The sequence below is a fragment of the Cydia strobilella genome, chromosome Z (assembly GCF_947568885.1).
Source record: "Cydia strobilella chromosome Z, ilCydStro3.1, whole genome shotgun sequence".
Classification (NCBI taxonomy): domain Eukaryota; kingdom Metazoa; phylum Arthropoda; class Insecta; order Lepidoptera; family Tortricidae; genus Cydia; species Cydia strobilella.
Genome location: NC_086068.1, coordinates 47,826,692 through 48,403,407, shown reverse-complemented (window position 1 = coordinate 48,403,407; position 576,716 = coordinate 47,826,692). Strand labels below are relative to the sequence as shown.

Genomic DNA, 576,716 nt, shown 5'->3' with positions numbered 1-576,716 from the left:
TCAAATTGAATAATTGCTATAAGACTTTCTCCAGGCGCTATTCTTACTCTAGCTGGAGTTACTAAGTCCACGCAGACGAAGTCGCGGGCAAAAGCTAGTAATACATAAGCTAGTAATATATTCTCATTTCTTTATTAATTTTATTCTTTTCCATTTTTAAGAATTTGATACGTTTTCTGAAAGAGCTACTACGTATTTGTATGATTTGATGTACATATATATTTTTAAATCACTTTTCTATAAAGAAAAGTACCTACTGTATGTAATTGCATGACTTCTATAGTAATTTAAATTGTATTTTTTCTTATTTACTCGTAATGTATGTTAATTATAAGATGTATTGTTTTGAAAAGATGTGTCCCGCCGAGTTAAGATAGAGCGGTACTGTCATAGTAAATTTTGTGCCACCAGTAAATTCACTGCCATCTATCGACATACTTTAAAACTAAAAATGAAGATTTATAAAAATACGTTAAAATGCATTTAAATATGGATAAATGTTTTTTATTTGCATTAATTCTTTTTATATGATTTTGACCCATGTTCTTTAACTGAAATGCGTTAAAATTATAAATAACAAACGAAACTGTCAACGCCCTCTATACGAGAGTAGGCCAAAGCTAGTGGCGCCATCTGATCGAGAATCAAATTTTTGGTGTTTTTTGAGGCACGGTTTTTCCTTAGACTGTATCCATCTATTACGGAGTTATATCTATCTTTAGTATATAGAAGTAGTTATAGACGCGCCACCGAGCGACCGGGGGTAAGAGAAAAAACATTAATATAAAATTTGGGCAGCATAGGATTTTTTCTCTTTCACTCTTATAAATTTCGGTATTTCTCTACCGCCTCCTACCTATGATGCCACCCGGTCGGTAATAAGGACAAAGCATGGCACTATTTTCTCTTTCCTCTTATAAGAATCGCAATTAGACTATCTTTCTCTATCAAAAAGTGTCAGGCCCTTGGTACGTGGTCAACGGGTTACTGAGAAAAAGCTACAATGTACAAAACTACTCCCATACAAAAATAATGAACCATAATAAACTATAAACTTTAAGGCTGGTTGTACATGCAAAATCGGTTTATAAGGCTAGTTATACAATACAACTACAGACAAAACAAGCGTTGTGTAAATAGTAAATACAATACAATACAACCGTTCACCAAAGCTGTAAAGGGTTCGTAACGTCGGGATGTATTATAAATTCAATTTTCTCAAATATACTCCAAAATGTATGAGTTAATGTCACGAAATGAAGACATGAAGTTGCTCATTTATGCCTCCTCACATTACTTCTTGACCTAGGCCAAGAAGTAATGTAGGGAGTTAGTATGAAACGTACATTATTGTCCGCTGCTCTAACTTTTTAAATTTGCTTACTAAGATTACACTGACAATAGTTATTTGTGCAACAAGAGAGGAAAGTTGGTTTTTCTTGCGAGTATTTATTTTGAGTCCCGAGAAAGCGAAATATACTATATTGAATCACGAGCGAAGCGAGTGATTCTAAGGTAGAATCTTGAGCGTAGCGAGGAACTCAAAAACACGAGATGTAAAATAACTTTGCTCTCGTGTTGCACACATAATTTTTCACCTCAGTAGTGGGAACATTTTAAAGGTTAAAGTGTATTTCGAATTACACAGAATAAACAGAAAAAAGAAATATAATATGTACCATACCATACCATAAAAAAATGTAATAAAAGTATGAAGTGGCAGTTCATGGCCTTCACTAAATTAAAAAGCTACTTTGTTTCACTCCCTGGCTTTCCTTACTCCAGGCTTGTTCTAGCTGCTGAGGTGAAAAGGAAATATTACATACAGCCAACGACCACTCTCTCTGTAAGGATAACTTGCGACATAAAAAAAAGAAACAAAATCTATGGTACTATATTTATAAGCGGCATGCTAAAAAAAAACAAAAAAAAAACTTTATAGGGCTGTATCTCCTTAACCATGCGTCGTAGCGCAAAAATAATAAAATTTTCTTTTCCATATAGGTGACCCTTAATTTATATTTGAAAAAAAAAAAAAAAAACCCAAAAAACAAAAAAAAAACTCTATAGGGCTGTATCTCCTAAACCATGCGTCGTAGCGGAAAAGTAATAGAATTTTCGTTTCCCTCTAGGTGACCCTTAATTTATATTTAAAAAAAAAAAAAAATCTTTAGAGGGCTGTATCTCCTAAACCAAGCGTCGTAGCGCAAAAATAATAAAGTTTTCATTTCCCTCTAGGTGCCCTTATCTAATAAATGAAAAAAAAAAAGGAAACTTTATAGGGCTGTATCTCCTAAACCATATGTCGTAGCTCAAAATGAATAAAATTTTCGTTCCCCTCTAGGTGACCTTTAATTTATATTTTAAAAAAAGCAAAAAAACACAAAAAAACCTTTATAGGGCAGTATCTCCTAAACCATGCGTCGTAGCGCAAAAATAATAAAATTTTCGTTCCCCTCTATCAATTCCCTATGTAATAAAATATTTATCAGTACGGTTTTTACCCACTATTATTTTTAGTCGCTTTTGGCGACATGTTAATAATAATGACATGTAATATTTTGAAATATGTCTCATGATAGTTTAAGTGCGATTATTGCATCCCTATGTAATATACAAAAAACACAATAAAAATCAAAAAAGAAAAAAATAAGAAAAAAATCTTTATAGGGCTGTAGCGCAAAAATAATAAAATTTTCGTTCCCCTTTATAAGACCTTAAAGTAATATACAATAAACACAATGAAACTCAAAAAAGAAAAAAAATACAAAAAAAATATTTTCTCAAACATAGTCCAAAATGTATGCGTTAATGTCACGAAATGAAGACATGAAGTTGCTCATTTATGGCTCCTTACATTACTTCTTGACCTAGGCCAAGAAGTAATGTAGGGAGTTAGTAAAAACGTACATTATTGTCCGCTGCTCTTACTTTTTAAATTTGTTCACTAAGATTAAACTGACAAGGGAAATATTACATACAGCCAACGACCGCTCTCTCTGTAAGCATACTTGCGACACAAAAAAAGAAACAAAATCTATGGTACTATATAAGCGGCATGCTAAAAAAAGACAAAAAAAACTTTATAGGGCTGTATCTCCTAAACCATGTGTCGTAGCACAAAAAGAATAAAATTTTCGTTCCCCTTTAGGTGACCTTAAATTTGTATTAAAAAAAACAAAAACATCTTTATAGGGCTGTATCTCCTAAACTATGCGTCGTAGCGCAAAAATAATAAAATTTTCGTTCCCCTTTATCAAGTAATATACAAAAAACACAATGAAAATCAAAAAAGAAAAAATATAAGAAAAAACATCTCTATAGGGCCGTATCTCCTAAACCATGCGTCGTAGCGCAAAAAAAAAACATTTTTATGTTTTTAGGTGACCCTTAAGAAAAAAAAAAGAAAAAAAAATATTTTTTTCATTTTTTTTTCTTTTTTCCAAAAATAATCAAATTTTTCGTTCATCTTTTGCTCCTCGATACAATCATCATCATCATCATCATGTTTGTATTATTATTTTATTGCATGTTTGAGAAAAGCACTATACAGACCTCGGCGTAAAAAGGGGTTGGCGGCCTCATAACTATCTATTCTATTCGGCCGGCAACCCCTATTTCACGGCCTCTGTAGTAATGTACTAATACGCGATATATTCCGGTTTTCATATAGTTTTATTTCAACTATCGCGGTAACCGAAGACAATATTATTAACAATAATACACTTTTAAGGACACTTTTGTTAGCAAAGGCTGTTAAGGTCTTACTCCTAAGTCTGCTGCTAAGATAATAATCGTCGCTTCAATGAGATGCATGCTTTTGTTAGATCATCACCCCTCCAAGCCTTCTACCTGTTCGTCAGGTGAGGTGGGCTGTCCGGTAGTAACGTCATAATTATTTAATCGTTTTAACTAAAGTTAAATTAGCAAGTTCAATCACATTACCTTTTTATAAATGAACACAAGTAAATGAAAATGTGATGTTTTATTACTCTTATTTTCGGAAAGCCGCTAACATATATATTTTTCAAATGTTGTTCCACTTAGAAAGCAAAAATCCTGTGACCATGCATGTTGTAAATAAATGATAACCTTTTTTTTTGAAATGAAGGGTAATCTCACGAATACCGGTACGAAACAGTTGCTTGCAATGCTGCTCACGTCTCCTGAATCAGCCTGTATAGTTTCTTTATTCGTAGATTTCGTCATATTACCTAACTTTGGAGTTTTCTGTCGTTGATAATGTATCAGATATTTTCACAGCGCAATCTAACTTTATACTTGTAATATAGGTTATATAAAGATGCTTGTAAATGCATAAATTTTTATCTGGAATGATAAATTAAATAGGATTACCTCTTATCAATACTACGGTTATAATGCAATAATAGTTATTTACGATACAAGTGCGGAAAAGAGGAAATTCGAAACGAGTGGCGATAAATTAAACCACGACCGCAGGGAGTGTTTTAAATCGACACGAGTTGCGAATTACCTTTTCGCACGTGTATCGTTTATGTGTATGTTTTATTGTACTGCACGTGTATCGTTTATGTGTATGTTATGTTTTCTTTTGGGTGCTAGTACTAGTGTAAGACAAAGATAGTATGATTCTCTCTGTCTATGTTTGAAATAAGACAGTCCTTTGACAAACTTTAAATGCAGAGGATTTTAAATATTGTCTATGGTCTTTGGTGACTTAGGCCCCATTCGCACGAGCATTCGCTAATTAGCGAAATCGACTCCACACTCGCGTTTGCAGCTTCGCGCCGCGTAGTATGGAGCGGGCTATACAGATTAGTATACTTAATATCAGTTCGTGTGTAATAGGCGTTAACGCGGATATTTTTGGTCCGATAACCATTCAGCCACTAGAAAAAAATTAAAAAATATAATTCAGCTGTTTAGTCTGTTCATGAACCACAATGAACGCATGACGCCATGTTTACATTAAAATTAAAAAAAAAAATTACTTCCCGGCCTAGGCCTTCAATTTCGTATGAAATTCCTTTACAGTTCTCTCGAGTTGCTCCGCCCGAAACGTGATACTTTGAAGTTTGAAGCCTATTTTGACGCACATAAGGACGATATTTCATTGCATGTTTGAGAAAAATAAATAATTTTTCTTAAAACGAGAAATATTTTTTTTAACCCAGGTATATTTTTGCGTGAAAAAGATAAGTATATTATTTACAATTTTAGTAACACTCGCATATACCTAGTTATTAGGATACCTAATGAATTAATGATTCCCCGACCAATTTTTAGCAGATTATTAATTTGCAGGCAACGTTTCGCCAAACATCGGGCTCAGTGAAGTTCCGTTTGCAAAAATTGCGGACCGCAGTTTGACTTCTGATCCTTGAAGTCGGGTTCCTACAGCCCGATGTTGCCGGGCTGAAAAGTGGTGCCGTTACCCCCACTAGCCTTTTGAATTTCCCCCTTACAATTCTCACACATTCGCTATCGAAAAAATTCCACCTTTTGTACAAATTGGACGAATTTGAGTCTAGCTCTTAGCATAATTAACCTTACCTAATTAATATTGGTATCAGTTTAAAGAACGTTTAATTACCTCTACATTGAGTCAATGTCATTGACATATTTCTTGTTTCCAAATAGTATTATTTATATGAGGATTAGACTTTAAAAAAGTTGCAAATACAAGTTAGAAGGGCCTAGGTTATGCGTGTTTGCAAAAGCACATTCTACCTTAAGAAATGTGCAACATAGAAACATTTTTTAGAATTTTTAAATGGTAAAACCTAATAAATGGCAAAACGGCTTAATTCACTAGGCATAAATATATTCAACTACCCAACTCATATTAGAACATAGTGCTGGTACAGCAACAGTAGTTTCCATTATTGATGATTATTTTCTGGCTTTAGTTATTAAACGCGCATTAAACACATTGAATTGTTGTTAAGGAACCCTGATCTGGTAAGTGGATAAGTATTATCTGACCATTTTCAAACCATTCTTACGATAATGACGATGATAACGCGCCACCCGTCAAACAATTATTTTCATATTTTTTTCATAATCTTAAACTCATAAGAATACTATTTTTTGTAACCACAAAATACGTTAATGTAAAGATAAATAAACGTTCTTTTAATTGATACTAATATTAATTAGGTAGTTCAATTAGGCTAAGAGCTAGACTCAAATTAGTCCGATTTGTGCAAAAGGTGGGATTTTTTTCGATAGCGAATGTATGAGAATTGTAAGGGGGAAATTCAAAGGGCTAGTGGGGGTAACGGCACCACTTTTCAGCCCGGCAACATCGGGTTTCTAAGAGCGTAGGAACCCCGGCCACTAAATTGATCGATTGAAATATGTTGCACCTAGGTCGGTAATGTACCTATCAAACATGCGATTTGTTGCAACGTCAATGGTGAATTGTTTTTTTTTTTCTTACTTATAGCAATATGGGTACCAAATGCAAGCTAGTGAAAAGACCATTTCATAAATATATGTAAACAGTCCCGACTGTATTAGAAATAGTTACAGTTTAATGTAACAGAAAATTATAGAATACTGTTTTTCAACTTGATGTATTTTCCTTATTTTTTAATATATCTGTTTAATTATTTTTGACAATATAAAGAGGATATTCACAGTCATTTGGTATAAAATTTGAAATAATCCATTCAATCATTTTCAATTGAGAGCAGTTCAAAGTCAACTGTGGATTTTGAAAATTTTGAACGTTTTCTAATAATTTGTTAGACCCAGTAGTGAAAATGTTACAGTACGGTATGGTATGTTTAAAAGAAAAAAGTTACAAACTTTGTACTGCTAACTTTGTGACGTCACAGCTACTTTCGCGCTTGTCATCTTATATATTTGTGTTCAGGATATCAAACTGAATGCACTAATACCATATTTACCCATATCTGAGATGAGTAAAATCGATTTCTAGAAGACTTTTCGAGAAAAGACCAGGCCACTAATTAGGTTTTTTTAGGGTCTAGCCATGTGTACGATCACGCAAGTATTTTATACACTTTTTCCTTTCTTTTATTACAGAATTATTTTTTGAATTTGAATTTGACGTGATTATTAGCTTTACCGTTCACTATTTAAGTTTCGTTAGGCGTTTTTGCACAAATATTATTACTTATGTGTAAGGGCAAATGGTTTCATAGCTATTCTATAGGTAGGACCTATGCATTGATAACTCTACTTCAACCAAGGGCCTGACACTCTTTGATAGAGAAAGTATTATTGCGATTCCTATAAGAGGAAAGAGAAAATAGTGCCATGCTTTGTCTTTATCACCGACCGGGCATTTTTTCATGGTCGGGTTATGGCATCGTGTGGGCATCATAGCAAGGAGGCGATGGCGAAATATCGAAGTTTATAAGAGTGAAAGAGAAAATACATTGGACATGTAAACCGGATAAATTGCGTAGCATTTTACATGAATATTCTTTCTCTTACCCCCGGTCGCTCGGTGGCGCGTCTATTACTACTTGTACCTATAACATATACTATGTCTATGACTTCAACACACGATATGGCAAAAAGCGTCTGTAGTCTCAAAGTGAAATAATTGTAGTATTAAGTTGTTAAGTTGGCGCGAGTACCATAAAGGATGACTCACGTTAGACCGGGCCGGAGCTTCCGGAGCTTCGTTTTCTTTGGAAAGCATCACGTGATCACCTCTGTCATGTCATAGAAAAGAAGTTCCGGCCCGGTCACAGCCCCGTCCAACGTGAGTCATCCTTAGCGCTCATATACTGAGGTACAAATGCACACAGATTTACCGGTTCTAATTTCTGGCAATTTTTTTGTCGCAAATGCCTCGCCAATGTTTTACGGGAAACTTTAAAACAGGTTGGATTATTGCAAATTTTTTATTTAGGTACAATCGCCATCAGATATATTGGAGCGGCCGAGGTGCTCAAACATATCTGAACACGCCTCTTTTCTCAAGGCGTTAAGTTATTTAATTATTAGCGTTCAGATATTTTTGAGCACCTCGACCGTTCTGATATATCTGATGACGACTGTACCTAAATTATGAATATTGTTCCTACGTAAGGCAAACTGCTCTACTTATCGTGCACTGTAACTGCCGTAAATGACATTTAATAATCAGTAGATCTTGGAATTTAAATATGGCAGGAGAATACGGTAAAAATTTAATGAATTTTTGAATTCCACTTATAGGCCAATCAAATTAGATTTTTTCGAAGAATTAATTCCCAGCAAGCGAAAATTCGTTTTAATACCTTCATTTGGTTCTCAATGCGTGTAATCCGAGTTGGCGCAATCCCAGGAGCTGTGCATTAATTTTTGCATATCTTTAGTTTATTTTATTTTCAAAACGACGAAAAAATTAGGTCCATTTATGATAAAAACTGTCCAAGTGCGAGTCGGACTCGCGCACCGAGGGTTCCGTACTTTTTAGTATTTGTTGTTATAGCGACAACAGAAATACATCATCTGTGAAAATTTCAACTGTCTAGCTATCACGGTTCATGAGATACAGCCTGGTGACAGACAGACCGACGGACAGACGGACAGACAGACAGCGGAGTCTTAGTAATAGGGTCCCGTTTTTACCCTTTGGGTACCGAACCCTAAAAACTGATATGTGAGGATCCGAAAGGTACCATAACATGAATTCGTAGTCAGTTTGTAAAAAATGGCCGCCATTTCGAATTTCTTTATTTTCGGTATAATCATGTTAAAATTTAAAAACTCCTTTTCATCAGTGTCTGATCCTCAAAACCTTGTTGGTAGTGCCATTGTAATTAATGGTTGGTTCCTTCTTCCCAAAATTTATGCAAGCGAAAACTCGGATAACACGCATTTAGGACCAAATGAAGGTATTGAAACATTTAAAATGATTTCCAGCTTGCTGGGAATTAATTAATTCCTCAAAACGCTTTTTTGGATGTACATAATTAGATTGGCCTTGCGGTTGCTATACGTGATAGCCTGATAGGGCAGTAAGTAGGGTGCCTAGCCAAGATATCAATCCTTCGCTCTGTAGCGAACTATACGCTAATGTACCTATAGTAGTAGTAGTAGTAGATCTTAAAACAACGTAATGTACATGCCTATACAAGAAAATCATGTGACTCGGTAATCGGCCAATATGGAAACTACGGAATATGGTCATTAGGCGAAAGACTAAGGTCGGGTTGCACCAAACCGTCTGTCACCGTTTTAGCGTTCGCTAAATTTTATTGTATGGGAAGTTTCATAGTTCTCTGCTGCTTGACGTTGATCAGTCTGTTAATTGTGGTTGGTGCAACTGGCCCTAAGAGTCACTTTACACTAGCGACTTTTGAGTGTCGGCGACTAGTCAGCGCTATGGTAAATGGCGTCGCTGCGCAGTGGCGCCAACGTTACGTCCAGCAGCAGCGATGGAGTAGACTAGACGCCTACGCTCGGGAGACGCTAGTGTGGGGTGACTCTTAGGTTTGTTTTGTTTATTATTTGTTTAAGACCCATATAGAACGCTAAATGATTTGAACTTTAAAAATCTCAACTTAATCTGTCTGCATGCAGTCGCCGATTAAAATAATCGGTTACTGCAGACTAAACAAGTAAGCGCGATAAATACATAATACCTTGAAGCTTTTTTACATTCTATGTAAAATACTTTGTTCTCTGTATTCGTAGGTACTTTAAAGGATCGTCATATAATTTTGTATTAATTTTTTGTGGTGGGTCAAAAACATTCAGAAAAAGGTCTCTTGTGTGGACAATATAATAAAAGTTAAAGACTCAGATACCTAAGTATGTACATAAATGTCACCTTTTTAGGGTTTTCTTATTTGAGTACGAGTACTAAATATATGTATTCCGCCTGTACTTACTGGTGCAGCGTAAAAAATAGCTTTTAATTCTCTTAACTTTGAGATACATACATGAAAGACGTGAACGAGTTAAGCAATTTAAGCATACAATAAAATGCGCATTGTACCAGGTAAAGTTGACACTAGTTAACCTTTTCGCCGCCATTTACTTTATATAAAGTTAGTGCCTTTCGTGCCCCACACTCCACGACTTGATAATAATATGTTATACGTGTTGTCTACGTGCAATTTTCGACATGGCGTTGTGGACACTTTTATAACTTCATTGACGTGGCGGCGAAAGATTCATCTCAACCTAGCTTAATTTATCTATACAATTTGCTTGGTTGGTTGGTAACACATAGCTTTCGCTTGGCAGGCAGACTAAGCAGAGGTAGGTCAGTCAATCACCAACATTCAAGAACACGTAAATTTTGCAAAGCTACACTAAATTTCCTTTTGGAATTTATAGTTTAGAAAATAATAATAATAATCACGCCGAAATTGATAGAACAGGCCAATTCGAACGTATACTGATATCAGAATGACATCTAAATGATGTCATTCAGTTATCATGCATTGAGATATCATTCTCATGCAAGTGTACGTTCAAATTGGCCTAAAAGTTTGTAAAAATGATAACATATATTAGTATTTTATACAATCGCGATATAATAGAGAGGTTTTCAGTCGAGTACCTGAGTTGCTTAAGTGAGGTATGAGATTGAAAAGCTTGATTATATTGTATGATCACTATTGTATACAATACTTTTTTTACGAGTCTAAAACAATACTTTTTTACTATAAAACCTAAATAATTAATGAAAATTGGTAAGTATCTCAATAGAAAATATAGTCGCGCGTTTATGTCTTTTCTATGGGAGCGCGGCGGTACGTGATTGTTTCAATTATTTTAAAGTTGACTAAAGCGTATCGAAATGAATATTATAGTTGAGTTGAGAATCCATACATGAAAAGTACGCAATAGGCATGATGACAGATTTTGAAAAACTGTTCTATAATGTTAAGAAACATAAATTATTTACTATGAATAACATATTTCTGCATTTAATAAAGGTTTAGTACGACAAAACTACATATTAATTTTTAGATTTTAAATTCGCTCCAAAACGCTTGTAGGTGTCATGGCGTCCCTAGTGACGTCAAGGTCATATAAACAGATCGTACGCTCTTGACGTTCCTTATTAGGAGCTTATTAAATAATGTGTTTATTTGGTATTATTAAATATGAATACCAAAGTGTATACATGTTGTGCCGTTCCTCAGTGTAATAACATCAATAATAACTCCTAATAAGTTATTTGTGCATATTCCACACAATAAAACAACACGAATCAAGCAGCTTAAACTTGCAAGGCGAGACAAGGGCCGTAATGCCTAAGACTCATCTTTATTTTTGTGAAGATCATTTCGATGTATTTAATTTATTTTTTAGGTTCTATACCTAACAGTATCTATCTTGTTTGAGGTGTAACTTTACTATAAAAGTTGCACGAGACTAGTTTTTTGAGGTTAGGTTTCAAAACATTGCACCAGTGTTGTCTTTAAGAGGCCGTAGTCGATTTTGGAGCAAAAATGTAAAATTGATAAATTTAGTCGTTGAAATTATACACGTTTTGTTACGTAATATCTAAATAACAAGTATTGATTTCTATTAGCACGTCTTCTCATCTTGCCTTTTAATAATGAGGTCGCGAGCGTTCGTCACCGGTAATGCATGAAGAGAAGGGGTAGTTTTTAAAAATTCATCAAAAAATCATGGTGGTAAATTATACAATTTGATGTATAAGTATAGTTTCAGCAAATGTTGTAGATTGTTTAAGTATCAAAATTACGTTGAAATTAAGTCGATTTTCAGAGAAATTGTCACTTGTTTTGAAGTAATTTCTGGAGAAAATTGATTTCGTCTAACTTTTATTTACACTACTTCAAAGTCATAATAACAGAAATGTAGTCTGATAAACGTCAAGTACAGGATATGTGTAATACAAAATTACCATGTTTAGCCGTCCAAACTTTACGAAATTTACAAATAAGAGCGACAAAATCAGTGCTTTACGCGCGTTTACCTAAACGTCCATCAGAAAAGCAAACATTACTAATTTAGTGAGTCTGTTTTCAAAAAACTGATCTGATAAAAGGTAAGATAAGAAGACGTGCTAATAGAAACCAGTACTTGTTATTTCAATTAGGTAACAAAAGGTGTAAAATTTCACGGACTAAATCTATCAATTTTAAATTTTTGCGACTCAAATCGACACCGGCCTCTTAATAGGTAATTCTATAATTAACCTGCTATGGAATACACATAAAAAACGATTTTACAGGATTTGGATTTGGTTAATTACTTAAGTTAGTATGATTTTTATAAATAATTATAAATATTGTATATTGTACTTACAAGGAACTTTAGTCATTTCTAAATTCTACTGAACAAAAAAGTCTTCGGTTGACTGTAAAAACCATTTTAGACAAATTAGCACTGTTTGCCTTAGTAAATCCTTGTTCCATGACTCAAGTTATTAGTAAACATTTATTCGGTTTAAACAAAATTGAATCCGTGAATCGTAAATAAAATAGCAGGAGAACCAGTACTTCCAGTACTTTGGATATTTGTTTACATGAACGTGACGACATTCGTTCTGATTGGTGTTCACCAAATCATGGCGGACTTGCGTATTTAGTAATTTTATTTTAACAAAACATTTACCAATCTCGCCAAATATAATAATATAAACGCGTTTTTCGTATTCTACGACTAAAGTTTCATTAAATAAATATAATATTTTAGTGACTTTTAATTACTGTCATCATGCCTATTATAGTACGGTATACGAAATCTTAATTCAACCATTATAGTCGTCGAGTAGAAAAATGATCGTAAGTAGGTATAAAATTATCGCATTGGTTTTTTATGATTAACAACTACGTAAACAGGTCAAGGTTTACCCATTTTTAGGGTTCCGTACCACAACTTAGTTTTTCAAGAATATTTATATCGGTTTATGTATTTGTATGACTTGTGCTGAAAATTAGATCAATGGTGTCCATATTACTGTAGGTGTATTATACAGTACTCTGTCCCACCACGCATTACAAATTACATCGTAACTGTTGGCATGAGTAAAGTATTACAATTATTTACAATATTCTTGCGTCACAAATTCCAAACTAGTTTTTCAATAGCTGTTACGGCTCATACGGCTGTTATACGTGGTCGTGGTGTGGATGCGGCACAATTTCTTGGAGAACTTTAGTAAAACGAATCAATACAATGTTTCTTTACTAGTGAAGTCAAATTGTGGTATTTTCGATTGGTTTTTCATATCGAGTAGCTATAATGATAACTTTTTAGTAAAGTCGTTAGTGAGGAGGTTAAATTAGTGACATACGCGATTGTATAAAAATAAAATTGAATCGATAATACCACAAACCGGCTTGGTCATACCTCACCTTAAGTGAAATAGGTAGTTGTTTAATAGTAGGTAAATACATAGGTAAATTTTGTGATTATGTAATACTCAATCATGGTAAACTTGATCGGATATTAAGCTGGAATCACATTTGTCTGATGTGTTGTGTGAGTTGCGTCGTGACGCATCGGAACAGTAAGGTTGCGTTCACATTTCTGTGATGCACGCTGCGTCAGAGAAAATGTATGAAAAGGTATGAAACCGATTACCGTTATCACGACACATCACACAGATGTGAATCTGGCTTTAGGTTTCCAAATAGTTATAGTAATCTTATTACGTCTAATGTTCTGTGACGTTTCCGCTACCATCACAAATAGGTACTTGATAGAAGCCACTTTATCTTTAGCCAGTAGGTAAGTAGGTAATGTTAAGTGTTATTTGAACGCCGTTCAAGGATACTTACCAGGAGTGACTGCAATGCAACACATTTAAATAATGCATACAATTAAAGTTTCGCCAAGCAAGCACGCTATAGAACCTATAATATAGTCATGGGCTTTAATTGTTAATCCATTTAAGTTTTCTTGATATCGAAAATTTCATGTTACCTACCTTTTGAACAACCAAATTACCGTAAACCCTAAATGGTTCAACAATTAAAGAAAGGAACACCAACATGTCCGCTGGTACAAAATTCGCTTTTTAACATCGGCTCATTTGATTTGACGTTATACGAAAAATAGTTATGTTTCACAATATCCTCTTTGGTATTGTCAATATATATATAATATAACGAGTACGCCGCGTACGCGAGAACCCATTTTGCTATAAGGTTACTGCTGACCTATGATGGTCGCAGTTGTATCATTTGACATCGTAGCCTTCACTCGATAATAAACTTTTCGAAATGATTTCTTAATGCTACCTTACTTGTCAGTGATTACTGATTAGTTCCTTGTATATTATGTAGCATGTTAAAAATCGAATCTTTAAAACACAATAATATAACAATTTATTTAATGCATATTTATGGAAATATATAACTTTTTAAATAGAGAAAAAAAACTACCGCAACGGGTCGGTGTAGGAACATTTTGTTAGACATCATCCAAGTAGAACCTACCTACAACGCACGTCGATACTAAAACGTTATCGATTAAGGTCTGTTAGCTTTTGACGATAGTTATGTTATGTAGGTATAAGATGGTAAAGTGTGCGTTGCTTTCACTTAAGAAATGAATGCAAGTCGTGTTATGCAATACTGTACTGTACTGTACTGTACTGTAGTGTAGTGTAGTGTGGTGTTAATGTGCACTATAGGTCAGCGAGGTGTGAGAGTCCTTGAACTATGGCGTGCTAATAGCCTCGTTCAGTGCTCATCCAGTCATCCCTCTTCGATACCGCCGATCGTTGGCTGCGTGACGTAGCCTAATCTTACGAGTAGCCGACCATACCTAATATAAGTATATAGAACACTTTCGTTTATAACTTTCACTTAGCAATCCATAAATTACCCGAGCAAAGGAACTTAGGTAATTTTAAAATGAATATTGTTTTCTAAAATGTATATATCCTTACGATAGTAGGCGAGTCATCCACGTACCTAAAGAATAAAGGTATGAAAGTGGTGAAAAAATCAAGTTAAATAAATATAAATTTTAATTAAAAAGAACCTCTAATTAATGTTGAAGCATACAAATAAATAAATGGATTAGACCAAAACGACCTTCTTGAGAATGATGTTGAAGATAAAATGGAAAAGACTTACCTATTTACTACTATAAATTTACTCGTCTTACTTATGAATATGTACCAAAAATCATTGCAGATTATTTATCCTAACGGATGTTTAAAAACATAATTCGTTTTTTTTCCTCTAAAACTATTCCTTCTTCATTGATAAATTTAACCTACAACCCTAAAAAGTTAATCTTTTCAGAAAAATTGTTATGCTTTTGTTGAAATATGTGTTAAGTACGTTTTTTTAAAGAAATTGAATAAATATGAATAGTAGGTACTCACCACCTTCTCCTCCGCGATCTCGTTATTGTTGTTGTTGCTCCCATATTTTAAGGCACCGTTTTCCATGACCACAACTGATCGTCGGGTTCCTTACTTATGTTTTCTACAAATACAGTATAATATTGTATTCATGGGATATTTTTATTTAGGCAGTCTTTCATGTTTTACTTGTGAACCATATGAATTGCGTTCGTTGTAACGACGTTTAGATTGATAACATTATTAAACTAATAAAAAATCACTGAGCCTTCCAGTAGGAACATCAAGCTCCCCGTGACTCCACATCGGCTTACCTGAACGTGATAGAATTTAACTCACACGTTTTAATGAACACACATATTATAATTTTTTTTTTTTTTTAATATTACAGTTTATCCTATAACTCTTCTGTTACCGAAATGAGGTCAACGAAGTTTGGTTCTCGTGGAACTAATATTAAGTAAAATAGAAGATGGAGTGAGCGATAAGGCCAGGTTCCGCCACACGTACGATTGAGCACATACAACATGTTATGTATACGTATGTGTACAGTGTGTTATGAATTTTTGAGCAGTAAACCCTAGATAAAGTGGAATTTTGCTACCTTGCGTGTGGCAAAATTTTTGCCCAATTGTCTCAAAAGTTTGGAACTATAACTATATTACCTACATATTTATATGTTAATTTATCCCATCGCACTTAAAAATATTATGAGTTCCTTTATTTTAAAATTGTTTGATAGAAGAGGTAAGGTCAATCATGGACTTGTAAACTCCTACGCTGATATATTTAGATATGTAATATATTTTATTGATGCGATATTTAAAAAAACTTAAATGTTCGTTGCTACGTTACTTCCTTGTAAACAATGTCCTTTGTTCTTCTGTGTAATTTAAATTTGCACATTGAACGGACTAAATAATTTTTAATTCTTTAGTGTTTTTTATCGTTTAACGTTAAACATGTCACGTTACGTTAAAACGGCATATAGTAGTGGTTAATATTTTATATTCATTTATAAAAGCTTGTTGACGTGAATGATAAACATTAGCTTTTAACTAGAGTGATAAACTACACTGAAAAGTTATTAAATGGTAAATTAACTGAACTAAGTTTAATATTGACAAAGAGTTTTCCACCGAGCTGAACTTTCTTAACTGCAACATGTTTTACACAAAATTACGTACCAGACACAGTTCATGAGATAATTTAACTACGAGCTTTTAGTTGTCTCAAGAAGCTAATGTTTCGTTGTATGTAACAAAAAGGCACTATTCCTAAAATTGTAGGCAACATGATAATTATATTATAAGGTAGTATCGGTTAAAGTCCGGTAAATGTGTATGTATTTATCGCGCGAGCGAGGGCGGGCGGGCGACTCGCGAGCCGCGTCATACTGCGGCGGGCCGCGCCGCGCGCCGCCGCCGTCACCGCCGCGCGCCCCGCCGACACGACCTCCCGTGTCTATGCTGCTCGCTATATACCCTACCCACACTGCACAGCGACATTTCGACCTGCTAGTTACACCAATACACAAGACCCAATTCTACATTTTCAGAAATGTTTCATAGTGTATTGAATTATTATATATATATTTTCAACACACTTGCTCGTAACATGCCAGTTATTGAACCGCTTTTAGGCTCATAATCCTAGATATTAATAAACACGCGTGCTTTTTCATTATATTATGGAACTTGTTAGGTACCTAATTAATGATAATCCGATTGGCTTAAGAAGGTAACTGGTAATAATATGTATGGAAACGGAGCCTTCTTAAATTTGTCGAGTAGATTTTACAACACGGACTGGCGGGCCCTGGCGCCCCGCCGACCGCCTGCCGGGGCCCGGCCGACCCACCAGCGGCAGGGTCGAGGCGCGGCACAGTATGACAGATTTTAGACTTTTATTACTGTTTTACCAATTAAAATTTGATTAATATGAGTTTCCTTTTTTTCCTCGCAAGTGTGTTGAAAATGTCGTATAAAACGCGTGTGCATTGGTCATTAACTCATTACACACACCGGTTTTCTTATTGCAATCTTGCTCACAATATCGCCTCGTGCGGCTAACGTAGCACACTTGTATCACAATGTACTAATATACAATGGGTACACTACATAATTCCGAAAAACGTTTTGCCGAATTTCAGAATACCGAATTTTATTATTCCTATTTTTAATTGCTCGACCTATCAAAATTCCGACTGTCGTAATTACGAATGATGAAAATCACTAAGATTTATATTTCCGAAAAGCTGAAAAGCCGAATTTTGTAAATTCCGAAACACTCCGATTATATTATCCGATTAATTCCGATTATAACAATTCCGATGGTGACAAGCACCGAATTTGACAATTACGATTTTTTAAATCACGAATTCCGAATTGCCATTATACCGAAATTTCAAATTCCGAGCCACATAATTCCGACAATGAAAAACGCCGAATTTTACATTTACGATTTTTAAAATCACGAATTCCGAATTGCCATTATTCCGAATTTTATAATTCCGAATTGACGTTATTCCTATTTTAAATATCCCAATTTTTAAATTTCCGTATAACGTTATTCCGAATATATTGTTAAAGTTCGTTTTCTTGAGGGTCGCAGTTCTAATCTAACCTAATCCATTTTTTGACAACAGTTCGTTTTCTTGGGGGTCGCAGTTCAAACCTAACCTAACCCGCTTCTGGCAACAGTTCGTTTACTTGGGGGTCGCAGTTATAACCTAACCTAACCCACTTATCTGGGAACAGTTCGTTTTCTTGGAGGTCGAATCTCCGAATCCGAATTTATTTATGCCGAATTTTTATGCCAAAAATATTTTATGCCGAATTTAAGAATGCCGAATTTAACGTGATGCGGCACGACAGGCACCCGTAATAATTACTAAAACGTGAGTCTTCATTTGACTATCACGAATTTCATTTTTCCGACCTTACAAAAGACCTAATTTCTGAATACCGAATTACTCAAACGAAACGTGTCTTCATTTGAATATCACGAATTTCATATTTCCGACCTTACAAAAGACCGAATTTCTGAATTCCGAATTATCTTATTTCCGATCGGACAATGGTTTCTCGGAATTTAAGAATTTAAGGAAAAACATTTTTTCGGAAAAGTGTTAAATCGGAACTTTAAGCTTTCGGTAAAATGACAATCGGATTTAAAATTTTCGGAAATAGCACATTCGTGATTTTCTTCCATCGTGTTTTTAAAAATCGTAATTTTGATATTTCGGACTTATAAAAAATCGGGATTATGAAAATCGTGCTTATGAAATTCGGAAAAACATATTTCGGAATTATTGGGTGTTCCTATATACAATTATACATTCATAGCACACGGTACTACTTACTTATACTCATACTCATTTATTTATAATGTCTTTCCCATCACGGAACAATGGTGTTCCGGACCTTTGGGAGGCGTACGCGGAGCCGAAGCCAACACGTAGAGTCCCTTTTGACACTAATGAAATGTAAGGGATAGGTACACCGAACGGATGCTGCCCTTGCCCGTGTCATGGAATGCACGCAGAGGCAGCACCCGACAGGGTGTAAGGACTATTGAGAGTTGATGAAATCTAAAATGAACTAGGTTATTTAGCCATAGGGCTTAGCAAAATGAAACTACATTTTATGCAGAAAGCAAGCCTTTGCCCAGTGTTATTAGGGGCCAATCTAAATGATTTCTTCCGGGGAAACGCAAACTTCATCCACTGGAATTCAAGATGGCGAACCTTATTCAAAATGGCAGCTGCAAAATTAAAAAAAATAGACAAAACGGCTGCACCGATTTTAGTGATTGGAATGTGTGTTAGCGCGTACCACGGCGCGTGCGGCGCTCACACACAATGGCACACAATGGCCGACCGCTCGCACAAAAGAGACAATGGCTTTCGTTTAACAGATTACCGTCTTAGACAAAAAAATTATTTGAGAAAATTAACACAACTCGCGTCTTATGCATATTTCACTTCCACCCCTGGAGCTCATAGCTCCAAGTTGCAACGACTCAACTCTGGCCGGCCAGCCAAGGCAAGCCAGAGGCAGAAAATGCCGTGGCACCCACCCTCCTTCGGGTGACAGAACTCCCCAGGAACACTCGGGTACGAGTATGTGAGGTCGCTACTCTCCAACAGCTCGCCACAAGCTGCCCTACGCTGATTTATAATATTAAGTATTACATATTACACGTCATAATTTGATTTACATATGATAGATTATTACAGTTATTATTAAGTACAGTTAGTTTACAGTTACAGATTAGATTATTATTACCGTTTCAGTTACAGTTAGTGCTGCATTAAATGTACCGAAAAGTATTAATTAAATGCACTAGATTTACTTAAAAAGTAAAATTTCGGCAACACATTATTTAGTTGCAGTATTCTTTTGGAAGATAACGACTTAAGTTTAGCTGTGGTACTCGTAGAAAGAGGGTTGAAGTGAAGGCGGCAGAGCAGGTATGGCGGCGCGGGGAGCGGGGCGCGGGGCGCGGGCCGCATGCCCTTACTCGCTGCCACCGCCTAAACCATCGCCGCGATACGCACCATCACATTTTTGTATAGACACTCGACCTTGGACTATATTTTTAATATTAATTAGTTTACATTTAGGTACCTAGATGGCAGCTCTTGGGTAAACGAGCGCATTATATTTGGAAACAAAAGTCCTTTCGGAAAATATGTTGATGTAGTAAATTATTACAATGTATAGAATAAACAATGTTTACGTTGGAATTTTTTTGTCCATTAATTATAAGTAAATGAAAATAATCTTGAATAGAAAGAAAGTAGGTAATTCTAAGTGTAAATTTTGTTTTAATTATTATCGTAAACTTCCTTTTATTAACAATGCGCAGGGACTATGCCTGGTAACATATATTTTTAAGCTACTCAGGGGCAAATTGTACAACAGTCAGGTGTTGAGTTATGTCAGTGTCTATTGTGCCCGACAGGTATGTGTGGCGCCCGCTTCGGCCGCGACTACTGGTCGAGCCGCGCGGGCGCACCAACTTGCTCGGTCTGGCGCCGTTGACGCGCGCTGTGCGGACCCTCAACATAACAGCGGAAAATATTGACACATTCTCATGTTCTCTGAATGAATTCACAAAATCAGCATTGTGTATATTATGTTATAGACGTGATGACATACTCTAGACATTTTTTTATTAATAGTTACACTATGGTCTTAGGTTTACCTGTAAAATTAGTTTATAAGTGTGGAAAATAAATAAAATAAAAATAAAATTTTATTAGACGAGTTATATTAGGGTTGGCTTAAAGTAGTGAGAATTTTTATTTTCGAAAACACAAAAATAAAGACAAGGTATTAAATATTCATTTAAATCTTCTCGGGTCAGAGGTGTAGGGTTAGAGCCGGCGTAGCTTTATCGCGTATATCTTTATTTGAAAATAGTTGTATGTATAGGTATAACCAGCCTTATGAACCGATTTTGCATGTATAACCAGCCTTAAAGTTTATAGTTTATTATGGTTCATTATTTTTGTATGTTGGTATTTTTGCACATTGTAGTTTTTCCTCAGTTGACCACGAACGCTGTAAAGGGTTTTCGAAATGTCGGGAAGTCGGGAAGTCGGGATGTATTATAAATTCAATATACGCGATATAATCCGATTTCATAGATTTATTTCTATTCATTTAAAAATGATGGTGTATTTAAAACATATCAAGGAATATACTACGTTGACATTTACATTAAAGTTTTTTTTTTCAACAAACAACTTTCGTCTTTATTGTAAATTAAAAAAAAAACTAAAATAATTGGCGTATAAAATATTTCGCCTCGTGGAGCCCTTTTCATATAATATATACCTACTTTTAACTTACTATTTTTTTATAATAAAATGTATGAATACGTTCATACTTTGAACTGATACTTTTCTAAATAAAGAATAAATGGACTAAATTGCGTAATTTATTTTTAGTGCAAATCACCACAATTTAATTCTAAAGAGCAAATCAGTGACAAAAAATTACAAATTATTTAAATTGTTCGTTCATATCTCCAGATTTGTGTATGAAAATTTGAAACTATTATTTCTTGAATAAATTATTCGACCCTAATTTACACAAAAAATTATACCAAATGTTGATCGAATAACAACAGAGAGGTAGAAATGGAGGCAAATTGGACCGCAAAAGCCGACTTTTCCCCTCCCTTTTTGGGGGGTAGCCAGGACTTAATCTCGTATCTAGTGCTCCAGCTCAGCTTTATAATAGTGTTAAACGGTATCCTCTGAGGCCAAAGTGCATACTCACTTCACTTACTTCGCCTACTAAAAGGCAAATCGCGACTTTTCTATGGTTTATCGATAATTTATCACATCACTAGATTATCGACATTAAATGCCGACTATTGCCCATCACTTTTCTGTCTGTGTACGTATTTAGAAACTTGACCCCGCCCCTAAAATTAGTGCGATAAGGACAACTGCAGCTTAGGCGAAAAATCCTGCGTAAAAATCTCAAAAATCGAGTTTCGTACTCGACTGTTTCCTCCTCCAAAACTTAACCAATCGTAACCAAATTTGGAAATCTAAATGATTATGAAATTGTCTGTGTCGGGCTGTTTTGATTTATTGGCTAATTGATATTAGTTTTGAATACCGCGCCTCTCATTGCGGTATAGTCAGTTAGGCCATTTTTGGCCATGTTTGAAGGGCTCTAGCGCCTTAAAAAACAAAAATATCAAAAAAAGCTAAACAGTCCGACACAGATATTGACGATATTAATCTGTATGAAAAAATCCTTGCTCTAGCTTCAAAAACCACGGAGGAAACAGTCGAGTACGTTTATAAGGAAAAATGACCACTCCAGGGCCCTATACACTCATGCGCGAATCACGGCGCGAAGCCGCGAACGTAAGTGTGGCGTCGATTTCGCAGATTGTTCACGCCTTCGCGCCTAGTTCCCCGTTTTTAGTCGGTTTATCGGCCTGCGTCAAAGAGGGCGCGAAGCGCGAACTGGCAAGACTCCACATTATACACTATTTTTGCTCATCTGTGGCAAGAAATATTAATTATATTATATAAAGCGGCTATATTTTACGGTTAAATAACAAAAGAAAATGGAAAAATAGCTACAGCACGTATGATGCCGTAGATTAATGACAGTTAAACACGATCAGCTGATGCTTTTCCGCCATCTTGGCGCGAACCAAAGTGCGAAATCGCCATTAAGTTTGCGAGTGTGGAGTCATACGTCATCGTCGCGATATGTTCTCTCCGCGAAGTCGCGCCGCGATTCACGCACATAGTCTGGAGGGCGCTTAAGAATTATTTTGCTTTAAATTTAGTTTTTCTTCGCGTGATGAAAAAAACTGTGTTTTTTTTCACTTACCCCTCGTTGCACAATTTACTATTCTGTTTTAAAAGAAATAACGAAAATATCCATGGCTGGAGAAAAAACAGTTTGTTTGTGTTGAAACCAATTACAGTATATTTCATTAAACACGTTAAAATCATGAAAGACGAATAGGACATTCAACTTTTAACGCGCAAAGCGAGAGACATTTTACAGGTATTAGTAGGACATCAAAAATACTTACTCCAAATGTTTTTTCTTAAAATGTGCAATGATTGGTGTCGTTATCATATCAAGATAGATCGGATAGGTAGTTTGAAGTAGGTTACATGTTGAAGGTGCCATGTTGTATAAGGTGTACCGAGCATAAATAGTTATTTACGATACAAGGAAAAGAGAAAATTCGAAACAAGTGGCGATAAATTAAAGCACCACCGCAGGGAGTGTTTTAAATCGACATGAGTTGCGAATTACCTTTTCGCACGTGTATCGTACAACGTTTTACAGTACTTATGGCCCTTTAAACTTTCGACATATGCACGAAAAGTGCTCTTTACGCACTAGTGCGAGAAAGTAGCACCATATGTACTGTAAATATAATTAATAAATACATGCATACTTTATTACTTTATACCCATTACAGTACAGAGATAAAGGAGGGAATTAGTTTTGACTATGTTTGTTTCAAAGTAAGATTATATGTTGAATGAAAAATTCGTTGGATTGTATTCTTTAATAAAAATATGTACCTTTTTGTCGATAGGAAAATCATGTGTTGCCTTAATAAGTAAGTATTTGAGTTGCTCTACCTGTGTTTGGTTCAGCGGCGCGGCGCCGGGAAACTGACATAGTTAAATAAACGTGTTATCATTCACGCGAGCGCCTTGTACTTATCAATGATAAATAATAATTCAGGCGATACAGAGGAATTTTCATTAATTATGATAGTGACGAATTACGCGTGCTTTATGACAATCTGTACAATATTATAACGGCGCGGTTGAACCAGACACGAGCACACGGCAAGGACGTACAGACGTGTGCTAACTCCTATGTTCCGTTATTGAAGGGTCATTGTCATAATGTAATATTTAGGGAAATTTGATACATATTTTTAATTCTCGGTTGAGAAATTGATAATTTTTCTGAATATGGTTTTCATGGTAGCCTACTACATAGTTAATTATACATAGGTAATTGAAGAAATTTGTACAGCGTGAATTTGTGAAGTGCTAGATTTTGCCCATAATGACCAAGAAACAAAAGAAAGTGAATGAACATCTGCCGAAAAAGAAAATGGAGAAGACTTCAATACAGGATCCACCCGGGTTAATTGCAAGACTTGGGTTCTTCTGGATGATACCTGCGTTCTTTAACGGTAATCGCAGAGACTTGGAAGAATATGATTTAATAGCAGCAAAGAGCATTTATGATTCGAAAATAGTTGGAGACAAACTGGAACGGTAAGTAAATAAATAAATATTGGACAATCTTACACATGTTGTGGGTAGCGTAAGACCTCCAGTGAATGAAAACTTAAGCAATTATCTAAGTTTGAAAAATAATTTCTCAGCATTCATTACTAATTCGAATAATTAATTGCAATTTAATCAATCCTCATTTAATAATTAAAAAAGTAATTTCTGTGATTTTTTATTACTTTCATAGTTTTTGAGTTATAGTATAATTTATCAAAAAGTACCCAAAAATGTAATGAATTAACACGAAAACTAGTGAATGAACACCGCAAAACGCAAAACCCAGTGAATGAACATAATTTCTATCTTTTTAATCAGCATTAAAAAGACATTTTTAACTCAAAACCCGTTTCCAGCTCTATTTTAGTAGGTATAGCGAAAGCGTTCATTTCTTTTAATCCCCTCTATATTGATATTAAATATATTAGAATGTAATAAAATGATGGTTATTCACCAATAATACAGAAATCTGTTACATATTAATAAGAAAAAGAGAATCAATCTTTAAAACAAGAAGCAACGTGCATATTTTGATGAAAAAAGGTCAGGCTCAGCAAATGATGCTTAAAATAATAGACTTTTTATTGCGTTGTTCGTGGTTACATTGTTCATACATACAATTAGTAGAAACCCAATAAATGAACAAGCCAAATGTTGTACTGTTCATACATAGGCATGAAAAATCTAGTAAATGGACTATAGAAATTTGGTTTGTTCCAATACTGGCTGAATTACTCAGAATCGTTTTCTATGCAGAATCACAAAAAACAAACTCCATTTCGTTTACATATAAATTTAGAAAAAAATGAAATCTAGACGACACCAGTAAATGAACACACCGTTCATTTACTGGTTTCAGAACATTTGCTAAGCCAGTAATGGAAATATAAAAAATAAAAACTTAATCGCATCATACGCCGACAAAGTGTGCATTTATGGAAGGTTTAACTCTTAATCTATCCAAATAACTAAACTTTGTAAAGGTAAATATTAAATAAGAACTTTATATGTTGCTCCAGCTTACCTTATCTGGGATCTATTTTTCCATACAAAACTTCAAAACCAGAAACACGTAAACTTTAAACGCCAGTGACATTCAAACTGGTTGAAAATAAATTTATCACGGGTTGCCATTGCATAGGAAATAAAGTTGTTTATAAGAAAACAAAATACGACGTGGTAGAAATTGCTATATTTCTTATTTTAGACAAAAAACGTGAATTTGTTCATTTACTGGAGGGTTTACCCTACTAGACGACGATATACGTACATAATACGTATATGTATATACTTATATAGATATAAACCATCCATAACCCAAGAACAGACATAAAATGCCCTTACCGGGATCTGAAATCCTGGCCCTCCAGCGTCGTAGGCGGTATGTATTGTATACATATAATTATAGAAGGTATTATAAGGAACGTAATAAATACCAAGACGCTGTTTTAAACTAATCTAGTACGAGTATATTTTTCAACTCCTTGTGACCAAACAAGTCGGTCTGTATTGTTTTAATAGTTTTTATCATCACTGGAAAAACATTTCTATAGGGGCCGGCCACATGTCAGCGGGCCGCACTGTTGAAAATTGACGGTGCGACACGGCGCCGCTTGCGGTGCCGCAGGGCGCTTTACGGCGCCGCGTGCACACAATATTTTTCTATGACAGCAGTAAACACCTAAAATGAAAAATAAAGCAAATACCTGTACAAGAGTATTTGGTTTGTAGATCTGTGCCTATAAGTTAGCATTAAAAAAATTAAACAGATACTATATTGTGATATAACACTGCTATTATGATCCTATACACAAGCGCCGGCTCGCCCCATGCGCCGCACTTCTATTGAAGTTGAAATGGGAGCCAAGTTCAATATTCGTTATTTCGTTCGTTCGTTATTTTATTAGTTCGGTGTTGTTTGCCGACTTGCCGCTTGACTCGCCGACAAAAGAATATGTGCCAAGTTCTGTGCTGTGTAGAAAATCCTGAAATTATAAAGGATTTGTCTTGGCTAGTTTTTACGTATAGATAGGCTATTAAGTTTATGTTAGGTACTTTTCTAACATTTGATTTGTTGGTAAAAACTAGCCCAGTCTAATCCTTTATAATTTCAGGATTTTCTACACAACACAGAAGTTGGCACGCATATAGATATCAATTCTTTTGTCGGCGAGTCAAGCGTCTAAATGTGAAGGCCGAAGGCCAAGCTCCGCGTAGGGCCAAAGGCCCGAAGCGTTCAGGACGATCGTGCTTAAGTACAGAATTAGTACAAGTGTTTAAACGCGAACGCCGAAGGCCGAGCTCCGCCTAGGCCCGAAGGCCCGAAGCGTCCAGGAGATTAGTGCTTAAATGCAGAACAATAATACAAGTTTCTAAACACGAAGGCCAAAGGCCGAGCTCGCCGTAGGGCCGAAGGCCCGAAGCATCCAGGAGCTTAGTGCTTGAATACATAACAACAGTACAAGTGTCTAAATGTGAAGCCGAAGGCCGAGTTCTGTGTAGGGCCGAAGGCCCGAAGCGTTCAGGACGATCGTGCTTAAGTACAGAATTAGTACAAGTGTCTAAACGCGAAGGCCGAAGGCTGAGCTCCGCCTACGGCCGAAGGCCCGAAGCGTCCAGGAGATTAGTGCTTAAATGCAGAACCATAATACAAGTGTCTAAACGCGAAGGCCAAAGGCCGAGCTCGCCGTAGGGCCGAAGGCCCGAAGCATTCAGGAGATTAGTGCTTAAATACATAACAATAGAACAAGTGTCTAAATGCGAAAACCGAAGGCCGAGCTCCGCGTGTCCAGGATGTTGGTGCTAAAACACCTAACTAAATTAACTAATTAAATAACTAAATAACATAGAACAATAGTACGTATCCAAACGCGAAGGCTGAAGGCCAAGGTAGGTAGTGCTTAAACACAACAACAGTATAAGTGTCTAAATACGAAGGCCGAAGGCTGAGCTCCACGAAGGGCCGAACGCCCGAAGCGTTCAAGGATAGTGCTTAAAATACAGAACAATACAAGTGTCAAAGTGCGAATGCCAAAGGCCTAGCTCCGCGTAGGGCCGAAGGCCCGAAGCGTCCTGAATGTTAGTCCTCTAACACAGAATAATAGTACAAGTGTCTAAACGCGAAGGCCGATGGCCGAGCTCCCCGTAAGGCCGAAGGCCCGAAGCATCCAGGAGATTAGTGCCTAAATACAGAACAATGAAGTGTAAATGTGAAGGCCGAAGGCCCGAAGCGTTCAGGAGGATAGTGCTTAAATACAGAACAATAGTAAAGTGCCTAAATGCGAAGGCCGAAGGCCGAGCTCCGCTTGGGGCCGAAGGCCCGAAGCGTCCAGGAAATTAGTGCTTAAATACAGAACAGATTTAGTATAAGTGTCTAAACACGAAGGCCCAAAGCGTCCAGGTTGTAAGTACTTAAACACAGAACAATAGTACGTCTGATTGCAAAGGCCGAAGGCCGAGCTCCGCGTAGGGCCGAAGGCCTGAAGTGTCTTATACATCGCTTATAAATTAGTCGTCGTCCGAATTATAACCGTGATTGTGGTTGGTCAGTGCCTCCAAGCTGGAAAACTGTGTTACGTACTTCGCCGTCGTCGATCGTCAGTGTGGACGATCCTTTGGCGAATGAAGTAGTGAGTGCTGTGTGCAACCCATAATTTGTCAATATAATGCCGAAAACGAGGGTAGTTTCTCGTCTCCCCTGCCGCCGCTGTCGCCCGCACCGAGTAATCGGTCGCGGAGGGCTGCAGCCCGCAGTCTGCGTCGGGCCACCAAGTCCACCAACGCCAGCGCTCTGTGAAAATGCTCCTCGTCATGGAGCGAAAAATGTCGAGCGAGCAATCATCGACTTTATTAACGTGTGACCCGGTTTAATATATTTTAATATGTCAATGCCTCGCGGAAGTTTTGTTATTAAAAATGGATAAAGGTTAAATGAGAAAATTAACCTTTATAGCCCTAAACTTTTGGGTATGTCTACAGGAAAGACGTGAACACAGTTACGTGTTAGACCCAAATGAGAACATCCGGATATACGAAAGCAGTTTTGCCCAAGCTGAAAAGGAGACACTCGCTGACGCTCGGCCAATTAGTAAAAATTTTCAGTTTTAAGATTTTGTCCTTTGTATACGCAGTTTACGCAGTTTCTAATAATAGTCTACCTTCATGCCAAATATCAAGTTTCTAGGTCATCTAGAAGTGGGTTAGGTTTTTGGGCTCTAAGTTATGAATATTGAATGATTATTATTATTATTATCTAATGAATCTACATATGATTTTTTTTCCATCGAATTATAAATATTTTTCAGGTTTCAGATTTTTTCCTCAATATTCATTTAATAGTCTACCTTAATGGCGTCAATGTAGACTATTAAATGAACATAGAGGAAAAAAAAATGTCAAATATCAAGTTTCTAGGTCATCTGGAAGTGGGGTAGGTTTTTTTAGGTTTTTGATCTATGTCAGTCACAAAAATGCCGGTTTTTAAACGTGAATTTTTCAATAATTGTTTGAGCTACGTTTATGAAATTTTGTATTCTGGACAAGCTAATGGGCTTGAATAAATGTGCCAAATTTCTTGTGTGCAGTGAAGGGGTCAAAAGAGATATATATATATATATATAGTCCTAGATGTGGTATTTGACAACGGCGACCTTTACAATTTTATTTTGCAAAGGTCATCTGAGCGTGATGCGATTATAGTGAGTGAACAGTTGCGCTTCTGCAAACCCGCTCTCTCGTTCCTAACCCCCTGGCACCAGTGGACCATGTGATCGATACGACTAATGGGAGTAAGGAATGCAGTGACTGATCAACTGCTTTTATTTAGATCTGTCACAGTAGTCCCTAAGTCGGCTTTTACGACACCCAAGGAAGAGATAGGTTGGCGCTATTCTTCTTAGCAGACCACCACACGGCAAAATGTAGTGTGTAGTATTCAAGTCGCAAATTTTATTGCGACAGTTGGCAATGTAATATTATGATTGCTTCGAGCTGATTAATGAAGCTGAAGGTGACCATAGGAACACCGCTATTTAATAACGCACCCTTACTGAGAAGTATGAACGGCGATAAAAGCTTATATTTAAATGAACATTTTGACTGGCAAAGTCTTTCTCCTTCTAATTTTTAGCCAGTGTGTGGGATATTTTTGAGAAAAATAATTGAATCGTGCTGATTAAGGCAATGTAGGGCGTGCATTAGATTATTTCGACATTATCATGTTATCAGTACTGGCTCACCACGCATAACATCCTTAACAGCCGTTGGATATTCAATTTGAATTTAGAATTTATTTAGGGATAAGTTCCCTGCGGTTATGCGTGGTCAGATGTTTTTACTTTCTAGTAGGTAGATAGTTGTTTTGATTTTACTTAGTTCATGTTTTAACATTGAAAATGTTTATCAGATCGTTTTCGTGGGAGAGTGTAATTCGGCGATATCTCCAAAAGTTACAAAGATATACGAAAAAAAGGGTCGCATCGTAGAGCTTACAAAATTTTCGAAATTCGGTTGGTAGCTTTTTTGGAAAATTGAAAATGGTGGAAAAAAAACGACAAAATTTCCTGATTTTCGGACAGAAAGTAGATTATTCTGAAACAAAAGCCGATATCGAAAAAATAAAAAAAAGTTTCCGAGGCAGATAGATTGTCTATCGTTTGGAAAAAGAAATTTTGGATTCAGCTGAAAACCGTGGGCTTGGCAGGTGTCCTTATCATTGAATGATAATCAGATTAATTACTCAAAAGAGTGAGATTCGGCTATATTTCCGAAAGTTATAAAGATAGACGAAAGGCATTGATTTTAAAAGATGCAGTAGTTTACGGGGTATCGTATCGTACCAAATTTTTGAGAATCAATAAGTAAATTTTATTAGAATATCGAAAATTATGAGAAAAAACTACTAAATTTTCGGTATTTTTGGACAAAAGATTAAGTTGGGTCCAGTCTGAGTGCGAGTCGGACTGGCGCACGAAGGGTTCCGTACCATTACGCAAAAAATGGCAAAAAATCACGTTCGTTGTATGGGAGCCCCCCTTAATTATTTATTTTATTCTGTTTTTAGTATTTGTTGTTATAGCGGCAACAGAAATACATCATCTGAGAAAATTTCAACTGTCTAGCTATCACGGTTCATGAGATACAGCCTGGTGAGAGACTGATAGACAGACAGATAGACAGACAGATAGACAGACAGACAGACAGCGAAGTCTTAGAAATAGAGTCCCGTTTTTACCCTTTGGGTACGGAACTAAAAAATGGATCTCAGATTTCAATGGACTAGCAGAGGGCTGACCTAGATGTTCATTTTCAATTTCATCCGATAGTTGTAACTAATGCAAAATCTGTATTTTTTTTATTAATTTATCTGTACACTCGCAGTGGGGCAATTAACAGACAATTATTAAAGACTAGAATATACCTACATATACAGGATTCTACCGCGGCATATGGGATACATTAAAATCAATACATGTATTTATTTGTTTAAACTTTATTGCACAAATAAAGAAAATTGTACTAATGGATGGCGGACTTAATGCCAAAAGGCATTCTCTACCAGTCAACCATTGGGTAAAACAGAGACATTATGTTGGTGCAGAAGAAATGAATAACTGGGACAAATTTTACCGTGAAGTGATATAATATTTGTATAGTAAATACGAGTACTTCCCCACGGGCCGTGCCGTGGGCCACGGCGCATTAACATCCAACGAAAGAAAGTCGCCAATCTAATGTCATGCATAATATGTAACTAGCAAGCATCATTCGTTCTTGAGGGTTGGGGTTTATACATAGGTCTTACAAGAATGTATAAAAGAACCGTATCCACGTTGTTTCAAATTACATTATTCCATAGATACCTAATGTAATGATGAAATCTACATGCCTTGTTGGCCGAATATCCGAGTCTCCTGTTTTTAACCGACTTCAATTTCATAGAAGGAGGAGGTTCTGTATTCGGTTGTGGCTGTTTTTTTTTTTTTTTTTTTTATGTATGTTCACCGATTATTCCGAGACCCGTGGTCTGATTTGAGTAATTCTTTTTTTGTTCGAATGGAGCTACTTCCAAGTTGGTCCCATATTAATCTGGTTCTGATCTGATGATGGGATCCCTGAGGAATTGAGGGAACTCCTCAATTTTTAAAGGCACATGTATGGTGATTTGGGTGTTTTCATAAGCAACTTGAGCATTTTCTCTCGAAAACGACCAATTTGATGAAGTGGACCTGATGATGATGATTGTTTTGAAGATAGTGATGATGATTTTTTAATGTAGGATGTTCAGCGATTACTCCGAGACCCGTGGTCCGACTTGAACAATTCTTTTTTTGTTTGAAAGGAACTACCTCCAAGGTGGTCCCACATTAATCTGGTGCTGTTCAGATGATGGGATCCATGAGGAATTGAGGGAACTCCTCAGTTTTTAAAGGCACATGTATGGTGATTTGGTCGTTTTCTTAAGCAACTTGATCATTTTTTTCTCGAAAACCACCAATTTGATGAAGTGGAGCTGATGATTGTTTTGATGATAATGATTTCAGCGATTACTCCGGCACCCATGATCCGATTTGAGTTATTCTTTTTCTGTTTGAAAGAAGTTACCTCTCCAAGGTGTTTTCGTAATATTATTAGTTTTGATCTGATGATGGAATCCGTGAGGAATTGAGGGAACTCCTCAATTTTGAATGGCACGTGTATGGTAATTTCGGTGTTTTCTAAAGTAACTCAAGCATTTCCTCACCAAAACCACCAATTTGAAGTAGTGCAACTGTAGCCTAACCACGAGTTTGGCACTAAATATTCTTCGTAACTTACTTTGTACACTAATACGCCAGTACGAACGAGATGCATAAACAGTAAGTTACGCACACGATAGCGAATATATCAATGTCAAACTCGTGGTAAGGCTACTGATAACTTCCCTCGTATGTGTATTATGATTTTTGATGTAGGTAGTGTTGGAAACAACCAAAGAGACTGAGAGGTGAAGGTAGAGGGTATTAGTGTTTGGGGGGTTTGAGGTTGGGGGTTGAGGGGAGGTGAGTTGATGGGTCGGGGACGAGGGGTTGGGAGTTAAGGGATTGGGGGTTAGGGTTAGGAGTTAAGGGGTCTGGGGTTAGGGGTCGGGGAATGGCGGTTGATGGGTTGGTGGTTTAGGGTCGAGGGGTTCAGTGATCAGGGGTTGATGTGCTGTGAGGTTGAGTGATCGGGGGGTTTGAGGGATTGGGTCAGTGGCGGGGCGGAGAATGGATTTACTGACAGGAATGATTTCCCAGACGGACTCGAGGAAAATTCTGATTATTTAATAAAGTTTACGAATTTACAGATTAACATGATTATGTTTTTCATTCATGCATCACGCTCTTAACAATGGCTTAAAACTAAAAATGGAAAAATAAAAACTTTTATAAAAAAAAGATAAACCGACTTCAAAAAGGATGAAATAAAATTTATCCTTTTTAGGGTTCCGTGTTTAAGTATATGCGTTACCAACTGATATGTTTGAAGTCGGTGCCAAGCCAAGTACTCCAAGTAGTAACAATACCAGTCAAAAATAATCAGCTTGATGTCTATAAATCCCATTACAACTGTACAAATATTATAAACGTGAAAGCAATTATGTCTGCCTCTTTGCTACCTTTTCATGGCTAAACAACTGAACCGCTTTAGCTGAAATTTTGCATGAAGGTTCCTTGAATTGTTTTATATTTTGAAATGTAGTCCTCTGGATAAGCGACAGAAAATAACTCAGTCCCAATCCCACACTTGCGTGCTATGACTGTTTAAGAATTAGTAAGAAATGCTCTTTAAAAAAATACGACGACAAAACGTATTAGATTTACACTAACGTGCCGACAAGCATGGTACGAACTGCGCCAAGAAGCCGTGTGTTCAACCGTGTGTTCTGTTCTGAGGTGTACAGAAAGTTCGTTTATTGTCGTCGTGTAACGCTGCGTCTTACATAGGCGAACACTCGCGAACGCGAAGCGAAGCGACGCGGTACGGCGCGGCCGGCCCAAGGCGTTCGCGTTCGCAACGAGATCGCCCACGTAGGACACTTCTATATAGGTATCAAAGGATTAATTAAGGCGCCGTGCCGCGCCGCTTCGCATTCGCGTGTTGTTCGCCTACGTAGTACGCTGCGTTAGGTAATCCAACGTACATACTTATATAGCCGCATCTTTATCGAATTGCACCAAAATCACTATGAATATATGGTTTAAAATTTGGCTTGGCACCGACTTCAAACATATCAGTTGGTAACGCATATACTTAAACACGGAACCCTAAAAAGGATAAATTTTATTTCATCCTTTTTGAAGTCGGTTTATCTTTTTTTTATAAAAGTTTTTATTTGTTTACATTCATGTAAGATCCATAAGGAACAAGTTATAGAAAAGCAACTGCCATGGTTTCGTACGAATGCAAAAGTTAAATAAATGTACCTAATAATGTCTCTGTGTTCTGTACACATACGACACAGTGCATTTATTGTAATCGGATAAAAAGTTCCATTTAGCATAAAATGTTATGATCATTAAATTAGTAGATTGTTAACCAAGGGTTGAAAGACACCCATTTCTGCCGAGGTAGTTTGGCGCTCGAACGTAGTCGAGAACGTGAACTCTACTTTTCATATCGAATGCGAGGAAACCAATCAAGACAAGGCAATTTTACAAAATCAGTAATTAATAACTAGCTTAAATCTAAAATAGGCCCTTGAGGCATTGTACCAAGGATGCTGGCGGCATTTCCTCGCTGTATCGCAATGCTGATACGTTGTGCGAGGAAGCCGCCAGCTCTTCGGTCACCAGTTACGTCAACCAGACGCTTCGCGATTGACCAGTGCTAAATAACTTTAAAACCCCATTTAATATCGTACAAACGTTTAACTGTGGCTGTATAAGATTCTGCCTTTGCTCATTTACGCAAGTGTAAGGTTTAAAAAAATATTTTTGGTGTATTCCTTTTGGTTCCCACCTTATGAAATCGAGTAAATACAATTCAACAAAAGAAATCAAAAATAATTTATTTTAACAATCTGCTTACATCATTTTTGATAAAAAACGATTCACTTAACTAACTTAGCGGTTTCACTCACGTATTTTTAGTCACTCGCCCGACATGTTCCACATGATGATGATGATGTGTGTCGTGACTAGGCTCTCCGAAACATGTCGCGCGAGTGACTAAAAATACGTAAGTGAAACCGCTAAGTTAGTAAATTAATATGTCTCACGATAGTTTAAATTCGAAAAACGATTCAATGCGGGATTAGTAAAATTAGAACAATTACCAATTGTCCTAGGCGGGGAATAAAGACACTATTTTTCAATTTTGTTTCCATCCAGTTGCTCGTGGGACGGGTACGCAGAGGAGTACACCACTTCTCTGCACTAGAGCAGAAACGTATCACTTTCTGCGCACTTTTTAGAACAACAACGACCCACTTTCAGAGCATGAGATATGAAATAGTAGATTGTTAACCAAGGGTGAATGGCACCCATTTCTGTCGACGTAGTTAGGCGCTCGAACGTAGTGAGAGCGCCAATAGTCCGAGACGGAAATGGTGCCTTTCACCCGAGTTAAACACTTTACTTTTCATATCGAATGCGAGGAAACCAAACAAGACAAGGCAATTTTGCAAAATCAGTAATTAAAGTACCTAATAGACCTACGGCCATGATTTTTTTCCTTAGGACTTACTTGCAAACGGAGACTTTTCATGTGTGTAGATAAATAACCCCTAGCGAAAAAAACATTTAGATTGCAATATTTACGAAAACACATATTTTAACAAACTGCAGTAATTTTAAAATGATTTGTTTATTATAACACGAAAATCAGCGGGATTGCCTCTTACTTTTGAATGTTTTACTTTTTCGTTCTAAAACTCCCAAAAATAGTCAATGGCATCCCAGTCATTTAGCGAACAATAAAAGTATTAAAAAATGTAAATATTAAATTACAATTTAATGAATAAAATAAACAATCTACCTTATATTTTATTTTATTTTTATGAATATAGTGCTAAATAACTTTAAAACCCATTTAATATCGTACAGACGTTTAACTGTGGCTGTATAAGATTCTGTTTGCTCATTTACGCAAGTGTAAGGTTTAAAAAATATATATTTGGTGTATTCCTTTTGGTTCCCTCCTTATGAAATCGAGTAAATACAATTCAACAAAAGAGATCAAGAATAAACAACAACAATTACAAATTCAAAAATTACAATAAAAATTAATCAAGAACAATTTACTTAAATCATTTTTGATAAAAAACGATTCAATGCGGGATCAGTAAAATTAGAACAATTAGCAATTGTTACAGGCGGGGAAATAACACACTATTTTTCAATTTTGTTTCCACTCCGTTGCTCGTGGGTCGGGGACGCAGAGGAGTACACCACTTTTCTGCACTAGAGCAGAAACGTATCACTTTCTGCGCACTTTTTAGAACAACAACAACCAACAACCCACTTTCAAAGCATGATATATGAAAACGAATAAAAACTGCTGTTGTGTAACGTACCTAGTTAGAGTACCGGTACGGGCCCTATCGCTATACCCGCCACGCATTCAGCGCACCACATAAGAATCATTAAAGCGAATAGAATTTGTGTTGATACTAGTGAACGTCCAAATTAAATTAACCATTAGGGACCAGAATAAACCTCAAGTTACTTGTAATTAGATACTTGTTTTTTGAACAAAGATGTTGGATTTCTTGCTAATGTTAAACTGATCTTTGATTTTATGAATTTATGATGGATACTTAGAATAAAAGATAGTTGCTGCATCAGTTAGTAGGTACAAAATTGATAACGAGCAATCTAGGATTACTTATATTGCTTCTTGTGCTTAAATGGTGACTCACGTTAAGCGCCGGAAGCTCCGGCCTGGACCCGGCCCGGTCTAACGTGAGACATCTTTAAAGCAAATACCTAGTGAAACTAATGCGATCGTTAAGTTTTTTCTTAGTTTACATATATAATTGAATCTATTTAAAATTTCTTCCAAATCATGCCCTGTTTTAAATATAAAACCCCTATAAGCCGGACATGATGTTAATATTTAGTTATACTCGAGTCAAGAATATAGCGCGACAATTATTGATTAGTTTTGGGATCCTATTAATGGCCACTCAACGAAAATACTGACCCATTAATAATTACCAATAATTGCATCATCACGGGTTTTAGGTACCAAATAAAAGTTGCGTAAGTAGGTATTTGCAAATTATTTGTATCTTGTTATTATTATATTTTGTGACATAATCATACTATGCACTATTGGTTGTTCAATTATTTTATACAAAAGTCTGAAAACACAAAATTATCTTTGTACATAATATCGATTTATTTTATTGCAAGTATTGTATTGTATTCTACTGTATGTACAATAAAACAATTGTATAAATATCAGCAATAAACGTGTCAAACCATTTGTAAATCGTCAAGAATTGATCTCGTTTGAGTACTTGCCCAAATATTTATTAAATTTTATCTACATTAACCTTTGGCACTATAGATACTTCGTTAATGTACAAATCAATAACCATCCGATTAACTATCAAGGATGACTCAAATTATATCGATATTTGTTTTCAATTCAACAGGGTATGGTACGAAGAGCAATTCAGAGCAAAATCAGCTGGCAAAAAACCGTCGTTCACAAGAGCACTGATTAAAGCTTTCGGTTGGTCTTACTTGCCCGGCGGGTTAATGCAGCTCGCCGCTGAAGCTATAAGGTCTGTATTACTTTTTCATGACATCGGGCTAACTGTACCATTTATGGACAGTTGACATAAATAGTAACATACCGTAAAATGGGATAAGTAGGGTTCGCGGGGATAGTTGGGTTATGAATGGGGAGAGAAGGTTTGAGCGGGTGAGATGGGTTTTTAGGGCTACTGCTACAAAAATAATGTATTCCAATTTAAAATGGAGCTATAGTAATATAATAATAAAAAATCGATCCAATAATCTTCCAAAATCACCTTTGTATGAAAACCCATCTCACCCCAATTACGAGGGACTACGGGGTGAGGTGGTTTTTCCTGTTTATCTTCAAAGTTATGAAATAGAACTACCCAAAATAAAATAAAAACTAAAATACAAACGTCCAGAACACTTATTATACCGGCTGTTTCCTGTAACAGGAGCATTAAATTAAGCTGTAAGCTGTACCCCTCAAACTGACCAACATTTATTCAGCATCTTTTAAAAATAACTTGTGGTTTGATTTTCATTACACTTTAAAATTTATTCTAAGACGCAATGTATTGCAAAATTTGTTGTGTTTAAAGGGTGACAAGCAACGTCAAACACACAGATGTCAGCGTACATTGAAAATAATATTTAATTAGTATGAAAAAGTTATAATCTAAAAATTTCATAATTTTAAAAAGTTGCTGAACAAATATTTGTCAGTTTGAGGCGTACAGCCTCCAGTTTAATTTATTGCTCCTGTTACAGGAAACACCCGGTATACACCATTCAGTTTGAATATGTAAAAATAAAATGTTTTCGAGGTTTGAATGTCAGTTTTGCTCCTACTCACCTCATTTTACGGTAGTTAGTTTTGTAACAACTGTTACGATACTTACGATCGATGATATTAGTACATTATGATACAAGTGTGCTAAGTAAGCGAGCGCGCAATAAGAAAGCCGATGTGTGTAATGAGCAATACACACGCGTATCATACGACGTTTTTCAACACACTTGCGAGGAAAAAACTAAACTTATAAATTAGCTTTTTTTGTCAAAACAGTAAAAGTACAATTTTCAAAATGGTGGCTTACAGTTTTAACATCGAATAATTGCACCAAAGCGTGCTGGGCTTGTAGGCACTTATTCGCCAGTTCATTGAAGTAAGCTACCAACACGTTTTCCAAAAAAGACTGGGCGTTTTTGCTGATTTTCCATCGTATAAAAGTTTCATATGCCGCCAATTATTTTTCACCCGATTTTGATGGTAAAGCTATCGTTTTCGGCTCTTGCCTCTATTATTTATTATTACTGGCAGCGTCAATTTTATGTGTTCTTCATTTTCAATGCTTGAAAATGACATTTTCGTCAATATATAAACTAAAAACATGCAAAAGTATTCCAATTTTATGACAAATACGGAAAATGGCTGGCGCGTTATTTTTTTTTTACGCACGATTCCAATGCGCGCGCAAGGCAAAGGCGCGAACGAAATCGACAAACAGCCAGTAAAAAACCGGCCAAGTGCGAGTCGGACTCGCCCACCGAGCGTTCCGTACTTTTTAGTATTTGTTGGTATAGCGGCAACAGACATACATCATCTGTGAAAATTTCAACTGTCTAGCTATCACGGGTCTTGAGATACAGCCTGGTGACAGACATACAGACGGGCAGACGGACACACGGACAGACGGACAGTGGAGTCTTAGTAATAGGGTCCCCTTTTTACCCTTTGGGTACGGAACCCTAAAATATGTAAAAAAGCAAATATTTTCGTATTTCTAACCGACGGATGGAGATCAAATTGATAAAATGTTATGTTTATTCATGAATGTAATTTATAAGATAATTTAATAAATTATCTCTTTTAAAAAACATTTGAAACCTAATAGTTGGTTAAAAAAATATATTACTCGACCAAACTAAGAAGGCTCCATTTCCATGCATATTATTAGCAGTCAGTTACCTTCTTAACTCAGTCGGATAATATAATGGAAAAGCACGAGTGTTATAATATACTAAAAAAGCACGCGTGTTTAATATCTAGGATTATGGGCCAAAAATCGGTTGAATAAAAACGTCGTTTTGAGCAAGTGTGTTGAAAAATTATTTAATATTGAGCGTCTCAACGTAACATGATTCTTAATGTTTCTAAATATTCCAGGGGCTCTCCAAATAGCCCTAAGTTAAGAAACCTATTATCACTTATTTAGATGTTCTTACCATTGTTGGTAGAATACAAACACTTCAGTCAGTTTACAATCTCGCTAGTGAAATGACACTGACAGTTAGGAAGATTACAAACTAACCTAACCTAACTAAATATTACGGTGTCATATACCATAGGAATGTATCAAAGGCATTAAATAAAACAGTGGATAATGCTTTTGAGTACAGTATGTATAAATATTTTCAACACACTTGCTCGTAACGTGGAACTTATTGAACCGCTTTTAGGCTCATAATACGAAATATTACGCATGCGTGCTTTTTCATTACATTAATGTGTAATGTATGAAAATTGTTACTATTTACTAATAATATGTATGGAGACGGACAGACCTTCTTAATTGGTCGAATAGCTTTTACAACATGGAGTGGCGGGCGCTGGCGCCCGGCCGCCAGCGGCGTATTGAGGGGGCGGCGGCAAGGCAGTATGACACATTTTGTACTTTTACAAACTGTTTTAACAATTAAAATTTGACTAATATGAAAATTTAGATTTCCTCGCAAGAATAATGAAAAACGTCGTATGAAACGAGTATACATTGGTCATTACACACATCGGCTTTCTTATTGCGCGCTCGCTTTCAGCTCGCGCGCACAATATCGCCTCGTCTGAAGTTGCCAACGTAGCACACTTGTATCACAATGTACTATTTCTCAAACTTGCAATGAAATAGTTATTTGTTATACAAGGGTGCAAAGTTGTATTTTACCCGCGAGTGTGGAATTGCAACGACAAGCAAGCGAAAGGATTCTATAGTTGAACCACGAGCGAAGCGAGTGGTTTTAAAATAGAATCCTGAGCGTAGCGAGTGTTTCAACACACGAGAAGTAAAATACATTTGCACCCGTGTGTAACACAAAACTTTTCTCCTCACTATAGCGAGGAAAGTGCAACATGAGCAACATCCACAGGCGTTAGATCATCTTCATCACTGGAATCACTCATTATTTTACGATAATACGATATTATAACAGAAAACTCTGGAAGTAGTGCATTTTTACGTGCCGGAGTCGGTGAGAAAATTTTTGTTGACAATGTTGACATTTCTGACGATGCGTTTTGAAATTGCATCGACTCAACTTGTGCGTTCAGAATTACATTCAACGTCATTTAAAAAAACAAATGTTTCTTATGGAATTTAAGGTTTATGACTTAATATCATTAAATAAAGCTTAATTTGGTATTCTTTATTAAATTCTCAAACCATTTATTTAATGATAATTAATATCGAACGAACCATTATTATGAGCGTTTTACGTTTTGTTATCTGTCAAAAGCTACTTAAACACGCTCCATCCAAGGTCAAATTACTTTCCCCACTAGTGGATAAAATGCGTTTTTCCACGCTTGTTTTAAAGGATAAAAGACGGCTTTCCGAGCTAGTGAGGAAAAAAAATTTTTTTATAAGGAGATTCGTCTGCGGATCGATTTTAAGATGCTAAGAAATAAGTCCTGTCAACATTGCAATGAAATGTTTACAAGACTTCAAATTAGATCCGGAAATACTACTAAACCGTGCGTCGTAGCGCAAAAATATATAATACCCCACGCACTGAATAACCTATCACAGTAGGACATGAAACAATCATCATCATATTTTTATTATCATTTCATTGCAAGTTTGAGAAAAGCACTATACAAATCTCGGCGAATAACGGGGTTGCCGGCCTGCAACCCTTCGTTTCCTGGCCTCTATAGTAATGTACTATTTCAATACATATGGCGCTACTATATGGTGGTACAGTCGAGTTCATAAATATGTATACATTTTTTCACCTTATTGCAATGGATTAAGGTGAAGAAATGTACACATATTCATGAACTCGACTGTACCTAAGTCGAAAATTTAAAACATTGTACTATACACGTGTAAAAGGCCATATGTACTCTAAAACGTTGTACGATCCACGTGCGAATAGGTAATTCGCAACTCGTGTCGATAATTTTCTAAACGCGTATCGTACCAAAATTTTCTTAGCCTAATTTTATTTTAAAAGTGGCAACTTTAGAAACCAATTAGGTATCTTGTTTTATTTCAGTTTTTGCAAGCAAATCGATATCCATTTAAACAGGAGGCCGAGACTGTTTTAATTGAATAAGGCAATTCGAGTTTTAGTTATTAGATCTGTTTCCAATATGACACTGATAGATCGGTATCATATTGGAAACAGGTCTAATAACTTAAAATTTTAACTGGCCTAAGAATTTGTTTGTTGACCTGGAGACATGAGCAAGAGCAGTGCGCAGTGCGTGGTGGTAGCGTATTTGTATTCGTTAGTTTTATTGTATATTGATTGCCTGCTTCAAACAGAACGGGAACCCCGCTTCTCTTCGCGCAGCTGCTGAGCTATTGGCAGGTGGACTCGACTATGACCGCACAGACCGCGTCATACTACGCCGGCGGCGTGATCCTGGCCAACTGGGTTGCAGCCTTCTGTAATCATCACGGGAATTTGTTCTGCCAACAGTTTGGAATGAAACTTAGAATTGCGACTAGTTCTATGATGTTTAGAAAGGTTGGGATATAGTTATAAAATTGGTGATGCAACGAATAAATAGTAAGTAGGTACTTGTACGAATACGAGTATGAATAGTGACATACAATCTTAACTTTGCCGTTGTCGTGATACATATACCACTAACTGCTAATATGAATTTGTATTCGGAGATTCACATATATAGTTTGCAGACATTTTCCCTTTGGTTGTTCTTAAAAAACATTGTATTTTGCTAAATTTTATGTTTCTAGGTCAACACTCAACGCAAAGTAACTTGATAGTTTTTTTATTTTATTTGGTTTCATTATTTTCTTGTAATTGTGTTGACTTTGTATATTTTTTCCACAGCTTTCAGAAGACCTGAAATCTGATATATGTATATGACAAGGAACTTGAAATAATTCGGCCAAGTGCTAGTCTGACTCACGCACCGATGGTCATGTACTAAAAATGACTTTTTTTCTCAAGAAAAAAGAACCCAAGGCTTTATTATTTAACGCGGTTTCCCTAGTCAAAACTACTTAATAATTAAGTATTGAAACTAGTATTGTCTGGGTTATACTCAAATAAAATTGTTAAGTGCCGTGTAATAATGCCGATCATGACAAACATTGCAATTCTTGAAGAAATAGTTACTATCTCTCCCAAATAGTTGTCAATAATAAATTCCTAATATTGGCAATATTTCTCCCATATACATACATACTTACATAGAGTTTAAGCGGCTGCAAAAAGTAGCGGCATGATCGCTTTTCTGGTTCGGCTTGCGGTGAAAGCTTTAAAGGTTTACTTTAAAGCTTTGTAAGATTGATATATTTGTATTAAAAGAAAATAAAAAATTTGTGTTCATAGATTATAAAAAAACATATTAACTCTTATCTCTTTAGAGATAAGACCACCTGTTGTCTACCTCTATCTTTTATCAATTATTTTCTTTAAGGTATATCTTTTACTGAGGTTGGCACACCACACATAAAGAGTATTCTATCTATCAGACAGTCTGATAGATAGAATACTCTTTCTATCTATCTATCTATTAATCGATGTTCTTGAGTTTCGGGAACAAATAAAAGTACCTACGTAAGTCAGTGCAGTGAAAATAAGTTTATATCACGAGTATATTAACAATCTTTGTGTCAAATAGGCAAAACTTAGGCGAACTAGCTTTGCTTAATTCGGGGCTAGGATGATCTGTGTAAGGTGTCCCCTAATATTTAAGTTTATTTTTATTTTTACGTAGTAGCGCAGTGTTCGTGTCTAGGCGATTATCATTTCACACGTTCGTTATAAGACATAACCAAACACCATGCGATATTCGTGGGCCAAGTTAACTCACTCTTCTTTCGCTAATCAAAGCATTTATACTTATAGGTCATGGTAATGAATAACGGCGCCCTCGGCGGGACGACTGTCGGTAAAATCGTCAATATTTTATCAAACGATTTGCTGCGTTTCGACCTGGCGCTCCTCTTCCTGCATTACGTATGGATTATACCCCTGCAGTATGCTGCTGTGTTTTACCTGGGCTACTTGCAGGCAGGATATTCGGCATTTGTCGGCTTGGCCGCGTTGCTGATCATCGCCATCCCCATCCAAAGTAAGATTTTTGATGTTTAAATATGCTAAAAAACCGAAAAACAAGTCGGTGGCCTAGCAGTAAGGCGCGCGACTTGCAAACCGGAGGTTGTCTTGGGAATCCGGAAAGTATCGAAAAGTGTTTAGAACCAATAGCATTAAGTTATGAACTTATGAAATATTATTGAATATTTATATACGTATCCGGTGCAGAAAAATAAGGTGAGGAAACCGGATTAATTCCGATACAGCCTAGAGGCGAATCTAGGCTGTATCGGCATAAGTTGGAAGGTTAAATGGCAGTAGAGCTAAAATACTTTAACAGACCTCGCCTCGGGTTAATCTGGGATGTGACCGGGAATACGCTACGATAAAATTACTTTAAAACAAATTGGTCCTTTACTTAAAGTTAGTGATATATTAATATTTAACAAAATCTTTTAATACCTATTTCCTTTTAATCATTGAAATATAAAATTAATTTTTCACCACACCAGCTGGTAAAAGCTCTCTTGATTGTTCAAAACGTGTAGAGAAAGTAGCATTTTATCCACGTGTGGCAAAGTAATCAAATGCAAACTTTGAGTAGTTTCCTTATGTTGGCTGGTAGACTTAGACCAAGATAAGTCCTGCAACGATTTTGATAGCACACGCAGTGTCTTGGTCTGACTAGAATTGACTTTTAAATTATGATTTTGAATGATAAATATTTAATAACATTAACTTTCAATTGATTTCGTTGATTTTGTTTGATATATTACACTTAGTATTTTCCTTGCGTTGCTGTGGTGAAAATTTTAATGTTTCACTCGGTAGCAAAATTTGTTTAACCTTCGTGTCATGAAACCCTCGCAACGCTCAACATTTCAATTTTCGAACCTTTCAATTTTGGAATCTTTCACTTGCTCGGGTATTAATATTAGCACAAGGGGTTGATCAACAACTTTGCCCCCTTGTAAAACAAATAACTATTGTTTTAGGTGGCCTCAGTCGACTAATAGCGAAGATTAGGTTCCGCACAGCTGAGAAAACAGACGATAGAGTCAAGACAATGAGCGAAGTTATTAATGGAATACAGGTGAGATGCACAGGATATCCCTTGAAAGTATAAATAAATCTTCATCATCGTTACCTACCGTCCTATAGATAAAAAAAAAATTAAAAAATTTAATGTGTAAATATTACTTACTTACTTAGGGGTACTCTAAAGAGGAACGAAAATTTGATTATTTTTGCGCTACGACGCACGGTTTAGGAGATATAGCCCTATAGTTTTTCTTTTTCATTGTGTTTTTTATACAGGGTGGGCAATCCAAATGGGCAGGGAGAAGTCAGAAACTATGAGAGATAGCGACATCTGTTCTTAGGAACCATGGCTTCGATTTGAGATTTAATAATAATGGCATTCAAAAAAATAATGGTCCAATTTCATAGCAAAATTTGGTCCTTATACTTTCAGGATCAATTATACAAACAAACACTACACGCGATTACATAAAGAATATTGACAGGTTCGATTCCCGGTTATGCATGAGAGTTAAAAAAAAGTTTGAATGTCATTATTATTAAATCTAAAATTGACGCCATGGTTCCTAGGAACAGATTTCGCTATCTCTCATAATTTTTGACTTCTCCATACTGACCCATATTTGGATTGATCGCCCTGCATATTACGTTAGGGGTCTCATTGGGGGAACGAATATTTGATTATTTTTGCGCTACAACGCAAGGTTTAGGAGACACGGCCGTATAAAGATGGAAAAAAAAAAAAAAAAAACATAATTATCCTGTTCATGAACACAGACGCCCCACTTGAGTTTTGACAGCTGTTCCAAATTTAAACTCATAACCTTACAAAAATCTATACTGTAATAACATTAAAGTACAGATTTTACCTACTACCACAGACAAGAAAGTCTCATAGTAAAATTGGTTGTAATAATGCTGGTCATTTCCTACGGTTTTTGAACGCGTTTTAGGGCACTGATGATATGTGCGTAGGTAAAGCACAGTAATAAATACGAAACTAAAAGCCATCAATGCACTTGATACTATCTCGTGTTATTATGATTAGATTAACACTACAAGTGATCTATCAATACAGGTGTTCAAATAATCAACTTCTATATCTGTATCTAAGCGTGATAACCAAAGCTACAATAATTCTACAATACAAGCTACAAAAATAGGACTTGAGTTGATTAGAATTTTAAACGATGGATTAGTCCATTGCTCTTCCATTTCACCGTGGAATTTGAGTTAGCAACATAAACTTAATTATATTTCACAGTAGTTAGCGCTTACTCTTCTTTACAAAGACCTCGAGTTATGGCGTTCATTTGACTTATTTATTTATTTAAACTTTAGTGCAAGCCAAGTGGCATCTCTACTAACCATAACTTAACCATAGATCTGTCATACAATTGGTGCGAAGAAAAAAGTAAATTGAATGAATTAAAACAAAAAGAAAAACAATTTTCATGGCATGGTTAAAAAAACTGTATACCTACAGACATCTTATATAATATTTCAGGTGATTAAAATGTATGCTTGGGAGATACCATTTGAAAAAGTAATTAGTAAAAAGAGAAGCTTAGAGTTAAAAGAAGTGAGAATTGCAACAATTCTGAAGACAGTTTTTCTTGGCTTCATGATGTTCACGGAGAGGACGGCGCTGTTCATTGCTATCCTGGTGTATATCCTGCTGGGGAACACGATGTCGGCATCTGTGGTAAGTTAAATATGTAGCATATACCAACTTTTACATGTTGTATACATATTTACACTGCTCTTATCTCCTGCGCTACGTGTGTATCGATTTCTGTTGAAGGATATATCTTTTCTGATGACTTTGCAATATATCCACTCAATTTGTTTAATGTCTACAATAATTGATGTAGTATTTAGCTCGGCTATACAGATAAAATAATAATTATCGATTCTTGATGACAATTGTACCGTTAATTTGTGCGGTTTGGTGTAATCTATCCAGTTATTACAATATATTAGTTTATTTTTTAGTTTCACTGACTACATTGTAGCGTAAATATCAGCATACAGTAAAATGTTTTAATTACATAGGTAACAAATTGTATTAAGAAATAGAACCATGATGTCTATGACCCTCAAGAAGTATACCGGCGTACCTAGTCACTAATAGTTGGTGGTTAATTATTAGGTAAATATTTAAGACGAACAATCTCCATACAACACTGCGTTCTTCGCGTACCTTTTTGGCATGCTTAATTATATGCCAGCTGGAAATTGCTCAATAATATTATGATTTTATTTACCAGTTCCTTAAACATCCAGAAGTATATAGCGGTACGGGCTGAGATGAAATAGGTGTATTTATGTAGTCAGTATCAGTTTGGGCCTTCAAATGATCCTAGCTTCGTGGTGTTGTCAGATATATCCGCTGCAGCAATTCATGAACACAGCAAGCATGAAAGTGACTCTGATCCTGCCTCTGGTGCTGTCCTTTACGGCCGAGATGCGCGTCACGCTTAAACGAGTCGAGGAATTCCTCGCATTTGGTAAGTTCCCAAATCTGCCTTTAGAATAAGATGCCTTTAAAAACCTTAAAAATAACCGAGGGCATTTAAGTATTTAGGGTTAAAGCCAAAAATTCTGAGGTAGTTTAGAAGAAGTCTACTCTGTTCTAGGCGTCCACGTACTTTGTTGGGCTGCTGATAAAACACGAGCTATTTTTATATTTTTAACTTAGGTAAAGTGCGAAAGTGTAAAAATACCTACAGTTTTCTAATTATTCCAGGGTTAGCTAAATAACTCGGAGTTAACCGTTTGTACAAGTTTAAACGGTACAGGTAACTGCAGAGTTAAACAGTTAACTCCGAGTTAGTTGGCTAACCCTGGAACGCGCAACTGGCCCTAAGATAATTCTGTTTGCAATTTGTAAATAATCTTTCCGATATAAGTAACGGTGACATTTGTACATACACGTGTATTTATATACAATATTACTATGCTTAATTTAAGGGTCATACATTAACAAAATCTGGGAATTTTTTTAACGTTGCTTAATACTTTGACAATATCTGCCTCATATGTGGGTCACCGGTAGCAACTATTTAAAATCAATAAGGTCCATACCTTTGACACGCACAGCTGCACGCACTGCTTTAACTATTTTCTGAACTCTCTAGGTTATGTTTTTGTTTATAAATTCACTTATTTATATTAAATCTTTGACTCTATGGAGGTATGTAGCTGAGTTTTGAGACTAAAAGTATTAGTAATTTTTTTTTTACTGAAAACATAATTAATAACAAAGTTAGAATAACATGTAACCTAAAATAAAAAACCGTCCAAGTGCGAGTCGGACTCGCGTTCTAAGGGTTCCGAACATTACACAATTTAAACAATGTATTTTTTATGTGAAACGAGAGTGAAATGTCTTTAAAAAACCCGTACGGGTCGGATCAAAAACTAAGTAATTAAGTCCGACTCACGCTTGACTGCACATTTCTAATAGGTTTTCCTGTGATCTATAGGTGAAGATCTATTTTGTGTGGGTGTAATTTACACCACTATTTTTGTTGCACCTTATAGGTCAGTATAAGTATAAGGTTGCAGTTTATATGTATAATAACGGTCTCTAAAAAGTTCAAAATATGCATAATCTAGATGGCTAGTCAGTAGGTTTACCTACATTCGGTAAATGACGAATCTAGGTATAAATAGATTATAGGACAGCATAAGACACATGCAGCACTAACACAATCAAATTGGGTTACATTTGTGATTCGCCGGAGTTCTACTGGGAATTAGATCCGCATTCGAGAATACCAATTCTTGGGGTTGTTATCTGTTCACTACAATCTCTGCCTATTTATAGATCAAGATAAATATAGGAGAGAATTTTTTTATGATACATTTTCCCTATGACAGTTCATTTTTATATATGGAGTAGCTGTCACCTAAAATATTTTTAGACATTTTAGTGAACAATCCTTTCCCATCGTGCATCGTATTTTCACGGAAACGTTCTAACGTGTCATGTTATTTCAGTCAGTCACTACAAAAAGTACTGAGGCCGATTGAAGTAGCATGACGAAACTATGATGACAAAGGATTATTCACTACATCTGTAGGTAGATAAACTTTGCTGCCGAGTGAAACTCATAAATTTCCATCTCACCAGCGTGAGAAAAATACTATTTAATTGTAAAACGTTACAAATCTATTATAATGCAAATGAATACTAATACTTACATATTTACCATTTAAACGTCGCTTAAAAATTCATCCTACTATTCCCTACTATCTTACTACTTTACGTCGAGGAATTACTTAGAGAATAGAATGCAGCTTTGCTCACTGGTTTCAATAATTGAGGCCTTTCCGAGCGGGTGTCGTTAAAAGAATACCTATGATAATCCCGTGGGGGCTCCGACTAAAAGCCATAAAAGTAAACGTATTCATCTGTGCATCTGTCAGACAGGCCATATCGGACGTACACTGATATTAGAACGACATTTAACTGATATCATTCAGTTACCGTGCATTTCGCTCGTACTTGTCCGTACATGTTTTGAGACGAGGCATCATTCTGATGGCAGAGTACGTTCGTATTGACCTGAAAGACATTGTAAGCTGTTTGAACGGATAAACCAACAGACTTCCTACCTATATGTACTCGTATACCTATACCTACATATCTCCCGCGACCAAACCAGTCAGTTGGTTTTTTCGTATAGGTCAGGTACTTAAAATGCATCTTTCCTGTGGATATCATAAAATAAAAATGGACTTTAAAGCCAATTTTTTCTCGCTAATGGCACATTGAAATCTTATAATATTTAATATTGTCTTCGGTTACCGCGATAGTTACTCATGAAATAAAACTATGAAAACGGATTATATCGCGTATATTGAATTTAAAATACATCCCGACGTTTCGAACTCTTTACAGCGTTCGTGGTCAACGGGTGACTGAGGAAAAATTACAAAATGCAAAAATACCCACATACTAAAATAATGAACAATCATAGACTACAAACTTTAAGGCTGGTTGTACATGCAAAATCGGTTCATAAGGCTAGTTTTACACTATAATTATTTTTCAAGTAAAGATATATATATATACGCGATAAAAAACTATGCCGGCTCCAACCCTACACCACGGACCCGAGAAGATTTAATTCCCTCCTAAATTGTAGGAGGGTATCCCAATATGGGACCGGCAACAAACTCGGCGGGACACATCTTTTCAAAACATCAGAATATCCAGCATCATCCGACACTACGGTCTCACAGTCTATGTCTCGCTTGCTCCTTTATCAGGTGGACTACAGGATCCCAAGCTGGTGGTAGAGAAAAGCCATCTTCCCTATTAAAGTTTGGATATTTCTTAATCTCAATGGCCTCGCGCAGCATTCTGGGTATGTAACGCTTCTCCTTGGCAAGAACCAGAGGCTTATCAAACTTGATTGAGTGATTGGCTTTATCCATGACATGCTCACAGACAGCAGACCTAGGTCGACGGTGCTTGACATCAGCTATGTGTTCCTTCACCCGAGTGGAAATGCTCCGTTTCGTCTGCCCGACATATGATAGGCCACACTCACAGTCCAGCCTGTACACTCCTGCAGTCTGTAGAGGGGTATTGCATTTTACAGGCCTCAGGAATTGTGACATCTTCTTCATTGGCTTGAAATATGTTTTTATAGAAGCACGCTTCAAGATGTGGCTGATCCTGTCCGTGACCCCCCTGACAAAAGGCAGAATGGCAGGCCTGCGCTCAACTGTGGGGATCTTAATGTGGGACCTCTGGTTGACCCGCGGTATCCTGAGCTCGTTTGCCTGGAGCGCGCGCCTGGCATGCTGGAGCTCCGCGGCCAGATGCTGGTCATCACATATCCTCTGGGCTCTCTGAAACAAAGATTTGCCTACTGTAACAAGTTGACTGGGATGGTGATGCGATTTGCCATTTAAGTACCTATCAGTATGAGTAGGTTTCCTATACACAGTGCGACCTAGGGTGTTATCAGGATTTCTTTTTACCAATACATCTAAGAAGGGGAGAGAACAGTCTTTTTCCAACTCCATAGTAAATTTTATTTTGCTATGGATGGAATTTAGGTGATCCAAGAAAGTTGAAACACTACTTTTTGGAAGTATAGTAAAAGTGTCATCTACGTATCTTTTAAATATCTTCGGTCGCACAGGAGCCAATGAGAGTGCCCTCTCCTCGAAGTCCTCCATAAAGATGTCAGCGACTACTGGAGACACCGGAGACCCCATGGCCACGCCGTCGACTTGAAGGTAGAATTCACCATTCCATAGCAAGTAGCCAGATGTAAGGCAATGTTCCAACAGCTTAGCATATTCCTCTGACATGTTCTGCTCACATAACCTCTTCTTGACAATTTCAATGCAGTCTTGTACCGGTAGGCTTGTAAATAGCGACTGGACGTCAAAACTGACCATGATCTCATCATCAGTCAATGTTAGGTCTTTAATCTCACCGATGAAATGGTAAGAATCCTTTGTATGCGTCCTAGTGTTACCACGTAATGCTGAGAGGGCTCCCGCGAGGTACTGAGCCAATTTATATGTGGGAGCATCTATCTGGCTCACTATGGGACGTAGTGGGGCACTAGGTTTGTGTATTTTTGGCAACCCATACAACTTTGGAGGCACGGGGCAGTCAGGAACTAAACTTGCAACATTCAGATCAAGGCTGTCCGAGTAATCACTAATTAGTTCTTTAGTGGTTTTCAATACTTTCATAGTCGGGTCCGTCCTTACATGTTTGTAGGTTGTAGTATCCGCTAATAATTCCCTAATTTTCTGGTTATAATCTGAAGTATTAAGTACAACCGTCGCATTTCCCTTATCCGCTCGAAGAATAGTAAGGTCTGGATCATCGCGTAACGTTTTCAACGCGGCCAATTCATCTCTAGGCAAATTCCTTTTTGGAGGCTTGGCTTTCCGTAATAATGACGAAACATCCTGCCGTATAGATAGGATTCTTACCATTTCATCGGTGAGATTAAAGACCTAACATTGACTGATGATGAGATCATGGTCAGTTTTGACGTCCAGTCGCTATTTACAAGCCTACCGGTACAAGACTGCATTGAAATTGTCAAGAAGAGGTTATGTGAGCAGAACATGTCAGAGGAATATGCTAAGCTGTTGGAACATTGCCTTACATCTGGCTACTTGCTATGGAATGGTGAATTCTACCTTCAAGTCGACGGCGTGGCCATGGGGTCTCCGGTGTCTCCAGTAGTCGCTGACATCTTTATGGAGGACTTCGAGGAGAGGGCACTCTCATTGGCTCCTGTGCGACCGAAGATATTTAAAAGATACGTAGATGACACTTTTACTATACTTCCAAAAAGTAGTGTTTCAACTTTCTTGGATCACCTAAATTCCATCCATAGCAAAATAAAATTTACTATGGAGTTGGAAAAAGACTGTTCTCTCCCCTTCTTAGATGTATTGGTAAAAAGAAATCCTGATAACACCCTAGGTCGCACTGTGTATAGGAAACCTACTCATACTGATAGGTACTTAAATGGCAAATCGCATCACCATCCCAGTCAACTTGTTACAGTAGGCAAATCTTTGTTTCAGAGAGCCCAGAGGATATGTGATGACCAGCATCTGGCCGCGGAGCTCCAGCATGCCAGGCGCGCGCTCCAGGCAAACGAGCTCAGGATACCGCGGGTCAACCAGAGGTCCCACATTAAGATCCCCACAGTTGAGCGCAGGCCTGCCATTCTGCCTTTTGTCAGGGGGGTCACGGACAGGATCAGCCACATCTTGAAGCGTGCTTCTATAAAAACATATTTCAAGCCAATGAAGAAGATGTCACAATTCCTGAGGCCTGTAAAATGCAATACCCCTCTACAGACTGCAGGAGTGTACAGGCTGGACTGTGAGTGTGGCCTATCATATGTCGGGCAGACGAAACGGAGCATTTCCACTCGGGTGAAGGAACACATAGCTGATGTCAAGCACCGTCGACCTAGGTCTGCTGTCTGTGAGCATGTCATGGATAAAGCCAATCACTCAATCAAGTTTGATAAGCCTCTGGTTCTTGCCAAGGAGAAGCGTTACATACCCAGAATGCTGCGCGAGGCCATTGAGATTAAGAAATATCCAAACTTTAATAGGGAAGATGGCTTTTCTCTACCACCAGCTTGGGATCCTGTAGTCCACCTGATAAAGGAGCAAGCGAGACATAGACTGTGAGACCGTAGTGTCGGATGATGCTGGATATTCTGATGTTTTGAAAAGATGTGTCCCGCCGAGTTTGTTGCCGGTCCCATATTGGGATACCCTCCTACAATTTAGGAGGGAATTAAATCTTCTCGGGTCCGTGGTGTAGGGTTGGAGCCGGCATAGTTTTTTATCGCGTATATATATATATCTTTACTTGAAAAATAATTATAGTGTAAAACTAGCCTTATGAACCGATTTTGCATGTACAACCAGCCTTAAAGTTTGTAGTCTATGATTGTTCATTATTTTAGTATGTGGGTATTTTTGCATTTTGTAATTTTTCCTCAGTCACCCGTTGACCACGAACGCTGTAAAGAGTTCGAAACGTCGGGATGTATTTTAAATTCAATATACGCGATATAATCCGTTTTCATAGTTTTATCTTATAATATTTCTTAAAAGCTGTATGACGAAAGCCTTAGAAAATTGTACCTACCCAAATTGTTAACTATTGTATTGTCCACAGGAAAGACTCATTTTACAGAACGTTTTTGACCAAATTGTCCTTAACAAAGAGTGAAGTAAGTATTAGGTCCTTAATTTGAATGGCCATATAAAAAGTTACGCATCCCACTAAAAGATTGCATTATTATACAAAGTTTTTATGTGTTAAATACCTATACAAGACACTTCTGGTGCAGTTGCCAAATGTAGTAGGTACATAGGTAAATATTTCCAGAGGACCGATCTGACTTGGTGCCGAGCCAGCCGGGCACGCAGCTTCACTTCCCGCGCCGCAAGAGCGAGCGGCCCGTCAGCGCGCTGTCCTACCAACTCACCACTGACGACTTCCTTGATCCCTCCAACGGTAAACTGTCAACGTATTTTTTTCATTAAGGATGACTGCCGCTAGAACGGCCCGCGTCCGTCACACATTATTTTCTATGACAGGTGACCGGTGATCACGTGATGACTCACGTTAGCACGTCAGGCTAACGTGAGTCATCTTTTATTCCGTCGGATTTCGCGACAATTACCTTATTTAGTTTAACTTTTCGGGCATGTACTAGTAATCTTAACATGCCCGAATATTAAATAAAAAGAATTCAAAGGAATGTTTTTACAATGCTTTAAATAGTTAGGTACTTCGACTTCATAAGAAAAAATGTTTGGGTTTATAACTATGTTTAGGTATGTATAGAATTGTCCTTTAAGTATAGTTGTATTTTTTTTCCCGACAGATTATTTCTCTTTATTCAATTATGTATAATAAAAATACATATTAAAAATTACATACAATTATTGTTATCCTAAATATAGCACAACGAAAACAAATTAAAACTAAACTAACATTAAAACAAAACTACTTAAAAAATACTGTATTAAATTTAGTATTTATTCAGTTATTCCTATTCCGTTGATAATAATATCAACTTAGGGTGAAAAACCGAGGGATTGTTTTTGTAGGAAACTAACTAGAAACATATCCTAATATACTCGTTTAAACAAAGAACCCTCGGTAGAAATCGAACCTAAAACACCTCAAACAAGCCTGGGTCAACCCTAGTTAATATTTCTCGTGCCCTTTTTGAGTCCGTACTTGTTTTTTTTAAGGCTTCGCCCCGCACGACAAAAAGTTCAGCCGAAGCGTGTCCCAGCTGGACAAGGTGGCGGTTGACGTCCGCGATGTCTGCGCCAGTTGGACGAATGATCCCAACTTTCAAGCTCTTAAAAACATTACTTTACGCATTCGAAAAGGAAAGCTGTGCGCTATCATCGGATCGGTTGGGTGCGGAAAGGTAACACAATTAATCTATTTATTACTTAAATAGGTACGAAGAACTATTTTGTAGGCCTCGACATTATTCTTCTTCCCTCGATGTTTTTTTTAAAACTAGGTAAAGATTGAAAAACTCCGTAAAACTACATCACTGGCCTACATACATTAGCTTTCTTTTGTTTTTTCATTACTCGTCTTAAAAGGTTACAAACTTGATTTATAAAATACCTAAACATGATATTTACAAAAAAAAACTATTGCGATCAGCTTGAAAAACTGTTCTAAAAATATTACAATTGGCCATCTCTCCCGAGGTGTCCGGGAGTGATGATCATACCATTATAGGAGAGGCGGCCATAACATAAGTCTTCATTTTAGTATTTGTTAATTTTTCATTTTTTATTTCCCGAGTCCCTTTTCTTCTCAAGACCCCGTTTATGCCACCTAATACCAGCAAACAGCACACTCAATGCCGTCATGCAGGAGAAGAGGCTCGCGATATTTTTTCACACACCTGCAATAGTTATCTTTCTAAATGAATTACATTTTCTTTCTTTATTCGTTATCATGCATACGGGGACATCGCCACTGATGTCTGATAACCTTTGGAATACCTAATCCGTGATAGATACATTTTCGTCACTATGTGCCTTCACGGTCATATGCCATAATACCCCAACTTGAACTGGCCATCTCTCCTTTTTGTCCGGAAGAGAAGACCAGGTCTAAAATCAAAACAGGTTGAAACTCGAGCTTCATTCTTATTTAGGTTAGAACAAAAATATAACCGTATACTTTGCACCAAAATCAAATAACACCATTGGAATAAGCCACTAGCATCACCACCATGTAAAATATGAACCATCTAAAAATGTTATCACTATTTAAAAGTGTTAAAACAATCAACAAGGATTTTACGTACTTTTACAATATTTTTCCCCAATATTTTGGCCACATCCTTGCTCTTGAGCATGACATGAATCACATGAAGCGTACTAAACTAGAACTAGCGACATCTAGCCATTAGAATCGTGAAATATTTCGATGGGCAATCTCGCCCTTATGGCCATCTACCCCGGGATTACCCTATTTTGTGTAAAATGTGAGTGAAATATCTTTAAAAAACCCGTAGGGGTCGGATCAATAACTAAGTAATTAAGTCCGACTCTCTACTACAAAATTTTAGACCCAGTAGCTTCGGAGATAAAGGGGGGAGGGGGGGGGGGAGTTATTTTTTGCCTATTTTCTTGAATAACTTCTAAAATTATAAAATATATAATTATGTTTGTAGAGATGGAATGAGACGCCAAATGGAAACCAGTATTTTATTGGTTGTAACTTATAATAGAACAAAATCAAGTCATACAAGTGAAGTACCTAGCCATAAAACATATAACGTGTGAGCGTAAAGTGGTACGCTGTGGCGTTCTCACTCCTTGCTTGATCTCTCAGGGGATGTCCACCGCTAGACTAAAGGTCAACCGAGGATGAAGCTTAGGGCGGTGACGTTCTCGACCCGTGCTCATTTATTGGTTTACCTTGAGGATAGCAGCAATCATTCGTTAGCAAGCTAGACCGCTAGCTAACGAATGATTATCGGCTTTTTTATTATCCTGACGGGCTCTATTGCACTAGGGCAAGTAGAGCGGTAGGACTGTGTGGGGGGATGGTAGCCTGGGGAAAATCTAGAACCCTTCCGCATCACACGAGACGGTTTTGCTACGCTGGATTACTCCTAAAGAGTTTTCGCTCCAGCGCAGATCAGTTCAGCGGTCTCAACCTGATCTGAGGGTGTAAAGGGATCGAGCTAATGGGAGTTTTGTCGCTGGTTCGCTACGACCTAGCCTAGCCGAGAAGGCTACCGGGTTGATAAGGGACTGAATGTTAACCACGGAATGGGTTGGTCGCGTGGTGGACGTCCCCGCCGGCGGGCAAGTTTTTGTGTACGCGTTGTGTCCGCGATGGACGCCGCACGCTCAGCGGCCATCCTAGCGATGGACGCTGAGATTGCGTCGTCCGGATCCGTGAGTGTGTGCCTGGGACGACGGACCGAGCGTCCCCTAACCAGTGTGGTTCGGGTTACTTCAAAGGGGGGAGGTGGAGGAGTGGGAATGTAGTTCGCAGCCTTTCTAACTAACGGATTTTTATGGTGCGGAGCGTTATCACAGTAAGGCCGCGAAGTCTGCTTGAAGAAACCGTAAATGGAGTTAAGCCCCGAGTCACGGTACAAACTGAGGTTCGTCTGGTACCACGGGGCACCAGTCGCCCTACGGAGGAAACGATTTTGAACGGCCTGAAGGGGCTTGAGACTTGACATACTCACGTGTGACAATACCACACTTGAGTATGTCATGATTGGACGAACACAGGTCTTGTAAAGGGTCAGCTTATTTCTAAGTGACATTTTACTAAACCTGTTAATTATCGTTCCGAGCCTTCCTAATACGAACAGCGCTCTGTTACGTAACCTACGGATGTGGTTTCGGAGTCAGCCGACGGTCGAGAGTGACGCCAAGATATTTGACCTTGTTCACCCACGGAATAGGTTGGTCAAGTAGCCGTACCGGTTCCACCCTCCTTTCGACCGGTGCGGTGAAAGTAGGGTGGAAGATGATCGCCGCGTCTTATCCGGATTGACTTCAATACGCCAAAGACGAAACCATCGACCGAGGTCGAAGATTGCCTCCTGGAGGTATTTCCGGATAAGGTCACGGCGAAAATGAGACGTGAAAAGCGCGGTGTCATCAGCAAACAGACCAAGTTGCACCATCGGGTGTCTTGGAATATCATTTGTGAACAACGAATAGAGCGTAGGAGAGAGGACGGAGCCTTGCGGGACTCCTGCCCTAATGGGGTGTGGGGCTGATAGCGTTCCCTCCAATCTGTAACAAAAGCTGTCCGTAAGGAAATCTCTTATTATGAGTACGAGTCTGTCCGGCATTCCGATCTGATATAACTTGTATATCAGCCCGTTATGCCAGACCTTGTCGAAGCTTTTGCTACGTCGAGAAAGATCGCACCAGTCTTTACCCCATTTAGCCGTGAGAAACCGTCTTAGATGTGCTCCGTGAGGCGGTGCACCTGCTGAACACACGAGTGCCCTGCGCGGAACACCCGAACTGTTCGTCAATGACGATTGAATTTGCGACCGTGAAGTTAAGAATCCGAGTGAGAATGATTCGCTCAAATAGCTTCGCGACGGAACTAAGTAAGCTAATTGGCCTGTAAGAGGACGCGGACGCGGGCGTTTAGGAATTTGGCGATTTATTCTCTTCGTTATGGACCAAGACCCAAACTTGGACCCGGTCTCGGACCTGGGTCTGGACATGGACCCCAACTCGGTCCCAGACCAGGACCGAACTCCGACCCGGACTTGAACCCGGACCCCGACTTGGACCCGGACCCAGATCGATCTCGGACCCAAACTTGGACCCGGACAGCCGGACTAAGACCCGGACCCGGATCCGAACCCAGACTCGGACCCGGAAATGCTACAAGAAAAGTGGGTTAGGTTAGGTTTGGGTGGGTGGCTTTGAACTGCGATCCTCGCAGAACCGAACTGCCATCAGAAAAGTGGGTTAGGTTAGGTTAGAACTGTGACCCTTACAGAAATGAAATGCTATCAGAACTTGAGTTAGGTTAGGTTAGAACTGCGACCCTTACGAAAACGAAATGCTACTAGAAAAGTGGGGTGGTTTTACCTCCTTTTCTACATAATTAGGCAAAAGATGCTGTCTTTTTCATTTCATTGGCTGGTTGTGCACTATCAACAATAAGTCACCTTCGGCATCCCCCATTGAAGTCGGTTTTTTTTTCTTAAAAATTATTTTAAATTATAGACAAACGAATGAAGTCCCTATTCTCATGTCACTCGGGATCAAATGTCGTGCTGTTTATAATAAAAAAACATACTGAATTGACGTTTCGTTTCGATAACTGTTGTATATTAATATATATACTAGAATACTAGAATAGGGACCCACTTGAGTTCTGACAGCTGTTCCAAATTTAAACTCATAACTTTATTAAAATCTATAACGTAATAACATTAAAGTACAGATTTTACCTACTACCACAGATAAGAAATTTCTCATAGTAAAATTGGTTGTAATAATGCTGGTCAATTCTGAACGCATTTAGAGCACTAACGATATGTGCGTAGAGAATAGTACATTTCGATGCTAGTGCGGAAAGTATGTCATTACTTTACGAGTACCGAGATATGAACGAGTGAAGAATGACATTTCTCGAAAAAATAAGAAAAACAACAAGTAAGGAATTCGAAACTTTTATATTATTAATTCTGTGACATCATTGGCATTGACATTATGAAGAGGTGTTTTTTTAGCTGGGTGTTATTATTATTGAACCCACTTCAATGAAAGTTTTTTTTTAAATGCATATTCTATAAGACAGAAACAATTGTAAATATAAAACATTGTACTATTATTACCCAAATATCATTAATTACGATTATCTGTGTATTTTTATAAACATTTATAAAAACAATATCGAATGTTGCCTTTGGAAACTTAAAGCGGAAAGAAAAAACGCCTCTTCTTTGACAGGCGTTCTGTTCCATTCAGACAACTTATTAAGAACGGTTTTACAATATTCAATATAAAAAAATAGACGTGTTATAATGATGAAGAGGTAAGTAATAAAATATAAGATGTGTATATTTTTCGTATTCTTACATTAATAGTAGGTTTTTGAGTTGATTACGACGTTTAAAATAAACTAATATTAACACTCATCAATAAGTAGTCATGAATTGGAACAAGAATAAATTTAAAAAAATTGGAAAAGTAAAAAGCACTAGTTCGCGAAAACCAACTTTCCGCACGCTAAACAGCTACGTAAAGTAGCACTTTTTGAGCAACTGTATTAAAAACACTTTTACAGGTTCACAGTAAAAATTTAACTTTTTTACTTTAAAAATTCCTTTACAACAACAAATTCAAATTTCAAATCTATCCAGCTTATTTTCCGGTTTCAAGTTTTTTTCAACGGATTGTCGCTTGATCGCTTATTCCATAACGCTGTCCAATTATGAACCCATTTCACAATGATTTACCCTTATGTTTTTGAAAGGTCCTGTTGGATATGTCTAGAAAGCAATTTTGAATTGCAAAGTGAGTATTCAATTAAGGCGAGTGTTTGTTTGGCTCGCTCTCGTGGCACGAGGCGGCACAGGTGGCGCGCGGTCTTATCATGCGGACTCTCGGCTCGGCCCCAGCCTCCATATTGATTAAGTGCCGCCGCCTTTATAACCCTCACTGAAGACCTGTGAATTACCTATTTACTTTTAAAGTTTAAGATTAATAACGTCGGTCCGTGTTTCATTTAATCTCAGCGGCGTGGCGCCCGGTTATTTAACGGAATGGCCGGGTGCGGGAGAGGCTTGTTTGGTCATTTATGTGTTCATCCCGATTCCCGTGTTAATGACCATTCCTTCCGGTTATGGCCTCGAATGTGAAACGACTGAAACGAGAAGTCAACGCCCCATCGTAACCAAGCATAATGTAATAAACACATCCTTAAATAATTAACGTTGTTAGGTTGTTATTATGACATGCTAATGTCTTGGTTAAGTAATGAGTATTCTTCTTTAGTGTTATTAGGGGTATACAATTTATCATAAAATTTTCTTGGTATCTTTGGTGCGAAAGGCGGCTATTATTTCATTTTACTTCATTTATTTCATATGTTGCAATTAAGATACCTTCAATCGATCGATGAAATAAAAATCTCGATGTTTGTTTAATTATTACGTTCAAATGATTATTTTATATGGAAACCTGAGGGCGTACTGCGAACCACGTTGCTAGTTGCCTCCCTGTCACACTTACGTAAGAATTTACAAGTGCGACAGAGAAGCAACACGTCGAACGTGACTTGAGGTAGGCTCTACTACCCACACCAATTAATCATTACATATTCATTTATCTATACCGGGTGTTTCCTGTAACAGGAGAATTAAATTAAACTGGACGCTGTACGCCTCAAACTGACCAACATTTAATTTTGTTCAACAACTTTTTAAAATTATGAAATTTTTAGATTATACCTTTTTCATACTAATTAAATATTATTTTCAATGTACGCTGCCATCTGTGTGTTTGACGTTGCTTGTCACCCTTGTCATCGTTCTTCGTTGGTTTAAACATAACAAATTTTGCAATACATTGCGTCTTAGAATAAACTTTAAAGTGTAATAAAAATCAAACCACAAGTTATTTTTAATAGTTGCTGAACAAATGTTGGTCAGTCTGAGGAGTACAGCCTACAGCTTAATTTAATGCTCCTGGTACAGGAAACACCCGGTATATCTAAACGTAAATGTCCTGACTGACTGACTGACTAACCGGTCAATTCGAACAACGTGATAATTACTAGATACGAGAACAATACGAGATTCGAGAAACCAATTGTCATTTCACGCTTTAATTATTGTGACGTTTTGGGATATCCATTAGATATCCATTGGATGTCTAAGTAATATCTTAAGCAAATCTTAAAGACATCGTTCAAGAGGACATTCGGAATCGCGCAAATGTCAAATTTGACATGACTGTCTTAAATATCTCGTTATCGTTTCGGTTTCATATCTAGTGGATGTCTAGTTGATATCTAGATTATTGTTCGAATTGGCCCGTCACTTAAATTAACGCCCAGCCCAAACCGTTGTACCTAGAGAGCTGAATTTTTTACAATAGGTAGTTTTTATAACGTTAACTTACCCACTAAGAAGGGGTTTTTCAAAAGTGAAATTTGGGTCCAAAGTTTGTATGGGTAAACAAAATTAGTTAGACTATTTTATTCGAAACTTCACAGGAGTATTCCTAACGATAAATGAACAAACACGTGTTTCAGGTTTTTTTGAAAATTCAACCCCAAAAAGGGGGAAATGTGGTGCCAAAGTCTGAAAATCAACATGGGTACTGTTTCTATGGTTTATCGGGTCGCTGAATACGAAAACAACAAGGATTTTAAAATAAATCCAACGTGGCGGACGTGAAAAGCCATCTCCCCTGTTGGGGTGCAATGGGGTTGAAATGTCTAAATAGGTATCAATATGGGTGTCGTTTTTATGGTTTTTTGGGACGTTAATTACGAAAATGGTAAGCGATATTAAAATTTTATAGTGGTCATGAAAATTCTTGAACGTACTCGTATTTGTGCCCAATTGCAATTCAAACGGTCCAGTAGCTTCGGAGCAAATCGGCTGTAACAGACGGACTGAAAGACAGCCACACGTGATCGATTCTATAAGGGTTCTATTTTTGCTTTTGAGGTATTTAACGAGACCCGCGTTATCCTAATAGATTTTTTTAATTTGTATTTGGTGCCATCTCGATCGCCGTCAATCGGTACCTAGGCGAGTGCGGGCAGCGCGGCGGGACGGACGGGGCGGGAGGAGTAAGTCATCGGGAAACTACCTGCATCCATAATGAGTACATTCAAGGTGTTGCAAGAAGGTGGTTGTCTGTTTGCTTCTTATAAGTTTAGGTTTCCATTCTAAGTAAAATGCAAAACATCGTATGCACCTACATATATATATATATTCTACCTACGAACCATAAACCATAAAAACAATCTTTTGTAAGTCGTTATAGAACCATATTTTCGTAGATCTCCTTCCCCTGCCTCCCCCGCACCCTATACATTAGACAAAACGACATATTCTTAAATCACGCGGGCGAAGCCGCGGGCAGAAACTAGTGTTTATATATTTCCGGGGATTCATGTAGGTATAATATGTTGATTTCCTACTAGATGCTAAATACTATAGGCCTACTGTTTAACTGAGGCGGTTGGTAAGAAGTTATTATGGTCAGTTACGTACGGGCTGGTTGAACGCTCGGTTGTATGAAGCTGATTGGTATTATGTTAAGTAAGTAATGCCAACCTCTTTATCAACGGCCTGAGATAAGATGTAACAACAACTGTAAACGTATTTATAAGTTGTTTACCAAAAGTTATGAAATTAGGGCAGCCTTCATTTCATCCACCTTCTTAGTGCAACAAATATGTTGATATCCTGAAAGGTAATAACTTGAGATCATGCTGAGGGGCGACCTTTTCAGTTACGTTTACTCGTATGTTTTATATGAATAAAAGTGTTGTATTAGATTTAAGCAATACTCGTCCTGAATAAACTTTCTTTCTTTCTGTCTTTCATTTGTTCTTTCTTTCTGTCTTTCTTTTGTTCTTTCTATCTTTTGTTTCTTTCTTTCTTTCCAGTCGTCGTTCCTGCAACTGCTCCTGAAGGAGCTGAGCGCGTCGTCTGGCAGCGTGTCAATATACGGTTCGCTGTCGTACGCGTGCCAAGAGGCGTGGCTCTTCCCCGCCACGGTCCGACAAAACATATTATTCGGATTGCCGTATATTGCAAGCAAATACAAAACCGTAAGTAACTAGTTAGCCTATTTAGATACGGCTATAATACATTATATAGGTACATACATACATACACATACCTACAGCTACCTACAAACTGAGACACAATAAATAAATAAAAAGAGTAACGTTATGACAACAATAGTAATAATTTTATAGCATTTTTAGCATATTTAAAAAAAAATAGTTATTTTTGTCGTAGATGTTTTGCTGCTTAAAATCAAATTAGGGCACATAGTGACAAAAACATGAAAGTAAATTTCAATTTATTTACATAGTAGTTTGCACACGATTAGGTAAAAAACATTTATCTACGCACATATCGTTAGTGCTCTAAAATGCGTTCAGAAACCGTAGGAAATTACCAGCATTATTACAACCAATTTTATTATGAGAACTTTCTTATCTGTGGTAGTAGGTAAAATCTGTACTTTAATGTTATTACGTTATAGATTTTTGTAAGGTTATGAGTAAATTTGGAACAGCTGTCGGAACTCAAGTGGGTCCCTATTCTAGTATCCATAGATATTAAAACAGTTATCGAAACGAAACGTCAATTCAGTATGTTTTTTTAATATAAACCGCACGACATTTGATCCCTAGTGACAAGAAAATAGGGACTTCATTCGTTTGTCTATAATTAAAAAAAAAACATTCGTCTTGACGGAGGATCGAATTGCCGCCATTACTGTTATCATTGTTTGTTGGTTTTTTGACTTTTTTGCTGTTACGAAAGTAGAATTGTGAAAAATTGTTTGTAATTTACATTTTAGTTGAAAATATGAGTAGTTTGTTTCTGTATTTGTTCAAATTTATTTTTTATTGCATTATTGTAATATCTATAGTCTTTAGATATTTTACAGGTAGCACTAGTAGCGTAGTAGCAATGCAGGTCATTTCTCTACGGCTTCTGAACCCATCTTCGAGTACTAATGATATGAGTGTAGATAAAAATAGTGTATGCAACTGTACATAATTAGGCCTTAAAACACGCGTGTGATTCTATTATGAAACTCGGTGACACTCGTTTCATAAAACCACACTTGTGTTTTAAGGCCTCTCATTATGTATCAGTTGCATAAACTACTATACTGAAACCCCTCTAGCATGTGTAGTAGTGTTCGAATAGTCATTCCATTTTTGAAATTTGTAAAATAACGTACAGGGTTTGCAAACAAATTATAGTACAACCGGATTAGGTTTCACCTCGAAATCCTTCCAAAGTTATGAAATTTGGTATTTATGTTAATTAAAGGTCTCTTTTTCATGTCCACACTATTTGACATTTGGGGACCTCGAGGAATCGCAGCCATCTTGGAAAATGTGAACCAATGCTGGAAAAATTTGCGTTTTACTCTAAATATACGTTCTCTATGAAAATATCATGTAAGGCAACATTAAAGCTTATTAAATTCTACACGAAAAAGTCCTAGATATCTTTGCGGAAAAAATAAGTCTTGTTATAGAAAATAATAGCTGAATCCAGATTTAGGGCTTATACCCTTTCAGGGGATATTCTCTTAATATGAAACTTGGAGGAATATGAATTCCACTTTTGTCTATACGTTTGTACACGTTCTACCCCAATATCAACATTTTACTCGACTGCGACTTAAACAGAGTAGGGTTATGGGTTTAAATACTAAAAATCAGTACACCCTGTAGCTCAGGATACTGGATGGATTTTTTTAAATGACATATCGGTAGATTCCTCTTGACCTTCACAACCTGTTTACACTTGTTTTATTATAGAAAAATCAATACAGCCGCCTTGAGAGGACGTCGAATAGTAAATCATATTTTTACTTCTAGCGCCTAAACTATTGAGTGGATTTCAATAAAATAGACATCAGTAAATCCATAATTGGTACACGAGTGCTATGCAATACAAATTTACTAAAATAAATGGAGGAAAAATGTTTAGGACTTAAAAATGTGACTGAAAAAACCGATTTTAGGTCTTAAATGGGGTTTAAACAATAGTGACAGTAATGAAATTTGACACCTATAATTTTAGGGATCCCTGTTTGCGTGTCATAAAATTGGAGCTTCGGGGACCACGGGGACCATTTTTAAGTCCTAAACATTTTTCCTCCATTTATTTTAGTAAATTTGTATTGCATAGTACTCCTGTACCAATTGTGGATCTACTGATGTCTATTTTATTGAAATTCACTCAATAGTTTAGGCGCTAGGAGTAAAAATATGCTTTAATATTCGGCGTCCTCTCAAGGCGGCTGTGTTGATTTTTCTTTAATAAAACAAGTGTAAACAGGTTGTGAAGGGCAAGAGGAATCTACCGATATGTCATTTTAAAAAACCGTCCAGTATCCTGAGCTACAGGGTGTACTGATTTTCAGTATTTAAACCCATAACCCTACTTTCTGTTTAAGTCGCAGTCGAGTAAAATGTTGATATTGGGGTTGAACGTGTACAGATGTATAGACAAAAGTGGAATTCATATTCCTCCAAGTTTCATATTAAGAGAATATCCCCTGAAAGGGTATAAGCGCTAAATCTGGATTCAGCTATTATTTTCTATAAAAAGATGTGTTTTGTCCGCAAAGATATCTAGGACTGTTTTGTGTAGAATTTAATAAGCTTTAATGTTGCCTTACACCATATTTTCATAGAGAACGTATATTTAGAGTAAAACGCAAATTTCTCCAGGATGGTACACATTTTCTAAGATGGCTGCGATTCCTCGAGGTCCCCAAATGTCAAATAGTGTGGACATGAAAAAGAGATCTTTAATTAACATACATACCAAATTTCATAACTTTGGAAGGATTTCGAGGTTAGACTTAATCCGATTGTACTATTATTTGTATTCTACTATCATGATAAGATGAATTTATATCTTATCTATTTATAATTGTCAATGTCTTCGTATTTTTTGCGTCGTTAATGAATTTACAATACGAAACAAATTATAACATAAATAAATTTTAAAACATCGAATTTGAATTCAGCTATTAGTGGGTTAGTGAGCTCGTTACCGTCCACTTGACGGAGTCACTATAAAGCTACAAATAATTGCGCATAATTTGAGTATAAACATATCATACCGCACAATTTTGGACTTATTGCAATCCTTAATGTCTAAGCTATTGATCTATTTACATAAAAATGATATTTCGTAAGTAGCGAATTAATAAAAAATAAAATATAGTAGTTGCAGCTTTGCATCCGTGCCTTTCAGAGGACATAAAACCAAGAAAAACAAAGTGCAGACTGGAAGTTTAATTACTATTCTAGCTATATTAAGTAATATTTTTAGCACGTACGTATACTTGGAAGTACCTATAATAAATCCAATAATAATCAGTTCATAAAGTTTTTTAAAGAAATCTTAGAGAAATTTAGTGGACGAAAACTAACATACCAATTTCATGAAATACTTAATTTTCGTCCACAAACGGACGGAAACCCACATAGCTAGGCGAATAATATTTAGTATGGTTAATTTATTTTAATATATTTACAGTATACAACTGTTTTTCCTCTCAATATGATCTGTATCGCCTATTAAACCAGGCATTTAGTTTACGTCCACTCCTTTGTCAACGGTGTGTGAATAAAATGGTATTTTGTACAATTGATTCTGGACCGATTCAAATTAAGGATTGTTGAATTTGGTATTAAAATAGCTTGAGTACTTAGGAAGGACATAGGTTAGGTTTATCACGAAAATAATCATTATACGCGGCCAAAGTCGCGGGCAGAAGCTACAAAACCAACTAAAAATTATTTATATATAACATAAGAAACAAAAACGAAATACATAATATATATAATCGATTTTCAACTCAATATTGCTGTGGTCTAAAACTAGCTCATACGTGGACGAAAACTAACACATAGGTGGACGGAAACTACAATAATACTCTAGGTACTTTTGCAAAATATATTTTTTATAAACAAAACTGTAAATACTATTTATGGTAGATAGATAGATAATTTCTTTATTCATACCCACAACATACATGGCATTGAAAAGAACAAGATAAGAACATGCAAAACAATTGCTTAATTCAGTTATCAAATGTGTTTATAAGAGCGTTATATTGTATGAGATCTTTTGTTTAATGTACACTTACATATATAACATGATACAGGTATGCAAAGTGTGTGCGCTCGAGAAGGATTTCAAGCAGTTTCCGTTCAGCGACCAGACGCTGGTGGGCGAGCGCGGCGTGTCGCTGTCGGGCGGTCAGCGCGCGCGCATCAATCTGGCCCGCGCTGTCTATCGTGAGGTAAGGCTAGGCTATAACCGCGAAAATCGAACTTCGTTAATTTCGAGCAACTACCTCTGTAGCAAAAGAGAAAGATGCATGAAAATTGCGAACTTTGGTGTTGAAGAGAGGAAAGTTGGTTTTTCTTGCGAGTGTTTATTTTGAGTCCCGAGAAAGCGAAAGATTCTAAGTTAGAATCTTGAACGTAGCGAGGGACTCAAAAACACGAAATGTAAAATAACTTTGCTCTCGTGTTGCACACATAGTTTTTCACCTCAGTAGTGAGAACATATTAAAGGTTAAAATGTATTTCGAATTACACAGAATAATACAGACAAAAACAAAAGAAAAAAAAAGTTATAAAAGTAAGAAGTGACAGTTCACGGCCATCACTTAATTAAAAAGCTACTTTGTTTCACTCCAGGGAGTGACGAAAGTAGGCTTGTTCGAGCTGCTGAGGTGAAAACGAATAAGACATATTAAGAGAAAGACAAGCTAAATAATATTGCCAAAGGAGACACTGACAAGGAGCGAACAAGACGAGTAAAGGACGATACAAAATACAGAATGATACGAAATAAGAAATTAAACGAAAAACAAATGAAACGAGCGATGCTGATACCAAAAATGTAACATCAACCCCTTATTACATCTCTGATTCGGGCACGCCCTGTTTGACATCCCACCCGTACAAATATCATAATCGGTGAATTTTTATTGAGAACTCAAAACCAATTAATTATGTTAGTATGTACAAATGTTTAATAAACATTCTAGGAAATAGGACAGGAGGTACAGAATACAACAACTACCAGCCATTATACCAGACACCAGATCATGGGCAGAGTAAGTTCGTAAGAACTCGTACATTCTCGTCCCTATTTTTGTTAAAAAAACATACATAACCTTCTACCAATTTAACCCAGAATAATAATTATATATTGCGAATGAAACCAATATGACGGAAAGTGTGCTATCGATTAAACTGCATGTGGTCAATATTATCAATAGAAACAAATCCAATTAGTGAGAAAGCTTCGAGTAATTTTATATATATTGTATAGAAGAGAAATTGGAAGAGAAAGCGGCTTTTAATTTAATTTAATTTAAATAATATGGAATCATGTCAACTGCGCTCATGCACTTACCTGTTTACTCAGAGTCTCAAGAATACAATGCCATTGAGTGGTAAACCACAAATTAGGATAACTACCTCGTAGTAAAAGCAGATTATAACCGCCTTGAATGTTAGTATAGATTAACGACTATTTATTTAACAATAGTCTACAAAATACACTAACTAAATAAAGGCTAACATAACTTTATTTGCATTTTACAACCGTCGACACCCAAAACGAATGCACTTTGTAGAAAACCATTTGTTACATGTTTTTAGACCATTTTAACCATTCAACAAGAAATAAGGTTAAAAATCCAATATACATGCAATGCACTTCTAACTTATTTTGTAAGTAACTAATTGGCGGCTACGACAACAAAAGCAGATAATAGCATTACTTAGCTCAGTTGAAATGATTCCATCTTATACCTACCTATCATTTGTACTTTTAATAATTGAGTAGTACCTACTTATAATTTTAGGCTATCTATATAGCAATGACAGCAAGACACAATACATACGTGTACAATTAAGATTATACTCGTATTCTTCATATAATTCAGTAGCTATTTAGGTCAGGCAATGAATGCTCAAAAAAGTTATAGAGGGAAATGCTTGGAAGTTGGAACACAATTTTTGACTTCGTAACTTTGTTTGGACTAGTTAGGAGGTGAAAGCCGGGAGGGGGGAGACAAGGGGGGTTTGAAGGTCCCATTTCTTGGATTTCGATCATATCTCGGAAACAATGCATCTTAGCGACATGGTCACTTATACAAAATTAAAGTTGATTTAATTTGTAACTAATTTTATTTAGTCAAGTTTTTCGATATCTTGTATAGGTTTTGAGATATCTGGTCTTGAAAGTTTATCTTGATATCTACATCAGTGAAGCTGCTAGGCCATGTTTGGTATAGTTTTTATATAAATCGGGGGTGCTGAATTAATTTATGGTATTACATCACATTGACACCATTCCGAAGTAAAATCAAAATTAAAAAAAAAACCTTTTAAAAACTCCTCTTCACGCTTAAACTGCTGAACCGATTTCGTTGAAATTTGGTATAGAGATAGTTTGATACCCGGAACAGGACATATGATAGTTTTTATAACCATATCCTTTTGAGGGTGTGAAAAGTGGAGTGGAAGTTTGTATGGGGAATCAATAAGCGCTGAACCGATTTAGATGAAATTTGGGATGGTCTACATCGTTGATTTAGATGGAAATGATACCAACATGACTTACAAACAAACCTAAACTTAAACAGTATTAACTTCAGAAATTCAGCTTCGGCGTAGAAGCTGAATTCCCTCCACACCCCATTTCACACTTTTTAAAGGATGATTTTTGACATAAAAACTATCTTATGTCCTGTCTCGGGACTCAACATATCTCTAGACCGAATTTCAACTAAATCAGTTCAGCGGTGTAAGAGTGACGAACGAGGAGTTAAAAAAAACCTGCCAAGTGCGAGTCGGACTCGCGCACCGAGGGTTCCGTACTTTTTAGTATTTGTTGTTATAATAGCGGGAACAGAAATACATCATCTGTGAAAATTTTAATTGTCTAGCTATCACGGTTCATGAGATACAACCTGGTGACCGACAGACGGACAGCGGTCTTAGTAATAGGGTCCCGTTTTTACCCTTTGGGTACGGAACTCTAAAAAAAGGTTCAAAGTTTATATGTTTTTACTTCGTAATGGTGTTAATGTAATACCATAAATGAATTTTACACTCCCAATTTATACGAAAACGATACCAAACATGGCCTAGTAGCTTCACTAATGTAGATATCAAAAGAAAATTGAGAGCCCCAAATAAACTTTCAAGAGATATCTCGAAAACTATTCAAGAAAAACTTGAATAAATTAGACTTTTAGCAAATTTAATGAGCTTTCGGTTTGTGTCACTAAGACGCACAGTTTCCAAGATATAGGTGAAAAACCGAAAAATGGGACCTTCAAACCCCCCTTTCCCCCCACGGCTCAAGGGCCGTAGGGCCGGGGACTTTTGATATGTTCACCTCCTAACTATTCAAAACAAAGTAACGGAGTCAAAAGTTGTGTTTCAAGCATTTCCCTCTAAACCTTCTTGTTGCTTGGCCTTTTTAATTGAACCTAAGTAGTAGAATGGGCTCGGCATGCGTTACGAACATTCTATTAAAGTTGCAAGGAAGCCAAGCTGTACCTAAGCATTCCGAGTCCCAGTTTACACAATACATAACAGCTAGAATACACGGATCGAGTAACCTAAATTATTAAGTAAGCAGATATATTTTTGTAACTTTTACTGTTTTCTCCATGTCCAATTGTTTACGTCGAAATAAATTTATGTGTCCTTAAGTATGCAGATAAGTAAGAAAAGGTAAGTAGGTAAAGTATTTATTTTTCAACACACGCTCAAAACGACGTTTTTATTCCACCGATTTTTGACTCATAATCTATCTACACGCGTGCTTTTTCAGTATACCTATTATAACACTCGTGCTTTTCCATTATATTATTCGACTGAGTTAAGAAAGTAACTGATTGCTAATAATATCTATGCATGGAAACGGAGCCTTCTTTAATTGGTCGGACTGGCGGGCACCCGCGCGGCCGACCGTCTGCCGCGGCCCGGGCGGCCCGCCCGCCGCCCGCAGCCGGGGCGAGGGGCGGCCGGCAGTATGACAGATGCAACACTGCATACTGTTGTAACAATTAAAATTTGATTAATATGAAAGTTTTTTTTTTGTGTGCAAGTGTGTTGAAAAACGTCGTATGAAACGCGTGTGCATTGGTCATTACACACATCAGCTTTCTTATTGCCTCGTGTGTGATGACCAACTTAGCAAACTTGTATCACAATGTACTATTAAGAGATAGTCGTGCAGTTGATTTTAGAGTTATGGTAATGAAACAAAGCATGTAGCAGTTTTCAAGAACATTATAGACTCCTTGGCATAAAATGGAGGATCATAAAATAAATGCACTGTAGTCCTTTTCTCGTTCCGCCACCGCTGGCTCAGCCTGATGCAAGTCTGCTACTTTCCTAACTACGTGCATTTGCAACACTTTCGCAATATTATTATTTTATTTAGTAGCCTATTGAATAATACATTTATTTACATACAAGATATATACAGTGGTACTACTAAACGAAATTAATAACTAGCTTAAAACTAAAATAGGCATTTCCTCGCTGTATCGCAATGCTGATACGTTGTGCGAGGAAGCCGCCAGCTCTTTGCGTCACCAGTAACGTCAACCAGACGCTCTCTCGTAGCCCATTGAGACAGGCGGGAGACCGTCGCTCATAATGGCAGGGGAGCCCAAGAGGCGATTTTGGGAGTTTCTCGAGCGCGGCAGATTAAGATAAGGGATACCTTGCATCTCGTTGAGTAAGTACCTTCACCATGAATGAGTCCTTAAAGCAGAGCCACCCGTCCAGGACAGCCCGTCAGAATAGTAAAAAAAAAACGATACCTCGTCAGAAATACTCGAGCGTGTCAGAAGTGTTTATTTGAATAATCTGACGATTTCAGCGATCCGTAATCAAATGGCAGGGTCAAGAAGTTGCAAAAAAACGTTACCTTGACTTACTCGACTTACTCGAGCGTGGTCAAATTTATTTTTTATTTTGAAGGGAATAATGCAATAAAGAAAAAAAATCTGTCGATTTCCACAAGCCGAAGCAGTAAATATCGTTTACGAAGTTTAGTAAGTGTAATATAATGATTTCTTGTTAGGGATATCGAGACCGACTGATTTTGACGTCCCATAGGATCTAGTGTGCAGTGCAATGATACGGGTGACGATGATAATTACAAAAATAGAAAATGGTTGATCGTGCAGGTCATTTCTAAACCTTCCCGCTATTTTCGAGTGATATCTCTTGAATGCGTCGTTACATAAATACAGGTTGTCTACAGACAATACTTGTCGTTCTTATAGTAGGTACTTACTACTTACCTATCTTATATTCTAAGTTTTGTAAAGTATACTTATTCGTACCGCTAAGCAAACTATGTGTCTTCAAATGTTTACGTATGCGTGCACTTTAGTCACTAAACCTTAAGCTAGCCTCACCTAAAATTGAATTATATAAATCGCATTAGGTATTTTATCGCGCACTGCAAAGTGGATTAAATGTTTTACTAAACGCTCAGCTAAATTATGGTACACGGAGCTCGTCAAATGGCTACGCCGTCGCAGATATTGGCAGGTTACAGTTTATCATAATGTAATTATTACATGTTACACCATGGATATTAAAACATCACTATGAAAAAACAATGTTCCTTTATAAGTCACATTTAAATACGACCAAAGACAGTCCTGCAGCCAGCACCTTCCAACATCCATCCATATAATTTCAAAATGATCAGTACACTAGTTTAATTGGGTTATTCACACTAGTTACCACCAAGTTCTTACCAGTGGTAACTACCACCAGTCCAACTCGGCTTGGTGGTAACTACTGGGATTTTTTCCCCAGTAGTTACCAGCGGTAAAAGGAGGGAAAAAAAATTCCCAGTAGTTACCACTGGTAACAACTTGGTGGTAACTGGTGGGAATAACCCAATTTATTTTTGTTTTTAAGGCGGACATCTACCTGCTAGACGACCCGCTGTCGGCGGTGGACGCGAACGTGGGCCGGCAGCTGTTCGAGGGCTGCATCAACGGCTACCTGCGCGGGCGCACGCGCGTGCTCGTCACGCACCAGATACACTTCCTCAAGGCCGCCGACTACATCATCATCCTCAACGAGGTGGGACACAACATACACTGCTACGAGTACATGTACACACCCGACTACTACTAAAATTCAACTTGCTTTCTAGTTATACTTACCACCATGATAGTGGAAAACAAAAAGGTACGACCTGCCTGATGCTAAGCAGGGTTTGCAATAATTTCCTTATAGAATAAAATCTATGAATAAGATGACCCCATACAAAGTACACAAACACAGGATAACATAATTTATATTATATAATCGACGACCGGTCTGGCCTAGTGGGTAGTGACGCTGCCTATGAAGCCGATGGTCCCGGGTTCGAATCCCGGTAAGGGCATTTATTTGTGTGATAAACGCAGATATTTGTTCCTGTCATGGGTGTTTTCTGTGTATATAAGTATGTACTAGTATTTATCTACCTATATACGCATGAATATCGTCGCCTAGTACTCATAATACAAGCTTGGCTTAGTTTGGGGCTAGGTCGATCTGTGTAAGATTGTCCCAAACATTTATTTATTTATTATAATATGTATAACTAATAAAGTCGGAGTGAATATTTATAATACTAACTTGGAAAATTTCCTTATTTCAGGGCAAAATCGAAAATATGGGAACATACCAAGAATTAATGAAGAGTGGTAGAGACTTGACAAGATTTTTATCGGAAGATAAAGAAAAAGACAAAGATTCTGTCAGTCTCAGCGCAGTAAGTTGGTATCCTTAAAGACAAAGATTCTGTCAGTCTTAGCGCAGTAAGTTTTCAATCAAAAGTTTTCAACCGCATTGTCGCTTACCATAAGGACGAAAATTGCTTACGTCTTTATACGAAAAACCTGTCAGAGCGTCCCTATGGCAAGCGACAATGTGGTACCTTTTGCTTGAAAACGACACATATCCTTAAAGTTTTTGTAACTTCATTTTATAAGGCTATTTCAGAAATCGATTTTAATTGAATTGAAGTTATATTACCTAACTACTTAAGAAATACTGTCTCAATAATTTTTTTTTTTTAGAAAAGTGAGGACAAAGCAAACGTGGTTAAGAGAAGTATATCTAGAGTGAGCGAAGCCGAGGAGCAGCCAGAGTTCAACGCTCAGGTAGCCTTGGCCGAGGAGCGGCAGTCGGGCAACTTGCGGCTGGAGGTGATCGCTGCTTACTTCCTGTCCGGCAACAGCGTGTGCTACGTCCTGTTCACGGTGGCCGTGGTGCTGGCCGCCACCTCGGCCGCGGCCGCTTCCGACTATTGGGTCAGCAATTGGTGAGTTTATTTATAATTTATATAAAAATAAGCTAGGTCGAGTGTTATTAAATTTTATAGTAATCCCTTAGGTTGACTTTTGTAGCTGTAAACAAACAGGTAAGTAACTTAATATAATATGTATAAATAAAAAACAAAATTCAGTTTTTTTGTCATTCTTACAGGACAAATGAAATGGCAAGACATGAAGCGGAAGCAGGAGTCGATACCGGTAAATAAATGTATTACTTTTAATAAAATCAGTTCCATCTCGCAAAAAGAGAAGATTGTGGTCCCTTCATACCAACCAAGCAATTATTTTATAAGTATGTCTAACTACTGATTGTAAATAGTTTGATTTGTGCATCTGTAACAGCAATCAAGCAGCATAAGTTATAAAACTAGAAAGATGGCGGATTTCATAGGTAAAGCTAAAATACGAACATAATAAATAGCGCTATTCTAGTCTAGATTATATCAAACATTTTTCAATATAATTAGCATTGATGGCTCAACGGCTTCCTACACATAATAGCCATAGATTGTGGGTTTCAGTTCCAGCACGTGGTCTAAGTTCTAACATGGCATATTGCAATGATTTTCTTAAAATAGTCTATAAATAATATATATATATATGTATATAGAGACGTAGCATTAAGTTTGGTAAATGTTTGATCGCACAGATGGCGGGCTGGATGAGCAGGTGGGTCGATTCACGACGCGGCAGTACCTGATCGTGCACGGCAGTATCGTCGCCGTACTCGTACTGCTCGTCAACGTGCGCGTACTACCCTTTGTGCAACTCTGCATCGCTTCATCCCGAAAACTGCACAACAAAATGTTTTCAGTCATGTTGAGGGGCATAATGCGCTTCTTTGACACTAGCTCTTCAGGTAACCCACATTATAAGTACTTTCACTATTTTATTTTCAATTGGCTAAATACATAGATGTTAATTAAATACCGACTAGCCTTCTTATTAAATGTAGCGATGAGACGGGGGAGGAAGGCTGCTAACCTACGAGTATTACTTTGGAGCTTTTTGCAGGGCGTATCCTAAACCGCTTCACCAAGGATATCGGAGCGGTGGACGAGATCCTGCCGCGCACGCTCCTCGACGTGTTCCAGATCTACAGCACGCTGGGCGCCATCTTGATTCTCAACGCCATCGCCCTCTACTGGACACTTATACCGTCGGCAGTGCTCATTGCCATATTCGGGATCTTCGTTAAAATCTACTTAAACACTGCTCAGAGCATCAAGCGTCTAGAAGGCACAAGTAAGTATTAGTAAGCCGTAGGTATCATTAAGATTTTAGGAACCTAAGCAATAGTCACGATACTCTTTATATGTCATCTTTCTAGCTTATGTCACGGAAATCAAACTGGAAATACGATTAAATGAAACTGTTTTCAACCCCTGACGCAAAGAGAAAGGTGTTACGTGTTTGACGCTAATGTCTGTCTGTCTGTCTGTGGCATCGTAGCTCTCCAACGGATGGATCGATTTCGATGCGGTTTTTTACGTGAAAGCGAGTTTCCTTGCGGTGGTTATTAGCTATGTTCCTATGTTTAATAGAAATCGAAACAGCAGTTTGAAGAGGCATTTTTGGCATAAAATTGATTTTATTTGGAATATTTATAGCGTAGGGGGTTTTCAACATTTCTAATTTAATAGTAATTGAAGACTAATATTAAAAAAAGATTTCCTTAAAAATATTTACGTGTCAGGTACTTAACCTTAATTTGTATGTTTGAAGTAGACATAAACTTATAAACCTAAAAATATATTTAAACCTTATGCAAATGATATGAAAGCATTGTTGAGTTGTTATTCTGATAGCATACATATAAAAAAACAGTATTTATGTCATCGCTCTTCCTTTACTTATTAATGGTTCACCGTCCCGCACAATAGCCACTCGATATCGATACCACAATTTATGTATTATTAATACCAAAATAAATCTACATCGTTTATACTTAGTAAAGTAATACCTACTAACTTTAGTTTTTAATCATAATTATAATAGTTTTATGGTAGTCTAATAGCGGTTTGTTATCTTTAACTGTACAAAATGAAATATTGAGAAAAGCAACATCGACAGATCTGTTGTTATCGATGAGTACAGATGTAGTGCATTGTTTTTCATCGTATTTTCTCGGAAACGTTCGTATTTGTCATGCTACTTCAGTCAACCTCAGTACTTTTTGTACCGAGACTGACTGAAATAGCAAGACACGTTCGTGAGTTTCTGTGAAAATACGATGGAAAATAATTATGCACTAGGTACGTCTGTACTTAACGAGTTAACGTCACGTCATAAATAACTTTAAACGAAAATAAAATACGTGTGAAACCGTATAAATTATCTTAGGTAACACAGTATTTTTTAACCGACTTCAAGATTTCAAAAGGAGGAGTTTCTCAATTCGTTTTTTTTTAATGTTTGTTACTACTCCATTGTCATTTCTGGACCAATTTTGAAAATTATTTTTTTGATTGTAAGTATATACATACAGATTGGCCCCTTTTTTGTCAAAACGCAGTTCTGATGATGGGATCCATGAGGAATCGAGGGAACTCCTCAAATGTTAAAGGCATACATATAGTGATTTTTGTATTTACATTATCTAAATCCAGCATTTACATTTTAAAAAGTGTGACATTTGATGAAGTGGAACTGTTGATGATGATCAGAATGGAACTGTTCAATGACACATAGTTCACGATTAGCGATTTGTTCTCTTCGTTATGGATCCAGACCGGACCGGACCGTACTCGGACTCGGACCCGGACCCGGACCGAATCGGACCCGGACTTGAACCCGGACCCCGACTCGGACCCGGACCCAGACCGAACTCTGACCCAAACTTGGTCCCGGACAGCCGGACACGGACCCGGACTCGGATCCGGACCCAGACCCGGACCCGGAAACGCTACTAGAAGAGTGGGTTAGGTGGGTGGGCGGGTTTTAACTGCGATTCTCACAGAACAGAACTGCTATCAGAAAAGTAGGTTAGGTTAGGTTAGAACTGTGACCCTTACAGAAACGAAATGCTATCAGAAAACTGGGTTAGGTTAGGTTAGAACGCGACCCTTACAGAAACGTAATGCTACTAGAAAAGTGGGTGGTTTTACCTCCTTTTCATTTCATTGTCTGGAATCTAAGAGTGCACCATCAACAATAAGTAAACTTTCAGCGGCATCTCCCATTGAAGTCGGTTTTTTTTTCTTTAAAATTATTATTTATTTATTTGCAGCAAAAAGTCCCGTATTCGGCTTAGTGACGTCTTCTCTTAATGGCATTGCAACTATAAGATCTTGTGGAGCCCAAAAGAAACTAATTGAAGACTTTGATCGGCATCAGGTAACTGTTCAATTATTTAAATGTTATAGGAACCTACTTTACATTACATACATATATTAACTCGTATTGCCCCGCAACCGCTTTTACTCGTAAACACCGCTTTTCTACCCAAATTTTCCAAAGCTCCAAGGAAGCAAATAGATATTCCGTAGCCAAGACCGTCCATCGGTCTGTCTGACAGTACCTACCACCCAGCCAAATTACTTAACAATTACATATAAAGTATATTTAAATGTAATTTGGAACAAGTGTATTTTTATTTATTTCAATCGATGTAATGCGCAATTTTTGACCTTTAATTGCTCATAATTATACCGATTAAAATTACATATTTTAAACTTAATAATAACTATGACTAAATGTTAATAGAATATGTGACCTTAATATCAAAAGTTATAAGGGTTTACAAAAATGATACAACATTTATGACCGAGCGAGCGCGAAGCGTCTCCGTTTCAGGTTGGGAAAACAATGCTCTCTTATATCTGTCTTCTTTGGTCTCGTATGTTCTTCTCTACAGGTCGCATTTCTTTACCGATTCTCGTTAAATTTTGTGAGCGGATTCGATAAAATTACGAGTATGTGAATATTTTGTCGATTTAGTTTTCGAGTTATTTTTATGTAGGAGCCATGGGGGTTCACGAGGTCTACAGCTTACAGGGCTACGAAATGAAATTATAACTAATGGAGTTCACCCGTAGTTAAAATTCAATAAACCCAATTCATTTCGGAAGACCAGTTCTAGGTAACTTTAGTTATAAACCGTTTTAACGAGGCGTTAAAAACAATTTTCTTTTTAACTACAAGGGTAACCGCGTAGGTATTTCACTACATACCTACAGGTTTTTACGGTAACGTAATAGTTATTTACGATACAATCGTGGAAAAGAGGAAATTCGAAACGAGTGGCGATAAATTAAAACACGACCGCAGGGTGTGTTTTAAATCGACACGAGTTGCGAATTACCTATTCGCACGTGTATCGTACAACGTTTTGCAGTACATATGGCCCTTTAAACTTTCGACATATGCACGAAAAGTGCTCTTTACGCACTAGTACTGTAATAGCTATTTATGCAACAAGTGCGGAAATCATTTTTACGCACGTGTATCACACAATGTTTTACTATGCATTGTGCGAGTAAATAAAAAAACATATCATGGCAAATAAGTTTAATTATTAAAAGGAGTGTTTTAAATTGACACGAGTTGCGAATTACCTATTCGCGCGTGTATCGTACAACGTTTTACAGTACAAATGGCCCTTTAAACTTACGACATATGCACGAAAAGTGCTCTTTACCGCTCTAGTGCGAGAAAGTAGCACCATATGTACTGTACAAAAAAATTGAAAACAAAAAGCACGAGTGCGGAAAAGTAGTACTTTCCGAATGATATTGCTCCGTAGGAAACGCACTTTTCGAGCACATGCATTGTAAAATACATTTTTTATATGTAGATGATTACAATCTCTCTCTCCTTAGCATTATTATTCCCATCTGATTGTGGGGTCTGCTTTTCTTGTCTTTTCTCTCCACTTCGTACGATCGGACGTGTCGTCTACTGAAACGTCGCAGGCCCTCATGTCTTTTGCTATGGTATCTGCCCATCTCATCTTCGGTCTTCCTCTTCCTCTGGACCCAGCAATGTTCAGATCCATAGCAACATTCCCGATGTAATCAGGAGATCTTCTTTTCACGTGTCCAAACCATCTCAGATAATATCTTACTTTAATGTTTAATTTGCGCGCGCTTCGTGCAGTGACGTCCCTTGTGCTAGCCCCGCAGAGCTGAATATGTGCCTAGCTCAGGCTATCCTGTAGCTGACTATGGTTCAAAGCCAGTAGCTTGAAATCGAATATTCTTGTGCAGTCGGCAATAACCTTTGTATGAAGTTAAAAAAATAAAATTGCAAAATTGAAGAGAAACGTGTCCGTCCAATATTTGGTTCACTAAGATAAAAGTAAGAGCTACTACATCAACCTACCTTAGTGCTCAGTGCTCACTTCAGTGCTTCTTCCATTTTTTGTACCAGGTAATTAATAGATGCCATGTTTCAAGGTTACATGTAAAAAAAAATTGAGTTACATATAAGCATCCGTAACTATGCTTACTGTTGACTGTTCACAGCCGTAACAAGTGTCGAGTCGCAAGGAATCATTTCCATAATTCAGCGGTATGTATTATGTATCATCTTCCTTTTTGTGGTTCGTCAATATGCTGCCATGCGAACGGTTTGCGCTGAGTGCCTCTTTTTAACCGACTTCAAGATATCAAAAAGAGGAGGTTCTCAATTCGGCTGTATGTTTTTTTTTTGACGTGATAACGTCTTATAAATCGATGAACACTGGTAGCATGCACGAAAAAGTGTCACGTTATGTACATATCTCCATGGTAACGCTGTGGACAGATCTCCATGGTAACGTTACGTCAATGTTTCTCACGCAAAATTATCGTCCGTAAACCGACTTTACAGATAACCATATTTTTTTTAAATGTTTGTTACTCCATAACTCCATTTCTGGCCTAATTTTGAAAATTATTTTTTTGATTGTAAGTTCCGATGATAACAAAGTTCTGATAATGGGATCCATGAGGAATCGAGGGAACTCCTCAAATGTTAAAGGCATACATATAGTGATTTCAGAACGGAACTCTTCAATGACGCATAGTTCACGTTTCGCGATTTGTCTTCTTTTTTATGTTTGTTAAGCAAGTTAAGTTTTAAAGACACATTTTCGTCAAGCTCGAGTTCTGATGATGGGATCCATAAGGAAACGAGGGAACTCCTCAAATGTGAAAGGCATACATATAGTGATTTTTGTATTTTCATCAACAAATCCAGAATTTACATAAAAAAGTGACATTTGATGAAGTGGAACTTTTTTGAACTGCGATCCTCACAGAACCGAACTGCTATCAGAAAAGTGGGTTAGGTTAGGTTAGAACTGTGACCCTTACAGAAACCAAATGCTATCAGAATATTGGGTTAGGTTAGGTTAGAACTGTGACCCTTACATAAACGAAATGCTACTAGAAAAGTGGGTGGTTTTACCTCCTTTTAGTTAGGCAAACGGTGCTGTCTTTTTCATTTCATTGTCTGGAGTGCACCATCAACAATAAGTAACCTCTCAACGGCATCCCCCATTGAAGTCGGTTTTTTTTTCTTAAAAATTATGTTATTTTAAAATAATACCTACCTACATCGTAGAGGAAAACAGTGCCATGCGCGCACTCGCACCAATTACAGCTACGTATAGCTTTTAGCAGGGCTAGCACAATTGTCAGGGCGAGCGCCAGTCTTTTTTTTGTCTAGCTTGAACAGAAAACATAATAAACAGGCCAAGTGCGAGTTGCATACGCATCCGGTCCTAACGATTCAGAGCCAACACACAAATTTTGACGCTTGACCGGTTTTTGGGGTTCCGTACCTCAAAAGAAAAAAACGGAACCCTTATAGGGTCACTCGTACGTCTGTCTGTATGTTTGTCCGTCTGTCACAGCCTGTTTTCTTCGAAACTACTGGACCAATTAAGTTGAAGTTTGGTACACGTATGTAAGTTTGTGACCCAAAGACGGACATGTAACGTAAACAAATGAATTTTAAACATGGGGGCCATATTTGGGGCGCATAATGAGAAAATTAAATAATTATAGTTTTTCAAACTACGAGTGTATTGTGTTACATATCAAATGAAAGAGCTTCTTGTGAGAATTTAGACCACCCCCCCCCCTCCCCCCGCCCTCTTTATCTCCGAAACTAGATCTGAAATTTTGAAAAAATACACAAAATAGTTCTTTACATGATGACAGACACAGACGACAGAGACAAATGACAGGAAAACCTTTTAGAAATGTGTAGTCAAGCGTGAGTCGGACTTAATTACTTAGTTATTGATCCGACCCCTAAGGGCTTTTTAAAGACATTTCACCAACATTTTACATAAAATAATAACATTGTTAAAAATTGTGTGATGGACGGAACCCTTGAAACGCGAGTCCGACTCGCACTTGGCCGGTTTTTTGTTGTTGGTTGTTATGCAGTATATTTCTCTACACCATGTTTGAGGAGTGTATGTTTAACCGCTATATGTATACATACAGTAAAAAGAAAAAAAGTTTCTTGTGTCTCCGTTGATGTTTAATTTAATTTAATCTTTATATTTGTGGTTGTAAACGGTAAATTAAACAAATTTCTACCTTACACAACTTTGGGAACAAATCAAATTATTTTTATTAAATAGTTTTGATTTGTGTATAAATTATAAACTGAAATATATGTCATATATTAAAGAAAAAGCCAAAAAAAGAAAAGAAAGAATTATTTTGGAAAATAATTTCCAAAAGTCATTATCTGTTTTTTATTTTAAACCTACAATTTTATAGGTTTAGTCTTCGATCTGTTGTAAGAAAAAAGATCTACGCAAAGCCTTAGATCAAAATAATTTAACTTTGATGTTTAATTTCCACATTGATTGTGTCTATCATGTTAATGATTAAGGTACCTATAAATTAATATAATAATAATAATAATTTCAGAACTTGCATACGTCTGCTTGGAATGGATACTTAGCAGGGGGTGCAACTTTCGGGTTTTATTTGGATACCCTGTGCTGTATTTATTTGGCAACTATAATATTTGTCTTCTTATACGTTGACTTTGGTAAGTATATCGGTTACGTTGTCGCATTAAATGTCCATTTCAGTTACATATGCCTTTCACAACAGTTATTGGAGCCGACCTTAAAATACCGGCAACAACAAAATGTATGTTCACTGTTCATATTCTGTCAACTTATGGAGGCTGAATCGATATCAATTATAAATTAGGAGCACACAAAGTGTCAGGCTTTTCAGGTGTGGGGTATCGGCTCCTATAGCGATATCGTATCGGATAATATATTGAGCCCAATTATAAAACACCCATGTCCGTCGTTTGATAGTAAAGGTAGGAACGTTGTAGGCGGAGCGATAGCGATCGGCAGCGTGGGGCTGGCGGTGACGCAGAGTCTGACGCTGACCACGATGCTGCAGCACGGCGCGCGGATGTTGGTGGAGTTCCTCGCGCAGCTCACCAGCGTGGAGCGCGTGCTGGAGTACAGCCGGATTGATACCGAGACAAACCTATTTGAAGGACGTAAGTTAATATTCTGCAACAGGCTAACTAGGTACACTGAGAAAAACATTTCTGTAGGTCCTTGGGGAAAAAAAATAAGTTTTACTATTATGGAAGCTTTACGGTTTCTATGAGAGCCCAGGGTGGGTATCCAATTATTGAAAAATTGAATAGTATAGTCACGTCTGAAAATATCGATAAGACCAAAGTGCCAAAAATATGTATACACGAACTTATTGCCATAAATTAAGGTAGTGAAATACATATTTTTGGCACTTTGTCCGTATCGATATTTTCAATATCATCTCGTACTTGAGGGTATCTCTAAAATATTTAATTTATAAACAAAACATAACAGGACAAAACAGTGGTACACTGGGCATAACTTTTTCTTGAGATATTTATTTATTCAGAAACAAACAGTCATACATAGTTTATTAACTTATTTTAAAGACAAGAAGATCAGACCTATAGTTTCAAAACAAAATAACATATAAATGTTTAGTGAGTTTTCGTCCGGCAGCCGGGTACCTATTTTGTAATTCTATGTACGGGGTGGTTAAACCACAATTAAAATTTAAAAAACCTTACTTGTTTATTAATTAGGTAGTTAGGTACTAATTTACTTACACTTATTTGTTTGGTTTTGTTTACAGAGGTGGCCACTCCCAACATGTGGCCATCACAGGGCAGGATCGTGTTCCAAAACGTGAACTTGCGTTATGCGCCCGACGAAGCCCCGATATTAAGGAACTTAAATATTACAGTCGAAAGTGGCTGGAAGGTTTGTACAAACTTTTAGAACGTTCTTGACCTACGTAAATAATGACATACCATTAGGATAACCTGAAGACAAGAAGACGGTATGTTTGGCTAACATTTAATTATTGGTAACTACTTTCGGTAATTACGGTACTTTCGTTTGACGTCGTTATTAAGTACGTAAAACTAGCGACTTATTTGTAATATTTGCTTGTAATGTATCTTTCTAACCAATTTTATTGTATCAGGTACAGTAACATATAAGTGCGGTGCGCTAAGGAACTCGCATTCGCTGCAGTCATCATATTCGTTATATATTCGTGACATAACTAACCTAAGCTAACATTTACACCATTTATAAACTGAAGGTTAATACGGAAAGATAGCCAGTTTAGTGTTCTTGTTACTACCAGTATAGTGTACTTACCAAATTATTTCTAATAGGTTGGTGTAGTGGGCAGAACTGGCGCTGGAAAATCGTCCCTAATTTCTGCATTATTCAGATTTGCATTTTTGGACGGCACTGTCACAATTGACGGCCTGGATACATCGCTGATAGCTCGACAAGTAAGTTTTACTTATTCCCGTTTTATGTGATGAGTACACATTACATTTAGAATGTAGGTACGTATTGTGTTACGGCAATTAAGCAGTTTCCGTTTAAGTTACATGCATGAATCTGTGTTAGCTTATGCTGAATATACAATTATATTATTATATTTATTTATATTATATAATTAATACGCTATGAATTAAGTGAAATAAATAAAATTTAATTTTCGTAGGGCCTTATTTACACATTGATTAATGTTAAGCGGCAGTTCATATTTATATTTGCTACTTGCGTTTAGTAGCAAATGTATTGAATCTCTTAATGTACGAAATTTTGTTTTTTAGGATCTCCGAACCAAAATTTCTATCATACCTCAAGAGCCAGTCCTATTCTCTGCAACAATTCGTTATAATCTAGACCCGTTTAATGTGTACAGTGACGACGATCTCTGGAGATCACTAGAACAGGTACGAGTACGAGCACGATACCGTTATACCAATGTATTTTTATTGTAGTAGCACAATCGGATTAAGACTAACTGCGAAATCTCTAGAACAGTCCTGAAATTTGGTATGTATATAAATTAAAAGCCCCTTTTTCATGTCCACACCATTTGACATTTGGGGACCTCGAGGAATCGCAGCCATCTTGGAAAATGTGTATTATTACCATCCTGGAGAAATTCGCGTTTTACTCTAACGTCTATTTTATTGAAATTCGTTCAATAGTTTAGGCGCTAGAAGAAAAATTATGATTTAATATTCGGCGTCCTCTCAAGGCAGCTGAAATGATTTTTCTTGAATAAAACAAGTGTAAACAGGTTGTGAAGGGCAAGAGGAATCTACCGATATGTCATTCAAAAAATCCGTCTAGTATTCTAAGCTACAGGGTGTACTGAATCATCAGTACTTAAACCAATAACCCTACTTTCTGGTTAAGTTGCATTCAAGTAAAATGTTGATATTGGGGTTGGGGTATACAAAAGTATAGACAAAAGTGGAATTCACATTCCTCCAATTTTCCTATTAAGAGAAAATCTGGATTCAGCAAGTATTTTTTATAACAAGATTTATTATTTCCGTAAAGATATGTAGGACTTTTTTGTGTAGAATTTAATAAGCTTTATTGTTGCCTCACACCATATTTTCATAGAGAACGTAGATTTAGAGTAAAACGCGAATTTCTCCAGGACGGTACACATCTTCCAAGATGGTTGCGATTCCTTGAGGTCCCCCAAATGTCAAATGGTATGGACATGAAAAAGGGGCCTTTAATTTATACACATACCAAATTACAGGACTGTTCTAGAGATTTCGCAGTTAGTCTTAAACCGATTGTGCTACTACAATGAAAATACATTGGTATAACGGTATATCTATAAACTAAATTTTATTGTTTCCAGGTGGACATGAAATCTGCAATACCATCTCTGGATTTCCTAGTAACAGAGGGTGGATCTAATTTTTCTGTAGGGCAGCGGCAATTGATGTGTCTAGCCCGCGCTGTACTCAGATCGAATAAAATTTTGATTATGGATGAAGCCACTGCCAACGTAGACCCTCAGTAAGTAAAAGTCTACTTGCAATGCATTAAACGGGCATTAAAGGTGGTGTAATCAATATATAATGCGTAGTGCCGCTTTTAGAGTTATTAGGGTCTAGGCTTTTAGGGGTGGAGTAATAAGCAATGTCAGGAAAAATAGGATGATGATGTGATGATAAAACCTATCCTATACGTCCTTCCTCAGACTTCAAACTACATATCTGAACACCAAATTTCATCTAAGTCGGTTCAGCGGTTTAAGCGTGAAGTGGTAACAGACAGCCAGAGTTACTTCCATATATATAATATTAGTTCTACCTAAGGATACATAGGCATTTATTGCTTTATTGTATAATTTACGGAGATATTTTGTTGGAAAACAGTTTATTAGTTATACTAGGTTGAAAATCAATGAGAAACGTGCAACTAGTGACGACATTACCTACTTATTACCGTCATATTTACCCAACTGTAACGTGATTTGGGTTCCGGCAGAATATCAGTGCTTTGCTCAATAGAGTGGAGCGTATAGCTGTCGGAACCCTTTTGTACGACCTGCAACGCACACAGCGTACAGCTAATTACTAAAAACTGATTTTTCGCGTTTTTTTTTGTCAATTTAATTTAGTATATAAGTATTTTAGCTTTGTTCTGATTGCAATGTACCTATTTATTAAATTGTGTGTTTTTGCAGCATCCAAATAAACGTTTTATCTATCTATCACATTGTATAGGTAGGTACAACAACAGCGAGTGCGAGTATAAAAAGACACAACACATTCAAAATAAGTCTGTACGTGTACATTGGTAATCATTTATTTTCAGAACTGACAATTTTATACAGAAAACGATCCGCAGCAAATTCGCTTCATGTACGGTGCTAACGATCGCTCACCGGCTAAACACTATCATGGACTCGGACCGCGTGCTGGTGATGGACAGCGGTGAGGTGGCGGAGTTCGACTACCCCTACCACCTGCTCTCGGACCCCAACAGCCGGCTGTCTTCCATGGTCCGGGAGACTGGGGACTCGAACATGGCTCGTCTGTTTCAGATAGCCAAAGATGCCTATTTCCAAAGTAATCTGAAAGAAAACGCTTCATGAACTGAATCCAAAGTAATTTTAAAGAAAATGCCTCACGAAATTTACTAATACCAGGCCATAATTGTTTTAAAAAGAATTACTAATACCAAAAGGCGAGTCGGTTCGGTTTACGCTGTTGTCACGTTGATCAGATGCGCATTGACTGTGTGCGAGTGTGACAGCGCTATGCACATACTCGTATCTATAACCGCAGCTACGTGCGGATGGAAATAGGCATCCAACGCGAACACCGCCACACTGACTACAGACAAAGTACAAATAAAAGAATATCTTTTCAGTTCAGTTCAGTTCAGTTCATTTATTTTGTTAAACATAGGTTACATGAAAGATGGTAGATACATTAATATACGTTAGATTTCTATGTTTTACCCACTATGCAGGTGTACAAAATTGTCTCGTGCGGTTATCAAATAAACGCATGCTTATGTCTAACCTAATTGAAAACATTGATATTATAGGTAATACTACTACAAATTTACATGTTACAAATACAATGTCAATGGGAAAAAATGATTAATAGTCTTACAATTCTAATACAAAATTTAAATACACTGTCAATAAAATCAAAATAAAAATACATTTAGGTAGCAAAAGAAGCTATTAAAGAAGAAACTTTTTTTTATATTTTATAGATAATTAATATCTAATGTAGTTAAAAGTATCTACTTAAAACGTATAGGCACATTTTACAATGAATAAATACAATTTTCCATATACACACGTGATAGTTTTATTTTACTGTCAACATCCCTACCCTACTTGTGAATATTTTATGTAAAAACTTAATAATGCAGGAGGAGCGCGAAATCGCGATGCACTGATTTTGAAATCAAATTGGTATAAGATTATATTTGCAGAATTATGTTATTAGGGTTCCCAACCCAATCCTATTACTAAGACTCCACTGTCCGTCTGTCTGTCACCAGGCTGTATCTCATGAATAGCTCAGTTGAATTTTTTACAGATGATGTATTTCTGTTGCCGCTATAACAACAAAAACTAAAAACAATAGATAATGGTACGGAACCCTTCGTGCGCGAGTCCGACTCGCACTTGGCCGGTTTTTTTTAACATACTTGCTGTGTAGTGTGTGTGTGGTGTAGGGATTTTTATATGTCCCTAAGTTATACCTACTAACCAGTGACTAACCAAGAAGGTTATACTGATTAAGATATAAGGACCTCAAACTTCTAGTTGCAACTGCCTTATGTAATGAGAAGCGTGCGTATTTTTCTCAAAAAGTGAACTGTTATGCTAAAAATTCTAAAAAATTGTGGGAAAACCTAAAAAATGACATATTTAATGAACACGAGAAACAACTACCAAACCATTTCAATGACCCAAACATGATTAATCGACATTTTCTTAATTTACCAAATAATAACCCAGTTGAAATTAGTCACCTCACTTATTTTGAGTACAATAGGTTTAGTTCTTCACAGTTTACTTTAAAACCAGTTACTGAAAGCCAAGTCTTAAAGATAATTAGAAGCCTCAAGTCTAACGCTCAGGGAATCGACGGGATCACATTGGACATGCTAACTCTTACTTTGCCTCGTACCTTGGCAGCTATTACATTAATAATAAATACATCTATTTCTGCTCATGAGTTTCCCGATGCCTGGAAGGTTGCCGTGGTGCGTCCTATTCCGAAAATCTCTGTCCCTACTCAAATTAAAGATCTCAGACCCATAAGTATATTACCTTGTCTCTCTAAAGTCCTGGAAAAAATTGTTTGTCAGCAATTAACTGATTATTTAGAGAAAAATAATATATTACCAGTGTATCAGTCGGGTTTTCGTAAGAACAGAGGGACGGCAACAGCTCTGCTCGACGTTACTGATAATATTTTGGCAGCTCAGGACCGGGGACAAGGTACCATACTTACATTATTGGACTTCTCCAGAGCTTTTGATACCATCGATATTTCACTCTTGTTGTCAAAGCTGTCATATTACGGTTTCGAAACGGACACCTTGAAATGGTTTGCAAGTTACCTAAGCAATCGGAGCCAGCTAGTTGAACTTCAAGCCCCTAATGGTAAAGCAGTTGTGTCTGAAATACTTCCGGTATCTAGAGGTGTGCCGCAAGGCTCTATTTTAGGCCCAATATTATTTATATTATATAGCCGTGACATAACAAATACAATCAAACACTGTAACTACCATATTTACGCTGACGACTTACAGCTGTACGTTCCGTGTAGTTTGAGTAATATAGACTCAGGAATTAGCAAGTTAAACGGTGATCTCGAGCACATTGCTGGATGGTCACAAGCAAACGCACTTGCACTAAACCCTACAAAGTCTAAAGTCATGTTACTGGGTACAAAACAACAAATAGCAAAGCTTTCTGAAAGTCATTTCGAAGTGCACATAGGCGGTAATGTTCTTGAACGTGTTGAAGAGAGTAAGAACCTGGGGCTTCTTATGGACGGAGAATTAAGGTTTGAAAAACATGTGCTTAATGTGGTTCGAAATTGCTTTTATAGACTGAAACTTCTATATAAAATAAGATCCTTCCTTAGTGTTCAGCTTAGGGTGAGGTTATGCGATGCACTTGTTCTCTCACGATTTGATTATTGTGATACAGTTTACGGGCCGCGCCTCCTATCGCGTACTCAGAGATTAATACAAAGAGTGCAAAATGCCTGTGCACGGTATTGTTTTGATATCCCTCCACGCTCGCACGTAACGCCATATATAAATAAGAACTGCATTCTGAAGATGTCCACGCGTCAAAAGGTCCATTTAGCGTCGCTTATGTTTGGCATTGTGTACCACCAGATACCCTCGTACCTTTACGATAAGCTAACCTGGGCTCATAACTACAGATCCTCGGAGGTCAGGTCATCTAGGTACCTGCAACTTGTCTGCCCTCGTCACCACTCAGCGGCCTTTCGTGGCTGTTTCCGGCACGCCGCTGCGAAGATCTGGAATGACCTGCCTCCACCAATCCGTTCGCTGAAGTCGTTAAGTGGCTTCAAATCGAAATGTCGTGCACACTTGTTACAAATTCAATTACAGACATCACAGTAACATATCAGTCACTCACTCGCACACTTATCACACACACTTTTACATTTCCGCGGCAATTTGATGATTTGTTTTAGTTTTAGTCTTTGTTTTAGTTTTAGTCTTAAGTTTAGTTCGTTCTGGTGTTGGGTTTTTCTGTAACTTTCGTTATAAATATATTTAAAAAAGGCGGTTATTAATATTTTGTTTGTCTTAATTTTCTGTTTAATAATGTTTGTATTTTTATGTCAATGTAAATTTTATTTGTGTGTCGTTGGCGTACGTGTCGCCATTATTATTATTATTTATTTTTTAGATTAAGCCAGGTCCCCACAGAAAACCAGCGCCACGGTTTGCCGCGGCACTATGCTGAGTGGGGATCCTTTTTGGCGTCCAAATGTTTTTTTGTCTGCATGCTTTTCTTTTTTTTATGTACTATGTTGTGGCGTCAAATAAATGTATTTTCTTTCTTCTTTCTTCTTTCTTAAAATTGTTTAGGAAGGCAATTCAGTATTTTATCATTAGAAAAATCAAATTCGAATGATCAAGTATCTCTTATTTGTTTTTAGGGTTCCGTAGCCAAAGGGTAAAAACGGGAATAAGCACTTTCCGTGCCTATGTCGAAAATTTAAAGAGCCATATTTACCTACTGTAAAATGTACAATACACGTGAGAATAGGTAATTCGCAACTCGTGTCGCCACACAATTTATCACCACTCGTTGCGGATTTCCTACTACCGCTCCGCACCTGTATCGTAAATAACTATTTTACTCTTAGTTCAAGGTACTCAGATCTCTCGGCCTAACATAATGAGGAGTGGCGCCCGACAGGTCTGGTGCTGGTGAGTGGAAGTGCGGGTGAAGCGCGGACACCATCAGGGGCCTAACGTGATGTGCAGCGACGGGCTACAATCTCGGCCTAGGCCAGAAATACTGTATCAAAATTGATTGGCAGCACGTTTCATTAAGGCATGATGTTTTGCAGCCCCCGATTAAATATCACAAACATAAAAATATTTCCGGGCATGTTTGAGAAAAAGCGTTTTGTATTAGTCACACTTAAATTTTACTAAGGAAAATAGTTACTAACCTTCTAATCGACTTTATATCACGAAACAAAAGGTTACGCTCGGCGTTGCCATGTTAATATTAGATTTAGTCCCATCTAATTTAGTCGCAAGCATTCCTTGTTCGATTTAATTATCGACAATAACGCCGACGACAACGCTGACGAAAGCGGTAACAACGAATCACTTTGTAAGCTAGGCTAAGGACAATCAAAAGCAATCCTGCCAAGAAAAGTAGGGGCTTATATTTCTCAGCGTAAAATAGCAACGTGTCATTCGTGCAGTTTTCACAGCAATAGACGTTAAAATCGGTGCCTTTGTAACTGGTCATTATTATAAACATCATTGATATACATTTTTATTCTTGAACATTTTCAGGTTGATTATTTTTAAGTTGTTACTGTGAATCGTTTCATTTTTTAGTTTATTTAGGTTGACAATAATCAAAGGAAACGCCATGATAATGTCATTCTACACGTATAAGTGCAAGAAGGTTTTAGTAGATGGATTTAAACTATAGTTGGTCCTCAGAATAATAAGATAATAACTAAAGCCGCCAGAAGCCGGGCAAAAATAAGAGCTTGGTAAAAGGTATCGTATTCACAACACGCTATTACTTTTTGTCTACGAGTGAGTGAGACAACAATCCGCAAGTACTTTCGTTTTTTTCAGCATTGTCACAAAACGAACTGAGGAAAGTGTCAAATGGTTGTAATTGGTTGTAACATAATCCAGGCAAATAAAATACATGTTCGCTATTTCACAGGTAGGTGTCAACTGTAACAACTTGACAAAGTCGTATTATTTTAGTTGAAATATTTCGCGGAATTTCTGCGGTCATCTTGCTTTATTTTAATTATATTGTTGCTATTCCTGAAAGATTTTTGGAAAACGTGATGTCTTTATTTGTAATGGTTTGAAGTTCCCTATGTGATAATGTCTTGTGTGATCGACGGCTGTACGAGTAAATCGCATACAGGAAGAAAAGAAAATACGCACGAACCGGTAACTTTTAATCGGTGAGTTATGTTCAATTTTGAAGAAATTAATTTATAGGACCTGACCTAATCATTGAAATCGATGTGTTTTTATGTAATTATTACTTGCATTCAAGTCTGTATAGATTTTTGTATATATTTTCGAAAATTTCTGCTAACTATGAAAGGTTATATTTTTGGCATAGTGATATGTGCCTATCGATACCATCCATACTATCGACATTTACAGCTTTCTTATAGTTTGGCCCAGGTCTGTCTCATTTTAATGAGGGCTATCGTTTTTTTGCTCACCAGTTGGCGCCTCTGTTGATGGTGGTCCAAAAGACTAAAGAACAGCTATCAGTCATTGAAGTGACAAGTGCCTGCTCTGCTCTGGTTGTCACCAGGTGTAGTGCCGTTTCAGTCGATTTACCCGGCTGGTACGCACATTGCAATTGGTGCAGTGGATGTCTCTTAAGAGGACCATCCCTTATATGTCTGTCTACCAGTTTCTCCAATGTTTTGAGGAAAAATGATGACAGACTTATCGGCCTGTACGATTTGGCTTCTGTGTAATCTGCTTTGCCTGGTTTAGGCAGGTATGTTACTTTTACCATCCTCCACACACGTGGCACGTGTTCGAAGGCTATGCACGCTCTGTACAGTCTACCTAAGTGTGGTATTAGTACATTGGCGCCCTCTTGTAGTAGTATTTGGTAGATTCCATCTGCCCCCGGGGCTTTGTATGGCTGAAATGTTGATAGTGCCCATTTTATCTTATCGTGATCTACTACCTTTTTAGACGTGTCCCAGTTGTACCTGGTAGTGCTAGTGGGTTTTTCCATGTTCCTTTTATTAATATGGATGGTTTACCTATCTCACAAAAGTAAACTTTTTATTTCAGATTTCCAAAGGACGAGGAATAGGGGATATTACTGCAATGTTCTGCCACCAGTGCAGCACTAGCCTTTTTAGTAAACCGTGGAGTAACTTATACATACTGTACCTTAAACAGGTTTTTGACAAGTTTTCAGAGGATCTACCGGAAAACGCGAATCCGAAATTTCATTATCTGCCTCTTTATCGCTCGAATACGTAAGAGTGACAGAGATGTTAGATAACGAAAGTTCGATTTTCTTGTTTCGCGATAGACCCTCAGATTGTGGTAGTGGCACCACCTACGCAGAGTTTCGCGTAAAAAATATATATCACGAACGTTTTCTTTCATTTCCTATTTGGTACATACGTAGAAACTAATATACTTAGTTTTTTAGCATTAGAAAAAAGGTAAACAACCATTTGCACGTGTCTTTTTATTGAAAAAAGTTTTTGTTACAAATATAGAAATATTTTACTTTTGAAAGCAAAAATATGTAAATGATTAAAATGTGTGTATATTATATTTGTTGTGACTTCTTTTCAAAAGTGTTTTTCGATAAAAACGACACGTTAAGATCGCTCGCCTTCTTTCTAATGATAAAAAAACGAGAGGTATAGTTTATTATTATTATTTATTTTATTTAATAAAATACAAAGTATTCTTACAATAATCATAGCCCCGCAAAACTCAATAAAGAGTTTGACTGTGGGGTCATCAGTCTCTAGTTACATATGTACCTAACTTAATTTTATAGTAGTGCAATTACTACAAAATATTGAGGTAGTGTATTTTTAACATAGATTTAAGTTTAAACTTCTTATTTTCACATCTTATGGCTTCGGGCAAACTATTAAGTAAATATGGAATTCTTTTCCTAAGGGTTCTATCCCCGTAGTAGTTATTAAGAGGCCGTAGTCGATTTTGGGCCAAAAATGTAAAATTGATAGATTTAGTCGTTGAAATATACACGTTTTGTTACGTAATATCTAAATAACAAGTATTGATTTCTATTAGCACGTCTTCTCCTCTTGCCGTTTAATAATGAGGTCGCGAGCGTGCGTCACCGGTAATGCATGAAGAGAAGGGGCAGTTTTTAAAAATTCATCAAAAAATCATGGTGGTAAAATATACAAATTGATGTATAAGTATAGTTTCAGCAAATGTTGTAGATTGTTTAAGTAAATTACGTTGAAATTAAGTCGACTATTTAGAGAAATTGTCACTTGTTTTGAAGTAATTTCTGGAGAAAATTGATTTTGTCTAACTTTCATTTACACTACTTCAAAGTCATAATAATAAAAATGTAGTCTGATAAACGTTAAGTACAGGATATGTGTAATACAAAATTACCATGTTTAGCCGTCCAAACTTTTCGAATTTTCAAATAAGAGCGACAAAATCAGTGCTTTACGCGCGTTTACCTAAACGTCCATCAGAAAAGCAAACATTACTGATTTAGCGTCCGTTTTCAAAAAAATTATCTGATAAAATGTAAGATAAGAAGACGTGCTAATAGAAACCAGTACTTGTTATTTCAATTAGGTAACAAAAGGTGTAAAATTTCCCGGACTAAATCTATCAATTTTACATTTTTGCGACTAAAATCGACACCGGCCTCTTAATTCTAGGAACGCAAAGTTTGCCTGAAGTCACAGCCTTTGTGATGTATGTGTGATTAACTGTGTTAATGCATCTTCTGTGTTGAGCTCCCGTCGGCCATGGTTATTGATCGCAAGTAGGTATTTATGTTTTAAACTGACAGGTAAGATATTGCAAATTTTGAACAGAAGTCTGTAGTTACCTTTACATTTGAGTTTAGTTTTATGGTTAACAAGTAATTTTAAAAATCTGATCTGCATTTTTTCTAATTTATCGATATTGGTCTTAGTTGTGAGCCCATAGCTGTCAAGAGCATAGCTCAGTATTGAATCTACAAGTGACATGTATAAACATCTAAGTGTGCTAATAGGAACTTTGAATTTTAAGTGAAATAATTTACCTAATAAAACGAAGTTTTTCATAAATAAAATTAACATGATATGGCCAGGAGAGGTGCTCGTCTACTTTGATTCCAAGGTAATTAATACATTCTACTTGTATGATTAGTTAGACGGTTCTGAGTGGTAGACTGCAAATGAGATAAAAGCTATATTAGGTACATGCATAAATCCTCATGTCAGACGACTCTTTGATTACAAGGCTTGTATAACTTTTATGATTATTATGATTTCTAGAATATGAAAATTATAAAAAGTATAAAAGTTATGCAATCCTTGTATTTAACGAGCCGCCTGCTACAGATTTTTTGAAATTTCCGCGCTTTTTCAGGTTCAACTTTCATTAGCCAGACTATTATCAATTTGCCAATTTCGTTTTTTTTTACACGGCACATAAACTTATGCACAATTTATCGATATAAAAAGTCGACACAGTTACATCCCTAGCAAATTCAATCAAACTTGTGACACCCTACAGGCCCTACACAAATGAGGAATAACAAACATATATAGGTATACATCTCTTTTTGACACATTATCTAATTCGTAAGGAAGTTAGGGACGGGTATACATGTTTGCGAAGCATTTTTGCCCGGCTTCTATGCTTTAGTTATTATTCTGAGGCCAACCCTAATAATTGCTCGGAGCAAAGAGGATATAATAGGATAGAGCGGTACTGTCATAGTAAATTTTGTAACCACAGTAAATTCACTGCCATCTATCGACACACTTTAAAACTAAAAATGAAGATTTATAAAAATACAATAAAATGTATTCCTCCGCCTCCGGGTCTAAGTCGCACGGACGGCAAGCGGCCTGATGGCCTAACTTTGGTGCCGTGGGAGAGAGGACGATGCTTGGTCTGGGACGCCACGTGTGTCAGCACCTTCGCCGCCTCTCACATCAGTCGCACAGCACGCGCGGCCGGGGCGGCGGCCGAGTCTCAGGCGGCGGTGAAGCACCAAAAATATGCTCCATTGGACTCGGGGTATATTTTCGTCCCTTTTGCGGTGGAAACAGCGGGCTGCTGGGGTGCTGACGCGAAACAATTTGTGCGTTACATAGGCCGTCGACTTAGACAAAGGGGAGAGGACCCCCGCTCCGAATCGTTCCTGGTGCAGAGGCTGTCCATAGCCATCCAGCGGGGTAATTCCGTGAGCATTATGGGCACTTTTGCACTGGGAGCGATAACGAATGGGGTTGACTAATAGTTACCTGATGTAATTATTTGTATTCATATATTTAAGATTTCATAGACTGTAATAATATATTTATTTGTATAATAATTCAATATTAATATGGAATAATATTAACATCAATAAATTGCTCTAATAAAATGTATTTAAATATGGATAAATTTTTTATTTTATTTGGATTAATTATTTTTATATGACTTTGACCAATGTTCTTTCACTGTCACAATGCGTTAAAATTGTTAAATAACAAACGAAACCGTCAACGCCCTCTATACGAGAGTAGGCCAAAGGTAGTGGCGCCATCTGATCGAGAATAAAATTCAATCAAATCAAGCATTGGGAGATAGGGAAGTCGAGAAGATGACCCCGAAGATACAAGCCCCACATCCCGCAAACCGGATGGGACTGGAGTTCGGAATCTTGGGAGACAAACACCAATACGCACTGCATAACAACTACGCAGTGCGCCTATTCACCGACGGTAGCAAGATTGAGGGTAAAGTCGGAGCAGCTGTGTCTGTATGGAACAGTACTGCAGAGACCAAGGCCCACAAACTTGCACTGTCGCCGTGTACCAAGCCGAACTCCTGGCCTTGCACAAAGCAACAGAAGTTGCATTGAAATACAAGGAGACCACATTCGGAATATATAGTGACTCCAGAGCGGCCCTAGAAACGATAACAAACCCAAACTCTCCCCACCCGCTAGCAGTAGACATAAGAATAAACCTCCAGAATTGTAAACTTCAGAACAAGGAAGTATCCTTGTTCAGGATCAAAGCACATATAGGGCTGGAAGGGAATGAGAGAGCAGATTGCCTTGCGAAGGAGGCGGCACTAAAGTCCAAAAAAGGGCGGACTATGATCAATGCCCGGTTTCATTTATGAAACGTAACATCCGGACAAAGACCCTCCAGAAATGGGACAAGAGGTATAAGCAAGAGGAAACGGCCTCGGTAACCAAACTCTTGTTCCCTGACGCGATCATGGCACGTAAAGTAACGCCCTAACGCGAAAACTGGCCATGGACAGTACACTTACACGCGGCACTGTTCACGGGGCACGGGGGATTCTCCTCATACTTGAATCGTTCATGCGCATGTGAGCCCAACTCCAATGAAACCGTAGACCATCTTATCCTAGAGTGTCCCATCTTCGGTCGACAAAGATTCGATTTAGAACAGGAAATAAGTATAGAGCTGAATCCAAAGCCGTGAAAGCCACTGAATATTAAAACTCAGAAATTGATAGTAAATACAAGTAGTTATAGACGCGCCACCGAGCGACCGGGGGTAAGAGAAAGAATATTCATATAAAATTTGGGCAGCATAGGATTTATTCTCTTTCACTCTTATAAATTTTGGTATTTCGCCATCGCCTATGATGCCACCCGGTCGGTGATAAGGACAAAGCATGGCACTATTTTCTTTTTCCTCTTATAGGAATCGCAATAAGACTATCTTTATCTACCAAAGAGTGTCAGGCCCTTGGCATAGACAGCACTTTTGCCGACAGTTGCCGAAAATGGCCGATCGTCGTAAAATGAAGATTGTTATGAAAATTTCATTTTCATTTCTCATGCTCTGAAAAAGGATCATATTTGTTCTAAAAGGTGCGCAGAAAATGATACGTGTCTGCACTAGAGCATTTTACGTTCGAAGTACGATTTTTAATTTTTTTTTAACGATAAGCAATTGAAATTTGAGTTCAAATGGATTTGTTATACAATTTCCATTTTGATATTTGACTCTCTATTCCATAAATTACGACACTTTAGGCTAAATTGTTAACTGAAAATACACTTAAAAAGTACTATGAAAGTTTATACTTGGTCATGTTTAAAAAAAATGCATTTTACTTTCCTCGTATTCGAAATGAAAAGTAGAGTGTTTAACTCGGGTGAAACGCATCATTTCAGCCTCGGACTATTGGCGCTCTCACTGCGTTCGAGCGCCAAAATACCTCGGCAGGAATGAGTGCCTTTCATCCCTTGGTTAACAATCTACTATTGCTTATTGTAGATTAGATACGCAGCGAAAGCGATAGTTTTTACGCTCTAGTTCTATTCTCATATTTAGATAAAATATTTGAACAGTTTTTTCTTATCATACGTGCGTCGTATTCGAGAAACATGTCAAAAACTTTTTTAGAAATTTGTAAGGCGCCAATTCGCTTCTCCCCTCGTTTTTTATCCCGTTCTGGTTTTTTAATTTTATATATATACAAGAATTTTCTCGCCAGCAAGAATATTGATTTGTTTATTAGTAGGTAGTTCTTACTTGTGACCACAGTGAGATCAGAGAGATTAGTCTGAGCCCTGAAGAGACATCAGTTTCACGGCTTGAAGGGCCGTGATACCGTCAAAGATAAAATAAGAAACTAATACAAAGAACGGAGAGGAACACATGAAGTCAACACTCGCGAAAGGCATGTGTGTAATCTCTGGCTATTGAATAATATCACTATTATTTTAAGTTTTAAAACAAACTTTCCACCTACAAGCAGATATCAATATATTTGGCACCAATTTATTTTAGGTTATTGTATATAATTATGTTCCTTGATATGTTCAAGAGTTTGGCGTACGGAGCAGTACACTCCCTCACGCTTCCTCGCATATATTTATGTTCTTTTTTATGATATAAGAAATGATCGCCTGATGGTAAGCGATTACCGTCGCTCATAGACAACCGTAACTAGTGTTACGGGTGTCTATGAGGTGTTGTGAGGTCTAGTGAGGGGTTGTAAGTGCGATGCCGGCCTTTAAGATAGGAGTACGCTATTTTCTTGAGGGTTTGAAGGTCACTGTCAAAGGTCGAAGGTGCGCACACGTAACATTAAGAACTTAATATATCCAGCCTTTTCCTACTGTTTTTGTTTGGTCTCGACTACTTGCAATAGCTATTCATTTTTCCCAACAACTGATATAGAGCCAGGATATGCCGAGGAGTATAATGAGTATCGTTAACACTAAAGTAGCGTTCCAAACATGAGGATTTTCAAATATAGTTGGAGTTTCACATGAGCAGGAGATCTTTTCACAGCAGCCCATACCTATTGTTATCCTTTGATCGCCTTGTGTGGAATACTGGCCATTATTGTATAAGCATTATGTACCAAGTTTCCTTTAGGGTACATATTAATTTCTTTAGTAATTTTCCGCGTCCATGCTTAGATTTAGAGATACTATTTTTTGAAATATGACGTAGTCAAAAGTCGCAGCGTTTGTATTATAGACCATACCAACGAATATTATACTCACTTGGAGAAGAATGATAACTCCATTCAAAAAATGTCCCTTTCAAAAGTTCGTTTATACTACTAGCGCTCTTGTTGTGTAGCATTAACTAAAATTGATAACCAGTTTAGCCCAGCGGAAGTTCAGGAAGCTAATGGTCCTGGGTTCGAATCCCAGCGGGAGAATTTCTTTTTTGTACTTATTTGTTTTTGTTGGGCTGATGTTTTTAAATTAGCATTTCTCAAATAAACAAAAAAAAAATGTGAAGAGATAATGATTTCTATTTGCTACAAACGGTAACAAAACAGTTATTATTAAGATATAAATAAATATTTTCATTCCTATTAAGTAGGATCAAAAGAGCTTGATTCTTGATAAAAATGAGCCCTAAATAAACCGACAAGAGCGGATCTCAATAACTATACAAGATATCGAAAACTTGACTGAATAAAACTTGTAAAAAATTAAATCAGTTTACATTTTGTATAAGTGGCCATGTCGCTCAGACGCATGGTTTCCGAGATATAATCGAAAAACCGGCCAAGTGCGAGTCGGACTCGCGTTCCATGGGTTCCGTACATTACACAATTTAAACAATGTATCTTTTATGTGAAATGTCTTTAAAAAACCCGTAGGGGTCGGATCAAAAACTAAGTAATTAAGTCCGACTCACGCTTGACTGCACATTTCTAATAGGTTTTCCGGTGATCTACAGGTAAAGATCTATTTTGTGTATTTTTTTCAAAATTTTTGACCCAGTAGTTTCGGAGATAAAGGGGTGGGGGGAATGGTAATTTTTTACCTATTTTCTTGAATAACTTATAAACTATTTACTTTAAAATTATAAAAAAATATATATTTGAGATTTTCACAAAGAGCTCTTTCATTTGATATGTAGCACGATATAGTTTGACAAACTTTATTTTTTAATTTTCTCATTTACCCCCCAAAAGTGGCCCCCGTGTTTAAAATTAATATGTTTACGTTACATGTCCATCTTTGGGTCACAAACTTACATATGTGTACCAAATTTCAACTTAATTGGTCCAGTAGTTTCGGAGAAAATAGGCTGTGACAGACAGACAGACAGACAGACAGACGCACGAGTGATCCTATAAGGGTTCCGTTTTTTCCATTTGAGGTACGGAACCCTAAAAACTGAAAAATGGAACCTTCAAATCCTCCTCCCCCCGGCACCAGGGTTACGGGCGGGGACTTTCGATATGTTCGCCTCCTAACTAGTCCAAACAAAGCTACGAAGTCAAACATTGTATTCCAAGCATTTCCCTCTATAACTTTTTTGGCATTCATTTCCTGGCCTTTTGGCACAAAAACTTATTTATAAGCGTGGTCCGATTATAGGGACCGTGCGTGTTAGAGGGTCTGCCATCTCGTGACCTAAATCGAAAGCTAAACTAGCACATTACTGCAATGGATATTACTGCAATGTTCTGCCACCAGTGCAGGACTAGCCTTTTTAGTAAACCATAGAGTAACTTATACATACTGCCCCTTTAACAGGTTTTTGACAAGTTTTCAGAGATAATAAAATATTACATTGATGCAACAAGGCGGTTTGCTTACAGAGGACCTACCAGGAACGCGAATCCGAAAATTCGCTATCTGCCTCTTTATCGCTCGAATATGCAAAAGTTAGAAAGATGTTAGCTTTGGTCTTGCCCTTCACAACCTGTTTACACTAGTTTCATTAAATGAAAATCAATACAACCGCCTTGAGAGGACGTCGAATATGAAATCATACTTTTTCTTATAGCGCCTAAACTATTGAGCGGATTTCAAGCAAATATACTAGTTACAGGTTAATAATTAGTACACGAGTGCTATGCAATACAAATGTACTAAAATGAATGAAGGAGATATATTTAGGGCTAAATAATGTGATTACAAAAATATATTTTAGGTCTTAAATGGGGTTCAAACAATAGTGACAGTAATCAAATTAGACACCAATTTAGTTTGGGGTCCCTGTTTGAGTGACTTAAAATTTGAGCTTCGGGGACCACGGAGATCAGACGTCATCTTTGAAAGTATACGCCTTTTTTGTTTTTTGTCGTTTTTCAGAATCTGGGTTTTATGTGAATATTGTGTTTAGTGACACGTAAGCTTATTAAATTTCATATAAAACATGAAATAGAGACCTTTAAATTACATACATACCCAATTACAGGACTGTTCTAGAGATTTCGAGGTTTTTCCTATTCCGATTGTGCTATGGGTATAATACAAGACACTACACGGTACAACTAGGGAACAAATCAAATTATTTTTATGAAATATTTTGATTTGTGTTTTTTAAGGATTCACACACTACTATATATAAATTATAAACTGATATAGATATCATACACCAAAGAAAAAGTGACCAAGTTCACCGGTGGCCGAGGCGGGAATCGAACCCGCGTCTTCAGCTTACGCGGCTAACGTAAATTTTTCTTCGGTGTAAGATATCTATTTCCGTGTACACGGTATAATTTAATTCAATAATGCTGTAAAATTGTTATTGTTCGTGTTGTACAGTCAGCAGCAATAGTTGCTAAGCGTGTGAGGTGTTCAAAATTATCCGGACGCGACTTTTATTCTGCGTGTCAAGGTAATTTTGAACACCTCGCCTGCTTAGCAACTTCTGCTGCTGACTGTAGCTACCCCTACCGATCGAAATTACTATAACCGAATGGTTTGTGTTGTGGAACGGCTCTTACATAATTTATGTATGAACAATAATAAAATAACATTTTATATGAACATAATATTTATTATTAATTATTAAATTCGCAACTATGATAGACAAAAAAATAACAAAATGCTATTTTAAAACCCCCGAGACAAAAAGAGACAAGAGGCAATGTCTGTCTGTCTGTCTGTCCTAGGCTCTTCAACTGGTTTTTTTTAGGTGCAAGCGAGTTTCCTTGCGGTTGTTCTTACTCTTAGCTATGATTGAAAAAATCGAACCAGCAGTTTGAAGAGCTCTTTTCCAAAATGATGGGAGCGTAGGGGGTTTTTACAATTTTTAATAGTTATTATAGATAAATAAACCAAACACATAAACGTAGGTCCAGGAGACATTTAGCTCCTAGTGAGGAAGTAATATTCACACTACATTAGATTTATCTATATTAAGACTTAAAATTAAAGTTACTAAAATTATGAAAATAAGAACATCAAAAGCACAGGCTATTTAAAGCAATACACAAAATGTGTTTCCGTTGCCCCGTATAGCCATATTTTCTACAGATTTTCAGGTGTAGGAGTTTTTTCTGTTATTAATGGATGTACAAAATGCTCAGTAAATCAATCACTGAATTGAAAAGTTGAAAAAATGTACCTAATATAAGAATTAAAATGCGTTAGTACGGGACAGCGCATGGAGTGCTCCATAATAGGTAGTTTTGTTCCATAATAGGTAGTATACCGTATAAGTAACGTAGATTTATCAGGGAAAATTAAGTGGGGCTCCCATACAACAAACGTGATTTTATTGCCGTTTTTTGCGTAATGGTACGGAACCCTTCGTGCGCGACTCCAACTCGCACTTGGCCGGTTTTTTTATTCGTGTTAAGATATATGCGAGAGAATTAGCAGTGATAGTTTGATATCTGCCAGTTCAGTGTGGTGGGTGTCCTTCAGTTCATTAGTTCTCTATACAATTAGAGCAATAAGAAAAACAGAAAGTCCATCTAAGCAAACATTTTCATGACACATTTTCATGTAAATTTCAAATGAATGATGTTGATGACATTAGCAGAGAACGGAATTATTGTGGCATTTTTGAACTGTCATAGGGAGTTCTCATTTATCGACTTCCGATAATCATGCCTACATACAACGTAGAACACAAAATATTAAAAAGTTATACTTAATGGATATTTGACTGTAAAAGAAGTAATTTAAGCAGTGTCCACATTGGTCAAAAAGATGACTACCTACTTATTTATTTTATACAGCAACTAATAGAATATGTTAGTACTAAAACAAAGTTTGAACGTGAAAAAAAAACGAAACTGAAGTAATGTGAAACTAAATATTAACTATTAAGTTTTCATTGTTTTTATTGCACATCTCTATTTCGCATTTTCAACTACTTCTCAAAAGTTACTTTCTATGAAAATATTTAAATTTGTGTTTTTTTTTTTCAAGTATTTATCACAAGCCACAAGCCACAATTGTCATATACTTGAAAATTTCGACCCATGCCACGGTGGCCGGATAGTGGAGTAGTTCAGGCACCTGTCCGGTAAACGGGGGACGCTGGTTCGATTCCAGGTCTGGACACTGGAGGCTTTGGTAATTTTTTCCTTTGTATATTATATTTATTTCGGTTTACTCAAAATGTTTCTAGAAGCGATCGCTGTTTAGCTATAAGATCGCTTGTTACTTACCTCTACTTTATATCTTTTTTAATATGATGTATACATTGTATCGATATCGGAATATCGAAAGTCGATAAATGAGAAGTCCCTAATGACAATTAAAACTGCCAAGAGAATTCCAGCCTCTGGTTCGGCTCTCATTAGGTACCACAGTTGGTCATTGCAAATACCATACAGAATGAGCTAGGTCCGACTCTAACTACCTAGTACCTATACATTCGCTTTAAGCAGGAGGATGATCACTGTCATATTTAGCCTTGGCCATGTCGTTAAGAGCCCTGCCCATTTCACCCGTCTCCTTGACCATAAAGTTGAGGAGGCTGTTGGGGTTCTTGAGCAGGATGTAGGGGTAGTCGTATTCGGCCACGCGGCCCTTGTCCATGACGAGCACGCGGTCGGAGTCCATCACGGTGTTGAGACGGTGCGCGATCGTGATCACCGTGCACGATGAGAACACGCGCCGGATCGTCGACTGGATCAGTGCGTCGGTTCTAAAAAAACAAGTTTACCACATTTAGTGATCAAAGACCGTTATCAATGTTGCAGTTAATTGGAAGTAAGGGTTAGCAAGAATACGAAACCTTAATTTCGCCTTTAGTGCATACATAACTTCGCCTTAACTAGCATTTTCAAAATTCAAAATTCGTTTATTTTTTAACAAGGTTTATCCTGGGTGTCGAATCCTCCTTTTAAGTTTGACACTTGTGTTAGGAGGTATTCGCTCTTTCATGCAAAGGTGAGAAAAAAAATTAAAAAATAGGTTTGACAATATTATAAGTATTATAACTAAACTAAACATTACAAGAATTGAGAGTTCTAATGTTTTTTTTTTTCCTGTCGGTGTAGGTGCATTAAGCGTTCACGGTTGTAATTATAATATAATATATTTAGTAATAAGCAGCGATTGATAATAAACATAGATGACGAACTAGCTTTGTATGACCCCACACTAATTGAGCCCCAGTGGGCGGGGCGTAAATATTGTGCCACGGAGCTGTTTAGTTCGCAAATGGCGGCCCGTTGTCAAAGTCGTAGTAAGATTATATCTAACGAAAAAAATATGCCTTCTTGTACGGTTAAATGATGGGCCATTCCAACAAACACTGAAAAAATTATGGGGTTACCTTTCACGTATAATTTAGCTAGGATCATATTATTTTGATTTCTTTTGATCAAAGCAGATTTTATATGGGGATGATGTTATGTAACTTTATAAACAACCATTGATATTTAGAAACTTTTATTTTAAATTGTTCAAGTAGTTTAGTAGTAGTAAATACTAATGGGGGGCGGGTGGTGAAGTTAGGTTATTGGATTTTTTAGGGTTCCGTACCTCAAAAGGAAAAAACGGAACCCTTATAGGATCACTCGTGCGTCTGTCTGTCTTGTCCGTCTGTCACAGCCTATTTTCTCCAAAACTACTAGACCAATTAAGTTGAATTTTTTTATACATATGTAAGTTTGTGACCCAAAGACGGATATGTAACGTAAACAAAATAATTTTAAACATGGGGGCCACTTTTGGGGGGTAAATGAGAAAATTAAAAAATAAAGTTTTTCAAACTATTTCGTGTTATATATCAAATAAAAGAGGTCATTGTGATAATCTCAAATATATATTTTTTATAATTTTAAGATAAACAGTTTAGAAGTTATTTAAGAAAATAGGCAAAAAATTACCATTCCCCCCCGGCCTCCCCCCCCCCCTTTTATCTCCGAAACTACTGGGTCGAAAATTTTGCTAAAACAACACAAAATAGATATTTACCTATAAATCACAGGAAAGCCTACTAGAATTTTGCAGTCAAGCAAGTCGGACTTAATTACTTAGTTATTGATCCGACCCTTACGGGGTTTTTAAAGACATTTCACTAACGTTTCACATAAAAAATACATTGTTTAAATTGTGTAACGTACGGAACCCTTGGAACGCGACTCCGACTCGCAATTGGCCGGTTTTTTTTTACTTTAAATCGTTTTTCACACATCTATAGGTATTTTTTGCTGAAGTTAGGGTTGCCCATGGTAAATAGTTGTGCCGGTCTTAATTTTCAATGAATATAGTAACATTGATAACGGTTGATCTTCGAGAATTAATTGATGGCAAGGAATTACTGGCTAGTTGCCGACATGGGCTCACTGAGTAGCTACGGACCTCTTATTATATTTTATTTTATTTAGATGCTGGCAAAAAGTTGGTCCCTAATAGAGTAATCGCACTTTAAAACGACATTAGTGAAACAGCTCCCTACTGCTTGCTGATTGAAAAAAACACATTAATGATCAGCAACATTAAAACGAAACACGGACGGCAAATGTTGACTCACTGAGGGTCAACGTTGGCGGTGGCCTCGTCCATCACCAACACCTTGTTGGAGCGCAGCACGGCGCGCGCCAGGCACAGCAGCTGCCGCTGCCCCACCGAGAAATTGCTGCCACCTTCTGCGACCTTGTAGCTCAACGACGGTATAGCATCCTTCATCTCTACCTGAGAAGTACATAGGTCGAGTAAGAAACTTGAACCAATAATATTCAACAGGAAATAGATAAAACTTACGGCACACAATTTAATCAACAGTGACATGAGTCCTGTAATAATGACAATAAAGTCATAACTCATAAGTTACTTAATACAGCCTCCAATATGCGATGACTACTTATCATAGTTATAGTATCGCAAAGTAAAATTAATTGAAAAAAAAACCGGCCAAGTGCGAGTCGAACTCGCCCACCGAGGGTTTCGTACAAAATTTAACTTTCTTTTCACAAATTCATATTTTTCAGCTTTTTCCCTGTATTTGTAGTGTAAGACGATATTTCTTGCCAAATTTCATAGTTCTAGGTTAACGGGAAGTACCCTATACAGAGAGACAGACGGACAGACGAACGGACGGACAACAAGTGATCCTATTGAGGTACGGAGTCCTAAAAAGTTACCTGGATACCCCTTACATAATTAAGTTGCACTACATCCGAATACTAAGATGTTGCCTCCATTACGACATTTCCAATATAAATGACTTTGTCTATAAGTACCTACTATATTGCTGCATAAGAATAATGCCAAGTACGTGGTATCAGTTGCTATTCCAATATTTGCGTGATCCGAATGGCAAAGTAAACATTAGTGCCTACCTGCTCCAAGGCTCTCCAAATATCGTCGTCACTGTAGGTATCGAAGGGATCCAAGTTGTACCGCAATGTAGCGGAGAAAAGTAGGGGCTCTTGAGGAATAATAGATATTTTCGATCTCAAGGTCTGAAAATTAAACGATGACACAAGTTTATGATATACATTTATCGAATAATTTGTTACCGTCTAGTCTGTATGAATTAACGAACACGACGAAACGACATTGGTCTAATAAAATAATACTATGTAATTGATAATGCTATATGCCCCAGTACTTTATTGATTTGATTACTATGCTGGTACGACATTTTGGAGACGAGTAATAAAATGTAATGTAACTAAGTAAAAGTTTTTACCTGTTTAGACACGTCTTTGATGTTTACTCCATCAATTTTGATGTTACCATCGATCTGATAAAGTTGAAATAGAGCTGAAATCAACGATGATTTTCCTGCCCCAGTTCGGCCTACGACTCCCACCTGAAAATTGTTAATAGGTACTTATAAAATTGCAAATCTGCCTTAATTGAATTAACTCAAGTGTTTGATTCTTTTTTAACATGTTATGAAATTAACATATAAATAAATAAATAAATATTATAGGACATTCTTACACAGATTGACTAAGTCCCACGGTAAGCCCAAGGAGGCTTGTGTTATGGGTACTCTGACAACGATATATATAATATATAAATACTTAAATACATAGAAAACACCCATGACTCAGGAACAAATATCTGTGCTCATCACACAAATAAATGCCCTTACCGGGATTCGAACCCAGGACCATCGGCTTCACAGGCAGGGTCACTACCCACTAGGCCAGACCGGTCGTCAAAACACACATGAGAAAAATATTTACATTTTCAGCAGTTATGCAAACCGGCCTCATACCTTATACTTAATGATTTATAAAATTTTATATTTACCTTCCAGCCACTATTAATTTGGAAGCTCAAATCATTCAAAACTGGCGGATCTTCAGGTCCGTATCTCATAAAGACATTTTCGAAGTGCACCTCCCCGTGAGATGGCCAAGTCGGTGGCGCCTGTATTTCTGAACAGACAATAAATTGATTAGTGTGCATTACTTAAGATGTCCAATTTTGATTAAAAACACTATATTAACGCTAATAAATATAACATTATTTAAAAAAAACCCGAATGGGTATTGCGAAACTTATTATAACGTAGACTTACTTCCTTCATACATGTTTTCTTCCTTTGGCAGCTCACTGTATTCGATCACTCTCTCGACCGACGTCATTTGCGCCAAAAAGTCGGCGGTGAACCGGGCGGCCATTTGTAACATCACTGTGAGTATCATGGATTGACTAACGGCAAGACCCACGCTACCCACCGGGATCAATTCACCTGAAAATATAAACATACTTACTCGTTGTGTTTCGCACTTGACAAGAGTGAAACAATTTATTTGTTGAGTACCAATCTAACTGACGTTGGTGACTTACCAAAATCCACAACGAGGAAAACGGCAATAATAGTGCCCAGGTACGCGAGACAAAGATAATCTAAATATAATCCGAATGCACTTTGAGCTCCCAAGAATGTATAAAAAGCACTTGAATGTAGATCCTTAAAAAAAATGTATATGTTATAATTTTATAGTAATAATGGTATTTAAGTGCCACTTTTAAGAAAACGCTAATATTAAAAACAGATATATACAAACCTGTGCAGCATCAAATAATTGATTTAACCTCTTTTCAGAACCTGAGCTCCTAATTGTGGACAAGCCCGATATTGTAGACGTAATCATACCGAAAACAGGACTCTTTGCTGCAACATAAAGTATTATTTAGTATGTGAAGCGAATCTCGTCAAAAGTAATGTAATTTAATTATATACTTGTCTTTTTTAAATCTTACTTGTGCTTTCCAATCTTTTCACGGCTTGCGCTGCATTCAAGTACCATTTCAGGAGAACAATAAAAATGATAACTAAAACGAAGGTCGGTATGATCGTCCACCATAGAGCCAACGCGTTCAGCACTAGGATGCTTATCATGGAGAGGTACATTTGGATGGTTTCCAGCATCGATCGCGGCAAGATTTCGTCCATCGCACCCATGTCTTTTGAGAATCTATTCAAAACTCGACCTGCCAATTTAACATTAGGTACTTCTGGATCATACACGCAGTATGCATTTGATGGAAGGTAAAAAGTAGTTATGCAGTTATTCTGGATCAGATCAGAACGGATCTTTTTGAAAGGCTAAAGCAATTTTTTTATATTGAATTTTTACACTTTTTCTAAAAGCCAATTGCCATGATAAAATCATTCAGAAATTTACTATACGAGTATTTGCATGGGCAGACTCCAACAAAAACCCTAAAAAGCAGAAATTGACTCGATAGAAAAAATCACGAATACATGATTAATTTTAATTTATTCTCTGTTTTATATAGTTACCCTGTATACCATAGCAGTATACTTTTAGTATCAAATAGCTAATGATGTATAGCTTAGTATCAAATAGCCAAGGAATCTGACGAGTAATAGTTTAAAAGGAAATATAATTTGCAAACATTTTAATGAGTTAACAGGTAAAAACCCGCGCAATCGCCATATTTTCCATCACAAATTACGCGCGGCGCGCCATATCTTTCGTTCCCTTCTAATTTCCTGGCTTCTCTTAAATATTTACTATACTTAAGGCTTCTACACACAGTACAACAAATGGCATGGCTATTAAGATAATTCCTGGCTAAGCATTCAGTCGATCGAATGCTGAAGTGTATTGCAAATTGCATGTGTAAAATTATTATTTTATAAATAAATAAATTGAATTGAATTGCATGCAATTATGTGTGGCCTTTAGTAAAGCTTTTGATACACCTTACATAATTTAAAATCATGAATGACTTAGTCACTGTAACCGCGTTTAGCAAGTAAGTTATATCCTAGTAAGCGTATATAGACTGACTAACTACGAACAATTTTTTTGATTCTAATTAGTATCCTAATTAGGACGACGAAATAAGTAAGGTTTATCAAGCGCTTGACATTTAGAATCTGGGCCCAGACATTTTAATGAATATTACAAACATAACTCACCAGATAAGTTTGTGTCAAAGAATCTCATCAAGGCATTGATAAGATTTTTAAATATGAGATTATGAATATTTTGTGAGGCTCGGACTGTCATTACAACAAAGGCGTAGATTCGAGTGTGTAGGATCACGATGATGCCCAAAATTAAGCAGCCATAAGTGAGTAAATAATGCCAATTTTGCAAGTTTCCAATTTCAGTATTCCAACCGGGATCTGAAATTGCACGTCACGTAAATGTAAAAAAAAAACTTATTATCTGATCATATAAAGACAGTACACGATAAAACCCGGCCACGAATGATGTGATAAATCTTTTAAATGAATGTACATTTTCAAGCAGCACTTTTTTCTTAATAATTTGTGGTTATCTAACTACATAATAAAATTAGAAACATAATATAAAGTTGGGTTGTCTGTGACTTTGAGCGTTATATATTCCACAGTAAATACCTATATTTTTTTGTCCACGGTGTCTTTACCAAAACTTCCAGTTAAAAATATTTTATTATTTTTAATTGTATAAACCACATTATACCTTATTACATTATGTATTCACAATACCTAACATTTTTCTGATTGTGTTCAGATTGAGATAGTTCTGAGGTGTTTTAACTTTGGAGAATTTGACTTTTTGACAAAAAAAAATGCCTCCCATATAAAAACAATCAGTGCTTGGAGTAGAAAGTTTTTCTGGCTACCTCAAGTAAAACAAAGTTTCATAAAGTATGTTTTTGGTAAGATGACATTCTAATGTGCATAAAACAGCTTATGAAAGTATAAATACAACTGTGGCATTGTAGTACGAAGCAAGTGAAGATTATTAAAAAAACGCGAAATTTGGCGAAATCTCAGAAGCCCATACATTATAATATGATTGTATTTTTATTATGAATTACAATAATTAAAGATTATTAAAATAAAAGAACTGCTTGGTTATGTCACATAACTTATGAGCATTAGGTAAAGAAAATACCTACCAGATCATGCATGGCCGGGTTTCATCGTGTACAGTCTTATCTTTAATACGATTATAATATGTATCAAAAGACGGTACGAAAGTGGACGACCCGCGAGAAATCGCCTTTTCATAAAAACGTAATCCTCATTTTCCTTTCTGGGTGTTAACATTATTCAAAATATTTTGACACAATTAGTTGTGTATCAACCACAGCTATGCTCCTACGTTTGATTTTTTTTTCGAATTTTTAATTATTATAAGTTAGGAGCATTTAAAAGTTTGTATGAAATCTGTTTTTCGCTCCTAATTTGTACAATAATCAAATAATCGAAAAAAGTCAAACGTAGAGTATATCTATGGTAAAAGTAATTTTCTATAATGTCAATATCCAGAGAGGAAAATGGGGACTACGTTTGTCTTTCCTCTTAAGTTACTTACCGGGCTCCTCCCCAGCTGGCAAAGCCTGTTCGTAGGCGTCGACATTATTAGTCCTGCAATGTACGTATTTTTTATTAGATACCTGGGTAATTCTTATTCATATGTTTTTTTTTACTTGTATGAACAGCTTGTTTCTTTAATAGCAATAACAATTTGCAAAATAATAATATAGCAATTAAGTAAAACGAATCTCAGTTCTATACCTACAACTTAAAAAAAGGTAAAAACATACATAAAAGCTCTCTCCTATCTCTGACTTTGAACAACAAATGTGTAACTGCATTTCAATGCAAGTATCATGTAGCGTGATTGGTTTATCCATAAATTGTAGCTTTTGAATTGTAGTTACTTAGTAGCAGAAATAGTAGATTGTGTCACAAGGGAGCAAAATGACATATTTACGGCGAGGGCGTACAATTGAATCCTAAACGAAGCGAAGGATTCTATAATAGAATCCTGAGCGTAGCGAGGGATTCTAACATAGAATCCTTAGCGTAGTGAGGGATTCAAGTGTTAACGCCCAAGGTGAAAATAATTTTGCTACCATGTGACACATACTGCTTTTCACATCACCTATGAGGAAATTACATACTAACATTAGGTTTCAAAACATTATTATTTTAAGCAAAGATCGATACGGACAAAGTGCCATAAATATGTGTACACGACCTTAGTATAGGTACATACTTCTGGCACTTTGTCCGTATCGATATTTTCAGACGTGACTGTAGTGACAAATTAAAAGTACCTACAGCTCATAATTATGTACCTAATATCTTTTCAAAAACAGCAGCAAACAACTAAAATGATACAATGAAAATCAAGTACATTATTTTTGTAGATTTTTCTGATAACAAATTAGCTCTTACCCCTTTGAACCAAATCTTCGGAAGAACACTATGAAGACTGATATTACTTATATTTATTATTATTAGTGTCGTTACCGGGATGCTGCTTAAAACATCTGACACAGATGAAAAGGCCTATTATTATTGATTTAAACTAAGTATTTACAAATTTATACAGAATACAGAACCGCTTAATGCTTTGTGAAATATTTGTACATTTTTTTTTAAATATAAACTTTTTAAATTGCATAGACAAGTATGGCTGCGTTTAAGGAGACCTAAAATGTCAAAATGAAAATTAAATTATTAAACTAAAGTTTTTTTACGTTTCTTTGTAAATATTACGCTAATTAATTAATTTACTTAATTTAAATATGATATTAATTAATTTAAAATACGGTAATTACATAATTACATTTTTTGTTTACAATTACAACAAAATATTATTTAAGTTAGAAAAATTGTATGCACGTAATCGATTATAAAGGAATTGTAATCGATTATCTCCATACTAATTTCATATGTCTTTGTGTCAATATTTCATACTGGCAACAAAATGTCCTTGAACAGAAAAGTGCCACTTTGATGCCTCCTAGCAGGAAAGAAAAGTTCCCTTTTCGAATAGGTGATGTGAAAACTAATTTTCTGTCCGTCTGTCCCGTCTGTCCGTCCGGCGATTGTCCGTATGTCACAAAATTTTGATCGTAGGTGTATTTTGTTAGACCGTATAGTTTCAAAGTTAAAAATTATAAAAATATATTTTAAGGGGGGCATTCCATTTATGTGTGCCCCATCAATCTCGGTCTATAAAAATAACATTAAAGTTGATAAGAACGTTTCTTGATTGAGTGAATACTTTTTAGGCCAAGGAATAAGAAGGTATAGAGAGAAATGCTAGGAACACAATTTTTGACGTCGTAGCTTTGTTTGGACTAGTTAGGAGATGACCATATAAAAAGTCCCCGACCGTAACCCTGGTGCTCAGGGGGAGGGGGTTTGAAGGTTCAATTTTTCGGTTTTTCGATTATACAGGGTGGGTTTGATATCTTGTATAGTTTTTGAGATATCCGCTCTTGAAGGTTTATTTAGGGCTCTCATTTTTATCTTGATTATCAACATCAGTGAAGTTGCTAGGCCGGGTTTGGTTACGTTTTCGTATATATCGGGGGTGCTGAATTCATTTATGGTATCAACATTAACACCTTTCCGAAGTAAAAACAAAACACTGTCGGCTTAACACGAGCGGAATCGATTCGGTCGATAAATAGAGTCAGAGTCTATTGCAATGGGGAATATTACGCAAAACTCTGCGTAGAGGGCGTCACTAGCACAATGACAGGGCCTACTGCGAAACACGAAAATCGGAAGTTCGGTTTCTGCCTCTCTATCACTCTTGCCTATTCGATCGATAGAGAGGCAGATAAAGAAATTTCAATTTTCGCGTGTCGCGGTAGGCCACCCGTAAACAAATCGCCTTAATGCATCAATGTCATAGTGAAAACTTGTCAAAAAACTGTTAAAGGCCTAGTATGTATAAGTTACTCTATGGTATTAGTATGTGCACTAGTGCAGCACTCTGGCGGCTGAACATTGCAGTAATACTCCCTATTGAGTTCCGTTTTACATAATGAAACTCAACGATATTAAATTTATCTTTTTATTGTATACTAGCTTTTGCCCGCGACTTCGTCTGCGTGGACTTAGTAACAACAGCTAAAGTAAGTATAGCGCTTGGAAAAAATTTCATAGCAATAATTCAATTTGAGCATATTATGCACACAAATTAGCAGGCACCTCATTAATTATCTCAATTCCACCCCGCTTTTTACTTTCTTAAGGGATGATTTTCGGAATAAAAACTATCCTATGTCCTTCTCAGGGACTCAACCTATCTCTATGCCAAATTTCATCTAAATCGATTCAGCGGTTTAAGCGTGAAGAGGGAACACGCCAGACAGACAGACAGACAGACTTCCGCATTTATAATATGGATTTACATAATATTATATATTTTGGTGATTTGTGCCAATTATAATGAGATATTCTAAGCTAAAAAAGATTCAATTTATTTATGTTAAAAAAAGATTGGTCTGAAACGTCAATGGCATGGAATGAAAAAAAATCAAAAGTCACCACACCCTCCCTTCCCGTTTGAAAAACACTATAACGCGCGGTTATGACATCCATTGTTGCAATTAGTAATTTAATGGCTTTGATTATTTAAATAAGTTCTTTAGTAATAGTACCTATGCACTTTGTTGAAATGTCTTTGAAGTAGACACTGTAAATTGAATACTATAACCATTTGCTTTTTTAAATCGATTTCTAAGGCAAGTTACGACCACAACATTAATAAAATCCCAACCGCGTTTGTATATTCACATTATTTTAATCTCCAGAGAGTATTAAGCTTATCTATTTGCATTAAATTATACTTAATAGATATACTACCGGTGTAGCGGTTACGAAGCAATTAACAAATTACGATTTTTTTCTTTAGGGCAGCCTGTATGTGTTAATAGCACCTGAGGTAATAAATAGTATTAAACCTTCTTTGATCTTATTATCTTTTTTATTTAAGACATTAATAAGATTCTGGTTTTTGTCAAATGTCACCATTGCCGCACATTTTCGAACAAGTTTTCAAAAACACTGCCAATGATTAATACAGTATGTTTCTTTTTGTTTTTGTTGTCGATCCTTGGAATTAATTTTTGTTAGATTTTTTTGTTCCTTTTGTTTCATTAAAAAAATATTAACAGAGCATTTCTGAGAAGTAACCCTACGTGGGATTTCAGGGTTTGTCCAATGGCTAAGGTCACCCTGTATATCATCAAAAAAAGGTATACATTTTTTCACATACACCTATGTGGCTACCACCAGTTTGGCACTGACATAAATGCTAGCGTGAACGTAAGTTGCATCACGCTCGTACTGATATATTAGTGCGAGCGAGATGTATAGAAAGTAAATTACGTAGACGTTAGCGTATATATGTCAAGAGTTGACACTGTCAGTGGCTCGGATCATGGTACGGGTACTAGACAAAATTTAAAAATTACCCATCTAGGTATTAACGTTTGTATAAGATAAGTCAAAGTCCACAAAATTAAAACAACTAACAAAAGTTACTTATAACGAACTAAATAAGTCCAATTCTATTTACCATAGACTGAGCCAGAAGTCCGTGGCAGTAGCAGCCGCCTGGGTGGCCAAGACCACCACTATTGTGGTGGCTACGAGACACCACGACTCCACTGAGGATAGGTAGGTCCAGAGGACCTTCCACTTCAGGTTGCCCTTGGCTCTTTCTTCTGCTTCTTGGATTTGCTCCTTTTCTACTTCACTACTTTCGCTTTTGATTGATACTCTCGAGATACCTCGTTTCATCGATGGCCTCGCTTCGAGCTACAGATAACGACATAATATTACATAACTAGCCAACTTGAAATCCTTTATTACGCGTACTTCTGTAAGTATGTAATAAATGCGAAAACAAGCGATTATGTTCTCGAATCTTCACTCGTCATTTTCCTTAATATGCATTTTTTGTGAAATATTTTACCTGACAGGCCAATTCGAACGTGTAACTGACATCAAACTTATATTTGAATCATATTGGAATCATAATTAATTAATTAGAACAATAAAAAAATACAAAATCTCTTGGCAACCAAGATTTATTTCATTTATAAAAAAATTACATGACTATATAGCACAATCGGATTAGGACTCTAAATCTCTGGAACAGTCCTGAAATTTGATATGTGTTAATAAAAGGTCTCTTTTTCATGTCCACACTATTTTACATTAGGGAACCTCGAGGAACCGCAGCCATCTTGGAAAATGAGTACTATCTTGGAGAAATTTGCATTTTACTCGGAATCTAAATTCTCTATAACAATATGACTACATAAAAAACTTCGACACCCTTGCGGAAAAAATACACGTTCTTAGAGAAAATGCTGAATCCTCACTTAGCCCCCTGTACTTTTCCAGGGGATATTACGAGTATCTTAATAGGAAACTTGGGGGAATAAGAATTCCACTTTTGTGTATACATTCGTACAACCCCAATATCAACATTTTACTTGACTGCGACCACCAGAAACTAGGGTAATGGGTTTAAGTACTGATGATTCAGTACACCCTGTAGCCTAGGCCAGTGGACGGATTTTTTCAAATGACATATTGGTAGACTGATCTTGCCCTTCACAACCTATTTACACTTGTTTCATTAAATGAAAATCAATATGGCGTCTTGAGAGGACGCCGAATATGAAATCCTACTTTTTATAATAGCGCCTAAATTATTGAGCGGATTTTATAGAGAACTTATATTCCGATCCGAGTAAAATTTCTCCAAGATGGTACACATTTTCCAAGATACGGCGGTTTCCCGAGGTCCCCAAATGTCAAATAGTGTGGACATGAAAAAGAGACCTTTAATTAACATACATAACAAATTTCAGGATTTCGAGGTTTGTCCTATTCTGATTGTGCTAATACGAATAGTGAAAAATTCAATTCGCATGGTATTAAATAAAATTAACAGTTCAAGAAATGTCAATTTTTAAAGAAATTAGGTGTTATAAAAACTAAGTTTAATATTTTCACATAAGTACCTACATATAAAACGATTTTAAAAAGTGAGTGAGTTAGTGTACCTACTCGTAAAGGAAAGTGATGAGTGGTCTCCTAATTTATAATCATAAACTAGGTATTGTGCCGTTTTTAACCTAAAGGGTATTGTCGGTTGTGAATAAGGCGCTATTTCCATAATGCTTCAATTTGAAATCAACCTTATCGACAACCGACAATGTGGTACCTTTTAGTTGAAAAGATTACATTTGTGCCACAAAAGCGCAACGTTATTTATAGCAAGTAAAATATTCTATAATCACGACCGTAGCGAAAAAAACGGCTTGTACACAAACTAGACAGTAGACACATTACGTTGTGCACATTACCTTAGTAGCTCCGGGTTCAGCAACGTTCTCGTCGGAGCTTGACAGGAGTAACGCAAATTCTTTCCCAGATTTGGTGAGTTCTTCGTAATTACCCACATTTTCAATAGCACCCTAGAAATTTAAATAATATATGTAATATATGTAGAATTGTTACTTAAATTAACTTGCGTGCTTAAATCTTTTAAACAGTAATAAATCTAGTAATCATTTTTGCCTTTCAATACTGCCAGCAGGCAAATGAGAAAAGTAGTCGGGCGTATAACATATTCAGGTACTCCATCAGCATCAAGGTCTATTTGTGTTTTGTTTTGCTAGTTTTGATACTCGGAAGAGAGATACTTAAGGGAAAACGAATACTTACTTCATTCAATACTACTATAGTGTCCGCTGATTTAAGGAAGTGAATTTGATGGGTAACCAGAATCACAGTTTTACCGTGCAGGTAACCTCTAATACAATCTTCAAACAGAATTCTGCCGACATTGGCATCCACGGCAGACAAAGGGTCATCCAATAAGTAAATATCCGCCTAAAAGAAGGAAACCATAAAGTTGACAGCGAAATAAAAATAAATAAGTAGGTATATAAAAAATCATTATATCCAAGCATATTTACTAGTTAGTATTCACTGTTCAATAAGTATGAATAATACCATTTTTTACCTCACGATAGACTGCTCTTGCTAAATTAATGCGCGCTTTTTGTCCTCCCGACAGAGACACTCCGCGTTCGCCTACGAGAGTGAGGTCACCATATGGAAATTGTTTGAAATCTGGCAACAGGCAGCAAACCCGACAAACCTATAACAAATAATTAAAAAAAAAAACCGACTTCAATGTGGGATGCCGTTGAAAGGTTACTTATTGTTGATGGTGCACTCCAGACAACAAAGACTGTATAATAATTCAATATTACCTATTATGGAATAATATTAACATCAATAAATTGCTATGATAATTAGCTTAAGATAATATATATGTACATATTTTTCACCATTCATAAGTGCTTGTTGCTAGGCCTACATGAATAAGTATAAGTATTTGAACTTTGAACAGGTCTGCTGGGGAAAGGCTCTTCTGGTCACTACGTACGGGGAACTAACCCCTTGAAAAATCCCCAACAAGGTGTACTACTAATCAGGTCAAGATCACTGAAATCAAGTTGAATTTTGACTAGTCGGCTAGTCGGCTAGTCGGCTACAAATAATCGTTTCGATCCTTGCGAGATGTCCCTTGCTAGTTCAAAGACCTTAATGATTGGTCGCGTGGAGTCAAAATTCAACTTGAAACCAATAGTCGGTAAATCACTAATATCTATTATATATTTGCGTGTTTTCAAGTCGTCATAAATACAAATAGTACTCGTAGGTACTTTTCGCACAGTCAAGTGTACAATTATAGGTGCACACAACTGGGACATAATTGAATTAAGATGAGCACCCATATTTTTACACTTGACTACACATTTAACCCAAGAAAAGGACAATCCCAGATGAACTGCTTGTTACAATACTCGAATCGATAGAATATTTCAAAGCAATTTTATCTTTACCGAGGATCTTAAAACGAGGGTGCCCATTTTAAGAACAAAAGTCGTCCTCATATAGGTAGGTACCTATAAATTTTTAGTTAAATACATTTCTTAATCACCTATTCATACTTCAGTAAAAACAAACTTCGTTTGAATATGAAATTATGTGTCCCAGTCCCAGTCATGAAGTGCACTGTTGTGTTTGTTGGCATTTCTAATAATGCCATTTTAGATGAACAATCGAAACTTAAATTAACATGTTTAATGTTAATGATAGGATAAATAAGGTTAATGTTAATAATAATGATTAGTTACAGTCGTCGTCAGTTATACAAGTGATGACTGTTGACGTACATACAATACCTCTTTATACTTATTGGAGTCATAAGGCAGTCCAAACAAAATATTTTCTCGGACGGTTGCGGGAAACAACCAGGAATCCTGGCTGGCGTACGACAACCGTCCCTTGACATTGAGGTTGCCTTTGCTTATTGGCAACTCTCTGAGCAGCACTTGTAACAATGAAGACTGAAAAGCACAAAAAAATATTTCTCGTTATTATCATTTTTACAAGCGTTTATTTAACTTACCCTATTAGCGCCACTTGCGCCATCAGTTAACCGTTTAAACCGTTAACCCAGTGTCAAATTGTACTGGTGGTGTGGTGTGATCTCGACTAGACCTTTGCGGTGGTCAATGTTTCCGAGGTGTTCTACGTTTTCGCTGAACTTTTATTATCCTAATTTCACTTGGCAAACAACTTTTCGCCGATGATTTACTTTAACTACCAACGTTCGGCAAATACGAGTATTCATTATGTTCTTGGTAGAATAATAATTGTTTAATAGATATATACCAATTACGAAACAATGGCGTTCCGGTCATGTGAGGTTGCGTGCGCGGAACCGAAGCCAATACGTAGTGGCCCTTTTGACACTTGAGATGTAAAAGGTACACCGAGCGCATGCTGCCCTTGCCCGTGTCATGGGATGCACGCAGAGGCAGCACCCGCCAGGGTATAAGGATTGTTGATGGAATCTAAAATGAACTAGGTTTTTGGGTGAAGCTAAGGTTTGCAATCCGGATCCGAAATGTATGAAATTATCCGGATCTGGATCCGAATCCGCGAATCTTCCCATACATTTCAGATCCGTCGTGTAAACCCTAGGTGAAGCGCTGGACTAAGGGCTATGGGGTAAAAAACCGGACGCCTGCCTAATAAAACGGTATGCATTTAGTGTTCCCACAAAAAGCGACATCTAGCATGGCTCAAGATCAACACCGGTGTAACTGGTGTAAGTGCTAACGGTAGAGTCTGTGCGAAAAGAGAAGAGTCGTGGAATATAAAGGTACCAGTCCATTCTATGACTCTTCTCTTTCGCACAGACTCTAGAGGTGTCACTGGACTTTAATTAAACATTATAGCCAACTCGCCATTAAGTATAGATCGTGTCATTCACGATGACGCGCAGATTTGGCAAATTTAACCTTTGACCTTTTAACCATTTGACATTCCTTTCTAGTCATTCGATTTCGAACCGTATTTCTTATAGTAGAGATCCGTTTTTGTTTTAAGTATGATGGCAAGTATGTTGCCGCTACGGACTAAACTAAAGGGTTAATAAATAGCATGATAATACGAGGTAAAGCACGCGTCTTTGTGAATGAAACGATATATAGATTATTATTATGACATTTGACTATTTTTTATTAAGCAATACGTCAGCAAATGATACTAAAAATTTTAAAACAAAAGAAAGTAACTCGCACGCTTCTGGTAAGCTTGGATAGCTTGGCTAGCTATCCACACTCGCTCTTAACTCTTAACTTAATCGGTAGTAGTAGTAGATAACTGAGCTCAGATACTACCGATTAAGTTAAGAGTTAAGAGCGATTGGATCGGTGTTCCAAAAGTACGAAAGCTCGAGTCTTTCCCGATACGGTGAACTTTTCCATTTCTCCTTTAATTAAATAAAACAACATTTGAAATACATTTCTTTGTTCAATCGTGTTAGGTTAACTGCGACCAAACAGCCAGAACCAAAATTTTTACATCGTGCGATGTTAACATACAAAAATAAACTTTCCGTGATTTGTATTAGCATTACCACAGATTATATAATAGTTCTTACGAACAGATACTTATCTCACAAAGAAAACGCAAATACCTACCGTTTTGATACCTACACAAAAATACAATGGAGTGACCTTCAACGCGCCGCTCCCCGCACCGCGCGCACCGGCACAACGCTAGGGTTGCCGACGCTTCTTTCAAATACTTAGGTGTCTTAGGTAGATATCTAGCTATAAATGTGTCGTAAAAACATTACCTACATCTTTAAAACAATTTAACAGTACATACGTAGCTTGTAACTATCGTAAATATAATAACAGTGGTATATTGAGAATGTCTCGACGAAGTGACGAAGACATTTCTTTGGCATAGCGCGCGGTGACGTGCGTGCGTGAGCGCGTGTGGCAACCAACTGGCTAGCTCGAGTCCCGCCGGCGGGAAGCTAGAAGTAGGTATAAATCCGAGCTCGCGCGGAGAGTTCCATAGGCCTGGCATTACCAAGTCATTATGTTATATAAAGCGTAGCGTTTTAATAAAAATCGGCCAAGAGCATGTCGGGCCATGCTCAGTGTAGGGTTTCGTAGTTACCATTCTGTCAGAATAGCCCAAACGGGGGCTATTAGTAAGTATCATGTAAGGACATTACAAGCATTTTAAGGGAGTACCGTATAACGTCAAACGGGGGAATTAAGTATAGACTGGTGCATAAAATGAGACTAAACGTAATAGGAAATTTGATTACCTATACTGGCAAAACCGTTAGTGATACGTTGGTTAATTCACTGTCAACAACTCACCCGCAGGAACAACACGTTCATACATGTATCGTACAAAAATGCTTGCATCTATCACAATTTCTCTTAAAAAAATGTTTGTAAGTGCTTTAAAACTGGTGATTTTATTGTGCTGCAAAACAATGTATAGACCGAGGCGAATCGGATCACAGGGCAAATCGGATCACGATGAAAAATCCGTTCATGTCTGAAATATTGCATTGATATGAGCACACTAAAATTTCAACGTACGTTTCTTCTCTTAGCCTGCGACGTCCCAAGTTTAATAGGTAGGCAATTACTATTGATTTTCGTGATATATATTTTTGACTCAAGTAGGGGGTATTAGTTTTAAAATTGTTTTGATCTAGTTCCTATTAGCACAAAAGTTGTGATTACATGCTAATCTCTTCTTTTAAACTATGTTTGAAGTGGTTTGGAATGGAATGTTAAAAAAATGTCAATATTTGAAGAAAAGACAAAATTTTATTGTTATGTCAATTTTTTTCCAATAAATGTGTTCAATATGAACGCGCCCTTACTTAACTTGCTTAATACCTTATTTAAAAAGTCAAAACAGTACCTACCATTTTTTTGCATTAGCCGTCACGGTAAACCTCCCCAAAAGCTTACCCCACTCCAACTAGGACAAGCACATAAAAAATAAAATAAAATAAACTACTTATTTACATATATGTTTATAATTATACGTAAAAACCAAAATATAACTAGGGACTGGAGTCCACGAACAGCAATCACCAATCAGATTGTTGATGCTAAGTATAATTAAAATGTTTTTTTTTTCCTGTGAACTTGAAACCTGTCTATAATTCCCCCGTTTGACGGTACCGTCGCAGCGCTTTGTAAGTCTTTTTACTGAAAACGGCTGGACCGATCATGTTCGCTATAGTTTTATTTGAAAGTATTTACTTACTAAGCTGTTGTTTCACAATTTCTTTCATATTTTTTTAGATCCATGGTTTAAAAGTTCGGAGCGATTATTTCCGAAAATGTTAACTTCATTCAAAAATGGTGTATGAAGACTTATTAGTTTTGAAAGACCTATCACACGACCAACGATACCCCACACTATTGGGTCAAAGCAAAAAAAAAACAAAATTTATCATCTTGTATGCGAGGCGAGGTACATACAGTAAAAAAGATCATATTTGTAGTTTTATTTTACCGTTCTGTCGCCATGCACGATTTAATATAATGTATCCATGCCAAATTGCAGCTTTCTAGCACTATCGATCACGGAGCAAAGCCGCGAACGGAAAGACGGACATGGCGAAACTATAAGGGTTTCTAGGTGACAACGAAACCCTAAAAAGTGACTTTTTAAGTTCATGTCGTAACATAAATACATTTGGTAACCGTTGTATTGGGAAATCATGTGAATTATGATACGAGTATTGTGTTGAGTTGCCACGTCGACGTCGAAAAATGGGTTGCGAAGTGACATTTGGCCATATAATTTTTCTGCATTGAATTATAAACCGTTTTCCGGTAAGTGTTTGCTGAAAAGTTGGACTAATGTTGGTTATGTATGTAATTTTAATAAAAAATATTTACTTTTCCGGAGCCAACAGGGCCTATCATTGCACAAAGTTTGCCTTTGCGAATTCTTATCGACAAATTCGCAAGAGTGGTCTCGTCGCCATTCGGCGACCAGGAGGCAGTCACTCCCGCCAACTCTAAAGCGTAGTCGACGGCTGCTGATGGACGTCCTATAGCGGTGTCTGGAACAACACAAAGCATTATTATACTTCTCGCGTCGAATGATGGTTCCTATAACAGTTCTTTTTTATATGGATCATATTTTAAATATTTGTAGATTTTTTTTAGAAGTTTCTTTAATTAATACACATAAGGTAAAAACATATTTATTCAATAATTTCTTGAGTTAAACCCAACCAAAACAGACTTGAAGGAACTGTCATGGGACCATCACTCGGTGCGAGAGGTAGAAGAGGAGGTGGGTATTAATGAAGACATTCGAGAAACTCAATTAAAAGGATATTATTTTAAATTACATTACAGCAATATTGCACCAAATTTTTTTTTATACTACGTCGGTGGCAAACAAGCATACGGCCGACCTGATGTTAAGCAGTCTCCGTAGCCTATGTACGCTTGCAACTCCAGAGGAGTTACATGCGCGTTGCCGACCCTAACACTCTTCTCCCTCGAGCTCTGGCAACCTTACTCACCGGCAGGAACACAACACTATTAGTAGGGTCTAGTGTTATTTGGCTGCGGTTTTCTGTAAGGTGGAGGTACCTCCCCAGTTGGGCTCTGCTCTAGATCTGGAATGACATCCGCTGTCCTGTGCCCTACCACAAAAAGCGAAATGTCATTCACAGTGCCTATACCTCTCTTATGATAATTCACTCCAAAAACAAATAGCTTTTACCATTCGTAGAGTTTAGGTACCACATTCGTAATTGGTAAAATGTGAAGAAATTAATTAAGAAAAACAAATACCTGGTTGTTGTCTAGTAAATTCATCGTTATGGGTATATTTCTTGGGTACAATAGAATTTGGCTCTTGTTTAATAGGATTAGAGTCAAATGAGACTGGTCTTATAGTATTATTTCCTCCTGGTGTGTTATTAATATCCTCTCTTTCATCTGAAACATAATAAAATGAGAATAAATATATAGGTAAATCAATAACAACCATAAATCGCTGCGACCATAGTTGACATAGTTTATTGTAACGTTAAGCAATGCAATGCGATGCAATTGCAATGAGAACTTGTACCAATGGTATTTAACGTTTTTTTCCTAAACAGCCACACAATAGCATCCAAATATCTACGGCAGCCATGCTCCACTAAATGACATTATATTATCACTAGCTGTTGCCCACGACTTCATTCGCGTGGATTTATTATGTCCCGATACACACTTTCAACCCCTTATTAACCTTGTAAGGGGGTAAATTTTCAAAAGCATTGAAATTATTTTTCTTACTATCTTAATACCTATTGATTCTTCCTTTCTACGAATTTCAAGTCCCTAGTAGGCACCTACTCAATTGTTCCCATTACTAATTTTCAACTCCCTTTTAAACTCCTTAGGGGATGAATTTTCAAAAACGCTGAAATAAATTTTCTTGTATTTTAATAAACTACCTTTATATGAAGTTTCAAATTCCTAGCTTAAAATAAAACTTGAACCCCATACAAACTTTCATCTCCTTTTTAACCCCTCTTAGGAGTAGAATTTCTCAAAATCTTATTATCTCTTGTACACATTAATTAATGTAACCTGGAGCGGTATTCGACATGCGTTAAGTGACGTTTCGTGTTGAACTTCAGTTGAATGGAAGAAATCGTGTGTTGTCGAATAGGTAAATTTGACATTAGCAATCCACAGTTAGGTGACAACGAAACCAAACCGAACCACGCAGAGTTCAGAGCCATTTTAAACCGTATAGTAGTAAGAAAACAAAGTTGATTTTTGTTGCATAATTTTTTCAATGAATGAGTTTTGGTGTACAACCAAATGATACTTTCCACAGTTGATGAACAAATGATTCATTCCACTGTTGAACTGATGTTGAAGCCGAAACTGACAGTTGTGCATCTCGAATAGGGCCCCTTGTGTGCAAATTTCAACTTTCTAAAGTTTTTAGTTTCGGCTCTGCGTTGATGAATCAGTCAGTCACACGCATTTATATAACCAAATTCATGTGTTTTATGACCCACTGAAAAGTTTGTTCAGAATCGATAGGAGAATTGATCGCGCTATGTTTTAATGGGGGTAATTTTTTTATTATTTTTACATGCCTAGGTTTGTAATGCAATAATATCAATAACTAGCATTTGACACGTTATTTTGTCAATGAGCATTGAGCAACACCCTTAACTGGCCATTGGTAAACCATATCTCGTTGCAGTAAGGTATGCACATAGAGTAACTTATACTAGAGCGGTACTGTCATAGTAAATTTTGTAACCCCAAAATTCACTGCCATCTGTCGACACACTTTAAAACTAAAAATAAATATTTATAAAAATACGATAAAATGTATTTAAATATGGATAAATGATTTTTTTATTTGCATTAATAATTTTTATACGATTTTGACCCATGTTCTTTCACTGGTATGCGTTAAAATTATAAATAACAAACGAAACGGTCAACGCCCTCTATACGAGTGTAGGCCAAAACTAGTGGCGCCATCTGATCGAGAATCAAATTTTCGTGATTTTCGACGCACGTTTTTTCCTTAGACTGTATCCATCTATTACGGAGTTATATCTATCTTTGGTATGCATAAGATGGTCTGTTAGCAGTGTTTTCGATGGTAACTAGCAATTGTTTGATGTCACTAAAACGACGAAGCATCTTGTGTAGAATTAGCAGTCGAATAGAATTGTTAAGAAAACTAAACAACTAATATTTTTTTAAATATTTATCGGTTTAAAGAATAAATACTCAAGATGAGTTCAAAATAAAAACAAACTGTTGGGGTGTCTTAGCTTTTCAGTGGCTCAAGTAACACCGTGTACAAATAATTAATATAGATTTATATTGTATAAAATAAACGATAGCTCCAAAAAATTAAGTCCTCTAGTCGCTTCTATATGTATTTATTTTGATAATGATGCACAGGTAGATATACAGGTAGGTATACCTAAATGTAATAAATAAAATACCTACCCATTACCAAAATTTCTTGAATACGGTCTAACGAAACAAATAGTTCCGTGAGGTTGGCAATAGCAAACGGAAGAATAAGAGTCAAATTCATCTGGATAATCGAGAAATATTGTTGAATAGGATAAATCTGCAATGAAAGTACTGGATTAGATGAATCTTTATCTCACTGGCAGACGTTCACGTCGTTCACGACGGTCACGTTTGCAAATTTATTAAGTATGTTAGCATGTGGACAATATTACATACCGTGGTTGCAGTGATCATTGACCCAGTTAAAATGAGGGTCAAAACTGTTAAGAACAAAATTGTCCTTTCAGTGAATAGCATGAATCCAAGGAATATGCTACGAATGATCATGGCATTCTTAACTGAAGCTATTTCATGCGATCGGGCCATTTTCACTACTGCTTGGAACGGAATTTCCCAAGCATACATCTTTATAACCTGAAAATTACAGTACAAAAGTATAAAATTACGTCCTGATAGAAATTGCTCTTGATGTCAGTTGAGGTTAGGTATAGGAAAAACAGGAAAAGTGAAGTAAAAAGTCAAATAAGCACATGCAATAAGTTTCTGTGAAAAATTGGAGGTACTTTCGTATCTACCTCATATCGTCACAATTCGATATGGTGCAGTTTTTCTCTGTAGAGTCCCTTTGGCAAACGTCGAACAACATCATCAGATTATCGACATTTTACAAAGTGCCTCTTCCCGTCCCGCGAGTGACATTAATGAATGTATACTTATGGAAATAATTATTACATAATGCAAATTATGTAACAAAATATAGCAAACCTGAATCCCGTTTATTATTTCACTCATTAGTTTTATTCTCCTGTCGGTTCTGGAAGCAGTTTTACGTCTTACAACAGCAGTTAATTTTGTAAGACCGGCTGAAAATGTATTGATCGATAAATTTTATTTTTACCAGGTTGCAAAATACCATTAACAATATATTATAATTATTACATCATCATCAGATCAGTTATAGAAACTTCGAAACTGTAGAGATAATAAATATGGAACACGGTCTCAATATTATTTCCCATAAAAAATGACAACCTCTAGCATAATCCTAATTTAAGTACAAATTATCTCCAATGAAATTTAAATAATCGTTGAATGGAACAGTTAATAAATAATAATAAATAAATATAATAAGTATAAATATGTAAATATAGTAAGTATTCAAGTAGCGGCTAAATTGAAATGGGACTGGGCTAGTCATGTTCATGTCTGCCGAATGCCGGACAACTTGTGGGCCAAGTTAACCACGGAGTGGGAGCCCCACGAGTCTAACCGGGGATCCGGCGGGTCTCGTCGGCGATAGCGGGATAACTTCGACTCCTTTTTGAAAGGTTGGCCAGATATAACACTAAACTGAGACAAGTGGAAAAGAGAAGGGAGGCCTTTGCCCAGCAGTGGGACATAGTGGGCTTTGAATAATAATAATACCCCACGGGGGCAGCTTGTGGCGAGCTGTGTTGCCCTATCGTCGCACTGTGCGTGCGGCCGTTGTGGGGCCCACTAAATGAGTCACCACCTGTCTTTTACAATTTTGAGACTGATTGTCACGGCAGGTGTCAGCTAGTCTCCCCCCATAGCCCATTATCCAGTCCATCCAACTTGACCTTAGATCCCATCGCAGCACAAAAGTGCTGCACTGCAATAGTCTTTGCACCTGGCGGGTACCAGCACCGGATGTATATATCACATTGTGCGCTCGGGGATGGTATCCGCCACGTGTATCCGTTGCTTTTGGATTAAATTGTCTTAAAGGGCCTCTGCGCTGTTGACTTCGGCTCTACGCACGCCTCCCAATTGTCTGGGATATGGAAAAGACATACCTACATAAAATAATAATAACCGCGCGGTCGCGGCTTTCTAAACGCCAAAAATCTCCACAACCGTTATTTAGGAATTATTTCCTCAACAACGAGTGTGGGATGCATCGTGATGTGGTGGCAGCAGACAGGGGCCTCACGCCGCTCTCCTTGGCAAACGAGAACTGGCATAAACCTGTAGTACTAAGCACCGAGGACCGCAAGGCGGATGGAAGGATAAGCAGCTACACGGTCGGTTCTACAAGGCCCTCACGGGACCCGATGTAGACCTGCCCGCGTCGGTGAACTGGCTACGATTCGGGGACCTCGTCGGAGAATTCGAGGGTTTTGCCTGTGCAATTGCGGACGAAGTTACGAGTATCTTGACGAACAACTACCGGAGATATATCCTAATCCTAAAGGACGGTGCGGTCGACATTTGTCGGGGGTATGCAGCCGTCCCGGAGAGTCACTCAGACATATTATCTCCGGTTGTTCTCATCTTGCTAACGGCGAGTACTTGCACGGACATAATCTCTTAGCCCGAATTATTCACTAGCAGCTTGCTCTCCTATACGGCCTTGTGGACCGCGAAGTACCGTACTACAAGTAGGTACTCACCTGCGCCCGTTCTCAAAAATGGTCGTGCCACGCTCTATTGAGATTGGTCTATGATCACTGAGAACTATTGTAGCCAATAAGCCTGACATCGTGCTGATAGATCGAACGGTCATGTCAGCGAACGGTCTCATACCGAAGTCTCGACCAACACCTAGAGAGACTCTCGCTGGGTGGTTGGATCAGGGGTCAGATGCAGAAGGCGGTAATTTTGGACACGGCGCATATAGTACGTCGGTCGGCTTTTTTGTGATTTAAGTGACCCGTAGACTTGTGGTACTATAATATTAGGCACAAGCTTTGCATACAGATACAGACAATAACAATAAAAACGTGATGAAATATGTATATCTATCTAAATCAAAGTATAAATATAAAAATATCAACCTTGCAAGGGTATGATAATGAGCACTACGCCAAACAGGCCGACGAATGGCGCCCATCCAGCGGCGATGTAGAGCAGGTACAGGACCGCAGCCGCTTGCAACGGGATCACCCACAGCTGGTGCAGGAACATGAGCGCGTAGTCAAAGCGCGCCACGTCGTTGGACATCAGGTTCACCAGCTTGCCCGCCGCCACCTCGCCCACCGACACCTGGCTCATGCGCAGCAGCTAAAATATTTACACGGAAATCACTGCGACCACTTGCATTTAGGTAGAGTCCATTTAAGCTAACTTTGCACCGACTTGAATCTTAGAGGATATAAGCAAATGGAGTAGCCATTAACAGGCGTTCCCCTCTGTCGAAAATAGTCGGCCAAAAGTCATACACAATGTATGAACTGACGTTTATCTGACATGGCCATTTTTACGTTACGTATACATTTGACGTTTCCCTCCCCTACAAAAATCGGCAGACTTTTTTGTACAGAAAATTACACACAAGACGTCAGTGTTTGGTTATATCCTCTAAGACTTGAATAGAACAAACGTGATATTTTCATAGAAATTTGACATTAATCTTTCATTTTGTTATTGTTCATATGCATAGCGTATTTGATCTCAGTCAAAAGAACTCAACTCTCAGTTCGAAACACTTTGAATTAAATAAGCTGACAGCAGTTAATAATAAGTTGTGATTCAAGCATTTTTAGTACGTGGTAGTACATACTTGAATCATGTAAATAAAAGCAACAAATATTCAACAATAATAGGTATAAATAGGTATAATATTTAGGTATAGCTTATAGCATACGGGCAACGTTAGCTTACTCTATCATCTAATTTATTTTTATAACTGCAGTAACGAATAATTTATTATTAATGTCCATGATAATATCAAATCAATAAGTATAATTATTCGTATGCCATAACATTTTGTCTAAAACTTATGTCTATAGGACCTTTCTGTATAGAAGAGATGTAGCTGCCACTTTGACTCTTAAACTGAATCTATTAACAAATAAAGTGTTGTGATGATGACACATCATGGCGACGAAATTGAGTCCCAACATGCCCAAGGCGTAGTACCCGGCCTCCAATCGCGTGATAGTGGACTCCGCAGACCAGTATGACAGAAGCTCAGTAAAAATTATCGGCTGCATCATCCTGAAAATTATTTTAGCAAAAGTCAATTCAGGAAAGCATTTTCGGAAAAGGAGGGTTAAAGAGGTGGTTTTACACTAACGCCGTATCTCCAGATTGCCATCCTAGTCTCTTGGCGACACTAGCCCCGTACTGGCCTTAATTGATTTGATAAATTTGATTATCAATATTTAACGGCATGACTCAACATTAGTCGGAGTATCTACAATTTGTACCTAATGTGATTGATAAATAGCCGTATTCCACTCTTATCGCTGAAGAGAGTGATAAATGATAAGGATAATTGAATGTAAGTAGTAGTCGATTTGAAAACGAAAACCACTGAGTAATAATCAAAATACACGTTTAATTTTAGTTCAGTCAGAGCCAACTTAAAGCAAACTATAGGTAATTCAGTCAGAATTGAAATTACGTTTTATAATATGCATAACATCTAATAGAACCGCAATGGAATGAAAAAGTTGAGCATCATAAAAATAGGTATATCGAAACTGATGATGTTACCTGGCTGCAGCGTTGATGGAGAGGTAGAAAGCTCCTGGCATGTATTGGAGCCAGTACGCACGCCGTAATGCACTCCATAATGATGGTATATCGAAACTGATGATGTTACCTGGCTGCAGCGTTGATGGAGAGGTAGAAAGCTCCTGGCATGTATTGGAGCCAGTACGCATGCCGTAATGCACTCCATAATGATGGTATATCGAAACTGATGATGTTACCTGGCTGCAGCGTTGATGGAGAGGTAGAAAGATCCTGGCATGTATTGGAGCCAGTACGCACGCCGTAATGCACTCCATAATGATGGTATATCGAAACTGATGATGTTACCTGGCTGCAGCGTTGATGGAGAGGTAGAAAGCTCCTGGCATATATTGGAGCCAGTACGCACGCCGTAATGCACTCCATAATGATGGTATATCGAAACTGATGATGTTACCTGGCTGCAGCGTTGATGGAGAGGTAGAAAGCTCCTGGCATGTATTGGAGCCAGTACGCATGCCGTAATGCACTCCATAATGATGGTTTATCGAAACTGATAATGTTACCTAGCTGCAGCGTTGATGGAGAGGTAGATAGCTCCTGGCATGTATTGGAGCCAGTACGCACGCCGTAATGCACTCCATAATGATGTTATATCGAAACTGATGATGTTACCTGGCTGCAGCGTTGATGGAGAGGTAGAAAGCTCCTGGCATGTGTTGGAGCCAGTACGCATGCCGTAATGCGCTCCATAATGATGGTATATCGAAACTGATGATGTTACCTGGCTGCAGCGTTGATGGAGAGGTAGAAAGATCCTGGCATGTATTGGAGCCAGTACGCACGCCGTAATGCACTCCATAATGATGGTATATCGAAACTGATGATGTTACCTGGCTGCAGCGTTGATGGAGAGGTAGAAAGCTCCTGGCATGTGTTGGAGCCAGTACGCATGCCGTAATGCGCTCCATAATGATGGTATATCGAAACTGATGATGTTACCTGGCTGCAGCGTTGATGGAGAGGTAGAAAGATCCTGGCATGTATTGGAGCCAGTACGCACGCCGTAATGCACTCCATAATGATGGTATATCGAAACTGATGATGTTACCTGGCTGCAGCGTTGATGGAGAGGTAGAAAGCTCCTGGCATATATTGGAGCCAGTACGCACGCCGTAATGCACTCCATAATGATGGTATATCGAAACTGATGATGTTACCTGGCTGCAGCGTTGATGGAGAGGTAGAAAGCTCCTGGCATGTATTGGAGCCAGTACGCATGCCGTAATGCACTCCATAATGATGGTATATCGAAACTGATGATGTTACCTGGCTGCAGCGTTGATGGAGAGGAAGAAAGCTCCTGGCATGTATTGGAGCCAGTACGCACGCCGTAATGCACTCCATAATGATGGTTTTCGGTTTTCTCTTTTAGCTTTTTCGTACTCCTGCATCCAATAACTAAACAAATAACATTGTCCATATATATATAATCATCAGACAGGCACCTTATACAAAAATAGGTATGGAAGAATATGACATATATATATATATATATATATATATATATATATATATATAGGAAAAAACGGAACGCAAATTGGGTGTTTGTTAAATTATTTCATAAAATAGTAGGTAAGTTACCTAGTTACCTGCGGTGACCGTCATGGCATAGGTGCCAATGACTTTGGGTTGTTAAGAATTATACCATTTTATTTTATTAAATTTATAATATAATATAACTTAAGTAATCAGCGGCCTTAGCACGGTAGCATTTTTATCGCCTGTCACCATGCCTGTCACGTTCTAATAAGTATGTAAGTGCGAAAGTGACAGGCATAGTGACAGGTGATAAAAATGCAACCATGCTGACACCGCAGTTCTAGTATTTAATACTCGTACATATGTTTTCAAGATATTATTGCATGTGCCTATGTAAGATTGTGCATGTTACTTAATGTTAAATATTATCATGTTGCTATATGTGAGACCCTATAATTGGCTCTGTATCACTATTTATGTCGTTATTAGCAGTTATAGCTGTTGGTTCTCCTTTAAAAAAATAAATAAATAATAATACATATATACCTACAGAATACCTAAAATTACCTAATGTTGAGATACCTACATAAGCTCTAAATACCCCATATTTTAAATAATTTAAACATATGCATAACTAGTACTTTATTAATAAATTTTCTAATACACAAACACCTCAAATTTATCTACCAATGGTCTGTATACCTATATTACCTATAGTCGAAATTCCTAATTATGAAATACCTAATGGCCATTATACCATTAGGGTCTTTCAATTTCTAATTACTTATTTCAATAGTTATCACGGTGTTCTGCTATAGTCAAAAGATAGGTGCGACGACGAGCGAAGCGAAGAGGAGCGTATTAGGTTGACCGTGTAGCCGTGTAGTGACCAAACAGCGCGCGAAGCTGAGCGAGCGAAAATAGCGTGCCAAAACCGATTTCATGTGTTTTATAATATTAATTTAGAAAAAAGCTTATGTTTAGTTATGTATAATAATCGTTTAGTTAAAACTAGTTTTCACTGAAATAAATTTATGAACCATTCCATAAACATTATCCTATCCACGACACAAGCGAACACTTTTTAAGGTTTCTACTTTTAGGTTCAATGATTATACGACCACAATAACTTTATAAGGATCCTGTTTTATATTAAAATAACAGCTTATGTAACGATTATCGATATATAAATTTTGAATGTGCAGTTACCTTTGTTTGCTTTCAAAATATTTTAAAGGAACCTCATTTTTGAATTAATAAATAGCCGTTTTCTTTTAAAAATATGCGTCATAAATGGTCTCCAATATAATAATCAAGTTGCCAAATAAATATATATGTACCCATTTCTATTTTTTTAAACTTCCCTAATTCGATTAATTAGTTAACCGGTTAAATACGTGCCATTTAAAAACATCGAATTTAAATTCAGTAGGCAAAATAATATGGCACCATTTCGTACACACGGTATGCCACTGCATATGCAAAAGAAAAGAGTTTTGTGTAAATTGTACAAATATTTGCAGGAAATAATTTTAAAACACCAATAAATATATGTATACAGCAGAGTTGCGTTAGTAGCCCACAATTGTCTCGCCGGAAGATCAGCGCTTCAGCGCCACTGAGATATTATTATTTATTACGTTAGTATGTTCAGCGCTGACTTTTTTGGATTAGCATTATGCTGAGGCGGGACCATTTCGTGTTTCTTCTGGACCCAATTTCTTTCTTGTAAGTTCATCATGACATTCATGACTAAATGCAATGATATCTGATTTCTGATTCTGGAGTTTTCGGTGCGGAAATGTTTGACATTAGCCAAAGAGTAGGTATTGACTTAAAAACAGAATGTACTCTAGCAGGTTTCTACCTAATGAATAATTAAATTAACATAATTTTTAAGAAAAAAAAACCGACTTCAATGGGGGATGCCGCTTAAAGTTCACTTATTGTTGATGGTGCACTCTTAGATTCCAGACAATGAAATGAAAAAGACAGCACCTTTTGCCTAATTATGTAGAAAAGGAGGTAAAACCACCCACTTTTCTAGTAGCATTTCGTTTTTGTAAGGGTCGCAGTTCTAACCTAACCTAACCTAACCTAACCTATTTTTCTGATAGCATTTCGTTTCTGTAAGGGTCACAGCTCTAACCTAACCTAACCTACTTTTTTGATAGCAGTTCTGTTCTGTGAGAATCGCAGTTCAAAACCCACCTAACCCACTTTTCTAGTAGCATTTCTGGGTCCGGGTCTGGGTCCGGATCCGAGTCCGGGTCCGTGTCCGGCTGTCCGGGTCCAAGTTTGGGTCAGAGTTCGGTCCGGGTCCGGGTCCGAGTCCGGGTCCAAGTTTGGGTCTGGGTCCATAAGGAAGAGAACAAATCGCCAAATGTGAACTATGTGTCATTGAAGAGTTCCATTCTGATCATCATCAGCAGTTCCACTTCATCAAATGTCACTTTTTTAAATGTAAATGCTGGATTTGTTGATGAAAATACAAAAATCACTATATGTATGCCTTTCACATTTGAGGAGTTCCCTCGGTTCCTCGTGGGTCTCATAATCAGAACCCGAGCTTGACAAAAATGTTTCTTGAAAACCTAACTTGCTTAACAAACATAACGAAGAGGACAAATGCCAAACGTGAACTATGCGTCATTGAAGAGTTCCGTTCTGATCATCATCAGCAGTTCCACTTCATCAAATGTCACTTTTTTAAATGTATGTGCTTGATTTGTTGATGACAATACTAAAATCACTATATGTATGCCTTTAACATTTGAGGAGTTCCCTCGATTCCTCATGGATCCCATTATCAGAATTGCTTTTTGACAAAAACGGAACCAATCTGTATGTATATACTTACAATCCAAATAAGAATTTTCACAAGCGGTCCAGAAATGACGGAGTTATGGAGTAACAAACATAAAAAAAAAAAAAAAAAAAAACAACCGAATTGAGAACCTCCTCCTTTACAATCTTGAAGTCTGTTAAAAAGATTAAATAAAATAAAATATTTTTATATCTTAACAAACTTTGCTACCTACTTTACAACTTTCTTCACCACACCAGCGCTAGGAAAATACTAACTGTAAAACATTACAAATCAAATCCATTTGGATCATTTGAACATTTTTAGGGTTCCGTACCTCAAAAGGAAAAAACGGAACCCTTATAGGATCACTCGTGCGTCTGTCTGTCTGTCCGTCTGTCACAGCCTATTTTCTCCGAAACCACTGGACCAATTAAGTTGAAATTTGGTATACATATGTAAGTTTGTGACCCAGGACATGTAACGTAAACAAATGAATTTTAAACACGGGGCCACTTTTGGGAGGTAAATGCGAAAATTAAAAAAATAAAGATTTTCAAACTTTATCGTGCTACATATCAAATGAAAGAGCTCATTGTGAGAATCTCAAATATATTTTTTATTAAAATTTAGGATAAACAGTTTAGAAGTTATTCAAGTTAATAGGCAAAAAATTACCATTCCCCCCCCCCCTTATCTCCGAAACTACTGGGTCAAAAATTTAAAAAAAAAAATACAAAATAGCTCTTTACTTATAGATCACAGGACAACCTATTAGAAATGTGCAGTCAAGCGTGAGTCGGACTTAGTTACTTAGTTTTTGATCCGACCCCTAAGGGTTTTTTAAAGACATTTTACTCACGTTTCACACAAAAAATACATTGTTTAAATTATGTAATGTACGGAAACGGAACCCTTGGAACGCAAGTCCGACTCGCACTTGGCCGGTTTTTTAATACGTATCATTCAAAATCATCATTTAAAAGGCAATTTTACTCGCCGACATCAGGAATTAACTCAAAATTTGCATCAAACTACTTTGCCACTCTTGTGAATAAAATGCAACTTTCTCTTCCATTTTTGAAAGATAAGGAGGGTTTTTACGAGCTAGTGTGGTGAAAATAAAATTGTATCATTGTGTGTGTGTTATTTATTGGTGTGATGTTTTCTCAGACTAACCTATCTGTTTATCTCGTACTCTTACTCAAATCATTCCCGCACCGAAAACCCCGATGTATGTAAAAAACGGAAATAATGCATTACAGTTGACAAATGGGGTTGGCTACTGTCAAAGGTTTATATAGATGGCGCCATCATAGCTCTCCCCTTTTTCTATGAGATTTGGGCTTTAAAAGGTATCCAGGCGTCGTAGCACGGTACGCTTATCACCATGCCTGTCACGTTCTAACAAGTATGTGAGTGCGAAAGTGACGGACTTAGGACGGAACCATGCTGCGCGGGCTGGGCATAAAATTTCTATAATAAAAACCAAAATTTGGCACAATTCTAGGGATTGACCGATTGACAGGGCAAGCTATGCTGGCGCCATCTGCTTAATATTTCGACCGGCCAACCCCATTAAATCAAGAGGTACACGTACGATATAAAATTTTCATGATATTTATATTATACTCTACGTAAGCTTTTAATATGTACAGCCTATATTAAATATACTTATAATGTATTATGCGTTTTTTTGCAAACGTACACACAGGTGACGTAAACGGTGAGGGAAACGTAAACAGGTGATAAGGAAACGATTTATGATTTTCATGATGTAAGATTAATATGTACAACTTATATTAGGTAAATATTTATATAATTTCTTATGCTTATGCGATTTGTTCAATGTGTACACAACTACACGCAGAAAGGGCTTTAGTAAAGTGTTTTATATGCGACAATGATGGAACCTTACTGTGCCTCTGTTTTCTCAACAGAAACTCATCTTCGACGCTGCGCTGAGGAGTTAGATAAGATTCGCCAAGCACCATGTGATAATACTGATAATTGTGTATAAAAAACGGCAATGTATGAAAATGATCTCGACTTTTCGTTCGCATCTGTCATCCCAAAACATTTTTTGATTTTTTCTCTTCGATTGGAGTTTGTCGATTAACGATGTCTACTACGGTTTTATTACTTTTTAAGGTGCCTTTAACAACTAAAGCGAAATTAACAGCAGAACTAAAACTGCAACAAGCTTGCTTTAACATTACAACAATATTAGTACATTACAATACAAGTGCGAAAAGAAGGAAACTCAACGAGTAGCGAGAAATTAAAACACGACTGAAGGGAGTGTTTTAAATCGGCACGAGTTGTGAATCACCTATTCGCACGTGTATTGTAAAACATTTTACAGAACATATGGCCCTTTAAATATTCGAAATAGGCACTTTAAGTGCTAATACAAAGTAGCACTATATGTAGGTACTGTAAAAAGTTTCTTTGCCTAGATATAAATTATGTGATGTCCCTGCAGTTACGACTACAGACGTGTGTGATATAAAATATACAATTCGCAAAAGAGCTCATTACCTTTCCAATATTTGGCCCTGTCGAATTGAATCATACTGTTTGTTAGGTATAATAAGATCTTCTTCTTCGACATCCCTTCTATTTCCTTTCACGAGTACCGGACAAACCCAGCATATAAAGAAACGCGATATTATGTTAGGATCACTTCTTTTCTTTTCTGCTCCATCTTTAGGGACTTTACTCAAGTTGTCCATGTCTATACAGGTACATTAATATTTATAATTTAATTACACTTTAACACTGTATTTTATTTTATAAGTATAATTTATTTTATACAAGACATACTAATTAAAAAGCTGATACGAGTCTACTAATCTATTAAACGATATGAACCATATATCGTTTATTAATTAGATTACTTATCGCCGTGACGCAGTGGTTATCGGTCGTTGGATAGTACTACTTCCACGCCCGCTGGCAAATTCAGAGATCCTGACATCCAACTTCTTTGTCGTTAAAAATATATTTAGGTTATTTTAACCTGCAAAAAGGGCTCAACTTCGGAAAGAGAGATAATAAGGTATAACTCATATTACAACTTACAACTTCATTCATTATAGGTTATCATTATCAAACACCCCAAAGCTCAGCACCAGGTGAGCGCCGCCGGAACTCGTCGACTCGGCGTTACCACGACGGCAGCGACTTAACACCTCGGTGATGTAGGCTATAGTTGAGTGGCATTGCGCTTACGAGTACAGCTGCGTGACAGCGCCTGTCCAGCGTCTGTGGGGCGGCGCTGCCTATAGTTCGTTTTTTGCATTAGAAAGATGGTAAGCGATCTTGACGTGTCTTTGTAGTAAAATTATAATTTTTTTGTTTATTTAACCAACTTATATTTACAGCAGATTGCCAAACATGAAAGTTATAGGTCACAGTACAAAAATAATATTATTAATAACATATTTATAAATACCATTTTGTTAAATTATTTGATAAACACATTAAAATTTTATAGGTAGGTGTCAATTTAAATTTTAATATACATTAATTTTGGTACACATTTTGACGTAGGTAACATACACAACAAGTTATCTAATGCTGTATTGTGGTAGGAGTGTTAATTGACTCCAAATAGCGAGTGGCTGTGGCCAGAAATCTCAACTCCGACTGCGAGAACAAGTCCAGGATTGGGTCAAAGAGCAGTATATTGTTGATGTGGTTTATTTTGGTAGATTTAATTTGGCGTGAGGGACCAGGAATAGCGGCCGTCGGCGTGGACGGAGGGAACCTCTTATGAGTAGTGGTACTTTAAACGATATAAATTGCAATAAGTAAGGATTAGACAATGTGCCTCGTATCAGTTTAAAGAAATATTTTACCATAGCAAGTCGTCTACGCGTTTCAAGGCTTTGGTAAGATACCATTCCTAGTACAAACAGTGTTGGGCACAAGTACGGATAGAAGCCATGTATTTTATAGTAGACGTAACGGACAAATGATTTTTGAACTCTTTCAATTAAGGTTACATGATTTTGATAATGCGGATTCCATATGATGCAGTTACTCTTAAGCAAACTACGGACATAGGCGTTGTAAAGCAACGAAATAACATGGTGCCTTTTAAAAAGTTTGTCCTGCTTAAAAACGAACCCAAGAGACTTACGCGCCTTGTTACAGATTTGCACTATGTTTTGATCGAATTTTAGTTGGGTATCGAAGCACGTGCCGAGGTCTCGCATAGTCTGTACATTTTGGAGGACCTCGCCATTCAGTGTGTATGACCGAGAGGCCGGTAGGGTTGTCTTCAAATATGACATGCTTGCACATTTAGCGGTATTTAGGTGTAGACTATTATTTAAACCCCACCGATGAACGGCATTTATGTCAGACTGGAGTTTACTAGCATCAGACGTATCCTGGATTGATTTAGCCAGTTTGACATCATCCGCAAACATCAGTACGGTAGAATGCTTAAAAATTTCGGGCAAGTTATTGATTATGATTAAAAATATGAGGGGACCAAGGCTGCTACCCTGACCTATACCTGACGTCACTGGATACGCCGTAGAATGGGCTTTATTGTAAATTACATATAGAGTACGGCCAGAAAAATAGCAAAAAATTCTATCAACATTCTCGAGAAACCTGCTTTCGCCATTTTTCGCAATAGGTTATCACAGTTTATCCGGTCAAATGCCATGCGGCAAATGAAAGTTAAATTAATTTGCTTTCTTAAGGTAAATTACATCAATTTGCTTTCTTTCCTCCATATTGTGAGCTATCAATGTAACGAGATTTAGTAAATAGGATGATGTGGATCTGTTGGGTAAGAATCCATGCTGAGCATCCGTGAACCAATCACGCATTTGCTGATATATTCTTTTGTACAAAACAGATTCAAACACTTTACCAAAAGCAGACAGAACAGCTATTGGCCTATAGTTTTTTATATCATCCTTAGGGCCACTTTTATGAATTGGCAGACCTTTAGATTTTTTCCAAAGTGCAGGATAGGTATTGGTTTTAATGGATAAATTAAAAATGTATGACAGTGGTCTAATAAAAACTTCACAACAGTCGCGTACTAAAAATTGAGGAATATAGTCGGGACCCTGAGTGGTCTTGGAAGATAATCGTTTTATAGCACTACGTATATCGGTATCAGATATGTGTTCTATGGTTATGTGTTGTGGTGATGTTGTCCAGTGTCGCTGGGCATCCAACATGTCTAGTCTTGGCCCGGTCGGTAAGAACACGTCACTAAAGTAATTGGAAAATTCTTCTGCTTCTTCGGAGGAAGACAAATTGCCAAATGTCGATTGTTTATTATTTGCTCTGTTATTTTTTATATAGAACCAAAAAGTGGTAACGTCACGTTTAATATTTGGTTGAATGCATTTATTATGTTTTTCAAAATCCCGATCTGAAGATTTTTTACCTGACGTCTATAATAGGTGAAAAAAGCGTAGCACAACTGGTCATTGGTTTCCTTATCACTTCTGAAAAATAAGTTTCAGCAAATATGTTACAATTATATACGATACTTTACATTACTTTGCTTTCATCAGTAATATAAACCATTTTATAAATTTTTCAGTATTTTTAATAAAAAGACAAGTCAAGATTGTTTACCTTTTTTCTAATGCTACAAAAACGAACTATAGGGTAGGGTTGCCATGCGTCCACCCCGGACCCGGACATGTCGCCGTTTTAAAAAGAAAATTGTCCGGGTGTGGCATAGAACATGTCATTCCAGGGTTTTTTTAAGGACTTCGAATTGGCGCACTTCGATTTCCGCGGTTGTAAGCCCTGTTCCCCTTGCGAGTGCCGATGGTAATTTTTTTTAGCGGGAACACGGGGATACCGGATTAATCAAATGGGTTAATGCTTACATAAAGACTTTAAAAGTCAATGGGTTTGAACGGGACGGGCATAGGGTTTGCTAATTTAAGCTTTGCACCAAACCCATGCACCATTTATAGCGGAACTGCCCCTGGGTTAAAATCAAAGAGTTATTAATTGTAGAACAGTTGTAGTCTAAGAGACTGTGAGTTTGACAGCCGACTAGATGGCGCTATAGTTTTTAATTTGTTGAAGGCCTCTCTCACTCTCGCTGAGCGTAAGCAGAGCTAAGAGCTCAGGACCGCAGATATCATGTTTTTATATTAATGAAAAAAAAAGTAATCGATGAGTTCCCTCAAAAATAGAATAGCGCATTTTAGAACCAATTTTCGTATTTTTAGCTAATTGTGAATAAATTTTTATAAAATTTTAAAGTGCGTTTTGGACCTATGTTCTTGAAAAAATCAGGATTCGAGTATTTAGATGCTATGCTAATAAAAAATTTGTAAACCCTATTGTGATCTAAAAAAGCTGTACGAAATAAAACTATGAAAACGGATTATATCGCGTATATTGAATTTATAATACATCCCGACGTTTCGAACTCTTTACAGCGTTCGTGGTCAACGGGTGACTGAGGAAAAATTACAAAATGCAAAAATACCCACATACTAAAATAATGAACAATCATAGACTACAAACTTTAAGGCTGGTTGTACATGCAAAATCGGTTCATTCAATATACGCGATATAATCCGTTTTCATAGTTTTATTTCATGAGTAACTATCGCGGTAACCGAAGACAATAAAGCTGTACGACTTTACAGCAACTTAAATGACATGTTTTGACAAACAGAGTTACCTCATGGGATAGCATCATTAAATGTATGGAAGGTACCTTGATTAAATGTAGAAAATTTTACTGTTGTCAGAGTTGAGGCATGTTGTCAGCTATTAATAACTCTTTGGTTAGAGAAGTCTCGTGGTTAAATAATTAGACGGTCTGTATATTATAATTTTACTTGTTACTAAATATATAACATGTCTTTATTTAATAACAGATTTTAAGAATGGATTGGACAAACTGATTTTAACGAATCACATGTACACTCAGCCTTAACCAGCTTACTTCCAATATTTTCCACAAGCATTTTGACGTGACATATAGGAACCATTGCGCAATCACAATCTGTCGATAAGGACCCCAACCTTTGCGATTCATGGTCAGCTATTAGTGCAGTATCACTATTGCTAAAACACATTGGAACATGTTTGCATAACTCATGTGCATTTCGTTTGAGGATGCCATGGTGTATTGATTTAGGAGGCATAGAATTAAATTGAAGCGAGGATTCATCTGTTAAAGTGTTAGAAGAATCATGAGTTATATCGAACCTTTGATTAGATTGTTTTAAGTAAATATGGTCTTCTTTGCTGGCGTTTACCCCAGACTCGCATACTTTTGTTTTGCTTTCATACACCAATTCTGCTTTGTAATAATCGTTAACTACGTGTACTTTTTGTTTATATCGACCGAAATAAATATTTCCCTCGACATTGGATTCGCGTCGATTTAGATTATTCATTATATTTTTTTCCGTTACGTTAACATCCTCTGAATGATCTTCTATGGAATTTACATTTTTCGGTATTTTATTCGGTATGCTCTTTAGTATGTAAGAAACATTTTCGACTACACTTTGTTTTTGTGTAAATGTTTTAAATATGTCATTTGTTCTTAACCACTCAGTGTTCGAGGGAACTGTTGACTTTGTGCAAACACAACCTAAGTCACGATCGCAGCAACAATTTATTGTACAACCAATATTTGCCAAAAATGGTTCGTCAAATTTGTCGTCTTCGTTTACGACGTGGATCAGTTTTTTTTCATCCAGAAATTGGTCGTCGATTAAGTTATTTTTCTTTGAACCATTTTCATTAATATTGTTACCTGGTGACATTTCTATAGGCAATACTGTGATGTCTCTTTTTTGAAAAGGTGTAGTGTCTTTAGTAAGCTCATTGTTTGGCATATCAGGATGAAGATTTGACTTGATCTCGGCTTTCTTGGTGGAACTATCGTTGTCTCGTTGGTTGGTGATAGGTTTAACATCATCACGTTCACTATTAATGTAATTATCTACAACAAGCTTAGTTTTCATTACGTCTAATGTTTGTACTCCAGAGTACTTATTATATATTTTTAAAGCATCGCATGACTTGGTTTCAACTGAATGTTGAAGCAAAACTTGTGCTGATTTATTGTGCGGCAGTGAACCACCGTTATTGTAATTAACAAATTTAGATTCAACTATTGGCATGTTATTTTTTTCAATGGCATTCGTTATTATCATATTATTGTGATTATTTAAATCACTAATACTACATTGAGGTTCATGCGTCATATGCGATTCCCGTTTACTGATGGTGCCTAATGTCGTATCATTGCATTTGCATATATTTTTAAGTCGTTGTAAATCATTTTCAATTAAGCAACTTATTTGACTTAAAACACGCGTCACCAAATTCTCATCTCGACTATATTCGACCGAACTACAGGTACATTTTACATGTTCAATTTTAGTTTTCAAATACTCATGTAATAAACTATATGCTCTGTTCCAGCTTCCATTGCTGGATTGGTTATTTCCACCACAATTACAGGTAACTTTATTTGCATTTTCCAGAATAAGTTTTTTAATCTTGACTATAGTATCACCCAAAACACTTTTTTCGTCCGCGTTTGGTATGCAAGAGGATTTACAGGCTGAACGCCTAAATTCATCTAATTTACCTTTTAAATGATCTTCCAACAATTGAAAAGCATTTACTTCCAAATCATTTTTATTGTCTGCCTTGGTTATCGGACAACATACGCAAGGTTCATCAGGACTTAAGACGTCATTGCTATTATTTTGAACATCTACAGACTTATCTTTATTCAAATTCCCAACCTTAGTCCGCGGATAGACACATTCATTGTGAACATGTAACACATTCAGTGCTTTAATTCGATTAATTGCATATCTTGTTTTACGTACATCTCTATTTGTATTCAACTTGACTAACTTATCGTCAGATTTGTTATGACTGTTTCCTCGTTTATCCTCAAACAAATTGCCTCGATGATTTCTTTTATAACTTTTTTGGTTCCTAGATTTTTTTGCATCCCGCTTCAATAATAGATTTGCTTTTGCGTTGTTAAGTGTAACGCCTAAAAACTGGATGTAATTTTGGCAGCGAGTGTTTGTATTACTAGCAGGAAACTTTGCAACATCGCCAATTTCTTTGATGACATGTTGATTCTTTAATGTACTTAAATTATAACTGTTTTTTTGTTCAAAATCCAAAATATGATTATCGTTTTTAATCAACGAACGTTTGCGCATTGCATTTGCAAGTGTTGCTCCCAAACATTGAATACATTTTTCACCATCTTGACACCGTACTGCAGAACATTCGGAAATATTCGTCACAGGTAACTTTAATTCCGCAATATTGTTTTTGTTGATAGACACATCGATTCCATTGTAATTATCGAGGTTTATTTTGCTTATTATTGGAAAGGAGTTTTCAAACGATTTTTTTTGTATCTCCGCTTTAACAGGTACAGATTTAACAGAAGACATGATGGGTAATGGACGTTTAGTGTTTGATTTGATAATTTTTACATTATCATCGCAATGGTACAAAGCATCGTTTAAATTTATAGCCATCAATAATTTTGACTGCTTTATCTGCATCTGGCTAGATACAATGGCTTTAGGACACTTATCTTCTTCATCAAGAGTTTTCTTACTGTCTTTTAGTGATTTAATATTCTTGTCGTGTTGTTGTGTTTCTGCACATTTTTCAAAAGTGGTTTTACTTTTTTTACATTCAGTTTGATCTGTTTTGTTATGTATTTCTTGTAGAATATTTACAATACTTGAATGAGTAATTTTAAACAAAGAATCTGTATTGATAATTTCTCGGATATTACAATCTCGTGATTCAAGTAAATTATCTTTCCACTTTGTTAAAACACTAACAAGTCTGTCGATAGACGTATTTGATGGTGTTTGGTGTAAGCAAGCGCATGTTTTCGTAAACAAAGAGAAACTAGTCTTGTCACTCTCTTGAAAACTATTCTGCCTAAAATCCACTATGGGTTGCTGTCTTAAATTTGAAACACTATTAGAACTGTGACACAATTCCGAATTGATATTAAAGTTCTTATCAGGCTTATTAGAAGTAGATTCTTTTTTATTGTCGCATAAGCACATGTTTACTGCATATTGTTGGGGCTCTCTAAACAATTTGTTGGGACTGTTTCCGCCTACTTTATGTGGATTAGCTTTGTTCGTACATGATTTAAGTTTTCTCGCAGTATTGTTTAGGACTCTTCGAGTTGTAGCAGGTTTACAATCATTGGCTTTATTTGTCAATATCGATTCAGGCCTTCGATTATTAACATATTTTCTTCCTATTTTGTCTGTTGGATACAAGTATTTTGGCAGAGTCGTCACAGTCCCATTCGCGTCCTGAAAAAACATTATTGCAAGAATTCATAAAATTAAGTAATAGTGTAAAGCCTGACCTCAATGATCACTGTCAAGAGGGCCCTGTTATTTTCATGTATAGGGTGACAGTTCAGTATATTATGAAAATATTAGTTCCATTGAAATTCCGCAACATGGCGCGTGATCGTATATTTCTGGTCAGGTTTTACCTACGGTATGATTCGGTCAAGTTATGTTCCGTGTCAATGTATGGGGATGAGACACTAATTATTACCATTATAAAACTATGCAACCCCCGTTTTAGTATGAAATATGTTTTGTTAGATGTCATTTCCGATATTTTTATTTTCTTGTATAAAAACTTCCGAACGTGATTTGTTCCCACCCGTTTTTAAAACGGGACCTTATTACTAAGACTCCGCTGTCTGTCTGTCTGTCTGTACGTCTGTCCGTCCGCCGTCTGTCACCAGGCTGCATCTCATGAAATGCTGTATCTCTAGACAATTGAAAATTTCACAGATGATGTATTTCTGTTGCCGCTATAACAACAAATACTAAAAACAGACTAAAATAGATATTTAAGTGGGGCTCCATACACTAAACGTGTTTTTTTTTTTCGTTTTTTGCGTAATGGTACGGAACCCTTCGTGCGCGTGTCCTACTCGCACTTGGCTGGTTTTTAGAACCCTCATAACTTGGGTTTATACCAGATAAACAAAATTCTCGGGATATGATGTCAATAGTGGACTTATTAAGCATACAATTTTTCAATTGCATAGCTCTTATACTTTTTGACAAAATACCGGGACAACGCGAGGAAGATGATGATGGCTCTTATACTTTAGATTTTATTCATATCTAAAAAACCCTGATTTCGTCACTGACTCACTCACTTACTGATGATCATCAAAACTCTTAAGGTACTTCCAGAAGTCCTAGAAAGCCCAAATTTGGTATTAGTACACAAACAACAAAAACATTCGAAAACTTGAAATTTTTAGCCCCTCACGGGGTGATAAGGGGGGTGCAATTTTATATAGGGAATCAATCACAGCTAAACCGATTTAGTTGAAATTTGGTATGTAGACAGTTTTTGTTATGAGGAAGGATATAGAATAGTTTTCAACCCCAAAATCAACCAAGCCAAGACGAAAGCATAAGGCTCGCACTGTCAAAAAGGCATCAGGTCTCCTGTAGAGCCAAGCTTCTAACTTTACAAGCCCTAACTTCATAAACTCTACACCTTAGTCAAAATATGTGGCTTGAGCCGCAACTTGGCATTAGTGCGTAGTTTAGATTAATGTGATACCTAGCTCGTCCCTTTCAAAAAATGGCACCATTTTTTTATTCGTAAAGGTCTATAATTTCACACGGTTTTGTGTGTCTTACGCAATGAGACCAAGGGAACAATGCCGTCCTCGAAACGCCGAAGGTAAATTTAAAACTTAATTATCCGCGATTATGTCCCGTTTTATATTTAATAATGTGTAAAAAACGTGAAAGAAGTTTAAATCAGTGTAGGTAACTCAAAATTTGCATCAACGGCACTCTTAGAGGATGCAACTTTACTCATTGTTTTCAAAACAAGCAGAGAGCCTTTCCGAGCAGGTGCGATGATAAAACAAGCAGAGAGCCTTTCCGAGCAGGTGCGATGATAAAACAAGCTGAGAGCCTTTCTGAACAGGTGTGATGATTAAATCTTAGGTACATATATAATAAATTAAACACCACTTACTTTTTTCGAAGACCTATTTTGCTTAATTTGAGGTATAGGATTATTTCTACGCTGAACTTGGCTAGAAGCAACAATCACTCCATTCTTCATCTTGTTCATATGACAATCTGGATAAGGTTGAACCAGGCAACGATATAGGGCTATGGACCAAAAATATCATGATACTATTAGTCCGAATTTTCAGTTTAAAATTTTAAGATTAGAAAAAAGTGAGGCAATAACCTGATGAATACTGTGCTGTGTCGTTGAGGTCACATTCGCATGGAGGACGACTATCTTGTAGTTCTTGTTGGGCTTGCTTGGCCAATTCTTTCGCTCTCTCTCGGAACATCTTTTCGGCTAGCTGATTAGCCAGCTTCTGCGTCTTCATCTCGAGCTCATGTTCTTGCCACCGTAAGCTGTGCCTGGAGTCTCGTGAAACTTGCGGTTTCATATCAACGCAACATTCACCCACCCACTGCAATTCAATACCATCATGTTAGGATTTATAATAAGATTTATGGAACTAGGCTACGACACCGGAGTTGGTAAAAAATTACTCGTGATATACCGCTTAAACATCAAACATTTATTCAGCAAATAGGCCACAGGGGCACTGTTACATGTCAATTTTTACAAGCAATAAACTTAACCAAAAATTACAATAATTTTTAAGAAAAAAACCGACTTCAATGGGGGATGCCGTTGAAAGGTTACTTATTGTTGATGGTGCACTTAGATTCCAGACAATGAAATGAAAAAGACATCATCTTTTGCCTACGTATGCAGAAAAGGAGGTAAAACCACCCAGTTTTCTGAAAGCATTTCGTTTCTGTAAAGGTCGCAGTTCTAACCTAACCTAACCCAAGTTCTGATAGCATTTCGTTTCTGTAAGGGTCACAGTTCTAACCTAACCTAATCCACATTTCTGATAGCAGTTTGGTTCTGTGAGGATCGCAGTTCAAAGCCACCCACCCACCTAACCCACTTTTCTAGTAGCATTTCCGAGTCCGGGTCTGGGTTCAGGTTCAGGTTCTAGACCATATGGTCTTGAACCCGAACTCGGATCTGGATAGGTCCATGTCCGGCTGTCCGGGTCCGAGTCGGGGTCCGGGTTCAAGTCCGGGTCGGAGTTCGGTCCGGGTCCGGGACCGAGTTGGGGTCCATGTCCAGACCCAGGTCCGAGACCGGGTCCAAGTTTGGGTCTGGGTCCATAACCAAGAGAATAAATCGCCAAACGTGAACTATGTATCGTTAAAGATTTCCATTCTGATCATCATAAGCAGTTCCACTTCATCAAATCACTTTTGTCACAATGTCACACACTTTTGTCACAATGTAAATGCTGGATTTGTAGATGAAAATACAAAAATCACTATATGTATGCCTTTGACATTTGAGGAGTTCCCTCGGTTCCTCATGGAACCCATCATCAGAACTCGAGCTTGTCAAAAATGACAAAAAACCTAACTTTCTTAACAAACATAACGAAGAGGACAAATCGCCAAACGTGAACTATGCGTCATTGAAGAGCTCCGTTCTGATCATCATTAGCAGTTCCACTTCATCAAATGTCACTTTTTTAAATGTAAATGCTTACTTTGTTGATGAAAATACTAAAATCACTATAAATTTGTATGCCTTAAACATTTGAGGAGTTCCCTCGATTCCTCATGGATCCCATCATCAGAACTGCGTTTTGACAAAAACGGGACCAATCTGTATGTATATACTTAAAAACAAAAAAATAATATTCAAAATCGGTCCAGAAATGACGGAGTTATGGTGTTAATAAAAAAAAAACAAAAAAAACAACCGAATTGAGAACCTCCTTCTTTTGAAGTCGGTTAAAAAACAATTACAAATATGGAATCAATAAAATATTAGATACTTTGTCAGAGGTGTATCCAGTCTAAATGTCAAATTACACAAAAAAAAACTAATAAAAAATATACAAACAAAAACTTTATTAACGAACTAAATTACTTATGAGTGCTAAATTACTACCTGTGCGTGGCTCCTTTCAATGACTGTTGCAATAGCGATGTCAAGTTCACCGAGCAAAAGTCGGGAAAAATAAGCACGAACGTTTTGCTTGACATCAGTAGTTTGGTCCCAATTATGCTTGTCTTCGAGACACTTCAAGAGGTGACAAGGCATCTGTGAGCCGATGGTCTCCATTTCCGATTTTAGGCCGTTAAACAAATCCTTAAGGAGTGACGAGAGAAGCCGACTTCGTATTGACGTACACGAACAGGATCCCTAAGAGAATGCAACATTATAGTTAATTACGATACAAGTGCGGAAAAGAGGAAATTCGAAACAAGTGGCGATAAATTAAAACACGACCGCAGGTAGTGTTTTAAATCGACACGAGTTGCGAATTACCTATTCGCACGTGTATCGTCCCAGGTAGCAAAATGACGTAAAATGACGTCAGCGACGTCATAATGACGGCATTATTACGTCATTACGACGTCGCTGTCGTCATTTGACGTCATTTTGCTACCTGGGGTACAACGTTTTACAGTACATATGGCCCGTTAAACGTTCGACATATGCACGAAAAGTGCTCTTTTACGCACTAGTGCGAGAAAGTAGCACCATGTGTACTGTAAAATATATTTATTTATTTTTTATTTATTACAACAAAACTTAAATCTGGGGGCATGGTAGTGTAACCTTAGTTACCTACATTTTCTCGAAGCGCTTCGTCGTTTTTTGAACCCTCATAACTTGGGTTTGGATTACACCAGATTAACAAAATTCTCGGGATATGATGCCAATAGCCACATATTTCGACTAAGGTGTAGAGTTTGTGAAGTTAGGGCCTGTAGAGTTAGAAGCTTGGCTCTACAAAAGACCTGATGACTTTTTGACAGTGCGAGCCTTATGGTTTCGTCTTGGCAACATTTTACATGAAATGTTTTTGGTGGGATGGTATTTACATATTTATTTATATTCCAACAAACTGAGGACAGTTTGTTGGCGGATAAAGCGCTCTCTATCCTCTTGTGTTCTACCCACTTATAACCTAAATTTTTATTACTTATACACTACTTAACTAAACTACAGTGTCATACAAATCTAAAAGTTTTGCTTGCAGTTTTTTCTTAAATATCTGCTTACTACAAATGAATTATGCAGGTACTTATATTAATGAAAAATCGTAGAAATGGCTTGTAACAATATACTGCTGCCCCATATAGGTAATAGTAAAACAAACAAATACCCAACCGCTACATAAACGTACTCAAAAATCCAAATCGATGTCTTATATTTTAAGCAGCTATTTCAGTTAAACCATAGAGTAACTTATACTAGAGCGGTACTGTCATAGTAAATTTTGTAACCCCAGTAAATTCACTGCCATCTGTTGACACACTTTAAAACTAAAAATAAATATTTATAAAAATACGATAAAATGTATTTAAATATGGATAAATGATTTTTTTATTTGCATTAATTATTTTTATATGATTTTGACCCATGTTCTTTCACTGGTATGCGTTAAAATTATAAATAACAAACGAAACAGTCAACGCCCTCTATACGAGTGTAGGCCAAAACTAGTGGCGCCATCTGATCGAGAATCAAATTTTCGTGATTTTCGAGGCACGTTTTTTCCTTAGACTGTATCCATCTATTACGGAGTTATATCTATCTTTGGTTAAACTCAATATTATAGCCAAAACGTCAGTCTATTACATTATCGTCAAATGGGATAATACGGGCCATCAGGGGTACCTAATTAGATAAAGGAAATACTAAACAAGAAAGGTCTGCAAATGACACTAGAAAATACTTAGAAATAAAGGAAAAGTGGAAACATTTCTTGTCTTGGGCAGGACTAAAACTTGCAAATCTATGCAAATGAAAAACTAACCGCCTCGCGACTGCGCGGCGCACGGCGCGAAAGTTTAATATATTGCTTCGCCACCGGAGGGGCTATCCCACAAAACTAACAATTAGGTAAAATTTACTAGTGACAAGTTACAACTGTATACATATAATACAACTGGTCGTACCTATCACAAAATTTACATGAGACAAAAATGCAATGGAAAATGTATACAAATACGTAATGTATACAATTACGCGTCTTACAAAATATACAATGGTTTTTCCGGAAAATTAGCCAAATTTGTAATTGACAATTGTACGTTAAAGATTAGTGTTACAAGAGATTGTAATAGAAGGTATGCATATTTGTGGAAATGTAATTACAAGTTAACAATTCACTCTGTGTGAGTCAAGAGTATAATACAATAAATATAAATACTACATCTGTAGTAGAAAGAAGAATTTGTGGTCAGGTGTCATAGGACGAACGTCGAACAGAACGCATTAATTAAACGGAATTCGCATTTAATCAAAGGTTTAGAGTGAGTAAATCAACAGTGGAATATTTACTTCAGGCTACCGGTTCGAATCTCCAACATGCTACAAGAAGAATTTTGCCTCATAGTGTCTCTCAAGTGCTTCCCGTGCTTATCTAATATATTTAAACTGTTCAAATGCGATATCTTTCCATTTATTAATTTTATCTTTGTAAGGTAATTTATTGCTAAACTTCCCGAATGCAGGAGGCATGATCCAAATTTAAATTGCAAATGGTAATTTTGTCTTATAAATACATTTTATAAATACGTTCTGTTCAATAACAGCGTGAAGACATGCGTAAGATATTTTTACGATTAAAAATAATAATATTTTTACGATAATAATACATATGTATTTGTCAAACAACAAAGTTGTATACACTTCTACATACATATATAAGCTATCCTATCTTGACGTGCCTCCATTTTTTTTGTTGCTGGTCTACAAATGCGGAACATTTATAAATTTTAGATTTGTAGCTGTGACAAATGTTTAATTATTGTGTTATTACGTATTTTTGTTCACAATTTAACAATATTGTCAACTTGTACACTTGTAAAGTTTTGTGGGATAGGGCCATGGGATACCGCTCTAGCAACTGAGCTACAAAGACTTACCCTTTGAGAGCGAATATTTCCATCATATCCTTCATACCTCATGCCTTGCGGGTGAAAACGCTGGTTTATATATGTATACCTATCGGGCATAAGGCTGCCTTTCCACCAAAGCTCTGCGAGGTAGCTGAGCGGTGCGAGGATGTAGCGAGGCTGGGTAGCGGGCTCTTTTCAAATAAGCGAGCGGTGTGCGGTGAGGCGGGAGCTTTTTATTGTTTTTCGCTTGCGTCTGTACCTCGCAACACATTTCACGTAACACATCCCTCGCAACACATTTCCAGCAACACATCCCTCGCAACTCTTCTCTTGTTTTGTATGTACAAAAACCTTACCCCGCTGAGCCTTTTCAACTAGAGCTGCACTGAGCGAGGATTGGCAAATGAAGTGTTTCTATTGGTTTATGACAAACAATCCCACACAGCTTTGGTGGAAACGCAGTCTTATTCATACCCTATAAAGTCTACGCGGCATAATTCCCGACAAGGGCACAGGCAGATCCGATCACTGATAATCACCTGAATCGTATCGCTTGGCGAGCACCTGCACAACGCGGCCAGCGACGGCGTCCGCTTCACCTCCACCGCTTGGTCTACGGGCTCTTTGCAGCGGCATTCCATCATCTTATCTTTTAACTCTGCAAGCTTATCTCTTTTACACTTCAAGTCTTTAACTAATGCTCCCATACGACCTTCACACTTTGTCTGGCAAGCTTCTAAGTCTTCTATCATTTCATTTTTTTCTTGCATATAATCTTCTATCTAAAAACAACAAGTTAGGATGTAGGTATTGTTTAATTAAAAGAGAGGGTGTAAATATTTGACATGAGTACATGACTCATTTTTGCTTATTTCCACAAAATATTTAGATCACTAGGGTTAAGTACGGTTACGCTTTTGGCGACATGTACTACTTTTGATACTAGTGAGTGTTACTGAAGTGATCAAAATATTTTGAAATATGTCTCACGATAGTTTAATTTCGATTATTTCCACAAGTTCAGATTTCCCCAATTATATCGTATAGTTCAATAAAACTGTACTACTACTAGCAAATTTAAAAGATCAAAGTATTAACAATGTACATATTTTATCAAGAAAATAAAAATGGATGTGTCATAATTATTGTTTAAAATATTTTGCCTTTGGCCTACTTGTCATGACGCGCATAATTTTATCAAAAGATTAGTAATACCTACTCATGTCATATCTTTAATCTATGTGTAACAGTACTAAATACTTTTTATTTTGTGTATAAATTTAATGTACCTACATAAATATTTGATGAACATGAACATTTTTAAACATAAAACAACAAACCTTTCGAAATATGGTGAAATTGTGACTCATAAAGTCAATCAATCTAGGTTCCCTTTTTCAAAGAACGCTCAGCGGACGTACGCTACCTAGTGCGTGAGCTGAGCACCTGGGCCGCCTCCGCTCCTGCTAGACACGAGGGATACGTACTCGTTTCTTCAAGAGCGCCGTGCGAGCGTCCTCCTCCAGCAAGTCCTGTGAAGCCTGCGCCACCTGCCTGCGGAGAGCCTCCAGTTCTGCGCGCTGCGCACACTCCGCCTCGTGCGTCAGCACCTTGGCCACCTCAGCCGCGTCCTCCAGCGCACGCTGTTTACTTCGCTCGTGCTCCTCTTTCCACTGTCATACAATTTTCGATATAAACCAAATACACAAGTAACAAGAAATAAGTCCTACCTAATCTGTTACTTTTTAATTTTGGAATACTCATTTTCAGAGATAAGAACTGTACTGATAATTAACGTTCTTTACGGGTCAAAATTTCCTTATTTTACCTTTTTTCCGTTTTTTTAAGTTTTTTCGACATTAATTATGTGTACAAAACGAGAGAGTTTAAAGTGTTATAGAACTGTACTAGTATAATTTTCTTATTGAATGATGCAATGAACATGGCTACACAACACACAACAAAGAAGATGGCTATCTATTTTCTGATGGATAGGACACATCTATTCAAAATACCAAAAAAAAAAAAAAATTTACCCACTTGACGACCCATCAGATGTATGTCGACTTAGTAAAGCCTCAGCCAAATAAGCTGTGGTAACATGTAATGGAAAATGAGTACCGCTAAGTTTCTGTCGAGCTGGGAACATTTGCACTGCTGGTCCGTGAGCTGTGCGTTGACGCGCGCGGCGTTTTCGGCCAGCTGGACCCGTGCGCACGCCCGCGAACACACCTCCTGCACAGTGCACACAACGCTTGTAAAATTATGCCTTGCAATTGCAAATAAGTCAGGCGTTAGTGACTCTTACAGAGTGCGTAAAACTACAGGGAACGTAAAGTCAGCAAAACCATTTGGTTAGCACCCCTTCATACATATTTGCTGGCTGTACATAAACTGTAGAGGCAGCACAGGAGCCCCCTGGTTTTTGGCGCGAAGTACACCTAATGGCAAGTTGAAGATTTCAATTTAGGCCACTAGATGGCGGACCCTAAAACGCGTATGGGAGCGTGCGCGAAATTTAGGGGACAGCACCTGCTTAAACACGTAAAGCGTTAGAGAATCATTAGAGGCCCCTTTTTCGAACGGTATTAGACTAATATTATTAGTCCACCCACCAATTAAGGAAAACAGTACGGAACGATCGGTTAGTTATAACACTTAAAATAGAATAAAGATTAAAGATGAAGAATAGTACATTGTGTAACGAGTGGAGTAAGTGAAATATTGGAAACGAGTGTGTTAATTCGCGACAGACGCAGGCTAGAGGGAATTAAAGACTCGAGTTTGCAATATTCTTACCCCCGGAGTTACACACAATGTTGTTCATCACACTTGCGAAGAAGAAACTTAACTAAGCGAAATAATTCTTTTAAACGGCTATTAAATTAATACTAAAAAACGTTAGTATTGTAAAGGTAAAACTCATTTATATCTAGTTAATTCGTATGAATTAGTAACATAATAAAAAAAATCTAGTAACAGCTTTTTTTCACAGTATAGGCCTTTGCCCTTCAGTACACCTGCATGAAATAAGATCTCTCTCGAGCAAGTGTGATGAAAACGATTTAATCATTATCACTAATCTGTTTAGCATGCACCCCACCTTCTCGAGCTGCTTCAATGTTTCTTGCTCCTTCTCCGCCACTGAGCTTTTCTTCTTTAACGCGTCCACCAGCGGCATACACGCCTGCTTGTATTTGTTCCTCTCATCCAAAACTCTTGCCATCTGGTATTTTCACATGTGTATTTAAGAGTGCATCGACCGTCCAGCGGTGCCCTCATTACGGGAATTGTGTTTTCTAATAAACCAATTAATGTATGTATAAATCAGTATATACTCTTGCTGTCCTACTGATTCTCCAACTTTTGGTTTTTGTCTCATAGTTTTATTTTGCTTATTTTTTGCTTTATCAGTATCACCTAAATGGAAAAATGTGGCCACCATTTGCCGATTAGTTGTTAAATTGAAATTGAAATTGAAAATATTTATTTCAGGCACAGAACAGAACCCATATAGTGTTACTAAACACTGTGTTAGTACAAAAAATATAATATGCTACCTATATCTAGGTATGTTAGTCTATACACTATGTAGTAAAACAATAAATACCTAAAAAACTAATTATTTCGATGATGCGCTGGGCTCATGTAATTGGTTCCAACGCCTAAAGCGAAAAATAAACAAAATAAAACTATGTGACAAAGACCAAAAGTTGGGGAATTAGTAGGAGTACAATACCTAGTAATATAATGAATTATTCATAAATTAACACCACTGGACGGTCGATACAGTCCTAATTGCGTGATTTCTACGTGATTGTCTGAGTATTCGTATTTGATATTTAATTGTGGTATTTAGATATTCTAATGTTTGCTTAGTCTTATGAATAACGTGTTGAAAACTTAGATATCTGTAAGAAGATGCATGTAGGTACGGCCAAGGAATTTGATTTCTATGTAAGTCCGTGCCTTGTCAGTGATATTAAAAAATATATCGTAAAATGTTTCTACTTTGCTCCAGAATTTGCCCCAAAATTCAAAATTTATAAATTTGAATTAATGTTTTATAATTATTATATTATTGTGGTAGGTACATTGATATAAACTCATGAAAAAATTTAGAGGAACGTAAAAAAAGATTTAATTACGGGATTACAGCACCTAAAGTAATTTCAAAATTAGTAATTATAATTAAACTTTTTTTTCTTCTAATTTTGTCCATGAGTGTATATGCCGATTTAAAACATACCACAGCTACTAGGTATAGGTACATTAGGTACTAGTGGGTCTGTGAGCTGTTAGACCTCTCGATCATCCTTACCGAATTGCACCAAAATCACTATGAATATATGGTTCTAAATTTGGCTTGGCACCGACTTCAAACACATCAGTTGGTAACGCATATACTTAAACACGGAACCCTAAAAAGGATAATATTTTATTTCATCCTTTTTGAAGTCGGTTTATCTTTTTTTATAAAAGTTTTTGTGACTGATTCTATTCGAATTTGACAGCCCACCGTATTTAAGGTTAATTAGGTCTACTGTACTTAAAATTTTGTACGAAATTACAAGCAAATATCTGCCTTAATGAATTAAGTATTGTATCCGTGATGTTCGAACACAAAAAGTCGTATGCTTATTTTAAAGACTATGAACTCTAAGTACTAGAAATAAAGTAAAATTTTACTAATGCTGAATTATGTAATGCGACATGCTAGACATCCCAAAAAAATTGGGGCCATAGAATAAAAGTCACTTTAAAATTGAGTCATTATTGTCATCATTATCACAACCCTACCGGCGCTTTCAGCCCTTAATGCCAATTTCTGCCATTTAGAACATTTTCCAAGAAACAAAACGACAGAAAAAATCTATCTAACTATCGAACCTACTTCCAAAATTTCAATTATCAACGACGAGAATCGGTTAATAAATGTGACCTGCAGAGGAAAACATTCGGACATACTCGTACGAAAGCATTTTCGCCCAAGCTGAAATGGAGACCTTCGCTTCGCTAACGCTGTTTTTTTTTTGTAACACTAATGATGTTGATATATATACTCTTATAAAAACGGCTGGAACACAATTACCCAGTGGGGAGCAAAGTGGGCACATTTTACGGTAGGGACCTATTTTGTCACAGCCTCATAAAACCTATAATCAACATTTACTATTACAGTTATAGTAAGTAATTAATACATTACGATTGGTCCGCTGTAGTTCATTAACTACTCACATTAACTTTAGATTAGATTTAGATTTAAACTAATTAAGATATGATAGGTGTTATTATCTAAGTACCACACTTTGTACGCCCGTAGCAGGGAACTTCTGAGACATGTAATTTTTATAAAAAATAGCCAACTATGTATGTACGGATAAAGGGCCAATTGATATCTATACTAGCCTAATGTCTAGATATAGTAATAGAGTAGTACGTATATTTTTGGTGCTTTGTCCGTGTCGATATTATAGACCTTGACTGTATACAGATATACAATTATAGTACGTTACGATACAAGTGCGAAAAATAGGAAATTCGTACGTGTATCGTACAACGTTTTACAATACATATGGGAAATTTTCGACATACGTCACACGTTAGTCACGTAATGTGGTTATTAACGCACTAGTGCGGTGAAGTAACACTATACGCACTGTAAAAAAAAATATTTTATTTTATTTATTAAATATATAGTTATTTTACGACAAAAAACTTAAAGAAATTTTATTTATCTTATATTATATTGTATTGAACACAGATCGAGACATAATACATAAGTAAATATGAACACTTACCGGTATTAAGCATTATGAATTTAGAAGTTGTCCCACAGTCGACGATAAGCAAAAAGCGCGTAATGAGCCAGTTAATTTTTGCGACCGAGTGCTTTCTCCAAGAAAAAGCTCTTGCGGCAAGGCAATAGGTCCTCACCGAGTGAACAAGAGTGTAGCGTCTTTGCTTTAGCTCATGTGACTATTAACCAGTTAACTAACCTGTTTTTCATACTCCTCCTCCTTTTCCTTGGCGACCCGCAGCCGGCGCTGGTAGCAAGCGTCGAGGTCTCGCCAGGCCATCTCGGCGCGTTCCAGCTGCTCGGCGCGCCGTGTCTCGCGGCGCGCGAACTGCCCGGCGCGCTTGCTCAACTCCTGCGTCTCCCCCTCCATGCTCGTCAGACGCTCCATGCACTTTTTGTCCAGGCAACATGCCTAGCAATAACACGTTTATTTATTTTTTGTAAAATGATTCAACCATTGAAAAAAATAGAAAGGTAAGTATGAAGGTACTCTCCGATCGCTTGATGGCAGGTTTGTTAAATTTAATTAATAATATGTAATACGAGTAGGTACCTCAATAGAAATGGCAAAAAGGGTATACAAAAACCGGCCAAATGCGAAACGGACTCGCGCACAGAGGGTTCCGTACTTTTTAGTATTTGTTGTTATAGCGGCAACAGAAATACATCATCTGTGAAAATTTCAACTGTCTAGCTACCACGGTTCATGAGATACAGCCTGGTGACAGACGGACAGACAGACGGACAGCGGAGTCTTAGTAATAGGGTCCCGTTTTTACCCTTTGGGTACGGAACCCTAAAAACTATTTTCCTTTTATACTTCAGTAATTACGCACTTTTAAATGGTACAAACAGCAACTCTGTTAACTGTCCACCGGTGGACGTTATGCCTTTTGTAATAAGGTCCACCGATGTACGACAATGTTAACAGTGTGGGCGATGGTACTATCAACAACACTCGTATTTAGTCATTGAACTATCAGTATTACTTCGTATAGAACCGTCACAGACAACATGTATTTTCAGCAACTCGTTTTGACAGATTTTTGTCACTCGCCGACGCTCTTAGTATGCTCTTAGCATTCGCCTGTGTGCAACTGTGTGTCAACAAAACGCGAAAATGCCGTGTATCAATCCACTGTTAAGAAAAAAGATAGTGGCGTAACGCATAATCCGTAAGTAAACAAACTAAAACCAACCAAAACTCACTGACGTCTCTATACGAAAAAATAATAACTCAGTGTATTTATTATAAATATTATAATTAGGTATAATTTTAGTAAAAACACATAGCTTGTATGTAATGTAGATATGTATCTATGTGCACTTTTTGCTATATCTATTGAACACCATTTCACTAGTAAGGGGGTATTACTGCAATGTTCTGCCGCCAGAGTGCAACACTAGCACAAATCGTATAAACCATAGAGTAACTTATACATATTATGCCTTAAATAATTGTTTGACAAGTTTTCACAGATAATTTGTTACGAATAAAAATGACATTGATGCACCAAGGCGGTTTGTTTACAGAAGGCCTACCACGAAACGCGAAAATCGAAATATCGTAATCTGCTTCAAATATGCAAAAAGGCAGAAAACGAAATTTAGATTTTCGTGTTACTCGGTAAGCCCTCTGTTTGTGTTAGTGGCGCCCCCTACGCAGAGTTTGTCGTAATATTCCCTATTTAATTACCTACGTGCGTAACTTTAGACTGGCTAGCATATTCCATCACTTAATGGCACGTGTTGAAGATCATGTTACAACGAAAGGAGAGGAAACAAATGATCCAAAACCCTTAAGAGCCGCCGTTAGAAAGAACCTTGTGCATTTAAATGTGCCAGATATATATAGGGTGTAGAAAAGTAGGAACCTAAATATTATTCTCAAATGCATTCGAAGGCACCTACCTCTATTTGCCTCTCTATCACTTGTTTATTCGAACGAGCGATAGGGTAGGGAGGCAAATAGACGATCGAAGGAACGAAGTGGTTCGCGGTGGAAGGCTCTATAAGAGTCCCCGGCAAGCTCGGTTCTCCATACAAACGCAGTTACGCTCTTATTTCAAAACGACTAGCTAGATTGCTCTGAAACTTTGTACTAACAATAAGATAAGGTATATTACATTACTTGGACTCCTTTTTGAGCGACTGGCCAGATGTAGCTCAAAACCGGGAGGAGTGGAAGAAGAGGGGGGAGGCCTTTGCCCAGCAGTGGGACACAATAGGCTCGTAATAATAATAATAATAACGATAACGTGTATTAACATTGTTATGGCAGGTGTCCGGAGTTCTTTACAATAGCCCAGTCTCATTGTCCACCCAAACTTCAATCCATAGACCGGTATACTGTTCACTTTTTCTGCAATAGTCCCAATGCCTGCTGCGACCGGTTCATGGGTGTCTATTGTTGCGCCTGTGAACGGGTTCCAGCAGGCGTTCTACATGACATTAAAGCTCTCCAAGGGGCCTCTACGTGTTGGATCTATATCCCCACGCAAGCCTATCAAAAGACCGGGATTTATAGGCCCGTGATATCCAAGGAGATACAAATAATAATAATAATAAATATTACATTACAGACCTAGTGTAATTAGTTTATGTAGCTTCAGTCAGATACCATAGTAAAAACTTTTTGCTCTATTTTGTTTGTTTTATAAACTGGAGCTATATGTGTCGGTTTCAAGCAAAAGGTACCACATTGTCGCTTGCCATAAGGACGCTCTGACAGGTTATTCTTATAAAGATACAAGCAAATTTCGTCCTTATGGTAAGCGACAATGTGGTACCTTTCATCGTCAAACGTCACATATAAACTGATTACAGACCTAGATATACCTCATGTCATTGTATAGGCAAAGTTTCGTTGTACGGGCAAAGTTTCGTTACAATCCATCAAGTAGTTTTAAAATGAGAACGAAACTCCGTTTATATGGGAAGGTGAAATTCTGCCGAGCTTGTCGGGGACTTTTAAGTTGCAAATACGACTTACTACTTTCTATCGGTGGCAATCTCGCTATTTTCACTCAAGTATAAGTACTTAGTGTTTGATACATGCTTTGTAAAATCTGCATACGATTCTGCCTAATCTTAAAATGGTATAAAAAGTACTCACGGAATCAATTTTTTTCGCGGATGTGACACAAGAACAACTTCTGTTAGACTTTTTCAGAACCCTGACGGGACCAGAGAGGCACATTAGCATTTGAGGCTCTCTGGGCAGGTTTACCACGAGCCCGATGGAAGTGCTGAAATCCATCTTGGTAGGACTACCCCACTGACAAGGCGTGAGGCTCGAATTTTTGGACCCAGGTACATTAAGAGGCGATATAACAGAGCGGGTAGGATTATCACTTTCGTAACTAGTCCTTTTACATAGACTTTCTATATTTCGTTGAAGCTCAAATTCTTCTTCTTTTAGAGTTTTAATAAAACTGTAAGAAAACAACTATAAACATTAATAATACCTAGAAGAATGATTGTCCACATGAACGGGCCACGTGCCACGTGCCACGTAGCACTAAAGATTCATTTCGGCATAAACCGTGATGCTTATTTCAAAGCTGTACCAGTTGGTATGTAGTAATTCAATTCGCCTTGAACCATATGTAGTTAAATGCTACCATTAGGTACTAAAATGTAAAACTGCATTTCAAAGTAATTTCTTGCTCGTCCTCTGACCCGCATCAATTTTGATAAGCTATTAGATTCGCGTGACATTCAACGCTCTGTCTGCTAACTTTACCGTGAACTCATTAAAGTACCAAGATCACCGCGTGTCATTCTTTTATAGAGTAGCTTTATTATTGTCATAATCACCTTTGTGGTTTTCAAGCTAAGCCTAAACATGTAATCATCCAGAAAGACCAACGACAGTGAATAAGTGAAAATAACAAAGTGTAAATTACACAATTAGTTAGGTAGTTACTTGAATAAGCTATCGGCTCTACGGTGGCCGAGCTGCTGCCAGGCCAGGAGGGCGCAGCAAAGGTTGCGCGCGTCTGGAGACACCAGAGTCTTCGCATCGTGCGCCTCGTCCAACCGCTCTTCTGCTTCTCGCAACGCTACCTGTCCAGTCAATTATATATAAAATTATTGTGTTCACAGACCACAATTTTACTGGCTCTAAATACTATTTGTAATCTAAAGTTATAAAGAACTACAGCGAGTTGATTTCGGGTTGTATTTTGCCACACAATTTAATGTCCAATTAATGTAATTAAAAATTGAGTTAGGCAACTAGGCCTATATTACAAATACCTTATAGACTTACATACATATACATATATACATTTCATAAACTAAAACAGCATTAAATAGGTGACTTAACGACGTGGCGGTATTAAACGCGCCACACACACAATGGTCACGCGCTCAGGCACAAAGGAACAATGGCTTTTGTTTAACAGAACAGGCGTAAAAATCATTTAAGAAAATTCAAAGTATATAAGCAAGTTTAGTGCCTTCAACATCTGGACTTTGAATATTATGACTAACAAATTTTATTTCTAACAATAATGATGACTTTGACTTGATGACCTGCAAAAATCGGAACTGCAATTTATATTGTTTAATTTTATGACTACTAACAATAGGACTAATAAAAATTAAGATGAAAAACGTTATGTATTGAAAAAATCAGACATTAAAATGTAGGTATGGGACCCAACGACCCAATAGAGACCCCGACGTGGCTCTATTGAATACATTAAATATTTTAGGCGCATAAAATCATCCTAATAAAGGCTTTATCATAATCATACGTATTAGACTGTGGTATTTTTATAAACCTATTTAACTTCAAGATTAAAATATTGCGACGTGAGCTATATTACGAATCCAGCTCGTACGATGTGTTTTCTTCTGTGCGAGAAAGATTAAATCAGGGATCGTTACCGGTATAACTTAAAATCAAAATATCACATAGCATTCGAAATATGTCTTTGATATTGTAGAATGGTATTAAGAGGTAAGGACAATGAGTTATCAGATCACCTAAATGAAATGGAAAAATATACATAAACAACCGTGATACCGAAATTTAATACCGGTTAATTAGTATGAAAAATACACCGGTATTCGATCCCTGGATTAAATAAGTAAAGGTGAAGGGAACAGCAAGCGCCTTGAATTCCCGACGTCTCTGACGCGGTCTGCTCCGGTTGCGGAAGGATTCTACCAGGAGCAGGCGCTATTATGCAACTTGACTTGAAAAGAAGTCTTTGTTTCAGGTAATTTTTGCGATCATTTTTATAACCTTGTAACTAATATAATTATCAATTTATCATCATTGGATATTATGACGATTATCGGAATGTTGTAATATATTTCTGTCAATACCTACAGCATATATATATTTTAATAAAATACGTTACGGGTTTAAAAAGGAGTACCCTCCTTGTTTAAATGTAGCACAAAAACCGATTAAAAGTATAAACCGTGGTAATATACTAAAGTAAATTAAATACTTAATATTTGCGGAACGATGAACAAACGATTGTATTTGGCAGAATTATCTTTGAACAAATACATGATAAGTTGATGAGGCCTTGACGCAAACCTCAGTTAGGTAACTAATGAGCACCCTTACTTACCAGATAAGTGTAATGAAGGTTAAAATAATAAAGTTATGCCATTTTATACATTATTCCAAAGGCATAAGGAATTTATTTTAATCTTCAGTACTTCAACGTATTCTCGGTTTGCCGCTCACGCATTCGAAAGAAAAACAAACCGTTCAAAACGTTTTTATAATTATTATAATTAAGCGCCTGTGCCTGATTAAAGCGCCACTTGCATCATTCACTAACCCGGGGTTAACCGGTTAAACCTGTAGTTACCATGGTTACCAGTACAATTTGATACTGTCGTACTAACGTACGTGTCTCAACGGCCTTAGAAATCAGCAAAAAATGAAACATCATTGAGTTTAGACTCATAAGAAGAATGAAGAAATAGTTATTTGTTATACAAGGGTGCAAAGTTGTATTTTACCCGCGTGTGGAATTGAAACACGAGCAAGCGAAAGGATTCTATAGTTGAATCACGAGCGAAGCGAGTGGTGCTAAAATAGAATCCTGAGTGTAGCTAGTGTTTCAACACACGAGAAGTAAAATACATTTGCACCCGTGTGTAACACAAAACTTTTCCCCTCACTATAGCGAGGAAAGTGCAACATCTACAGGCGTTAGATCATCTTCATCACTGGAATCACTCATTTTTAGTGTTCCGTGAAAAACTTTGTTTTGACAAACGGAACACTTATGGGATCACTTCGGTCTTGCAAATCAGTTAAATGCGTTTTTCTCAGAGAACGTTTGACCGTTTGAATTTGAAATAGTTATAGCAATTACCACCACTAATATTGTAAATAAGTCAAAACCGCTTATTTCTTATTTTAGGGGGAAGTTTAGGGGGAAGTTTAGGGGGTTGAGAGGGCTAACCAGATTTTTTTACGATAATACGATATTATAACAGAAAACTCTGGAAGTTTGGTATTTTTACGTGTCGGAGTCTGTGAGAAAGTTTTTGTTGACAATGTTGACATTTCTGACGATGCGTTTTGAAATTGCATCGACTCAATTAAGATCATTTAAAAAAACAAATGTTTCTTATGTAATTTAAGGTTTATGACTTAAAATCCTTAAATAAAGCTAAATTTGGTATTTTTTATTAAATTCTCAAACCATTTATTTAATGATAATTAATATCGAACGAACCATTATTAATAAGCGTTTAACGTTTTGTTATCTGTCAAAAGCTACTTAAACACGCTCTATCCAAGGTCAAATTACTTCCCCACTAGTGGATAAAATGCGTTTTTCCCCGCTTGTTTCAAAGGATAAAAGACGGCTTTCCGAGCTAGTGAGGGGAAAAAGTAGTTTTTTTATATACCACGTCGGTGGCAATCAAGCATACGGCCCGCCTGATGGTAAGCAGTTACCGTAGCCTATGGACGCCTGCAACACCGGAGATATTACACGCGCGTTGCCGACCCTAACACTCCTCTCCCTCGTCGAGCTCTGGCAACCTTACTTACCGGCAGGAACACAACACTATGAGTAGGGTCTAGTGTTATTTGGCTGCGGTTTTCTGTAAGGTGGAGGTACTTCCCCAGTTGGGCTCTGCTCTAGATCTGGAAAGACATCCGCTGTCCTGTGCCCTACCACACAAAGCGAGATGTCATTCACAGTGCCCATACCTCTCTTTTGGACGTAGTTTAAGGACATATCCGGGTCCGGACGCAGTTTAAGGACATACCCGGGTCCAAGGGTCCGGGTCCGGGTCCAAGTTTTATACTTGTATATTTTTTTCGACCAGAGTGCATTTTATTGCATCGTAACAAAAACATATGGCGTAGGGATGTGAGAACCCCATCGCCCGCTGGTTTTCCCAGTGCAATCAGTCAACGCAGGGCTGTATGTGGCGAGCTGTAGGAGAGTAATGACCCCACGTACCTACCCGAGTGCTCCTGGGGAATTCTGTCCCACCCACCCAACAGTTGGGTGGGTGGGACATACCCCTTACATTTCAAAGTGTCAAATGAGCCTCTACGTGTTCAGTTCCGCTCACGCCTTTCAAATGTCCGAAACACCATTGTTCCGTGATGGGGAAAGACATCCTATCTTATTTATGTGAACCACGATACGTATAAATAAAGATCCTTTAATAACGGTACGAGAAAAAAACGCGTTCAATCCGCTTGAGTGTAATTGCTGTCATAAATAGAATTAATACGCGTCAGACACTACCAGCTAATGGCGCCGGCAGTCTGACAGGAAAGAAGAAAGTGGAACTTGTTTCTTATAATAAATGATCAAAATCCGCAAAAGTAAAAGCCTGATGGTTGTAAATGAACAATACTTAAATATTTAGTTGTTTACAGCTTTTACAAAAATTTCAAATTAATACTAAGGTACAACCTTAGTATTAGAAGTTTTTCTAGCAAAAACGAGCGGTGATTAATAGAAATAAAGTACTATTCAAGAGTTAAGGATTCAATCATGAAATTAGGCTTTGTTGTCATGAACTTCGGGTATGTCCGCAGGAGAGACATAAGCATCAAAAGTGTATCAGACTATGCGTCAAAAGTATCTAAAATTCTGTAATAGCTTAACACATTCACTGCCCCAAACGCACATGTGCGTTCACCGAGGCCACGCCCCCTGGCAGCAATAGGTTAAGAGCCCGGTAACGATTTTACAGCAAACATGTAAAATTGAGAGATTTAGTCCTTGAAATTGTACACCTTTGGTTACGTAATATCTAAATAACAAGTATTGGTTTCTATACGGCATTGGTGCGTCTTCTCATCTTGCCTTATATATATGATATATGACGAAAACAGGCAGTTTTTAAAATTTCACCAAAAAATTATGGTGGTAGATTATACAAAATTATGTATAAGAACAGTTCAGAAAATGTTGTAGATTATTTAAATATCAAAATTCCGTTGAAATTAAGTCGATTTTCAGAGAAAATTGTCACTTGTTTTGAAGTAATTTCTGGAAAAAATTGATTCCGTCACAGTTTTTTAACTTATCCATTTCATACGTCCTCCATAGGTGCTCTTGCTTCACTTGCTTATTTGTGCTTTATCGGTACCATATGCAAATGGATTTGTTACTTACTGGGAACTATAATAGCCATTTATGTGAAAAGGATTTAAAAAACCAAAAAGTACATGGACGAAGAAATGGTTAAGAAAAATGCAATCCTACACTCATACTAACTTAATGAAAGAATTGTTATTGGAACCCGCTGATTGGCGAAACTACCTTAGAATGGATGAGCCAACCTACTTTAAATTACTAGAACTTGTGACCCTTGTCTCGGCATGACTTTTTTACGATGAATTCGTTCTCGTATAGTTACTTGGTGGCAGCGCCATGCAGATCGAATAAAAATGGACGTAGTTTTGCACATTCGCGGAGCGTTTGGTTTGGAGTGGGTCCAGTCCAGATGGCGTGGCGCACGTTTGGTGTACGTTTCTAGCATTGACGGTCACTCCAAAGTCGCCACGCCGTTGCGTCCAAATGGCGTGGCGTGCTGGATTTCAATCCAAATGGAAATCCACGATTAGGATGCCGTTTAAAAAACATTATACGTTTTTGACATTCACGGACCGATTTTGGAATGCAGCCACGCTATTTGGACTGTTGGAAGGCTTGTCAGTGGCCACCTTGTACCGCGTTTTGTGAATAATACAGCTATCATCTTTTTTTTAAGAGACCTTGATTGACGGGGATGTGTTGGCGTAAGTTCTATTTCAAAGAGCCAAACTTTGTTTTTACTTTTAAAGGACATGTCATAATAATATAGCCACGTTTCATCTCCAGGGACAATGCTGTTAACCTAAGCCTAGGTTAAGTCGTTGGGGGTACCATAGAGTGCAAACTTTTCTTACTTCAAGAATTTCGTGCAAAATTTTGTGAACGCTTGGTGCACTATTGCCCAGGGCTTCTTCTATGCCTATAGGTCATTCGAGAAGAGTACACACGTCACTGGGCCGTCCTGATCTTGGTGCAAGATTTCCACGTTTAAATACTTTAAATTCACAATACTAACGATAAACAGTCGTATGATGTGGACAGTTTTGTTTAAATACAGATTGCATTTCCTTGAGACAGCCGTCTAACGACAGGCCCTTCTCAAAATTGTAACGAATTGCAATTCGTAAGTCGTCTCTAGATCACGCCGACATTTTCAAATTAACTCAATTTTTTATAAAAAAAAAGTCTGCCAAACATTGTCTATGGAAATATAGTTTTAAAAGGTATATGTGATAGGACTGATGGGCCACTTCTTTGTTTCATATTTGTCTATTGCAAAACTAGTAACCTATGTATGTAATGTACCCTACCTGTATGAATCCTTTGGCTTTCATCATGTTAAATTTCATCAAGATCAGTTCAGTAATATAAGTTCTAGGGCCCGGAATTTGGGGTGCGGCTATTGACAGATTGTAGGGAGAGAGCAGCGCTGTTTACCGATATTATCAGAGTAATAAAATAAGTACGATAGGTACCTTTTTTATTTGTCTTATTTTATTGTCGATAACATCGATAAATAGTTTGTTCTCTCCCTACAATTCGCACCCAAAATTCCGGGCCCTAAATATAACCGTACAAAATATTGACTACCTCGTTCGTACCTTCAAGTCAATTCCAGGATTACTTTTTAGTGCTTTAGATATATTCCAGTTGATCAGTGTTTTCAACGATGGCGTTTTTGTAGTTACTCTTTGTATATCCTTCTTCTCCTTGCTATCTAGATCAAAATCTGCTATCTGGAAAAAATGCACGACAACATATTACGTGAACGAAGACACTGTGGAATAGCCCAAATAAGTGTGGTGCTGCTGTAGGAGAAAACTGATCAAGTGCGGGTCGGACTCGCGCACCGAGGGTTCCGTACAAACTTAAAGCCTGACCAGTAATATATGATCAGGCGCGATGTTGCGGAATTTCATTGGAACTAATTATTTTTACTATACTGAATTGTCACTATATACGTAAATGACAACAGCGCCCTCTTGACAATGATCATTATATTACTGGTCAGGCTTTACCTATGTAAATAGTTCGATTCCAGATCCTCTAACAAAGAGTAACTTTAGAACTTTACTGAGGAACAAACTTTGCCTTTGAAAAACTGTTGTCCCCATGGATTGACATAGGTCGCGGTCAGTTGACCAACTGCTAATAAGATTAAATTAGAAAAAAAAATGAATTATAAGTTACTTAAATACTATAAAGAACAAATTCTTAAGAATAGTGCCCGTACGTAGCTTAGATTATTGATTAATATCACAGAACAACAATTAAAATTGTGATTCTGTGATGCCTAGTATTCAATAATCATATCTTACTATTATGTTGTCGCACAACCTAACGTTAAGTTATATAAGACTTATAAGTTGGTTCAAAATCAAAAGAGCCCTTAACATTTGATCATAGTACAAAATGTTTGATGAATGTATCATGCACGGGTAAAAACTACGTAAATGAAACTTCGACAAAATTTAAAATAATAGTAGCGCTGATAATGTCACATCCATACATAAAGCATGTTCCGTGCGTTGTTTCGTTCTGGTCATACGGTGCACTACCTGTGTATAATTGACCGAGTGAACTGGTTTCTAAAACAAAACCGCAAAGGGCTCACTCACCGGCGGATTTTCTGCATTGTGCTTACTGTCCATTGTTAGGTACTATATTAAATGTAAATGCTGACGTCTTTTCGCATTAGATTCACGGATATATGTTTTTTTTAATTGTGCGCTTGTTATTTCTAGAAGGGCATTACTAATACCCCAGTAATTTGCCCCGCATACATTCATACGTAATGATTTTTTATCTAATGACTGTTACACGTTCCTTACGTTTTTTATTATACAAAATTATTCGCTTGAGACTGAAAATTTAGGATACCATGATGAGTGACGTTATTATGATATATTACATATATATTAAAAAGAAAAATTAACAGCCGCCGCGGTTCAAATTTGTTCTTACCAGCCTTCGTTTTGCCATAAGAAGTTTCTAGTCGATATCTGTGACAAAGATTACAATCAAGTACTGGCAAGTTAATTTTTTTGGGTTCCAAAGCCATAGGCATAAAGGGGCCCACTGACTATCAGTCCGCCGGATAATATCGGCCTGTCAGTTAGAACAAAAAATTGACAGTTCCGAACAACTGACAGGCCGATATCGTCCGACGGACTGATAGTCAGTGGGCCCCTTAATACTAAAAACCCTAAAAACAAAGCTTTTACAGTTCCGTTCATAGATATTTATATTATATATAGTCTGTCGCGTGAATGGGGCACTTAACGCTTTTATGAGCAGCCAGAAGGTGTCGCAAAAGGCACGGTTGGCTGTGCATAGAGGGGTGCTGGTGCCTACACTTATGTATGGTAGCGAAAGTTGGGTATGGCAGAAGAGGCATCAGAGCCAAGTGAATGCAGTGGAAATGAGAGCGTTGAGAAGTGTGTGTGGTGTGAGATTACAAGATAGAATTAGAAACAGTGTGATAAGGGAAAAGTGTGGACTGAGCGAAGATGTAGTGTCAAAAATTGAGAAAGGTATGTTGAGATGGTTTGGACACGTGGAAAGAATGAGTGAAAGAAGGCTAACAAAGAGACTGTATAAGGGAGAGGTAGAAACGGGAGTTGGAAGGGGCAGACCTCGGCGGACTTTCTCTGATCAGATCGGGGAAATCCTGAAGAAAGGCCAGGTCAAGAGCACCCTAAACCGGCGAGCGTGTATGAGGAATGTTATGAAAGTGAAGGAAGCGAAAGAGGTATGTCAGGATCGTAGCAAGTGGAAATCCGTGGTCTCTGCCTACCCCTCCGGGAAATAGGCGTGATTATATGTATGTATGTATAGTCTGTCAAACCATTTCCGTCAGTAGAAAAAAGTGCCAAATTTAAAAATGTAGGCGCGAAGGGTTATCGCCCCATAGAAAATTCGAATTTTCGACTGACAAAGTTGTTTGACCGGCTAAATATTGTATTTCAAGCAACATGGCTCATAAAACTTATATCGACCGGTATATGGACCGTGATTACCTTTTGTTTCCATCGTGAACAAGATGCATGTAACTGGGCCGAAATATCGGGAACGATACAAAAGGTAATCACGGTCCATATCCCGGTCGATATGTCTAGTGAAACTTACCGTGAATCATTCAAAACTGTCATAGCTCATAAAAGCTTTGGAACATGAAATTTTAAAATCAAAATACAAACAATTTAAAATATTAGGTACTTAAAATGATTTAACTTATGTTAAGCATGTCAGTTTTTTTTAAGAAATACCTATATAAAAATTTATAATATCTATACAATTTCAATAGGAAGTATGACTGCAAAATTCTGCCGCCAGAGTGCAGCACTAGCACCTATCGAAAACCATAGAGTAACTTATACATACTGTTTCTTAAACAGTTTTGTGACAAGTTTTCACTACGACGTTGATGCATCAAGGCGGTTTGTTTACAGGCGGCCTATCGCGAAACGCGAAAATCCGTGGAAAATCTAAATTTCGTTATCTGCCTCTCTATCGATCGAATATGCAAGAGGGATAGAGAGGCAGAAACCGAACTAGATATTCGTCTTTCGCGGTAGGCCCTGTGATTGTGCTAGTGACGCTCTCTACGCAGTTTTGCGTAATATTTAAACTAATACACTCATATATAGTTAGTTGGTCTGGTTGGTCAAGCTGGTCTATCTTGTCAGTAGAAAAAGGCGGCAAATTTAAAAAAATTAGTGCGGAGGGTTATCGTCCCATAGAAAATTAGAATTTTGCGCCTTTTTCTACTGACAACATTATTTGCTTGACCAGCTATACAAATAATATATATGATGTATATAAATCATATATATTATACTACTCTTTGATATAAATATACTAAAGTTTGTACAAAAGGCTTTATTTATTATACATCTGTGGTTCCATTATTTCCACAGAGCATCCACAGAGCAACCGCCTCTTTAGTGAGTCGCATTTCATCTTTTTCATATTGATAATAGACGAGTATGTCATACATAAAGCCCCTCATTCACACTCCTACAACTACAATGCAGTCCGCCTCGCAGGACTGCGGGGATATAGCTCACACACTTCCTACATTGCAGTCCTCCTACCAGAGGACCTACCACGAAAGACGAAAATCGAAATTTCGCTATCTGCCTCCCTATCGCTCTTGCGATTAACTAAAATATCTAGTGATAGAGAGGCAGATGAAAAAATTACGCTTTTCGTTTTTCGCGGTAGGCCCTCGTGTCGGTGCTCTTGCAATACCGTTATGTGCTATTTCTAAAAAAATATATAGCTATTTTGCTGATTTTTGATCACATACACAGGGAATTCTTTTATATATTTCATTAAAACCTGCTAAGCCCGTGTTTTTCATTGTAAAGAAAATGGCGGACTGCAGTCCTGCATTAACATTCACGGTCCAATTGCAGGACGTCATACCACAGACAATCCTGCGCGGCGGACTGCAAGCGGTGGGCGGGGCTTGTAGGATTTGTAGGACCCAAGAGGCATCCTACCTGGGTTTTGTAGGACGCCATGTAGTCCGCGACCACATTTACAATCCTACATAATGAGGCGGACGGCGAGGCGGACTAGCATGTAGGAGTGTGAATGGCTTAAGATGTGTCATTTAGCCTGTCCAGAACTCCAGATGGACAAAAAAAAAATGTGTCAAAACATCTACATAACACTCAGTGCCGGCAGTTTCAACATTACACTATTGTCCTATTTTACTTGATTAGAGAACTGCAAATTTAATTCGTTCTTGTATAGTTCTTTTCTGTGTAACTATATCAACATTTCTCATAACTTACATAAAATTAAAAGGTAAGTTGTACATGATGAGATGTAAAAGTTTTTAAGCACGTGTAAGGAACATAATTATGTGGAATTCAATTATAATATCCATTTCATCTAATGCATCGTTAATTGAGTCAAGTAATCAATAAATAAATTTGCGTTTTCCCTATGGGTTGAATTTTTATGTATTTGTTTTTTTATAAATATTTAATAATACCTACATAACATACATACTATTAAATGTTATCAGTTTTATAACTAATATTTTATTTATATCAAACAGATTCCGTTGCAATCGTGCCGCGTTTTGCCTCCGTACAGTACAGATACAGCATAAACTATCATCATGCGTTGAAACCCAGCTCTGTTGCCAGTCGTAAAAACCTAGAGTAAGTACTTACCTGGTCTGCCTAATATGTGGTATTTTCTATAAAAAGGGACCTTATTGTCGATGCCATTATTAACGATGCTCTGATATAAATACAATGCCGCGCGACGCTGTGCAGCGTAAGCGCCATCGACAATAAGGTCCCTTTTCATAGAAAATGCCCCATATTGTTATTAAGTACCCACTTTAGAAAACTTTAAAGGGTTTTAGCTATGTGTAAAGTAGAGTAGGGTAAAGGCACCAGTGCTCAGCCATGCACTTTCTTGCTTATTTTTGGCTGTAATTAACAAAGTTTTTCTAAATGTCATGTCAAAAGGTAGGTGATATTATAGATTAATAAAGTATTAATGGAAAAGTAGTTTGTAAAATAATTGTTAAGCATGAACCGCAAAACTACTTCTAAGAAGCGCTGTCTTCTGATATGAAGAGTCATGGTGATATGTTCCTTTTTTTTTAGTGTCATGGTATTTTGATACGACGTTAGCAGCTGAATTGTGATTTCTTGTTAAAAGAATGGGGTTTGCTTCACATGATTTATTTTCTAATGAAATGTATTCGTTAAGCCAATCATTTTTAAATATTTACATTATTATGTCCTTATTTGATTGAAATATGTACATCAAATACTTACACAAAAAAAAGATCTTGAGAATTTGAGAATGTTCTCCTTCGGGATGTTTTACTCTGGTAATTAGCCTGTGGCTGACCAGTGGACTTTGAGATCGCGGAACTCAGAACCCACTAACCAGCCGTTAAAATGGGATGACTGGGCACTGGGTACTTATAGGCTGTCTATTGTTATATTCTATATCTACACAGGGGGCTGATTAAAAAGGCCCTTTCTTTATATTTCACGAAATATTTCCAAAAGCAAAATTCAATTACGTTTTATTATTTACAAAAATTTAACTACATTAAATTCTTAAACAGTAAAAACATTAATAATTCCTATTGGTCAATTAGTAAGCAAATTAACCCATCTTGAACGTAGAAATTTCGTAAAAAGGATGACTACTGGTGCTTTTACCCTACGTGGAAGGAAAGCTAAATACGATGCGAACTTTAGTGGAGACTATTTAAGGAGCTACACGCGTGCGATTGTGAGGGACCAAATATACGCAGTATACGCACTACCTACTGTTGTTAAGGTTCTTAAATATTTAGATTATTTAGAATTCAAATGCATCGCTTGTAAATATATTTTTTTATTTATTTAATGCGAAAATTTATTCGTTCTATTCTACCAGCTAAAAAAATGTAAAGGATAAAATGCAACTTTGATACTGAATTCAAAAAACAACGAGAGCCCTTCTGAACTGGTGTGTCGTGTGGCGAAAGACACTTTTAACAGAGTAAAACATTCCAAAGGAGGACATTCTCGAATTGTCAAAAAAAAATTTTGTGTAAGTATTCTCCCCGATTTCTTTAAGGGCCTACCCGCTGAGCCCCTCCTCAGATTTAAGAACTTTAGGTAAATATCACTGTCGGGCTGACGGGAACGGCTTCTTAAATTAGTGTGATAAGGACAACTGCAGCTTAGGCGATAAATCCTGCCTAAAAAACTCAGAAAACGAGGTTTCGCTCTCGACATTTTCCTCCTCCAAAACTTAAGCAATCGTAACGAAATTTTGGGAACGGAATGAGAAATAAATTATCTGTGTCTGACCGTTTTGATTTGTGCGTTTATTTATTTGGCCGTTTTTAGCGCTGTTTGAAGAAACCTAGTTCTTATAAAAAAATAAAAATAAAAAAAAAACCGGCCAAGTGCGAGTCGGACTCGCGCACGAAGGGTTCCGTACCATTACGCAAAAAACGGCAAAAAATCACGTTTGTTGTATGGGAGCCCCACTTAAATATTTATTTTATTCTGTTTTTAGTACTTGTTGTCATATCGGCAACAGAAATACATCATCTGTGAAAATTTCAACGGTCTAGCTATCACGGTTCATGAGATACAACCTGGTGACAGACAGACAGACGGACAGAGGAGTCTTAGTAATAGGGTCCCGTTTTTACCCTTTGGGTACGGAACCCTAAAAAGCAAAATGTACAGACGCAGGTACTGGTAATATTGAACTCATAATATATAAAAAATATTCATCTAAAATCCAGAGAGGAAAAAGTCAAGAAATTTTGTATTGAAAAATGTCCACTAATGTTTCCTCTTAAGACGGCTGGACCCATTAGAATAATTACTCTTTATTTGAAACAAATAAGTAAATAACAAAAAAAAAAGTAAATAATAATGAAATGATATACACTAATTCAATATTATTTTCACGAGTATGGTAAGTATTAGGTATCTTAATGGGTATTCGCTTTCGAAAAGCACCATTTTGGTGGAGTGGAACTGCTGATGAAGACCATAATATTATGATGGCATTTTAGTATGTAGTAGTAGTAGTAGTAAACTCTTTATTGTACAAATATACATATTAAAAATTACATGGTACAAATAATAAGATGTACAAAGGCGAACTTATCCCTTATCATTTTAAACTGTTAATAAAAGTCTGTTCTCGTTTCACGAGTATTAAATGGTAATTACATACGTTGCATACTAATGGTTTGAGGATACACTTAGAGCCGACCAACACTTTTAACATATCCCATTTAAATATATAAGCAATGTAAATTAACTAGAGCTATGTGAAAGTGCGAGCAGTCAGAAGCAACATCCTCAATGATCCCAAGATAAAAAGCAAAAGAGAAGGGTCGATACACCCCAGTCGCCGACGGCTCGGGCGCCGGCGCCGCCGGCCGGTTCCCACCGCTAACGGTCCGAGCCTTCCAAGTATAGCCAGCATTAGCTCCGATGTTGTTACTATTTTTAGCCAGAGCTCCGTGTCAACACTTGCGGGGCGGCACAGCGACGCGCGCGCTGCGTCTCGTCCTCCTAATCCGACTGCATTGGATCCGATTATATGCTCCACATATTATGTTAGATTACACCACACAACTTCTTCTTAAAGAATAGTAAAACACTGGCCAGTAGCTACCGCGAATGATACGCGAATTTTTGGCATGTTTAATTTAGCACCGAGTGTCGTGTAACGGTCTACTGAAGTCATAAACTATGAAGGTTACTAAAAAGATCAAGTCTATTGTGATACTGTAAGGATGGACAGCCCAGTAGGGAGAGTTGAAACACCAAATAATACTGATTCAATTTTTATTTGTAAACCGTAGGTATGTGGTGTCGTAGGCTTATTAGCTTATTACAGAGTTGAGAACTATTTGACAGACAAACATGCATGGCCCAAACCAGAAATATTAACAAAATCGACTAGCATATCGATCATTGTACCTATTATGAGTAGTCAGTAGATGACACAGTTCAAGTAAGGAAGCGTATCTAACGTTTTATGTATTTCATGGCAACTTTGATTTAAAAACAAAATTGTTTCCTTCTGTAAATATTTTGTCTTAATTAATATTGATTTGTCGTAACACGTCGAAGTGGCTTGCTATGTCCGCCAATCTTCCCAACACGCCGTCCGCGTCGGGGCCGATTCGAGAACCAGCTCGATAGGTGCTGCTTAAGGATGAACAGCAGTACATGCAAGAAGAAAAGACACATAGACGCACCTCCACCATGTAAAGAGAGACGGCCTAGTAGTAGACCGGGTGACACACACACACACACACACAAACACTTACTTCTCGAATACTACCGCAAAATCGAAACCACAGATGCAATTGGTAGAACAGCTGGCTTGAGATTTGTGCTGTACCCCTAGTGTAAATTTCATTCGATAGTGTGATGGTAATAGTAGGATCGGCACTGAATTTACTTAAGTCCTACTTAAATGGTAGAATACAAGGGGTCGATGTGAATGGACAGGAAATTGACAAAATGTCAGTGCACTGTCAATACATTTATGAGAATATTCTGTATGTACATAAAAATATTGACAATTTTAGGAAAAATTGTGACATTCATAAATCATAATATATACTAGAAATAAACATAAGCTCGCAGTGCCCTTCACTCGGCTCCATAAAATTAAATCATCAATCATTCTCTAGGGACCTCACCGTTTCGAATGACTTTCGCTCGAATGCATTTAAAAAAATTATAACAAATTTTGCACAAAAGCTAAACATATGAAAATTATTTCTAAAAATGAGCAATATTATGCTTGAAAGGAAGTCACACAAAATTTTAAAATTATTAAGATGATATCCGCGCTCCCGGGCTCGTACTTCCATCTCGCTCACGCTTACGCACAGTGAGAGAGAACACGAACTTACTGCACCTTAACGGAAGAGACAAACAGGTAAAAAAATCATACAACCGAATTGCGAACCTCCTCCTTTTAGAATTTTCAAGTTTATTAAAAATAACTATTAAAATACTGCACAGACTTTACAATAACAAGGTGTCAGCATTATAACATCAAGGTCACCTTAAAGTCAGGACAGAATTAGCTGTCCGACTATAAGTAGTAATCAGGGGCTCATTTCTGGAACGGGATTAGTGTAATAACATTAGTGTGTTGCCAGGGTACCCCATACAATTTGACAGTACGTGCACTAATAATATTAGTCTAATAACGTTCGAGAAATGGGCCCCAGAAATCTAAGGACTTGTGTACTCGTAGGTTATCGATCTCCTTTAGAATATTCAAATGTAATAACCTCCTCCTTTTTTAAAGTCGGTTAAAAATCACTAAGTTAAGGTCGACGCGTATTATAGCTAACGCTAATAAACCTGCCGGTATTGGTTTATCCCAGGCTTCCAAGAGCTCTATAAAAATATGTATTTGTCGTACCAGATCGTACTATTATACTTAGTTAAGATTCCAGCAATAAATTATGCGTAACTATGAGTACCTACATACAATATTTATGAACTTAACTGGTATCTAACACAACAGGTTGAATTAATTATTGTTCCGTGGAAATAATGCGTAAGTATATGTATTTATTTAGTTATACATTGCTAATACTCATTGAGATTGCTACTACTGAATTTGAATGTCCCTATTGACGTAAAATTATTAATTATTAGATTACTACTTACATGTAATTTCTCCCACAATTTAAAGAGGATGTGGTTGGATTGAAATTGCAATATTAAATTTAAAGAAAACCTTCTCACCAAAGTGAAATAAAGATGCTATTATACAAAGGGCGATTATTCTGTAAATGTAAAAGATATCAAAAAATCTTTTAAGTAATTAATATCGAAAGTACATTTTTCAATGAGTAAAATCACATCAATAACTTTTTAGTTAATGGTAAATCTTAGGATTATCGCGAGGACCGGTAAATGTTGACATAGGTATATGTAAGGGATGGCGTTACCTGTTCTGGTAATAGGTACTTTACATTTTTTTAAACCCGCTGGCGCACATTATAACCTCATCAGGAAGAAGGGCTTTTCGCCTGAATACTTTTTCCCGTCACTACGTAGGTATTTTCAGCGTCGACAAGTAGCGATCTGGTTTCCAGCGATCGCTTCATCAACAGTGTGACTAGCGGACAGCGGCAATAGGTGGATTTAAATTGCTAAGTGACGGATAACACGACGGCTATGAGATGCGCAAAACAAGGAGCTGCCGCGCTTTAACCATCTCCTGGGTCACAGTCAGGATCGGTTCGATACTTTAACGGGTGCGAGGTAGGAAACGCAGGAGAGGGTCGGGATGCGCAGCAGCAGCAAAGCAGGATGGTAGGTAACAGAACGAATACGTGTGCTCCTTCTCCGTCCTCCCTTTTTCGGTAAGATCTTCATCTCATCAGGCCGGGTTCAAAATGGTCCTTTACGGTTTATGTGCTCTTACTTGAGTTTAATCACAAACGAATACATCTTCGATTAAAATGTTTTAAAGTATGTTCTTAACCTTGAAGCCAACGCGCTCGTCATCAGTGTCCAAAAACAGTGATGACGAGCGCGTTGGCTGCACATTGTACACTGCTCCAATCGTGCGTCAGCCCCCACACCACCATACTCGGCCCCCGGGCCCCGGGACTCCTGCAACCCGGCATACAACCTGCAACTGCGCAGGACGAACGCAGATAGGTGAGTGCTTGAGTCACGTCAAGTTCAGCAGAACTGAAACAACTATACACGGCCTAAATCTACACGGCTTAAAAATTAAAGGAATTTATTCGGTGAAAATTTACACACACTCGTACTCTAAGAACAAATTAAATTATGTGTGTTTATTTCAGCACACACTCGTACATTGTAAAATTGTTGTATTTTTATTATTTAGTATAATTTTATATCTACAGATTAAAAAAAATTAAAGAATTGCTTAATAATATGCATTCGGTAAAAAGATATCGTGTCTTTATTATTCCACATTTACCGGTCGCTGCATTAACACATAAGATTTACCGAGTCAACGTTCGTTAAAGTTCGAAATTCGGCCTTTTGCCAATACGAGTTGGTGAATCTCAGACTTTATCGGCAAAACCTAGGTTTTACCATCCTTCGGGCTTTTATAGTAACATATACAACATAAAAATTATAAGCGAAATATATACCTATGTAATTGATTTTCTACTCATAAAGCACCCTCAGGCCTTTTTCACACAGTGGACGTAAATTAGCTCATATACTTGGACAAAAATCAAATTTTTGTGGACGAAAACTAGAAAAGAAAGACACTGCATTTGTAAATTAATTGTTTTAAGTGGACAATAAAAGCATTAAGCAGCGACAAATACAACCCATTTAAGTAAAGGTACTTTAACATATTCTTTACACATTACAAAGTTCAGGGCAAGCAAAGGCAAATCCTCCTATATTTGAACTAAAACCACCTAGGTGAATCTCTTTTAACCTACCTGTTTCATAATATATTAGCTAAAATATGGCCTATTCCTCTTTTACCTCACCTGTTTTTATTATCCATACTGTCGCGGACACCCAAGTAGCAAATATTGTGTTAGTCAATTGATCACAGTTATCCATGTCATGTCACGAACAAATAAGCCTGCTTATTGGGGACAGTATTAAAATCCGTTATGAGAGGCAGTAAGAGTATGCTTGGAGCACTTGGTTTTTTCCAAACGCATTGAATAAACCTCACACACAAATATATACCTATAAATGGTCGTCATGAGCAGTAGGTAGGTATGATACTGCGCAACACTTGGCATCGCGAAATGTACCCAAAAGCGTACACTTGAACTAACAAAATAAATTATGAAGGTCGCACGATAATGTGACATAGGCTTACTTTATTTTATCATTCACGTCGCGAATCGATGAAACAGAAAGGATACGAAACACGCCTAAAAATCAATGTGTCACGGTCGGGATGACTTCCTTTATAAAACCGGAAAGTCTACTCGACCATCTATATTTTTGGCGACCTATACTTGGTAATGCCCCGCCTAAGAAACTGATGGTCCCGGGTTAATGGTTATGCGCGATGAACACAAAGTAAGTACAGTCAAGGGCATAAATATATATTCCCAAAGTTTCAAAAATATGTGTACGCTCTTACACCTTAGACAATAAAGTCGTGTTCACATATTTTTGAGCCATTTGTCTGGATCGATATTTTTGCCTTCGACTGTAGTACCTATTTGTTAGTGAGTCATAAATATTCTGAAGTATTAAGGTGTTTAAGAAAGAAGTGCATGGCTATGGCCAACTACATAAATATACACGGTGCTTTTATTGAATTCCGTTAAAAGTACATTTAAGGCCACTTGCGCCATCCAGAGTTAGCTACCTACTAACTCGGAGTTAACCGTTAACACAGGGTTAAATTGTACTGGTAACTCCTAGTGTAACCGTTTAACCCCGAGTTAGTTGCTAACCCTGGATGGCGCAAGTTACCCTTAAGAAAACTTAATGGCAAAGCATAGGTTCTTAGTTAAGAGGAACGTCGTCCCCTACGTCACGTGGCCGCTTCTCCATACAAACCTAGTCCTCTTTTTCCTCTCTGGACTAATGTCCAGATATATACATATATAACAGAAGATATTAATATAGGTATGTACGCAATATTATGTACAGTCCCTATCAGATATATCCGAGGTGCTCAAAAATATCTGAACACGCACTCTAGCGCCTTGACAATAGAGACGTGTACAGATATTTGTGGGCACCTTGGCCGCTCCGATATATCTGATGGCGACTGTACAATAACCACAGCACAGCGATTTTTTAATTATTACTAGAACTGAGGTTTATAGGCTTCAAATTAATTTTCGGCGCGATTTAATAAAAAAATTAAAAATTCAAGATGCCTGGAGGTTTTTTTCAACTTCGACTACGGATTTATGTTAAAGGGCTTTAACGTCATATATCGATACGTCATCGGGACAAAAATAAAGAAATTCAAGATGACAGCTATTTTTAACAATTTTGACTTCGGATTCCTCAATATATCATTTTTTACATGATCATACAAACATAAATAAATTTAAGATGGCGGGCACTTTTTTACAATTTTATTTTGACTTCAGAATCCTATTATGAAGCATTTCAAATTCTTAAATAATTTTTTTTAACACGATGATACAAAAAAATATTCAACATGGCGGTCATTTTTTACAATTTTGATTACCAATTCATATTAAGGGACTTTTCGAATCCTCTGATATGTCTCAAGTCCCTCGAAACAATGTTTGTCTCCGATACAAACTTTCAACCCTTTTAAGTAAAACCGGCCAAGTGCGAGTCGGACTCGCGTTCCAAGGGTTCCGTACATTACACAATTTAAGCAATATATTTTTTATGTGAAACGTGAGTGGAATGTCTTTAAAAAACCCGTAGGGGGTCGGATCAAAAACTAAGTAATTAAGTCCGACTCACGCTTGACTGCAATTTCTCATAGGTTTCCTATTATCTATAGGTAAAGATCTATTTTGTGTATTTTTTTCAAAATTTTAGAAATAGTAGTATCGGAGATAAAGGGGGAGGAATGGTAATTTTTGCCTATTTTCTTGAATAACTTCTAAATTATTTATCCTAAAATTAAAAAAATATATATATTTGAGATTCTCACAAAGAGCTCTTTCATTTGATATACACTTAACATGATAGTTTGAAAATTTTTAATTTTTAATTTTCTCATTTACCCCCCAAAAGTGGCCCCCATGTTTAAAATTAATTTGTTTACGTTACATGTCCGTCTTTGGGTCACAACCTTACATCATCATCATCATCATAACTTAAGAGCTTTGCTCTTGTCGGTGGAGAAATTGCCAATCCTTTCTTTCCTGAGCCAGTCTTTACATATGTGTACCAAATTTCAACTTAATTGGTCCAGTAGTTTCGGAGAAAATAGGCTGTGACAGACGGACAGACAGACGCACGAGTGATCCTATAAGGGTTCCGTTTTTTCCTTTTGAGGTCCGGAACCCTAAAAACGGTACCCTATTACTAAGATTCCGCTGCCCGACCGTCCCATGAACCGTCTCATGAACCGTGACAGCTAGACAGTTGAATTTTTTTAAAAGATGACGTATTTCTATTGCCGCTATAACAACAAATATTACGAGTAAAAATAGAATAAAATAAATGGTTAAGTACAACTTCCCATACAACAAACGTGATTTTTTTGCGTAATGATACGGAACCCTTCGTGCGCGAGTCCGACTCGCACTTGGCCGGTTTTTTTATAGGGGTTTAGTAGAGGATGAATTCAAAAGCAATAAAATTACTTTTCTTGTTTAGTAATATTGTGTCCTGCGAATTTCAAGTGCCTTATCTATTTAAATCGTTCCCGTTTCAAACTTTCAACCCCCTTTTAACCCCTTACCCTAACCCCTTAGGGGACGACTTTTTTAAAACTGAAATTAATTTTCTTGTGATATTGTGTCTTCCTACGAAATTTGAAGTCCTACGAATTTTCACCACCTTAGGGGATGAATTATCAATAACACTGAAATAGTTTTTCTTTTATTTTATTAAAATGTATTTTTACGAAGTTTCAAATTCCTAGCTTAAAATAAAATTAAATTTGGTATATGTAGAGATAGTTTGAGTCCCGGGAAAGGACTTCAGGTAGTTTTATCAATTATCATCGGCATTCCTCGCAGACGAAGTCGCGGGCAGAAGCTAGTATATAGATAAATATGTATATGGGGCATTTTCTATGAAAAGGGACCTTATTGTCGATGGCGCTTACGCCGCACAGCGTCGCGCGGCATTGTATTTATATCGGAGCATCGTTTATAATGGCGTAAGCGCCATCGACAATAAGGTCCCTTTTTATAGAAAATACCACATATGTAATATTAACATCATTAAAAAGCAAACCGATCATCCTGCGCGCCGTCGCGATGTCAGCTTTATTAACAAACTAGCTGTTGCCCGCGACTTCGTACACGTGGATTTGTATGTTGGTGGTTATATATTGTAGATGAACATAGAACATTATGCAGCAAAAGATATCAGTAGGAACGGTTAATCATTTGTTAATAATTATACAACGCATGAAATTTGTCTTTCACAAACTACGAAGTTTCAAGCCCCTAACTGAAAAAAAAAGTTCTCGATATCCCTCTCAACCCTATTAGAAGATTTTTAAGCCTACTGCTTATTTAAAAAAATGTTCACTTCCGATGCGAACTTTATTAATACAAACTTCTATAACGGTGAAATCAGTTTTCGTCTATTTTAATATAATGCCCTTTTATCAAGTTTCAAGTTCCTAGCTTAAAAGAAAACTTGTACCACATAAACTTATATCCCCTTTTTAACCCCCTTAGGGGTTCTATTTCTAAGAATGTTGAAATAAGTTTTTTATTTTATACAATGCTTTTCTAAGAAGTTTCAAAGCATTTGTAATAGATTCAAATTTTTAACCTCGTTTTAACCCTTTTAAGAGATGAATATTTAAAAACGCTTATATTACTTTTCTAATAATATATGCCTTTATACAAAGATTGAAGTCCCGTACTCAAAAAAAAAGTTTGAGATCCATACAAGCTTTCAACCCCTTTTTAACCGCTTTAGGGGATGAATGTTTAAAAACGCTGAAATTTCTTTTCTTGTATTCTAGTAATATGCCTTTATACAAATATTCAAGTCCCGGCACACAAAAAAAAGTTTGACCTCCATACAAACTTTCAACTTCTTTTTCACCACCTTAAGGGATGAATTTTCAAAAACGCTGAAATCAGTTTTTTTCTTTTTTAATGAAATACTTTTGTAAGAAGTTTCAAATTCCTATCTTATTATAAAAAAATAACCCTATACAAACTTTCAACCCCTTTTTAACCCTTTAAGGGATGAATTTTTTAAATCACTGAAATGATTTCTTGTATTCTAATATTTCTAATAATATGCCCTTATACAAAGATTCAAGTCCCGCAGTCATAAAAATATTTGATCTATATACAAATTTTCAACCCCCTTTTCACCACCTTAGGGGATGAATTTTTAAAAACGCTTAAATTGGTTTTCTTGTTTTTTTAATATAATACCTTTTTGCAAAGTTTCAAATTCCTGGCTTAAAATAAAATTTGAACCCCAAGACAAACTTTCATCCTGTTTTTAACCCCCTTAAGGGTTGAATTTCCGAAAACGTCGAACTCACTTTTTCTGCAGTCGGCTATTATGCCTTTCTAAGAAGTTTCAAAGCATTTGTAATGGATTCAAACTTTCAACCCCTTTTCAACCCTGTTATGGGATGAATTTTAAAAACGCTGAAATAACTTTTCCTGTATTCTTATAAAATGCCCATATACAAAGTTTATATTCCCGCACTTGAGAAAAATCTCCCTTCTTATTTCTTGTACAGAATATAAATGTAACCTCGTGTGCAAATTTCAACTTTCTAGCTTATGTAGTTTTGGCTCTGCGTTGATGAGTCAGTCAGTCAGTCAATCAGTCAGGACACGTGCATTTATATACAGGGTGATCAATCCAAATGGGTCAGTATGGAGAAGTCAGAAACTATGAGAGAGCGAAATCTGTTCTTAGGAAACATGGCGTCGATTCTAGATTTAATAATAATGACATTCAAACTTTTTACATAACCGGGAATCGAACCTGGTCAATATTCTTTAATTATGTAATCGCGTGTAGTATTTGTCCTGAAATTTGAATAAAAAATTAGAAAAATTTAATATTGAATGCGATCATCATCTTCCTCGCGTTGTCCCGGCATTTTGCCTCGGCTCATGGGAGCCTGGGGTCCGCTTGGCAACCAATCCCAAGAATTGACGTGGGCACTAGTTTTTACGAAAGCGACTGCCATCTGACCTTCCAACCCAGAGGGGAAACTAGGCCTTATTGGGATTAGTCCGGTTTCCTCACAATGTTTTCCTTCACCGAAAAGCGACTGGTAAATATCAAAGATATTTCGTACATAAGTTTCGAAAAACTCATTGGTACGAAGCCGGGGTTTGAACCCGCGACCTCCAGATTGCAAGTCGCACGCCCTTACCGCTAGACCACCAGCGCTTTAAAAAAAACTGCCATTATTATTAAATCTAAAATCTAAGCCATGGTTCCTAACAACAGATGTCGCTATCTCTGATAGTTTCTGACTTCTCCCTACTGACCCATTTGGGTTGATCACCCTGTATATAGATTGTTGTACCTCTACTTGCATAGGTACATAAGTACATCGTTAATTTTTATTTCTATGTACAATAAAGTATATACATACATACATACACACATACATATACAGTAGTTTACCAATCATAAATTAATATCATGTTAAAGTTGGGATATAACGTGTGTTATCATGGAAGATATCCCTAAACGAATGATGGCGTGGCGGGAGCCGTCACGCGGCTGTCAATAGCTGCTCATTGTGCTCGCTGGACGAATTGTCACCGGCAATGCAACAATAGACGTTCAATGCGGGGATCATGTATACCATGTCACCGGAACATCAACTTTGTTATCTATTCAATCAATCAAACGCCCCGTACCTATTGGTTCCTTATGGCATGGTTCATAAACGCACTGCAACCCTCAAATAGCTAATTATCGTTTGTCCTTGTTTGTCATTTTGACTTATCTTAAGATAGGGATAAATATATATAAATTAATTAAAAGAGGCTTGGAAAATTTTATGAACAATAGGGTTTAATCGATGGAGAGCTATCTACATACAGATGTAGATAGCTACACAGGTAAGGCACCATTTATTTATCAATGAAATGCTACGTTATTGGGTTGCATTTTTGTTTTCAAAAGTTTTCTAGTGTAAGTAGCTGTTTTTGCATTCTATATAGACTTATTGATTCGGTCAAGTTATGTTCTAATGTATGGGGAAGACAAACTAATTATAGCCAGCATTAAATGAACGCAGTATGATACCTGTGAGTGTGGTGCTTTCCGCACACTAGCCCCCCTTTTTTTTTTACATGGGGAATGCTTTTACGCATACCGCCGGGCCCGGACGGTTATGTGGGACTCAGGGCTGTATAGAGGCCCCACTACCCACTAAACCCCATGGTGTCCTCTCGCCGCTGTGGTGGCGGGGTTACGGGGAAGCTCACGCAATGCGTCCGCGACCCCGCAGCGGCTATCCTGCCTAGGATCCATACCCTTTTTTATTCCCCTGACCTACCCAGTGGAAGCGCTTCCAGGACACTAGGTCGCGCTTACCATCTCGGGAGCCAGCATCATGGGCGGGGACGCCCCCGTGTCACTAGCCCCCTGATTTAACCCCCCCTTTTAGCATGAAATATGTCCCGGTTGACGGTTTTTAGAGTTACGAAAAAAGTGTCAAGGTATAATCCTGAATAAATTTTAAACAAAAAGGTTATATGCAACTTTTTGGTAAGACTTACCATATTCATGTATTAACTTGTTGAAATTCAATATAACATAGTACGTGATAGTAGTGACAGAAATCCTATGGAGAAAACCAGCTTATTTAACGCTAAAATTTTGTCGAAGTTCATCTAGCTTTAACATGAATATGGTGGATCATATCAAAAATTGAATATAACCTTTTTTGTTGAGAATTTAATAAGGATCATTTCTTTAATTTACACTTTTTTTGATTGTCAACCTAGACATATTTTATTTTAAAAGGGGGTGGTGCGTCAGGGGGAGGGGGTGGGACACTAGTATGCGTAAAGCACCATACCCAAAGGTATCACACTACATTCATTTCAAGCTGCATATAGTTTGTTTTTCAAAAAACACAATTTGACCGAATCATATGAATAAATGGGCTGAGTCTGAGACGTTCTACAAAAGAACAGCAAGTGAATGATTCATCAGTTGTTATGAAGTTTATTGTCATCAGAAGATATGATAACATCTACTACTACAAATTACTGACGAAGAGTAAAACGAATTGACCGGTTGGACCTTGGCGGTGTGCATGGTCTAAGCCTTGATTAAGGTGCAGCTAGTAGCTAAGTAGATGAGGGGTCGGTTTTGCAACCTGCAATTCAAGGATTTCTTGTCAGCTTTTCCATTCTAGAGTTATGTTACTGTATCCTATAGTATCTTTGGGTACACCATAAAATATTCCGCCGTGATACAATTCAAAATGAGTATATCTGTTATACACTGATGATGATTAAGCCATATGTAAAATACGAATAAAGATAATGCACATCAAATTTTAATATGTGTAGCGAATTCGATTTTTTGGTAATAGTAACACTGAGTTGGACTCGCGCCCTATGGATTCCGTACCATCATCGGTTTTTGGGGTTCCGTACTCAAAACGGTAAAATAAAACCTGAAAATATTTTATTACACGTATAGTGGGAATGAATTTTTTTTCACTTGTTTTCGTTTGGCTGTCTTATGAGAGGTCTTTTAAAATGAATAAGAGTGTTCAAAAATATGTTTTATATTAGGTCAACCGGAGTAATTGCCACTATGGGATTATTGCGTCTATTCGAGTTATTTTTTAAACAACATTATTTACTACAGCTCCTTCCATCCATAGAAAAAGGCCAGAACTACTTGGAGGACAACACGTAACATATAGGGCGTTTTACCGAATCGTATTCAAATAGTTTGCTATTTTGAGAATTAGTTTCACCCCAAACCTACACGGTGTATGAGATAAGCCAACAAAATCCGTTTACATCCTTGTTTTTATTTAGATATTTGGTTATTTAGTAATAAATATTCTCAATATTAATTAACTGAGACATGCGAACCATAATTTGTATTATATTTAGGATATCAGAAGTATTATACTTCTGTTTAGGAAAAAAAACAATCCATGTCAAATTCTTGGAGAATATTTTTCTAACTTGGCAAAATGCGTCAATAATGTTGAGGTAATTGCGTCTACGAGGGGCGTTCAATAAATTCTCGGTATGTGAATGAAAACAAACAAATACGATAAGTTTAATATTTTTATTTTTCAATATACTCCCCCCCTATGTTGATACACTTAAAAGATCGATCTATTATTTTTTTTAATCCCTCATAAAAATAATTTTTATCTTTGGTGTCAAAATGCTCCTCCACTGCCGCCTTCAACGCTTCATCGTCAGAAAATCGATTTCCACGCAGATCCTTTTTAAGATTGGGGAACAAAAAGAAGTCACTGGGGGCTAAGTCCGGACTATACGGTGGGTGAGTAATAGTTTCAAACCCAGATTCAAGAATAGCCGCCTTGGCAATATGAGCAGTATGCACAGGGGCGTTGTCATGCAGAAGCAGAACACCTTTGGTTAATTTTCCTCGCCTCTTGTCTTTGATTGCAGCCCTTAATTGACGTAGAATATTAGCGTAGTACTGTCCTGTGATATTTACACTCTTTTGTTTGTAATCGATCAGTAATATTCCTTCACAATCCCAAAATATTGTGGCCATGACCTTGCCAGCTGAAGGGATGACCTTGAACTTCTTGGGATGAGCTGTACCCTTAACGTGCCACTGCATGGACTCCTGTTTACTTTCTGGGTCATAATAATGAACCCAGGTTTCATCTCCAGTAACTATCTTTTGCAGCACCTCATCAGGATTTTCACCGCACAGGTCAATAAAATCGGAACAACAAGCTACTCGCATATCTTTCTGAACCGGTGTCAGCATTCGCGGAACCCATCTCGCACTTACTTTTGACATATTAAGATGGTAATGGATAATATCATGTATGGTACCAACAGAAAGACCGGTTATTTGAGCTATTGATTTTACCTTCACTCGGCCGTCTTCCAATATAAGTTTTTCCACTTTGATAATATTTTCTTGTGAAGTAGCTACTACAGGCCGGCCTGGTCTAGGATCATCTTCAATACTCTCTCTCCCACGTTTAAATTCACTTGACCACTTTTGAATGGTAGATAAAGAAGGAGCAGACTCACGGTAAACACAATCCATTTCTTCTTTTATAGTTTTTTGATTTTTACCCTGATTGGTCAAGAATTTTATTACGGCTCGATGCTCTAATTTAATTAACATTGTTAAATCGCTCATGGTGCTCACGTTTGTTCGGCAATTGCAGAAAAACAAGAACATATCGGTTTGAATTTTACTTTTTTTTTTAAAGTCTATGAATGACTCTTAGTGGCCAGTAACAAAAGAAATACTCAAAAAGGTTGTAAGATATCAATATCGAGAATTTATTGAACGCCCCTCGTATGTAACGCATTTGCCCTAATGTCAATGATCAACAACTTTTTTAATAGATACGTAGTTATACCAGTATACTTGATACATAGTTTTAGCAGCTATTTAAAAAAGTTTCGTCAGTAGAAAAGCTCGCGAAGTAAAAATTTCAGCCTTTCGACTATAAATTTTTTGTAATGCAAGCTTTTTTATGGAACGGAACTTTCTTAATGCTTGCCAAGCTTTGCAATATAAGGCAAGGCTTTGCATTTTCCAGTTTTTTTTACCAGAAACACTTTCGCCCGCACTAAAATAATACCTCTTTAATTTTTTATATTAGTTTTTAAATCGACTAAAAAGATATACAATATCTGGAAATTAGGTTTGGATAAATGCGTCTACAAATTAGGGACGCATTTACCCAAATTATACTATTTTCAAATTCAGATTCAGATTATTATTTATTTGCGTTAAGTGCATGTACATGCAAATACAATTATACAGTATATACAATTATTTACATCAATTACTTAATCTAGCTAAATATAGTGCATAAAATAATGTCGGGTGGTATATGAATGTCAAATATTGTTATTATGTAAATATAAAAAAAAAGTCAACTTTACAATATATTCCTAGAATCATTTTAATCAAGTGCGTTGGCAAAATATTCGTCAATTGTGTAGAATGGTCTATTAATAAAATAATCTCTCACTTTAATATCAAAGTTTCTTAAGTCACTACATTGTTTTATGTAAGTACTTAATTTATTAAAGATTTTAATTGCTATATTGTTAAGGCTGTTATTGAAATGGATAAAGTTAGATTTAGTTTGAACAAATTTTGATTTATTTCTGAGACTTGAGACCCATAACTTTAAATGGGTTTCTTCAGCTTTTCTATAGTTATTTTGATTGACATAGATATACACACATATTCGATATAAATACAATGCCGTAATAGTAAATATTTTGTGGTCTATAAACATATTGCGATGAGTGACCGGTATGTGTTTAGATCCAGCAATAATTTGTAGTGCCTTTTTTTGCAAGAGTAGTATAGAGTTTATGTTTGGGGCACTGATAATACTCTCGAAGTAGGAAAAATATACAGTTATAGTTACGTCAGCTGTTTTTGAAAGAGTTTTTAAAGAATAGCATGCACTAGCTAGCTTTTTGCATATGGAATCTATCTAGTTTTTCCATCTCAGATAAGGATCTAGTTCTACCCCTAGGAATTTAATACATTCGGCCTTCTGTATTGGTACATCACAGTCGAAGTCTGTACTTTTAGAACTACGTCGAAATATAGTGTAATAACTCTTCTCGTGATTGATTTTAAGGCCATTGTAAGTAAAGCAATTTTATATTTCTTCCCAGCATTTCTTGATCATTACATTGAATTTATGAGTAGTGGTCGCATTCAAAATGACACTGGTATCGTCAGCATACAAATAAGGTGTTCCATAGGTAAGAGATTGGGGTAAATCGTTTATGAAGATTAGAAATAATAATGGGCCAAGTACAGAGCCCTGAGGGACCCCGCATTTTACTACAACTTCTTCAGAACGAGCTATGCTATTAGAATCTCCATACGATATTTCCACATATTGAGTGCGGTTAGTTAAGTACGACTCAAAGAGACTCAGAGCAGAGCCACGAACTCCGTAATATTCTAGTTTGTCGAGAAGTATCTCGTGATTGACACAGTCGAATGCTTTTGTCAGATCACAGATTACTTCGCCACACTTATAACCTTCATTCAGATTAAACATTACTTCCGTTACTAAATTGATAACAGCATTTGAAGTATTTTTTCTTTCCTAAAACCATATTGCTGTGTAGTTAACATGTTGTGTCTTGCCAAGTGTCTTTCTAATCTCTCAGCTAAGCATTTCTCTAATATTTTGGAGACGACAGATAACAGAGATATTGGTCTATAATTATTTAGTTCAGAGCGACTTCCTTTTTTATGTATGGTTATTACTTTAGCTTTTTTTAAGAAGTCAGGAAAAATACCTTTTGCTATACAACTATTACGAAGAACTCTAAAGAATGAAAGACTATAACCACATACAAGAGGAAACACCCATTGCGAATAACGTAAACTTGCCAGTAAAGCAGATCGAAGAAAAAGAAGTTTATGAGCACATAAAGCAGCTGAAAACCAAAAAAAGCCCAGGTCCTGATGGAATAACAAACGAAGCTCTAAAACATGGTACACCAATCCTGCTTCAACATATAACACATCTATTCAATATGGTACTTAATTCCGAAACCATACCAGAGCAATGGTGTACATCCGACATAATATTGCTGTACAAGAAAGGCAACTCCTTAGACATCGGTAACTATAGGCCAATCAGCTTACTGGCGAGCATATACAAACTGTTGTCCTCAATAATGTTAAGGCGAATATCCAAAACAATTGACGACTCACAACCAAGAGAGCGGGCTGGTTTCAGGGCAGGTTTCAGCACCACTGATCACATACAAGCACTAGAACAGATGATAGAGAAGTATAAAGAGTTCAATAGGAACCTATACGTCGCCTTTATAGATTATAACAAGGCATTTGATAGCATCAATCACAGCGCAATCTGGAATGCATTGAAACAGCTTAATGTGGACCAAAAATACATTAATATTATAAAGAATATATACGCGAAAAGCACCAGCCGAGTCAAGCTGGAGACAAGAGGGAAACAGATAAGGATAGAAAGGGGAGTCCGACAAGGAGATCCTTTATCACCCAAGATCTTTATTGCTGTCCTGGAAATCATATTTCGGAATCTCAAATGGGAATCAAAAGGCATCAATCTGGAGGGCCAGTTAATAAACCATTTGAGATTTGCAGACGACATAGTCATAGTAGCTGAAACTGCAACAGAACTAAGAGTGCTTATAAACCAACTAGACGAAGAAAGCACCAAAGCAGGCTTACAAATGAACACAAATAAAACCAAAATAATGACAAACAGCAAACAAATACAAATAAATATCAATGGCAACAACATAGACTATGTAGACCAATATATATATCTAGGAAAGCAACTGTCCTTTACAACAACAAACAACGAAGAAGAGGTAGAAAGGAGAGCCAACATAACCTGGAGGAAATTCTGGTCACTGCAAGAAATCCTAAAAGGCAAATACAGCTTAAACCTAAAAAAGATAGTGGCAGATACATGCCTTCTACCGAGCCTGCTCTATGGGTGCCAAACATGGACTTTTACAGATAAAATAAAGAGAAAGATAAGAACCACCCAAAGAGCCATGGAGAGGAGCATGCTCAACATAAAAAAGATACAAAAAATAAAGAGTACATCTATAAGAGAAAAAACAAAGTTACAAGACGCACTAACTCAAGCCCTCAAATTAAAATGGCGGTGGGCAGGACACATCGCACGGTACAAAGACCATAGATGGACAATATTGGCAACGAAATGGAAAGGCCCAAGTGGCAAAAGGAAAGTAGGAAAGCCATATAAACGATGGCTGGACGATATAAAAGAAATTGCAGGGAAAGACTGGCTAAACAAAGCGGAAGACAGGCAGAAATGGAGAGAATTGGAGGAGGCCTACACCCAAAGAGGGGTCCAAATTAAATAAATAGATAGTAAATAGAATACATAAACCTAACACTAACTACTAACTATAAGAAACTTACTAACCAATATGCTAAAACTTCTAATGTAAAACAATTGTAAATTGGAAATAAAAGGCTTTTTTATTTACTTTATTTTTTATACAACTATTAAATATTATGGATAATGGCAAACAAAGTAAGTGAATATTATCTTTTAAGAATCTAGTATTTAAATTTTCTGGTCCAGTTGAGTTACTATTCTTAAGATTTTTTGTTGTTCGGATGATTTCAGACTGTTATCGGGCTCAAAAATATTGAACTACTATTAGTTACTTTTAGTTTGTGCATAGCTTTTATATGTTTCTTATTTATGGTCTTGCACGATGTCATCCCTACATTTAAAAAGTAATTGTTAAACGCATTTGCTATTGCTTTTTTATCGTTGATTAGGTCGTTATTTAGTTTTAGAATTATTTTAGGTTGAGCCTTTACACCTTTGCCTGTAGTTTCCTTAACTAGATTCCATTATTAGATAGACAGTTTTGACCTTATTTTTTGCGTTGCAAAACGTACGATACATGTTCATTTTCTACTTGTTGTTGTTAATTGCTGTTTTTGGCCCCTTGTATTGATTATACCTTTTTAAATACTGTATTATGAACACGTTTCATGAGGTTTGAAAAGTCTTATCGTAATTGTTTATAAATTATTTTATCTACACACATATCATAAACCCTCAATGATGCCTTCAAAATCCGTAAATAATGGCCAACATTAAGATAAACTGTTTTTATACAGCAAATTTTTTATCTGTGAAAATGTTATTATTGCTAAATAATAACATCGATTTCGATAATATTATTTTACTAGCTTTTGCCCGCGACTTCGTCTGCGTGGACTTAGTAACCGCAGCTAGAGTAAGAATAGCGCCTGGAAAAATTCTCATAGCAATCTAAATTTAAGCATATTATGCACACAAATTAGCAGGCACTTCGTTAATTATCTCAATTCCACCCCGTTTTTTACTTTCTTAAGGGATGATTTTCGGGATAAAAACTATCCTATGTCCTTCTCAGGGACTCAACCTATCTCTATGCCAAATTTCATCTAAATCGATTCAGCGGTTTAAGCGTGAAGAGGGAACACACAGACAGACAGACAGACAGACTTTCGCATTTATAATATTAGTATGGATTCAAATTTCGAACATCTCTGAAAAACAAAGAAATTTGATTTTACCTCTATTCTAATATCAGTCGAGATGACGTTTTAGTCGAAATGAAATGTCAATTGCATACAATTTTGACAAATCTCGCTTGTTAGTTGGTATCGAGCGATATTGCAATCGACCCCCACTCTAGTTTGTCTCTGAATATAAAAAAACTACGGATGCGTGACATGCGTAAAAAAAGTTTTTTTAATTAGTTTATCTTTTAATTAGTTTGTAAGTAAAAAAAAAATATTTTGTTAGTTTTAAAGTAACTAGCAAAAGTTTTGTGTAAAATGTGCGATAAAGATATTTCGGAGACGCCACCTCATATCCGCGAATTCCGCCAGAGAGCAACTATGGCCCAATGTCGGCTGTAATACATATGAGGTTAGTGATATATCATAGAAAGTTTATAATATATGTGTAGATAAAGCAGTGTATGTGACTGTACATAATTAGGCATTAAAAGACTCGTGTGATTCTATTATGAAACTCACTCCGTTCGTTTCATAAACCCACACTCGAGTTTTAATGCCTTTCATTATGTAGCAGTCACATAAACTACTATTATAAAGACGCAACCTGTCCAACTGGGGCAAAGGTGTCTAATATATTTTAATTATAGTGCATTCATCATATTCGCGTTGCCCCGGCATTTTGCCACGGCTTATGGGAGCCTGGGGTCCGCTAGATATAGTTAATAATCATCTAATTTTATTAAATTATTTTCCACAATGTCAATATCTCGAGAGGAAAATGTGGACTACGTTTGTATGGAAACTGGTCGTCCCCTTTCCCCATAACCGGGGACTAAGCCTCAGCTTCATCATGATCTACGGTACTTGTTGTCATCATAGAGCAGGTACACTCGGGGCACCATAATGCTCTATCAGACGATAGAGACCGATCTCGATGGAACCAAGAATTGTGCCTATGGCAGTGACGCGCCGCGCGCAGCTGCAGACGCTCCGCTTCATATAAACCTGCCCGCGACGCGCGCCAGCCAGTAGAAGGGAGGTCAGCGCTCGCTCCGTGTTGATTGCTGCTCAAGCGCTCCGCGCACGCGCACCTCGGCCACAGCGCCAACGCCGCGCCGTGACAAACTATTTTCCCGACAAAAATGTTGGCTTTTATTTCGTATTGATATTGCGTAAACGACATTACGCGGACTAATAGATTTATTGATTCGATCATTTAGCTCTATTTATTTTTCGATTGATTATTAGTATAATAAATATACAAAATGGTCAGTAGCAACAAAGACGCAAACGATCCCAAGAAAGTGCCGCCAAAGAATCGTGAAAAGAAAAGCAATAACTATGTACGGGCAAACTTCTTATCCCGAGCGTGGTTCGTGTGGATGATGCCGACCTTCTGGAGGGGCTACAAGCGGGACCTGTACGACGCCGACTTGACCAAGCCCAAAGACAACCACCTCTCCGACAAGTTGGGCGACCGCCTGGAGAAGTAAGTACCCAACCCAACACTATTTTTCTTGCCCGTACCCTACCAGGACATTAAGTGGAAAATGTAAACCGAATATGTAAACAAGAATTTACAAACTGACCTTTAGCTTTACAAGGTGATGTGCAAAAAAATATAAAAATGAAACCTTCTTTAAGTGCGTGCATGTGTAATGCAACTCAGCTTTGTTCCATCGGTCAGGGTCAAATGCACAACATTAAATGTTATAAATGCAGGTATTTTTTTGTACGCACATGCTTCCTACGTTCTTTAAAGCAGGTATCGAATACCGGTATATTTTTCATACAAATTAACCGGTATTCAATTTCTGTATCTCTGTAGTTTATGTATATCTTTCCATTTCATTTAGGTGATCTGCTAACTCATTGTCCTTACCTAAATACCATTCTACAATATCAAAGAAATATTTCAAATGCTATGTGATATTTTGATTTTAAGTTATACCGGTAACGATCTCTGCTTTAAAGGCACTCTACCTGATTCACATTATACATTAATACTTGGGTACATCTATATAATCCATTATTTGATGTTGATATAGAAAACATTGCGAAATTGAATAAATGGTTTACAGTTTCAATACTGTATAAGCTTAAATATTGATTTGTAGACGCATGTGCAGTTTCGTCGACATCCATTGTAGAAGGTTCGACGGTGATGAAGCCGCTTAACACTTACTGGTCTTTGATGGTATACTAATATTAAACACAAATTATATGAATGATCGAGGGTACAGAAACAAGGCCAAGGCAACTTTTACCCTATACCTACCTGATCAAAACATCTTCTGTTATACGAATACCTGCCTCGTGCCTAATGATATGTTCTATTCGAGCACGTTGCTTGGTTACTTGGCACTTCCTTTGTGATTGGTTTGTTGTATTCGGCAGAATGAAATCTAGTACAAGCTAGTATTGTTGTAAATCTCGATGTCACCAATAACTCGCTAGAATGCGCTTGCTATTGCTTTTAATTTTTTTTGTAATTTTTGTCTAATATGCTGAAAAAACGAACGTGTCACTCATTAAATCTGTACCCCTAGTGTAAATTTCATTCGATAGCGTGACGTGACCTTCACGTTTGCGGTAAGTGTAATTTTGTATGGGATTTTGAGTTTCTAAAACGTCCCGCTTGGCGCGCTGTTCAAAATCCAATACAAAAATAGACATAACGCAAACGCGAACATACGTCACGCTATCGAATGAATTTTACACTAGCGGTTGTAACTATTGGTATTCATATTTTCTATCAATATTTGTTAATTTTAAAATGCAGATGCCTTGATTTGTTCATTTACTATTTCAGTCATATTGTTATTAAATAAAATTCATGTTTTCTTAAAAATAAAGTAAAACACCATCCTGAAAATAATTGCGCCATATTACATATAAAAAAGTAATGACGTAATTTTTTAAATATCCCGAGTAAACAATTACACAACTATTAGTACTATATTTATAAACCTAATATTTGATGAGCTTACTGAATTAATAAGCAGAGCTTAGGTGTTATTCCGAGTACAAGTGAGTACTTATTTATCAAACAAACCAATTACTTCTTAGGATTTCGTTTTACAGTTCCACTCCACACTCCATATTTTACGTAGGTACCTATATAGCATAGCATCCATCATGAGATCTAATGTTCGACAAAATAGTGCCTGCCAAATAGAACTAATATATGTATAGGTACAGGATGTCCCTAGCCATTGGACAAAGCCGAAATGTACATATGCATTAGGGCATTTAGAACCAGTTTACAAAGTATCATAATAACCGGTGTAGCGATTACGAAGAAATTAACAAATTACGATTTTTTACTTTGGAGCAGCCTATATGTGTTAGTAGCTCCTAAGGTAATAAATAGTATCTTCTTCGACCTTTTTGATTATCTTTTTTTATTTATGACACAATAAGATTCTGACTTTTTACAAATGTGATCATTGCTGCATATTTTCGAACAAATTGTCAAAAGCACTGCCAATGATTAATACAGTATGTTTCTTTTTGTTGTCGATTATTGGAAATAACTTTGTATCTTTTGTCCTTATTAAAATAAAATATTAACGTTAGAGCATTCCTGAGAAGTAACCGTACGTGGGATTTCAGGGTTTGTCCAATGGCTAAGGTCATCCTGTATAATATAGCAGTTATTTATCGACAACATCTCTGAATGATCCACAAATTATTAACTACATGAATGATGAAAAATTATAGACCGCGGGCCAGGCGCATAATATATATCGTCAGTCATCGCCTCCCGGCTGATACTTTGACAGATGATAGTTTAGATGCTATCATTTAAAACTTAAAACTTAGAATTTAAAACTCCCTATGCTATATGCCAACAAAATCCCTTTTATGCCAAAAATGCCTTACATCATTTTGGAAAAAAGCTGATACTCTTCGAACTGCTAGATCGGTACATAGCTAAGAATCACCGCAAGAAAACTCGCTTTCACGTCCATCGAAATCGGCCTATACGTTAGAGAGCTACGATGCCACAGCTAGGCAGGCAGACAGATAGACAGACAGACAGACAGACATTGGCGTTAAGCATATAACAAACCATTTTTTGCGCCGGGGGTTAAAAAAGTTACGGCCGTTTATGCCCCAAAAAATGTATATTTCAACAATCTCAAGGGGATCAAAATTTGTATAGGGTACTTCCCGTTGACCTAGAACTCTGAAATTTGTCATGTACATAATATCGTCTTACACTAGAAAAGTAAAAGAAAATATCTGAAAATCATACATTTGTAAAAATTAAAAATAAGTTAAATTTGTACGGAACCCTCGGTGGGCGAGTCCGACTCGCACTTGTCCGGTTTTTTTAAATGTTTGTTACCTCAGAACTCCGTAATGGTTCAACCAATTTTGAAAATCATTTTTCCTACTCGTCGAGTATAATCTGTGTATAACAACTTCATATGCAACACTACAACCTTACTCTTTTCAACGTTGGATAGTCTATGGCACTTCCGACTCAAGCGTATATATATATAGTAGGTAGTTATATGAACTGGGTTTTTAAGGTTCCGTAGTCAACTAGGAAAGTAGGAACCCTTACAGTTTCGCCATGTCCGTCTGTCTGTCTGTTTGTCTGTCTGTCCGAGGCTTTGTTCCGTAATCGTTAGTTGTTTAATAGTTGCCAAAATCATGGAGTAGATGGCGCTCGATATCACGTTTAAGTTTAATAACCGCTTCTAGGTTATGGTGATTTTTGAGGGTAAGACAAGAGGGTATACGCCCGAACGACAGTATGAAAAGGGTGTTGTGTGCGAACAAATCTACGGAAAGAGTGAAATTTGCTTTTGGATCTATTCAGGAACTTTCTTGTAGTGCTATTAGAATAATGAGGTGTCTCTTATAGATTGTGAGTAACGTATATCAGTATTCAGAGTGTGAACAGTGATCCGAAGGAATTGTTGATGGCTAATGTAAGTAAAGTTCAATCATAATTATACGAAGGGTTTAGAATAATAGAGCACATTGTAGTTACACGAAAGTGTAACCACTCATCATATGAACTTAAAGTAAACTTAGTGTGCGGAATGGGGTCGCTATAAGGGGAGGATGGAGGCGACTATGAAGCTCGAGTAACCAGATGGATAATCAGGTGAAACTCATGTTATACTTATGTAGGTAATAAGATAGGACACCAGCAATCAGTTATCGTCATCTCACTAACGTCCAGGCCTCGTATAGATATGTAGTATGTTTACATATCGCTTTCCAGTATCAGTAAAGGCATCAGCTCATTCAATAGGTTCATAAGTATAGTGAGCTTGACGACATTAGTGCTAGAAAGCTGCAATTTGGCATGGATATATAAATCAATGAATCCGACAAAGTTGTATAATAAAATCTAAAAAATATTTTTTTAGGGTACCTCTTCTTTTTCCGCTTCAACCCTACAGTGTGGGGTATCGTTGGATAGGTTTTTTTCAAAACGAATAGGGGTCTTTAACAAACATTTTTTGATAAAGTGAATATTTTCGGAAATAATCGCTCCGAAATAATAAAAAAAGCCAAACAAACATGCAATCTCCGATTGAAAGTAAGTTCTGAAGAAAAAATCATGACCATACATCTATTACATTCATTAAGTACTGATTATGCAAATTTGCCATGTCTTTTTGGTTTCCTCGATATGAAAAGTAGATTGTTTAATTCGGGTAAAAGGCACCAAGCATCATTTTCATCCGTTTGTTAACAATCTTCTATACCTACTAATAGCTCCAATTTAGCCTATTGGGACGGAAGGGTAACTACGGAATCCTACACTGAGGATAGCCAGATATGCTCTTGGCCGGTATATTTATTAGTAGGAAAAGGTATATACAAATATTATATTCTCGCTAACACTGTCAAAGATTGTTAATCGTTTATTAATCGAATATACCACCGAAAATACGATTAAACGAGCACGTGTCCGACTCGATTCTGGCTAATGAATTGCAATATCAGCTTCATTTTCTCTAAGCCATTATTTATTTACTAAGTAAGAGAAAACAAGTTGGTTCAGCCATATACGGTCAACTTTAGTGGTAATGGTAACGGATGAAACTACGGGTCATTTAATTCGACGACCGTTCTGGCCCAGTGGGTAGTGACCCTGCCTATGAAGCCGATGGTTCTGGGTTCACATCCTGGCCATTTATTTGTGTGATGTGCACGGATATTTGAAGGGTACACGGAAAGAACATGTCTAGTCACTTTAGTAACATTTTGAGTAATCGCGATTTAATAATTTGGTACAATGTCAAAATGTATGTTAATTCCGTGACAAGGTTTTTTTAACAAAAAAAAAGTTGTGTTACATATATCATACAGTGGTAGCAGAAGATGTAACTAATAGTTCATGAAGAGCTCTACATTATGAGATAAAAATCTCATTTTTCGAAAAAAGTGACTAGACATGTTCTTTCCGTGTACCCTTCATTTATTCCCGAGTCTGTCTGGTGTTTTCTATGTATTATATACATCGTTGTCTGAGTACCCACAACACAAGCCTTCTTGAGCTTACTGTGGGGCTTAGTCAATTTTGTGTAATAATGTCCTATAATATTTAATTATAATGATAATATTATTAATTGATTATTTAATAACTTTTAAATAATTAATTAATTATATTTAATTAGCTTTAGCTGTATGCTAATCCGTTAGAGTATGGAAGGTTCACTTTAATAACTATATTCAAGAAATAAAACTATGAAAACGGATTATATCGCGTATATTGAATTTATAATACATCCCGACGTTTCGAACCCTTTACAGCGTTCGTGGTCAACGGGTGACTGAGGAAAAATTACAAAGTGCAAAAATACCCACATACTAAAAATAATGAACAATCATAGACTATAAACTTTAAGGCTGGTTGTACATGCAAAATTGGTGCATAAGGTTAGTTATACACTACAATTATTTTCAAGTAAAGATATATATATATATACGCGATAAAAACTACGCCGGCTCCAACCCTACACCACGGACCCGAGAAGATTTAATTCCCTCCTAAATTGTAGGAGGGTATCCCAATATGGGACCGGCAACAAACTCGGCGGGACACATCTTTTTAAAACATATTATACTCGGAATGTCCAACATCATCCAACACTAAGGTCTCACAGTCTATGTCTCGCTTGCTCCTTTATCAGATGGACTACAGGATCCCAAGCTGGTGGTAGAGAAAAGCCATCTTCCCTATTAAAGTTTGGATATTTCTTAATCTCAATGGCCCCGCGCAGCATTCTGGGTATGTAACGCTTCTCCTTGGCAAGAACCAGAGGCTTATCAAACTTGATTGAGTGATTGGCTTTATCCATGACATGCTCACAGACTGCAGACCTAGGTCGACGGTGCTTGACATCAGCTATGTGTTCCTTCACCCGAGTGGAAATGCTCCGTTTCGTCTGCCCGACATATGATAGGCCACACTCACAGTCCAGCCTGTACACTCCTGCAATCTGTAGAGGGGTATTGCATTTTACCGGCCTCAGTGACATCTTCTTCATTGGCTTGAAATATGTTTTTATAGAAGCACGCTTCAACTATATTCAAGTGAACTATACAAATATATTTCTATTCGTAAAGTATAGTCTGTCAAGGCATTTCCGTCAGTAGACAAAAGCGGTAAATTTAAAAAATGTAGGCGCGAAGGGTTATCGTCTCATAGAAAATGTGAATTTCGCGCCTTTTTCGACTGACAAAGATATTTGACAGACTATACTTATATGCCCAAGGACTTTGTAATTTCTGTAAATTATAAAATCCTCTTTAAAATAATTTCCAAATTAAAACTGTTATACGAGCTAACGTAATCCTAGGTATTATCAAGTGCATTTATGAAATGTAACATTTTATGAGTAAATCGTGTTGCAGGTACATGCATTTAATTCTCCGATACGATAACATTACCACTGTGTCATGAAGCATAATTACTTGGCTTATAAATAATGTATTATTCTAAACACAATGCGCACATCGAGAAGTGGATAAAAAACTGGATCGAATCGCCTTATCCCGCGTCTATTTATGAGACCTATCTACGGTTGTACATGCTGTACCCAGGATCCTAATAGTCAGATGTATTGCTGTACAGTACCGGACATACGACCATCAATTGCCGAGAAGCAGTTTGCCAGCGCAGGGTACATTTACCCCGGGAGGCGTGTTTTTATACTATAAATTTTTATATCTTCCAAGCGATGAGCTATTTATAGGTGGCTCATTAGCTGGAACTAGTCTTTGAACTGGCCTAGCCTTTTTATCGGACCTAGCGAGCTTAGCGACAGATTTGTGTATAGGCTTTAAAATAAAAACTTTTATAAAAAAAAAAGATAAACCGACTTCAAAAAGGATAAAATAAAATATTATCCTTTTTAGGGTTCCGTGTTTAAGTATATGCGTTACCAACAGATATGTTTGAAGTCGGTGCCAAGCCAAATTAATGAACCATATATTCATAGTGATTTTGGTGCAATTCGATAAGGATGCGGCTATATAAGTATGAACGTTGGATTGCCTAACGCAGCGTACTACGTAGGCGAACAACACGCGAACGCAAAACGGCGCGGCACGGCGCCTTAATTTATCCTTTGATACCTATAGAAGTGTCCTACGTGGGCGATCTCGTTGCGAACGCGAACGCCTTGGGCCAGCCGCGCCGCGCCGCGTCGCTTCGCTTCGCGTTCGCGAGTGTTCGCCTATGTAAGACGCAGCGTTACACGACGACAATAAATGAACTTTCTGTAGGTATTTAAGAACACACATCAGAACAGAACACACGGTTGAACCTTCTTGGCACAATTCTTACCATGCTTGTCGGCACATTAGTGTAAATCTAATGCGTTTATTTTTCGTCGTATTTTTTAAAGAGCATTTCTTACTACTTAATTCTTGAACAGTCCATAGCACGCAAGTGTGGGATTGGGACTGAGTTATTTTCTGTCGCTTATCCAGAGGACTACATTTCAAAATATAAAACAATTCAAGGAACCTTCATGCCAAATTTCAGCTAAAGCGATTCAGTTGTTTAGCCATGAAAAGGTAACAAAGAGGCAGACAGAATTACTTTCACGTTTATAATATTTGTACAGTTGTAATAGGATTTATAGACATAAAGCTGATTATTTTTGACTGGTATTGTTACTACTTGGCTTGGCACCGACTTCAAACATATCAGTTGGTAACGCATATACTTAAACACGGAACTCTAAAAGGATGATATTTTATTTCATCCTTTTTGAAGTCGGTTTATCTTTTTTTTATAAAAGTTTTTATTTATCCATTTTTAGTTTTAAGACATTGTTAAGAGCGTGGCGCATGAATAAAAAACATAATCATGTTGAACTCTAAATTCGTAAACTTTATTAAATAATCAGAATTTTCTTCGAGTCCGTCTGGGAAATCATTCCTGTCACTAAATCCATTCTCCGCCCCGCCACTGACCCAATCCCTCAAATCCCCTGATCACTCAACCTCACAGCACATCAACCCCTGATCACTGAACCCCTCGACCCTAAACCACTAACCCTTCAACCGCCATTCCCCGACCTCTAACCCCAGACCCCTTAACTCCTAACCATAACCCCCAATCCCGTAAGTCCCAACCCCTCAGTCCTCGACCCATCAACTTACCTCCCCTCAACCTCCAACCTCAAACCCCCCAAACACTAATACCCTCTACCTCCACCTCTCACTCCTACCCCTCATCTCTAAGTCTCTTTGGTTGTTTCCAACACTACCTACATCAAAAATCATAATACACATACGAGGGAAGTTCCACATTTCGTCCGTGGTCTTCATCATTAGTAACCTTACCACGAGTTTGACATTGATATATTCGCTATCGTGTGCGTAACTTACTGTTTTATGTACACTTCTCAGTCACTTAGGAGACTCACTGTCACTTTAATTACCTACTAAATCTACTTATATGTATATAGTATGTATAGTATAGATGTATACATTAAGACACGTGCTCATGCACCTAAAATATTTAATATTTAACTAATATATCACGCAAACGTATCACGATTCATTTCATGAATCACTTAAGAAACATTTTTAATTTCTAATTCAAGTAAAACATATTAATGTAATGTTTTCTTAACGCCTTACAATATCTGTTTTTAATTTGGAACGTGTTGCTTAATGAACTTATAAATTTGTTAATGAAAATATCTAAATCACTTATAAGAATCTGGTGCCGACGCCAACCTCGCTTGATAAGAAAACCTCGGTTTACCGCCGACCGGAGGTCGAGGATGCGCGGGCCCGACGGCAACTACTTCACTGCGCTTTTGTCTAATTAACTTATCCAATAGAAATGTCTTATCAAGATGACAAATGCACCTTACTGTAATTAAATATCACTTAGGAACATAAACCCACAGCAACACTGTACATTTTTCATAATAATATTTAATTTTATTGATGCTATATCGAGGTTCGTACGTAGCCCTCATGGTGTATCTACTTCAAACAGTCCTATTATTACAACGGTGAAGGTTGGTGTAATTTATGGCTTTCCTAATTCTAACCTGATACTCAGTATAAGGAAGGTGGTCTTTTAGACCCGTGAGTTATATAGTAGCGTAAGTAAGGACAGTAAATGTATGGAGCAGTATGCACTTTAGTCTGAGGAAATGTCGCTTGGCACGATTGTTCCGTAGGTCAAACAAAGCTGATTTGGCCCTGTAGCTACGAGATCGAACTGTGCCTGCCGTGGGGGGGAGGAGTAGACTCCCCAAGTCCAAATTCTTCCAGGTCTTAGCAATTAGGGCAAGTAATATATCATTTTCGTGTAATATAGGGACGAGGAATTCATTTTTGAAATAGTTATTATACCTTTTCATACAAAAATATTATTTTTGTGTAAAAAATGGAAGTTCCATGTAATTTTTTGTGACAATTTTGGCTGTTACAATCATAGTATGGCGAATAATACTAAATAAAAAATTGGACAATGTTGCCCCTTTATTCTTCTTTCTGGAATACATCACTTCAAAGGAGGGGAAGGAATGTACTTTAGCCGACGCAGAGTGAACCCGCGAGAGCGGCGCTTCGTCGACTGGTTACCAGCTCGTAACTACTTAAATACACGAAGGGCCTACACCTAACCTATCCGGATTAAAAACAACTATATTATGGTGTCTGTTTTTAAATGCGTGGGGCTTCGCCCCTCGAGCCCCCCTCAGGGGGGGGGGTTTGCCCCCCCGGCCCCCCTTTTGTCACTCTTCTTGTCCTTGTCCTAAACTGCGTAGCTAGGAACGTATTCATTACTTTTGACAACTGAATGCGCCAGAGCCGTGTTAAAGGAAATTTGTATGGGAACTTTAACATTTTTTTTCTCGAAAACTATGGGGTTCCGCACCATAAGACTTGGTGGGGAGATTCCTTATGATGAGTACTTTCTATAAAAAAAATATAAGCCCTGAACTCCGCGTCAGCTAAAGTGCAGTTGAGCCAAAGGGGGCATTCAATACATTTTTTTGTAGGAAAAAATAGTTATTTGTACAACAAGAGTGCAAAGTGATATTTGTTCGAGTGCTTATTTTGAGTCCCGTGCAAGCGAAAGATTCTATAATATCTATAATTTAGAATCTTGAGCGTAGTTAGGGACTCAAAAGCGCACGAGATGTAATAACTTTGATCTCTACACACAATTTTTCACCTCAGCAGTGAGAACATATTAAACAACTTGAAAAATGTAATGCTTCTTCATCACTTATTCACTCATGTTTTCATAAGATCGACTGATACAACACAAACTTAGACGATATAACCAAACGGAGTAGCCATTAACAGGCGTTCCCCTCTGTCGAAAATAGGCGACCAATGGTCATACACAATGTATGGACTGACGTTTATCTGACATGGCTGTTTTTACGTTACGTATAGATTTGACGTTCACCATCCCGCAAAAATCGGCAGACTATCAGTATTCAGTATCAGTCGATTCTAGCAATTAAGTTTAATTACCGCAATGAAAAACAAAAACAAAATGAAATAAATTTCAGTAAATTAATATGGAAATAATGAACATCAATTGACACTTCAATCGACAACTTTTTTTTGGAAAAAAAAACTGTAAGACGATCCGAATTGAGGATATTACTATTTAAATATATCACACACACATATATATATCTTGTCTTACGCCGATGACACTGCCATAGTATTTGAAGGTCCATCCTGGGAGTCTGTGTTTGAAAGGGCTGAGATAGGACTCAGTAAAGTGGCTTCGTGGCTAAAAACAAACCTTCTAACTCTTAATGTTAATAAAACAAATTACATATGTTTTACTAAATATATCAGCTCACAACCTAATAATAATCTTAACTTAAAAATTCATACTTGTAATAATTCTAATCTACCTTCATGTAACTGTATGGGAATTGATAAAGTAAACTCCACGAAATATCTAGGTGTAATGCTGGACCAGCGCATGTCGTGGTATACTCATACTGAATATGTAAATATGAGAATACGAAAACTGATATGGCTATTCAAAAAGTTAAGACACATTACAACAAAAAATCTATTAAATCAGTTATATATAACTTTAGCTCAATCAGTAATGTCTTACTGCATATCAGTGTGGGGTGGCTCAGCAAAAACCAAGTTTCTGGAAGTTGAAAGGGGGCAACGTTGTTTACTAAAGGTTATGTACTCTAAACCATTCCAGATTCCCAACGAAAGACCTCTACCACCTAAGTGACTTACTAACAATGAGGAAGCTGTATGTACTGAGTCTAACAACGCGACTACATAAAACATTACCATTTAACCCACAGCTGCTAAATCGTAGAAGAAAACATAATGTTGCCCCCATATCAACTACAAAATCTGTATTTGCTAAGAGACAATTTGGAGCGCAATCAGCATATGTGTACAATAAAATAAACAAAATACTAAATATATACAATTTACAACTATATAAATGTAAAAAAATATTAACCGAGTGGCTTAAAATACTTAGCTACGAGGAGGCAGAGGCTCTGATATATTAAATTAAGTTGACATTAACTTAAACTCTAAAGTGTAAGAAAAGTACGATACATAGTTCTATGCTTTACAATACCTATATATTTCATTTCATTTCATTTATTCATATACAATAATACATTGTGTTTGAATATTTACATTATTAAATAAAACATGCAATATTTACAAATAATTTACAATTAAATAATTTCATTTACAATTATACAAAAATGTCAAAATAATACAATATGTCAAAAATAAATAGGTAGCCAATAGTCGAATCATGATTAAAAGTCAAATAATAAAAGTTAAAACTCGTCAACGCTGTAATAATTTTTTTCCAACAGAAATAATTTAAGTTTCGCTTTGAATTTCTTGTGACATGTCATAGATTTAAACTCGATAGGCAACTTGTTGAACAACTTCACTGCTTGAATTCTAGCAGTGTGCGACACCACCGCTAATCGCGACGCTGCAGTAAGAGGGAAATTTTTCGTTCTCGACTGTAGTCTTAATGCCATGTCAGCCTGTGACTCATAACACTCTCGATGTATATAAGAAGTGCCGATTATCACCTCACCACCTGCACTCACACGATCTTATACACCTACACACACCCATACACACTCACTCACTCTCTCTCTCTCTCTCTCACACACACACACACACACACACACACACACACACACACACACACACACACACACACACACACACACACACACACACACACACACACACACACACACACACACACACACACACACACACACACACACACACACACACACACACACACACACACACACACACACACACACACACACACACAATGAAATAAAATATTTTAATTTTCATTTTCATTAATAACGGGTCACTTACGTATTTTAAGTCGAAAACCGCTCGACATGTTTCACCCCACATGTTTATTCATGTTTCATGTTGTGTGTTGTGTTGTTGTGTTTCATGTTGTTGTTGTGTTGTGTATATTAATACGTCAGTGACCCGTTATTAATATATTTAATATGTCTGTGTCTCACGGAAGTTTTGATACTTACTATTTGTCAACTATAGTAGAGATTACTATTTGTTTAAAGTAGAATTATTTATTTTGCGTGATAATCTGTGCTTTTCTTTTAAAGTTCATTACTTTAATTGTACAATAAAATACATGAAATATAGTGTTTTTATCAAATTTTAAACTTTATTTTCATTTATTAATTATTAAAAATTCTTATCCGTACGTGTTTTGGAACGATGCGTTCTGCAGTTTTTCGGGGGTCTATTATAACCGTCAATATATCGTTAAATGTCGTTTAAACTTTTTTGTCTTCCATTTTGCTAACGACGTGAATAGGACCGAGATAATAGAATCCAAGTATTTCGAACTTGTATTACGCCCCGTATGTTGAAATGACATTGGAACATAAGTCACTTGAATGTCATTTGTCTCACTCAGTGAGCAAAATGCGATTTTCTCACTGTTTTTAAGTAGCAAATCCTAAACTACTGAAAATTTTAAGCTGAAAGTTTGAACATCGATTAATTATAATAGGTGTAAGTTAGTTATAAAATAAAATTTGAAAATATCAACCTTTAAGGGGGTGAAATGGAGGGGTGAGATTGTATGATTAAAAAGAAAAACGACAAATTTGTACCTTCAAAGGGCAAAAACGCATGGGAAAATCATTAAAACATTATATTTTTACTTTTAAAATGCCAAATTCAGTGTTTTGGTGAACATTTTATCTTTGACTTTGGCCATAGTTCCATTTGTATGGAAATCGTCACCGCCACGCGCTATATTTTTTATCTTGTACGAAAAAATGTATGAATGCCTACATTAAAGTAATATTTTCTAAAATGAAGAATAAATGGGCTACATTGTCCAATTTTTTATTTGGGGCAGATCGCCACACTGTGATTGTAACAGCCGAAATTGTCGCAAAAATTACATTACATTTTAATTTTTTGTACAAACATTACTGTTTGTATAGAAAGGTATAACAATTATTTCAAAAATGAATTCCTCGTCCCATATTATACGAAAATGATATATAACTTGCCCTAGTTGCTAAGAGCAGAAAGAAATATATCATAGATTGGACCTGTAGACCCGACCCTTACCCCTTACCTTTTTGGGGGGTATGCACGGTACGATCTCGTGGCTACCGAGCCAAATCAGCTTTGTTTGACATACGGAACAATCGTGCCAAGCAGCATTGCCTGAGACTAAAGTGCATACTGCTTCCATACATTTACTGTCCTTACTTTCCCTACTAATTCATTTCCTGGCCTATAAGAGTTAAACCGATTTTGATGATTTTTTTTTTGTGTTTTGGTGGGTCGGTACGAGTATACAGTTTGGGTTTACTACTTATCCAGTACTTACTTACTTATTCAGTGGTGGAGGAAACAGCAGGTTTTTAAAAAGAACATAACTTCAAATTTGGCGTTTGGTCACAAAAACCCGATTGCAGTTAAGTAACTACTCCAAAATGCATGTCATGATGTCAATCCAATAATCGATCTTAGTTTCTTGATTTCAACTAAGTAATCAATTAATTGAATCGATATCAAAGATCTGCTAAAAGGTTGTAGATACCAAAACCTTCTATTAATCGATTCTTAAATTTTGTTTCGATGAATTCTTATTGCTAGAGTCAGACCAAGTAAAGTCTGCAGCGATGTTGACAGCACACGCAGTGCAAGTGTTATTTATACGTCATAATTTCATTTTGTCGTTTAAAATAACGCACTGCGTAATCAAAATTGCTCCAGACTTTTTTTGGTTTAACTCTACGCTGTTCTTAACTTATTAGTCTACCAGTTAATTTATTATTTTCAATCCGGCTATTAATCTATTACAGCGAACTAAATAATGAGTCTGAAAATCTTACGTAATGTTATACCAAACATGGAACTTCCGAACACTTCACCACTACATACAAAAGGGGCATTAATAATTGCAGTATACCTATATAAGTACAGTCGACATCAGAGATATGTTTACATATTTCGCCTCATTTATTACAAAGGAGTAAAGGGACGATATCGGCCTGTCAGTTATTCAGACCTGTCAATTTTTTGTTCTAATAATAAAGGGGCCCACTGACTATCAGTTCGCCGGACGATATCGGCCTGTCAGTTAGAACAAAAATTTGACAGTTTCGAACAACTGACAGGCCGATATCGTCCGGCGAACTGATAGTTAGTGGGCCCCTTAACTGACAGGCCGATATCTTCCGGCGGACTCACAGAACTATAGTTCTGTGGGCGGACTGATGTGGGCCTCTTAAGGCGCAAAAGTGTAAACATATTTGACGTAGACTTTTTTACATGACACGACACATTTATAATACTACTAGCTGTTGCCCGCGACTTCGTACGCGTGGATTTGTATTTTGGTGGTTATATATTTTACATGAGCATAGAACATTATGCAAAAAGATATTAGTAGGGACGGTTAATCATTTTTAAATAATTATAGGGTAAGTCCAGGATAGATGCCCCACTTTTTGAAATCGCTTTATAACTCAATAATTCATCATTTTATAGCAATGTGTCCTATAGATCAGCGCTGGAAGCCACCAGCAATATGCTGAGATGAGGCCAATTCGTGGCATTTTAATCTTATTCTATGTTTTATTTTTATATTATGTCATGTTTACGTGTGCTTACGAATAAAATTTTATTCTATTCTATACGTATGATAACTATGGCCCTTAACCTATTAATTTACTGTTCTTGTTTTTATACACGGTGGCAAAAAAATAAGTGCATTTCCGTTGCCAGGGAGGCTTTGGGTTTATACTGAGCAACTTTTACTATGGGACCAACTCCGAAATCGCGAAAAAAAATTGGCAGTTTCATACGTTTTGGCTGGTCCATTTTCAATTGGAGGGTAAATTTTTTTTCGCGATTTTATTGTTGGTCCCATAGTAAAAGTTACTCAGTATAATCCCAAAACCTCCCTGGCAACGGGAATGCACTTATTTTTCAGCCACCTTGTATAAGTCGCACAGATTTTATATAAATCGTGTTTTTGTTGACCTCTTAAAAATGGGATAGATGTTTACCGTGAGGGATAGATGACTCGTCGCGAAAATGGGTCGATAGATGCCCTTTGAAATCAAACAAGCTACATTTAAAGTTATCAGTCTTTTACATTCAGTATTTTGAAAATGTCGTCGTCGTGTTCTAGACGGTGTTCCAGATGTTCTGTTTATATCGTTGACTCATTTTTCTCCCTTCTTCATTTTCTCAAAGGCTGCTTTCAAAAAAAAGCTTCAGGCTAGGTGATGCCACGCAGGACAACACCCGGTTTCCTCTTATATTTACGAGGTATTTCGCCCCTCTGCTATATAACAATTCTTTGAAACAGTTGAGGATAGATGCCCCTAGGGATGCTCTTGTTGCATATATACCGATGTAAAATCGGGGCAGCTATACTTCTTGCAGAGGACAGATGCCTTTTTCAATAAAAAATAAAGTAATAATAAAATCAGAATAAAATATCCTACCAAAAACATTTTCATGTAAAATGTTGTCAAGACGAAACCATAAGGCTCGCACTGTCAAAAAGTTATCACCTAAATTAAATATAAATAATTAGTGAAAACTGGTTTTCACCGAGGCCTTACGGAAAACTAGTTTTTACAAGTGAAAACGCGTTCTCACTGCAGCGATACGGAAACAAAGTTTTAAGTAGGCTGTAGGAAAAACGCGTTTTCACTCAAAACGGGTTTTTACGGTAACACACACAAGGTGTAACAAAAATAGTAGGGATAAGTTTAAGAGCATCGATACCGTGTTCTCATTAGAAAAAAAGCAGAAGAAAATTCTTTTGACGCAAAAATATTTTGGCCTCTGTATGGAGGGTTGGCCGACTTGGATAACCGGCCCCATATTTTTTTTTGTTTAAATATTTTTTTTATTGTACTTTACCGAACTTTAGACGATACCGAATATGCCCTTAAACGGATCCCCACTCTTTTCTTTACATCCTGTGTAGTTGTGTACATTAGAAATCGATGAGAGAAAACTCACGAAAGTGCCACGAAAATTCCGGACACTGCAAATTATTGATTTAGTACAAAGTTACAAGACTATAAATAACTAAATAGGTATATATTTAGAGTGAGCAGAATTTGATCTAAAATTTCTTTGTTGCTATTTTTAGACTAATTGCAGAGACCACAGAATTACCAATTTTCCACCACGCTCAATTAAAAATCTATCGCTTCGGAAGGGGTGCAATTTACCAGCTCTCGCAGTAAACCATAAATACTATATCAAACACGTGATAAATGTACCAATACATCGTGGAAGCTATAAAAGTCGGAGACTTATTAAATTAATAAGCTGGCCCTTTACATTAATTGTGTTCTTCTAACTACCTATTCGTATGGTATGACTATACCTATCCTAACTGACCCGCTTAGCATGACTTGCGTTTCCGCGCGATTCCATAAGTCAAGCGTGAATTCAAGTTATATCAGAAATCCAGTGTCCATTTTTCTAGGGTAGTTGATGTCCCGTGGTTTAAATATTAGAGTTTTTTTAATACCACGTAAGTAAGTAGTTAATTTCATGTATGTATGTTTGATATTACATCTTGATCGTTAATATTGCAGCCGTCTGCACCAGACAAACATGTACCTATGCAGCAAATTTGTTTCCACCGGCAAGTAGCATTGCTGCACCGCAATGCCTACACCTAAAGCGGTCTGACCGCATTGCCGCATTTCACAGAAAACTATACAATCCAGTAGCTATACATACAAAGTATTGCTACAACAATTCAAATGATGCCTTTTTTGTTTAGCCGTGAGGTGCAGCTCGCTTACAGATGAACCAACAGAAATTCCCTGTGAGGTGTTGCCACCTTCTCCCCCACTTATTGAATAGGTACTCAAAAAAGTACTAATAATGGACTTGATGCCTGGGATAATCTACCCATTAGGCTAAGCAGAAATGTAGTAGGTATATGTGCCGTTTTCAACCTAAAGGATACTTATTGTCGGTTGTCAATAAAACGTTATTTCCATAAAGCTTCAATTTGAAACCAACCTTATCGACAACTGACAATGTGGTACCTTTTTAGTTGAAAACGTCACATACATATGTATATTCTGATGTCGAAGACAGAAAATACACAAACGACCCGAGAGTCTCAGTGAAACTGAGACTTTTGGACATGTGTTCTTGTAAAATTAGTAGATAATTATGATGACAACATGGTAGAGTCTGTGCAGTAAGAGGAGTCGTGGAATGTAAGGGAGCCCATACATTTCACGATTTCACGCCGTATAGCGCCATCTGATTCGGTTGACAAACTCGAGGGCACGACTTTTTCTTAAGGGACCACTGATTATCAGTCCGCCGAACGATATCAGCCTGTCAGTTAGAAAAAAAAATTGACTAGACTTTTCACATCCTATACAAATAATGAAGCTGTATTACACCTAAATCTAAATAAAAGATAAAAGGTAAAAATAAAAACATCATAAGATGTTTTGCATATTTTTTTTTATTTATTTTTTTTATCATTTATTTACATAAAATATATATGTGTTACTTTTCTTGTATTCTAATAATATGCCTTTATAGAAAAATTGCGGCCGCACTCAAAAAAAGGTTTGCTCTCCATACAAACTTTCAACCCATTTTTTACTACCTTGGGGGGTGAATTTTCAAAAATGCTGAAATTAGTTATCATCTCTTTTCATTAAATATCTTTCTACGAAGTTTCAAGTACCTAGCTTAAAATAAAATTAGGACCCTACAAACTTTCAACCGCTTCTTAACCACTTTAGGGGATGCATTTTTAAAAACGCTGAAATTACTTTTCTTGTATTCTAATAATACGCCTTTATACAAATATTCAAGTCCCGAGCCCTCAAAAAATGTTTGACTTTCATACAAATTTTTAACCCCTTTGCTCCACTTTAAGGGATGAATTTTCAAAAACGCTGAAATCAGTTTTCCTCTTTTAATGAAATACTTTTTTACGAAGTTTCAAATTCCTAGCTTAAAATAAAATTGGAACCCTACAGAAACTTTCAACCCATCTTAACCCTTTTAAGGGATGAATCTTAAAAATCTCTAAAATTACTTTTCTTGTATTCTAATAATTATACAAAGATTCAAGTTCCGCACTCCAAAAAATATTTGATCTCCATACAAACTTTCAACCCCTTTTTCACTACCTTGGGGGATGCATTTTTAAAAACGCTGAAATTAGTTTTCTTCTCTTTTAATGAAATACTTCTTTACAAGTTTCAAATTCCTAGCTTAAATAAAATTGGAATCCTATATGGTTGTAGAATGGAATTAAGTGATGGTTTTGAATACGCGAGTGAAACCGCAAAGTTAGCAAAGTTATGATTTTGAATTTTGAATGATAAATATTTAATAACGTTCATTTAAATTTGATTTTTAATGTTTTACAGTTAGTACTTTCCTCATGTTGGTGTGTTTAAAAATGTTGTGTTTCACTCGGGCGCATAGCTTCTTTAACCTTTGTGCCTTGAAACCCCCGCAACGCTCAAGATTCCAGTATTGAAACCACTCGCTAAGCTCGTGGTTCAATTTTGAAATCTTTCGCTTGCTCGGGTATCAATATTAGCACGAGGGGTTAAATAACAACTTTAGCATCTTGTAAAACAAATAACTATTTTTTTTAGTTTTGCTTTAACCACCTTTTCGGCGTGATTAATTTCTATAATGATGCCAAACTACATATTATTTTTAGCGATCAGTGAGCTAAGCCACGGACGGACAGACAGACAGACGGAACTATAAGGGTACTAAGGAACCCTAGAATACTATTATTCAGTAAATAACTTGAAAAAATCTTCAAAAAATCTTTATAAAATGGCATTCTCTCTGAAACAATGCCAACTTCAGAAACTACAGATATTAGTCCTTTACATTTACAATGTTAACTCCTTTCTGGCTCCTCCCATGCACCTTGTATACTGTACCTAATACAGACAGCGCTTAGGCATCTTGCCTTGTTAGCTAGTTAGAATATTTGGGTCAAATCTAACAAGTTCAGTTCCTAAGTATAGATAAGAAAACCGGCCAATAGCGAGTCGAACTCGCGTTCCAAGGGTTCCGTACATTACACAATTTAAACAATATATATTTTATGTGAAACGTGAGTGAAATGTCTTTTAAAAACCCGTAGGGGTCGGATTGAAAACTAAGTTATTAAGTCCGACTCACGCTTGACTGCACAATTCTAATAGATTTTCGTGCCATCTATAGGTAAAGAACTATTTTGTGTATTTTTTTTTTCAAAATTTTAGACGCAGTAGTTTCGGAGATAAAGGGGGGATTGGTAATTTTTTTGCCTATTTTATTGAATAGCTTGTAAACAGTTTATTCTAACATTATAAAAAAAATTGAGATTCTCACAATGAGCCTTTTCATTTGATTTGAATATAGTTTGAAAAACTTTATTTTTTAATTTTATCATTTATGCCTCAAAAGTGGCCTCCATGTTTAAAATTCATTTGTTTACGTTACATTTCCGTCTTTGGGTCACAAACTGACATATGTGTACCAAATGAGGGCTAACGCGTATGAATTCGCCGCTAGGAGCGCTAGTGTAGATGGTGGTCTTTTCCATAGTTCGAAATGTCAAATGTCACTTGTCACTTTAATGACTGACAGCTTTTCTATAGTCTTTTGGACCACCATCAACAGAGGCGCCAACTGTGAGCAAAAAAACGATAGCCCTCATTTCAACTTAATTGGTCCAGTAGTTTCGGAGAAAATAGGCTGTGACAGACGGACAGACAGGGTTTATATGGTTCTTATAAGGGTTCCGTTTTTTCCTTTTAAGGCACGGAATCCTAAAACAAAAACGCCTATATTTCTTACTGTATAAAATGACTTATTGAATTACAAAAGTAGGTAGTTTTGTTAGTATCAAGAAAAGAAGAAGAGTGTAGCCATTTTAGTGTTAGTAAGTTTTTATTAATATAACAAAAATTATTAGGATTATTATTTTCTTTTTACCTGTAAGTTATTCTGCAGATAAAACCCTTCCAAGGTGAACCAGTCGTCTCTGGATTTTGCAATTTGCATCCAATTTTACCCACCCTTTGCGGGGTAGGTCAAGCATGGTATGAGACAAAAATTCATTAGGTATGTACCTTGGTCTTCACCTCTTCAGGTCGATTGGCCAATTGCTCTTAAGGTGCTGCCGTGGCAAAGGTTCTACAAAATCGTAGCACTTTTTTAGACCATAATACGGTTGCCAAAAAATATGAATAGCAATCTTTCTCTAGTACCTAGTTAACTGCTGAGCGTTTCTTAGAAAAATGCCACTTTCATTAATTTTGTTTTTTTCCATGAATTTTGTATCATTTCTATTCAGAATCATGAGCTCTTTCGATCCTAATGGGATAAAAAATGTCCCTAGGTTTTTTCCTAGTGTTACCATTTCCCCATATATATATACTTTGTATGGCGGTAACAAAAAGCAGTTTGCAAAATTTATGGAAATTTTGGCACACTTTTTATCTCCTATGAGGATGATGTTTTTTATTTTATTTTATTTTATTTTATTTTATAAGGATGCTCATTTCATATTCATATTTCATAAGGGCTCGTGATCCTGACTAGAAATAACACAAAAGTGGCAAAAAAGGTCACATAACAAAATGGAAAAAAAAGAAACGCTCAACTTCATCGATTCGAAATTAACCTCATTCGCTCTATAGAAAAAAACACGAATATTGGTCTATAACGCAGTATTAAAAATTTGTAACAATTTTTGCATAAAAGCTAAAAATATGAAAATTTCTTCAAAAACAAGCGTCTCGCTCACGCTTAGTGAGAGTAAGAGAAGAACCTGAACTTACGGTGCCTTATTTTTTTTTGCTTCAGTACTTATTCCATATTATATGTGATATGTGCTCTTCGTTCCACCTCCCGGTAATTGCTTGAAATGTCGCTGTTTTGTGTACTAGGTGTTTTAAAGCAATTTATTTATCGTATGGCATTTACAGTTACTGGATTTAAATTGAATTCTAATCTAAAGATGAGGTTTGCACTCTTCAAATACTCGATGGGGTCACTGAGGTTCGCGAGGTCTTCAATCCGTCCCTTGAATTTGGTGAGAGGGCATTCCAGAACGATAAGCAATATAGGTAGATATTTAATATTTTTTTTGGCAAAATAATTCATTTTTGGTACAAGCTTTTATCGCTGACTGGACTTTTATTTCCACAGGCAACTAATACTCATCGAGATAATTCTAAAACCACAAAACACAATTAGGTTCTGCTGTTTTATCACAGAGTTCCTATGGCCACCTCCTGTCTCCATCATCAGATCAGCTCGATAGTACCATAATATTTCATTGCCACCCGACTTACTCGTACATATGTATGCAAATTTTCAGCATCATTGGAAGTCGTGAAGTGGTTCATATTTAACTTGCAAGATTTGACTCGTACAAACACATAGTTACATAGATACATTGCAAGTTAAATAAAAGCTTGTAAAAAATACATACGTATTAGGTAACCTAAACAATATTTAAACGAATTGGTATTAAGCAGAACATCTTAATAACATATTTTTATGTATCTAAATATTGTTTTATATATCTGAAGCAATGAATAAGGAGCAAAAGATACCCGTTGTTTGGGGTAGGTATTTTTGCTCCTACCTATAGTTTACTTAGGGGCGCAAAGTTACCCCATTGTGCTCCAAATTAATAGGCCCCGCCAAAAAAGAAAGATAACTTTATGACTAACGTAGCATATTAAATAGCAATTTCTAAATATATATTCATTTTCGTTTATCCGAGTATATAAATAATAACATACTAATATGTATAATATTTGAATATATTAGACGTTAAGTCATTTTACTGAATTGGAGCATAGTTACCCAGCGGGGAGCAAAGTAGCATCATTGTACGTGGTAAAAATTATGCCTTGATTCTGTCCCTTATAGATGAAGCGATAATCAATAAGCTCAAATGATATGGAATAAGGTGCTCGGTATTCATATAAAAGAGCGATTGCTTTACTCATTTAGATCAACCTTATTAAAATCCAATTAGTCGAGGGATTCGCGTTGTTATTTGTTATTGTGTGAATGTGTATGTCTGTAGGAGCGCGTTATTTGAGCGTCACGTTTGCGAGGTGCGACAGCATGTTATGTTAGTGCGTCTATCCACGAGTTAGCACGGCCGTGCTACATTAGCCCTTGAACGTCACGTGTCATATACATATACATACCTACCACTTGTTTTTCCTACCACAAATAACTACAAACTTAACAGATCAATATTTAATATACTGATAACAATTTAACTACCTATGATATTTTTATATTTTGTTTGTTTGTTATATTATGATAATGAAAATACACCTGCACCGCTTACCTACTTCATATGGTATTCAATAAGTTAGCGTTTATATTGACTTATTTCGATGTGGACAAGTGGTATATATTTATTTAACTATACCATAAACACTATATACGTAAAATGTATAGTCAGCAACAATAGTAGCGCATAAAACAACGCGCTAAAAGCATCTGCCACCCTGGATCACTTTTCCAAATAGAGAACAATCTCTAAGTAAGTATGCCTATAGTTTGTGTTCAAAAGTAGGTACCTATCTGGCACAGTGTAATTGTTATATTGTACATATTGAGATATACAGGGTGGATATATATATACATATATTTTGACGTGTAGTGCATCCGCTACTCTTGATGCAGACTGTACACACTACCATGTAAGTCAACTACAGTTCCTTTTTAACTTACTAAATTATTTATGTAAATACACCTACTCACGCTTACTTGGTTACTGTAGTAACCAATAATTTTTAGTCTTAAATTCGGTTCTTAATTCTTAAACTCATATTCGTAGGGTATAAGTGGCCAGAAGTAGGAGGTTGTATATATTTATTGTTACCGATAAAGATAAAAGCAATTCATACTACATTATTCACTCTACCAGTAGAATAAAATAATTCAACTCTTCCTCAAGCATTTCGCAAGCACAAATCGTTCATATCTAGAGAATACTTGTTTTTAATATAAATGTGCAAATTATAAGGTCGATACTAATTTTATAGAAGGTGGACAAAACATTTGACAAGTCCCTTATTAGGAACTCGCCAATGTCCTCCAGCCGTGAGCCACCTTTGCTAATATGTTAACATGCCTAGCTTCGCATAAGTACAGCTATATAACAACAAAATAAATGATATCATTTGAGATTTTCTTAGAATCATCCAACGTAAATAATTTGGCCATTTCGAGGTATCTACACAAATCAATCCGGTTTTTTACGTTTACGTAAAATAAACTTGCTGAGCATAAATGGCATAGTTGGCCATGTTTAAACATTACGAAACGCTTTGCGTGTGGAACCTACGAATACATTATATTTACCATATCGACAACTGGCACGCGTCATACTTTATTCAAGTGAATCTGGAAATGTTCATAACTGGGAAACTCCATATGGTTATAAGTCAACCTAAATAATACATACACTCAAAAGGAATTTAAATCTTCGTATTTTTACTTGTATTTCATTAGTGTTAACTGTATTTTGATCAATTTAATTACTATTCTAAATGGGAGATGCTTAGTGATTTTCTGTATATAAGTATTTGTATTTAATTATGGTGCTCCCATATTGGGTGCCCGTTTTATATGTTTCAAGTATATAAAGAGAAATAAGTAGAAAAAAATAGATGAAAAAAAAGAAAGTTTTTTTAAATTAAGTTTTGCCCCCTAGCCGTTTTACTTTGAAGGCTACCTTCATATATACTCGTACGCGCCCCGGCCGCCGAGCCCGGCGCCCCCGGCGAGTTGGTCAACGACACCTCGTAACTCATGAGGCCCTGGTACCTGCTCCTTGCTAAAAATGTAGACTAAAAAGCAACGCTAAGCGGTTTTCGTAGGGTTTGGATGTTGCTATATGAAGGGTGTCACATGCGCGTTTCTGACTTATGAAGCAATTGTTTCTACTACAACATAAAATAAAATGTTTTTGTTGGCCAACCAATCACAAAGCAGATGCGACGCATCAGCGTATTTAAGTAGGCTAATTTGCATTGAATCGAGTCTCCTTAAACAAGAAATATTTTATCGAAATGTATGAAGTTCTATTTTCAAAAATTTTATAATTGACTAAACCGTATCGATAAAATTCTTATGCTTCAGTCGGAAGTGCCATAGACTACCCAACTTTGAAAAGAGTAAGGTTGTAGTGTTGCATATGAAGTTGTAATGCACAGATTATAGTCGACGAGTAGAAAAACAGTTTTTTGACAAGTGTACACAGATTATTTGTTACAAATAAATATGACATTGATGCATGAAGGTGGTTTGTTTACAGTTTGTGCTAGTAGCGCCCCCTGCGCAAAGTTTGTGTAATATTCCCTATGGCTAAAGTCAAATTTGCAACAAACAATTGATCGTTCAAAAGTCGTATCATTCGTCATTCAGTCGTATCACGTTCATGGTCATTCTATACGTACCTATTGGTCAAAATGCGTAGAGACGGCATTCTTGCATAACGAAACTATACATACTTATTAAATATTCATATAGCGCTATTGGTAAATATATAGTTGATAAAGCAAAACTTGTCAGAAATAGGAATAAAAAAAACTATAGGTACTCATCCTTTTCTTTTCTTTTCTTTTGGGTGCTAGTACTAGAGGAAAGGAAAGAACTGTCTCATTTCAAACATAGACAGAGAGAATCATAATATCATTGTCTTACACTAGTACTAGCACCCAAAAGAAAAGGATGAGTATAGTTTTTTTTGTTCTTATTTACTGACAATTTGGTTTGACCAACTTTAAAATGAGATAAAAAATCAGTACCCGGAAATTTGTAATGGCTGCTAATATAATAAAAATAATAATAATAAAAATATTGATCCATATTATCGTTGTTACATTTTTCTTCAAAAATGCGTGGCAGTATATTTTAGAAAGAAACAAATAACGACCGCAAATTTTCTTGAATCTCTATGGTCAGTAAATAAATTCATATTATATAGTTTGTCAAAGGACTGTCTTATTTCAAACATAGACAGAGAGAATTATACTATCTTTGTCTTACACTAGTACTAGCACCCAGATGAAAAGGATGAGTATAGTTTTTTTGTTCTTATCGAACGAGCGAGCGAAGCGAAGTGAAGTTCTCTTACATTCAACGTGGAACACACGGCTGGCTAGGGGCACGTCCCGGCATTTCGATGTTTCTAAGCTGAACTATCAGAGGATAGTTTGATGGACAATAACTTAAGTAAATTTGTTCTAATTTAAACGAAATTGGGTAAACGTGTAGATGAAGGCATTATATTTTAGTCATTAAATTATGAGCAGGCTCGATCAACGGGTTATGGAGCTAATAGAAGAGCCTAGAAGGCCAAAAAACTATTTGTGAGAGGTCTTCCTATTCTGGTCATCTTATTTGGAAGAAAGTATGGTCGAGTTTGGTATCAAATGAAAGTGCTCGGTTTACGCTTACGGAGTTATATATCTATCTTTGGTTTACACATTTAGAAATATTGTTTTTTAATTTACGATATTAAAATAATTGGCCGTATAAAAGCAAAATAATATACAGATAATTTAAAGATAATTTAGGGAGAGTGGGTCACGGGTAACAGTGAATCTTTTGCAATAACTTTACTTATATTAACCGCATATTAAATTATTTTAAATCGGGTCACTCACGTATTATTAACACACACACACACCCCGCACACGCCTTGTCCTCGACCAGTGAAGACGTGTCGTGTCTCCGTGAAGACGGTCCTCGTGAATTGGACCGAAACATGTCGAGCTATTCGACTTAATAATACGTGAGTGACCCGATTTAAAATAATCTAATATGTTTGAGTCTCACGGGAGTTTTATAGTTAAAATTATATTAACCGCTTTTACGCCCCTCTGTTTGCCTAACTAGATACCATCTCACGTTCAGAACTAAAATTCGCAGTGATGAGCATCGGTATTTTTTAACATGATTTTCAAAAGAATCGTTTTCTTTATGGCTTTTGATTACAAATTCTTTCATTATTGTAAATATGTTTTTAATGTATGAAAAATCGATTTATTATCTTATTGTAAGCATAAACCAAACAAATACATTTTTGAGTGATTTTTTTTTACAACTACCGTCAATGGGGAAGAGTGGATCATATGAAATTGGGTCACAGTGGTCTTTTAATTTTTTTGTTAGGAAAAAAAATCATGATACTAGAAGCACAAAACTAATATAAATCTCCACACAAAGAGCGAAATCTCTGGTCTTCAATATGTAGCCAGTATGCAAAAAATAAGATAAAAAACCCACTCTCCCCTAGGTAGGTATTTGACATTTGACAAGAAAGATTACGGCTTACCACAGATACAGTTCATTCTAATCTCTATGGTGACTTAAATCTATAGTTGGTCAAGCAAATCTTGTTAGTAATAAAAGGCGCGAAATTCAAATTGTCTATGGCACGATATCCCTTCGCGCCTACATTTTTTAAATTTGCCGCTTTTTTCTACTGACGATTTGCTTGACCAACTATATCAGAGACCTTGCAATAAATCGCACGCGGTTCTCGATCCTTTTCCGACTAGGTGCATTCAATTGATCTAACTTTTTGGCGAACCGCGAGTTCTCAGTTCGGGCTAACTACTAGTTTACTGACAATTTGGTTTGAATTAGATTTATGACCATACAAAAAAACAGTTCCCATGAACAATATCAGTGTACTCTTATTTTTATCTCATTTATATGCACCTGGTCTATACTTTCCGTTCAAAGTATTAATTCACAAATATAACTGAAATTTAAACCTTTTGAAAATATCTGTAACAAATATGAAAATTCTGAATTACATTCCGAGTTGTGCTGTAACTAGTACCAATGTTGTTATTAAATTGTACTTATTACATAGTTAAGGCTAACTTACTAAAAATGGTTAAAAACTTTTTATCCCTTTTACATAATATGTAAATTATATTATAAGCGTAAATATGAATAATCAAGTGAAACTTTGTATACAGACATGAGAGTTTATAATTTAAAGTAGACAGTTTGTACATTCTGGTTTCCTGTGTAATTGAGTAATGTTCCGGGTAATGGTGATTACGGAGATGCCTTCTTATTGGTTAATGCGAGCACGACAGGCGGCCGATAACTGTCCCGTACGCAGGAACTGGACTCTCATTAACCAATTTAAGACGGTACTTTGGACCCATTTGATACAACGCATTAAAACACGAATATATCAAAAACTATTTTATTTACATATTTACTTAAACACTTCAGATGCTTTGTTTAAGAAATGGCGTAAAAAGTAATAATATAAAGCGCCTTTGTATACAATATCTAAACAATGTGTTCCTGGTGTTTATACGTAATTTTCATTCTTTTCATGCATGGAAGTCTTACATTAACTAAATTTATACAATAGCCTGTAATATTTGTCGGGCCATACTCAGTATAGGGCTCCATAGTTACCCTTCTGTCACAATAGGCTGCGGCTGCCTTGAACGGGAGCTATTAGGTTTAGGTACATTACAAGCAAAAGAGAGTATCTTCGCAGCGCTTCGGACGTTTTTTTACTAAGAAAGGAAGACTTTTTGCGATAACTCAAAGACGGCATAACTGATCATGTTCGCTATAATTTACATTGAAAATATTTATTGTTTTGCTTTCACCGTTTTTTTTTTAATATTTTTCAGACCCATGGTTCAAAAATTAGGGGGGGGACACATTTTTTTTTTTTGCTTTCGGAGCGATTATTTCAGAAAATATTCACTTTTTGACAAAATAGTGTATCCAACGACCCCACACCCCAAAAAATATTTCAATCCCACTTTACTTTTTTTTACTAGTTTTAATTTTACCGCTTTTGTTTTATCACATTTTGTCGGCATGATTGATTTATATATCCATGCCGAATTGCTGCTTTCTAGCACTAACGAGCACGGAGCAAAGCCTCGGACGGACAGACGGACATAGAGAAACTATAAGGATTTCTAGTTGACTAATACGGAACCCTAAAAAATATATTTTTTGGCCCGCGCTTGCGTTGGGTAATAACTGTAACTCAAACCTTTAAAATTGTTTTGGAACATTACTTCTTGTTTGTTTCATTATACATTTTCTTAGATCATTGTGTCTATTACATCTTTCTTATACTTGATAAGTATTAAACACAGGTCTGATTAATAACACGCGACTACCGGCATTATCGGTATCTATTATATACTTATATAAAATACATACATTCTAAATCTGCTCTATGTGGCGCACACAGGTAATAAATATTTATTTATAGGATAATTTACAAAGTGTTAAGGATGACTTACGTTAGACCGGGCCGTGTCCGGGCCGGAGCTTCCGGCGCTTACTTTTCTAGGACATGATAGGTGATCACGTGATGCTTTCCATAGAAAACGAAGCGCCGGAAGCTCCGGCCCGGACACGGCCCGGTCTAACGTGAGTCATCCTTAATGCTGATTAATTACATAGTTTGCGGTGCCTCTTAACACAGGTATTTTGTTACTTAAAAAGAAGCACCAACACTTACCTGCATAAGTAATTCTCAAAACTGAATAAACAATTTTTCATTTTGAGTTGATTAATATTGCAGGTTTATATGGCTGCAAGCCATGCACCATGCACTTTATTCCATTAGAGCCGCTCGGCTGTAATGGGAATTGTTAACACGGCGACGTCTTGTTAACGCTTTACTTTGAGTAAATACGAAGCTTACTCACTCACGCTAAACGTCGTCTTAATTCCAATTTTCCTATTGAATCTAATTGAACAATTCATGACAGAACGATGAAAACATTAAGATAAGTAAGCGAGCGCCAAGCTTAACATGGGAATACTTTGTTTGCACATGATAAGTAATTAGTTTAAAAGCACTGCGAATTTGAGAAAACTCCTGCTTTCAATTTATTTCATATGACTGTTGCTTTGGTTACTTCTATCTGCAACATCTAATTTATTAGTATGACCCGAATTTGCACCATAAAAATAAGGAAAGGGTAACGTTTTCGAGCTTAAGTATGTAAGCATACAATATTTATATGTATATTTCATTCGCATATCATTTTTTTTACTCTTTAGGCCCTTAACCCCGGGTTAGTGGGATGTTGCAAGTAGGCCTTTTTGTAAAGAACACATAAAGAGACAAATACGGCACAGAAAATTGGCAGAACCCCTTTAAGGGATCTCCTTCAGTTGACCTAATCTGCAGATTAGATATGCCAATGAAAATAACAATTACTAGGTATAATACTGCGAAATTGAATGTAATTATTTATTAAATGTATCTATAATTATTCTTTATCTATACTTGATCTATACTAATCAAGGTTTACGCAAATCTGCCTATAACAAATTGAACCTCTGTTTCCTTATGTCTAGACGTCAAAGTAGGGTTATAACACTTATAACTATAGTAATGTACGCCCAGGAAGTATGGAAGCATCTGTTACTTCCGTATTGTCACTGTTGATTTATAGAAGGGTTTAATTAGTCATCAATGCAAGGTTATAAATCAGGTCATATATTTTCTATATCTAAATTACTCAAGTTTATTCATTATCATTAATAGTTCAAGTTCAAGCCACAGTTCAAACGAAATAAAAATATCAATATTTTATTTCAAAAACATAAAAACCGGTAACCAAATACTGCGAGACCAAACTTTAATATTGGCGATTAAGTGTTTATCAGGGGAAAAGATTGTAAATAAAATCCTATAAAGATTAATGAAAGTAGGTAAGTACATGTAATATTTTCCGGGACGAGCACAATCTCTTCTCGTGGTGTAACTGGCTAGTCGTTGACCTCCGGCCGCGCGCCGCCGCCGCCATCCGGCCTCCTGCGGGCCGCTTGCACTCCTCGCCGCTCAACCCATCGGCTCTCGATGCAAGCAATGCAATTGACTGCTTAATTCAATTCATGAGGGAGCTTGATCCTGGCCTATATTGTAATTTATTTGTAGTTACTTACATTTAAGGATTGCATTTTAAAGAAAAGTATTCGTCAACCAAATGGAACTTTGACCCCAATGGTACACAAAATGATTATAGTGGCAATAGTAAACCAACGTAAATAAGGGCAGATTAAGATGAATGAAGCTAACGTTTTTATATAATATACCTATTAATTTATTGTATAATATACATATTGACAGATTGTTAAATTGCAGCTTGTTTTATAAGTACTTCTAAATTATCATTTTTATTGTATGCAATGAGTCGCTTTTATTCGTCGTCATCATTAATACTTCTTTCATCTCATTACAATATAATCTTGAAATGCTCGCCATGCGAATTCCTTGGGACTCCGTATATAAGGAGCAATGTATTGCACACATACCTATGTTTTTATTTTATTTTGTGCGTTCAAAATTGTGTTTAATGAGGTTTTAATACCTACTAACTGAGTAGGAGTATGCCCCAACTCTGTAATGTTGAGGCTTCTACAGACCTTGCCACAAATACGAAATGCGGTTTTTAATACATAGAGGCTTAATCGATCAATCGAATGTTTGAGCTTACTTAGCCGACAATGTAGGTATCTAATATCGCATGCGATTTGTTGCAAAAGATAAGTAGAGCTACTAAAGCCTCTATGGTTAAGGAACAAGACAGATAAAATATCCAAAAATATATAAAATACATTTCTATTTTTCATTAGGTAATAAATGAGTAAGAATTATTTATTTTATTTGTATTTCCATTTTAAAGTTAATGTAGCAACTGCGCACGTACGAGTATTGTAACGCGCAGGTACTGTCGTGACGGTGACATAAAAAATAAATAGGAAAAAAAGTTATAGTCTAAACGCTAAGTTTTCGTACCAAGTTCTACGTCAATACGAGTAGAAGTGGAGTAGGAGCAGAAATAGTTATAATACAATACCACCGCTCGCTGTCGCTGTGTGTAAAAAATCCTATTAGTGAACGAAATTGAATTATTTTTTTCCAAATAAACTAAATTTAAAAAGTCAACTCTGGTGTTAAGTCAAAATATTCTTTATTCAAATAGGCCATAGGCCTAGCAACAAGCACTTTTAAATAGTCAAGTTTTACAAATATTACCTTAATCTAAATATTAGAGCAATTGATTGATGCAGTTGTTGTTGTTCTTAAAAACAGGAATAGGAATGGCGGGGTGAATAGGGATAATGACCGGGAATGAAATTTACTTGACAACTTATTAAAAACTTATTGCACAAACTGCATCATGAAAATCTTACTTTTTTCAGTCGCATTGATGTGGCATTACTTTTTTAAAATTATCAGGTACTTAATAATGTTATTTCCGGTTTTATGCCTATTCACCCCGATTGACGGTATAACATTTTTTCTTGCAATATCATCACATCAATAGTCTTTCGGGTTATTTATTATCCCAAAACTAAACGACACAATTCTATTTTAGATAGACATCCCGCAATACTGTTATAATTATAACAGTTTGTCTGTTATTGACGCTCTGTATTAATCATCTACATACGTTTTGACGTCAAAAAAAACACTGTATACAAAAAACTGTCGAAGCTTCACTCGTCTCATCTCATCATCTAATTTGGGTTTTGTGATGCACCTAGCAGTAGGTACAAACCAGTAGTGCACTGGTATAATAACCTTATAAGAATAACCCTGAAATTAATATCTCAAAGGCTCCAGGAAAACCTTACGACAAAGAAAAATCTGTATTCGTTGCGCAAAAGTAATTAGTTATTAGCGGCTCTGACCGCGTCTACTCTTTAACTGTTGCATTATCCTGCGAGACAATAATATTGCATAATTCTTTAGTCCTCTCAGTTTCAAGATAAATTGTATGACGAAGTTGAGCTATGTTATTTTCGTACAGCATTTAGTATTTATGCAAACAATTAGTTAAATATTAGCAGTCGCCAATCATGTGTCTATTCTGAGTTGATTGTGAGAGAACCCCAGTATGGACTAACTACATTACAACTAGGAGTACGTATGTCTCCGAGGGTATAGCTAATGTCTAGTTACTATCAATTATGCTGACATAATAATAAAAAACCGGCCAAGTGCGAGTCGGACTCGCGCACCGAGGGTTCCGTACTTTTTAGTATTTGTTGTTATAGCGGCAACAGAAATACATCATCTGTGAAAATTTCAACTGTCTAGCTATCACGGTTCATGAGATACAGCCTGATGACAGACAGACAGACGGACTAGGCATGTGCGCCGCGCCGCCGCCGCCGACGTATTTTCCACGCCGACGCCGCCGATAAATTTGACCGGCATATAATCGGCGTGGAAAATTTTGATAACTATCGTGTCTTATTGCATGTTGCGTAATGAGTAGATAGTGTTAGAGTTAGACCAAGAAAAGTCTGCAGCGATTTTGATAGCACACGCAGCAAATGTTATTTATACGTCATAATTTCATAGAAGTTTAATAACACTTGCACTGCGTATGCTATCAAAATCGCTGCAGACGACTATTCTTGGTGTAACTCTAGAGGTATAATTTAAAGATCCTTATGTTTTTGCGCTTATTATTTGCCAGTGAAACAAATTAGCATCATTTTTATCGTTGCGGCTTCAGCTGTGGTAACGACACAGTGTTAATTTAAATAAGGTCTAGTATCTGGATCACAGGTTATTATTTGATATTTTATCGCACAGGTTTTTTATAGGACGCATTTTGTTTTACATTAATAGTCCCTTGATTTTCAATTTTAACAGTGAACTAGTCAAGAAAATAGCAGGTTCGTATCCTAGGACATAAACATGCTATTTTCTTCATAGAATCTCCAGTCAGCTGTCACCACTATTATAATTCCATATTTTATGATTTTTCGTGTGATGCTGCTGACACGCGTAAGGGTCATCATATGATATTATATGATTTGATTTATTTATCACATAATATGCAATTTCAATTAAAATTACTCATAGTTATTTTATGGTGATTATCAGATTCTTTTACTTCACAATATACCTATAATAGTATTTATGTATTTAAATCAAAATTATAAAAGTCAGCTTAAAGCTTCGTAATAAGCTAAAAACAAATTATACTTATGGGAACTTAAATCACCAAGGGTCATCATTAAGCTAGCAACAAAGGAAACAAAGTAAACCTTAATATCCTATAACTATTTTATGAAATATAATGTATTATCTCATAAAAAGTTTCTCGAGCTACTCTTGAATTTTCCGTCAGAGGGCTTGTCTATCAAATCTTTGGGTACTAGCTCGCAGTATGTAAGTCTGAAGACACGCGAGTTATCCCCTGCAAGTGCCATGCGATGCGAGTGATGCGACACAGGAGAGTTCTAAGACATTCTGTTAAGCGAATCAACCTGCCAAAGACGTGTGCTTTCGAAAACAATGACATCTTCATTCAAATTATTCTAACATACATTTCTGACGCATGTAAAGTAGTTCATGATTATTTCTTAACAAATCATAGGTGAGGCGACAGCGGCTGGGAAAAGTCAATACACTTTTTTTTCACTTACGACAACTTATAAATAAATCTTTTTCACATCACCTATTCGAAAAGGGAACTTTTCTTCCCTGCTAGGAGGGATCAAAGTTTTGGATCAAAGTGGCACTTTTCTGTTCAAGGACATTTTGTTGCCAGTATGAAATATTGACACAAAGACATATGAAATTAGTATGCATATAATCGATTCCAATTTCTTTATAGTCGATTACGTGCATACAATTTTTCTAACTTAAATAATATTTTGTTGTAATTGTAAACAATAAATGTAATTAGCGTATTTCAAATTAATTAATAGCATATTTAAATTAAGTAAATTAATTAATTAGCGTAATATTTACAAAGAAACGTAAAAAAACATTAGTTTAATAATTTAATTTTTATTTTTGACATAATTGTTTATGCAATTTGAAAAGTTAATATTTAAAAAGTTTTGTACAAATATTTTACAAATCATAATTATGCGGTTCTGTATTGTGTATAAATTTGTAAATACTTAGTTTAAATCAAAAACTTTATAATAATAAATATAAGTGATATCAGTCTTCATAGTGTTCTTTCGAAGAAATGTTTAAAGGGGTAAGAGCTAATTTGATACCAGAAAAATCTACAAAAATAATGTACTTGATTTTCTTTGTATCATTTTAGGTGTTTGCTGCTGTTTTTGAAAAGATATTAGGTACATAATTATGAGCTGTAGGTACTTTTAATTTGTCAGTACAGTCACGTCTGAAAATATCGATACGGACAAAGTGCCAGAAGTATGTACCTATACTAAGCTCGTGTATACATATTTTTGGCACTTTGTCCGTATCGATCTTTGCTTAAAATAATAATGTTTTAAAAACCTATATGTATGTAATTTCCTCATAGGTGATGTGAAAAGCAGTATGTGTCACATGGTACATAAATTATTTTCCCCTTGGGCGTTAACACATGAATCCCTCACTACGCTCAGGATTCTATGTTAGAATCCCTCGCTACGGTCAGGATTCTATTATAGAATCCTTCGCTTCGTTTAGGATTCAATTGTACGCCCTCGCCGTAAATATGTCATTTTGCTCCCTTGTGACACAATCTACTATTTGTGTTTTATTTGTACCAATGAGGATATAATAAGATAGAGCGGTACTGTCATAGTAAATTTTGTAACCACTGTAAATTCACTGCCATCTATCGTCATACTTAAAAACTAAAAATAAAGATTTATAAAAATACGTTAAAATGTATTTAAATATGGATAAATGATTTTTTTATTTGCATTAATTATTTTTATATGATTTTGACCCATGTTCTTTCACTGGTATGCGTTAAAATTATAAATAACAAACGAAACAGTCAACGCCCTCTATACGAGAGTAGGCCAAAACTAGTGGCGCCATCTGATCGAGAATCAAATTTTCGTGATTTTCGAGGCACGTTTTTTCCTTAGACTGTATCCATCTATTACGGAGTTATATATATCTTTGATTTGTACATATTACGCTTACAATACCTAAAATTTAGCGTTTTAAAGTGTCCTTTTTACGTTAATATTCAAACATACCGTTGGTAACCTTTAGGTTGGTAAGAAATGGTTGCCAAGTGACATGATGGAATATAATTTTCGGCAATAATTTAGGAAACACACATAATATGTTTTGGATAGCCTTGTAAATACTCAGAAGGCTTTAATGTAGAGTTTCTACAGCCATGTTCTCATGCAGTATCTAAAATTATGCCACGCCGATTTCACGCCGATCACGTCGCCACCGCCGGTCAAAAAATCATCGGACGCCGCCGCCGATGATTTTGCCATCGGCATCGGCGCACATGTCTAAGGCGGACAGACGGACAGCGGAGTCTTAGTAATAGGGTCCCGTTTTTACCCTTTGGTTACGAAACCCTAAAAAACAAGAAACTTTTTTAAGATCGGTCTAGAAATGACGAAGTAAGGGACATAACAAACTTTAAAAAAATAAAATGAACCGAACAGAGATTGTCCTCCTTTTGAAATATTGAAATCGGTAAAAATTAAAAAATAAATTGTATCGTAATCAGAACATCTTACTCAAAACATCAGCGTTGTTGACTGTCACTGTATGACTGTTAGAAGTATAGCTATAGAAGTTTATAATAAATAAATAATATTAAATAAATAAATGTCGGGTGTTGGGCCATGCTCAGTCAGTGTAGGGTTCCGTAGTAACACCACACAGCGTAGGCTTGAAGTGGAAAAAGATCTTTATATGTAGGAGACAACCAACAAAAATATTGTTATTCATTATTTTCTTTTACTGTTTTGTAAGCCTGATTAATTTACATATACCCATGTCAAATTGCTTTGGAGCACTAACGGTCAGTGAGCTAAGCCGCGGACGGACAGCGAGACAGACAGAAAGACATGGTAAAACTATATAGTTGAAAACGGGATCCTAAAAAATCAATACAAATTACGTTGTTTTACAATTTAGGTTTCTGTTAAACACGCAAAGGATGTAAAACGCGATGGTCCTTAACAATGAACAATTAGATAAACACGATTAGAATTAAGGACAAGGCAAGGTATAGACATTATTTATTGCTCATAGTTTTTTTTTCTTGATTTACTTACAGATTTATCTCAGTGTAGTCGTTACAATTATAATATTAGGTATTCAAAGTTTAAGTAATTATAAAAAATATAATTAAATCATACAAAAAGGTAATCCGCCACATGCTTCGTCAAAACACAAACGTAATCCGCACAAGCATCGTCCTGACCTTATTCTACATTAACACTAATACAAAACATAATTTTTAATTCATGTGCTCAAAAAGTGCTACTTTTCGTGGCTGTTTAGCGTGCGGAAAGTTGGATTTCGCGAACTAGTGCTTTTTACTTTTCCAATTTTTTAAAATTTTTACTAGTTCCAATTCATGACTGTTAATATTAGTTTCCTTTAAACGTCGTAATCAACATAAAAACCTACTGTTAATGTAAGAATACGAAAAATATGCATATTTCATATTTTGTTACTTACCTCTTCATCATTATAAGTATTATAACACGTTTATTTTTTAATGTTGAAAAACCGTTCTTAATAAGTTGTCTGAATGGAACGGAACGCCTGTCAAAGAAGAGGCGTATTTTCTTACTGCAAGAATGTTTTAAGTTTCCAAAGGCAACATTCGATATTGTTTTTATAAATATACGATACACAAATAATCGTAAATAACAATATTTAGGTAATAATAGTACAATGTTTTAATATTTATAATTGTTTCTGTCTTATAGAACATGCATTTGAAAAAAAACTTTCATTGAAGTGGGTTCAATAATAATAACAAAATCTATTCTATTAAGCTTAGAATAAATTTAAAAGTGGAAAAATTACTGCCTTGGGTGAGACTTGAACTCACGGCCTCTGGATCGATACTCCAGCGTTCTGCCAACTGAGCCACCAAGACCACCACTCCACTGTGGGATTGTGTGGGATTTTTCCACTTTTAAATTTATTCTAAGCTTAATAGCATCGATCGCAGACGTTTCTGCTTGTTAAAAATTAAAATCTATTCTAGTCGAATAAAAGCTAGAAAAACACCTCTTCATAATGTCAATGTCAATGATGTCACAGAATTAATAATATAAAAGTTTCGAATTCCATTCCTTACTTGTTGCTTTTCTTACACACTTTTCTTGATACACGTGCGGAAATAGCATCGAAATGTACTATTCTGCAACAAGCTTCGTCAAAAACAACCATAAACTAATGCCCATCCCCACCCTGCACCAAGCCTGGCCCAAAAGTTCCCATTATGCTTGCAGCATTCCAACGCTGTATGGCGATGGAAACCTGTTGGACCAGCCAAGATCCAGAGCGGGGATCATTACCCCTCTCCCTTAAACGCCTGCCCAACTCCCTAAAAAGCTCCAGAGCCTCATTAAGGATCCAGCAGTCTCCACAACAACCGGTACGAAATCATACACCACCTCCAAGGTGGAGTACTTGGCGTGTTTGAGTCTTGCAGCCGTTTCCGCCGCCGATCCTGCAGCGTTAAGAGTGTGTCTCAAATGAGACGCAGCATATGTACTTACACATGTTGCATCCCATAAGAGACCAACAAACGTTAACCCGTCCGGCCTCTTGCCATCCGTGCGTGACAAACCCGGTGGCTCCAGAACACATGGAACATTGGCCGATACTACATTTATGGAATAGTGCCTCGGGAAACGTCCAGCACACCTTTGGCAACTCAAGCCGTGATGCCCGTTTTCCTCTACCATTACACCGCATATACAACGGTGCGCCTCCAAACCTTACCCCCTAACCTCAAGGCCACTGTTATCCTCAAAGAATCATTGTCAAGCAGTGTACCCAAATGTGGCGAGGGCAAAACATGCAACCACGCACCTGACTCTGGTCTTGAAGTCGCCTTTAGACGCGCCAAATCGGCCCCCGAAGCACCACCCAACAAATCCGTTAAGGTGAGCTTACATGAAATGTCGCCCCAAAATGTGTCAAAATTCAAATGTGTTTGAATGAAATAAAATACATACTTATATAAAAAAACCGGCCTAGTGCGAGTCGGATTCGCGCACCGAGGGTTCCGTACTTTTTAGTATTTGTTGTTATAGCGGCAACAGAAATACATCATATGTGAAAATTTCAACTGTCTAGCTATCACGGTTCATGAGATACAGCCTGGTGACAGACGGACAGCGGAGTCTTAGTAATAGGGTCCCGTTTTTACCCTTTGGGTACGGAACCCTAAAAAACACGTACACTTTCGACGCAAATTGTAGTCTGTTATAAAAGGACCAATTGTTAAGAGAATGACAAAAAAGTACCGTAAAATCAGGTAACTTTAGTCTACAACTTACAACTATGGTCAAATTTAGGTTCATCAGTGTATCTAAGCTCCAAAATAAATGTAACAAGTACAAATCATAAAGGCTCGTTAAGAATCAACGTTAAAAACTGGACCATAGTTGTACTTAAGGACTATAGTTACCTGATTTTACGGTACCTATGATTTTCTAACCCTTAAACAACGGCCTAACTGGTCAGACTTGGGTTACATAAGCAGGAAAATTACTTATTATACAAAATCCCTTCATTGGTAGCTAAATAAGTTTATCTAAAAGTGAAACTGGTCTCAGCTTGTTACTTAATCAAGTAACGACTTAGGTATTTATCTCTTTTCGATAGAACTTTCACATAACTATCATAAGCAAGCTTCGGAGTTTTCATAGCACGTTAAGATCAAAGGAGCTATGGAGTCGATATTAGTTTTAAAACTAATGTCATACTTACTCATTCTCATTCAGTAAATTTAACATAAGTATTTTGGCCCTGCAATGATCTTTACGGCTGCCATCAGTTTGGCACTGACATAAACGCTGGCGTGAACGTAACTTACTTTCTATGCATCTCGCTTGTATAAGATTACAAAAAAGTTATTTCAACGTTCTATTCTCTTACAACGTTCTATTCGATAGAACTTGAAACTTGGTAAAAGGGCATTATATTAAAATAGACGAAAACTGATATCTCCGTTTTTGAAAAAATCATTCCCTAAGTTGGTGAAAAAAGGGTTGAAAGTTTGCATCGAGAACGAAAATTTTTGTGATCTTGAAATGTCGTAAAAAGACATAACAATAGAAAACGAGAAGTGATTTCAGCGTATTTATAAATTTATTCCCTATTGGAGTTAAAATGGGTTTGCGTCGGAAGCGAACATTTTTTTAATAGTGGACTTGAAAGGGGTTAAGACGAAACCATAAGGCTCGCACCGCCAAAAAGTTATCAGATCTCTTGTACCTATAGCCAAGCTTTTATATCTACATGCCCTAACTTCACAAACTTAGTCAAATTCAACTTCACCTTTGTCAAATTATGTGGATTGGCCGTTTCGCTACCATCAGATGGACGTATAGTGAAAAATTGATTCACTAGTAACCAAACGACCGAGATCTGATAACTTTTTGACCGTGCAAGCCTTATGGTTTCGTCTTGGCAAGATTTTACATGAAAATGTTTTTGGTGGGATTTCACTTTTCCTTGTAAGTTGCTTATGACAATCTTCCATCCCCAAATTTAAAGGGTTTGGAGTGATTTACTATTAAAATCCTGAAATACGTATCTGGGGCACCTTTTATACAATCTGCCTTTTACTGATTCCACATACAAACTTCTACCCCTCTTTTTCCCCCTAACGCCTTTTTCCAGACACTTTTCAAATAAATTATATTACGGGCTGATTTTGGGGTTGAAAACTATTCTACATACCAAATTTCAACTAAATCGGTTCAGCGGTTATTGATTCCCCATACAAAATTCCACCCCTATTTTCACCCCCTTAGGGGCTCAAAATTTCAAGTTTTGATTGTTTTTGCAGCTCCCTACGACTTCAGGAAGAACCCTAATAGTTTTGATGATCATCAGTGAGTCAGTGACGAAATCGGGTTTTTTTTTATATGAATAAAATCTAAACTATAAGAGCTATGCAATTGAAATTTTTATGCCTAATAAGTCCACTATTGATATCATATCCCGAGAATTTTGTTGGTCTGGTAATGCCCTTACCTTGCGCTTCGCTTTGCTCGTCTTGGCGATAAATAAATTTCAAGTATTACGAGAATTATAAGAATTATGAGTTTAAGACAGCACGACGTTATATTATTTTTTTATTAAGTTGTATTGGGGTTGCCCCTCTCGTCTTGAATATTTACTAATTTCTGCTAATACCTTCATGCAAGAAGTGAGTTTGCTCGAATTTAGTGAGTGATTTAATTTCATGTCCTATGAAGGTACCTAAACGCAACTCCATATCTCTATACAATACGTGTTTGTTTTCCGCGTTTTACAAGATTTTAACTAGGAATGTTCGTATGTAATTACGAGTATGTGGGTAAAAAGTAGGAATGTAATTTAACATCAAAAACTGCAAACCATTTTTCGACTACTTGTGTAAGTATCCGATTCAGTTGTGGCATATAATTATGTAAAATACTGTAGCAATGCAAGATTATTTATTATCTTAATCAGATCGTTACGGTTTGAGGTATGTAATAACCACTTATGAACTTTGTCGCCCCGTTAACTATCAGCCAGGCTAGCACATGATTTGCGCGGCGTGACAGTATCCCGCCCGCGACACTACCCGTCCCTCTTTAAGTAATACAGTTCTGTTAGAAAAAGACGGGTAGTCTATCTCGCGAGCGAGATACTGTCGCGCCAATCATGTGCTAGGCCTACAGTTCTAAAAGCAATGCGAGTCGCCCACTGCCACCTCTTAAACTTAGCAACTCTCTGGGCTATGTCGACAACCTCGGATCTCCTGCGGATGTCCTCGTTTCTAAATTGATTTTGCAGGGAAAGTCCGAACATAGCTCGCTCCATTGCCTTATGAGTGTCCCACTGTCTGACTGTCCATCTCTCCGTCCGCATTATAGTAAGTACTATAATGTCTACAATTCATACGAACCAAGTAGGTATAAATGAGTTATAGTTTTAAAATACTGACATTTATAATTTATTTATTTTGTTCGGACAATATAATCTCTCATACAACACAACAATAAATTACTCTTACTCTAAAAACCATAGAAACTAATACTAATAATAATAAGACACATTTAAAATAAATCCACACATTTCACACACACACACATTTTATATAATCAGCCGTATAAATCGTCCCGCGACCCCCCCGATGCAAAGGTGCCCACCACGCTCGCCGCGTTGCCACGTTGAACCGCGATGGACAATCTTTGCATCAGGACGTTTATAATTTAATATTTTTGTTTATGTTTAAAAATATTTAATTTGAGTAATTTAATGACTATTTATTATATACTTAGACTGCAAGGATATTTGTTTTATTTTTTATCGATAAAACCATTCGTTTTGCTATAGTGGCACTCACGTTGCTTGACCTTGACTTTTCCATGCCTTGACTCAATTTTGACGTTATTGTGCGTGTGTCACTAGACCTATAGTAAATTGATTCCATTGGCCAGTAAGGAAGTCCCGTCTCTTAAAACGTAGTGGTTATATACTCTTTGGTCTTAACATCATATTTATAACTAACTTGTTATGGATGGTATAGAAAGGATGCCAATCTCTTATGGCAGAATTGTTGCAAAAGTGACCGCTTTCAGCTTTAAATAATAGTTCCTAATCTCTCCGGTGGCGCTAGTTAGGCTCTGGGACATGAGTATAACATGAACCATATAAGGCAACAAATAACCCGACCAAATTACGTAGGTTGTTTTTGGTAGTATTTCGGTGTATGGTGGCGCCGCCTAATTACTGTTTTTCGATGGACACTTTTCATACATAGAGATTTGGCTCCTTTATATAGTCTCCATGTAACTTGTATTTTATTGTTTTAAATTTCTGAGCTTTATTATTCAGAGTGGCTTTCACGGCTTTGGCTAACACTGTCATGCATGCGGCGGGTGGATGGCGAGAAGCGCCAAAAGCTAGATTCCATGGCCAAAAATACAAAGCTGATAGCAATATGACTAGGTATGCTTCAACTGTTACTATTTCTGTTATTAATGTTCCGTACTCCCCTGATGCCCGTCCGTCCGTCCGTCTGTCTGTCCGTCTGTCACCAGGCTGTATCACATGAACCGTGATAGCTAGACAGTTGAAATGTTCACAGATGATGTAATTCGGTTGCCGCTATAACAACAAATACTAAAAACAGAATAAAATAAATATTTAAGTGGGGCTCCCAAGTGGGTAATGGTACGGAATTCTTCGTGCGCGAGTCCGACTCGCATTTGGCCAGTTTTAGTGCATATCCTGTATAATACCCAGAAACAAAAATGGGGACTACCTACGCGTAGGTACGTTTGTATGAATAGGTCGTTTATGGGCTGTGGTCGTCCACTTTCGTTAAGGCGGCAATTAATCTAATGAACGTTTTTTGCAACTGGGCTTATAAAATTAAATAATAATTTTATGTTAAAAAAGTTTTTAATAAATACGTGGATGAAAAATACAATCTTGCCTTTTATCAAATCACATCATTTATTGAGAAATTAGCGAACTAAAAGTTATCTAAATAACGGTTACAAATAAGTCCCTATGACAGCTATGAACCCTGGCAGGGTTGAATGTTGAAGGGATAGATTACATAGTAAGGTCGGTATTACAGTAAACATAAGATAACCCCTTTATTTTACTTACGCGAGCGGAGCCGCGGGCCCGTCTAGTCCAATATAACTATCATGGAGCATTTCTATCGACCTGCTCTAGCCATGGTTCAACGCCATAATTGGTCGTTAGGCTTTGGATTTTGGTAGATTCTTTTTTATGTAAAAATAAAAATTTACCGCATTTATTCTGTGGATGCTCAATTGAGCAATCATGAAGGGGACACTTAGATAACATGTTTTGGCAGCATATTAAGTAACCTTTTGTTTCTTTAAATCGTACCAAGGAGTCGGTGAAATAGTCTCAAATTAAGCTCGATAGGTGTCCAAATCATATTTGCTAGACGGTATTGAAACCATCATGAAGTCCCTAAAATAAAAATTAAACCTCCTTACCTATATCAGGTATGACTTAAAAACATCCTCATATCATAACCCTTAGATTAGAACATAGTAATACAAATACAAAGTAATACACATGTCAACAGTTAGAGCATACCAGGTTTTATCTGTAAGTCCCCATAATTAACGACACGGTCTTTAAACAGTAAATGTTTAGTTTTCTCCATATGTATACTGTACGGACCATACCCTACCAAAAAGTTTTCCTTTTCTACCGCGCAGTAGGAAAATGTTATATGTAAATAGTAATATCTCATTAAATATTTTAAGATACTGTCCAGCTTAAACTCATGATTTTTCGTTTTATCGCAAATTTTTAACCGATTTGTTCGTGTAACATCAAAAAGCAATCATAACAGTTAAAAACCCTTTTGGCGCGACACAGATTCCAAACAGTTTGGCGAGTGAACCGGTTCGCATATCTTTTGATATTGACATTCCTGGCTTGCTTCCTCTCGTATTGACCGGTCAGGTCTTAACGTAAGGCGACATGCAATCGGAGCTAACCCTGCGACCGTAGCACTGTCGCATTTTTATCACCGGTTACCATGCCTGTCACTTTCTAATAAGTATGTTAGTGCGAAAGTGACAGGCATAGTGACAGGCGATAAAATGGAACCATGCTGACACCGCTGGTCGGCGGCGCCGGCGCCGGCGCCGGGGTAACGGGCTCTCTCATACGTTTACCGTAAGACGTCCTGCGCCCGAGCTATCACGCTGTCTTATCACATTTAATTAAGCCTGTCATTCAGTTGGACGGAATAAAATGTAACAGATCCCTTTGTTTACCACCCTAACGTTTCCAGAAGCATGAGAGCAATTATTAACCAAAACGTATGTTTACTGTCTAAATCTCACCTATAAAGAAAAAGATAATATAAATCCAGAGAGATAAAGAATAGTTATAGGCACGTGATACTTATGCATACATAAACTTAAATTCAAATGCTCACGAACATTATTGCATAAAATTACAGATGAATTACATATTCAAAACTAAGGGAGCACAGATTTAATTAATCTACTTGTTTATGTGTTACTCTGCAAGGGCTTCAGAATTATTTATATAATACATCAAAACAAATAACAAACAACGGTCTAATTTAATTTTGTTTAAAGAAATATGTGACCCAGGTGGTGTTAGTATGTCATTAGTGGCATGGAATGTATTGCATACGTATATACCGGTTATTCTTTTATTCACGAGTACCTACCTACCATAGCCACTCGAGGCGCTTTCACTCACACTTTATTTGCATATCAACTTGAAGTTGGTTTTGTCCATCGATGGCTATTTATATATATGCACTGCTCAACTGAGCTGGTCAGGTTCATTGGCAGTCATACTGTGACAGAATTACGTATCTATGGGAACATTGTAGGTAGACTCGTGAGTGATATTTTAAGCACGACTGCGTAAGTAGACAAACACATAACCTAAGAAGAATATCTGCCAAATATCAACTCATTTATTTAATTACTTACAAGCATGATAAACAAGCCTCGGATTTTTATCTCATGGTAAGATGTAAGAAAACTATAGAGTCGATTTAAAACTAAAATTTAACTCATATTCATACTCATACTCATTCGTTTAATTAATACCCTAAGTAAATTATTAATGAAATAAATTTTTTGAATTGAATTAAATTATATTTTAAATAAAAAAAATACTGACACCATTTAAAAAAAATAACATAAAGGAAGCTCCTAGTTTGTTATATCCTTAGTTCGTGTAGATACAGGAATAGGTGCTTCAAAATCTTAACAAGGTATGGCGTATGTACCTATAGTGTGTGTCCATTTCAAAGTTAAAATTGTAAAATGAGTTTATCCCTAATGGCGACTTTTTCCATATTTTCTGGAGTAAAATAAATAGCTTCTATATTGGTTAAAAATGCACTTGTGACTTGAAGAAGATCTATCTAAAGACCAAATGACCTCGTTTTACAATGATTCGATTCGTTTCGTTCCTCGTTGCACTCGTTGATTTTTCTTAGTTTTAACTCAACAGCAACAGATGTAAATAATAAGTATAGGTACATATGTCATATACTTTTAACGTCATGTGAACTTAAGGCGGTTATTACATTGCTCTGCAGTTCGGAGCGTCGTCCGGTGCTGCGGTTTTTAACTTTGTACTGTAGAATCTTGTATTGTATTGTATTGTATGCAAAAACTGCATCGCAGCTCCGGACGAAGATACGAAGCAAACCGCATCACCGTACCGTCGGCGCTTAGCACACTGGATCCGATTCGCACAAAGCGTGGTCTTTCTCAAATATCGGAGCGACGTGCGAATCGGATCAAGTGTGCGGAGCGAGCAGTGTGTTCGTCGCCGCACGCGAACTTGTCGCAGTGTGATAACCGCCTAAGTGATTCCAGTAAGCTGCGCTAAGTCGAGTAAAATACGCAGAAGTAAACATCGCCAAGAACTCAAGTATTCTACAAGCGTACTCTGAATAAATGGCTAAAATTATGCAGAATACTATTTAACAAATACTGCGGGCACGTAATAATATGAATGCCAGCCATGAATTAGCTGACTGCTAATAGAATACAACTGGTTTAATTTATTTTTTTTATGATTTTTTTTTATTCAGAGACCAACTGAGATCTTTATTGTTACTACAAATAAAGCTTAAATATATGGTTAGTATTATACACTATAAAACTAATATCAGTAAACTTAATAATATTAAGAATAAATTAATTAATTGAAATTGAAAAGAAGTGAAATTAAATCAAACAAAATTACAATAAAAACAAAATTCAATAAAATAAATATAAATGCAAATAAAAATAATTTAAAAATTAAAATATAAAAATGTCTAATAGGTATTAATTAATAAAGATGTCAAAACTGATAAAATTTCACTACATACAACTTCCACTATTTTATACTGCTCACAAGATTTCAGGTGTCAATGTAGGTATTTTACATCCCGGTTCAGGTGTATACTACAACAGCGGTTGAGATACGCACAGTCTACACGTTCAGATATCATCTTCGGAATGCTGTTGGCACTGGCGCGCGGTCGGATCTGGCGCACCAGGGATGTACATCGCTTGCGCATAGTCGTGTGGAAACAGTCCGCGCCTCGGCAAACATCCCTGATGCACTACAGTATCGCGGCAGCCCCGTCAGCACCCTGAGAACGTTATTGAACTGTACATGAAGAGAATTGTACCGTGCCACTGTGTAGTTCGCCCATAGGCCGCTGGCGGCACCCTAGGTTAGGTTTTTTATAATGTGTTTATATATTTTGTAAGTGGCTTTTTATTTTATTTTATATGCATATTGTAAAAACCTAACCTGAGAAACATGATAATTAAAGAGAAAAAATACTGGATACATCTCTAACAAAGTATATTTTATTGATTCCATATTTGTAATTGTTTTTTGTATTTTTTGGTTAATTTTATTGCTTGTAAAAATTTACATGTAAAGGTGCCCCTGTGGCCTATTTGCTGAATAAATGTTTGATGTTTGAAAAATTCGAAAAAAAATCAAACGTAGGGGCATCAAACGTCGATATACGTCTAATTATATCAAAATATTTCGGATTATAGATTTATTATTCTCAAAAGAAATTTACATTTCACTTCATGAGACTTAAAAACATACATGCCATGCAAATTTCTTTTGAGAATAATAAATATCTTTAAGAGCACCATTGACCCGCTGAAGTAGGGTCCTCTACTTTCATCTTAAGCGGCCCTCTCCCCTTCTTATAGCGCCATAGAAATAGCCACTATTAAGGGGCCCACTGACTATCAGTCAGTCGGACGATATTGGCCTGTCAGTTGTTCGGAACTGTCAAATTTTTGTTCTAACTGACAGGCCGATATCGTCCGGCGGACTGATAGTCAGTGGGCCCCTTTAGAAGTTTTTTCGAATAGCCAATAATATTATAACAATTTCAAGAAAGTCGTAGGAAAAAAGGCAAGTTTAGGATGCCTAAATGATTTAATTAGCTAATTTTACTATTACACTCCAGATCAATGAAAACGGTACACTTCGTATGTTTTTGTACAGACGTCAATATGTCTTAGAAAGCAAGTAGGTACTAGGTATGTTTGTATCTGTAACATATTGTCGAAATAACAGATTGTCATTCTATCGATGGAAGAAGTTTCTAAAATAATGTTAATATTAATTACACTGTGAATTGTCAACTGTCGTGTAATATTACCTCTATAGAACTTCTGCTTTAGTTTAGATGACATAGCAAATAATTTAGCTTACAAATTTTTCATTTCATTTAATTTTATTTGGTAAGAAGAATGTTCTACTCGAACAGTCAGCTGCAGAGATAACTGACCCCCCGCCCCCCATACATAGATATTTGTTTGCAGGGCGGAGTCAACTATCTCTGCAGCTGACTGCACAAATAATCAGCGTTGTTAGACTGGTTAATATATATGCCTTTAATATGTCTCGTTACCTATTGATACCTCATTACGTACTTATAGTTACTAGTACTTAATATGTATGCTGATATTTAGAATAGCACGATTATCGTGACTACGTAGTCAAAAAAAAAATGTATGGAGCATCATGCACTTTTGTCTCAGGCGACGCCGCTAGGCACTATCGTTCCTTAGGTCAAATAAAGCTGATTTAGCCCGGTAGCCACGAGATCGCACCGTACCGTGCCTACCCCCTAAAAAGAGGGGGGCGGGGAAGGGTCGGCTCCTCAAGTCTGATCTGTGCTAAATTTCACGGCACGGCAGTGCCCCCGCTAAGACAAGCAAAGCGAACCTACCCACCTTTTCTGGAAGCTCTTCATCGTTTTTTTGAACCCTCATAACTTGTTTTGGATTATACCAGATAAACAAAATTATCGGGATATGATGTCATTAGTGGACTTATTAAGCATAAAAATTTTTCAATTTCATAGCTCTTATACTTTCGATTTTATTCATATCTAAAAAAAAAACGATTTCGTCACTCACTCACTCACTGGTGATCATCAAAACCTTTAGGGTACTTCCTAAAATCCTAGGAAGCTGAAATTTAGTATGTATAATAGTCTTAGTACACAAACAACACAAAAATTCAAAAACTTGAAATTTTTAACCCCTAAGGGGGTGATAAGGGGGGTCGAATTTTGTATGGGGAATTAATAACCGCTGGACCGATTTAGTTGAAATTTGGTATGTAGATAGTTTTTGTTATGGGGAAGGATATAGAATAGTTTTCAACCCCAAAATCACCCCTTTAAATTAGGGGATGGAAGATTGTCATGAGCAACTTACAAAAAGGAATGAAATCCCACCAAAAATATTTTCGTGTAAAATGTTTCCAAGACGAAACCTTGGCTTGCACGGTCAAAAAGTTATCAGTTCTCGGTCGTTTGGTTACTAGTGAATCAATTTTTCACTATACGTCCATCTGACGGTAGCGAAACGGCCAAGCCACATAATTTGACTAAGATGAACATCAAATATCAAATTTTTATTCAGCAAATAGGCCACAGGGGCACTTTTACATGTCAATTTTTACAAGCAATAAAATAACCAACAATTACAAAAAAAACAATAAAATATTAGATACTTTTTTAGAGATGTATCCAGTCTAATTGTCAAATTACACAAAAAAAAGCTAATAAAAAATATACAAACAACAGACAAGTACTAAAATTGTTTAGAGATGTAAAAGTCTGTAGGTGTCAGAGAAAAAAATTATATAATAAAGAAAAGATTATCAATTATCCTTAGAGGTGTAAAGGGTCTCCAAGACTTGAATTGTTATATAAGTAATAAAAATACAAGAAATTAAATCAGACAAACAGAGAAGAACCGAATAAAGTGTCTCACGTTAATGCCACTCAAAAGTTACATAGGTACTATAACGTAACATGAAGCCCGTGTAAAGTTAAACAGACCGGTCTCTACAAACAGCACCCGTTCACGAGTATGACGCGTATCTCAGCCATCGTCTCCCTCAACCTTCATTCGGGAAAGTGGCGACCCGATCAACGACGCCACCGTAAGCAAAGACTTTTAAGCGAGCATGACATGTTCAAGCTGCCGGGCTGTATTACATACATAGTAAATTAATTCAGTGAAATACAACATTTGTGCTCATATGTTACATTAAATACGGCATAGCGCTCATAACCACAACATAATTCGTAAGAAGTATGCCTACCTATAAATAACTAAATTACGAATTTAAATTGACATAGAGATGTAAAGGTCTCTACCTGTCAGGTCTAGGTAGGCTGAACGATGATGATTTTGAAGTTAGGGCTTGTAGAGTTAGAAACTTGGCTCGACAAGAGATCTGATAACTTTTTAACCGTGCGAGTATCGTGTGAGCCTTATGGTTTCGTATTGGCGAATTAGTAAACTAATTTACACATCCATACAAGCTTTTATTTGACTTGCAATGTATGTATGTAAAATCGTCGTCAATAGAACTTGCAAATAATGTAAACAAATATGGTAGAATTTGTTAGCGTTTGACACATAACCTAACATTTTTACGAAGGTTATTTTCCCTGAAATATTAATAATTAACATTTAATTTAACAAAAAAAATATGTAAATTTCAATTCAATTTCATTTTATTCAAAGTCCCACTGAGATCATTGTTGTTAGTACAAATAAAGCTTAAATATACAATATTTAAGTATATAGACTGTTGATAAGGTAATGGCTGTCCTTTTAAAGAGCGATATTGCGAAGTAATGAAGGTAAATTGGTTTGTTTACATTATTTGCAAGTTCTATTGACGACGACTTTATGTATATTCGGGTCAAATCCTGTAAGCTAAATTATACCCTCTTCCCATTATTAATCGGGTGACAATGCAATATTATGGTACCATCGAGCTGATATGACGATGGAAACAGGAGTTGGCCATAGGAACTCTGTGATAAAACAACGAAACCAGTTTGTATTTGCTAGAAATGTCTCGATGTTAGTTCCCTGTTGAAAGTAAAGTACAGTCAACGATAAATGCTATCAAAAATGAAATTTTAGCGAAAAATCTTATTTTTGTAGGTAATAGCGTATGATATAGCCGAGGGATTTAACGAGAAAATAATTTAAACAGAAGTATATTTTCAGAGTAACTAATTGAGATAAATGGTAAAGACCCGGGTAACGGACATATCCTCCGTCGCAAGGTTTGGCGCGGAGCGCCTTATGTTTAGTTTCGTTCTAACTTCTTGGCTTTACGCCCCCTCTTAAACCTGCGGTGAAATGATTCTGTGATTTAATGTTTTGAACATTGACATGATTAATACTAGGGAATGTAAACCGATTTTTAATTGTATGAAAAAACCGGTTGATGACCGGTCATTAACCAAAATTTCGTACAAATAAAAACCGGTTTACATTCCCTAGTTATTACTATACGTACGAGTATGTTGCGAGCGTATCGAGTCGTGTCGTAGTGAGCGATCCTATTAGTAGGCGTCGAATGACCTGCCATCGCCTTTCACACTCAGTGTAAGGTTGCGATTATTGGACCTCTTCGATAAATACATGCAAATGTGCCGATTTCAAGCAAAAGGTAATTAGTAGAGTCGGTGATTAATAAAGCGATACTGTTATTATATCAACCTACTCGATTACCGTAAATCAATAACTTTCATACTTCACGGAGTCTACTAAATATTGAACACAGCACGAAGGTATTTTTGAAAATGTATGACAAATGGCTATACTCCATCAAGTCCGATAAACGGAAGTAATTTCAAATCCTAATTTCAAGGAACCGATTGAATAAACTAACCGCTATGTAAGATTTGGGTTTATAAATTATAATTAACAGATGACCATGTGTATGCACAGATTTCATATTTAAACAACTGTCGGACTATTTATAGATGTCGTAAAGGCATTTTCGGATGGGAATTTATGGGAATATTCTTGAGAAATTTCCAGGAAATAAAAGAATCTCGTTGTATATTCCAGTACTGCACTATAAAAAAAGGCATTGACTTTTAACCCAAGTCCCAACATGAAACGAAGACATGTTTATTTAACATTGCATTAAGAAAATAATATCATTGCTATATGATAACTAGTTACCACGTTGGTAGTAAGTGTAATTACAAAATTATATTATTAAAGCTGGTAATTACAAAATTATCAGCCACTTCATTTAAATCGATTAATTATTAGTAGGTAAGTACTTACCTAGTTACTGCCTAGTTACAAATTTTCATAAAGAACCGAATAGTTGCAACTTTACCCTAGGTACGATCAAATACCAGTTTTAACTTTGATGGGCCTCGATATGATAATTACCTACTTGTTTCACGATATAGCTATTAAAGGCAGATAAAAGCGTTTATGGATTCAAGCAAGGTAGGAAGCGCTACTTCGTAATGTTTGTCGTGAGTTGGTCGTGTCCCTATAGTATTCTGAATAAAAAACATGACATCACCCGGTGTTGATTTATTTTGTTCGGCACGTACTTAAGATTTCTATTAAAACAATTTAAAAAAATGTAGTCTAATTTAAATTTTATATGATGACGCTTGGCTAGAATCGCACTACCGCGTAAGTAATTAAATGTAATAGACACAGTAGACATTTAAGTATTTACTTACGTGGTAGTGCGATTCTAACCAATACGTTTTTGACGCAATTCTAATTAGCCATTAGCGCGTTAGAGAACAGACCCAAAAAGAGCCGATGTAGTCGTCCATCACGGAATGGATTAGGTACTTACGTACGACCGGGTCATGATCACATGACACTTGTTGTGGCCGCCCGAGGCCGCGCTGAGAGCTCGCTGTTGCGCGCCACGCCACCACCGGGCCCGGCCTGTGCCTGACTATTGTTTATGTGACATTAACTTGACTTGCCACTCGTTAACAGTGACCTCTTTTGTTTGCAGGAAATGGCTAGAGGAGATTGCATTAGCCAACAAACATGGACGAAAACCGTCGCTCCTGCGTGCTATGACCAAGACGTTTTGGATGAGTTTTGCCCCTTCCGGAGTCATGTTCCTTATACAGGCTCTCGTGCTAAAGTGAGTATATATACGCGCACAAATTGTAACTCCCGACTCCCGTCATATGCACGCGATATATACATTTAGGTAACAAAGGCATTTTAGCTATTTAGCTAACGTGACGAGTCACCCGTTTGTGATTCAATACTCAGTAGTCAGTGACTACCACAAAAAATATTTCACTGCAGTGACCGTAAAATGATTTAAACCAGTAGGATGTTGCTAATTTAACGTAGTGTAGGTACTTTAAATATAAGCGTGCATGAACGCATTCAGTAAAACGCATTATACGTATACATACACAGTTAGATAAGTGACACAACTTACTTACTTCATTTTAACAAATATAAAGGAGCCCTATGCATCGTATTTGATCCTGATACCTATTATTATTATTTTCAATAGCAAAAAAGAGTTCACTTGGTTTTACTTGTAAAAAAACAATATTTCATACAAAAAAGTATTTTTTCTACTCGTCGAGTATAATCTGTGTATTACAACTTCACATGAAACACAACAACCTTACTCTTTTCAACGTTGGATAGTCTATGGCACTTCCGACTCAAGCATAAGAATAGGCTATTTGACTAATTTTTAAAAATGGTTTTAATTGATTGCTTATGACTTAATAATTACACTACATTGATATTTCCGTGAAATTTCCTGTATTAAATATAAAAAAACAATGTTAAAGTTTATTTCTTTAAACGCCTTAAACGCTGTTTTTGCAAAGGGGCTAATCACGTGACACGTGTGACGTCACACGCGAGTAAACTCAGTCAATGACCTTAGTAAATCTTATGGTTTATGTGCATTGAATTGATTATTTCACTGTAAAATGGTATATAAATGGTGTATAGTGCCGCAATGTTCAAGTACGACTATAAAAAATCCAGATAAATTGTTTGTTTCCGTTCCAACGAATCCCAAAAAAAGAGAAATGTGGTTAAAACTAGCGCGAAGAGACCCAAAGAGCATTTTAGCGCATACAAATGTTTTTATGTGTGAAGACCACTTCGATGTAAGTAATATTTAACTGTAAATAAATATGGTAGTTAAAGCAGCGGATTTTGTTATATTTAACGAAACAAGATCTAGGTATTTAATGTATTACTACATAACCTCATAACATAGCTCTTTCAGCATTAGTAGGTAGTTAGTAGCGTACTTTTTCTTTCAAACTAAAGTGCAGTATGGAGATATTATTCTCGTCATCGTATTCTATATATATATCGTCGTCGTATTCGTATCATCGAAATCGAAATGTTCGTAAATAAACAATTTCTACGTATACTTACACAGCTGTTTTTACATTTCTAAGTTCCGCAGCATAGTAATCCGGATTATCTTTAAAGAAAAGTGCAACCATTAATGCGTCTATGTCTGGTAGGTTGCCGCTATCAGCTTTCACATATTTCGGCTCCATTTTGAGAATCTTATGAATATTGTGCTACTAGATATACGGATAAATCGGAATATATCAGAAAACTGTGGAAGAATAACTAAAATTAAGTAAATACAAATAAAACAGTTAAAACACTCAAGGCAATCAAGAATGTTTACCCGCGTGTGACGTCATCCGAGCGTTGACCAATCACAGAGCGTTCACGTCCCTGATGAAATTTCAAAAAATATTAAATTTTCTTTCGTTTATATTCCAAAAACTAAACATAATTTACATTCAAATATAGTGAAATATACTTTATTAGTTTATTATCTTTCAGGATGACAGCAATTCGTTATATATTTTTAATGTTGTCAAATACCCTATTTTATCGATACGGTTTAGTCAAATTTAAAAATTTTGAAAATGGAACTTTATACAGTTCGATAAAAAATTCTCGTTTAAGGAGACTCGATTCAATGCAAATTAGCCTACTTAAACACGCTGCTGCGTCGCATCTGCTTTGTGATTGGTTGGCCAACAAAAACATTTTGATTTTATGTTGTAGTAGAAACAATTGCTTCATAAGTCAGAAACGCGCATGTGACACCCTTCATATAGCAACATCCATACCCTACGAAAACCGCTTAGCGTTGCTTGTTAGTCTCCATAGGCTACGGTGGCCGAAATCGAGAAAAAAACTGTCTTTAAATTGAATTTAGCGCGAAGCAGGTACCAGGGCCTCATGAGTTACGAGGAGGTGTCGTTGATCAACCCGCCGGGGGCGCCGGGCCCGGCGGCCGGCGCGCGTACGAGTATGAAGGTATCGCGGGCTGCGGCAGCTCGCGTATCTTAGCATTCTTAGCTGTATACTTTTGGTTTCGGTTTGGTTTGGTGGTATGATCTACTAGTTGAAAGTATTATTTTTTTGTCTCGTAGAAAAAGTATTGTATACAATAGTGATATAATCAAGCTTTTCAATCTCGTACCTTAGTTAAGCAACTCAGCAAGCTTCGTTGCTTAAACTCGGTACTCGACTGAAAAGCTCTCTATTATATCACGATTGCATAAAATACTATTATAATTATAACACAGTTAGAAATGCCATTAAAATTATGTAGGTACGAACATATTTAGTGCATCTCAAATCTGAACCTTATTGTTAAATTGTTAAACCAATTCTATTCGTTGTTCTTTTTTTTGTTGCTACGCAGACTGTGATAAGTACGTACTTATTACAGTCTAAAATAAACATGTACTTATATTGAGCAGACCTTTCCAACCCGTGGCGCTGTCGATGCTGCTGGCATACTGGGAGCCGGGAACGGACATGTCGTACGAGCAGGCGGTGTACTGCGCCACCACCGTCATCTTCATGTCGCTACTCATCGCCTTCCTCAACCACCACGGCGCCTATTCCACCCAGCAGTTCGGCATGAAAGTGCGCATCGCCGCTTGCTCCCTCATTTACAGAAAGGTTGGATCATTTCAGCGATTTTATTATACATATTCACAGTGTGTGACCCTCATTTTGTCTCATTCAGTTTTTATTTGAAAAATGCATAGTTCTAACAGTTTTAAGTAGCTCATACTCCTGCTTGCCAATATTTTCTAGTTTTTATATTATCAGAAGTCAAAGTTGACCCAGTAGGCCGAGGCCGAGCACATGATTGGCGCGACAGTATCTCGCCGCGAGATAGACTATCCGTCTTTTACTAACTGTATGAATTAAACAGGGACGGGTAGTCTATGTCGCGGCGAGATACTCTCGCGCCAATCATGTGCTAGCCCGGCAGGTGTAGGTGATGAAAATTGAAAAATAATTAATTGTCATAAAACTAAGCGGTGTATTTTATTTCTGTTAAAACACAAGTATTGTAAATGATATTCTTAAATAACTTTTATACAAATTTTCTTTACTAGACCGTGAACAGTTTAGAAGGTATATTGTTTTTGGGTGTCATTTAATCGATCTGCAAACTATTCCTATTCTGATGAACAAAAACATATAATTATTTGGTCAGCCAAAATGTATACTTGGTCAGCACTTAAAGCTTCTTAGATTTATAAGTTTACAAAAAAAGTTATTTCAACATTCTTGATAACCCAACTCCTATGGGAGTTAAAAAGGGGATAGAAGTTTATAATATAATATTATTAGACCACATAGTATGTGGTACAATGTTTTTAAGCTAGGAACTTGAAACTATTTAAAAAGGCATTATATTAAAATAGACGAAAACTGATATCACCGTTTATGAAAATTCATCCCCTAAGTTGGTGAAAAAACGGTTAAAAGTGCATCGAGAGCGAAATTTCTTTTTAACAGTGGACTTGAAACTTACATGGGGGTTGAGGAGGATTATAAGAACATTTTTTTTTTCAGTTAGAGGCTTGAAACTTCGTAGGTTGTGACAGACAAATCTCATGCGTTGTATAATAATTACCAAATGATTAACCGTCCCTACTTTGCTGCATAATGTTCTATGCTCATGTAGAATATATAACCACCAACATACAAATCCACGCGTATGAAGTCGCGGGCAACAGCTAGTGTTACATACTGATAATGACCGGCAGCATTCATCTCCTAAAATGTATATTAAGTAGATAGGTACAACATAACTAAATACTAAATGTTTAAATGACTTGATTTTGTGAATGGGGCACTGAGGGTGTGGGTAGCTACCAAAACCCGTGCTGCTACGCGAAAATGATCTTATCTCCTAAGAATCCCTCTTCCTTTCCTAATATTTTAATTAAAATTCCCATCTTTTAAATTTAAGAAATTCCCTTGATTCCTCATGGATCTCATTATCAGAATATAGTTTGACAAAAATGTGGCCAACCGCCAACCTGTGAGCATACGTATACCTTAAACAATTTTTTTTTTCCAAATCGGTTGAAATATGTTACAGTTCTGAGGTTTAAAAATAATACAATACAAACAAACATACAACCGAATTGAGAACCTCCTTTTGGAATATTAAAATTTGGAATAATGAATTACGTACTAAAATAAAAATAATATCCTTAAGTCGATTAAATAATCATTATTCGACAAAAGGTCAGTAGGTACCTATGTCAATTTGAGTAGCATATTTATTGTACCCCCCACCCGACCCGACAGGTGATGCGCATGAGCTCAGGCGCGCTAGCGCAGACGACGGCCGGCCAGGTGGTGAACCTACTCTCCAACGACGTTAACCGCTTCGACTACGCGTTCATCTACTCTCACTTCATCTGGCTGCTGCCGCTGCAAGTTGTGCTCGTCTGCTACCTCATCTACATCAAGATCGGGTACGCCGCCATCGTCGGAGTCATCGGCATCGTGCTGCAAACCATACCAGTGCAATGTACGTTCAATTATATCTTCCTCCATTTTTCAAGTGATTTTATGATCTGTCTAACAACACAATATGTCATATGTTATGAAACCGTAAAAACAGTTTATTGTTCTTGCAGCTTATATGAGCAAATTGGCTGCTAGGTTACGAATGAAGACGGCACACAGAACCGATGAGCGTGTCCGAATTATGGATGAAATTATTAACGGCATGCAGGTAAACTCGTCATATTACTTACTTGCGTCATATTAGAAAATAGGTAATCTTTACTGGAAGTAAAATTTTATGCAAAGTGTACCTATTTTCATTTGCATTATGTATGGGTACGTATCCATGCATTAAAATAGGCAAGTATTTATATTATTTATATTTTATTGCATGCGTAATATATCCGTAGCGTTATAATTATCCACGACCATTCATTACCAGACGTTGATAAATAAAAATATATATATATAAATTCTAACCAATAAGAGCACAGAAAGTTCACTCGGTATTACTTTTATTGATATATTAAATATATATGACGTTTAAAAATGATTAGAGAGTTATGGTAGCACACGGACATATGATAGCACAATCAGAATATGTTAACTAAAGGGTCATTTTTCATGTCCACGCCATTTGACATTTGGGGACCACAAGGAACCGCAGCCATCTTGGAAAATCAGTGCCTTCCTGGAAAAAATCGTATTTTACTCTGAATATACGTATTGTATGGAAATATGGTGTAACGCAACATTAAAGCTTATTAAATTCTACACAAAAAAGTCCTACAATTTTTTTCGGAAAAATTAAATCTTGTATAAATTCTTGCTGAATCCAGATTGAGCGCTTATACTTTTCCAGGGGACATTCTCTTGATATGAAATTTGGATGAATAGCAATTCCAGTTATGTCCATACATTTGTACATGATCTATCCCAATATCAACATTTTTCTCGAGTGCGACTTAACCAAAAAGTAGGGTTATAAATAGGTTTCAGCACTGCGGTAGCAGCATTGCCTGTCACTATGCCTGTCACTTTCGCACTTACATACTTGTTAGAACGTGACGGGCATGGTGACAGACGACAAAGATAGACATAACTCCGTAATAGATTGATACAGTCTAAGGAAAAAACGTGCCTCGAAAATCAAGAACATTTGATTCTCGAACAGATGGCGCCACTACCTTATTTGGCCTACTCTCGAATAGATAGCGTTGACGGTTTAGTTTGTTATTTAACAATTTTAAGGCATATCAGTCAAAATCATTTAAAATTTATTAATTCAAATAAAAAAAATCATTTATCCAAATATAAATACATTTTATGATATTTTTATACATCTTCATTTTTAGTTTTAATCGTGTGTCGATAGATGACAGTGAATTAACTGTGGCTACAAAATTTACTATGACAGTACCGCTCTATCCTGTTGCTGTGTCCGGGCTTTGCAGACGATAAAAATGCGACCGTGCTTAGCCCGCTGATGATTCTCTACACCTTGAAGCTCAGGATACTGGACGGATTTATTCAAATGACGTATCAATAGATTCCACTTGACGATCACAACCTGTTTACACTTGTTTTATTAAAGAAAAAACAATACAGCCGACTTGAGAGGATGCTGAATGTGAAATTATATTTTTCCTTCTAGTGCCTAAACTATTGAGCAGATTTCAATAAAAATACATCAGTAGGTAACTAATTGGAACACCATATACAAATTTAGTAAAATGAATAAGGGAAAAATTCCTAGGGCTAAATAATGTGACGGCAACAACAGATTTTAGGTCTTAGATGGGGCTTAGACAATAGGACAGTAATAAAATTTGACACTTTCAATCCCTGGGATCCCTGTTTGCATGTCTTAAAATTTGAGCTTCGGTGACCCCGGTGATTAAACGCCATCTTGAAAAGTGTACGATTTATTTAGTTAGTACAGAATATCTGGGTTAAGTGTGAATACTGTGTATGGCGAAACGAAAAGTAGTCGATTGTGATATCTGATATCATATGAAAACTGTGACCATTTCATGAATAAAATTTGCTAATCTAATTCACATAAAATGTACTTTTTAAAGATATAATTTTACATGTATGAACTGCAATACGGGTATGCAAGTCAGATTCACACTTGTCCGGTGTTTCATAATATTTAATACCTTTTTAATATTTATTCTGTATAATTAGCCCATCCTAACGTACCTATGTACAAAGACAATAGATAAAGCATCATCTGAGGAACATCTGTTTCTTAATACAAGAGGCTGGTTTCATATAAACCAAAATTTTCAGGTGATAAAAATGTACGCATGGGAAAAACCATTCGAGCAAGTGGTGGCGCTGGCCCGTCGCAACGAGATCAAGTGCATCACTCAGGCGTCGTACCTACGCGGCGTGTACCTCAGCTTCATGGTGTTCACGGAGCGCCTCACGCTTTACATCACCCTACTCTCTTACTCACTCTTGGGCTTCCAAGTCACGGCGGATATCGTAAGTACCTACTCACCAAACACAATATTTACCTATATCATATACACTAATTAAATCATTTTTGAGGCAATCATTGATGACATTTCAATTTAATACCACTCGTAAAAAGTTACATATTTCAAGACAGCTTTTTCATGAGATACTGAGATCCGCACTTCCTAGGAGTCGTGTATTCCCAAAGTCAAAGCTAGCTCAGCCGTGATTCTAGCCTAAATTAGAGCTTATGGCTTTGATGTCAGATAGAAACTTGAAGGCCATCCTAAAAACTACTAAATGTAAAATATCAAACGATTTAGACAATAGGACAGTAATAAAATATGACACCTTCAATCCCTGGGATCCCTGTTTGCATGTCTTAAAATTTGAGCTTCGGTGACCCCGGGGATTAAACGCCATCTTGAAAAGTGTACGATTTATTTAGTTAGTACGGAATATCTGGGTTAAGTGTGAATACTGTGTATAGCGAAACGAAAGTATTTTACTAAAAATAAAGACAGTAGATAAAGCATCATCTGAGGAACATCTGTTTCTTAATATAAGAGGCTGGTCTCATATAAATCAAAATTTTCAGGTGATAAAAAGTGAAAATAGGAAAATATGAAACACTGACCATCATGCCTAACAGGATGAAGAAATTAAAGTTTAACTAATTTAATTTCCCTGAAGAAGCTTTTTGACGACCGGTCTGGCCTAGTGGGTAGTGACCAGACCAGACATAGAAGTTTTTGTGGCAAAAACGAGTGTTTGAGAAAATGAAACACCGATAAATCTGTTATCGATAAGTAATAGATTAATATTTAAAAAATTCAAGAATGCAAATCAATTACAAAGCGGTACATAATTTCTTTATTACATATATTTAGCACTTACTTAAAAATTAAAACGTAAACATGTAGTATACCGTGCCAAAAGAATAGAAAACTACCAATATATCAAAAGAGAAGAAGATAATGAACGTGTTGTGTATCGCGATAACTAGCTTCTTATTACATGTAATAAATATCTATAACGTTAAGGTAACATCGATAACAGACATGTCGATATTTCATTTTGTCAATCACTGTATTTTGACACAAAAACTTCTATGTCTGGTAGTGATACTGCCTATGAAGCCGATGATCCTGGGTTTGAATCCTGGTAAGGGCATTTATTTGTGTGATGAACACAAATATTTTTCCTGAGTCATGGGTGTTTTCTATGTATATAAGTATGTATTTATCTATATAAGTATAATATCGTCGCCTAGCACCCATATACAAACTTTGCTTAGTTTGGGGCTAGGTTGATCTATGTAAAATGTCCCGTAATATTTATATTTATTTATTTATAAGCGTCCAAACAAGCTCCGAAATCTTAATATTTTTCTAAGAACAGTTTAAGAACCACTTACAAAGTGCGGACGTACTAGAGCTTTTTAAGAAGGAAAAAACGTAAAACGTAAGTGAAATTGGCATCTTGTATAATGCAATAAAAAACATGTATGGAAAGTACACTTAATACCTTATTGAAGAATTCATAAGCTCGCTCCAGACTACGCGGCGCGATGCCGCGAACGCGAGTGAGGAGTCGATTTCGCTGATTAGCGAATTAGGCTCCACACTCGCGTTCGCGGCTTCGCACCGCGATTGGCGCACGTGTGTGGAGGGCCCTTTCCACGAGTGAAACAAAAAAATAAACCATGAAGGCTTAGGCATACTTTACCTAAATACAGCCTAACTAATTATGTTTTAGTTCATTGGGAGATGGAAGGAATATTTCAAGATATGCTTTAGTTATAATATAATATCTAGGTATTTAAAATTGTAGTTTTCAAATTTAATACTTATGGCAACCGTTACAAAAATTATGACATATTGGTTAATTTGAAATGTTATCAATTGAATAATTTTCAGGTGTTCCCTTTGGCGCAATTCTACAACACACTCCAAGGCACCCTATCTATTATAATGTCTAACGCGGTGTCGTTTTTGGCGGAAGCGCTGATCTCGGTTCAGCGCCTCGAGGCGTTCATGCTGTTTGGTACGTGGGGCTCAATGCCCCCGCATGCTGTAATTGCAAACTGCATGATTATACGTTTTACAAACGCTGAATAACCTACTTCATACGAGTCCAAATTATAACTATGACTCGATTTTTTTATTTACAGAATTTTGGTACATGGTTTCAACAATAACACATAGTATGCCTATATTTATTCTCGTTGTATTTAGTAGCCGATTAAACTACTGAGTGACATAAAAATGCCTTCAGATTTGATTTACTGTTCAGGTGCTAATTAAGTGATAATATCTTTGGCCTACAAAGGAACAAAGGATAGGTCTCGCTATTTTTGCGTGGTAGTATAGATAAAGAGAAATAAGTAAGCTTAGAGTGCTCACTCCAAGTACATCACTTTCCTTACTTAATCTATATATATAAATGCAAGTGTCCTAACTGAATGACTGACTCACTAACCGATTCATCAACGTAGAGCCGAAACTACAAACGATAGAAGGTTGAAATTTGCACACCAGTTTGCATATACAAGAATTAAATTACAATAGATAAGAAGCGCTTTTGAAAAATGTAACCCCTAAGGGGGTTGAAAAGGGGATGAATGTTTGTATGGGGTGCAAGTTTTATTTTAAGCTAGCAATTAGAAACTTAGTCAAAATATATATTATTAGAACACAAGAAAATTAATTTCAGCGTTTTTGAAAATGTATCCCCTAAGGTGGTAAAAAAGGGGTTGAAACTTTGTATGGAGATCAAAAGTTTGATCAAGTGCGGGACTTGAAACTTTGTATATGAGCACATTATTAGAATACATGAAAAGAAATTTCAGCGTTTTTAAAAATTCATCCCCTTAAAGGGTTAAAAAGGGGTTGAAAGTTTGAATCCATTACAAATGCTTTGAAACATCTTAGAAAGGCATAATACAAGATTTAAAAAAAATTACGCTCTTGATAAAAAGGGGATAGACGTTGAAACTTGGTAAAAGAGCATTACATAATAAATAATAAGTTGTATAGGAGGTATGGTAAAACGTATTATTAACAAGTTTTAAACTCGTTAATAACTTAATAGGTATGTATTAAGCTTAAATTTTTTTACAAATAAGTTGTCGCAAAGCTGGCTTAAAACTTATTATAAATGAGTTTTAATATATGTATGGAATGAGCACTAAGCTAGTAAGCTATTTCTCTATGGTAGTAGGTAATTTTTAATTTGCTACGAGTGTGCTGGGAAGTTTTGCTCCAAAGTGAATAACATTAAGCAATGGTTATTAAGGTTGCTAGATTGTTGACAGAAATCAACGAATAAACGAGGACGGACATGGCGAAACTACAAGGATTCCTAGTTGACTACCCTGCAAATTTCCCCTGAATTATTATATGACAAGGCGCTATTTATTCTTATGATCGAGAGTTAGAGATGATAACTTTGTGAAACTTCGCAACTTTGACATAATAATAATCTTGTGATTGGTTTTATTTTTAGACTCAAGTCTTATGTATACTTAATTTCACACATGTATATTGTTTTGGGCAGTGGACAGGTTTAGTTGCAGCTCTTGACACCACTGTTTGCAATTTTAGGAAAATGTCTATGTGTACTTACTTACGAGGAGGTATGTAGGGGTTGCATGGCATGCCGTATTAACATTACAGCTTGCACGTTCTGGTTTCCACAGGTTTTCCCGTTGGCACAAATGTTCAACACGCTCCAAGCGACATTTGCCATTACGATGCCGAACTCTCTTGCTCAGTCTATGGAAGCGTATGCCTCCATTCTTCGCATACAAGATATTTTACTAATGGGTATGAGATGTTTTAAGTCTGGCCAACTAAAGGTGGCAGTGAAAGATGACGGCCAAAAACCTTGTATGTCTGTCGTTTCCACTTCGTAGATTTTTCCACTTCATGATCAGACCTGCCTGCGGCCTGCCTCTTATTTCAGTCATATGTGATAGTTCTGATGTTCTGATGTTCAAACTAAATCTAACTTTTCACTTTTTAATATATTTTCATTTCTCATGCTCTGAAGGAGAGTCATTGTTGTTCTAAAAGGTGTGCAGAAAATGATACGTGTCTGCACTAGAGCATTTTACGTTCGAAGTACGATTTATTACAATTTTATACGATAAGCAATTGAAATTTGAGTTTCAATGGATTTGTTATGCAATTTCCATTCTGATATTTGACTCTCCATTTCATTAATAACGATACTTTTGCCTGAATTGTTAATTGAAAGTACCCTCAAGTAATACTATAAAATGTATACTTAGTCATGTTTTTAAAAACCACATGCATTTTACTTTCCTCGCATTCGAAATGAAAAGTAGTGAAAAGTAATAGTGTCTCACTGCGTTCGAGCGCCAAAATACCTCGGCAGGAATGAGTGCCTTTCATCCCTTGGTTAAAAATCTGCTATTGCATCTTCCCTTAGTAACTATTTTTCCTTGCTTTTCTTTCATTACCTGGTTCTCGCAGATAATCAGAATTCCATTAACTTACTGTAATGTCACTGCCACTTGAGCTTGGCCAGACCGTAGATGTCTACTGTAGTATTGTTATTGTAAAAAGTGTTGTACTGTACAATTGTACATACCTGGCAATGCTGTACTAGTATCACCTTAAATTCAAACTTATTAATGTACATATTTAAACTGGCTCTGTCTGTTATTTGTTGGTAGGGGTTTGTGATGCCTATATATTTGTTTTAACTAAATGTCTGGATTCCGTTTTATGTATTGTGATTTTAATATTTTCAGTGTAATACTTTGATAAATTGTCTTGTGTACATTGTTGTAACATGTGTATTTTGTGATAGACGAACGCGAAGATCTTCGTAGCGTGCCTGACGTAGATATAGCCAAACTAGTACAGAGCGTGGAGAGCAAGAGAAACAATCTAAGCGAAGTGGACCTACGACCTAACACATTCAAAAGGATAGACGACGAAGGAATCTTTAATCCAGGTAATTACTCGTAATCTTCTTTTTAATTTTTATTGCGTCCGTTTTCTGTGCTGCGTTGATGGTGGCTAAATACTTATGAGTCTCATGAACTCAGTTATGGTAAAGCTAATCTTATGGAGCTACACCATAGTCCGTAGTAGTTTGTTTTATTTTATTGCAAAAATCCTCCATAGTTGTGTGACGTGACGGCAATGTGTCGGGAGCAGAGCCCGGGATTCTCGTAGCATTTTTGAGCTGACACAGGGACTTCTCGTTTATCGACTTCCGATTATACATATGTGTATCGATAAATACAGAATACAATATGTAAAATATTATTACGAGTAGAAGTAAACAACATGCAGTCTTATCGCGAATGAGCGATCTCTTCGAGATAACCTTTAGATACCAACTTTTAGGAAATAGACCCTTGAGGGACGCCCGACGTTATGGGGAGTTCAGGGGAAAAAAACCCATTGCATAAACAGAATTATGAACACCTAAAAATGTTAACGTACGCAGGATTCGTGTGCAACGAGAAGAACCTGATGAGCGTGGTGCCGGCGGCCCCGGTGAGCCCCGATGTGGGCGTCCTGATCCAGGACGTGTGCGCCAACTGGATCGAGGACGGGCCAGTCACGCTGCGCGGACTTAACTTCACAGTACCTAAGGGGAAACTTTGTGCCATCATTGGATCCGTCGGCTCAGGGAAGGTTTGTCTTTACACTTAACTATGATGAGCTACTCTTTACTAGGGGTGATCGTGCTGACCTGGGACCGGGACATATCCACTCACGGGACCAAAAAACGCTTTGGTTTACATGCGCCCTTACGTAGTCCCTATTTTCTTCCCTGGATATCGACATTATAGAAAATGAATTTTGTATCAAGCCGAAACGTCTGCGAACGATGTTATGAAGCTTAGAAATAAATTAAAAGGGGTAAAAATAACTGTCATGGGTGAGACTTGAACTCACAACCACTGGATCTCTAGCCCAGTGCTCTGCCATCTGAGCTACCAAGACCTCACCCAACACAGCAAATATTAATTTATAATAGTATAGTACATTTCGATGCTAGTGCGGAAAGTATGTCAGTACTTCACGAGTACCGAGAGAAGCGGAACGAGTGAAGAATGACATTTCCGCACGTGTATCGAACGACGTTTTTTAATACAGTTGCGAAAAAATAAGAAAAGCAACAAAATCAAGCAAGAAATGGAGTTCGAAACTTTTATATTATTCATTCTGTGACATCATTGACATTGACATTATGAAGAGGTGTTTTTCTAGCTTTTATTCGACTAGAATAGATTTTGTTATTATTATTGAACCCACTTCAATGAAATTTTTTTTTTCAAATGCATGTTCTATAAGACAGAAACAATTGTAAATATTAAAACATTGTACTATTATTACCTAAATATCGTTATTTACGATTATTTGTGTATCGTATATTTATAAAAACCATATCGAATGTTGCCTTTGGAAACTTAAAACATTCTTGCAGTAAGAAAATACGCCTCTTCTTTGACAGGCGTTCCGTTCCATTCAGACAACTTATTAAGAACGGGTTTTTCAACATTAAAAAATAAACGTGTGATAAATAATGATGAAGAGGTAAGTAATAAAATATGAAATATGCAATTTTTTTTTGTATTCTTACATTAACAGTAGGTTTTTATGTTAATTACGACGTTTAAAAGAAACTAATATTAACACTCATCAATAAGTAGTCATGAATTGGAACAAGTAAAAATTAAAAAAAAATTGGAAAAGTAAAAAGCACTAGTTCACGAAAACCAACTTTCCGCACGCTAAACAGCCACGAAAAGTAGCACTTTTTGAGCAACTGTATTAAAAAATATTTTACACAGTTTAATGTACATAGGTATATTTATTTAGAGTTCCGTGTTGCAATTGCTGCTGAGCGAGCTCCGGTCGACGAGCGGCCGTGTCCACCTGTCCGGGCCGCTCTCGTACGCGAGCCAGGAACCGTGGCTGTTCGTGGCCACCGTCCGACAGAACATCCTCTTTGGACTGCCTTATAATTCCAAAAAATATAAAGAAGTGAGTATTCTTTTTAATCGACCACTGCGAAGTAAACATGATATCATTTAACGTTTTGTCTCTTGTCTCTATGACTCTGGTGATGTGCGACTTGCAAAAAGAAGGGAAAATACAAAAACTATCCGAAATTGGGATGAAGTTTTTACAACAGTAACCACAATACGCATACCTTACTCGTATTGTTTATTTCTTTAAAGGTAAGAAATACGGGTGTACTTGATTAGAATTAGAGCTTAGCTTAGGAGGATAGCTTGAAAAATTGCCCCCAAACCATACCATGCACAACTTACTTTTTCACATCACCTATTCGAAAAGGGAACTTTTCTTCCCTGCTAGGAGGGATCAAAGTGGCACTTTTCTGTTCAAGGACATTTTGTTGCCAGTATGAAATATTGACACAAAGACATATGAAATTAGTATGCATATAATCGATTACAATTTCTTTATAATCGATTACGTGCATACTGCATACAATTTTTCTAACTTAAATAATATTTTGTTCTAATTGTAAACAATAAATGTAATTAGCGTAAGTAGCATATTTAAATTAAGTAAATTCATTAATTAGCGTAATATTTACAAAGAAACGTAAAAAACATTAGTTTAATAATTTAATTTTTATTTTGACATTTTAGGTCTCCTTAAACGCAGCCATACTTGTCTATGCAATTTAAAAAGTTTATATTTAAAAAGTTTTGCACAAATATTTCACAAAGCATAATTAAGCGGTTCTGTATTGTGTATAAATTTGTAAATACTTAGTTTAAATCAATAACTTTATAATAATAAATATAAGTGATATCAGTCTTCATACAATATAAATTCCTAAGAATTTACCATGTGTAATTTTAAGTGCAATTGTATATTGTGAGATAAATAAATCATATCATATCATATCATAGTGTTCTTCCGAAGATTTGGTTCAAAGGGGTAAGAGCTATTAATTTGTTACCAGAAAAATCTACAAAAATAATGTACTTGATTTTCATTGTATCATTTTAGGTGTTTGCTGCTGTCTTTGAAAATATATTAGGTACATAATTATGAGCTGTAGGTACTTTTAATTTGTCAGTACAGTCACGTCTGAAAATATCGATACGGACAAAGTGCCAGAAGTATGTATCTACCTACCTATACACTTCTATGGGCCATGCCTGAAAATAAATGATTATTTAATTTAATTTAATTTATACTAAGGTCGTGTATACATATTTTTGGCACTTTGTCCGTATCGATTTTTGCTTAAAACAATAATGTTTTGAAACCTAATATACGTATGTAATTTCCTCATAGGTGATGTGAAAAGCAGTATGTGTCACATGGTAGCAAAATTATTTCCCCTTGGGCGTTAACACTTGAATCCCTCACTACGCTCGCCGTAAATATGTCATTTTGCTCCCTTGTGACACAATCTACTATACCGTATAGCTGTTTTATTTTATTTTTTCTCGTTTATCATATAAGTGACGTATTTGTAATTTGGTGCAATAGTAGATTGTGTCATAAGGGAGCAAAATGACATATTTACGGCGAGGGCGTACATGAATTCTGAACGAAGCGAAGGATTCTATAATTGAATTCTGAGCGTAGCGAGGGATTCTAAAATAGAATCCTGAGTGTTAACGCCCAAGGTGGAAATAATTTTGCTACCATGTGACACATACTTTTTTTCACATCACCTATGAGGAAATTATTCCAAAATATTATTTAACCTAAAAAAATTGAATGCAAAAAGGAAAAAAATCAAGTCCTAGGACAGAAAAGTGCCACTTTGATCCATCTTAGCAGGGAAGAAAAGTGCCACTTTGATCCCTCCTAGCGGGAAAGAAAAAGCCCTTTTTCGAATAGGTGATATGAAAATATTATTGTGACTTAAAAGTTTTGGCGAAAAAAATAGTTAAAAGCGTTCTAACCCATTACATTCGTGAAAAAAAATATATATATATTGTAACACGCTGTATAACAAGTTCGGCTATAATAGATCCAAACCCTACGGACGACCGGGGTCATATCTCTATCTCTCTCACTCTACATTCTACAACGCGAGCATGAATGAGAAGTTTTGCGAACCAGGTCGTCCGTTTGGTTTGGGTCCACTATAGTGGTACAAACACCATTTTGTTTTTAAATGTAAACCAACATCTAATCAACATAATATTCAAACTTCATCTACATAGCAAAGGTGGAACACTGCGAAATAAATAAAAATCGGCTCTTTGTACCTAGTACTGTGTAACTCCTGAGGCCTATTTCTCGTAACTATTAGTTTATGAGTTTATTTGTTATTAGTTACTAGTGTAAAAATTACAAGTATAAATTTTCAGATTCTTAAATAATTTTACTTGACTAGTCACTAATAGTAGCAGACTAATAATATTATTGGTGTTATTTGGCTTAATGCACCACCACCCTTGCCATTTGGCTAGTTTAAAAAAAACTTCCCGCGTATTCTTGCTGTGGTATTAGGTTCCAGTGCCCATCCAATTTAATGTAACGAGAATCTTTGACTTGGACGACAAAACTTGATTTCTCTCTGTCGTCGGGTGAGAATACGTTTGTGCCATACGCCACTTACATTGGTTTGCAGGAGAGCGAAAAGAAGCAAAAAATAGTACATATCGATGCTAGTGCGGAAAGTATGTCATTACGCCACGAGTACCGAGATATCTAGCCACGAGCCGCAGGCGAGGGGCAAGACTCGGGACGAGTGAAGAATGACATTTTCGCACGTGTATCGAACGACGTTTTTTAATACAGTTGTGAAAAAATAAGAAAAACAACAAGTAAGGGATTTGAAACTTTTATATTGTAATACATTATATTTAATATATTATATTTATTTTATTTATTATTGTAATACAGTCGAAAAATAATGAAGTTGTTCAAAAATCAATTCCTGGGCCAAAAGGGGCGTGGCCAAAGGGGCGCGGCGTGGGACAAAAGGGGAGTGACAAAAAGGGGCGTGGCGAAAGGGCGTGGTTTGGAGTAAATGGGGTGTGGTAAAAGGGGCGTGGCGCAAAGGGCGTGGCTTGGGGGTGTGCCCCGCCCCACCCCTCCCCCTGTGCGCTGAAACTTATCCCTGGAATTAAATTTTAAAAAGCTGGTTGCCATATCCGTTTCGATGAGTAAATGTATGACATGACACAAAAATTTTGGATGTCACACTTTTGTAATAATTTCTGTTAACAGAGTATAATTATCCTGTAGTAAAATGTGGATATGGCACATTTTTGAAAAATATTTTTTTTCTAAAACCGATTAGTGTCAATATTAGCATATTTTTTGTTATTTTAGGAATCATAATTTTTTTTTAAATTGATATGGCACAAACGTATTCTCAGCCGACGATGTAGGTAAGTCGTTGTAAACCAGACGCGATGGCTAAAACAAGCAGAACCTTTTTTTTTAATTCAAAGGCCCCTTGAACTAGGTATAACGTAGTTATTTCTCTGAACTCTCGGAAGGAAAACTCTTCAGTGGCGAATTATAATTATTTCATCGTCCAAACTCTCAGAATCTGAGCACATTTTCGAAAATTTGTTTCCAATAAATTTAGCAAATAGTTTTTACAAGCCTTTTGAGATTAATAGCTACGCGTGTAATAATTTACAAGTGTAATTATTAGGGTACTCTTTTTTGAAACAAGACTGTATTTAGGTACTCTTGTTATTATTAGCTAATATTTATTAGTTAAAGACTAGTAACAAATAATTTACAAGTGTAGCTTCGAGAAACGCAAACTTGTAAACTTGTAAAAAGTAAGTATTAGCTTATGGACTAATATTATCAGTCGTACAGTCACAGAATAAGTAATAGTATGTACAGTCGTCAGTCTTACGTATCTACGAGAAATAGGCCCCTGAACCTTTCCATTATTATTAGTAAGAAAACGATAGCCTGCTGCGCTGCGGCCGAGGTGGCCGAGGCATCGCCGCCCGCGTTCCATTTGTAAAAGTGGTGGTGCTAAATAAATAAAAATTTAACTCAATAATACTTATTCCAGCATGTGTTTCTTTATTATTCATTGCTAAATTGTTACACGATTACTTGATTGCCTTTTTACAAGGCTTGGGCCCGAGCGATAATTAATTTGTGTCCACAGGTGAAGTCATAATTATTTTTCTATTGTCATCCTTGTTTTTGTAACAGAAGTTTTCACGGCAAAAATATTATTTAACTCCTTCTTTATATTTAAGGTGGTGAGAGTATGCGCTCTGCAAAAAGATTTTCAACAATTCCCTCATGGAGACCAAACATTGGTTGGCGAAAGAGGCGCTTCACTCTCTGGCGGACAGCGGGCGCGAATTAACCTCGCACGAGCAGTTTATAGACAGGTGAGTGTCATTTAGATGTCTCAAATATTTCTTGTTGTTATAAAAACATCATTACGACAAGTTAGTACACTGTATTTCGCGGGCGGTCAAACCCAATAGGAATTATGGTGTAATTGTAATTTAACGGATATGCGGAGTGATTGATTGTTCGGCGCCGGTTTTAGGCGGACATCTACCTGCTGGACGACCCGCTCTCGGCGGTGGACGCGCACGTGGGCCGGCAGCTGTTCGACGAGTGCATCTGCGGCTACCTGCGCCACGCCACGCGCGTTCTCGTCACGCACCAGCTGCACTACCTCAAGGATGCTGATTACATCATTATTATGAGCAATGTATGCCTACATAATTTGCACACTGACTGCTTTATTGTATTCAATAGTACACGGTTTAGAAAAAATAACATAAAAAATTCATTATCCGGTAGTATGTTGATGTGTTAAGAACAAATAAGCCTCGAGAATTTAACTTCCTCAAGCTCAAGTGTATATGCAGAATACAAAATTAATAATTAGTAAAAATTCGCTGTTTGTGGACAAACTGAGCTAGAAATTTACTGTATCTACGGTTGAATAGTATAATAGTACAATAGGAAATATAACATTGTGTTCTAACACTTTTAAAAATTATTCCTACGACGAGGCAAATAATATTTTTGATGTTGTATTATGTTACTATATACGAGTATACTCGTATCTATCGATCGACGCTATATTGTCAATCCACTTTTCCAATAAGTTTATAATTACTAATAAGTAAGTTTTTCCTAATAAAAATGCTTTACTTTTTCATAGGGCGCTGTAGAAGCAAAAGGAACTTACGCGGAACTTATAAATTACGGAAAGGACTTCGCTAAACTTTTGAGTGCTACTCAAGAAGACGATGAAAAAGTTGAAGAGAAGACGAAACCAATGTCAAGACGAACATCGGCCCGAGTAAGTGCCAAAAACTGAAAAAATCAGCTATCCATCCCAAGCAACAACACCATTTTGACATGGCATGCGAAATGTTAAAATATGTGACAATATTTTTGGTCTCGTAGTTGTCGACAGCGCGCCGTCCATCATTGGCAGAGTCTACCGGGGGCGAAGTGCCGGCTCAGGAGATGGAGGAGGAGGAGCGAGAGTCGGGCTCGATGGGCTGGCACGTGTACGGCGCCTACCTGAGCGCCGGCGGCCGTGCGCCGCGCATACTGTTCATGGTGGTGCTGCTGATCGTCGGCCAGCTCGCGGCCACACTCTGCGACTACTGGGTCACCTTCTGGTATGACCATGCTACCGATTCGGGCTAAAATTGACATATTTTGTATATTATCGTCATAGCTGTCAAATGTTTTTATTCTTATTCACAGGACTAATGAAGTTACCTTAAAAAAAGAAAGGCAATCCAACAGCACTATTAAGGAATACGATCGCAATTTGGAAGCGCCGGCCAACACATCGTTCTCTTTCGCCAGCTACTTTTCTGGCATTGAGCAACAGTCAGGTTAGATTTTGCTTAACCATTTTGCAAAACAATAAGTATTTTGGTACCTAATAAATAAGTACATATGTGTTAATAAAATCATGTTATGTTAAATAACAAAATTCCTTCTTCGAGGTCCGCACCCCTTATAAACAGAGGGTATTATTTCATTTAATTAACAAACAAGTGAATCAAAGCGTATGTTGCATATTTATTTGTCACACGTTTCAGATTTAGACATCCACGCGCACATCGGGCCGCTAGATACTGCACAGTACTTGTACGTTTATTCGGCTTTAATCGTGTGCTGCATCTTCTTCATCACGGCGCGCGCCTTCATGTTCTTCAAGGTCTGCATGACGGCCTCGCGCAACCTACACAATGACATGTTCCACTCCATGCTGCGTGGCGTTATGCGCTTCTTCGATACCAACTCATCAGGTATACACCACCATAACTGCTTTAATACTTAACCAATATTTCTTATGAGGGGATAGAACATGATCAAGTTCCACAGGTCTAAACGATTCCTAATTGTATGTACTATCTCAATGACATTGCAAGAACTAGGTAACCTTAACCAAAACTACCGAATCCCCCCTGATAGGGGTCCCCTAGCGTCCTCTGCTACATTCCAACATCTTCCAACCCCTTAAATTGGCGCCCCATTTCGGTTGATTTCAGCGCCCCTTCCATAACGGTCACCGCTCTATATTTATGTGTGTTACCATACCTAAGTATATCTTTGTATGGAGTTATTTTATTCATTATTATTTTAGGTTACTTAGCAACTCAGCAAACTGGAGCGTATTCAGAACATCTGTATACGTTTCATATTTGGATTGCGCAAATTCGACCATGTATCTAGCTTTCGTGCGCAGCTCAAGTGGCTTCCTATTCGGCGCAGACGTAACCTTCACACTCTTTCTCTTCTTTATAGCATATTTTTTAATCCTGCAACTCCCCGTTATCTCAAAGACTGGTTTAGCTATGAACAGTCTATCAGATCTTCCCAAAATTATCTTCTTAAAGTCCCATCATCTACTTCTAAATGTTTTAATTATTCCTTTACGTTCCAGGCAGTTCGGTTGTGGAACTCATTACCTTCCGACTTAAGGCATGCTAAATCACTTCATATTTTTAAAACTCAAGTAAAAGAATATTATTTATCACTTCCGTAATGTTATTTTTATGTCCTATTCCTATGTCCCTAATTGTTGTTGGCCCCGTTGTGGTGTTTCATATATATTCGTAAATATGTTATATATGATATTTATTTATGTATGGTAGTGTATGTAGTTTATACTATTTGCTATTTATGTATGTGTATTATTAGGTATTATTATTTCTCAATTTCTATCACTCACTGCATCACCTACTCACATTACTTGTTTTTTTGCCTTGTCTCCACTACCCTAAGGTTGTCTGGAAGAGATCGCTCTTTAGCGATAAGACCGCCTGTTGTCTACCATAGTTTAAGTTTGTATGTCATGTCCTTTTAATATTGGTGAGCAATAAAAAAGATTTGTATTGTATTGTATTGTTACTTACTACTTAGAATCATGTAGAAGGTACAGGTAACATATAGCCTGGGAAACTGTTAATGACAAACATAAATAAAGTACCTACATCGGTTTACTGTACTAAACAGTGTTGTGTAAAAGCTTTCAATTTGTAAATGGCTTACTATTTACTTTTATTTTATTTCAGGTCGCATTTTGAACAGATTTTCGAAAGACATCGGTTCCTTAGATGAACTGCTGCCTCGGTTTCTATTGGAATGTATTCAGATCTACTTGGTGATGTTCAGTATCCTGGCTCTGAATGCGGCGGCGCTCGTTTGGACTCTACTGCCAACTACAATTATTTTGCTCCTGTTTTACGTTATTCTTCAGATTTATCTGAAATCTGCACAGTCCATTAAACGTCTAGAAGGAACTAGTAAGTGTTCTGTAATATTTTGGTACTCTGAAGATCACTGATATTTCTACAGCTAGCAGTATCTATGTATCACCCCAAATTATGTTTTGCTTGCTTGCCAATAACTACTCGTCGCTGCTTCTAGCACAATGTGCAGGCTAGACTATACGTTTTTAAAACTTGTTATCGACCGTTGTCGTTGCGTACTGAGGTCATTTTTTTGTATTTCAGCGCGCAGTCCGGTGTTTTCGCATATGGCTGCCACATTGAACGGCATCAGCACTATACGTTCTGCAGGAGCACAGGAACGGCTAATAAAAGAATTCGATCGGTTCCAGGTAAAGCATCTACTTACGACTTATCACTAATAACAGAAATTAAAGTTTGGCCTCGGCATTCGTTCCGAAAAATTGTAATGTGTAAATACACACAAGAGTAGGTATATTTCAATAACACCAACTTTGTTTCAGGACATTCACACTTCGACTTGGACCAGCTACCTAGCTAGTGGAGTCACTCTTGGTTTTTGGCTAGATTTCATTTGCGTAATATATTTGGCAATCGTCATCATCGCTTTCCTTGTTATTGATAGCAGTAAGTATCTAAGTAACTAAAGAATGATTGATTACTAATAGAGTACCTAATACTCATTTTCAAAGAGAAAAATATTGCTCCAATACAATTTTACCAGGTTATGAGACTTATGAGCTCCGGAATTTCGCCTACTGGAACTATTCTCAGTATTTTATTTACACACTGTTTATGAGCGTATACTTGCGTACCTACCTAATTATTACTTCCGTGTCGAATGTTGCTTTGTTTGTCTTTAGAAACCATATTCTCCGGCAACGTGGGTTTGGCCATATCGCAGACACTGATTCTAACCGGAATGCTGCAGTTCGGTGTGCGTCAGACGGCCGAAGTTATTTCGCAAATGACGAGCGTTGAGAGAATATTGCAATACACGCACATAGAACGCGAGTCACTCTGGGAAAAAGGCGGTAGGTAGTCGCTGATTGTTATATTAGATATGTATTCTAGAGACAAGTGGACTAGAGGCAAGCGACTAACAATGTTATTGTACACTGATACGATCATATTATACTTATTGTTCTTTATAATTTACCTAACACTATAGGACGTATAGTGACAATGCAATATTACGGTACCATGGAGCTGACCTGATAATGGAGACAGGAGGTGGTCATAGGAACTCTGTGATAAAACAACGCAACCTAATTGTGTTTGGGTTTTCTAGAATTGTCTGGATGAGTATTGGAAGGAAAAATACAGTCGGCGATAAAAGCTTGTACAAAAATGTTGCCAAAAACTTATTCTCTCTCTCTTTCCACTATGTTTTGTTTTGCTTTGTACATGTAATATAAACTAGCTGTTGGCCGCGACTTCGTACGCGTGGATTTGTATGTTGGTGGTTATACAGGGTGGGATTTCTAAATGGTTCAGTGAGGGCAGGTACCAGATCCCGTGCTGCTACGCGAAAACGGTCTTAGAAGACCTTCTCTCGATTTCAAATGAATGAAGATTGGCGTTTACAGATTTTGGATAAATATACAGGGTGCGAGAAAAAGGTCATTTTTGACAAACTTTTCTTTTTATTCCAATCGATCCCATTCCTATCCAGGATCAAAAGCTTGTATGGGACCAAAAAAATTAACGGCTAGAAAAGCCACAAATCGAGGAAAATTTCCATACAATTTGTATGAAAATGACAACTTTTATTTTTCACATGCTATTTTTTATGCCCATCGATTCCATTCCTATCCAGTATCAATATTTTCCTAAGGGTCAACTTACGGTAATGTACTAAAAAGCCACAAATTAAAAAAACTTTTTCTATACATTTACTATGGAGAAAACGTGAAATTTTGTATGTTTTTTCTAAAATCTGAAAACGCCAATCTTCATTAATTTGAAAGAGAGGGAAGGTCTTCTAAGAGCGTTTTCGCGTAGCAGCACGGGATCTGGTAGCTGCCTTCACTGACCCATTTAGAAATTCCACCCTGTATATTCTACATGAGCATAGACCGTTATGCAGCAAAAGATATCAAAATTTGTCTTTCACAAACCACGAAGTTTTCAGCCCCTAACTGAAAAAAAATGTTCTCGATATAATCCCTCTCAACCCTCTTAAAATGTTCGCTTTCGATGCAAACTTTTTAAATACAAACTATACAAAAACGGTGAAATCAGTTTTCGTGTCCCATTACCAAGTTTCAAGTTCCTACCTAGCTTAAAAGAAAACTTGTACAACATATAAAATTATATCCCCTTTTTAACCCCTTAGGGGTTGAATTTTTAAGAACGTTGAAATAACTTCTTTTGCAATTTTATACAATACCTTTCTAAGTGCAATTTTATACAATGCCTTTCTAAGCAGTTTCAAAGCATTTGTAATGGATTCAAACTTTCAACTCCTGTTTAACCCTATTAGGGGATGAATATTTAAAAACGCGTAAGTTACTTTTTTGTATTCTAATAGTATGCCTTTATACAAAGATTCAAGTCCCGCAATCAAAAAATTTTTTGATCTCCATACAAATTTTCAATCCCTATTTTACCACCTTGGGGGATGAAATTTCAAAAAATGCTGAAATGAGTTTTCTTCTCTTTTACTTAAATATATTTCTACCAAGTTTCAAATTGCTAGCTTAAAATAAAACTTGAACCCCATACAAACTTGCATCCCCTTTTTAACCCCCTTAGGGGTTGAATTTCTCAAAGTTGCTTCTTATCTCTTGTAGACATTATAAATGTAAACTGGTGTGCAAATTTCAACTTTCTAGCTTTTGTAGTTTCGGCTCTGCGTTGATGAATCAGTCAGTCAGGACACACGCATTTATATACATATATATAATATATATATATATGTTATAATAATTGGTCAAACCAAATTGTCAGTAAATAAGAACAAAAAAACTATACTCATCCTTTTCTTTTCGGTGCTAGTACTATTGTAAGACAAAGATAGTATGATTATCTCTGTCTGTTTGAAATTAGACAGTCCTTTGACAAACTATATTTAGATAGATATTCATTTGAAATTCGCTTCCGTTACAGCGAAGGCAACTCCAAAGGGTTGGCCGTGGCGCGGCCGTGTCGAGTTCCGCAACGTCTTCATGAAGTACAACTCAGAAGATCTGCCAATCCTTAAAAACCTCAACGTAGTCATAGAAAATGGATGGAAGGTAAACACTATTTATTTTCTTTCATTATTTATTTAGTTGAGAAATTATCGCCACCGACGTCTACAGATACGAACATCGCCGAAATACCAAACTAATACTATACGCCTGCTATAAGATCCATCGGTTCCATGGTTCCTCGGTTGATGGGAAAAGTAGTAGCCGAATAATAATTAATAAATAATAATAATTAATAACATTTGGGAATACGGGTATTTAAATAATAAGATAATAAATAATAATAAGATTACATAAGTTACTATTAAAGAATTACAACAGCGTATAAGATAAGTAAAGAAGCTTATTATTATTATTAGAAGTGTACCTTCTCAATCAAGTGCATGAATATGCGCGTGATTCAGGTCGGAGTTGTGGGGCGCACGGGGGCTGGCAAGTCCTCGCTCATCAGCTCGCTCTTTCGACTCGCCATCGTCGAGGGCGAGGTGCTTATCGACGACGTGGACACGGCTCAGTTGGCTTTACAGGCAAGTTTAAATAGACTCATATAATGCTGTTTTTCATTTAGTCACGAGCTAAGTATTACAATATACATTTATTCCTGCAGGATTTACGATCCAAGATCTCCATCATACCTCAAGAGCCAGTTCTCTTTTCTGCGACAGTAAGATACAATCTAGATCCGTTCAACAGTTACGATGACGAGCAGCTATGGGGGGCACTTGAAGCAGTAAGACTCATTTTTATATTTACTAGCTGCTCTATACAACTTGCTTATGTAGCACGTTCTTATATATTTTACAATATTATTTTATTGTCAGGTTGATTTGAAGGCGGCTATACACTCATTGGACTTCAAAGTGTCAGAGGGCGGGTCGAACTTCTCGCTCGGACAGAGACAGCTGGTGTGCCTCGCTCGGGCCATTCTGCGCGGCAACCGCATCTTGGTGCTCGATGAGGCTACCGCTAATGTTGATCCTAAGTGAGTATATATACCCATTGATTGTATTAGTTACAGACGACTGTATACAATTAAACTACTACACACGAACACTACACGAATAATTTTTAAGAAAAAAAAGACGATTTCAATGGGGGATGCCGGTGAAAGATTATTGTTGATGGTGCACTCTTAGATTCCATACAATGAAATTAAAAAGACAGCATCTTTTGCCTAATTATGTAGAAAAGGAGGTAAAAACCACCCACTTTTCTAGTAGCATTTCGTGTCTGTAAGGGTCGCAGTTCTAACCTAACCTAAAACCCACTTTTCTGATAGCAGTTCGGTTCTGTGAGTATCGCAGCTCAAACCTAACCTAACCCACTTTTCTATTTGGTCTGGGTTCGGGTCCGGGTCCTGGGCCGGGTCCAGGTCCAGGTTCAGGTTCAGGTCCATGTCCATGTCCATGTCCGGATCCGGGTCCGTGTCCAAGTTTGGGTCCGCTAGAACCCCATGATTCGCATGGCTGCGTTTGAGTCAACTAAGCTATATCTTAAATCTACGCTGTTTTCTATGTATTTAAGTATTTTAATATCTATCTATCATATACACGGTTTTTTTATACAATTCCGTTAATTTCGGGGCATGGCTAAGTAATTTAAGGAAAATAAATGGTATAGGTAATTTTTTTAACTAATTAAATACTACATATAGCGTCGTTGTAACACGGGCATTATATTTAACTCTACCAAACAATTGAAACCTATGACATATCAATGTCTGTTTAAAGATCGATCGTCCGAGAATACTACTTGTATTTAGCAGCAAATGTATGAACTCATACTAAACACTAATCAATAAGTAAACATGCCCTAACTCACTGAGTTTAAAAAACACGATGTATATATAGTCATCTAGCCCACAATACTCGTACAGGCCTTGCCGCCGCCGCCAATATACATACCTACCTATATGTATCGTTTCCAAGCAAAAGGTCGCTTGCCATAAGGACGCTCTGGCAGGTTTTTTGTATAAAGATACAAGCTATTTTCGTCCTTATGGTAAGCGACAATGTGGTACCTTTTGATTGAAAACGTCACATATATGTTTCGATTAACTAACTACGTATTTTAACAATTCGCAGGCCTTTTTGCTTTAAAGCGTTGTATATGATTTTATATGTATAATAAAATAGATAAAATATTTTTATTTTAGTTATTCTATGTAGGACATGACATGAACTGTCATATCGTCAGTTAACATGTGTAGCATTATGATCATTTTGAGTGTAATATTTTCAGGACGGACGAGTTTATTCAGGGAACGATTCGCAATCGTTTCGCGGACTGCACCGTGCTGACGGTGGCGCACCGGCTCAACACCATCATGGACTCAGACCGCGTTATGGTGATGGACGCGGGCCGCCTGGTGGAGTTCGACCACCCTTACAAACTCCTCAGCAATCCCGAAGGACACTTCACCAAAATGGTCAAAGAAACCAGTGACAAAATGTCAGAACAACTATTCCAGATTGCAAAGACCACATTCCTCAACAATGGCGGAGTTATAGAATAAAAAGCGTGCCAGGTGTCATAAGTTGTTAAGTTTTTAATTATTTTTTAGAGCACCTACGTAATTTTTGAACTAATGTAAGTGATAGAAATGTAAGAGTGGCATAAATAAGTATTAGGATCAGATGTACCAAGTGTTGTCTTCCATTTCATTATCAAATGGAGTTGATGCGATCGTGTCTGGTTCAAGATATAAAGAGTCCCCGGCAAGCTCGGTTCTCTATACAAACGTAGTTATTACGCTCTCATTTTAAAACGACTAGCTAGATTGCTCTGAAACTTTGTACTTACAATAACAATAAGGTATATCTAGGTCTGTAATTAGTTTACGTAGGTTTAGATACCATAGTAAAAAAAAACAATGAATTAAAGTTTTTTATACAAATTTGTTTTTACTCTATTTCTTTTGTTTTATATACTAGAGCTATATAAACTAATTACAGACCAGATATAGCTCATGTTATTTGTATGTGCAAAGTTTCGAAGCAATCTAGCTAGTCGTTTTAAAATGAGAGCCTAATAACTACGTTTGTATGGAGAACCGAGCTTGCCGGGGACTCTTAATGCCTCGCTAAAAACCCAGCGCGATAAGAGGGCGCGAAGGTTGCAAAACTATAGATAGCGGGGCGAAAAGTCCCTGGACCTCAGCATCGTTAAGGGAACTCTACTACTTAGCACACTATTTAGGGTTCCGTACTTTAAATCATTTAATACATATTAGTCATATTACGTCGGTGTCTGCAAATCATGTTACTTTTTGGCAACTGGGTTTTTAACCTAATTTGACCCCGCTGAATTCGAATTTGCCAGTAGTTGCTCGATCGAAATCCTAACCGGAAGTGAGATATTCAAAATGGCGGCCACTATTACCGACCCTAATGAGTTCCTTGTATGGAGACCAAGGTTTTTTAATTTATGTTTTTATAATTATTATTGCAGAAAATAGCAGTAATAATAACACTATTTTCTGAAAGTTTGGAGTACCCTTTTGCTATGGTTCCAAATATAAAGATATGGTTCCCTTTAAAGATTAAAAAAAAAGCTTTTTTTAGGTTTTCGTAAATAACTCGTAAACGGTGGCGCATAGTAAAAAATGTTCTTTTACACAAGTAATTTGCATAAAATTGCCTACAAGAAAGATTTCATATAATTTTTCGCTAGGTTCTATATTCAGAGAGATATTAACGCGGGAAAGTTAATTATAATCAATTCTAAGGTCCCTTTTTTTTAGGTTTTCGTAAATAAATCGTAAACTCTGGCGGATAAAAAAAAATTCTTCTACATAAGTTATCTGCATAAAATTGCCTACAAGAAAGATTCCGTACAATTTTTCGATAAGATCAATATTCAGAGAGATATTAACGTGGGAAAGTTAATTATAATAGAAACGGGTAGATAAATTTATTTGTCTACCCCGAACATTTACATAAACTAATGTCGGGTAGTTTAGTGTTGTTTACCAATATCTCAATTGACATTTTGCTGGGACGTCACGTGCGCGACCAACTGACCACAGCTAGTGCAACCTAACTGGAACGTCGGAATCACATTAATTATGTGTACAAAACGCGAAAGTTTAAAGTGTTAAGTTAAATACAATCAAACAATTTTTAGACACTTTGGAATACGCATTTGATTCGCGTAGGTAAAAGTAATAACTTTGTTTAAAAATACATAAAATAGGTAAAATAAAATCATACTCACTTTCAAGTCCTTAACATTTGTACCTATATAACATTTTTTGGTTTAGGGGACTAAATCGTGCGTGAAACATCAAAATTTGAGACTTTTTTTGACAATATTTCAGGTTTTAGGCTTTGAAGTGTCAGTGTGCACATTACAATCCCTATTAATCTATATATATAAACGTAAAAGTCCTGACTGACTGACTGACTCACATAAATCAACGCCCAGCCCAAACCGTTGGACCTAGAGAGCTGAATTTTTCACAATAGGTAGTTATAGCGTAGTTATAACGTTAGTATCCACTAAGAAGGAGTTTTTCAAAATTCACCCCCCAAGGGGGTGAAATGGGGATACAAAGTTTGTATGGGGTTCAAGTTTTATTTTAAGCTATGAATTCGAACCTTGGGTAAAAGATATATTATTAAAAAGCAAGAAACCTAATTTCAGCGGGGGTTAAAAAGGGGATGAAAGTTTGTCTTGGGGTTCATATTTTATTATTAGCTAGGAACTTGAAACTGCAAAAACAAGAAAACTAATTTCAGCGTTTTTAAAAATTCATTCCCCAAGGTGGTGAAAATGGGGTTGAAAATTTGTATGGAGATCAAACATTTTATGGAGTGCGGGACTTGAATCTTTGAATATTATTAGCATAGAAGAAAAGTAATTACAGCGTTTTTAAAAATTCATCCCGTAAAGTAGTTAAAAAGGGGTTGAAAATTTGTAGGGGTCCTAATTTAATTTTAAGTTAGGTACTTGAAACTTCGTTGAAAGATATTTGATTAAAAGGGAAGAAAACTTAGTTCAGAATTTTTGAAAATTCATCTCCCAAAGTGGTAAAAATAGGTTGAAAGTTTGTATGGAGATCAAACCTTTTTTGAGTACAGGACTTCTCTTTGTATAAAGGCATATTATTAGAATACAAGAAATATAATTTAAGCGTTTTTAAATATTCATCCCCTAAAATGGTAAAAAAGGAGTTGAAAGTTTGAATCCATTACACATGCTTCGAAACTTCTTAGAAAGGCATTGTATAATATTACAAAAAAAAGTTATTTCAACGTTCTTAATAATTCAACCCCTAAGGGGGTTATAAAGGGGATGTATGTTTATATGTAGTACAAGTTTTCGTTTAAGCTGGGAACATGAAATTTGGTAAAAGGGCATTATATTAAAATAGACGAAAACTGATTGCACCGTGTTTGAAAAGTTTGCATCGGAAGCGAATTTTTTTTTTAAATAGTGGACTTGAAAATCTAAGTGTTGAGAGGGATTATATCAAGAACAATTATTTTCAGTTAGGGCCTTGAAACTTCGTACTTTGTGAAAGACAAATTTCATGCGTTGTATAATTATTAACAAATGATTAACCGTCCCTACTGATATCTTTTGCTGCATAATGTTCTATGCTCATGTAAAATATATAACCACCAACATACAAATCCACGCGTACGAAGTCGCGGGCAACAGCTAGTTGCTTAATAAAACGATAAATTTATTTAATATTCGTACCTATTCTCATATTTCTCATACTAGACGCTTTTTTTCACTAAAAGAGTCTTACTCCGCGCACATAGATTAAAGGTTTTAAATGCGTGCTAAAAGATTCAACCATTGAATATATATTTAAATAAATAAATGTATTTAAAAAATAAAGGATAATTAAAGTCCTTCAAGTGAGTTTTGTAACATAACGAGGCCTTACAACTGGGAATTCGTATAGCGGTGCGCCGCTGACGATGATATTTTTCACCTTTAAAGGACTGTTTATTTTGAACCATACCAAATAGATACCTACTCAAAATTTTTAGAATGTACGTGTTATTTCAACTGTTATTCCTTAAAAATTATCAAAAAAAAATTAATAATAATACAAGGAACTCATTTATTTAATATAAGGGTCGCTATGTAGGGCAATAATGGCCGCCATCTTGAATATCTCACTTCCGGTCAAGATTTCGATCGGGCAACCGGCACATTCGGATTCAGCGGGGTCAAATTAGGTTAAAAAATCCGGTTGCCAAAATATAACATGATTTGCCAGTCGCATCAAGAAGGAGAGCGATTTTGAATTTTTTTGTCTAGGCTATAGTGAGTTAGGAGCATTTAGGCATAACACTGAGGCGTTGTTGATTCCCCGGCATCAGCCGCTGGGAACGTCACATTTCTATTGCACCTTGACGCTAGATAATTATAGTATATTTCAAACGCGAAGGGTAGCCATTGACATTGCCAATGCCATTGATATCTCAGACCAATCCTTTTTAACAAAATAACTTGAATCCCAATAGGACAAAAATATATATTATTATATTAGGTATAAAAATAAAAAAATACATTTTAATACCGTTGAGTATCATTGTGTAAAACGGAACTCATTTGCAATAGAGTTAGACTCTACTTATCGACCGAATCGATTCCGCTTGTGTCAAATGGTTTCAGTCGCGTCCAATTGTGTTTACTTAAAAATATAAGTCATCACCAATAGAATCGATTATAAGGCCCTTGCAGATTCAATCGAGAATCGTAAAACATCGTTTCTAATTTGCTTTTTGACATGTCAGCCTACCCTCTGAGTTTGATAAAGACTATAGGCCTACGCTACGGTATCAGACAGACCAAGAAGCCTTAACTGTCAGCATTTATTGCAACTAAACTTATAAGGGAACACTTAGTCGGGCTATAAGTTATGTCACAATTATTTCCAATACCTACGATGTTAACATGAAACAACACACTATATAAGGTAATCTACTTTATACCTACTTATAAGTAAAGCTAATAAATGAAATAATTAGTGCCGAGATACATTCCGTGCGTGAATACTTACTTAGTGCAAACTAGTAAAAATGTAACAAATTGGCATTATGACGGTTTAAAACAACTCTTAAACCGATTATGGTAGACTCCTACCACGCTAACTTATTACATGCATTTCCCATCGGATAAAATATATATACAGGATGGTTACAACATTTTTAGTTCTTTAGCCACCGCACCGTGAATATGTTTATATACCGGGTGGGCCTTGTAACACGAGCAAATAATGAAAGCATATATTGTAATCCTCAAACGATAAAACCTTTGTTTAACAGCTTTTAAAAATTAGGAAGTCTAGGCTTCCTATTTTTAATACAAATTAATTGTTATCTTCAATGTAGGCTATCAATGCTATCATCATTGTAATTGACGTTACGGGGACCGCAGTTTTATACATGTCAGCGGCATTCCTGTGCCCTCGCACGTCCGAAGGCCCCATCCGCGACCGCAGCCGCCCGGCCCAAAGGCCCCCCTCCAGCACGCACCTGGAAACCAAGAGATGCCCCCGATGCCCCCGGGGCGCACCGTCCAAGAGCCCTTCCCTTTCCCCCGGACCAGCTGATCAAGAGGAATGAGAAGGGACTCGACACTCTAGGAGGTTTCCTGTCCGTAGCACCCCATCCGTTTACCTACCTACGGAACCCTTTCAAAGCGCGAATCAACACGCTCAAATTCTAACCTGTACTTTATTTAAGGTATTTTGCATGCATATTGAGAATATGAACTATTTATTATACCTACCTACCTGTACCTGTTTTATGAAATAGGTAGGTACAATTTAAAAAGTATGTTAGGCTATAAGATCGCCCTATTTTTTATTATATTTGTATTGCCAGTATCTAAGTGTAAATGTAGGAACGTCACTGTGTTATTTATTTTAGAATAGAATGTATTATAATTTAGCGATATAAAGTTTTTCTTAAAATTAATTCATCTAATATTTAGTTTGTTTCAACTGAAATACGACCATTGTGAATGCCATAGAGGATTTCCTCGAACAAATATTAAATAAGCTCTACTTATCGCCAGTCGTTTTATTATTTATCTATTATTAACCTATTACCGATATCGACCAATATTTTATCGCAAAGTATTACTTCCTAAACGATTTTTACCATAATTACCTATTATTAGGGTTCCGTACACAAAGGGTAAAAACGGGATCCTATTACTAAGACTCCGCTGTCCGTCTGTCTGTCACCAGGCTGTATCTCATGAACCGAGATAGCTAGACAGTTAAAATTTTTACAGGATGATGTATTTCTGTTGCCGCTATAATAACAAATACTAAAAAATACGGAACCCTCAGTGGGCGAGTCCGACTCGCACTTGTCCGGTTTTTCGTGATTAGTGTCAAAGTAGGAGGAAGATGGGGTTACTTTAAAAACATTATATGAGGAATGTCTTTTCAAAAGGGCCTTTTTCTTCTATAAACTTTTTTCGGGAAATTGAGAAAAACATAAATCCACGGTTTCCATTTCGTATCTTTTGTTTTTTTTTTTCGATACTAGTGACCCGCCCCGGCATCGCACGGGTAGTTCAACTAATTAACCTTTACAAATTATATATATAAACCTTCCTCTTGAATCGCTCTATCTACCGTAGAAAGTTACAACTTTGCCTTTTCAACATAGCTTTGCCCATCGCATCACATTTCAGTAGAAGCGAAATATCATTAAACTAGTAACAGATACACCTCCGTTTCAATCTGTGGTTTATAGCTAATCATATTGCTGGCAACACTGGCCTGTTAGTTGACGTGTGCCTAACTTCAGTCACGCGTGAGCCGGCTTCAAGTGAGGATGTGTTTTTTGGCGGGCAAAAAAAGTTAAAAAAACTTCGGTGGGATATCGGTCCAGGAGAGTCCTACAGGGATGTAGTTTTAACTGTAAATAGTATGCAGCTTAGAAACGATGTAGACGAAGTTTCAACACGTTATATGCATTACTTATGTAATTATGATCGTGGGCAATCTCATGATCGTATTTACGTATCACTTTTCACAACATTGCCCAGCACATTTTTACCGTTAGGGTTGTCACTAGTATGTATGTTATTATTGACTTGCGAGGAGGCATTTACCATGCAACGTTGTTTAAAGTTATTTTGCTAATTTTAAGAGAAAATATAAGCAACAGCCGCTTTATTTATATTACTTTATACTTCCTTTGCAGTTTAAAAACGTTTCTTGTTATGTTATCTGTAGTTACCTACTTTTAATGCTTAGTAAAAATGGCAGTGCTTTTGAATAATTAATATTTTTGTTAATTTATATATTTTTGTATACTTCCTTTGCAGTAAAAAAAAAAATGTTGATTTTTGATTGTTTCTTTATAACAAAGATAGATATAACTCCTTAATAGACGATGGATACAGTCTAAGGAAAAAACGTGCCTCGAAAATCAAGAAAATTTGATTCTCGTTCAGAGGGCGCTACTAGCTTTGGCTTACTGTCGTATAGATGGCGTTGACGGATTCGTTTGTTATTTAACAATTTTAACGCATATCAGTGAAAGAACATGGGTCAAAATCATAAAAATAATTAATGCAAATAAATAAATCATTTATCCATATTTAAATACATTTTATCGTATTTTTATAAATATTTTTTTTATGTTACTAAGAATATGTAATTAACTTGGTAAATGTAATGTAATATGTAATTAAATATTTATTTTTAGTTTTAAAGTGTGTCGACAGATGGCAGTGAATTTACTGGGGTTACAAAATTTACTATGACAGTACCGCTCTAGTATAAGTTACTCTATGCTTTATAATTTGGGTAAAAGTGAAAATTGACAACCCTAGCATATTTAGGATTTTGTATGAAGAATCGCAATTTTTTTTTTATGACTGCCCACATAAGTTTGGAGGTGAACTACTGAACTTAGTGACTTTAACTTAACAAAACTATGCCATGTTTATTCTGGATTATAGACTTTGATTCATGACCATAAAGTTGATAATCGTGGAGTTAAGAGACTGTAAGCAAAAGTGGGCAATCTTGAATTTTTTTCATTATTTTGGCCCGCCTGTTTAAGACCCATTTTCTACAGTACAGAAACATTTCTACTATGGTTTGCTCACTCACACAAAGAAGAGTATGTCAATATGTTATTCATAATAAGTAATGCAATATGGACCAACAAACTTGAAAAAAAAGTATAAGACTGCAAAAAGCGGGCAAAGTTGTACAGTTTTACGGTATTTCAAAAAAACGCATCGAAATCCGTTGCGGAGTTTTAAAGTTTTGCGACTGTTTTATAATGGTTTTATACTATGTAGTGATTTATGTTGACATAAATGCTACGATAAAGCCTGACCAGGAATATGAATATGATCACGCGCCATGTTGCGGAATTTCACTGGAACTAATTTTTTCATACTATACTGAACTGTTACCCTGTACATGAGAATAACAGCGAACAGCGCCCTCTTGACAATGATCATAGTATGGACGGTATAGAAAGGACGACAATCTCTTATAGCAGAACTATTGCAAAAGTGACCAGCTATCAGCTGTAAATAGGTGGCGCTAGGTAGGCTCTGGGACATGAGTATGACATATTATACCCTCAGAGTAATGACTAAAGCATAGAAGTCGGGCAAAAATGCTTCGCAAATATGTACACCCGTCCTTTACTTCCTTACGAATTAGATAATGTGCCGAAAATAGATGCATATATGCTTGTTATTTCTCATTTACGTACGGTGTCATAAGTTTGATAATTTGCTAGGGATGTAACTGTGTCGACTTTTTATATCGATAAATTATGCATAAGTTTATGTGCCGTGTAAAAGAATAATCACGAAATTGGCAAATTGATAATAGTCTGGCTAATGAAAGTTGAACCTGAAAAAACGCGGCAATTTCAAGAAATCTGTAGCAGGCGGCTCGTTGAATACAAGGATTGCATAACTTTTATACTTTTTATAATTTTCATATTCTAGAAACCAATAAAAAGTATAAAAATTATGCAAACCTTGGAATCAAAGAGCCGCCTGATATGAGGATTAAGGCATGTACCTAATATAGCTTTTATCTCATTTGCAGTCTACCACTCAGAACCGTCTAACTATGCCTCTCGTTTTTTTATCATTAGAAAGAAGGCGAGCTATCTTATCGTGTCGTTTTATCGAAAAACACTTTGAAAATAAGTCACAACAAATATAATATACAATCATTTACATACTTTTGCTTTCATAAGTAAAATATTGCTATATTGATAAAAAAACTTGTCAATAAAAAGACACGTGGAAATGGTTTACCGTTTTTTCTAATGCTAAAAGACTAAGTATAGTTTCTAGTCATGTACCAAACAGGAAATGAAAAAAAAAACGTTCGTGTAATATATTTTTTTTATTTAATAATAGGGAATATTACGCGAAACTCGGCGTAGGTGGCGCCACTACCACAATCTGAGGGTCTATCGCGAAACAAGAAAATCGAACTTTCGTTATCTAACATCTCTGTCACTCTTGCGTATTCGAGCGATAAAGAGGCAGCTAGATAACGAAATTTCGGATTCGAGTTTTCCGGTAGGTCCCGTGAAAACTTGTCAAAAACCTGTTAAAGGTACAGTATGAATAAGTTACTCTACGGTGCACTAAAAAAGCTAGTGCTGCACTCTGGTGGCAGAACATTGCAGTAATATCCCCTATTCCTCGTCCTTTGGAAATCTGAAATAAAAAGTTGAGTTTTGTGAGATAGGTAAACCAACAATATTAATAAAAGGAACATTCATCAATGATCATTAATGTCTTTTTTATTAGGGTTCCGTACCCAAAGGGTATAAACGGGACCCTATTACTAATACTTCTCTATCCGTCTGTCTGTCACCAGGCTGTATCTCACGAACCGTGATAGCTAGACAGTTGAAATTTTCACAGATGATGTATTTCTGTTGCCGCTTTAACAACAAATACTAAAAAGTACGGAACCCTTGGTGCGCGCATCCGACCCGCACTTGACCGGTTTTTAGTATTATACTATAGTCTGGCAAACACAATCTGTCAGTAAGTAAGAACAAAGAAAATTATAGGTACAGTCGAAGGCAAAAATATCGATCCAGACAAAAGGCTCAAAAATATGTGAACACGATTTTATTGTCTGAGCGTACACATATTTTTGAGACTTTGGGAATGTATATATATTTATGCCCTTGACTGTACTTATCAATTAAAATGAGACAGTCCTGGGCCAAACTATAAGAAAGCTATAAATGTCGATAGGTTATTGATCTGAGGTCGATACATCACTATGCCAAAAATATAACCTTTCATACTTAGCAGAAAAGTTCGAAAATATATGCAAAAATCTATATAGACTTCAATGCAAGTAATAATTACATAAACAACATATCGATTTCAATGTTTAGGGTCAGGTCCTATAAATTAATTTCTTCAAAATTGAACAAAACTCACCGATTAAAAGTTATCGGTTCGTGCGTATTTTCTTTTCTTCCTGTATGCGATTTACAGCCCTCGATCACACAAGTCATTATCACAAAGGGAACTTCAAACCATTACAAATAAAAACTCAGCACGTTTTCCAACAATCTTTCAGGAATAGCAACAATATAATTAAAATAAACCAAGATGACCGCTGAAATTCCCGAAATATTTCAACTAAAATAATACGACTATGTCAAGTTGTTGACACCTACCTGGGAAATAACGAACATATATTATATTTGGCTGGATTATATTAGAACCACATAGAACCATTTGACATTTTCCTCAGTTCATCTTATGACAATACTGAAAAAAAACGAAAGAACTTGCGGATTGTTGTCTCACTCACTCATAGACAAAAAGTGATAGCGTGTTGTGAATACGATACCTTTTACCAAGCTTTTATTTTTGCCCGACTTCTATGCTTTAATCATTATTCTGAGCATATACCATAGAAGGCAACAAATAACCCGACCAAATTACGTAGGTTGTTTTTGGTATTATTTCGGTGTATGGTGGCGCCGCCTAATTATTGTTTTTTTATGGACACTTTTCATACAGAGATTTTGCTTCTTTATATAGTCTCCATGGTTTCTGGTATGGACGGTATTTCGTATTTCTAGTCAGCCCTTTAATTGGTCATACGACTTCTCTTTCCGCACAGACTTCTATAAACCGCAACAGACTAACGCACCGCGACCCTAGTGCGGTGCGGCGCAGGTATCGCTAGTGTGTAAGGTGATCGCCGTTCGTGCGTTAAAGACGCAGCTATAAGTGAGAGCGAGAAAGAGATATTTTGACCCATGAATCTAGTATAAAACTGGATTAGGCATGAGTGGCGGGGGAACTGTATCTTTAGTAGCTTATCTTGTAGTAGCAGAGAAAGCGTTATTAAAGTGAAACTTTTATTATGCAATCCTTGTATTCCTTGTAATCAATGAGCAGACTTTTTGAAATTGCCGCATTTTTTCAGGTTTAACTTTCATTAGCCAGACTCAACCTTCTATGTTTTGACCGCACCAAGATCGCGGTGCGGTAGTCCGTTGTGACTTTAAGAAAAAATCATAATGTCAAATTGTCAAAAGGTACTGGAATTGACATTGAGGAATTTGAGGTTATAATAGGTTATTGTAAACAACGTGTGCCCTGTTCTGCTGTTCGAGCTTTCTAAATACAATTCGCCCAAAAATAATTGTTTACCATGAGTACATCGAGAGGAAATGCAATGAGAACAAGGCCTCAAAAACATCAAAACAAAACCGCATATAAAAATGACTTGCACGATAAAACTAATAAAACTAAATTTTTGAATAATTTAGACGTCACAGGAGTGTGTAAACGTTGCAAAGATATAATTGACTGGAAAATCAAATATAAAAAATACAAACCATTAACGGCACCCAGAAAATGCGTGGGATGTGAGGAGAAAGCTATAAAATATGCATATCACATATTATGTACTAAATGCGCAACAAAACGAAATGTATGTTCTAAATGCAACACGGCTGTTGAGGTGAGCTAGGCATGCTTTTATTAAAAATGTATAACATTAGTGATAGCTAATATGAAGGCGCATTGGTACAATTCAAATGTTGAATAGTGTAGTTAGGTTTACTATTTGGATTCTCTCAGAAACTGAAAAATAAATAATTATTACTAAAGTTCATAACGTTTGTTAGATCTTCAATGGAAGTTGAATGTATTAAGACAGTAAAGTTGCACCCTTACACTCGGAATGTATTAATTTTTTAACTTTGCAGGCTAGTGAACCAGAAATTGAAAAAGCGCCTAATGTTGACCTACAATTAATGTTGAAAGGAATACCTGAAAGAAAACGTCGCACGATTATGCGGTAAGGAAATCTTAATCTATTGTGTACATGTAATATACAGAAAGTTTATAAATATCTATGTCGGAAAAATTGTCCCAGCGAAATCCAAATGTGATTTTTCCACCATTTATAAGTATTTTACAATATGTGACATCAATTCATATGTCCAAATGTATAATTTGTTACTAAATAATAGTCATTAATAAATGCCAAGTTTTAAAATCCAATTGGTGATCAAATTACATAAACAATTACAGACAAGCATTAGGTTATAAAATAAAAACTTGATTTAAAACTAAAACCCTAGCATTTTACGCTTTTATTTCTTAGCACCTTAATTTTGTTTTATGCATTTACCAACATTCCTAGATCTCAAAATGGAATAGTGTCAAAATGCTTGTACCCCAGAATACCTCATTATTTTTCTTAAAAAAACACATTCCCAAAATGCCTAAACTCCAAATCAATGTGGTGTCATAATAATATAATACCTAAATTTCAAATTACCTTGACTAATGAGTGCTATATTATCCTTTGCTGGAACTAAAGACTTCCTTTATTATTAATAGACTGTTAAAAATTATTGTAGATATGACCAAAGATAGATTGTTTTATGCATTTACCAACATTCCTAGATCTCAAAATGGAATAGTGTCAAAATGCTTGTACCCCAGAATACCTCATTATTTTTCTTAAAAAAACACATTCCCAAAATGCCTAAACTCCAAATCAATGTGGTGTCATAATAATATAATACCTAAATTTCAAATTACCTTGACTAATGAGTGCTATATTATCCTTTGCTGGAACTAAAGACTTCCTTTATTATTAATAGACTGTTAAAAATAATTGTAGATATGACCAAAGATAGATATAACTCCGTAATAGATGGATACAGTCTAAGAAAAAAACGTGCCTCGAAAATCACGAAAATTTGATTCTCGATCAGATGGCGCCACTAGTTTTGGCCTACACTCGTATAGATGGCGTTGACTGTTTCGTTTGTTATTTATAATTTTAACGCATACCAGTGAAAGAACATGGGTCAAAATCATATAAAAATAATTAATGCAAATAAAAAAATCATTTATCCATATTTAAATACAATCTATCGTATTTTTATAAATATTTATTTTTAGTTTTAAAGTGTGTCGACAGATGGCAGTGAATTTACTGGGGTTACAAAATTTACTATGACAGTACCGCTCTAGTATAAGTTACTCTATGATATGACAAAGGTTAAATGGCACTTTGCATTAACATATTTCAAATAGAAGTTCCATCTGGAAATGCGGCATTTGATGAAACATACTTTTTAGCATTTGGGTATTTTGGGACTTGGGCGTTATGAATAGTCATTAGACATTTGGCAATTTTAAAGAAAAAAAATCTACATTTTGGCAATTTGGGACTAAGTAGTTTTAAAATTTAGGAGATTATGACATTTGAGAATGAAATAATTTTTATTAACATACTCCAACAACATTGGAGACAGGTTAAATGTCATGGCACATTACTATTAATTTTAAGTCAACTAACTTACATACAAATTACCTTATTTTTGTAATTTATGTTTGCAATTAACTTCACGGTTTGTTACTTATCTGCCGGTTTATCACTTGTCTGCCATGCTAAGGAAAAAGATGCAATGCGAATATTTGAGCAATTGTGGCAATGTGTGTCACTGCATTATGCAAATCTTACTTATGCATAAACAATCAAAATTAATGTCCAATTCTCGAATAGGACAAGGAAGCTTTGTGTTTCATTAGTGTGGCTCAAATAACACATTCCCCGCCGAGAACATGCTAGGTGTATTTCAACTAACTTATATACAAATTACCTTATTTTTGTAATTTATGTTTCATTATGTTTACAATTAACTTCACGGTTTGTTACTTATCTGCCGGTTTATCACTTGTCTGCCATGCTAAGGAAAAAGATGCAATGCGAATATTTGAGCAATTGTGGCAATGTGTCACTGCATTATGCAAATCTGACTATGCATAAACAATCAAAATTAATGTCCAATTCTCGAATAGGACAAGGAAGCCTTGTGTTTCATTAATGTCGCTCAAATAACACATTCCCCGCCGAGAACATGCTAGGTGGATTCCAACTAACTTATATACAAATTACCTTATTTTTGTAATTTATGTTTACAATTAACTTCACGGTTTGTTACTTATCTGCCGGTTTATCACTTGTCTGCCATGCTAAGGAAAAAGATGCAATGCGAATATTTGAGCAATTGTGGCAATGTGTGTCACTGCACTATGCAAATCTGACTTATGCATAAACAATCAAAATTAATGTCCAATTCTCGAATAGGACAAGGAAGCCTTGTGATTCATTAGTGTCGCTCAAATAACACATTCCCCGCCGAGAACATGCTAGGTGTATTCCAACTAACTTATATACAAATTACCTTATTTTTGTAATTTATGTTTACATTTAACTTCACGGTTTGTTACTTATATTTTATATTGCTTTGAGTCACTTGTCTGCCATGCTAAGGAAAAAGATGCAATGCGAATATTTGAGCAATTGTGGCAATGTGTGTTGCTGCATTATGCAAATCTGACTTATGCATAAACAATCAAAATTAATGTCCAATTCTCGAATAGGACAAGGAAGCTTTGTGTTTCATTAGTGTGGCTCAAATAACACATTCCCCGCCGAGAACATGCTAGGTGTATTCCAACTAACTTATATACAAATTACTTTATTTTTGTAATTTATGTTTACAATTAACTTCACGGTTTGTTACTTATCTGCCGGTTTATCACTTGTCTGCCATGCTAAGGAAAAAGATGCAATGCGAATATTTGAGCAATTGTGGCAATGTGTGTTGCTGCATTATGCAAATCTGACTTATGCATAAACAATCAAAATTAATGTCCAATTCTCGAATAGGACAAGGAAGCCTTGTGTTTCATTAGTGTCGCTCAAATAACACATTCCCCGCCGAGAACATGCTAGGTGTATTCCAACTAACTTATATACAAATTACCTTATTTTTGTAATTAATGTTTACAATTAACTTCACGGTTTGTTACTTATCTGCCGGTTTATCACTTGTCTGCCATGCTAAGGAAAAAGATGCAATGCGAATATTTGAGCAATTGTGGCAATGTGTGTCACTGCATTATGCAAATCTGACTTATGCATAAACAATCAAAATTAATGTCCAATTCTCGAATAGGACAAGGAAGCTTTGTGTTTCATTAGTGTGGCTCAAATAACACATTTACTGCCGAGAACACGCTAGGTACTGTGTTCCAACTAATTTATATACAAATTACCTTATTTTTGTAATTTATGTTATAATTAACTTCACGGTTTGTTACTTATATTTTATATTGCTTTGTGTCACTTGTCTGCCATGCTAAGGAAAAAGATGCAATGCGAATATTTGAGCAAATGTGGCAATGTGTGTTGCTACATTATGCAAATCTGACTTATGCATAAACAATCAAAATCAATGTCCAATTCTCGAATAGGACAAGGAAGCTTTGTGTTTCATTAGTGTGACTAATCCCAACAAGACCCAGTTTCCTCTCTGGGTTAGAAGGCCAGATGGCAGGCACTTTTATAAAAACAAGTACTGGCATAATCATTTTTCTTTATAATGCAACAAAGCACTGATTAAGAGGACCTTTTAACAACTTATTAGAATTGTTTTTATACTACGTCGGTGGCAAACAAGCATACGGCCCGCCTGATGTTAAGCAGTCTCCGTAGCCTATGTACGCCTGCAACTCCAGAGGAGTTACATGCGCGTTGCCGACCCTAACACTCCTCTCCCTCGTTGAGCTCTGCCAACCTATTGTTTATTGAGCGTGCTCGTGTCGCCGCCGGTACGAAGTAACACGAAGTTTCGTCTTATTTATCGGACTGCAGTGAAATGAGCTGGATATTGTATGTCTTATATATCAGACTATGGCGGTTAAAAGGTTATGTTTTTATGTGTCACAACTTTTGTGACAAATTTTTTGCTTTGATTTTTAGGTACAATATGTACTCGTACATACATATGTGTTCTAGAATATGGGTACATTGACTTCAATAAAATTTTAATATGTAGGTATATGGGTTCGCAATTCGCATAGATGGTTAATACGCAAATCTACGGTGTTTTTACTGCCGCGAAAAATAGCTCAATCGCATTATTACTGAGTATGGACTAGGGTTCCCGTTTTTACTATGAGAATTTTGAAAACATGTAGATGAGATAATTTACCCTACCTACCATAGAAGATTGTTGGCGGGAGGGTTAGTTTTATGTTGATGGTGGACGACAGCCCACCCATGCAAACACTCCCCATTTTACTCTTTGGGGTTTTTATATATATATATATTTTATATAAATAAAAACATGCATGGGCATGGCTAATATAGTTAATATATCAAATTGTGTAAAAATATTTTCTGTATGTTAATACCCAGAGAAAAATTGTGACTATGTTTGTATGGAGAAGCAGTCGCGCGCGTTCCACTTTCCACTCATCGGTCTTTTAGTAAACACATGAATTGATTAGGTACACTCAGCGTCAAATACTCTGTAGCAGTCAAAGTGGCCAAATAGTTCGGTGCTACTTTGGTTGCTACAAAGTATTTGACGCTGAGTGTACCTATACCTACCATGTGATTATTTTTTCAACTGCAGTTATTTGTGTTTCAGGGCTATTAATAAAACACATGGTGGAGACAGCAACATCACACCTGAGATAATGTCGCAAGTTGAAGAAATGCTGAAAAACATGGATAATTTAAATTTGGGTGATAATGAGTTTGATGACTTTGACGATTCGGACTCTGCTGATTCGGACAAGTCTGGAAATAATGAAGAAGACTAAACGGAACTATTTTAAATAGTGTTTTATTTGATAAAATATTACAAATTAAAACCTTGTTATATTACATATTTAAGCTAATTTCATTTACATAACATAATATTCCATGATTAGATTAATTGAACAAAATATTAACAATATGTTACAAATTAATACAATGCGGTTACAATATAATTATTTTAGGCATTAGTTATTGTATTGCTTTTGCCAATTATACTTGAAGAGTCGAATGATGATCAATTTGACAGGCCGATATCGTCCGGCGGACTGATAGTCAGTGGGGCCCCTTTACAAGTCGCTTACGTAGGCTTAATTTAAAAAATAATTTAAGAAATTAGCTTTTACCGTATTTTTGTTACTTAAATGCTACATTTCTAAATAAATTAACCAAAAAATGTCTACAAACATTTTACGTGACAGCTGTACAGCTCCGTACGGATATGATGGTCGTTCTTGTTTACGTGACAGCGTGATAAAACGGTGTCCGTCACTTTCTATCCTGCGGTGTTAAAAAGTGACAGATATATTATCATGTTGATAAAGCCATCCATTCCTGCTCCGTAGTAAAATGAACTGTTATACATAGGGATCATCATTGGACATTCGGGATCGGGATCATTGGAGTAGGGAAGCTTAACTATTATTATAATGTTTGTATAGTAAATTATAAATATCGTCTTATAAATAACAAAATGTTCGTGCGTAAAGTCCAAACCTTCAGCTAAAACATTGCTAATGTATTTTCCTAATTTACATCGGACTAAGCTTGCTTAAAACAGGTGATCGAGCAAAAATGGTTATTGAATTCTTAAAGGATGTTTCCTTTATGTTTAAAAATCGGCCAATAGGGTTTCGTAGTTACTATTCTGTCAAAATAGGCCAAACGGGGGTCATTAGTAAGTATCATGTACATTACAAGCATGAGGGAGTAATTTCGCAGCGCTTTGTACGTCTTTTTACTAAGAAGAGAAGACTTTTGCAATAACTCAAAAACGACTGGACCGGCGATCATGTTCGCTGTAGTTTTCATTTAAAGTATTTATTAAGTTCACGAATTATTATTTTTTGGATCAATGGTTCAAAAATTAGGGGGCGGACACATTTTTTTTTTCTTTCAGAACGATTATTTCCGAAAATATTAACTATATCAAAAATGGTTTTTGAAGACCCGTATTCGTTTTGAAAGACTTTTCCAACGATATTGGGACAAAGCAAAAAAAACCGGCCAAGTGCGAGTCGGACTCGCGCACGAAGGATTCCGTACCATTACGCAAAAAACGGCAAAAAAATCCGTTTGTTGTATGGGAGCCCACTGAAATATTTATTTTATTCTGTTTTTAATATTTGTTGTTATAGCGGCAACAGAATCTGAAAATTTAAACTGTCTAGCTACGGTTCATGAGCTACAGCCTGGTGGCAGACGGACAGACAGACAGACAGCGGAGTCTTAGTAATAGGGTCCCGTTTTTACCCTTTGGGTACGGAACCCTAAAAATCATTTGGTATGAGAGGTCCTAACAAAAAATAATTATAGTTTTTATTTTACCGTTTTGTCGCAATGCATGATTTATGTAACCATGCCAAATGCAGCTCTCTAGTAGGGCTCCCGGTATCCGTGTTACACGCCGAAACGAATACCCGTGTTCTTAAGCCCGGCGGTACTAAGAACCCGGTTTACACGGAACCGCCGGGATTCGAAAACGTTTCGAAGGAACGTTCCCAAGAAACGTATCTCAGACACGTATCTCCGTTTACACGGGTACTTAAGACCGTTCCGAACGGGTCCGAATTCTCCGAACCAGTTTGAGCCAATGTACAATAGTAACAAGGTCCACTTTCCACTATTATTATGTTGACTTCAGATGAATTCGTTTGTCGTACGATTTTTAAAGTGAAACTTTTATTCTATCGCCCCCATTTATTAAGTTAACATTAAAACCGCGATTTTAATACCGTAATTCGAATTAATTTCCGAATTTTTTTAGTTAAATACCTACAATCCGAAAAAAGTTTCACTTGCATCGTGGTTTCATAAAACCGCACAATTACTTTTTTTTTAATTGTTTTTAACCGTATTGATAAAACATAGGTACTGAGCCATCTTCCTGTGTTTAATAGTAGGTATACATAATTTTTATTTTAAGCTATTTATATCATTTAATAAAATCGATTGCTTCTAAGCTAATTACATAAATTTGATATCGATCATAGTTTTTTTTATAATTACATAATGGTATAGTATTTTCGTTAATAATAGGTGTGCAGACAGAATACAATATTAATTAAAAATAACAGTTTAATGATTTCGTGGTTATTTTTATCTCGGGTCTATTACTGCTTTGCGAAAACAACAAACCTGCCAACGGCGCAAAAAACTTAGGACCAAAAAAGCGGGATTATCGAGTAATCATGCTCAAATGAAAGGCAGAATTTTACCCAAGAACCATAAAAACCCATACTACCTTGGATAACTTGCGATAATATTGCTAGTTACATTAAGATAGATCTTTAAATTGGTAATCATTCATAATTCACTTTGGTCACTTTCTCACTAGAGTTCAGGTAATAAACTTAAATGCGCACGTTGCCGACCGGTGGTCCATCCATCCATTGTTTTCCAATATCCTTTTGTTTATCATCGTCGAAAACATGTAGGTTCCAAAACTATTATCACAAGTGTCACCGACAATTATAAGCTTTATGTCGTTGTAATAAGGTCAAAACATCTGCACAAGAAAATGTTTTCCATTGTTTTGTAGCCGCACCCCACTAAAAAGCGTTTTACTATGGTAAGAGGTACCTAGAGCAAAAACAATTAGAATTTATTGAGAAGGTGCAATTTTATCAAATTGATTTAAAGTGTTTATTAATAACTAGCGACCCGCCCCGGCTTCGCATGGAGAGTCAAGCATAATAAAATACACGTAACAAGTCTGTCTGTAACAAGTATTTACTTCGGAAGCCTAATAATACTAAGACTTCACTATCCATCAGTCTGTCACCACTCACTAGGCTTTATCTCATGAACGGATGTATTTCTGTTGCCGCCATAACAAAAAAAAATTAAAATTAAATTTTGTACGGAACCTTCGGTGGGCGAGTCCGACTCGCACTTGTCCGGTTTTTTTAGAAGTTAATAATGGGTTAATTATTCTTAAAATATAGACAGACAGCCTTCGCGCACTTTTTTGTAGACCAATGAAAGATAGACAATTCCACCATACATTGTGTCGTTATATCTCAAATAGATTGGGCAGCGTTTTCGATTAAGCTCCTAGCCAGCGTGATTTATTCTAACTTCATTAGCAAACATCGTCATATTTCTACCAATTTAAACAAAACCTTAACAAAATATACACATAAACATTCCCAAAGAAACACTTCATTCATAGGTGAGGTCTGGTTATCGCGAACATACAGACGCGGCGGGGGACTTTGTTTTATAAGGTGTAAGTACCTACAAGACAAGAAATACAATTTCATATCATGTTCTCAAATTAAACTAAAAATAAAGAAGCAAGTTAAAAATGTATTTTTTTTATAAATACTTACTTAATGCCAATTTCGAACATTAGTTTGACTTCCTGCCTACATACTGAACTCGATGGTTCTAATATTTTTTTTAAATAGGTACTAGCAGGTTTTTTTTACTATATTGGTAACCTGCAACGTAAAAAAAGTAGCTATTTAAAGTGCTATATAAAATACTACTTTGATAAGAAGCGTGAATACTCGTATATAATACCTATTGCAAGCACTACCTGCTCAAGAAAGGGTTTTCTAAACCGTTTATTGAATTTCGACTCTATGACCCTCGGAATAAGGTTAAATATGACAAATACTCGTCATGAATCTTTTGTCTATTCATTTGTAGCTGGCGTTCGTTCCTTCGCTACTATCGTCAAGGACGTGTCCGGAGCCACGGATAAATAAGATACGTATCTTCGAATACCCGTTTATCCGTGTACACGGGTCTTAACTACACGTTTCTTAATTAAACGTGCGGAACGGGCCAGAAAACCGTTTACGTATTATTCGGACACGGGTATTCGAAACGTGTAAACGAAACACGGATTCGACCGCGAGCCCTACTCTCTAGCGCTAACGATCACGGAGCAAAGCCTCGGACAGACAGACAGACTTGGCGAAAATATAGGGGTTTCTAGTTGACTACGAAACCCTAAAAAGTAAGTCTGTAATTTATAAAGCGATCATTACTGTATGACGAGCACGAGGAATCTCCTACATCGACCCGCCTGTTCCTATCTCTATCGCACGCGCGTAATTATATAGCTGTCCCGCCCATGATGCCGGCGCGGCGGTCAATGACACTGTGCGAGCGGGACAGTAAAATAATTACGCGCGTGCGATAGAGACAGCAACAGGCGGGTTAATATACCAATTTCTTTGTGGTAAGCGTCCTTTATTTACTTAACCTAATCGAAAGATATTAACCCTTAAATGCATGTTTTATTTTTGCCCGAAATTAATATATGTGTGTTTATTGATTACTGATTCTGGGAAAAATAATTAATAAAATTAAAACATCGATTTTCACTGCTAAATCAGTGTCAAAAGTTACATAGGATAAATCATAATTTATTAAATATACAATTATTGGCAAAAGATATATTAAGAAAAATCTTACTACCATCAGACATTTACACTATTTGTGATATAATTATAATAAAGTTTTTAAATATAAAATAATTGCAATCCCCGAAAAAAACCGCCTAATTCACATACTAAAAATCATCAACTTTTTCTAAATTTTCCGCCATTTTGTATATTACAAATGTAATTTTTCTAAACTATAATACTACGCAAATTTGAATAAGAAATCGGAAAATGTATTAATTTACTATAAAAATATTTAGACAGGAACAAATCGATTTTATCTAATTATGCATAATAGCGGGAGCCGCTCGACCCCAATTACAAAGAAAAACCGCAAATCGATGGACAGGTTAGCCGTTTGGCACACGCATACTAAGAGGTCAAAACAAAATTTTTGACCTGCAGTTCCTAAAAAAATTTCCCGGGCCTAAAAAAAACAGCAATTTTGAAAATAATTTCATTAAGATTTTTTTTAAATATTACAATATTGAAAAATTTAAAAAAAAATCTAAATGAAATTGTTTTCAATATTGCTTTCTTGAGGTTAGATAATAAGATATCACGAATCATTTGTGGTATATTGTACAAAGAAAAATCGATAAGGTATATCGTATCTGAAGGATACAACCTTGATATTTTGTGTCAAAAACTAAACAAACTACCTATATACCAACTGATGACAAAGCGCACTTAAAGGGTTAAAGAGGTATTTCCCGTTGGATATATGGATATTACTTATCATTTTATGATTAATATGTACAGTATCTGCAGTACAGTTCCGTAAGTCTCGTTAAATAGGTATTGAAGTAGAACTGTGTCACTTTGTAAAATTGAAAAATTAATAAAAAATTGGTAATGATATTATTTTCAAAATTGGTTTATTGGGGTTGGATATCACGTATCATTTGTGGTATATTGTACAAAAAAAATCAGCCATATCGTATCTGGAGGAGCACAAACTTGGTATGTTTCGAAAATTCTTTTTGTTTTAATTTGAAAAAAAAGGCCGAAATGTAATGATGTGATATATTTTTAGAATGTCTGAATAAACGGAAGAACAAGGAACCAGAAATAACATTTTTTTTTTAATCCGGACTATATTGACCGACACATTTTCAAAGGAATAAGTACTTCTGTGGCATACCTACTTCCGTGAGAATCAGACATACGTGTACTATCTCCGGATAAAAAAAATATGTTTACAGAATCAACGTTTGTAATTCCTACATATTTATCTTAAAAATAATAAATCAGTAGGTATAGGTACCAAAACTTGTCAATTGACAACCCCGTGCCGACACTCACAGCTCGGTCATAAAACTGCGGCGCGGACGGAAGATTCACGGTTCGTGCGCGGTTATAAGTTTCAATTTTGCTTGCAGGCGGCGAGTATAGTTATAATTTTATACCTAAATCTGACTTTTGTGAAGGAGTGAATTTTCTGTACGGTAGTACTATTAGTAATTATGTGACCCGACCTAACGTTGACTTTACTAACTGGTGGATTATATGAAGATACCGTATCACGAATTACTCTCGGTGAATAAAAGTAGCAAAACGTAAAAGCGTAACTGTAAATTTGATGTTACCGATCTATAACTAAATTCAAACAGAGTAAATTAGATGACTTCATTGCGCTAGTTTCCGTCCACTTGACGGATTAGCAAATAATATGTTTCATTTTTAATGTGCTTCTTGCGAAATAATTTTTTCACCTCAGCAGCTCAAACAAGCCTACTTTCGTCACTCCCTGGAGTGAGGAAAGTGCGACTTTCCTCACTCCAGGGAGTGAAACAATGTAGCTTTTTAATTTAGTGAAGGCCATGAACTTCATACTTTTATTACATTTTTTTTTATGGTACGGTACGGTCCGGTCCGGTGTCGTATCGTATCGTACATATTATAATACTTTTTTTTTCTGTTTATTCTGTGTAATTCGAAATACATTTTAACCTTTATTATGTTCTCACTACTGAGGTGAAAAATTATGTGTGCAACACGAGAGCAAAGTTATTTTACATCTCGTGTTTTTGAGTCCGTCGCTACGCTTTCTCGGGACTCAAAATAAACACTCGCAAGAAAAACCAACTTTCCTCTCTTGTTGCACAAATAACTATTTTAGGTAGATAGAGATATTATTTAGACATTAACCCTTAAATGCATGATTTTTTTATTTTTGGTTGGAAAAAATGTTTTTATTTAGTTATTTGGATGTAGGATCTAGGAATCTGTGAGCTATCCAATGCTTTGTATACATTTGGCAACAATATGCATTTAAGGGTTAAGGATTGCAATAAGTCCAAATTTGTGCGGCAATGTTGGTTTATATTCAAATTTCGTCAGGTGGACTTAGTGGACGAAAACTAGAGCTGGACTAAAACTAGCGCATTGACCCTAATGGTGACAAAATGTAACTATTTAAGTTGCTGATAGTAGTGATAGTGCTAGAAAATAGTTATACAATTTACAAATCTAAGAATGTGACAAGGTGCAAATAGGAGAAGGTTCATTAAATAAGACGGTATTGACATATCCGTTCACGAACAGAATCTGCGTCTATCCAATAGGGGGTATTACTGCAATGTTCTGCCACCAGAGTGCAGCAAAAGCCCGTTTAGTAAACCATAGAGTAACTTATACATACTGTACCTTTAAAAGTTTTTTGACAAGTTTTTAGAGATAATAAAAAATATGACATTTATACACCAAGGCGGTTTGTTTGCAGAGAACCGACCGGGAAACGCGAATCCGAAATTTCGCTATCTGGCTCTTTATCGCTCGAATATGCAAGAGTGACAGAGATGTTAAATAACGAAATTTCGATTTTCTTGTTTTGTGATAGACCCTCGGATTGTGGTAGTGGCGCCCCCTGCGCAGAGTTTCGCGTAATATTCCCTATTGATATTCATACAATAATAGTTCATAAATCTGTAACATTCGTATCTAATAGAAACAAATCTATGACGTTGGGGACACTGTAACTATTTACAAGTTTTTTTAAATAAAATAAAGTTTAATAACTATAACATTGCACTAATCTTCAAAGCACATTGAAATGTTTTTTTATTAATCCTCAAACCTTCACAGATATCAAAGTAAGCCAAGCTGCCGCAGCTGTAAAAGACAAACAGACAATGAGACGGGCAAGGCACACCATATTATTATTATTTTAGTGAAAAACCTACCTTCAACCTCTTTTTAGCGATTGTATCAAAGACAAATGTAATTTGAATTTATGAATATGTTTTTTATAAGTATGTACTTAGGCAAATGAACTTACCAAGCCTTGGCGTTCCTTCTCTTTCTGCAGAACTATGTTGGTTTGCATTTCATCAAATTTAACTACAGCTGCTAACACCTTTGCTAGTGTAATGGAATGTGTGCCTGAACCAGTTAAATATTCGTAAAGAACATTGCGCAAATATTCTAATTCGGTATTTTCTTGTAAAGAATGCAAATGCCTTAAGCTAACTAGAGCTTCATCCAATCGTCTCTCCAACTTCTCGTTAGAAAGTCTGAGTTTCTCGTTATTTTCCTGTACATTCTGTATATTTCCATTCATCGACTTATTAATGAGCTCTAAGTCTGATAATTGTTTCTCATATTTGTTCTTTGCAGCGAGCAAGGTGTTATATTTTTCTTTTAAGACTTCCAGTTCTGATTTATTTTCTACAGTATTTGTTGAATTATTGTTAGACATTTCACCATAGTTTTGTGAGCGCAACTGATCTTTCAATTCTAAGTTTTCTTCAACAAGCAACATGTTTTCTCTGACCAATTCATTAATTCTGTCTGTGTCGAATTGGTTACCATTTAGTGATTCGACGAACACCGAAATGTTCTCGCCTTTATCTAAATGTTCACTTGACGCAATTAACTCTCGTAGTTTATCGTTCAACGTATTATTTTCTTTAGATATTTTTGCAAGGTGTATTTGAAGCCCTTCGATATCAGATGTTAAACGTCGATTTTCATCTTTAAGTGTAACACATTCTCTTGTAATATCTTCTAATTCAGGCTCGTTTTTCGCTTTATCAAGTTTACCTCTGCACGTGTCTTCAAGGGTCGATACCTGTGACAATAGTTTAGAATTGACTTCAGTAACTTTCTTTTTTTCTTCTTCTAATTCCAAAGTATAGGATTTTTGTGTTGCAATATCAGCGACTAAGGTATCTTTATCATGTTCAACACTAATAAGCTTTTCGTAAAGGCTTTCTTTTTCTTGCTTAAACTGTTCACATTTATCTTTTAGTACTTTGTTCTCCTCCAAAAGCAAGTCTACGGAAAAACTGCTGTCGTCCGTCTGAACATCTACATTTGACTGACATTGTTTAGCATTTTCAGTTTCTTCCAATTTCCTTATTATGGTATTCAGATGGTCTTTTTCACTTTCAATTTCTGAATGCGACTTTCTCACTTCACTTATCTCCACCTCCAGTGCCTTAAGATTAGAAGCAATATTCTGTGACTGATTCTTTAACAAGATATTTTCTTGGGACAAGAGCTTGACGTCATCTTCTAATTTCCTAATATAAGCGCAGTTTTCATCGCTCTTAACTAAAAATTTCTCATTTTGTGATTGTAAAGCCTCTACTTGTGAATCTTTAGTTTTCAAAACGTCATTATCAACCTCAGCTTGTTTTAGTTTAAGGGACAGTTTGTTGTTCTCCTTTTCCAGTAGAAGTAACTTTTCTTGTAATCGTAAGTGTTCTTCTCTTTCACGACTGATAGTACTTTGAAGAGACGCACTTAAACCTTCTAGCTCAGTGACTGCTGTTAATAAAACAGATTTATCATTTTCCAACCGATTTAACTGGGATTGGGTATCATGATAATTATCTTCAGCTTTTTTAATGTTTATATCCATAGTAGTCTTGTCTGAAAGTAGCGACTGTATTTGTTCATTCAAATTATTATTGACTTCTTGGCACTCTATTAACTCTTTTGAAACTATATCAAACTGGTGTTTTAACTCGATGAGATTGTTTTGAGCAATAGATAACTCCTGTTGAAGTTTCCCAATAGTTGCATTGAAACTTCCTATTTGACCATCATTAGACTGTTTGATCAATTCAGACACTTTGTTCCCTAAATGTGATAATAACTTTTCGTTGCTTTGTCTCATCATCTTTGCGTCCTTACTTGTTTCGTGAACTATATTTTTAAGTATTGATATTTCGCCAACCAATTCCAAACAGTTCTTGTTGATTTGGTTGCTATTTTCTTTTAGGAAGGCGTTCTTTGCAGTGAGTTCTGAAACTGACTCAAGAAGTTGCAAGTTACGAGATTGAGAAACTTTGTGATTTTGCAGCAGTTTTTCTATTTCTGACTGTAATTTCACCAATTCATCTCTTTCATCCTGAATTTCCAATTCTAAAGTATAATACTTGTTCCGCCAGGATTCAAGCTCTTCAAGAACTTTATTTTGGTCGGTCCGGTTTTCTCGTTCTTCGTTATCTTTTCTTAATACATGCAGCTGAGTTTCTAACTCATTTATTTGCGATTTTTTTTTAGAGTTTTCTTCGGTTAGTTTTGTATTTTTTGTCTCCAAGTAAGCATTTCTGTCAATCATTGCTAATTTCTCAGCTGTTTCTTGTTTTATTTGGAGTTGTAGGCATTTACATTCTTCATCTGCTTTGATTTTGGCCTGTTCTATAGTTTTACATTTCAGTGTTAGTTCATTAATCTTCGATTCTTTCTCCATCAGTAGGGCTTTGATAGAATTCAGTTCACTAATATTACTATTTAGTTTGCACTTTTCATCCTCTAGTGATGACATACTTTTCTTGTAGTCATTGACTACTATATTAAGGGACTGTACCTCATTTTTACATGCTGTCAAATGATCTTTAAGCGATTTAATCTCGGCCTCTTTACTTTCTAGTTCTTTGTGTATACTTAGTTTATTTTCGGCCAAAGATATCGCATATTCCTCTTCTCTCTTATTAAATACCTCAATTTTACCTTGTAGTTGTTTTATTTCTTCTAGAGCTTTCTGCAAGTCTAATTCGAGCGTAGATTGTGCTTTCATCTGATTAAACTCATAAGTATTTAACTTATTTTGTATTTCTTCATTGATTTCTTGTAATTCCAAAATTTTCTTTCGAGTCTCTGCCAACTCTTCTGAACTATATTTTAACTGTTCATTTTCTTTATTTTTGTTTTCTATTTCAGTGGTCAGAAGATGCAAGTCGGTTGTTAATTGTGCATTTTTTTCTTTGGATAGCTTTAATGATTCTTTATATTTGTTCAATAACTGTTCTAATTTTTCAGTCTTGTTGGTTAACGCATTATCTACACCATCATCTCCTGATGTTTTTCTGTCATTTTTTCCCGAAAAATCTATCAATTGCAATTCTTTAGCCTGTTCTTTAATGACTTCTTCTTCGTTATTAGGATCCTTATTATCAGTGTTATCCTGCATATAAGATATCTTTGTTTGCAGTGCCTCTATTTTCATATTTTTTTCATCAATTTCTAAGCGTAAGGCCTTTTCCAAATGCGCCTGTAAAATGATTTTGGTAAATTATATAAGAACAAACTTGAAAATTATAGTTTTAAAGATATTATACCATGTACATGTACCATACCTTGGCACTCTGTTCAAGAGTACATTGTTCTCTCAATTCAGATATACGCCTCAATGCTTTGTCTTGAGTTTCAACCAGCACACTCTGAAATATTACAAATTTCGTTACGTTAATGGTGAACTTATATACACATGTGAATATTACCTTAGTAAGTTAGCAAGAGAGTTATACACTGGCAATAGGGTAAGCAAATTTTTTAAGGTTATAATTTTAATTTAGTGTGTATATACATTTAGTGTCTATACATTTTTTATTTCAATGTTTTTGAATGCCGAAAAAGTTAAGCTTTAATCGCACCTGAAAGCAGCATTTGTAAAACTTAAAATGTGACAAATTTGATACTACCCTTTCTGTCGCTCTCCTTTGGGGTCATTCCAGCGAAAACGACACCACAGGTGAAAAATTCATAAACTGTTTTACATTGAAATCAATATAAGTTTGATTCGAATTTTAATCGTTTTTGCAATTTAATTTTTTTTTTTAACGTAGTTTTGATCATGCCGTCATTCCCGTCACAAGGTGCTGTCCCACGGTCACAAGCTATGATAGGCATTTGTATTTTTTTTTATTAATTATACATGTACCTAATTCAGACAAACTCAGAAACAATATATAAAAAAGTAGTTTAATAAAACTTGCATAGTTTGTTACAATTTGCGAAGTGTCTCAGTAACCTCGCAGAGGAGGGGCCATTTGATGTCCCACCTGTCACACTTCTAATGCCATCTATTTATAATAATAATAAAAAATCGGCCAAGTGCGAGTCGGACTCGCGCACTAAGGGTTCCGTACCATTACGCAAAAAACGGCAAAAAAATCACGTTTGTTGTATGGGAGCCTCATAAATATTCATTTTATTTTGTTTTGCAGCAACATTAATACATCATCTGTGAAAAGTTCAACTGTCTAGCTATCACGCTTCATGAGATACAGCCTGGTGACGGACGACGGACAGACAGACAGACAGCGGAGTCTTAGTAATAGGGTCCCGTTTTTACCCTTTGGGTACGGAACCCTAAAAATGGCAGGTATTCGGACTTCTTTACAATAGTCCAGTCTCATTGTCCACCCAAACTTCAATCCATAGACCGGTATACTGTTCACTTTTTCTACAATAGTCCCAATGGCTGCTGCGACCGCTTCATGGGTGTCTATTTTTGCGCCTGTGAACGGGTTCCAGCAGGCGTAGAACGCCATTAAAGCTCTCTAAAGAATGACATTAAAGGTCTCCAAGGGGCCTCTACGTGTTGGATATAGATCCAACCCCACGCAAGCCTATCAAAAGACCGGGATTTATAGGCCCGTGAAATCCAAGGAGATACAAAAAAAATCCTTTTTTCAATGGTGAAGTATAAAATGATTATTTGGGTTTATGATTGTATAATACAAATATTGTAGTTATAAGGAAGAAATAAATCTAAGTGTAGGTAAAAAGGGAGTAAAAATTTCCCACCCGTCACTTTGGAATGACCCTTTGGCAGTTTTTACACATTTTAATTCCATTACGAAAAAACACCAACTTAATTCTTACCCTAGCCTTGGCATTGTCCCGTTCCAAGAATTTATAATGTCGGGCGAGGTCGGCGTATTGCGTCCTGTACTTCTCATAGCGCTGCTGCGTGCGCTTGTACGCGGCATAGAGCTGCTCCTTGGTTACGCGGTCCAGGCTGGCGGCTCCGCTAGAGAACCCCCGCTCCTCCGCTTCACTCGCCGATACTTCCATGTCCGACTAAAAAGTATTTACATGAAATATACTGTATAAACGTACTTTGGAAAAATCGATCAAATGTAAGTAGAACTTACAAAAGAAGTCAGAGTTGAACAGTTTTTTACGACCAATAAGCAAGTGTGACTTTGTTAGCGCTTCTATAATATGGTCCGAATTCGATTCCCGGTTTGATGTGTAAGGCCGTATTTGTTTAAGCAATTGTCAATATCGGCCTCCTGGTCCTTATAAGAACGAAATGTACCTGTCTATTATAGTTCCTTCATGTATTCATACCAAGTTTGAGGCTGGTATTTTACGGTAACACATGTATTTAAGAACATACTTAATACAAAAATAAACACGTTTATTGTGTACACATCAAGGCGTTCATATGAACGTTGTTGGCCCTCATGCGATTCCAACCCGTCATGCAACATTTCTAAACAGCAACAGAATGAGCTGTTTAGAAATGTTCGGCCGACTGTACTATACCTCGTTTTTTTTAGCATTAGAAAAAGTGTCAACAATCTTGGTGTGTCTTTTTAATGAAAAACGCTTGAAAAATAAGTATAATATGATTATATAACAAGGATATATATCTAGACACGCGGCAGCGTGTCAAGCCAAGTTCAAAAGAAGAGAACTAGCGACGCAGCGGCCGCGTGTTATATTTTATAATTCACGAACCATTTGGAGCCACTTTTGACCCCTACGTAACTCAAAATCTATTAAACATAAACATATGAAATTTGGTTCATTTATTAAGTTAAGACCCTTAAGGCTAACTAGAACCCCAAATTTCATAAATATAGCTCAACCGGTTATTAAGAGAAGCATCTAAAAATCGTGATTTTTCTCACTGACTGACGTAATGACTGACTGACTCACCTAACATCAAAAACCTAACCCACTTTCAGATAACCTAGCAAGTTTAAATTTGGCATCTGGCTGGGCAATTGCGTGGTTACGAAACTAAGATAAAGAAACATTGACTTGTTTACGATTTGTATTTCCAAAAAAACAGTTTTTATTTAGACACTAATCGAATCTACGAATTTGTAATAGCAAAAATACATTTTAGTTTTGAAATCAACTATGATGAATACTAAAATTTGTTGAACAAAAAGTAGTGATATCCCATCAAAAACTTAAATGTGAAATGAGAGCCAAGTTCAAGATTTGTGATCTATATGGCTGCCAAGTTCTAGTTCGCTTGGGATGTAATTCAAGTTCAGGATTTGTCTTGGCTAGTATTTATACCAACAAACTAAATTTTAGAAAAGTAACATAGACAAATATAACACTTATAGCCTGTACGTAAAAACTAGTCAAATCAAATCCTGAACTTCTTTTGCCGGCGAAGTCAACATGGACGCATATTCTTAATTTTGAACTTGGCTCTTATTTCACATTAATGTTTTTAATGGTTTACATTCTTCTGGTTTCATAAGTAATAGTTACTATTTTTTTAAAGCGATTTTTAATAAAACGACATGTCAATATTGTTTACCATTTTTCTAATGCTAAAAATAACGAAGTATAGGTATAATAAAGAACACCTCTGGGAACAGTAACAGATCAGTTGGAAACTAAACCATACAGTAAACTTAAACTTTTGATCAGTAGTAGTGTATATTCTTTGTACAAATTTTGAAAAAAACTGTACAGTAAATAAAAGAAGAATGCAAATGAAGTACCTACTTAAAGCCTGTTATATGTGCCTAGTAAACATAGGTGCAATACGAGTAAAACCCTGAAACTCACCTGCAAGTGATACAGAGCGGGGCTCTCATAGTTTGGTAACCTGAATGAGACGTCGCTGGCAAAAGAGCTGTTTGACAATCGCCTCTGATTTTCACTTTCCTGTTTAAATATACAATTTTAAAATTAATAGCTTATAATCTACTTGGATGGATACAGTTGAAGTTTTGTAGACAGAGAAGTTATTCGTAACATCGGCATTGTTTAATTTATCATAAGTGTTAATGTGTTTTCAAAAACACATAAGATGCAACATATAAACATTCAAATATGCACAGTATTGCACAGAGGCAAATATATATATTTATAAAACTCACGCTTTGTTCATGTCTGGGCGTGAAATCAATTTCTTCTGTGCTTGCTTGCATGGAAGCTGATTGCATCAGGGCGACATCTTGAAACGCATTTTCCTCTGTAGGTCTAGTTAACACAGTAGAAGGTCTAACGGAGCGACTCTGAGAAATATCTGAAAGGAGATAATAACCACCAAGCATCAGTCACCTCAGTGATGATTATGTCATACGAGTCTTAGTCTGATTACTAGCCCCGATGTATGTTTTCGTCTAGTCAGACCATTTTTTGAGGTTCTCGCGTTTGTACAAAAATAATGTTTAAGTTTAAAAATCACTAACATTTAATGCTAATGCTAATGTAGTTTAATTTTATATGGTAATATTCTGCAATAACTAAATCCAAATACAAGAAATACCGTTTGTACTAAAAGAAAAAAAATAACGATTTTTTATTATTTATTTGACGGGTAGGAATATAACAGATTTCAAAAGGGCTCTATTACTAGGGAAAGCAACACTAGCACAATCGGATTAAGTCTAACCTCGAGATCCTTCCAAAGTTATGAAATTTGGTATGTATGCTAATTAAAGGTCTCTTTTTCATGTCCACACTATTTGACATTTGGGGACCTCGAGGAAACGCAGCCATCTTGGAAAATGTATACCATCTTGGAGAAATTTGCGTTTTACTCTAAATATTCGTTCTCTATGAAAATATGGTGTAAGGCAACATTAAAGCTTATTAAATTCTACACAAAAAAGTCCTAGATATCTTTGCGGAAAAGATACGTCTTGTTATAGAAAATAATAGCTGAAACCAGATTTAGCGCTTATACCCTTTCAGGGGATATTCTCTTAATATGGAACTTGTAGGAATATGAATTCCACTTTTGTCTATACATTTGTACACGTTCTACCCCAATATCAACATTTTACTCGACTGCGACTTAAACAGAAAGTAGGGTTATGGGTTTAAATACTGAAAATCAGTACACCCTGTAGGTCAGGATACTGGACGGATTTTTTAAAATGACATATCGGTAGATTCCCCTTGCCCTTCACAACCTGTTTACACTTGTTTTATTATAGAAAAGTCAATACAGCCGCCTTTAGAGGACGTCGAATAGTAAATCATATTTTTACTTCTAGCGCCTAAACTATTGAGTGAATTTCAATAAAATAGACATCAGTAGATCCATAATTGGTACACGAGTGCTATGCAATACAAATTTACTAAAATAAATGGAGGAAAAATGTTTAGGACTTAAAAATGTGACAGCAAAAACAGATTTTAGGTCTTAAATGGGGTTTAAACAATAGTGACAGTAATGAAATTTGACACCTACAATTTCAGGGATCCCTGTTTGCGTGTTATAAAATTGGAGCTTTGGGGACCACGGGGATCAAGCGCCATCTTGAAAAGTATGTCGTTTTTGGTTTTTCTTTTTTTCTCGAAATATCTGGGTTTAATGTGAAACGAAACAAAAGCTATTAAGTTCTACACAAAAAAGGTATAAAACACCATGTCCCTAAAACGGAGCTTTCGTCTAGAAATATCCGTCCCGGTGCACAGATAGCCAATATCGGAAGATTTGACTATCCGGATCCCTGAAAATGGTTTTTATAATATCGTTTTCTGAACAACTAAGTCTCTCCCAGAAGGAAGCCACACGCGTCCTCAACACAGCATAAAAATCCGGCACTCGCGCGTCGGCAAACATACCGGATGCGCTGCAGCAGCGCGGCAGCCTCATGAGGGCACGAAATGAGTTATTATATTGCACCCTCATGGTGCTATACGACCTGCGCGTAAAAGCAGTCCAGAGTTGGCAAGTGTAGAAACACCGACAGTAAGGGTTAAATAAGGTCACCTTCACTTCGTTACTGCACTTGCCAAATCTGCGCGCCAGCATGTTGCAGCGCACCGATTAGACTCTCCTCTCCCTCTCCAAGTCCTTATCGTCCTTGAGACTCTCAGTTAGGATGTGCCCCAGGTATTTGAACTACATTAATAAAACAAGTGTAAACAGGTTGTGAAGGGCAAGAGGAATCTACCGATATGTCATTTTAAAAAATCCGTCCAGTATCCTGACCTACAGGGTGTACTGATTTTCAGTATTTAAACCCATAACCCTACTTTCTGTTTAAGTCGCAGTCGAGTAAAATGTTGATATTGGGGTAGAACGTGTACAAATTTATAGACAAAAGTGGAATTCATATTCCTCCAAGTTTCATATTAAGAGAATACCCCCTGAAAGGGTATAAGCGCTAAATCTGGATCCAGCTAATATTTTCTATAACAAGATGTATTTTTTCCGCAAAGATATCTAGGACTGTTTTGTGTAGAATTTAATAAGCTTTAATGTTGCCTTACACCATATTTTCATAGAGAACGTATATTTAGAGTAAAACGCAAATTTGTAATGGATGGGACACATTTTCCAAGATGGCTGCGATTCCTCGAGGTCCCTAAATGTCAAATAGTGTGGACATGAAAAAGAGACCTTTAATTAACATACATACCAAATTTCATAACTTTGGAAGGATTTCGAGGTTAGACTTAATCCGATTGTGCTACACGGCTCTACCAATGTACTGACAATTTTGTTTCGAGCCCATGCATGCAGCAGTGCTATAGGAGAGGACAATATGATTTGGAGAACGTTTTTGAAAAGTACATTTTTTTAACAATAAGTCTCATGCAATTTTGTTATACGATCAAAATAAACTATATTAAACATTACTATTACGGTTCCCATTACTGGGTCATTTTATCTTCATGTGTAAAATTTATTAGGATAAACAAAATTGTTGTGTGGAACTAGACGAACTAATTTGCATCGGGGCTAGTATGTCATGAAAATAAATATTAATTGAATTGAATTGAATTATGGATATTTCAGGTTCAAATATTATTAACAAGGGCATGTTACTTAGCTAGATTAGCTAGAATAATAATACCCGACACATGTTTATGAAAGAGCTACTAAACATCATAGTGTAAACAAGCCTAAGTGCGTTTTATAGTTAATTAAATAATACGTCAAACGACAGTAGGTAATTGCCACAGCAAAATCACTCTGACAGTTCCAAGTTATGCAACTGTTATAAAGTAATGGGCTGGTCGAAGTATTTTACAGATGGCAGATGGTTTTCCTGTAAAATCTATTCTGGCGCCATCTATGTTGCCTTTGACAGTTGCCAACCAAACTGTAATTATTATAATTTAAGTTTTAGTAGATCAGAGATCATTCAGCTGTTTTTGTGTATTATTTTTGTATAATTATAATCAATTATTATTTTCCAATTGACGATCATAATATAATATAGATTATGATCGTATAAATTAGTGTAAAAATAATTTATATTGTAATTTAATATTATGAAATAAATAAATCTAAATCTTAAGGTACACTAGTAAGTAGCTATAGTATTTAAGGCAGATTTAAAGGTACACTAGTTCAGTGATATTCCTATTCACTTTTGCTTTGAATCTTGGGTAAGTCAACAGATGCAATGCTGACAAATAATCAAAGGAATCCTGTCCAGAGTCCAGAACTATCCTCCCTGGTGGTGGCGCTATGCCTTCACACCGGAACGGAACATTATGGCTAATGTCGAACAATATAAGTAATATGGATATGACTACAATTTGTTTAAAATAAGAGAACATGTCAGATCCACGGGGAGACTCCGAACAGTGCCGCGACACATGGCACTTTCATGCAAAAACCCCCGAGTAATCGGCCCGACATACTACGAGCGTCTACCCGCTACATTACGTACTGAAACATCTGACGAAATATTTGAACGTCAACTGAGGGTCCTTTTATTAGATAATCCACTTTATTCCTCGACACTTGAAATTGTTAATTGAACTTTGTAAACTTGACATGTTCTCATTTATTGATTCTTATCTAAATGTGTATATAACTAGTTATTATTTAGAACATGACGATCAATAGGAGATACTCATACTTAGTTAATAATCCCGTATTTTGTTTTTGCCATGAATGCATAAAATTTAATTATTAATTTAATTTAAAATTTGTAAGACATTTTTTTGATTTGTATCTATTAATTTATTAAATAATGTTATGTAAATACCTAGTCATGACGATCATAATATAAATTCATGTAGATTAGTCTAGCATAATTTATAATGTAATTTCATATTATGAGAATAAATATCTAATCTAATCTAATTTAATCATGATTGCAAGAAAACTATAAAATTTTATTCTTGATGTGTGGTTGAAGTATATAATTATATTTTTTCTATATTAGATATTTTCAGCCCATTCCTTTCATAGTACATTATCTGAACTGAGGGAAAATGACCTCTATATCAACAGATGCAAGAGGTGCATATTCATAAAGTGATACTTCACCATTATTTGGAATTTAATGATATAAAAAAAAATGCAAATATTTTTATACAAAAATATTACTCAAATTTAAAGTCATCCATATCATGCTTTCGTCACTATATTGCATACATCAGCCGCCCATTAATTATGGCTTAGTGCAACACTGTGGAAAGTTTATGGCTGAGACCACCAGAAAATCCTAAGTAATATGACAGAATGAAACAATAAACAGTAAATAACTCACCATTATCTCCAATGGAAAACAAATCGTTGTTAGTTATGTCAGAAATGCTACTAGATGCTGACGTTACTGCTGCCTGGAACACAGACACAACATAAGGTCAAACAGTTTACTGTTTGCAGAATAACTCTAAACTTATTTCAAGCAAGTTAAACCATTAACATTTTTAACATAACTTTGATAATGTTCCCATAAAAATCACATATTTCTAAGGAAACATACACAACAAACACCATCATCACCACCACCATCTGCGACGTCCGGACTCCGTCATGTATTGGATGAACAAATAACACAACTGTTATTACTCATGCACTCCGCCAGGCCCCCGCTCGCTATGGCACTGCCCAACGGAGTGAAGCTAGCGGGAGTCGTGCGTCATACTATTTATTGTGTAATCATCACATCTCTCCCTTTTTATAATGATTTATTTATTTTACTATATGTTTTATATGTTTTACTTTATATATTTACAATTTAAAAGTGATTGTTGCTAGGCCTATTTGAATAAAGAATATTTTGAGTTTGAGTTATGTTATTTTAGTCCACATTAAGTATATAGGACATCTGCAAAATACATTAAATTTACGCTACAGGTACAAGTTAAAGCTAGGTTAAATCCTAGTACTTTACAGGAAATACGTTTATGTATGTATATGCATAGAGTAACTTATACTAGAGCGGTACTGTCATAGTAAATTTTGTAACCCCAGTAAATTCACTGCCATCTGTCGACACACTTTAAAACTAAAAATAAATATTTATAAAAATACGATAAAATGTATTTAAATATGGATAAATGATTTTTTTATTTGCATTAATTATTTTTATATGATTTAGACCCATGTTCTTTCACTGGTATGCGTTAAAATTATAAATAACAAACGAAACAGTCAATGCCCTCTATACGAGTGTAGGCCAAAACTAGTGGCGCCATCTGATCGAGAATCAAATTTTCGTGATTTTCGAGGCACGTTTTTTCCTTAGACTGTATCCATCTATTACGGAGTTATATCTATCTTTGGTATATGTGTGTTGTGTGTATATTTATATAAGGCTGTGTCACATGGCCTGGCCTGGCCATAAAATTATTTGATTGATACATCACTAACTAAAAAGAGGTCTGTACCTAGTTTTGGTGCTATTGTAAAATAAACTTAATATTTTTACATACTTAGATCCAGACATATGACATGTAATAGAGTGACTTCAATAATTAAATGAATGATTGTTTAAATTATGATAAATAATTACTCGTTAAAACTGTAAAGAATCAAAATGTTTAAATGGATCTTGCTCAGCAACAACAACAACAGTTTTGGTGGACCAGTTCTTTTTATTGCTTTTGTCTGAGAAGTTTAGTAGCATATGTTGTAGTAAAAAGTGTTTTACTATTAAATTTTATAATTATCAGCATTTTGGACCATTAAATATTAGTTATCAAGTAAAAACCTTTTCTTTGCCCTAGAATATAAATGATAGTAACAAAGATTTTATAGAAAATCGAATTTATCATATTTAAATATAGCTTGTTATGCTGATAAAAGATTAGTTGCAACTACATTAAGACACGATAGATACAGCTTACGATTCGACGGTCCCTCTATCTCCATACTCATGATTAGGAAAGTAGGGCAGGGCTAGTTCAACTTTCGTTTTCATATGGTTACATGCAAAAAAAAATATTAATGAGGAAATATTTATTCAATCACAATACCTGCGCAGCTTGAGCGAATTGTTGAATTCGCTGTGGTGACGACTTCACTTCTTCCGCTAACTTATCTTTGAGTTTCTTAAACATTTTTTAGTACAAAAATAAATATGCAACGTTTCCACAAGTCTAACATTTAATTACGATGATACAGGTGGATCTTTACGCACTTTCATGATATCAGTGTTCTTTCGTATTCACTTTTCTTAATAGAAATAATTATTTACTTAACTCCAGCTATTACCTTCATAGTTTCACATACATCATATCATATATAGAAGTCCATCCCATCATTATCTGTCAAACCACAGACTATATAACGTTTCTTGTACCACAGGCCTCATACACGAGCTGATTTTTTTCAGAAATGGGGTTGGCCCAAGGTTGGCCAGTCGAAATAATTAGCAGATAGCGCCAGCATAGCTTGCCCCTTGTCAATCCCTAGAATTGTGTTAAATTTTTGTTTTTTTAATGCCCTGGATGCCAGCCCTTTAAGCCAAATATCAAAGAAAAGGGGTAAGCGATGATGGCGACATCTCTGCAAACCTTTGACAGTTGCCAACCCCATTTCGCAAACACGTAATTATGTGGTCAAAACATTTCTGTCAGTAGAAAAAAAGCGGCATATTAAAAAAAACGTAGGCGCGAAGGGTTATCGTTCCATAGAAAATTTGAATTTCACGCCTTTTTCTACTGACAAAGTTGTTTAACAGGCTTAAGTTTACAAACCTTTGTTTTTAAATTTCTCATTTACCCCCCAAAAGTGCTATGTGTGGAGAGAATGAATGGGCCCAGCACCGGTATCATAGTCGCGTTTTTGTGACTTGTCATATCATGCGTCACTTTCGCACTTACATACTTGTTAGAGCGTGACAGGTATGGTGAGAAATGATAGACAGCCGTCCATCTTAGCCCCGCTGGAGGGAAAGTACCTCAAAACCTTAAGTTAGCTCATTTTGTCTAAAGGAAACATTCATTTATTTTTAAAAATAAAACAAAACAGCATTCAAAGATTCAAAGATTTTTTGAAATCCGCTTGTTTCACCCGGGAATCGAACCGACTAAAAATAAAATAAAATAAACACGCTATTTTATTCTACTATTCGATACAGTTAATGTTAATATTTCTCCAAGAAACATTAGGCCTTACACTCGTCTGTCGTACAAAATGTCCATAAAATCGAATATCTAGAGGGCCCTCCACACCAAAGCTCCACTCATGCGCGAATCACGGCGCGAAGCCGCGAACGTGAGTCTGGAGTCTAGTTCGCTAATCAGCGTAATAGACTCCACACTCGCGTTCGCGATTAGATTAGACAAGATTAGACAATAGGAAAAAAAAGAAAAATCTTTGAATGCAGTTTTGTTAATTTTCAAAAATAAAAGAATGTTTCTTTTAAGCAAAATGAGCTAACTTAAGGTTTTGAGGTACTTTCCCTCCAGGGCCCATTCATTCTTTCCACACTTTATAACGTATCTTAGGCTTAGACCATATATAACCCCGAGCATAAAACGTTAAGGTGGTATAAGAAATTGGGAGAGCACGGAGTGCATATATTTAGCCCTATGTTATGCAATGCGCACTCCCTATATACTTAATAGGTATGGCAAGAAACCAATGCCCTTATTCGATTTTAGGCAAATGATTATTCGGGCATTGGTTGCGACTTGCGAGCCAACAGAGGTCTTCAGGTCTAACAGTCTCCCTTCTACTCTTGTAGAACCGCACGCATCATTTAAATTACCTCGGAACCTGCAAACGGACAGACTTAACAAAACCGACTTCCGTGTGGGTTGCCGGTGAAAGATTATTGTTGATGGTGCCGATTCCATACAACGAAATGATAAAGACAGCATATTTTGCCTAATTATGTAGAAAAAGAGGTAAAACCACCCACTTTTCTAGTAGCAGTTCGGTTCTGTGAGGATCGCAGTTCTAACGTAACCCAATTTTCTTGTAGCATGTCCGGGTCTGGGTTCGGGTCCGGGTCCGGGTCTAAGTCCGGCCACGTTCAGGTTCAAGTCTAGGTCCAGGACCATGTCCTGATCCGGGTACGGGTCCAAGTCTGGGTCTAAGTTTGGGTCCAAGTTCGCTCCGGGTCCGAGTCCGAGTCGGGGTCCGGGTTCGAGTCCGGGTCTGGGTCCGCGGCTAGTTCCAGGTCTAGGGACCAGGTCCATGTCCAGATCCGGGTTCGAGTTCGGGTCCAAGTTTGGGTCCGGGTCCGTAACGAAGAAGACAAATCGCCAAATGTGAACTATGCGTCGTTGAAGAGTTCCATTCTGATCATCATCAGCAGTTCCACTTCATCAAATGTCACTTTTTTAAATGTAAATGCTTGATTTGTTGATGAAAATATCTTGATTCCTTATGAATCCCATCATCGGAACTGCGTTTTGACAAAAACGGGACCAATCTGTATGTATATCAAGGGCCTGAAACTTTGATAGAGAAAGATAGTCTTATTGCGATTCCTATAAGAGGAAAGAGAAAATAGTGCCATGCTTTGTCCTTATCACCGACCGGGTGGCATCATAGGCGATGGCGAAATACCGAAATTTATAAGAGTGAAAGAGAAAAAAGCCTATGCTGCCAAAATTTTATATGAATATTCTTTCTCTTACCCCCGGTCGCTCGGTGGCGCGTCTATAACTACTTGTATATACTATGTCTATGATGTACTCCACAACTCTTTACTACATGTAAATAACGCCGGAGCTAAAGAAATTTTGATATCCGCGAAAAACCGATTTGTATGACATTTGACCTTGAATAACTTCAATACGTCATAACGAAGGTGTATACGAGTTTTGAGCTTAATATCTCTCATTCCGAGGTGAAACCCTTAATGTAACTGGGCCAATATATCTAATATGGAGTAATATAGAGTCACAAACATTTAAAAAAAACAACCGAATTGATAACCTCCTCCTTTTGAGATTTGGAAGTCGGTTAAAAAGATGCATGATTTGCTGGGCAACAATAGTTATTTGTGCAACAAGAGAGGAAAGTTGGTTTTTCTAGCGAGTGTTGATGTGTGACGAGGGTTGATAAGAGAGATGTAAAATAACTTTGCTCTCGTGTGACACATAATTTTTCACCTCAGTAGTGTGAACATAAAAATGTATTTCGAATTACACAGAATAATACAGAAACAAAATAATAATAATAATAATCGGAGTGAAACCCCAAGGGGACCCGCAGGACTCTCAGCTCTGGCTTGCCTTCATTGGCCGTCCAGATGGGAGTCGTAAGAGCTATATGCTCCAGGGGTGGAAGTGAAAGATGCATAAGACGCGAGTTGGCACAGTGGCTGCTAACAGCCACTGGGTAGAAAGCGGCGCACACCTCTCGACACCCCTGAGCCGCTCACACCGGTGTTGCTCCTGGTCGTCTTCACGCCGGCAGTTTCAGGGGCCCATCTAGTCAGCGGCAAGTCACCACCTGCCTCGATAACGTGTTTTAACATTGTTATGGCAGGTGTCCGGAGTTCTTTACAATAGCCCAGTCTCATTGTCCACCCAAACTTCAATCCATAAACCGGTACACTGTTCACTTCTTCTGCAATAGTCCCAATGCCTGCTGCGACCGGTTCATGGGTGTCTATTGTTGCGCCTGTGAACGGGTTCCAGCAGGCGTTCTACATGACATTAAAGCTCTCCAAGGGGCCTCTACGTGTTGGATCTATATCCCCACGCAAGCCTATCAAAAGACCGGGATTTATAGGCCCGTGATATCCAAGGAGATACAAATAATAATAATACTAATTTCAGAGATGTGACTTATCTAAGATAAAAGTATCTAAGATACAGATACAAGATACAAAATACGTATCTTGTATCTGTATCTTAGATACTTTTAAGAAATTTATCTTGTATCTTGTATTTAGATACTTTCCGTCGGTATCTTAGTATTTTGTAAATACTTTTTTTATCAAGATACTTTTTATAATTAATTTGGCAGTTTTATTTTCAAAACGCACGCAGCGTATAAACTAAACGCAGCTTTACTTTTCTATCAACTTTGAATATTGTAAGCGGGACTTAATCGCGTACAAACTTACGTTTACGTGTTAGTTTTAAAATTATGAGTGAAAATCGTGTTAGTTTAGATCAGTAAAAAGTGCTCGACTCGCTCACCTAAATGTCATTTAACCGTAGAGCGAAAGAGACCGCACGTCCTAGTGATATGACTAGGACTAGGGAGAAATTTAGTATTTGCCACAGTATCGGTTTTTTAAAAACCGAATCGGAATTCGTATGATTTGAACGATCTATCTATAAAAAAGTCGAAGTCTAAATGCCTAAAATACACCTACTTAATTTAACAAAAATCTAATTTATAATTTATTACCTAAACGAGTTTGTTTTTATTAGGGTTCCGTACCCAAAGGGGTAAAAACGGGACCCTATTACTAAGACTCCGCTGTCCGTCTGTCTGTCACCAGGCTAGTATCTTATGAACCGTGATAGCTAGAAAGTTGAAATTTTCATAGATGATGTGTCATAAAAACAGAATAAAATGAGTATTTAAGTGGGACTCCCATACAACAAACGTGACTTTTTTGCGTAATGGTACGGAACCCTTCGTGCGCGAATCCGACTCGCACTTGGCTGGTTTTCACTTTGCTGTTGACGTAAGAAATGTATGCTGGGCAATTTGATAGTTAGATAGTAATAGTTTAGTTACTACTAAACTAAGCCAAAATGATGTTTTGCAATTAATAATACAATACACTACATTTTATGTAACACAATTTATTAACGTAAATTAAATAAACCTTAAAACAAACAAAAAAACAAAGTGCGAGTCAGACTCGCCCAACGAGGGTTCCGTACTTTTTAGTATTTGTTGTTATAGCGGCAACAGAAATACATCATCTGTGAAAATTTCAACTGTCTAGCTATCACGGTTGATGAGATATAGCCTGGTGACAGACAGACAGACAGAGTGAGTTAGTAATAGGGTCCCGTTTTTACCCTTTGGGTACGGAACCCAAAAAAAAATGGGTTTTATTTCAAAAAGTATTTTATTTTAAAAAAGTATCTTGAAAATACGTGTCTTGTATCTTGTATTTCAAATACACTTTCCAGAAGTATCTTGTATCTGATATCTTAGATACTTGACTTCCTAGTATCTTGTATTTTGTATTTTAGATACTTTTTATAGGGTATCTTGTACATCTCTGACTAATTTGTAATAGAAGTATGAAGTGGCAGTTCATGGCCTTTACTAAATTAAAAAGCTACTTTGTTTCACTCCCTGGAGTGAAGAAAGTCGCACTTTCCTCACTCCAGAGAGTGACGAAAGTAGGCTTGTTCGAGCTGCTGAGGTGAAAAAAAACATAAGAGTACCTAAACACGGGGGACTATTGTCCTAAGTGCCCAAAACAACCGGTATTAAATATGGCAGGGGTTATGTTTCGTTCAATTTCAAAGAAATGTATCATGAGTATTTTAGTTAAGCTAAAAATTTATACTAAATTTAAACTAACAACGAATTTATTGGGAAAAAAATCTAATGTCTGAGTTGTATAATATCTTGCCGTTACCCACTAAAGGTTTAACCAAACTCGATCAAAGATTGGTTAAACAGAAATCATGAATAACGCCATCTAATATGTACCATTTGACGGGCGCGCGAACGCGAAACTGCGCACCGCTGAACCACTGAGTAACGACACGATGTCGTGACTCGTGACGCTGCTACGGAGGAATCGAATGTATGGCAGCGCGTCGCGTCGTACATACTTCGACAGTGCGTGCGTATAATGGGAAAAGTAAAGGTTACAGTTAATTTTGAATTAATGTCAAGTAATGCAGAAGGATAAAAAAAGGATCCAATATAATTGATCTAAAGTTATAGTTTTTACCTAATTTTAATTTTCTTATTGATTTATCTTATACTCATATCTTATACTCGGAGGAATATGGGTTGGAGTGCAGGGTGAGGCAGGAGGGGCTGAGCTCGCCCCGGCTCTTCAATTTTATATGAACCAACTAATCGGTGAGCTCAGCAGCACTAATGTCGGATGTCACGTTGGCGATATCTGTTTGAATAACATTAGTTACGCAGACGATATGGTGCTGCTGAGTCCATCGATTGGCGCGTTAAGAAAACTGGTCGCTATCTGTGAGTCGTATGCTGTGACCCACGGACTCAAATATAATGCCAAAAAGAGCGAGATGATTATCTTTAAGGCAGGGGCAAAGACCTATACAGACGCTCCTGGTATATCGCTCAGTGGCACACCTCTCAACAGGGTGCAAAAATTTAAATATTTGGGTCACTGAGTCACGGAGGACTTAAAAGATAACTGTGAAGTGGAGAGGGAGCGCAGGTCGCTGGCTGTCCGATGTAACATGTTGGCTCGCAGGTTCGCAAAATACTCACAGCCTGTGAAAATTACTCTGTTCGAGGCATTTTGCCAATCTTTTTATACATGCGGCCTGTGGGTCAATTTTACGCAGCGGGCATATAGCGACTTGCGAGTCCAATATAATAACGCGTTTAGGGTTCTGTTGGGGCTGCCGCGGCACTGTAGTGCGTCGGGTATGTTTGCGGAGGCGCGGACCGATGATTTTGCTGCCATAATGCGCAAGCGGTGCGCCTCCCTGCTAGCCCGAGTTCGCTGCAGCACCAACGGGATCCTGAGCGTGTTCGCGGACCGCTGGGATACCGCGCTGATGCGTCGTTGGACGCAGCTCCATGTCTCGCGCTCCACGTAGGTAGGTTACTAGTTTTCATAAGTTTTTATTTTTATTTTTTAAGATTGACTTGTTTATATATTATGTACCAAATTTTATTTGTTAATATATTTATAATTGTAATTGTATGTCACAATATGGGACCTGTCCTGAAATAAATCATTCATTATACAGTATCTCTGATCATGGAGCTTTAAATTCAGGGCTCGATTCTACTCGCTAAACTGAGCTACTTTTATTATGGGACCAACCCCGAAACCGCGAAAAAAAACTTGGCTTTTTTATACATTTTGGCTGATCAGATGTCGACGTTTTCTATGGAAAAGCCAAAAAAAATTTCGCGATTTTAGGGTTGGTCCCATAATTAAAGTAGCTCAGTTTAGCGAGTAGAATCCAGCCTTGAATTTAAAGCCCCATAATTATAGTATAGCATAGCACACATCTGTTGTACAGTCGCCATCAGATATATCGGAGCGGCCAAGGCGCTCACAAATATCTGAACACGCCTCTATTGTCAAGGCGTTAGAGTACGTGTTCAGATATTTTTGAACACCTCGGCCGCTCCGATATATCTGATGGCGACTGTACATACCTCAAATATTCACTGGTAAAAAGCTCATAGGACAGTAAAATTATATCTAGCAACTACACTCAAACCAACTCAAACCAATGGAATTGAACTCATAAAACATGTTTCAATTTATTAAATCTTTTATTGATTACGTTTGGCTACACTACATAATCTTGTTCTGATCGATATAGTATATCCATTGATTTTTTTTTAGTATTACTGTACTGGAAGTCCTATAAGTCCGAACGGTATTCCTAATAGCTGCTGCATCGTCTTGAAATGGGTCGGCAATTAGAACAGCAGCGGCGCCGTCGACAACGTCGTTCACGAAAGTAAAGGTAGCACGTATACCCAAACAGCACTGTTAATAGAGCAGCTAACAAAAACACTTGGTATTTGGGATCTTTAACATATTCGCTGGATACATTTGACGTCTCGGATTTGATACTAGATGTTACGCTTGGTTTGCGAAGGTCCGCTTTTGACATTTTATATTATTGAACAATCTCGTTAATTAAAGCATCGACCTTGTCTACCTCGCCGTGAACAACATTTATTTGCAGCATACCATACCAAAGATATCAGAAGAGCCATGAGACTAACTATCAAGACTATTTTGGCACATTCGCTGGAATCACTGCTGCCCTTAGACTTAGTGGCAGTTTTGGCAGGTTTCTTTTTTGGAACGCTCTTCATTAACACACTTGCTCCGTCAGACTCCGAAGTGGTCATAATTTTGCTTTTATAATTATTCTTCTTACTTATGTAAACAGATAAATTGAACCGTGCCAATATGCGCAAAAAAATCCATTAGATGGGTGATTACTTGATTAGAAATGTATACCTATAATTAGGAAGAAATACAAGGAGCTTAGGAATGCATACCTATTATTGTAAGAATAACTTAATCTCAAATCCAGTCATTATTTAGGTTGTTTTTTATTATTTTACGGTAGATTTTAACACAGGGCTTTTTACATTTTGACACCAAATCAGAATTGTCTCTTAAATTGTCATAGGTCATAGGTATAGATACTTGTCAGATACAAAGAGAATAATTACTTATTTTGCCAGTATTTTTTAACCAACTTCAATTTCATAGAAGGAGGAGGTTCTGTATTCGGTTGTGGCTATTTTTTTATGTATGTCCACCGAATACGGAGCTACTTCCAAGTTGGTCCCATATTAATCTGGTTCTGATCTGATGATGGGATCCCTGAGGAATTGAGGGAACTCCTCAATTTTTAAAGGCACATGTATGGTGATTTGGGTGTTTTCTTAAGCAACTTGAGCATTTTCTCTCGAAAACGACCAATTTGATTAAGTGGATCTGATGATGATGATTGTTTTGATGATTTTTATTAATATAGGATGTTCAGCGATTACTCCGAGACCCGTGTATGGTGATTTGGGTGTTTTCTTAAGCAACTCGAGCATTTTCTCTCGAAAACCACCAATTTGATGAAGTGGAGCTGATGATTGTTTTGATGATAATGATTTCAGCGATTACTCCGGCACCCATGATCCGATTTTAATAATTCTTTTTCCCCTCACTAGCTCGGAAAGCCGTCTTTTATCCTTTAAAACAAGCGGGGAAAAACGCATTTTATCCACTAGTGGGGAAAGTAATTTGACCTTGGATGGAGCGTGTTTAAGTAGCTTGACAGATAACAAAACGTAAAACGCTCATAATAATGGTTCGTTCGATATTAATTATCATTAAATAAATGGTTTGAGAATCTATAAAAAAAATACCAAATTTAGCTTTATTTAATAATTTTAAGTCATAAACCTTAAAATTCGATAAGAAACGTTAGATTTTTTATAATGATGTTAAATATAATTCTGAACGCACAAGTTGAGTCGATGCAATTTCAAAACGCATCGTTGACATTTCATACGTCAGAACAGAAATGTCAACATTGTCAACAAAATTTTTACCTTAATTTTTACTGTTCTTCTCACCGACTCACGTAAAAATCAGAATTTCTAGTGTTTTCTGTTATAATATCGTAAAAAAATTAGTGATTCCAATTCCAGTGATGGAGATGATCTAACGCCTGTGGATGTTGCTCTTTCCTCGCTATAGTGAGGGGAAAAGTTTTGTGTTACACACGGGTGCAAATGTATTTTACTTCTCGTGTGTTGAAACACTCGCGGGTAAAATACAACTTTGCACCCTTGTATAACAAATAACTATTTCTGTTTGAAAGAAGTTACCTCTAAGGTGTTTTCGTAACATTTTCGGTTTTGATCTGATGATGGAATCCATGAGGAATTCAGGGAACTCCTCAATTTTTAAAGGCACGTCCCCAGTAGCATGCACAGATTAATAAATAGTTACTACGTAACAGATACATCATTCCCATACAAAAGCGAAAATACCTACGCTATAATAGCCTACAAAATCTTAATAATAATACCTGCTGCTCAGGACGAGAAGAAATGTACCATAAGTACGCGCACAAAGAGTCGAGACTACCTTGCTCGCCGTGCGAGTCACGTGCCAACGCGTCATCGTAAGAATGCGCTAGGGTTGTAATGTTACATGTTATTATTGTAATAAAACGAATGTTGCGAATCAACCATATTTTTTTAAATATTTGATTGACTAATAAAAACAACAATTATATTTACCTGACTCAAAAAACTCCTTAATTTAAGATTTACCTACTTATGTTCAAAGAAATAAATGGTGACAAAATTCATAAAGATAGATTTAAAATACTACTCGGTAAATACGACAAATTTTCCTTTGTTTTTTGACTTTTACACCCATCTACTGCACAATAATTACGTGGTTTCGGCTTTTCGAATCGTAGGCGCGGGAAACGTGCGGTGCGAGCGCTCAGGCGGGCGTTCGGCGGCCCTCTGTCGGTTGTATCGTCGACGATATAGACCTGTACCGCTGGTTATATTTTGACCCCTAGGTTATAAAAATATTAAAGTCAATTCTGTTTTCGCTTATGAATACTTTGTTAAGATGTAAATCTTACATTTTGTTTTGTGTCATATATATAATTTGCTTTTCTAGTAATTTGTTATTTTGTGGTAATTATTTTTTATTTTGAATTATTTTGGAGAAAAAAATATTCGAGTGAAAACATGTAACTGTGTTGCATTCAGGATAGTGTTTTTAGTGTGAAAACATAGTTTGTGTCAATTACGTCCACTGCAATCTGATACTATGTCAATATTCTAAATGACACAAAAAAAAATTAAAATTAAAAAAATTACTTAGGTCGAATTTAATCGTTTAAATAGGTCCATTAAATGATTTTGTGTCTTATTAAGGCATAGCTTCATAAGATATTTGATGATTTTGTTGTAACAGGCTGTCACCGTTACAAAAGAATATTAAAGATATTAGAGTTTACATCTTATTAATTTGAAATGCGGGATAAATAAGATGTATGAATTTGTGTCACTTGCATCCACTGCATAAACAAATATTACAAAAATATTACTTGCGTTCAAACGAAGCTAGCGGGCGGTCTGAATGGGCAACGGAGGCCGTGCAGGGTGGGGCCGCGGCGTGACCTTGCCATACGCAACGCATGTTTACTTCGCCTGTGCGCCAAATTAACGCAACTTATTCAAAGAAGTTACGCAAACAACACAACAACAAGCAACAAGCAAGCAAAGAATGCGTCGAATTATCTTTTACCTATTTAAAACTTATAGATATTGTACAATGTCACCATTATGCAAAAGAACTGTAAGTACATGTTTGATTTGCGAGCGAGCTGGCAACATTGCGCAGGGAAATCTTAAAAATATCGCGTTTACGTGAACGCCACATACATTTGTGACAGTGATAGGGAAAAGGTACCACTAAAGTAAAATTTGGTTATTAATACCGTGACTTTCTTTCATTCTTTGATAAAAAAAATTGCTATTTATGCAACAAGTGCGGAAATCATCTTTACGCACGTGTATCATACAATGTTTTACTATGCATTGTGCGAGTAAATAAAAAAACATATCATGGCAAATAAGTTTAATTATTAAAAGGAGTGTTTTAAATCGACACGAGTTGCGAATTACCTATTCGCACGTGTATCGTACGTTTTACAGTACATATGGCCCTTTAAACTTTCGACATATATGCACGGTAAGTGCTCTTTTCCGCACTAGTGCGAGAAAGTAGCACCGCACCATATGTACTGTAAAAAAAAATTGAAAACAAAAAGCACTAGTGCGGAAAAGCAGTACTTTCCGCACGATATGGCTCCGTAGGAAACGCACTTTTCGAGCACATGCATTGTAAAAAAATATATAGGACTGTATCTCCTAAACCATGCGTCGTAGCGCAAAAATAATAAAATTTTCGTTCCCCTTTATGTAACCCAAAAGTAATACATGAAAAATACAATGAAAAAAAAGAGGAAAAAATCTTTATAGGGCTGTATCTCCTAAACCGTGCGTCGTAGCGCAAAAATAAACGTTTCGGTCCCGTTTATGTGACCATTAATTTATATTTAAAAAAAAAAACGCAATAAAAAAAAACAAAAAAAAACTTTATAGGGCTGTATCTCCTAAACCGTGCGTCGTAGCGCAAAAATAATCAAATTTTCGTTCCCTTTTATGAAACCCCAAACTAATATACAGAAAACACAATGAAAAAAAAAAACAAAAAAAAATCTTTATAGGGCTGCATCTCCTAAATCGTGCATCGTAGCGCAAAAATAATCAATTTTTCGTTCCCCTTTAAGAAACCCTTAATTAATACTTAAAAAAAAAAAACAAAAAAAAAACAGGAAAAAATCTTTATAGAGCCATATCTCCTAAACCGTGCATCGTAGCGCAAAAATAATTGAAAAACCCCTTTAAGAAACCCCTAATTAAGATTGAAAAACGCAAAAAAGAAAGAGGAAAAAAATCATTTTAGGGCTGTATCTCCTAAACCGTGCGTCGTAGCACAAAAATAATAAAATTTTCGTTCCCCTTTATGAAACCCCAAAGTAATATACAAAAAACACAATGTAAAAAAGAAAAAAAGAAAAAAAACAATAAAAAAAACTATAGGGCTGTATCTCCTAAACCGTGCGTCGTAGCGCAAATATAATCAAATTTTCGTTCCCCTTTATGCAACCCATAATTTATATTTAAAAAAAAACCGCAAAATTTAAAAAAAAAATCATTATAGGGCTGTATCTCTTAAACCATGCGTCTTAGCGCAAAAATAATTAAAAAAAACCCTTTAAGAAACCCGTAATTAATACTTTAAAAAAAAAAACAAAAAAAAACAGGAAAAAAAACTTTATAGAGCTGTATCTCCTAAACCGTGCGTGGTACCGCAAAAACAATAAAATTTTCGTTCCCCTTTATGCAACCCACAATTTATATTTAAAAAAACGCAAAATTAAAAAAAAAAATCTTTATAGGGCTGTCTCCTAAACCGTGCGTCGTAGCGCAAAAATAATCAACTTTTCGGTCCCCTTTATGTAACCATTAATTAATACAGAAAAAACGCAAAAAAAAGAGATTTTTTTTTATAGGGCTTGATCTCCTAAACCATGCGTCGTAGCGCAAAAATAATTAAATTTTCGTTCCCCTTTATGAAACCCCAAAGTAATATACAAAAAACACAATGTAAAAAAGAAAAAAAACAATAAAAAAAACTTTATAGGGCTGTGTCTCCTAAACCGTGCATCGTAGCGCAAAAATAATCAATATCCGTTCCCCTTTAAGAAGCCCCTAATTAAGATTTAAAAACGCAAAAAAGAAAAAGAGAAAAAAATCATTTTAGGGCTGTATCTCCTAAACCATGCGTCGTAGCGCAAAAATAATAAAATTTTCGTTCCCTTTTATGAAACCTTAAAGTAATAACAAAAAACGCAATGACAAAAAAAAGAAAAAAAAACAACAAAAAAAACTTTAAGGATGTATCTCCTAAACCGTGCATGGTAGCGAAAAATAATCAAATTTTCGTTCCCCTTAAGAAGCCCTTAATTAAGATTTAAAAACGTAAAAAAGAAAAAGAAAAAAATCTATATAGGGCTGTATCTCCTAAACCGTGCGTCGTAGCGCAAAAATAATCAACTTTTCGGTCCCCTTTATGTAACCATTAATTTATACAAAAAAAAACGCAAAAAAAAAGAGAATTTTTTTATAGGGCTTGATCTCCTAAACCATGCGTCGTAGCGCAAAAATAATTAAATTTTCGTTCCCCTTTATGAAACCCCAAAGTAATATACAAAAAACACAATGTAAAAAAGAAAAAAAAGAAAAAAAAAACAATAAAAAAAACTTTATAGGGCTGTATCTCCTAAACCGTGCGTCGTAGCGCAAAAATAATCAAATTTTCTTTCCTCTTTATTCAACTTAATTTATATTTAAAAAAAACGCTTTCACTAAACTGCTGTAACTCGGAAACTTAGAATCCACAAAGGTGACTTTACTAAATTATGACACATATTAAAGCCTGACCAGTAATATATGATCATTGTCAAGAGGGCGCTGTTCATTCTCATGTATAGGGTGACAGTTCAGTATAGTACGAAAAAATATTGTATTTAATGAACATCATCATCATTGTAATTAATGTTGCTTGCCACGCTTAAACATAACAAAAATCACAATAAATTGCGTCTTAAAATAAACTTAAAAAGTCTACTAAAAATCGAAACAAAAGTAATTTTTAAGTCGCTGATGTGACATTCTCAATCAAAAGGTAGGTACCACTTTGTCGTTTACCATAAAGACGAAATTTGATTATATCTATACAAATAACCTGTCAGAGAAAGTGGTACCTTTTGATTAGGAACGTCATAAATGTTGGTCAGTATGAGGAGTGCAGCCTACAGTTTATTTTTAATTATATTTATATACCTACTACGGTAAGATTGATAAGACAATGTAATTATGCCTCCGAATGAAATAAATACACTGTATCGCAAAACTAAGTGGCGAGACAGCTCATAATGCCATCTCTTTCACTCTTGGTTGGTCTTAACAAGGGTAAAGGAGATAGTATTAAGACCTCAGTCACCATCTGATATTGCGGCAAGTATAATAAGCACCCCACCCGCGTAGGTACCCTTCCCCGCGCACGCCCTTCTTGCTCAATTGAGTTTTATTTTGCCAGATAGTAAAAAAACCGTGGATCAAAATGACCCAAATTATGAATGATGTCTCAATGTGGTATTATAATATTGTAGACGTAAACTTAATAATATGATTTTTTTTTTTGTGGCAGATACAGGGTGTTAATTAGAAAAAATTTTTTTTAAATAAAAGCGGTGGATGAATTTGACACAGATTTGTTTGAATAACATATATCAATGTTCTGTAAAGTACAACACTTCACTTACCGACTCTAATATTTTTTTAGGCGTTTTAGGATCAATATTAGGTATTTATTAAATGCCATTATACCCGTGGATGAAAATGACACAAAATGCGTGTGTACGTCGGAAGCCACTTTGCCTTTACAGGGAAACAAAGACTTTCGTCTCTAATATTTTTTTTACAGAATGCTGATTAAAAAAAGAAATACCTAAATTTCTACCTAAGCAAATACCTAGGATGACACAAAATATTATTTTTAGGTTTAGTATATGGTCTGGAAACTATATATAAAAAATAAGCAACATTAATATTCTTTTCATTTCTCATGCTCTGAAAGAGAGTCATTGTTGTTCTAAAAGGTGCGCAGAAAATGATACGTGTCTGCACTAGAGCATTTCACGTTCGAAGTACGATTTTTTTAATTTTGTTACGATACGCAATTGAAATTTGAGTTTAAATGGATTTGTTATAAAATTTCCATTTTGATGTTTGACTCTCCATTCCATAAATAACGATACTTTTGCCTGAATTGTTAATTGAAAGTACCCTCAAGAAATACTATAAAAATGTATACTTAGCCATGTTTTTAACAAAATACATGCATTTTACTTTTCTCGTATTCGAAATGAAAAGTAGAGTGTTTAACTCGGGTGAAAGGCATCATTTCTGCCTCGGACTATTGGCGCTCTCACTGCGTTCGAGCGCCAAAACACCTCAGCAGAAATGAGTGCTTTTCATCCCTTGGTTAACAATCTACTATATAACCTCAGAAGTTATTGGTACAGGTCTAATACGCCGAGCGGTAGGCATATAGCGCGTGGCCTTGAGCGAGTGAAGGAGGCCTGCCAGTAGCATTTATACGTCATTATGACGTCAGCGACGTCATTATGACGCAATAATGCCGTCATTATGACGTCGCTGACGTCATTTTGCTGCCTGCTTCGGTGTTTTTTAAAGTAATTCAAGCATTTCCTCCCAAAAACCACCAATTTGATGTAGTGCAACTGTAGCCTAACCACGAGTTTGAAACTAAATATTCGCTAGCGTCTTCGCAACTTACTTTGTACACTAATATGCCAGTACGAGCGAGATGCATAAACAGTAAGTTACGTACACGATAGCAAATATATCAATGTCATACTCATGGTGGTGGTACTAATAATGAAGACCACGGACGAAATGTGGAACTTCCCTCGTATGTGTATTATGATTTTTGATGTAGGTAGTGTTGGTAACAACCAGAGACGGAGAGGTGAGGGGTAGGTGTGAGAGGTGAAGGTAGAGGGTATTACTGTTTGGGGGGTTTGAGGTTGGGGGTTGAAGGGAGGCGAGTTGATGGGTCGGGGACTGAGGGGTTGGGAGTTAAGGGATTGGGGGTTAGGGTTAGGAGTTAAGGGGTCTGGGGTTAGGGGTCGGGGAATGGCGGTTTAAGGGTTGGTGGTTTAGGGTCGAGGGGTTCAGTTATCAGGGGTTGATGTGCTGTGAGGTTGAGTGATCGGGGGGTTTGAGGGATTGGGTCAGTGGCGGGGCGAAGAATGGATTTAGTGACAGGAATGATTTCCCAGACGGACTCGAGGAAAATTTAATAAATTTTACGAATTTAGAGTTAAACATGATTATGTTTTTCATTGATGCGTCACGCTCTTAACAATGTCGTAAAACTAAAAATGGAAAAACAAACTTTTATAAAAAAAAGATAAACCGACTTCAAACAGGATGAAATAAAATATTATCCTTTTTAGGGTTCCGTGTTTAAGTATATGCGTTACCAACTGATATGTTTAAAGTCGGTGCCAAGCCAAATTTTGAACCATATATTCATTCATATATAATTGTTACCAGTGGTACCTACTGGGATTTTTTTTCCCACCTTTTACCACTGGTAACTACTGGAAAACAAATTCCCAGTAGTTACCACCAAACCGAGTTGGTGATAAAAAACCAGTGGTAAAAAAAATCCCAGTAATTATTACTAGTAACAACTTGGTGGTAGGAATAACCCCAAAAAAATCACGTTTGTTGTATCGGAGCTCCACTGAAAGAGTCCCCGGCAAGCTCGGCCGAATTGCACCTTCCCATACAAACGTAGTTCCGCTCTCAATTTAAAAACTACGTGTTGGATTGTAATGAAACTTTGTACATACAATGACATGAGGTATATTTAGGTCTGAAATTAGTTTACATAGCTCCAGTTTAGAAAACAAACGAAATAGAGCAAAAAACAAGTTTTGTATGAAAAACTTAAATTTGCTGTATTTTTTTAACTATGGTATCTGTAGCTACATAAACTAATTACATACATAGATATATCTATCTTATCCTATTGTAAGTACAAAGTTTCAGAGCAATCTAGCTAGTCGTTTTAAAATGACAGCTGAACTACGTTTGTATGGAGAACCGAGCTTGCTTAAATATTTATTTTATTCTGTTTTTAGTATTTGTTGTTATAGCGGAAACAGAAATACATCATCTGTGAAAATTTCAGCTGTATAGCTATCACGGTTCATGAGATACAGCCTGATGACAGACGGACGGACAGCGGAGTCTTAGTAGTAGGGTCCCGTTTTTATCCTTTGGGTACGGAACCCTGAATAAAAAACATTGCGTACAATCATGTGCGCTTAAATGCATTAGGTCACATAGATATTGCTATCTATTTACATTAACAAATTTGCGGACGGTAAGTGACCTCAGTACTATTAGTTATTCTGTGCCTCATGTGTCAAAGGAATAATAGTTATTTGTGCAACAAGAGAGGAAAGTTGGTTTTTCTTGCGAGTGTTTATTTTGAGTCCCGAGAAAGCGAAAGATTCTAAGGTAGTGTAGATCATAGGCACTGGCACGAGGAATGAAAAGGCGAAGTCGAAAGGAATGAAAAGGCTGCAATAAAAAGGTTAGTATGGACAGCGACAGATGGTGAACCCCTGGACGGACGGGCAGTCCGCGGCACGCACACTTCCCCATGGACGCTCCAGCCGAGACGGGTGAGTGTAGCTGATGGCTCATTATCTTCGCCCTCCCTCACTTGAATAGGTATCACAACATGTAAATTATCCTGACCTAACAATAATTCGGGTTCTGAATCAGTGGTACAACATTTATTATTATTATTTATGGTTCTTGGTTTTTCTCGGCATTCCATGAAATACCGGTGTAATGAGATGCACGGGCCGAAGCCAAGTGCATCCCATAATAAAATTATTCACTACATGAATTTTGGCTGTTTTCGGCTCGGTTATAGTTTGATCCTGGTGGTGGTAAGGTAACTGAAGTAGAAGGGAAATCGTTCTGAAGAAACTTTCTGACTATGCGGCATGTGTTTAAAATAACTGCTTTTTGCATAAGTAAATATGAAGATGGTGATATCGATAGAGTTTTTATTGAGGTGTGTAGTTCTTGTGGGATGACACCTGTAGTAGACAAAACAATGGGTATATACTATGGTAACGTTGGTTAACTTCCACATTCTACCTATTTCATCTTTCAAATCTGTGTATTTGGTAAGTTTTTCAGCTATTGTATTTTGTATGTTGTGAGTGTTCGGGATTGCTATGTCAATTAAAAGGGTTGTTTTGTCTACTACAGTGATATCTGGCCTATTGTAGTATGTGGTTCGGTCTGTTAAGATAGCTCTGTCAAAATACATCTTGTAAGCGTGGTTTTCTAAGACATTGTCAGGGGTGTGTTTGTAGTAAGGAACGGCTGGTTGGGTTATCAAGTTATATTTTATCGCAAGTTTCTGGTGGACTATGTTAGCTACCTGGTCGTGTCTGTACTTATAATCGGTTTGTACTATTGCTCTGCATGCTCCGGTAATATGTTGTATAGTTTCTACTGGACTATTGCACTTCCTGCATGAATCTATGACTCTATTTTTCATAATGAATTTTTGATAGTTACGGGTCTCCATTACTTGGTCCTGTATGGCCATTATAAACCCCTCGGTTTCTGGGAAGAGCTCGCCACGATTCAGCCATGCGTTCGACGCCACTTTGTCGACATTAGGTTGGCTTAAATCATGGTAGTGTCTTCCATGTAGGGATTTCGCGCTCCATGCGGCTATTTTTGTTTTATTATCAATAATTTCTTCGGATTTTTGGGTAGTTTTTTTCTTTTAAGTTTAAAGGTGTAAATTTCTGGTCATTCTGTTCTATGGCATTGTGTATTGAGGAAGAATTCGATTTTTGATGAAAATATGCTCTCATTGCTGTAATCTGTTTGTTGTGGAGATTCGTAACATCAATAATTCCCCTGCCACCCTCCTTTCTAGGCAGGGTTAGTCGTTGTATGCAAGATCTGGGGTGGTGTTTCCTAAATTTAGTCATGGTGGTATTTATAGTACGCTGAAAGTTTTTCAGTTCTGATTTGCTCCATCTAATTATGCCAAACAAATAAGTTAGGATGGGTACTGCATAAGTATTTATTGCTTTGATGGTATTTCGTGAATTTAGTTGGGTTTTGAGTATAGAGTTAAGTCGGTGTTTGTTGTACTTTTAGTTTGCTTTTTGTTTCATTATGGTGGATCAGTTGTGATTGCAAGTAACCTAAGTATTTGTAGCCAGTTTTATCATCTAACGGATCTATTGTTTCTCCTGTTTCTAATGTATATATGCCTATAATTTCTTCCTGCTTTAACACTGTTTGTCTTACATTTATCGATCCCAAATTGCATCTGAATATCTCTCGAGAATATTTCAGTTAAGTTAGCCAGTTGCTCAAGCTCGGGTTCATTTGCGGCGTATAATTTAATATCATCCATATAAAGTAAATGGTTCAAACGTATTTCGTCTTTGTCTGTCTGTCCGTCTCCGTCATTAGTACAAGATTCAAACTTGAGAGGGTGTCCTGTGTCGGTGTTGTTTAAAATGTTAGATAGAGGGTTGAGCGCGAGGCAGAACCAGAGAGGGCTAAGTGCATCTCCCTGGAAAATGCCTCGTTGTATTTGAATATGGTCGGTTTCTACTGTTCCAGTTGGTGTGTTTAGTCTTAGTCGGGTAGTCCAATTATGCATAGTTGCTTGTAGGAATTGAATAATTTGTGGATGAATTTTGTATATTTCTAGAACTTTAATTAACCATGAATGAGGTACAGAGTCATAAGCCTTTCTGTAATCAATATACATTGTATATAGGTCAGATTTAGATTTGTATACTTGTGTTAGATGTTGAGGATATCTCAAACGGTATTTTAGTTTTATTTTTAAATATCTGACAAGTGACAGATGGTTTGCCGCGGTTTTGGACAATAATGACATTGACAGGGGATTAAGTTAAGACAGAGAGAAAAACGCAAGTTGTTGGATAAGAGATTTGTATTGCTTTAATTATAGAAAACTCAAAATAAATAATCTATTGTAAACTAATTTGGAGTTTTAGTGAGTGTCTTATATCAGAAGTGGGATGAACGTTGAAGAATGGGCCTTAAATGTCAAAGAACAAATGATATAAAAGCGAAACCTACTGACTGAGCAAACTGAATGCTTTAGTGCAAAATCTTGAATATTGAGTATTGCACATATGCAAACATTTTACAGCCTACATTCTTAGCTATGATGGCATATACGCATGTCAACAACTCAACAACAATGACAACCTTAGTGACAAGGTTACCTATGCTAACCTTAAAACATGAAAAGAAATGTGTATAATAAAAGTTTGGTTATTTATATAATGTTGAGTAATTGCTTCATGTTGATAAATATTTTAACTATTCTAAGATGAAAAGTAACGAGATTGAGAATTACATGCACAGATGATGATAGTTTGGGTGTTTGGATATCCACAAAGGCCTAATTGTTGAAGAATTATAATGAATTATTGCAATGTGCTATATCGCCATATATAAAAGGTTTATGAAATATAATCAGCCATATAAGATTGAATGAAAATGTCAAAGTCTTTCCCAATGATCACTGCAGCTGCTTGATGGGAATCTTCACCAAATTGTGCACAAGGATTTTTTTTTTCAGCGAAAGCAAAGAGCATTGGCAAAAGAAAATCTGCGGTGAGAGATGACTGCAGCTAACTATTATGTCAAAAGTTACCAAGTGGATACTGCATTTGCTACTATGACAAAAGTTAAGTATTCTCTACACAAGTTCTTTGTTTGTTGGCTGTTGGCTTAAGGGTATACTTATCTAATCAGGTGAAGGATATTATTTTGTTTTAGACAGGCAGCTAATGCTGGTACGTCTAAATCATAGTTCACTTAGCATGATTTCACAGTTTTGATAGTTTGTCTAGTCTATTTTTAACCCTTAAATGCATGATTTTTTGTATAACTTTTTAATAAATTGAAATAGATGTGTCATGCTGTATAAAAGTAATAAATGTGATTTTGGATAGCTGCATATTGAGCCACGGACCATCAAATATACGATGCATATATACATCATTATGCATTTAAGGGTTAAATTGATTCACACTTGTAGAGTTCACAACTTCAGAGGGTAATTTGTTCCAAGCCTTTACTATTCGGTTTGCAATAAAGATGCAAGATAGTATGCTATTTGAAGTTCTCCAACAGTACTGCCATAAGTCAGTATTGGCTCACACTTCAGTGTCAGACACTTAAGGTTGAGACCAATTTGTGAGACTTCAGTGGAAATTGTGGATCATGTAACTGTATGAGATATATGTGTGAGTTATCACTGGGTTAAGTGTTGTGTATAGAGGTGTTATGAAAAGTGTAGGATGCTAGCATACAAGAGAAATAAAATAAGACAGATTAGTATATGAGGATGGTAAATGGGCGATTTATAGTTATTTAAGAAGGGAGTAAATTTAGAGGTTGAGTTTTTGATCAAAAGTCGAGGGTTAGATAAAATAGTTGGTTAAAAGGTAAAAAATAATAATATGATATTAGACCGAGCAATTAAGGTCTACTACAATCCATTAGAATTAAAAAAAAAACTTGATTAAGAACAGGAACATTGGAGGAGGGGCCGGAGTAGTGGAGTGTTAGGTAGAGGAGCAGGTACTAGTTGTCAAGAACGGGCTGCGCAGTGGCATAGGGCTGGTCTCTGGTCTTGGTCCGGGTTTGAGCATGTTGGTGACAGTGTGAGGGGAGAGATAGATGGAGCCTCACTCAACAGGGTGTTGTTAAAGGCAAGAACCAGGAACAAGGATATTTAGAGGTGGACTGGTTACAAGAGGTCATGTATGTTCTTAATGGATTTACTATTTGGATCACATCACAATATAAAATATAGACTTAGAAAACTATGTAAGAAAATGTTGATATTTACTGATCAAAATTTTGTATTAAACTCAAAATTAAAACTAAGAAAAGGGAATTTAGAATGTTATGTGCCAGAAATAGTATGAAGGTTGATAGTGTAACGCTTCGTAAACACGTGGTACAAAAACTATAGCACAGGTTACAGTATTGGACCTACACCTTAGATCAATATTTTGATCACATGTTTTATTGATATTACTGAATGCTTATAAAACTTATTTTTACAAGTTTTTTATTTTTTATTTACTTGCAATGTATCTATATAACTATGTATGTTTGCACGGGTCAAATCTTGCAAGCTAAATTTGACCCACTTTCTGGTTTCCGATGAAGCTAAAAATTGGCACACATAAGTGCCACAACAAGTTGGACAGCTTTGCAGCTATTTTGCGCAAAAGAGTGGCATCCTTAGTGAAGAGGTTGCGGGGCAGCCCAAACAGCATACTGAACACCATTGCAGAGCGATGTGAGGGGCGCTTCCAGAAGCACTGGAACCTTTTGCATTGCTCGCTAGGTTATGTATGATTGTTCTTGAGTGTGTTATTATGTATATATTAATTTAAGGTGCCTACTAATACTAGCTCTAAGTAAACTTTTTTTTTACTAACAACTATGGACATTGTTTCCGAAATAATTTGAATTTGAATAAGTAAGTTGCGTGACAATGCAATATTATGGTACCATCCAGCTGATCTGATGATAGAGACAGGAGGTGTCCATAGGAACTCGGTGATAAAACAAGGCAACCTAATTTGCAAACCAAACCGTGTTTGGGATTATTGGAATTGTCTAAGTATTAGTTGTCTGTGAAAAGAAAAGTACAGTCAGCGATAAAAGCTTGAACCAAAAATGAAATATTTGCCAAAAATTTTTATAATATGAGGGATAGAGTTACCTAATCAAGAATCTCAATAGAGTATTTGACTTGTTTTGTAAGTGGACATCTTAGTGCATGTTGATATTGTTGATGTAATTGAAGCCTTCATCATTAATAACAGATGATGTCCCAGTGCTGGGCACAGGTCTTCTCCGCAAGGTCATATTTAATCCTTCTGATCAAACATTATTTTGATAAATTATTAGAAAAATGTTAGTGAGTCAAGAATAGTTGAACCGAAATTTGAAATGTTGAATCCAAACATGCTTTAACATGACGAATATAGTTATTGCCCTGAATTATGATTGCAGAATGTACTGGCAAGAGTCTGCGCACTTGAGCGGCGGTGCGAGTCTGCGCACTTGAGCGGAGGTGCGAGTCTGCATACTTGAGCGGAAGTGCTAGGCTATACGTCTAAGCGGCGGTGCGAGTGTGTGCGCCTGTGTGGCGGTGCGAGTCTGCAGGCCTAAGCAGTGCACAGTCATCGGGGTCAGTGGAGTCGCTGAGGACCAACTTAGCTACGTCGCAAATCTCCTGATGCGATTTAGAAGGCGCACGAGGTGTAGAAGTTCTGAAGTGCTGCTTGCTGACCTTATTGGGCGAAGGCTTTTCATCATGAGGTCGAACTGATAACTGATTATGACGCTTGCTCGAGTGCAGTGCAGCCCTATGTTCAATGTTGCAGATGGTCTGATCACTATATACTGTTGTGGCCAGAGCATTGCCCATCATTGCTGGCGTCATTATGTGGTCTACCTAAACTAATGCTTATCCTAATATAATATAATATCTAATGGTTAATCCGTTATTTAATGATACATGTATGGTGTTTCTTCTTTAACACTACTAAACGCTTGTGACATCTCAGAAAAAAAATGTCTAGGTTAATAATTGTATACAGTCATGCATGTCAATAGTACAAGATTGATATGATTGATATGATATGTTGATGATTCAGGTTCGGTAGAATCATTAAAATATGATTGACTTTTACATGAAATATTATGAAATGTACGATATTATGGTATTAGGATATCTGAAACAAAGTAACAGATAGCGAAAAGAGAATAGTTAGTAAAATAGAATTATTTGGTTGAGAAAGAAGCTATTCCACCTAAGTAACGTGATGTAAATAGTAAGGAAAAATGAAAGTCAAAGAAAATGATTGTTGTTTATGAAAGTCATGTTTATATATGTGAACATATATTTAATTATGATAATACTTACTGCCTTTAGATGAATACTAAAGGTTATAATGTTGCCTTTTTGCCGCTGAGATTGTTATTTGTTGCAAATATGGATAAGTATACTAAACAAATGAGCAGGATCACCCAGCCACACTGGTGACTGGTGTGGTGCAGAGCAAAATGCCTTCTCAGGTGAATACTGTTAATGTTTTAGACTGAGTGACCAGGTTCATCCGGCCCTAGTGTGGTGCGGAGTGAAATGTCACCTCAGGTGAATATTGTTAATCAGTTAATGTTTAGACTGCGTGACCAGGTTCATCCGGCCCTAGTGTGGTGCGGAGTGAAATGTCACCTCAGGTGAATATTGTTAATCAGTTAATGTTTAGACTGAGTGACCAGGTTCATCCGGCCCTAGTGTGGTGCGGAGTGAAATGTCACCTCAGGTGAATATTGTTAATCAGTTAATGTTTAGACTGAGTGACCAGGTTCACCCGGCCCTAGTGTGGTGCGGAGTGAAATGTCACCTCAGGTGAATATTGTTAATGTTTAGACTGAGTGACCAGGTTCACCCGGCCCTAGTGTGGTGCGGAGTGAAATGTCACTTCAGGTGCATATTTTTAATGTTATAGACTGAGTGGCTAGGTTCGCACTGCCGCAAGTAGAGACTAATATGGTACGGAGTGGAATGTCACATCAGGTGAATGTTAATAATGTTTTAGACCGAGTGGGTAGGTTCACACGGCCGCATTGGAGGCTAATGTGGTACGGAGTGGAATGTCACATCGGGTGAATATTCTTAATATTCAAGACTGAGTGGGTAGGTTCACACGGCCGCAAGTAGAGACTAATGTGGTACGGAGTGAAATGTCACATCAGGCTATAATTTTTAATGTTAGGTATAGACTGAGTGGGTAGGTTCACACGGCCGCAAGTAGAGACTAATATGGTACGGAGTGGAATGCCACATCAGGTGAATGTTAATAATGTTCTAGACCGAGTGGGTAGGTTCACACGGCCGCATTGGAGGCTAATGTGGTACGGAGTGGAATGTCACATCGGGTGAATATTTTGAATATTCAAGACTGAGTGGGTAGGTTCACACGGCCGCAAGTAGAGACTAATGTGGTACGGAGTGAAATGTCACATCAGGCTATAATTTTTGATGTTAGGTATAGACTGAGTGGGTAGGTTCACACGGCCACAAGTAGAGACTAATATGGTACGGAGTGGAATGTCACATCAGGTGAATGTTAATAATGTTCTAGACCGAGTGGGTAGGTTCACACGGCCGCATTGGAGGCTAATGTGGTACGGAGTGGAATGTCACATCGGGTGAATATTCTGAATATTCAAGACTGAGTGGGTAGGTTCACACGGCCGCAAGTAGAGACTAATGTGGTACGGAGTGAAATGTCACATCAGGCTATAATTTTTGATGTTAGGTATAGACTGAGTGGGTAGGTTCACACGGCCACAAGTAGAGACTAATATGGTACGGAGTGGAATGTCACATCAGGTGAATTTTGATAATGTTCTAGACCGAGTGTGTAGGTTCACACGGCCGCATTGGAGGCTAATGTGGTACGGAGTGGAATGTCACATCGGGTGAATATTCTTAATATTCAAGACTGAGTGGGTAGGTTCACACGGCCGCAAGTAGAGACTAATGTGGTACGGAGTGAAATGTCACATCAGGCTATAATTGTTGATGTTAGGTATAGACTGAGTGGGTAGGTTCACACGGCCGCAAGTAGAGACTAATATGGTACGGAGTGGAATGTCACATCAGGTGAATGTTAATAATGTTCTAGACCGAGTGGGTAGGTTCGCACGGCCGCATTGGAGGCTAATGTGGTACGGAGTGGAGTGTCACATCGGGTGAATATTCTTAATGTTTAAGACTGAGTGGGTAGGTTCACACGGCCGCAAGTAGAGACTAATGTGGTACGGAGTGAAATGTCACATCAGGCTATTATTTTGAATGTTATGGACTGAGTGGGTAGGTTCCCACGGCCGCAAGTAGAGACTAATGTGGTGCGTAGTGGAATGTCACATCAGGTGAATGTTAATAATGTTCTAGACCGAGTGGGTAGGTTCACACGGCCGCATTAGAGACTGATGTGGTACGGAGTGGAATGTCACATCGGGTGAATATTCTTAATGTTTAAGACTGAGTGGGTAGGTTCACACGGCCGCAAGTAGAGACTGATGTGGTACGGAGTGAAATGTCACTTCAGGCTATTATTTTGAATGTTATGGACTGAGTGGGTAGGTTCCCACGGCCGCAAATGGAGCCTAATGTGGTGCGGAGTGAAATGTCACATCAGGTGAATATTTGTCGCATTAGAGACTAGTGTGGTAAAGGTCGACATGTCACGTAATGTAAATAAGGCTAATGAAACAAATTCTTTACGAGACTTTAGACTAATCTGTGATAAGTAAAAATGTTAAAATAAGTTAATATTGAAATGTAATAAGAGTCGTGTGGTACATTGGACAAGAAGGTTGTGAAAAGTTAAATCCTAGAGTGAGTTTGAGGACAAACTCCTAGATTGTCAGGATGGCCGAATGTTAGATGTTGAGGATATCTCAAACGGTCTTTTAGTTTTATTTTTAAATATCTGACAAGTGACAGATGGTTTGCCGCGGTTTTGGACAATAATGACATTGACAGGGGATTAAGTTAAGACAGAGAGAAAAACGCAAGTTGTTGGATAAGAGATTTGTATTGCTTTAATTATAGAAAACTCAAAATAAATAATCTATTATAAACTAATTTGGAGTTTTAGTGAGTGTCTTATACTTGGTTTAGGATTATAGAGTCTATGACTAATTGCTCTTTGCAGCCTTGGCTCAGTTTTCTGCAACCTTTTTGTTGTTCGGCGAGGATGTTGTGGGTGTGGATGTGTTTGTAAATGAGCTCAGAAATGCAACTTGTAATTATTTTATAAACAGTTTGTAGACATGTAATGGGTCTATATTTAGCGGGTTTTTTAGGATCACTATGGTCTTTGGGGAGCATATATGTTGTACCTGCTGTAATATATGCCGGGATAGTGTCTGGGTGTAAAATAAAGTTATTTATGTGGTTGTGCAAGTAGGGGTGGATTACAGTGAACTTCTTATACCAATAGCTGTGAATGTGGTCAGACCCCGGCGCTTTCCAATTATGTAAATTACGAATTACCTGTTGAAATATGTCTATCGGGATAATTTCAAATTCCATTTCTTGTATATAAGTGTTACTCGCTGTTTGTGTCTCGATCCATTCTGCCTGGTTATTGTGCTCTATAGGGTTTTGCCAAATATCTGCCCAAGTGAGAACATATTAAAGGTTAAAATTAGTGATGTACCGACTATGGATTTGGCCGACTAGCCGACTAGTCGGCGCTCAGAGGGTCGACTAGTCGGCTTGGCCGATCATTGGTTTCGGCACTGTGAAATCGCAGTTTTTGTATGAAGCTACGAAAAATCTGAATGATGATGAAAGTGAAGCAATGGGATGTAATCTGGATAGTTCTCAAACTAATAATAGTAACGGTGATGACTTAGAGTCAATGATCCACCGCAATTTTTTGGCAATGTTATCAAGGATTGGTGTCAAAAAAATTCAAGACGCAGATGAAAATGATGGTAGATCTAGTGCGGCACACGAACTCCAGTCCTACTGCGCCATCCCATTAATTAAGCGTGCCTAAACTAACATCTATCTAGCCTAAACTATGTATTTCTCCTTACCCAGTGCGGTATATAGTGATTATTCAATATTGATTATAAGATTGTTACCTACAAAAAATATATATTCGTATGATTATTTGTTAAATTTGACTAACGTACTTAAAAGAGTTTAAATTAAAATCTTAAAATAAATATTGGTATTTTTTCTTTTCTTTCCTGTAGATTAAAGAGTGCCGACTATTCGGCTAATTTTGCCGACTAGTCGCCGACTACAAATGTGGCCGGATAGTCGGCTTTCCCGACTAGTCGGTACATCCCTAGTTAACATGTATTTCGAATTACACAGAATAAACAGAAAAAAAAAGTATTATAATATGTACGATACGATAAGATACGAGAGGAGACGAGACCGGACCGGACCGGCCGGACCGTACCGTACCGTACCGTTCCGTACCGTACCGTAGGTTGAAGGTCATGGCCTTCACTAAATTAAAAAGCTACATTGTGTCACTCCCTGGAGTGAGGAAAGTCGCACTTTCCTCACTCCAGGGAGTGACGAAAGTAGGCTTGTTCGAGCTGCTGAGGTGAAATAGTTATTTGTGCAACAAGAGAGGAAAGTTGGTTTTTCTTGCGAGTGTTTATTTTGAGTCCCGAGAAAGCGAAAGATTCTATAATTGAATCACGAGCGAAGCGAGTTATTCTAAGTTAGAATCTTGAGCGTAGCGAGGGACTCAAAAACACAAGATGTAAAATAACTTTGCTCTCGTGTTGCACACATAATTTTTCACCTCAGTAGTGAGAACATATTAAACATATTAAAGGTTAAAATGTATTTCGAATTACACAGAATAATACAGACAAAAGTAATAAAAGTATGAAGTGGCAGTTCATGGCCTTCACTAAATTAAAAAAGCTACTCGCACTTTCCTCACTCCAGGGAGTGACGAAAGTAGGCTTGTTCGAGCTGCTGAGGTGAAAAAGACTATGCAACTGCTATAACATTCTTGTCCGTGGAAGTGGTAAGTTGTCTAACTTAATCAAACTTGTAAAATCAAACAACATAAGATTTGTTATAAAAGTTTATAGTGAAAATTACAGATACATGTTAACATACACCAAAATTAGCATGTTAATTTTGAATAAAGCTTTTTTAAGGATTAGAGTAAAAGTATGCACAAGAACAGTCAGCCGCAGTAGTGTTTCCTTCTGTACACTGCAGCAGACTTTGGACTTAACTGCTAGTCATAAAGGGCCTTCCCCCCGGGAAGGAGGGGTCCTTTCTATAAGAAAAAACAATTTCAAATGTTAAACTTGATTGTTTGCAAAAGAAAATCATCAAATCAGACTAGTCTATGTCCTCTAAACTTAATCTGATAATTTTTACAATAAAACTTATAAATAACGAGTCATCATAGTTCCCGTAAAACTAATAATAAAGAAAAAGTGGCCCAACTTCTACACTCAAATACAAACCTGATTCAAACCACTAATTTCAAATACTTTTGCCAAATTACTAAGGCTAATCATAGCTACCAAACATTAATAGCCGGGTCCACACAGAGCGAGCATAGGCGCGAGGTAATTTCCTCGCGCACAAAACGGCCAGTGCAGACGTGCCTTGGCCACAGATTAATAAATAGTTACTACGTAACAGATACATCATTCCCATACAAAAGCGAAAATACCTACGCTATAATAGCCTACAAAATCTTAATAATAATACCTGCTGCTCAGGACGAGAAGAAATGTACCATAAGTACGCGCACAAAGAGTCGAGACTACCTTGCTCGCCGTGCGAGTCACGTGCCAACGCGTCATCGTAAGAATGCGCTAGGGTTGTAATGTTACATGTTATTATTGTAATAAAACGAATGTTGCGAATCAACCATATTTTTTTAAATATTTGATTGACTAATAAAAACAACAATTATATTACCTGACTCAAAAAACTCCTTAATTTAAGATTTACCTACTTATGTTCAAAGAAATAAATGGTGACAAAATTCATAAAGATAGATTTAAAATACTACTCGGTAAATACGACAAATTTTCCTTTGTTTTTTGACTTTTACACCCATCTACTGCACAATAATTACGTGGTTTCGGCTTTTCGAATCGTAGGCGCGGGAAACGTGCGGTGCGAGCGCTCAGGCGGGCGTTCGGCGGCCCTCTGTCGGTTGTATCGTCGACGATACGCCAAGCGGTAGGCATATAGCGCGTGGCCTTGAGCGAGTGAAGGAGGCCTGCCTTGGCCGAGGTGCGCATGTCGTATCGACATATTTAGACGTGCCTCACGAGGCACATCTGCCCTGGTCGTTTTGTGCGCGAGGAAATTGCCTCGCGCCTAGGCTCGCTCTGTGTGGACCCGTAGTACTAGCGGTTACGGCGATATAACATCGAAAGCTGCACTTGATGCAGAAAGCAAGCCGCTTTGCCCAGTCCCTAGACCAATTTTAATGATTTCATCCGAGGAAACACAAATTTCATCCACTAAAATTCAAGATGGCGGAACTTTTCCAAAATGGCGGCTGCAAAATTTAAAAAAATTGTAGACACAAAACGGGTGCACCGATTTTAGTGATTGATATATCAAATAATTCGTATTGACACCTGTAATCAGAAAAAAATACCATATAGGAAAATAAAGATGGCGGCCGAATATTAAGAAAATTATGTTTTTTTTTTTTTAATTTTTTTCCTTCTACTGAAAATAACAACTAAATGTTCTATAGTATGGTCACATATTCTTTCATTTAAATGAAGCCTGATAATATTAGCTACAAAATAAAATAAAACACTTGACAATCCGTTAAGTAGTTTTTTAACTATACGCATTACAAAAAGCGCGTAACACCAGTCCGAAACGGCCCCCTCGCATCAAAACTGACAACTTTGATGATATTTCTTTATATTTAAAGGTAAAAAAAGAAAATAATACATATTTACTTTATTTATTGATCTATAAATAAATGTATTGCCGCTTATTATTTGTGACGTTCCACGGAAAAGGAACCTTGTAGAGGCTGCCGCTTACGTCGCATAGCACCGCGATAGTATTGGGGCGGCGTTAATAATAGCTTAAGCGCCAACCGCCATACCCGTGGGACGTCACATTTACTCCTTGAATTACGTTGAACTGTACTCACTTAAATCGGTGCACCCGTTTTGTGTCTACAATTTTTTTAAATTTTGCAGCCGCCATTTTGAAAAAGGTCCGCCATCTTGACTTCTAGTGGATGAAATTTGTGTTTCCTCAGATGAAATCATTCAGATTGGTCCCTAGTATCACTGGGCAAAGCGGCTTGCTTTCTGCATAAAGTGCAGTTTCATTTTGCTAACCGCTATAGCTACAGGCTAATAATGCACTTCTAAATGTCTAGTTTTACATGACTATGGAGTTACAAGAATGTCTATTCTATATCAGGAAGATCCTCTTCCTCAGCAGAACTGGAGTCGTCCTTTTCAAGTTCATCCCCAAATGGGCCTATTTTGTTTGAAAACATGTCATTCATCTCAAGCATGTCATCATCACTTTCATCCTCCTCCTGCCAGCGATTGAAGTCCACCTTTAGCCAATGGTGCTTCTTCTTGTCACTTGTTAGTGTGGGCCAAAATGACTCATCAGTCTTTTCTTTTAGTAACACGAGCTCAATGTATCTGCCTTTGTTGACTTGTGTGCTCTTCTCGGGGTCTATTTCGGCATACAAGGGTATATCAACTTGAAGTAGTTTGCGGTCTGGAGCACATATTCCTTTAAATGAAACTGATTTCTTTTCAATTTTTATATCCGGTTTTTCACATTCAACATTAAATGTCAAAAAAACACGAGTGCTTCTCTGAGCCCATGAAACCGATGGTGGTGTAGCGATTGTTTCCGAAGTCATAATAACTGAAATGACAATATTATTATAATCACTTTAACCCGTATTGCAATTAGACTAGCATAGCTACAACATAGTTTTTTAATACTTACAGAGGTTAAATAATAGCTTGTTTAAAATATTGGCACGTTCCTACACAGTCAGCAGCTACCCAAAGAGCATATAATCACTTGCAGTTGCAGCTACTAGCTACAGGAAACCAACGAAAACCAAATAATTTTCATGGAATATAGAATCACGTTAAGTACGTCAACCAAGCCGTTTTTTTTTTTTATTACGAGCGTTGGCAACTTGGCCATCCGCTCAAACCTTTGTGGGGGGAAATGAATGGTCGTGACTCGACCAAGTCGCGACCTCGCGACGTTGACGTATAGCTCGCTCCGGACTACGCGGCGCGAAGCCGCGAACGCGAGTGTAGAGCAGATTTCGCTGATTAGCGAACTAGACTCCACACTCGCGTTCGCGGCTTCGCGCCGTGATTCCCGCACGAGTGTGGAGGGCTCACTCGCAAACTTCACTGCGATTTCGCAGTTTGGTTCGCGCCAAGATGGCGGAAAAGCATCAGCTGAGAGTTTAACTGTCATTTATCTGTAAGCCCCTCTACACTCGTGCGCGAATCCCGGCGCGAAGCTGCGAACGCGAGTGTGGAGTCTAGTTCGCTAATCAGCGAAATCGACTTCACACTCGCGTTCGCTGCTTCGCGCCGCGTAGTCTGGAGCGAGCTTGGAAGCTGTAACTATTTTTCCATTTTGTGTTGTTGTAAAACCATAAAATATAGCCGCTTTATATAATATAATTATTATTTATCTTGCCACATATACAACACATATGAGCCAATATTTTCGCGCTTCGCGCCTCCTTTGACGCAGGCGTGCAGGCTGGCAGAGCGTGAAAGCGATATATATTTATCGCCCTTACTTATGTGTGCGTCGCACAATGACCTTGGTGCGGTGCGATGGTGTGGTATGTTTTATGTTCGCGGCTGCGCCGTGATTCGCGCATGAGTGTGGCACTCCACATACATGGCAACAAACAATAACCTTTGAGGTTTGGTGTGGACGCAAACGCAAATTGGCTATCTAGCCGATTATGATAATAAAATTGAGGTGCAGACGCAAGAATACCAATTTGTGACGCTAGCATTCGCGTTTGAAAGCATTTTTTTTAGAGCGCTCACATATAACGTATATAGGGCGTACTGTCAGGCGTTCTACACCAGTCAGCTGTGGTACCATTATACGAAACGATCGTTCAATAAGCTTCGAGTACAGTACAACAACGCGTTTCGTGCAATGTTACGGCTACCGTGGCTAGAGATGTGCCAGCGAGAATGTTCTCGCTCTCGGGAATTCCTTCTCTTGGAAATTTCCGCACTTTCTCGAGAACATTCTCTTAGATGAGAATTACCGAGTTAGTTATAAAAATTTGCAAAAAAGTTAAAATGTTAATGTTCATTTATCATTATTTAAGTAATTGATACACATCCGCAAACATTCAAATGTAATAGTATATTATATAGGCGACTTTCTCTTCACTCTCGGGAAATTCCCGAGCATATTCTCGGGAATGTTCTCGATGAGAACATGCTCCCGCACATTTCCTTATAAGACGTCCATAGTATTTTGAATACAAACTATTTACTATGTAGATATTCTTTGGCTTTGTGATTTTCGTGTCGTACATGTGTTTTTCAGAAACTTGAATTTTTACAAGCTTTTATTTAACTTGCCCTGTTAGTTAGTGTGTCAAATCTTGGAAGCTAGACCCAATTAACGATTTCCGATTGAGCTGAAATTTTGCATACATATGTTATTCGGATGATAATGCAATATTAAGATGACATGGTACTGATCTGATGATGGAGACAGGAAGTGGCCATGGGATCTCTGTTATAAAACAACACTAACTAATTGTGTTTGGAGTTGTTAGAATTGTCTCGATGAGTATTAGTTGCTTATGGAAAGAAAAGTACGGTAAGCGATAATAGCTTGGTACCAAAAATGTGTTTTTTTGTTTCCAAAAACTTATTAAGTTGTACTTTTAGCCATATAAATAAAATAAAAATTATACTTTCGAGTAGATTATCGGAAACATTTTTGAGTAGATTTTGCGCAATTGAAGGTATGAATTTGTGGTGACATCAAAAAACAATTCCGTTTTTGCGATCACTAACATTTTGCAGTTGATAAACTAACCTACTAACTAACTAATTATAAAAAAACAATGCGTTATTTATTAAAACCAGGAAAGCCTTTTTGTGGTTGTCCCGCGCGGCACTGTTTTTGTATGACTCAAGGATAGCTCCCTAAATCTGGTTTGTTTATTGATCTACTATTACATGTTAATTAACGATACATTAGTAGGTACATTACTTGGGCTTCTATTTTCAACGATAGTGGACACAGAAACGGTATTTTTGACCGAATAACAGTTAATCTTTTCCAACGACGTATTTTGGTACGGCCACTACGACATTTGTATGGGTCCTTATTTATTGATATACAATTGAAATAAAAATGTGTTTCACTATAATACAAGTTAGCAATATGGTGTAAGAATGTTGTGTTCAATAAATACGTGAATCGGGTACATAATGTACGAAAATGGCCCAAAAATATTATCGCCGATATTTGTATGTCAACATTTGTATGGCTACTTTAACCGTACAAATGTCGAATGTGACATAAAAATGTCGACAAAGTGCCATACAAATATCGGAAAGGTGCCATACAAATGTCGTCAGGGTCTTACAAATGCCACAAAAATAAACAATAGTGCCAAGCAAATTTTGATACTGCTATAAAATTAATTTACAATCGGTTCTATCGCGAATTTATTTTGTTACCTTTATTTACTGACGTTTCGACACTTCACTGGTCGTGGTCGCGGCTAACTGACGTCCCAGCAAAATGTCAAAACATAGATTTGTGTGACTACGCGACGAAAAGTGACCCGATTGTAAATGTGATTTAATATGTGTTCAAGAAGCGAAAGTTTTAAATGTTATACTGACATAAAATCTCGAAAAAATACTATATGCATGTCAAACGCACCTTACAAATAGCTGAATAGTGCCATACAAATGTCGATATTTAAACGTCCATATCTAGCCAACTATAAAAAGTAGTGGTGTGCCTCCTACACTATTTTTTTTTGTTATAAAACCCTTCCTAAAACGATGATTTTAAATTAGATTTTCCAAAAATAAAAAATGCCATATAAATGTCGAAAAAGCACCCTCTTCAAAAATTGACCCTTTTAAGTTATTTCGAAGTTGTTGTTATTATCTCAAAATAAAAACCGGCCAAGTGCGAGTCGGACTCGCGTTCTAAGGGTTCCGTATATTACACAATTTAAGCAATGTATTTTTTATGTGAAACGTGAGTGAAATGTCTTAAAACAGGGGTCGGATCAAAAACTAAGTAGTTAAGTCCGACTCACGCTTGACTGCAATTTCTAATAGGTTTTTCTGTAATGTATAGGTAAAGATCTATTTTGTTTAATTTTTTCAAAATTTTAGACCCAGTACTTTTGGAGATAAAGAGGGGGGAATGGTAATTTTTTGCCTATTTTCTTAAATAACTTCTAAATTGTTTATCCTAAAATTATAAAAAAAAATAATTTGAGATTCTCACAATGAGCTCTTTCATTTGATATGTAACACGATGTAGTTTGAAAAACTTTATTTTTTAATTTTCTCATTTACCCCCCAAAAGTGGCCCTCATGTTTAAAATTCATTTGTTTGCGTTACATGTCCGTCTTTGGGTCACAAACTTACATATGTATACCAAATTTCAACTTAATTGGTCCAGTAGTTTCGGACAAAATAGGCTGTGACAGACGGACAGACAGACAGACAGACAGACGCATGAGTGATCCTATAAGGGTTCCGTTTTTTTTCGTTGAGGTAAGGAACCCTAAAAAAGTGTCTCGTATTATTAGATTTCCATTTTTATATAAAATTATAATAGCACATAATTTTGCTCAGTACTTTCCCGGGAATATTCTTGAGAGCAATGAGAATTTTACTATATATATTAAGTTTAAAATATTGTTTCGAAACCAGGTCGCTCTACTAATATTCACAAAACACATATACGACATTTATTTGAGCAAAAAAGAAACATTATTCCAATAATTTTGTATGTTTCCTACAATAAACGGACAAAGAAAGCGCCGAGAAAGTTCTCGCGAGAACATTCCCGAGAACATGCTCGGGAATTTCTTGAGAGTGAAGAGAAAGTTGCCCTTAGAATAATTTGTTCGTTTTCAAACTCTTTTAATCATTTATTAAACACTTATAGAATGATACACAAACAATAAAAATCTGAATTCGTACACATATTTTGTACTTTCTCGGAAATTTCCGCCCGAGAGAATGTTCTCGAGAACATGCCCGCAACATTCTCACGTTCCCGCGCTTTCTCGAGAACGGCACATCACTAACCGTGGCGGTGTAGTGCATCTGGCATGTTCGCCATGAACAGAGTAGACGACTTTTACGCTATATGCGTAAAAGGCACTGGTCGTTTGTCGGGAGAGTGAGCGAATCGATGAACAGCATTGTTAGCGTAGTGTACGCAACCTGCTACTGTATGAGCAAGGCCTCCGCTGCAAATATTTAATTAGTGTTAGATTAGGTAATAATTAGTTTAGTTTAGTTTAGAATAGTAAAATTTAATATAGATTAGAATGTATAAATTAGATTAATAATAATAATTATCTTTATGTAATGGGTTGATACCTAAATAAATAACATTTTTATTTGCGGCGCATAGCCGCGAACGCGAGTGTGGCGTCTAGCTCGCTAATCAGCGAAATAGACTCCTCACTCGCGTTCGAGGCTTCGCGCCGCGTAGTCTGTAGCGGGCTTTATTGGTGATGAGGGCGGATGAGGGCTAACGCGTAAAGAACGCGTATGAATTCGCCGGTAGGGGCGCTAGTGTAGATAGTGGTCTTTTCCATAGTTCGAAATGTCAAATGTCACTTGTCACTTCAATGACTGACCGCTGTTCTTTAGTCTTTTGGACCACCACAAGACCACCATCAACAGAGGCGCCAACTGGTGAGCAAAAAAACGATAGCCCTCATTTCTTTTCTGATCATATCGCAAAGAGTAGTACAATATATAGGAGACATATCGTCGGTTTGATCTTTCCGTCTGGACTGACCTTAACTGATCAAAAAATCACACTGTCAAGTGTCAATGTCATATTTGTTTCTTCAAGCATGCGCTGATCTGTGAATACAAAATTATACAATTTAAATTAAAGCATACCTTGTTATCTAAAATAGCGATCCATCGTAAGTCACCGGTCAATTTACCACTTAAATCTTGCGCTTCCTTGATCTTAGCGCACATACACAAAGATTTGTTAATTGAGTTGATCTGAGCCAAGATTTGGCACCTGGTACTCCTTTCTTAAAGATAAGCCTATTCATAGTACCTCAAAAAGTTTTGTACGTTATTAATATGACTATATCTAATAGAACTTTAGTTCAAATTGCTGCCTGGGGTGGCATAATAGTGAGCACTACAGGATTTTATCTACAACACCGGTTAATTGACAAGGTCCGAGACTACGAGTATTACAGAAACGCACTAAAAACTTTGAGAACTCATGCCGGGGCTGTGTACTATTTAGGAGAACCGATTAAAGACAAACGTTTTAAAATTACAGACCCAGAAAATAATTTCGCAGATGACAAATCTGCTAGATTTAAAATTCCTGTGTCGGGTCCAAAAGATAAAGGAACATACAGTTTTTGGGCTGAAGAGATCAATAACGAATGGAAACTAACTCGTGCTGAACTTGAATTGAAATCAAAACCAGATGCTAAGTTGGTGATATTGAAATAAGTAAATGTGGTTAGATTTTCCAGACTTCTAATAAGGTAGTAATAGTCAAAGTTGTATTAAATTTGTGTAACTATGTAAATGTTTATTTATTTTGTTTCATATAGTTATTTTCCTTTTGTTTAGGCCAAATTGAAACATAATTCCTATTACTGCTGCAGGTGAGTGTAATAAATATTGTAGTTTATAAATACATTATATTAAACTATTCCTACGATTATCATATGACTCAAAAATTAACAGTTTTTAGTTAAAATTGGTATGATAAAAATGGTGACATGGGGTCGTAGCACGGTAGGCTTATCACCATGCCTGTCACATTCTAATAAGTATGTGAGTGCGAAAGTGACGGACTTAGTGATAGGGGAACCATGCTGCGCGGGCAGTTTAAGCATTCTTAGTTGTTGACCTACATAAAAAAATTAAACTTAAAAAATTAAATATTGTTTATTTCAGACATAGAATGTCCATAAAAATGTTAGTTGTAGTACAAACTTAAAAGGCTATGTTATTGTTACATGTTAATTATAAATAATAATAAAAGCAAAAACCAAAAAATAATTTAAAAAAATGTTCCACTGACAGGAGCAAGTAGTAGATATTTTTATTCACTACGTGGCCCTGCCAATGACAACCTCCACCCAGTACTTGGTTAACGGGCAGTCCAGGCGCTCCGCTGACACCCTCAGCATACTGTTGCTGCTGCCGCGCACCCACCTTTGCATCGAGGCAATTCTTTTCCGCCTAATAGCATAAATAAAAATAACACTGTAACTTATTCACTGCCAAGAACCCGCTAGGTGGCTTTATTTTGTATTATAAACGGGGCCCTTGGCACTGACAGTGTTAATTATCACAAATTAGTAGTGATCGGTAACAGTAACAATCTTTTAATTTCATGGCAGCGTAGTCGAGAAAAGTAACAATTTTGAAGCAGGCAGTCAATTAAGGTTCATATAAAGGTTACTAACCTTAATTTATAATTTCAGCTGAATTTTACTTTACAGATTTCCTTAACACCCACCCAGCCACTTAATTTAGTCATATAATGCTTAATACAATGATCCAGATTCACCAAAACTGTTTACTCTGGTGCTAGAGGACATCTTAAAAAGCCTGAACTGGCAAAAGTGTGGAATGAATATATGGGGTAGTCACTTAAATAATTTGCGGTTCGCTGATGATATTGTCTTGCTGGCAAGCGACCCCACTGAACTTCAAAGCATGATCCAAGAACTCAGCTATGCTTCCATGCGGTGTGGCCTAGAAATGAATCTAGACAAGACAAAAGTTATGACCAACACAGATGTCAAGGCGAATATCACAGTTAACCATAGCGCCATCGAAACTGTCGATAAATACGTGTATTTGGGACAAGAGATAGTGACTGGAAAAAAGAACCAAACCAATGAGATCAACAGACGCGTACGACTAGCCTGGGCAGCCTATTCCAATCTCGAGTTTGCCTTCAAAATGAACCTTAAGGCCGAACAAAAAGCACGCATATTGAGCGTTGCCCAGCGGGCGTTAGAAAGAAAATTGGTGGGGATCACATAGAGACCGTAAAACAAATGAATGGCTGAGACAACAGAGCAAAGTCAATGATGTTATATAGGTTATAGGTTATAGGTGTTCGCGGGCTAGGTTTCCGCAACTCGACGTCTTACGATGCGCCTATTTTGCGTGATGGGTTGCCGGCACTACTCCTGCCAACCCAACTCCTCCAAGAAGCCTAGCAGACCCTTGATGTTGCCGACGACTTCTGGGAGAGACCCCGGCGAACCGAGGTATTGTGCCCGGTATTCTGCCACCCCTGGACATTCGAGGATGACGTGGGCGGCTGTCTCTTCTGCCTCCATGCATGCCCTGCAAAGGGGGCTATCTGTAACACGCATGGTTAGTAAGTGTTTGTTTAGTGAGGCGTGGCCAGTTATGGCTCCAGTTAGTAGCCGGAGTTGTGGCCTCTTCAGCAGTCGCAGCCTCCGTGACAGACCTGGGTTGATCGTCGGGAGGGCTTCCTTCGCCTGTCTGCAGGTACCTAGGTTAGTCCAATACTGTTGGTGTTTTACCTTGGTGTTGTGTCGCAGCATGTTCCGGAGCCAGGCATATGGCAGAGGTAGGATTGGCTCCGGTCCTGCCACCTTCAGTTCCGAGCCTCCTCTTGCTAATATGTCGGCAGCATCGTTACCTCGCGAGTTGCTGTGTCCTTTAATCCACTGCAGAGTTACGCTATTGGTGGTACATACCTCTGATAGAGCTTTGTGGCATTCGTAGATTAGCCCTGAGGTCAAAGTATAACTTTGCAGGGCTTGTAATACCGACCGACTATCGGAGAGTATGCGGATGGGGTAGTCCAGTACTTTCCTTGAGACGATTGCGTGTGCTGCCATTATGATGCCCATACATTCTGCCTGGAAGACTGTGTTATGTGCACCAAGTGGTGTCGAGATGTGTATGTTTAGGTCCTCTGAGAATGCCCCAGCGCCAGTGCCTGACCTTGTCTTTGATCCATCCGTGAAGATTCTCAGCTCCCTTGGGTTGAGTCCTTCATGGGGTTCTTCGTGTAATTGTATTTTGTACTTTTTGTCGAAGACGAATTGCCTGGGTATCCTGTCAGTCACCGCCTCAATTAGCGGTTCCTTACCTATGGCCTCGTAGAGGATCTCGGTGTGTGGCACCCTAGGCGGTCTCCAGAGATTAGATTTTTTGAGACGTACCGCCGCAGCTAGCGCTTCCTGTTGTATAAAGAGGTGCAGCGGCGGCAGGCCCAGTAGGGCTTCCAGGGCCGCAGTTGGTGTTGTTCTCATGCAGCCCGTGGCCGCCATACAGGCCAGCCTCTGGAGTCGTTGTAGTCTAGCTTCCACTGTGGATAGTTTGGTGCGTGGCCACCATACTATCGCGCCGTAGCTTATTATTGGTCGTATGATTGCCTGGTAGAGCCATAGAATTATCCTGGGAGTTAGTCCCCAGGTTTTACCAACCATTCTACGACATTGCCAGAATGCGATTGTAGCTTTGTCAATTTTGCTGTTTAAGTGATTGCTCCAATTTAGTTTGCTGTCGAGTATTACCCCTAAATACCTTACCTCTGCAGATAGTTGGAGTTCTGTATTGAACAGTTTGGGAAGGCGGTAGTTTCCCAAATTGCGTTTGTTGGTGAACATAACCAGCTCCGTCTTGCGTGGGTTGACTGTGAGTTCGTTGTTAATGCACCAGCGCTCCACGATGGCTAGTGCAGAGCGGGTAACCTCGCACACCGTACCTGAATGATTGCCGCTCGTTAGTATCACTATGTCGTCGGCATAGCCGATCGTGTAGTAGTGATTGTTGTTTAGTGTAGTGATCAGGTCGTTCACCACTAGGTTCCATAGAAGTGGTGATAGGACTCCGCCTTGGGGGCATCCCTTTGCCACTAGTGCCTGTTGTGTCTCACCTGTCCCGAGTTTGATGACTCTCTGGCTCAACATGTTGTTTATCCATTTGGTCATAACTGCATTCGCACCGTGCCTTACCAGTGCTGCTGTTATGCTGCTGAACCTGGTCCTGTCGAAAGCTCCCTCTATATCAATAAAGGTTCCTAAGCACATGGACCTGCTTTTGATCGCCACCTCGATTTTGCTTACCACTGCATGAAGTGCCGACTCTGTAGATTTGCCAGGGCTGTAGGCATGTTGGTTGGGATGTAGGGGCACATTACTTAGCACCCTCTCCCTCAGATACCTGTCGCACAACCTCTCCAAGGTTTTCAGCATGAAGGAGGTCAGGCTGATGGGCCTAAACGATTTAGGATCCGAGTAGTCGCCTTTACCTGGTTTCGGTATGAAGATCACTTTGACCTCTCTCCATCTTTTCGGCACATATCTGTGAGCCAGGCAGGCGCGCAGAACGATGGTCAGCTTCAGGGTGAGATGCTTCCCGCCCCATTTGAGTAGCGCAGGGAAGATCCCGTCCGTTCCTGAAGACTTGAAGGAGTCAAAGCTGTTTATGGCCCACTGCGTGCGCTGTAGGCTGATTACCTCGTGTGTCTGTAGCCACTCGTCCTCTGTCGGAGTAGTCTCCTCTTCCCCCAGACTCACTGGGTGCGATATAGCGCAGTCCGGGAAGTGTGTTTGCACCAGGACCCGCTCTGCTTCCTCCGGTGAGTTGGTGAGAGAGTTGTCTGGCTTACGCAGGGATCCTAAGGTAATAGTCGAGTTGGTGGAGAGGACCTTCCTTACCCTGTTAGCTTGCATGGTGGTCTCAATGTCAGTACAGAACTTGCGCCATGAGTTTGTGCTTCTGTACCTGAGACGTTTTTTGTACGCGGCCTTGGTGGACTTGTAGTTATCCCAGTCCTCGTCGGCGCCAGTGTTCATAGCTCTGTTGAGTTGCCTCCTCATCTTGCGCCTGAGTCTCTCCAGCTCAGGTCCCCACCAGTTGTTCTTCCTTCCGCTTCCTGTCGGTGGGGTGGATAATGGGCATGCCTGTTGGTAGCAATCCAGGATAGTGTTCGTGAGGATGTCTACCTGTTCTTCAATTCTCGCTGTGCCTTCCAATTTGAGGGGACCCCCCTGCTGTTCCAATGCTGCGCTTAAACGCAGGGTGTAGAGGTCGCGATTCGTCCTACGTGGGTCCCGCCTTGGTACTGCTGTGAGTGTTTTTACCTGAATGTCAAATTGAATCCACCTGTGGTCTGAGCACGACACCTCCTCCGATACATGCCAGTCCGAGACGAGTTTCGATGCTTCTTCGGTCGCTAGGGTCAGATCAATGATTGTTCTGCTCCGTCTGTTTATGAATGTCGGTTGTGAACCTGTGTTAAGGAGGTTAAGGTTTGTGGTGAATAGGTATTCGACGAGCTTCTTACCTCTCTCGTTACCTGTCTCCATGCCCCATAGGGGGTGGTGTGCGTTTGAGTCGGTAGCCACGATGAGTTCGAGCCCCGCCTCTTCGCAGTAGTTGACCAGCCTTGTCATATCGTGAGGTGGTGGGTCGTCCGCCTCCGGCATGTACACAGAGGCTACGACCATTTCCTGCAGGCTGGAGTCTTGCGCCCCGTGCAGCCTTATGGCACACAGGTCTCTGGAACAGAAGCTCGTTAGAGGTTGCGCATGTATATCATTAGTTGTGTATATGCAGGCCCGGGGGTTGTCCGGACCCGAGTAGACTGTTAGCTTACCTCCTAAGTTACGGAGCCCGCAGACAGAGCCTCTTCTGACCCACGGCTCCTGGATCAGAATTACGGCTGTGGTGTTGACCTCCAACCACTTCCGGATCTGTGCCGTCGCCGTTTCGCTGTGGTGGAGGTTGGCTTGGAGGAACTTACCAGTCGGCGAAGGGAGCTCCACTACTGGGATCACCCTCCTCCATCGGTTCCTCCTCCTTGCCGATGGCCAGCTTACCTAGCCCCTGCGCGCATTCCCCTTCATCCTCCGAGGAGACAAGGAGAAGTTCTTCTTCATCCTTCTCGGAGACGGGAGCGGACTGCGCTGGGGCTTGGGACTCAGGTACCTGGACTTCGTCCACAGGTGCCTGCGTCCCCTCGGTAGTGACCATGGGCTCGGGTGGTGCAGTGGTTCTGTCGTCAGTGGTGACAGTGCTACTGGCGGGCGGCTGCTCCGTGAACTTGCCGCGCTGCCCCTCGAACTTCACGTACACCGACCCCAGCATAAAGCCGAGCCGGCGCCCGTGGTCCATCAGGGGCTTCACGGCCGTTTCCGGAACACTGACGACAGCGAACGTTTCCGTTCCCTGCACCTCGCGCCGGTTGAGCAGCCAGCGGTCTATTTCCGCCCACGGGTTCTGGTAGCGAAGGGCTCTGCCTACTTCGCCGAAGTCTTCCCAGACACCCGGGAACAGGATGCCGCAGCGTACTCGTTTGGGCACCTCGCTCTGGCGCTTGACCACCACCTTCTCCCCCTTATCGAGGGTGATGGTAGCCGCGCTGCGCTTGAGCCATGCCAGTGTGGCCTGGTCCTCGCACCACAACCTAAGGGAGCCGTTAGCCAGTGTTGGCTTGCCCCTAAAGATCGGGCCTGCGGGAAGGCGTTCGGTGGGCTGCTTAGCTTCCTTCGAGAGAAGGGCTAGCAGTTGCCTCTGGACTTCGTCCGACTGCTGTGGGGTCAGGTGTCCTGAGGTGGCAGTGGTCACCGCCACCAGCAGGTCAGCCTTTGCAGCCTCCGCATAGTCGGCGCGGAGGATTTCACCAGGCGCTTCAGTCCTCTGCTTCTTAGGCTCGCCTCTGGGAGAGATGGTCTCATCCAGACGAGCCCTCTTGGCAGACGACCGGGCACCCTGGTTACTCCCTCCTTCAGCCCTGGTCCCTGGCGCGCCCTTTGCCTTGGTGGGGGCACGGTTTGTAGCTGGTGGTCCAGCTGTTGTCCGCGTCTCTCCCTTCCCAGGGGCGCCTTGTGGGGGCACTGAGGCGGTGTTTAGAGCCGCTTGGCGCAGCTTCCTTAGTTTCCGCCGCTGCTTACTGTTAGGCTTGTGCGGCTTGGCCGCAGCTGTAACAGTGGGAGGCGGAGGCACAGGGAGTTCCACCCGCTTACCGGGTTTCTTCTTCCGCGCCTTTCTGGACACTTGAATGGTCCATCCGGCCTCCAGCTGAGCGGAAACGGGGTCCAACGCCGGGGTCTGCTCCGTGACAGGGGGTTTCCCTCCTGCCGGAACAGCACCCGTGGATGTTCCCGGCGTTGGCAGTAGGGCAGGACGCTGTGGTCCTGAGCCTACTGGTCTGGGGACGAACGCAACAGGATTTCGTGCCTTCGGTTTCCCGTCAGCTCTCCGTCCCGATGCGGTCTGCCCCCTGGGTGGCGGTACTGTCGAGCCAGCGCCGCCACGGGGTCTGTTGTGTCTGTGTCTGTGTGGTGTCCCTACAGGCAGGGTTGCTTCCGCCTTCCTGTAGGCACGTGTTGAGGAGGGGGGAACTGTCAGGACAGCTCCATCTCCCTCTGGTGTATTGTGTTGTGTGGAGGGGGGAACTGTCGAGACAGCTCCATCTCCCTTTGGTGTGTGGTGTAGGGTGGAGGTTTCCAGTACAGCCGGAGCTGCGCCGTTTCCCTCCGGTAGTGGGGTGTTTGGGGATCTAGATGTATCCATTTTTTTATTGTCTGTAATTTCACCTCTCGAGCTTCCCACCCTCCATGGAGCCCGCACCTTTGGGGATGTCACTTGGACACCAGGAATACCCAAGAGGTATAGGTGTGTTGAGGTGGGACACATGCGCGACATCGGGAGCTGCAGACACGTGGCTGTGGGAGACGATCCCATCTCCCCCAGTGGTTCCACGCGCCCTTGCCCCGTCAGCATGGCCGAGCCCCCGGCATCCTCCCAGAGGACGCCCCTCCCCACACCTTGCCAGCGGACCGTACCACCTCGACCGTACGGGACGCGTGTCCAATACCCTGCAGTGGCTAGTTGCAGGGCTACCGTTTCGCCGGAAATTCGGACCAAAAAGGGCGTATTGGCCCACAGGGGGTAACTAACCCCGACCCCCTGCAGGCCTCAGCCCCCAGGACTCCTGCATCCCCGCTTACGGCGCTCTACTGCGCAGGACTTACGCAGGTAGGTGAGTATAGTCCGCTTAGGTCACCTACACCCTAAGCGGAACTGGGAGATCCGTACAGCATAGCTAGCAATTTGACCTAAATCAAATTACTAGCCATGTCGTACTGGAATCTCCAGAGTGTGTCATATCCCGTTCGGGTTTTTAGGTCCTCGCGGGTTATGACGTCGCCTTCATACTTAGCTACTCTAGTCTATGATGTTATAAAACGCGTAGCCAATTTGAAGTGGGAATGGGCTGGTCATATAGCACGGAAGACCGATTCGTGGAGCAAACGACTACTCGAGTGGCGACCATGGGGGGAAGAGCGTCCTCAAAGTAGACCTCAGATGCGTTGGGACGACGACATTAAGAAGACTGCGGGGAAACAGTGGCTCCAAGTCGCACAGAACCGCGACGAATGGCGCAAAATGAAGGAGGCCTACACCCAAAGGGTAGAAAAAGGCTAAAGAGAGAGAGAGAGAGACAATGATCCAGACTATTGGGTTTTCGGCATTGAATGTGTTAACTCAACAACGCTGCCAATGCCATGATATTAAAGCATTGTTACTGATCACTACCTATCAGGGATCAGATACTGGTACTTTTTGTATGGAAACAAAAACGGTATTTTTTCGTTCTTTGTTAATTATTTCATTTCTAATTGGGCATTCTAACAATACTAAGTCGTTACCTAAAAAAAAGTGTGTGCGTGTAATCTTTACGCGCGATTGAAGTAAAACTTCTTTGACGATGTCGTTTATCGCTATGTTGGCACTTTGACGTGTGTCCTACTGTGCATGTGTACCGTACCGTACAGCCTAAACTGTTGTAAGACCTTGAAATTTGAATTTCGTCTTCCCAGTCTTCCAATTTTGTAGTGCCATAAAAAAATATTTTTTTTGAAATTGAACCCCTAAAGGAATGAAAATTGGGTACAAATATGCTTTTAGAATTTAAATGTAATTGATCCTACATTAAGGTAATGTAGGATCACTTTCTGCAAGTAATAAAAAAACCGGACAAGTACGAGTCGGACTCGCCCACCGAAGGTTCCGTACTTTTTAGTATTTGTTGTTGTAGCGGCAACAGAAATACATCATCTGTGAAAATTTCAGCTGTCTAGCTATCACGGTTCATGAGATACAGCCTGGTGACAGACAGACGGACAGCGGAGTCTTAGTAATAGTGTCCCGTTTTTACCCTTTGGGTACGGAACCCTAAAAAACAAAAGACCTACTGTGATAGATATAAATGAATGTGCTGTGGGGGAGAGCGTTTAATAGTACATTACTACAGTGGCTGGGATGTAAGGGGATGCCGGCCGAATGCACATAGACGGCCGAACGTAGTAAGGCCGACAAGTCCGACAACCCCTTTTCACGCCGATGTATGTATAGTGCTTTTCTCAAACATGCAATGAAATAAATAAAGAAATCTCCACGAAATCAAATTTTCATATCATAAGTTTTAACTAAAAGTAAGCTAGGCACAAAATATAACTACCACCTATACCTATCTTTATCACACGTGTCGTATATTTTACACATGTAGTTTATAAATTTATTACACAATTTTTTATGTATCTTTGATTTTTGCGCCTTACATCCGTCTGACTGTAGTTTTAGCCACATAACTAGGATTAAGAATAAGAATATTTTGAACTATGACAATTAATATAAAAATTGCACAAGGCTGCCCCCTTCTCCCCTAGACATTGTTACACATTTACACTGTAGACTGTCTGTTATATATGTATTAGCATATATCTTGAAATATAATTATATTTAACAAACTATATGGTTGTGTGTTGTGTGTGTCTATATTTATCAATTATTACAAAGAACTTTGAAGTAGTTTTCAGTCTTCAGCACATATTCCTTTAAATAAACCTATTTCATTGAATTCTTGACCGTACAGCACACATAATTAATTTGACTAATTAATTAATAGTTACAAATTGCCATTTATTATACAGCCCAACTAAAATTATCTATGTTAAAAATAAAATTTAAAATGTTTGCAACCTCCAGTGATAAGAATAATACCTGATAGGTATATTAACAGGGTGTCCACTTTCTGGAAAAATCAGGGAGTCAGGAACGGAAATGATGGTCATGGAAAGTCAGGGAATGTCAAGAGAGGTCAGGGAAAAATGAGAAAAAGTTCAAGGCATAAGTAGGTACGTAAAAACACCGGATCGTATTATCTATGCGAAGATCGCGGCATTCGGTGTCGCTTATAACCACTTGTTCATGTTCAAGCTTTGCTCACAATTTGTATAATTGGTAACGAAAAATTACGCGCTCGCTGCGCTTGCGTTTAAGTTGCTTTGCTTATGTTATTTGACTTATTTGTGTTATTACCTTATATCGTTTTTGCTTGACTGGACAGATGGGTTGTGCTTTTAACACATGCAAAATATTTGTCTTTCGATCTATCCAACTTCGATGTGGTTCGGCATTTAGTCTTGCGGTCGGACTATCGCCGGTTAGGGCGGTTAGGCTCGCATAATGTTTAATTATTGAAAAGTTCAAATTTGCGGCATTCATGGAGCGTAGCTTTTAGCATCACTGTAGCAACAACCAAATCCCCCAGGCTAACTGCATTTCAACGTATCCAAATGTTGCGCTATGTCCACCACTCGCTCGCCAAAGCCTTTAATTGCACAGTAATACATAAAATGATTAGCTGCCGGTTGTTTTAAGCAACTTGGTTTCGTCATCAGGAATGCGCGCGAATTCAATAATCCTAGAGCCATCAAACTGTTCTACACGGCTCTTGTGAGAAGTATGCTTGAAGCGGCAAGTATTGTTTGGAACCCAGCTGAAAGCACATACACTCTTGTCGTAGAAAAAGTGCTAAAAACGTTCTTTAGGTTCTTATATAAAACGTTGTATAGCTGTAGATCGCTAGGTTTTAATTCCCTTGCAGTAAGGCGGAATTACAATCTCCTAGTGACATGCGAAATTTTACCTGGCGATACAGACTGTCTTGAGCTGGTAGGAAGAAGTGTTAGACTCGCTGTTCCATTTTGTGCCCAAAAATCTCCTGAGACCGCGAAGTCACAACCTTTTGGTAGTCCCAAGTCCCAATCACACGCACTGTAGCACATAAAAACTCACCAGCTGTACGGGTTCTAAGGCCGCTGAACTGGCTTCTGTCATGGGCACCAGAATGTGATATGTTTGCAAGTCGATGGATGGTTGTGTATAAGATGTCTCTGCGGTACTGTTAGGTGATGGACGAAAGTTGATTGTGATCCGATATTACTATTGTGCATAACTTACGTATTTTATAATTTGATGTGAACAGTGATTTGGTTTCGACTGTACTTAATGCATAATTTTAGTTTTCAAATAAAATAAATCTATGGTGGCCGCTTGTTTGTCACTGACTTAAGAGTAAAAAAATCTTCGTAAAACATATTGTACGAAAAACAAGTTTCAATGTAAGCATTTTTCGTCAGGGAAATTTGAAAAAATCGTCATAGAAGTCAGGTTTTTTTTGGGTTTGTAGTGGACACCCTGATTAACATTGGCATTCAGTTATTATTGACACTATTTTTTCAGGAAAAACATAATGTTGAAGCATTTTGTTGGGACAGCGAAAGAGCAGTTTTTTTATCACAATACTTTACTTTGCCTGGTAAAAGCTCTCGAAGGGCAAAATATAACAGTAGATTTGCGACATGACAGCCATGTCTGTGGAGAGGTCATCTTAGTTGATGGGTATGTTTTATTTTACAAGTATGTTTTCGTATTTTGTGTAGTGGCATATTGGTAAGCCGACTATACCTTAGAATAGCAACCATTTACAAGTTACATTCACAAAGGCACATTATATAATGTAATAATCCATACAAATAGTATATCTAAATTTAATTAACTCCACCATGGTAAGAAATTAATGTGCAGCAGAACAGAGGATTTTCGGAATGAGGAAGTGGAAATCCTCTGTTCTGCTGCATATTAATTTCTTAGCTTGAAAATAGCATGGCCACTTTATGAAGGAATCGATTCATAATCTGTCCATCCAATTTTGCAGTTTGCTGAACTTGTGCGTAGATAGACACATACACGTCACTGACGTCACATAGTGTAATGACTATAGATACCTACATCAATGTGCTACTTGTACATGTAGATATTGTGTTTTAGGTACATGAACATTTCTTTTGGAACAGCAGTTTTCGTTGACGCAAAAGGCAATGAGTTCGCCTACGAGAATCTGTTCATACAGGGACGCAACATCAGATACGTCCACATTCCCGAAAATGTGAGTATAGTTAGTATTATGTGCCTTACGGTGCCGAGCTATTATGAGCTGAAGCATCTGAGTATGGGCAACAGCTAGATATATTTCTTCTTTCACAAGGTATATATACCTACTTACCTCGTCCACGATATTAATTGCCGGTCTAATATAACTTCGCTTCGCTCGCCCTTCGCCCTTTTATTTCACACTAATCCGACAATTCCCTAGTATTCGAGCCTTCGTTATTAAAATGTTGATACGCATCACAATGTCTTCTAACTTACTCACTTCAAGTCTACTAACTTTTTATGATACCTAACTATTAAACATTATTTACACCAGATGGCGGCAAGGGATACTATTAAAACGGAATTATTAAAAGTAGCCCTAAAACCTAGAAATCAAAATGAGCAAGTACGAAAATCTATTAAAGCCAAGAAAGCGCTCAAGCTTCACATGGAAACCGTGGCCAGACTGCAAGACACTAAGGACTGCTGATCAGTCATCTTTAGATAGGCTCATCTTTTGTATTTATCTCACTAACTACTTGTACATAACTTTCTCATTGCCACCATACTCACATCATTGTTTTTATGAAAGAAATAAAAAAGTGACAAAGTATACTTTGTTTTAAATTTAATCCTACACGCTCTAAAGTATAGTTCATTAGAATTGGTACGCATAAGGTTTGAGATCCGGATATCCGTCAAATATAAGATCCGATTCCACCGTCTCGTTGGATCCGGATATTTCGGATCCGTGAGATCCCCATAATCCACCAAAGACTGAAAGAGCAACTCAGAAAAGTTGTCGAACGGATCCCAATGTATATTCAGCTAAATTTAAATATATCGAAACTACTCACTCAAATTTCGCTCGCGACCCACCCGTAGTTTGGAAAATGCTGATATTATATAGCACAGGTTGTGCTAATGTCGTATGTTTAACGCTCATGTCATATTAATGAACAAAAAATTATACTGCACTTACAATTAAACGAGATTAGATTTTGTAACATTTATTAAATAATTTCTTACTTTCCTAACGCCAATTACATAAAAATCCATGATATATGTACACACGTACAAAACTGTATATAATTAAAGTTTCGCAGGTGAGACGTCGTTTACTCTCAGCGATGCTTTCAGGTACATAATAATAATAATGATATATCATTATTTCATAGAAGTTTGACGTTTAAAATAACACTTGCACTCTTAGTACAGCGGCCAGATGGCCTTAACACCATTCGATGTGACTGTACAGTATACTACTGACAAGTGGTATCGTTGTGTTCGGTAGAGTCTACTGAGTACGAAATAACAACTTGTTACTCTCTAAGAGTGTGAGGGGGGGGGGGGGATAACTGTGACGTCACAAAATCGGCAGTACAAAGTTTTTAACTTTTTTATTTTAAACATACCATGTGGGGTACCAAATGAAAGGGCATTGTGAGTAGATTACAAATATATAACATAATCTAACATTTTCACTAGTTATTCTAACAAATTATTAGAAAACCCTCAAAAATTTCACAATCCTGAGTTGATTTTGAACTGCTCTAAATTGAAAAATTTTTTTTTGTCCCTTTTGCTTTGCCATATTACTTCTTTTAATTTATAATTTTAAGTGTATGTTAGGATTACGTCTTATGTTGCGATAATACCATTTAGTTGAGGTTATACCGTGCTTGCAGTTGCAGGCAGTTTTAGTTTTGCCAGTAGCCGCTGGCGCTAGCAGCTGCAAGCTGGTTTTTTGACAGATGGTATGGTCGCATTCATAATTATTAATTGTCTATGGATTTGTTTGTTTGTTTCTTGAATGTTTTTCTTTTTTTTCTTGTATACTTATTTTTTTATTTTTGTTTGTGCTCTTCATGTATATTTTTTTGGTTTGGTTAATATGTTTGTATATAATTAGGTATTCTATGTGTGTAGCTTTGTAATGTTTTATTATGTATCTTTGTGTGTTATCTGTCGTGGCATCACCGAATGGGCCCTACGGAAGACCAGCGCTGGCTTTATAGCTAGCATTATGCTGAGTTGGGTCCATTTCGTGATGCACACTTGATGATCTCTTCTTTTCTTGCTGTTGTTGTCTGTACATGTTCGTACTTGTGTTGTGATCGTCACGAATAAATGTCTTTTATCTTTATCTATCTTTATCTTTTATCTAAAATGGCTGAATGGATTAGTCCAAAATTTATATACAACGACTAGGAATATCCTCTATATTATATCTAATTAAACAGATATATGCAAAAATATGAAAAGTACATAAAGTTGGATATCTATAATTTTCTGGTCTAATGTATGTATTTATTTTGGTATAGTATAATAGAAAATTATAGTGTTATTCAACTTGATGTACTTTTTTTATTTTTGGATATATCTGGTTAATTATTTTTAGACATGATATAAAAGATATTCACAGTCATATTGTATAATATTTGGACTAATCCATTCAGCCATATTCAATTTAGAGCAGTTCAAAGTCAACTCTGAATTGTGAAACTTTTGATCATTTTCTAATAATTTGTTAGACCAACTAGTGAAAATGTTAGACTATGTTATATATTTGTAATCTACTCACAACGCCCTTTCATTTGGTACCCCACATGGTATGTTTAAAATAAAAAAGTTAAAAACTTTGTACTGCCGATTTTGTGACGTCACAGTTACCCCCCCCCCCCACACTCTTAGAAAGTGACAAGATGTTATTTCGTACTCAGTAGAGTCTACCGAACACAACGATACCACTTGTCGGTAGTATACTGTACAGTCACATCGAATGGTGTTTTAGGCCATCTGGCCGCTGTACTATGTGTATGCTATCAAAATCGTTGCAGACTTTTCTTGGTCTAACTCTACCTACTCTTAAAATAAATTCGCGGGTCAATTTACGAGTACGTATAAAGCAACAGTTTTTGCAGTTTGCTGACATATTTACAGAACTATTTAACCCTATTATTTAATGTTTAATATTGTCAATATTTTGCGAATAGGTTAAGAAACTGCAAATATGTTGTATAGAAATTGAGCCGCGAGCAGCGAGCACTGCCTTAACCTTTTGGACGCCAATGACCGATATATACGCACCGTAGGTTCAACGCCAAAGACCGATTAATCGGTCATAGACCACAGAGCAACGTAGACCTACATGCATTTGCATAAAGTTCTCAATTTCAGTTTTGACACTTCGGTGACGTGTCGTCTGGATGACAGCTTTTGTGTTTGACACGGCGTCGAAAAGGTTAAATTGCCGAGAACCCAACTTGTACTGCGCACACGCTATACTGCGCTTCGTCAAGATCGTGGCTAAGCCGTTGCGCACCTACGTAATTCCATTAATCCAGCGGATATAAAACAAATTCATGTTTAGAAATTCACTATACACATCTGTGTGACTGACAAAATCAAAATTCAGACTCATGTCATGTTACAAATTGCCGATTACAGCAACTGCAACGATATTTTCTCTTCTGTCGAGTATGTATATACCCGAATCTGTCGGCATTTTAATTTGTATTCGGCACGTAACATTTTTGAAGGCGAACCGGGCAACATCGCACGTTGGCGCTGTGACTCCTCATTGAGTTCTGCCGTCTGCTACATTCTCGTGGTTCACATTAGTGTTTTGTACTATAGGCACAATTACGATTTCTTTAAAGGGTGGCGGCTTAGGCGAGTCAACCTTATGGGGCCGCAGAGCCCTATTCGTGTCATTATAGTTCGAAATTTCCTTGTACGTTTTTTCTTGTTGAGTTTGCGAGTTTTGCGACGGGTCAGGAGACTTGCTGCACAGGTAGTTCGACTGGTTGATGCTTGCGATTATAGAAGAAGGGCTTGGCGACGACAGTACCGCGTTAGGTCTCTGGACACTGTTTGGATTCAGTACATTACCTATGTGGAAAAGAAACACCATAGTTATTCGCAAATTACACGTCAAATTAAAAGTTTAAAAAAGCCCTGTCAGTCGGGGCTTTTAAACCCCGGCCCGCTCCGCCCTTTGCGAGCGGATTGAGAGTGTGATGCGCGCCGCTTGTGTCGAAAGCCGGTGACACCGGAAGTCGTTTAGAAAGCATTTGATGATTCGTTTGGATTATACAATCAAAACAAAATTATTCATAAGTCATTAGAGCCCCAGGAGGGTTATCTGCTAATGACATCCTTCGAAATTTTTAAATACCCTACAAGAAGTAGTATTGTGAGCCATCAGCACGAAGCTCGCTTATCTTTATACTTCTTCCTCGTTTCCTCATGACCGAGGGTCGCGTCCATACGGGCTCGTGGTTTCATCACGTTTACATTACAAACAGTTTTAATAATCCATATTACAACTCCCTTACCATGTGGTGAGTATTTGGCAAGCTGGGCGTAGACCTGCTTAATGCGCTCGATATTAATCTTGGAGGCTTTACTGTGGTCAACCATGGGCAGCGGGTAGTCGCGGCCTACGACGCAGCTCGCGGCGACCTGCACGGCCTCGGGCGCCAGCCACGGCTCGTGGATGTACTGCGTCGGGATCTTCTTTAATACTGGAATGTATTTTCTGTAAATAAATAAATCCATAATTTAAACATGTCCAAAAATAATTAAATACCTTAAAAACTACTACACTGAATTCCATCACTTAACATAAAACTAATACACCACAAAATCATACATGAAATACAAAAGAAAAACCGGCCAAGTGCGAGTCGGACTCGCGCATGAAGGGTTCCGTACCATTACGGAAAAAAACAGCAAAAAAATCACGTTTGTTGTATGGGAGCCCCATTTAAATATTTATATTATTCTGTTTTTAGTATTTGTTATTATAGCGGCAACAGAAATACATCATCTGTGAAAATTTCAATTGTCTAGCTATCACGGTTCATGGGATACAGCCTGGTGACAGACGGACAGCGGAGTCTTAGTAATAGCAAAGATAGATATAACTCCGTAATAGATGGATACAGTCTAAGGAAAAAACGTGCCTCGAAAATCACGAAAATTTGATTTTCGATCAGATGGCGCAACTAGTTTTGGCCTACACTCGTATAGAGGGCGTTGACTGTTTCGTTTGTTATTTATAATTTTAACGCATACCAGTGAAAGAATATGGGTCAAAATCATATAAAAATAATTAATGCAAATAAAAAAATCATTTATCCATATTTAAATACATTTTATCGTATTTTTATAAATATTTATTTTTAGTTTTAAAGTGTGTCGACAGATGGCAGTGAATTTACTGGGGTTACAAAATTTACTATGACAGTACCGCTCTAGTATAAGTTACTCTATGGTAAAAGGGGCCCGTTTTTACCCTTTGGGTACGGAACCCTAAATAAACATATAAAGTAGCTATGTGTCGAGATCATCGGAGTGGTTCAATACCAGACATATGTTAGTAGGTATAATACTGTGTACTGTGCATGTATTCACGGTTTGAGATAGATATCTAACAATACTTATACTTTATACTGATAATGGGGTTGGTCGGTCGAAATAATTAGCAGATGGCGCCAGCATAGCTTGCCCTGTCAATCCCTAAAATTGTGTCGAATTTTTGTTTTTTTAATGCCCTGGATGCCAGCTCTTTAAGCCAAATCTCGTAGAAAAAGGGGCAAGCTATGATGGCGCCATCTGTGCAAACCTTTGACAGTTGCCAACCCCATTAAGATTTATTTACTTATGACCAAAACTAAACAATGTAATTAATGTAAACATATTAAGTATACTGTGGCTTCACTGATCGTTTCTCTTCGTCTACATTTGGTCGGGTGTTAGCGGAATCGCACGCGTTCATAGACTACGGTAACCGCTTATACTCGTACAGCTTGTATAAAAACATAAATAACTTCAATTCATCCTCAACATAGTGGTTTGTTGTATTGTTATTGAAGTGAAAACTTTTTTAGCGGCGCTGTGCACTTTGTGTGATGGGGAAAAATGTTAAACTCGCGACAGGTCACGTGACCGACAGATTGAAAATTCGTAAGATGGACACGTGACCCGATCGAAACTATGGATGGAAGTTGATTTTTCTGAGAGATAATAGTACATTTCGATGCTAGTGCGGAAAGTATCAAACGACATTTATTAATACAGTTACGAAAAAAATAAGAAACACAATTAAGGAATAAAAACAATATCGAATGTTGTCTTTGGAAACTTAAAACATACTTGCAGTAAGAAAAAACGCCTCTTCTTTGACAGGCGTTTCGGCAGCTATTCCTACCTCTACCTTCCATAGCTATTCCGTTCCATTCAGACAACTTATTAAGAACGGTTTTTCAATATTCTATATTAAAAAATAAACGTGTTATAATGATGAAGAGGTAAGTAATAAAGTATGAAATATGTATATTTCTCGTATTCTTACATTAACAGTAGGTTTTTATGTTGATTATGATGTTTAAAGGAAACTAATATTAACACTCATCAATAAGTAGTCATGAATTGGAACAAGTATAAATTAAAAAAAAATAGAAAATTAAAAAGCACTAATTCGCGAAAACCAACTTTCCGCACGCTAAACAGCTACGTAAAGTAGCACTTTTTGAGCAAATGTATTAAAAACTTTTTAATGTTAAATAATTGTAATAGTTCTGAATTGTTAAATTTTTAATGTAATATAAATTGTTATGTTTGTGTACGATAGCGCAATAAATTAATATTGTATTTTACCACATAAATGATAGTACTTTTATACTGATAATTAAAGCAATTCGTGCAAAATTATTCCATAACAATTCCAAAATATCAAAAATGCACAACGTTAATATTCAAGTTTTCACTTCTGCTGGCACTCCCGGAGTGCACCCCGTTGTTTTTATATTAATATGTAGTATCTGCTAAAGGCAATCCCTTAACCGGTTAAATTATTCTTAAGGAAGGACAAATTGGATTAGGTCTGCGTTTATTGGGCATGCTTGTTAATATGCGTCAGAATTATCTAATAACGTTTGCACGCTTCATACAAATTTTCAGGAATTTACAGAATTTCATTTATAGTACGTTTTCTTAGCATTAGAGAAAAGGTAAACAATCTTGACGTGTCTTTTTATTAAAAAATATTGAAAAACGCTTTAAAAATATTGTTTATATTACTTATGAAAGCAAAACAATGTAAAAGATCGTATATGATTTATAATTGTAACATTTTGCTTGAATTATTTTTCAAAAGTGATTACACGTCAAGATCGCTTACCTTCTTTCTAATGCTAAAAAAACGAACTATAGTTATAGCAAGTACGTAATAGTGTGTATTCCTAAACACAGTGTCAAAATCTTTTTATCATATTGCTTTCACTACATACTCGTATCGTAGTGTAGGGTTCCGTAGTTACCCGTACCACACAACAGACTGCCTTGCACGGTGCACGGGGGCTAATTAGTAATCATCTAATCATAATGTACAGTCAGCAAAAGGGAGCACCTTCGCGGCGCGTTGTACGTTACTTATTGTACTAAGAAGGGAAGACAAATTTCACCTTCCCATACAAACGGACTTTCGTTCTCATTTTAAAACTACGTGGTGGATTGCAATGAAACTTTGTACACAATGACATGAGGTATATCTAGATCTGTAAGTAGTTTATATAAGTATAGTATATAAAACAAAGGAAATAGAGCAAAAACAAGTTTTGTATGAAAAACTTAAATACGCTGTATTTTTTTAATTATTGTATATGAACTTTCATAAACTAATTACAGACATAGATATACTTATCCTATTGTAAGTACAGTCTCAGAGCAATTTAGCAAGTCGTTTTAAAATGAGAGCGTAACTACGTTTGTATGAAGAACCGAGCTTTTCGGGGACTCTTAACCGATCATGGTTGCTGAAGAAAAGACGCTTCAGATAGATTCTCGTATATTCAAATGTCAAAAATGGACAGTCCAATAGAAATAAGAAAATAATTATAATATATAAATACTTAGTTAAAATTATCACATCCTATATGTAAATGAACTTCTAATACTATTAAATAGAAATACCTAATAAATGCTACGAATTAACGCTGTACTAATACTAAACTTAATTATTCATACGTTAATAGTTAATGATGTGTTAAGTTAATGTAATTAATATATTTATGCTTGAATGTAATCTTATTATGATAGAATCTATTGGAAATAAAAGCATAGTAAAAGGCTTAATTATATTCAAATTTCACTGTGTGAGTTTGACAGCAATATAATTATGTGCGCGTGCAATAGAGATAGCAACAGGCGGGTCAATGTATGACAATCTTTCTCAAAAGCGTCTGCATTATAATTTTCATTAAAAGTCAAATAGCTTTAAAATTTCCCCCCACTTTACGTGTAGGGGGGGTACCCTAAAAATAATATTTTTCTAGTTTTTATACCACTTTGTCGGCGTGATTGATTTTTATATATCCATGCCAAATTGCACCTTTCTTAGCTCTAAAGACCGCATCTAGCAAAGCCGCGGACGCGGACGTACAGACGGAACTGGCGAAACTATAAAGCCCGGCTCACATTTGTGTTGTGTTGTGTCGTGACGCATATCGGTTTCATACATTTACATAATATGGTTGCGTTCACATTTGTCTAATTCACGCTGCGTCCTAGTTCCTACTTGAATACGGAACGGAACCCAAATAAGAGAAAAAGATTTGTCATTCCACTGTTCATTTTTATTAGAATTTTCATCCCAAAGAATGATACAGACTGATTTCTCAGTTTTGGAGACAGTGGGCCCGTTACCTGATAAAGTCTCCGTTGGGGTCGGACTTGCGGCCGAAGCGCACTGGGCAGTAACAGTGAAAGAACTGCTGGAAGAAGGAGGAGCACGAGAGCCACATCCACATGCCGGCGTTCACCGACCAGTCCGCGTCCAGCAGCAGCTCGTCGAACACCTGCAAGCAAGCGCAACACTGCTCTTTACAAGGGCCTGACTCTCTTTGATAGAGATATTCTTTCTCTAACCCCGCTCGGTGGCGGGTCTGTAACTACTTGTATATACTATGTCATGTCTATGGCTCTATAGGTAATGCCTCCTCTTCATCGTTCAAGCATCCGCGCATTTGATGTGTGCCCAAAAACCGACAACTCACGGGTCGCAGGCGATGATAGACGATGATTGGCGGGGACTGCCGAGTATGCCCTCTACACTATCGTGCACGCCAGTCATTGTCTATCATCGCCTGTCGGCGATGGTGTAGAGGAGCCATAACACCGCACCGCCGCCGACAACACACAATCCCCACACCAGCCATTACCGAGGCAAATGAACAGGACCTAGTGCCATAACACGGTCTTTATAGTCTTTTTTAAACACGAAGGGTACGGTGATAATTGTTTTTTTTTTATTCCAGGCCATTGAAATTTCAGACCAATCCTTTTTTTAACAAAAATTAGTTGAATCCCAATAGGACAGAAAAATCATAGCTTTTTAAATTAGAATGTCTCATTATAAGAGACACAAATCATCATAATATATAATACTATGTTATAAAAATTTGACTTGTCGGTGCATTACAAGAAGCAGGGGAGGTGGCAAATTTTTTTCATAGCAAGTGGCATGAAATGCTAGAGATTGAAAACACTGATGTATAGGATAGTCTTGCCTTCATGCCCTCCTCCCATGAGATCCAGAGATCCCCCCTCGTGAGGAAGCAGGCGACGGCGTGCCGCGCCAGGTGGTGTATCCAGCCCTCGTCGCGCAACTGTATCATGATCGCGTCGATCCAAGGGTATCCAGTTTGTCCCTGCAATATATCATGGGTTTTTTCTTACGGCAGCATACGGCCCGTCTGATGGTAAGCAGTTCCATGCAGTTCAGAAAGGCTAATTAACCAAGTGACAATCGTTTACGCCAACGAAAACGCCAATTATTGAAAGTTAAGTACAGATGTAGTGCATAATTATTTTCCTTCGTATTTTCACGGAAACGTACGAACGTGTCTGTTTCAGTCAATACATCTGTAATGTGTTCCCGTTCCCTATTTACTATTCGATTGACGTTTGTCGAGAAAACATTGTCATCTCGTCTTGGCTACATCCCTTACTATTTATTTATTTCCTAGTCTAGGAGGTTGCTTGATGCATATCTTAATTCGATATAATTTTTCTTTCATTATGAATTTATGTATCATAAGGCAACATGCACCGCGTTTATTGCTCATAAGCAACATTATGTCATGATGAGTAATAAATGTAAAAGTACAAGTTATTGTCAAATAAAAAGAATGTCGAATATTAACTACGACATATATATTATTACAAATATGTCCAAACTGCAATAATATCTGGCAGTTTTTCTAAAGTAGCCAACAAACAATTCGAACAATAGCAGATCTTTAGAACAGTCCACAAAAGAAAACGGTAATATAAAAAATGTCGGTATAAAATGTATTTACATTTGCCCACTTCGCTAGGGCATCTTGGTTTTTCTCCCAGGGTATTTGTACACATATAGGGTTTCCTTCCATTCGGTCAAAATTAGGGTTTCGAGTCGCTGCACAATAAAAGAATTCTCTCCACAGAATCTGCCCGTGAAGGGACAATGGCGGCCGCACTTGTTTGATTCTTTTATATAATTCTGTCAGTTGGTAATAAAATAGCCTTGTTGATAAACATCCAAATCTGAAAAAGACATAGTTACTAAAAAAACAAGAAGATAACGCAATACTCGCTACTAGATAGGTTCTTACTCTTACAATTTATTAAAAGGTTCGTTAGACGGTCAGCTCACATAACTAGTCTAAGCGCAAGGCCACTACCTGTCTTTTCACGAAGCGCTTCGTCCTTTTTTTGAACCCTCATCTTGGGTTTGGATTATACCAAATAAACAAATTTTCAGGATATGATGTGAATAGTGGACTACATAAAAGTTACAATTGCATAGCTCTTATACTTTAGATTTTATTGATATCTAAAAAACTCCGATTTCGTCACTCACTCACTGATGATTCATGAAGTTCTAGAAAGCTGTAATTTGGAACAAACAACAACAAAATCCTAAAACATGGAACTTACCCCCAACCCCTTAAACTAGGGGATGGAAGTTTGTATGAGACTTCCGCAAATTTTGATGCTAGAGGTCTGAAAATTGATATAGGCTGGAATATTGATAATTTTTATAAATAATAAAATACGTATTTCAGGATTTTCCTTTAAATTAGGGGATGGAAAATTGTCATAACTTATGACAATGAAATTAGTGAAATCCCACCAAAAACATTTTCATGTAAAATGTTGCCAAGACGACCATATATCTCGCACTGTCAAAAAGTAATCAGATCTCATGTAGAACCAAGCTTCTAACTCTACAAGCCCTAACTTCACAAACTCTACCTAGTCGGCTCATAAGTTCTGTCATATACATAGTATCAAATAAAATCAAAAGTTTAAGTTTATTCCGTATAATTTGTACAGCGTTTGAAAGCTTATAAACTAGAGAATCTAAATGTATAACATTTATTCAAAATGACCGCCATAATTATCTACACAGGCTTGAAGTCTTCGTGGCCAGTCGTCAATGGATTCACGCACCACTTTCATGTCGATATTGGCCACTGCCGTAGCAAGAGATTTTTTCAGCGAGTCTAGATTTGCATGAGGTTTTGAGCACACCTTTTCCTCTAAATACTGCCATATTTTATAGTCTAAAGGATTAAGATCTGGGCTAGAGGAGGGCCAATCTTCATGCCGTATAAAGTCGATTTTATTGGAGGCGAGCCAGGCTTGTGTAGACTTTGCCTTATGGGCTGGAGCAGAGTCCTGCTGGAAAACCCAATGCTGGTTTAGAAACATCGTATGGGATAGTGGTTTCACAATATTAGTCAACATCGTGTCTTGGTACACTTTGGCACTAGTTTTTACTCCTTTCTCACAAAAATGCATACTAGTGACGCCCGCATAAGAAACTCCCAGCCAAACCATCACAGATGAAGGGTGATGACCTCTTTGAATACGGGGAATGCTATTAGACGCTTCTTTACTATTGCGAGCGTACACTCTATCATTTTGTTTATTACAGTTTTCTTCTATGTCAAAAATTTTCTCGTCCGAAAACAGTATACAACGGTGCTTATTTTTAGCGTACTTCTTCAATAAAGCTTTAGATCTTTTAAGCCTTAAAGCTTTAAGCCGACCATTGAGAAGATGGCCAGTTTTTCGTTTATAAGCACGAAGTCTCAGGTCTTGATTAAGCACTCTTTTCACCGTGTTTTTGCTCAAACCCATCTGGAGGGCCATAACTTTTTGTTTCCTAGCGGGATTTCTGGCAATGCGTGCCCTAATTGCTTGTACAACCGCTGGAGTCCTAGCTGTACGCGGACGACCGCTTCTTTTCTTGTCATTTAAACTAGAGACCTCACTGTATCTTTCTATGGTACGATACACAAATCTTAGAGAGAATTTTAAATTTTCAAGTAGCTTAAAAATTTTAGTCGGCGAGTGACCACAACGATATAGTGCAATTATTGCGGTACGGCTATCTTTAAGCGTCCACTCCATGTTAAAGAAAACAGAAAATTGCAAAATTATACTACTCAAATATTTAATAAAGATTCGAAATTCAAATGCAGAACGGTTTTTGTTTTAGGAGTTCCAAATTTAAATTTTAAAGGCCAGTGACAGAACTTATGAGCCGACTAGGTACACCTTAGTCAAAATATGTGGCTTGGCCGTTTCGCTACGTCACACGGGAGCCAGGGTGAAAAATGTATTTTCACATCACCTATTCAAAAAGGGAACTTTTCTTCCCTGCTAGGAGGGATCAAAGTGGCACTTTTCTGTTCAAGGACATTTTGTTGCCAGTATGAAATATTGACACAAAGACATATGAAATTAGTATGCATATAATCGATTACAATTTCTTTATAATCGATTACGTGCATACAATTTTCTAACTTAAATAATATTTTGTTATAATTGTAAACAATAAATGTAATTAGCATATGTTAAATTAATTAATAACATATTTAAATTAAGTAAATTAATTAATTAGCGTAATATTTACAAAGAAACGTAAAAAACATTCGTTTAATAATTTAATTTTTATTTTGACATTTTAGGTCTCCTTAAACGCAGCCATACTTGTCTATGCAATTTAAAAAGTTTATATTTAAAAAGTTTTGTACAAATATTTCACAAAGCATAATTATGTGGTTCTGTATTGTGTATAAATTTGTAAATACTTAGTTTAAATCAATAACTTTATAATAATAAATATAAGTGATATCAGTCTTCATAGTGTTCTTCCGAAGATTTGGTTCAAAGGGGTAAGAGCTAATTTGTTACCAGAAAAATCTACAAAAATAATGTACTTGATTTTCATTGTATAATTTTAGGTGTTTGCTGCTGTCTTTGAAAAGATATAAGGTATATAATTATGAGCTGTAGGTACTTTTAATATGTCAGTACAGTCTAGGCGCGGATCCAGGATTTCATGCAGGGGGGGGGGGTAACTTCTTGCCAAATTACAAAAATGGTAGAAATAAATCGTAGGTATAAGGATTGGGGTTTGTAAAAAAAAAAACTAACAACAAAATAAAAGTTAATTTATCAAGACGAGACGATTCTTATGAGTGTATAAAATCAAAAGCGTTGTGTTATTGTATATGTATACTCATACTCGTATATCCGTCGAAACGTTTACGTAATTTCTCTTCGCGCGGCTTTCGGGCACTGTTTTGTCAAAATCCGAGCGGAGCCGCGGGATCATGGAAACTATTTGTTGTACTCATATTTAAGTACGTAGGGTGGGCATTTTTTTCCAATTGAAAATGAAAAAAATAAAAAAGTAAATTTTAACATACAGTAAATCACGACCCTGTGTCCTGAGCTAGGAAACCCTGTATTACAGGACCCAGTTTCGTTATACTTTAGTCAATTGTTGAAAAATTGCACCGAGTCTTGTGTCAGGGGTTCAGGGGGGGGCAATTGCCCCTAGTGCCCCCCCCCTGTATCCGCGCCTGGTACAGTCACGTCTGAAAATATCGATACGGACAAAGTGCCAGAAGTATGTACCTATACTAAGGTCGTGTATACATATTTTTGGCACTTTGTCCGTATCGATCTTTGCTTAAAATAATAATGTTTTAAAACCTAATATATGTATGTAATTTCCTCATAGGTGATGTGAAAAGCAGTATGTGTCACATGGTAGCAAAATTATTTTCACCTTGGGCGTTAACACTTGAATCCCTCACTACGCTCAGGATTCTATGTTAGAATCCCTCGCTACGCTCAGGATTCTATTATAGAATCCTTCGCTTCGTTTAGGATTCAATTGTACGCCCTCGCCGTAAATATGTCATTTTGCTCCCTTGTGACACAATCTACTATTACTGATCATTACTTTTCTGTTATACAATATTCTTGTAGTAACGAAACGGCCAAGCCACATATTTTGACTAAGGTGTAGAATTTGTGAAGTTAGGGCTTGTGGAGTTAGAAGCTTGGGCTCTATATGAGTTATGAGATTTGTATCGTCTTGGCAACAGTTTACATGAACATGTTTCTGGTGGTTACCTTTACCTACAATTCTGGTCTAATGCCCTTTGCGAGAAGGTGGGGGCCTTCTTTATGGTACTGCCGAGGCGTTCAGTTCAGTTCAGTTCAGTTTCTTTATTCATAACAAGAGTTACATACCCTCAACCCTCAGAGTTCAACCCTTAAACCCTTCAGTGAGTTTTCAACAGAATCATTATCAAACACGGCCATTAAGAAGTTTATCTAGTATATTTTACCAATAGTAGCTAACGTTAATTCACAGTTAAGATGCAAATATAGTAATAGGACATTACGATACAAGTGCTAAAAGTAGGAAATTCGCAACGAGTGGCGATAGATGCCAAATCGACACGAGTTACTAATTACCTATTCGTGTTAGTATATACCTACATTTTACAGTACATGTGGCCCTCTAAATTTTCGACATAGGCACGTAGTGCTATTTACTGCACTAGTGCGGAAAAGTAGCACCATATGTACATTACGATACAAGTGCGAAAAATAGGAAAATCGCACATGTATCGTACAATGTTTTACAGTAGGTACATATGGCAATTTAAATTTTTGAAATAGTTACGAAATGTGCTAATTATCGCACTAGTGCGGTAAAGTAGCACCATATTTATGTACTGTAATAGTACATTTCGATGCTAGTGCGGAAAGTATGTCATTACTTCACGAGCACAGAGATATCTTGGCACGAGCCGTAGGCGAGTGGCAAGACTCGGGACGAGTGAAGAATGACATTTCCGCAGGTGTATCGAACGACGTTTTTTAATACAGTTGCGAAAAAGTAAGAACACCAACAAGTAAGGAATTCGATACTTTTTAACCGACTTCAATTTCATAGAAGGAGGAGGTTCTGTATTCGGTTGTGGCTATTTTTTTTTTGTTTTTTTTTTATGTATGTTCACCGATTATTCTGAGACCCGTGGTCCGATTTGAGTAATTCTTTTTTTGTTCGAAAGGAGCTACTTCCAAGTTGGTCCCATATTAATCTGGTTCTGATCTGATGATGGGATCCCTGAGGAATTGAGGGAACTCCTCAATTTTTAAAGGCACATGTATGGTGATTTGGGTGTTTTCATAAGCAACTTGAGCATTTTCTCTCGAAAACGACCAATTTGATGAAGTGGACCTGATGATGATGATTGTTTTGAAGATAGTGATGATAATTTTTTTAATGTAGGATGTTCAGCGATTACTCCGAGACCCGTGGTCGGACTTGAACAATTCTTTTTTTGTTTGAAAGGAACTACCTCCAAGGTGGTCCCACATTAATCTGGTGCTGTTCTGATGATGGGATCCATGAGGAATTGAGGGAACTCCTCAATTTTTAAAGGCACATGTATGGTGATTTGGTCGTTTTCTTAAGCAATTTGAGCATTTTTTCTCGAAAACCAACAATTTGATGAAGTGGAGCTGATGATGATGATTGTTTTGATGATAATGATTTCAGCGATTACTCCCAACCCATGATCCGATTTGAGTTATTCTTTTTCTGTTGGAAAGAAGTTACCTCTCCAAGGTGTTTTCGTAATATTTTTGGTTTTGATCTGATGATGGAATCCGTGAGGAATTGAGGGAACTCCTCAATTTTTAAAGGCACGTGTATGGTAATTTCGGTGTTTTCTAAAGTAACTCAAGCATTTCCTCCCCAAAACCACCAATTTGATGTAGTGCAACTGTAGCCTAACCACGAGTTTGACACTAAATATTCTTCGTAACTTACTTTGTACACTAATATGCCAGTACGAGCGAGATGCATAAACAGTAAGTTACGCACACGATAGCGAATATATCAATGTCAAACTCGTGGTAAGGCTACTGATAACTTCCCTCGTATGTGTATTATGATTTTTGATGTGTTGGAAACAACCAAAGAGACTGAGAGGTGAAGGTAGAGGGTATTAGTGTTTGGGGGGTTTGAGGTTGGGGGTTGAGGGGAGGTGAGTTGATGGGTCGGGGACTGAGGGGTTGGGAGTTAAGGGATTGGGGGTTAGGGTTAGGAGTTAAGGGGTCTGGGGTTAGGGGTCGGGGAATGGCGGTTGAAGGGTTGGTGGTTTAGGGTCGAGGGGTTCAGTGATCAGGGGTTGATGTGCTGTGAGGTTGAGTGATCGGGGGGTTTGAGGGATTGGGTCAGTGGCGGGGCGGAGAATGGATTTAGTGACAGGAATGATTTCCCAGACGGACTCGAGGAAAACTCTGATTATTTAATAAAGTTTGCGAATTTACAGTTAAACATGATTATGTTTTTCATTCATGCGTCACGCTCTTAACAATTTCTTAAAAAACTAAAAATGGAAAAATAAAAACTTTTATAAAAAAAAGATAAACCGACTTCAAAAAGGATGAAATAAAATATTATCCTTTTTAGGGTTCCGTGTTTAAGTATATGCGTTACCAACTGATATGTTTGAAGTCGGTGCCAAGCCAAGTACTCCAAGTAGTAACAATACCAGTCAAAAATAATCAGCTTTATGTCTATAAATCCCATTACAACTGTACAAATATTATAAACGTGAAAGCAATTATGTCTGCCTCTTTGTTACCTTTTCATGGCTAAACAACTGAACCGCTTTAGCTGAAATTTTGCATGAAGGTTCCTTGAATTGTTTTATATTTTGAAATGTAGTCCTCTGGATAAGCGACAGAAAATAACTCAGTCCCAATCCCACACTTGCGTGCTATGACTGTTCAAGAATTAGTAAGAAATGCTTTTTAAAAAAATACGACGACAAAAAGTATTAGATTTACACTAACGTGCCGACAAGCATGGTACGAACTGCACCAAGAAGGTTCAACCGTGTGTTCTGTTCTGAGGTGTACAGAAAGTTCGTTTATTGTCGTCGTGTAACGCTGCGTCTTACATATAGGTATCAAAGGATTAATTAAGGCACCGTGCCGCGCCGCTTTGCATTCGCGTGTTGTTCGCCTACGTAGTACGCTGCGTTAGGTAATCCAACGTACATACTTATATAGCCGCATCTTTATCGAATTGCACCAAAATCACTATGAATATATGGTATAAAATTTGGCTTGGCACCGACTTCAAACATATCAGTTGGTAACGCATATACTTAAACACGGAACCCTAAAAAGGATAATATTTTATTTCATCCGTTTTGAAGTCGGTTTATCTTTTTTTTATAAAAGTTTTTATATATTATTAATTCTGTGAAATCATTGACATTGACATTATGAAGAGGTGTTTTTTTGCTTTTATTCGACTAGAATGGATTTTGTTATTATTATTGAACCCACTTCAATGAAAGTTTTTTTTTTTCAAATGCATGTTCTATAAGACAGAAACAATTGTAAATATAAAACATTGTACTATTATTACCTAAATATCGTTATTTACAATTATTTGTGTATCTTATATTTATAAAAACAATATCGAATGTTGCCTTTGGAAACTTCAAACATTCTTGCAGTAAGAAAATACGCCTCTTCTTTGACAGGTGTTCCGTTCCATTCAGACAACTTATTAAGAACGGTTTTTCAACATTAAAAATAAACGTGTTATAATACTTATAATGATGAAGAGGTAAGTAATAAACTATGAAATATGCATATTTTTCGTATTCTTACATTAACAGTAGGTTTTTATGTTGATTACGACGTTTAAAGGAAACTAATATTAACACTCATCAATAAGTAGTCATTAATTGGAACAAGAATAAATTTAAAAAAATCGGAAAAGTAAAAAGCACTAGTTCGCGAAAACCAACTTTCCGCACGCTAAACAGCCACGAAAAGTAGCACTTTTTGAGCAACTGTATTAAAAAATCAGTTTTTAGCGAATTAAGATGTGTAAATACTAAATAGTCAACAAAAAGAGGCCTTCGCAGGCATGCAACTTATTACTTTATACATTAAAATTAAACTCTTAGCATTTAAATGATGATTCACCTTTTCATATCAATCGACAGCCAAGTTCTGCTTTAGTAATTAATAGTACAGAGTCGACGTCAAATATATATTATCATTTTTCGTCTTATTACAAAGGAATCTTATTGCAAGTGGGTAAAGATATCTTTGACGTCCACTGTACAACCAGAAAGGTAACTTAGATACCTTAAATACGGTGACAAGCCGGTCTGGCTTGCTAGCAGGGACTGGGGAGTCATCTTTGGTCTGCCGAATGAAGCGACCCACGCTTTCCGTTCTAAATGTCTTTCTAGTCTTGCTAAAGCCTCGCTCTCTCCGCCGACCCACTCCGGCGGTTTTAGCCCCTCTGTTTCAAAACCTGTATGTTTAGGGTGGATTAGCGAAATCTTAAGACAATTTATACAAATCGTTAATATTAACTTTTGGGAGGAGATTATTTTCGAAATAACCTCGTCGCTGCCACTGTAGGCTATAAACGAGAGCGGGTACAGTTTAAAATGAACCTTCATGTGTTGCCAAAGAAGTTTACTACGTAGTGTAATAGAGAATTGTTGTGTACCTACGGATTTGTTCTAATATGTGAATACTTTCATAAACATTAAGGCGCCTTCTCTTGTGAACTAATCTGCACATAGATAAATACCTCCTTCTTATAATCCTGAAACCGGTAACAGAAAAGGCACGAAACAGATATACGAGTCTATTAGATAAAGAAAATATCCTAGGAATTGAACTCAGGACTGCAGTTTAAAGACTACGTTAAGGATCTCCGGCAAGCTCGGTTCTCCATAAAAACGTAGTTCCGCTCTCATTTTAAAACGACTAGCTAGATTGCTCTGAAACTTTGTACTTACAATAGAATAAGGTAAATCTATGTCTGAAATTAGTTTATGTAGCTTCAGATACCAGTTAAAAAAATACAGCGAATTTATGTTTTTCATACAAAGCTTGTTTTTGCTTTATTTCGTTCATTTTATAAACTGGAGCTATATAAACTAATTTCAGACCTAGATATACCTCATGTCATTGTCTGTGCAAAGTTTTATTACAATCCAATACGTAGTTTTAAAATGGGAGCGGAACTACGTTTGTATGGGAAGGTGCAATTCGGCCGAGCTTGCCGAGGACTCTTAAACTAAAGTGGCCATTATAAAACAAATAAATGTAGGAGTCTCCTCAGCGGCATAAGCTTTCTTTCCACAATTGTAGTGTGTGTTCTTCTAAACTAATAAATAAACAATAAATCGCTAGACTCTTATTACATACATAGATACATATAGTCACGCCTTTTTCCCGGAGGGGTAGGCAGAGACCACGGATTTCCACTTGCTACGATCCTGACATACCTCTGATACCTCTTTCGCTTCCTTTACTTTTAAAACATTCTTCATACACGCTCGCCAGTTTAGGGTGCTCTTGACCTGGCCTTTTTCAGGATTTCCCCGATCTGATCAGAGAAAGTCCGTTGTATGTAATAGCCTACCTAGTTCCTCGAGTGTAGGCACGCCGAAGCGCTCGTCGTGGTCGTCCGAGATGGGCGTGACGGTCCCGTTGAAGAGCTGCGGCGTAATGGTCGCCTCGGCGGCGGGCGGCGGCGGCATGCTCGCTATCAGCGCTTGGAACTGGTGGTACGTCAACGGCGCCTTGCCACCGTTCCTTTCAATAATCCTGAAATCGTATAATCATATCACATAACATAACACATTAAGGTAATCGGACCATTCATTATACAGGTGCACTTCTTTTCACAAACATTTATTTACTTCACCTATCCCATAGGCCAAGCAATAAGAAGGTATAGAGGGAAATGCAAGGAACACAATTTTTAACTTCGTAGCTTTGTTTGGACTAGTTAAGAGATGAACATATCAAAAGTCCCCGGCCGTAACCCTGGTGCTGGGGGGGAGAGGGGGGTTTGAAGGTTCCTTTTTTCGGTTTTTCGATTATATCTCGGAAACTATGCGTCTGAGCGACTTGGCCACTTATACAAAATGAAAAGAGATTTAATTTGTTACAAGTTTTATTCAGTCAAGTTTTTCGATATCTTATATAGTTTTTGAGATATCCGCTCTTGAAGGTCGTGGTGGATAGATTGTATAGGCGCTCCGCAATCGCATTCCGGTGAGTTAAATGTTAAATCAAAATTGTACATTGCGAAGTCCACAAGGCAAGGGTGGTTAATATTATTTTTTACGTTGAAACAGGCAGCTACTAGTATGAGGCGGTCAGACCGCGGATTTTCCTCGCACCAGTAAATCGGCTCTGTACAGATTAGCGTCAATAAAATTACGCAGTTTTAGCAATGCGGATTAAAATTGGATATGAAAAAGCGAAATCAAAAGCTAGCCCGGCGGCGGCTGTGGCTAGCGATCCATTTAGCGGAAGTGAGTTTCCGCGCGTGACGTCACAGGCTCACAGCAATGGCGGACATTAATCTCGTTCGGTAGACGCCGGCGCCGGTTTTTAGGGTTCCGTACCTAAAGGGTAAAAACGGGACTTCACTGTCCGTCTGTCCGTCTGTCCGTCTGTCTGTCTGTCTGTCTGTCCGTCTATCTATCACCAGGCTGTATCTCATGAACCGTGATAGCTAGAAAGCTGAAATTTTCACAGATGTATTTCTGTTGCCGCTATAACAACAAATATTAAAAAGTACGGAACCCTCGGTGGGCGAGTACGACTCGCACTTGTCCGGTTTTTTATTCGTTTACGTTCATATTGTTATTGCTGAATGCATGTAAGTTTGTGGCAGTTATTTTGCATTTCTGTTGAATTTATCCGTCAGGATTGGCTCAGAGCAAACTCAATTTACTGAAACCTGAATTTCGCTTTGCTAAATGCTATACTTTACCATAGTATAGTTTTACATCTAATATGGTTACATATATAAGAGTACATGTTAATGTAAGCACTTGGGTATGTAAACTGTAAGCTTGTGTGTTCTATGAATAAACAATAAAACAATTAAATTCGTAACCTTTATAATTACAATCAAAGTACGCCTCACCTGAAAACTTTTATTTATCAGTAAAGCTGCTAGGCCGGGTTTGGTAACGTTTTCGTATAAATCGGGGGTGCTGAATTCATTTATGGTATCAACAATACACCTTTCCGAAGTAAAAACATATAAACTTTAAACAAATAACTTTTTTTAACTCCTCTTCACGCTTAAACCGCTGAACCGATTTAGTTGAAATTTGGTAAATAGGTGTTTTAAGTCCCGAGACAGAATATAATATAGTTTTTATCTCAAATATCATACTTTGAAGGTGTGAAGTTTGGTGTGAGGGGAATTCAACTTCTTCGCCGAAGTTGAATTCCTGAGGTTAATACTGTTTAAATTTAGGTTTGAAGTCATGTTTGGTATCATTATCAACTAAATCAAACATGTAGACCATCCCAAATTTATTTAAATAGGTTCAGCGGTTATTGATTCCCCATACAAATTTCCACCCCACTTTTCACGCCCTTAAAAGATGATTTTGGTTATAAAAACTATCCTATGTACTGTCCCGGGACTCAAACCATCTCTGTACCAAATTTCAACGAAATCGGTTCGGCGGTTTAAGCGTAAAGAGGAGTTTTATAAAAAAATCTTTTTTTTTTTAATTTGATTTTACTTAGGAATGGTGTCAATGTTGATACCATAAATGGCATAAATGAATTCAGCACCCCCGATTTATACGAAAACGATCCCAAACCCGGCCTAGCAGCTTTACTGATGTAGATAATCAAGATAAAAATGAGAGCCCTAAATAAACCTTCAAGAGCGGATATCTCAAAAACTATACAAGATATCGAAAAACTTGACTGAATAAAACTTGTAACAAATTAAATCTCTTTTCATTTTGTTTAAGTGGCCAAGTCGCTCAGACGCATAGTTTCCGAGATATAATCGAAAAACCGAAAAATAGAACCTTCAAACCCCCCTCTCCCCCCCCAGCACCAGGGTTATGGTCGGGGATATTTGATATGTTCATCTTCTAACTAGTCCAAACAAAGCTACGAAGTTAAAAATTGTGTCCCTCTATACCTTTTTTTGGGCATTTATTTCCTGGCCTACCAGGATTTGTGAAGTTTATAATCTGTGAATTTGAAGGAAGGTTACACAGAAATTTAGCAGACCCGCGAACTTCCGATATATATAATATGTTATATTCTTTCTTATCTATACAGTGTGTAAATCCAATAGGGGCGAATATTTAAAAGTTCATTTTGAAATTAGAACACTATGGTCTGTCAGAAAATGCCCTAAACTTTGTCTTCCTTGCCTTAGCAATTGAACATTAGCAGTTGTTGTAAACAAAATCCAGTCTAGCGAAACTGTAGTCCAATTCGGAGTGCCACAAGGTTCTATTTTGGGTCCATTCCTATTTTTGGTTTATATAAATGATTTGCCATGTATAGTAGAAAACCTTTGTGAAATAGTTATTTTTGCTGATGACACATCACTACTTTTTAAGGTTGATCGGAAATCTACCGATTACAGTGTAATAGGGGATATTACTGCAATGTTCTGCCACCAGAGTGCAAGACTAGCCTTTTTAGTAAACCATAGAGTAACTTATACATTTTTTCTTACATTTAGTCGCCATTCTGATCCTACCAAAACCTATAAAAAGACACGTTGACAGAACTGAACGCATAAAATGGAATGAATTACACGGGCCAAAGGGTGACATTTTGTGCGAACAACTTATATCTTTATCTTGAGGAGGATCTTAAAATCAAAAAACCACTGCAGAAAATGTGGGCTGGTTTTGAGACGGTCTGCATAGAAAAGGCTAAAACGATCCTGGGTGTTTAGCAGCCAAGGGCCACATAGCGGTTAGCAAAATTGCAGCGGGCCGCACACTGTTAATAATTCGTGAATTTATTAGGCAAAAGGTCGTTTGTCAAAAAGGACTACTTTTAATATACATTTTATGCAAAGGGTGCCGCGATTCAGAGCGCCCTTCGTGCGCTCTTACACACAGGGCGCCTGCGGCGCCCCTCACACTTAAAGGTCGAGCAGAGCCCGACATTCATCGCGCTTGGCGCGCTCTTACATGCAGGGCGCCTGCGGCGCTCCTCACACTTAAAGGTCGGGCGAAGCTCGACATTCAGCGAAGCGCGCTCCGCGCGCATTTACATGCAGGGCGCCTGCTCCACACTTAAAGGTCGGGCGAAGCCCGACATTCAGCAAACCCTCCACACTTACAGGTCGGGCGAAACCCGACATTCAACGCGCCTCGCGCGCTCTTACATTGCGATAGGCAGACACTCATATTGGCACGTCTGTGCATATTGAGTAATGAGCACATTTAATGTAGATCTTGTGATAATGGGTCCCAACTCCAAAAAAATAAATTGAAATAAAAGACTTCTTTTTCACTAGATCACTTTAGTGACGTAGGACTGATGTAACCCGGAGGCTCGCGGGCCGCAAGCGAGCAGTTCGCGGGCCGCCGGTTGCCGACCCCTGCTGTAGAAGATCGCGAAAAGTATATCACACTTAAAAAGATAGTGAAGACCGCAGTCGCCCAATCTAGAGCAGTTTCAAACAAAAACTTCTATGAGAGACTGAAAAAAGCAGAAAACGAAACCACTATTTACAAGATCGCCAAACAAAGACATAGTTCTACCCTAGACACAAAATTAAATAAATACATAAGAAACACCCAAGGCACCCTCTTAACATCAAACAGAGACATTAACAAAAGATGGAAGGAGTACTTTGAACAGCTTATGAACGAGTACCCGAGTGAATCCAGGACCACTGTTAGAGCGGCCAAAGGCCCCGTAAATCTTATATCTCTCGAGGAAACCAGAAAAGCCGTCTCTAAAATAAAATATCGTAAGACTGCTGGCCCTGATCAAATCCCAGCAGACGTGTGAAAGAAAATGAGGGATGCAGCGTTACCTTGGCCTACAAACCTCTTCAATAATATCCTAATGGAGGGTAACATTCCCGAATCATGGCGAAAAAGTACTCTATGCCCTATATGAATATAAAAACAAGGGAGATATAGCCCAATGCGGAAACTACAGAGGGATAAAGCTGACATCGCACACTCTATAACTGTGGGAGAGAATAATCGCGGCCCGAATAATGGCTCTATTCGACATCTCAGAAAATCAATTTGGCTTTATTCCAATCAATCTCAATTTACGATCGACGCTATACAAACCATCCGAATAGTAATGGAATTTTCAAAAATTAATTACGGGGTTATAAGAGTAATTGCCCGTATTAGATTCACACACTGTATAGATTTAGATTTTAGATTTAGATATTTAGTCTCATAATATAAAATTACAATATACTAATCTATATACTAATATATATACAATATACTAATATATAATCTACTAATGAGACAAAGGGTAGCAATATAAATTCTATAATAAAATTAACACAACCCCGTGGAGTGTAAGAATTGCATTGATGTGTGTTAATGAAGTAGAGCCGATAATAGATGCTTGTACGAAAAATATTTATATGGTTAGGTTAGCTTATTGTAATGAGGGCTACCGCGTTTAATTTCGCCACTAGGGTTGCTAGCGTACCTAGAGTAAGTTTGGGGGGTTTCATGATTTTTTATGCGGAATTTTCACTCCATTGTGGTAAATTTTTGTCCATCTTTGATTAATCATGGTAAACAATAGATATAGCTCAATAAATGATAGTCGTTAAAAAAAGTGCCAACTAAAATATATGTAAAACTAAACAGGTTGAAAAAATTACACATTTAGACGTTAAAATACCTCTGTGTATGTTAGAACGTATTGATTTTATAGAAATAAGCATATAAGAATTTAGAGATCTGTTTTTCTGGAACTACATCTACAGTGGCGCCAACTGGTGAGCACAAAAACGGTAGCCCTCATTTTCTTAGATTAGCATCAAACAAGTAGAAAGGATGCAATGCAGCGCAAACGGAACAACTATCTATAGTTAACATACTTGTCCAATGTGAATAAGGTATGCGAGACACGCGACAAGACCGTGATGCCGACCTCGCGGCACTTTGACATGATGTTGTGGTCGCGCACGCGGCCGTAAGGCTCGGGGTCCTCCTCGAACGTGAGCACGGTGGTGCCCCACTCGCGGAACAGCTTGGGCAGCGCGTCCGCCGGCTGCCCGCGCACCACGAACAGCCGCGAGTTCAGCTTCTTCAAGCTGCTGTCCAAGTCGTCCAGGCATTGTAACAGGAACCTGACAAACAATTTATTTAGTCGTATGGCACAGGTACATAATATTGGTTTTCCGACAGGAATAAACGTATCCAAAAGGGATCCATTATCAGGTCATAATGCTCTATTCTTGAGTAGAATATGTAGGCCACTAGAAGACGCAAATGCATCTACTTCGCGTGTCCGAACGCCGACCAAGCGTCGAGGTTGACCGTCGCTCTTTACAGTCCACGCCGCCGGTTGTTGCAGCCGGACGTCCGTGAAAACTTAAAAAATGCTTCGTTGCATGATAATTAACTGCAACAGCCCAAAAATTGCGACCACCCAAAGGCAAGAACATATTTCCTATCACAGATAAGTAATTTTAAAATTATATTATGCGTAAATTTTGTATGAAAAAGTCGGCACGCTTGGTTTCAATTTTCAATACAAATCGTGGTATATTTGCGTCATCTGACGTATATATTAAATCTGTGATGTAGGCACTTCACACAGTCTTACTTAAAGGAAACAGAAAGGCTTGTTGACTTAACTAATTTGCGAATAAAATATATATAAACTTAATAGCATAATCAGCTAAATGTATCAAATACGGTAAAAGGTAAATTTTCGCCACACAAGTAAATAGAGTCAGTTTATCATAATTAAGTTATGAGTAAATAACCAATGTCATTGAAAAACATTGAAAAACATAATAGACTATTATTAGAAATCAAAATATATTTCGTTAAGGAAACCACAGTTCAAAGTTCAAAATGCTCTAGTCCAGTGCATAAAGTAAAATCATTTATTAAGACCCTCATTGACTGAGCAATAGAGTCCAAAACATGCCATACAAAAACTACCGAGGTGGTTTTGCAAGCTGCTCGTCATCGCCAGAGGGTCTACCGGGAACACCGAAGTTTGCGGGCATCTTTCTCTGTCAGTTCTGTCACTAATTACGCCTTAAAGTAAAAGAGAAAGATGTCCGCAATTTGCGAACTTCGATAGTAGGCCCCTAGGCCCTCAGTGACTTAACTACACACGCCAGAAGTAAGAGCGAGATGTGCTCATGGTTATGTTCCGTACAGTACAGACCTTCAGTTTGTTCGCACAGCAGGCAAGCGGTTTTCATCCGAACGGCTATAGGTAATAGTCGCATTCTCATATCCAGAATTACAAAAAACTAATTAAACAATTTTTTTCACATATGTAAATGTATGATTATTGATTAAAAAGGCATGCAACGTAAGTAGAAGTACCTAATACGTACCTTTGTTTCATAAAACGTACAAGCCAAGCAATAAGAAGGTATAGGGGGAAATGCTTGGAACACAATTTTTGGCTCCGTATAATTTGTTATGACTAGTTAAACCAGTTTGACAGCACTGGCTTCCCTCGAATGCGGCTGACCCAACTAGTTAGGAGGAAAACACATAAGTCCCCGGCCTTAACCCTTGAGCTGGGAGGGAGATGGGGATTTGAAGGTCCCATTTTTCGGTTTTTTCAGTTATATCTTGGAAACTTTGCGTCTTAGCGACATGACTCCTTACACAAAACTACATAGCGCTACGGTATCTTATGAAATGTACACCCAATGTCAGCTAGTTTAATATAGCAATTATTAAGTTTTACAATTCACTGGTTTACTCTAGTAAACACGAAATAATTACATTTGCGGGTCAATAGTTGGATTTGCATGCTCGCGCGCTACTTAGCTCATTACATCAATTAGGTACTTGATGATCATACCTCCATTTATTAATTCCAACGTTAAACGAGCTGGCGAACCAGGGGTCTATGATGAAGACGCATCGCAGCGTCACGGCGCCGTTGAGGCCCTCGCGCAGCGCCGGGTTGTCGTGCAGACGCAGCCCCTTGCGGAACCAATGCACGGTGTGCTTGCCGGGGCGCTGCTCCGCCATGCGGGCGGGCGCGGGCGCGGGCGGCGCGCCCGTCACTGTCGCGCTCAACGACATCCGACACTCATACTCCGGTTAACCTGCATTCATTCATAACAATTACAACTTGGAAAACGTCTATGGGCCCAAGCAAGAAACTGACTGCGGTTATCAGTGATTATAAATTAATGACTGTGTTCACGCCCCTTTCATTTCATTCATCCGTCTCGCTCGAGTCGCTCGGTCTTCTTTCATAACTATATTCGATCAAATTTTTAGGGTTCCGTACCCAAAGGGTAAAAACAGGACCCTATTACTAAAACTCCACTGTCCGTCTGTCTGTCTGTCACCAGGCTGTATCTCATGAACCGTGATAGCTAGACAGTTGAAATGGGGAAGGCGGCTGAAAGCTAATTGTAGATGGCGCCACTAGAGTTTGAGACAACTCGACCAACTCGTTGTTTGAAATTTATAACTGAAAAAAAAAACTAAAATAATAGTAATAATATAGACAGTACATATAGTACATTTAAATTTTAGATAAATAAATAAATGATATAACACAAATAAATAAATATATATATATACATATATACACATACATACACGATATATACACAGCAGCACATTAACCACATTATTTGTATTTAATAAACCAATGTTTAATAAAACTTCATAATTAAACTCTGTATAAGTATTAAACTTAGTATGTGGGGCCAAGAAACTGTCGGATAAAGTTTCAAACCCAATTCAAATAAAAAAGTTTTGTTTTGACAGGAGCATGTAGGTTATTTTCATGTACGTAATAATCGTCTGTTTAACGCGATATAGTGGATCCTCATGACAAATATGGACGTCTGACTGTAACACAGTTAAAAGCACTTTTACGGGAACGCGAGGCATCCGTAAAAGGGAAAAAAACCGGCCAAGTGCGAGTCGGACTCGCGCACCGAGGGTTCTGTACTTTTTAGTATTTGTTGTTATAGCGGCAACAGAAATACATCATCTGTGAAAATTTCAACTGTCTAGCTATCAGGGTTCATGAGATACAGCCTGATGACAGACAGACAGACGGACAGCGAAGTCTTAGTAATAGGGTCGCGTTTTTACCCTTTGGGTACGGAACCCTAAAAAAGACCTCATAGAAAGGTTAAGTATATTTGGCTATGTACTGTTTTCACTCGAAAATATTATGCTTAAAATCAAGGAAAATGTACAATATCAACATTTAAAATTGATTTTCTGTTTATTTCAGGTTAATATATCATGATCCAAATAAAAAGTGTTTTGTTCATTTTCTGTCAAGCGACGCCAGAGCCCAATCCAATCTTTTTTTTTTAATTCAAAGAAAAAATGTGAGGCCAAACTAATCTCATGTCACAAACTCTAGTGGCGCCACCTAGTAGCAAAGTTTGGCAGCCGCCTTCCCCATTTTCACAGATGATGTATTTCTGTTGACGCTATAACAACAAACCGCATAAAAGACTGCATCGGCACTTACCATCAGGTGAGATTGCGGTCAAATGCTTGCCTTTTTGTATAGGTAATAAAAAAAATACATACTAAAAACAGACTTTAAAAAAAGCGTGTGCATGTAATCTTTACGCGCAATGTAAGTCTATTACGCAAACTCTTCATGGAACTCAAGACGGGTAAAGTCGCGGGTAGCGAGTTATGCCGCAACCTTTTATTTTATTATTTTTGTTACATATTATATTATTTATAACATTTTAGTATCTTCCCGGGGAGTTTATAAAAATAATACTAATGGTATGGGTATTTCCAATTTAATGCCATAATATAGTTCAGTACCATATACCCTTCTCTTGAGATCTTTTATAGAAGAACTCCTTCCAAAGGTTGGCACAGTGTTTTCTGACTTGACCTAGTGCTTAATTCGGTATAAAAAGGCGCCGCCTTAATGACTGCGCCTTCCGAAGGTGCTTCTCTCGCCAGTTTGTCTGCAGCCTCGTTACCGTCGATGCCTATGTGCGATGGAATCTATTGAAGCATAACGTTTTTATTTTTGGACTTATGCTTTCGCCTAAGGTCTTAGATTAAATAAGCTGTCGGTGTTCCTCGACATATCGAGGTACATCGAGCTATATGTTGTAAGGCACTTTTTGAATCGGTAAATATTACTATATTTTTTGCCTCAATCGATTCCAAATAGGCCAAGGCCTCCACAATAGCCTGCAACTCAACTGACATAATAGATACTTCTCCTTCAACACTGGTGACAGACGGACAGTGGAGTCTTAGTAATAGGGTCCCGTTTTTACCCTTTGGGTACGGAACCCTAAAAAGTTGTTTGCGCAAGTTCTCCGCGGAACACGACTTGAGCAAAGTCGCGGGCTCTGGTAATGCCGCAACCTTTTACTTGGTTAACATTTGAATAGCTTCCCTCGTTACAGCGAGGCTCACGCTCATTCTCCTCGTGACCGCGCATGCCCGCCGCGCCGCCCCCGCACGCCCGCAGCCTTTTCGTCTCTAAGGTTGCCGCCCCTGCTCATTCCGCAATCCGAGGATCAACGCCACTCTTATAATATAACTAAAGTAAGTCAGGTCCAAAACACCGCATTTCTGGGCATTGAACTTGATAGGGGCCTCCGGTGGGAAGCACACACTAATAAAGTGTGTAACAAACTGGCGGATGCCTGCTTCGCACTGCGACGCCTGGCAAGGGTGGTGCCCAGGGATGTGGTGAGGACTTGCTATTTTGCCACTGTGCACTCGATTCTCCAATACGGCGCGGAGCTATGGGGCCGCGCTGCCGAATGGGAGCGTGTCTTCCGAATGCAAAAAAGAGCCGTCCGAGCGATTGTGCAGGTAGGACAAAGTACATCTGCAAAACCACACTTTAAGAACCTCCAGATACTCACGCTGCCCTCTGTGGTGATATACCAAGTGGCTGTCTATGTGCGATGTCACCTTAATGAATACGCGAGAGGAGCTGACGTCCACGGTCGTAACTTGCGGAATGCCCACAGACTCCTGGGTGTTAAGCATAAGTTAGCCAAGTCAGCGAAACTAACCCACGTGATGGGGCCGACTGTGTACAACCGACTGCCGAGTCATGTCACGAATGCGTCGTCGTTAACGAGCTTTGTAATGCAACTGAAACGATGGCTTATCGAGCACACTTTTTATAGGTTTAATGAGTTTATGGAGTACGAAATAAGTTCCTAAACATAGATTTAATTTATTTTTATATTATTATGTAAAATGTTACATTAGTTACATTACAAATCATATTTTGTAAAATTCTTTTAAATAATGTTGCGACATGTAATACGAATTATTATGAATAAATATATGAATATGAATATGACCCTACGAGCTACGGTTTTAGACTGGCTATTTTATAAGACAAGCAAAAGTGATTTTTGGAGGTCGGTTTTAAGCCAACGTCATTCATGCTAAAAAAGCGAATTTATTGACATCCATCAAGAATCAACTCAGTAATTTCAACGCTACGGTAAACCGCGCGTAGTAACAATACAATAATAAAACACATTAAACTCTCGCGTTTTCTACACATAATTAATGTCATTACCAACAATAATACAATAATAAACACCCATATAATTGAAGAAATACATTACATTGATATAGGTATTAAGAATGAATGTGGAGGGAGGTACGAGGAGAGGAAAACCGAGGATAAGGTGGATGGACTGTGTGAGAGATGATATGAAACGAACGCAAGTGAATGATGAGATGACGGGTGACAGAGATGTATGGAAGAAAAAGACATGCTGCGCCGACCCCAAGTGAATGGGACAAGGGCAAGGCAAAACATAAACATAAACTTTTGATCTAGTCTTTAGATGGATGACTGACATGGTTTTCATTTTCAATTGAACAATAATAGCACATAGGACTTTATTGCCGCATTAGTCTAGAACTCTAGATGAGGGTAGAAGACCGAACGGAGTCTCTGACTGAGCAGGTCAAGTAAATGGACCTGGGTTCGAATCTTGGTAAGGGCATTTATTTGGTTGATGAGGATGAGCACGTGTATTATACGTGTTATGGATGTTTCCTGTTTAAGTATTTATTTATCTTCTATATGTACCGGTTGGATCCTTTTAGCGGGGCAGTTAGGGCAGCTGTTGAGCTGCCAGATCAGATTCCGGTCTACTACACTAAAGCCAGGGAATTAGACGGAAATAAAAGATATGGCGCCCCGCGCTAAATTTACGACCGAAGATAAGGCCGTTGCAGGGGTTTTTAAACCCCGACGCAAAAAGAAAGGGGTGTTATAAGTTTAACGTGTCTGTCTGTGTATCTGTCTGTGGTATCATAGCTTCCAAACGGATGAACGGATTTTCGTTTTGTTTTTTTTTGTGTCATAGATAATTTTATCCCGATTGTTCTTAGCCGTTTGAAGATCATCAGCTAGTTGATGAGGGGATCTGACTAACTTCCTTATGTCCAATCGATTCGAAATTTGGTACCGTGTTACTTCAATGATATTGAAAGTGTATGGTAAGGTAACCATGACCTGATCAGCCGTTTGAAGATCATCAGCTCTTTAATAGTTGATGTGGGGATCTGACTACCTTCCTATTAGCCCAGACGACTGAACGGTTTTTGACATATGAGGTGTGGTTTAATTCGTCAGAATTGTGGTAGTGACATAGGCTATATAATTTTTTTTTACTATAGCAATATGGGTAGTGAATGAAAGCTAGTGAAAAGACCATTTCAAAAATAAATATATAAACAGACAGGTTTTTTGTTTGTTTTAATAATAGTTGCAGTTTACTGTAACAGATTTTTTTTTTTTTCAACTTGATGTGCTTTCCTTATTTTTTGATATATCTGGTTGATTATTTTTTAACATTATATAGAAGATATTTACAGTCACTTGCTATGTATTGTATTTTGGGATGATCCATTCAGTCATTTCAAATAACCTTTTTATCAGAAATTAAAAATTTAAGCTGTGACGTATAGTTGAATAACTGGTTTCTTTTATATTAGACGCAACATTGTTATAACGTTTTAAGTTCAGCTATGAAATATATATACACGAACTTTTCTCAAAAAAAGTAGTTTTTCTTTGTTTGTAGCTCCTAAAATATACATTGTTTTTATAAATAATGTAGTAACGAATCATAATATATTTAATAACCTTTCGTTTGATATAGCACACGTGTATGTATGACTCATGGTACAGTTATAATTTAGATTTTGCAAATTTCGGCAGCGGTCACATGTATGACGCCATTATTTGTTACTCAGGCACTATAGAGATTGTCTCCCAGCAGTTTTATGATCCTTCTTATATTGCCAATAACATACTAGAAGCTTATGCGAATTATCCTGAAACTGACCAATTTCGATTTTTTTTACTTTAATGCATTTGTTCTAGCAAATACCTACATTTTGATGCATAATTTTCACATTTTTGGTCTGATTTTGATTATTTTGATATCATTGTATGGCTTGAGACATCAGCTTTAATTTTGTAGTACATTGCTTTAACGTCCGATTTTTAGTTTGGTTGAAAACCCCAAATAATAGGAAAAAAAAATTTTTTTTTTTTAATTTCTTAAACTATTATATATTTTGGTACATAGTGTATTAGTGAAATATATAATATTTTATTGGCTTTCGTTTAATACCCCACACGTGTATGTGCAGTGCATAGTTTGGGTGCAAAATGCAATATTCGCAACGAGGCGGGAGTCATTTCAATGACGTCATTCCGCCGCTGTCTCCCGGCAGTTTTGGAGACCCAGTACCATGCCCTACAACATACTAAAATTTGGTAGCGGTTTCCGGATCTGAACTATATTCCCATAAGGCAGTGCACTATCTCTCATTCCGAGGTGAAACTGGGCCATAAATATATATATATAGTCTGTCAAGCCATTTCCGTCAGTAGAAAAAAGCGGCAATTTAAAAAAAATGAAGGCGCGAAGGGTTATCGTCCCTTAGAAAATTAGAAGTTTGCGCCTTTTCCTACTGACAAAGTTGTTTGAGAGACTATATTTAGCAATACCCCGAAGTTAACGGGTTAAAAAAGAGAAACACCGTGCTCATACAGTCTAACCCGTTCGTATTTTTTTTTCCCATACAAAAAAAATAATGTTTTACCACCCCTCCGCAGCGAAATTTTTTTAGGAACTGCGGGTCAAAAATTTTGTTTTGGCCTCTAGTATGTGTGTGCCAAACGGCTAACCTGTACATCGATTTGCGGTATTCCTTTGAAATTGGGGTCGAGCGGCTTCCGCTATACTAATTGAATCAAGGCATCTTACAACATTTGTTAGTACTAGTAAGTACAAGTAGAGTCTGTGCGGAAAGAGAAGATTTGTGAAATGTATGGGCTCCCTTACATTCCATGACTTCTCTTTCCGCACAGACTCTAGCAGGCAGTCAGCAGTCATTCATAAGTATTATTTAGTTTTTAACCAACTACCAAATGAGGGTTATGTTTTTCAAGTGTATGTTTTTGTTGTAATATACTGATGAAAACACTTGTCACTACATTGTATCAAAGTCGCTTTCCGCTGTCTGTCTGTCTGTCCCTATGTATGCTTAGATCTTTAAAATTACGCAACGGATTTTGATGCGGTTTTCACCTATCAATAGAGTAATTCTTGAGGAAGGTTATAGTGTATAATTTGTAAAGGTTTTATGTTACCCGTGCGAAGCCAGGGCGGGTCGCTAATAACTTTTAAGTTTATATTTAAATGACCCATCATTTATTATTATTATTATATACGAATGCACAGGCAGCTTAAAATAGCTGATACGTGCATATCAATGTCCTGCACTTGTGTTTTGTCCATTCGTAAAATGTTTGTCGAGTCTGTTTTTAAAGGAGTTCACTGAAGGCGCACTGATTCGGGCAAACTGTTCCACACTTTCACTACACGGTTAGACAGGAAGTGTCGTCTTGGGTTGCTACTACTCTGCGTCCGTGCCAGCTTCAGAGAATGTCCTCTCAGTCTGTCATTCATATTCCGAGTGAAAATATCACTTAACCCGGGTACGTTGTAGTGTCCTGTGAGTATTTTGTATGTTTCTATTAAGTCACCACGTTGCCTTCGCTACTCCAAGGTTGTCAGGCCCAATTCCTTTAACCTATCTTCGTAAGATCGGTTGCGAAGAGATGGCACCAATTTTGTTGCTCTTCTTTGGACTCTTTCAATAAGGTTGATGTCCTTTCGGAAATATGGATTCCAAATTTGGAAGGCATATTCCAATAAGGGTCTTACGTATGTTTTATAGAGCTTAATGAAAATATTCTTATCCATATAACGGAAAGCTTTCTTAATCATATATAAAACAGAGTTAGCCTTTTTGGTAAAACCCAAAATGTGTTCCTCCCATTTTAAGTTATCAGCTATAACGACACCAAGATCTCGCTGGGAAGCAACACTTTGCAAATTTTTGGAGCCAATATTATATGTCTGCTTAGGGTTTTTTTTTTCCTATATGAAGTACAGTGCACTTGTCTGCTTTGAGGGTTATAAACCAATCTTTGGTCCATTGATAAATGCGGTCTAAGTCCTGCTGTATGATGTTATGGCTAACAAGAGGGTTTCCCATAATCTTTGTGTCGTCAGCGAATAAAAACAAATCTGACTCTACAACGTGCCTAAGATCCGTCAGAAAAATCCCAAACAGCATTGGTCCAAGTACAGAACCCTGCGGGACTCGACTGTAGACGTCATGCGGATCCGAAAGGTGCTCTCCAACTCGTACACGAAACTTCTTCCCTGTCAAGAAGTCTTTTATCCAATTAAGTAAATTTCCGCGAATTCCAAAATGCTCTAACTTGACAAGGAGTCTGTTTATCGGGACGCGGTCGAATGCTTTCTCGTAGTCCAGGTAAATAACATCCGCTGGAAGCTTTTCATTCCAGCTACTAGTCCATCTGTCAACAGAACATAATAGGTTTGTTACCGTTGATCTCTTTGGGGTGAATCCGTGTTGTTCATCTATAATGACGTGCTCTCTTGCTATGAAGTTCCTCATCGCGCCTGTGATAATTTTTTAATACATGTGAGGCTTATGGGATGATAATTACCCGCAATGAGTTTGTCTCCTTTTTTATATATAGGCGTAACGTTGGCATTCTTCCAATCAAGGGGCAATCGGTGCTCACGAAATTATAATGTCATTATATGGGCTAGCTGAGGTGCAAGGCACAATTATATCGTATGGCATACTACTGTGGGGAAAATCTATAGAAAATGAGCGAGTTTTAAAGTTACAAAAGCAAGCTATAAGAATACTAGTGGGGGCTAAGTATCGGGATCCATGTAGACAGCACTTTAAAAAATTAAGTATTTTAAGCTCAATCTCTGTATACATAATGGAAATAATCTTATATGTAAGAAAAAACATCAAACAATTTAAGGTACGATCACAGTGTAATCCGCGCCAAACAAAACGATCTCTGGATATTATACCAACTAGATATAGGTTAAAGATGAGTAAGCGCTTACCTGACCCTATGGGATGTGATTCACTAGAACCAGCGGTTTGGGTTGTGTGTTGATATGTCAGTCAGGCAGTCAGTCAGTCAGTCAGTCAGTTTCTTCTTTTATATATTTAGATGTTGATTGGTTTATTCTAATAATTAAACTGATTTATACACATATTTTCTTTTACCTTATTTCCAGTCTTCACTTTTAATCATTATTTCCAGATAGTAATGTTCCCAGTAACTTTGGAAAAATACCTGGTAATATTGGGAATGTTACCGGTAACATTGGGAATTTACTCTCTCAGAGATTCCTTGACTGTTTTATGACTGTAAATAATAGCATTATTATTTTCTTAAGTATTTAACACGAAAAAAGCATATACATTTCTAATAATTTTTTCAAAGTTACTCAATGTTACCGATCTGGGTAATGTTACTGGTAGCATTACCGGGAATATTCCCACTTTTGAGTAAGTTACTGGTAACGACCCATCACTAGATGTGAACTCTATAATAAGTTACCATACAATATTAAAAATATAAAAAGCGAAAGTTTATTCCGTTTACGAGTGAAAACACTTCTGTTGTCTCGCACATTGTACAGCGTTAAAGAGTACATGACCAATGATTATTCCGAATTTGATATTATTTTAAACAATAAAATATTATGTAACCACAGTAGTTGAGCTGACCAATATATAATATTAGTAGTGTTTGACGAAACTTAATTTTTCGCTGTATAGAAATAATCTTAATAAAAATTGTAATATACTGTACTATAATAATAATAATACAAAATTGTATTCCTATGAACATAATCTCTGACGATCATTATAGTTATGCGTTTTAGGTTTGATTGAAGGCAAATTTATAATGTATTTTATAATGAAATAAAGATATCTTATCTTATCTTATCTTATCTCTTAATACATTTTTTTAGCAGAACTGCAGGTATTCCATCAGGTCCCATTGATGAGCTTTCGTCGAAACTCAAAATCGCCTTACTGACTAAATCCGGTGTGAACTCAACATTTTCTTTTGAGTTATTAACCCTGGCTACATTAACGTCAGGGATTGGTTCGTTTAATAGCTCGCGTACATATGACTTTTCAAATTGCTTTGCAAATATATTTGCTACTTCATGGCAGTCATTTGTTATTTGCTGGGTAAGGTCATCTCTAAGCGAAGGTGGGACAGTCACTTTTGATGAAAGTTGCTTTCGGACATAACTGTACAGTGACTTAGGTCCCCGGTCTAGGACTCCTTTCTCATAAGTATGCCTGGCACGGCGCATAGCTGAGGTTATACCGTTATTAATTTTACAATATCGGCTATAGTTCGCATTAGTTTTATTGAGTATATACGCATCCCACAACTTAGTTTTTTCTTTTATCATTTTTAATATTGCAGGCCCGACCCATGGCTTTCTATTATTATTAGCAATTCTAGAAGGCCTTAGTGGCACATGCAAACTCACAACTGTATTTACATTTTGCGTAAAGTCTCGCCAGGCGGTAGTCGCATTCAGATGACTTACTTGATTATTATCCGCCGACATCGTTTGCATCCTTTGTTCATAGTTGGCTGCTAAATAATCTCTCCTTGGCGGTTTGTTCACTTTCCATTTTCTGTCCTGTAGCTGGATTTGTATAGTAGCTAGTAATACTAAGTGATCACTCTTACCTATGTTAGCGCAGTATTCAACCTTTGTACATAGGTCCTCCTCATTACACATAATTAAGTCAAGGAGGGATTCATGATCGTTCCTTTTTCTTGTTATTTCTGTTACAATCTGGTGTTAACTGGTATCTGAAAACATGTCAATAAATCTCTCATGCAGCAAGTTGTATCCATCAAATTTTGCCAAAGGCCATTTTATATCAGGTAAGTTGAAATCACCCATAATAAATAAGGTCTTGCTTCCATTAGCTGCTTCTTTAATTGCGTCGAAAAAAATACTTTATCTCAGTCCTCATAATTATAATGCGAGGGTCGATATATTCCAGCTATCAATAGTTCAAAAGTTCCATAAGTTACATTTATCCATAAAGCTTCGATTCCAGGGACATTATTTAAAGTGGGATGAGGTGTTGCATGAATTGGAATCTGAAGATGTGAGCAACTTATATAAATAGCGACACCCGCCGACCCTAGGCCACCCACTCCCGTCGGCTCTATCTCATCTGTATAGTACATACCCATTAATATTCACTAAACTATCAGTAATTTGCGGTTTAAGATGCGTTTAGGTTATAATAATAAAAGTAGGTTTCAATTTGTCTGTTTCCACAAGTAATAAATCTCGTTTTGCCATTAGGGAAGCCAAATTCGTGTAAAAGAAGGTAAGATCGATAATGTGGCTGATTACTTTTTTGCCATGGAATCAACAAAACATACAAATTTGTTAAACATACATACATAGAATGTATAGTAAATGATAAATAGTTGGTATTGACATAGTTATGGACACAGCATGTTGCTGATGTGCATCTGTATCTGTATCCACCTGACAAAGTCTGTGTTGCCAATATAAATTATATATGATATCACTACAAAAATACAAAAAAAAATAATACAAAAATCTTTATTTGTTTTAAACACAAATTGCCATGATATGAAACCGGACTAATCCAAAAAAAAGCCTAGTTTCCCCTCCAGGTTGGAAGGTCAGATGGCAATCGCTTTCGTAAAAACTAGTGCCTACGTCAATTTTGGAGATCAGTTGTCAAGCGAACCCCAGGCTCCCAAAGCCGTGGCAAAATGCCGGGAAAACGCGAGGAAGATGAATAAAACCACTTTTGCCTCAGTCATACACTCATACAACACACTGTATATAACAAACAAGAATGAAATACTTAAATCAAGTTGCATATGTAGAAATTCAAGTTCATGTATTTGTTAATCACATATAATCTAACACACAAAAAATCTTAAAACTGTTACTTACCCTATTTAGTATCGGAAGTTATCCCTGGTCATAGAAAAAACTGCAAAACAGTGCACAAATTCCTATAAAACTAGGTTCTTGGTCATGGATGCATTAGTGTTTTGGAGTTCAGATAACTAAATACACAGAAGACAAACTTAACGCTAGCGTTATTAAATTGAATTCGCGAATTACGTACAAAAATAAACCTAAGAATCGTAATACTAGGTAGTATTATCAACGTAAACCGAAAAAAATATGATTTTAAACGTTTCTAGAAATCTCGACGGGACTAACACCAGAAATTAATTAGTTACGTCAAGCGCGGAGCCGCGTAAACAACTAAACAAACACAGCGTAATCCAACCGCGTAGTGAGTCGACTGCGGCGAGGGCTATTATTTCGTTTAGGCTGTCACATTTATAGGTCAAGAGCTAACACCAATATATTCAATATATTTAAATAACTATTTGAATTAAATGAAAATTTGAATTTCGCGCCTTTTTAACTGACTTCCAAATCTCAAAAGGAGGTTATCAATTCGGTTTTTAGGGTTCCGTACCCAAAGGGTGAAAACGGGACCCTATTACTAAGACTCCGCTGTCCGTCTGTCACCAGGCTGTATCTCATGAACCGTGATAGCTAGACAGTTAAAATTTTCACAGATGATGTATTTCTGTTGCCCCTATAACAACAAATACTAAAAACAGAATAATATAAATATTTAAATGGGGCTCCCATACAACAAACGTGATTTTTTTGCTGTTTTTTTTTTTCGTGATGGCACGGAACCCTTCGTGCGCGAGTCCGACTCGCACTTGGCCGGTTTTTTTAAATTTTTGTTACTTCATATCTCCGTCATTTCAGAACCGATTATGTAAATTATTTTTTGCTGATTGTAAGTATACCTAGTCGGCTCATAAGTTCTGTCACTGGCCTTTAAAATTTAAATTTGGAACTCCTAAAACAAAAACCGTTCTGCATTTGAATTTCGAATCTTTATTAAATATTTGAGTAGTATAATTTTGCAATTTTCTGTTTTCTTCAACATGGAGTGGACGCTTAAAGATAGCCGTACCGCAATAATTGCACTATATCGTTGTGGTCACTCGCCGACTAAAATTTTTAAGCTACTTGAAAATTTAAAATTCTCTCTAAGATTTGTGTATCGTACCATAGAAAGATCAGTGAGGTCTCTAGTTTAAATGACAAGAAAAGAAGCGGTCGTCCGCGTACAGCTAGGACTCCAGCGGTTGTACAAGCAATTAGGGCACGCATTGCCAGAAATCCCGCTAGGAAACAAAAAGTTATGGCCCTCCAGATGGGTTTGAGCAAAAACACGGTGAAAAGAGTGCTTAATCAAGACCTGAGACTTCGTGCTCATAAACGAAAAACTGGCCATCTTCTCAATGGTCGGCTTAAAGCTTTAAGGCTTAAAAGATCTAAAGCTTTATTGAAGAAGTACGCTAAAAATAAGCACCGTTGTATACTGTTTTCGGACGAGAAATTTTTTGACATAGAAGAAAACTGTAATAAACAAAATGATAGAGTGTACGCTCGCAATAGTAAAGAAGCGTCTAATAGCATTCCCCGTATTCAAAGAGGTCATCACCCTTCATCTGTGATGGTTTGGCTGGGAGTTTCTTATGCGGGCGTCACTAGTATGCATTTTTGTGAGAAAGGAGTAAAAACTAGTGCCAAAGTGTACCAAGACACGGTGTTGACTAATATTGTGAAACCACTATCCCATACGATGTTTCTAAACCAGCATTGGGTTTTCCAGCAGGACTCTGCTCCAGCCCATAAGGCAAAGTCTACACAAGCCTGGCTCGCCTCCAATAAAATCGACTTTATACGGCATGAAGATTGGCCCTCCTCTAGCCCAGATCTTAATCCTTTAGACTATAAAATATGGCAGTATTTAGAGGAAAAGGTGTGCTCAAAACCTCATGCAAATCTAGACTCGCTGAAAAAATCTCTTGCTACGGCAGTGGCCAATATCGACATGAAAGTGGTGCGTGAATCCATTGACGACTGGCCACGAAGACTTCAAGCCTGTGTAGATAATTATGGCGTACATTTTGAATAAATGTTATACATTTAGATTCTCTAGTTTATAAGCTTTCAAACGCTGTACAAATTATACGGAATAAACTTAAACTTTTGATTTTATTTGATACTATGTATATGACAGAACTTATGAGCCGACTAGGTATAAATACAGATTGATCCCGTTTTTGTCAAAACGCAGTTCTAATCCCTGAGGAATCGAGGGAACTCCTCAAAATGTTAAAGGCATACTTATAGTGATTTTTGTATTTTCATCAGCTAGTCCAGCATTTGCATTTAAAAGAGTGACATTTGATGAAGTGTGGATGAAGTACAGTCTGGCAAAAAAGAGTAGAAATTAAAAAGTGGCAACACTGTAGTGTCGTCCCTTTCAAATCAATCTAAGAAAAACGGGACGACACTTACAGTGTTACCACTTTTTAATTTCTACTCTTTTTTGCCAGACTGTAGAACTGTTGATGATGATCAGAAAGGAACTCTTCAACGATACAGTTCACGTTTGGCGATTTGTTCTCTTCATTACGGACCCGGACTCAAACTTGAACCCGGACTCGAATCCGGACCCCGACTCGAACGCGGACTCGGACCGAACTTGGGCCCAAACTTGGACCCGGACATGGACCTGGATCTGGACATGGACTTAAACCCGGACCCGGTCCAGGACCCGGATCGGAACCCAGACCCGGAAATGATACTAAAGAAGTGGATTAGGTTAGGTTTGAACTACGATCCTCACAGAATCGAACTGCTACCGCGATTCGCGCACGAGTGTTGAGGGGACTTATGGCGCGGATACAGAATTAACTACAGAGGGCGCTTATTACAGGTCAATAAAGTCCGGTTTACATTCGCGTGCTAGCCACGTGCCGAGCCGCGAGCCGCGCCACAAGACGCGAGTGTAAACGGTGGGCTCGTCGCTCGTCTCGCGGCTCGGTTCGCGCTCGCCTGGCTCGCGTGGAGGAGCGGTTTTTTGGGAACGAGTCAAAGGGGTTCGCGATGGGCTCCCGCGGGACGCGCGTTTGCTGTTTGTGTTTTAAATTGATTAGCTCGACGAGCTTACCAGTTGTGGCCGAGACACGAGACGAGCCACGAGCCGAGCCACGAGGCGAGAGTGTAAACATTAGCTAGACGAGCTTACGAGCTCCAGACGAGACACGAGACGAGCCGCGAGCGGGGCCACTAGCCGCGAATGTAAATCTAGTGTAGAAACTCGTATTTTTTAATTTTAAAACTGGAATATGACCATACGGTAGCTCAACGAACGATTGCAGAGCTAAGTTAACTTTGCGCGTGGTGAATGCATCGACTTATGCTAAAAGTTTCCTGCTATTCACATTTTGCTATCAATCCATACTATTATATACTAATATTATAAATGCGAAAGTCTGTCTGTCTGTCTGTCTGTGTGTTCCCTCTTCACGCTTAAACCGCTGAACCGATTTAGATGAAATTTGGCATGGAGATAGGTTGAGTCCCTGAGAAGGACATAGGATAGTTTTTATCCCGAAACTCATCCCTTAAGAAAGTAAAAAGCGGGGTGGAATTGAGATAATTAACGAAGTGCCTGCTAATTTGTGTGCATAATGTGCTCAAATTTAGATTGCTATGAGAATTTTTCCAGGCGCTATACTTACTTTAACTGCTGTTACTAAGTCCACGCAGACGAAGTCGCGGGCAAAAGCTAGTATTATAAATGCGAAAGTGTGTCTGTCTGTCTGTTACCTCTTCACGTTTAAACCGCTGAACCGATTTAGTTGAAATTTGGTATAGAGATAGTTTGAGTTCCGGGGAAGGACATAGGGTAATTTTTATCCCAGAAATCATCCTTTAAGGTGGGGTGGATGTTTGTATGGGAAATCGATAAAAAGCTGATTGGATAAAAAATAAGCTACCCAAATTACTAACTCCACGCAGACGAAGTCGCGGGCAAAAGCTAGTTTTACTATAAAAGATAAAACAACCGATCTACCTAGACTTCCCTGGTTTTGTTCGTCACCCAGATATTTATTAATGAATATAATGAATTAATAAAAATATAAAATACCTAAACATCATTCTATGTATAATAAACGTCAGCAGACCATTCCAGAAAAATCTGGAAAGTAATGAAAAAAGGAAATAATTTTTTTTAGTTGATTACGACTTCTCCATTTTAGTTTAATCGTTACTTCTTACAGACATCAAATGTTCTTCAGTTTAGTAAATAATTAAAATTTTCGAGAAATAAATAACGTATTATATATAACCCGTTATAACTCTTTGACTACTTTGAATTCAATCGGATCGTCCACGCCGCTTGCAACGTGACTTCGGAGCCCAGTTCCATAAAATAAAAGCTACATTATTATAAATACATACTTGCAACACTTGACAGCGCTGTCAATGGTGTTGCTTGTTTTTATGTTTTATATATAAGTGGGTCAAGCAAATCTTGTCAGTAGAAAAAGGCGGCAAATTTGAAAAATCGCGGGTTAGCAACACTGTGTTCGAATAATTCCAAAATCGCGTGTCATCTGTGTCTTATCTGTGGAATGTGGATCGCCATCTTGCTTGTTTACATCATGTTTACATTCTGAATCGTCTCTATTTTATAAGATAATTTATGTTGTCATCATTAAATACAGAGATAGGTTGAGTCCCTGAGAAGGACATAGGATAGTTTTTATCCCGAAAATCATCCCTTAAGAAAGTAAAAAGCGGGGTGGAATTGAGATAATTAACGAAGTGCCTGCTAATTTGTGTGCATAATATGCTTAAATTTAGATTGCTATGAGAATTTTTCCAGGCGCTATTCTTACTCTAGCTGCAGTTACTAAGTCCACGCAGACGAAGTCGCGGGCAAAAGCTAGTATTATATATACATATAATTTATACATCCATACTAATATTATAAATGCGAAAGTGTGTCTGTCTGTTACCTCTTCACGCTTAAACCGCTGAACCGATTTAGTTGAAATTTGGTATAGAGATAGGTAGTTTGAGTTCTGGGGAAGGACATAAGGTAGGTAGTTTTTATCCCAGAAATTATCCTTTAAGGGGGTGAAAAGGGGGGTGAAAGTTTGTATGGGAAATCGATAAAAAGCAGATTGGATAAAAATAAACGTCAGAAGACCATTCCAGAAAAATCTGGAAAGAGTAATGAAAAAAGGAAATAATTTTCTTTAGTTGTTTACGACAAATTCGCCATTTTAATTTAATTATTACTTCTTACTGACATCAAATGTTATTCAGTTTAGTAAAGAAATAAATTAGGTATAACTTTCTAGGGACTACTTCGACTACTTTGAATTCAATCGAGTCGTCCACGCCGCTTGCAACGTGACTTCGGAGCCCCGTTTTATAAAATAAAAGCTACATTATTATAAATACATACTTGCAACACTTGACAGCGCTGTCAATGGTGTTCCTTGTTTTTATGATTTATTTGGTCCAGCCCTCGAGTACTAAGAGCCACAAGAGGCCCGGCTTGTAGCATGGAAATCGCAGCTCAATGAAGAGTCGCTAAACATAACACCTATAATCCCCTTCACACGATAAGGGTCCTCCACACTCGCGTGCGAAGCCGCAACGCGTCTAGTTTGTAATAAAGCTGGCCATACACACTAAGGTATGCCTGCGCAGTTTTGCCATCTGCACAGGTCATAGACATAGTATATACAACTAGACATGAAACTGAGCGACCAGGGCTTGGAGACTATATAAAGAAGCCAAATCTCTATGTATGAAAAGTGTCCATCAAAAAACAGTAATTAGGCGGCGCCACCATACACCGAAATACTACCAAAAACAACCTACGTAATTTGGTCGGGTTATTTGTTGCCTTATATGGTTCATGTTATACTCATGTCCCAGAGCATAACTAGCGCCACCGGAGAGATTAGGAACTATTATTTAAAGCTGAAAGCGGTTACTTTTGCAACAATTCTGCCATAAGAGATTGGCATCCTTTCTATACCATCCATAGACCAGGGGTAAGAGAAAGACATATTGTGACGTCATAATATGGGGTTACCATGGTCGCAACAAAATTTTTGCGACTGGAAAACGTTGCAAACAAGTACTCAAATTACGTAATGAGCGAGTCGCTATTTTGACTCACTAACTTATTAGTACCTATAGCAAGCGAAATCGCGAATGTAGTCGCAACCGGTCACTTTTGGTTATTCCCACTAGTTACCACCAAGTTATCAGTGGTAACACTTGTAACTACTGGTAATTTGTTTCCCACCTTTTACCAGTGGTAAGTACTTTTTTTCAGTAGTTACCAGTATTTTAAGGACTAGCCATACTCTATGCAGTGAATGAATTTATACCAATGCCGAAATCGCGAAGAAAAAATTCGCTGTTTCATACATTCCAGCTGATGTGATGTCACCGATTTGTATGGGACAGCCAATTTCTTTACCTATAATAAAAGTTGTTTAGTGTGACCTATAAAGTCGCTGCGCAGAGTATGGCTGGTCCCTACAATTTCAACTTGTATATGAAGTTTTCGACAAAAAATAAAATAATGTGGGTCAGGGAGTTGATATGAGATTAGGTGATTGTTGGAATAAAAGGATAATTTAACAAAACAGGTAATTTATTTATTCAAAACATATTATAACTATACTTACCAGAAGTGTCTAAAGTGAACTTTCAGCCATGTATAAGCTGTGCTGAATGTGGAACACCCTCTCTGCAGCCCTATGATAGATAGTATTCTTAGGATCGCCGAACCACACCAAAAGGAGAGCTAACCAAAAAATCACAGCTGTTTTGTGGTTTTTTCAGTTCTCGCAATGTGTGTGTGTGTGTGTGTTCATTAAACTTAGGTAAAATTTCTGTGTGCGTGTGTATAGGTTCTGGATGCGTAAAAATGAATCTGAAGACCCATGCATTAGCTGCAGGAATATTATAATATTTTTCTAAGATATGTAGTATACAGTATACAATTAACATTAGACGACTCCAACTAATATATTTTCAACATCATTATAGCTTTTAGTGTTAATCCATGTATTTAGTTTACTTAAACATTCTTTACAGCTTGCGGGGTAAATATTTAACAACTTATTTATATAATTATACAATTTTACCGACTGAGCTACGTACTGCCTCTTTGCGAATACGGATTTATGGAGGTACAGGAGCGGATATTACGTCGGGTTTTCTTCTTTTAGATTTATTATCGTCTGTTTCAGGTTTGTATATGGTTTCTTTATCCTTTCGTAAAACTGCATTAATTACATATAACTTTCTAACTGAGAGCAGGTCCGAAATTTGGTAGAGCTCACTGGTAGGGAACATATAGGGCTTAAAGTACATTACCTTGATTAACGCTCTTTGAGCTCTTTCTAACTCCAAAAACTTAGTTTATTGTGGCACCGCCCCAAATTGGAATACAGTAAGCAAGAACCGACTGAGCGAGAGAAATATAAATCTGGTTAAGTAGCTTTTTTGTTGCTACGTGTCGAAGATTTTTAAAGATCCAAATCATCTTTCGAGTGCGCAACATGATTAGTTCAATATGTACATGCCAGGTAAGTCTCTGATCTATCATAACGCCTAGATATTTTGTGTGCTCAACTTTGTGGATTTCTGAGAATGTACAATTTACATGTAGGTCGTTACAGGTATGTATTTTCAAAGTGAGGGTAGACTTGGGCTGCGTTCTTTTGTATTTAGTGAAGCATATGAAGTTCGTTTTTGCTATATTTAATGTTAATAGATTATTTTATAGCCAGTGAGCAATTTTTGCTAGTCCATACTCGGCGAATCTCCTTACATCTTCCCAGCTATCCCCCCAGAACACAATAGCTGTATTACCCAATAGAAATAAATGATCAAAATACGAAAAACTTGTACTTACGCATGAAATGTTACATCCGCTTCTTTTCGCAAACTATTGCTTTTGCAGGCAACCACTGAACACCCCGCCATGTTAAGTGTACTTAAAAACACTGTTACACATGAAAAAGAAAACCACGTTGTTTGCTAGCACTCTTGACAATATGATTGACAGTTTTATGTATGGCAGTATGATGACAGCATAATCCTATTGCAAGATTTTTTCTCCTTCACTCTTATAAATTTCGGTATTTCGCCATCGCCTCCTACCTATGCTGCCATAACCCGAAACCCGACCATGAAAAAAAACCCGGTCGGTGATAAGGACAAAGCATGGCACTATTTTCTCTTTCCTCTTATAGGAATCGCAATAAGACTATCTTTCTCTATCAAAGAGTGTCAGGCCCTTGGCACAGGTAAAACGTAGCGTGTGGCATTCTGGCAAAGAGTAGTATAATATCATTCTGGCATTGGACTGCGCAGTTTTCTAACCAGCAAGGCCAAGTCCACCGCAAAGCTGGTTTAATTTTTTTTTATAAAATTATACGAGATTTATTATTACCGTACGTAAAAATTACGCAGTATAACAAAATAGCCAACATAAGAAATAACACATTTATATATAGTTGGTCAAACCAAATCGTCAGTAAATAAGACCAAAAAGACTAATCATCCTGTTCTTTTCGGTGTTAGTACTAGTGTAAGACAAAGATAGTATGATTCTCTCTGTCTGTTTGAAATGAGACAGACCTTTGACAAACTATATTCTTCTGGTACTTTACCTTATCTGTGCACGGCCATTTTGTTATTAGTCTGTAGCTTTCTTTTTCTTTCAAAACCGACCCTCGAACTGAGGTATGTTGTCCGAAGTTCTTGTAAAATAATCTTTAAATATCAAATCGAATTTAATCCTTTTTTTCTCGGAAACAGCATATTATCAATGTTTTAAATCGTGTCTGTTGCTTTGTGTCCTTATTTTCTTTGTTAAAAGTTAAATTTACGTTTTAGGCGACGTTAATCATGGGTCGTGTGATTCGTGCCCAGCGTAAAGGTGCCGGTTCGGTCTTCGTCTCTCACACCAAGAAGAGGAAAGGAGCACCTAAACTCCGTTCCTTGGATTACGCTGAACGACATGGCTACATTAAGGGAGTAGTAAAGGTAAGAATGTTGTTAAACTACTGTTGTCATACGTCAGCGGCATATAAAATGTGTTTTTAGCCACCTGAGCCTTCTACCGATACTGCATGCTTAACTCGTGTAACATTTACGTGTACGATGGCTTCGATTTCGCACAAAAGTCATGATAACTGCAGGACATAACCTCACTAAACTGATCAAACCTCATGTATGGCCCTCTAACCTCTCAAATCAACAGTAGTTTAGAAGTTTTGTCTCAATTCATTATAGTTGTCCTCGTTAAAAAGTGATTTTTGTATAATTACAGGTATTAATTAAATGAGATTTGTTATACGAGACCCAATCACTACAAATTTTGTTTTATATTGTTCTCTAAGGATATTAAGGCCCAAATGAAACTGTTTTAAGGTATCACCCAAGAACCCTTAAGTATCCATGCTTTGTTTGCCATGCTTCATTTAAAATTATTTAATATTCTTTTTAAATGTGCTGCAATTAAAAAACATATTAGACCTGTACTGCTGGCTATATTTTGACCCCTAGGTTATAAAAATATTAAAGTGAATTCTGATTTCGCTTATGAATACTTTAACCGAAGACAATATTATGAATACTTTGTTAAGATGTAAATCTTACATTTTCTTTTGTGTCATATATATAACTATAGACCAGTTGCGGCGTTTTAAACGCCGCTAGAGTATGATTCTAAAAGTTAGGTTGCCTGTCCACTGGAGCGGAGCGGTAAGCGGGGAAAAAATCCAGCAATAGAATTTCATTAAAATTACAGAGCAGAGATTTTATGCCATATGTTACATACGTGTGCTGGCTTGCTATCTAGAACCGAACTGGGGGTACCCGCAGATCTTCTTATGTACCCACATGTCAATATATAACACCATTCAATCGGTGGATTTTTCCTCACTCATCGCTCCGCCACCTCGCTCCGCTCTTGTGGACAGGCAGCCTAAGACTGAACGCTTAGTAAAATATAAAAAAACTGGCCATGTGCGAGTCGGACTCGCGTTCCAAGGGTTCCGTACATTACACAATTTAAACAATGTATTTTTTATGTGTTGTCTTTAAAAAACCCGTAGGAGTCGGATCAAAAACTAAGTAATTAAGTCCGACTTACGCTTGACTGCACATTTCTTATAGGTTTTCCGGTGATCTATAGGTAAAGATCAATTTTGTGTATTTTTTTCAAAAATTTTGGCCCAGTAGTTTCGGAGATAAAGGGGGTGGGGGGGGGGGGGGGGAATGGTCATTTTTTGCCTATTTTCTTGATAACTTCTACACTGTTTTTTTTTTTAATTATATAAAAAATATATTTGAGATTCTCACAATGAGCTCTTTAATTTGATATGTAAAACGATATACTTTGACAAACTTTGTTTTTTAATTTTCTCATTTACCCCCCAAAAGTGGCCCCCGTTTTTAAAATTAATTTGTTTACGTTAAATGTCCATCTTTGGGTCACAAACTTACATATGTGTACCAAATTTCAACTTAATTGGTCTAGTAGTTTTGGAGAAAATAGGCTGTGACAGACGGACAGACAAACAGAAAGACACACGAGTGATCCTATAAGGGTTCCGTTTTTTCCTTTTGAGGTACGGAATCCTAAAAAACTCAAGAGCATTAAAAATGGGTACATAAAGTATCCTATCAAAACATTACATGTAAAAATATTCATAAAATGTTCATTCATTCAGGCATTCATGTGCTGTTGTTGATGTGTAGTAGTTGTTGGTGCTGTTGTTGGTGCAGTAGTTTTGTTTACCAAAGGGAAAAAGTAATGAAGTTATACTTTTGGTAGAAAGAAAAGATCCGCATGCGAGCACTTCATTCCCGCAGCTCGGCCTTCGGCCTTCGCTGGGTTTCTGCGCGTTGTTTTCTTGTCTTGCCATTTGGCTCTCATGCATAAAATTTCATAGGGCTAATGTATAATTTGATATTTTCAACACACTTGCTCAAAACGACGTTTTTATTCCACCGATTTTTGGCTCATAATCCTAGATATTATAACACTCGTGCTTTTTAGGGTTCCGTACCCAAAGGGTAAATACGGGACCCTATTACTAAGACTCCGCTGTCTGTCTATCCGTCTGTCCGACTGTCCGTCTGTCTGTCACCGGGCTGTATCTCATGAACCGTGATAGCTAGTCAAATGAAATTTTCGCAGATGATGTATTTCTGTTGCCGCTATAACAACAAATACTAAAAAGTACGGAACCCTCGGTGTGCGAGTTCATGAGACTGAAGTTTACAAACATTCCGTGACATTCCGTGTCTGGGCTATAACAACGAAAATCGAAGTTCAAATTGCGGGCATCTTTCTCTGTCACTCTAATTACGCCTTCATTGGAGTAAAAGAGAAAGATCCCCGCAATTTGCGAATTTCGGTTTTTGCGGTAGACCCTCTGACCTAATAATAGACATAGTATATACACGTAGTTATAGACATGAAACCGAGTGACCAGGGGTAAGAGAAAGACATATTCATGTATTAACAGTTTCGTGTATGGCAGCATAACCTTTTTCTCTTTCACTCTTATAAATTTCGGTATTTCGCCATCGCCTCCTTGCTATGATGCCATAACCCGACCATGACAAAATGCCCGGTCGGTGATAAAGACAAAGCATGGCACTATTTTCTCTTTCCTCTTATAGGAATCGCAATAAGACGATCTTTCTCTATCAAAGAGTGTCAGGCCCTTGGACCTAATTTAGTATTTTTTTATTTCCTTTTTTGAAAGTCTGTACAACGACTGGACTGCGACCTTGGTACCGTCAAAATATCTCTTTCTCGCTCTCAGCATACGGCGGCCCACCTTAAGCGCCTAACACATTACCGCACCGCACCAAGGTCATTGTGCGATGCACCTATAAGTAAGAGCGAGAAAGAAATAGTGCGTAAGGTGGTCACTAGAGATGGGTAGTGAGTAAATACCGAGTAAATACTCAGTATTTACTCAATATACCCGTATTTACTCGTTTATACCCAATTTGGTGGGTATAAACTATTTAGAGTGCTGACACTGCTGACAGGGTATATAAATCTGAAATAAAGGTGTATTTTGTACTGGATTTAGTAGTCCAATTAGTAAAAATATATTTTAAGAGGGGCGTTCCATACATGTAACCAGAGATGGGCATTAATCGATTAATCTTTTAGTTAACTAATCAATCGATTAAAAATATCAAACGTCATTTTTTAATCGCGATTAATTTAGTTGCGATTAAATTAGTTGTGAGAATGTTCGACTAACAACTAAATTAGTTTTAGTTTCAATCGACTAAATTTCACGATTAAATCTATATTAAAACTACGTAGTCGCCCGTTTTTGCATTTTTTATCTTGCAATATGTAACTATAAGTACGTATGTATGTAACATACGGAGGTACTCGTATGTTGTAACTATGTTAGTTTGGGTAGAATTTTGCGACTTATTTTGAAGCAGATATCTTCATCCGATTGAGCTAAAACTATGTATACACGTTTAATTTGAAATGCTTGAATGACAATGCAAATAATGCCATAATATTATTATCCTTATAGGGATAAGCTCGCCTTTGTACCTAAATTTATATGAATTTCATGTTATCAATTTTTGTTTTGTACAATAAAGTGATTTACTACTACTACTACTACTATAACGATATATTGGTAATAACGACAAATAGCGAAAAACTGCATTGTTTACAAATCGCAAACAATAAAGTAGGTAGGTGCATTATTAATACTTTGAATTATACGATACTGAGTAAATCTTAGACATAGAAACTATCAATATTTTGCTGTCTCTGACAATAGTAAAACTCTTTTTAGTGTCACGCGGTGACAAAACAATGGGATAATCCTACTTACCTGGAACTGGAAGTTGTTTGTTGCATTTTGGGGCATGTGCCGACGCATCTTCTAAAAATAACACGTTCTATTTAATGACACATCTGCATGTTGTTTATTATCTACGCGGTCTATTTTGTTTTCAACGTGTGGTCATTAAACTTACTTACTTTAGTAGCAAAATAATAGTGAGAACAGATCTCACTCCTTAGAAACGTCAAAATATCGTAAGTAATACATGACTATTTTATTTTTAAACATCCGTTAAGATGTCCTAATCAGTCTGTCAACATAGCCATACCGAGATATTCTATTCAATTTGCTTCTAACATTAGTCGCGAGAAACTAGTCTAACTAATTAGTCGATTACAAAATTTAGTTGTCCGAAATCAATCGGCAACTAATTTAGTTGCAACTAAATTAGTTGCACTCTATACAACTAAGATTGATCAATCGTCGTTTTCAATCGTCAGTCGCAATTAATTCTTGTAATCTTAATCGTTAATCGTTAGTCGATTACATTTTGCCCATCTCTGCATGTAACTAAGTGTCACAATAAAAAAATCTGAAACCACCAACGTAAGGCACATCATTAAATTGGCCTTTAAAAATAACTTCAATGTTATTATGCACTTGTTTCGATAAATTTAATACTTTTGGGAAAAAACCGTTTCCAAAGGCCAAAATAATGTTCATCCCTCTATAACTTTTGGAACAAAGTTTAATAAAATATGAAAACATATCGGGAAAATAGACCCTAGAAAACACTTTGAGAAAAAAATACTTTAAACATAATCGGTCGGGTCATTTTTGAGTTTTCATTAAAAAACTCTTCATAAAAGGACGTAAGTGCCGCGTAAACACGTAATTTGGCGTGTACGGGGATTCAGGATTCTAAAAGGCGGACCTGTGGATTCTATTCCAGTCCTCAGTCACTTATTTTAATGGGAGAGTGGAACCCAGCGTGAAACGACGCTTTCTAAGCAGCAGTTGACCGCAACTAGATGGGTAGTTAGTAAAAACCCACCAAATATTTACCTAAAATACCCGTATTTGCCGTATACCGTAACTATGTATTTAGTGTGGTTAAAATATGATTTAATTATAGTCGTTAGTTTTCAGGCTGGCCCTTTCGGTTAAGTCTTTGTCTATTGTAAGTAAAATCGCACGTGCTACTACCTGCTAAAAAAGAATCGCTAACGTTGACCGCGTATACTATACGGCTATACTATATCTCGTCTATCATCTGGCACCCGTACGAGTCCACTTACGCCTTACTTCTGGAGAAGATCCAAAAGGCATTCCTAAGATTCCTATTTAAAAAAAGATTTGGTTATTATCCATTTATGTATCCAACGAAATATTTACTCGGATGCCTCGGATATAATTCCCTAGAGGTAAGGCGCAACAATAAACTGCTGACCACCGCTTGTCACATACTGCGCGGCGAGTCCGACTGCCCGGAACTTGTGGCTCGAGTTTTACGGCTGTATGTCCCGGACTTGCCAAAAATCACTTTGAGACCGCGAGCGCGTCCACTGCTGACAGTGCCGGCGGCGCGCACGGTGTCGCATAGGAATTCGCCGCTCTATCGTGCGCTGACGCTCCTCAATGCGCTCCTGACATCGGCACCTGAATGTGACTTGTTTGCTTGGAGATGGGCGACTGTGTGCCGTGAATGTTTAAAGTTCTGCGTGTTGATGGATGACAGGCTGTCCAGCACTTATGTTTAATGTCACTTACATTAATTGTCTCTTATATATATTTCATGTGTTTGTATACTGTGTAATCTGCAATGTTTAATTTCTCGGTGTATTGGCTTGTCTGTAATGCCGGGTAAATATATTGTTTTTTTTTTATTTTATATTAGCCTATTTTGGTGTCCCACTGCTGGGCAAAGGCCTATATTGTTAATAATAAATAAAAAATATATAGTCGTTAATTTTCAAGCTGGCCCTTGCAGCTAAATTGTCTATTGTAAGTAAAACCGCACGTGCTACTCACTCAATAAAAAACGGTTCTGTTAATTTCATATCACCGGTATAATTTAACCGGTTATTGAATTACAATTTCTATGGAACTTGCAATAAGATTCAAAATGAACTACGGAATAATTGCGAGGCTGTGTGGGGTCCCTCTACGGTTACTGAGTTTCGGTGAGTCGAACGCTACAGAGCCAGTCTAAAATATGTCAACGAGATGCGTAACAAAGGCGCATTATCCGATATAAAATGTATATATATCGGAGAGCGCACTTACACTGGTTTTTGAGCGTTGGCCTAGGGGGTCATCCATAAATTACATCACACGAATTTAGTGATTTCACATTTGGCAATCCCGTTCCCCCTCGTGTGACTTCACATATTTGACAATTTTGTTTCCAACGAAATTAGCAAATTTAATGAAATATAGTTATTTTAATAAAAATATTTTAAATAATAGGAATATTAGAAATTTTATGGCACGAAACCGATACGATATATCGTTTCAAAAACTAGCTTATTTAGTTGTATCGCGAATACAAACAATCAAAACAATTTTCGACTACAAGTAAAGTTAAAGTGACGTCACAAAGTTTGCAATTCCTCTCCGCCGTGTCACAACATGTTACATTTTCTAGACCTCCTCCTTCCCCCTAAACGTGGAACGTAATTAATTGTAATTGGCACGTATTTAACCGGTCAACTAATTAATCGAATTTGGGTAGTTTAAAAAAATAGAAATGCTTTTTTTTATTAGCCTACTTTGGTGTCCCACTGCTGGGCAAAGCCTCCCCTCGTATTTTCCATTCGACCCTGTCATCGGCATTTTCCCACCATTTGGGGTAGAATGCGTCCAAGTCGTCCCGCCATCTCCTTTACGGTCTGCCTAAACCCCGGCCTGCACCGTCTATGGTGTTCCGTGGGTCCCACTCAGTAACCATTTTGGCCATTTTGTACCTATACTAAAATTAATAAATTGGCAACAAAAACGGAGCCTTAAATTAATCAATATGAGTTGTATTTTTATGAATTTTGGCCACATTGCCAGGAAAGACAGTGATAACCTGGAAAAGCTGGTAATCACTGGTAAAATCGAATGCGATAAGCCGAGACGCAGGAGCCCAATGCGGTGGACAGACCAAATTCGCTCAGCCCTTGATGTAACGCTCCACGGTGCCCTACACTCGGCGACAGACAGAAAGACGTGGCGGCAAATTGTCCAAGAGAAGCTAGAAGTTACCTAGAAGTGACCACGACCCTCAGTGAAGTCAGTGATGAGGAAACCGATGCAAGGAGGAGGAGACCACATTTTAAAAAGAAAACGGCTATATATTTGAGGCTCATATAAATTATTGGCGCTAAAATATTAATACACAGCCAAATTATATTATTATATGCCCAATGAAAGTTCGTGTTTAATATTTTAGATTCCCGAATATTGATAATCCAATAGCGTATTTGACTGTATTTAATAGTACATTATGATACAAGTGTGCTAAGTTGGTCATTACACACGAGGCGATATTGTGCGAGCGAGCTGTAAGCAAGCGCGCAATAAGAAAGCCGATGTGTGTAATGACCAATGCACACGCGTTTCATACGACGTTTTTCAACACACTTGCGAGAAAAAAAAGAAACTCGTATTAATCAAATTTTAATAGTTAAAACAGTTAGTATTGTGTGTTGCATCTGTCATACTGCCGGCCGCCCCTCGTCCCGGCCGCGGGCGGCGCGGCGGGCGGGCCGGCCGCGGGCCGCGCACCGCGCAGGCGGTCGGGCGCGCCGGTGCCCGCCAGTCTGACCAATTAAAGAAGGCTCCCTTTCCATGCATATTATTAGCAATCAGTTACCTTCTTAACTCAGTCGGATAATATAATGAAAAAGCACGAGTGGAATAATACACTGAAAGAGCACGCGTGTTTAATATCTAGGATTATGAGCCAAAAATCGGTGGAATAAAAACGTCGTTTTGAGCAAGTGTGTTGAAAAATTAATTATTTTACACCATGCATGAAATAAAGCACCAGAAGATTAATAGAGAAACGTAGACAGCAGTTATTTTTAGACACAATTTCTATTTTAAAGCCCGTATAAAACTATAAAGAGTAGGTAATTTGATTGTGACGTCACATGCTAGTGTTTCATATAAATTCCATAGTAGCAAAATCGTTTTGACAGTTCGAAAAAAGAAACTAGTAGTCAAATACCCTATTAGAATTATATGCCAATGACCGAACCTTTTTTGCAGTAGCACGTGCGGTTTTACTTACAATAGACAAAGAGTTAGCCGTAAGAACTACTATACATACTATCGCCGCGCTATCTGGTAAGAGCTATAATATTGTAAAGTATTTTCGTCGCAGTTTTATTTTAATAAACAACTGGTTAAAAACTGTATAATATGTGAATCAGCTTGCAACATGCACTTATCTAGAACGTAAGTAATTAAGTAACTTTGAAAGTAATTAAGTACCTTCTTATTTAAAACAAAATTGTTAACTATACTTTATCACGTCTATATCCGCTAAATTCCAAATTACCTCTCACTGATAATCACCATTTTGCCAAAAACTAAGCGTAATAAGCTTCTTATAACATAAATATCATTAATACACGTTAACACAATTAAATAAAAACCAATTTAGTACTTAAATCTCACCAAAATATTGAAATTTTGTTAATAATCGTTTTTACTCACCAAAATGAGTAAATACGAGTATTTACTGTATGATTTGAGTAAATACCGAGTAAATACTCAGTATTTACTCACCCCTACCCATCTCTAGTGGTCACCGTACGTACGTTAAGGACGCAGCTATAAGTTAGAGCGAGAAAGAAATATTATAGCCGTATTTAACAAGACTATCGTAAAAGCCGTTAGAGACTACCACACCTCACCGCGGCCTTGGTGCGGTGCGGCGCACGTATCGATAGTGTGCAAGGTGGTCACCGTACATACGTTAAGGACGCAGCTATAATAGTCATACTTGTTATGGCCATTTTTTGCCCGGATGCTGCACTTCATGATAAAAGCAAGCCGCTTTGCACAGTGATAGAAGGGACCAAACTGAGTGATTTGACCCGCAGCAGCGCAAGTTTCACCCCTTAGGAACAGAGATGGCGCCACTTCTTTAAAAAATATTTCAAAAAATTCTACAAGCTAAACAAATGAACCGATTTAAATGTTTAATATCTTAAATGAAAGCTTATTATATACGTTACTTTTTAAAAAATACTCAAAAAATATATACTGAATACTTTTGACAAGAAACGGCATCTTAAGTTTTTTTTTTACTCGATTGATAGTTGCTACTTGATTTCTCAAAAAAAATGTATGGAACATGAATAGTTTAATACATGTGCATATTAATGAATAAACAACAAGTATTATACAAAAAACTTGACACCGATACCTCTCATACTTCACGAAATATGAAAGTTTGAATGTAAGTGTAAATTTCTTCAAAATATATTTCAAAAAATTCTACAAGCTAAACTATTTGACCGATTTCAATGTTTAATATCTAAAATAAAAGCTCATTATATACATTACTTATAAAAAAATACTCAAAAAACATACACAGAATACTTTTGGCAAAAAACGGCATCATAAGTTTTTTTTCTTACTCGATTGATAGTTTTTACTTGATTTCTTAAAAAAAAAAATTATGGAACATGAATAGTTTAATACATGTATATATTACTGAATGAATAACAAGTATTATAAAAAAAAACCCGACACCGATACCTTTTATTCTTCACGAAATATTTAAGTTCAATTATGCACGCTCTTACAAATAAATTTATTTAAAAGAAATCTTCAACCGCAGTAAGTGCACTGATTTTAATATGAAATGTGTCATATGAAAAGAAATCACCCAATTTATTTTAATAAATAAAAAATAAATAAATAAAAATTAAATAAAGTTTTTTCCTGGTGCTGAATTACAAAAAAATATAACAAAATAGAAATTATTTTTATTTAAAGTGACTACATTTGTAAACAAAAAACTTAAATGTCCTCTTCGGTAGATGTAGAACTGAAAAAGAAAAGTCGTTTTAAAGCACTCGTACCATTTCAATACTACAAAATCACCGATCATACATGAACTGGTTGCTGTAGATTACTGTTGAATTTTAATTTTAATTTTCTATGAAAACAATAAAGTGAGCTAAAAACATAATGACCTAAACTAAAAAACTTACAAATAAAAAATCTGACCTAGGTCTCGGTCGTGTGGTAGGGTGCCCAGAAGGCTGGCCGCATTTCCGCGCTGTATAGCTATGCTGATGCGCTGCGCGAAATAGTGACCAGCCCTCTGGTCACAAAGGGCTTCTGTTGAATTATATTTGTGCCTAGCTGATTACCATTAAACCTATAATTTTGTGCCAGACCTATAATCAGTGGTCAGCATGCAAAATAACCCTGGATTGAGAACTACATTAACTTACTTATTATTTGTACAGCCACCTTTGCATGATTTACACTGGGCTGTGCATGGTAAGCTGACGCGACGATACCCACAACGCATAGTTTCGCAGCCAGATTTACAGCCACAATGGTCCAAGAGGCTTAATTGCGACCAAATCGCTGTAACTGCCGACCATTTCTGGAGTCCAACTCTCTTTTTACTAAGTCCATCCCCAAGAAGATGGACATGGTATGAAAACTTCTGGTTTCAGAGCGTTTCCCCACATATATAGCCCGCTTGGTAAGCTGCTCGAAGTGCACGATGTAGGTGGCAGGGTAGGCAGGTTCCAATTTCTCGGCCAAATCATCTGCTTTGAAATTGGCCGAGAGATTTGTTCCCTGAACGAAGCCCTCCATTGACTGACAACGAAGGTGGACAAATTTGGTTTTCGTACTAGAAGAATTCGTTCAGATCCAGCTGCCTTTCTCTGGCCACTATAAAAAGACGGGAAAATAGGAGTACGTCAACTTTTAAGTTTTTGATTTTGTCAGTTGTTAGGTGTGTATCTACATATTTTAATTTTAGTATAAAGTTCAAAGTTCAGAGTTCAAAGTTCAAAGTGTTTTTATTTGTGAGTATATGTCAAACTGATTACAGTGGCTGGTGGAGTAACCCTAGATTTATGTTATTGCTTTGCTATAGTTACAATTTTAAAAAACAAGCTTGTGACAAGCCTGCCACCTACATCAGCTGCTCTCTATAAACATGCACTTCGAGCAGCTTACCAAGCGGGCCATATATGGGGAAACGCTCCCCTGGAACCAGAAGTTTCCATACCATGTACATCTTCTTAAGGATGGACTAAGGAAAAAGAGAGTTGCACTGCAGAATTGTCGGCAGTTACAGCGATTTGGTCGCAATTAAGCCTCTTGGACCATCTGGCTGCGAAACTATGCGTTGTGGGTGTCGACTGTCGTCGCGTCAGCTTACCATGCACAGCCCAGTGTAAATCATGCAAAGGTGGCTGTACAAATCAAAATTAATGTAATTTTCAATCCAGGGTTATTTTGCATGCTGAGTTGCTGACCACTGATTATAGGTTTGGCACAACATTATAGGTTTAATGGTAATCAGCTAGGCACAAAAATAATTCAGCAGTAATCTACAGGCACAAAAATAATTCAACAGTAATCTACAGCAACCAGTTCATGTATGATCGGTGATTTTGTAGTATTGGAATGGTACGAGCAGGAACCGGCCCGCTATCCCTTATCGGGGTTTTATAAGGGTATTGCATAAGGCTTAACTCACCATACCCTTTGCCAGACAAAACCCTTTGTTTTGCTTTTAAAAACCCTTATATAAAGCTACCACATTTGAGTAATCGGTAGCCCAAATACCCTTACAAAACCCTTATCATCCGCTCACCAACACCTTGCATATTGCTTATAAGGGTTAGCCTTATAAAGGGCTTCCCTTTTAGCATATAAGCGTGCTAATTTAAGTCGTCTACCTTGTTCATAAAGCACACATTACTTCGAATATGAGCGATCGTCGGCGGCGACGGCGGCGTTCTTTGACTAGGCACGTACTTTCTTTCCTTTTCATACACTACCGTAGATATATACTAATCCTGTCTCTTTCACGCAAAGGGAAACCTTTATAAAAAGCGCTTAAAGATAAGGGTAACCCTTATTAAGAGCTAGCCTTATTTTTGGTTAGCTTTTCGGTAAGGGTTAGTCAAAGGTAAGGGTATGAATGGGCTTGCAGTTCAAAAGGGAAAGTCTTTCAATGTGTTAGCCGTGTTTAAGTGTCGCCCATTGAAAGGGTTTTATCGCGGAAAGGGTTGTTCGGTCCCTGGGTACGAGTCCTTCAAAACGACTTTTCTTTTTCAGTTCTACATCTACCGGTGAACCCGAAAAGGACATTTAAGTTTTTTGTTTACGAATGTAGTCACTTTAAATAAAAATAATTTCTATTTTGTTATATTTTTTTTTGTAATTCAGCACCAGGAGAAAACTTTATTCAGGTTTTATTTATTTATTTTTATTTATTAAACTAAATTGGGACATTTCATATTAAAATCAGTGCACTTACTGCGGTTGAAGATTTCTTTTAAATAAATTTATTTGTAAGAGCGTGCATAATTGAACTTAAATATTTCGTGAAGAATAAAAGGTATCGGTGTCGGGTTTTTTTTCTAATACTTGATATTTATTCAGTAATATATACATGTATTAAACTATTCATGTTCCATATTTTTTTTTTAAGAAATCAAGTAAAAACTATCAATCGAGTAAGAAAAAAAACTTAAGATGCCGTTTTTTGCCAAAAGTATTCAGTATATGTTTTTTTAGTATTTTTTTATAAGTAATGTATATAATGAGCTTTTATTTTAGATATTAAACATTGAAATCGGTCAAATAGTTTAGCTTGTAGAATTTTTTGAAATATATTTTGAAGAAATTTACACTCACATTCAAACTTTCATATTTCGTGAAGTATGAGAGGTATCGGTGTCGAGTTTTTTGTATAATACTTGTTGTTTATTCAGTCATATGCACATGTATTAAACTATTCATGTTCCATACATTTTTTTTTTGAGAAATCAAGTAAAAACTATCAATCGAGTAAAAAAAAAACTTAAGATGCCATTTCTTGTCAAAAGTATTCAGTATATATTTTTTGAGTATTTTTTTAAAAGTAACGTATATAATAAGCTTTCATTTGAGATATTAAACATTTAAATCGGTTCATTGATTTAGCTTGTAGAATTTTTTGAAATATTTTTTAAAGAAGTGGCGCCATCTCTGTTCCTAAGGGGTGAAACTGCCGCTGCTGCGGGTCAAATCGCTCAGTTTGGTCCTTACTATCACTGTGCAAAGCGTCTTGCTTTTATCATGAAGTGCAGCATTTTGTTCATAACAAGTATGACTATAAGTTACGAGCGATAAAGAGATATTTTGACCGCACCAATACGGCTTTTCAAGATATTCTCTTTCTCGCTCTCATTTATGGGTGTGGCGCACCAAGATCGCGGTGCGGTGCGGTAGTCTGTTACGGCTTATACACACGATCGCACATATGCCGCACCGCACCAAGGTCGCGGACCGATGGGGAAAATTGGCTGACCGTTTACCTTAAAGATCCGACATCATTTAACATCCTCATAAGAACAATTCTCGCCGTACGTGCTTTTTAAAATAAATATAGATGCTTTTCCCCACCGTTTTGTATGGTTTATGGTGGCCTGGTAGGCTACAAATTCTGTCCCTCACAGGCGCACGCGGTAGGCCACTAAACTTCTATAGGATCCTACCTTCTATGTGCCAAAGCAACAATAAAATAAACATGTGTCATCTTGATGAGTACGATATGGATGACACATGTCTGACATGTTTGTCAAACACAATAATAAAATTTTATGTTGTTTTAATATAATTTTTTGTGTGCGCGAGTCCGACTCGCACTTGGCCGGTTTTTTACATTTAGTCAATATGCATATGTAGTGACACGGAACCTTTCGATCACGAGTCCGACTCGCACTTGACTGTTCTCCACATTTTAGATATGTATGCGAAAAAAGTTTGCATATATCAACATTTTTAAAATGAAAACAACCTGGCAATTTAGAGTATTGACATAATAGTCCCCTTAAAATTTGACACATTATGTTTACTGTCATTCATTGTCAACAAACTGTAAAATCATTTTTGTATTTTCGTACATGTTTTAAGTGTTGCGGGTATTATGTTGCCCTCAAAATAGTATTTTATACAATCGTGATATAATAGAGAACTTTTCAGTCGAGTACCGTGTTTAAGCAACGAAGCTTGCTGAGTTGCTTAAGTTAAGGTACGAGATTGAAAAGCTTGATTATATCACTATTGTATACAATACTTTTACTACGAGACCAAAAAATAATACTTTCAACTAGTAGAAACATATAGGTAAACAAAGCAAAAGTATACAGCTAAGATACGCGAGCTGCCGCAGCCCGCGATACCTTCATAAGTCATACTCGTACGCGCCCCGGCCGTCGGGCCTGGCGCCCCCGGCGCGGCGGGTTGGTCAACGACACCTGAGCGCCGGGAGCTCTGTACTTTGACCCCCCCTCCCCCCCACCTGACGCGGAGTTCAAGTTGGCTACCGGGCGTTTTGGGCTTAGGTGGACGTGTATAACATTCGTACCAAATGGCATTGCTGTACCCCAAAATGTATACCTCTCCATACAAGCATGCCCCATAGCAAACGGACTCGACTCCTCTAGGGAGTCCAGGACTGTCACAAAGGCCAAAATTGCCGACTTTACATTGTTAACGTTATAGTGAAGTAAATAAATAAATTGTTTTCCTAAAAATCGCACGACGACAATCGCACGATTTTTCTAATCCTAAAAAAAACGCGGTAAAGTGACAACACTGAAAAATCGTAGTTTCGTAAGAACTCGCTAGAGGAGTCGGATGGCATGGCCTTTAGTCATCTATAATTGTATAGTACAAACTCCCCTCAAAGTTATTGAGGACTCTCTAGTGGCGTATGATAATATTTCTATTTCAATCCATTCTATAATATCTCTGCACTTGTAAATTTCACTATGTGATGTTTTCAGGGTTTTGTTTCTGTTTTAGAAAATCAATTCAAACACATGTCGGAATTTATAAGCTTGTGACGATAACTATTGTTGTTAGATAAATGAGATAAATCAATTTAATAACAATGAATATGTATTTTGTTCAATAGGACATCATCCATGACCCTGGTCGTGGTGCTCCCCTGGCGGTGGTTCACTTCCGTGACCCCTACAAGTTCAAGACCCGCAAGGAGCTGTTCATCGCTCCCGAGGGCCTGTACACTGGCCAGTTTGTTTACTGTGGAAAGAAGGCTACCCTTGAAGTTGGTAAGTTTCATTGCCTTACTTTTCCAGATAACAGCAATGCCAAAAAGTAGGGTTATAATTACTTGCATTTTTGTGTGCCCCATAATATTTAATTTACCAAGCTAATGAAGAGGAAAGTGGAAAACCATTCGCCATACAAACATAATCCCCATTTTCCTCTCTGGTTATTAATATTATATGTAGATTATTATTTACACAATTTGATATGAACTAACCACTGCTATACCGTTTGTTAGACTTTTTTTTTTATTTTTAATGAACGAGTTAAAGGTACTAAAAATATATGCTCGCAATTAGGATTGTTCATTTTTTTTTAAATGTTCTACTTCGAAAACCATTTCGAGATATGAGGTTTTTAAACAGTTTCCGACATTTGCTGCGATATAATAATCGAGGATTGAAGATATTTCAACAAATATACTGAAGACCTTAGTTTGACCTTCTCGCGAGGCTGAATATAATAATGTCATCCTATAATAAAAGTTATCGAACCATAGTAAATAAATCCGTCACTCACGTAATTGACAAAGATGTCATCATTGTCATCAATTGTCATAATTAAAATTTTCAGTTAAACCGCTAGTTTCTTACGATTTGATTTATAATTTTTAATACCTAAACAGTAGATTTTGATTGCTTAATATATCAAAAACCTTGTTCCCACTTGTGGGAATGATTCACAAAAATTATAGTCCGCGAAGACCTACGTGAAAGACGGTGTTGTCGTGAAGTAAATGTGGAATGGAATACTTAAAGTGTTACACACAATATTGCTGTGAGGATCACGTCGATGTAAGTATAAAATTAATATTATTTTACTACGAATATTTAACAGTCCATTTTGGTGGTCGGATCACTATTAGCTGTTTATTTTCTGTGATGATGTGGCCAGGATATCTAAAGACAAACCGTTTAACACAGCTTGTCCCCTACTAGCTCCGTTTTACTGCTTTGAAGTTAAATTCAACAAACAGACATACATATATGTAACTTGTAACCATCTTGTAAGCAATAAATAATATATAGTTATACTCAAAATACAACATGAAATTGAAAAGATAATTTCTAATTTCCAGGTACCTACAAGTTGCAGTTCAAGGTTCAAGCTGCTGATATCACGATCATGGCGGACAAAACTAAAGTCAATAAAGAGTTGTAAAAATAAAACATCTTATTTTTTACTTTTTTAATAATTTAGGAAAAACCTGTTTCCCAAAAAAGTGTATACATTATATGTTCAACATGTTCTGCACGTGAGGTTGACAATGAGGGCTTTGTTTAGTAGCATTCAGTTGAAGTTGATGTAGGTTCTACTCTTGTTGATCCAGAAAATAATTGTATAGTTTATTATTAAATCTATGCCCACTATTCTTGCTATAACTTTATAGAAATTTGTACATTATATACATTCAATAAAACTAAGTTATATAACTTAAGGCAGATTTGTGGAATCAGCTTTCATAAATTTAGCGTATTTTGAGATTATTGATTTAGGGATTCAAATAATACGACGATATTATTTATAGAAACGCGTTATACTAACATTAATGACATTAATGACAGATGACAATTACAATCAATTGACAACATAGAAGGTAGGATCCTGTAGAAGTGACAATAATAACGCTTTCTCTGCTACTCCTTCTGAAAGATACATAAGACTATCCCGTTCTGACAGGTCCCCCCACCACTCATGCCTATTCCAGATCTATACTAGATTCATGATTGACAATGACAACTACATATTTTTTAATGCTTGTTGTTGCTTGTGCTTTATCAACAGCCACGCCATGTAATTTACGAGAAGTCGTAACTCATATTTTCAATAAATTATAGATATTCAACCGAACCATGAATTACTAAATCATTCAAATTGATATCTTAAATGAACCTATATTTTCAGAAAAAAAATGGGTGGTTAAAAAAAATGAACAATGCTAATTGTTTCTTTTCTCTGAATACTACTTATTACACTATAGTCTATAAGTGACAACAAATAGCAAGTTTTGTCTGAATGATTCAGTTTAGCATTTGGCATTTTCAAATGAAATGCAATTTGCGAACTTAGTTTAATAACACTACAATGGTGCATTAACAACATGATGACCTTAACTTACCTACTCTGAATGTCTATGACGACACAAGAGGCTCTTTCTGAAGTTAAAAGTAAACAAGTAATAGGAAGGTGCATTATTTTTTTTATTTTAATGAATTTATCTGTATTCCCCAGGAAATGTTATGCCTGTTGGAGCTATGCCTGAGGGTACCATTGTCTGCAACTTGGAGGAGAAGATGGGTGACCGAGGCCGCCTGGCTCGTGCCTCGGGCAACTTTGCCACAGTCATCGGACACAATCCTGATGCCAAGAGGACCAGGGTCAAGCTGCCCTCTGGAGCCAAGAAAGTTTTGCCCTCCAGCAACAGAGGCATGGTTGGTGAGTGCAACTCCTGTTAATATTTTTTTTTTAATATGTTCTAGGATTATGCTTATTGACATGGTTGGGAAGAAATGTTTTAATTTGTCTGCTTAAATTAAATGGATGCAATATGAACTTCCATTTTAATAAACATTAAAGTGCAGCCAAAATTACAAAGGTGTTTACCAATGCTTATTGTTATCACACCATTTCGATGAAGTGCAACTTCCTAGAAAATTAAAAGGATATGCTTTCTGTAATTTCACTTTATTGTACATGATGACTTTCACTTACCTACTCTGAATATGTTAATGATTACACAGAGGCTCTTTCTGAAGAAATATTAAACATCTTAAAACAATGTTAGTATTTAAAGATATGTTCAAAATAATGTAATTGTTTATCAGGTATCGTCGCTGGTGGCGGTCGTATTGACAAGCCCATCCTGAAGGCCGGTCGCGCCTACCACAAGTACAAGGTGAAGCGTAACTGCTGGCCGTACGTGCGCGGTGTTGCCATGAACCCCGTGGAGCATCCTCACGGTGGTGGTAACCATCAACATATTGGTGAGTATTATTCTTAATCCTATAATAAATAGTAATCATTATAATATCCTAATATTACTGCTTAGCTTACACTGATCTTTCAAGATAGATTTAATATTTGATAATAATAATCCTTGCTTTTAATTTAACAAAAAGTTAAAGTACTACTGCTACCAGCTAGCATATACCAGCTATGTCAATAGTATTGTCATCTATCTCATCACGATATTTTAATCATATTAAGGAAATCAATAGGGTTCTTTATACATGTTGAATTTTATAAATAAATCTAGTTAAATAGATAGAAAATGAGCAATTTATAACAATAAATCGGGTCGGATTGGTGTCGATCCAGAGGCCGTGAGTTCCAGTCTCACCCAAGGCAGGAATGTATCCACTTTCAAAAATTTATTCTAAGCTTAATAAATTGGAATCTTAATAATTTTTAAGAAAAAAAAACCGACTTCAATGGGGGATGCCGTTGAAAGGTTACTCATTGTTGATGGTGCACTGAAAAAGACAGCATCTTTTGCCTAACTAAAATGAGGTAAAACCACCCACGTTTCTAGTAGCATTTCTTTTCTATAAGGGTCATAGTTCTAACCTAACCTAACCCAATGTTCTGATAGCATTTCGTTTCTGTAAGGGTCACAGTTCTAACCTAACCTAACTCACTTTTCTGATAGCAGTTCGGTTCTGTGAGGATCGCAGTTTAAAAAAAAGTCCAGGTCCAAGTTTGGGTCTGGGTCCATACCGAAGAGAATAAATCGCCAAACGTGAACTATGTGTCGTTGAAGAGTTCCATTCTGATCATCATCAGCAGTTCCACTTCATCAAATTTCACTTTTCTATGTAAAAGCTGGATTTGTTTATAAAAATACAAAAATCACTATATGTATGCCTTTCACATTTGAGGAGTTCCCTCGATTCCTCATGGATCCCATCATCAGAACTCGAGCTTGACAAAAATGTGTCTTGAAAACCTAACTTGCTTACCAATCATAACGAAGAGGACAAATCGCCAAACGTGAACTATGCGTCGTTAAAGAGTTCCATTCTGATATTTCTGATCATCATCAGCAGCTGCACTTCATCAAATGTCACTTTTTAACCGACTTCAAGATTTCAAAGGAGGAGGTTCTCAATTCGGTTGTGTTTTTTAAATGTTTGTTACTCCATAACTCCGTCATTTCTGGACCGATTTTGAAAATTCTTTTTTTGTTTGTAAGTATATACATACAGATTGGTCCCGTTTTTGTCAAAAAGCAGTTCTGATGATGGGATCCATGAGGAATCGAGGGAACTCCTCAAATTTTAGAGGCATACATATAGTGATTTTAGTATTTTCATCAACAAATCAAGCACTTACATTTAAAAAAGTGACATTTGATGAAGTGGAACTGCTGATGATGATCAGAACGGAACTCTTCAATGACGCATAGTTCACGTTTGGCGATTTGTCCTCTTCGTTATGTTTGTTAAGCAAGTTAGGTTTTCAAGAAACATTTGTCAAGCTCGAGTTCTGATGATGGGATCCATGAGGAATCTAGGGAACTCCTCAAATGTGAAAGGCATACATATAGTGATTTTTGTATTTTTATAAACAAATCCAGCACCATTCGATTCCTTACTTTTTATATAAAAAAAATATTGTACAGCAACAATATACATAAACGCAATATTTCACCGACAAAATCGCAATTTCCTTGTTTTCCATACATCGAAATGAAATGAAACTGCTTCTAAGCAATAGCGACTTTACTCCGTGACGTCACGAACGTCACGGTTATTTGTCAATTTTTAGGGTTCCGTAGTACCCAAAGGGTAAAAACGGGTACTAAGACTTCGCTGTCCGTCTGTCGTGTAGACAGTTGAAATTTTCACAGATGATGTTTCTGTTGCCGCTATAACAACAAAAACTAAAAGCAAAATAAAATAAATATTTAAGTGGGGCTTCCACACAACAAACGTGATTTTTGTGCCGTTTTTTGCGTAATGGTACGGAACCCTTCGTGCGCTAGTCCGACTCTCACTTGGCCGGTTTTTTATTTATTTGTAGAAGCTTCATTTTCATTACAATGGCTTAATTTCCAGGTAAGGCATCGACGGTCAAGAGAGGTACATCGGCTGGTCGCAAGGTCGGTCTCATCGCCGCGCGCAGAACCGGCAGGATCCGTGGTGGCAAGACAGACACCAAGAAGGAGGCGTAAGCGGGAAGGCAAAGAACACTTTTAAAATAAACGACTTTTATCTTATGGCCAGCTTATTTATCAACCTTCAAATATTATAAGGGAGTGAGTGCAATAAACTTGCCCAACATTGCCTAGCCGCTAGCTTGATACAACTGTGATTATATACCAAACAGCTGTCTAAATCTAATTTCAGTAACAGTTGTTATTATTAAGAATAATAAGAATTGGATATTGACGGTATGGTAAGGAACTAGTTATATGGTACAGATGTAGCGCATAATTGTTTTCAATCTTTTTTCCTCGGAAACGTACGAACGATTACGTAAAATACGATGGAAAATAATTATGCACTACATCTGTAATGATTGTATTGTTTAAGAATAAATGAATGAATGTTTGTTTCGAGCTAGGCAATACTGAGAATTTCCTCATAAAGCCCTTTCGTATGATACCAGTGGATACCACACACGATAGGTTTTTGAAAAAAAAAAGTTTTTTTCCGTACAAAATAGTTATTTACGATACAAGTGCGGAAAAGAGGAAATTCGAAACGAGTGGCGATAAATTAAAACACGACCGCAGGGATTGTTTTAAATCGACACGAGTTGCGAATTACCTATTCGCACGTGTATCGTACAACGTTTTACAGTACATATGGCTCTTTAAACTTTCGAGATATGCACGAAATGTGCTCTTTACGCACTAGTGCAAGAAAGTAGCACTACCTAGTCGGCTCATAAGTTCTGGCATATACATAGTATCAAATCAAATTAAAAGTTTAAGTTTATTCCGTATAATTTGTACAGCGTTTGAAAGCTGATAAACTAGAGAATCTAAATGTATAACATTTATTCAAAATGACCGCCATAATTATCTACACAGGCTTGAAGTCTTCGTGGCCAGTCGTCAATGGATTCACGCACCACTTTCATGTCGATATTGGCCACTGCCGTAGCAAGAGATTTTTTCAGCGAGTCTAGATTTGCATGAGGTTTTGAGCACACCTTTTCCTCTAAATACTGCCATATTTTATAGTCTAAAGGATTAAGATCTGGGCTAGAGGAGGGCCAATCTTCATGCCGTATAAAGTCGATTTTATTGGAGGCGAGCCAGGCTTGTGTAGACTTTGCCTTATGGGCTGGAGCAGAGTCCTGCTGGAAAACCCAATGCTGGTTTAGAAACATCGTATGGGATAGTGGTTTCACAATATTAGTCAACACCGTGTCTTGGTACACTTTGGCACTAGTTTTTACTCCTTTCTCACAAAATGCATACTAGTGACGCCCGCATAAGAAACTCCCAGCCAAACCATCACAGATGAAGGGTGATGACCTCTTTGAATACGGGGAATGCTATTAGACGCTTCTTTACTATTGCGAGCGTACACTCTATCATTTTGTTTATTACAGTTTTCTTCTATGTCAAAAATTTTCTCGTCCGAAAACAGTATACAACGGTGCTTATTTTTAGCGTACTTCTTCAATAAAGCTTTAGATCTTTTAAGCCTTAAAGCTTTAAGCCGACCATTGAGAAGATGGCCAGTTTTTCGTTTATAAGCACGAAGTCTCAGGTCTTGATTAAGCACTCTTTTCACCGTGTTTTTGCTCAAACCCATCTGGAGGGCCATAACTTTTTGTTTCCTAGCGGGATTTCTGGCAATGCGTGCCCTAATTGCTTGTACAACCGCTGGAGTCCTAGCTGTACGCGGACGACCGCTTCTTTTCTTGTCATTTAAACTAGAGACCTCACTGATCTTTCTATGGTACGATACACAAATCTTAGAGAGAATTTTAAATTTTCAAGTAGCTTAAAAATTTTAGTCGGCGAGTGACCACAACGATATAGTGCAATTATTGCGGTACGGCTATCTTTAAGCGTCCACTCCATGTTGAAGAAAACAGAAAATTGCAAAATTATACTACTCAAATATTTAACAAAGATTCGAAATTCAAATGCAGAACGGTTTTTGTTTTAGGAGTTCCAAATTTAAATTTTAAAGGCCAGTGACAGAACTTATGAGCCGACTAGGTATATGTACTGTAATAGTTATTTACGATACAAGTGCGGAAAAGTTGTTTAGTGTGACCTATAAAGTCGCTGCGCAGAAGTATGGTTGGTCCCTACAATTTCAACTTGTATATGAAGTTTCGACAAAAAATAAAAAAATAAAAGTAATTAAAAAGAAAAAACAAAATAAAAACCAAAAAATAAGTAAAAGCTGTAATAATTTAATTTAAATTCTTTTTTTTTTTTTGAAAAGGGAACCGCCTTCAAAAAACCAACCCACTGAAAAGCACAATAGTTATTTGTTATACAACAGGGACCGGCCCGCTATCCCTTATCGGGGTTTTATAAGGGTATTGCATAAGGCTTAACTCACCATACCCTTTGCCAGACGAAACCCTTTGTTTTGGTTTTAAAAACCCTTATATAAAGCTACCACATTTGAGTGATCGGTAGCCCAAATACCCTTACAAAACCCTTATCATCCGCTCACCAACACCTTGCATATTGCTTATAAGGGTTAGCCTTATAAAGAGCTTCCCTTTTAGCATATAAGCGTGCTAATTTAAGTCGTCTACCTTGTTCATAAAGCACACATTACTTCGAATCCGAGCGATCGTCGGCGGCGACGGCGGCGTTCTTTGACTAGGCACGTATTTTCTTTCCTTTTCATACACTACCGTAGATATATACTAATCCTGTCTCTTTCACGCAAAGGGAAACCTTTATAAAAAGCGCTTAAAGATAAGGGTATTATTAAGGGCTAGCCTTATTTTTGGTTAGCATTTCGGTAAGGGTTAGTCAAAGGTAAGGGTATGAATGGGCTTGCAGTTCAAAAGGGAAAGTCTTTCAATGTGTTAGCCGTGTTTAAGTGTTGCCCATTGAAAGGGTTTTATCGCGGAAAGGGTTGTCCGGTCCCTGTTATACAAGGGTGCAAAGTTGTATTTTACCCGCGAGTGTTTCAACACACGAGAAGTAAAATACATTTGCACCGGAGTGTAACACAAAACTTTTCCCCTCACTATAGCGAGGAAAGTGCAACATCCACAGGCGTTAGATCATCTTCATCACTGGAATCACTAATTTTTTTACGATAATACGATATTTTAACAGAAACTCTGGAAGTTGTGAATTTTTACGTATCGGTGAGAAATTTTTTGTTGACAATGTTGACATTTCTGACGATGCGTTTTGAAATTGTACTTGATTCAACATAAGTTTTCATTTATTTATTCTAAAAACTGATTTATGTAGTTTTCTAAGCATATGGAACGGAAATTGGTACGACAAAGATTACTACATAAATCAGTTTCCAATAATAAAATGGTTACATGTAGGTAAAGAACCCACTAGTATGTGCACGTGTGTGTGTGTGCGTGTTATTGTATATACAGTTTCCATTAGTTGAGAGCCCCTCCGCTAGGGGCAGCACTATTAGAGAAGTGAACGTGAAATGTCCGGGAGTTTCTTATCTATTACAGTAATAAGATATTACTCATGGAGACTATATAATAATATTACTAATAACATATACTAATCTATGATTGATGCATCAAGGCGGTTTGTTTACAGAGGACCTACCGGGAAACGCGAATCCGAAATTTCGCTATCTGCCTCTTTATCGGTCGAATATGCAAGAGTGACAGAGATAACGAAATTTCCATTTACTTGTTTCGCGATAGACCCTCAGATTGTGGTAGTGGCGCAGAGTTTCGCGTAATATACCCTAATATACCGTAATATACCCTGCCACTTGAAAGGTTAAGCAAGTAAGGATTTTTACTGCACGAGACCATGCGCTTGGCGGGGAACAGAACCCTATGGAGGGACCGACTGAGGATAATAGACCGCGGGCCAGGAACAGATTTCCATGACCCTCGTGAACGTCAGCTGCCGCTCCGTTGGTGGGTTGAGGAATGGCAGCAAATAGTCTATAAAAAAATTTAGTCATCGCCTCCCGCTTGATACTTTATCAGATGATAGTTTAGATACTATTGTGAATAAACAAAATCGTCAGCTGATTGTATCGCTGTGGAAAGACCGTCACCTGGTCACATGAACATGTAAAAAAGAAAATTCTTTTCAGTCATCGGCATCATCGCCTCCCGTGTGATACTTTGTCAGATGATAATTTAGATGCTATTGTTAATAAAACAAATCGTCAGCCGGTTGTATCGCGGTGGAAAGACCGTGTCACGCGTTTCGGTGGCTGCCATTCCTCAACCCACCAACGGAGCGGCAGCTGACGTTCCCGAGGGTTCATCATACATAGCCGCTATAAGAGTTTTCGCCCGGGAGGCGATGACTGACGAAATTTGCGCCTGGCTCGCGGTCTATAAGGTTTTTAAGGAATATTTGGACGTAGTTACGCGAAAACGTTCCAACCCACAGCGACCCCATTTTGAGATAAACGCAATTTTGTGTTTTAGCGGTACACTTTTTCCCTGTAATTATTTCAGGCAAATACTATTGGTTTTACTGTGGAATGCCAAACTGGTTATTGAATGTGCATATTTTTTGTAAATACATAATACAAGGGGCATATAAATAGGTAAAACGAGTTTGAAACGTTTTCGCTAAATTTAATTTTGTATGAACCTTGTTAAATAGCAATTATGCATAAACGTTCCAAAACGAATTTAAGTGTATTATTTCATAAATATATCTTAAATAAATTTAATATGTAAAATAATAAATAACAATGAGGAACATACAAAAACAAAAAAAAATGAAAATGTATTACAAAAAAAATAGGACGTGATCTTTTGAGCTTAGAACCTATGCCAAAAATTAGCTGATATGGTTCCAAAAGTTATCAAAAACTTATATTAAACATTCAATCATCATCGTATTCTATGATCTCATAGTCCGGAACTCCACCAAACCCATCAACATCATCAGTAGCTTCTTCAGAACTTTGAAGCGTTCTATAAAATTGAAGGCAATCCTCAGGTATGTAGTGGTACATGGATTGTAAGTCCACTAATTTCGCTGGAGCAATCGGTTTTCCATTATATAATAATAATAAAAAGCCTTTTTATTTTCTTATCAACTACTTACAAACTTGGTAACACTTAATATTGTTAATTTATATTAATTAATATAAATATGTTTGCTTTTTAAAACTTATTTTACTCGGTTAGTATAATTATTTTACTTATTTTTATGTTTATGTATTTAAAACTAAAAGTTGATAGAAACCCCACTTTATTGGGTAAAGGCCTCCTCCAATTTGTTCCACTCGTCTCTGTTTTTTGCCTTATTTAGCCATCTTAGACCGGCCGTGGCTACTATGTCGTCGCTCCATCGCTTTCGTGGTCGTCCTGCCTTTCTTTTTACGTCGGGACCTTTCCATAGAGTCGCTTCTTTTGTCCACCGTTCATCTGTGTATCTTGCTACATGGCCGGCCCATCGCCATTTTATTTTAAGTGCATATTTTAGTGCATCTGTTTCTTTTCGTTTTGTTTCTTATGCGTTCACTTCTGACTTTATGTATTTTCCTTAGCTTTAGCATGCTCCTTTCCATCGCTCGTTTTGCCATTAGGCCACAATAAACAAAAATCAGATTCTTTTATGTATTGCAATTCTCGCTTTATTCTTTTATCAATTTTCAACTCATTGGTCGACAACGAAGGTGTCGCAAAAGGCACGGTTGGCTGTGCATAGAGGGGTGCTGGTGCCTACACTTATGTATGGTAGCGAAAGTTGGGTATGGCAGAAGAGGCATCAGAGCCAAGTGAATGCAGTGGAAATGAGAGCGTTGAGAAGTGTGTGTGGTGTGAGATTACAAGATAGAATTAGGAACAGTGTGATAAGGGAAAAGTGTGGACTGAGCGAAGATGTAGTGACAAAAATTAAGAAAGGTATGTTGAGATGGTTTGGACACGTGGAAAGAATGAGTGAAAGAAGGCTAACAAAGAGAGTGTATAAGGGAGAGGTAGAAACGGGAGTTGGAAGGGGCAGACCTCGGCGGACTTTCTCTGATCAGATCGGGGAAATCCTGAAGAAAGGCCAGGTCAAGAGCACCCTAAACCGGCGAGCGTGCATGAGGAATGTTATGAAAGTGAAGGAAGCGAAAGAGGTATGTCAGGATCGTAGCAAGTGGAAATCCGTGGTCTCTGCCTACCCCTCCGGGAAATAGGCGTGATTATATGTATGTATGTATGTATTTATGTATGAAATCCATCGTAGATCGCATAAAAATAGAAAACATTTTATCTTTATCCAACTTAATTTCTTTTGTATGTAGCCAACTAACTTTAGATGAGTCTGTAAACTTCTTCCTATTGATAATCTTCTTTTCCAATTTAGTTGAACTAAAAAAATCAGTCTTTGTCATTTTGTAAACTTGAAGAGGTTTAACTTTTTTACAGGTTTTAATAATATTGATGTTATGAAGAAGCTACTGATGATGTTGATGGGTTTGGTGGAGTTCCGGACTTCGAGATCATAGAATACGATGATTATTGAATGTTTAATATAAGTTTTTGATAACTTTTGGAACCATATCAGCTAATTTTTGGCATAGGTTCTAAGCTCAAAAGATCACGTCCTATTTTTTTTGTAATACATTTTCATTTTTTTTTGTTTTTGTATGTTCCTCATTGTTATTTATTATTTTACATATTAAATTTATTTAAGATATATTTATGAAATAATACACTTAAATTCGTTTTGGAACGTTTATGCATAATTGCTATTTAACAAGGTTCATACAAAATTAAATTTAGCAAAAACGTTTCAAACTCGTTTTACCTATTTATATGCCCCTTGTATTATGTATTTACAAAAAATATGCATATCATTCAATAACCAGTTTGGCATTCCACATTAAAACCAATAGTATTTGCCTGAAATAATTACAGGGAAAAAGTGTACCACTAAAACACAAAATTGCGTTTATCTCAAAATGGGGTCGCTGTGGGTGGGAACGTTTTCGCGTAACTACGTTCAATTTACTTAAACTTATTATATTAACAAAAGAAGACAACACGGCAGCACGTCTTACTTTGTCGGCATTTGTTTTCACACTACGATGACAAGTAGGTCCGCGGCGGCGTTTCGTTTCACATGTGCGTTTCGTTGGTGCTGTCATTTTACGGGAGCAAAGAGATGGATGGATGGATGTTGCCACCTTTATCGTAAATAGTCCAATTGATTCTTTTGACTAAATACATAAACTTAAATATACCATAGTTATTAGTTTTGGTAAAAAATATTTTTTTCTCTCGAACATATTTAATAGCGAAAATGGATCAAGTATATGTGGATCTTTTATAGCAAAAAATTAGAAAATAATATATTATAATAAAACGTTCCAATTTATTTAGAACAGTCTTCGCAGCTTAAAAAAACAGTATGGATTAATCTAAAAGGTTTCAAATTACATGGAACATTTTTGCAGGAATAAAAAATGTATAAAGATTTTGCAAAAACGTTCCAACCCACATGGATCATTTAAGAAACAATTAAATGTGCGTTTTATGAATTTAGTATAATGTTCCAAGACAAGTGGAACATTATAACGATATGTTATTCTATTAAGAGTTTTTAACAATATGTTTCAGTATGCATGTAATGTTTTTACTTTATTTTGAGTACACGTCCTTGGCATAATGGTGGGTTGGAACATTTGGGTCAAACTTTATTGATGAAACTAACCTAAAAATACTAGCATCTTTGTGTGCACATGATGTAATATGTCAAAAATAGTACCCTGGTTATGGTAACTCATTTTCGAGTGACTTGTGGGTTGGAACTTTTTCGCGTAACTACGTCCATTTGTGTCAAGGTCCAGTTCTGATCATGGGTTGAGTTTGACCATGAGGAATTGAGGCAACTCTCAAATCTTGATGGATTCAGATCCAGAACTTGACTACCGGAAGCGCAAAACTGCTTAGTGACATGGCTGTTAGGCCGTCCTGTCTAGGAACGAATGCTGTGTTTTTAGTTTTGAGTTTTATTGTTCAAAAAAATATTCTAAAAATACTCTTTTTCATTCTTATTAGTTACACCATCAACGCTAAAATCAGAAATGTCTAATTCACTGTCATCTTTTTCAGCGTTAGGTTTTGGTTTTACTACGCTTATATTTCTTTGGCTCAATACTTTGGCATTGTCCGACTCGTCCAAGATTGAGCTGCCGAGACTCGTGTTGCTCCCACCAACGTTGGAAGACTTGGTCATAGGCCCTCTTAATACATCAACTCCTCCAAAAAGTGCGGTGGAAGGTGTCTCACTGCGACGTGCTAACTGAGCTTCTATAGTTTGCCTTAGTTCAGCTATTTTTGGACTTTGTCCGACGTTCACGCGTATCTTGGTATTACTCTTTATGGGCTCATTTTCGATGCTGTAATGTAATTAGTACACATTAAATTGTGTTATGTACATAAAATTCAAAGCACCACATCAAATTCTAAAGCAGATACAATAGTTTACCGTCTATTTCGCTTCTTATTTAGCGATTATTATGTTAAATGTTTATCACCGTGTCATTGACATCGCTACGTCAAAATAACGTCGTATACAATAGGTACCTACACAATTCATTAATAAAACTTACCTAGATATATCCCATTCATCATCTCCGATGTTGATCAACCCCAGTTCGAAGTTATCATTGTTTTTTTCAGTTAGGCTTTGTGAGGGCGACGCGCTAACTGATTTCATTTGTATAGCATCCATATCGAATATCACTTTCTTCTTATTGAGTGATGATGTCGACGATGCATTTTTCAGAACGCTCTTGGTTTGTTTAGGGCTACGATTACTTTCAGTTTTGGGTACTTTGTTAATCTCCAAAAGCTGTTGAATATTATCAGTACTTAAAGTTTTCTGTTCTTTTTGATTGATTTCTCTATCTTCAGCTCCGAATTCCAAAATGTCTATCGCTGATTGAGTACGAATCAGATGATCGTCGTTACTACTAGTGTATTTAAGAATAGTATTACTATAGTCTGCAGTCGCTGATGAGGGCCTTCGTGCCGGAGACCTTATCACGTTATCTATAGACCTTGCTGGCCTATGGGGGATAGATGGATTCGTATTAGGTAGAGTTTCATCCGAGTCACTTTCTAAGTGACTTTGAATTGGCAACTTCGTTTTTCTTTTAATTAGACGAGGCTTCACATTTTCGAAAATCTCATCTTCATCAGAAACCGGTGAGCTCGAGTGATGAACGTTTGTAACTACTGGGGATTCAGGCGGAGTCTTTAACAACCTCAGGGCTTTTTTAGCAAATTCAGACTTCGAGCTTTTGTTTTTACTCTTGGTTTTTACCTCTTTATTTTTAACTAAAGATAAAGCCTTGCTTTTAACATTTGATATCATCGAACTAAGACTAAATGCTTTAGTCAAAGCATTAGTAGCCGTCATATTGTTATCTAACATAACATTTCCCTTTTTACCAGAAGCATCTGAATCCAAATATGCCATAATAGTGTATCTTACTTGTTCGTATGCAGGATATTTCTGAAAAATGTAAAATAGTATACCAAAACATAACCAAAAACAAGCACGGTACTTAGCAAAGCAAAATCCTACATAATATTTATACAATAATACAAAATATAGCAACTTCCGGAGTCCGGACCTATAAAATGCCTAAAATGTTTTATTGAATAGTTCCTTCAAAACATTTTTACATTAAAAGCAATTCCATGAATTACTTAGGCTTTAGGCGTCCAATATCTCTGATTGGAGACAAATAATACTGTAATAAATGAAATTACACCAGGGGCCCATTACTCGAACAATATTAGACTAATATTATTAGTCCACGAACTGTCAAATCGTATGGGTTGCCATGACAACACACTAGTAATGTTAGACTAATATTGGTCGAGAAATGGGCCCCAGTCGAAATTATATTTACCTTCGTTTTAATTTCTAATTGCTGTTGTAATTGTGCTTTCTGTTTATGAAAAAGATTCTGCCTTAGTCTACTCTTTAGTGGGTCCACGCCCGCTCGCACAAGTCTACTGTTAACTTCTTCTGTAATTTTTGCTCGAACCACTTTTAGGGGGCTAAAATTAGGAGATATGAAAATAAGTGATGGCAAGTATAGTGGACGACCGCTATCCATCCAATCGTCGTCACCATTTTCCTCTGTGGATATTGATATTATCTATATATCTATATACATATAATAAAGCGGAAGAGGGTCGAAAGTCTGTACTTGGAAGATATTCGAAAAAAAGTTGGCTAGGGATACTTAGAATCGATAACAGAACACGTTCCAAGAGTTTTTAGAATTTTTGTCTGTTTATCTGTTTGTCTGTTTATTTGACCGCGCATCACGTGAAAACGGTTGAACGGATTTTAATGCAAACTTTACTAATCTGTCGAAAAAATCTACGGCCAGGTTATATTTGAGAAATTTTACCCCTAACAGGGTTAAAAAGGGGATGAAAATTTGTATGGGGTTCAAGATTTATTTTAAGCTAGCAATTTGAAACTTCGTGAAAATATATACTATTGAAATACAGGAAAACGAATTTCAGCGTTTTTGAAAATTCATCCCCTAAGGTGGTGAAAAAAGGTTGAAAGTTTGTATGGAGATAAAACATTTTTTTGAGTGCGTTACTTGAATCTTAGTATATGGGCATATTATTATAATACAGGAAAAGTGATTTCAGCGTTTTTAATAATTCATCCCCTAACGGGTTTAAAAGGGGGTTAAAATTTTGACTCCATTACAAATGCTTTGAAACTTCTTAGAAAGGCATAATAGACGATTACAAAAAAAAGTAACTTCAATGTTTTTGGGAATTTAACCCCTCAGGGGGTTGAAAAGGGGATGAAAGTTTGTCTTGGGGTGCAAATTTTATTTTAAGCTAGGAACTTGAACCTTTGCTAAAAGATATTATATTAAAAAGCAAGAAAACTACTTTCAGCGCTTTTGAAAATTCATCCCTTAAGGTGGTAAAAAAGGGGTTGTATGGGGGTCAAACATTTTTTGATTGCGGAACTTGAATCTTTATATAAAGGCACAACGACGACTGGTCACCAGTGTCACCACAAAAGTACCCAATACCCTACTCAGAAGCCGAAGGGCTTCTTGCTGCTGCAGAGGAAATACCGTGGCCGCCTCAACAGAATCCGCACAGGTCATGGCAGATGCAATTATATGCGACATAAATGGGGATGGAAAGAGAGCCCGTTGTGTGACTGCGGCCTTGAAGACCAAACTACCCAGCACATTGTTGAAGAATGCCAAAATAGACGTTTCCAAGGCAGCCCGGAGGACCTCTATAATACCTACCAATCTGACACCTGACCAAAGAATATAATACTAGGAGAAGAGCGATCCATAAAAAAAAAATTCAAAAGTTATTTTATTTGGATACCGCTCTGGTTGTATAGCATTACCTAAAATTGACAACCCGTTTAGCCTAGCGGGTATTGGCAGTAATCCAGTTCAGGAAGCTTATGGTCCTGGGTTCGAATCCCAGCGAGGGAATTTCTTTTTGTTATTTTTTTTGTTTTTGTTAGGTGATGTTTCTAAATTAGCATTTCCTAAATAAATCTATCACATATTCTAATAAAGCGGAAGAGGGTCGAAAGTCTGTACATGGAAGATATTCGAAAAAAAGTGGCTCGGGATACTTTAGAATCGATAACAGAACACGTTACAACAGTCGTTAGAATTTTTGTCTGTTTATTTGACCGCGCATCACGTGAAAACGGCTGAACGGATTTTGATGCAAGCTTTACTAATCTGCCGAGAAAATCTCCTGCTATAATAATTCAACCCCTAAAAGGGGGGGTAGTCACTACACTCGATTTAGTCGAAGTTGCAAGTCCTAAAATACGGCGTTGCGTCAACAAAAGATTTCCTTTGGCAGGATTGGTCCTTAGGACCCAAGGATGGACTTAAGAAGTGGAGCCACCAAGATTTGTAATGTAAATATATAGAGGGGGGGGGGGGGGGTCAACTTTATCTTGATATCTATAGCATTTAAGCTACTAGGCCAAGTTTGGTATCGTTTTCGTATAAATCAGGGATGCCGAATTCATTTATGATATCAAAATGATACCATTCCAAAGTAAAAACCCCAAAAAATATGAAAAAAATACTTTTTTTAAATTCCTCTTCAGGCTTAAACCCCTAAACCAATTTAATTTTGAATAAGGGCGAAAAAGCAGTTGATTTAGGAGTGTAGTTATTTAGCGGTACCTAATTGTAAAATATTTTATCTGGACTACAGTTCTCTAGCGTATCCATCTGTCAACTTTACTTCAAGTTCCGCCTCCAGGGGAGAGGGAGAGAATTTAGGGGTGAATTAGCCGCTTACTGACACAGACCGAATTCCACGCGGGCGGCACAGCTAGTTGAAAATATTTTTACACAACTCGATGTACAGATGTAGTGCATAATAAAATTGTTTTCCATCGTAACTATAGTAGGTACATTGTGCAACGAGCAATGACCTTTCATTAATAATAAACGCGTGACGTTCATAGTTGACAAAACTAAAATGTAGGCAATATTTAGTAGATGATTTTGACAATCTTGACACATTGGCGTCAGCCTTACTCAACCGTTCCGGAACCTATATTTGATGGCTCACGATCGAGCGCCTGGTGCCATCTGCCTCTCTTTACTTACATCCATGGCAAAGAGGGGGGTAAGTAAAATTTTGCTTACGAGGTCTATATATTCACGACAGCCTGGAGTGAATTATAGACTCGAGTTTGCAATATTTTAACCCCCGGAGTTACACACAATGTTTTTCATCACACTTGCGAAGGAAAAACTAAATTTTAAGCGATATAATTCTTAAATACGGTGACATTTCAAACATTCGTCAGCCATATTGTCATTCTTTGACAGGTTAGACATCAAATGCAGTGAAGGCACAGACCCATCCAGCATTAAGCCACGATAGAAAATTGTGTAAAAATATTTTAAACTGCTATTAAACTACACAAAATAAATATTTTTAAACATAAACAAAAGTATTAGTACGTTGCTAGTATTATAATACAAAAACTCATGTATTAGGGTTCCGTACCCAAAGGGTATAAACGGGACCCTATTACTAATACTCCGCTGTCCGTCTGTCTGTCACCAGGCTGTATCTCATGAACCGTGATAGCTAGACAGTTCAAATTTTCACAGATAATGTATTTCTGTTGCCGCTATAACAACAAATACCTACTAAAAAGTACGGAACCCTTGGTAAGCGAGTCCGCGACTCGCACTTGTCCGGTTTTATTTATAACTACTTGGTTCGTATGAATTAGTGACACAATAAAAAAAAGCTTAACTCCCTAGGGAATTTTCACAATCCATAACTCCCGTGGGACCCATATAGGCCTTTGTCCTTTAGTACACCTGCATGAAATAAGATCTTTTTCGAGCAAGTGTGATGGATTGGATGGAGAAGCGGTCGCACGCGGTCGTCCACTTGCCTCTTAAGGCGCCCACTGACTATCAGTCCGCCGGACGATATCGGCCCGTCAGTTGTTCGGAACTGTCAAACTTTTGTTCTAACTGACAGGCCGATATCGTCCGGCGGACTAATAGTCAGTGGGCCCCTTAAATTATGTTATGTTTCGAACGAATTTTGCTGATCCTTACCTTCCTGGTGGAAGTATAGGGCCGTTTTGTTGCTTTATAATCAAATGAGATGGCTTTAATTGTTCCTTCTGATGGGATTGTACTGAATCTTTCTTTGTCTTTTTTTGTTGCTGCGCAACTATTCTCTTGTCATTGGTTTTGCTAATAGAAATTGCTTTGTGCTTATTCGTTTTTGTATCTTTTGACGGCGTATTATCGTCGCGCTGCTTTAAGTACTTCTTCACGTGTCCTTTTAATGCAGACTTTTCGTTTACTGTGTTGGTAGTTATTTTTACTGTTTGACTATTGGAAAACCTTTCTGAACTAGAAGCATCAGATGTACTGCTTGAGTCCATGTTTAGTAGTTCCTGAGCTTTACGATGCAGCTGTTTCAAGCTATTATGCCTTACGGCCGAGTTTGGTGGCTTAATCATATTTGGTTCGTCTGCATCACATTCTTCCTGTGTATTGGAAACCTGTAGCCCGAATTGAATGGTATAAGTAAGAACATGTACGATGAAAGCATTAACACCACCGGAATTCAAAAAGCACAAAGTTCGTAACAGAATATAATGAATAGTTACCGAACCGCCGTCTGAGGAGCCGCTGGCGTGCGTGTGACGCAGGCGTTCCTTCAGCATAGCCTCCAGTTGTCCTGCTCGCTGGCTCTCCGCCTCGGCCGCTGCTCGTGATTCCCGTGCTTCCTTCGCTACTTCGTTTAGTTTCTGAACCAGCATTTCGTACTGCTTTGATTGAGCTTCGTCCCGCCGCACCCAGTGCAACATTTGTTCCTCGATATCTTTTTTACGTTCCATGTCATCATTATCACTTTTCATTTTCTGTAAATACAAAGAAACTAATAAAAAACCTCCCTGTCCGTAGTCCGGTAAAGAAGCACTTGCGAGTTCACTCAAACACAAGCGTTGGTAAAAAATTAAACGCTGGCTATATTTACTGTTTGAGTAAGTGCCTGCTGTAATGATATTATTTCTGCGCCCTGGTCTTTTATTGTCTTATGTAGTTGTTCGATTATTGACTTGCCACATTCATTAGGGTTTTCAATTTCCTTCACTTTAAAACTGTTTAATGTTTCAAATATTTGATTACGTAACATATCGATCTCTTTAGTGTGATTAGCTTGTTCTGCTTTTTTCCATTCTTCGAGTTTTTTAAACACGTCATCGTTATTAGCGTAAACCCCGACATCTCTCATTTCTTTAGATTTATCACTCTCAACCCGCTCATTGGTTTTTATCACTTCACTGTCTGTCAAAACTTTATTATTATTCGTGATTAAAACTTCCATTTCTTTTATTTTCATTTTTAGTTGATTTATCTCTTCATTGAGCTTATTACTTTCATTGCCAATTTTATTACATTCTGTGGGTTCAGTTTGCTTTACATCTCTTTCTGGAAGTTCATTTAAAAGGTTCGCATGTCTCCTAGAAATGTGACTTTTAAGGTAAAGTTGGTTCAAAAAAACTTTATCACAAAAGTGGCATTTGTTGTACTGCGGGACTTCGCCGCTCGCAGTCGACGGGAAGATGTCTGTTTTATTTGTGAGAGTTTTTAATATCATTGCCGCAATATTATCGTTCCCATAAGGAAGAAGAGGTTTGTAATGGGGTTTTCCTTTTCTTCGTGATTTTCTAAGTTCGTCTTCTTTTTCTTGCAAATCCTTTTTCACGTTAGCCAGTTCCTGAAAAACAGTAAGATACGTATCACCAACGATTCATTGATTGTATATGATTCATAAAATCTAAGAAAATCATGCTTCCATCCCTCATCACTAAGATCTTTGTAATAATCGCAATAGAGTCGATTATAACTTGACCTAGACTAGCAGCTAGACTATAGCAGTCTCGAGATCGCAAACGCTATCTGTGTAACGGCGTAAGTTTACCACTGTACACTCTGTTACCGTGTGAGTGTGTGAGCCGGACTGACTGCCGCGCCGCGCTCCAGGAGTGCTTGAATCGAGCATTACAAACAACAACAATTAGACTATTTCTCATTGTTCGTCTTCGTTTAAACATAAGTGATAGGTATATTATACAACCTGTGCAAGCGTATCTATTTCCTGTCGCAGCACAAACACGCTGCGGTCGAGGTAGTGTCGGCAGAACTGCTGATACTCCACGGCCAGCTGAGCCAATCGGAACAGTTTCACCACACCTTCGTCAAGTATTCGGACGTCAAATTCTGACTCCAACACACACTCCAAAATCTACAATTAACAAAACAGTTTTTTGCAACGTACAACCAGATTACAGGTGAAACGCCATAAAGTCAGAGACAGGTATATAATAAATAGGTATAGTAATACACGAGGTCAATCGCATTTGCCAACGCCACGAATAAAAATTTAAGTCTCCACCTGACATTGACGTCGTCAAATGCACCTAATCGTAGTACTTAACCATAGAACCGTAATCACTACGCACAGATGAGATTTATTCGCCGAACTGTCGATAATCCAAGGGTAAAACATGCGCGTTACGAAATTTAATGTGTAGGTATGGGAATTATAAGACAAAAAGTACAACTAGTAGAGTAGATAAGACAAATATTGGTACATAACATAACTATTACAGTCAAGTGAGTATCATGGTCTTTATCACAGGGTTAGGCTTTAAAATTCCAAGATGTAACCAACATATGAGACTTACCTACTTAAATTCTGGTTCGTTTAACCTTTTGGACGCCAATGACCAATATATACGCACCGTAGGTTCAACGCCAAAGACCGATTATTCAGTCATAGACCACAGAGCAACATAGACCTACATCCTACATGCATATGCATAAAGTTCAATTTCAGTTTTGACACTTGCCAATGCTCGTAATAAATTTAAAAAAAATCAGTTTTGACACTTCGTTGTTGTGGCGTCTTGATGAATGGGATGACTGCTTTTGTGGTTGACACGGCGTCGAAAAGTTTAAATAAATAGGTATAAATGGTTGCTTACGTCGTTCACATGCTGTTCTAACAGGGTGAATTTCCGGTCTCTTGTTAAACTGTCAATATCGATTAGTCCTGTAATAAACAATTGCATTAAGATACATTTTCTTGTTGTTCTTGCAGGTTAAAACCTTCAAGACTTTGTTTTGTGTACGCCGAGGCGTATTCCACATTATCTAAATAACTAAGCCACACGGTTAGCAATTTGTTTCTTTAAAACACCGGTGGCTGCATTAGTCATTCGTTCTTTGCAGTTAGGTAACTGTGTGGACTCCACAGTCCACACAGTTACCTAAATGAACAAGGATATACACTCCACACTGTGGAGTGTATATCCTTGTTTTTCTTTTAAAGGGGTTATTGAAGCAATAGAAAAAAATACTGATCTACAGCGAACGGACGGCCGTATCTTTTTTTTACGTTAACTTTGATTTTTTTACAGCTTCAAGGGACTGTCAACCTGATAATATGGTTTTATTTAATTAAAACACGATACCTCCACGCGTTCTCGAGATAATGTCTCGTGACAGACAGACGGACAATAAAGTGTATAAGGGTTCCGTTTTTTCCTCTTGAGGTACGGAACCCTAAAAATGGACGGATATCGAGGTAGGTACTTACTAATCTTATTCCAGTCTATGTGAATCCGCGGTCTATGTGTATTGAAGGCAAATCCTGTCTCCTCCGCTAATCTAGGGAAATTATGATGTAGTTCGTAAGAAGTTTTACACGCCATTTTTTTTTTTTTTTTCCTTAACTTACAATTATATTGATAAATGTTGCACTTAAATAATAATTACATTTCGTACAACATCCTTGGTAGGACGTAGTTACTGATTGTTGACTATAAGCAATGTTGTCGTCCACGTTGCCTAGCAACGCTTGCAACTGCAGCGGCAAACAACGGACTCTACTGAGTATTTCTGACAGAACAGTGATAACTGATATAATAATAAATACGAGGAAATTTTATATGGCACGTATTTAACCGGTCAACTTATTATTCGGATTTCGGTAGCTTAAAAAAATAGAAATAGGTACTAAAGGTAATAGTTTAATTGGCAACTAAAGCGGAGCCTCAAATAAGTAGTATTTTAATGCCGTTACCTACAGCTTTTGTTTATTTTAAGGCAAGTACGTAAGGCAAGTAAGTAGTATTTATTTGGAAACTGAATTATTATTAATTATAATTACTTTGGTGTAAACAACTATATGACAACAAATATTAAAAATCATACGCTGAACATTATTAGATGCCAATTTCATATTTAGTCGCCAAAATATCATTTCAAGCTCCCTAGTCATAATTTCGGTGGCTTGAATTTGCTGCCAGTTTTTTTAATAGCATGACCATTATATTTGGAGCTAATATAATTTAATAAAAATATCAATACACGGCCAAATTATATTATTATATGCCCAATAAAAGTTCCTGTTTAATATTTTAGTTGCCCGAATAATACTTGTTCACCTTAGCAACTCAGTGCGACTTTCCTCACTCCGGGGAGTGAAACAAAGTAGCTTTTTAATTTAGTGAAGGACTTCATACTTCTATTACTGATTCGTTTTTTCATTCTCTGTATTATTCTGTGTAATTCGAAATACATTTTAACCTTTAATATGTTCTCACTACTGAGGTGAAAAATTATATGCGCAACACGAGAGCAAAGTTACTTTTACATCTCGTGTTTTTGAGTCTTTCGCTTTCTCGGGACTCAAATTAAACACTCGCAAGAAAAACCAACTTTCCTCTCTTGTTGCACAAATAACTATTGTCTACACATTCTACACAGACTACACACATAGTCTGTGCGGAAAGAGAAGAGTCGTGAAATGTATTGGGCCGTTTGGGCCCTTGTCCAAGCTGCGGATCCGAGTGCAGAGAGCGCTGCTCTTCCGCAGCGCCGGAGCTACCCAGATCCAACAGCTTTACCCCGCCGCAGTTGCCTCCCGGCCCCCTCACCCCTCGCCATACGGTCCATTGTAAATTTTTACCCTTGAATACACCCTCTCCAACAAAGAGTTAGTTGCGCCCATTTTGGAAATGGGCAGTAAGTTTTTTGAAGGACAAAATAAAAGGGAAGTAATGGCCAATATTTTTTGTTTATAAAATCAGCTAATCAGCAAAGGGGTTAGGTTAAGTTAGTTAGACATTTGCTGATCAACTGATTTTTCAGCTAACCAATTTTTGCGGATCAGATAAATTGTAATCCAAAATGAAATGGTCCGCTTATCTGGATACCCACTGATTGTTTAATAAAATTTTGATTAATGGTGGATCGCTTACTGCCGATCAAATAATTAATTTGCCAACCAAAACAAATATTTCTTTTATTCTGTTTTTAGTATTTGTTGTTATAGCGGCAAGAGAAATACATCATCTGTGAAAATTTCAACTGTCTAGCTATCACGGTTCATGAGATACAGCCTGGTGACAGACAGACGGACAGCGGAGTCTTAGTAATAGGGTCCCGTTTTTACCCTTTGGGTACGGAACCCTATATAAAGACTACTTATATTAATCAGACAAACTAGCTTTAAATAGGTTTTCGCGAGTCGCACTCTAACTGACTAGGTTTTTCTAGGGGTTTTGATAATAAAAATTAATGTAGAGTTACAATTTTGCTTGATAGTTAATTATTTATTGATCCAAGTTACAGAGCGTTTCGTTATTCGGTTATCATCGTTCTACCTATGTTCTAAGTCTAAGAGGTTAGAGGAGCAGTCTCGTGGATAAAGGGCGGCCTAGCGACATGCAGTTCATTTCACATTTTTTTGTATTTTTTTGTATGTCGTCGGCCGATTTGAAACAAATGTATGGTACCTATAATAAAAGTGTGCAACGTTCAACAAGAAACACAAAGCGTGAACTCAAAATATGCAGGAGACGATTGTACAAAAAATACAATTTGATTCAGAACTGCCCTGAATATTTTGCAACCAGCACACGCTGTATGCTCAAGTTTATAACTTTGTACAAATGTAAATATTTTCGTATAAAAATAAACAATAACATCGCTTAGGCATATCGTGTGTCCAATGGGGCGCGTGCGGTGTGGCGTCAGTGTCGGCGGGCGGAGGGCGCTCGGCGCTCAGGCCGAGGGCTTCTCCGAGACGGCGGTGGCGCCCGACGCAACGGAGCCGTTATCCACGGGCGAGGCCTGGCAAGCCAGCGTCGGGAACTTCTTGTACAGCTCGGCGCGGTATTTCGGGTGGCTGGAACCCAACACATATTTATTGCAGGATCAACGTCTACCTTAATTAACGGCTAACATTAACTTAACCTGCTTAACTACTAACATACGCTATACATATAAAATACCAATAATAAGTAATAATTAACTATATTAGTAACTAAAGCAAGAGTTCTTAACTATGCACATATAATCTATACTACACACTAAATATACTAACTACAGGCGGGACTTTCTTTAATTTATGGTTAGATATAAGCAGAACAGAAGACTGACCTGATGCCGTAAACAATAGGATTGTAGACAGCATTAGCCTTGGCAAAGAGAGAACCCCAGATGGTGGCCAGCGGGCTGATGTTAGCGTTCTCGAACACTCCGGCATAGTTGATCACCAGGTAAGGGGTCCACGCCATGAACCACAGGGAGATGGTCATCAGAGCGACCTAAATAATAAATAACGTTTAGTCGAGATACCCATGGTTCCAAAAGCACCAGTGTCATGCCGTCGTGCCTCTTGCCGTCGTCTCGACGACGACCAACGGGCTCGAGTATGGCCGCCTTCAATTACAGTTAGATTTTGTAATTCGACGAGACCATTCGTTTTTTGGACGCCATTGACGGATATATCCACACCGTAGGTCCAACGCCAAAGACGGATTAATCCGTCACGGACCACAGAGCAACATAGACCTACGTGCATATGCATAAAGTTCAATTTCAGTTGACACTTCGGTGACGTGGCGTCCGAGTGACACTGACAGCTTTTGTGTTTGACACGGTGTCGAAAAGGTTAATAGGCACTTCTGCGTATGTTCATTTACCTTTGCCAGTTTGCACTCGGCACTGGTGTTGGCGTTTTCAGATGACCTGAGCGAAGCGACGTTCATCTTCTTGGCCTGCTCCCTCATAGATTTTTCGTGTGCAGCAACGGCCTGAAACACACGCTTTTCTGTTTAACAGTCCGTGTGTAGCATACCGTTTTTTACCGATACCGGCGGCCAGAAAGAGTGCATGGTTGCAGATTACTTAAGGTAACGACAGCAGGGGGGCTAAAACTTTGCATTTTTGGAGTGATAAATCTGGAAATACAGACGCTACAGATCTCGTTGTTCACACTACTAGACCCCCGTTCCCGTTGTAAACCGCTCAACCGATTTAGATGAAATTTGGTACGGAGATAATTTTAATTACGGGGAAGGACATCCCAGGTAGCAATGACGTCAGCGACGTCATCATGACATAACGGACGTTGTAATTTATATAGTCTCCATGGTTGTAATGACGTATAAATGCTACCTGGCTAGGCTAGTTGGCTAGGATAGGCTAGTTTTTATCAATCATCATCATCGTCATTCCACGCAGACGAAGTCGCGGGCAGAAGCTAGTACAAGTATTTATAATGCGTATTATCGAAATGTGTTTCAATAATGAAATGGACATGCAGTTATAAATCAGTAATGACCTGGACGATGAAGAAGTAAGAGTATATGATAAGCAGCAGAGGCATGAAGTACACGAACACCGAGTAGACGAGGATGTAGCTGCGGCTCAACCAGTCCTTGTTCAAGTAGTCTGTTCCGCAAGCAGTCATGTTGCCCTCAGGCACGTACCTGAAAATGTGGGATTTACCTTTTTAATAGGTAATATACTTATTTTCATAGTATATCTAGTATGGATATTGATATATGAGCAATGGTCAGACGTATTCGACGTTTGTTCTAAGGTAGCTTAATTGACCTGTTCCAGCCGAAGAAAGGCGCAAGTGTCCACGCAAGAGAGAAAGCCCAGATGCCAAGTATTCGCAGCAGAGCTCCGTTGTTAGTCATTGGCTTGGCGGCAATGCCCTTTACGATGACATTGTATCGGTCAAAAGCAATCATGGTCATGGTCCAAATAGAAGCGCAGCCGAATAGAGATCCCGCACAAGCGTACAGTTCACATGCCAGAGGTCCTGTTCGAAGCATTAACGAATAGTTAGTTCACAGTATGTAGAAAATAGGTATAATGGTAAAAAAATTCGTTTCACGAATAAGTTCCTTTGTGACAATGATCCGAAAGAACGTTTTTAAGTGAGACTCACCCCAAACCCACGTTTCATTATAGCAATTGACTACCATAGCCGGAGACATGCAGCACATCATGAGGAAATCCGAGAATGCCAAGTTCACTACGAGTAAATTCGATGGGGTTTTAAGAGACTGAAACATTACAGAATGCAATTAGGTATTAACTAATTAGGTTAAATACCATATTACTATTAGGTTAAAAATACCATATGCTATTTATGGATCATTCCACGATTTCCACGGGCTGTCCCGTACATTTTATTTCCTGTGTTGCAACTTTTTTATCGGCATTTAGAGCAGGCCTTTATTTTTTGACCATTTTTCATAGAAAAGGAAACATATACCTGCAAATATTCAGAAAATTCGCGTTTGTACGAGACAATGGTAGACAATTTCATGGAATGCTCCTTATTTCATAAAAGGTTCTGTTCTGACAAAGAATGAATAAATTACTTTAGTGCACGTGAAGATGTAAATGACCATTCCGTTGCCCGCGATTGAAACAAAGCCGAGTACACCAATAGTGAAGCCCAGTAGACCGTGCCATAGCGGATTCATAGGAGGGAATTGGTACCTGTGACAAAAAAAAACACTTAAAATATCGAGAAGATTTAAGGATTTTTTCAGGATTTTGGTTTGGGAGGGGCCTGAGGGTAGGTTTAGGTAAGGATCCTAATATTTTTCATGGAGGGACTGAGTTGCTTTTGGGTAGGTTGAACCCTTTAGCCCCCCTCCCCTTAATCTAGTCTTTAGTAAGTACAACAAACTTAAAATTATTAAATTTCTTGCAGAGAATAAATATAATTGTGATCGGCTTAAGTCGATTGCATTTCTCTATGTGTGGAGTCTGTTTGAGTAGGTAAGTGTTAAATTACCAGTGTGGGTCGACCATGTGCAGCATTTCAGGCAGCACCTTGTCGACGACCGTCTGGTTGGCAGCGCCGTAGGCGGCCACCTGCCCGCCCCACGCCTGGAGCGCGGCGATTCCAGGGCCCGGGTCCATCGTTCGATGGTACTGATAAACCTTTGGGCAAAAATCATGCAGATACTCGTGATTACTCATAAAAACACTTAGATAATGACACTTTTTAGCCGCAAAAACAGGTAAAGCTCTGATTTCCTAGGATAGTGGTGCCATCATATCATTACAGCGGCCGTCTCCAAACAAAATACTACTCCATCCAGTGCCGGCCCGAGTCCTTGATCAGGGTAGAGCGAAATCGGGTTTTGGCGCCCTTCGTTAAAGCTTTTTACCCAAAAGCAAAACGAACCGTATTTTGGGCCTGCGTCACACTCGCGTCTATAAAAACTTTTTTTTTTCTTATTTGCCATTTAGGTGCCCCCCTTGCCATCCGGCGCCTAGAGCGGCCGCTCCAATCGCTCTACCCTAGATCCGGCCCTGACTACATCCATATATTTTGTATGGAGACGGCCGCTATCCTAGGCAAAAGGACCTAGGACTTAGGTACCGACACCACCTAACCACAGTGTATAATACAGTCATTCAACGAAGCCGCCTAGACAGGGCAACCGTGCGCGTTGCAAGGGGCGACGGGTGTACCGCGCGCACCGCGCACCCGAGCTGCATACATTCTCCATTGTTAGTAGCTCGGTACACATCAAAGTCGTCGGTCCACTGTATCTGTACGTTTTACACTGTGACCGAACCGTGTGAATTGTGATATTGGAAAATTCATTCAATAGTTTATTATTGCTAGCGCTTACATTCTACACCTGTGAAACGCCAAGTCGAGGGGGGGGGGGGGACACTAGAAATGCAGTTAACGTCGGTAAAATGCAGGCGATTTCTATATCTTGCTCCCAGACAACCTACTTTTGCGTAAAGTCGACTTCCGATGCTTTCCATTTTGCAAATTACGTCACCAGATGTCACTATAAAATTGATACAATTTTATGGCATGAATACAACATTGAGAAGGTTGCATATACCTAGCTTGTCAAGACCTTTCTTTATTTATAATGTTGCTACCTGGCAACGGTTGTTTACATGCAACAAGTCAGACAAAAATAAATGTCGTAAACAGAAACAAGCTTATTTTTTCTCTAAATATTAATTTTAAAGTGTAACCGAGTAAAATGGACCACGCAAGGATTAAACACGAGAATAGGGAAATTAGCCTCCCAATATTACAACACCTGGAGGCTTAAAATTTTAATAGTGCTCATTACTGCTCAAGTGTCGGGAAGTTTTGATATTCTCGAAGTCAAAGATATATATAACTCCGTAATAGATGGATACAGTCTAAGGAAAAAACGTGCCTCGAAAATCACGAAAATTTGATTCTCGATCAGATGGCACCACTAGTTTTGGCCTACTCTCGTATAGAGGGCGTTGACGGTTTCGTTTGTTATTTATAATTTTAACGCATATCAGTATAAGAACATGGGTCAAAATCATATAAAAATAATTAATGCAAATAAAAAAATAATTTATACATATTTAAATACATTTTAACGTATTTTTATAAATCTTCATTTTCAGTTTTAAAGGTTGTCGATAGATGGCAGTGAATTTACAGTGGTTACAAAATTTACTGACAGTACCGCTCTATCTTATTATATCCTCTTTGTTGAAGTTAAAAAGGATATACCATAATTGGCGCTCACGATGCGCAGCTAGCGATGAAAAAGACCGATGACATTCTGCAAAAAATCATGCGAATTGATGGAGGTACGTGCTTAAACAAAAGATAATACCTATGCCTGAAATTCTTCAGTTACAAGATGGATCCGAATTATGACGTCGTTACTCATGTCATGTGATAATTTTAAACGATATCTGGAGCAAACTGTGTACGGAGCTACAGAGCGTGGCGTGACGTAGGTATTATATTACCCCAAATTCTCCTAATGTGACAATTATTGCAAAGAAAATGGATATGTGTAAGAGTCAGAAGCTGCAAGTGATGGACTCAACCTACTTGATACCAACTTGGTACCTATTTACACCTGCTTTTATTAGGTACTATCTTTGTATGACATATTGAAAGCAATAAAAATACTTACTTTACTTTGTTTTTTATTAAATTAATTCCACTCTTTAAAACCATTTCTGCATAATGTCATGGGTGGTTTCTGGTTTACAAGTACATTTTTGTTTTTGATACCTTGTAATAAAAAATCTTTTATGTTACAAGAAATCAAACAAAAAACTGACTTGTGAACCGCCCAAGTAGACCTAATATTATGAAGGATGAAAGTACACGTACGTATGTATATGTAGTTGTGCACGCACACATACATAGTTAGTTTCGGGAGCAAGTCAGAGATGGTGATTTCAAATGAGTTTCCATAAAATGCTTCAAGTGGGCTCTCTTTACCTATTATATAGGTACTTACTTTACTCTTTGGCCAAATACAAGTTATCTGTCACTGACGGTTGTAATACTAGCAGGCCTCCTTCACTCGCTCAAAGCCACGCGCTATATGCCTACCGCTCGGCGTATCGTCGACGATATAATCAATCGACAGAGGGCCGCCGAACGCCCGCCTGAGCGCTCGCACCACACGTTTCCCGCGCTTACGCTTCGAAATGCCGAAACCACGTAATTATTGTGCAGTAGATGGGTGTAAAAGTCAAAAAACAAAAGAAAATTTGTCGTTTTTTTAGGGTTCCTTACCCAAAGGGTAAAAACGGCACCCTATTACCAAAGATAGATATAACTCCGTAATAGATGGATACAGTCTAAGGAAAAAACGTGCCTCGAAAATCAAGAAAATTTGATTCTCGTTCAGAGGGCGCTACTAGTTTTGGCCTACAGTCGTATAGATGGCGTTGACGGTTTCGTTTGTTGTTATTTAACAATTTTAACGCATATCAGTGAAAGAACATGGGTCAAAATAATAAAAATAATTAATGCAAATAAAAAAGATCATTTATCTATATTTAAATACATTCTATCGTATTTTTATAAATCTTCATTTTTAGTTTTAAAGTGTGTCGACAGATGGCAGTGAATTTACTGGGGTTACAAAATTTACTATGACAATACCGCTCTAGTATAAGTTACTCTATGCTATTACTAAGACTCCGCTGCCGCTGTCCGTCTGTCACCAGGCTGTATCTCATGAACCGTAATAGCTAGACAGTTGAAATTTTCACAGATGATGTATTTCTGTTGCCGCTATAACAACAAATACTAAAAAGTACGGAACCCTCGGTGGGCGAGTCCGACTCGCACTTGGCCGGTTTTTTCATTTCCGAGAGACGAAGAAAGGTGAGTAGTATTTTAAATCTATCTTTATGAATTTTGTCACTATTTATTTCTTTGAACATAAGTAGATAAATCGTAAATTAAGGAGTTTTTTGAGTCAGGTATTATGAGTGTTGTTTTTAAATATTTGATTGACTAATATAAAATATGGTTGATTCGCAACATTCGTTTTATTACAATAATAACATAAGTAACAGTACAACCCTAGCGCATTCTTACGATGACGCGTTGGCACGTGGCTCGCACGGCGAGCTAGGCAGTCTCGACTCTTTGTGCGCATACTTATGGTACATTTCTTCTCGTCCTGAGCAGCAGGTATTATTATTAAGATTTTGTAGGCTATTATAGAGTAGGTATTTTCGCTTTTGTATGGGAATGATGTATCTGTTACGTAGTAACTATTTTTTAATCTGTGATACTAGGAGGATATAATTAACCAAACGGAGACTGTCTGTAATTTGCTGTACAAAAAAGTCTGGCAATTTTTGCGGGGGAGGGGAACGTCAAAAGTATACGTAACGTCAAAATAGCCATGCCAGATAAATGTCAGTCCATACATTGTGTAATTTGTGTATGACCATTGGCCGACTATTTTCGACAGAGGGGAATGCCTGTTAATGGCTACTCCTTTTGGTTATATCCTCCTAGTTGTAATAAAGTAGGTAAATGGTAAGGATTATACTTACTTTACTCTTTGGTAAGGACTTTCTAACAAATAATTTCGTACATCGACCCGCCTGTTCCTATCTCTATCGCACGCGCATAATTATATAGCTGTCCCGCCCATGATGCCGGCGCGGCGGTCAATGACACTGTGCGAGCACAGGGAATATTACGCGAAACTGCGTAGGTGGCGCCACTACCACAATCTTAGGGTCTATCGCGAAACAAGAAAATCGAAATTTCGTTATCTAACATCTCTGTCACTTGCGTATGCATGCATGCAATTTACGTTACATTGCGGTATCTGATCAAACTTTTGAATGCAGTTTACCTTAGTAGTCGGCAATGTAACGTAAATTGCATGCAAGCTCTTGCTATTAGAGTTTTGAAATTAGAGATATCGGGAGCTCACAAATAATACAAAAGGTAATCACGGTCTATATCCCGGTCAATATAAGTCTAGTGAAGCTCTTGCTAGTCTAAACCTCGCTTATGGTTTACTAAAAAGGCTAGAGTTAAACCAAGACAAGTCTCCAACGATTTTGACAGCACACGTAGTGCAAGATAGTGCAAGTGTTATTATAAAACGTCAACTTCTATGAAATTATGACGTATAAATAACGCACTGCGAATGCTTGGCGAATGCTATCAAAATAGTTGCAGACTTTTCTTGGTCTAACTCAAGTGGTGCAAGAACAGTGGTGGAAGGGTGGAAGAACATTGCAGTAATGTCCTCTATTATGCGTGTGCCATAGAGATTATGAGAGGTGGGTCAATGTATGAAATTATTCGTGCATAATAGCGTCGCTTTTTTAGATCACTATACGGTTGGCAAAAATGTATTAGGAATCTTGAGGCCTTTCTCTAGGAACTTCCGCGATTTGAATCCTGAGTTTTTGACTTTCGCTCGATAGAAAAAAATCACGAACATAGGTTTAAAAATAAAATACACTTTAAAAAATTGTAATAAAAGTACAAAAACTATGATTTTTTTAAATGAGCAATACATGCTTATAATGCTTGAGGGAACTCAGCGATTACTTATTTATTATTAAAACACAAAAAAAAAACATTATATCCGCGGTCCCGAGCCCGCACATACATCTCGCTCTCGCTTTCGCTTAGTGAGAGTGATAGAAGAACACGAGTCTACTAGGCCTTAATAGGTAAATTCATATTGGTATCGACGCATGCAAAATAAATATTTATAACAAAAACCAAAAATCAATATTAAAAACCTTTCTTTATTTTCTTTATACGAAACTTACGAAAGCCCTATTTAATTTTAAATTAAATTTATTTTATGATATGTAATAGCATAGCATTATAAATTTTCTTTACATTTTTTTACGTTCCATTATTTCTATTAACTTTTATTTATTAGGTAGGCCAAAGCGTTAAAGTTTGTCAAAATAAATATAAGTACAATAGATACCTATATACTAGCAGGTACTTACTTAAAATGAGGAAATTCCTACGAGATGGTTATCCCAAAAATACTGAAGAAAATCGCTGCACGAACTACTCCAGTCTTAAGTATAGAATAACCAAACCCGTACGTTGAGGGCGGTCGAGGCTGCAGGTTGGAGGTGACTCGCAGCTGCTCGCGCCACCAGCTCTTTATAAGTGCCCTGTGGAAATACGTCATGGAACAAAATCGATTTCCATAATTCAATATAGTTTTTTAATACGACACAATGTTTCAACAGGGTTGACGCTTCACTATCTAATGCGAAAAAGTAACACTTCAGTCTACTTCTTTCGGCACAGCATCAGCGTACTTTTAACGTTTTTGAGGTGGTAGAATCTACTCTACTCAGACCTCCATTTTTGCTAAGACATATAAAAAAGGCTTATTAATGCCATAGAGTAACTTATACTAGAGCGATACTGTCATAGTAAATTTTGTAACCCCAGTAAATTCACTGACATCTGTCGACACATTTTAAAACTAAAAATGAAGATTTATAAAAATACGATAGAATGTATTTAAATATAGATAAATGATTTTTTTTATTTGCATTAATTATTTTTATGATTTTGACCCATGTTCTTTCACTGATATACGTTAAAATTGTTAAATAACAAACGAAACCGTCAACGCCATCTATTCGACTGTAGGCCAAAACTAGTAGCGCCCTCTGAACGAGAATCAAATTTTCTTGATTTTCGAGGCACGTTTTTTCCTTAGACTGTATCTATCTATTACGGAGTTATATCTATCTTTGTTAATGCTAAATCGAATCTGGCATTCTTGGCTATATCGAATGTTTACACATACAATACTTTCCTATTACCTACATACGGTAACCAGGCCAAAAGCGGGTAGGCTGCCTAAAGCGGGTAGGCTGCCTAAAGCGGGTAGGCGCTAGGCGCCTATACATCGTTGTATGTAACAGTAATGTGAATGTAACTGTCAATGTATGAATGCGCCGTAAGAGACCGTTCGCCAACGAGTTTCAATTAGGTCCCAGCAATCCGCGCTATGCAGTATGCCGCTTCCGCCTAGCGGTATGCCGTTTAAGTTTTGTGGTGTTTTTGTTAAAAATAATCAAGGTAAGTGTTGTCTGATTAGTCAGATATCTTAGCAGATAAGAGATTACTAGTTAGCAGTGTTGCTGTATGATTTTAGCCAGATTTAACATTGAAATGAGATCGAATGCATTCACGTGTCTGTTCGTATTTCAAACTTATATCTTGTCAATGTCAATAAGTGGCTTTAGGCCAAAGATATATATAACTCCGTAATAGATGGATACAGTCTAAGGAAAAAACGTGCCTCGAAAATAACGAAAATTTTATTCTCGATCAGATGGCACCACTAGTTTTGGCCTACTCACGTATAGAGGGCGTTGACGGTTTCGTTTGTTATTTATAATTTTAACGCATATCAGTGAAAGAACATGGGTCAAAATCATATAAAAATTATTAATGCAAATAAAAAAATAATTTACATATTTAAATATATTTTAACGTATTTTTATAAATCTTCATTTTCAGTTTTAAAGTTTGTCGATAGATGGCAGTGAATTTACAGTGGTTACAAAATTTACTATGACAGTACCGCTTTATCTTATTATATCCTCTTTGCTTTAGGCAAAGCGGGTCGGGCCTTTTCCCTCAAGTCCATCAAGAAAAGAAAGAGGGTATAGCCACTTACTAAGTTTACATATATGTAATGTAGCAACACATTTATATTGATTGTAAGATCTCTAGAATATGTCGCAATGCTGATTATACGACTGTTATTAATATTATAACCAGGTAAAATACAATAAAGTAACTAAAAATTGTTAAAGATTCGCATCTAAATCTCACAGAAATCAAAATTCCAAACGGTAGTAGTTTAGGACATTTCATTTCATGATACCGTTTGGTAGTGATTATTTTAGTATATTATTTTTGTGTCAATTTTGTAATTATATATTTAGTTTAGATATAAGTTATATAAGTTTAATTTTATAAATACCCGATTTGCCCAACCACTACACGTTTTGCCCAAAGCGCCAACCCACTTAAGGTCCAAGTCTGGGCAAATCGGGTTTTAGCAAACCCTTTGCTTTTCTTCTATTGTACGAAGATTTTAAGCGAAAACTTTAAAAAAAGCGCACTAAGGGTCCCGTACCATTACACAAAAAACGGCATAAAATCACGTTTGTTGTATGCCCCACTTACATATGTTTATGAAATTAATTTTTTTTTAATTTCAGTTGATTGAATGAAAGGTAAATTGCGGTTTACGATTTATGACGTATTAAAAAAAACTACTTACTAGATCTCGTTCAAACCAATTTTCGGTGGAAGTTTGCATGGTAATTGGTAATGTACATCATATATTTTTGTTAGTTTTATCATTCTCTTATTTTAGAAGTTACAGGGGGGGGGGGAACACACATTTTACCACTTTGGAAGTGTCTCTCGCGCAAACTATTTACTTTAGAAAAAAAAATATATTAGAAACCTCAATATCATTTTTGAAGGTATGGTATATCGAAAGGTATGGGTTTGATGAAAAAATTTTTTTTGAGTTTCAGTTCTAATTCTAAGTAGGTATAGGGAACCCCCAAAATTTATTGTTTTTTTTCTTTTTTTGGGTGAAAATCTTAATGCGGTTCACAGAATACATCTACTTACCAAGTTTCAACAGCATAGTTCTTATAGTTTCGGAAAAAAGTGGCTGTGACATACGGACGGACAGGCAGACAGACAGTCATGACGAATCCATAAGGGTTCCGTTTTTTGCCATTTGGCTACGGAACCCTAAAAACGATGTTATAAATTCCCTAACTAATGACTACATATTCGCTACTTTAATAGGTACGATAAAATCGTAGGTTCTGTTAGTTTACCCGCGTTGGGCCCGCTTACCCTATATCTTAACATTTCGCAAACAGATCCCTGAGTTAAAAATTGTTTTCGAGTAAGTTAATACTCACATACATATAGGTACCTGATAAATTGCTGAATAACCTATTTCGGTCATTCCCAGATTTTAAAACAACAACGGTTGTCACTTCTGTGGACAATATTTACAGCTTGTGTATATGATTTATTCACAAAGGTTAAGGTTAAGTCACCTCAAGGATCGAGTACCTACCTATAATTGTAGGTAAGTACTACCTTATGCGGGCGTAGGAGAGACCTGACCCTAACTAATTGCTGTGCATAACGCTGTCCGTTACCGTAACAACTAATAAAATTAATCTTTAAAAAAAAGTAAAACCGACTTCAAACGGGAAAAGATAAAATATTAGGTATCTCATTCTACCTATATATGCGCTAGCAAACTTATACGTTTGAAGTCGGTGCCCTGGTATAGTTTGATAAGAACAAATAAAGAACCAGTATTGTAACTATTTAGCTTGGCACCGACTTCAAACGTATCAGTTTGCTAGCGCATATAAAACGAGATAATATTATAATTTTTTTCCGTTTGAAGTCGGTTTTACTTTTTTTTAGATTAATTTTATTTTTCCATTTCATTGTTCTTCATCTGTCTGGCCAAACTGTCACTAAACATTTTTGGACTTCGGGTAAGTTTCAAGGTCTGGATCTAAGCTACCAAGATTTGAGGAGTTGGACCGCACGGAACCCATCATCAGAACTAGACCTTAATACAAATGTTCCTTCAGAACTTACTTGTGCTTAACAAATATAACGAAGAGCGATATGCGTTGTTAAAGAGTCCCGTTCTGGTCATCACCACTGGTTCCACTTCATCAAATGGTACTGTTTTGGATGAAAATACTAAAACCGGTATATGTATGCCTATAAGATATGAAGTTCCCTGGATTCCTAATGGATCCCTTCATCAAAACTGGGTTTTTTACAAAAACGGGACCAACTAGGGACTATATATATTGAAACAAAAAAATAATTTTCGAAATCGGCTCAGAAATCACGGAGATCTTAGGTAACATACAAAAAAAAACGGTCGAATTGATAACCTCCTTTTTTTGAAGTCGGTTAAAAAATAATTCTAGATTGATGTGTGCAGTGGTGCAATCAAACCCATGTCAAAATACAGCTTTCTTCTAGCACTAAATACGTAATCGTCGCTAGTCAGCAAACAACGGCAATCCACGGCGGGCACATTTGACCAAATTTTATAAGTTTAATAGTTTTAGTTTATTGAATTTTAAGAACTTTGTGAAATAAACCCAGAATCTGTAGTGGCTGTGAGTAAGAAATGAGCAACGATATGGAATTAAGTTATAGATAGAGGTGGTTAAGAGCTTTTTAATACGGTTGCTCAAAAAGTGCTACTTTTCGTGGCTGTTTAGCGTGCGGAAAGTTGGTTTTCGCGAACTAGTGCTTTTTACTTTTCCAATTTTTTTAATTTATACTTGTTCCAATTCATGACTAATTATTGATGAGTGTTTATATTAGTTTCCTTTAAACGTCGTAATCAACATAAAAACCTACTGTTAAAGTAAGAATACGAAAAATATTCATATTTCATATTTTATTACTTACCTCTTCATCATTGTAAGTATTATAACACGTTTATTTTTTAATGTTGAAAAACCGTTCTTAATAAGTTGTCTGAATGGAACGGAACGCCTGTCAAAGAAGAGGCGTATTTTCTTACTGCAAGAATGTTTTAAGTTTCCAAAGGCAACATTCGATATTGTTTTTATAAATACTCGTCAAATTTACAAATAATCGTAAATAACGATATTTAGGTAATAATAGTACAATGTTTTAATATTTACAATTGTTTCTGTCTTATAGAACATGCATTTGAAAAAAAAAATCATTGAAGTGGGTTCAATAATAATAATAATAACAAAATTTGTAACTTGTTGCTTTTCTTATTTTTTCGCAACTGTATTAAAAAACGTCGTTCGATACACGTGCAGATATGTCATTCTTCACTCGTCCCGAGTCATGACATACTTTCCGCACTAGCATCGAAATGTACTATTGTAAGTTTGTACGCATGCACTCGCTATACTTACTGATTATTTATATTTAGTTCTGCTGTAGTTAAGTTTCTCTGAAGTAAAATGTATAATATCTTTGAGAAAATAAAGTTCAATAAACCTAATTAAAAAATAGATACTTACATAATATATTAGTTAGTTGCTTCGGTGCATTCCCTGTCTTGAGTAGCCAGTTCGCTAATGTAGTTATGAACGCTATAAGACGCATCAAGGGAGGCTATAACAGGATTACCCACCACCTAAGAAGGATGCATAAAGGCATTTAAGTAACTGGATTGTTGCAAAAAGGGGCCACGTTTCTGGACTGCATACGTATATATAAGTAGGTATCTTGTTTGTTAGTATCTATCCACAATGAGGATATAATATAATAAGATAGAGCGGTACTGTCATAGTAAATTCACTGCCATCTATCGACAAACTTTAAAACTGAAAATGAAGATTTATAATGTATTTAAATATGTATAAATTATTTTTTTATTTGCATTAATTATTTTTATATGATTTTGACCCATGTTCTTTTACTGATATGCGTTAAAATTATAAATAACAAACGAAACCGTCAACGCCCACTATACGAGAGTAGGCTAAAACTAGTGGTGCCATCTGATCGAGAATCAAATTTTCGTGATTATCGAGGCACGTTTTTTCCTTAGACTGTATCCATCTATTACGGCGTTATATATATCTTTGGTATCCATATCCATATAAGACTGCCGAGTATAAGTACCATATAAGTACCTTATGTTTTATGTTATGTTAGGTACGTACGGTTGTGACGATGCTCGTGCTCAACTCAAGGCGTCAGCCTTTTATAAAACGGCCCTCTGCGATAACCTCATTTACGTAGGCTTTTTGCATACGTTTGGCTGAAGAAATAGGTAACCCTTTCTGTGTGGGGTAAGAGGAAAGGGGACGAAATTACGTGACCGCTTCTCCATACAATCTTAATCCCCATTTTCCTCTCTAGATACCTATTAACATTATAGACAATATTGCGCAATTTGATGTTAACTAAGTATATTAACTACAGCTATAAACCTTCATTTTTTTTCGGTTTATAAATTATTACAAGCGTTAGGAGCTTTAGAAAAATGTACCAACGGAATTTGTTTTTCGCTCTTATAATATTGATACCTGATTTAAAAATATAGTAGGTATTTATGTCACAAAAGTTTAACTGTGGCCTAATAATATATTTAATACTTATTATGGTAAGTTAATTATGTACCTACTTAGGGTTCATCTATTAATTACGTCACACGAATTTCTAGGCTTTTTGACCCCACTTGGTCACATTTGGCAAACCCGTCCCCCCTGGTGTGACGTCACATTTTTTCAACGAAATCGGCAAATCGAATTAAGTAGGTATAGTTTGTCAAAGGACTGTCTCATTTCAAACAGACAGAGAGAATCACACTATCTTTGTCTTACACTAGTACTAGCACCCAAAAGAAAAGGATGAGTATAGTTTATTTTGTTCTTATTTACTGACAAGATTTGCTTGACCAACTTATATTATTAATATTTTATAACGAATAAAAACGATTATCGTTTTAAAAACTTGTTATTTACTTAACTGTACAGCGAATAAAATAATTTAAATAAAAAAGTGACGTCACAAAGATTTAGACCCTGCACCTCCGCCTAGTCACAACATGCCACATTTTCTTGACCCCCTCCCACCTCCTAAATGTGTGATGTCGCGTAGTCTGGAGCGACTTCAGAAATTCTGCTCCCACAACCTTGATGCTGGCAAAATTGTCCCAATGGACAGATGCCATAAGAACCAAAAACTGAACTGAACTGACTTCAATAACATACAACTTTGTCGGTAGAAAAAGGCGCGAATTTCATTTTCTATGAGACCATAACCCTTCGCGCCTACATTTTTTTTTTAATTTGCCGCTTTTTTCTACTGACGGAAATGGCTTGACAGACTATAGGTATACATCAGAGCATTTCGGATGCGTTTGTTGCAAGATCTGTAGAGCCCTAAACGCATGGTGCGTTCAGATACCACTAAAATTAGGTTTTCACGAATGCCACAAATTAGATTAATGGTACGATTCAATTTTGAAATAACTGTAATCGAATCTAGAGTGATCTAGACCTTAATTAACTAACAATTATTATTCCTAAATTTGGAAAAACAAACCTAAATTTTACAAAATACTATATATTTCACAGTATCTAAACGCAACTGAGATCAATCATTTCAATCGATTGTAAAATTTGTAAACTTTACTGAACGAAACGACTAAAATTTATGTCTGTTTTCTGTTTTATTCGTTATACTGCTGTATAGTATAAAGCTTGTGTAGTTAGTTAATTGTGAAATGGATTTGAATGATGATATAGAATTAAGTGAAGACGAAGAAATCACAGTAGAAACAGTGTTAAAGACGGTACAGTGCGCATGGCAAAATGAACGTTTAGCGCCAGAAATCCTACCCCACCGCAACGATATGGTAGAATGCATGTTGGGACAAGTACAGCACATGGAAAGAAACATCAACAAACTCCCTAAAACAGATCTTCGAGCGTCCATTCATAAAATGGAATTAAGTAGAATAAAATTTGTAATATGTAATTACTTAAAAACTAGGCTACATAAGATAGAGAAATTTTGTATTCCCATAGTTAATGAAGAAAGACAACGAATAGAATCAGGAACCAACTATCTTACACCGGCCGAGTTCAAATATGCCCAGGAGTATTTAATGAGCATGGAGAATCATTTAAAAAAAGTTGTTTTGAATAAAGTGCCTGGCAACATGCAAGCCCTAGAACTGAGCAAGCTGGCAGTATACCCTAATTTACACAGTCATGTGTTCCTGAAGGCGAACGACACTGTCACTGGAGTAGTCCTAGAGGACCAGCCTGGAGACCAGGATGAAGAAATTGACTTAGAAGGTATGGATTGTGCGACTTCGAACCGAACTTAGTATACATATAAACTTAAAAATAAAGTAATGCATTGCATTATGTATAGAGATATAATGTAGTAATTTGGCAATAATAAAGTATACTCCCTATCTTAAAAACCGGCAATGCACTTACAACCCCTCTGGTGTTGCGGGTGTCCATGGGCAACAGTGCTAACCATCAGGTGATTGATGCTCGGTTGCCTCCTATATTATATTTAAAAAAAAAGGTTATTTAGATAACGTGGACACCTGCCTAAAGAACTAGTATCACTTAAGAGCTCTGCAACATTCCTAAAACTTAGTTACTTTAGAGTGGTCCCAAAACTTTCATTTTCTAGAGCAGTCAGGCCTCTTCTTCCTTTTCCTGGCCGGATTGCATGACATTTGGCTTATTCAGAATATCAGTAAACTAAAGAACAGAGCTGTACCATTACTTGTTTACTTTATAACAATAATAAAATAGTTCAGCCTGTATACATCCCACTGCTGTGGGCACAGGCCTCCTCTCATGCACCACGCCAGAGGGCTTGGGATACTTTATAATATGTTCATATTTTCCAGATGGATCACAACACATTCTGCAGTACAAACCAATAGCTGAACTGGTCAAAAACGGAAAGGTTCAGTTAGTGTGACAGGAAGTGTGACACTGTACAGAAAACAGTAATAAGCATACGTCGCACTACAGCGGGCATTTTGCGGGCAGGTCATTAGGTAAGGTTTACAAAAAAACAACTTACGAGTACATGTAGTATTTGTAACATAGTTACCTGTTATCATGTATTCATCTTTAATGTGTAATACTCTTTGAAGTGACAACTGATAAGCCCATTTAAGTGGCCATCTAAAAAACAGATAAATAGCTGACATGCCATGCGTCATTATGACTGTCGTTCATATTATTTTTATTTAAAATTGAAGGGATATAAACTACTATACCTAACTAACGTACAGCCTTAGTTGCTAAGGTATTTTTATTTGCACATTACAAATACTAGGTACCAAATACTAAGTACTTTATTCTGACAACTCGAAAATTGATTTGTGAACCTTACGAAGTGACATGCCCGCTAAATGCCCGCTGTAGTGCGACGTATGGTAATAAGTGGTTGTGTAAAATGCAGGCTTGAACACAAGTTTGCTAGATAACATAAGCCATATTGTCATCACAATACTATACTACATTCAGCGTTTTTAAGAATAGCAATTATTCACATGGGTTTTGTATATATACCTATTAAACAAAAAAAATTTATACATGTAAATGATAAGAGTGTGTGAAATGTAATTGTATGCACTATAATGAATTGTGTCTCCTATTATTTTAGACTGACTGTATGTATTCACTGATTGTGAATGTTTTTAAGTTGCCAAAAGGACTTTATGCCCTGCCATGCTATTATAAAATAAAATAAAAAATTTAATAAATTCTGTAGCTAAAGATTACGTTTTATATCCCCATGTCTCTCTCCAACTAAAGTTTTGCACTCTTAACTCTGTTTATATGTATATATATATATATATATATATATATATATATGTTTTTTTTTTCCTATTCATGGCTTTTACTCCTCGCTAAGTTTAGCAAGGTGGATTCTGCCAATGTAGAGGTGTAGACTTTTGACTTGTGAGACAATCAAACTTTAGTATCTTGAATATAAAAACAGAGTTATTATATTCAAGATACATACAGAATTACATATATATATATATATATATATATATTTATTTAAATTTTAGTTTATGTTGAGCTCCGACAGCCCTGTTTTACTCTGCGTTAGATGAGGATATGCAAACAGTCTTGATCTACCAAGTTGCATTTTCATGATTTATGTTATTTAAGAAATAGTGAGTTCATTTTTATTACTACATACAGTACACACTGCATTTTAGGGTCTGATGTTATTCGAAAATGAAATACAAACTGTTAATATACACTGACGAATTAAACAATATGATGTTGATGATTTTCTTTGCAAATCAATGTAATGTCCTTAAATCAACTTAATACCCTCCATTGCTATCATCAATTAATATCACCGATTTGGAAGGAAGGATCAAGGCTTGGACCCGTATAAATAAATTAGTGGGTTAATCTTACACATTATGTTTGTCTTGGTTTAAAATCGATTGTGCTGTATGAGAAAAAAATAGTCCCAAAAAAATGCTAAGAGATGACTCAAAATTCGGTCGGGATCCTTAACATACACATTTGTTATCATAACATTTCTGATTTGGTACAGTCACCAATCACCATCGTATATATCGGAGCGGCCAATGTGCTCACAAATATCTCACCACGCCTCTATTGTCAAGGCGTTAAGAGTGCATGTTCAGATATTTGAGCACCTCGGCCGCTCAGATATATCTGATGGTGACTGTACAATATTTTTTTACGAGAATGTCAATGTTTTAACAACTTTAAAATTGCCAAGCAGGGTCAGGTGGATGAGAGCATTGTAATCTGTCTCGGATGATGATTATTGTTCTCATAGCCAAATTAAATGGTAGGCAATAGACTCACTGGTAAATTCTAAAACAAACTCCGTCTCCAGAAACTGGTTAAAATGATAGTTTTTTTTAAACAAAACTGAAATGAAAATATTTTTTTTATTAAATCCATTTTAATTCGTTGATTTTAATGGTTTAAAAATATAACTGGTATCTGGTATCCAAGCTTTGATAGTAGCTGGGGGAGCTGTTACATGTTGACTTCAATAGTACAAATTCAAGCACTGTCAATATAAACGTCATATTTTCATTGAATGATGACATCGCCACTTTGTCATTGAAAGTGCCGTGCAGAGTTAGCTTGGTCCGACCCGTCCGACTGTAGTCATAATTACTGTCACTATTTATTATTACTGTCACTAACATAGTTTTTTAAGTTTTATTTTAAGTACTAACATTTTATGAGCCATGAGCTCGAAATAAACGATAATTTAATTTAATAATGTTCTAAAAAAAATTACATGTAGTTTTGTGAGACAAGACTTATATTTAGCAGTGTAAGTACTAAGTACCTAATTTATTTTTAGACTCGTGATCACAAAATTCGGTAACAACCATGTGACAGAGCATTCTGGGTTCATATTTTTACGGTTCCGTAGTCAACTAGGAACCGTAAAAGAGTAGTGTCCGTCCGTCCGCGGCTTTGCTCCGTGATCGTTAGTGCTTGAAAGCTGCAATTTTGCATGGATACATAAATCATGAACGGTAAAATAAAAACTAGAGAAAATATTGTTTGAGGGTACCAAACAAAATGCTTTTTTTCTTTTTTTGCGCTTTAACCTAATGGCGTGGGCTATCGTTGGATAGGTAGGCGGCATGTGATTGGTCAAATTCTTTTATAGTTGACTACAGCGTATCGAAATGAATAAAGTTGGGAGTTCATACATGAAAAGTACGCAATTATAGTTTGGTATAGTATACGAAATCTTAATTCAACCATTATAGTCGACGAGTAGAAAACTCCGCCAAGTGCGAGTCGGACTCACGCACGAAGGGTTCCGTACCATTACGCAAAACAACGGCAAAAAATCACGTTTGTTGTATGGGACCACTTAAATATTGATTTTATCTGTTCTTAGTAAAAGTTGTTATAGCGGCAACAGAAATACATCATCTGTGAAAATCTATCTATCACGGTTCATACAGCCTGGTGACAGACAGACGGACAGAGGAGTCTTAGTAATAGGGTCCCGTTTTTACCCTTTGGGCACGGAACCCTAAAAACGATTTTTATGAGGCGCCAGAGGACTTTTTACTAGTAGGTACCGAAGAATTATTGATTTAAGAAGAAAGTCTTGCCTCCGAGTTTGACTGCCGAACTAGATGGCGCTTTACGAATTGGTGTAATTAGGAACGAAATGAGAATGTTCCCAATTATCCCTTAGCAAAGATAGATATAACTCCGTAATAGATGGATACAGTCTAAGGAAAAAACGTGCCTCGAAAATCAAAAAAGATTGATTCTCGATCAGAGGGCGCTACTAGCTTTGGCCTACTGTCGTATAGATGGCGTTGACGGTTTCGTTTGTTATTTAACAATTTTAACGCATATCAGTGAAAGAACATGGGTCAAAATCATAAAAATAATTAATGCAATTAAAAAAAAACATTTATCCATATTTAAATACATTTTATCGTATTTTTATAAATCTTCATTTTGAGTTGAAAAGTGTGTCGATAGATGGCAGTGAACTTACTGTGGTTACAAAATCTACTATGACAGTACCGCTCTATTTTATTATATCCTCTTTGCTACTAGTATTTACTAATTGAACGTAAATAGGGTTCGGGTAAATAGGAAAAACAATGTATTTGATTTAGTCTAAACTTTGTATAACGTTTATTTTAAATATAGCAACCACCCGCCTCACTGGGTTGTCTGGCATCTGAGCAAAAGTTACGAGTGCCCACTGGTGAATGTGTTATCTAAGTACTCATAACTACTTTGTGGATGTCAAGAAATATAAATATAGGTTCGTAATTGTGGTAAATGCTGTCAAACAGAATATTAAATAATAACATCTTGGTCTTTCATAACATCAAAAAATGTATTCAAAATTAATATTTTACATCAAATCCCAATAATATTTGGATTTAATCACATTCAAATGTCCATTGCTTATATCTAACCCATATAAAGCTTTTATAAAGCCGTTTATTTCTTAATTTATGTATTTTTAAGCCTGTATAGAAAATACACTTATTACGTATACTCAAAAGCAATTGTTCCATTAATCTCATCAGTATTAATAAACCTTTGTGACAAATTTCATTTCTACAAGTAGCACCAACAGTATTAAGTACGTTATAAGTACAATAAGTAGTTTTTCTGGAGGGAAGCCTTGGTCCGTAAGGGATGTAAGTTTTTTGTCGTGTTGATAATATTAACCTTATAGCGATTATTAATGATTATAATTATAAACTCAAACAGATGTGATATACAAAAGAAAGTGACCTAGCCCGCAGTGGCCCTGGCAGGAGCAGGACTCAAACCAACATCTAACAGCTATTGGGATTTGGCCTCCGCCACTAGGAGGGCTTGTTCACTTTTTTTTAGCATACCATCTGTTTCAGTTTGTAATTTATATACAGTATCGTGACTACTTAAAATAACAAATCAAAATCCCCTTCACCCTTATTTGTCCTTAGGTTTATAGCGTTGTCACTTTTATAAAAATATGATATAGCAAAGTTAAGGTAGACCCTAGAGACCTCCAATGAAATAGTTTCACACTGAGAACTAGCTCTACAAGTGGCGCCATCTATACAACAATAATGAGGCACGCGACTATGAATGCAGTTTAAGTATACATTATTTGTAGGGATGCACAGACTAGTCGGGAAAGCCGACTATCCGGCCACATTTGTAGTCGGCGATCCCGTTTACTTATGCCAGCGTTTTTAGCAGTAGCAGAAGTACTCACTGCATAAAGGTAACAATACCTTTTGTTGAACAGATAACATCCGTTATAACCGCTTGCTCATACCTCGAATACCAGTCGGAAAACACAGCTACAGCTTTACCACGCTTCAAGTTTTCAGCAGCAAAATCCTGCTCTAAATGCAATTCAAATATTCTAATTGCAATATTCTTTCAAGTTGTTTAACACCTTCATATATTGGTTGTGATTTTTAATTTCACAAACATAAAAAACTCTTTAACGAATCTCAAGATTGTACTCTAACACTTAATGTATATCCTAGTATCCTACTATAACTTTTTTGTATTATAGTACAGTTTTGGGTGGTCTATGGTGGGCATTCGGCTTATAACATTGTTCCCGTAACCGAAACATGTGTATTCCGTTTACGCCAGCATAGTTGAAATGTCTTCAGGGCATGTATTGATCAATTGAACTATGTATTTGTCTCCGGTTTTTTCTTGGACTATCATTTTTAGCTCTTTCGTCACTCACATAGTAGACCATAGCTTCAATCGCTTCTTCATCAAAAGAATCATTGTTCTTTAGTTGACAATGTAAGACAAGAGATGGCACTGGGCGTTCATTTAGAGGCTTCCTCAAATTTTTTATAGCAACATCTTGCTCGGTGAACCCGTAATCTGGAGTAAATAAGTCATATAAAGTTGTTCCATTCTCATTTGTTATGTTTCTGATTTGTCCTCTAACATAATGTTTATTTCTTTTCGATTTCAACACAATATCAGTGCTACCTAGTTGAAGCTTCGTTGGGTCAGCAGGTCCTTGAATTGTTTTAAAATAGGCAAGTAATCTCTGAAAGTTGTTGGACGGACATAGAAATCGCCAGGATTGGTTATATGCATTACGTTCACCCAATGTTGTGAGCCGATGGAATATTGTGTAGTACTTAGTTTCTGCATCAAGTCTGCCAGAGACAGAGACGTAGCCATTTTTATCGGTTACAGTGCTATCCACTCTTTTACGACGGTACGAGCGGAAAAAATAATTTCATAAAATGTATAGTATAACGTGTCGCCGTTGTCTGTAGTAGTAGTAGGTAGGGTTTAAGTGGTAATTTTGTGGGCGTCGTCTGCGTCGACGTAGCGTATGTGCTCCTTGTGCGCGGCGCTCGCGGTCTCGCGCAGGCTCTGCTCGGAGCCGGGGCCCAGCTGCTTCACCATGCCCGAGAAGTGTCCCTCCGGGTTCTGCAGCAGCTCGTGAGGGTGACCCATCTCCACGATTTGTCCCGCCTCCATTACCTAACAATTAAAAAGTCTCATTAAAAATAGCGGAACTGCTAAAGCGCGCGATCTCTCACAGCTACGGAACTCTTGCACAGTTACGGAATTTAAATCTTTTGACACTTTTGAACCTTAATGCCATTACATAACCTATAAAGCTCGGGTTTGCCATGAACATAACGTGACAGATAGTGGCGTGGCGTGTTGCTGTGTCGAAGGCCAATAATTCCTTGTTGGTCATTGTATCAGCCGTCAGTTGTAAACCAAGGATCAAACATTTGTTGGAGTGGAGAAGGGTTATACTCACAATGACTCGGTCAGAGTCCGCTACGGTATGCAGCCGGTGCGCGACGGTCAGCACCGTACAGTCAGCGAAGTACTTGCGGATGGACTTCTGTATCAACGCGTCAGTGCTGTGAAAAGAACAATTATAAATGGCATGATGAAAGTAACAAAGAATCATGGAAATAATGGTCTCAAAGAAACATACATGATGTTAATATGATTCTAAAAAATGGCAAAATTCCAGTATAAATATTAAGATTATTAATATTTTCAACCAAATAAAAATGCAAAATTCTTCAATTGGCCATTTTGATTTTGACTGAAACACCAATCAGAAGCGAACCAAAACGTGATGTCATATGTCATCGTTCCGTGACATGTTTCTTTGAGAAAAAAATTGCAATTATATATGTTAAAACTTATGAGTATAGCTGAAATATTGTGTTATTCGGAACCAGTACAATTGGACCGACAATATTAAAAGGGATTTCATAATTTGTCATCATGCCAATTGGCTTCAGTGTTCACTAGTATCTGAAAGGGACTTTAATGTTAAGATGTTACAGTTCAATGTTGAGTAGGTTAGCCGTCGATCTTACTTGGGGTCGACGTTGGCGGTGGCCTCGTCGAGCACGAGTAGACGGTTGCGCGCGAGAGCGGCGCGCGCCAGGCACAGCAGCTGTCTCTGCCCCGCGCTGAAGTTGGAGCCACCCGACGCCACCTCCGCCGATAGTGACGTCACGCTCTGCTTCAGCTCCACCTAGAGATGGCAAGGGGTATTTACTCAAAGCAACCGATAAATACCCGTATTTACTCATTTAGGTGGGTACAACGATTGTTAATAAAATATTTAAAAAAGTGAGATTTAAGAACTAAATTGTTTTTTATTGAAGTGTTAACGTGTATTAAAAATATTTATACACCTAATGGAAAGCACATAGGACGCTTAATTAACAAAAAAGGGATTATTATCAGTGACAGGCAATTTGTGATAATGCATAGAATAGTCAGCAATTTAGTTTAAATAAGAAGTGTATTTACTTTAAAAATATGTGACTTAAGTTCTATTGAAGTTCTAGATGTCGCGCGAAAGTGCGTGTTTACGCGGCACTTACGATCTTTTATTAAGCGCTTTCAATAAAGAAAACTCAAAAATGGCTCAACCGATCATGTTCAGAGTATTTGTTTTAGTATGTACGCCATTCTACGGCTAATCTCACGATATTTTTTTTTACTTTTCGGAATTTATACAGGGATAAACATTATTTCGGCATTTAGAAACGGTTTTTTTTCCAAAAGTATTCAATTTATCCAAAAAGGTTTTTGGCAACATTCAAGTTATTTTTAAACACTCATTCAATGACATGCATCACGTTGGTGGTATCAGATTTTTTTTTGTGACAATTAGTTACATGTATGGAGAGCCCCTCTTAAAAATACAGTTCTTACAATTTTGAGTACTTAATCCAGTAGCAGCTTATATAATATACACCTATATTTCAAATTTATATGCCCCCTTCTGCACTCTAAATAGTTTATACCCACCAATTTGGGTATAAACGAGTAAATACGGGTATACATTAAGTAAATACTGAGTATTTTCTCACTACCCATCTCTAGCTCCACCGAAGCGATATTCGATAATCAGGGCAAGTCTACTCGTTCTTAATATTCTATTGTTGTTATTGAACACCACCGCAATCAGTTGCATTTGTGATATATGTACATGTATAGTACCATTAGTACCGCAGGTACATACATAAACACGTATCACAGCTGATCGCTCGGTGAGTGAACTCGCGGGTAGGTTAAGATTTTTTTAAATATAAATCAATGTCATAATTTGGTGGTAGTTGTAACTTGTCTTCGAATATATCTTTGAATAGGAACGGACGTGCATTTGCATTTTAATTAGGTATCCCAGTATTCCTGGCTCCTATATATCTCAGCATTTAGGGGCTTCCCTATCGTCTGTTCCCGCTTTGGTAACTTGGGGCGGGGGCAGTTGGGAATGAAACTATTACGTAAACGAAACTAAAACGTATACGTTGTGCCTTTGGTTTTAGATGTCAAATGGCAGTCGTTTTTAGCGTTCCGTAGTCAACTAGGAACCCTTATAGTTTCGCCATGTCCGTCTGCCTATCTGTCTGTCTGTCCGAGGCTTTGCTCCGTGATCGTTAATGCTAGAATGATGCAATTTGGCATGATTATATAAATCAACCAATCTGACAGTCGTACAATAAAAACTTAAAAAAAATTACACTCCCTCTTTACGTGTAGGGGAGGTTACCTACACGTAAACTGGGGGTGTAATTTTTTTTTTCGCTTCAACCCTACAGTGTGGGGTGTTGTTGGATAGGTCTTTCAAAACGAATTGGGGTCTTCAAAAAACATTTTAAAAAGTGAAAATTACGAAAAAAATCGTAGAAATAGAGCTTTAGAAAGAAATTATCCCGCCCGCCATTATTAATTATTAGGCCCGCAGTATCGTGTTTCGTGGTACAAGGTTCGTACTAAGAAAAATGGCAGGAACAAACAGTGAAAAAGTATGCTCCGGCTGCTACCTTCAAATCAATGATGGCCTAGCTATAACCTGTAAACAAGAAAACTGCTGTAAATCATTTCATGCAGAGGTGTGTGGTAACGCTTTAAGCCTCACCACAGAACAAAAAAAGGCCTGGGCTTGCCCTGACTGTCAGGCGGCCTCCAAAAAGGGCGGCGACAACTCTATGACACCCGTGCGCACATTTATGCCATGTGATATCACCGTAAGAAAAAAGAAAGAGCCTACCAGAGTATCGGAAATAAGCGAACTGACATCAGAAATCAGGCAGTTACGCGACGACGTATCTGAAATTAATAACAAACTGACGGAAGCATTATCTTCAATAAACAGCTGCACCGCACGCCTGGATAGTGTTGTTACCCGAATCCAACAGTCGGAGGACAGACTAAAAGCATTGGAAGATAAACAAAACGAGAACTTAGTACTGAAAGAAACCGTCTCCCAACTGCAGGACCAGCTAAATAGACAAGCGCAAGCTTCATTAAGGAACGAGCTGGAAATTGTCGGTTTTCCAGAGAACCAGAACGAAAACCTTCATCACATTGTTCTTGCCACAGCCGTGAAAATAGGCCTAAAACTTAACGACAACGACTTGGACGGCGTATGGAGAGCGGGCCCCCGAGCGCCAGCATCCAGCAGCAGCGGCAGAAATAATTTACCTCGTGTGATCGCAATTCGTTTTACTCGCCGGAATATACGAGACAATTATCTAAAAGCAGCTAGAACTAGGCGGAATCTTACTACCGCTGATATCCTGAACACTGACAACCCACAGAAGATATACGTCAATGAACGCCTGACTCGAGCAAATAGACTATTTTTTCGTACCGCAAGACAAAGAGCATCAGAAGCCCACTTCAAGTACTGTTGGACGACGAGCGGCTCGGTGTTTGTGCGTAAGCGAGATGGATCCAGTGCTATTCATATTAGCCGTCTTGAGGATATGGACCGCTTTCTCCCCTCTTCTCTCCCCTCTGGCCCAGATCAAACAAACGCGGCGGGCAACGTTGACTGCTTTCCTGATAGCAATTAATTTTATTACACCGTTCCATATAATTGATTTTCTGTTTACTGTTTTCTGTGAAATTACACATATGTCTGTCTCACTCTACTTAAACACACATTTTCACTATTTTCACCACACAACATTACGAGCGAACCAACCTTTTCAAATTTTTGGAAATACAACTCCGCTTTTATTTTTGTTTGCTTTAAGTAAATTTCCTAGTACAGCCTGGAGCCACGGCGACGGCGACGCTTGCGAAGCCTACTCACTACGGCCGGCCTAGACATCGTAGATGAGCTGGATAAGTCTCTACTGGTAAATTGTCATGCCGTGGAAGCTCCAGAGCTGTGTAACAATATTATTTCTCATAACTATCCCATTAAAATATTGTCACTTAACATTAGGAGCCTGCAACATAACTTTGACCAGTTCTTGGTAACGTTTAACAGAATCAATATAAAATTTGATGTAATTATCTTGACAGAGTGCTGGCTGAGGGAAGGTTCGCAGGTGGGGCATATAGATGGCTACATCTCCTACCGAACCATGAGAACTAATAACCAGGCAGGTGGAGTGGTCGCCTATGTAAAAAAAGAGTTAAACGCTACTGTCACCGAGCCTATGGTACAGGACTGCGACTGCCTCCTCGTTAGCATCCCGGATCATTTTTCTTTATTAGGTATTTATAGATCACCCTCTTTTAGTAATATAAACCCCTTTTTAATCTCTCTTGAAAGCATGATATCGTGTATAAGGAAACCTCCCTGTTTGGTTATTGCTGGTGATATAAATATTAATATAATTAACGAAGACCCGGACACATCGGAGTATCTCAGTGTTATGGCAAGCCTAGGGCTGACTGCAGCAATAGATAAGCCGACTAGGAATAATGCTTGTCTTGACCATATTTTTGTAAGATCGAGATTTGCCTTGGAATCGGTAGTATGTGCATCCGATATTACAGACCACGACATAGTCATGTTGGGTATTGGATCTTGTGCTAAAACTAAAACCTCAAAACTCATTAAGACAAAAAATACTTTAAATTTTGAAGCTATAAAAACGGACCTTAGCCAAGAATCCTGGCATAATGTTACCACTAAGACATCTGCAACGGAAGCAGCACAAGTTTTTTCTGATACTTTAACTACTATAGTTAAGAGACATACAACCACCAAAATCATAAGTCGATCTACTCATGCTCTTAAGCCTTGGATGACTCCAGGACTTATTAGATGTTCTAAACATAAAGATAAATTACATTCTGAATATCGTAGAAATCAAGGCTGTGACCTAACCAAGTTAACTTATACCAGATATAGGAATTTTTACGTAGGCCTAATACGTAAAGTTAAGGATGAATATGACCGTAAAAGAATAGCTGATAATACAAACAATCCCAAGAAACTGTGGAGTACGATCAAAGATATAACGTTTACTCATCAGCAACAAATTCACCCCTCTGAGCTTGCATTAATTAAACCAAATGCTGAAGATTCTCTTAATTACTCAAACAATTATTTCACCTCGATAGGACACAACTTAGCTAATAAAACCCTAAATCGGCTTAAAACTACAGAAAGCAACTTGTCGGCGAATGTAACAGTTAAGAGAACCCCGGCCAATTCACTCTTCCTGGGCCCTACTGATGAGGCTGAGGTAGAGAGTCTGATTAGGAATCTCAAATCGGACAGCGCACCCGGACTTGACAATATTAATAATATTCTACTAAAGCACATCAAGGATTGTATAATTATGCCACTGACATTCATTTTTAACTTAAGCTTATCAACTGGCTACTTTCCGGACCACTGGAAGGTGGCAGCAGTTATTCCTATCCATAAAGGCGGCGCCAAAGACTGCCCAGGTAATTATCGCCCCATCAGTCTCTTAGGAAGCGTGTCCAAAATCTTTGAAAAAATAGTACATAATCAATTAGTTAAATTTCTTGAATCAGAGAATATGCTTTCTTCGAGTCAATTCGGTTTTCGGCATGGGAAGTCGACTGAGGATGCTGTCTCAACTCTTACTCGCCTTGTTTCTAATTATTTGGATGAGGGTAACGCGTGCATCGGTGTCTTTTTGGACCTGGCCAAGGCGTTCGATTCAGTTTTGATACCAATTTTGCTCAGGAAGCTTGAACTGTCGGGTATTCGAGGTACGGCACTCCTATGGTTTAAAAGCTATCTAACAAACCGTAGCCAGTGCTTAAAGTTGGGCGCCCTGGTCAGCTCTCAAAGAAATATTCCTTACGGGGTCCCACAGGGAAGCATTCTCGGACCAACGCTATTTTTGATTTACATCAATGATTTAACAGACCTTTCCATAGGCGCCGAAATTATCTGTTATGCGGACGACACTGCCCTAATCTTTCACGAATCGTCCTGGGAAAAATGTTTTGCAGCTACCGAGAGGGGGCTTGCTTTAGTAACTAACTGGCTTGCAAATAATTTACTTACTTTAAATATCTCAAAAACCAAATACCTTTGTTTTCACAAGACTGCAGCTTCATCTCCCAGCCACCGCCCTGAAATTAAATTAGTGACAGACCCCTCTAGTGGCCCGGGGAGTAAGGATAACAATAGTGTCAATAACTGCCGCACAATAAAATATTTAGGCATTACCCTTGATGAAAATCTTAATTTTAAAGCCCATATAAATTCTGTGTCCGCTAGAGTTAGAAAATTAATATATATTATGAAACTACTCAGAAACGCTGCCGGCAAAGATATACTTAAACTAGTATACACAGCCATTTGCCAACCAGTGGTCGCGTATTGTATCACAATTTGGGGAGGAGCTGCCAGCTCAAACCTCATAACCCTAGAAAGAGCTCAACGTTTTATCTTAAAAGTAATGCTCAGAAAGCCTCGGCTATTCCCTACTGCTTCTCTGTATAAAGAATGGAAGGTATTGTCAGTTCGGCAACTTATGTTTCAAAGGGTTACTCTCATGATACATCGTAACACCATTGCTTCCCAAAACTATGCGTACCTGCTAAGCAGAAGAGTGTACAAAATTCCAGTTCCGAGCACGAATACAATTTTTGCAAAACGTTTCCCCAGTCATCTCCACCCATACATATACAATGTGGTCACAAAATATTGTGACATTAAGAACGCATCCCTATCCGAAGCCAAGAGAAAACTTTTCAACTGGTTAAATAGCCAGAACTACCATGAAACTGAGCAAATAATGAAACGAGTTGTCTAAATTATACTCCATAATAAACCTTCAGGCTCGCTCGTACAGGCACTGAATGACATCAGACACAATCACTACACTTATACACATCATACTCACACTCACATGACACACATCATGATTTTCTGGTACGCTCTTGAAATTGTAACTACAATGTAATAATTGTTAGTTAGTAAGTAATGTTAGTATTAGTTTTGCATGTATCTCATTTCATTTCATTCAATGTAAGAACTGTAAGATAAGAGACTTACTTTAGTTTAGTTTAGACTTTTAGAGGATACCCCTAAACTTGTTATGTAGTAAATCTGTAGAGCGGTCACCACGATACAGGCCTAGCCTAGTGTGGGACCACTGAGCCTGTTGTAATTTTAAAATCTTTCTTTTAATAAACAATTTTTTTTTTTTTTTTAATTAAACGAAAACTTTAGGGAACATGATCAGTTTAGCCGTTTTTGAGTTATCGCAAAAAGTCTCCCCTTTATAGTAAAAACTCGTACAATCATAGCCACGTTATTAACTAAAACATTAAATGGGTTGTTAACGTTATTTGGCATTATTCATATAAAAAAAGTAAAATTTTAGATAAAAATTGCTTATTTTACTCATTCAATTATTTAATATTTAATTTCTCTAAAACAGTTTCATTGGCTGAATGAGTAATGCCGTTGCCTAATGGCAGTTTTAGAACGAAAAAGTAAAAAATAAATAAAAGTAAGAGGCAATCCCGCTGATTTTCATACTTTATTTAAAAAATAATTTTAAATGAAATTACTGCAGTTTCCTAAAATATGTGTTTTTTTCATAAATATCGCAATTTAATGTTTTATGGATTATTATGACCAGACATATGCCAAGTCTTCGATTGAAAGCAAGTTCTAAGAAAAAATCATGGCTATACGTCTCTTATTTTAATTTTTAATTACTGACTACGCAAATTTGCCTTGTCTTTTTGGTTTCTTCGTATTCGATATGAAAAGTAGATTGTTTAACTCGGGTGAAAGGCACCTAGCATCATATAGTATAGAATCTATACTAATATGTAGCTCCAGTTTAGCCTATTGTGACGCAAGGGTAACTACGGAACCCTACACTGAGCATGGCCCGACATGCTCTTGCCGGTTTTTTAAAGGTTGGTGCCAATTCTTGGGATTTTGTTGCTGAGAGGACCCAGGCCAGTCTCCCTTAGCAAGCCCTGTTAAGCAGCTGGAACAGCTCTAGAAAGATGATATGATACTGATGAGTGATGACAATGTTTTAGAAAAAAAATACCTGCTCCAAAGCTCTCCAAATGTCTGCGTCGGTATATTTGTCAAACGGATCCATGTTATAGCGCAGACTAGCCGAGAACAACACTGGCTCTTGCGGAATTATTGCAATCTTTGCTCTCAGCTCCTGTTTATAAACAAAAGTAAAGCGTATGTTAATCTACAGTACATGTAAAAAATACGAAACTGCCGGATTTGTCCACTCTACATGTGTTGTCAATAAGCATATTAAGTATGATACACGTTATTTTAACAGAATAAGGTGCAAAACCTTAAACATACGTTTGGCATAGACCGTATGTATAGACCTCGAGCCACGAACAGATTTCAATGGCCAATAGATTCCCGGACGATAACTCGCCTCCCGTTTGATACTTCGTCAGATGATAGTTTAGTTAGATCCTATTATGATTTAAAAAAGTCGTCAGCCGGTTGTATCGCGGTGAAAAGAGCGTCAGCTGGTCGCATGAACATGTAAAAAAAATACACCTTTTTATGATAGTGATATCAAATCATGCAACTTTGCATGTAGCATTCCACCAGGCACTTCAATAAACGCCTGATGGCATGCCGCATACTTTGCGGACATAGGTGCAATGGTAAGGCGCTATTTTTTTTGCGCTATGTTCATACGACCAACTGACGCTCTTTCCACCGCGATACAATCGGCTGACGGTTTTTAAATTCATAATAGCATCTAAACTATCACCTGACAAAGTATCAATCGGGAAGCGATGACTGAAAATTGTTATTTACGATACAAGTGCGGAAAAGAGGAAATTCGAATTACCTATTCGCACGTGTATCGTACAACGTTTTACAGTACATATGGCCCTTTAAACTTTCGACATATGCACGAAAATTGTTCTTTTACGCACTAGTGCGAGAAAGTAGCACCATATGTACTGTAAAATATATTTTTTACTTCTCATGCTCGTAAAGTTCGACTTTAATTCGTGCGTAGACGACATAAAGTTGCTTATTATGTTCTAGAGCATAAAGTAAAATCATCTATTACGACCCTTATTGACTATAAAGTCCAAAATCTGCCATACAAACTGCCAGCCCTGCCGGGGCGCCCCCGACCGGCGTGCCCCGCGCTGCCGACACAACCGAGTACAATTTGCTTTAGTCTTAAATAAATCCGGTAAAATAACCTAAAATATTGGATGTTTTTGTATATTTCACTCACACTCGAAGTAAAAAGCAGAGTGTATAACTCGAGCAAAAATGGATCGCTTTATGCCCTTGTTGTACAATCTACTATTTTTACATGTTCAAGTGATCAGCTGACGGTCTTCCCACCGCAATAAAACCGGCTGTCACTTTTTTTAATTCATGATAGTATCTAAACTATCATCTGACCTGCTAGCATAAGTTGCGTTCTCGCGCGCTACTCCATACAGCTAGCGCGACTTCAAGTATGGACTCGCGCGCGAGAACGCAACTTATGCTAGACCGCGTGATAAAGTATCAACCGGGAGGCGATGATTAATGATATATGCTCCTGGCTCGCGGTCCAGAACTAACATGGTAGGTACAATACAATACAATACAATAGTGACCTTGAGAGCGATCGAGCCAGTTTCGACGTCGTCGATGTAAACGTTGCCGTCGATGGGCGCCAGGCGGAAGAGCGCCGATATCAGCGAGGACTTGCCCGCGCCCGTGCGACCCACTACGCCCACCTACGAACAACAAACACATTTATTACAAACATACATATATATATATATATATATATACATACATATAATCACGCATATTTCCCGGAGGGGAAAGACCACGGATTTCCACTTGCTACGATCCTGACATACCTCTTTCGCTTCCTTCACTCTCATAACATTCCTCATACACGCTCGCCACAAACACTTAACGATAATTCGCAAAACAAAATTTTTGAAACAAAAGTGAGGATATTGTAAATGGAAATACCTTATACAAAGTAAATTCCTGCAAAACAATCTTTACAATGCATGTGCTCGAAAAGTGCGTTTCCTACGGAGCCATATCATGCGGAAAGTACTACTTTTCCGCACTAGTGCTTTTTGTTTTCAATTTTTTTTTACAGTACATATGGTGCTACTTTCTCGCACTAGTGCGGAAAAGAGCACTTTTCATGCATGTCGAAAGTTTAAAGGGCCATATATGTACTGTAAAACGTTATACGATACACGTGCGAATAGGTAATTCGCAACTCGTGTCGATTTAAAACACTCCTTTTAATAATTAAACTTATTTGCCATGATATGTTTTTTATTTACTCGCACAATGCATAGTAAAACATTGTATGATACACGTGCGTAAAGATGATTTCCGACTCGTATTCCTTTATATACCCGCTCGCTTTGCTCGCTCGTGAATAAAATTCCACTCGTCGGAAATCATACACTTTCCGCACTTGTTGCATAAATAGCTATTAACTACCAACCTTTAAAATGGCAAGTGTGTTTTTAGGGTTCCGTACCTCAAAAGGAAAAAAACGGGAGCCCTTATCGGGAACTCGTGTGTCTGTCTGTCCGTCCGTTCGTCTGTTACAGCTTCTTTGTTCCGAAACTAATGGATCAAATTTGGCACACATATGTAAAGGGGCCCACTGACTATCAGTCCGCCGGATGATATCGGCCTGTCAGTTGCTCGGAACTGTCAAATTATTTTCTTACAGGCCGATATTGTCCGGCGGACTGATAGTCAGTGGGCCCCTTTAGTCTGTGACCCAAAGACGGACATGTTACGTCAACAAATAAATTTTAAACATAGGGAGCACTTTTGGGGGGTAAATGAGAAAATTAAAAAACAAAGTTTTGCAAACTATATCGTGTCATATGGGGCATTTCACGTCAAGCGGGCAGCAAAAAAATTGTCAGGTTCTGGATTTTGTTCATTGTTGGATTAATTGGACCTATATGTGAACTAAAAAATTTGGCATCATTACTTTTTTAATATATTGCTTCGTTAAAAATTTATACGCATTTGAAAAAACTACAAAATTTGAGGAACGGATTTTTTAAAAATTATTATTGCAATTCTTTCAATGGATTTAATTATAACTAAATAGTGATTATTTGAGAATATTAGTTGATTTCTTTGAAAATTTATAAAAAAAGTTTTTTTTATCTTTTTTTCATATAACAAACCGGAAGTTAGTATTAAATATCTTTTTTTTTTTCAACTTCGCATTTTTTTATATTTTTTATTTTTACACAATAATGTAGCTTATGGTGTACTAATGTCCTATAAAATTTTTTATAATGGCATCTCGATTGGTTTTGAAGATTCATGAAGTAATTCGAAAGTACTGCGCGACGCTCCGTACTGAGCGGTAGTTCTATGTGGCAGTCTTTAATGGCCAATTACGGGTTTTTTTACTTTTGCGTAATGGAATTAAAGCAATAAACAATATTTCATCGGTTAAGATGTATAAAAGCAAATCATGTATTATTCAATCGTGCCTTGTAGCGCTATCACTGATGGTTTAGGCGGGGTATGTCACATGCTTAAGAGGTCACTTTCGAGTTAGGTCACGTTCTGAGGACGTCACTTTCTGTACGTCACGTTCTGAGTTTGTCACATTCCGAGCTCGTCACATTCTGAGTACGTTACTTTCTGAGAACGGCACTTTCTGAGAACGTCACTTTCTGTGAACGCCACTTTCTGAAGCCCTCGCTTTCTGAGTACGTCACTTTTATAGCATAGTAAGATTAAAGCGTATACCTGCATGAACAATGGATACCAGCAATCATAACAGCTGTACGGCATACGGCCGTTTTTATGCCGTACAGCTAATATGATTGTTGGTATCCATTGTTAATGCTGGTATACGCTTAAATATTACTTTGCTATAAAAGTGACGTACTCAGAAAGTGACGAACTCAGAAAGCGAGGGCCTCAGAAAGTGGTGTTCTCAGAAAGTGACGTACTCAGAATGTGACGAACTCAGAATGTGACGTACAGAAAGTGACGTCCTCAGAACGTGACCTAACTCGAAAGTGACCTCTTAAGCATGTGACATACCCCGCCTAAACCTAGTTATTAAGTTACCTCTAGCGTTTTGTTAAAACATAAACGTTTTGTTTTCAGTTCCAAGATATGGTTGATCAGTGATTAACAAGGCACGATTGAATAATACATGATTTGCTTTTATACATCTTAACCGATGAAATATTGTTTATTGCTTTAATTCCGTTACGCAAAAGTAAAAAAACCCGTAATTGGCCATTAAAGACTGCCACATAGAACTACCGCTCAGTACGGAGCGTCGCGCAGTACTTTCGAAATACTTCATTAATCTTTAAAACCAATCGAGATGCCATTATAAATTTTTTTATAGGACATTAGTACACCATAAGCTACATTATTGTGTAAAAATAAAAAATATAAAAAAATGCGAAGTTGACAAAAAAAAGATATTTAATACTAACTTCCGGTTTGTTATATGAAAAAATATAAAAAATTTTTTTTTTATAAATTTTCAAAGAAATCAACTAATATTCTCAAATAATCACTATTTAGTTATAATTAAATCCATTGAGAGAATTGCAATAATAATTTTTAAAAAATCCGTTCCTCAAATTTTGTAGTTTTTTCAAATGCGTATAAATTTTTAACGAAGCAATATATTAAAAAAGTAATGATGCCAAATTTTTTAGTTCACATATAGGTCCAATTAATCCAACAATGAACAAAATCCAGAACCTGACAATTTTTTTGCTGCCCGCTTGACGTGAAATGCCCCATATATTAAATGAAAGCGCTTATTGTGAGAATATTTAATATATTTTTTTTTATAATTTAAGGATAAACAGTTAAGAAGTTATTTAATAAAATAGGAAAAAATGATCATTCCCCCAGCTTGCCATTACACCGCCTCGTCGATGAGATGGAGGCTTAAATCTTTTGGGGCGGATGAATGTTACAACCTTCAGGTCTGTTGTCATTGTCACTTACTTTATTGTCAACGTATATAAATAAACTATTCTATAAATCTTAATACTTGAATCATTATGTAATTTATATCAGTGAATCAAATCATTCCCATGCGTCACCATTCCGTCAGGTGGGTCGCCCCAATGAAGGGAACACACGGTTTCAGCCTATGGTTCAATTTAATTAACCCAGTCCCAGGGTCTAAATTTACAAGGCATAAAACGACCTTGACCTTTTTTGGAATTTTATTTTGATTGTCAGCGGTCAAGGGGTTACACGTACCTTCCAGCCGCTCTCAATAGTGATGTTGAGGTTTTTAAGCACGGGCTCTGCTTCCTTGTCGTAGCGCAGGTACAGGTCCTTGAAGACGAGCCTGGCGCGCTGCGGCCAGCCCGCCGGAGGCGAGGGCCCTGCTGTTTCCTGTAATAACAATGATTTACATTTATTGCAATTCGCTTGCACATGTGTTCACAGTCATAACATAACGCTTGCCGGTTGTCAATGAGACGCTACTGGCATAAACATGAAATTATAAGTTGTGCTATTTCGATATCATAAATAAGTGGGTTTGTTTTCCTTTTTTTCCTGCTCTCAAGCCTCAGTCGCGCCTGGTTCTTGTGAGGATCAAATGTCTATTTAAAGGAGCCAACTGCACTGTAAGACAAAGCAGTCATAACCCATCCAAAACCTCGGTGTATTCCCATTTGTCACAGATGGGAATAGGTGCTTCATATGAATTATTCCCATTCGTCCCGCCTCGTGTATGGCGGCGATCACGTGGGGCTGGGACAAATGGGAATACACCAGAACGCGTATTTAACGTATTTACCTCCTGCGGTAGAGTCGTGTACTGGGTGACGCGCTCCACGCTCGTCATCTGCGATATCACCTCGGTGATTTGCTTCACGCCGTACTGCACCATGTTCACTAAGATGAGGCCCTGGCTGATTGCGAGTCCGACGTCGCCAGCTTTCGTCTTTACTGAATCTTAAATATGATAGAACAGTTAGTGAATTTTTATTTATGAGGGTTTAAAGTGAGCTTAGGTCTCCACATATGTCGACAACGAATTGGCTTTTCTTTAGACAATCTTCTATATGTACATTATGTACTCTACTCAGCTAAATAGCTTTAAAGAGACCAAACATCAAGAGGTTGTCTTGTTTTAACCTCTGTCACCATCGGGCACCGTCAGCAGACCAGCCTAATCGTACCACAAACATAAAATTCAGCTCAGTATTGGGAACTAATCCAAATATTGCTTACAAGGTTTGACCTCAGCAAATTAACTAATTACCGTTTGTGGTTACGAGGTAAACAAAAGTCTATAAAAAGGACCACGGATATTTTGGGTCTTACTTACTACTGAGGAACAGGAACGTGTAAGCGACTACCACCACGTAGCTCGCAGAGATTAGGGACAGCCAAATTGAAAACGCTGTGTTTGTGACTAACGTCAAGTACCTGAAATGGATAGAAATAATCAGAGTATGTTTTTTTACTTATATTTTTCTTACTATCAACTAACTAATAAAGCTAAGTATATTGAAGTATACTTACAGAGAAAAAACTATTACATATAATGACGTCAATTTTACGCTTGAAAAAAAAGCAAAGCGCATTCTTACCTGAACAACGAGTACGCATACCCAATTTCAAGCTAACATGGTAATTTACACTAAAAAATAGTATTGCCACCGGGCTGGCGTCACTCCCTCCACTCTGACTCTGACAACATTGGCTGGTAGATAATATGCGTGTAGAGACACTCACCAGGCGGCGGTGTGCACGTCTTGCTTGTCGTCAAAGTGGCGCTGCAGCATGACCTGGGCGCCGCACGCGCGCACCGTCGTCAGCCCAGCCATGCTTGCCGATACGTGCGAGAACACAGGGCTGCGCGCCACTCCTTCCACTCTGAAAAATACCACTAATTATCACCACTATATAATGTTTTAAATTTATCGGTCGGCATCCGGCACTCTTTATTTTCGGCAGATTTATTAAAAACTGCCTCTTAAATAACTTCAAATGACTTGCTTGAATGCATCAAGACTACAGCTCAAGGAAGATTAGTTTCCTAATAGGCCAAGCAATAGAAGGTATAGAGGGAAATGCTAGGAACACAATTTTTGACTTCGTAGCTTTGTTTGGACTAGTTAGGAGATGAACATATCAAAAGTCCCTGCCCGTAACCCTGGTGCTGGGGGGAGAGGGGGGTTTGAAGGTTCAGTTTTTCGGTTTTTCGATTATATCTCAGAAACTATGCGTCTGAGCGACATGGCCACTTATACAAAATTAAAAGTGATTTAATTTGTATTTTTTAAGTCCCGAGACAGGGTATAATATAGTTTTTATCTCAAACATCCTACTTTCAAGGTGTGAAATTTGGTGTGGGGTTTGGTTTGGCTGAGGTTAATACTGTTTAAATTTAGGTTTGAAGTCATGTTTGGTATCATTTTCAACTAAATCAAACATGTAAACCATCCCAAATATTATTTAAATAGGTTCAACGGTTATTGATCCCCCATACAAATTTCCACCCCACTTTCCACACCCTTAAAAGATGATTTTGGTTATAAAAACTATCCTATGTACTGTCCCGGGACTCAAACCATCTCTATACCAAAGTTCAACGAAATCGGTTCAGCGGTTTAAGCGTATAGAGGAGTTTAAAAAAAAAAAAACAATTTATTTTAATTTTGTTTTTACTTAGGATTGGTGTCAATGTTGATACCATAAATGAATTCAGCACCCCCAATTTATACGAAATCGATACCAAACCCGGCCTAGCAGCTTCACTGATGTAGAAAATCAAGATAAAAATGAGAGCCCTAAATAAACCTTCAAGAGCGGATATCTCAAAAACTATACAAGATATCGAAAAATTTGACTTAATAAAACTTGTAACAAATTAAATTTCTTTTCATTTTGTATACGTGGCCAAGTCGCTCAGACGCATAATTTCCGAGATATAATCGAAAAACCGAAAAATGGAACGTTCAAACCTCCCTCTCCCCCCAGCACCAGGGTTACGGCCGAGGACTTTTGATATGTTCACCTCCTAACTAGTCCAAACAAAGCTACGAAGTCAAAAACTGTGTTCCAAGCATTTCCTTCTATAACTTTTTTTGGGCATTTATTTCCTGGCCTATAAAGAAATAGTAATAGTTCGTTAATACCTAAATTTTTGTTATTGTTCAATACTAATAAAAATCGGCCAAACGGGGACTATTAGTAAGTATCATGTACATTACAAGCATGAGGGAGTACCTTCGCAGCGCTTTGTACGTCTTTTTACTAAGAAGTGAAGATTTTTTACAATAACTCAAAAACGACTGGATCTATCATGTTCGCTACAGTTTTCATTGAGAGTATTTATTAAGCTTTTGTTTCACGATTTTTTTTTTCATATGTTTTGGACCCATGGTTCAAAAGCTAAAGGGGGGCCATACATTTTTTCTTTCGGAGCGATTATTTCCGAAAATATTAACTTTATAAGAAATGGTTTTGGAGACCCTTATTCGTTTTGAAAGACCTATCCAACAGCCCCACACTATTGGGTCTAAGCAAAAAAAATTTCATTTTGTATGGCCCCAGGTATCTTATAATTTTTTTAATAGTTTTTATTTTACCGTTCTGTCGCAATGCATGATTTATGTATCCATGCCAAATTGCAGCTAGATAGCTAGATAACGATCACGGAGCAAAGCCTCGGACAGACGGACAGAGAGACGGACATGGCGAAACTATAAAGATTTCTAGGTGACAAAAAATGAGGCCCCGTTCAACGAGTGCCGCAGATCTTTTCAGAACAGACGCCATCATAATCTACACTCTGGCAAACCCACTTTGTCAGTAGGAAAGGCGCGAAATTAAAATTATCTTTGGGATGCAACCCTTAGCGCCTACATTTTTTAAATTTGCCGCCTTTTTTTACTGACAGAAATGGCATGCCAAACTATAGATACCTCTCATCATAATCATTAGCTTGAGTACAGCGTACCTTTTAATAGCTTGTGCCGTGCTGAGGTAGATGACGGTCCAGATCCACATGAGCACGCCGCACACGAGCGTCGTCAACAACATGAGCGGGTTCACGATCGCGACCATCACCAGGATTCCACTCATCACCATCATTACCTGGCAAGAGACATGACATGAACCACTGTTACTAATATTATTTATTACTGCCCCAAGGCCCACTTGCACCATCCAGGGTTAGCCAATAACTCGGAGATAACCGTTAACACTGGGTTAAATTGTACTGGTAACTCCGGGTTTAACCGGTTAACCCCGAGTTAGTGGCTAACCCTGGATGGCGCAAGTGGGTCTAAACGGTTTTGAATATCAGAACTAATCAGAAGATAATCAAAATGTATAATTTGTGTAGGTGCCATGTAGGGACCTGCTGCGTATGATTATTTCATTTGATTTGCCAAATCATGATTACTCAAAACTCAAAAGAAAACAGTTTTTACTTAATATCTGATTTTACTTTCCTGATAATAAAAATGAACAATTTTAGTATCTAATAACATAAAAGCAGATTGGGATATAAATCTGAGATCGGATCGATAGTGATGATTTATTAAAATTTTATCGGTCGACCTTAACAAACGATTCATATGAGCTCAACCTTGAGGTTTTTCAGCCTTTCAACTCTTTCGAGACCATACTAAATGTTATCTACATAAGATATCTCTTCTGGCGTTGCAAACTCACTCATGATCAAATGACAATCTCGACACGTCCGATATCAGAGTTGACATTTGATATCAAAGGATCCTTGTCAGCTGTGAATACATAAGTTTTTTACAAGCTTTTTATTAATTTGCAATGTACCACCTATCACATGTATCTATTGCAGGCGTGTCTCACTCCGCGATTTCGTCACGTCGCTACAAGTACCTGCGGCCGCCTCAATGTTGAGATTTTGCCATAGTAATTGCCGCACACCACACCGCTATGGAACGGACGCCTGCACGCGCTTGCGCAGCCTTGCGCGTGGTACACGCGTTTTGTAAGGGAGTGAATCTTCTGTACCTAGTACTATTATACATATTCTGTGGTCTTGCAAGTTAAAATTTACCCACTTCTATACATATGTAAGTCGGGTGACATTGCAATATTATGGTACCATCGAGCTGATCTGATGATGGAGACGGGAGGTGGCCATAGGAACTCTGTGATAAAACAACAGAACCTAAATGTGTTTGGGGTTTATAAAATTGTCTCTATGAGTATTAGTTACCTGTGGAAAAGTACAGTCAACGATAAAAGCTTGTACAGTCGCCATCAGATATATCGGAGCGGCCGAGGAGTTCACAAATATCTGAACACGCCTCTATTGTTAGGGCGTTAGAGTGCGTGTTCAGATATTGTGAATACCTTGCCCGCTCCGATATATCTGATGGCGACTGTACCAACAATTAAATTTTTGCCAAGAACTTATTTAGCTCCTGACTTTTACCTGTCGTTTGTCATTTATACAATCACGTTTACAAATATAAGAATGCCTACAGTAGGTGTCAATTCTTTTTGTCCAAGACATAAAATACACGCCCGCGTTTAACACTTTTAAGTTTTAGATACGACTTTAGTAATTACGGGAGGAGGAGGGAGTTGAGGGGTGCTAGCTGGGAATTCTGAGTTGGAGTCAATATTTTTCGTTGTTCCCAGTGGTAAAAGGTAAAAAAAAATCTCAGTTGTTTACCACTAACTACAATAACTAGTGAGAATAATCCGTAACAGCCATTAGGGTTCCGTTTGGTAGATACCCTTCGGGCACGGAACCCTGAATTGGGTTATACATAATATAGGGTAATTCTAGGATAGATGCCCCACTTTTTGAAATAGCTTTATAACTCAATAGTTCATCATATTATAGCAATGTGTCCTATACGTATGATACCTATGGTCCTTAACCTATTATTTTACTGTACTTGTTTTTATATAAGTCGCACAGATTATGTATAAATCGTGTTGTTGTTGACCTCTTAAAAATGGGATAGATGACTCGTCGCGAAAATGGGTCCGAGGATAGATGCATGCCCTTTGAAATCAAACAAGCTACACTAAAAGTTATCAGTATTTTACATTCATTATTTTAAAACGTCGTCGTCGTGTTCTAGACGGTATTACACATGCTAATGTTATTTCGTGAACTCATTTTTCTTCCTTCTTAATTTTATCAAAGGCTGCTTGCAAGCTTTCTTCAGATTAGGCGATGCTACGCGGGACAACACCCTGTTTCCTCTTATATTTACGAGGTATTTCGCCCCTCTGCTATATAACTATTCTTAAAACCGTTGAGGATAGTTGCCCCTAGGGATGTTCTTGGGGCATTTATACCGATCAAAAATCGGGGCAACTATACTTTTTGCAGAGGATAGATGCCTTTTTCAATAAAAAATACAGTGATAATAAAATGAGAATAAAATATATTTATCCATGCAACTTAAGCTTCAGTGCACTCAAACCTATTGATAAAAAACAGAAATCGTAAGCGAGTGAAAAATTATTCGAAAATAAATGCTTATGAAAGTTATGAATATTATTTTGACGCTATTCGAAGCCTGGCCGCCGAATGTTTGGCACCCACTGACAAAACGGTGCTCTCGCGCTCATGTTAACAGCGGCCCTGAGGCTTGCAGGGGGAGCGCTTGCTATTATGTAGTGGAGTTTTAGTTTCAGTCCTACTCGTACTACTAGTAGAAATTGAAATCGATGCATCTATCCTTGAATTACCCTACATACAAGCACGTAAGATTATCTTCTACGATCGCCTGTACAAACATCAAATAGCCGCAAAGTAAATTTGCTAACAATGTTAAATGCATTCAGATTAAATAAAACACATATTGCAACTGATTTTACCGTTGCATATATTTAAAATGTGAATGTGGGTAATTTTCCGCCATCTAGTATCGGAATTACACGACGATCTGAAGTATTCGGATTATCTGACTACAATTGTTTTATTACTATTTACTGGGTGGGTGGTGGTGTTTCTAAACAGGTACCTACTATACACGTACTATTATATAATACGTAATGCAATGAATGCTAGTTTATCTCTCCAACCCGCTCTATAGCTGTTTAGTGTTGATAGTAGCAAACGTCAGTCCGGTGTTACCTGGATGCTGTCCAGGTACATCCTCGGCAAGATCTCGTCGACGACGCCCATGTCCTTGGAGAACCGGTTCAGGATGCGCCCTGAGGGGTTGGTGTCGAAGAAGCGCATGGTGGCCGCTAGAATGTTGCTGAAGATCTGGTTGTGCAGCCTGATCGAGCTCCTCATACACACCCACAGGAACAATATCGATCTACGACAAAACGTTATTATGTAATTTATATCGTATGGCTTTATTCCTGATAAAGATTTACAATTTTAGTCATACAAAATCTTTATTATGTAATCTAAGCTTCTCAGATCTTCTTCTTCTTTGAATATCACAAATGAGTGCATTGCACCTATGCAATGTAAGATCTCTTGATTAATATATTATGCTTTAGATACTTTTACCATCATTATACCGTCCACCTAAATTATAAAACAAGGCACAACAAAGCGCCAATGGGGGGCATTTAATATGGCCCAAAATCACGAAAGTTTATGTTTATTGATGCCATAGTATTCAAACTCATTATCATTAAATATTTTGTTATCTAAGCTGAGGTTAGCTTAACGTTGTTAAAACATTTTAGATGGAGGTTACCGACCTCTCGAACAAATTGTATAGCGAAACGGTGTAAATTATGTTTCAACAACTATTTGAGTAGAAAGAATTGTGAACTCACTATTTAACTCTAAATTAAATATTAATTGTATTGTAATGCCATACATTGCGAATAAGAAAGATTACCTACGACATACAAGTGAAAAATCCGTTTACATTACATATGGTGCGGTTGCGGTAATTAGCACATTACGAGTAAGTGCCTATGTTGAAACTTTAAACATGGGCCATATGTACTTACTGTAATTTTCGCCATTTTCGCGTAGCAGCACGGGATCTGTATATTGAAGAGCGCGGACAAGTGTTGATTTGCCATGGGACATAGTGCGTGTTTTAGGCACAGCTAATAACCGACGACTTCGCGGTCGCAAATTAAATTGGGCCTTAGCCTTAGCCATAGAATAGACGAACAGGGGCGTACGGTTTGTGCAACCAGTTCAGGGCAGTACGAGTTTTCTCGCAGAATATTACAGGCAGAGGTCAAGTTGTGCCCATAGCCCATAGTTGCGTCTTTCTTCTAAGGTATTAAACCCTAAAATGCCAAGGTGGAACTTTGATGACTACATAAGTAAGTATATGGGTAATACCCGTAAATCTTTTTGTAGAATAATCTTGGAAAGACTTTGGATTTTTTCCAAAAGCAAGATGTATTTGTCCTCATGCGCGTTCCGCCCTCAAGTTTGCTCCGGACTAGCGCAGTGTACCCTGACGTCATCGAAATCACGCGCATTACGAACGACTGTAATGTACCCACTATTACGTCACGGAGCCTATTTTAGGAACAATCATCGCGCATTTCAATGATAACGCCCGAACATGGACTTAGTATTTGTTAAAATACCTACTCCATTATGTTTTCAGCCCGATTGCAGTTGGCAGTAGGTATATATGTACATAGTCTAGTTATCAAATTTAGTAGGTACCTATGCAAATATTGATATAGGAACAACTCGTAGGAACTGACGACTTATTCAAAATGGTTTGCAAATTGCGAACCGAGGTATATTCTGAAGATAACTGAGGCAGTAAATAAATATTTGCGACGTTTAGTCAAAACAGTCACGTGTAGACATTTCTCATTTACCACTACATAACCAAACAGGATTCGCTTATGAAACCAGTCCAACTTCTTTTTCTGGTAGGTATTACACAAATCAAAATATTTATTAAAAAATAAATGGATTAGTTCCCTAGCCGTAGGCGTAACTGTTTGGTTTCGATATTTACCTGCCGGTAGTAAGTATTATGCAGCCGAGAATACCAATAGCCCATATGTAGATATAAAAGGTTGATTCTTCAATGGTCATTGCCGGTTGTTGGGGGTCAGAAGCATTGCTAAAGTTGGCGGGGAATGAAGTGCTGTTAAGGTCGAAGGTTGAAGAATTGGAGGCAATGCTCTGGTTTCTTTCCATTTCCACAATATTAGCCTCGATGTTGTTCATCCTGAAAAGGTAACATTAGATTTTACATAATGTGGTGCAACAGCTTCGTGCTAGACTCGCTTATAGGCGAATAAATGTTAAAGATAAACTGTCTGGCTAAATGATTAGATATAGTTGGTCAAACCAAATTGGCAGTAAATAAGAACCAAAAAAACTATACTCATCCTTTTCTTTGTGGTGCTAGTACTAGTGTAAGACAAAGATAGTATGATTCTCTCTGTCTATGTTTGAAATGAGACAGTCCTTTGACAAACTATATGAAGCATAGCAACTATGTCTTTCGTAGATTAAACTAGTCCCTGCAATGTGCATGCATGTTTTCAAATCTCGGGCGTAACTCAGATGTTTAGGGGCGAAGGTTATGAAGCTCTATACTCTGTATCTTTAGGTATTTAAATAAAAGTAAACAAACAATTTGTACATTTTCGGGTAGTTATAACATTTATTGGTTAATCAACAAAATACAAAACCACTTGGATCTGTCACTGAACGACCTGACTTTAACCTAATCGTACATTATTTGATCATGTAATGTTTTCTTTTCAACTACCCTCAACTGGCTTAAGGAGCCATTTGAGGGTAGATTTTGTTTACTTTTATTTAAATACCTAAAGATACAGAGTGTAGGTGGAGTATCGCCGGACGACACCCAGGAATGTTACTCATAAGTCAAATAGTACACCAGATAGGCCGTAATGATAGCCGAGCCCAAGTAGAAGTATTCAAGTAACTTTTCACATGAAACAAACATACTGTTTCTACTTTGGCACCTTCACGTGACAACTAAATTGAAATTATTTAATTATTGTAATACACAACTGTAATAACGAATAACTTTCCATACCTGAAATTAGACACTTGGAATTTAAAAATATGATTTTATGTAAACTATTAGCATTGAAATAAGCAATAAGCATATCCCACATATCAGTAAGGATCCATCCGTGGGTACCTCAGAGCTACTCTCCCGTGGATGGCTCCAGTAAGTATGAAGTTTCTCCGAATACATGGAGTATCTCAAAACGCAAATTGATAAGGCAACAAGCACAACTACGTACCAGTGTGTGAGCCATAGGTCGCTAAGGGACGTGATCACCTGCGCAAGCACGATGCCAAGGACGGTCAAGAGCAGCAGGCCCCAGCCGCCGCCGGCTCGGAAGTACTGCGCGTACACGGAGCCCGACACGCGTCCTGACAACCGACAGTGAGGAACAATCATTAAACAAGTCCTTTATAGTATTCTTATATTGTAGTACCTACACAAATGTAGGTGATATTTTTGATATCAGTTTTACTTCTCTATAAATAATTGTTAAACTAATGCATTAAATTTTTCAGTAGGTATAACTATTTAATCAGCTTTCATATATTAGCATATAGGGGGTAGCCCCCCATACGTGTATGTGCAATGCACAGTTAGGGTTCAATTCGCATTTTTCACAACGAAGAGGGAGCCATTTTGATAGCTTAATTACACGGGAGACGTGCGCATGCGCAAGGCCGCCTTAAACTATGCTGGGGCCCTTGGGCACTCAAGAATTTTGGGCCCTTTTGGAAAGTAAAGAAAGGGATTAAGTAAACTGACATTTTTCTACTATGATCTTCTATTTATTATAGGTAATCAAATATACTGTTACAGTCTGTCCTTCGGAGCCCCCTGAGGATGGGGGCCCGTGCCCCTGTGTGACCTTATGGTAAAGGCGGTATTGCGCCTGCGTCATTGTCTTCCGGCAGTTTTGGGGTCCCAGTACATACCATGCGAAACAACTAACTAAAAGTTGATACTTATCGGTTTCCGGATCCGAACTATCTCTTGGAGCATTTCTCGTATGGCAGCGGACTAAGACTTTAAGAGCTACCCTCGAAAGAAAATGGTATAAAATTATTCCTCTCTTGACAATACTCTATACCTAATCGGTGAGACATAATAAGAACCAATACTTGATAGTTATGAATCGGCTCTTGCTAAGGCTATCAGTTTAAAAGTAGGTCTTAGCTTCATATATATAAGGGTCAATTCACAACTGTAGAATATTGGTTCTTACGTTGTCTGGTGCTTAATTTCGTGAATGGCGTGAAATAATTTACTTTAAATAAAGTCAACATCCCTTTTAACAGCAGCAGCGGTTACAAAGTAACAGACAAGTGAATGGATGGCCAGACTGTGGTAAGTCTGAACAGAATATGGAAGCGGCTTAAGTAATTAGTATTTATACGTGTTAAGACATTTTCCTATCCCAAATCTTAACCAAACGTAACGAACTTTTACGGGAACGAAATGAAAAATTAATTATCTGTGTCTGGCCGTTTTGATTTTTGCGTTTATTGTTACCGATTTTGTATGCTAGGCGTTTGTTTGTTTACGGCGCCTTTATTTGGCCGTTTTTAGTGCTTTTTGAAGTAACCTAGTTCTTATAAATACAAGAATATCAAAAAAACCGGCCAAGTGCGAGTCGGACTCGCGCACGAAGGGTTCCGTACCATTACGCAAAAAACGGCAATAAATCACGTTTGTTGTATGGGAGCCCCAATTAAATATTTATTTTATTCTGTTTTTAGTGTGTGTTGTATAGCGGCAACAGAAATAAATCATCTGTGAAACTTTCAACTGTCTAGCTATCACGCACGGTTCATGAGATACAGCCTGGTGACAGACGGTCAGACAGACAGACAGACAGCGGAGTTTTAGTAATAGGGTCCCGTTTTTACCCTTCGGGTACGGAACCCTAAATAGCAAAACGTACACACAGGTACTGGTAATATTGAACTCTAAAAAAATATTCATCTAGGGCCAAAATCCAGAGAGGAAAATGTCGAAAACGTTTGCATGGAAAAATTACCACTCATGTTTTCTTCCACTTAATCCCCTCTGAAAAATCTAGTTATTACGCCATTTTTACAGATGAGTAGGTTTTTTTCTAGGGCTTTATTCCCCAAGGGCGAAAATCGGAACCCTATTACTAAGCTTACTCTGTCCATCCGTCTATCTGTCAGAGGTCTCTATCTCGAAAACCGTTACAAGTTGACAGTTAAAAAATCGCCGCTTGCATACTAATTCTGTGCACGTTCTCATTTGACACGCAATGTACCTTTTTCCATCAACTCTGCGGTTTCTGGCTGTTCTTCGTTTTCTTCCTGATTCGCTTCTACCGTTGAACTAACTGCGCTTACTAGAGACTGAAAAAAATAATTTTATTAGGTACTTACTCAATAATACATAAATGACAAAACGATCATTATAGAGTTTATTTTTCTAATTTGTGTTAACCCTGTTGACAACAGGAAATTAACTTGCTAAATTTAACTACATCTAGACACCGCGACAGGTGAAACAAAATAAATAAAAGCTTGTAATAACCGACAATTGACACTGATTGATTGTAAAAGTCCCCGGCAAGCTCGGCCGAATTGCACCTTCCCATACAAACGTAGTTCCGCTCTCATTTTTAAAACTACGTATTGGATTGTAATGAAACTTTGCACATACAATGACATGAGGTATATCTAGCTTTGAAATTAATTTATATAGCTCCAGTTTATAAAACAAACGAAATAGAACAAAAACAAGTGTTACATTTAAAACTTAAATTCGCTGTATTTTTTTTATCTATGGTATCTAAAGTTACATAAACTAATTACAGACATAGATATACCTTATCCTATTGTAAGTACAAAGTATCAGAGTACACTAATGGACAATCAACTGTGTCAAAAGTGGTACGACATACCATAGTGCGTGTCCGTTGGTGCAGTCCGGGAGTTCCCGGGACTGGGACTACTTCCTCTACCACTTCGTCCTCCTCGATCAGTTCGTTAAATAATGGCGACTTGGAAACTTCCTCGAATTTGCCCTCGATCTCCACTTCACCCTAATAAACAATAATTGCAAAGCCAAGTTATACTGAGATGTACCTCCTCATTACATTATACATGGTAGCGAATTTAATTGGGAACACTAGGGGTGACATTTATTTGTGCAGTAGAGAAGTTACTTAAGTTGTAGTTTAGATGTAAAGCGAGGTTGACAATTGTTAACGTCGACAGTTTTTGTTATTTACGAGTACTCGTGTCTGGTGAAGAGCTTAAATAAGATCAATTAAACACAAAGTGGTTGTAAATTAGGATACGAATTGATTAGAGATGCACGCGCCTGTTCGTCCAGTGCCGTCAAAGAAAATTAGAAGTTTATTCTCGGCCGAAGCGCCGAATATTCGGCACGACATGCGAACATTTTGAGTCACAATTATTATGAAAACTGTTGCCAACAAAGCACAACGTTTGCTATAAGATATATTTTTGTTGAACAAAATTAGTGATTAAATGTGTACAACTTGGTTAACTCTAGAACAACCCCCTGGTTACTACTGTCCTAAAGGGTGGATACTATTAGCCAATTTTTTTTTCTAAATGCACAATAATATCAAACCTATAAGGAAAACTCAAATTAGAGATGCCCCGAATAGTGGTTTTGGCCGATTACCCAATATTCGGCCCCATTCTCGGCCGAAGCGCCGAATATTCGGCATGATATGCGAACATTTTGAGTCACTATTATTATGAAAACAGTTTGCCAACAATGCACAACGTTGGCTAAGATATATTTTTGTTGAAAAAAATTTATGAATGTAGTTAGAGTCAATGAAATCAGACCCATGATAAAAATAAAATATTTTGTAATCAACAAATGCTCAAAAATGGGTCTTCGTATTTAAAACTTTCCAAGAATACATTTTAAATTTTAATTTAAATAAATCAAGTTTTTGGTTATTTTTATTGTGTAATTTTTCTTTTTAGGTAGGTGCAACAGATATTTGGTATTCGGTCGAGCAACATTCGGCCGAATACCGAATATTCGGCAAAGTGGCCGAAAAGGCCGAATATTGATTAGTTGCCGAATATTCGTAGCATGTATAATTAAAATTTATTGAATGCAAATTTGTAGCCAATTAAATAGTATCGATTAATGTTAGCAATAATTTATTTTAATTGAAAATTACCGAGATATGACCGCTCGAAAAAAGGGTGGTCAACTGATGAACAACTCACCCTACTTTTCTCTACAGCATACTGTATAAATAACATGGTTTAAAACTTGTGCTGAAAGTACTCAGCGCTTTAACGCCGCAATTGCGTGGATTAATAAGTATAATAAATATCGTCATAACATAAGCATTTGTTTTGTAGGTATGTACAAATACACAAATGATTGCATAGTTCTTGTGTGTATATCTGCAGTCACCTTGCAGCCTAAGACCAGTTGCGTGAGAGCCTACGTACATAATACATATATAACCTACATTACCCACACAATCAGTCGACATCCACACAGGTACAGTTTAAAACTCCTGTAAAGTATTTATAATGTGTTGCTATGATAGCGATTACTAGTACCAAAGATATATGTAATTCCGTATAGTCCGTATAAGATAAATAAACGTGCCTCGGAAATCAAGAAAACGTCATTTTCGAATAAATGGCGCCACACCTTAGGCCTATACTCGGCCTACTATGGCGTTGACGACACCGTTTGATATTTAACAATTTTAACGCATATCAGTGAAAGAAAATGGGTCAGTCATATGGAGTTCAAAAAAAATAAAAATCATTTATCCATATACAGGGTGGCAAAAAAATATGTGTATTTATATATACATTATGTGATATTTTTATACATTTTAATTTTTAGTTCATCAAACATCAAACATTTATTCAGCAAATAGGCCACAGGGGCACTTTTACATGCCAATTTTTTCAAGCAATAAAATGAGGGCTAACGCGTATGAATTCGCCGCTAGGGGCACTAGTGTAGATGGTGGTCTTCGCAAAGTTCGAAATGTCAAATGTCACTTGTCACTTCAATGACTGACAGAGTGACAGCTGTTCTTTAGTCTTTTGGACCACAATCAACAGAGGCGCCAACTGGTGAGCAAAAAAACGATAGCCTTCATTAACCAAAAATTACGAAAAACAATTACAAATATGGAATCAATGATACAGTTTTAATCGTGTGTCGATAGATGTCAGTAAATTTACAGTGACTACAAAATTTACTATGACAATAACCCTATACTATAAATTCTCATTGCTAGTACGCAAGGTCGTCGCCAAGGAGGGGCATATGCCCCCCCTAGAAATCAAAATTTGTAATTACATGTATTCGGTGGAAAATCTTATGACGGGGGCGGGTTGGTTATTCAACAATCCACTATTCATAGCCCTTACAATTTTTTCTCGTTGCTGCCCCAGGCTAAAAAACCATTGCGCATTACATTATACTATATTTTAACACCTCATTCTTGCAGGCTTATTAATTTACATAATAATTAAAAATATGAAGAAAAAAATCTATGGTTTATAGCTATGGTCAATCGAATTGTGTAAAATTATTTTCTATAATGTCAATATCCAGAGAGGAAAACGGGACTATGTTTGTATGGAGAAGCGGAATATACACTTATTCATAATAACAATATCGTGCTACTCTTATACCTAGTCGATATATACTATACACTATACAGTGTACCTACTAAATTAAGTCTGAATGATTAGGTATCAGAGACCTTCATTCCTCATTGAACCACGAAAGTAAAGATATGCAGGTTACCTAATAATAACACACATTTTTAACCCACTTGTTGCGTGAGCGTGAAGGTATTGTATGCATATTGTAAAAAAAAAACATTAAACTAAAAAAACGTAACGCCGAACGGCATTTAGTGCCGGACACACGCATCTACTATCTCGGCAACTAACAACGAAGGCGCTGCGTCGCATAAGATTCGGATGAATGTTTCGGCCTATTTTTTTATGTTCAGCTGGATGTGTTTATTTTTAACCCTTAAATGCATGACTAATTAAGCGTATTATAATTAATTATGCATCATTATTGCTTTGTATACATTTGGCAACAATATGCATTTAAGGGTTAATAAACTCAGTATTCACTTAAAAATCATAGCTAGTCTATAAAAGTTTTTTTTTCTGTTTCAGAGAGAAGAACGGGCAAAGTTCGGAAATAAAGGTGTGAAAGAAGTGAATTTATAAAGGAGAGCAAGCTAACAATATAAGAAGAGAGAAGTTAAAAAAGGAGGGAAAACAACAGCCATTAGTTGAAGCATCCCGTAGTATGTTTAGACTATAACAAAGACTGGATACAGTGCTCCAGTTGCCATGGGTGGGCGCAGGAAGCCTGTGCTTGACATTACAGAATGTTCACAAGTTTATATATTTGTGATCGTTGTCAATTGTTTTTAAACCTTCCGGTGCTCGGGGTTTAAAATGTAGTTTGTCGGGTACTAAGGTGCCTCTTGCAAAGATAAGTTATTTTTAGTTAAGATTACTTTTCGTTTTTGAATTAGTTTATGTAGAAGTTGCGTGTGTGTTATTTTAGTTTGATTCTTAAGTTTATTGACTAAAGTAATTCATAAATAAAGTTATATTTTTTTCATATATGTACTTGTTTTTATTTGCTTTAAAAGCCTTAGGTGTCCGCCACTGGAGGACTTCCCCTTACGTAAGTATGTTGTAAAGTTTGGTTGTCTAATTGAAGCGATAACTGTATTGAAGGTAAACAGACAAATATTTTGTCTAATAAATCAGATTACCTATAGAAGCAAAGACAGCTATGTACTTATCATCGCGTAATATTATGATAAGATATGAACTGATTGATACTTAAGAAACTCAAAGTCATTAAGTATTTGCACAAGTAGGCGTTATCATGACCAGGAAGTAAGGCGCAAGATTATATTATATCTTATTATTCAAACTAGTTACTGTTCAGCGGTGGAGGTGGAATGGCTGGTTCAGATATGGAGGCGAGGAAACGAAACTCTGTCTTGTGCTTACAATATATATTTTAATAATTGAAAGCACAATAATTATAAGCACAGGTAAGGTGAAGTTTTAGTTATTATGTTTACATGGTAACCGGATGAGACAGAAAAAAAACATAGAGTACAGACTGCAAAACTACAAAACCAATTGAAATACAAAGAAACACATAATAGAGAAAAGGTTTAGAATTCCTGATCCTGTCTTATGTTAACTACTTAATGGCAGTGCTGCTGTGACAGTTATTATCATTTAGAAACTTATTGTAACTTGTTGTCTTTTCTGTTTAGCGTTAATCTGTTAAGCTGCGTCAGACAAATGTGCACGCAATCATATTAAATGTATGAAACCGATATATGCGTCACGACACAACACAACACGACATCATTACTGGTTGTTTACAAAAGTTGGTTTTCTTCTTGCGTACCTACCTAAAAATCTCTACACAGTGGACAGGATACATAATCTAGATACCAACACCCAGGCATATTGTGTATATTAGAAGGGAGTACTTAAGCTAACCAAAGAGAATATATAGGATAGAGGGGTACTGTCATAGTAAATTTTGTAGTCACAGTAAATTTACTGCCATATGTCGACACACGATTAAAACTAAAAATAAAAATATCAAAAAATGTATACATAAATGGATAAATGATTTTTTATTTGTATTTATTATTTATACCGGGTGTTTCCTGTAACAGGAGCAATAAATTAAACTGGAGACTGTACGCCTCAAACATACCAACATTTGTTTAGCAACTTTTTAAAATTATGAAAGTTTTAGATTATATCTTTTTCATACTAATTAAATATCATTTTCAATCTTCGCTGCCATCTGTGTGATGTTGCTTGTCACCCTTTAAACATAACAAATTTTGCAATACATTGCGTCTTAGAATAAACTTTAAAGTGTAATAAAAATCAAAACAAAAGTGGCTGAACAAATGGTGGTCAGTTTGAGGAGTACAGCCTACAGTTTAATTTAATGCTCCTGTTACAGAAAACACCCGGTATATGATTTTGACCCATGTTCTTTCACTGATATGTGATAAAACTGTTAAACGAAAACAAACGAAACCGTCAACGCCATTTAAACGAGAATAGGCCAAAGGTTGGTATTGGTGGTAGCGCCATCTGTGCGAGAATCAAATTTTCTTGATTTCCGAGGCACGTTTTTTCCTTAGACTTTATTCATCTTATACGGAGTTATAAAGCTAGGTCTTTGAGATAACTTACGTTGCGCAGGATGATGATTTTGTCGGCAGTCTTGAGGTGGTGTAGCTGGTGTGTGACGAGTATACGCGTGCTGTGCCGCAGCAGCCCGTTCACGCACTCCGAAACAAGGTGCTTGCCCACGTGCGTGTCCACCGCCGATAGCGGGTCGTCCAGCAAGTAGATGTCCGCCTGGGTCAACACACAATTTTACTTTCTTAGGAATCCGTACCTCAAAAGGATAAAACTGAAGCCTTATAGGATCACTTTGTTGTCCGTCTGTCCGTCCGTCCATCCGTCTCTCTGTCTGTCAAGACCCTTTATCTCGGGAACGTGTGGAGGTATCGAGTAATGATATTATATAACTATAGATAAGGTTATGACTATAAGGAGCACAAAAATACTTCCATATTTTTTTTTTTTTTTACATAAGTCAACCAGTTTTACACCACCATCAATTACAGGAAATCCTAATTCGACAGTATGGAAACTGACACAAAAATAGGTACAATACATTAACTTACAGATTACAGTAGCACAATACGTAAAGCGTAGCCCTTGTGAATTCGTTCAGAGAACAAATCTAACTCGATCGCTACTCGATTAAGGGCCCGAATTGCGCGCGTTAAGGGGGCCTGGCGAAGGAGTTGCGTTCGAGCGAGCGGCTCGGCCAGCAGGCTCAGCCGCCGCCGCCGCCGCCACACATACCGATCTGGTACGTTCAAACGCACCTCTGCCAGGACTCCAGGGTTGCACAACTTGCCCCGCAATAACTTAAATATATATGAAGCTAGCCCCAGCTCCCTTCTAACTTCTAGTTTATTCTATCCTACCATTCCTAACACGAACAACGTAGGATACTTTAACGGATAAAATTTATTACTATACCTTCGAAGAAATCTGACATTTTTGATTAATTTTCGCATTCCATTCATCTTTGTCATACTCTTTGTTAAACATGAGCTTGTCTCTTTGTCTTTCGGTGAGCTCGTTAGCACGTGCACATTTCGCCTGCCCAGGTGCGACTAAAGGCGACTTGTACAATTTGTCACAAGGTAAGCGCTTCAATTTTGAAACGCCTATAAGATATCTGGAGTTATAATAAATCATTGGTATAGAGTTGAAATTTAAACCATATACTTAGGTCTGCAGTCCCTTGAAGCTGTGAAAAAATCAAACTTCTAAGTTAACTTTAACGTTTATTCCGCAAAAAAGTATATTTCGACACAAGGGAATCAAAATTTATACAGTACTTTCCGTTGACCTAGAACTATGAAATTTGGCAAGTAATACTATCTTATACTACAAGTATAGGGATTAGGCAAAATCTGAAAAAAAAAAACATACATTCCTGAACTATTTATAATATGCACCTACCTACAAATTTGTACGGAACCCTCGGTGGGCAAATCCGACTTGCAATTGTCCGTTTTTTTTGTTTTATGTAATTTTATATATATATATGTCGGAATCGTAGGCGTATCATACTATCGGCAGCACAACAGAACCTTCAATCGTGGGTGACGAGGGCTTTCAATGAAATGCAATAATCACCTCACAGTCTTTACTGGACAAGACTGATTACAGATCATAGCACATGTTACATTTCTCTTCTTAAGCAAACCAGTGGATTAGACCAGGAACCACCAACGTCGTCATCTCCTCCCGTTCGTTCTTATCCGAAGCTTGATTGACAGCATCACTTTAATTGTTCTCGATTCTATTGTTTAGGCAGCGCCGCAGCGCACTCTATGACGACTTGGTGGAACTGCGTCGAACGCCACTCTAATGTACTGTGATACCCTAGTTTGCTTTATTTGTCAAAGATTGCGTGATAACGCCTATGAAAGGCGATAGATGGCACAATTCAGTCATTCTCCGACATATATATATATGTCGGCGGCCGATCGTAAAATCCGGCAGATCATGAAATTCCTAGGCATGTCGTGAAACGTGAAAATGATTGTCCCTTTCCCTGAGTCGACGGAGCGCCGCTACGCGGGGCTCCTTTTTCTGTACAGTTTGCCCTAACGAACCTATCCTAATACCTATCGATTGGTTATATGTGACTACCGACAAAACATTACACAGGAATTTTACGATCGGCCGGATTTTACAAACGGCCGCCTATATATACAATAATATTAGTATATGTAGTCAAACAATACTGCAGTAGTTTACACTCATATATAGAGTAGGTAGAGTCCCTCTAAGCAAGCTAAAATCGCAAAATGCGGGGAAAGTATCCAAGTTTGAATTTATATTGAGATCGATAATAATATGACAAGATTCAAATGCAATGTCACTTAATTATACCTTTTAGTGTCAGTGATAATGGTAAGCAATACAATTCAAATATTATTGCTCGTCGTAATGATACTAATGATAATCACTGTGATGATGATTTTTATAAGCTATCGTAATTCCTTGTAGTAAACGTGTAAGACGCAGCGATATCGACGATAACAATAGACTTATGCATAATGCGACGCACTGATAGGAGCAAAGATACTTTCTCGCGTTATCCCGGCTTTTAGCCACGGCTCATAGGAGCCTAGGGTCCGCTTGGCAACTAATCCCGAGAACTGGCGTAGGCACTAGTTTTTACGAAAGCGCAGTCTGACCTTCCAACCCAGAGGGGAAACTAGGCCTTGTTGGGATTAGTCCGGTTTCCTCACGATGTTTTCCTTCATCGAAAAGCGACTGGTAAATATTAATAGTAGATTGTGTCACAAGGGAGCAAAATGACATATTTACGGCGAGGGCGTACAACTGATGCCTGAGCGTAGTGAGGGATTCAAGTGTTAACGCCCAAGCCTATTATTATTTTCACCTTGGGCCCCAAGGTGAAAATAATTTTGTTACCATGTGACACATACTGCTTTTCACATCACCTATGAGGAAATTACATACATATATTAGGTTTCAAAACATTATTATTTTAAGCAAAGATCGATAGGGACAAAGTGCCAAAAATATGTATACACGACCTTAGTATAGGTACAACATACTTCTGGCACTTTGTCCGTATCGATATTTTCAGACGTGACTGTACTGACAAATTAAAAGTACTTACAGCTCATAATTATGTGCCTAATATATTTTTAAAGACAGCAGCAAACCTAAAATGATACAATGAAAATCAAGTACATAATTTTTGTTGATTTTTCTGGTAACAAATTAGCTCTTACCCCTTTGAACCAAATCTTCGGAACAACACTATGAAGACTGATATCACTTATACATATTTATTATTATAAAGTTATTGATTAAAACTAAGTATTTACAAATTTATACACAATACAGAACCGCATAATTATGCTTTGTGAAATATTAAATTTGTACAAAACTTATTAAATATAAACTTTTTAAATTGAGACCTAAAATGTCAAAATAAAAATTAAATTATTAAACTAATGTTTTTTACGTATATAATATTACGCTAATTAATTAATTTACTTAATTTAAATATGCTATTAATTAATTTAAAATACGCTAATTACATTTATTGTTTACAATTACAACAAAATATTATTTAAGTTAGAAAAATTGTATGCACGCAACGCAAACGATTATAAAGAAATTGTAATCGATTATATGCATACTAATTTCATATGTCTTTGTGTCAATATTTTATACTGGCAACAAATTGTCCTTGAACAGAAAAGTGCCACTTTGATCCCTCCTAGCAGGGAAGAAAAGTTCCCTTTTCGAATAGGTGATGTGAAAATGATATTTCGTACATAAGTTCCGAAAAACTCATTGGTACGAGCCGGGGTTTGAAGCCGCGACCTCCGGATTGAAAGTAGCACGCCCTTATCGCTAGGCCACAAGCACTAAACAAATGAACATGAGAAAATAGCGCAAAGTGCTAATCTTAGTGGAGATATAATAAAGGAGGACAAGGAGGTCAGTTTGGAAAACCATAGGTATACTAGCTGTTGCCCACGACTTCGTTCGCGTAGATTTAGAATTTCCCGATACACCTCTTAACAGTCTTAACCCCCTCTTTAATCCTATTAAGGCGATGAATTTATAAAAGCACTGATATTTTTTTTTTACTTATTAATAGGTATTTTAGTGTCTTACGAATTTCAAGTCCCTACTCAATTCGTTCCCGTTACAAACTTTCAACCCCTTTTTAACCCTATTAGGGTTCTAAAATAAAATCCCAAGCGTAGCGAGTGTTTCAACACACGAGAAGTAAAATACATTTGCACCCGTGTGTAACACAAAACTTTTCCCCTCACTATAGCGAGGAAAGTGCTACATCCACAGGCGTTAGATCATCTTCATCACTGGAATCACAAATTTTTTTATAATATTATAACAGAAAACACTAGAAATTCTGATTTTTACGTGAGTCGGTGAGAAGAACAGTAAAAATTTTGTTGACAATGTTGACATTTCTGTTCTGACGTATGAAATGTCAACGATGCGTTTTGAAATTGCATCGACTCAACTTGTGCGTTCAGAATTATATTTAACATCATTATAAAAAATCTAACGTTTCTTATAGAATTTTAAGGTTTATGACTTAAAATTATGAAATAAAGCTAAATTTGGTATTTTTTATTAGATTCTCAAACCATTTATTTAATGATAATTAATATCGAACGAACCATTATTATGAGCGTTTTACGTTTTGTTATCTGTCAAGCTACTTAAACACGCTCCATCCAAGGTCAAATTACTTTTCACATCACCTATTCGAAAAGGGAACTTTTCTTCCCTGCTAGGAGGGATCAAAGTGGCACTTTTCTGTTCAAGGACATTTTGTTGCCAGTATGAAATATTGACACAAAGACATATGAAATTAGTATGCAGATAATCGATTACAATTTCTTTATAATCGATTACGTGCATACAATTTTTCTAACTTAAATAATATTTTGTTGTAATTGTAAACAAAAAATGTAATTATGTAATTAACGTATTTTAAATTAATTAATATCATATTTAAATTAAGTAAATTAATTAATTAGCGTAATATTTACAAAGAAACGTAAAAAACTTTAGTTTAATAATTTAATTTTCATTTTGACATTTTAGGTCTCCTTAAACGCAGCCATACTTGTCTATGCAATTTAAAAAGTTTATATTTAAAAAAAATTGTACAAATATTTCACAAAGCATTATGCGGTTCTGTATTCTGTATAAATTTTGTAAATACTTAGTTTAAATCAATAATAATAGGCCTTTTCATCTGTGTCAGATGTTTTAAGCAGCATCCCGGTAACGACACTAATAATAATAAATATAAGTGATATCAGTCTTCATAGTGTTCTTCCGAAGATTTGGTTCAAAGGGGTAAGAGCTAATTTGTTATCAGAAAAATCTACAAAAATAATGTACTTGATTTTCATTGTATCATTTTAGGTGTTTGCTGCTGTCTTTGAAAAGATATTAGGTACATAATTATGAGCTGTAGGTACTTTTAATTTGTCACTACAGTCACGTCTGAAAATATCGATACGGACAAAGTGCCAGAAGTATGTACCTATACTAAGGTCGTGTACACATATTTTTGGCACTTTGTCCGTATCGATCTTTGCTTAAAATAATAATGTTTTGAAACCTAATGTTAGTATGTAATTTCCTCATAGGTGATGTGAAAAGCAGTATGTGTCACATGGTAGCAAAATTATTTTCACCTTGGGCGTTAACACTTGAATCCCTCACTACGCTCAGGATTCTATGTTAGAATCCCTCGCTACGCTCAGGATTCTATTATAGAATCCTTCGCTTCGTTTAGGATTCAATTGTACGCCCTCGCCGTAAATGTCATTTTGCTCCCTTGTGACACAATCTACTATTCCCCACTAGTGGATAAAATGCGTTTTTCCCCGCTTGTTTTAAAGGATAATAGACGGCTTTCCGAGCTAGTGAGGGGAAAATAAAATAACTATTCTTTTATTATATAAATATCTAAAATAGTAACTTTCAAAAATGTTGAAATTAGTTTTCTTTTGTTTTAATAAAATACCTATTCACAAAGTTACAAATTCCTTGCTTTAAAAAAACTTAAACCCCATACAAACTTTCATCCCCTTTTTAACTACCTTAGGGGTGGAATTTCCTTAAAAAAAACAGCTTCTTATCTCTTGTACACATTATAATGTAACCAGGTGTGCTAATTTCAACTTTCTAGCTTTTGTAGTTTCAGCTCTGCGTTGATGAGTCAGTCAGTACGGTACGGACACACGCATGTATACATATAATTGTGCCATTTTCATCCAAAAGGGTACTTATTGTCCGTTGTCAATAAGGCGCTATTTCCACATAGCTTCAATTTGAAATCGACCTTATCGGCAAGCGACAATGTGGTACCTTTTGGTGGACAACGTCACAATTATTGTAAAGATTATTGTAGATAGATTTAAGAAGACAAAATTATGAAAAACACTCGATCCTTCATAGATAAACTAACCTCCGCCAGCAACTTGCTTAGCCTGAATCCCTTACGACAATGAATCATTTTGTGTAGCATATATTATTTCGTAGCTATTATACTGTGTGAAGCCAATTTTGTCAGAAGAAAATACCGCGAAATTCATAATGTGTATGGGTACATTTTTCAAATTTGGAGCCTTTTTTAATGACAAATTGACAGTTGATGATGTTTCGGTGTTCGTGGCGCTGCATAAGGCTGTGTAGAGGTGACTGACCTGCCTGTAGCACGCGCGAGCGAGCCCGATGCGCGCGCGCTGCCCGCCGCTCAGGCTGATCCCGCGCTCCCCCACCAGCGTCGAGTCGCCGAGCGGCAGCAGCTCGAAGTCGCGGACCAGAGCGCAAGCTGTAACCACCTATGCAGAAATCACTTTAATAAGCAACATCACGTACCAAGTACTTAATTTCCTGCTTCCCTCGCCTAATGTAACGTACAGATACCTAATATGGTCTCTGCTCCTTAATATGGATACCGTATTGAGATTGACAATGTGCTAAACATAAGCAAAAGCAATTTTTTTTTGTGATAAAACCCCGAGAAAAAGATTGAATATAAATAAGTAGGTAAAATGTTATTATTTATGATTAGAATTTAAGACTTTATAATATAATGATTAAAATATTGCTACACCCAATCCAGCTGTAATTAGGTGAGTCTAGTTTAAACCAACTACAAACGTATTGAAAGGCCTAGCCTAGTCGTTAGTAGTGACCATGCATAAGAAGTTAAGAAGTGGGATATACTGGGTTCGAATCCCGGTAAGGTCATTTATCTGTGTGTTTATGACAGATATTTTGTTCCTAAGTTATCTATGAGGTTAAAGTATTTATTTATATCTATTACATATACTTATGTATCGTCGTTTAGTAGGTACCTACTTGTACTCACAACACACGCCTTATTGAGCATATTAATACAAATTAAGTATTATACAAATGTAAACTACTAATACAAATAATGCACCATAAACAAGTACGACTATAACTTTTGCCTTTTTTTTGCTAATTATTTGTAAATGTCTTATTTTACTGCTAAGTTAACATAAATATCACTTAACTATAATAAGAACCTAAGAATAATAGTCACATAATAACCTAACTGGCAGGTCCATAGCGACATGTACTAAATATACCTACTATTATGCAGTATTGAAGTTTGTAAGAATGACCCACGCATGACGTCATTTGTTGGGGAAGTAGGTAAATACTAGATATAATAAGTGTTTTTAACTATAAAGTACCTACTACACCATACATTTTCTACGCAAGAAACAAATGAGCGTTCCATACAATTTTCATAGTTAATAAAAAGAACAGACTATAGTTAGCTCCGGTTCTGCATCAGATCATTGGTTACCATTTGATTTACTTCTGTAAGAGCAACCACTTTAATATTTAATCATGTGTTGTAAGGTTTACGTCACCCGTAGGTATTTATTTATTATATTATTATACAGCTAGTGCTATCTAGTGTATATTTTAATTAATTATAGGTCTACCGTTTTACTGAGGCGGTCGGTAAGAAGTTATTATAGTCATAAGCAATATGAAAATACCAAAACGCACGCTGCTGTTCTTTGAAGTTTTCTGGTTTTTGCGACAATAAACCTTTTTTTTCATACTATTAAGGGTGCTTATTGCTTCTTCTAGTTAAATTTATGTTCAGTGGATGTTATATTATTGTCACTGTACACAGGTACGTAGGTACAAAGTTCATATTGACATAAAAATAAATTCATGGTATATTAAACCGTATATATCTCCTACACCTAGAAGGGAAGCAATTTTTACTCTACAAAAAGGTTGTACCTATACATACAAACAGTGAAAATTATGAGTAAAATGTCACCTGCAACTTTGCAGAAAATTACTCGCAGATCGATCGACAGGTTCGACTCGACCTACCCTAATAATACAAGCAACGTAGTTTTATTGTACAGAGTAGATGCTTATTTAATAGAAACGCCGTGGCGTGGCGGGGTGACCTAGGGGTTCAAGGCGTTAGCCCGGATTGCTAAGGACGCCGGATCGAATCCGGTCTTCACCACTGGAGGACTTCGTCACTTTTTTTTTAATATATGACATATATTTCAATTTATAATTTATATAAGTAGTAGTGACAGTAGTGTGACTACTTGAAATATACAAATTAAAATATTTAATAAAATAATTCGATTTGTTCCGAAAGTTGCGTAATAGAAACGCGCTTAATGCTTAGTGCTTGAGTGGAATGCCCATCAACAATCCAATGGTGAACAACTTTTCACACTCAACCCAAATAGACGCCCACCTTCGACAAACCGCGCCGAGTATGGAGTCAACTAAACCGCATTCGAACAGGCGTTGGAAACTGTGCTTACCACTGGCATAAATGGGGCTGGTGTGACTCCCCTCAGTGCATGTGTGGTGACCCCGAGCAGACAGTCGAACACATTGTTCTGGAATGCCTTCTCACCAAATTCAAGGGACGGATTGAAGACCTCGCGAACCTCAGTGAAAGGGCCATCGAGTATTTGAAGAGTGCAAACCTCAATCTTTAGATTAGTATTAGATTTAAATCCAGTAACTGTAATGCCATACGATAAATAAATAAAATAGTGCTTACTTTTTTATAGCGAATGCGGTCATATGGTAGGCCGAAGAGGATGTTCTGCCGGACGGTGGCCACGAACAGCCACGGCTCCTGGCTGGCGTAGGAGAGGCGCGCGCCGCCCAGCGACACCGTGCCTTTGGACGGGAGCAGCTCACCCAGTACCACTTGCAGTAGAGACGACTGAAGGAAAATAAACGGTTTAAAGCACGTTTCACTTCTACTAAACAATATCACATCACATTACCTAAGTAGTGCAGTTACCGGGAAAGTGCAATTCGTGGGTGAGGTTCGATTCGACAAAGACGAATGCACGAATTGCTATCCTGCCGAGTCATATACTTTTCTCCAAACATGCGACGAAAATTTTCTATAACAGGGTTTTGAAAATCAAAAACGTTAACGGGATATTGCTTAGCAGTATGTTACTTACTTGAAAAGCTTGAATTCGGCTACGATAGGAATCAACTTGCAATAACTTTATCGTTGTCGACGATGGGGTGCGACTACTAGCTGGCGCTCACACCCGCCACCTGCCACGTATGCTCCCTGTCACTGATCACCTCTACGTATGTTGGTCTACATAAATGTTACCTTCCCAGCTCCGACCAGACCCGCGATGCCCACGAACTCGCCGGGCTGTGCAGTGAAGGAGACCTTGCGCAGCGTATCGACAATGGGGTCCGGCTGCCAGCTGGCGCACACTCCCGCCACCACCAGCCCCGTGTGAGCTACACGGGCTTTCTCCTTTTCCGTTCCGTTACTGATCACCACCGTCGCTTCTTTCGCGTTCATCTTAGCTTCGATAGCCTTCGCCGACTCCAGTTCTTCTAACATTAAGAACTCCTGCACAAATAAACCGTTACTAATCAACAATTACACTTTAAAAAGTTCCTTCTGTCACCCGAAGGAGGGTGGGTGAGACAGGATTCTCTGCCTCTGGCTTGCCTTAGCCGGCCATCCAGAGTGGAGTCGCGAGAGCTGTGTTCTCAAGGATGGATGTGGGAATATAAGTGGCGAGTTGGCTGTATGTTTAAAGTCCAGTGACACCTCTCTACCCTCAGCCCTCACACCGGTGTTGCCCTTGAGCCATCTTAGATGTCGCTTTTTGTGGGGCACCATCTTGTGGGGGCGAGTCACCGTCCGCCGGAAAAAAAATTGTATATACCATTTTATATTCTATTAATTAAGCAGGCGTCCAGTCCGGCATATCCCATACTCAATCCTTGCCTTGTATTTAGTCAATCGCTTTCAGCCAATAGCCTAGTTAATTTTTATATTCCACTAATTCCCAATTAGTCCTTACACCCTGGCGATGGCGGCCTGGCGGGTGCTGCCTCTGCGTGCGTCCCATGACACAGGCAAGGGCAGCATCCGCTCGGTTTTACCCCTTACATCTCATCAAACTATCAAAAGTGCAGGCTTCGGCTCCGCGAACGCCTCCCAAATGTCCGGAGCACTATTGTTCCGTGATGGGAAAGACATATTAATAATAAAAAACCCCATTTCGCTATAAAGTTGAATTTAACTGAAGTATCTCAATAGTCTGTTCTTTTAGGTATTCAACATGGAATATATCTACATAAAGAAAACCATGAAACGAAATCATTCCATGATTGGTCATTCAGAATCATGTTACACCAGATGCAAAAGTTAATTTGTAATTATCTCACTAGCTATACCATTAACTGGCGCGTGGAATGATGGTCCCTACGAGTATGACAGTTCCTCCAAATCGCTTTTGGTTGGGCTTGATTAAAAAATATATAGAAGAAATATGGTTTTACCGTATTTTAATTACTTACATGTTACATTTTAAATAATTTTAATGTTCTAACTCCCAAAAAATGTCTACAAACATTTTACGTGACAGCTTCTTCATATAACAACTGTTTCAAATTTAGGTATCTACGTCAAACGGTCACTGAGAAAAACGCATTTAACTGATTTGCAAGACCGAAGTGATCCCATAAGCGTTCCGCTTTTCAAAACAAAGCTTTGCACGGAACACTAAAAATGATCTGTCATAGGGACCACCATCATTCAAAATGAGAGATATAGAGTAGCTAGCCGAATAACCGACACGCTGTTTTGCGTGTATTCACCCTATTAAATACCTAAAAGAACTGATGATATCAAATGGCCTACCATTACTAATTACCTCAAGTCGTCTAACAGACACCTTGGCTTCCGCGAGAAAGGCCAAAGCCATAGGGAAGAAAATGTTAGCGGCAAGTTGCAGGAGGTTGAAGTACTGCACCAGGGAGAAGGTGATCTCGGCCCGGATCTGGCCGCCCATGAGCACGAACGTGACCACCGCCGCGAACAGAATGAACCGCTCCGTGAACACGGACAGCGCCGTCGAGAAACCCTTGATCATCGACGTCCTCATTATAAAGCTGACCTCCATCCTGCATCATGACACACATTCATCAACCAACTACTATATACACTAGTCTAGTGGCTCTGCGCCTAATCCTATATACTGGTGCCTAACTCCTTTATGCCAATTTCCATCATTTTGAACATTTTCCAAAAACCGAAACTAAAGAAAACTTCTACCTAACTACCGAACTTGCTTTACAATTTTTTCCGAGAATCGGTTGAGAAATGCGACCTTCTCTAACACTCAATAAGTAATGAAGAATTTCATTTGAAATATTATCATAACTTATTTGTTTTATGTTCCACTAGAAATACAACAAATATTTTCCTTTTATTGTACACCATCTGTTACTTGAATCAACTATACAAATTTACTAAAAGATGAAACGATAAAACAATACAATTACCTCTTCACTTATTTACTGTTTAATTATGTACGAAGTAACTATTAAATTTATTATGGGTGTATTATATTGTACCTACATTATTGCGTGACGTCAAGCGATGTCCCAGCTGCAAGCAAAATTAATTCACACCACTATGTATACTTAATTGAACGAGCGAGCGAAGCGAACTTCTGTAGGGTAAGGATGGTATTCCATCTATCCAATATCTTGGTCCATTGTGCATTGCGTTTCACTCTCTCACTAAGCAAAATACGAGACGCAAATACATATTGGACAAATACATTGGACAGATGGAATACCACCCTCAGGGACACGACCGAGCAATAGAGAATAAATTACCTACATACATTTAAGATCACGGAAAATGATTGTGTAAGTACATACATATATACCTATTCATATTGTTGGAATAGTTTTGAATCTATGATGTATTTAAGTATAAATTGTATAATTGCCATTGTATTAATCCAATTAGCATAAGTTTTAAATGAATAAATATTATCTTATCTTATAGTTATCAACCGGCACCTGTAATAATCATTTAGCTCTCATTTTATGTTCTAGTATAAAGGCGGGCTCGTTAAATTTAACGACGACTTGAAGCAAGTGTATTGTACTAGATTAAATTATTATTAGTTGAGTTTATTACGCCAACTTAAATATGTGTCTTATGCACTTATTAACCTTTTCCACGCCGTGTCAAACACAAAAGCAGTCATACAGACGCCACATTTCAAAACTGAAATTGAACTTTATGCATATGCATGTATGTCTAGGTTGCTCTGTAGTCTATGACCGATTAATCGGCCTTTGGCGTTGAACCTACGGTGCGTAATATCGGTCATTGGCGTCCAAAACGTTAAAGATAAAGCCCGTCACAGACGTAGCGATACTATACCAAAAGATATCTTGGAACTGATATCATTGGACTTTATTCCTGCCAAACCAACCTTTTCAATTTATTTTTTAATACTATTTTAAATGGACTTGTCGCCACGTTTAAAGTGAAAGTCTTTAAACTTTCGACATATGCACGAAGAGTGCTCTTTTACGCCCTAGTGCGAGAAAGTAGCACCATATGTACTGTAATAGCTATTTATGCAACAAGTGCGGAAATCATCTTTACGCACGTGTATCATACAATGTTTTACTATGCATTGTGCGAGTAAATAAAAAAACATATCATGGCAAATAAGTTTAATTATTAAAAGGAGTGTTTTAAATCGACACGAGTTGCGAATTACCTATTCGCACGTGTATCGTACAACGTTTTACAGTACATATGGCTCTTTAAACTTTCGACATATGCACTAAAAGTGCTCTTTTCCGCACTAGTGCGAGAAAGTAGCACTATATGTACTGTAAAAAAAAATTGAAAACAAAAAAAAAATTGAAAAGAACTAGTGCGGAAAAGTAGTACTTTCCGCATGATATGGCTCCGTAGGAAACGCACTTTTCGAGCACATGCATTGTAAAAATATATTTAAAAATTTTAAATAAAAAACCGAGTTTAATTAGGTTAGTCTTTAAATTTCGCGCAAAAACGCTCCAAGCTGTCACGTAATCCTGATGACGTCACGATGTGATAAATAACCAAACTGCTGTCAAACTGTCAGTCATAGCGCAGATCAAAAGCTGTAGTATTTAATATATCTCTCTTTCTAAAAGATATTACGTACATATATACGGTAAAATAACAAATAACTAGTTTTACAAGGGTTGTTGTTCTTTTACACTACACCATGTGTATGTGTAGTGTAAAAGAACAACAATCAAGACAATAGAGTAGGTAGTTATTCGTATTCGCCTTTTAATTAAAATAGTACATTTCATAGCGAGTGCGAAGTGTGTCACTACTTACGAGTCCCGAGATATCTATTATGAGCCGTACGCGAATAAAAGACAAGGGACGAGTAAATAATAACACTTTCGCACGTACCATGAAAGACGTTTTTAATACATTTGCGAAAAAAATCACAACAAAGCAAATATTTGTTGCATGAGTATTACACACTTACAGTTACGAATTTTGCCTTGAACTTCAATGATATTGTTAATTCGGCACTATATAACTATTAGATTCAGCGATGATAAATACATTGCAAAAATTAATCACAATAACACTTACGTATTATTATAACATTCTATTTATTTGATAACAAATAAATATATACTTTATATCGTGTAATAATATTTTAAGTACGTAATAAATGTCTAATGGCAAAATAAAAAAATACATACAGTTTTTGAACATCCAAACTCTTTGGTGGTGACGTATAGACGGATTGACAACTTTTCTGTGGGACTTTCTCTCACCGTGAGGTACCGCGCTCCGATTGGCGTTTGCGGTCACGTGATACTGGGCATTATTTTAAATATTTTTAATTAATTTGTTACGCATATTTACACTTAAAAAATATGATTTTCTGCGTTTAATATTCCCTGCCGGGCTAGCACATGATTGGCGCGAGAGTATCTCGCCGCGACATAGACTACCCCCGTCCATCTTTAATTCATACAGTTAGTAAAAGACGGGTAGTCTATCCCGCGGCGAGATACTGTCGCGCCAATCATGTGCTCGGCCTACAGCTATGGTAAAAACATAACATGTTATATTATATTCTCGATTCATGTCAACATACCTATTACTTTTTTTATTTTTTTACAAAGTATGCTTTGGCGTCAGATCAGATCAGACCTGATAAAGGATGATAATAAGAGATGCCAAAGACTTCTGCTCAATATCAATGTAGTGTTACAATGCAACCTGGCCCTGGCCGCTACAGCATGTTGACACGATAATAACAAAATGAGGCGTTACATGCAAGATGATTCGCGAGACGTGATACAAGCAAGATGATTCGCGAGACGTGAGCAACTGACCATTAAGTGACCATGCACAATATTGTTGTTCTGTTGGTTCAGGTGAACAACTAAGAGCTACTTTCTAGTCAAAAGATACACCATCTGTTAATCTGTTGCCACATTTCCGAGCAGTGACGTGAAACGTGAAATAGAAAATTAGTACTTAATACAAATAAGTAGTATATATCATAGTGAATAACATGTTTTTGCTATACCTTTCCAGGGTCCATTATGTAAACATACTGGTATGCAAATAAAGATCTCTATCTCTCTCAAATTAATTTTCTACAATGAATAATCATGATGGTCAAACTACAAGAACTAATTAATAAAGACGAAACCTCTTTAACTGTTATGACAGCACATTGATTATTATATGAAGAAAGTAAAGTGAGATACATGTGAGATACGATGTTTCCAGTAACCACAGACTCTCAGACTCCGATAACATTTCATTTGGCACAACTTATCACCAATAAAGCGAAGAGTATAGCTATCTATTAGATTATTGTCATTCAAAGATTAGATGCGTAAGTATTTACGTAATACATATATGATGATATGATATATCTTCTATTATTAAGATGATATGATATATCTTCTAATTAGAGTGACCATGCATGCCGTAAATTATAAACTCTTTGTTGTCAACACAAAAAGAAATGAACGTTAGTAATACTGGTACGATATTTTAGTCGTTTTGTTTTTTTTTTTGAAATTGGCACAAATGACTTGAGCGCCATTAATAGGGTATGTGGCGCTTAAAACTCAACGAATTTAAGTATTTTTTTATATTTTCTAAGCTTATCGCGAGATCTACAGCTACCAGAGCCACTAGTTAATTACTAAATTTCACCTGCTACTTGTTTCATACAAAAATTACGCGACTAGTGAAACTTAATTGTGTCATCCTATTTGTTACCTTCAAACATACAATTATATAAGTACTAAGATGTTGTCTCATCTATGATGGCGACATAAAACAGTGCGTTAGGTAAACTTAGATGCGAAAGATAACACACTGTCTGGGTCTGAACCGCTGAAGGCAGGACCTTGAGAATTGAAACATGTTCTTCACAAATGTTGTTAAACGGGGTTGTAAGCTTTTGACGACTTCTGCTCGAGTTCAACATCACTGGGTGCGTAACCAACATGCCAATCGGTACGTCCCGTAGCGAACGATATGCAATTTTTACTGTCGCACTAATATGCGCTGGAAGAGCGATAGAGAGACACAAAGCGTTTCGTTATCGCAGCGCAAACGATTGTCATCTTGGCTAGGTACCTTGAACTGATATATTTGCACGTCTATCAAGTACTTCTCGAGACCTTTCTAAAGGACCTAAACTCGATTCGATGTGTTTGTGTTTTTCTATCGAGGAAATCCGTTTGCTACCTTCTCAGACTGTATCATCAGATCAGCTCCATGTTAGCATATTATTGCATTGTCATCGGAATTAAGGAAGTAGTTGTCAGAAGAACAAGTTATAAGATTTGAAGCAAACATACCTAGTAATATACGCGGTGAAAAAAGTGTGTGTAAAAATATGTCTCCAGTTAGAGAAAGTGTGTACTTACTTGCGCAATTTATCGACCAGCTTCTCAAATGGTTTCTCCCAAGCATACATCTTAATGACCTGGACTCCGTTCACCAATTCGCTCATCACTTTAACCCTCTCGTCGGTTCGCTTGGCTATCTTTCCTCGCAGCACTCCCTGGCGGTTACTCAAGTAGCCTACAAAATTAAGGGTAGTTTAGATACGCTGTGTTTTAATGGTCATTCACTCAGTTTTAATATTTTGTCGTAATAAATCTTGCCGTTATCAACAAAAAGGTACCTATACCTCTTTATCGGCCACTAAAGAAGTCATAAACGATGCAATTAAAATAGTACTTGTTAACAACAGCACTGGGATACAGGAAAACCCCATTATACGGTTTCGTTGTGGTTTTCTGTATTGCAACTAAGATACTTAGTAAATAACATAGTTTAAGGAAAATATTTGAGTAGTCAAAAAAGATACAAATTTGGAGCTCGTTCTTATATGAGACTAATAGCTTCTTTTAATGTAAGTTTAAAACGATTGCAAAGAAAACAGAAATTCTACGAGTATTTTAATTAAAGGTTTGTGAGCAAACAAAATATAAAAATTACTCTTCATTTACAAGTGTTTTTGATAATTTAACCTAATTATGATAGGTAGTAAATGTAGTTCTTTACTTTGAACTAGTATTGTCTGCACAAAGATGACCAACAGGGCAGCCAAGGTCGCCCACTGCAGGTGCTGCCACACCAGGTACGACACCAGGGGCACCACCACTGGCATCACCCACAGGTAGTGCAGAAACAGCGTCACCATGTCGAACCGCATCACGTCGTTTGACATCAGGTTTATCACTTGCCCAGGCTCTGTCTTACTAAGGCCGGTTCGATCTAGTTTTAATATCTAAAAAGTTCGATGGTTAGGTTAGGTTAGGTTGGGAGCTGTGGTCTCTTGGTCGTGAAAATGTTTGTATAGAAACGTGTAGTATAGTATAGCTTTTAATTAGGGTTATCTCGGTTTTAGTATCAGCTTGCTGTACTATCAAGGGTACTTACTACTTTGCAAGCATAAAGCCGCATTCACATTTGTCTGTCGTGTTGTGTTGTGTCGTGATGCATCAGAACGGTATCGGTTTCATACATTTACTATGGTTGCGTTCACATTTCTCTGATGCCTTGTGTCGTGACGGCTTGTGTTGTGTCGCATCCCGGTCCGCGTCAGGACGGGTGGGGGGCGGTGCAGCGACACGACACAGCGCATCGGACTAGTGTGCACGCGCCAGTGTTGTGTTGTGACGCGTCAGAGCCGCCATCAAGTATGGACGAGGAGCTGCTTATTGAATGCGTACGACAATTTAGAAGCGTTGCCAGCGCCAATAATTACATATCTTCTTCAAAATCTGAATCTGAATCGGATGATTCTTGAAAAAACATTGCGAATGTGTTAACTCTCCGAGAGCCAAGACGGAACTGATAATAAAATGCGTCATAATGCGTCAGAACACGTCAGATAGATGTGAACAGTATGCCATCAGGACAGAGCATCACAACACAACACGACAGACAAATGTGAACCCGGCTTAATTGAGGAATTCTATGTAAGCAATGTATGGGCACAGAATAACTAATAGTACTACCGTACAGAAAATTCACTCCTTCACAAAAATCAGATTTAGGTATAAAATTATACCTATACTCGCCGCCTGCACGCAAAATTGAAACTTATAACCGCGCACGAACCGTGAATCTTCTTTGCGCGCCGCAGTTTTATGACCGAGCTGAGAGTGTCGGCACGGGGTTGTCACTTGACAAGTTTTTGTACCTATATCTACTGATTTATTATTTTTAAGATAAATATCTAGGAATTACAAACGTTGAATCTGTAAACATATTTTTTTTATCCGGAGATAGTATGTCTGATTCTCACGGAAGTAGGTATGCCACAGAAGTACTTATTCCTTTGAAAATATGTCGGTCAATATAGTCCGGAATTGAAATTGTGTTTTATTTCTGCTTCCTTGTTCTTCCGTTTATTCAGACATCCGTAAACAGAACAATTTGTATAGGTTTAGGTTTCGAAGGCATTATGTATTTTAAATTTTGCGCGAGTCGAGCGGCAGCCCATTGCCATACGCCTGCCCGGGAGGCGCGCTGGCCCTTTTTTTAAGAAAAGTTATCTTAGAAATGAAAAAAAAACGTTAAATTAAAAAAAAATGCATCTGGTGACAGATTGCACAAAACCTATAAGTGATAGTATTATAGTATAGTGTGTATAAGAGATTGATAGCAAATTTATTAGGGATCATTTCGTTTCTACACACTTTTTCTGTATCTTAAGAGCGTTCTTACAAGAAAAGTCGAAATAATGTAAAATTGATGATATTCCCGACAATATTTAAGATTTTACGCTCATTATTAGAAATAAAGAGTACTTGTTCCAGTAGGAGCGTCTTCTTATCCTTAGGAATATCGTTGTACATTTTAGAAAAAGGACTACTTAAATTAGTAATGATTGTTTTTCTGATGCTCGTTTACGAAAAACCGCGTCAAGCACTGAATTGTGAGCTCTTATTTGTAAATTTTGAGAAGTTTACTCTGCTAAAGTTGGATATTTTGTATTACTAATATCCTGTACTTTAGGAATATCGAATGATATTCTTCCTACATGCTTTTAAGAAAGAGAAAATCAATGTTAAACGAATTGAATTTTCTCTTCGAAACAAGTGTAAATTCCTACGAAAATCTACTTAGTATCGAAGTCATTTTTATACACGAGCAATCTACAACGTTTGCTTATACTGTTGGTATACATTTGTGTTTATCAAATTCTACTTTAATTTTTTGGCAATTTTTTGAAAACTACTCTATATTGCCGATGACGCGCGCTGGCGATCTCAGTACCGCAGCAGAGCTTGAAGAGGTCGGACCTGTGTCGGTCGGCTCCGCACGTTTTCGACGGCGACAACGAGGTTTTTTATCGTTGTGTGCGGCAGGCGCCGTGTAAAACGCTATACTGTGTGCGTGTAAATTGCGACTGAGAAACTTTGATCCGAGTACTGTATTTGTTTTTATAGTATTATAATATAGTATAGTAACATAACAAACTTCCGAACAACATTAAAAATATTTGAAATGACCTGACATTTTATAGGTAGTAAATTTAAAAGAAAAACAGCCAAGTGCGAGTTGGACTCGCGCACAAAGGGTTCCGTACTATTACGCACAAAACGGTAAATAAATCACGTTTGTTGTATGGGAGCCCCACTTAAATATTTATTTTATTCTGTTTTTAGGGTTCCGTACCCAAAGGGTAAAAACGGGACCCTATTACTAGGACTCCGCTGTCTGTCTGTCTGTCTTGTTTGACATATCAGTCAAATTTGACAGATTGACAGTTTTTGTCATTTTCAGTGAAAATTATCTTTTTGGGATAGAATTTAGCACCCAGTGACATTGTTAAGTGTAGATTTATACTATCTGTCAAAATTGACAGTTTGTGACATTTTGACAGTTTTGGATCCCAAATCGAAACGGCTTGTCCGATTTTGATAGGACCTTCAACATTAGTCATGGGATGGAAAATGCAGTTTGACACATCTGTCAAAACTGTCAAAATTGACAGTATGGCAGTTTTTGTAATTTTTTGTGAAAATTAACGTTTTGTTAAAGTTTGGTACTAAGTGACATAGCATAGTGTTGTTTGACATATCAGTCAAGTTTGACAGGTTGACAGTTTTTGTCATTTTCAGTGAAAATTATCTTTTTGGGATATAATTTAGCAAACAAACCATGTTAATTTTCACAAAAAAAGACAAAAACTGTCAAACAACACTAAACAAAACATTAACTTCAATGGCCATTAACGTCTCAAAAATTTAATTCGAATTAACTTTAATGCAATTGGTGCGTAATGCAATTGGTTAGTTTGACACATCTGTCAAAACTGTCAAAATTGACAGTTTGACAGTTTTTGTCATTTTTAGTGAAAATTAACATGTTTTGTTAAAGTTTGGTACTAATTTACATAGTTTAGTGTTGTTTGACATATCAGTCAAATTTGACAGATTGACAGTTTTTGTCTTTTTCATCTTTTTGGGATATAATTTAGCACCAAGTGACACTGTTAAGTGTAAATTTATACAATCTGTCAAAATTGAGATTTTGTGACATTTTGACATTTTTGGATTCCAAATCTAAACGGTTTGTCCAATTTAGATAGGACCTTCAACATTAGTCATGGGATGGAAAATGTAGTTTGTCACATCTGTCAAAACTGTCAAAATTGACAGTTTGACAGTTTTTGTCATTTTCAGTGAAAATTAACATGTTTTGTTAGTTTGGTACTAAGTGACATAGTTTAGTGTTGTTTGACATATCAGTCAAATTTGACAGATTGACAGTTTTTGTCATTTTCAGTGAAAATTATCTTTTTGGGATATAATTTAGCACCAAGTGACATTGTCCCAAGCTGTACGGTTACCCTGTACCTGTACCAAATGTAATGACGAAACATGTAAACAAGCGAGTATAATTTCTTTCTAGTATAAAATAATTCTTTTATAATACAAAAGTAAGCACATTTGCACTGGATTTAGTATTTTCGTACCAAATAACAATAATTAGGATTTTAAGTTAGTGTCGTTATAATTGTTTTCAATATGCTTCACGAAGGATCAAGATTGTTTAATCCATCATTGTAGTGCGAGCGAGAGGGAAAACGTGGTAGAAGGGATCGGCATACTGAGCTCGCACAGCCCGCCGCAGCGCGTAAAATACCTAAACTCGCTCAACGCCGAAATGTAATAGCGCTCTTAAACGGTTTCCTTAAAAATTGAGAAAAACCGCGTTTCGGGTCCTTTGCGGTGTGGGGGGTAACACCGAGGGGGGAGGGGTGGGGAGGGTTGATGAATGATAAATAACTTTGGTCTATAACGTACACATCTCAATATTTCCAATTGAAAAAAGTCTTCCATTAATAATGCCGTAATTTTAGCTTATTTCCCTGAATTATGTCTTAGGTATTTGTGTGTCTACCTTGACCTCGTAGCGCCGAAACAGATGAACCGAATTTAATGTGTTTTTTTTTGTTTGATAGCTGGCTTCACTGCGGTGTATTTTAGGTATATTTCATTAAAATCCGTCTAGTCGTTTTGAAAATATAATGCACGTCGTCAAACGAGTATGGTTATTTTGTAATTTTAAGGTTATACAAGTACTTATAGCTTGAATACCGTCCAACTTATACAAAAACACATAAAGCCTTTTTTGTTCCAAATTTAATGATGATTAATTCTGTCCTTGACACTTTTTTGATATTTATTATAGTTTTCGTGAAAATGTCAAAAAACCATCAACGGGGACACATTTCACGGTGGGGGGGGGGGGGGGGGTGTAGCGTCAGGTGGAGGGAGGGGGAGAGTGGTGAATTTTAAAGAGTACACCTACATGTATCATGCCAAACAGGTTTGAAAACTTTATTATTTTGTTTGTCTGAAAACATATAATACCCTTATTAGCAATTTATATGGTATACAGAGCCCGTCTAGGGACTATCCATTCGAGCCTTTGTGGAAAGAGAAGTCGTGGAATGTATAGGGCCCAATACATTCCACGACTTATCTCTTTCCGAACAGACTCTATTTTAATTCACACGGAATTAGTGTGAACAAAGGTGTGGCCGGTGACAAAAACTTTTTCACCTCAGCAGCTCGAACCAGGGTACTTTGCTACTTAAAAACAGTGAGCAAAATCGCATTTTATGTCATTCATCGTTTGAGTGACACAAATGGAAACGTGTGTATTTATTCACACGATGGCGGTACCGCTTTGTATCAAGCGTTGTCGGATTTTCAACTTTAAGCCTTGGTCTTTGAATCGAATTTAGCGTGCGGGCAGATTCAAGCGCTTTTTTAACGCGCGTTAAAAAAGCTATCGTGCGAATGGGGCCTAATTCCGTGTGAATAAAGATAACGACGTATACCGTTATCTTTATTCACACGTCAATTGATAAAACATCGGTCAATCGAAATATCAATTTATGTAGTTATTACCTTTCGATACAATAGCGAACAGCAAGCTATTCTTATTCGCATACCAACAGCACCTTGACTCAATTGCAGATGGTTCAACATCAATGCCGTTATTACGCTACATACATTCATCAAAAAGTTGTATATATGGGCATTTCTGTATGCCTCCGGCGTTGCTTCGCCAGAAAAATAATTTATAAACAGCGCTAATGTATATGGTATCAATGGCCTGAAAAAGAAAGACTTATAATTTTTTGTCTATATTCAAACATAAGTAATGACATGCAAATAAAAATAATAATTAATAAGCAACAGAAGACAAAATTAAAGGATACCAAAAGAAGATAGTCGAATTGTTTAAAAATAAAGTTGCATTTAAACATTTTTAGCACTACAAGACGGAATGAGGAGTGTCCGCGCGCGAATGCCGTGCACGGCTGAGGAATGTAAGGAATGTTGGGCGTCATGACAGAGTGATGGTGACTGGTGTCATCTTGTACGTACGGGCGCGGCGTCATCTATTCCGTCGAAAAAAAGCATCAGAATATATTTAATATAAGAACAAAACTGTATCGATAAAAATAAAATATGTACCTATATATTATTTTACTTTGAGGACAAAATTAGATCAAAATTTTGACCATAAAGGATTTTTCACAAAAAAGCATATTTTTTATTTACTTATAGTTTCAAGTTTTTTTTAGTTTTCGGCGTTGGTCGTAAATAGTGTAAATACCTATAGGATAAGACTTTATCAAACTATATCTTAATTTTTAGCATGTGAACCGTTTGCTCGCGCTTGTATGAGTTCATTTTCGATTGAACACCTTCAGTCGATGGAGTACTTAAGATAGTGCGGTAAAGGAATTAACATAACACAAAAACTTACCATAAAACTATAAAAAGTAACCCTACTAATAAACCACACATCATATACTCCAACCAGAAGGTTCGTATGATAGCTTTGGTTAATGAGGGCTTGCAGCCATTTCGGTCGGCGTCTTCAAGCTCCTTTTGCCAGGCTTGTTCAAGTTGGTCCCCTAGCCGGCCTGAGTTGTCCTTGTGGCGAGCTTGCCATAACTGTTCTACGGTGATACCCTGTTTGTAGCCTTTGCGGAATAAATCAAAGCTCCATCTGTGGAAAAATAACACTGTTGTATGTTATGTATCAGTCGTATACTATTAATATATATACATACATATATATATATATTACTACAGAGGCTGGGAAGTAAGGGGTTGCCGGCCGAATGCATATAGACGGCCGAACGTGGTGAGGCCGCATTAGTTGTGAAGCCGACAACCCCTTTTCACGCCGATGTATGTAAATATAGTGCTTTTTTCAAACATGCAATGAAATAAATAAAGAAATCTCCACGAAATCAAAGTTTTATTTCTAAAGAAACTAAAAGTAAACTAGGCACAAAATATAACTACGACCTATACCTATCTTTATCACACGTGTCGTATATTTTAGACATTTAGTTTATCAAATTATTACACAATTTTCCAAGATATATTTATGTATCTTTGATTTTTTTCGCCTTGCATCCGTCTGACGTCTGAGTGTAGTTTTAGCCACATAACTAAGATTACATAGTTTTTTTATGTTGATATTATGCTTCACATACATCGTTTACATCGTTTTCGTCGGATATATTTGATGAGAGAAAAACGAATTTTAAGAAAAACTATATGATGATATCGATGAATTGATCAAATTGACGCGGGCGTTTTTAATAGATCATTTGTCCCTTTCTTTCAGGCATGTTCGTTCTCGGACCAGACAGAGGAGCGATTTAATTTTACAAATCAGTTGACAAAAGCTGGAGTTTAATTTCTACTGACATAGGATAACAACGCTATCGGAACGAGGACTAGGTGGCCAATTTTAGCATATGTCAGAATTATGGAAATCACAGGCGACCTCCGTCAAGGCGGGAGCTGCGGCTACAACCGCAGAACTAAACAAGCGGCGCAATTATGCTGTCCGTCGGCGAGGGCTACATATTTGCGCCGTGTGGCGTAGAAACTCTGGGACCGGGGGGGCCTAGCGCAAAAACCTTTTTCAAGGAAATTTCCCAGTGCCTTATTGACACCTCAGGTGACCGGAGGGCTGGCAGCTACCTCGGCCAGAGAATGTCTGGCCATCCAAAAAGATAACGCTGCCAGCCTTCTTGGGCACCATAGGTGACCTGGGGAGCATTTTTTATTTATAAGTTTACTTTAAGATTTATTATAGTTTAGTTTTAATTTTATTGTTTAGTTTTTTTATTTTGTTCGTTATAATGTACTATATATTTTTATTATGGATATTAATTTATGTACATAAGACAAATAATAAATATATACCTACCTGTATTCTATTTCTTAGGGCCACTTGCACCATTTAGCCTACCTACTCATCCGGGGTAAACCGGTTAAACCTGGAGTTACCATGGTAACCAGGTACAATTTGACACTGGGTTAACGGTTTAACGGGTTAACCCCGGGTTAGTGGGATGGTGCAAGTGACGCTTATAAATTTAGATAATCTAAACCAAAAAACACGTGACTATAACTCCGCCAATGAGGTAACAACATTTCTTTCCATGTTATTCTGACATCAGTCATGCTCATGTGGTTCTTTTTTAGGGTTCCGTACCCAAAGGGTAAAAACGGGACCCTATTACTAAGCCTCAACTGTCCGTCTGTCACCAGACTGTATCTCATGAACCGTGATAGCTAGATTAGCTAGACAGTTTACATTTTCACAGATGATATATTTCTGTTGCCGCTATAACAACAAATAAGTAGGTACTAAAAACAGTAAACACAATAGATAATGGTATTTTTAGAGTTCCGTACCAAAAGGGTAAAACAGGGACCCTATAATATTTATTTTATGCTGTTTTTAGTTATAGCGGCAACAGAAATACATCATCTGTGAAAATTTCAACTGTCTAGCTATCACGGTTCATGAGATACAGCCTGGTGACAGACAGACAGACGGACAGCGGAGTCTTAGTAATAGGGTCCCGTTTTTGTTCTTACCCTTTGGGTACGGATACGGAACCCTAAAAAGTACCGGAGCTTTCCAACTTTGTTTGGCAGTGTTATAGTTCCCCCTTAAAATTATTATTCAATAATAATTCCCTGTTGTCATCTGTTCAGCCACTTCAGCCTATCAATTCAACGCATCGTCGAAAGTCTGAATTGTAGCTTTAATGTTTGGTATTTAGATGACGGTACCTTGGGTGGTGATGTCGGAGTAGTGCTAAAATATCTGCAAACCCTTAGCTAGAAATTTGCGCAAATAGGCCTCGAGTTTAATTTCTCAAAATCCGAAGTTTTATTTCCAGACTGATATACAGTGGGACCGAGGGCTTTTCTTTCATATTGTATTCTTACTGGAGTGGTGAAAAATTTTACCCAAGTCTGTGCCACGAGACTTCGCTTACGGGACTCAATGTTAACCTAGCAGCTAAAACTAACTTTGCTTTCTAGTTGCACAAATAACTATTGTTTCGCACAGATAATAGGATCAAAGATAGATATAACTCCGTAATAGATGGATACAGTCTAAGGAAAAAACGTGCCTCGAAAATCAAGAAAACGCTACTAGTTTTGGCCTACAGTCGTATAAATGGCGTTGACGGTTTCGTTTGTTATTTAACAATTTTAACGCATATCAGTGAAAGAACATGGGTCAAAATCATCCCCACCTGCCATCACTCTGGCAACATGTCCCGCCCAGCTCCATTTAAGTTTGGTAATGACGTATCCGACGTCTTGCACTTTTTTGCGGCGTCGGATCTCGGCATTCCTCACTCGGTCTTGAAGTTTGATGCCGAGCATGGCGCGCTCCATGGCTCTCTGTGCCACTCGGATTTTATGCACAGCCTCCTTAGTGAGCGTCCATGTCTCGGCACCGTAGCTCATGGTGGGCAGGACACATTGGTTAAAGAGACGAGTTTTCAGGCATTGTGAAATGTTAACGGGTTTGAGGATGTCCGCTAGTTTATTGAATGCCGCCCAACCCAGCTGGATTCTCCTGGAGATCTCCTTCTTCTGATGTGTTTTGTCAAATGATAGATTATGTCCAAGATACACGTATTGCTCGACCACCTCCAGTCTTTCGTTCCCAACCATAATGGTAATAACTATACCTATATATTGTAAAGAAATTCGAGTGTTCTAGTGTTTATTCTTTTACTATCTATTGGTTTAACTACCGTCGAAACATTACACAGGAACTTTACGATCAGCCGCCGACATATATAAGTTATATAACTGTTTTAGTTCATTCCGTTCACGTGATTCACGTCAGCTTTGGTGTATCGATCTAGTTTTGTAAAGATTCGTATATGTTGACCTAAGGTCATAGATATTTTAATAGGTATTCAAATCACATACGTACACTTAGCCTAATATATGCCATAAGAAGTATAAGAAATAGCTGCTTGGTCATTCATAATAGTATATGCAGTCGCATTTCAATTAAATATACCTACCTATCGCGCATGCATCGTGTAGGGTAGGTACGAGTAACTAACTACACGTTACAAGTGCATCGCAAGCGTTTAATCGAACCAGTACTTAAGAGTAATTTCTATTGTGCATAGTTTTTACGGATCTCAAAGACATGATATACCTACTGGATATGAATTAACAGTTGACAACTCGAGACCACATGTTTTATTAATTGGGTCGCTGTGGGGAAGGCACGCGGGTTAATCAATAGCTATAACCTTGATAGTTATGTTGAAACACGAACACAGATAAAATACTACTAGACGGAGCTCGGAGCATATAAAACACAACGCTTTCAGTACGGACTACGGATATGATGGTCGTTCTTGTCTACGTGACAGCGTGATAAAACGGTGTGCGTCACTTTCTATCCCACGGTGTTAAAAAGTGACAGTTATTTTATCACGTGGATATAATACGCCTGCAGGCTAGTAGAGAAAATTCGTCCAAAATTGTACTGTTATGTTCGCGACCATTTACAAATGTTTCGGGGTGCGAGTGGCCGAGTGCGACGTCAAGTGGGACGAAATTCGGCTCTCATTGACATAGAAACCGAAATCGTTATTTTTATGTTTTTTGATTGAAATAGGTTTAGCCCAGCATTGTTATGGTAACTTATGAATTTTAGACGATTGGGAATGAAAACTATCGAGTTACGTTTTTCTTTTTTTTAATGTATTGAGCAGGAACAAGAAATCATTATTACTCAAGAACCGCAAAACGAACCGTAATATCCTCGCAAATGGTAATACTTTGAATATTTGTGTTTTTTTGGCATAGTACATATATCCGTCACGGGTGCCTTTTTTTGTATAGGAACAATTAAATATTTAAAAAAAAACGCTTCCGCGTCACGGATATTACGGACAGTATGCCAAAAAATTACAAATAATTCGTAGCATAACCATCTGCGAGGATATTACCGTATTTGTTGCGGTTTTTGAGACATTTTGATTTTTTGTTCCGGCTCCACACATTTTTTAGGGTTCCGTACCCAAAGGGTAAAAACGGGACCCTATTACTAAGACTTCGCTGTCCGTCTGTCCGTCCGTTTGTCTGTCTGTCAGCAGGCTGTATCTCATGAACCGTGATAGCTAGACAGTTGAAATTTTCACAGATGATGTATTTCTGTTGCCACTATAACAACAAATACTAAAAACAGAATAATATAAATATTTAAATGGGGCTCCCATACAACAAACGTGAATTTTTTTGCTGTCTTTTTCCGTAATGGTACGGAACCCTTCGTGCGCGAGTCCGGCTCGCACTTGGCCGGTTTTTTGAAAAGAAATCATAACTAATTTTCAACTCAAATAGTCTAAAACTTATAAGTTAGCAAAACATACTGGGCAAAACCCATTTCATTCAAATAATCCTTAAAATGTTCACTGGTTTTTGTGTTTTTACTATAGAAACAATTAATAATTAAAAAAAACGCAACCGTCACGGATATATGTAGTATGCCAAAAAATCACAAATAATTCGCAGTATAACCACCTGCGAGGATATTACCGTATTTGTTGCGGTTCTTGAGATATTTTGTTTTTTTGTTCCAGCTCCACATTTTTTTTTTTTTTAAATAACTACTATTTTCAACAACATTAGCATAAACATACTGGGCAAAACCTATTTCATTAAAAAAATCCTTACAATTTTGACTTAGGTTTTTGTGTTTTTTCCATAGAAATAATTAATGATTTAAAAAAAAACGCACCCGTTACGGATATATGAAGTATGCCAAAAAATCACAAATAATTCATAGTATTACCATCTGCGAGGATATTACAGTTCGTTTTGCGGTTCTTGAGTAATAATGATTTCTTATTTATGCTCCATACATTAAAAAAAAAACGCAACTAGATATTTTTCGTTCCCAATCGTCTAAAATTCATAAGTTACCATAACAATGCTGGGCTAAACTTATTTCAATCAAAACAACATAAAAATAAGGATTTCGGTTTATATGTCAATGATAGCTGAATTTCGTCCCACAGTGCGTCTCTCAGACTGACGCAGATCACGAATTCACAGCGTTATGATATGAGCGTAATAGCGCTGTGCACGTATATATCGATGTCCCGCTCGCACACCGGAGCAAACGGATAACGTGCTACGGATGACGTGGTAATTCTAATCTAATGTGAAAACCGCCTTAAAGATAAGCGATTCTCACAGCACAAGTCTTCTCAAAGTACTTTAGGAGTAGGACTAGACGAGGAGGCGTAAAGCCAGTAAATCAGAAGAGAACAATAGAAATGGCGCACCGTGCGAAACTTGCGACGGAAGATTGGGCGATCGCGCCTCAATAACTCTGCTATATTAGCTATATAGTATAACTATACTCAAAGTACACTAACTAGTATACTTCTGTCTAAAATTAGAAGAGAACATTAGAAATGGCGCACCGTGCGAAACTTGCGACGGAAGATTGGGCGATCGCGCCTCAATAACTCTGCTATATTAGCTATATAGTATAACTATACTCAAAGTACACTAACTAGTATACTTCTGTCTAAAATTAGAAGAGAACATTAGAAATGGCGCACCGTGCGAAACTTGCGACGGAAGATTGGGCGATCGCGCCTCAATAACTCTGCTATATTAGCTATATAGTATAACTATACTCAAAGTACACTAACTAGTATACTTCTGTCTAAAATTAGAAGAGAACATTAGAAATGGCGCACCGTGCGAAACTTGCGACGGAAGATTGGGCGATCGCGCCTCAATAACTGTTATATTAGCTATATTGTATAACTATACTCAAAGTACACTAACTAGTATACTTCTGTCTAAAATTAGAAGAGAACATTAGAAATGGCGCACCGTGCGAAACTTGCGACGGAAGATTGGGCGATCGCGCCTCAATAACTCTGTTATATTAGCTATATAGTATAACTATACTCAAAGCACACTAACTAGTATACTTCTGTCTAAAATTAGAAGAGAACATTAGAAATGGCGCACCGTGCGAAACTTGCGACGGAAGATTGGGCGATCGCGCCTCAATAACTCTGTTATATTAGCTATATAGTATAACTATACTCAAAGTACACTAACTAGTATACTTCTGTCTAAAATTAGAAGAGAACATTAGAAATGGCGCACCGTGCGAAACTTGTGACGGAAGATTAGGCGATCGCGTCTCAATAACTCTGCTATGTAGTATAGTTAGTACACTTCTAACTGATGTATTATGTATTATAAATATTGGGTGCATTACAAATTCAATATATCACGCGATATAATCCACTTTCATAGTTTTATTTTATAGTTTACTTCTGTTTCAAATGAGAAGAGAACCATAGAAATGGCGCACCTTGCGAAACTTGCAACTGAAGATTAGGTGATCGGGCCTCAATATCTCTGCTATATATGTAGTATAGTTAGTATACTTCTGTTTAAAATTAGAAGAGAATAATAGAAATGGCGCACCGTGCGAAACTTGCGACGTAAGATTAGGCGATCGCGCCTCAATAACTCTGCTCTATATAGTATAGTATAGTTAGTATACTTCTGTTTAAAATTAGAATAGAACAATAAAAATGGAACATTAAAATCGCGCCTCAATAACTGCTATATAGTTGACCGAAGCGTAGCGAAGGTCTACGGTTTGACTCGGGCATTTTGCTTTTGTATGTCCGGATGTTCTCCTCTACAGGTCGCAATTCTCAACCGATTCTCGTGAAATTTTGTGACCAAATTCTATGATGAAATAGAATTTTTTTGTCGATCCGGTTTTTGGAAATTTTTCAAAATGGCGGAGTTGTGATAGCTCGCGCCTAAACAAATAGTCGTATCGATATCATAACAGTATTTTCTTTTTGAGATATGTTTACAGATTAAATGTCGAAAAATGCAGAAACTTTGTATTTCTGGTTTTGGCGGTATTTAGATATTTAGTTTTTACTCGAGAATGAGTAGCTGAATTTCGTCAGCTTAGGTAAGCACTATCATGGAGTGTTTTGCAAACATTCGCTTTTTTCGTTTGCACGGCGTGGTCCCTGGTTCGATCCCCATTACGGAGTTATATCTATCTTTGGTATGTGTATGTGAATGCAAGATATTGCTATATTTTGCAGTCTACGCAATTTTGATGAAGTGTGACAGTCTCTACTGTTGAGTGTAAATATATTTCGATTTAGACGTCATATTTTTGTTGCATATGCGTAAATATCAACACGTCTTAGAAAATGTTTGAGTTTTGGAAACGATGGTGATAATTCGCTAATTCTATACAATCACGCCATCTTTTGGTGGTTAGTCGTCGGCAGGACAGCCCTAGACACATCCATCTTAAGCTATGCTCGCGAGGTCTACAGCTCACAGAGCCACTAGTATAGTTAGGGCGAGTTGCACCAGCCACAATTAGCAGACTGATCAACGTCACGCAGCCGATCTATGAAATTTCCCATACAATAAAATTTATCGAACGCTTTAGCGGTGACAGACGTTACGGTTTGGTGCAACCGACCCTCAGTATACTTGTTTAAAATTTAGCTTGTCAAATCCCTCGGCTATATCACTAGCTGTGGTGTGAAGGGTACAATATACAAATGATTATTAAGAGATTTTTTTTCTATCGAGCCAACTTAAACCTAGTAAGGTTTTGCTTGGAGTCTGCCCTTGCAAATACATATAATTTAGTTTTCTTTTGATTTTTTTCATGGCATTTGGTGACATGGTGAGACAGTCTTTATAGTTCTTACTCTTACGTGTAAGATCACAGAAATGCATTGTAAAACGCGCGCATAATACGCGTGAGTGCGGAGCCATATATTATTACAAGCTTTTATTGCCCTTGTTAGTATGTTAGTGTGGGTCAATCTTGGAAGCTAAATTTGACCCACTTCCTGATTTTGGATCGAGCTGAAATTTTGCATACATATGTAAATCGGATGACCATGCAATACTATGATCTTAAGATGAAGACAGGAGGTGGCCATGGGAACTCTGTGATAAAACAACGCAAACTAATTGTGTTTGGGGTATGTTAGAATTGTCTCGATGAGTATTAGTTGCCTGTTTAAAGAATAGTACAGTCAGCTTATTATTAATGTATTATACTCGTACTGCAGAGCAGAGGCCCGCGCTCGGCTCGGATGTGTACAGATGTAGTGCATAATTGTTTTCCATGGTATTTTCTCGGAAACGTTCGTATTTGTCATGCTTCTTCAGTCAACCTCAGTACTTTTTGTACCGAGACTGACTGAAACAGCAAGATACGTTCGTACGTTTCCGTGAAAATACGATGGAAAATAAAATAATTATGCACTACATCAGCCGGGCTAGCACATGATTGGCGCGAGAGTATCTCGCCGCGACATAGACTACCCGTCCCCCTTTAATTCATACAGTTAGTAAAAGACGGGTAGTCTTATCTCGCGGTGAGATACTGTCGCGTCAATCATGTGCTCGGCACTACTGTACAGGTAAACAATTACCATGGCAACCAAAGTTGATTATGTTTTCCAAAAAACAAAAAAGATTAGTAGGTAAAGGTATATATACGGTAATATAAAACATAAAACAAAACAAACGTGTAATTATTCTGTTTTTCCTTATGATTCTTACGTAAAAAAATATTAATGGCGTCATAGCGTATGTGTGGTGACCACGAGTTTTCAATTACGTATATTTTATTTATAAGGCAGAGTCTACGGGAGTCTATTTATCTATGGCATGCCGTGTACGTGTATACTACGTGCTACGTGCTCGACCTGATTCTTCATATTTAAAGCTATTAAAAGGCTCCTCCCAGTTATTAACCGACTTAATAGGAGGATCCGTAAATTGAAATGACAGTTACAATTTTTTTTAAAGAGATATTCTTGAATCGGCTTGTGTTTCTTGTTGCTAAGCTAAGTAACAAGCAAAAGGCAGTACTTCGTGGCACTTACGTGCTTTTACTATGATCTGAGATGGGTTTGATTTGGTACTTTTGCGATACTCAAAAACGGCTCAACAGACGTAGGTATAATGTAATTTTTTTACTAAGGGCTTATTACACTATCCTAATTTAGTGACTAACAAGAGGGACGACGCTATACGTGAGAAACGATAGGATGTATCTCTAATCGCGTCTCACGTATAGCGGCGTCCCTAACAAAACAAATGGCAGTCAATAAATTCGGCCAACCAATGGCAGCCACCGGAACACGTAAAAAAATTGTCATCGCCTCCCGTTTAATACGTCTACGTAGGTCCCTATAGGGTAGGTACACATACTCTACTATAATAAGGTAAAACTCCATGATATATTCACTGTTTGTTAAGAGAGAACCAAAAACGAATGCAAGGCAAGCATAGAGCCTACACCTACCGAAGATGGAAATAGTATAGACCGCGGGCCAGGTGAAAAATTCGTCAGTCATCGCCTTCCGGTTGATACTTCGTCACATGATAGTTTAGATGCTATTGAGAATAAAAAAAATCGTCAGCCGGTTGTATCGCGGTGGAAAGACCGTCAGCTGGTCGCATAAACATACACAAAAATACGTGCCGTACCTCAATACTTTCCATGTAGCGTTCCATCAGGCGTAGGCGTTTCAATAAACGCCTGCGTTTTCACGCATACTTTGCGGACATAAAATGGTAAGGTACGTATTTTAATATGCTACCAGCTGACGGTCTTTCCACCGCGATACAACCGGCTGACAATTTTTTTTTAATTCATAGCATCTAAACTATCGTGTGACGAAGTATCAACCGGAAGGCGATGACTGACGAATTTTTCGCCTGGCCCGCGGTCTATACGATTTCCATATTCGGATAAGCTCTATGCTTGTCTTGCATTCGTTTTTGGTTCTCTCTTAACAAACAGTGAATATATCATGGAGTTTTACCTTATTATAGTAGAGTATGTGTACCCTATAGGGACCTACGTAGACATTATGGCAATGCAAATAAAGTAGATACTTAGCAGAACGTAGGGAACGAAAATGGCATGTTTAGGTTAGGTACTTATATAATTTTGAGAATAAAAAGACAATAAACAAGTAGGTACTTACGTTAAAAATATTTTGGACAAAATGTTAGCTTTGTCATGAGGGTTCTTTTCTTTAATTACTACTTTCGATTCCATGTTTCTCAGGCACTTTTCAACACCACTGATACTTACAGTTTGCAATAATAGAATACAATATTTTGTATATGTGTATTACGTCTAAAGCTCTCACTATATAACTATAAATAACATGAGTCAATTTTGCCCAGTAATCATGTCGAATTTAAAATTCTTGTTTAGTTGCATAATGTACGCCTAAATACTTCCGTCTCATCTCACGTTACTTTGCAAAAACAAACGGTTGTTACTCGGAATACAATGAAAATTTGCTGAATCATGAGGATGGGGCTTCTATTCACTGAAGTCAATATGTAAATTGCATAAATGGCGAAATAACAATATTAGTTAAGTATCCACCACTCCGATTAAGTACACTTATAACGCGACACGCGTTAAAAGTCAAACCGGCGCCGCGGCGCGCCGATAGTGAACTGACACTGACTGACTGAACTGACAACTGACTGGCGATTTGGCGAATCGAATGGGTGGAATGGAGCAGCGAAGCGGGCGGGAGGCGCCGGAGGCGGGCGAGTCGAGTCTAGTGCCGTCTGCCGCCGTCGGGTGACGGTCTGACGGATCGGGTCTGTGGATCGGGATTATACTGAGCAACTTTTACTATGGGACCAACGGGACCAACCACGAAATCGCGAAATAGTTATTTTTAATACAGTTGCTCAAAAAGTGCTACTTTACGTAGCTGTTTAGCGTGCGGAAAGTTGGTTTTCGCGAACTAGTGCTTTTTACTTTTGCAATTTTTTTAAATTTATTCTTGTTCCAATTCATGACTACTTATTGATGAGTGTTAATATTAGTTTCCTTTAAACGTCGTAATCAACATAAAAACCTACTATTAATGTAAGAATACGAAAAATATACATATTTTATTACTTATCTCTTCATCATTATAACACGTCAATTTTTTTTAATATATTGTATTCAATATATTGAAAAACCGTTCTTAATAAGTTTTTTTTTTCTTCTTGGTGGTCTTAATAAGTTGTCTGAATGGAACGGAACGCCTGTCAAAGAAGAGGCGTTTTTTCTTTCTGCTTTAAGTTTCCAAAGGCAACATTCGATAGTTTTTATAAATGTACGATACACAAATAATCGTAATTAACGATATTTGGGTAATAATAGTACTATGTTTTATATTTACATTTGTTTCTGTCTTATTGAACATGCATTAAAAAAAACTTTCCTTGAAGTGGGTTCAATAATAATAACACCCAGCTAAAAAAATACCTCTTCATAATGTCAATGATGTTACAGAATTAATAATATAAAAGTTCCGAATTCCTTACTTGTTGTTTTTCTTATTTTTTCGCAACTGTATTAAAAAACGTCGTTCGATACACGTGCGGAAATGTCATTCTTCACTCGTCCCGAGTCTTGCCACTCGCCTGCGGCTCGTGGCAAGCAAGATATCTCGCTACTCGTGAAGTAATGACCAGCGGCGGCTGGTGATTCTATATTATGGGTGTTCACTATCACAGTAAAAAACTACACATTCAATTAACCGACACAAAATACGGTCATTGAACTCTCTTATAGAATTTCGCTATTACGAATATCTTGACGACCGATAGACGCTAACTGCAGTTCATTTTACAAATGGATTCTAGGTTGTGAATGTTGTTTTAAAATTTTATGGAAATATGTGCTAAATTGTTAACACATCGGTTTCGGTCCAAGCAAACTCACCGCACAGCCGTCGCCCGGCCCGCCCGCGCCCGCTCCAAACAAGACATATGTACTTAGGTAGGTAACACGATAAACTAAAACACCTAGTTACTTTTATCACAGCGACATAACACAACCACGGTGTTTTTGCATATTGATCTTATTTAATGACATATAAGTTTTTGTTTTTGACGAACATTGTTACGAAAGTTCAAGGTTTTCCTTTTATATTGAACTCGAGTCGATTTTGTAAACTTTTTTCACATTCTCCCGTTAAATTCATTCATTTTAAATACCTCACAACAAACAAATTATGTGCACTTACTGCTTAAACTCTTGGTTAATTATTTATAATAAAAAAATGCCAAAATTCCATTCACGCGCGTACTTTAAAATTGACTACTAACTAAGGTCTGTTTACAAACAAGTGACAATATGGCGCGCACAATGCGCGCGCATTCGACGAGAGGGCGCAAGGTCAAACGGGCTACGGAGCGCCGCTCCAATTTTACCTCTTTCTTCATAGAAAATCTTCTGTTTCACGTGCGGAACTGTAGCGAAACTTCTCTTTCGCTCTCATTGAATTTCCTATTGATTTTATGTACTAAATCTTTTTCATAGGAGCGCAATCCAAAGCGCTCCGCTTCGCGCGTTACCTATGATTCCTATGAAATTATAGGAGTAGGCCGAGTAGTATAGGCCGTCTATAAACTTAATTCATTATAAGGTAATTATTTAATTGGTATTTTACTTTTGTACGATAGATCTTAAAGAGTAATATATTAATTAGGCACTATAATTTCATTATGATTATTTATGGGAGTGCACTGCACAAGCGCTCCTTAGAGGAAGCCGCGCCTGGTAATGACATACTTTCCGCACTAGCATCGAAATGTACTATTTTTGTTTGAAACGAACTACCATCAAGGTGGTCTCGCATTAATCTGGTGCTGTTCTGATAATGGGATCCATGAGGAATTGAGGGAACTCCCCAATTCATAAAGGCACGTATGGTGATTTGGGTGTTGGGTGTTAAAGTGGAGGGCACAATCTGTCATGTGTCTCACTCGCACATGTTGCCTATGTTAAAAAGATACCATTGTGGTAGTATTTATATCAATATACTACTGATTTTTTTTTTTAAATAATAAGTCTTTATTTGTACACATTATAGTCATTATCAGGTTAATTATTTATTACATAAAATTGACATGAACATAAATAACACATTATTAACAAATTTCAATAAATGTGAATAACTTAAAAACTACTAGATACATAACATACATTCAATTGCATTGCATTCAAACTACACAAGGAAATCATACATCAAGTACTACAGTATAAAAAAAAACACAAGTCCAACACATAACCAAACCCATTACAACTAATCAAATAACCCACCACGAGTCATTCCAGGCGCAAAAGTCCCCAACACGCTCGCTGTGTTTCCGCGTTGAATCGCAATAGATAACCTATGCACCAGGAATGACCCGGAGCGGGGATCAAGGCCCCTCTCACGCAAGCGACTCCCGAGCTCCCTAAAGAAGGACCGTGCCTCCGAGCACCAACACCCAGTGGTCTCGACCGCGAGTGGAACAAACAAATAACCACCGAAGCACGCATACTTTTCCCGCTTTCTAAGAGCGGCTATCTCGGCAGCTGCCCCTGCTAAACCTACTGTGCGACTTATGTGCGATGCAGCAAAAGTGCTGACGCATGTAGCGTCCCAAAGCAAGCACTTCCCTTTCTGCCAAGGCACCAACGTCATGCCATCCGGCCTCTTGTCATCGGACCGGCTAAGGCCCGGGGGCTCAAGCGAGCAAGGCACATTTGCCGAGACGAGCGCTCTGCATATAATGTCGTTTAGAGCGTGATGGCGTGGGAACCTCCCTGCACATCGGCAACAACTCAAAGCGTGGTGACCGTTGCTCTCCACCATAGTGCCGCAAATGCATAAATGAGGTACGCACACATCGCAGCCCAAGCGAAGAGCAACAGCCACCCGCAACGAATGGTTGTCGAGGAGGGTGCCTAAATGAGGGGAAGGAAGCGCATGCAACCACGCCCCTGACTCCAGTCTCGACCCTGCAAGAAGCCTCGCTCGATCCACCCCCAAAGACCGCTCAAGCAGGCCATCAAACACCTGCTTCACCCCAATGTTGTCCCACACCCGCTGAAATTCAGGCCTCTCAGGCACAGCCTTACCCAAATTCAGAGCCTCCAAAGCATCGGCAGAGTGAGGTATGGCTACCCTATTACCATCTGATCCCAAAATTTGAGTAACCAGGTCCACAACCCCACCCGCCGATGCTAAGAACGCAGGAAGACACACGTCTCGCGCGCGCCGGATACCCAGACCACCACTCCGAATTGGCAAGAACGCCAGGTCCCAATGGTCAGGATTGAGGGAGACGTTAAGCAATAATTCCACAGACTCCTTTAACACGCTGTCAAAATAATCCAACTCTTCAGGGTGAAGCCAAGCCGGCACGGTGCGCAAAAAGTATGTGAGCTTGGGGACAGCAAAGCAGATCCGAAGCAGGACTAGGGCAACGTGCGCTGACAAATCCCTCAATCTGTCTCTAGCAGACAGGAGAAGTTGCCTTCGCACTTCAATCGCCTCAGGGACGGCGTCCTTAAAAATAGGAGAGCCCAAAAAGGTGAAAGTTTCAGCCGACAACTCCTTGAGACCGGGAAGCAGGTCGCTAAAAACTGGAAAGGAGGAACGGGAATCGGCTCCACAAGGGAAGAATTCGCACTTGCCCGCGTTTACCCCCAAACCCAATTCTTGAAAGCGTGGAAGCAGCGCGATCAAATCCTGCTTCACGTCTTCTGGCTTGCCCCCTAGAGTACCATCATCTAAGTACCATATGTTTAAGGGAGAACTAAGCCCAGATATCGCCTTCTGTATTCCAAGACTAAACACCAGAAGGTCAAGTGGATCACCCTGCTGCGTACCGCGCACCGACTTGCGAGAGAATAAGGGAACCATTGTACGGCACCTTTTCTACCTTAAATAAATAAAATTCATTTATTTCAAGCTGCAAGGCTCATCAGTTTTTACACATGTCATAAAAATAATGATTAGAAGAATTGATCCACTGTGACCCAATTTCATATGATCCACTCTTACTCTTCCCCATTGATGTTAGTTGTATAAAACATTATTATTATTATTAAAAATCACTCAAAAATGTATTTGTTTGGTTTATGGTTAAAATTACCTTAATACATCGATTTTTCATACATTAAAACCATATTTTACAATAATGGAAGAATTTGGGGATCCCGTTGTTTGACATAATTATTGAAAGTCATAATGTATCATATGATTGTCAGATTATCATTAGTCATAAATCATAATCTCATAATTCTGAAACCAGTAACATTTCAGGATTTTCGTGAGGTTATCCTGTCGATAGGTTTGTAATCACAAGCCATGAAGAAAACGAGTCTTTGAAAATCGTGTATAAAATAGTTTTACAGCTACTTGGTAGCCGATGCCCATTACTACGAATTTTAGTTCTGAAGGTGAGATGGTATCTAGTTAGGCAAACGAAGGGGCGTAAAAGCGGTAACGTCGTAGCGCTTACCCCTGTACAAATAATATCAGTGAAGTTATATATTGCAAAAGATCCACTGTTACCCGTGACCCACTCTCCCCTACAATTCTCATTTTGGTATCATGATGACTTGCAGTAGGTATTACTAAATAAGGTTAAAAGTTATCGCCAATACGCGAGTCATGTGGAGCAAGCTACTAAACTAATGTACAAAGCACAAGCAACAATATACAACACTTACACTATTCGGGAGACAAAAGCAGGATCAACCCTACAGAAACAAATAATGTTAATGGATCGCTCGTTGAATCTTATTGACACTTTCTTGCCAATGCACTCGACTCGGTACGTGTTTGCCATGCCCTTAGTAATAAAAACCTGTATATTTCCGCAACAACAATCTAATTTGTAGCGAATGACTTAAGAATGACTCCAAGATTTTATTTTTCAGCTCAAGCCCTTGCACAACAGTCAACGAATTCAGAATAGTACATTACGATGATAGTGCGGAAAGTATGTCATTACTTCACGAGTACCGAGATAGGTATCTTGCCACGAGCCGTAGGAGAGATTAAATAAATGAACAAAGGCATAAGATTCTGCCTTTGCTCGTTTACGCGTGTAAGGTTTATAAAAATAGTTATTTGTTATACAAGGGTGCAAAGTTGTATTTTACCCGCGAGTGTGGAATTGAAACACGAGCAAGCGAAAGGATTGTATAGTTGAACCACGAGCGAAGCGAGTGGTTCTAAAATAGAATCCTGAGCGTAGCAAGTGTTTCAACACACGAGAAGTAAAATACATTTGCACCCGTGTGTAACACAAAACTTTTCACCTCACTATAGCGAGGAAAGTGCTACATCCACAGGCGTTAGATCATCTTCATCACTGAAATCACTCATTTTTTTACGATATTATAACAAAAAACTGGAAATTCTGTATTTTTACGTGAGAAGTTTTTAAGTAAAAATTTTGTTGACAATGTTGACATTTCTGACGTATGAAATGTCAATGATGCGTTTTGAAATTGCATCGGCTCAACTTGTGCGTTCAGAATTATATTTAACATCATTATTAAAAAAACAAACGTTTCTTATGGAACTTTAAGGTTTATGACATAAAATCATTAAATAAAGCTAAATTTGGTATTTTTATTAGATTCCCAAACCATTTATTTAATGATAATTAATATCAAACGAATCATTATTATGAGCGTTTTACGTTTTGTTATCTGTCAAGCTACTTAAACATGCTCCATCCAAGGTCAAATTACTTTCCCCACTAGTGGATAAAATACGTTTTTCCCCGCTTGTTTTAAAGGATAAAAGACAACTTTCCGAGCTAGTGAGGGGAAAAATATTTTTTCACCTCAGCAGCTCGAACAAGCCTACTTTCGTCACTCCCTGGAGTGAGGAAAGTGCGACTTTCCTCACACCAGGGAGTGAAACAAAGTAGCTTTTTAATTTAGTGAAGGCCATGAACTGCCACTTCATACTTTTATAACATTTTTTATGGTATGGTATGTTATGGTTTGGTATGGTATGGTATGGTATGGTATGATATGGTATGTTATGGTTTGGTATGGTATGGTATGGTATGGTATGGTATGATATGGTTTGGTATGGTATGGTATATGGTTTGGTATGGTATGGTATGGTTTGGTGTCGTGTCGTATCGTATCGTATGGTATGGTATAATGGTATGGTACATATTATATTACTTTTTTTCTGTTTATTCTGTGTAATTCGAAATACATTTTAACCTTTAATATGTTCTCACTACTGAGGTGAAAAATTATGTGTGCAACACGAGAGCAAAGTTATTTTACATCTCGTGTTTTTGAGTCCCTCGCTACGCTCAAGATTCTACCTTAGAATCTTTCGCTTTCTCGGGACTCAAAATAAACACTCGCAAGAAAAACCAACTTTCCTCTCTTGTTGCACAAATAACTATTATTTAATTATGACTCATGTTCCATGTTTTGCAGTACAATTGGGGATAGCTCGTAAGCTCTTCGCAAGAGAAATTATTTCAATGACGGCGTTTATACATATGCTTACTGAATAAAAGGAAATAAATAAAAACCTTGTATAGACACGTGTAAAATTTATTGTAAAGCTCTCTGAACCTTCCGCACATGTTGTGTTTTTGATTGTTTTAAGGCCAAGTCCAACTTATTTGTTAAATGCATGAGGTTAGACAAGTTGCATTGCAGCAAGATGTGTTGAATGTTATGTTGACACTGACGGGCTGTCTTGGCACTCTGGATAGACATATTTGTGGTTTTCTGGTAAACTTTATATGTCTCTTGGTCATTCTTCTTATCGTCTAGGTTCTTACCGAATGGTTTAGGCATTGATAACACAAAATCCATTAAAATTGTAGGTCTCACTTCTTCATTGGTAATCCTTGACGCTACCTAAAATTGTTACATGACGCAGGTATATAAATGTTATCATTGATTAATTTGTTATTACAATTATTACCATAATTCCTAAAAGTATGATTACCTGAATTTCGAACCTCCATATTAAATCCTGATAGCTTGGATCCTTTACTTGAAGCAAATTCAGAGCCTCTGTTAACTCAATTTTCTTTGAGCTATAAAATTTAATTAATACCTCACTCTGTTCCTCCGTGAAACCTGCTATGGCCAATGAGGACTTGAAGTCCGTCTCTACTAACTGTAAACAAATTCACAATATTTACCATATTTATGCCATACAAACAAACAAGATGCTGAATAACAGTTTTGAACAACTCAAGGTTAGTTTCACTAGACTTATATTGACCGGGTTTACCCGTGAATAAGATGCATGTAACTGCGTCGAAATATCGGGAGCTCGAAAACAATACAAAAGGTAACCACGGTCCATATCCCGGTCAATATAAGTCTAAGATGCTTAATATATATGTATTTTAATTAAAAAATTGTGGTAGGTAGAGTAAGCAGCAAAACTAGTTAAGCAGGTGAGTTGTTCAAAATGACCTGCACACACTCTTATTCCCTTAGTTAATAAAATAATAAAGTTGTGTTAAGTTCATTTTGAATACCTCGGCCGTTTAGCAACTTCTGCAGCTGACTGTAGGTAATTGCTATAACCTATTTAGTGTACAAGCCACACAAGCCTTATTGAGGTTATTGAGCTTACACTGGGACTTAGGACTTGGTCAATTTGTGTAATAATAATAACTACACTATTTCCAATAATGTCCCATAATAATTATTTATTTAGTGTTAGCACTCTGTTTTGTCTAAAAACAAGGCATTCTAAAGGCATAAGACTAGCCCACATTTACTGCTATCTTATTTCATTTTAAAGGCATAAGACTAGCCCACATTTACTGCTATCTTATTTCATTTTAAAGGCATAAGACTAGCCCACATTTACTGCTATCTTATTTCATTTTTAAGGCATAAGACTAGCCCACATTTACTGCTATCTTATTTCATTTTTAAGGCATAAGACTAGCCCACATTTACTGCTATCTTATTTCATTTTTAAGGCATAAGACTAGCCCACATTTACTGCTATCTTATTTCATTTTTAAGGCATAAGACTAGCCCACATTTACTGCTATCTTATTTCATTTTAAAGGCATAAGACTAGCCCACATTTACTGCTATCTTATTTCATTTTAAAGGCATAAGACTAGCCCACATTTACTGCTATCTTATTTCATTTTAATTGCTATTTACAAAAATTGTTGACTTCTAACTAGATACCGACATTCACGTGATTGAAAAATATCAAACTGTTGAAAATTATACGTTAAGTACTTATAATTAGTAAGTTAAGGGTAATTAGGCCACTCATTATCAACGAAGCAAAGGGTTCATCCATTAATTACGTCACACAAATTTCGAGGTTTTTTGACCCCTCCCCCCTCCTTGTCACACTTGGTCTCAGAACTCACGCTGAGAGACCAATCAGCGATCATTCTACTGTACAGCGTGGATTTGAGTGCAACGTATTTTGAGTAACTAAGTATCTTATATTTACCTATACATAAACGCGTAACATAAATATACATGGTATCAGTATCACTGCTATGACGGCGACGGCGCGCCCTATTATTGCGATTCGTTCCGATTCGCCTCGGCGAGTCTAGTGGACGCCATCCTTAAGACCTCGCGCACGAACGATAAGATGTCCTGTTTGTGTTTTTGTAGTAACAGTAGGCTTTTTTATAGATACCTAAGACATATGTAACTCCGTATAAGATAAATACAGTCTAAAGAAAAAACGTGCCGCGGAAATCAAGAAAATTTGATTCTCGCACAGATGGCGCTACTACCAATACCAACCTTTGGCCTATTTTTGGCTTGATGGCGTTGACGGTTTCGTTTGTTATTTAACAAATTTTAACACATATCAGTGAAAGAACATGGGTCAAAATCATATAAAAAAGGCTCGGCCACAGAATAAGTAATAGTATTATCATAGCTCGGCACCGATAGCTATTATATATTTTCTTTGGAGATACTATACCATACCATATTGACTGCATGCTCGGCCGCTTTTACACTTATCAAAATTATCTTTTGAGTTTAAGGGTCAAGAACCTTAAGTGCGTGTTAATGTAGGTTTAGGGTATATGTCAGGGGACCAAGTTTCCTTGATGCTTTTTAACAAAGTTCTATATTTCTTTGAGTATTAATTTTGAGTGCCAAGCAGAGATGAGAGCAAACAATGATTCCATAATATTAATTTAGAATTTTGAGCGAAGCACGGGATAATATGCTAAAAAGTACTAGTAATAGATTAGATGGGACCTCTACATTGAGACAGATTAAAGAGACAGAGTTACGGAGGGAAACTTTGTACAGAAACACTATTGAAGGAAATATTGTCCTGATGACCGAGCCGGCATCCTAGACATAATAAAGTACATAGGCCTTAATTAAATTTTAAAATTTTGTCAACTTGACAGAGTTAAATTTAAACTTACAAACGTTGAGACATGGTCATCAGGATGATATGATTGAGACTTCTAACTATTGTCTTAAAAATGTTAAGTAATACTAATACATGTACTTACATTATGCTTGCATCCTTCTACAATCAAACAAGTCAATGCATGGACAAGATTTTGTATGGCTGTTGATGAAACTTTCAGTTTCTCTGAAATAAACAATACTTATAGTAATCATCTGATGCAACACACTATTATTTTATATTTATATAAGTTTAAGCTTAAATTTAATTAGACATAGCATTATTTTAGGCCCTGTTATGGCTCCTCTACCTACACAATGGCCCAAAGTAGGCCAATCTAAGGAACGCCTTTGTGCGTTAGAGGGAGCAAGTGATATTGCTATCTCATTCCACCGCATAGCTGCGTCCCTTGGATTGGCCTATGTTGAGCCATCGTGTAGAGGAGCCATTACATAACAGTTTGTTTACAATACAAGTTGGTATTCTTCTATTGCAAGTTCTTACCTGCAGCAACACAGTATTTCTTCTGATTAATTCCATTATTTAAAAAGTCAATGGCAAGTTTACAAAAGTCAACCAACACTGTAAAAAAAAGAAAATAACTAACAATAAATGAAAAACTAGATAAGACTCTATCCTCTCTCTATCATATGTATGAATATACAAACTGGATGTGGTTTTAATGACATAAATAATTTAGGGTAGACCGAGGCGAATCGGATCACAGGGCAAAACGGTTCAGACTAGAAATCTGTTGATATTTAAAATATTTTATTTTATTTTCTTTATTGGGGAAAAAAACAGATACAGGCCAGTGACAATACACAGATAAGATTATAAAATGATAGGTTTAGCATGCATCCTAACACAACTCCCACTAGGAGTTCAGGCATTAATTTTAAGACAGCGTTGTAATCGGAACATAAACAGATATCCCTACTAAAACTAAAACTACATAACTAAAACTAAACAATAACGATAACTACTCGTAACATAACTTAAGCAGCTACACTTACATAAACACAAAAATAATTATTACACAAATTACAGTAAATAAATAGTACACAAGAAATGAAGCTACAATATGGGTAATTAAAATTATAGGAGCAAGCTGACTTTGCGCTTGAAGTTAGATCGCGTATTATTAAATATGTCAACCGAGACTAGGCGTTTATTGTAATTGCGAATTGCGAATAGGGACTTTGTTCGTGTCCTGTAGGTGGGAGCTCGGAAACTGATAGCCTCCAGGAGCTCCGGGCAGTTATACTGACTGGTACATATTTTATATAAGACGGTGGCATATTGCTTAGGACTGGCGTCGCAGACTGGAGAGGTGTACCTACGGTGCAAATTTAGTGCATAGTGCCCTATATTCAAGGTTTAAAGTGGGTGTTGTACAAAAAACAAAGTATACATGGGTTGGTATTGCTAAATTCTACAGAAAATAATTTAAGAGGTACACTGATAAAACATAAATCAACATTCATTTGATTTGATATTACAATGTTATTCAGAAAAACTGTTGCTATAACTAATAAGTGCCACTTGCACCATCCCGTTAACCCAGTGTCAAATTGTACTGGTAACCATGGTAACTCCAGGTTTAACCGATTAACCACAGGTCAGTGGGATGGTACAAGTGGCGCTTAACCTGAAAAAGTACTAACTCCAAATAAAGAGTTGTTGGACTGTTGTTACAAATTACTTAAATAAATATTATAGGACATTCTTACACAGATTGACTAAGTCCCACGGTAAGCCCAAGGAGGCTTGTGTTATGGGTACTCAGACAACGATATATATAAATACTTAAATACATAGAAAACAACCATGACTCAGGAATAAACATCTGTGCTCATCACACAAATAAATGCCCTTACCGGGATTCGAACCCAGGACCATCGGCTTCACAGGCAGGTTCACTACCCACTAGGCCAGACCAGTCGTCTTTAAATAATATATTTAATATAGAAATCTACCTTGAGTAGAGTGTTGGTGCAACAACCGCAAATGGTCCTTTTGAAGTTCGCTAAGAAATATAATCATCTTTCATGTACTACTGCAACATTAAATTTAAGAAAAATAAAATTTAGTTCGCACGGTTACGTTAATGTTATGATTATGAATTTTATTAGCTTAGCACAGCAATCGGCTTGAGCTTCATTGGCTTCAGTTAATATGCTACATGTATTAATAGAATTCAATACAACACAACTTAGAAAAAAACTTTACAAAAATAACATATGGCAGATGGCACTGCATGACCAATATATTTTATATTATACTCTTTGGCTGTCCCATTAATGACTGCTGAATAAAACTGCCGATATGACTGCACCTGCACTCAAAGAGTATATAACCACCTGCACTGGCACACTGGCAGCACTGGTAGCAGTGCCAGGGCTGTTTGAGACTATGAGCCATTCGATTAAGATTAGGTATTGGTTGTCAAAATGTTTTTGCTAAGGGCCCTCCACACTCATGCACGAATCACGGCGCGAAGCCGCGAACGCGAGTGTGGAGTCTAGTTCGCTAATCGGCGAAATCGACTCCACACTCGCGTTCGCGGCTTCGCACCGTTTAGTCTGGAGCGGGCTCTACATATACATCGCAACTCCTCAACTTTTAAGGCATATATGGGATATATGGGATTTATACTTGAAGAATGAGTATAGTTTTTTTTTTGTTCTTATTTACTGACATTTTGGTTTGACCAACTATATTAAAATCTCGTCGCAGATCTATGAATTCAGTAAGTAAGTGTACATTAATTGGTAACGGCAATAACGGTGTAATAACTGCAAATACAACCCCTCTGGTGTTGCGGGTGTCCATGGGCGGCGGTAATCGCTTACCATTAGGTGATCCGTCTGCTCGTTTGCCTCCTATTTCATAAAAAAAAATTGGTGTGATTGCGATTTGTGATTTCTTTAATTTCATTTTATTTTACGTTTTATTTACTAAACATGTTTAGTTTTGTACCACCTGCGCGAATTATAGGAGGTATTTCATTGTTCATACGCCTAAAAAGAACGGCCCATTGACATTTTATTTAACATTTTTTTAATACCATCAGTGAGTATTATATTCTTTGATACCGTCAAACAAGCTAACTTTGCCTCCAGGGTAATCGCCCCAACGTGATATCAAATATTGGGGTAATTTTTACCAATATGGTATCCCCACGTTTATGACGTCATCTATGTCTATCCCTTACTCCCTTAGAGCTCGTTCCCACTATGTCAGATGTCGGCGCCTCTGTTCACACTAGTCGGCTGTCGGGACGATTTTTAATCGGGTGTCGGTGCCTCTGTTCACACTAGTCGGCTGTCGGCCATGACCGCAGCTGGTGCCATTTGAGGTTCACAGGGGGTGCGGCGCGGGCGGGGTCGGTCCGACATCCGACATCATGTGAACAGCGCCGCCGACGCGTTTTTTTTCCGGACGGAGGGCTGACAAAACGCACGATAATTTATGTCGGATCCGACACAAAATCGTTGTCATTCGTGTGTGAATAGCTTCATATAAAATGTTCTGCCGCTACGACACCCGATTAAAAATCGGACCGACATCCGACATAGTGGGAACGAGCTCTTACGGGCGCACGCGATAGGCTGCATCTATAGAAATATACTAGATCTATGTTTTTATTGCTGTTTGTTTAATGACTTTTGTGCTCTTGTAACATTTTCTACGCCACGCAAGAAAAGTATGGAGATTGGAGACTCGAATTAACTCGTCAAATTCGTGACGTTTAGGACATACATAGTTCCTCCCGATTTCTATTTTACAAGATATGGAGCTTCACTAAAATATTGTTCTTTCTCTAGATAGAAATAACCACTTAAAACACCATGGCATTGAAAAAAGTTAAAGGCAATTTCGAACGTATGTTTGATAAAAACCTAACAGACTTAGTTCGCGGAATCAGAAATAACAAAGATAATGAGGTAAGTATCTATTTTTTTTAATTATTTTCGAAGTATTAACTACTGTGTATATTTACAGCTGGATCAATATATTTTCAGGCAAAGTACATAGCTCAGTGCATGGAGGAAATAAAAGTAGAGTTACGACAAGATAATATTGCAGTGAAAGCTAACGCCGTCGCTAAGCTAACATACGTAAGTACATGTTATCAGTTATAATTGTTATAAATATACATGTGTACAATTTTATTTTTCTATTATCATACAACTGACTGGATGATTATAATTTTATAATGTCCATCAGGAAACACGAGTCCACACTTGAAAATAATAATTATGTACCTAAATGATAATTGTTTTAGGTTTATTTAAAGCAAATATATTTCAAGTACAAGTAAAAATGTATAACTGGCTTTCAACTGGGTTGACCCTTTACACTTACACCCAGGACCCAGGATTTTTTATTATATGTATATATTTTATCTTTGACACCTAGACACTTTTACATCTCTAAACAATTTTAGTACTTTGTTGTTTGTATATTTTTTATTAGTTTTTTTTGTGTAATTCGACATTTAGAGACTGGATACATCTCTAACAAAGTATCTAATATTTCATTGATTCCATATTTGTAATTGTTTTTTGTAATTTTTGGTTAATTTTATTGCTTGTAAAAATTGACATGTAAAAGTGCCTCTGTGGCCTACTTGCTGAATAAATGCTTGATGTTGTAAATAATTTGCATTTTGTTTGACATATTTTGTTATTATTATTTATTTTGGGGTTGGTATAGATTGTATAACATAAACAGTTATCAGTGATACATTATTGGTGTATTTTTAATTATTTTAAAAATATTATATAAGTTGTATGTTATACATTGTGCAAAAATGGGTTTAAAATAGCAGATAAATTCCCAAACACACAAGGATTCTCCTATATCTAATAAAAAAATCCTAATAAAGGATTTATCTAATCTTGTTCTTAAATGTTTCAGTTACAAATGTTAGGATATGACATATCATGGGCAATATTCAATGTGATAGAAGTGATGAGCTCAAACAAGTTTACATATAAAAGAGTTGGGTACTTAGCTGCTAGTCAATCATTCCATGCAGACTCGGAGCTGCTCATGCTCACCACAAACATGATCCGTAAGGACCTGAATGCTCAGAACCAGTATGAAGCAGGCCTTGCACTCAGTGGCCTTAGCTGTTTTATTTCTCATGATTTAGCAAGGGATCTAGCAAATGATATCATGACCTTGGTTAGTATTCATTTCAATTTTTATCTCATATTATATTCTTCAGCTAGGGTGGTATTCCATCTGTCCAATATCTAGGTCCAATGTGCATTAGATGTAAGAAATTGGGTGACTTCATCAAATTTATTAAAAACACCAAAATTCAATCAAATATTTCATTGATATATAATTCAAAATGGCTACACAAATAGTATAAAAACTTGAACCAAGATATTAGTAAAGTGGAATGGGCCTCCTTCAAAGCTATTTGTTCAAATTGAATATAGAAATTGGACAAATTGAATGTATAAAGAGACTTTGTATTGAAATACTAAATAAATAAATAACAAATGGTTTTTACATTTTAGATGAGTTCAACAAAGCCTTATTTAAGGATGAAGGCAGTGCTGATGATGTACAAAGTATTTCTTAGGTATCCAGAAGCACTCAGACCAGCATTTCCCAAACTAAAAGAAAAACTAGAAGATCCAGACCCAGGTAAGTGGAGCAATATGAAAACAGTTGCAAGAGAAGCTCCAGCTGATGGGGCAGTTGATATAGCCGATGGCCCAGGGGAGGGGAAGGGGCATACATTTAGTTACAAATTTTATTCTCTAGTGGGGGCGCAGCTGACCCCCCTGCCAACCCTGGTAACACCCTTGAACAGTTGGCAAAACTAATTCTTGGATGTCAATTGTCGTATTTTGTCATTGTTTTTAGGGACAGCCTGTATATGTTGTTCATTTATACACATGGGGTCTTAAGGTTCTTATAACGTGTTCACTGCGGTATGGGGTTGAAAGACCCCTTGCAAACTATGCTTAATGACAAGTTGCTGCAGTGAAAGTCTTAAAAACAAGCCATATGAATTCAGTGTCAACTTTATCACTCACTCACTAGTCACTCCCAAAGTGGGTTTGGAACCAATGGAACCAAAGTTATTGATTGTAGAAGAATCCTCGCCTCAGCTGCTCTAAACTTGCAATTGTTGTTTGTTGTCGCCGTTCCTTTATCGCCATCGCCAATAAAGAAGAAGAAGAGAAGTAAAGTCTATTCTAAGAATAAAATGGGCCCCAAGTTCGATCGCCGAACTAAAGGGCGCTATACGGCGCCATCGAGTTTGACAGTAACTGAATTATCAAACATCAACTTATGGCAACTAAAGCTGCCACATAATGTGCTGGGCAGTACTGTACAGTACTGCCCACAGCTACACTGCTACATCTACTTCAGCTGTCAAATTAAAGGCACAACTTTTTTTTAGATGTAAAACCTCTTCTATTAATAACTTTGTTTGGAACTTCCCACCACATACAGTAATATGACTAATATGTATAAACTATGTGTAATATTTCTTATTTGATGGTCTCATCGGAAGATCAGCTTTGGAAGTCGCCAGCAACATGCTGAGATGAGGCAATTTCGTGATACTTTATTCTCACTATGTTCTTTTTATGTATGTCTATTGTCTGTGTGTTTATGAATAAAAAACATTCTATTGTATTCTATTCTATAGATATAATGAATTAAACGACTATTTCAGGAGTCCAGTCTGCTGCAGTAAATGTTGTTTGTGAATTGGCAAGAAAGAATCCAAAAAATTACCTTTCATTGGCTCCTGTGTTCTTTAAGCTAATGACAACCTCCACCAATAACTGGATGCTTATCAAGATCATCAAACTGGTAAGTACTTTTTCTATGCACTTAATGAAAGTTATATCTTACCATATTAAAATAATGTTAATTAATTATTTACCTGAAATATTCTATCCACTATCCAGTGTTGTATCTTAACATACAAAGTTGCTAAGTAAATTGAGCAAAAAAATATATTATGTATCTGTATCCCTATTAAAAACAAGAGATGCAGAACCGTATTATGATAAAGTGAAATGCTGGCATAATTACCGAATATATAATTTTAACATGTAAACTCAGATTGGGATTAGTTGCTCATTTTCTGTAAAATATTATTTTGACTGATATAGGTTCCCACAAAAAAAACCTAATGTTATCAGATAATACTTTTAATGGCAATCAGATTGAAATTAGGAAAAACAGAAAAAATCATCGAATATTATATCTGTGAGACCTTTTGCAGTTTCGTACCATAAGAGAACCTAAACAATGGCAATTTTGCTAATTTTGTACATCAAGTAGATGGTAAATATCATGACAATAATCTTAGACAAAATGTATTTTGCGCATATTTTTAATGGATTAGAGAATAAAATTATAGATAACATATGGAAAACCCCGATAATTAATGTTTCACTTAAAATTTTTGGTAATTCTTCACAGTTTGGTTTAATGACACATTATGAACCTGATATCGGAAGAAAAATATCACAAAGCCTGATAGATATTATTTGCAGGTACAAGTAGATGAAACATGTTTACCAGCCGCTCGACTAGACTCATCACACCCCACCACAATCAATACGATTTTGTTCTAAATATCACTGATAATCACTATATTGACTATGGATGATCACCTTTTTGGCACTTTTTGTCTTATTTTGTTGCCGTGTAGGGTGAAAAGATAAACATGAAATTTCTATTCTAAAAAAAAGGAAATAATAATGATATCAGTTAAGATATCCGTTATATTGATTGGTAATGGTCGCAACGCAAGTGTAGTCATCATAGTAGACAGCCGCTTCTGCATAAGCTAGTGTTATGCGGTGTCATTGTGTTTGTTGCAGTTTGGTGCCTTAACCCCATTAGAGCCCCGGCTTGGCAAGAAACTGATAGAACCATTAACTAATTTAATTCATAGGTGAGTTGGTCACATTTCATTTTCAATTCAAACTTACCTATAATTTTATTAATGGTCGTAAGGTAGTCTTTTCGGTGTAGTATTAATAACGTGACCATTTACTTCTCATAGAAATTACACAGTTTGTAATTAGGTTCATCTAAAAGGCTTTCATTGCTTCTTCTGCTAACACCACCTCATTTTACTTTACATTTTACTTTAGCTGAGTATTTTCTTCACCACATATTACTAAGTAGTCAACAGTAAACACACACACACTGGCGTAATTACAACGAGTACAATCATTGCTTTATTGGTTTCACACGGAGAATATACACCCTCTCTATTTATCGACTATCGACCACATCTTAATTAAAGAAAGATAAAGATAATTTATTATTCAAGTAGGCATATTACAATGAGCTTATGAACGTCAAATAAAGCTACGCCGGCTCTAACTCTATAGGTACACCTCTGCCTCGAGAAGATTTAATAAATAAATCAATATGGGACCAGCAACAAACTCGGCGGGACACATCTTTTCAAAACATGTCGAATTTCTGTGGACGCCGCTATCAGAGGGGTGGTTGACTTCAGGGCAGGTTACCCTATGTTGCTGTAAAACCGGACAAGTGCGAGTTGGACTCGCTCACTGAGGGTTCCGTACTTTTTAGTATTTGTTGTTATAGCGGCAACAGATATACATCATCTGTGAAAATTTAAACTGTCTAGCTATCACGGTTCACGAGATACAGACAGACGGACAATGGAGTCTTAGTAATAGCCAGTAATAGCCCTTTTTTTAGTAATTTTTACCCTTTAGGTACGGAACCCTAAAAATGGATTATTTGTGGTTTGCCTTAGGACACGCCTACTAACATATGTAAAGCAACCCTATTGCGTCCGAGGAATCTTGTATACAAGTCAACATATATTTATACACCTCTTGACAATAAGGTCATGTTCCTAAATATTTTTTGGAACATTGTTAAAAATTCGTGTCAAAATATTTGTGATTCGACCGTACAGTATTTTTTGTTATTTAAATAATAAATCATGAAATAAAATTGAAACACATTCTGTATTAAGGTACATATAATCGATTAAGTTTTTTCATGCATCCTAATATTTACTGTTTTGTGTTTGGACAATAATGCACGGCATACAAACAGCATCAGTATGCTTCCTTTTCCTAGAAACTTACACGCAAGTAGCAACTGAGTCCCAGTTCTTATTCGCCTTCACAGCCAACTTAAACATCACATGCCTATATAGCTACTTATTTAAGATACTCATTTTAACTTTCGATAACGAGGGCCATTCCTATCTTCCTACGAAGACTACATATATAGATATAATTCAGGGGCCTTCAAATTAACGCCGGTAGAAAAGAATTGGAAAGCGGAATTTTATTTGAACGTTTGGCTGCGTGACCTTCTAGGAATAATACCGCGCTACCTGTCCAACCGTCTAAGGGCTCTTTGTTCTGTGTCTGTTGTAAAGTGTTTGGAGACGGGGATGACTCTATAAGCAGTGGCAGAAAAAGATTGTTAGCTAATGTTCGTGTCGTGCGTGTTGCAGTACATCAGCTATGTCGCTGCTGTACGAGTGCATCAACACGGTGATCGCCGTGATCATCAGCATCAGCAGCGGCATGCCTGGCCACGCGGCCTCCGTGCAGCTCTGCGTGCAGAAACTGAGGATACTCATTGAAGATAGCGATCAAAACTGTAAGCTTCTTCTACGCAAACATTACTTTATTACCTACATTTTTTAATAACACACCACTGGAATCAATTTCTGAACGTGGGGTAAACTGCCATGCCTGGCTTTGAAAATCATCTATTGTTGTTATGAAGTAACCCTGCTCTCCTAGAATAAGGTTTCTCCACATAAATAACGTACTTGATCTAGTTAACTACATTTAAGAGCAATGAAAACGGACCACCTCCGGGGATCCTTATAATTTTCTGGAGTGCAGCTAGTCAGTTACAGCTAGGGAATGCAATCTCATGAGGCGTCGTGGTTAGAATGCTAGCCATCACATGGCGCCTCCCGTCAACGGCAGGTGACGTAAACGCCGCAGGGGATGTTAGTGGGTATTCTCCTCCCCTCCCTCTGACTAGACAAAAAAAAAAGTTAATGCAATTCTCGATCTCGCAATTTCGAGTTCTCGCACTAATTTTCGAGATTTAATCTTGTTGACAGGAAATGATTTTTGCAATCTCGGTCCGACCCGTGTGAATTACTTAAGTTTGAGTAATCTTTTTGACCTTTCAAATTTGATTCATATTGTTCAGGCATTGCTATTGTGTGGGGCTGACTTTGGCTGACGATAAAAGCACTGTGGCGCGCTCTGTGCGGAAGAATCGGGCGAACTTAGCTTAGTAGGTACCCACAATTATTTAAGTATAATGATTTGTACTTGCTTACCCTAATTTTTTTTGTAAGTTGCTCACTGCTTTTCAAAAATATAAACTGACACTGGGAGCATGTTAGTGCCTCTGCTTACAATTACAATTAGAGCTATATATTTCTTGTTTTTATTTATTTATTAAATGTTAATTTAATTTGTTGTTTTTATTTTCAAAATATAACATGACGTACCCTTTTTTTTAACGTTGGGGAAATGCCCGGCCCGAGGGAGCCAGGAGCGATGACGGACAACATGACGTACCCTAAATAAGTAGTATATACGGAATTCTTAGATTTTTGATCAAAATGACACATTTTTAATTACTTTGTCAAATCTCGATTTCGAAAGTCAGACGGTCGGGATCTCGAAATTCTCGAATCGCCAATCTTGGTGCGAGATTGCCTTCCCTAGCAGCCGTAGGTTTTGCTATTGTTAAAGATTTATTGATTTGAGAAGAGGTTTAAAATCTAATAAAAAATTGTGCACCGAGATTGACACCCGAAGTAAATATAGGGCTATAGGCGCTGTTTTGTGGTAACAAAATTTTTAAATGTCAACTTTTAACTACCTGAGTGTATTACCACTTAGGGTCGGTTGCACTAAACCGTCTGTCACCGTTTTACCATTCGCTAAATTTTATTGTATGGAAAGTTTCATAGTTCTCTGCTGCTTGACTATAATTAGTCTGTTAATGTTGGTGCAGTGGTTGGTGCAACCGTAAATCGAAGTGTCATCTATGACCTGTCAAATTCGAGGCATGAGGTTTTTCTCCGACTTGACACCTAAATTCTACTATTAATCAATATAACTATAGATAGGTTATACTCATACATAAAAGGAGCACAAAAAATACTTCCATATTTATTTTTATACCTACGTAGAAATCTGTTATTATTTTTGATTAATTTTCGCATTCCATTCATCTTTGTCATCCTCCCTCCTTGCTTCGTTCTCCTCAGTGCTGAGGGTCGTGACCTCCTACGTGGAGCACATGATTCCGAATGGCAGTTTCCAGGCATTCCGATATCTTGCGACTTCTAAGGCATCATGGACCTTGATGGATAGTGTTTTGGTAACCTGGTCTGGACCACCGCGTTGGACTGCGGCCCTTTGTTTCTTTCCTTCCACCGAACCAGTGACCATGAGCTTTTCCAGGTTGTCTCCAGTCTTCCTGGCTATGTGACCGAAGAAATCAAGTACTCCCCGGAGACATGTGGTTGAAAGCCTGGTTACTTCGAGCTCCTTCAGTATTTAGGCATTGGTCCGGTGTTCGGTCCAAGATATGCCTAGCATTTTCAGCCAGCACCACATTTCAAAGGCATCAATGCGCTTTCTATCAGCCGATTTAACTGTCCAGGTCTCAGATACATACAGAAAAATGGAGAATACGAGCGTGCGCCCAAATGCTGCACCTTGGTTTTGCGTGTGATATTCCGATCTCGCCAAATTTTCTGTGTGGACCGATAGCCGGGTCCACACATAGCGAGCAGCGTCGCGAGGAAATTTCCTCGCGCACAAAACGGCCAGTGTAGGCGTGCCTCGGCCGAGGCGGCGCGCGCGTTTTCCTCGCCCGAGCGGCGGCGATTTTTCGGCATTAGTACGTGCGCGCCATTTTAAACAGCTGACTAAATCACGCCATCTTGCCGAGCAAATTGGCTCGTGTGAGGCAAGAGTTACACTAGCACGCGGCCGCGCGAGGCCGGGCGTTTGCCGCGCGAGGAAATTTCCTCGCGAGGCTGCTCGCTATGTGTGGACCCGGCTATTGCCGTTTTGAGCTGATTGAGCTTGTATCTTTCGGTGAGTGGAAGCTCGTTAGCACGTGTACATTTCTCGCTTGCCCAGGTGTGACTAAAGGCAACTTGTACAATTTGCCAAAAGCTATTAATAACACTTTTGTTCTTAGGTTATGGCAGTAGTAAGTTATTGTTATAAGATAAATTATTGTTATAAATGTTGTATTTTTTTGTAGGAGGGTCAAGAGCTAGGCTCTTAAAAATGATGATGTATATTCTTGAGCTTACCCTAATATTTGTCGCCAGTGAAATACTTGGGTCTGCTGGCGATGTCACGCATCCTCAAGTCGCATCCGAAGTCGGTGCAGGCACACAAAGACCTGGTGCTCGCCTGTCTCGACGACAAGGACGAGTCCATCAGGCTTCGAGCTCTGGGTCTGTTGTACGGAATGGTACGTACTGTCACAGAATAATTAATAGTATTATCATACAGAACGGGCACCCTACGCCCCGCCCCGAATGGAATTACCTCACATTCATTCCATTGACATAATCAGTCCGATTAGCAACCATGTTTCAAGCCTATCCTATCCTATTTGGTCGAAGCGCCCAAGAAAAATTCTTGAGCACTCACACAGGAGCGACAGCGTTTGCGAGCTTCTAACTCAGAAACCATACTCAGTTTGTTTGGTTAAATAATGTCAACTGCCGGGGTAACATGACACTCATAACTAACTTGTCATATCGGCCAAACAACAATCACTCATGGGATTAACAGATCAATGCGGTCATTAATTTATTGACTGACAGCTACGTCTATAAGCCAGGTCTACGTCAGGTCTAGGTTGCTTATTATTCGCAAGAGATTTGGTTGACGACCTCATCGCCGCAAGACCACGAGCGACAAACGGCAGCCTATTTATATGTCTAAAGTACTTTATGACGCTCTTACAGGTATCAAAGAAAAATCTAATGGAAATCGTAAAGAAGCTAATGCTACACATGGAACGCGCGGAAGGAACGTTGTACCGTGACGAGCTGCTCACGCGCATGATCGAGATCTGCTCGCAGAACAACTACCAGCACGTGGTCGACTTCGAGTGGTACGTGGCCGTGCTGTCGGAGCTCACCGAGATGGAAACTAGCGCCAAACACGGTGATTATTCTTAACTAGTATTCATTATTAGGTTTAACAATTCAACTGTACAATGCTGTGGCGTGATCAGATATGAGTGGTCTGAAGTTATACTTACGAATCTACATTTTTATCCAGAATTAAATAATAGCACATGTATTTCAAAGTGAGGTGCTTTCCTGTTTAAATCCATTTGATTTTCTACCTTAACACAAATTAAAAAAGTTCTATGTTTAAAACATGTTGCCCGTAGGGAATATTACGCGAAACTGCGTAGGGGGCGCCATTACCACAATCTGAGGGTCTATTGCGAAACAAGAAAATTGAAATTTCGTTATCTGACATCTCTGTCACTCTTGCATATTCGAGCGATAAGGAGGCAGATAGCGAAATTTCGTATTCGCGTTTCCCGGTAGGTCCTGTGTAAACAGACCGTCTTGATGCATCAATGTCATATTTTATTATCTCTGCTGAAAACTTGTCATAAACCTGTTAAAGGTACAGTATGTATAAGTTACTCTATGATTTACTAAAAAGGCTAGTGCTGCACTCTGGTGGCAGAACATTGCAATATTATCCCCTATTAGTAACATGTTTGTCATTTAATCTGCAAAATATTCCTATTTTGTTGAACAAAATTATATATACATAATTATAGCAAGTATTTCTGAACCAGTTCGCAATTAATGTCATACTGAGCTGCTCTAAATTGATTTAGTTGGCAAATTAATTATTTGAGGCAGTAAGCGATACACCATTAATCAAATTTTGCTAAGCAATCAGTGGGTAAGCGAATTGGCACTGACAGCAACAAAGAATCATGGAACTAATGGTATGGGCATTATTTTTAATTAATTTATTACGTATATTTACACATACAAAATATGATTTTCAGCATTCTAATATTCCCTGCTATGGTAAAAACATTACATTTTATATACATATTCGCAATTCATGTCAACATCCCTATTATTTATGTTAAATTAAAACTTATGAGTATAGCTGAAATATTGTGTTTTTCGGAACCAATACAAGTGTACCGACAATATATAAAGGGATTTCAAGATTTGTCATCATGCCAATTATTTCATTTTGGGTTACAATTTAACTGATCCGCAAAAATAGGTTAGCTGAAAAATCTGATGATCAGCAAATGTCTAACCAACCCAACCTACCCTTTGCTGGGGCCCGTTTCTCAAAAGCTTGTAACTTGTAATTCAAGTGCTAACAAAAGCTTTTCTAGTAGCAGTTGGTTTCTGTGAAGGTCGCAGTTCTAACCCACTTTTCTAGTAGCAGTTGGTTTCTGTGATGGTCTCAGTTCTAACCTAACCCACTTTTCTAGTAGCAGTTGGTTTCTGTGAAGGTCACAGTTCTAACCTAAACTAACCCACTTTTCTAGTAGCAGTTGGTGTCAAACAAGTAATCATTGAATGAAATGCACGCACACGATTGGCTGCTCGATTTTTATTCATTGCCAGCAAAATTTTTGTATGCTGTCCAAATGATTTAATGGCAATTTTTTTGCAAATCAGTTTTAAAAACGGCTGATCATTTAATTACTTCCCTTATTATAAGTTAGAAAATCAAGTGTATATACCATCTGACACATACGAACTAAAGATGGCATTGTGAACTGTTTTTTTTTTATTGAAATGCGTGGAGCCACAAATAAATGTGGCTATAATATACTATAACCCGGCATTCTCATAAAAAACACGTAAATGCCGATTTACTCTATTGAACTTTGTTACTACTCCATTTGTTTTCTCTGGCGAGATACGATGTGACATGCAAGTTGTTACCATGCAGGCATCATCCTCGGCACTCAGCTGTTGGAAGTAGGGGCACGCGTGGCGGATGTTCGCGCGTTCGCTGCCCGCGAATGCGCCTCGTTAGCCGCGCGCGCCGCCGCCTCCCCGCCGGGGCCCGCGTCGCGAGAGGTGCTCTATGCGGCCGCCTACGTGCTTGCCGAATACTGCCAGTGAGTGATGTGTTGATGTGTCGTCGCAGACTGTACTAGGCGCAAAATTATTCAGTCCAGCGACACAAAACGAATCAGTTTTTATCTGCGCTGATTTTGATTTACTTACAAGGAATCTTTATTTTTACCCAAAAGCAAACTGGCCAATTATAATAAATGACTTTCGGGAGGCATGTGCCGTCTTTCAACCGATCGGATGATTATGATTAAATAAATTGCTTGTGCTAACAGTGAGGAAGACGTGATGCGCAACGCGATCTCCCCGCTACTGCTGTGCGCGGGCGCGGGCGGTGGCGCGATGCGAGCGCGCGCCGTGTCCGTGCACGCGGCCTTCAAGCTGGCAGCGCGCCTGCTCGCGCGCTACGAAGCGCGTCGGGACCAAGCCGCTGCACTCTCGGTAAGGCCATACCAAAGATCTATATAACTCCGTATAAGATGAATAAAGTCTAAGGAATAAACGTGCCTCGTAATTAAAGAAAATTTGATTCTCGCACAGATGGCGCTACCAACAAACATGAACAAAAATAAAACTTAACCTATAGGTAAAAAATTTGGCCTAAATTGCCTTCAACGGGCAATGTGCCCAGAAGGCTGGCCGTATTTCCTCGCTGTATAGTGATACTAATACGACTATGCGCTTGGGGTAAAAAATCATATCTTTTGTTTCCTAGCTTTACACCCCCTCTTCTTCATTTTCTACTCCATTTGTACCGCGGACGCGATATCGGGTCAACAAAGACAATAAAAAGTTATTCTAAATTGGAGCTGCCTGACAATTTTTTATCCCTGGGTGCAATGTTTATCAACGGGGTGTTTTATGCACAGGTGGTCCGCGAGGCGGTGGCGGGGCTGCGGCCGCTCCTCTGCAGCGAGGACATGGAGGTGCAGGAGCGCGCGCACAACGCGTCCGCCATGCTGATGCTGCTGCTGCGCCGGCTCGCTCCTGAGGACTGCCAAGACGAGCCCGTCGAGAAGCTGCTCGATCACGAGCACAGGTGACTTGAGCCAAGAGTTTGGCCTGTACACATACTACATAGATACTGCATTACAAAGCGTTTACAAAGAGCGCGAGGTGCAATTTTACTTGTAAAATGCTACGATTCGAACACCACAAAAGTTGTATTCCACACCATTTTGTACTATAGCAGTTCGGGTACATCCCTGAAGCTTAATTTTTGTAAATATTTTTAATTTAGACGAGGACTGGTCTTAATTGTAGGTCCCACTGAAATTTAAAATGTGTTTGGGAGCGCTTATGTGTGGTGACCTTGATTGTCGAGCACTGGTGGACAGACTTGATGACCAAAATGTTTTGTAGTTAACCACGTAAAATCGTGCAGAATGGAGAGCCTTGGTGCACAAAATAACGACCTTATTTGGTCGCGATCCTCAGCCATAAGGAACCGAGGAAGAAGAAGAACCAAGCAGGAGTCGGCGAGAAGTCTGTTACGTCTCACACCTCGGCATACAATTTTCAGACTCTAGTCATTAAATCGAAAAATCCTTAACGAGATCAGTCTTTTAAAGACTTGAGCCCTTTCAAGATAACTCTCAAATCATGTGCAAAAGTTTTCTAAAATACTTTGTCTCCACATTAAATTCATGGGTTGAGTATGCACAAATCATTTAAAAAATTAAATTTTCCTTTGTGCTGTTACTCGTAGATAAAACCTATAAAAAAATTGATGAAGTCGTTATTTGGAGACTAGTCCTTTTAAGTTGCACTTAAAAAACTCAATAAAGGATTCGACACGGGACCTAGAGGACTCGGAAGTTAATTAAGCGCAGAGTCGCGTAATAACACTCGAGTTGTAACCAACTCTAGCAAGGAACTGTAATACACAGTTCTGAATTCACAGTAAGAAGTAAGAACTAAGCAATATCTTCTTTTTATGTAAAACCTGACTACGTAGTTTGACCATATTTGGAACCATGAAACATTTCAAGCTACATCAAATATTTACTACCGACCACTATATACGCAAATGAGTTTTTACTAATACGCGTTTTTTGGTACATTCTACTTAAAAAACCGGCCAAGTGCGAGTCGGACTCGCGCCCCGAGGGTTCCGTACTTTTTTGTCTTTGTTGTTATAGCGGCAACAGAAATACATCATCTGTGAAAATTTCAACTGTCTAGCAGCTATCAAGGTTCATGAGATACAGCCTGGTGACAGACAGACAGACGGACAGCGGAGTCTTAGTAATAGGGTCCCGTTTTTACCTTTTGGGTACGGAACCCTAAAAAGTACTTAAGAGCCTGTTATCGATTTTAGTCGCAAAAATGTAAAATTGATAGACTTAGTCGCTGAAATTGTACACCTTTTGATACGTAATAGAAATAACAAGTACTGGTTTCTATTAGCACGCCTTCTCATCTTGCCGTTTTACAGATCAATTTTTTGAAAACAGACCCACTAAATTAGTAATGATTTTTTTTTCTGATGAACGATTAGGTAAACGCGCGTAAACCACTGATTTTGTCACTGATTTGTAAATTTCGTAAAGTTTGGACGGCTAAAAATTGTAATATTGTATTAAACATATCCTATACACCACCTTTTACAGACTACATTTTCATTATTATGACTTTGAAGTAGTGTAAATGAAAGTTAGACGAAATCAATTTACTCCAGAAACTACTTCAAAACATGTGACAATTTCTCTGGAAATCGACTTAATTTCAACGTAGTTTTGATACTTAAACAATCTACAACATTTGCTGAAACTGTTCTTATACATCAATTTGTATAATTTACCACCATAATTTTTGATGAATTTTTAAAAACTGCCCCTTCTCTTCATACGCACGCTCGCGGCCTCATTATTAAAAGGCAAGATGAGAAAACGTGCTAATAGAAACCAATACTTGTTATTTAGGTATTACGTAACAAAACGTGTATAATTTCAACGACTAAATCTATCAATTTTACATTTTTGCTCCAAAATCGTTACCGGGCTCTTCAACTAAATGCATAAAATAAGTTGTGTCAACGTTTTTCTGTTTTATCAAAAGATGTGTTTTATAAAGTACCTACACAAGCAATAGCATTGTATTATTCTGTATATTTGTTTGCCACCCATTGTACCGACTAATACAATAAACATGGAAGTGATGTAAGGCGGATGTATAACGTTGAACTCAGCATCTGTAGCAGGTACATAACACTAATTAAGTGACCGGTGAATGTGACTAGCCTTTACAAGCAGCAGAATGTAAAGATAGCGTCATTAATTGATTTCCCATTGTCCTTTTAAGTTATTAAAACTTATGTGGTGTAATATGTAGCTTTTTAAATTCCCAATTTCTAATAAAACTTTAAATTCATAATAAATACCGGGATCCCGGGATTGATGAAGAGAGTTTCGGTATTAATACCGGTATTGGTATTTTGAGAGGTCCGCTTTTTGGAACCAACCGATTTCTCACCTTACTATATCGAGCTATATAATATAATGGGTATCTGTGCCACATTTTCATTTACCAAAGTCTTCCGTTGTTTCACACACTCATTTTGTAGATATATATGTTAAGTTGAGCATTTTGTTTTGCCGCAGTAACGGAGTGGAGGCGGAGACGAGCGCGGAGCCCGGCCTGGACGCGAACGGGGACGCGGACGCCGGCTTCAGCGGCGGCCTGATCGCCGAGCTCGCCGACCTCTTCGACGGCGAGCTCAAGCCCGTTGCGCCTAAGGCACAGAAAAAAGTGCCCATGCCTGCAGAGTAAGTACCAACATCTCTGTTTTACTCATCGTCATTTAGAGAAAATCCGTAGAGCTGTATAGATAATATGCAAAGTTAGCACTGCAATCCAAAAGTAGACACGAAATTTGGAAAGAGGATGTCGTTCGATATGTATCAGAAGTATTCAGAAGGATGTCCTTACATATGTTGATTGAAGGCGAGACTGTAGCACTGTAGCTGATAAGAAAATATGAGTACTTCAAAAATAGTCAGGATTTTTCATAGCTTGCGAATTAGATTTCCACGTCTTCTCATATTACATGTTTTGCCTTGCGAATTTGTATGTATGCGACTTTTGCCAGTTGACAAATAATTCCATTTTTTTGTCTATTCATTATATTAAATTAATATCAACCTCTTTAAACTAATCTAGCTCCTATTAGATTTGAATACTACGATTTTTATAATTTTGTGAAGCTGCTTTGCGAAATTTCTTGGTTTCAATATCATTGATCATTATTGTTTGATCGGTCAAACCTATACCTATACATTTAGAAAAACCACATATCAGCGGTGTTATTAATACATCTGCACTGCCATATTTGTAAACAAGGTATATCTAAAAGTGCATGAAATACGAGAAGGTTATCTAATTGCGGAACATAAATTACGATAATATACTCTGGCAAGCTAACTTATTCAGTAGACAAAGGCGCGAAATTCAAAATTTGTATGGTAAATCGATCTTTCGCGCCTGCATTTGTTTATTTTTCTACTGAAAGCTGGCTTGCCAGAGTATATCTAGGATTTTGCTGAGGATGATTTGTAAATGCTTACATTAATATATGTAATAGAGGCTGAACTTGCGCCTATGATATAGTTACTAAACTTTCTTGACAAATGCAACAAATGTGAAATCATTGTGCAATGCAAGTAACAAGTATGATCGCACCATTTCAAATATATGTATCAGTCCTCGCGAGAGTTCGAAATACAAAAAATTAACAGATAACAACAGATGCGAATTATTAATATATTGTGAAATTGTAGATAAACAAGCCTTGAAGAAATGTAGCTACTTAGTATATGCAACAGCGGTTAACTTTGTTATTTTAATTAGAAGTTAGAAAATCTGTGCTATGCAATTGCTAAAAGTCGCCACGCTTAAGGTAAACAAAACAATTTGCCTTTAAGGTAGTCCCAGTGTTCGTCACTGTTCAAGTGCATGTAATTTTTAAACTTATGTAAAAGAGGTCACAGGCAATCATCTTGTTGAGCATTAGCATGTCGAGCACAAGGCGTATACTCATAAAACCTAAAAGGAAAATAAGCTATTGGAGAAAAAAATAGGAAAATATGCGAATGGTTAGAAAACGTAACAGGAAAATAAGCTACTGGAAAATAAACTTAATGGCAAAATATGCGAATGGTTAGAAATGGTTTCGGTTAAGGAAGCTATTGAGAAAAAATAAAATGGTAAAAATTGCGATTGGCAAAAATCGCGATCTGGAAATAACGATTTCCGGAAGAGAGTACACGCTCAAATTTTGATTAGATGTTATTGTCATTTGCTATGCTGTTTTCCATCTTTCTTGTACAGTACAATAAAATAACGCGCACACACAGTACTCCTACTTCGGATAAATATAAATACAAACCTTGAATGCCACACCATACCCTACAGCTATAATTTTATTATAATTATACGCGAATTATTGACGCTTTCTTGTGTTTGCAAAATAGCGCTAATCGAATGCAAAGCGACAGTATTTATTTCCCATACAAGACTGATATCTTTGTTTCTTTAATCACTTTAATGGTAACTGTATTGCTATTAGTGCAGCAATGAGAAAAAGCGAGTATTGTTTGCATGCAGTGCAGAGGAGAATAAAATATTGTAAAGCAATTGCGACCAGCTCATAGTGAAGTTTATACGAGTAGTATGAAACTGTCTAATATAACAATAATAGTTGCATCAGAAATGCAAGGTTGACTAAAAAGAGAAAAGTTTTTAAGTATGTATGTTTGTTTCTTTGGAACGCTCTATGCGTAAGGTGTCATTATTTTTTTCATAGCAGTATGATTGACATAGGTTTTACTTATACATATAAGCAATCAGTTTATTAATGTTGCAACTTACTCGATCATTGTATAGTTATTTTATTAATAGAGTGCCCGCACGGGGTTGCTACAGCGCTTTACTTATTGTAAAACGATATGATATATGTACTAATAATGTATTTATTATATAATGCCTAGTGTGACAAACAGTTTCAACGAGAAAAGTAGAGCAAAAATTGTAAACACAATAAATATTAAAAAATTAAAGTTATGATTACGGAACGCATTCTTTCAACGTCCCGTTATCGGACGTGTGATTTTGTTTAATATTTTACACAATTGTTTATGTTAAGCCCATCACAGCAAACCTTCGATTGGCATTAATGTCTTCTGAAAAAATATCAAAGTAATTATACCTACAAATGTGCCGACCATGCCTCATTGTTCAACAGTATCATAGAGTAACTTATACTAGAGCGGTACTGTCATAGTAAATTTTGTAACCCCTGTAAATTCACTGCCATCTGTCGACCCACTTTAAAACTAAAAATGAAGATTTATAAAAATACGATAGAATGTATTTAAATATAGATAAATGATTTTTTTTATTTGCATTAAATATTTTTTTGATTTTGACCCATGTTCTTTCACTGATATGCGTTAAAATTGTTAAATAACAAACGAAACCGTCAACGCCATCTATACGACTGTAGGCCAAAACTAGTAGCGCCCTCTGAACGAGAATCAAATTTTCTTGATTTTCGAGGCACGTTTTTTCCTTAGACTGTATCTATCTATTACGGAGTTATATCTATCTTTAACAGTATTAATGTAATATGAACACTTGCTCAGTAAGCGTGCTACTGCTATTTCACGCATGTGCAGCGGGAGCAAAAGTCCATTTTATTCCCACGGGAGGTATAGCTTTTTTTTAAATTATGTCACTGACACACGAACCAAGTGGGTTCTAAGTAAAATACTTATTAAAAGGCAAGGTATAAAATGAGTTTTACTTTCAAAATACGAACGTTTATAATTTAATTGTTGTGTTTATGTTTAAAATATTTAATTAGATTAATGTACTAGCCGTTTAAAATATTTGACACAATTTTCAATCGTGGCTGAATGCCAGACGGCCTTCGATGCCTATGCTAGCAAGTCAATGACAATATGGCGGATGAATGTCTGAAATGTCACCGCATTTAAGAATTATTTTATTTAAACTACTTTTTTCTTTGCAAGTGTGATGAAAAACATTGTGTGTAACTGCAGGGGTAAAAATATTGCAAATTCAAGTCTATTATATAGACCTCGTTAGCAAAATTTTACTTACCCCCCCTCATTGCACAATGTACCTACTATAGTTACACAAGCTGCGTTTGCGTCATATTGCATCGAAAACACGCTTAGGTATCAACTACTAACTGATTAGGAATATGGTAAATTGGGACGCAAACCGTGTCTGGCATATTCAGGGCTCGATTTTTTTAGTGCGGATGACGTAAAAATGATGTCGTGTTGCACACATGATGATGTCGTTGGTAAATAAAATCAGTTTTACGAAACTTGTCAATTACCTCTAAAAACGAACAATTGTAACAATATTCTTGTAAAGATGACATTTTACAGCTACTTTTTATACAGTAGTAAACATAAACTACATATAATTGTGAAAATACAACAACAACAATCACAACGTGAATTTTTTGTTAATCTGAATGGCAATGTCAGTCAAAGACGTTATATATGTACTGTACATGTCAACTTGTCAAGTGACCAATCTTTCCAAAAATTTGGTTAGCGTCAGCATGATAATGCGAAACAGGAAAAGTTGTTGTATCCAAAACTAGCCGTTAGTTGTAAATGAGGCGATACACAGGCAATCAAACTCGAACGCACGATTACGAAAAGTAGTACAGACTACAGACTTAGTAGCCGGCCTTTCTTCATACTGGTGTTCCACTCGTGTCACAGTTCTACAAGTCTACTCTCGTACCTCGTAGTATCTCGCACGCGTTTTTGTAAATACCTACTAATACTATAAATGCGAAAATAACTGTCTGTCTGTTACCTCTTCACGCTTAAACTGCTGGACCAATTTAGATGAAATTTGGTATGGAGATAGTTTGAGGCCCTAGTTTTAACTATCATCATCATCATTCCACGCAAACAATGTTGCGGGCAGAAGCTGGTAGACCATAAGTCCGCGCTTTGGTCCTAGCTGACATAAATAATTTATCGTGCACGCAAGATAGGCCTGTCAGATCGATCAATAAAATCACAAGCTAACGGTTAGTTCTGTTTTAATGTTTTTAGGATTACTACCAGCATCGTAAATCCATGTTTTCAGCTTGCATATGCATAGTTCAGGAGTTCAGGACTTATATTGGGAATACCAAAAAAAGTACGAAAATTTCGCGGTTTTTCGAGTGGTGCAAAGTTTGCACAGGTCTTTCGAAGCTGCGAACTTGGATTTACGATGCTGGTAGTAATCCTCCCTCTCTCAGGTCCGTCCCTCATGTCAGAGGATCGTGGTCAGTATCAGGGTTGCATCTGGAGCGGATGATCTGCCTCCACCGGTTTCTGTCCAACGCGTCTGACGACCGTGTAGAAAGCACAGGACGAGTCTTTAACTTGATCGGTCCATCTTATTGGTGATCTTACGACCGCGTGATCTTCTGCCTTCGGTGTTACCCACTCTACAATCAGTTTTCTTAATATGTTGTTGGGATTACCACGAAAGTTATTAGAACTAGCCGTTAGCTTGCGATTTTTGTGTTAAATACGACGGGCCTAAGAATCCTTAACCGTCTGGTTGCAGTCTGAACCTGGACGAGTGGCTGTCGCGCGACCGCTGGTCGTCGGAGAGCTCCAGCTCGGAGGACGAGGGTGAGCCGGTGTTCGCCGCGCCGCAGCCCGACGCGCGCCCCACCGCGCAGTTCACGCAGGAGGAGCTGCACATGGTACGAGTCTGATTACAATACACCTCGTCAGGTAGTTGTCCGGACAGCGGCTATAATACGACAAACGCATGCGACGGGCTTATAGATGTAGTGGGCGGCTAGTACGAGTACTCTTTCTACGTGATAACATTCGCCCCCAATAGTAGATTGTGTCACAAGGGAGCAAAATTATATTACTAAAAAAGCTCTATTAAAAATGGTTATATTGCCTGCAGCTACGCGAGGCGCGGCGGCAGGAGCAGGCGAACAACCCGCACTACCTGAAGGACGACTCGCCGCGCTCCTACCAGCAGGAAGACGTGCCGGTCGCGGAAATCGCGCTCGAGGTGCCGCTCGTGGTGCGCGGTTAGTATCCTACTACATTAACACTTCCTACGGTTACGGTCTGACGGCTCGTAGCCAGCAGGCGGATGACCAGCACTACCTGAAGGACGACTCGCCGCGCTATGGAAAATGGCGTCGCTGCGCAATTGCGCCAACGTTGCGTCGAGCAGCAGCCATAGAGTTGACTAGACGTCGACGCTCGGGAGACGCAGGTGTGGGCCGTGTGGGGTGGCTCTATATCTTATTTTTGATATATTTTGATAACAAAAATATTTAATGATATAATCAATGTTATACTAATTTAGCTTACTAATATTCCAGCCAAGCGATCCGACGCTTACCTGACAGTGTCGATGCGGGAGAGTGCAAAGAAAAGCAAGAAGTCGAAGCGAGCGAGCGGCAAGCGGAAGAGCAAAAAGGAGCAGTGTTCCGAGTCGGAAAGCGAGGGCGAGATCGCGGCGCGGCCCGTCGTGGCGGAGGGCGGGGAGCTGCCCGAGGGTGCGGCGCCCTCCGACGACGAGCCGGCGCCGCCCGCCGACGACCCCCACCGCGCGCTCGACCTGGACCTGGACTTGTAAGTTGACACGCACAAGCATACGCTACTTGCAAGTGCCAGTTGCACCGAACACAATTAGCGGACTGATCAACAGTGAACTATGAAACTTCCCATACAATCAGAATGCTTGACGGTGAGAGGTGGTTTGGTGCAACCGACCCTAAGACTGCATTATGAAGCGTTTAGTGTTTACTAAAACTGCTCCTATCTAGTCTGTCACCTTACAGGCAATGGACATTGTTTACATGCGGCGGACGATCACGTTCCATTGTGCCATTAAGCTCTATTTTGTTAAATACAACGGCACAAGCCTTAAGTTATAACTACTTACAAAGCTGCCGTTGTTTAACCTGTAACATTAACTTGTTCGTAACATAAAACTAGTGCAATCGAAGCGTCAACTAGCACATCGAACTTTAATGTGGCTATCCTACTGCATCGGTACTCAACACTATAGGTAAAGGAACCAAGTGAGCAGTCATGATATCATGTATACTTTGTTTCAGACCACTACGCGAGGATGAGCTACTTACTTCTAGAATACATCAGTATCCCTCACCAGAAACGGGCCTTCTCAACAAAAAGACAAAAGAAACAAAGAAAGCCAAATCCGAAAAGAACGCTACTGAAAAATCTCAAAAGAAGAAGAAGGAGAAAAAGAACAAACACACCAAAGAAGGCGACTTAATTATACAAGACCTGGATAAATACGTAGCACCAGAAGATGCACTCATAGAGAACATAAAGGGAAAAGAGAAGAAGCGATCGAAGACAAATAGCGGCGCCGGAGACCGAGACAAAACTAACAAGACTGAAAATCACAAGAAGGCGAAGAAGGAGACGAGAGACAAGGAGTCTAAGAAGAGGTCCTCTAAAAAAGGTAAACAACATATCATATTAGAGTTTTAAGTCTAGTGGAACATATCATATGTCGTTTTCAAGCAAAAGGTACCACATTGTCGCTTGCCATAAGGACGCTCTGATAGGTTATTCGTATAAAGATACAAGCAAATTTCGTCCTTATGGTAAGCGACAATGTGGTACCTTTTGCTTGAAAACATCACATATTATTTTAGGCTTGGTTTCTTATAGGCCCAATCTTGTACATGTCAACTTAAATAACTATCGATTCAAGTATATAAGCAAAAACGTAGAGCTTGCGTAGATAATAATAACCAATTATTATTTTCCAGATAACCACGAAACGAAAATAGGCTATGAAGAAGCATTAGGAATTTCTACACCTAGCAAAGAAGTTCTATAGAAACCTGTTTAGGTTATAACCGGCATACTTACCTACGCTACGTTTAGGAAATATGTCCTTGATTCTTGTCATATTACTCATACTGTTTCAGTGCAATGTCGAGTTGAACAATTAAGTAATAATTTTATTATTGTTAGCATATATATATATATACGGCATTGTTTTCATTAATATTTAGAGGTAAACATGTCCATTTATTTAAGTAACATTTGTATAAGTCTGTAGTTGCAAATGCAAGAAAATAAAAATAAACTTATAATCATGTACAGATTTATTAAAAGTATTTATATGTGTATTAGGTTTTATCCCTTCCTACTTAAGATTTAATAAAAAACGCTTATCCATAATTACACACAATCGACGTAGTTTCTTTACACTGTGTTAATACAATTACGAATCATTACTATACCTAGATATGTCACTGGCAGGATTTAAAAAGAACATAGTCCATTTTTTTTATCCTTAGACTAAAAATGACATTTCATGTGTTGCTAGTTTTTTACGTCATATTTATATTTATAAAAACTAGCAACACATCAAATGTCATTTTAGTCTACGGAATAAAAAAATAGACTATAGGTAATCGTGTTATCGATAAGTATATCATTTAAACGTCAAAGAGGAATATACACGGCGTCGGGTTCAGTATGGATCAAACTAAGGACCTCAAGAGCTACCGATTGGTCCCCCATTCTTAATTTTCGCTGCACATACATGGGCCTAATATCATTGGACATCGTTCGTTCCGTACTGAACGTATATGTATGTAAATATAAGAAAAAGTTTTTAGAACTTACGGAAGTAATAATAATAAGAAAGCAACAAAATCATAATCGTTATACGCCTTTCATGTCATTCCTCTTCTTAATAAATAGAGGATATTATTGCAATGTTCTGCCACCAGAGTGCAGCATTAGCCTTTTTAGTAAACCATAGCCTAATGGCTTTTTCAACGCGCGTTAAAAAAGCGTTCGAATGACACAAATGGATAACCATGTATGTATGTATTCACACAAAGGCGGTTTTTAAGCGCGGCGCTTTTTTATCGAGCACTGTTCGATTTTCGGTGTTGAGCGTTGGCCGTTAAATTAAATAGGGTATTTGACTGTATTTAAAATAAATTATTTTACACCATTGATGCATGATGCATGAAATAAAGCACCAGAAGATTAATAGAGAAACGTAGACAGCAGTTATTTTTAGACACAATTTCTATTTTAAAACCCGTATAAAATTATAAAGAGTAGGTAATTTGATTGTGACGTCACATGCTAGTGTTTCATATAAATTTCATAATAGTAGCAAAATCATTTTGACAGTTAAACAAAAGAAACTAATTTGACTAGTAGTCAAATACCCTATTGAGCATACGGAATTCCGTGATGTTCACACAAGCTTAAAAAAATTTGCCGGCGCTGCTGTCAGTTGGCTGTCAAGTGTCAATCTTTGGTGTCAAATGTCATGGCTGTGCCGAGACGCGTTTGAATACATAACGTTTAACGTACCATTAGCTAGCCATACACGCACGGATTTGCCCGTCGGATCTGCCTGAAAGATGTGTCCGCCAGACTAGCTATACGTAACAAAAAACTATGTGGGAGCTCGATCGCGAATTGTTAATTCTAGAAGTCGAGTCTCGACGCAGGGAGTACGACAGACAAGTAATTTTTAAGCTTTCTTTCATATGACCACAAATATTAGAAACGGTAAAAAAGCGCCAGTCAGGATTTAACGCGTGGCTTTTTAAGATCTCGTGCGAATGGGGCCTTAACAGGTATTTGACAAGTTTTCAGAGATAATAAAATATGACATTGATGCATCAAGGCGGTTTGCCTACCGGGAAACGCGAATCCGAAATTTCGCTATCTATAGCTCGAATATGCAAGAGTGACAGAGATGTTAGATAACGAAATTTCGAAATTTTGTCTTGTTTCGCGATAGACCCTCAGATTGTGGTAGTGGCGCCCACTACGCATAGTTTCGCGTAATATTCCCTATTACCAAAAATTTCATGAATGTTCACGTTCTATAGTATGTATACCAATAATAATTTACGTTAATCGTGTCACATTGGTACCCGGCAGTCATAAAATACATTCGAATTTAGAAGCCACAAGCATTGTTGTTCCTACTAGATAAATGTATATGTATTGTGGTAGAATAATGTTCATTACACTGACAGTAAAATCTTGCTGCAATAGAAAAAAAACAACAGTCTGGCAAGGGAACTCAGCTTTGTCACGCACAGCCGCCGCCAGCGCCACCCGTTTCTTTTTTCTTATAAGACAAATTCACCTGTAAGATGAATTCAATGAATATTTGCATCCAATTGTTGTGCGGGTCACACATATCAATGTCATTAAAAAACCACATATGCGTCGCTTAACGTCAAACTCCGGTAAATCCATTCGGCCCTTACCAAATATCTACCCTATTACCTTTTCTTAATACCAAAATAGCATAATCTGACAGATGGATTTACCTGTGTTTGACGTTAAGCGACGCATATGTGGGTTTTTTATTTTAGGAGTCGCTTCATAATTATTAGAAATGGTTCAACTG

At 37.3% G+C, this 576,716-nt stretch overlaps 15 protein-coding genes and 1 non-coding gene across 24 annotated transcripts; 7 read left to right on the top strand and 9 right to left on the bottom strand.

The window, feature by feature from the left end:
* Positions 1–23,786: 23,786 nt before the first annotated feature.
* On the top strand, positions 23,787–86,758 carry LOC134754620 (ATP-binding cassette subfamily C member 4-like). Its single transcript, XM_063690950.1, has 25 exons — positions 23,787–24,059; positions 36,697–36,828; positions 41,332–41,536; positions 42,890–43,115; positions 44,074–44,171; positions 45,627–45,824; positions 46,503–46,629; positions 53,031–53,159; positions 53,906–54,090; positions 62,319–62,483; positions 66,593–66,730; positions 72,411–72,578; positions 73,144–73,257; positions 73,565–73,809; positions 73,974–74,020; positions 74,472–74,681; positions 74,837–75,067; positions 77,052–77,158; positions 81,697–81,820; positions 82,121–82,294; positions 82,930–83,057; positions 83,480–83,602; positions 83,933–84,055; positions 84,991–85,151; positions 85,956–86,758. The coding sequence occupies exons 1-25, from the start codon at positions 23,845–23,847 to the stop codon at positions 86,233–86,235; spliced, it is 4,053 nt and encodes a 1,350-aa protein (XP_063547020.1). The 5' UTR covers positions 23,787–23,844; the 3' UTR covers positions 86,236–86,758.
* Positions 86,759–103,072: 16,314 nt separating this feature from the next.
* On the bottom strand, positions 103,073–168,299 carry LOC134753777 (uncharacterized). The gene is made up of 39 exons (XM_063689716.1): positions 168,267–168,299; positions 167,250–167,384; positions 161,025–161,164; positions 160,326–160,530; positions 157,296–157,508; positions 154,400–154,522; positions 153,418–153,531; positions 152,784–152,969; positions 151,836–152,078; positions 148,331–148,585; positions 146,567–146,801; positions 146,345–146,484; positions 144,456–144,630; positions 142,059–143,996; positions 136,823–137,024; positions 131,263–131,394; positions 129,249–129,453; positions 128,292–128,517; positions 126,259–126,356; positions 125,710–125,907; positions 125,464–125,590; positions 123,277–123,423; positions 122,365–122,531; positions 118,306–118,470; positions 117,075–117,212; positions 116,774–116,941; positions 116,413–116,523; positions 114,609–114,850; positions 110,595–110,647; positions 109,202–109,411; positions 108,013–108,243; positions 107,817–107,923; positions 107,596–107,719; positions 107,324–107,497; positions 107,053–107,180; positions 106,481–106,603; positions 106,128–106,250; positions 105,320–105,480; positions 103,073–103,483 (listed from the first exon to the last, which is right to left on the bottom strand). Exons 1-39 carry the CDS (start codon positions 168,297–168,299, stop codon positions 103,216–103,218), a joined length of 8,163 nt encoding a protein of 2,720 aa, XP_063545786.1. The 3' UTR covers positions 103,073–103,215.
* A 25,793-nt stretch (positions 168,300–194,092) lies between these two features.
* On the top strand, positions 194,093–280,248 carry LOC134754813 (ATP-binding cassette subfamily C member 4-like). 2 transcript variants are annotated; one of them, XM_063691200.1, is made up of 25 exons: positions 194,093–194,562; positions 247,000–247,134; positions 249,773–249,977; positions 251,631–251,856; positions 251,966–252,063; positions 254,130–254,327; positions 258,001–258,127; positions 259,140–259,286; positions 259,788–259,978; positions 261,170–261,334; positions 265,531–265,668; positions 265,833–266,000; positions 266,460–266,600; positions 266,708–266,928; positions 267,017–267,150; positions 267,361–267,570; positions 268,840–269,070; positions 269,281–269,387; positions 269,520–269,643; positions 269,880–270,050; positions 272,128–272,255; positions 272,615–272,737; positions 272,818–272,940; positions 273,032–273,192; positions 274,452–280,248. In XM_063691200.1, exons 1-25 carry the CDS (start codon positions 194,339–194,341, stop codon positions 274,723–274,725), a joined length of 4,170 nt encoding a protein of 1,389 aa, XP_063547270.1. In that variant the 5' UTR covers positions 194,093–194,338; the 3' UTR covers positions 274,726–280,248. The 2 variants fall into 2 exon arrangements, with proteins under 2 accessions (XP_063547270.1, XP_063547269.1); XM_063691199.1 differs by lacking the exon at positions 258,001–258,127 and adding an exon at positions 256,220–256,346 and having other exon boundaries at positions 194,094–194,562.
* Positions 260,218–260,290, bottom strand: Trnas-aga (transfer RNA serine (anticodon AGA)). The gene has a single exon. It is a non-coding gene; the product is annotated as a tRNA-Ser (tRNA).
* Positions 280,249–285,776: 5,528 nt separating the features above from the next.
* LOC134754941 (uncharacterized protein C9orf85 homolog) lies at positions 285,777–291,437 on the top strand. The gene is made up of 3 exons (XM_063691423.1): positions 285,777–286,191; positions 286,439–286,530; positions 291,194–291,437. Exons 1-3 carry the CDS (start codon positions 285,880–285,882, stop codon positions 291,366–291,368), a joined length of 579 nt encoding a protein of 192 aa, XP_063547493.1. The 5' UTR covers positions 285,777–285,879; the 3' UTR covers positions 291,369–291,437.
* Positions 291,438–295,179: 3,742 nt separating this feature from the next.
* On the top strand, positions 295,180–429,907 carry LOC134754919 (large ribosomal subunit protein uL2). 2 transcript variants are annotated; one of them, XM_063691394.1, is made up of 6 exons: positions 295,180–295,189; positions 409,434–409,583; positions 424,548–424,704; positions 426,935–427,138; positions 427,528–427,686; positions 429,760–429,907. In XM_063691394.1, the coding sequence occupies exons 2-6, from the start codon at positions 409,446–409,448 to the stop codon at positions 429,873–429,875; spliced, it is 774 nt and encodes a 257-aa protein (XP_063547464.1). In that variant the 5' UTR covers positions 295,180–295,189; positions 409,434–409,445; the 3' UTR covers positions 429,876–429,907. The 2 variants fall into 2 exon arrangements, with proteins under 2 accessions (XP_063547464.1, XP_063547463.1); XM_063691393.1 differs by lacking the exon at positions 295,180–295,189 and adding an exon at positions 409,169–409,280.
* LOC134754819 (golgin subfamily A member 4-like) lies at positions 295,463–312,900 on the bottom strand. Its single transcript, XM_063691207.1, has 8 exons — positions 312,663–312,900; positions 310,949–311,021; positions 306,359–306,507; positions 306,045–306,143; positions 304,104–304,301; positions 302,573–302,656; positions 299,263–302,487; positions 295,463–299,096 (listed from the first exon to the last, which is right to left on the bottom strand). The coding sequence occupies exons 1-8, from the start codon at positions 312,744–312,746 to the stop codon at positions 299,073–299,075; spliced, it is 3,936 nt and encodes a 1,311-aa protein (XP_063547277.1). The 5' UTR covers positions 312,747–312,900; the 3' UTR covers positions 295,463–299,072.
* LOC134754949 (uncharacterized protein CG16817-like) lies at positions 341,563–344,308 on the bottom strand. The gene is made up of 3 exons (XM_063691433.1): positions 344,281–344,308; positions 344,180–344,238; positions 341,563–344,095 (listed from the first exon to the last, which is right to left on the bottom strand). The coding sequence occupies exon 3, from the start codon at positions 344,088–344,090 to the stop codon at positions 343,617–343,619; it is 474 nt and encodes a 157-aa protein (XP_063547503.1). The 5' UTR covers positions 344,091–344,095; positions 344,180–344,238; positions 344,281–344,308; the 3' UTR covers positions 341,563–343,616.
* On the top strand, positions 349,254–362,345 carry LOC134754955 (U7 snRNA-associated Sm-like protein LSm10). Of its 5 annotated transcripts, none has more exons than XM_063691445.1 (5): positions 349,254–349,392; positions 349,770–349,948; positions 361,040–361,198; positions 361,628–361,745; positions 362,067–362,345. In XM_063691445.1, exons 3-5 carry the CDS (start codon positions 361,050–361,052, stop codon positions 362,220–362,222), a joined length of 423 nt encoding a protein of 140 aa, XP_063547515.1. In that variant the 5' UTR covers positions 349,254–349,392; positions 349,770–349,948; positions 361,040–361,049; the 3' UTR covers positions 362,223–362,345. The 5 variants fall into 5 exon arrangements, with proteins under 5 accessions (XP_063547515.1, XP_063547513.1, XP_063547516.1 ...); XM_063691443.1 differs by having other exon boundaries at positions 349,255–349,392; positions 349,770–349,983; XM_063691444.1 differs by lacking the exon at positions 349,254–349,392 and adding an exon at positions 349,556–349,660 and having other exon boundaries at positions 349,770–349,983.
* On the bottom strand, positions 351,631–400,884 carry LOC134754846 (cryptochrome-1-like). Its single transcript, XM_063691288.1, has 12 exons — positions 400,548–400,884; positions 389,000–389,249; positions 387,039–387,290; positions 381,579–381,763; positions 380,282–380,453; positions 372,100–372,325; positions 371,308–371,448; positions 370,445–370,596; positions 366,073–366,275; positions 365,512–365,626; positions 354,792–354,919; positions 351,631–351,827 (listed from the first exon to the last, which is right to left on the bottom strand). The coding sequence occupies exons 2-12, from the start codon at positions 389,224–389,226 to the stop codon at positions 351,646–351,648; spliced, it is 1,983 nt and encodes a 660-aa protein (XP_063547358.1). The 5' UTR covers positions 389,227–389,249; positions 400,548–400,884; the 3' UTR covers positions 351,631–351,645.
* Positions 429,908–437,825: 7,918 nt separating the features above from the next.
* Positions 437,826–447,223, bottom strand: LOC134754999 (kinesin-related protein 4). Its single transcript, XM_063691479.1, has 9 exons — positions 447,008–447,223; positions 446,394–446,461; positions 445,484–445,651; positions 444,380–445,123; positions 444,009–444,263; positions 443,446–443,900; positions 439,735–439,885; positions 438,424–439,331; positions 437,826–438,210 (listed from the first exon to the last, which is right to left on the bottom strand). The coding sequence occupies exons 1-9, from the start codon at positions 447,120–447,122 to the stop codon at positions 437,841–437,843; spliced, it is 3,234 nt and encodes a 1,077-aa protein (XP_063547549.1). The 5' UTR covers positions 447,123–447,223; the 3' UTR covers positions 437,826–437,840.
* A 1,988-nt stretch (positions 447,224–449,211) lies between these two features.
* LOC134754898 (opsin-1) lies at positions 449,212–458,155 on the bottom strand. The gene is made up of 9 exons (XM_063691368.1): positions 458,002–458,155; positions 452,522–452,670; positions 452,100–452,220; positions 451,661–451,778; positions 451,318–451,531; positions 451,043–451,190; positions 450,402–450,512; positions 449,857–450,023; positions 449,212–449,602 (listed from the first exon to the last, which is right to left on the bottom strand). Exons 2-9 carry the CDS (start codon positions 452,647–452,649, stop codon positions 449,479–449,481), a joined length of 1,131 nt encoding a protein of 376 aa, XP_063547438.1. The 5' UTR covers positions 452,650–452,670; positions 458,002–458,155; the 3' UTR covers positions 449,212–449,478.
* Positions 458,156–465,252: 7,097 nt separating this feature from the next.
* On the top strand, positions 465,253–467,239 carry LOC134754053 (DNA replication complex GINS protein SLD5). Its single transcript, XM_063690111.1, has 2 exons — positions 465,253–465,906; positions 466,482–467,239. Exons 1-2 carry the CDS (start codon positions 465,330–465,332, stop codon positions 466,553–466,555), a joined length of 651 nt encoding a protein of 216 aa, XP_063546181.1. The 5' UTR covers positions 465,253–465,329; the 3' UTR covers positions 466,556–467,239.
* Positions 467,240–470,460: 3,221 nt separating this feature from the next.
* On the bottom strand, positions 470,461–538,341 carry LOC134754815 (ATP-binding cassette subfamily C member 4-like). The gene is made up of 25 exons (XM_063691202.1): positions 537,866–538,341; positions 527,233–527,478; positions 526,365–526,572; positions 520,993–521,218; positions 520,350–520,506; positions 515,276–515,525; positions 513,709–513,960; positions 513,130–513,297; positions 510,743–510,880; positions 504,099–504,266; positions 498,755–498,895; positions 498,116–498,203; positions 496,085–496,217; positions 494,812–495,027; positions 492,981–493,170; positions 489,849–489,985; positions 487,619–487,759; positions 487,209–487,309; positions 486,675–486,832; positions 486,128–486,265; positions 482,485–482,607; positions 480,924–481,046; positions 473,478–473,638; positions 472,901–473,006; positions 470,461–472,611 (listed from the first exon to the last, which is right to left on the bottom strand). The coding sequence occupies exons 1-25, from the start codon at positions 537,937–537,939 to the stop codon at positions 472,417–472,419; spliced, it is 4,038 nt and encodes a 1,345-aa protein (XP_063547272.1). The 5' UTR covers positions 537,940–538,341; the 3' UTR covers positions 470,461–472,416.
* Positions 538,342–545,253: 6,912 nt separating this feature from the next.
* On the bottom strand, positions 545,254–550,423 carry LOC134754928 (COMM domain-containing protein 2-like). 2 transcript variants are annotated; one of them, XM_063691409.1, is made up of 6 exons: positions 550,340–550,357; positions 550,087–550,166; positions 548,612–548,689; positions 548,211–548,293; positions 545,678–545,851; positions 545,254–545,586 (listed from the first exon to the last, which is right to left on the bottom strand). In XM_063691409.1, exons 2-6 carry the CDS (start codon positions 550,151–550,153, stop codon positions 545,275–545,277), a joined length of 714 nt encoding a protein of 237 aa, XP_063547479.1. In that variant the 5' UTR covers positions 550,154–550,166; positions 550,340–550,357; the 3' UTR covers positions 545,254–545,274. The 2 variants fall into 2 exon arrangements, with proteins under 2 accessions (XP_063547479.1, XP_063547478.1); XM_063691408.1 differs by having other exon boundaries at positions 550,087–550,423.
* Positions 550,424–551,843: 1,420 nt separating this feature from the next.
* Positions 551,844–574,386, top strand: LOC134754825 (AP-3 complex subunit delta). Of its 2 annotated transcripts, none has more exons than XM_063691252.1 (18): positions 551,844–552,057; positions 552,136–552,231; positions 553,034–553,303; positions 553,648–553,777; positions 554,823–554,962; positions 555,581–555,654; positions 557,619–557,767; positions 560,493–560,638; positions 561,141–561,342; positions 563,131–563,302; positions 563,534–563,699; positions 564,128–564,297; positions 566,861–567,025; positions 571,869–572,010; positions 572,226–572,355; positions 572,656–572,908; positions 573,397–573,770; positions 574,084–574,386. In XM_063691252.1, exons 1-18 carry the CDS (start codon positions 551,962–551,964, stop codon positions 574,152–574,154), a joined length of 2,946 nt encoding a protein of 981 aa, XP_063547322.1. In that variant the 5' UTR covers positions 551,844–551,961; the 3' UTR covers positions 574,155–574,386. The 2 variants fall into 2 exon arrangements, with proteins under 2 accessions (XP_063547322.1, XP_063547321.1); XM_063691251.1 differs by lacking the exon at positions 555,581–555,654 and adding an exon at positions 555,985–556,058 and having other exon boundaries at positions 551,845–552,057.
* Positions 574,387–576,716: the final 2,330 nt, after the last annotated feature.

Excerpts from the sequence above, each read along its gene's own strand:
- LOC134754620 (XM_063690950.1), top strand. The coding sequence starts at position 23,845 with ATGACCAAGAAACAAAAGAAAGTGAATGAACATCTGCCGAAAAAGAAA. Across the intron at positions 73,810-73,973 it reads GACTATTGGGTCAGCAATTG|GACAAATGAAATGGCAAGAC; the intron begins GTGAGTTTATTT and ends TCATTCTTACAG. Across the intron at positions 84,056-84,990 it reads TCTGGAGATCACTAGAACAG|GTGGACATGAAATCTGCAAT; the intron begins GTACGAGTACGA and ends TATTGTTTCCAG.
- LOC134754919 (XM_063691394.1), top strand. The coding sequence starts at position 409,446 with ATGGGTCGTGTGATTCGTGCCCAGCGTAAAGGTGCCGGTTCGGTCTTC. Across the intron at positions 427,139-427,527 it reads CAGCAACAGAGGCATGGTTG|GTATCGTCGCTGGTGGCGGT; the intron begins GTGAGTGCAACT and ends ATTGTTTATCAG. Across the intron at positions 427,687-429,759 it reads TGGTAACCATCAACATATTG|GTAAGGCATCGACGGTCAAG; the intron begins GTGAGTATTATT and ends CTTAATTTCCAG.
- LOC134754898 (XM_063691368.1), bottom strand. The coding sequence starts at position 452,649 with ATGGACCCGGGCCCTGGAATCGCCGCGCTCCAGGCGTGGGGCGGGCAG. Across the intron at positions 451,191-451,317 it reads CCTTTCTTCGGCTGGAACAG|GTACGTGCCTGAGGGCAACA; the intron begins GTCAATTAAGCT and ends CCACATTTTCAG. Across the intron at positions 450,513-451,042 it reads CTTACTTCTTCATCGTCCAG|GCCGTTGCTGCACACGAAAA; the intron begins GTCATTACTGAT and ends CGTGTGTTTCAG.
- LOC134754819 (XM_063691207.1), bottom strand. The coding sequence starts at position 312,746 with ATGTTTAAGAAACTCAAAGATAAGTTAGCGGAAGAAGTGAAGTCGTCA. Across the intron at positions 311,022-312,662 it reads AATTCGCTCAAGCTGCGCAG|GCAGCAGTAACGTCAGCATC; the intron begins GTATTGTGATTG and ends TCTGTGTTCCAG. Across the intron at positions 306,144-306,358 it reads CGCCCAGACATGAACAAAGC|GAAAGTGAAAATCAGAGGCG; the intron begins GTGAGTTTTATA and ends ATATTTAAACAG.
- LOC134754941 (XM_063691423.1), top strand. The coding sequence starts at position 285,880 with ATGAGTACATCGAGAGGAAATGCAATGAGAACAAGGCCTCAAAAACAT. Across the intron at positions 286,192-286,438 it reads AATGCAACACGGCTGTTGAG|GCTAGTGAACCAGAAATTGA; the intron begins GTGAGCTAGGCA and ends TTAACTTTGCAG. Across the intron at positions 286,531-291,193 it reads AAACGTCGCACGATTATGCG|GGCTATTAATAAAACACATG; the intron begins GTAAGGAAATCT and ends TTTGTGTTTCAG.
- LOC134754825 (XM_063691252.1), top strand. The coding sequence starts at position 551,962 with ATGGCATTGAAAAAAGTTAAAGGCAATTTCGAACGTATGTTTGATAAA. Across the intron at positions 552,058-552,135 it reads GAAATAACAAAGATAATGAG|GCAAAGTACATAGCTCAGTG; the intron begins GTAAGTATCTAT and ends ATATATTTTCAG. Across the intron at positions 567,026-571,868 it reads AAAGTGCCCATGCCTGCAGA|TCTGAACCTGGACGAGTGGC; the intron begins GTAAGTACCAAC and ends GTCTGGTTGCAG.
- LOC134754813 (XM_063691200.1), top strand. The coding sequence starts at position 194,339 with ATGGTCAGTAGCAACAAAGACGCAAACGATCCCAAGAAAGTGCCGCCA. Across the intron at positions 272,256-272,614 it reads TCATAGAAAATGGATGGAAG|GTCGGAGTTGTGGGGCGCAC; the intron begins GTAAACACTATT and ends CGCGTGATTCAG. Across the intron at positions 272,738-272,817 it reads CGGCTCAGTTGGCTTTACAG|GATTTACGATCCAAGATCTC; the intron begins GCAAGTTTAAAT and ends TTATTCCTGCAG.
- LOC134754053 (XM_063690111.1), top strand. The coding sequence starts at position 465,330 with ATGGATTTGAATGATGATATAGAATTAAGTGAAGACGAAGAAATCACA. Across the intron at positions 465,907-466,481 it reads TGAAGAAATTGACTTAGAAG|ATGGATCACAACACATTCTG; the intron begins GTATGGATTGTG and ends CATATTTTCCAG.
- LOC134754955 (XM_063691445.1), top strand. The coding sequence starts at position 361,050 with ATGTTGAAGCATTTTGTTGGGACAGCGAAAGAGCAGTTTTTTTATCAC. Across the intron at positions 361,199-361,627 it reads GAGGTCATCTTAGTTGATGG|GTACATGAACATTTCTTTTG; the intron begins GTATGTTTTATT and ends ATTGTGTTTTAG. Across the intron at positions 361,746-362,066 it reads ACGTCCACATTCCCGAAAAT|ATGGCGGCAAGGGATACTAT; the intron begins GTGAGTATAGTT and ends TATTTACACCAG.
- LOC134754815 (XM_063691202.1), bottom strand. The coding sequence starts at position 537,939 with ATGGAATCGAAAGTAGTAATTAAAGAAAAGAACCCTCATGACAAAGCT. Across the intron at positions 510,881-513,129 it reads ACCGCATTCGCTATAAAAAA|GTGGTTACAGCTTGCGCTCT; the intron begins GTAAGCACTATT and ends ATTTCTGCATAG. Across the intron at positions 481,047-482,484 it reads CTGGCTCGATCGCTCTCAAG|GAGCTGAGAGCAAAGATTGC; the intron begins GTCACTATTGTA and ends GTTTATAAACAG.
- LOC134754846 (XM_063691288.1), bottom strand. The coding sequence starts at position 389,226 with ATGTCGTTGAGCGCGACAGTGACGGGCGCGCCGCCCGCGCCCGCGCCC. Across the intron at positions 387,291-388,999 it reads GTTGGAATTAATAAATGGAG|GTTCCTGTTACAATGCCTGG; the intron begins GTATGATCATCA and ends ATTGTTTGTCAG. Across the intron at positions 380,454-381,578 it reads GCCTACACTCGAGGAACTAG|GTTTTGAAACAGAGGGGCTA; the intron begins GTAGGCTATTAC and ends CTAAACATACAG.
- LOC134754999 (XM_063691479.1), bottom strand. The coding sequence starts at position 447,122 with ATGGCGTGTAAAACTTCTTACGAACTACATCATAATTTCCCTAGATTA. Across the intron at positions 446,462-447,007 it reads CATAGACTGGAATAAGATTA|GACTAATCGATATTGACAGT; the intron begins GTAAGTACCTAC and ends TGTTTATTACAG. Across the intron at positions 443,901-444,008 it reads GCTCCTCAGACGGCGGTTCG|GTTTCCAATACACAGGAAGA; the intron begins GTAACTATTCAT and ends TTCGGGCTACAG.
- LOC134754928 (XM_063691408.1), bottom strand. The coding sequence starts at position 550,153 with ATGATTATATTTCTTAGCGAACTTCAAAAGGACCATTTGCGGTTGTTG. Across the intron at positions 548,690-550,086 it reads GCACCAACACTCTACTCAAG|TGTTGGTTGACTTTTGTAAA; the intron begins GTAGATTTCTAT and ends TTTTTTTTACAG. Across the intron at positions 545,852-548,210 it reads TAGAAGGATGCAAGCATAAT|TTAGTAGAGACGGACTTCAA; the intron begins GTAAGTACATGT and ends ATTTGTTTACAG.
- LOC134754949 (XM_063691433.1), bottom strand. The coding sequence starts at position 344,090 with ATGACTTCGGAAACAATCGCTACACCACCATCGGTTTCATGGGCTCAG.
- LOC134753777 (XM_063689716.1), bottom strand. The coding sequence starts at position 168,299 with ATGGACAGTAAGCACAATGCAGAAAATCCGCCG. Across the intron at positions 122,532-123,276 it reads ATTTACTAGACAACAACCAG|ACACCGCTATAGGACGTCCA; the intron begins GTATTTGTTTTT and ends GTGTTGTTCCAG. Across the intron at positions 118,471-122,364 it reads GCCCTGTTGGCTCCGGAAAA|TCTTCATTGTTACAAGTGCT; the intron begins GTAAATATTTTT and ends TGTGCTTTTCAG.